Source organism: Diprion similis, chromosome 12, assembly GCF_021155765.1.
Source record: "Diprion similis isolate iyDipSimi1 chromosome 12, iyDipSimi1.1, whole genome shotgun sequence".
Taxonomy (NCBI): Eukaryota; Metazoa; Arthropoda; class Insecta; order Hymenoptera; family Diprionidae; genus Diprion; species Diprion similis.
This window is the reverse complement of record NC_060116.1, coordinates 16,477,991-16,943,493: the sequence shown is the minus strand read 5'-3', so window position 1 is coordinate 16,943,493 and position 465,503 is coordinate 16,477,991. Positions and strand designations below refer to the sequence as shown.

Here is a 465,503-nt window from a genome sequence, read left to right as displayed (position 1 = left end):
ACGTGCGGACGGTGCATCTGCGGCGTACAAACGAAACGGGGATCCGAATGGGGCGAGCTGCTTGGAAATGGGGGGAACCACCGCGCCAAAGAAAAGTCAAAAGAAACGTCGACTCTGGTTTAGGAGGGTGGTTCCGCCGGATATACCATGCACCGGAGAAAGGCATGGGGCGACGACGCCCAGAGGTTGTTGCACCCTGAGCCGTAATCTGCGTTCCCCCGTATTTTCGAACCCGGGAACCCAAAGCTGGGCTGCACGGGGGACGAGGACCCCTCAATTCCTTTCCTTGCACGAGGTGCTCCCTTTTCTGTCTATAGCTGCGTTTTATAAACAATTGTACATGCCTATACCTACAGGAAAAACAATCGAGAGGACCCCTATGGGTGCCAGAACGACTCGCTTCTCAGGTCATCACCCTTAAACATCCAGATTCTATCTATAAGATATATATATATATATATATCCGTTTCTGCGTGCTTTACGTCTTTTCAATATTTTGATTTTCATAATTTGCTGTAGTGATGAAAAAACTTTACTAATATTACATGCATTGATTAGGTGATATTTCAAATTCTTTTCCGAGTTGCCGTTTCAATAGGTATATAGAGCTAACTTCGTAAACGAGATGATCAGTCAGCTGACGTAAACAAGATTATACGAAGCATATCTGTTATCTGATCATCACACTTTGCGAATCGGTACGATTTCGCGATATGCAAGGAAAATTTCGTGACTATTTGTCAGTCATCTTCTTGCTGTGATCGTTGGTAAATTACACTTAATCCATTAAATACGCTTTATAAATTTGCCGAGTCAGTGTCTAATAACAAAGCATTGAGGTATAGAATTGAACGTTTTTTGGGTACATACGTAAACACTGATTTTTTCATATTGCATTTATTATGGCTGGGTGAGGTTCCTAAATTCCACCCTATCAGCAATTGGACCAGTACGTCATCAATAATAACCCCAAAAAATATATTCAGGATAAAGATATATTACATTAACAAGCTAGATTTGTCGTCGGTATCATTAGCCGGTAGGATTTGAAGACGCAGGGAGGCTGAATGAGTAGCAGAAGCGTCGTTGAGATGCTGAGATGCTGAGATGCTGAGAAGAAGGTGTATTCGTGTTTCTAACGACGGTGAAGCGGCTCTTCCGTCAGTCGAATAATGTCGAAAAGGGAAAATTTACGCTCGACGTATTATAGAGGCGACGCCGGGCGTCCCGACGTCCCGACGACGGTGCCGCGTTCCTCTGCAGACCGAGTTTTTGGGATCGAGTGACGAGATTTTCGGGGGCAAGCGCAGAAACGAGTACCGGCGAAGCTTGCAGTCGACGTTAGTCAGTCGGGTTCGTCGCAGTGCTCCGGTGGATGCGTAGCTTACGGCGTCGCGACGGCGAGGAGCTCCGAGTTTTGAAGATCAAGGGACGCCGTCCGTATCGCTGACACCCAAGATCACGCTTACGCTTCACACCGCGGGCTCGAGTTGTTCGCATGAGGAGAGAAGAAACTTTACGCGATTCGGAACAAAGCGAACGAATTTTCTTTCGTCGACGCGAATAACATTAAATCGAACTTCTTTTTACGTGAGAATTTTACACAATTACGGATCGGATGATCAAACGACTGTCAAATTTAAAAACCGAATCGTGACAAATCTGACAGATATATACTGTTTCACCATAAAATAAAATTAAAATTTCCTACAAATTTGATCGTATATATACTCATATTTTATACGTATATATATATGTAGTTTTATTTATTTATTCAACTTAATTCATTATAATTATTCTTATGTGTATTAACACGACGCGTTAAACTTTAAGCTCGTAATCATTCTACGTACTCTATGCATTGTTTCTTAGTCAGTGTCGGTATATACTGATTTATTTATTTATTTATTAGCCAACATCCTCTTTCTATCGTTCCTAATATTCTATGTGTTTTATTATATAGTACGTACATACTTAATACCGTACATTCGTAGAACGGCAAGAAAAGGGCACTCGCGTGCAGCTCGACGAGTCGTCATTCGGTTAACAAAATTTTAGATAATTAGTGTGAAGTGTGCAATGCGTGAAGTGTTTAATGCGAAATTGACGGTCGGGGAAATAGAGCAACAAATAAATATAATAAAGAAAGAAGGATATTAGACGAGCGCAGACAACGAACGACGGACTGACGGACGGACGTGCGAAGAACGCGGGACAAGAGAGGAAGACACACGACTGTTTCGAGGCTATTTCTAGGTGAGTGCACTAAACTCTCGTTTTATTCCTCTTGTATTTCTTCCTCATATTATACATATACCCACGTATAACATACATACTTTTACTTTTTATAACCACTCGACTCCTCTATTTTCAACTGCAGGTGTCGCGCGTGTGAATCTCTTAAATTCGTCGGGCTGACAAAACCGTCTTTTTAGTCCCCATAATTTTTATTTCTCTCATCTTTCTGGGATCAAAATAAGATCCAAAGTGCGGCATGAGTGCTGTATGAAAAAAAAAAAAAAAATTATCAAGAAAATATTTTTAACTTTTTCGGTGTAGTTTAAAAACTTTTATGCGTACCAAATAATTTTGAAGTTATCAGTCAATTCCGATCGCTATAACGCAGCGACAAATTTCCATCTCATTTTGCGGACACGTCGACCGATTGCTGATCGCTCGCTAATTTTACTTATAATATCGCGATTTACAGATTGTGGAAAGTTTGCCGTTTAACATTACACCTCACAACTATCTACCGGTCGGACTACTTCTCTCGACGGGTTCTCAGCCCCGGCTGATCATGCTGACTCTTACTACTCGAAAGTTACGCGCTACAATAAGTGCGTCCAGTGATCAATCCTCGGACGACGAGGCGTCAAAGAAGTACATAATGCTGAATGAGAATATTATCACGACTGCAGTGTCCTGATTATTTTCCGTTTGCTTTCGCTCAGCAAATTTTTCTTCTCTTTATTTTCATTCCAACTTTCCCCGTCTAAACACTCTGCACGCGATTCGAAGACAATCGTTCAGATACATTAGGTATGAAATTTGCGATAAGATTTTCTGCTATATGCAACGCACACGCACATAGTTTGTTTGTCGTTTCGGAACAACCACTGCATCACATACTCGAAATCGAAATTTGAATTATTATTATTATAAACCAGTGTGCAGGAAGGGCTTTACTTGCGACCCTGGTACTTGCCAGTACAGAGACTCTTTGCGTTTTATGTCTTCTTCTCAATTCGGACCCACCGCAGGATAACTGCGGAGGACGTAATTAGCCCGAAGAACGTTACGCGCTGGGCTAATGCAGGAAGTAAAGAGAATAGAAAACGGATATCCGGCGGGTCTCTTCTGCGGCTGTACGGAAGTTGGAAGACAGCGTAAATTTGCCTGCAAGCACCAAAACCTGCGTACCGAGCTCCGATATCCTCCCTTCATCGATCCTTAATCTCATCTCGTGTATCCGCAGAGGTGACCCCCCCCCCCCCCCCCCCCCCCCCTACCCGGTATTCGTATAATCGGGGTCCCGATGCACTTGGCCCACTAATCACCCTGCGGATATTATCGCCGCGTTGACGACTCTCCTCCGCGTACATACATACTTGTTCCTCCTGTTGGTATAATGCACCTATGTGCCATGGATACGGGTTCTAAAATTACAGACGCCGCGCGTAACGCCGTACGACGGAAGGGCGGACAGAGAGAGATACAATTCTTGAAGAAGTGTTTTAAGAACTCGTACTTCTTCGTCTCCCTCCTCCTCCTTCCCCTTTCCGACCCACCTCCATCCTTCTCGGTGAACCGCTTCCTTCTCAACTGCCACTTTTGTACTTCTTTTCACTTCCTGCATCGGCAACGTCACCGACGAAGAATTTCTCGTGGTAGTAGAAAAATTTCTATAATGATATATGAATTATCAGTATAATCATTATTATACCTGTATTCCTATATCGTATGAGTTAATCAGTCTATAGCGAGTATATTTATTATCTAAAACGAAGCGGATATTCAAAGAGATATTGGATAACGGATTTCAGACGATATTCGATAATGTTTTAGGGAATTTTTTACCGGTCGTGACTTTCGCAAGTTTTTGAATATTAATTTTCTCCACTTGGTGCCTATCGGACGGATGGTTACTCTATAGTGCCCGTCTAATAACGTGATTTTTTCCTGACTGCCACATGAGGAAGGGTCGCGACCCTCAACCCCGAGGCTAAACTAAAAGGGAAGTGGTGACAGAACGGCCATTACGGTGGAAACAAAGCGTTCCTTCAAGGGTCTTAAAACCTACCCCGAAACCCCGAACGACGCACGTCTCGCGATAGGCGAGCTAAGTTTAAACCCCTCAGAGCTATAGTCGAGTTATCGTTAGACCTAGGGGGCTGACCTTAGGGGGTGGGTTCGTAAATCGCGTTAACCCGTTGACTGAGGGAATGAGGAAAAAAATTACTGAGTGGCGGGCACGCGTCTCGTCGTCGACCAGCTATAGGGAGTAGATTTCCTTAACGCGTTGAATTATGGGGTTGAAAGAAAAATATCTGCATCGTATATGCGTGCGGCGGCACACGCTGAAGATATTATCTCCCCTCCACCCTTCTCGCGCCACGTGTGAATTTCTTTCGTTATTCCATCGTTCCTTTTTTTCCTACTCTTTTTGAGAAGGTGATTATAACCGTATCATTAGCGACAATCCAGCCCCTTCGCGACGGGGAAGATGATAATTTGGGTGCGAAAAACTGCAACTACAAGCCGAAGCTGATGTTACAAAATTTTCACAGGTCAAACCTCGCGTGTTTCTGATTAATCTACTGCATTAGTCTGTGACTGTCAGAATTATTCGAAGCACGTATAATTATATTCTGCGAAAAGTCTGTAGCTCCACTTAATTTCATGTAAAAACGCGGATGCTTTCCTCGGAGTGAAAACGACGAGCTCATCCTAGGCATCCGGGGCTTCCCTCGCGTCTATGTTTCATATCTAGATCGAAATTCAATCAAAATTGGAAATTTTTTCGGACCGCATATCGCAACGTTCGGTGTATACCTACGCGAGAGAAGCCGCGCTAAGCCTCGGAGGGGCTTTAGACCGGAAATAGAGCTTCCTCCAGCTTTCTCCAGCTTCCTATCCATCCGGACCTAGTAGCGTGGCTCTCTCTTCTACATCTCCTCGTCGCGTCTCAGCAGCAGCAGCAGCAGCAGAAGCGAGGGTATAACCCGCGGGCGTCCTTCTCGAGTCTTTATCTGTCTGCCGCGGGCATAGCGACCCGCCTATTTTTGGAACCGCTGCAGCACCCAACAGTCGCCCTCTTCGACTCCTGCATAGGGGACTCCTCGCGAGCTCCGAACCCGCACCCAGTCGTCACCCAAGCCGCATACCGCCGCTTGAGAGCGCCGCCGCCCCATCTTCGGTTTCCTTTCCCCTAGCATTCAGCAGGCAGCTCCTTTTGGCCTTCGCCCGATCTTGTGGAGTCGAGAGACAGCTACCCAAATGGAAACCCCCGCGGCTCGAGTTCGTTCAACTCTCTCCTGGGGTGGATCTTGTGTACTTTTGGTCTAGGTACCTACTCTGCTCTATGTGGGCCCCTTGACGCGCGCCACCAGCCCGCAGCTGTCAATCGTTGCTTTAAGGTCTAACTTACGCTGCCTAAGCTGCTGCTGCTGCTGCTGCTGCTGTTACTGCTATAGATGACTCGGCTTCTTCCCCAGGAAGTGGAACGCGTTACGGGGCGGCGCCGAGGAACATGGCGCACGAAACCTGCGGGGGGGCGACTCGGCTTACATGCCGAATGGTAAACACCCGGCAGTCTCACCCATTCCATTCATACACTTATATACATAATAGTGTGGACTAATGGTTGATAAATTTCGACTTTTTAAGTGGTATTCGTAAAGTACTTATAAGTATCGGTATTGTGCAAGTATTATTCATTGAAACTGGTCTGAACGCGGTGCTCGCGGGGATGGAATATTGTACATTCGAACGAATATTTGAAAAACAGTTTTTTTTTGTTGTCTCTTTTGATGAATACTTAAAAAGGATGCGTTTGTTGGATGAATACTTTATACACAGCGTGAAACATTCATCAGGCGAATGTATCCTGTTTTCATGGGGGGTCCGTTTACTGCTCTCACGTTACTTTGCGCTAACTTTAATTGTTTCAATTTCATCATTAGGTACGCGGTGACGAGTTCGAGGTGATTGTCCGACGGATCATTCACTTCCGTTCGCGATTCCGTCCCTTCGTTCGTCAAGTCATTTTTCAATTTTTTCACCGAATCCGGTATGGTTTTGTATATCTACAGCGATTTATAAATTATTATATCTTGTACTGTTATATGTGTTAGATGAGAAAAGGAACCTGTCATCATCAACGTCCCTTCGAAATCCTTTCTTCGACCCTCGATTTTCTGAGTACTTATTAGAGACTCAGAAACGAGATGTAGGCAGTTACGATGTTCCCATTGAACGTTAATATTCGGCAATAATATTACCTGTACTCTGCAGTGAGAATCGTTACTACAACTTATATCTCCCTGCAGTCGATGTTTCATCAATAGCAAAATAACCCCTTACTCACGAGACGTTAATCCCATTCTTTAAATCGTTGTAAATTCCACGTGGAATCCGTTTCTTACTAACGTTCTATAATTGGTCGCCATGGTAGGATCGCCGGGGTTATATAAAGGGGAATATAAAGGTTCTTGGGATAAAAAAAAAAGGTCGAAAAAGAAAAGTCTCAGATTTAAAGAATGCAGCCGCGTGTACACAAAAATAGCCCGCAACCTCTACACACTCGTGTATATACATATATATACATACACCTATAATACTATCGGCTCTGATTTTCTCTCGGGTAATTATCGTCGTGTACAGTATAAGTAGGCCGGGCAACCACCGATGCGGGAATCTCTCGCGTGCTTTGGACTCTCGAGAGCGTGCCCAGGTCGTCGGTATCCTGCAGACTCCTCTCGAGCCTCCGGTCGCAGCTTTGGCCGAATTGACCGCGAGCCGTGGCGCGTCGCGTCGCGTCGCGACAGGAAGCTTCGGCGCGCACCGAAATTCCTTCTGCACCCCGGAGTGAGTCCAGGGTCCGTCTCTTCGTCTAGTCCGTGTATTTTTACCCGAACTTATTCGGCCGAACGCCGACCGCCGTCGAACTGGGAACGAATATAGCCAGCCTTTCGCCTCTTTCGCGAATGATCGTCAATTAGACCGAGCGTCTAGACTGCGGCCTCAAGTTCCTCGAACTTGATGACCGGCGTCATTTCGCCAGGCCAAATTTCCTCCTCTTCGTGTTCCTTGACGCTCGTGCCAGGTGAGGATCTCCCCGCGATTTCCCTGGGGGCGGATCGTGTTCCACACGGGGCAACGCACCTTCGTTCGGTATAATCTTCACGGGATGGGAGGCGGCTCTCGTACGACGGCGCCAAACCTTTTTCGAACACGGTGACAACTGCGTCGGGGAAGTAAGAGAGAGAGAGAGAGAAAGAGAGAGAGAGAGAAGCTGGAGGGGAAAAAAGTGCGAGAGAGACGCGGATATAGTGGTATCGCTAAATTTAGCCCGGGCCACCCTCACGCTTGTACAAACTTATCAATGCATTCGGAGACACGTGGGTGCGGAGAAATAGTTGGGGCCTAGTTCAGGCTCTGCAACGCTTTCATGCATGCAGCTCGAGGATTTGATTTCACCCGATTGTGGGCACAACCAGTCTCGTTCCGCGCTCACGGATCGGACTGCAGTTAATGTCTCGTTCGTCTAGACGACGATTAAACCAGAATAGAGAATTACTCGGTCCCTTTTACACATCCCGATAACCCCGCGAGGTTCCGTCGTCGAGACTATCAAGACTCTCGAGGTTCGATTTCTTGGAAAGATTAATGTCGCCGGATCGCCTGCCTCCGTGCACCGTTCTCTTCGCTTTCTTTACACACTACTGGCACTTGAAAATAAATTCTACAGGTCGCACTTTGTGATTTATCGGTTTATTCAGACTCGTTTTTAGTGCTGCGCTGCTTTATATCTGCGTGGCTGAATATAGTGGATCGTGCCATCATCGGTGAAAGTGTGTCTCGTTTTTTTGTTTTCTTTTCTTTTCTGGTGAAAAACGTGGAACGAAATCATCGTTGAATTCAATCTGTTCTCTTTTCTAAATCTAATAAAACAACGAAAAGGGACCCCTGCGGGTTCGATGTGTGGCACAGAAGTTCTGCAGCGCCTGCGAAGTATGCAGCTCGATATTCATGGGAGTGTAGCGGGACTTTCGAGTGATGATTTGTTATACCGGGTGTCATACGAGCGAAGGTGTAAAACCGCTCCCGCTCTTACCAAACTCGTTTTATGTATTCCAATAAGTGATTTCGCGGTGGACAAACAACTTTGAAAGCCTTCCGGATTTCGGTTCGGTCTGCAGTGATGATTGCAGCTGCTGCGTTATCGCGCGCATTTGAAAGAGCTCGTAAATAACTTTTTGTATCATATCAAACTACAGAGCCACCTCTCGTAATTCCTCCGTGCTAACTGTAAACAAGACTCTGAAACTTTAGCGCTAAATTCAAGGACGAAGTGTATGATTTCCTGTCAATCGTTAAAGCTTGAACGAATACGAGCTGCAATTTTCAAACCCACACGTTAATACTCGCCATTAAGTAAACGGAGAATCCAAGGATTGCGAGTATCTTTAACGACGTATTTCGCGGTACGTAATAACTGGTCCTTCAGGAAGCCGCGGCTTTTTGGATAATGCGAGATGAAATCGGAGTCGAAGAGACTCCGCGTCTTAAGGCGGCTGCAGCGACGTTGGCCTTCGCGAAAGAGGGAGAGGTATGGAAATATAACTTTGGTATGAAACTGGGAAAGAGGAAGACGGAAAAACGGGACGCCGGCTTGCTGGATGATCGCCAAGGGTGCTATGACCGTAGACATTACCCCCCGTGAACTCTCGCGCAATACAGCTTAAAGCACAAAGCGGCGCGCCGTAACTTTCCTTCCATTTTGATTGAACAGTGTTTCCTTGTGGCGTTTACTGCTCGACCCTTTAATCAAACTCCCTTGAAACGCTTACCACGTGGGGATCGTAAGCTGCATTCGAAAATCAAATGGTCCTATGAAGGAGTACCTGCACGCACCACTTCAAAAGAGATGTACCAGGATTATTTGGATAACGGCGTGTCGATGTGTGGCTTCCAATCAATTAGAACCCAAGATATTATACCTATAATCGACGATCGATATCCATCGATCCTTTTGCCTTGAATCTGCATCTAATTTCCATTGTTCATTTCCCCGAAGCAATCCAGTTCTCCAGAGAAACTGTAACTAACGCCCTTGGCTCAAGGGCTAGACATGCCGTGTCTTGCACAGGTGCAGTGGATATTAAATCTTGCACGCGATATCAGAGAATATGTATAATATCCGCTTCGACTTGACCGCCTATTATCCGTCTAGCAATAATTTTCGAACCGATTACGCGTCGAGCGGTTTACCATGTTCACTTTTCAATCCATTGGAAATGACTGTCTGTATCATTGCCTGCATCCTGTTCCTCTGATTTCTTCAACTCTCTCGGTTTTCAAACTCGGAGCAAAGTTCTCGCCGACATGGTTACGGTGTCGCATGTCGGGGCGTCGAATATGCCAATAATAAACAAACAAGGCGGGAACGAAAAACCAGTTACATTATACCTTGGCGGTAACGGCATCGGGCCGGCGTCATTTCCTCCTCGTCCAGTAGCGGGGCCGGAAGCGTTCGTTCGTTCGTTCGTTCGTTCGTCGCGTGAATCATATGGACTTTATGGCCGTCTCTGATTTCTCGCAGCTTCCTGCAGTGCCTGACGGTTGTAGCTGCTGCAACTCTCTTATTCATTAATTCATTCCGCCGTTAAATACGCCGGCATTAACTGTCGACAACAATGCATAACTGCACGGTTATCAGGATCCGATCTAATCCACCGGACGGCCGCGATCTTGACGCTTGAGAACCCGGAGCCAGAGGCTTTAATTGAACTAACCGTCGCCGCTTACGTACGTACGTCTCTGTCGAGACCGTCACGTTCCCATGCATCTCACATCAGTAGAAACTTGAGCTAATGTTGAATGTGTTTAGACTAGACCAGGGTGCAGAGTTATGAGCGCTCCACTGTCCCACCGTGACAGTTCAGACGAATTAAGACCCAGTCTCACTCGGCAGGGGTCCATCGCCAATTGCCACTGAACATGGCGGGCCTGCCGTCCCGTCATATGGGATTGAAATCTTTCGACAAATTTTTACGACTATGTTCTTGACACCCGGAAATTCCTTTCGGACTGAGACGTGGATGAAGCAGAGAAAAGTAAAGAGATACTTTCGAATCACTGCAATACGTTCGTAAGGACTACCCAATAAGTATAAGGGTTTCCCCGGTGGTGAGTGAGGCGTTCTTCTGGAACTGCCAGACTTCCGCTTCGCGGACGGGACCGGCTATTTCTGAGCACCGTCGTCGGGGACAATGGACTCATCGCTCTCGGTGTGGCCACGTCGGTTCTTCCCACACTACAGTCGGCGCGCGCCGTGTTCCATGGACTAGAGGACCCGGCACCTTCTCCACGGATCGAGCTTTCACCACCTGGTTAACGGAACCCCAGGCTTTACCAACTCACTTTTATGACGCCTAGTCGCGGACCTTTCAGCTTCGCTCGGAGTACCACGAACGGAACTGTACCGCGGACACTCGACATGCCTCGATTCCTCGATTCTTAATACCAAGCACGTCGTCAACCGTTTGCACTATGCACTCGGGTCAGGGTCAAGATAAGAAGAATAGAACCATGCTCCGTGGTAAACCTGCGAGGAAGGGGAAGAATTATATCGAGGGACGTGACGACGCGGACTGCAAAACTTGGCGTTTCTTCGAGTTTTCGAAGCCGGTTGCAGCTGCTTATCAATCATCAAGTTGATGGGGACGAGAGATGGACTGACCCTTGGTGCATACTGCGTTCTCTTGGCACTGGACAACGGTACTTACTGTTTCCGAGACAGTGATTCCACCTGATTATTTTAAAGACCGCTGTACGGAGTTGGTCTTTTTTTCCTCTGTGAGACAGCTCGAGATCTGGAGTCTCGTGTACCACCGGTGAATGGCCCAGTTTGGCTGGTCTTCGACTGGTGCGAAGGAAGGCTGCAGGCGCGTTCGACGGGTACAGGGACGTTGTTACCGGGTCCAAAGGACCCGCTGGACCTCGAGGACACGGCGAACGATCAGGGGCGAAAGAAGGAAGGGGAGGAATACGGGCAAAAACAGCTCCTGAAAGCAATGTGATTGCTATATTTGGCTCTCTGAGTCACCCGACCGGCTAGTGGAGTAGCTAGTGGCTGGTGCGGCTAGCGGTTCAACGGTTGTTTTCACTTTATTTGTATCTTCGCTCGAGCCGAGTGATCGGACCTTCTCTTCGGGGTGACGGAACGCGAAGCTGGACATTGTTTATCGAGCAGAGTTGGCCGGGTTGTAGAAATGAAAAGTAAGAACAGTTTGCGTCCGTTACTCCGGACGTCAAAACGACGTAATTGAAATTGCTAACGACGAACTCGTTAATTATGATCATCGAACGAGAGTAACGATCGCTTTTACCAATATACGAGTGAGCTGGTTCTGCTAAAACAATTTTCTGGGTTAATGGACGTTTCACGATTTCGCAATTAGTAAGGCAAACATGTATCGGTGCACACACGCAATCTACGAGGGATATTAATTTCGGAATATCGCCGTGGGTTCGCGGTCGTAAAGTAAATTCGTACATCTCTTCGCGTACCTGGAATTTTCTACAAAAAACAAATTGGCATTGAAGTTGACCGCCGTTGTCTTTCCAGAGTCAGTTTCCAAGCAGCATTGACCAAATAGTTTTTAGCACTTGCTCGTCGAAGCGATCGATCAATCAAGAGCTCATCTGTAGATCGTTAAATCAAGATTAAGCTCACCCTAGAGGACGATCTATAAAGGCTGTAAAAATCGAGACTCGTGATTCGTTCGAATTCCGCAAGGGCGATAAATCTTTTCTTCTTACGATTCCCCGCTCTTTTCAGTGAGTACGATGCTCATCGGTTTTTACTCATTTCTGTTTCAGCGCGTACATTTATCCAGTTTTGGGGTAATTGTGACTCGTGCCGTGCTGAAAGATAATGAGGATGAGAGACTCCATCGTCTACACACCCGTCTCCATCGGTCCGGACACAGACGACGAGGACACGTTGGTCAACGCCGAGGTCTACAACAATGGTAAGTAATTCTTTCACGAGTCTCTTTATCTCCTTCTCGGAGACCTGCAGGATTGCCTCGACTCGAGTTAAGGTCTGGATGCCTCGGCCATCCTCAAGTCGAACTCGGAAGGCAGTTGATGCTGTCTGTCTAGTCTCGACGCTTTAATGTGTAGTATAATGCGAACTGCAGTAGGTACCAATCCTACTTTGCACAGAGGCGAAGCAACGGACGCGATCCGCTTCATAAGTGTTCTACTCACGGCAATGCCTTCGCCTCGTTGTCCCCTCGACATCTAGTGCAGTAAGCAGGTAATCCTAGACACGTTAGTGACGAGCGAAGACGTCGACTGCGATGTACAGGGTGTACCGTCGGTTACACCAGTCGTACTTTTCAAGGTGAGAATAAGTTTGGGAAACGGACGGTAGCCTCTTGTCTCGAGTGGCGCTAGAGCTTCGTCTTGACACACTGCCGGGGATTGAGTTTTAACTCCTTTTTCCTAGAACTTCGTAACACCCTGGAGTAATGCTTCCTTTGCACGGTCCTGGTCGATTCTCTCGAGGCCTCGGCGGATCGGGGGGAGCAGAAGAGACCACAGGATGAGTCATGCGCTGCCCGAAGGCGTTTTTGCGTTCACCGGTATACGTAGTGATCGAAAAGTACGCCTGGTACCGCGTTACAGGAGTACAGGTCTGTACGGATTGTATTAAATTTTAGTCAGGATATATACGTATAGTCGATGTTTGCCGAATGGAAAACATGGCTCAACTCAAGTCTCTGGGTATTTTGAGTGGCCGTTAGTTACACGCGTGCGAGCTCGTTCGGTCACGATCCCTTTTCCGGAAGCGATAAGCATCTTCAGAGGCTAAGTAGACGTGCACTTGAATTGTTTTTGAAACAGCGAGGCACTTGCTCTTAGAAAGCACCATTCAATGACATTTGGGTCAAGTTTGATCCGAGCCTGATAACAGGATGAACCGGAAACGAGGAAAGGAGTAATTTTCGTCTTAATGTTATACTTTGTACGGGTTCTTTTGGTCCTGCCGGCCGCGGGTTCAGAGCGGCGACAGGTACTCGTTAATTGAAGAAACTTAACGGAGTACAGGTCTGAGGTATAATAAAAAGCGTTAATGTCAGGCGTCCTCGAAAGCAATTAATAATTGTTTTCTGCGATATATGTATAGTACGGGGTTATTATACTTTTGAACGCGACCGTTTGCCGCACAACACCATTCTTTTCTACCTCATATTGTATTATGTATACATACGTATATAAACCCATACGGATTTTAACGAGCGTGGTTCGAGAGAGTTGTAAATTTGAAACGAATATCGTAACTGGCGTCGTTAACGTCCTCGTATTTCATCGAAAATTGTTGAATTTCGTGAGAGAGCATTTTATCATACGTCCTACATTATTTGGGGTTTTTAGTCAACGATTATGCCCGTATACCTACTTACTTTCCTTACGTACCTACACGTGACACCCAAAAAAACTGTTCAACTTTTTATTTGGTATAAAATTTTTTCGACAGGACACAACGGTTCGCTGCAAAAAACTAGTTTCAATCAAATAATTGCTCTCGGATTGCAAAAGATTTCACTGAATAAAATTATACAATGTACTTGAAATTTTACGCAACACATGTTTTTTGTTTCTGTGATATTTCGGGCCCAAAAATTTATTGTCTCCAAAAACCAGAGCTAGAAGCTCGTAGGATTAATAACTGATAAAATACAACAAGGTATCTGCGTTTTTCGAATGCATCTTTCGAACCATTAATCGCTCGTAGCGTATATTCCCACGTCAAAAAACGTCGATTTCCACTCGAACGCGCGTGATTGCGAAGCCGAGATTGTTTTGATTTCCGAGGAGCGTATAAGCGCAGCAAGAAAGCGAAGACGAGTCCTGGTGACCAGCCTCTTCTTGCCCTTCTTGTCCCCCACCAAGCCGACGACGCGGCGCCCGGACTACGGACCGGGGCCTGGGACCCGTTTTACCTTTCGTATCTCCGGGGCATTGCTGTAGCGGCGCGTTTCAGTTGATGTAATTAAATCCACAGAATCACGAGGTAAATACGATAGACGTACAATGGCCGTCCTCAGAGTCCTCGCACAGCGATGGAGCGCCGCTGCACCGCCATGCACTTGGTTCCATCTTATTGTTAGCTGGTGGCCGCCCCCCTCGGCGTTTTACTTTGTGCGCCAAGTCATGCTGGGAGCTTCGACACCATCGACACGGCACCGGCTTCATTTCACGCGCGATTTAAACCCTTTACTGCCATTTTACTTGGCCCTACTACCGAAGGAGTCGTTCGTTATGCGGCTGTCGAGCCCTCGAGCCCTTTTGAACTCGATTCGCGTTGATATTACCGAAGGGGGAGTCGCGGTGGCTAATTGCTATTGGCGTCGATGTCGTTCTCATTTGGGAGGAATGATGGATAATAAAAATACGCGGATTGAGTCTTATACTCGGCTATTTTACCCAGCAGATATTCTGGTTATCGTGATTCAAGGCAATCGTTATATTCCGAGAAACAGACCTCCTGCCGCGGTGATAAGTTGGAAATGTACGGGTATTAATAGTCCTCGTAATTAGAGAAGCTTGAGGCGGAATCGTGTTTGCTATAGGAGATCTCGCTCGAGTATATTTATAGCTCCGCTACTTCAAATTTTGCGGTTCGAAATTATCAGCAGCTCGCAATTCATGACCGTCAGGCAGTAATCGTTACAGGTGCAACTCGTGTACGTGTATTATACCCTGCCCGGAGGAAGATGCTGCATAATGGTTAGCGTGGAGGATATGAAAGTGCCAGTAGGCGCCATGTGTCGTTATTCATCATTCACCGCATGCGTCAGCCGAACGTGTGCAGGTGCCTAACTATTGGCAAAAAGGGAAAAGGGGAAGGAGAGAAGCTCGTGAACATGCCAATCTTCGCATCTCGGTATCATATTATCGCCAGTCGTAACCTGGCATGTCTTTCCTCCGAATGACCAATGCTCGTCGTCAGGAGTCAGGAGCCAGGGTTGGAGCCACTGAATTTCTATTCGAGCACGCGTCTCTCCTTGATAAGCGAGTCGTCGACTCGAGTATAGCATTCGTTCCTTGGCTGGGAACAACTAGGTGCAAAGCAACCTAGCAGCAGTGAAGACAAAAAAGGGGAAACGTATGGAGAGGTGTAGGTACGTACGTCGCTGAATAAGTACCTATATAAGAAAAAGGAACGGTCTTGCTGCGGCAGACGGTGGCGCTCGACGATGCTTGCTTGCAACTTGGATGGTCTCTGAGGAAGAGGAGGAAGGTGAGATGGCGGCATGGGCAAGGTGAGTGGCCCCATCAACGGCTATCCGCTCGTCCTGCCTAGAGGCCGGATGAACTACGTGCTTTCACAATTTCATACACTCCGGTTCAAGTTCTTTGGCGCATGGCCCTCTGCGTCTCGTCCTTACAATACCACCGAGGAGTTTTGCTCCAGATTATAGATGTTTCAGTTTCAGGCGGGGAGGAGATTTTTTCACGAGTAGGATATCCGCAGGTGATCCCAAACCGGGAAGAAAGTTAAACCCTGAGCGAAATGGCAGGTATACAAGAATTATTAACACCAGTAAGCCTGTCTGTGTGTGTACCGAGCGGTATGGTATACGGCATTGTGTATAGGTGCTGCATGCATTTTAACTCGAGAACGAAAATTATCTCACGGGTAATTACGCTCCATCCTGCAACGCGGGAACGCCGGTAATTGTCCAGACAGGAAGTCGGTTTATACGCGATATTTATACGTCTACATGTACGCGGTGAGAGGGAGCAATCATTTGGCGTTGTTAAGTGTTCGGTTTAGTTGACGTCGGATTAATGCTGATTTGCAACCAGAAATATCAATTTTAACACCCGTTGGGCTTTACCGTACGTATAAAGACTGCTACTCGATACTCGTTAGCCCTTCGTTATGAGGTGAACATTTCTCACTCGTGCATGCATGCAAATGCTAAGTCTCTTCGCCATCCCTAACGTCACCAGAGCGCGAGGCTCTCTCGCAGTAGGAACGTAACTTCATTGAAAGATGATGGATGTTTTTTTTCTAGAAAATTTGGAATGAGGGAAATAAGGACGTGGAAAATTTTTGTGATTTCTAGGTGGATGAAAAATTCTACTTGAGTTTGTGCGCGTGCCGGGCGTGACCGCATCCAGTGACCCTGTGAGTCAGTGATACAGATTTCATAACTATCAATCACGAATTTCGTCATAAAGTCGGGGCTAATGCGTGTCCAATATATAACGTCTAATAACATGAACCTTACTCGGACTATAATTGTGCCTGGAAGGTTGCGTGGATTGTATCATGCATACATGCAAACGCCAAACGAATTTGTGCGCCATTCAGGTACGCAGAGATCTTTTTGTTAAATTTCTTTTCCCCCATAGAATTTACGACGGAGATATAGCTATATCGTGTATAATAAAGTGGAGGAGCGTGTTAATTCAGATACCGCGGGCAGGTTTTTTGTCTATGCCATGCGCAGGATATTATAAGTGTGTACATGTGTAGGTATAAGGTATGTAGGAACGATACCTAATACTAAAATCGACACGAAAATGAGGTATGACCCGGTTATGGATTTATAATTGTATTTCGTTGTACGTGCCACGGACGGAGTTTGATAATGAGCACAAGTTTCCGTTATTGATTGATACCGATCACCCGTTACTCATCGAAGGTAAAACGGATAAATAATTCTTTTGGTATAGAAATTCATCGGATAAGTATTATATCGGTCCCGTGGCGCCGTCTGACGGTTTCGCTTCGTTTCGTTTCATTATAATCGTTATATCACTTTATCTTATACTATCATAATAGCGTGGCAGGCTACATAAATTGGTGTGGTCACACCGATACAAACCGGGTGATTTTTTTTCTCTCTCTCTCTCTATATATTCGATTTCAATCTCAGAACAAACTGGCTGCACCTCCGCCATTTGATTTATTCCACATCGTCTATTCTCCCAGAGTTTCTCTCTCCTTTTCACGCGCTACATCGTAACACGGCAATATACAAAGTTCGAATTGAAGTCTGGACCGCGGTCCGATAGTTTCGTACATTAACAGCTCAATGCAGCGCAGACTTCTTGGAGAGATAAAATTGCCGCGCTGATCGAGCCGAAGAGCAGTCGACAAGACGATACGAGAGGAGACGAGACGAGAAGAGACGAGGAACGATACGCCAGTTAAAAGATAGGCTATACCTCTTGTACTTATACCTAGTATATATAGCGTCATTATCGCCTTCGCGCTTAGATCAATCGAGAGATAATAATTGGCTTCGGATATAGGCGGCTCCGAGTCGAGAGCGAAGTACGAAACATCGTGATGTGTAATGTAGCGGTATACGCCGCGAGATGGATAGCTATATCGGCGCGGTGTGATGTGTAAAAGTAAATCTGGGATAGGAAAAAAGAAGAAGATGAAGAAGATGAAGAAGAAGGAGGAGAAGAAGAAGATGAGATAATGACAACGCCGTCCGTACAGCTGTAGTGAAATGGAAATAAAAGAAGCTAGAAATTAATTGTCGAAGAAAAACTAGTCGATCGACACTTTTCTCCTCTATATATGTATTTTTCACTCGATCGTTATGCGGCACCTACGGTGTCAGGTTCCGAAGATTCGAGAGACGCGGTTGCATCTCGTGGCAGAAATGATGCAATACTAATTATAAACGTATTTCTTTATCGCATATTTCACTCTGCGCTGACTCAATGTACCAGAATAAAGTTTTAACGGGCTGCGCGAGGTTTTTCGTGACTTTATATTCGTATAATTTACCTGAAACGATCAGCTGATTATCCCTCATGACGCCATATTGCTTCAACAGCAATTCTCATACTTTGTATCATGGTATTAAGTAGGGTATAATTGAAGTTGAAATTGTTTTCCGAAATATCGTGAACGCTATCCAGAGTTTGAAATTCAATTTCAACATACCTTGCAGGCCTGCTTCGAGTTCTTTATTTTTTACGAGAGGATCTGAGTAGATTACGATACGAGGTGTGATGATCGCCTATCAGGGTGCATCGTAGGTATAATAATTCTGGGTCGGATCAGAAACATGACGCCACTCTTAGCGGACTCGTGTTAATTTTATAAAGGAAACTGAAACGGGGGAAAACAATGTGTAAAAAGAAAAGAGAAAAAGTGTCGGAAAAAAATTGTACGACAAAAAAGGTTTATACCGGGCGTTCCGAACCGGTCTTACGGTGTTCGCGCTCGCGCTAATGATATACCCACGTCTAACATTACCCTTCTTTTCTCTTCTACATCCCCAGAGAAAAAACAGCCTGTGCGGACGGCGTCGTATACGTGTAGGCGCAGAAAAACAGCAGCTGTATCTCTGTCGGAGAATTTAAAAATAGTAGTTGATTTGAAAAAAGGGTGAACCGTTTATCGAACACCACATCGCGGCTTCCTCTTCCATGATTCTATATGCTGCAGGATGAATGATAATTTCGATCTATATTTAGGCATACTTAGGAAATTGCTGGTATGCTAAGTGTATAGACTGTCTACGTTGTTGGCCGAGGATCGGTGCTTTCGTTATTCGCAGCTTTATCGCTTTCTACAAATTCATACGAGGTGGCTGGCTGTTCGCCTGCAGGGAAACGGGACTTGGCGTGACTGAATCCCACGTATGTAACGGTGATGATTAGCTACCGATGAAAAATAAATTACGATTATTTAAGTGGTTGAAGAAGAATTCCATAGTAATGAAAAATTTTCTAAGTATAGATAACAAGGGTATATAGAATATCCGAGCTCTTTTTTTCTTCGTCTTATAGTATTTCGTTTTCTTCTTCCAACCGAATCTCAGCAGCAAGAATGTAAAAATAAAAATCACGAGTCCCTCGTCGAGTGGCTCGTTCTTCAATTAATTGGTCTACATTTCCTGTTCCAAGTTCGGCGTCTCTGACGGAAGATTTTTCCCATGAAAAGTAGGATCCCATCGCAGCATCGCGCCAAGTCAGGACAAATAAACCGGTGGCGTCGGTCGACGCGGGGGCTAACAAGCCAATTGCCGACTAAATACGAAAGGTAAAGACAAGCGGTGCGGAGGAGGCTTGCTCATCGGTATACACCCCCATCGGTTAGTGGAACTAAAGGCTGTAGTGGCTGATAGGTCACACCCTCGATCCACCTGCGTGTCCGCGTCATTTAAATGCGCATGTATAAACAGTCGGCCCACGGATAATATGTGAACATGCCCGCCGCCCGACATAGTCTTGTGCATGCCTGTATTTGTAACCTTGTGGATATTTGAATGGTCGTAGCGAAGGCAGGGGGTCTTTTGAAAGATGCGGTACAAGTACAATACCTACGAGCCTCGTTTCGAACCCGCGGAGATACAAATCTCACATCCCTCGGTATTCGAAGAGCGAGAGGGGGAGGGAGAGAGAGAGAGAGAGAGAGATGGTGGCAGGGGGCGGGGGAGGAGGGGGAGGGGGAGGGCAACCCTGAGGAACAGGTAAGTTTGATCGGCGCAGCAGCCTCCTGTGCGCCATCTTCTGCTCCTTCTTCTTCTTCTTCATTCGGTGAAGAAATTCCAATCGCTTTGAGGACAAAGCTATACACACGTACACACAAATGCATAGAAACGACGAGAGAGGAGAGGTCGGGGAACCCCCGGAAGGTATGCGAGAATGATGCTGGCCGCCGCCTTTGTAATAGAAACCACGAAACGCAACCAGCACCTTTGGACCCTTCTTCGAACCCTTATTCAGCGGATGATTGTACGCGTAAAAAGCTAATTTTATTTAACGGCAGCCCATCTTCCTTATTGTCAGTGCAGAAGGAACTCAGCACTGTACAAAACTCTCCAGCGTTTCGGGCTTCGTCGTAAAACAATCTTATTAGAGTCAACGTCAGGGAATCAATTCTTCAGGATTATCACGTAGAAGAAGCCAGAGATCCGCTGAAGCGACGCTCGATTTTATCGCACGTGGTTTTTTTTTGTTGTGTTTTTTTTTCAAATCTCTATTTTTAGAGTGATGAAATGATTTTGGACTGTTTGATTCTTCTCGGATGTCATGCAAGCAATTCATTGAAATTTGTTTCCTCCCTGTAACCCGCAATTTCGAAAATTTTTCATCTCGCCGAGAAAGTGTGAGTCCCGTTTCTTCGGTGAGCGTTAAAGTTAAAAGAGCGACGAGATATTTCGGTTTTGTGTTGTTTTTTTCTTTTCGTTTCTTACCTGGCCGTTGGGTGGTCAGTCTCTTACTATAATGACCGGTTCACTGCCGGAGTACCGCGTCAGTCAGCCGCCAAGACTGCTGAAGAAGAGCGTGGCCGATTCTCGGCTCTGGATCCATCGCCTTCGAGAGATTCAGGATCCAACCATTAAGATTTTCGTTCAACTTTTCCATACAGTTCCTAATTGCCTCGTTGCCAATCCGGACTACGGAACGAATTTCGAGGCAGAAATATGTCGGCAACTTGAAATTTGATTGTCAAAGTTCGCAACCCTTTCAGTCACGAGGTTAACTTATCAACGTTATTATTATTTTCAAATGGAAACTGATATTCCTGTTTTTTTTTTCTTATGGTACCTTAGGGGGTGCATTTAACAGCCTCGAGTTCGAGCCTCCCACACTTTCCAATTTAAAACCCCCAAACACTTTTGAAAACAGGTATTCCTCGCCTCAGGGAGGGTTGCGGACTCCCCGTTAAGAGGCTGAGAGGGTCGATAAAAGACTTGTTAGTTGTTAGTTCGATCTTCGAGCAGACAAAAGCTGAGTGCTCTTGTTGTGGGACCGGAGTTTGGGGTTACGTAACAAGCGGGTCTTTTCCTATCACTCTTTTACGATTAGGTTTACACCGGGACTCGTGTCGGCTTCGAAGGATTCTGGTAAATTAAAAAGGATAATTAGATAACGATGTATGTCCTGCGTTGTCTCGGTCGCAGCAGCCCAAAACGAGACTGCGTGAAGTGATTGATTACACAAATTTCCTGCCTCAGAATATTCAGAACTTGACTGCGTTTGGGCCCTGTTGTTGTGCGTATACCTGGTAAGTTTTAATTAAAATTTTTCGAGGAAAAGGGTCTGATAAAGTTGACGTTTTTACTACCTGACGAACACGTCGTGCCAAACTGATACTAAGTGGATCAATAACGACGGGAATAATTTTCCACGTGGAATGCTTGATGAGACGTTTCTGACAATCTTAATCCTCAAATCGTATCTTGATTACCGATCACTTTATTCTGCCGTACCTATACGCCCAGCTAAAATAGGAGATCGTTGGCGTCGAAGAAAGTTGTTTATTAGGGATAAAAGCTTTTTTCGACGTTTAGATTTGAAAAATTTTGCTGTACAATTCTGCGCCTAGACAAGTCTTTCGCGATGTTGTTCTGCTCTTCGAAAATCCAACCGATCTACCACCGTGCCGAAAATAAATCTTATCAAAGTAGGCCAAGTGATTCGACGTTACTTACACAGTGCAGACGAACGAATCATCCACGCGTGCAAGCGGAAAATATCGTTAAAAAAATCTTTCAACATTTAAAACCAAAGAGAGCTGTGAATAATCGTGGACACGTTTGAGTAAAGTGAACACACTCTGGTCCCCTATAAAATAAGATGAATGGTGAGTTGAAAAATTCCGCTCTGCTGCTCCCGCAGGTGAATTCCGGAGCAGAGCAGGTCCTCGTGCATGAAGCCAGGTAAATGTTGAAGCGCAGGACGTCTAACCCTGCTTTCGGTCGGCGGACTAAAAGGCATACCCTGGAGGCCGACGGTGAGTCGCGGGTAATTTGATAGGAAGGTAAACATTCGGCAGGGTTCGAGCCACGGCCGTGATTCACAGGCGATTCCTTTCCAGCCAAACGTTCCTCGATCAAATTATTTCACGTGTGTGTGTGGGTGTAGGTGTGTGGGTGGATGTATGCCCAGCGTAATGCGGTCGAAGTGGCTAATCGGGGTGGCGTTGGTTTTGCGCGCCCCCAGTTAATCCGTAGTAATTGGCGAAACTGGTTCCGTTCTCTCGCGGTATGTGCCGATCGATCTCGTTTAGAGAACCACCGGCAAAGTGCCATTGCTGGTTGATATACAACGACGCGTCTAATGAGTTAGTGGAAGTCGATCTCGGCTCAAGACTTTGCGCTGCCAGCTTTTTGCTGGGATATTAACGAGCTCCTGCCTCTATACGCGATCTAAATGAACCCTGTTTGCTAGGTTCGTGATTCCATTCGCACAACAAACTCCTCGTCGAGCTCCCCCGCGGAACAAAGCTCCATGTTCACAATAATTTCACGCCGTTGATCGCTTCGCTTTTATCCTCTTATTACTCTATTTCTTTCCATTTCATTCTCTCTCTCTCTCATTCTTCACATATTGTATACACCCATACCGCATAGGTCTGATCTTGACGTGACGGGGAAATTTTTCATCGTCGTTTCTTGGCCGAGTAGCCTGCACGGCGTAACGAAGGGGGAGAGAAAGTCCCCCATGGACATCGAGGCATTGTGCCTTCAGCCAGGATATTAGCCGATGGACTGATTCGGAATACCGCAGCGTCCGGACCGTCAGGCTAGCTGACTAATTATTATAATGGCGCCTCGAATGCTGTTCACCTCCGTGATGCGGTAAAAAACTTTGACGTACAGTACAAGGGAAGAATCTCTCGGCCGTGACTTTGGGTATTATATATTTCGAGATGGAGGTGCGGTCCTTGACACGTGTGCGTGCGATGATTACACGAAATAATATTGTGTTTATTTTTATTTGTTAACTGAGAAATTGATTGCGTATCTTGAAAATCATACGAGAGTGGTTTCAATTGCTTTTACGCAACAGCATTCAAGATCACTATAAAGTCACATCATGATTCCGAATGACTTCTGGAAAATTTTTATCCATCTTGTTTAGTTTTCATAAACCATCGGAATAATGGGCTGAAGTAAAACTTTTTGAAAATTCACTTCTTCCACCGACTTCAGAAAATGAACAATGTCTTAAAAGCGATATGGAATCTTGATTAACGCCTATGCGGCGACGTATATCGGCTCGCCACGGATGTTGTGGCTGGAAAAGTAGCGAGAGAACGTAGGAAAATGAAAAAAAAAAAGAGTATAAAAAAAAAAAAAAAAAAAAACAACAGTAAATAACGGTCTCGCATTGTGCACACCGAGGTTGAAACAATAAATCGCTCGACTTATGCCCTGCGAAGTTGCGGGAAAGTTTCCCTTGGTTACCAGGCACCTTCAGTTGGGACTAAGAAGTGCAGCAGACATGACGCAGTAACCTGCAAGCTCGTCCCGTTCCTCGTCAGCATTTCCCATGATGTCGGCTGCCAGCTGTGCACGGAGATCAAGTCTCGCAGATTGAGATAACGGCAGATAAAAATCGGCGGGTCCGAGGCTGTGAGCGGCGGACGTGACGCAGATCTCGACGTTCGAGGTGAGCCTCGACGCGATTGGTTCCATCGTTTAAAAATACGTAGGTTCGTATAGCACTGCGTGCGATAACCCGATGGGACGTGACTCGAATCCCCGATTTTCACCGCCTGGAACCCCGGGGGTCGGGGCCCTGGGCCCTGGGCCTACGGCCCGATTCCAACCTCGGCTCGCAATCTCCTCGCCACCGCTGCTGCTATCTCTCCTCTCTCTACACGAGCTCGACACCGACGACGAGAGGTGTCACGTTTTCTGATTACACCCGGACGACCCTACTGATAAGCCCAGGCTCTCCGTATATGCCGAGATAACGTTCCGCTTCCTCCGCAAACAAATGCTTCACTGTCCTAGTAGAAGACTTCCGTCTGCACCCTTCTTACGTTACGTGAAAATCAAATCAATTTTTTTCAAATTTCAATGTAATTTGGATCTATTCACTTAACTACTGTTAGGCGGTTTTTTTTTTTCACAACGGAAACGGTGCAGTGATTTCTTTTTTGGAAATAAGGTAATCGTTGTAACACGGTGAACAGAGCCGATATTTGCTTGTAATATAGTCGGCTATAAATCACTTACCGACCATACCATTGATGTTATTTAATACGTCGATAAGGAACGAGTTTTAAGGTCAGGTGTGATTTTCTGATCGCGAGTGTGCAGTTTATAAGCGTTATAGGTGTACAGGTGCTCGTGTATACCTACTGCATATATCTCAGTTTCTTTTTCTTCATTATTTACCTCTTTAATGCGCACAGCCTGTATAATAACTCCTTGCGTCACGGCTAAGGTCTAGATCACGAAGCGTTGTAATAATAAGCAATAATATATCATAATAATTAAGGTAAAGTTTGCGCTGAGCACGAGGCGACGCGACGTGTCGTAATGCATCGGAACTCGATATACTAATCATCATAGATCAGCGAAGAACGATCGCTCCGCGAGTATAAGCAAACCGTTTCTAACGTGCGCGTTTGAATCGCTGGTGGCTTAGATCAACGCTTCGCACCTCGTCTGGTTTTTATTGAAAAAGTAAGAAAACTAAGAAACAGAAAAACCGCTGTGAAAATCTTGACTTTTAGTCGCTCTGAGTGCCGCTGCAATTGTCGTGTAATTGCCGTAAAAATTAAACCTCATTTCTGGAGAGGAAGTGAGCAGCCAATTACGGGGTCGAAGTGCCGGCGTTCGAGATCCAGGTGTAACCTCTTTCCCGTCATCTGATTCCCCTTCCATCCACAGATGAGTTTCCGATGCCGGCTAACAACCGCATGGCAGCAACAGGGTAGAAGTAACTTACGTTTCGCTTGGTGATCACCAACCGGGACAGAATGAGGGCCCAGCCGGCCGGTGTGACGACCCTGCACCTGTTCCTTTTCAGGGTAAATTAATTCGAACGAGGCCAAGACAAGGGGAGGTGTTGCACGGTTGCCGAGTTTTTAAGGTTATTATTTCCCTTCACTTTATTATCGTGGAAATTGAAGTGGTGATTGATAAATTGAGTCGCAATAAGAGCTGCGCGTGTGAATTTACGGGCACTTATGTCGGTGAATTTTTTTAATTTTAAAAATTTTTTATTTGTCTTCACGGTGTCGCATTAGACCCTGCTAATCTCTGTATAGGTACGTGCAGGCCAGCTAAGATTGTAACTAATCGGCGTGCCACGCTGCTAATGGACTCTAAATCAAAACCCCTGTGGTTAATGAGTTGCCGCTGCTATATCTTTCGGCCACGTACTATGACATGACTGTAAGCTGGCTGCCTATATGCAGAGGGAATCGCGCGTTCCTGTAGGTATCATATATACGGACGCGGATGTTAGGATGGAAGACAAAATCCTGATGCGATCGGGCGCGATTTGCAGTTGGGAGCTTTTAGATGTAAACCATTAAATGTACGCGTTGAGTTGAAACGGTATTTGAATATATTATAAATAAAAACATTCGAATTCACATTTTTTTTCTTCCGTCTGTTACATGTTTTAATATTTCCTGATTGAAATTGAAAATAATGCACAAATTATACGTGATTTTTTTTTTCCTCCGAACTTGGTTCGAAAATTTAAATGGTTTTGACCGAAATTTTGAGGGAAAAAAAAACATATCCAATATACAAACTTTCGTTATGGCTGCTGGAGCCAAACAAGTTTCGAATAAATCCTGTACTATTTACCGTTCGGTATTCAGTTTCAAAAAAAAAAAGAAAAAAAAAAAACAAAATGCAAGAATCCGTATCGCATTTCACGGAGGCATAGTGGAGGTTTTTTTAGCACCCTCGGACCGCACTCGCGTTGAGAAATTTTTGGAATTCGAGACCGTGAAGAGTTCCCACGACAAACGAGACCGATGATCGCTTTGAAATTTATCCTCGCGTCCTCTTGAAACCGGCGAAATTTTAATCACTATAACTCTTGCCGGTTTTTGCCCATCTATTTTCCCTCATTCTGATCCTTTTTATCGTTTCGATGCTCCTTCGCGCAGTTTGTATAGAATTCAAGTGCGCGTCGACGAGACTCGACTCGACGACAGCGGATCAGACCGCAGAACAGCAGGACGTGCTGCAGGCTTGCCCTGCCGCTGCCCCTGGAAACAGACACTTGTTTTTTTCTTTCTCCTTCCTCTTCTTTTCAACTCTTTTTATTAACTTGAGAAGCAGCCATGCAGCGCAATAATGGATATCCACTTCGGTAGCTGCAGTCTGAGTGCGTAGCTTATTAGAGTTCCGGTTATAGGTGTGTGTGTGTGTGTGTGTGTGTGTGGAGCCCGTGTAGCAGTCAGGTTGGCCGACTTCCATTCCCTGCAGGCTGTAGGATGTGAATTTAACGCGTACCTCGTATGGACAGGGGCTTGTGAGTAATATATGTTTTTTGTTTTTTTTTTTTGTTATTTTTTTGGAATGTCAATTCGATTCTGGAAATATCGGAAAAACTTAGCCCTCTTCAAAAATCGCGTACAATCGCCAACAAAAGCGTGAACTTTTTGTGGTCAATTTGGGATCTTTATGGCATTTATCAGTGTCACGTTGCGTAAAGAATAAGAGGCAAAAAGTACGAGCATACAATGTGAATGTGTATGCACATGGTTTGAATATAACCTTCGGCTTCTGCTCAGGCTTTGGATTGATTCTGATATTTTTACTCTCTTTTTTTCGATCGAAAAACACACGAGAACTAGAAATTAACGATGACGAAAGCGAGGAAGAGGAGACGAAGAGGCAGAGGTTTGGAAAAAAGGAAAAGAAAATACGAGACGCCGCGACGTACAAACGGCTATGACAACTCGTAATTACCTTAATTTTAGCGCCCTTCTTTTTTAATAATATATCTTTGCGGTTATGTATGGGTATGAGTGTAACTATATAATAATCAGTAATTATAATAATCGTTATGGGATACTAAAAATATAGTAAAAAATGAGAAGTTCGTTTTTCTACCGATTGTTGGGAACTTTTTAAACTTGTTCATTAAAGAATTCTGCCTGAAAATTTGTAATGTCGCCACTCCAATGTACACATATGTTTCTCTCTTTTTCTATTACGCAAATAAATCCCTAAATCATAGTGTACGTGTATAGAATACTTAGGATCTTTAGATGAACACTGCGCGTGAACGTCGTAGGTTACCTATAATCTGACTTTTTACACTACGCAAGCTCTTACGCAAGGTATTAAAAGAGGCTTGTAGCCAGATACAGGTACGGGGAATACCGTTCCCCTGTGTACAAGGCACATATCCCGGAGCAATCGTTCGAAAGAAATAAACAAATTTAGAAGACGGAAAACGAAAATGAGAAGAAAAAAAATGATACTCGTTCTACGTAACCGCTCAGCCAGTTAGATTTGATTAATAAATTCATTCCGGGCAAAGTATATCGCGCATATTATGAATGAATGAATGAATGAATGAATGAATGAATGAGTGAATGAATGAATGAATGAACGAACAGAGAAGCCTGGTAAGAAAGCGCGAGCGTGTGTCTGGTAAAGCATAAACCGCGGCGTCTTCGCGTGTGTGGAAAGGAGCAAACGTGGCCCCTGCAATAGTCGGTTGGCATAGGTATGACGTGGGAGTTGCGTGGGTGTAAGAAACGCGGATGTAGGTGTATCTCTCTCTGTCCCTCTCCCTCTCGCTCTCCCTTAACATGCCCACCTTGCACACAGCCAGGCTTATGTGCATACGGGAATAACACACGAGGTAAAAAGCGTGGACCATGTGCATTTGCATATTTGATGCTTAAGCCAGCTCGTTCGGTATTACAGGCATTTATAGTGCCTGCTACACCGTGTGTACCTAGGCATTCGTGTAAGTACCGTGCATAAATGGCCCCCTTTCATGATGTGATCGAGTCATGCGTGGATCCATCCGCGACTCATTGACAACCAGCCTCGATCTGCATGCATGGTTAATTGTCGGCAATTTTGATGTTTTCGTAACGGTATACCTGGCTCGAAGAAGGTGATTAATACCTACACTCATTGCCGATGTGGTCGGTGAATCACAAGCGGAATCGCCACTTGGCATGCGAGACCGCTCGTCGATGAGGATTTCTTTCCATGAACGAACATAATTTGTCGTTCAAGTAAGTTGGTGGTGTACAGACGTGCTAAGAACGTGCGAGAATTCGCACGCTTCGAGTCGAAAATGGAGAAGGGGGAAGAAAGAATAGACGTGCGACTACGTGTATGTGAAAATAAAAAATTAAGCATAAAATGAAAGTACGGAAAAGACGTGGGCAAACGTGAACGGTAACGCACTCTAAGGTTGGTGGCATCCCAAAAGATTTGATTTGAGTTTATTTGGGAATTGGCTGACTAGTTTCGCTTGTCCACGTAATACCCAATTTTTATCATCACCTATCCTATTTTATAATCATTGAATGAAGAATGGAATATTAATACATTGAAGATGTGATTAATCGCAAAGACGCGACAACACAGGGAAAAAGAGTAGAATATAACATGGGCTATGGAGGGAGGGAGAGGAAAGTAAGAGACGGTCGCCTGTTGCGTAAAATAACTGCTGCTCGAGATTTATCATATACGTGTGGGACTTGAAACAGGCGAGGTGATTTTAGAACACGAATTGGATGATCGTGGAAGGCGTGTGATTCTTCAATAAAGTATGAAAGATTCTTTCACAATATTGGAAAGTATATCTTATCTGCATTACAGGTATACCTACCTATAAGGTGGCAGGTAAAAACAAAGCTGAGGTTTTAACTCTTCTTGTGCCCTGATGACGTTCTTGCGAATGACATCTAAAAATTTTTGACAAACATCATATCAATCGTTATTTACAAATTTGTATACGGGCTTCGATCTCTGCTGAAAATTATTCGTTGGCCTTTTCGTTTTCGCTCAATCGGGAAACCCTAACATAATTAATCGTTCTCAAGAAATGGACGCAACGAAACGTGCAGCCGTTGAACGAGGGTGGCTTTGCGTTTCAGTGGAGAAAAGCTGCACGGGGCAATCGGTGGGACCACCCGAGGGCAGGACTGATCCGCGCCTGGCGAGTATAACAGACGTTGCGAAACTAATTACTGGCCATTCACTTGTCAGTGTATGGCTTCACCCGTTACGCGCAAGGTAGACACTTGATTGCCCTGCCGCGGCGTTCGGCGCGAACGGTGAGCTCATTATATTAGGATATTGAGTGAACAAGACGAATTACACGACTCGTTCAGCCCCCCGAGTTGCCGCCTTCGAATTACCTGAAAAGTCAACCGCGTATCGCCGCGGTTATACTTAATCACACCTTTTTCCCGTTCGATAGGTTATCTTGAAAGAGAACTGCTGCGCAGTGCGCATGCGCCAGATCGAATAGCTCGCCGCGGCCAATGAAAGGCGTCGAATCGACGCTTTATTAGCAGGATTCTGTTTTTCGGCCGGATTAAACCTTTCGTGAATACACTTTGCCTTACATGCGATTCACTTGAAATTTTGTCTACGTGGGCGTTTGGGGTCGTTGATTACGAATCTGAACTTGAAATTCGAAAATTCAAAATTCCAATATGGTGGACAAACAAAAAAAACAAGAGATATTTTGAAAAAACTATATAAAATTTTTTGGTGTGTATTAAGTTTGTGTAAAAATTGGCATTCGAATTTTTATGCTGGATTAGCAGAAAATGCTTTTTTCGTAGAAAATTACGAATTTCGATAACTGGTAATAAATAAATAAATAAATTCTATATTTTTTTTAGACTTGGAAACATTTCATCGACCATGTGGGATCAAAAAACTTGGCAGTTGTTACCAAAAAAGTAATTTAATAACTAAAGAGCTGCAAAGAAAAAAAAGGTGGGGTCACCGTCCCAGCGTGAATTGAAGGGTTAATTTGATACGTAAGATCGTATCGTTGAGCATGGCCGATAGGACTGCCCTTGAGAGGCTTCTGCCCCGGATGCGACAATCTATGCGTGTGCTTTCATTATCGGTGTAAGTGCACAGTACCGGATCGTTTCAGTCCAACGGCTGATGGAATGTGGGCAGACACTTTTGCCCTCCATTATAATGATCCAGCTCCGGTGAGTAATTTAGCGTTCAACTGAGAGTGCGTACATATGCACGTACGTCGGCTCGTTCGCTCATTTGCTCGCTTGGGCCCACGCTGCGATTTCAGCTGGCCCGTTTCCCATTGAACAACTTTGAGCGCGTGGGCAGACCGGCACCGCGTGACAGAGTTCGTGAATGAGTTTTAGACCCGGGTTTCTGACCCGCGACCAAAACGGATTCAGGAAAAACCGGAAACTCCTCGCGAAGTATCCGACAACGTTACTCGGGTTGTAGGTACTGACCGATCGGTTGCACGCTGGATCATGAGCACAGGATAAATTCAGTCTCGTCGGTATCATATTTTGGCGAGTGAAGGAGGGAAGTATTAAAATTTATCGGAATTAACAGGGCTCGTTCACGTCCGGCAAAGAATCGGACTGCAAATAAATTAACGTAAGAACATGCGCGTGTGTACCAACCAACGGTCGCGTGGGCGCCAGTCGAACAACCTGTCTTCAAGGCTCGTCGGGCGCATCCCATATCCATGGATGTTTGTGCCGTAGTATACAGCGCTGGGAAGAGAGCAGGAAGACGTCATAATATGTCGTATAAAATGGCTTGGATGCCGGGCAGCCCCGTAGTCGATATATTCGTGCAGAGGTTAATTTATAGGCGTACACGCGTTTCCTTGTAAGTGCAGCGCTTTATATACGTTGTTGCCTATAGTGGAGGGCACTTTGCGTCCAGTATCGGTTTTCAAGTTTCGTAACCCGCAACGTAACGCAACGCAACGCGACGCACCGCGACACGACGCAACGCGACGTGCGTGTTCGGTCAGAATTAAGTTTCAACTAAGAACTCCTTCGGGACAGGCTTATAAATTATGGTAATATTGATTAACTACTGTACGGAGGCGTATCCATGTGTGTACCTACGGATGTGGACGCATATTCGAGCATCAACGGTTATGGTTTATATCTGCATACATAGATACCTCTACATATCCCCGAGGAATCGGTACTATTAATTTTCACTCCCCATACCAACGCTCAAATCGCTCGCTTCCGGGCTAAAGATTATATCTTCAAAGTTTCTTCCGAGTGAATAATTTCTGAAAGTTACGCGGGTCTTATTTATTACACCCAGAAAATATCGAGTTCCGTAAGAGTTAAAGCTTATCAGGTAACCGCTGTAAATTTTGTTAATCGAATCATGATGTATGTACAACAATCGTCATGATTTTTTACAACAATATACGCTAGATGATTCGAGAATAACACCGCAGGTCGAGGGCCTCAAGGATGAGAGCTGCGTTTACTTTTTCTGGGGAACGTAGTTGTGGCAGCAGTGGCGGCGTCGTCCGATATATAAGACGCAACTGGGACCCAGACTCGGGCCCATGGGCCCGTATAAGGCTGGGCGAGTCTTCCTTCCTTGCCTCCGTTTCTACGTACCGTACGCGTACGCACGGCGCAAGGTAGTGTATATATCTATACCATCCACAATACCCCTCGTCGCGGTATAGTCGTTGCCGCAAGGCCCAGCGTCAAAAGGGCCCTTTTTATCCGTGGGGTTCGAGGCCGCGCGCCCGGCTCGACTCCTGGATGGCTCTGTACTTCGCTCGTACCTTAAGAAAGACGCTGGAAGCAATCGGTAGCCGGTATGCTCGACGACTCGTGTCTCTCACAGGAATCAACTCGCTTGGCAGCGTTGTTATAATTTAGCGAAGTGATTAATGCGTGGGCTGCGAGCCAGAGTGACAATTCGTTTTCTGAATTAGCGACGGATGGACCAGAGGAATTCCTCGTGCTTCTCGTTATTGGATAAGTGATCCAGTGTTCCTGCGCCTCGATTGGATGATTGACCGAGACTAACACTTAATCCTTAGATTCCATTCGCATTAGCGCCATCCTCCTCTGCGCTATTTATAATATATATATATATATATACGCTTTTAAAACCGGGCACTAATGTGGATCATTCTCTTTTGGATAGTCAATTTGTCCCTAGTTTCACCCGAGTGAACAAAAAAACGAGTCTTTGATGAACGAGGTAGAAAAGAACTGGATGTATGAAATCGCGTATACCTACGCACGTGACATAATGCAAAACTGGTCACTGGGCCGATTAAGTGGAAAACTGTGATAGATTCGTCCGTTAATGGTTATGTAGGATGAGATCGAGCGATAGGAACGATCTTCCCGAGTCGACTAGGTATATGGTTTGTATCTCAGTTTTTTTCCACTCCTCTTGCCATTTTCTCGCCACTTTTTTCACCTTTTTATTCGCATCTTTGATGTTCTCTGGCGCGTGTATACACGTGTTTCCTCGCGTAGGTTAGACAGGTATGAGCTCTCCTCCGTGTTATGCGAATGACATATCTCGCGCAAGGTGCATGGATGAGCCGCGATGTGCGGCGAATGCAGCGGATCGTTTACACATCACGAGGTCACTTGTCGTATCAACTGGCTACACACACACACATACACACACATACAAACACACACAGCGAAAGAAGCAATCCTCTAGAAGATGTTTATCCGGATTCACGGAAGTCTACTGATCTCACCGACGCGCGACGCGTGTCAGTCCAATTCTTCATCCATTTACAACGCTGAAACGATACTAACCCGTTCTCGCGATCAATCAACCGTTGATCCTCCACATCGAGCCAAACTCCAGAAGAAGACAACTTTTTCAATGTCGCATGGGAAAACGGCTGCTAAGAATATTTACAGAGACAACCGGGGGGAACTCGCTCACTGTCATTCGGACTTCAGGCATGATTTTCAGTTTTTTCCACCAGTTTAACCGTGCCGACACTTCACGAAGCCCTATTTTTACCGTATTCTAGTAAAACCAGTCATTTTACCGGGCCTATCGTTAGAATTGGCCAATCTGATTCTCCATGGCAAACTTGCAAAATCGACAAGGTCGGAATAGTGATTCTAAAAGAAACTTAACTTGTGAAGTCTGTACATTTCTCCAAGTGTTTGGCTTACTTCGTATCTGGACGCGCCTAAAGAGTAAGGAAAGGTTGCGCAAGAGGCAGAGAGTGGGCTGGGCTGTTCATTCACGGACCCATTGACGACCCACGGTACTCGGTGAGTCCCACGCGAAACCGCGGCGAGTAAAAAGCTCCATACGTCGGGCAGGAGCGTGAATGCACTCCGGTCCTCGAACATGGTGGAGCTTTCGTTCGAATCCCGTTCTCACCTCACCGCTGCGGCGTTACCGATTGCATGAGAAACACGAGGCGTGCATGCGCTGTCCATGACCCTCTGCAGAGTTTACCGATCACTCTTTACTCTTCCTTGGTGTTTGCTGTTTACTGTTTACTCCGCACCACCCTCAAGGCCTCACGAGTGCCCATCTTTCACACCGTGAATAAATGTTTACCCTGCAGTTGCCATGTCCAGGGCCAATGGCCCGGTCACTTTTTATGTCGAAATTTTGTCAAGCTATCGACCAGGGCACGGGATCTATATCTTGCTTTTTTCTTTTTTCTTTTCAGCGGTGACCATTCTTAGGAAAATCAAGTCAATACTACAGAGAAAAATGCTATGGTTGATACGTCACAGTAAATCGCAGAGAAATGATCAGGCACGGGTTCCCGTGTACATTTACACTGTGATACATAAGGGCGAAGGTTTATGAACACGCGGTACCGCGGCAAACCTCTCCTACGCACAATGCGCGTTAGTACTGTACCCACGCAATGAGGGATGAAAGTGTGTGCGTGGTGGATACGAACTGCGCGTAGATCATGCATATTGCATACGCATTAACCCGGAGCCTAGCTGATGCAGCCTTCAGAGGTCGTCTAGACTCCTCGGATCGCCCGGGAGGTTCGAGACAATGGCTGAACAGCCCGCGACAAGTGGGCGAGCCTCTTTATTCCTGTTTATTGTTAGCACCGCGAGTTCTCGCCTCTCTACTCGTGCCAGCCAGCCAGCCAACCGTTGGGCAAGGCGAGGCTCTTCCTACCCGGAGGTGCAGAACACCCGACTCGCAACTTGAATACGAATATTCGATTAGGAGAGTGCAATTCACTTGCGCATTGTGCAGGCGGAGAATTTCTCTCTCCTACTCATTCCTACTAATTTGCCAGGCGAGCTGTCTCGCAAACAGAGGACACGGGGACCACACATTACGCTTCTGCCTAGATCTCTTCTTTTTCTCGGAGTCCTTGTTTAGGATGATTTCAGTGGCGTCACGATACCATCTCGGTTGCAGGTTGGGTAGGTAGTTCAACACGATTCGAAGGATCGATTCACGGGGCTTTGAATATAACGCTGCACTGCACAGATCGACGGCACCCGGACAACTTTCACTTCCTCATCGTCAGCTTCTCTCGAGTCGCGTATAATGAGTGTTCAGGTGCGGTTGTAGATCGATTATATTTTACGTGCGTGTGTATCTATGTGATACATGCACACATGTATAACTTGATTGCATCAAAATATTGTCCTTACTTCGTCTCGCACGCATTTACACCACTAGGTATAATAGACCCGAGTAATTAAGTAGCTCGAGTACCCTCGCATCGAGGAGCGATATTATACCGACTACGGTTTATAAAATTAATTAACAGAACAACGCGATGCTCGTTAAAGCCGTGCATGCTACATTTCGAGGTAATTAATTATACCCCCTGCAAAGTTTGTCTTTAATTTTTCATCAATATTCAAAAGTTGCGCATTGGCGTAGCTTTACGTAACCAGCTGAAATCGAAGCTGTTTCATCCACCGTGGAGCAACGGTGTCCTCCGATACCAAAATCACGTTCAAGTTTGCAGATTTCCAAGGGAACAATACTCGTAATTGATGTCTGCAGAACGGCTGTAAAAAACAACCGAAGAATGTGTAAATGAAGGGGAAAAAGATGCGGAGCGTTGAGATGAGTCAGGAAAAGTAGCGTCCAGGAGCGTCTCAGGATAAAAGGCGGAGTCTCGCGGCGATCTTAGCAAGTCTGGGAATCTGCTCCCTCCGGCTATATTCGCCAAGAAATTAACCACATTCGCAGCTGCGCGTTCGTCCGGAAAGTCGGTGTGCAGTAGTAGGGCAGGAGTCATGCACCGCGGGCGTCGAACGCGGCGCCGATTATTAGCACGACCGAGAGGCTGGCTGCTCGAAGCTCTCTGACTTGACTTGACTCGACTTGACTCGACTCGATCCGACGCGCGACGTTTCTCGGCGTGCATGCGCTAGACGTCGAGGCGCCAAGACGCCGAGACGCCGGTTCACGCCGATGACGAGACTCCGTGTACCGCCGACACACCGGGAATCAGGGAGTGAAGCCACACGCCACTCCACGCTGCCTGCGGTGCGCACCTACCTGTGCGGTGTGGGTTGATTTGAAAGAAGGAAATTCGTGGGCGTATGTATACTGTACGAATGCATCGTGCAGCATGCAGTACATTAATTCACAGATAATTTTCCATGTAAAACTCGCTGCGCAGCCGCCAACCGTTCCAGCTTATAATATACCCACTATTGTCATTAATTAATCGTAAGTCTACAGGTGAGATAAGCCCCGATGGTCCCACTTCGCCGCCCAGTCCGTGTCGTTCAACTTCGTTTAACGCCCAAGTCTTTTGTACCTGTAACAACCAGGCGCAACCATCAACGCTCCTCTCGTCTTCCATATCCTTCGGGACAAAATAGTTGAGGATGTAAACTGACCCGGTTTCCAAAATGGCCTCAGTGTTCTCGGACTGAGGAAAACGAAAATCAACTTCTTTCGGAAGTGGAACAACAATATTAGGATCCTGTTTCTTACACCTTTGAGAACCTCGATCAAAAACGGCGTGAAAAATGATGAAAATTTTTCCTAATTCACGTTATGCCAATCAATGAGCACGTGATTGCAAATCAATGAATAAATAAATGTAAACTCGAGGTGCTTATCCGTTTCACCAGTTCGGGCGTCGGGCCCAGGATGCGCCAGGTTGGGTGCGGAGCCTGCGTGCGTTTAATTATTAGCGTCGATGCATTTTAGCGTGGGGGTCCAGAGCGTGGCTTCCTTGGCCAACGGGCCCTGGTAGTTCTGGCCGATCCTCGTCCCTGGATCGAAGAGCCCCGCAGAGTCGAGAGCGCAGTGCGGAGTCTGGAGTCGAGTTGAGGCCGGTCCGCCCACAGCATCCGCTGTCGTCCTGCCACTGCAGCTTGGCGGCATATCCCCGCAGGTATCTCGGGGTCTGGTATCGTATCGCCGCTTTATACCTGGAGGCTCTCGTGCTGCACGGTTGCCTGCAACCTGCACCTTTACCTGTGCTTGGCATCGAGTCTCGATGACGAAGAGTTTGTCTGTACTTGTGTACGCGGGGTGTTTATCTCGCGTATTGACACCGATTCCTGGAAATTTGTCTCGTCCCCGGTCATCCTGCCTAGTTAGACGAGCCATTCATGAATTCGCGTGCGGTATTAAACGCGTTTCGGATTACGGGATTGACGTTGATCGATTCCCGGTTTCTGGAGCAAAGCATGAGAACAGAGCGAGATTGATGAAAGGAAAAGATGTATGTGCAAAGGTAAAAAGGAACTAGTATGAAGACGGAGAGAAAGAAAGAGAGAAGGAGAGATCAACGAACCGAGAGAATGAGATCCGAGAGTCCAGATCGTTCGCTGCTCTACGAGCTTTGACTTTATCCGCGGAAAATCTCACCGCGGGATTTACTCGCTTCGGTATATTTTTACCTCATGCATGCATGCTGCATGTAAGTAGGTATGCGTAAAAATCAGCCACGGCTGCAGCCTGTCCGGGTATAATAATAAGTAGCTGCAGGTACCGTGATAATGATTATATTGTAGTAACGATTTGACGGCGTTGATGGTTTCCCTTTACATAAATAATCCCAGAAAAGCTAATCTAGGATATAATAAAAACAAAATTTCCGGAGAGACGAATCCTTTGAACATTATTTTACGACTGGATCCCGAAACCCATCTCAGGAATCCTGGACTACTGTAAAACTAGGTGTAATAAACCGCAGCCCCTACTTCGCTCTTCCGAATATATGGCGTCTGTCATGGCCGACAAGAGATCCGCAAAACGTTTTATCCGTGTAAAAAGCTCGCCGTGCCGACAAAGAAGTTTGTCTCCGTCTTGTCACGCTGTTCTTGCAGCCTGAAACGAGCCTGGTTTACGTGAGCTCATAGTGTAAATCCGTGTATACGTGCGAATCTGTGTTGCGTACACTTCTATAGTTATACCAGTTTTCTGGGGAAGCAGACGAAGAAGAAGACGAGGTAGAAGGCCGATACAAGTTCAGGCGAAAAGGACGGAAGGTGATCAGGGATGCGAAGCAGAGGTATGAACCAGTCAGAATTTGTCTTACGGGGGTCCGTTTATCTCCCATCTTTCCCTTTACCTTATACCCGCCTACCTGCCTACACTACTCCGAATCGAACAGATATCGTGTCGAACAAGATCATGCGCGGTGTTTAAATACAGTGTCAAATTGGCTCCTTCATCTCGAGTTTTGGTTCTTTTAGATATGATTCTTAGACCAAGGATTATCGGTCTTCGGTCATTAATTATCGGTACCATATGTTACATTCGAGATATCAAGTTCTCCTGTTGTTAAAATTACTTGCTGTATACAGTCGATAATATATAAATATATATACTATACGTTATATCTTACCTGTTCACGGAGATATATGGAATTTTGAAAACCACTTCATTCATGACGCCCAATACCGAGAATATCATTAAGTGTTAAGCAATCGGAAATATTTATCGCTCTTCTCGTAATTTCTCTGAAATTAACTACGTACTGAGAAAAGCCTCGTCTCAGAGTCTTTCTTACTACATCCAAGCCCTTTTGAAATTACGATTCTCTCTGTCCTCCGCAGGTGGGATCACGATTCGAAGTTATTATAGTCTGGCTGCGATTCCGAACAATTTATTCCTCTATTATTTTGAAATTTCTAAAAAGAACTGATCATTTCATTTTAGATTATGGTTAAATCCCGTGGGACGGATTTAATGTGCTGACAACACAGACGTGGGTGAAAGTTTTGAAAATTTGAGGAATGACTATAAATGGTCAACAATTGCTCAACACAGTGACCATATATTTTAGTAGTATGATCGGTATTCGTGCTGGCATAATCAAAGCCGACAAAAAGAAAGAAACAACGAAATTTATCTCTCAAGTAGCGCCCCCATATTTTCACGTAGTTATTGCTGATCTTGCGTAGCCATATAAATTGCAGAAAACTGTCAGATTCTTGTGGTAACATTCGTCCCTCCCTTCAGTTCGGTTATATGCACTACGTGAGGTCATTACCAAGCAGATCGGGAGATGCCATGGTCTGGACTCAGGGATGCGCGTAGATTCCTTCAAGATTTATCAAGCAAAGCTGAATCCGTGGTAAAGCAAAACATAACATCGTGGCTGGTTATCCGCTCGTATATATTACCGGCGTCGGTTTCGCTACGTATGATCGGTTTTGTAAAAAGGGTAAATCCGCTTTTGCGACACGTGTTTTTTAACCGCTGCCTCCATTTATTCTTTTCCTCCTGCTATCGAGCCTGAGTAAGCCATTTGGCGAGCTGTATACGAGGCATCGCGCCAAACACGGATAGTCAAGCACCGGCGTTTCCAACCCACAGAATGACTTTAGCCTCCAACACAATCGAATGCCACCTCAGAGATGACATTCTGCTCGCTAGGCTCACCCCTCGAGCGAATCGTTCAATCGTTCTGTTGTGCTCGGGTCTTTGAGAATCGTGGGTGTCTCAGGAGCAGATAGACACGTCAATCTGCGACGCGCTCGTGTACCCGCTTTACAAATCAAGCCACCGATCGGAGCCCACGGGACGACCAACGCAATATCGCTCAACAACTCAGGGCCTGATCACCGGCCTCCATCACCATATTTGGTACTGGTGTGGGTCGCGAATCGCAGTCAATGGACATCGCGAAAAAAAGAAAATGACAGTGAATGAATGAATGAACGAATCGGCGCTAACTTAGATTAGGACACCGTTTAATCACGCGTGTGTCGATTGGGTCGTTGGTCCCAAATATTACCAAAATTCGTTTCACGCTGTTGCCAAGAATTATCATTTATTTTATTTATCTTCCCCCTGCTACCGAGGGAACTTCCTTTGTCAGTAGCACGTGGCTGATCGTACACTACAAGTTATAGGCATGCTGCATGTACCGCATATCTCAGGGTTGAAGGACTCAGTGGCTAGCCACGGGACGTCGATGTTGGGTTGGGACTTCTGGACTCGGTTGGCCGTCGTAAAAGTGTAAAAAGTATGTTGGTATGTAAGCTTGGGTGTTAATATAACACCGGTGAACAAAGGATGAAGTGATTGCTGCGGTGGCCTAGGCTATTTAAGCTGGCGGTGCACTATGCGAATCGGACACAGCACTTGTACTTCTGCAGGTATTTCAGGTTCTTAACAGGCTTGTTTTCTTCGAAATGAAGGTGGAATGATACGAAACAATTTGTTAACGTTGAATTATTTTTAATATCGAAAATATGTTCAAATATAAGATAAATTACAAGATTAGAAACTAAAGGAAAATTATAACAAACAGAAATTTGTTTGATTCATTTTCACTTCACACTGCCTTTCATAGAGAAAAATCGCCAAGCCGGAACTGGGTGGAGTCTGAAAGTAAAAAGACAAAAATGTTTACCGATCACTCTTGAAGCAATATCAAAATAGATGGATTAGTGTTTACGACAAAAAGCACGCCGCGTCTTATCAGTTCGTTTCCGGGAGACAGTGTCACAGACTACACAACTGAGGCAGCGCAAGCCAGAAGACCTTTACACCGACTTCAAGTTGGAGTTTACGAATAACGACGCCAATTTGTTATCATATCTGTACTGAACTGAACCGTATAATTTTTTATCTTAAATGGCTTGATCGTGCACTTTCTTCGAGTCATGTGCGCGAGTAATGCGCGATAGAAGGTATCCGGGTTCGAGGTGACGAGTGTGTTGGGAATCATCCCATGTACCATGAAAATAAAATTGATTGAAGGGTCAGCCGGGAATGGAACAGCCGTTCCACTGTCAACTGTCCTGCAGTGTCGAGTATCGAGTGTCGAGTGTCGAGTTTCGGCGATGGAATGTCAATGTCAACGCTGTTAGGCATGCTGCAACTTTCTCAGTCTACTCCGGTCGTTTCTGAAGAATCGTCAGCTCGATTCTGAGGAGGTGTGAAGAAGCGGAAAGAACTTCATTGTGTTGTCTTCATCAGTTATGCATCAAGAGTCAGGGTTGGGTTGGACGGAGAAATGAAGATGTACCTCATGTACATTCATGCACGAATACGTGCGCTGAGTATAGGTGCATTCGTTTATCCGTTCCGCAAGAGAGCGTTTCATGGTAGGTACTTTTGATAAAAATTAACGCGAATGCGAGCGAGAGAGTCTAGGTGTTATCGCCGATGAGGTTTATCTGCTTCAAGGCGCCAGAGTATCCGGATGCCGTATAAACCAGCTTCGAACTTGATATGGGAAAAAAAGAAGACAAAAGTTATCCGAGCAACAAAAGTGGAAGCTTCATTCATCAACGCCCGGCATATATTCACTTCTGTATCACTTGTATGTAGCTCTCTACATATGCTGATTAGCGCTCGTGAAGGATTGCTCGCAGCTAATAATACCAACAATAGCAGCAATGCGCTATTCGGTGTCTGTACAATAGGCGAAATTAAAACGTGCTCGAATCGTTAGATCATCTTTTAAAGTGTACCAGCTTTTAGGCTGTTGTGTTTATGGTGGAGTGTTTAATTATGAAGACACAGTAGCTAAGAGATTTCAGGAATGTCCATTAAAAGTATTGAGAGAGTTTCTCCACGACCAGCTCATGCGGATCAATCACTTTTTGCGCTCATGTTACACTCTTGGAAGTATAAATGGATAGAAACTTTGCAACATTTCAACGATCCAATGACCTCAGCCTTCGTCACGGGCCTAGAACTAATCAGAGACCGTGACAGTGAAGCTCGTTTACGTCGTTCTCGGACGAATGAATCATTTCGCAATGTTTTTCCACTGCGATCAGTGTCAATTATAGCTATGCTAAACGCAATCAGAAGCTTGTGGATTTCACTCGACACAACGAAAAGTCGATAATATACACCTCAATGCTTCCGGTAAGGACAGTAACAGGAAATAGAGCAGAAATAATTCGTGGAAGGAAAAACTATTAGTGAATGAAGTGGGTAATGAGTTTGAAGTTCCTCGCGGAGCCAGAGTCACACGTTATTCTTTCGACGATCTTCTCTGGGCTCCAATTTCCTCCGCCATTGCCGAGGAGGTAGTTTGGATCCCGCACGAGTTTAAAAGCGGCTTGACCCCGAGTCTCGACGTTTTAGGGGCTCGGGTCTGACTCTCGGCTCAAACTCAAAGAACCGCATTATTAATAGCTGGGGTCCAGAGGCCCGGGGTAGTTGGCGGTGGTGGTAGAGGGTCACGTTAACGTGTAGCCGGAGTCTGGAGGGATGAGTCTGCGGGATAGAAACCCTGCCCACCTGATATTCCAGGTATGACTCACCCACGTGACCAGGGGTCAAGATTCAGTCTTTGCTGCCGAGTGCTCGAAGGTTGATTGAATCATACGGAACGTCGTTTGTTCCGTATCGAATGGATTTTGGATATTGCTTCACGGTGAGAGCTGCGAGTAGAGCTTCGTATCACAGTCTCGGTTGGCCACCCCACGCCAGGTGAAACCTGAATATTTGATTCACGTGTGTCTGCTCCGAGAGCAAACAAGCAAGATCGTCGTAACTACCCTCCGTCGCTCCTCGAGAAATCCGACCAATTTATCGCTCCCTTGTACTTTATTGAAACGACGACTAATCGATCTTTTATGCTAATCTTCTGCTGCACACACGATCAGTCTCTCGACCTCAGTGAAGAGTCCCCTCGGGCACGTCTCAATACCCGAGCTGCCTACTAAAGCTCGAGACGTCGTCTCAGACGGAAAATATGGAAAAATCAAAGAGTCGTTTTTACCTCATCGAACGTGGAATCTTGACAGATTCAAATTTAGAGCAGGAAGGCAACGAAGTTGAAAGATTCGTGAGAAATGAATAAACGTCTTGTACAGACATTCTTAGATTCTTCAGTCAAAGAGAAAGATCTTTTGCCTTGTATTCACCGCGTCACTGTCACGATCTCTCATTGTTTTGATCTTATTGACGTGAATCGAGTTTATTTTGCTGGTAAAAGGAGTCTTCGAACGAGGTCATTTCGGTTTTTTCAAGTTTAATCTCACACGCTTTTAGATAAATTACCTATAAGATCAAATTCTGGGTTACTGGTTAAGCCAGAAAGATGTCGGTGCTGATAGAACTTAATCCTCGTATTGATTTGTAATTATAAAACTACGAAAAATTTACCAAGTTAAAAGGTTTTCTGTTTCTCCGATAACGGCGTCCTTTTATAGATCAAGAGGATCAAGTGTGACTAATCAGAATCGGCAATAACTAATTCAACTTGGAAAATATCTTACCATTAATTTATTTCGGCAATAGTTTGACTCGGAGGGTCGAAGACTGTATTCAGTGGTGCGAAAGGCGAACACCCAGAAGCCAAATTATTCTCCAACGGTCTTAATACCAAACTTTGTTGCATGTCAGTGCAGGCGGTTTAAAATATAAACTTCGTTATTTCATGCGAACAGGGCTAATCTGCAAAGCTGCAGAACCCTAAAGTTATTACGACATCCGCACTCGAGATTTAATCCCATGAGTTTTATTTTCATCGTACCCTTCTCGTGTACGAAAACCACTGCAGCGTGCTCCGAACAATCTTATTACATGCTCATGCGTGGAGAAGCAACGCAGCCACATGGAGCACCACAACCAACAGCAGCCAATTCTGATCGAGTTGAGTTTGATAAGAACTGGCGCTTCTGTTCTCCGTCCAAACATCATACCCACATCCACACACACACACACACATGTACGCAGTACAGTGTGGGTGCACAATTCACGCAGCAACCGAAACGCACATGCGTTATACATTCGTCCACACATGCATCGAGTCGAGTGATGGGCACCGTGTGCATACCCAGAGAGAAAGAGAAAGAGAGACCTGCTCGATCCCCACTTCAGCACGCACACACACACACACACACACACGCATATACTGGCATACATTCACCACCACGAGTGCCGATTGTGAACAGCCAGGCGTCTTGGGACCGGCGTCAGCCGCCGTCTCAACCGGGGCCAGAAGTCCTGTCCAGTAGAGCCCAGACCGTGGCAAGCATCGCGTCGTGCTAGAGAGTTGCAGGTTAAACAAGTGATCGTTTTAATCCGAGCAAAGTTTTGTACATAAACATCGTGAAGTGCCTGAACGAAGATGTAGAATTTTTGCGAAAAGAGAAAGGGTAATTTGCAACTGCGAATCGGTCCAAAGTCCGTCTTATCAGAGCACGGTGAACGTGGTACCATAATGTGACTCTTTCAAACTTTCGTACAACGAGGTTTCGTACAACGAATACTGGAGAATGATCGAGCCGAGTGTTTTTGAAACTGCTAAACATTGCTGTGATTACGCACAGTATTGAATCGTGCTCCGAATTTTAGGTACCTATAGTGGAAATTGTGCGTGCGGTGAAAATTCCCCGATTACTCTTGGTGAATCTTGATATCATCGCAATCCGCATCCCGAGTCAACTGTTATTATGCGAGGTGTATTGGTGATTAGACACACCGCCGTCACAACCACCACCGACACCCCTTGTGATCAATTTTGCTTGGATTAAACCGACGACCGGAATGGCGCCTCCGGATAGAAACTGCAGGACGGCTCGTCCCGGCTCTGGTTTGAGTCTTTCCGTACTCGGTACGTATGCTCTGGCATATTACGTGTGTCTATCCCACGGGCATTGCACCACCTTGCACATTTCACTGCAGTAGTTCGCTGATTAGGTACGCGCGTCTCCCTTTTATGGCCGAGCTCATGCGGCTCCGTAAGCAAAAAGGGAAAATAATAAGGCGAATTGAAGAACCGCAAATCAACCATCCGCGCCGGTTCGTGCCCAATTATATATTTCTTCGACGACCCAGCGCTGCATGATGAAATTATTTTCAGAGTAGGAGCAAAATCCGAGGAAAGACGCTTTCGATCTTTGAAGTTTAAACCGTTTTCCGACTCTCGGGAGAGAGAGGAAATGAGTCGACATGCCTCAAGGACCTCCTTTTCTTTTGGTAATTTATTCCTTGTTTAGACTCATTTTCAAACTTGTGTCTGCAGCCACCGGATGTACAGTCTTCGAACTTAGACATAGATCAGCCACCTCGATGTTAGTTCAGTGTTTTGTAACCCACACTTCACTGGATGTTTAGTTGATGAAGTGGATTTTTCCAAACAAGTAGGAAAACCAAAATTCAACTAGTCGACACGGAGTGAAAACATTCTTATATCCATCAGCTACAAACAGCCATTGAATTTCGGTCGAAAGCTAATTATTTTGAAAACAAAAATTCCAGTATATCGTCAAAATCCTGCGTAACTCTTACTGCGAAAAACCATGCAACGATCATTACTACATTCAAGTTGATAAGGAAGAAACGGTAAAAAAAACGTGTGAACAAAATTTCTCACGCCAATGAACAAGGGTTTTGACTGCGTTGCGACTAGAATTTCACTTTATTTTATCTCGTCGTCGTCACGTTTCTATTGAAGAAGAAAAAGAAGAAGAAAAAAAAAAATGGAACCAACGGGTATTTCTTTGAATCATGCGTTACACTCGCTTACCTGATAATTCTGTTTTTAAAACGAATAACAATCATCATACAGTGTCAGCTTCGCGCACGAGGATTGATATCTAATTGATTTTTGCGAAACTGTACGTGTACCTAATCTACGCGGACAAAAGATAAGATAATACGGTATCGCTGTCGCGTATAGAGAGGCCCGTCAGTCGCTCGGCGGCGGCGACGGCGCCTCGATAAAAAAAAGGGTTATTTCAAATTATTATATTGTCTGGTCGTTGATCGATATGGATTATCCTTCGCACGTTCGTGAATCACATTCTCGCGCCACAGGTTTCTATCTTGGTCACAACTCGCTGAAACTTCTTATCTACAAACATTATTATACGCACAAGTGTAATACTTTTCAAGGTTTACCCGCATTAAACTTAAACACATACTTATGCTTCTACGCGTATTGGAAATCAAACACAGGCAACTCATCAACGCTGGTTATAGAACTCATATATCCTCACTCAGTGATGTGGGATTGAAATAAGCATCAAACGTTTCGGAGAACTTCGCTACTGTAGATAAAGAACGAATTGTATTGTCAATTATATTTCTATTGAATACTTGATTCATCGTGTGATTGAAAGAGTCAAACTTTGTCAAAGAAGTTGAAAGCGAAACAAGAACGAAAACGAAAATCCACACTGCGTCGAATGGTCGCTGGGTTCTCGAGCACGTCCGTTGACCATCAGACGAAGGTTGGATGCGTCTCTCCGAGAGGATCCTCGGAAAGGATCCGACGCACTCGATAAGGCAGGACCGGTCAAGAGAAGGGGAGGTAACGCGTCCCTAAATTGGTCTACGCGGATTCGCCTTATAAGCCGAGTTACACGTGTAATCGAAGAAGTTCGTGAAACCTACACACACGCACACACACACACACACACACACACAAGTGTTGCACCTTGTTGATCGCGGATTTATAATTGCTCAGGATGGTCAGTAACCCTCGAAAGAAAGAAACTAAGCTGTATTATAAATTGCCGTTTGCCATCAATGTCTTCGTTCTGGTTTTGGCGCCTTTGCGAATGCGGAAGAGGAACGAGATAAGCAAGGATTTGCGAGGATTTGCGAGGAGTCGAGTTGGCTCGTTGTTCAGGCTCTCGGCAGCTGCTTTAATCGTACAAAGTCTGTGTCCTCCTCGTACAATATGCGACAGATTATACAATCTGACGCAATAACAACCGTGGCGAGGCTTGCAGCAGGCGCCATGTCGTCATTGTCGGGATGAGAGACGATCTTGAGGATAATCCGCATCCACGCCTTTGACAGCGCAGTCTTAAAGTAACGCTATGCGCCAGGCCCTGATCCTCGGACACTTATACTCGTTTCGGAGCTTTCGCAATCGTCGATGCGTCGAATGGCTCTGTGTAACCGAGACTCAATGCTCCAGATATGAATCTCTGTTATCCACTCGTCCTGAGTGCGTCTCCTCACATCAGTGTCGCCTCTCTTGTTCTTGGATAGAAAAAAAGTAGAGTTAACAAACTGGATTGATGCTATTCCATTTCACTTATTCTCATTCGAGGAAGAATCTTAATTCGATAAGAATATCGTGATTTCTCTTCTGACAAGAAAAAAAAAAAAAAAAATTGTACACAAAATTTTTATGTATTCGCGTGTTAGTTAAACAATACCAAGCAAGGCATGACCCGAGAATTCCAGACAACTTCGAAGACGGTGAATCGCTTATCGAACGTGCAGGAAACGCTTTCGTACTTAGATGTATTCAATTAGTGATAAAGAAGTATAGCTTGGCGTTTGTACCGCTTTTTACAATGGAAGGAATTTTGACATTCTTCGTTACCGCGTGTCGCTTCCAAACCGAATCGCTCATCATTTAGCCATTGCGTGATATCGGCTTTCATCTGCACGACGATATGGCGCAATTTCCATGCGATTGGTAGAGGAGGGAACTCGATGAAGACGAATGGTTTATTATTGTAGAGTAATTGAAAAGGAAGACGCTGCTGATCTACGAAGTTCCTTTTTGTTGGCGCGTTCCTAACGCGCCATATTGGAATGCCGAGACCTTGAGTATATCTAAGTGTGCGCAGAGAATTTTTCAAGAAACTTATTCTCGCGAGGATTACGTAGAAGCTGCATAACGCAGGGTTCACGTGTTGCGGTATAAATATTCCAAGTTCCTACGTCGCTCATAAGTGAGATACCGAGCGAGGTCTTAATTATACACTTGAGAGGCTATTCGCGGCGTTTCTAATGAGAGAAGACCAGCTGCACAGTCATATTCATTCGGTTTTATGAATGTGCCGGCCGCGGATTCAGTTTCAACAAAATGAATGAGCGCTTCGTCATCGACGAGTCTAGAAGAAGAGACCCACTCAGCTATGAAATCATAAATTCATCTCACGCGGGGCTAGAAATTAAAAGTCCAAGGGGAATTAACAACGACCATTAAATAATTGAATCGTTGTTCCAATTCCAAAATGCTGCTCCAATTCGATCGAATTCCTCGTTTGGAGAAGGGAAAGTGACTTCGTTTGTATACCTTTCGGTATGGGAAGCCTTTTTCCGTTAGCAATTTCTATACCTACCTGCCTACGCACCTTGATTACCGATGCAAAATATTCCTAGGCATATTGACACATTCGGTTAGGGTCTTTTAAAGTCACCTCGACCTCCTCGACCCAAGCCGGATTCCTCACAAAGTGCCATCCGACCAGGTTCAAACGACTGTCACAAATGGTGACCACGTGTCTCCGGAGCAAGGCTGATGGCCACCTGCTGTTCCATTCACTAAACACTCCCGCAGTTCGCACTGGATTACCATTGTCATTATCAACGGCCATCTACAGGCAGCAGGCTTGGTTCTTCAGATTTCAGAATTTCGAATAAACCCCCGCGCATTTATATTCAAGACCGGCCTCCGGGTGGATCTGGGAATTTCGTCGCCACGCCGAGCTCTTCAGGGCGCTACATACCCATATTTCTTGGCACGTCCGAGGTGAGAAGCATCGCGACGAATCGATCCACGGTACAATCGAACGCCGGCTTTGACAGCTCTGACGGAATATAAATTCGAGGAACATCGTGCATGCGGATTCGGGCTATTTTCACTGGCAATCCTTTTCGTTGTTCGCTAGTTGGTAGGCAGGTGCAATTTGGAAGCCTGATGCTCGCGGGTTCAGATAAGGGTACAGGGCGAAGGCATTCGGGTGGGTGGTAATAGAGACGCGGGGGTTCAAATTTCGGGAACCCAATACGTCCGAGGTGGAAATTACGCGACAGGTCGGGACTCGGGGTAGAGAATTCGAGACACGATGGGCTCTGCGTTTCTTCGTCACGGAGGTAAAACCCCTTGTGGAGCACTCGAGCCATCGAAAATTATGCCGGTGTACCAGGAAGAGGACCCGCAATGATCATCCACGGCACCAGCTTTGGGTCGTTATCGAAATGGAAATTGTATGGAGTGCGTTACGCGTTTCATCAACGCTACGTAGCCATGCATTTGGGTATGCACGTTCATACACCCTTCGTCTTGTGTGCTCACCAAGGCTTTCGCTCGAGGTAGTAGTTGTATTGGTTTGCTGGGTGTAGGCACCGAGTTTTAGGCACCTACCTGCCTATTAGAATTTTTTTTACTACCGACCGCTGTTGCAACAATGACCACAGAGAGCCGGGAACTCGGGCTGTGTAATAATAAGGACCACAGAAGGCAATTTAACTAAATATCTTTTGGTTTTGTTTGTTGTTTGTTGGTCAGGAAGAACCGAGGTGAACCGTGAGAGAGTCGAGTCTATTCCGAAACTAAATATGCAGCCTGCACTTCTTCTTTTTTCATTTTTTAAACGGTGAGCAAAAAAAGTGCTCGAATTTTCAGTGCTCAAAATTCATTGTACCGTTATTCTCGATGATCGTCGAAGGAACGCAATTATGGATCCATAATTTGCGTTCAAAGAGATGAAAATCTTCCACACCTCGTGTCCGAATCTCGCTAAGCGAGTAGCTACATTCGTATTCAGACAGGCGGGTACATACCGCGAGTCATGCGCGGTGAAGCTGATATACATCTTGTAGTAATTAGCATAACGGCTAATCAAACGCCACGGGTGGATTGTCGCGAATCATTATACGCATACAGCTGTAGCTCTGTTGTATTTTTATGCCTCGAAGACACGCGCCATATTGCTTCTTTATTTTCCTTTCATGTGTGTTTGTGTATGTGCGTGAGCGTGTCCAAGGGATGCATCTTTTTGTTTAAAACAGCATTGTGGATGCGCTTTTCTCTGACGAATTTCTCTCCTTTTTTGGCGTCAAATCACGCGGGGAAATGTGTACAACAATTTAGAGAACTTTGCCTAGGCGACTTGAATTTTTTGAGGGAACAAAAGTCACATAAGCCACACGACGAGGACGGTTGGACTGATACGATCTCGTGTTTGCCACCAGGCGCGACGCCGCGACTTGCTCGGAGATTTTTCGGCCCCTTTTTTGGTCTCCGTATATTTTTTCAACCCGTATATACATATACCCTTGTTTACCCGGTCTGGAGCCAACTGTCACCCCCTCGGCTGATCGCGGGGCAGGGGAAAAGAATGGGAAAGCGTATATTTTTCGTTCCAGAAATATGTGAATTTGACACTATCAACCCTTACTTTTATTTCCCCTGTGACGCTAGACACCGAAATACGAAACCTGAGTCTTCACGTCGTGTTCGATGACGCTGACGTCCTTGGATCGTTGGATTTTAGGCCTCCACTCCATCGCCCACGGTGACCCAATGGCGTCTATACGCAGAGACCAACGCATGAGTGACCCTCGTGTATATAATATTGGAAGTGCAACGCGGAAGGTTGTCGGGACTTTTCGTCATCCATGAATAATTGATCAGTTTTATTTTAAACGGTGTGCTGCGGCCAGCGCTGTCGAGGATCTTGAGCTATCATCGATCACGTGAATCTACCCACACGACGTTATGCCGGGCGTTACGCTGGTTCTTACAATCGTTCGCTTACCTATAATACTCACGTATCTACGATAAGGTACACGTCGCATGTTACATGTAAGGTGTGTGCATTGAAAAAGGTAAAGAAAAAACTAGGAACCCTCGAGGAAGTTAAATAATCCGTTATAACTATGCGTGCAGTATTGTATTCGTCGCATTCTCTCGTCTTGCTCAGGGAAGTGACGTAATATGTACATGCCTAATATAATGCCGTCATGCACTCACTGCAATGTGTAGCTATTGTACGGTCACGTAAATCTATTCTCTTCCCATAAGTTGCGCGCATGTACGCAGGTGTACCTAATATACACACGTTGCAATCGCATTCAACTGTTACTAAATTATAAACGACGTATGTACATGTGTCACATATCTGTCCTCCTATTAACGGCTCATTTGATCGTAATATGATAATATATCGTGAGTATCATCAATCCGACCGTCGAACTATGCAGATGAATTTTCTTAACCAAAGTTTCACGGTATAATGCAACATTATAAAAAACGGTATTTTTTTTCGCAAATTCCGTTCGTTCGTATATATCTGTATAATTATTCCTGTTTGTTGTTACTATAATCATAACGAAAATGAACAAGTTGTTAAATTTGATATCACCAAGTCTTACAATTAGATTCGGTTCCGGCTGATCGAAGAAAATTACTGCGAGCATCGCTGCCCGTATGATCGATTGGAATTGGTATAATTTAACGGTATTAGGTAATCGAATATGAAGGAGCGATCTACGCCAGCCTGCAGTATAATCCGTGAAGCAATAGGAGCGAAGTGTAAGGCGAGTCCTGACTGCAGTTAGCGGCGCAGGTGCAGCGGCGGACTCGGAGGATGCAGGCAGGTTGCTTTTCTCTCGCCCACGATCTCTGCACCCGCGTGCCTCGGATCCAGATGGTGTGAGTGTGTCGGATGCTGTGGGTGTCCGTCCGAGTCTGGTTGTGGCGCGTCCATACCTGCTTCGGCAACCCTTCCGACGCCATGCGAGGTAATATACCGAGTATTTCCCCCTATAAAACGGGATCTAAACCCTACAGGACGAGATATATCACGCCATGTGTTACACCGATATATGTACACAGTGTCGAGATGAATAATTGATTGCTCCCCTTTCGTGGTCGAATGTCTTGTCGAGGGTTGTATTTATCGCCTTGACCCTTGACCCTTGACACTGTGAAGTGGTTGATATACGTACAATACATGTAATATGAAAAAATGAAAGGTGCACGACAGCGTGTTATACGGCTTTTCATTTCGTTCCTATTATACTTTATTCTAAAGTATTTTTCCACGCTTCGCATAACTGTACGTCTTCATCTGTAATTCTAATATCGAAATTGGAAATCGTGACGGTTTTATTCCTCCGGATGTATCCTGCAGCGCGTTTAAAGGCACTGTCCTGGTTCTCCGGAGTGAGCAAGGCATATATACCTCCCATCCTATCCTGTAGCAACATATAACGAGGGACAAAAAACAGGGAGAGATATCATTATGTTGTACAAGGAGAGGAAATGCACCGGCTGCGACCGCTGTACGACACAAAAACAGTCGAAAAAAAAGAATCGAAGGAAAAGAGAAGACAAGAGAACAAGAAGAAGAAGACCACTACAAATCGTATATATACGACGGGCGCCACTCGGTAATTGAAAACGCCGAGGCTGACTGACTGGCCACTTCGTTCTGGTATAACAAGATTTATATTTTCAATTTATGTCTCCAACTCCGTTCAATTGAACCTCGTACCTTATACCCTGTTTTTAAATTTCTGTAATATTATAACCGCGCGTTATTCCTCCCCAGTGATAAATAATGAAAAAATCTACACGAGTTTTTGCTGCATTGATTTAGCAGGATCGATTTTGTACAGCAATCAGATCTCATGCGCTTCAATGTTATCACCAAGAACGTTGGTATTCGATATTTCCTGCTTGTCAAGCCTGAAAGCATGGTGGATTCAGACGAGGTTCTCTCTCTACCATGATTTTTAATGAAATATCAGGCACGCGGATGCATTCATCCACCGGTGCAGTGCGTGCTTGTGGCATGATACGTCGAGACACGTATGCGTACGTGTTCGAATCTCGATACAATGCTATCTCTTCGGCCGCTTTGTAAACAGGCTACCGCGGATACACGTAGTGGCTTGGCGGGGCCCGAAGGCCCGAAGGCCCGAAAAGTTCCCATTGCGCTGGCTAGAAACTCATCTAGCCGACGGGATTTCGGGCGGAGCTGCAGCGCGAGGGGCCCATCCGGTTCTTTGTCCGAGATAAAAGTTTACGCTTGTTGTATTTATACTGGCACTGGGGAGTTTGATAACGTCCAGATAACCCGCGAGCTAGGTAGACGAGGACGCGTATCAGCCTCAAAATTCGGTCTAATTTATACGCCAGGCTTGAATGCGCCCCGAAACTGCCTCAGAGTTTTAACACTTTTCCTGGAAGCACGACCGACCCGTGCAGGACTCGGTATATGACTTCTAATCCTTTGGCTGGATGAGCCGAGAGAGAGGAGAAAAGCTGGTGGAGCTTAATTTCTCGTAGTCTGATTTCTTTTATTGGTAAATCTGAACATCAAATCGCCTAAGGTGAAAAGTTAACGTCGGATTTTTACAACTCGCAGCTCGACTCGATGGTGATGAAATGTGGAGCGAGAGACTCGGTTTCCGATCATATTGACTCACGATCAGGACTAGGTTTATAGGTGATCGCCGATACACTTGTATCGTAAGATCAGTCAGCGGCAACAATAACTACACTCGTACACGTTCCGTATAAGCGGCGGCGCCTTTAACAATGGGTCAATTCTCACCAGCTCGCGAAACTTTCACTTCTCATCGTTAGTTTTTGTGTAGACTTATACTTTGTGCTTACGATACCGTAGGTTGCTGCAGGAGTGCGGCGTTTCGAGTGCTGTAACCATTGTCGATCTTTTACGAAATTACCTCGCAAAGGGGAACCTTGACTGACAACGAGTGAATCGACGATTACGAAAAGAGAAGAGAATTAAAATTTTTGCATTTATAGGTACATAGAGTTAATTATTTCGCGTGATGGTTTGTTTCGTTGAAATTTAATTCTACAACCACCCACGAGGTGACACATTCGAAAGGCGACGACGAGCTTCGGGTTAATAAATTCATCGCTATCCTCGAGTACGATCTGACTATCGTTGCATCGGTGACTGAGTTTATGCTGAGTAACAGGTGCCCGGAGGATCGAGGCAAACGGATTGCGCAAACTCGAGCTAGCTGGGTCGAGCCTTTAATCGAGCCGATTAATTACGTTAGAGCATCAATTAAGATCTTCTCGTCTTAATGGACTCGACGCCGGTGTTGTGCAGTCGTGACCCGAAGAAGCCGTGCAGAGACGCGTGCGAAAAGCGAAAAGCGAAAAGGCGAAAATGCGAAAACGGGTCACCACGCGTAACACCGCGAGGATATTAACTTCACATTCGCGTATCTCCCATAAATAACGCGGTATATGACTGAGGAATTAATTTTTAATCAATGGTTAAACGCCCGGCTTCGATCGGTAATTCGGGCGGTTCGAGATTGAGATTCGGGTCAAACGCTGTCGGCATAACGAAACTCCTACCCCCGCACCTGCTTTGTAATGCTCATCGAATAAGAGCGCAATTAAGAACCCTTTGGCGCTCTTAAACTCCGAATATTACGCCTCCGGATCCCCGGACAAGTCGATCCGGCTTTTAATCGAGTCATCGGCCTGGAAAGCGGTCTCGCCGTTCCATGAAATTACACTTTATTTGTCACGTTTTACACGAAAATAAAAATCCACCTCAGGCCATGCGAGCCTTTAATCCCATTTACACCGTTTCTTGGTGCAAAATCGTTTCAAGCTGGCGTACAATCCTTCGAAAGGAAGAGATTCCTTCTCTTTATATCAATAACTGGGTTGCCACCCAGGCGTTTTGGACGAGTCAAAACCGTTACAGCAACGAATCTACACGGACATAATTACGTAATTTCCTTATATATCTCTGCACGTTTAAACTCATTCGGCATTCAAATTGTGGTGACATCAGCTGATACGGCATAGTGAATTCGTGCCAGCGACGCAACTCGATGGAATAGAAAAATAAACGGTTGAAACAAAAATATATCATAGAACCGTATTAAAGATGTGTAAAAAGTTATAAAAGATTAGGTATATATATATTGTAACTATATTATATACGGGATAATCGGGATGCCAAAGCTCAACGTGCTTCGCTATCCTGCACGCGCTGAGATTTGTGGCCTTCTTTATGCCAATAATTTATGTTCCTTTGAAGCGTGTGTATGTGTAAATATATATACACATATATACATACAGTATGTATAACGCAACGCGTAGCGCAACACACAGGTGGTTCGATACGGCGTAGGTTGGAGCAATAACTTCCCACTGAATTTCCCTACACTTACTTACACATCGCTTTTACGATCGGGTTCGCGTATTGAAACACGCACTTAGCCGAAATTTTTTTTAAAGTATCCAGCTTACAGCTGCAATTAGGAATAAATTTAATAGCTACGGTCAGTGTTGCTGGAAAGGAAGAAATAACATAATGGAGTAGTTGTCACGATTTTATAAGCACCTGAGTAATGCATCGTAATAAGAACTTGGGGAAAACGGTTTATTTTAGAACGACCAAATAAATTCGACTTGACGATGACGTTTTGTACTATGTACTTGAAGTACCTCGTCTTGCAGTTCGAGCGAGCCGAGTGATCGGAACTCTGTAACGACGCCTGGCGTTTTACGCTGGCCATCATCTAGCCGGGCTCTACATTTTGCTCAACCTTATTACATCGAAGTTGGACACGAACGCGAGATGATCTCGATGAAAGAGATGAGGTGAGGTTAGGTGATGCTGGATGGTGGTCGCGGCTTAGTGTTGGACGGTATAAATGCTGTAGGTCCATGATCGAGGAAGAAGAAGAAGAAGAAGAAGAAGGAGAAGAAGAGGAAGAGGAGAAATCGAGTAGCGAAGCGATGCAGCGCCTACGCGCGACTTCATCCCGTTCGATCGTTATTCGGATAACAAAAGCGGGCATCGCCGCATGAGGTTATGGGCAAATTAAATTGAATTTCATCCCGGGCATCGCATCGCCATCGTTTATATGATGCATAGGTACATGCCAATTGAACCTATTGCCGATGATGTCCTGCATCGTTGAACCCCTGACAATGAGAGAGAATCGGCGTGCATACCTATTTTGCCACATATGTAGGTAGAGTACAATACCGGCATGTAATTAATAATATCATTTCGCAAGTAGCATTTTTTTTTCTCCTTCCAATCTGACAGCGAATTGGACAGGCTGGTTGGTAATCTTTCGGTACATTAAACACACTTCGTTGCGCGTTGCCTTCGCGCGTAGTCAGTTCATGGGTTCGTTCGTGTGTCCTGCCTGAGACTCATCTGCTTACATTGGTCATATAACGAAACTTGTACCTACACGCGATTTTTTTTCGCATCATCATCATCATCATCCGCAGCCACAGACACGACACATTGAACATCTTATGGAAATTTCAGGCTTAATTGAATTGAATATCGTTATTTATCTTGAGGACTGTTGTGAGTATGCCCATTCATTCTACTCATAATGGTTTGGCACGAAGAGTTACTTTTTTTATAATTTTTTCTACCTAGTGGGTACGTATATTATGTGATTATTACTATTATATTATCATCACCGTAATTGTTATTCTTCTTTATTGTTTTATTTTTCTTCACTTAATATTCTGGCTATTATTATTAGCCACACGTGGCTAAGTAAACGACTTGTCAGCTCGTTACGCGTCTACCAGCTATATTATATGTTCATAGTGAGTCGATATGAAGAAGAAATAACGAGGTGTGCGGTATGGAGAAATTGTTGATTGATTGATTGAATGAGGAAAACTTTATTCAGTTAATTGATTTTCAAATAATTAATTATACCTACAACTCTAAGGTTTCTCGCCTATTATGCGCTTCATCTAACATGTATTGTTTCGCCACGGATTTATATTAGGTATACGTACCGTCATAATTCCCACACTAACTGGTCGTCCAATTTGATTCGCAGTAACGCAAATCAACAAAACAACCATTATACTAAAGTGGTAGTCGTCGAAGAGACTGATTTTCTGTGCAAAAGGTAGCAAAGACTGGTTCTTGGTTTAACCAATTCTGTATTGCATATGTATACTTGCATGAATAACATATATGTATGTAATTTAAGAAAAGTGTTACAAGACTCTGCCAGCTGGTCTGACGTTTGTCGAAATATGTTTTTTTCCCTTACTTTTTTCTTAAATCTCTGTGAGTGAGGTGAGCGGTTTTTTCTGGTTTATCTTCTTCTTTTCCTCTTTTTTATTCAAGTGATCCTTTCTCGCGGCGACCAGTCCGACCGTCCTGTCCAGCCATCCATCCATCCATTCCGTCGTCCAGAGATCCGTTACCGCGTTTGTACCTGTGTATTTACTCACGTACGTACCACATGATTTCCTTGGCCACATTTCTTTGAACTCAGCATGTTGTTACTTGTATCGTTGATTGATTTTTTTTCGTGATCCGATAAACGCGCACCACGAAGGTGCTGCAAATCGGATTTGGAGAACGTTCGAAAAACGGTGGACGACATGCGAATTTTTACTTACAAGTACATCAGGATCTAGAACAACTGTTGGGCGCACGATACGTCGACGATAACGCATCAAGTTGGCGCCGATATACTTTATTGTTATACATGTAGTTCGATATCTGTCTGGAAGGTGATATTCCGAAAAGCGGGATCCTAACACCTTGCATCCGCTGTCGATAAGCTCGCGAGCGATTGGAAAGGGGAAAAATGAATCGAAACGAAACGATGAGGTCAAACATGGCGGGGGGATAAACCGCCGTATTTGTTTATTTGATCAAAGTGAGCCAGAGCAAATAGCTTCCTCAAGACTTAACCACTACACCCAACCGATCGAGTCGCCTTACGGTAATTCTCTCAACCAGCGACCGGGGGCCGTTAACAAACGTTTGAAAATGATCGATGATAGAAACCCAGGTCCAATATTTCCTGCACGATTATAAATCCTACGCTGGAACTGAATTGTAATAACTGTTAATACTGCCTTATCGCAGCGCTGTTCAAGCTTACGTTGGCTTCACAATGTATACTCGATTAATCTATAATATTTCGCTGCAGCGTGTTCGTTCATTCATCAAAGGCTCGGTAGACTCTCGCGCGTTGTCAATTGTGCTTTGTCCATGAGGCTGAAGTAAGTAACGTTAACGTCACGAAAATTGAGGGAAAAAATTATTGTTGCACAATTTTAGAATGGCACTTTCAAAGAGTCAGCTTTTTCATGCATCGTTATGGTAACCTTACTGATTGCATTCTCATCTTTTTGTCATGTGACGACCGTTGCCGTGAACTGTTCAGTGTAATTAAATTGTGCGATTCGTGTGATCCGAAGGAAAAGAATAAAATTGAAGTGGTAATTGAAGAGTGAGAAAACTTTGTTTTGTTGTTCACACACATACGTGGACACATCGTATAAAAAATAGTGCTTGAGCGCGCGTGCGCATGTCTGACCCAACCCTTTTTATCAATATCGAGTTACATAAGCGAGGGGGGTTATTATACCTATACCTAAGCACGATATGATAATGCCGATAAGTTTTATGTAAGTTGAGCAATGGGCGGCCGCACTTGGGGCAGAAGATAGTTTTGTAAATGCGCAGACGCGTTTCCATCGCGAGTAGAGAGGCCTGCAGTGCGCCTCTGTCTTGACGTTCGTACATCCTCAAAGCCAGTCTTTCAGTGATAACGTTTCATTCGAGCTGGTACGCAGCCGACCAAGATGGAGGGTCAGCAGCTAGGTGCGTTGACCCAACTGCAGTTGTAAACTTCTATACCGGTCGCTAGAGCACCTGTCTCTCGATCCCAGTTTGACGACACCACCGAGTCCCTCGAGGGTCGTACGTTTGACCTAATCCAGTTTTTCTCTATCTGTTCTCTTTACTTCTTTTAACATCTTTCACTCCCGATCCTTCTGCTCGGTGCTCCAAAAAGTAATCCAGAGGAATCACAATTCTTACTGAGTTGGAATCGTAGACCTCGAAAAAAAGAAGACCTGAAATGGGGGCAGTCAAGTTTCTTAAAAGCTCCAATCACACTCTTACAAGGATGTAAAATGTCCCTTTTGCATAACTCGCATATACACGTATCTTTGAGTGGGGAAAAATTGTGTCTTCTATGGTTGTATAATTAGTCAAAGATATGGGTCATGAATGTACAATCTCTCACGGCGGAATATAAGTTGCGCAGATCTTATGCAAATACTGCTGCACATGGGTAAGTGTGTATACCTACCTGTAATGATTTGCGCAACGCGGGAAGAAAATCAAGCTGCAAAAACAAAAAAATGAAAATACATAACACTTGGCTTGTTGTTATTTCTTAATAATTTCTTGATATATATATATATATATATACAGACGGACGTGAGATATAAATCGAGGTATTATAAATAATAATGCGATATTGTAATAGCATATAACAGGCGGAACGATCGCGATCAGTTTATATATGTATAAGGTTATATTTACAAGTGACAAGAGTGGCGCAGCGCAAATGTGAAATGCATGCCCATGGATTGCGCGCGTACGTTACATACATAATATATGCAATATCGGGCTATATTGCGGAAATAAAAACAGAAAATGTCGAGATATGGAAAAAAGGAAGCGGCAGAGAAGTGAAAGAAAAAGAGAAATATAAGTGGTGCGACTTGATAGTAACATGCTAAGTGCAGCGTATGCATGCCTGTGTAGGTACGCGTACCTCGAGTGGCAGGTAAAATCGTGTACTTGGTGCCCTACCTTCCGCGAGCGGGTTGCGCAACTCTATTCATGATACCCTGCAACCAACGTCGTACTTACTTTATTTACTTGCTCGAAGGTACAATGCTGTTGTGTATCAGTACCAGACCAGTGCAGCAGTCGTTACACGTCGCGTAGGTACGTAGGGTTATATACTGTGTTGTTTGCTGCAGAACTGCTGCAGATGATACAGTTGCTGGTGTGATACATACACGTGCTTGTACGACTTGCTGCTTTCAGAATTCAGCCATTTTTATTCATTTTACTGCTTATTCAGACGCACCGAACATTACAATTATTTGTACATACCTATAACTTAACCCTCGGCGTAAAATCATTTTCTTCCGAACAATATTTATACGATAAATTATACTGTAGAAACTTTCTGACACGAAGATGAGTCGCTTTGTTTTGTGTGTTCTACTTAAATTTTTTCACTATTTTACGTTACATTTGGTACGTGTACATTCTTCATGCATCTGTATGTATATACATTTTACATACATATATGTAAAGAGATATGGCGGATAATAAAAACCTACAATTTACAACGATCGTTAGCTTTTAGCCAGTGGGACGATTAAAACGAGTGTTTTTTGGTACTCGCCGATGCCTATTGGATATGCATGTTGTACGTACCTCAGCCAAACGATCGATCACTCGCAACTTTCTTAACACCATCTGTGCCCCCCTTATCTCTAATTTTTATTGTCGATTCTTTTCACCGAAGGAGTACTTCTAATCTTTTCAATTTATGTGTGGTACACATTGTATTGCGAATGATATTAATTTTCTTTTTCTTTTGCAAGATTTAGTTTACTGCACTGCGGTGCGTGATAAAGCTCGTTACTTCATATTGACGCTTCTATTTCATGCTCCGGTGTGTATGTATTTATTTTGTAATTTGTAATATCGCGGTACTGTTATAAAACGTTTCCCTAAATAAGTAAACAAACAAATAAATAAGTAAACAAAGGAACGAATAAATGAATAAATGAATACATTACTATGCAGGCTAGTGACCTAGAATACGGTTTACATTTCTTACATCCATATTATACACAGTCCACCGTGCATGCATGCATTATATTCCTACGTATAATACGCGTGTTGGAGCTACGTTTTTTTTTTTTTTTTTGTTAGGTCTGCTGCAGTTAGTCTGCTTCTTGCAGCTGCTGCTAATTCTATACAACGATGTAAAAACGTGAGAATTGGCACTGCGTAGCTGCAGCTGAAAAACGTAACTTAACACTGATTTCATTCGGTAATTAAGTTCGGTGGAAGCGCAAATAAAATAAAAATTGAAATTCGGTTTCGTCCTCTTGCTCATCAAGAGTGTGCAGATTAATTGTTCTACCGTGCGAATCGCGAGGGCTGGCTAATTCGCTGACACGTCGTGGATTTTAAAAGTCTAAACCCAATTATGCTTCGAGTCGGTTACAATATACTCGTATATATACGTAGTAGGTAACGACTAATTGTGAGATACTTCACGGAAGATTAGAAAAATGTGTCGTTGACCTTTCCCTAGCCGTGAGCAGCTGACGTCTTACACGGTAGATGCTTAATTGGTATGTGCTCTTCCATATGTGTATTCTGTATATAATATACCTCCATATATGTATAAACGAATAAATGTGTAATAAACGTATATAAACGGATTGCGTAAAGCTCCGTTCTTGTATACTTATATGCATTACGATATGGTATGTAAAAACTAATCATTATTCAAAAGCACATTTTCGAAAGCTAAATACAACTGCGAAATTTGTTTTCAATCACGCGATTTCAGCACTGATTTGCGTTGGCGTTGCACTAATAACGAATTGATAATGGCAAATGTCGATTGAACTATGAAAAATAATCAAGAATATGGTGAAACTGAGTTCATGATATTAACATTGATTGCAATAATCCCGATGCGCAGATAAAGGATCGTGGAAATGGCAAGGCAATAATGTAATGGCACATGCAGAACGGGGTTGTATGAAATGTATAACCCATTGAAATTCGTGATCTTTCAAATGCACGCTTACGTTGCTCGGGAGGAGGTCGATTTAGATCAACCAAAGTGATCCTCCTCTCCTTGCAGCCTCTAACTTTCTATTCCAACCTGCTTTACGCTGCAATCAATAGTTTATTCTACATTATCCGCGGTTAACATCAATACTCAGGGTGAATCAGCTCGCTGCTATGCTGAAGTTCACAGTCACACGATACGCGTTGCAACATATTAATTTCCAGCTAAAGGGTCGCGTCACGCGTCGTAATATATTGCAAAAATTAACAACTGTTGTTCGTCTATCTGGAGTGAAATCCACAATATTCTTCCTTTTGAAATGCAGAATAAATTGGATCTAGCAATGTTCGTGGGTTGTTTGGAATACCTCACCCTGTATTGGTAATTGCGGGAATAAAATTGCGAGCTCGTGCAAAGCTCGAGTACTGCATTATATTACAATGATCTACAAACCCCCGTTACACGTGGACACGAATATATATCACATGGACGTGCAGTACGTGTACCTGTATCGGTTCTACAGATCAAATCGTGAATTATAAGATTAAGTTCCCATCTGGGCATAGCACACTGTGTATGTACAACGATCCGGTATGTGAATGCACGATATGAATCCTAGTTACGATTCCAGTAACTGGAGTGAATCACACTTAAGCTGAATTTCCGAAAATGAAATGACGTTAACTGCCGTGAAACATTGTATGTCGAACGAAGTGAATAAAACTGAAGATGGCCGCCATTGAACGGACGCTTCCCGTTTTATTTTGGGTCTACTATCTGTTCCAGCGTTAGTAAATTATCGAGTGCTGTTTGACGTCGATGACAATAATGGCAAGGATAGTTCAGTTATGATTTCACCTTCGACGAAAGCTCGTTCAGCTGATAATTTGGCTTGGGAAATTGACACGTACCTACGCGTAGCTTGTGTGTGTATTTCACCCATGATCCATTCCTGAGACCAGAGTGAGGATGAATTAGCGGCGAATATTGTACCCTCGACAATAAACGTCTATTCTTTTCTCTAAGTCTCTTCTCTTCTCATCTGCGACCTCATGCTTTCTCGGGTCAACCTTCAAGTACGCGGCTCAATCATCTATTCATTATAAAATGAATTCAGTTGGCGGTGGACCATCCGCGTATGTCTTCCAGCTCCAGATGATAGATTCTCGCTCCCAATTCCCGGTGAAATTATATGAATCTTTGGGTGCGGCGATAATGGCTGGTTTATAATATGCTCGTTGATTATGTTTATTTGGTAAGACCAACATGTCTTACCTCAATTGCAGAGGAGGAATGCGAACTTCCAAAGGGAAGACTGATTCGAACTCAACTTTGATTCGACGAAAACAAGCTTTAGTAAGCTCTGCGTCTCGACTTGCAGGATGCCGCAAAGGTGTATTTAGCATCTCGCAGGACGATGTGAATCGAACGAATACCGTTGATACGCAGGCAGGAGCTGAAGAGAAGTAAGAATTAACTGCAGGCTCGTTGCCTTGGAATGTTTTTTTCCTTCCTTCTCTCGTTTTATCCTCACAGTTTTCTCCAATTGAAAGATAATTACTCAGATATTCTTTGATTGGATGATCAGGATACAGGCATCTGCGTCTGTATAAGAGAGGATAATTAGGTGCGGAGATATACAAACGCGTGCCTAGAGCGTCTGGATTGGCACGCCTTGTGCCGATGTGACTTCCTTGTAAAATAAAACCCCCATAAAGCGGGTGAATTTTCATTTCCTGTCGGCATAGAGTGGTAAAGTGAAACGACGTGTCAGGCGCGTGCAATTTAAATTCAATGCTCCGATCGCTGCGGCCTCCCTTCCTGACGCCGCAAAGTGCAACACAAGGTGCCTCTGAATCTCCTATGTATTTAATTATATAGTACGTTGTAGTTTGATGTTATCCCCATTATACATGCAGGTGTACCTATATTACACGCACCAGGCATGAGCCGAAGCCGTTGCTTCCGTAATCGCCTTCTATGTTAAGCCTCAAGACGAATCCTAGTGGACGTATCGCTGTAACACGATACCCACAAATATCGCGCAGTGTTACGAAATTCACTTGACGAAATTCATGTAAGCAGGCTTAGCGCTGCTGCACGGGTGCTGGATACATATCAACAATTTCTTTGGTCGCAAATAATCATACTAATTGACGTTCAATTTCGTTATTTTTTTCCTCTTCTCTAGTAGTCAGTTGAAATTTTTCGAGGTTGAAATTATTTTATACACTTGTCAAAGTCGTCTTATCGGCCTGCGCTTATCCTCTACGATTACGTCGACTTCTATATTGCGCAATGATTGACAGTTATCAACGAATATCCGTCACAGATATATCCGTGGCTTTGATTAATGGTCTTCGGTGTAGGATAATGTCTTGGAAGTCAGGGATATTTTTATTCCAGTAGTCGCATCTCGGTCTGTAACAGCGAATAAAGGGGTACAGATCGGAGTGCGCGGAGAAAGGAGTATTTCGCATGATCCGTCGTTTCGTGACTTTTTTTTCAGTCTTGCAGTGCCGTGAAACGGCATCACAATAGATCGCATGCAGGCATATAACAGCAGTGAGGCCCAGGCTGCAGCGATGAATAGCGCGAGGCCCGGAAAGAGGGTCTTCTCGGTAGTCACTGGTGCGGGCTCTGAGAATGAAAAGAGATAAGTAACAGGAAGCGGGGAGATGACGGGGAACGAGAGAAAGATTGACCAGGGTATGGGGAGCCTCGTCGACGTTACGGTCTGAAAGAAAAAGAAAAAAAAACGAAGAAGAATAAGAAGAAGAAGAAGCTATAAACTCGGGCGTCGCGACGACATATGGCAGATGCCGAGTGGCGTTCATCACTGCTTGTAACGATCTCTGTCTTTCGATTTCGCACATTTTTCGTCGATGATAAATAATAAGTCGAAAAATCATCCGAGAAGGCTAATTGAACCTGTTCGTTTACACATTGATATTAATATTATTTTTTTTTGAGGTGATAAGTCCATTGTGTATGTATAATTAGAACTACCAATTGGCAACGCTCGTTTTGCGTTTAATCGGCCTGGTTTATATCGCAGCGCAGTGTAACTTGCGAAAGTCTTGAGGCGCGCGGGGATGCGGATAATGGAGATTAATCAGGAGACGTGCGCCGGGCAATGAGAGATATAATAAAATGAGAAAGGTCTCGGGAGATTTTACGGGTCAGCACTCGTCGGCTGGCCCCGACTGTCCCGCAGGGGCTTTCGTTCTATTCCCAGCGGTCACTTGGTGAACCGGACCGAAGCGTTGTGTTGTGCTGGGCTGCGGAAGGAGAGGAGGAGAAAGAAGAATAAGAAGGCAGAGGAGGAGTTGTAAGGAAAAAAAAGAGAGTCGACTAAAGAAATAAAGAAAAATGGTGCAATAATAATAAAAAAGAGCCTCAGTCGCGCGGAGAGATGCGGCGCGTGATTTATAAAATGAAACATGGACTCGCCGACTGCTCCAGGCAACGACGTCACGAGCTGCCCCTGCAGTCTCCAACGAAGACGTTGATTGTCCTCGTCGTCGTCGTGGAGAGTACCGACAACAACACCGTGCTTTCGTGTCGTACGCTAAAACGAACACCCAGAAGAACACATGCCGCGACTACCGCTGCAGCCGATGCCTTCGTGTGCCGTAATTTCGGATGACACTCTAAGAATAACCGACGAGCATATTTAACGGCTACAACGGTATGGTTATATAAGTAATAACTCGATTTTCTTGTGCGCTCCTGCATACTTCGAACGATTATTCTTACTGCCAGGCGGCACGGTGAAGTCCGAGAATGATTTATCTTAATGCCAATTTATTCAGCAATTTGTATTGTACGCATGTACTTTCGACGGGTCGATTTTTATTCCTCAATTTGGATGGTACTGGATGGAAAAAACAAAACGAATTCGGAGGTGACTGATCGGCGAGTACCCATAAGAAATCAGGTCACCAGAGGCTCGTCGAAAATATAACGCTCTCAAAAATAAGAATAACAATATGACGACTTAAAAAGAAGAAAAAAAAACGTATAATCAAAATGAAGCACCTCATATAAATGGACTTTGCGAGTTCGTGTGAATGGGAATCATCGCAGAATTGAGGATGGGTCGGAGTCGTCGAGGTTTCAACTATCGAGACACGGTTTGGAGGTGATCGGTGAATCGGAACCATCTCGGAATACGAAGCGAAGAATATAACCATGATAGTCGCGTCAATATAGATCGACTTGCAACTGGATGAGCCAGTCAGCGGTCGCGTCACGACTGGTTCAAGCCCGATCTTATTTCTCGATACGAAAATCACCAACACTTCCAAGAGCATCCTTTGTTCACCTGTACGTATATCTTCTGTACAACAAAGCGGGATTTGTTTATTTATAAGCTCTTCGCGTCGATGCGACCAGGTGGTTTCGCTCTGATCGGCAAATAACTCACGGATAACGGAATGGGCTGCCGCTTAACAAACCGGGACAAAAGGTGGAGTTGGCCTCTGGGATGAGATGCCAAAATGAAATTGAAAGAATACAGTACCAGCGGTAGTACGTCGAGACTTCGCTTGAAACGCAACTGGACTCAACTCGATATTCAAACCTGCACTTCCATCGACATCGCTGAATGCACAGCGGCTGCTCACTTGTCAAGAGTTCCGCATCGCCATCATTATTTGAGGGCAAGTCAGGGAAGTTTCATTTCATCCTTCATCGTCACCAGACCAATGGTTCGGAAGAAAATGACACCATCAAAGATCAATAAACTTTCAAATTCTCACTCCGCAGAGCCTTGGAATCGATCGAGATCCTGACTTGAAACATATTGTTGCCAGTTTTAAGTGTGGTTACTGCAATACTCATGATCCAGATATTAGCTGATTATAATCTCACTTGAGCAAGACTAAACAAGCTGAAATTCTCGATCTTTTCATAAAAATCATTTCCTTCTCCGAATACTTTCCAGTTGTTGGGATGGTCACTCTCTTTTCTGCACGTAAATAATACATCTGATTTCCTTTCTCTAGAATAGTAAACCTGTATCCGATGCCATGGGACAAATCCATGTAGGTTTTTCTTTTTCGCTGGCCAATGTTTAATCGGAAAGCTGTCACTATGGTGGCCTTGGTAGAATAACAATACCCGAGTTGCACACCGTCCGGGTTTCCATCGAAGAAAATGGCCCAGCAGCCGTGCCAGTGCAGCAGCCGAAGTTTGCAACACGGTTGGTGCGAAGCGGGTCAGCCTTACAAAAAGCGTAATTAATTGGCAACTGGATAGAAAGCAGCTGCTCGGGTCTGATAATACGCGCGAGAAGTATTAAGCCCATTACGTGTACCCGGAGGAGCCGGCACTCTGGACCAAGGCGGTTGCCTTCAGCCGCAGGTTGGCATTTTAGAGAGACCAATGCAAAGAGAGGTCCTCGACAGGTGGCTGCGGGCGATCGGCTCGCCCCCTTGAAATACGCTCTTGCGAAAGCCTGAAACTCACTTGCCCGTTGTTCTGGCATCGAAATTCAACGGTATGCGTGCACAATGCATGGGTATTGGTACGATTTCTGGCGTGTAAGTTGAAGCGTTGTCTACGAGCTACTCTTATACGCCACTCGGTAAGGTATAAACCTATTAGGCAGATACCTACGTATACCCGAGAAACCAGCGGCACTTGAGTAATTGTACTTGATATAATTGACACAAAAGTTGTTGCAACAGTACCCACGATTTGTTGACCTTGCTTCTTAATAAACAAATATGTAATTCCATTGCACATAGTGAGCTTTGCCGCTGACTAAGGTGTGTTCTAAATGTACGCACATTGATAGAAACTGATGGAACGAAATTTTCCCAGGCGTCTGAAGAAAGATATTTTTTAAACCAGTCTTCGAACTCAGAGATCAAGCCGATCTAATTTCCTTCAGCTCAACAATTACGAGAATTAAAACGCTATACAATGTGTGTTTAGGCATCTACAGTATTTTGCAGAGTAGTGGACACAAGAAAGAGCTGACGCTGAATCAGCGCAACCTGTGTTTCACGGTTACGTAACTCGAGATAGGCGCCACGGTTTAGACGTGTGCAAGCTGTGTATATTCACTATGGCAATTGTCAAGTAAAAACGTGTATTACGAGGGTATCTATCTATGAAATTGTCTGCGGTTCACGGACGCATGCGAGGTTGGTCATGCCGGCTAGCTAGGATAATAATACACGTATATACACTTGTACACGGTATAGTAATAAGCACGCGGTTATTTTACCGTTTTCTTGTTCGCACGCACGTAAATATGACCGCACTAGATACACGCGCAATGTACGTCGTTGTATCCGTGAGTGGTTTTATTATAGGTACATACACGTAAGTGTTGTTCCCACATCGTTCTTCTTCGAATATGTGCGTTATTATACAAGTTGTCACGCGTGTAATTCGCCAGCGGGTCGTTTGAGTCATGTATAATATAATGCGGAGTTTTGTCACTAGCGGTGATTCATTTTATGCTGTTTCTTTTCTTCTTCTCTTCTTTTTATTCTTCTCGCACAAACTTCCATCACCTTCAAAAACAAGACCATTGTTTGCAGCACTTGCGCAACCGTCTCTGAGTTGAATTAATACGATTAGCTCGATTTATCATTTCGAACCCATCGCAGAACCCCCTGGCGTTTCACTTGCCCTGGAAGTTATGCGAGTTTCGAAACGAAGTAGTGCTTGCAAATTTCACCTTCGTTTGAACTATTTTATGCAGAGAATTTCACGATGAAACGTCGAGGGTATGAAACACCCGGTTTCTGTCGATAGTAGTTTCGGATGAAGAGATTTCGTCTAACCTTCCATATTTCTTCGACTTTTTCAGACTTGGCGCAAATCAGGGCCCTGGTTGAGTCCTCGGGCGCTGGGACTGGCTCGATTTGCCCATCCTGCGAGATGCCTTTTGACAAGGGCAAGAAGCGACGCTTGATCGACGACTGTGGTCACGAGAGGTGCTACTCCTGCACCTTCAGGAGCGAGGCGTGTCCCCTGTGCATGACGCAGGACCTTGAGGGTCCGACAGGCCTTCGGGGCACCCTGGACCTCGGGCAAACCACCTTCGGGAGAGGCTCCACCTCGCAGCTATACACCAAGCCGAGCAATCGGAGACAGCCCAACGCTCCGGGAGGCGGAAGAGCTCGCACACGTGAAGACGTCGAGGATTGGGTCGATGACACAACTGCGATTAACGCTCTTTGCGGTAGCCCTAGACCGAGGGTAAAAACCAACGGACATTTCACCCCCTTTATGCAGGTAAGGAGAATCGGTAACGCTATCCAAATCTGGGTCAGACCACGTAGTCGATGAAATCTGTATACACCAGTCGATAGTCCATCTCCAAGTCTTAAAATTCGAATTGCACCGTAAATCCATCCACTAATCATTTCCTGACCGCTATTATTGTTAGTGGGATGGAGTAGGACAGTTTAGAAATTACGCATTAAGATGGGCTTGGACGCACGTGCGATCTTTTACGATTGCTTCCGTTCCGGTTAAGAGTCTAGGTCGCGTTCAGAGCACGTTCATCGTGGGGAATAACAGACAAGAAGAGACAAAGTGGCCTCCGAATAATTGAAAACACTGACCAGTCACGTACACCTCCAGGCGATGGTACTCCGTCGGTATCGGTAGCTCGTCTTGAGAGGCGAAGGTTAAAAATTGAAAAGGTGTTTGTGTTGGCGTCAGTCTGGCCTGAAAGCAGACACCACGCGCCTGTCCACTTACTCAGTTATGGGTACTAGTACTTCATACATGAAAAAATTTCTCTTACGGAGGTAAACCGATGACGCATAACGTCGACACCGTGATCACCGTCGTCTGCCACCTACGTACGCGAGTTTGAACACCGTCACCAGGAGTTGTCGTATAAGTCCGTGGTTGCAGGTATAGTCCTTAAACTCCCACGTATGTTTGGCCGTTAAAGGCTGGGTCCAATCGAAATAAAGGGACAGAGGTGAATATTACCAGTGTAGAAACGTGCGCTTAAATTAAACCGAATTGCCTCCGTATAGCCACCGTTCGGAAATAAAAAAACGTTGAAAAAATCGTACTCGGGTGTAAATCATCGGGACAAAGAGGAGAGATCCTCATTCCACCAGTGGCGCTAAAAATTCCCTTTATTGTTATCACCATCTTCGGTCCGACTGCAATTTCACCTCCTTACTCACGTAGAGAGGGGATTAGAGGTGGTAGACCACGACGGAGGGCGGGGCTTCATCCATTAGTAAATGACATTTCATCCGGGGTGTATAGATGAAATTGTGATGGAATTGTACATACCTAGACAGAGAATATTATTAACGCCATTCGAGGACACGTAGACTGTTACCTACCATGTACACGTTATTGTCTCTGGGCGCACCCAGAGTTAGATCATCTGCGGATACGCTCTGTGTACCTGGCCGTGTGTGCTAGAAATCTTAACAGAGCCAATCGCTCGCTGCTTGAACATCAAATGTATGCTGAATAATTCAATTACCTTTTTTTTTTTACAAACAGTCGCGAGCCGATGTTGTTTCACCTCTTCCATCTAAGGGACCAAAGGGTTCGAAAGGAAAACCGCCCAGAACACCTACCGATACACCATCGAGATGCTGCTCGCCAGCTCCCCCGAACAAGGCGGCCGTCATGTCGCAAAGTGAGTTTCGGTGTAATCTGAATATTTTGTACACGATATGCTCGGTCCATTGTATTGATTCATGTTGTGGAAATTTCATCGCTGCAGGTTGTCCGACGCCACCTCAACAAAGAAGAAGGTTCTTTCTCAGCCCAAAAGTACTGAGGAGTCCCTTTGGTCACAGAAATTCTTCTGCTCATCAGCACCCGGCTTCTACGGAGCAGAGCAATGAAAATCCTTCCGCCTTGTCAGGTGAGGACCTCATACTTTATTTGTATTTTAGCCGGTAACTAGAGAAGCAAAGATCCTGGCCTTCGTGGCACACGGATTGACACATTCTCGACGTTTCTGTTTCTGGATGAATGTGTATTTGAGAACAGTTATATTCACGAATCATGTTGAACCTGAATCATACGGTTTATGATGGGAAGTAGCTATTTTCCAACAGCTGTTGATCACGGGTACCATAAACAGTAAACACCCAGGTGACAGTAGTAAAGCTGGTGATCATAATTGACCACTGCGCGATGGTCCGGTATACATACCTGTACGTGAAATTCCCCGACCGTTAGATCGTAAGAATATTAGTAGTCAGTGACTCGGTAGTACAGCTCGTAACTAACTGACCCACGCAGCATGGATGACGTCTTCCTGGGAAGGTAAATCCCGATGGCCAGGAGTCGTCCTCGGCAAGATCAAGTCATTGTGGAGCAGCAGTCATGGCACGACCAGCGACGGGCTGAACCAGCTGATCGGCTCGACGGATAAAGTTACAGGCACGACACGCTCCTGCGCGATTTCAATTTAGCCCTCGTTTCTTGCATTCCTTTTTTTTCAATGTGACCTTTATGTGACTCTGCACTCCTAACATCACCCAGTTTTATAGCTGCACCGATGCCTGGATTTCCGACTGCGGATTATGCCTTCCCTTTCTCTGATAAGTGTTTCGTGAATGTTGTTACTTGTGGTTTGTCATTCCGTATCAATACTAGACGCACAATCGAGCATGAAATTGTCTTATTGGTCAGCGTTTTTTATTCCAGCGTTAGAATAACACATCCTCATTGACTATCTGACCATTCAAACCCTGAGTTGATCGACTAACAATGCGTGACATGACCGTTACTTTGCATCTTGGATTATGTGCCGCTGATTGGCGGATGAGGTTTTCTTTTCTGTCATTTGAACGCATACGCTGATCTGTTCCTACCCTTGTATGATTATTCGCAGACGACGAAGGAGGAAATATCAAGCAGCTCTCTTCGAGGACAAAAAAGTCTTCGCAGTCCGACCTCTATATGAGGCTGGGACTCCTTCTTGGTGGAAACACCCGGGGTGCCGTCGTCAATGGTGGATGCCCCAGGCCCTCGGCTCGGTTGGTGGACAGCCGGAGCCATGACAGTTCAGCAGCGTCTTTCAGCAGCTTGACTAGCTTTGAAACGCAAACTCTGGCATCGACGAATACTAGCCCGGTGTCAACGCTTACTGGTACCTCGAGCGAGGCGGAAGTCGCGGTCGCCCATCGCGGCGGTAAGGACTGCGACAGCGTCGCCAGCCTCATCTCAATGTCCATGTCAGGCCTGTCCAACGGCAGCTCGAGCCCGTTGACGCCCAGAAGACATTCCGTGACGAGTTAGTATATCAATTTATACACTGATTTCTTTTCGCCCATTGCACTGCACCTGTTGCCTCCGGTGTACTATTCACTTGCAGCTAGTTGTCCCTTGGGAATGTTCAACACGCCTCATGGACTATGCTTGCGCATTCCAATCCTGCGTACAAACAACTTTGCTAACGATATTTATTATTTTCTATGCCCGCAGCTACTCAACCTGGGCAAATCGAGGAACTAAACATGTTTAAAAACCGTAGAACATGCGTTAGAAGATCTGCGAGAACTGGGGTTGTTAAGGGGCCGATTGATCCCAAAAGTGAGTCTCGTTACGGTTTTTGCATAGGCTATTACAATGGTCAATACCGGTGTATTAAACTTTTACCATTCGATGGTTTTAATCGGATTTTCATTTCGTTCTCCAGTACGTTTTGCCCAGTATCGTGCTGCCCAGTTGACCTTGAAGCCACTGTTCTTTGAGGTGCCTCTTTTGGAGGCGGACCCCCTCTTCACTGGCCGTCAATGGTTAATGGATGAACTGAAAGCTATGGTGACTGGCTCGAGCTCGGGAGCTTTGATCGCCGGATGCCCCGGAACCGGGAAGACTGCACTTATCTTACAGCTTGTAGAGCACAGCTGCTTTGGAAGACGAAGAGAGCAAATTCCACCGCCCGAAATTTACGCGGATAATAACGACGACAAAAACAAATTGGGTGACCCTCTAATCGAGGCGTCTATACAAACCACAAACGATAAGGTAGGAACTTTAGTGAATGATTGATTTTCTGGGTGTGAATGAAGTCAATGAAGGATTGAAGCTTTGTACTTATCACATTTTCTTCTTCAGATTCGTGAGTTAGCGGCCCACGTCGTTGCTTACCACTTCTGTCAGGCCGACAACAACAATACCTGCCTTGTTCCTGATCTCATCCATTCCCTGGCAGCCCAGCTCTGCCAAGCTCCTCAACTGATCGCGTACAGGGAATATCTACTGTCGGAACCCCATCTGCAGGGGTCTGTTTCTCAGAGGGAGTGCACTGTGGACCCCGATCTTGCACTGACCAGAGGAATCATCGAGCCTTTAGTCACCCTCCACAAAGCTGGAAGATTACCGGATACTAACATGGTGAGGGAAAAAGTCTGCACTTCATCATCGGTTCACCGTCGTTTATTCGACCAGCCCACTCTTAATTTCATGATAAATCGTTTACCCCCAGGTCATTTTAATCGACGCAGTTTGCGAGGCAGAGTATCACAGACCAGACCGCGGTGATACGATTGCCACATTCCTGACGAGACATGCTTCGAGTTTCCCGGCGTGGCTGAAGATCATCTGCACCGTTAGAACGCAGCTTCAGGATTGTGCAAAACAGTTTCCTTACACAAGGATATCTCTAGACAAAAGTTCTTCTGACCCCAAGAACAATATGGTCACTAAGGATTTGGCTGATTACGTGAGCTATCGGCTTAACCAGAGCTTGACCATCCAGGCAAACGTCACTGCATCGGTGAGCGGGGCGAATCAAACGAGGTTTGCATCCCATCTCCTTGCGCTTTCCAGGGGTAGCTTCCTTTTCGCCAAACTCACCTTGGATCTTATCGAGAGTGGACATCTAGTCGCTAAATCTGCAAGCTACAAGGTAACTTGAAATGGTTTTCATAATTCCAGTAACGCGTTTTCTGTTCACATGTTAGAAAGTTTGTAATTGATTGGTGGTTGATGATTTCAGGTTTTACCCGTCTCTCTCGCGCAAATATTCCTGCTGCACTTCAATTTGAGATTCCCGACTGCCACGTCGTTCGAAAGAGTTCAACCTCTCCTGGGAGTATGTTTGGCGGCCTTGTACCCGTTAACGCTACTCGAGATTTTTTATTCTGTAAATTCGCTGAACATCGACCATTTCGTTTCCTGGGAAGACTTTCTCCAGAGATTCAAAGTGAGTATCCATACTATGTATACCTTGCAACGGTTATTGATTTACACATACATCGGTTTACCTATCATCTTTGCTATCAATTTATCAAAGATTTAGTATAAATGGCATATTAAACATCATTATTTCCTGCTATACAAATACGTATTACATACAGTTGAATATACATGTATGATGCACACTAATAACACTTTTGCGATTTCCTGCACTCCGGATAATTAAACAATTACGTAAGTTGTTAACTGGACTGTAAAAAAATCATGCTTTCTTTCTCTTGATGATAGCTCTGTAGGAATTGCGTTAATCTATTGTATTTTTCCTCGTAGATGCTCTCAGGCTTCCTTGTCAAGCGTTTGGACAACACCTACATGTTCTTTCACCCGTCCTTCAGGGAGTGGTTGATGCGCCGAGATGAGGGTGAGTCGACAAAGTTCCTCTGCGATCTGAGGCTAGGTCACGCCGCCATAGCCTTCAGGTTATCCCGCCTTCAGGCGCCTCTGGAAGGAGAGAAAGTCCTCGAGCTCGGACACCACATCCTTAAGGCTCACGTTTATCGAGGAGTTGCACCCTGTTGGCCCTCGCGTGATCTGCAGGTAAGCCTTTAGCTTTGCCTTTAAAGTTTATTGGCAGCTTTTGACAATGCCAATTCATTAATGGTTCAATCGTCTTTCCATCTTCCCACAGGCTTCTTGGTTGACCTCTTCGACGGAGTGCATCTCCTCGGCTCTTTGCACCCTTCGGAACATCTATAGTCCGAACGTGAAAGTGTCCCGGCTGCTTCTTCTGGCCGGAGCATCGCCGAATCACAAAACTGAGTATCTCGGCAATGCTCCAGTCCTTTGCATGCACGCTCATGAGGGATCTGTGGAAATGGTTTCCCTCCTCCTCGAGTTCGGAGCAGATGTTGAGCTGACAAATAGCCAGGGCTGCACTGCACTTTCTCTCGCGGCTGCCCGCGGCCACTGTGATGTCGTCAGAAGGTAAAAATACTTTCATCTAATTCCATAAACCCTACCAAATCAGTGCTATCGTCAACTTTAGAACCGTAATTTCAACCAGATTCTCATGTCTTTCCCGCAGACTAGCTGCTGCCGGAGCGTCTCTGGGTCACGCGGACATGGCAGGACAATGTCCCCTGGTGCATGCAGCGAGACACGCGCGACTTTCGGTTGTAGGTTACCTGCTGGCTTGTGACTGGGTTGTGAAGGGTGCCCAAGAGACTGTTGACTCTGAGGTCGGCAGGGAAGAGGCCGCACAGCAAGCGGTCGTAGCAGCCGCCGCTCAAGGCCACGAACCCATCGTTGAGTACCTCCTCGACATGGCCGAGGTCAAGGTCGATCGACCCGATTCTCTAACTGGGGAGACCGCCCTAACCATCGCCGCAGCCCACGGCTCGACCACTGCAGTTTCTGCCCTCCTAGCTCGCGGTGCTGACCCATCGGCTGTCAGTGCAAAGGGACTCTCGCCGCTGATGCTTGCTGCACGAGAAGGCCACTGGGGGGCGGCTGAAAGGCTGCTTCAAGGTATTGAGTTTGTAATTTTTATTTACCCTACTCACGTGTTAGCTACCGGCAGTTTAGAGCCTGAAAGTGAACTTTCCTTCTTTTCAGGGTCCTTGTCCAGCAGTACTGACCATGTACTGGATCAGGCCGTGCCGCTGCTAGACCAACGCGACCCTGCTGGTCGTACAGCACTGATGTTAGCGGCTGCTGAGGGCCATTGCAACCTCGCTGAACTCTTTCTCGACAAAGGTGCAGTCCTGGAAGCTACCGACATTGAAGGACTGACCTCCCTTGGATGGGCCTGCGTTCGAGGACGCGTTTCTGCTGTCCAGTCTTTCCTGGACCATGGCGCGAACGTTAATACCACTGACAAAACGGGCAGAACACCGTTGGACCTTGCTGCCTTTCAGGCAAGTGAACATTGCACTCTTGTAGAGACGACAAATGATGAACCGGAATGTCTTCGTATCGGTTTCATTCAATAAAAAAGTCATAAAAATTCACTACTAATAATTAACATGCACCTCTACGTCCCTTCAGGGCAATCCAAAGCTGGTGCAGCTACTGTTGGATCGGGGAGCTGCCGTGGAGCACGTTGACCTTCACGGAATGCGGCCGTTGGATCGAGCGATCGGCTGTAGGAATATCCCAGTGGTTCAGTGTTTCCTTCGTCGAGGTGCTAAACTGGGTCCGGCAACGTGGGCGATGGCGGCTGGAAAGCCAGACATTCTTCTCATCCTCCTGAACAAATTACTCGAGGACGGTAACGTCCTCTACCGTAAGGGGCGGCTAAAAGAAGCTTCCCACCGCTACGGTTATGCATTGAGAAAATTCCCAACTCCTCCGAGCCAGGAGCAGGACCATGACAGGGACCAGGATCATCTCTTGCTTCATCTTCCGACCTTCACTCAGCTCCGTCTAAATTTTTTGCTCAACCTGAGCAGGTGTAAACGTAAAATGAACGTGAGTTTCGATGACCAAAGTGATCAAAGCTATCTATTATGGGCACATTTATGTTATTTCTTATTCATTTCCGTGGTTTTGCAGGAGAGCCAGGAGGCCATCGAGCTCGCCACCGAAGTACTGAAGACGAAGCCGGACTCCTATGAAGCTTTTTACGCTCGCGCAAAGGCCAGAGTGGACGCAAGGCACTTTGACGATGCTCTTTCCGACGTTAACGAGGCTCTGCATATCGCCCCGCCTCATAATCGCGAAGTGCGAAGGGTCCTGGCCACCCTTAGGGATGAGATATGTTCCAGAAGAGACGGCGCTGGTTCAAGCAGGGATCGATCCGACATCACATCAGGATTTCACGCCTCTGTAGACACACTTACAGAACTTTAATTAAATTAAAAACGGCTATCTATCGACCGGCTGAATATCGAAGCGGTCGCATTTTTATACAATGATTCGGTTTCAATTGTTACTGTACCAACACAGTCCCGGGTTCAGGCTACAGATGCGTTTAAGCTAGCTATTTGTACGACGCGTAATTTATAAATTATAATCTAACGTAATGCAATGAAATTTAAAATATTTAATACCAAAAGGCTTTTGTCATTTATATAATTATTGCAATTGATTTTTATTATTCTGAACATTCGTGAAACTTATTATTATACGCATGTATGTATGATTTGTAAGTAGGTTAATAAGTGTGTACAGGTACTTAGAACCAAGCATCAGGAGTGGTAGAAAATTGTTCGGCAGTAAATGCAGCAGAGTTTATATGATCAGGGTTGTCATGAATTTTCAATTTATAAATTTTCTGATTTCAGATTACATGTTTTTAATCAAATTCCCTGTCTCTTCCACGTTTCCCGGTTATCGAAGTCCGTCGTAACCCTGAATTAATATATCTCTTCCGCGTTTCATCGAGGCTGAATTGAATGCGATTAATGTTGAGTCACATTATGCAACTGTATATTTTTGTGGTACACTCCTTTAACGTGCGTGCATTGAAGTATATCAAGTTCACTATACAGATTTGACACTTGATTCCGCGTTACACAGCGTAGAAATAGCTTTAATCTACGATAATTCCCTCTGCAATATACATTTAATGTTGTTGAGTGGAGTTACAATTAATTTTAATGTTAAATATACTGAACATCGTGTCCTCAAATAACTTTCCTGTTACACGTACTGCATTATAAATATTGCGAGGGGGGATGAAACTTGAATTCTGATTCGGAAGCCGGATTTAAATATACATATATGTACACAGAATATAAATATTATGGATTTTATTATGATTGTTATAATATTTAAATTATTTTATTTTTAATCGAGTATTTTCGGTATTATTATTACGATCGTTATTATTATTATCCTGCAAAATGCCGACTGAACATTTGGTGGCTATACATGAATGAAAATCTACGTAATACGGAAATGTCCACTTTATTGAAGCCGAAGCAGTAGCTGAATGTCTATAGACATACGACATGTGGAAATTACTGCTCGACACTGGTAGAAGATTAGGTAAATGATTATGTGAAATATGTTATTTGCAATTAGCTGAATGATATTTGATTAATATACATCTAAGGCATTAATTATGTATCTTGCCAAGAATGGTTTTGGTTGTTAAGCCTAGGCCAGAAAGGATAACTCGACACTTATTCTTGATACTATTTATGAATTGTACGTTCTATGATGTGATGTAACATATGAACGAAATGTTTGAATAAAGCTATGAAATTATGAATCAGAATATGACAGTCTTGATGTACGAAACTGCGATGATAATTAAATATTATGTACGGTATTATTGCGTTGCGGCGTGCGTTCGTCGGGAATCATCCGACTAAAGCAGAACGAATTCACACGGAAGAACGAAAATAGGAACTGAAAAACTGTTGAAATTTGTCCGCTTGCTCCCATCTTTTCGAAGCAAGAACATTTTCTGCCCGGTTTGATTCCATCAACCCGATCTGGACTAAATCTGACTCAAGAATGGAAGAAGGAACATTGATAGCGTCGTTGGACCAACAGCTGGAAAACACAATAGAAATTTGCTAACATATATCTGTATTTCGACGGTACATTTGATACGTTCCTCGCGGCATATTCAGGCTGTACACAATCGATTGGTCTTGCAAAATTACGATTCATGCATATTGTTTCACATCGTCGGAATTGTGGCAAGAATTCCGGAAGTGTTAACTTTCCTTTGATGAAGACGGAATATTTGGTCCCCGAATTGATTTGTGTGACCCTTTAGAGACTAATTGGACCATTAGAAACTCAGATGACACATGAGGAAGAGCATGACTCGGAATTTTTCGTCTCGGAATCGATTTGTATGACCATCTCTAGAGTAATTCGACCCCCAGGAACTCAGAAAACACATCAAAAAGTGCGTAGGACCAGCAGCAGAGAAATGACGATGAAAATCATGAGTTTTTCGGCCGTAACTTTTCAGCTATCGCTCGCAGCGTATTGGGACTGCGCTCATTCGATTCCTCTCGCAAAATTACGTCGGAATAGGGCATGCAAAAGTTAATTGCAGCACTTTCCGAAATCGTCGAAATTTTCGCCAAAAATCCAAAGGGGTTAGCCTTACTTTTTTGCTCATTTTCGAAGCCGAAAATTTCTCGTCTCGAAATCGATTTGTATGACCATCTCTGGAGTAATTTGACCCCCAGGAACTCAGAAAACACATCAAAAAGTGCGTAGGACCAGCAGCAGAGAAATGACGATGAAAATCATGAGTTTTTCGGCCGTAACTTTCCAGCTATCGCTCGCAGCGTATTGGGACTGCGCTCATTCGATTCCTGTCGCAAAATTACGTCGGAATAGGGCATGCAAAAGTTAATTGCAGCACTTTCCGAAATCGTCGAAATTTTCGCCAAAAATCCAAAGGGGTTAGCCTTACTTTTTTGCTCATTTTCGGAGCCGAAAATTTCTCGTCTCGGAAACGATTTGTATGACCATCTCTAGAGTAATTTGACCCCCAGGAACTCAGAAAACACATCAAAAAGTGCGTAGGACCAGCAGCAGAGAAATGACGATGAAAATCATGAGTTTTTCGGCCGTAACTTTCCAGCTATCGCTCGCAGCGTATTGGGACTGCGCTCATTCGATTCCTCTCGCAAAATTACGTCGGAATAGGGCATGCAAAAGTTAATTGCAGCACTTTCCGAAATCGTCGGAATTTTCGCCAAAAATCCAAAGGGGTTAGCCTTACTTTTTTGCTCATTTTCGGAGCCGAAAATTTCTCGTCTTGGAATCGATTTGTATGACCATCTCTAGAGTAATTTGACCCCCAGGAACTCAGAAAACACATCAAAAAGTGCGTAGGACCAGCAGCAGAGAAATGACGATGAAAATCATGAGTTTTTCGGCCGTAACTTTCCAGCTGTCGCTCGCAGCGTATTGGGACTGCGCTCATTCGATTCCTCTCGCAAAATTACGTCGGAATAGGGCATGCAAAAGTTAATTGCAGCACTTTCCGAAATCGTCGAAATTTTCGCCAAAAATCCAAAGGGGTTAGCCTTACTTTTTTGCTCATTTTCGGAGCCGAAAATTTCTCGTCTCGGAATCGATTTGTATGACCATCTCTAGAGTAATTTGACCCCCAGGAACTCAGAAAACACATCAAAAAGTGCGTAGGACCAGCAGCAGAGAAATGACGATGAAAATCATGAGTTTTTCGGCCGTAACTTTTCAGCTATCGCTCGCAGCGTATTGGGACTGCGCTCATTCGATTCCTCTCGCAAAATTACGTCGGAATAGGGCATGCAAAAGTTAATTGCAGCACTTTCCGAAATCGTCGAAATTTTCGCCAAAAATCCAAAGGGGTTAGCCTTACTTTTTTGCTCATTTTCGGAGCCGAAAATTTCTCGTCTCGGAATCGATTTGTACGACCATCTCTAGAGTAATTTGACCCCCAGGAACTCAGAAAACACATCAAAAAGTGCGTAGGACCAGCAGCAGAGAAATGACGATGAAAATCATGAGTTCTTCGGCCGTAACTTTCCAGCTATCGCTCGCAGCGTATTGGGACTGCGCTCATTCGATTCCACTCGCAAAATTACGTCGGAATAGGTCATGCAAAAGTTAATTGCAGCACTTTCCGGAATCGTCGAAATTTTCGCCAAAAATCCAAAGGGGTTAGCCTTACTTTTTTGCTCATTTTCGGAGCCGAAAATTTCTCGTCTCGGAATCGATTTGTATGACCATCGCTAGAGTAATTCGACCCCCAGGAACTCAGAAAACACATCAAAAAGTGCGTAGGACCAGCAGCAGAGAAATGACGATGAAAATCATGAGTTTTTCGGCCGTAACTTTCCAGCTATCGCTCGCAGCGTATTGGGACTGCGCTCATTTGATTCCTCTCCCAAAATTACGTCGGAATAGGGCATGCAAAAGTTGATTGCAGCACTTTCCGAAATCGTCGGAATTTTCGCGAAAAATCCAAAGGGGTTAGCCTTACTTTTTTGCTCATTTTCGGAGCCGAAAATTTCTCGTCTCGGAATTGATTTATATGACCATCTCTAGAGTAATTTGACCCCCAGGAACTCAGAAAACACATCAAAAAGTGCGTAGGACCAGCAGCAGAGAAATGACGATGAAAATCATGAGTTTTTCGGCCGTAACTTTCCAGCTATCGCTCGCAGCGTATTGGGACTGCGCTCATTCGATTCCTCTCGCAAAATTACGTCGGAATAGGGCATGCAAAAGTTAATTGCAGCACTTTCCGAAATCGTCGAAATTTTCGCCAAAAATCCAAAGGGGTTAGCCTTACTTTTTTGCTCATTTTCGGAGCTGAAAATTTCTCGTCTCGGAATCGATTTGTATGACCATCTCTAGAGTGATTCGACCCCCAGGAACTCAGAAAACACATCAAAAAGTGCGTAGGACCAGCAGCAGAGAAAGGACGATGAAAATCATGAGTTTTTCGGCCGTAACTTTTCAGCTATCGCTCGCAGCGTATTGGGACTGCGCTCATTCGATTCCTCTCGCAAAATTACGTCGGAATAGGGCATGCAAAAGTTAATTGCAGCACTTTCCGAAATCGTCGAAATTTTCGCCAAAAATCCAAAGGGGTTAGCCTTACTTTTTTGCTCATTTTCGGAGCTGAAAATTTCTCGTCTCGGAATCGATTTGTATGACCATCTCTAGAGTAATTCGACCCCCAGGAACTCAGAAAACACATCAAAAAGTGCGTAGGACCAGCAGCAGAGAAATTACGATGAAAATCATGAGTTTTTCGGCCCTAACTTTCCAGCTATCGCTCGCAGCGTATTGGGACTGCGCTCATTCGATTCCTCTCGCAAAATTACGTCGGAATAGGGCATGCAAAAGTTAATTGCAGCACTTTCCGAAATCGTCGAAATTTTCGTCAAAAATCCAAAGGGGTTAGCCTTACTTTTTTGCTCATTTTCAGAGCCGAAAATTTCTCGTCTCGGAATCGATTTGTATGACCATCTCTAGAGTAATTTGACCCCCAGGAACTCAGAAAACACATCAAAAAGTGCGTAGGACCAGCAGCAGAGAAATGACGATAAAAATCATGAGTTTTTCGGCCGTAACTTTTCAGCTATCGCTCGCAGCGTATTGGGACTGCGCTCATTCGATTCCTCTCGCAAAATTACGTCGGTATAGGGCATGCAAAAGTTAATTGCAGCACTTTCCGAAATCGTCAAAATTTTCGCCAAAAATCCAAAGGGGTTAGCCTTACTTTTTTGCTCATTTTCGGAGCCGAAAATTTCTCGTCTCGGAAACGATTTGTATGACCATCTCCGGAGTAATTTGACCCCCAGGAACTCAGAAAACACATCAAAAAGTGCGTAGGACCAGCAGCAGAGAAATGACGATGAAAATCATGAGTTTTTCGGCCGTAACTTTCCAGCTATCGCTCGCAGCGTATTGGGACTGCGCTCATTCGATTCCTCTCGCAAAATTACGTCGGAATAGGGCATGCAAAAGTTAATTGCAGCACTTTCCGAAATCGTCGGAATTTTCGCGAAAAATCCAAAGGGGTTAGCCTTACTTTTTTGCTCATTTTCGGAGCCGAAAATTTCTCGTCTCGGAATTGATTTATATGACCATCTCTAGAGTAATTCGACCCCCAGGAACTCAGAAAACACATCAAAAAGTGCGTAGGACCAGCAGCAGAGAAATGACGATGAAAATCATGAGTTTTTCGGCCGTAACTTTCCAGCTATCGCTCGCAGCGTATTGGGACTGCGCTCATTCGATTCCTCTCCCAAAATTACGTCGGAATAGGGCATGCAAAAGTTAATTGCAGCACTTTCCGAAATCGTCGGAATTTTCGTCAAAAATCGAAAGGGGTTAGCCTTACTTTTTTGCTCATTTTCGGAGCTGAAAATTTCTCGTCTCGGAATCGATTTGTATGACCATCTCTAGAGTGATTCGACCCCCAGGAACTCAGAAAACACATCAAAAAGTGCGTAGGACCAGCAGCAGAGAAAGGACGATGAAAATCATGAGTTTTTCGGCCGTAACTTTTCAGCTATCGCTCGCAGCGTATTGGGACTGCGCTCATTCGATTCCTCTCGCAAAATTACGTCGGAATAGGGCATGCAAAAGTTAATTGCAGCACTTTCCGAAATCGTCGGAATTTTCGCCAAAAATCCAAAGGGGTTAGCCTTACTTTTTTGCTCATTTTCGGAGCTGAAAATTTCTCGTCTCGGAATCGATTTGTATGACCATCTCTAGAGTAATTCGACCCCCAGGAACTCAGAAAACACATCAAAAAGTGCGTAGGACCAGCAGCAGAGAAATGACGATGAAAATCATGAGTTTTTCGGCCCTAACTTTTCAGCTATCGCTCGCAGCGTATTGGGACTGCGCTCATTCGATTTCTCTCGCAAAATTACGTCGGAATAGGGCATGCAAAAGTTAATTGCAGCACTTTCCGAAATCGTCGGAATTTTCGTCAAAAATCCAAAGGGGTTAGCCTTACTTTTTTGCTCATTTTCGGAGCTGAAAATTTCTCGTCTCGGAATCAATTTGTATGACCATCTCTAGAGTAATTTGACCCCCAGGAACTCAGAAAACACATCAAAAAGTGCGTAGGACCAGCAGCAGAGAAATGACGATGAAAATCATGAGTTTTTCGGCCGTAACTTTCCAGCTATCGCTCGCAGCGTATTGGGACTGCGCTCATTCGATTCCTCTCGCAAAATTACGTCGGAATAGGGCATGCAAAAGTTAATTGCAGCACTTTCCGAAATCGTCGAAATTTTCGCCAAAAATCCAAAGGGGTTAGCCTTACTTTTTTGCTCATTTTCGGAGCTGAAAATTTCTCGTCTCGGAATCGATTTGTATGACCATCTCTAGAGTAATTCGACCCCCAGGAACTCAGAAAACACATCAAAAAGTGCGTAGGACCAGCAGCAGAGAAATGACGATGAAAATCATGAGTTTTTCGGCCCTAACTTTCCAGCTATCGCTCGCAGCGTATTGGGACTGCGCTCATTCGATTCCTCTCGCAAAATTACGTCGGAATAGGGCATGCAAAAGTTAATTGTAGCACTTTCCGAAATCGTCGAAATTTTCGTCAAAAATCCAAAGGGGTTAGCCTTACTTTTTTGCTCATTTTCAGAGCCGAAAATTTCTCGTCTCGGAATCGATTTGTATGACCATCTCTAGAGTAATTTGACCCCCAGGAACTCAGAAAACACATCAAAAAGTGCGTAGGACTAGCAGCAGAGAAATGACGATGAAAATCATGAGTTTTTCGGCCGTAACTTTTCAGCTATCGCTCGCAGCGTATTGGGACTGCGCTCATTCGATTCCTCTCGCAAAATTACGTCGGTATAGGGCATGCAAAAGTTAATTGCAGCACTTTCCGAAATCGTCAAAATTTTCGCCAAAAATCCAAAGGGGTTAGCCTTACTTTTTTGCTCATTTTCGGAGCCGAAAATTTCTCGTCTCGGAAACGATTTGTATGACCATCTCCGGAGTAATTTGACCCCCAGGAACTCAGAAAACACATCAAAAAGTGCGTAGGACCAGCAGCAGAGAAATGACGATGAAAATCATGAGTTTTTCGGCCGTAACTTTCCAGCTATCGCTCGCAGCGTATTGGGACTGCGCTCATTCGATTCCTCTCGCAAAATTACGTCGGAATAGGGCATGCAAAAGTTAATTGCAGCACTTTCCGAAATCGTCGGAATTTTCGCGAAAAATCCAAAGGGGTTAGCCTTACTTTTTTGCTCATTTTCGGAGCCGAAAATTTCTCGTCTCGGAATTGATTTATATGACCATCTCTAGAGTAATTCGACCCCCAGGAACTCAGAAAACACATCAAAAAGTGCGTAGGACCAGCAGCAGAGAAATGACGATGAAAATCATGAGTTTTTCGGCCGTAACTTTCCAGCTATCGCTCGCAGCGTATTGGGACTGCGCTCATTCGATTCCTCTCGCAAAATTACGTCGGAATAGGGCATGCAAAAGTTAATTGCAGCACTTTCCGAAATCGTCGAAATTTTCGCCAAAAATCCAAAGGGGTTAGCCTTACTTTTTTGCTCATTTTCGGAGCTGAAAATTTCTCGTCTCGGAATCGATTTGTATGACCATCTCTAGAGTAATTCGACCCCCAGGAACTCAGAAAACACATCAAAAAGTGCGTAGGACCAGCAGCAGAGAAATGACGATGAAAATCATGAGTTTTTCGGCCCTAACTTTCCAGCTATCGCTCGCAGCGTATTGGGACTGCGCTCATTCGATTCCTCTCGCAAAATTACGTCGGAATAGGGCATGCAAAAGTTAATTGCAGCACTTTCCGAAATCGTCGAAATTTTCGTCAAAAATCCAAAGGGGTTAGCCTTACTTTTTTGCTCATTTTCAGAGCCGAAAATTTCTCGTCTCGGAATCGATTTGTATGACCATCTCTAGAGTAATTTGACCCCCAGGAACTCAGAAAACACATCAAAAAGTGCGTAGGACCAGCAGCAGAGAAATGACGATGAAAATCATGAGTTTTTCGGCCGTAACTTTTCAGCTATCGCTCGCAGCGTATTGGGACTGCGCTCATTCGATTCCTCTCGCAAAATTACGTCGGTATAGGGCATGCAAAAGTTAATTGCAGCACTTTCCGAAATCGTCAAAATTTTCGCCAAAAATCCAAAGGGGTTAGCCTTACTTTTTTGCTCATTTTCGGAGCCGAAAATTTCTCGTCTCGGAAACGATTTGTATGACCATCTCCGGAGTAATTTGACCCCCAGGAACTCAGAAAACACATCAAAAAGTGCGTAGGACCAGCAGCAGAGAAATGACGATGAAAATCATGAGTTTTTCGGCCGTAACTTTCCAGCTATCGCTCGCAGCGTATTGGGACTGCGCTCATTCGATTCCTCTCGCAAAATTACGTCGGAATAGGGCATGCAAAAGTTAATTGCAGCACTTTCCGAAATCGTCGGAATTTTCGCGAAAAATCCAAAGGGGTTAGCCTTACTTTTTTGCTCATTTTCGGAGCCGAAAATTTCTCGTCTCGGAATTGATTTATATGACCATCTCTAGAGTAATTCGACCCCCAGGAACTCAGAAAACACATCAAAAAGTGCGTAGGACCAGCAGCAGAGAAATGACGATGAAAATCATGAGTTTTTCGGCCGTAACTTTCCAGCTATCGCTCGCAGCGTATTGGGACTGCGCTCATTCGATTCCTCTCCCAAAATTACGTCGGAATAGGGCATGCAAAAGTTAATTGCAGCACTTTCCGAAATCGTCGGAATTTTCGTCAAAAATCGAAAGGGGTTAGCCTTACTTTTTTGCTCATTTTCGGAGCTGAAAATTTCTCGTCTCGGAATCGATTTGTATGACCATCTCTAGAGTGATTCGACCCCCAGGAACTCAGAAAACACATCAAAAAGTGCGTAGGACCAGCAGCAGAGAAAGGACGATGAAAATCATGAGTTTTTCGGCCGTAACTTTTCAGCTATCGCTCGCAGCGTATTGGGACTGCGCTCATTCGATTCCTCTCGCAAAATTACGTCGGAATAGGGCATGCAAAAGTTAATTGCAGCACTTTCCGAAATCGTCGAAATTTTCGCCAAAAATCCAAAGGGGTTAGCCTTACTTTTTTGCTCATTTTCGGAGCTGAAAATTTCTCGTCTCGGAATCGATTTGTATGACCATCTCTAGAGTAATTCGACCCCCAGGAACTCAGAAAACACATCAAAAAGTGCGTAGGACCAGCAGCAGAGAAATGACGATGAAAATCATGAGTTTTTCGGCCCTAACTTTTCAGCTATCGCTCGCAGCGTATTGGGACTGCGCTCATTCGATTTCTCTCGCAAAATTACGTCGGAATAGGGCATGCAAAAGTTAATTGCAGCACTTTCCGAAATCGTCGAAATTTTCGCCAAAAATCCAAAGGGGTTAGCCTTACTTTTTTGCTCATTTTCGGAGCCGAAAATTTCTCGTCTCGGAAACGATTTGTATGACCATCTCCGGAGTAATTTGACCCCCAGGAACTCAGAAAACACATCAAAAAGTGCGTAGGACCAGCAGCAGAGGAATGACGATGAAAATCATGAGTTTTTCGGCCGTAACTTTCCAGCTATCGCTCGCAGCGTATTGGGACTGCGCTCATTCGATTCCTCTCGCAAAATTACGTCGGAATAGGGCATGCAAAAGTTAATTGCAGCACTTTCCGAAATCGTCAAAATTTTCGCCAAAAATCCAAAGGGGTTAGCCTTACTTTTTTGCTCATTTTCGGAGCCGAAAATTTCTCGTCTCGAAAACGATTTGTATGACCATCTCCGGAGTAATTTGACCCCCAGGAACTCAGAAAACACATCAAAAAGTGCGTAGGACCAGCAGCAGAGAAATGACGATGAAAATCATGAGTTTTTCGGCCGTAACTTTCCAGCTATCGCTCGCAGCGTATTGGGACTGCGCTCATTCGATTCCTCTCGCAAAATTACGTCGGAATAGGGCATGCAAAAGTTAATTGCAGCACTTTCCGAAATCGTCGGAATTTTCGCGAAAAATCCAAAGGGGTTAGCCTTACTTTTTTGCTCATTTTCGGAGCCGAAAATTTCTCGTCTCGGAATTGATTTATATGACCATCTCTAGAGTAATTCGACCCCCAGGAACTCAGAAAACACATCAAAAAGTGCGTAGGACCAGCAGCAGAGAAATGACGATGAAAATCATGAGTTTTTCGGCCGTAACTTTCCAGCTATCGCTCGCAGCGTATTGGGACTGCGCTCATTCGATTCCTCTCTCAAAATTACGTCGGAATAGGGCATGCAAAAGTTAATTGCAGCACTTTCCAAAATCGTCGGAATTTTCGTCAAAAATCGAAAGGGGTTAGCCTTACTTTTTTGCTCATTTTCGGAGCTGAAAATTTCTCGTCTCGGAATCGATTTGTATGACCATCTCTAGAGTGATTCGACCCCCAGGAACTCAGAAAACACATCAAAAAGTGCGTAGGACCAGCAGCAGAGAAAGGACGATGAAAATCATGAGTTTTTCGGCCGTAACTTTTCAGCTATCGCTCGCAGCGTATTGGGACTGCGCTCATTCGATTCCTCTCGCAAAATTACGTCGGAATAGGGCATGCAAAAGTTAATTGCAGCACTTTCCGAAATCGTCGGAATTTTCGTCAAAAATCGAAAGGGGTTAGCCTTACTTTTTTGCTCATTCTCGGAGCTGAAAATTTTTCGTCTCGGAATCGATTTGTATGACCATCTCTAGAGTAATTCGACCCCCAGGAACTCAGAAAACACATCAAAAAGTGCGTAGGACCAGCAGCAGAGAAAGGACGATGAAAATCATGAGTTTTTCGGCCGTAACTTTCCAGCTATCGCTCGCAGCGTATTGGGACTGCGCTCATTCGATTCCTCTCGCAAAATTACGTCGGAATAGGGCATGCAAAAGTTAATTGCAGCACTTTCCGAAATCGTCGGAATTTTCGCGAAAAATCCAAAGGGGTTAGCCTTACTTTTTTGCTCATTTTCGGAGCTGAAAATTTCTCGTCTCGGAATCGATTCGTATGACCATCTCTAGAGTAATTCGACCCCCAGGAACTCAGAAAACACATCAAAAAGTGCGTAGGACCAGCAGCAGAGAAATGACGATGAAAATCATGAGTTTTTCGGCCGTAACTTTTCAGCTATCGCTCGCAGCGTATTGGGACTGCGCTTATTCGATTCCACTCGCAAAATTACGTCGGAATAGGGCATGCAAAAGTTAATTGCAGCACTTTCCGAAATCGTCGGAATTTTCGCGAAAAATCCAAAGGGGTTAGCCTTACTTTTTTGCTCATTTTCGGAGCTGAAAATTTCTCGTCTCGGAATCGATTCGTATGACCATCTCTAGAGTAATTCGACCCCCAGGAACTCAGAAAACACATCAAAAAGTGCGTAGGACCAGCAGCAGAGAAATGACGATGAAAATCATGAGTTTTTCGGCCGTAACTTTTCAGCTATCGCTCGCAGCGTATTGGGACTGCGCTTATTCGATTCCACTCGCAAAATTACGTCGGAATAGGGCATGCAAAAGTTAATTGCAGCACTTTCCGAAATCGTCGAAATTTTCGCCAAAAATCCAAAGGGATAGCCTTACTTTTTTGCTCATTTTCGGAGCCGAAAATTTCTCGTCTCGGAATCGATTTGTATGACCATCTCTAGAGTAATTCGACCCCCAGGAACTCAGAAAAAACATCAAAAAGTGCGTAGGACCAGCAGCAGAGAAATGACGATGAAAATCATGAGTTTTTCGGCCGTAACTTTTCAGCTATTGCTCGCATCGTATTGGGACTGCGCTCATTCGATTCCTCTCGCAAAATTACGTCGGAATAGGGCATGCAAAAGTTAATTGCAGCACTTTCCGAAATCGTTGAAATTTTCGCCAAAAATCCAAAGGGGTTAGCCTTACTTTCTCGCTCATTTCCGGAGCTGAAAATTTTTCGTCTCGGAATCGATTTGTATGACCACCTCTAGAGTAATTCGACCCCCAGGAACTCAGAAAACACATCAAAAAGTGCGTCGGACCAGCAGCAGAGAAATGACGATGAAAATCATGAGTTTTTCGGCCGTAACTTTTCGGCTATCGCTCGCAGCGTATTGGGACTGCGCTCATTCGATTCCTCTCGCAAAATTTCTTCGGAATAGGGCATGTAAAAGTTAATTGCAGCACTTCCCGAAATCGTCGAAATTTTCGTCAAAAATCCAAAGGTGTTAGCCTTACTTTTTTGCTCATTTTCGGAGCCGAAAATTTCTCGTCTCGGAATCGATTTGTATGACCATCTCTAGAGTAATTCGACCCCCAGGAACTCAGAAAACACATCAAAAAGTGCGTAGGACCAGCAGCAGAGAAATGACGATGAAAATCATGAGTTTTTCGGCCGTAACTTTCCAGCTATCGCTCGCAGCGTATTGGGACTGCGCTCATTCGATTCCTGTCGCAAAATTACGTCGGAATAGGTCATGCAAAAGTTAATTGCAGCACTTTCCGAAATCGTCGAAATTTTCGCCAAAAATCCAAAGGGGTTAGCCTTACTTTTTTGCTCATTTTCGGAGCCGAAAATTTCTCGTCTCGGAAACGATTTGTATGACCATCTCCAGAGTAATTTGACCCCCAGGAACTCAGAAAACACATCAAAAAGTGCGTAGGACCAGCAGCAGAGAAATGACGATGAAAATCATGAGTTTTTCGGCCGTAACTTTCCAGCTATCGCTCGCAGCGTATTGGGACTGCGCTCATTCGATTCCTCTCGCAAAATTACGTCGGAATAGGGCATGCAAAAGTTAATTGCAGCACTTTCCGAAATCGTCGAAATTTTCGCCAAAAATCCAAAGGGGTTAGCCTTACTTTTTTGCTCATTTTCGGAGCCGAAAATTTCTCGTCTTGGAATCGATTTGTATGACCATCTCTAGAGTAATTTGACCCCCAGGAACTCAGAAAACACATCAAAAAGTGCGTAGGACCAGCAGCAGAGAAATGACGATGAAAATCATGAGTTTTTCGGCCGTAACTTTCCAGCTGTCGCTCGCAGCGTATTGGGACTGCGCTCATTCGATTCCTCTCGCAAAATTACGTCGGAATAGGGCATGCAAAAGTTAATTGCAGCACTTTCCGAAATCGTCGAAATTTTCGCCAAAAATCCAAAGGGGTTAGCCTTACTTTTTTGCTCATTTTCGGAGCCGAAAATTTCTCGTCTCGGAATCGATTTGTATGACCATCTCTAGAGTAATTTGACCCCCAGGAACTCAGAAAACACATCAAAAAGTGCGTAGGACCAGCAGCAGAGAAATGACGATGAAAATCATGAGTTTTTCGGCCGTAACTTTTCAGCTATCGCTCGCAGCGTATTGGGACTGCGCTCATTCGATTCCTCTCGCAAAATTACGTCGGAATAGGGCATGCAAAAGTTAATTGCAGCACTTTCCGAAATCGTCGAAATTTTCGCCAAAAATCCAAAGGGGTTAGCCTTACTTTTTTGCTCATTTTCGGAGCTGAAAATTTCTCGTCTCGGAATCGATTTGTACGACCATCTCTAGAGTAATTTGACCCCCAGGAACTCAGAAAACACATCAAAAAGTGCGTAGGACCAGCAGCAGAGAAATGACGATGAAAATCATGAGTTCTTCGGCCGTAACTTTCCAGCTATCGCTCGCAGCGTATTGGGACTGCGCTCATTCGATTCCACTCGCAAAATTACGTCGGAATAGGTCATGCAAAAGTTAATTGCAGCACTTTCCGAAATCGTCGGAATTTTCGCGAAAAATCCAAAGGGGTTAGCCTTACTTTTTTGCTCATTTTCGGAGCCGAAAATTTCTCGTCTCGGAATTGATTTATATGACCATCTCTAGAGTAATTCGACCCCCAGGAACTCAGAAAACACATCAAAAAGTGCGTAGGACCAGCAGCAGAGAAATGACGATGAAAATCATGAGTTTTTCGGCCGTAACTTTCCAGCTATCGCTCGCAGCGTATTGGGACTGCGCTCATTCGATTCCTCTCCCAAAATTACGTCGGAATAGGGCATGCAAAAGTTAATTGCAGCACTTCCCGAAATCGTCGGAATTTTCGTCAAAAATCGAAAGGGGTTAGCCTTACTTTTTTGCTCATTTTCGGAGCTGAAAATTTCTCGTCTCGGAATCGATTTGTATGACCATCTCTAGAGTGATTCGACCCCCAGGAACTCAGAAAACACATCAAAAAGTGCGTAGGACCAGCAGCAGAGAAAGGACGATGAAAATCATGAGTTTTTCGGCCGTAACTTTTCAGCTATCGCTCGCAGCGTATTGGGACTGCGCTCATTCGATTCCTCTCGCAAAATTACGTCGGAATAGGGCATGCAAAAGTTAATTGCAGCACTTTCCGAAATCGTCGAAATTTTCGCCAAAAATCCAAAGGGGTTAGCCTTACTTTTTTGCTCATTTTCGGAGCTGAAAATTTCTCGTCTCGGAATCGATTTGTATGACCATCTCTAGAGTAATTCGACCCCCAGGAACTCAGAAAACACATCAAAAAGTGCGTAGGACCAGCAGCAGAGAAATGACGATGAAAATCATGAGTTTTTCGGCCCTAACTTTTCAGCTATCGCTCGCAGCGTATTGAGACTGCGCTCATTCGATTTCTCTCGCAAAATTACGTCGGAATAGGGCATGCAAAAGTTAATTGCAGCACTTTCCGAAATCGTCGGAATTTTCGTCAAAAATCCAAAGGGGTTAGCCTTACTTTTTTGCTCATTTTCGGAGCTGAAAATTTCTCGTCTCGGAATCAATTTGTATGACCATCTCTAGAGTTATTCGACCCCCAGGAACTCAGAAAACACATGAAAAAGTGCGTAGGACCAGCAGCAGAGAAATGACGATGAAAATCATGAGTTTTTCGGCCGTAACTTTTCAGCTATCGCTCGCAGCGTATTGGGACTGCGCTCATTCGATTCCTCTCGCAAAATTACGTCGGAATAGGGCATGCAAAAGTTAATTGCAGCACCTTCCGAAATCGTCGAAATTTTCGCCAAAAATCCAAAGGGGTTAGCCTTACTTTTTTGCTCATTTTCGGAGCTGAAAATTTCTCGTCTCGGAATCGATTTGTATGACCATCTCTAGAGTTATTCGACCCCCAGGAACTCAGAAAACACATGAAAAAGTGCGTAGGACCAGCAGCAGAGAAATGACGATGAAAATCATGAGTTTTTCGGCCGTAACTTTCCAGCTGTCGCTCGCAGCGTATTGGGACTGCGCTCATTCGATTCCTCTCGCAAAATTACGTCGGAATAGGGCATGCAAAAGTTAATTGCAGCACTTTCCGAAATCGTCGGAATTTTCGTCAAAAATCGAAAGGGGTTAGCCTTACTTTTTTGCTCATTCTCGGAGCTGAAAATTTCTCGTCTCGGAATCGATTTGTATGACCATCTCTAGAGTAATTCGACCCCCAGGAACTCAGAAAACACATGAAAAAGTGCGTAGGACCAGCAGCAGAGAAATGACGATGAAAATCATGAGTTTTTCGGCCGTAACTTTTCAGCTATCGCTCGCAGCGTATTGGGACTGCGCTCATTCGATTCCTCTCGCAAAATTACGTCGGAATAGGGCATGCAAAAGTTAATTGCAGCACTTTCCGAAATCGTCGAAATTTTCGCCAAAAATCCAAAGGGGTTAGCCTTACTTTTTTGCTCATTTTCGGAGCCGAAAATTTCTCGTCTCGGAATCGATTTGTATGACCATCTCAAGAGTAATTTGACCCCTAGGAACTCAGAAAACACATCAAAAAGTGCGTAGGACCAGCAGCAGAGAAATGACGATGAAAATCATGAGTTTTTCGGCCGTAACTTTTCAGCTATCGCTCGCAGCGTATTGGGACTGCGCTCATTCGATTCCTCTCGCAAAATTACGTCGGAATAGGGCATGCAAAAGTTAATTGCAGCACTTTCCGAAATCGTCAAAATTTTCGCCAAAAATCCAAAGGGGTTAGCCTTACTTTTTTGCTCATTTTCGGAGCCGAAAATTTCTCGTCTCGGAAACGATTTGTATGACCATCTCTAGAGTAATTTGACCCCCAGGAACTCAGAAAACACATCAAAAAGTGCGTAGGACCAGCAGCAGAGAAATGACGATGAAAATCATGAGTTTTTCGGCCGTAACTTTCCAGCTATCGCTCGCAGCGTATTGGGACTGCGCTCATTCGATTCCTCTCGCAAAATTACGTCGGAATAGGGCATGCAAAAGTTAATTGCAGCACTTTCCGAAATCGTCGAAATTTTCGCCAAAAATCCAAAGGGGTTAGCCTTACTTTTTTGCTCATTTTCGGAGCCGAAAATTTCTCGTCTTGGAATCGATTTGTATGACCATCTCTAGAGTAATTTGACCCTCAGGAACTCAGAAAACACATCAAAAAGTGCGTAGGACCAGCAGCAGAGAAATGACGATGAAAATCATGAGTTTTTCAGCCGTAACTTTTCAGCTATCGCTCGCAGCGTATTGGGACTGCGCTCATTCGATTCCTCTCACAAAATTACGTCGGAATAGGGCATGCAAAAGTTAATCGCAGCACTTTCCGAAATCGTCGCAATTTTCGCGAAAAATCCAAAGGGGTTAGCCTTACTTTTTTGCTCATTTTCGGAGCCGAAAATTTCTCGTCTCGGAATTGATTTGTATGACCATCTATAAAGTAATTTGACCCCCAGGAACTCAGAAAACACATCAAAAAGTGCGTAGGACCAGCAGCAGAGAAATGACGATGAAAATCATGAGTTTTTCGGCCCTAACTTTTCAGCTATCGCTCGCAGCGTATTGGGACTGCGCTCATTCGATTTCTCTCGCAAAATTACGTCGGAATAGGGCATGCAAAAGTTAATTGCAGCACTTTCCGAAATCGTCGGAATTTTCGTCAAAAATCCAAAGGGGTTAGCCTTACTTTTTTGCTCATTTTCGGAGCTGAAAATTTCTCGTCTCGGAATCAATTTGTATGACCATCTCTAGAGTTATTCGACCCCCAGGAACTCAGAAAACACATGAAAAAGTGCGTAGGACCAGCAGCAGAGAAATGACGATGAAAATCATGAGTTTTTCGGCCGTAACTTTTCAGCTATCGCTCGCAGCGTATTGGGACTGCGCTCATTCGATTCCTCTCGCAAAATTACGTCGGAATAGGGCATGCAAAAGTTAATTGCAGCACCTTCCGAAATCGTCGAAATTTTCGCCAAAAATCCAAAGGGGTTAGCCTTACTTTTTTGCTCATTTTCGGAGCTGAAAATTTCTCGTCTCGGAATCGATTTGTATGACCATCTCTAGAGTTATTCGACCCCCAGGAACTCAGAAAACACATGAAAAAGTGCGTAGGACCAGCAGCAGAGAAATGACGATGAAAATCATGAGTTTTTCGGCCGTAACTTTCCAGCTGTCGCTCGCAGCGTATTGGGACTGCGCTCATTCGATTCCTCTCGCAAAATTACGTCGGAATAGGGCATGCAAAAGTTAATTGCAGCACTTTCCGAAATCGTCGGAATTTTCGTCAAAAATCGAAAGGGGTTAGCCTTACTTTTTTGCTCATTCTCGGAGCTGAAAATTTCTCGTCTCGGAATCGATTTGTATGACCATCTCTATAGTAATTCGACCCCCAGGAAGACAGAAAACACATTAAAAAGTGCGTAGGACCAGCAGCAGAGAAATGACGATGAAAATCATGAGTTTTTTGGCCGTAACTTTTCAGCTATCGCTCGCAGCGTATTGGGACTGCGCTCATTCGATTCCTCTCGCAAAATTACGTCGGAATAGGGCATGCAAAAGTTAATTGCAGCACTTTCCGAAATCGTCGGAATTTTCGTCAAAAATCGAAAGGGGTTAGCCTTACTTTTTTGCTCATTCTCGGAGCTGAAAATTTTTCGTCTCGGAATCGATTTGTATGACCATCTCTAGAGTAATTCGACCCCCAGGAACTCAGAAAACACATCAAAAAGTGCGTAGGACCAGCAGCAGAGAAAGGACGATGAAAATCATGAGTTTTTCGGCCGTAACTTTCCAGCTATCGCTCGCAGCGTATTGGGACTGCGCTCATTCGATTCCTCTCGCAAAATTACGTCGGAATAGGGCATGCAAAAGTTAATTGCAGCACTTTCCGAAATCGTCGGAATTTTCGCGAAAAATCCAAAGGGGTTAGCCTTACTTTTTTGCTCATTTTCGGAGCCGAAAATTTTTCGTTTCGGAATTGATTTGTATGACCATCTCTAAAGTAATTCGACCCCCAGGAACTCAGAAAACACATCAAAAAGTGCGTAGGACCAGCAGCACAGAAAGGACGATGAAAATCATGAGTTTTTCGGCCGTAACTTTTCAGCTATGGCTCGCAGCGTATTGGGACTGCGCTCATTCGATTCCTCTCGCAAAATTACGTCGGAATAGGGCATGCAAAAGTTAATTGCAGCACTTTCCGAAATCGACGGAATTTTCGTCAAAAATCCAAAGGGGTTAGCCTTACTTTTTTGCTCATTTTCGGAGCTGAAAATTTCTCGTCTCGGAATCGATTCGTATGACCATCTCTAGAGTAATTCGACCCCCAGGAACTCAGAAAACACATCAAAAAGTGCGTAGGACCAGCAGCAGAGAAATGACGATGAAAATCATGAGTTTTTCGGCCGTAACTTTTCAGCTATCGCTCGCAGCGTATTGGGACTGCGCTTATTCGATTCCACTCGCAAAATTACGTCGGAATAGGGCATGCAAAAGTTAATTGCAGCACTTTCCGAAATCGTCGAAATTTTCGCCAAAAATCCAAAGGGATAGCCTTACTTTTTTGCTCATTTTCGGAGCCGAAAATTTCTCGTCTCGGAATCGATTTGTATGACCATCTCTAGAGTAATTCGACCCCCAGGAACTCAGAAAAAACATCAAAAAGTGCGTAGGACCAGCAGCAGAGAAATGACGATGAAAATCATGAGTTTTTCGGCCGTAACTTTTCAGCTATTGCTCGCATCGTATTGGGACTGCGCTCATTCGATTCCTCTCGCAAAATTACGTCGGAATAGGGCATGCAAAAGTTAATTGCAGCACTTTCCGAAATCGTTGAAATTTTCGCCAAAAATCCAAAGGGGTTAGCCTTACTTTCTCGCTCATTTCCGGAGCTGAAAATTTTTCGTCTCGGAATCGATTTGTATGACCACCTCTAGAGTAATTCGACCCCCAGGAACTCAGAAAACACATCAAAAAGTGCGTCGGACCAGCAGCAGAGAAATGACGATGAAAATCATGAGTTTTTCGGCCGTAACTTTTCGGCTATCGCTCGCAGCGTATTGGGACTGCGCTCATTCGATTCCTCTCGCAAAATTTCTTCGGAATAGGGCATGTAAAAGTTAATTGCAGCACTTTCCGAAATCGTCGAAATTTTCGCCAAAAATCCAAAGGGATAGCCTTACTTTTTTGCTCATTTTCGGAGCCGAAAATTTCTCGTCTCGGAATCGATTTGTATGACCATCTCTAGAGTAATTCGACCCCCAGGAACTCAGAAAAAACATCAAAAAGTGCGTAGGACCAGCAGCAGAGAAATGACGATGAAAATCATGAGTTTTTCGGCCGTAACTTTTCAGCTATTGCTCGCATCGTATTGGGACTGCGCTCATTCGATTCCTCTCGCAAAATTACGTCGGAATAGGGCATGCAAAAGTTAATTGCAGCACTTTCCGAAATCGTTGAAATTTTCGCCAAAAATCCAAAGGGGTTAGCCTTACTTTCTCGCTCATTTCCGGAGCTGAAAATTTTTCGTCTCGGAATCGATTTGTATGACCACCTCTAGAGTAATTCGACCCCCAGGAACTCAGAAAACACATCAAAAAGTGCGTCGGACCAGCAGCAGAGAAATGACGATGAAAATCATGAGTTTTTCGGCCGTAACTTTTCGGCTATCGCTCGCAGCGTATTGGGACTGCGCTCATTCGATTCCTCTCGCAAAATTTCTTCGGAATAGGGCATGTAAAAGTTAATTGCAGCACTTCCCGAAATCGTCGAAATTTTCGTCAAAAATCCAAAGGTGTTAGCCTTACTTTTTTGCTCATTTTCGGAGCCGAAAATTTCTCGTCTCGGAATCGATTTGTATGACCATCTCTAGAGTAATTCGACCCCCAGGAACTCAGAAAACACATCAAAAAGTGCGTAGGACCAGCAGCAGAGAAATGACGATGAAAATCATGAGTTTTTCGGCCGTAACTTTTCAGCTATCGCTCGCAGCGTATTGGGACTGCGCTCATTCGATTCCTCTCGCAAAATTACGTCGGAATAGGGCATCCAAAAATTGATCGCAGCAGTTCCCAAAATCGTCGAAATTTTTGCCAAAATCTCAAAGGCGTTGCCTGAACTTTTTTTACCAAAAAATTTTCTTACCGCGACTCAATTCGTATAACTCTTTCGGGACTAATTCATCTTTCAGAAATACAGAAAACGCTTGGCACAGAGCGTCTGACAACAGCTGAGAAAACCCACAGAAAATATGCGGAAGTTCAATCATCCATTTATTTCTCCACAAGTTACATAAAATCATCACAACATAATACAATACATAATGAATCTATCGTGCAGAGGTTGCGCTTGTACACAAGCCACCACATTTTATTATACTTACAAAGTACAACATTCACCATCCGATACAACATTCTCCATATTTTATTGAAGATAATTATGTATCACATATGTCTATATTACATTTCTTCTTTTTATACACCTAATCATCAACTTTTTCTATGTAATGTCCCTTCGATTCAGGCATTTTTGTCAGTCTTTCACCCCCACCCTTCCGGCCAGATGTCAAATTATCACGCACTGACACTTGAACACTTATACTTCAAAGAAGCTGTGATAATTAAACTGTTTGTAGTTACGAATCAGCAATTTCTGTCCCTGCCTTCTGTAATCCTTTTCCAAAAATTTCAGCCATTTCGGGTGTATCTTTTGTCATCCGTTGTTCAAATCAAAAGCTAACTTCTTCTTAGATTTACGAAACCTGAAATTTTTCAATCATCATGGAATCGTATGCTTCTCATAACACTCATTGGTCCATCAGAAATGCAAAGAAGATATATAGAACAGTGTAGGACCAAAAGCTAAAAAAATACTCCAAAATCTATCCGTTTTCCGGCTGTCCCTCTTGATACGTTGCTGGTAGCATATTCGGGCTCCGAGCCATCGATTTCTTCGGCGAAATTACGTCGATACAGTTCATCAAATAAGCGATTTCAAACATCATTCCAATCGTCGAAATTTCGAAAATTCTTCGGAAAAATCCCAAGGAGTTAGCCGTTTTCGATTTTCATAGTAATATTGGAACGCTATCCGTAACGCGACGTTGCCCTAGACAGTGTCACCGAGAAAGATAGAAAAGTGGATGGACTCTGTCCTTCTCAGATACTCCATTTTGAACGGTAATGACAGAGATAGAGTGGGTAGTACCTACTCTCTTTTACTTATAAAAAGAATACTTCTGTCTCTGTTCAACCTTTGCGTTGCCTATCCACACTGAAGATGATAGACTACACATACAGCGACACGCCTTTTGTACATACACGGTGTGCGTTCCAGTATTACTACATTTCGATGCCATCTACATACTTTCAAGTTCCCGGCCCAGTTGAATAAGGGTTTATCTACACGCGAACGCAGCTCCACCGCGCAGCGTATCACCGAGGTTCAACTAAAGTTCAACACGCGACGTCCACTGCTAATGGTCACCGTGTTTGTTTAATGGCGGAGCGAGTGATGGAACGGAATGAGTGACACGTCGCGTAAAGTGAAAAACCCGCTGCTCTCTGCCGCGGGAGTGGGTTTCCCCTTCGAGGATTTTTCGGGGAATGCTGTGTTAATGCCTGTAACACCTGCGACCTCGTCGGTGCTTCAAGATGGTGAGTTTACTCTAGGAGGTTATTAGAAATATCGTTCGGCGTGGGAGTGGCTCTTTCTTTGCCACTCAGGGCCGTGTCATTGTGTGCTGCCGGCTGAGTTTGTCGCACAAAAAGTTATCACATCGATGATGGTACTCTTCGTGTTACGAGTCGTATTTTAACAAACTCGTTATAATGGATGCAATCCAACAATATGCTACACGTCGTTCGAGTTGATGAATTGAAGATGGCTTGCGGTCTAGCTAGTTTGCGAAATCACCGGCAGTGGTGCGAACGAATTGTGTACGTAGCAGCGCTACCTGGTATCTGCCTATATATCGCCGAATGCACTGATATTGCGCCGCCGATAAAACAGCCGTGCCAGTTTAGCGGTTTGAGGTAAGGCCGATCTCTGCCGTTACCTACCGTTGCACGTACTTGATCCGGAAATTCAAAAATTAATATAGGCTTGACATAACCCAAGTGTGTACATAATTACTTTTTTTAATTTATTTTCAACGTACAAATGAAAATTGAGTGTCAAAAGTTCTATTAAAATCATACGATACCTGTCTTTGCCGGGACATTTCTATTATTTTAGACAGAATAAATTAAGTGTACAATACCACAGACTAATTTGTCGGATTATACTACGCTAGATCGACACCCGCTAATTAAATGCACTTTTATAAGATCATTCATTTCGCATTTTATTGGCTCTTCTTTGCATTTCTCTTGTTCTAATCATTGGGCAATGATCTGTACAGCATTAAAGATGCTAGCATACATGTATTGGATGATATCTATCTAATTGTAAAAGGAGCTTCTTAAAAACTAGTCCTTTCGGCACGCGCAGGTGGTCTCGATCCGTATCGCTGAGTATATGGTAGGTCCTGACTCTTCTTGCGTCGTCGGATGCAACATATAATGACGAGCACGATGGCGACGATGATAAGCAGTAGTAAAAGCGCACCAAGTACAATGGCCGCGATCTGGCTTTCGGACAGGTTGTCCCAGGCTGGAATTGAAATCAAGTCAGATTGTCTTAGAATTCGATGGTCAGAGTTGAAAAAGCGAAGGCGGGAAAATTCTGACGGCGACACTTACCGGTTACGTCGATCGTCCGAGAATTCGAATTGCCCAAGAGGTCGTAAGCAGTGACGACCACGCTTGTCTGGCAGCAGGTTGCCGCGTATTGAAACTTGGTTGACGACTTGGTCCCACTGATGAAGGTCGTTGTCGCCCGAATGCCATTTGGTGACGACGTTACCCGTTGCAGACCTTTTACGGAGAGATTGTTGAAATCGAATGATTTTTTGTAGGTGTATATGTTATCAAGTCACAGAGATAAAAAGGAGTTTCCTGCAGGCGTTACGTATACGTAACGTGTGAGCTGTGTAGAGTTCATTGACCCTGAATTTGTAGAGTTTACAATAACTGAGAAAAAAAGTCGTAGAATCAACTAAATGAGCGATCACGGACGGGGAAATGAATATTTATTTGTGTCGATTCAAGGTCTGTTGGTGTAACGAAATGTTTAGTAATCCAACTAAGTGTAGTTCTCAGTGTAGGCATAATCGTAATTTATTCACTTGATTTCACTTGATTTCAAACTTGATCCCCAGTGCGACCGAAACTTATGGCTTGTCGTAATGGTTCAATTTCCATTATTCAATGATATTTGATGCTATGATTTAGTCAAGAGTCATGATACCACATTATGTACGGACCTGAGTCGCTATCCTGGATGGTGACGTTGACGCTCCAAAGACTGTTGGCGCAGGTACCGCTTTCTAGCTTTCCGGCGCAGTTGTTGTTGAAAGTGTGCGTTATCGTGGGTTTGTTGGTATCTGAAATCTGTCGTCAAAACACGAGACGTTATAGTAGTTGCTATGATCATACGTAGAGGAAGAATAAACGAGCTAACGAAATTAACAGCCAAATGAGAAAATTTATTTCACCGTAGAGCCGGTCTGGCGGACGTAGAGGTAAGCCGATTTCTCGACGCTATCGATCCCCTGGACAACCAAGCTTACAGTTCCAGTTGTCGAATCCGTCGCCGACGAAGGAACGAGAACGTCAGCTACGACGCTCAAAGACTGTCCAGACTGGATCCAGGAACTGTAAAACGCAAAAACGATTGAGTTCACGTCATGCGTCGTATATTGATTGATGTTTATCACGTCAGGAAAACAGCTTCATTATTTTCTCTAAAAATTGCACTGTTATTGATTTGTGGTAACAAACAGCCCGTTATCACGGCGGGTCAGAGATGATAAAAATTACACCACTATTCCGTACGATACTATCAAAGTATTGTTCAATTGATTTAGGATCTGTGATCTGGAGTTATGCAGTTGACCTGCAGTTAGTGCGTCATTTATGAAAATTTGTATGACTTAAATGAAGAGTGCTTGAATGGAAATGCGGGATTATGAATCTGAGAATCGTCACTCACTTTCTCGGCTGGAGGTAGATAACGTTCAAGGAGTTGCTCTTCGCCTGGAAGTAATGCCGGATAGTCAGCGGATAGTTGTTGGTGATCCGAAATATCAGCCTGGATACGCTGCCTGGTCGTCCCACCAGACTCGTTTCAGCCGTGATCTCGATGGTGGTCGTTTCCAGGCGAGTAGCCTGTTCGATTGCCGTCAACGAGGCCAGTCTCATGTCCTCGAGCTCCAGAGCCTCCCTTGGCTCAGCCTTGTCCTCGGCCGTCGCCATCCTTGCCGAATAAACTCGAGTCTTTGTACCATTAATTCTCGGGTCGTAGAGCAGATCCGCGCTCTCGTCATCCGCTGCCTTTTCGTCAACTATCACGGCTGATCGAAGGACCGATGTCCACGGGCTTGTGGCCGCGGATCCTACGTTACAAAATTCATATTGAGTTTAGGAAGGATAGAGATCGGATCTTCATTCGTTCAATGCGATATATTGTTTACGGATTAACATTGAAAAAATAGTTTGCAGTCGCGAGCTTTCATTCAACCTAGATGTGTACATATGAGAAAATGTTTTCTTTGTTTGTTTGATATAAGGAGGATGAACCGATGAAAAAATCGGCATGTTCGCGACGTGGATTTATGGCTTGCTGCACACGCTCTTTGACCGATGATTCAATGACGTTTGCGGTTTCCCCACACAGCGTCAGAATATTGTTTTGTGTATGATTTTGACACATGTTTGTAATTGTCGGCCGTGATAAGACTGGAAATTTTTTTTTAATGCTCTTGGTTGAATCTCACAATCAGTTATACAAAGCTAATCATTATCAGGTTAACTTGCTAATGTCATGGTATTGCTCAGGTTCATACATGGTTATTTCTACTGTAGATAAAGCGTGTTGCATTGCGTATTGTTGTATGGGGAAAGTTGCGAGAAAAACCTAAAGATAAATCGTATCAGGAAAAAGTTTTTCTCCTTGTAAGTACCTACGAATGTGTTAAAAGGGTATCTTTTTAAGGACCTATAAAAAAACGAGAAACTTATTGTTGCAATATATTCAGTATAATTAATCGACAAACAATCAACGTCTTATTGATCTGATTGTGATTCGTCACACGAGCATAAACAGCGGACAAAATACACGCAACGCATCATCTGCGAGATTATTTACTTATTATTACGACATGCATGAGAGTACAAATAACGTGTGTGTTGTTTTTTGCGATATGCACAGATGTAATAAAAGTCAATGCCAAACGCCGAAGCCGGATGCCCGCGAAGCGTCGGCCGCGGCCGCGCGTTCAAGTCAGCGATGTCCGTGGCGGGCAAAGTGCAAATTATAGTTACACAATAGTTGTTATATTCATAGGCTCACTGCCAAGAGCCAAGAGGCACGAGCCAAGAAGAGGGCGAGGGGTTGTCGGTTCAGTTCTCTTGAGCAGCAGTTATCGGTCGATCTTTCCACCGCCAAGTAGCTCCGCGTTCCCTTGTCGTCCTCGGACTTCGTTGCATTTCCGATTCGCGGATAAGAAATAGGTACAAGAAAATCAAGAATAATGTGGAGCGATCAAAAGGACAGGGAGGATAATAGTTTTTGCTCCACGTTTGCTCGTGGGTGAACGAAAACTTTGCACAGTGTTTTGTGGTGCATGGGACACGCGATTCTGAAGCCGTGCACCAAATGGTGTCACTGCATAGTTGATGTCATTGTTTCGCTGAGTAAATCGGTAAGTCATTGTTTCGCGAGTAAACACAAGTAGGCGTTATCCAGTTCCACTCCGCTCTGATACCACAACCACAGCTGAGAGGCTTTGAGATATTTTCGGCTTTCGGTCACGGTCAAAAGCTTTGTTTTACTTATACGTTAAACTTCGCAGTTGTGCCAAGAGTTTATAACCGATAACTTTGATAAATGGAATCAATATACGGTGTCGCTTCCTTCAGTTTTTAATTTTATACACCTTTTGTGGTGAGCGTGCAGTAGGATACGCGTGTTAACTCTGCACGCAGGGTGAGCGACGCGCGTGCGCCGCGAAACGAAGGACAAGGGAGAGAGGCTTTCTAGCCGCGAAGTTGAGCTTTCGGAGGTATCGATTTTTCCCTCGTCTCTTCGCAAACATGCCCGCCGCCACCTTTGCTGTCTAGCCCACGAGTCGGCGGGATCGCACGTGCTCAGCTTAAAGTCACACCCACACTAAAGAACCCAGTTTGCAAATAAAAGTAACGATAAATAATCGTGAACCGTGAAAATTTCCCGAATCTTCGCTGACTTTTTTGCAACACGCGGTAAGTGTCAGCCTGGCGTTACTTCAGCAGCATCTAGTGATCGTAGAAACACTAGGAACAGCAAATGTAGCAATTGTTTTTTTTTTGCTGGAAGGTAACCGTCGCGTTTTTACTGCACATCTATATCCATCATGCAGGGTATTCCGAAAGCCACGTGCATCAGTATTCGCAATAAATTTTCTCATATGCATGAAAAATATCAAAATACGTACCCATGGTTATCTCCGGTGGTAAAATAGCCCCGTTATTGTCGAGGTCAAGATCGTTGGACTCTGTGTAACCCTGAAGTCTATCCTGTTTAACAAATGATAAAAGTTGCAATCATGTATAGGATAACTGTACTCTTTTTTTGCACTGATTTGAATTTTTTTGCCTGACGCTGTTTGACCCTAGTTAAATTCCGATAACAGCTCACAAGGCACATATCGTTTTTCTCTTTCTTCACTTTCACGGACTAAATGAAGACAGAACTAGGCTCTGAGTACCGTAAGCTGTTATCGAACACTGTCAAGTTCACTTTACTGTTAGTCAATTGCTTACCTTAGGGTAAGCTTCGGTTCCAAGCGTGGTTACCAGTTGGTCAAGGTCGAATTTCGTGAATTGAAAGAAGTGGCCGTTTGTCCTGTGTGCAATTGCCTCGTAGACGTTGACTTCTTCGGATTTTCCTGGATTATTGGCGCACCAGATACCGTTGAACTGCGGAGGATAGAAACCCGATTCAGTGTCGTATACATGGACGGTGTAATTTCAAAATTTCAAAATTTGAAAACTGCTTTACGCACCTCGCATCGTTTGTTGATCATTTCAGTTATCGTACTCTCTAGAAACATCCCGTTCCCAAGTTTTCTTCCAGTAAAAAGGAAAATCGAGCTATCTGACTGAACCATCTTCAAGGCGAAGTTCACGCAGTCTAGCATCCTTTCCGCACTCTCCGATCCTGATGTGCTCATCGGAATCCTGGTCAAGGCTTCAGCAGCCTCCCCATCGTGGTCACCCAGTGTTCTCACTAGTCTGCAGTCTACAGGATTGAAAGAAGTTAGAATGTCAGAGGTTATTTGGGAGACGAGGCAACTTTCTCGAATCTATTATGCTCTTTATGACATTCCTAAATTTGGCGTCGCGTCCCCTTTTAGCTTAAATTCTTCTTTTGAAATCGGAATACTGGTAGCATGTTTTTTTTTCAAGTAATGATAAGTGAAAGCTTATGAAAGAACTGGATAAATGGGACCAGTATATCTCTATCAATTTCACGATTATTTTCACCCTGAAAATGGTGCGCACGCAACGGAAAATATTTATACTGCAACGCATTTACAGTGATAGTGGCTTGCTATTCAGCGGAACGAAAAGCATCGCAATCGATTACGCAAACCTTCACCGAGTATATCTACGTATTACGTTTGACTTATTTTCAACTTGTGTATCTAACATTGACTTGGATGTTTTTTTATTAATTTTTATTTATTTATTTTTTTATTTCGACAGAGAACGAGGTCAGTTAGTACCACAGCTGCACGTGGCTAAACGTGCAGCAACGTTTAAATCACAATTCCGGCGAGTAATGTAAATAAACGGCGTTTCATTGCCATCGTCGACCTACGCGGAGGATTTAAGTCAGATGTTGGGTACATCACATTTACTCGTTCGACTTGTTGCATTCTTTGACGTTTTCCCGTTTCTTCGGAACGCGTAGAGTCAAAAGTCGTCGAAATTATTGTTGCCCTGGAGCGTGACTGGATGGTTGATCCACGAGCCACGTGTTGGGGTCACATACGAGTTGGTCAACTTCCGTTTCGAGGGGTCAATCTTGCCCCACCCTTGTCAATTTACTTTCATTTTAAAACTGGTAGAAATGATGGATGTGGTGACTAGGACCCGTTCTCATATGCGGTACATCCGCATTTTTTAACGTAACGGAAGACGACGTGTGAGTGCCCGTAGGGGTACTTTCTCCTTTAACAGCAGCATCTCAGGTATGCAAAGTCAATTCGGATAATGGAAAGCTTCTCCTCGTGTTTGTTATCAGCCTACCAAAATAGCAAAACCTCCATAACCACTTGTCTGATATCATCTCACTCACCTGTATCGTTATAAGCGAAGAGCAGTAAATTTTCCTCGACTTTATTGCCGTCCATTACAAGCCTCCACAGGCGTTTCACGTTCTCGTAGAACCTGTCCGCGGTATCGATCACCACGGCGATCGGTTCATTCGGGATCTTTGGGCGCAGGTAGTACCTTAAAAATTGAGAAAAACGTTAACGATAACTGACCCTCATCATCACAAATTATCCACGGACCTTATCAAGCTGATCTTTTTCGTTGCCGGAAGGTTCGAGTCAATTTTTTCCTTGAGTAAGAGTGTAGATTCGTTTTTAAGTGATCCGTCCTGAATCCGAGGACCGTACGAGTCCCTGATGAACTCTGCCACCATCATTCGCGGTTCTTGAGTGCTCGATGCATCGCCGATGGATATGCAGATAGCAGATATCCAACACCACGCACACAACGCGGCTTGAAATTGGGTCCGCGAAGAAATACTTGGGCGACTTTTGGTATCCTTGCACATCGTGTTTCCTCTGCGGACTCTTAGACTAAACGGCTCGCGTGCTCTGCCGGTCCTTTATAGGATGGATTGAGACAAGGGGCTCGTAGTCGGTTGGTTTTTATCAAACGTTTCCAAATACCCCGCGTACACCCGCGTGCAATGCCTGTGTAAATTTGGACGTCCGAGCACATATTCTTGCGCAATACTTTTGTAGATCGAACGACAACGGGTTCGGTAAACGAAAAGAGAAAGATAGAGAGAGAGAGAGCGAGAGAGAGAGGATAGAGAACAGGACGCACGTCATAGGAACATGAAACACTCGAAGCTGTAAGGCCCGAAGGTTTTCCTTTTATCAGGGTCCGTCTATTATCTCGTATAACCCAGAATTCAGGTGTTTCCCGGCATAGTTGTGGCCTCGCTTACGCGCATCCTGTTCAATATTTATTTTCGATGATGAATCGCGTGGCCAAGAGACATATTCGTAGAGTTGGGAGTCGATTCCGAAAACCCGGGACAACATTGCTACACGGATGAACAAACGAGCGCTATCATGGCCCGCTTTATTTCCCATTTAATTTTCTTTACAGAAGGTGAAATAGCTAGCTTCGTAGGGCAGCAGCCTCAACCTCCGCCGTCATCATATCCTGCAGAATTCAACGTCGGATCAGCTGCTCGCCCCGACCACCAACAGCAGCAGCATCAGAATCTACAGAGCGCCCCTGCCACCGCGGAAATTTATCTACCACCTATTAACGAGCCCCGAGATTTAACCACCAGCGAATCCGCCATTCAACCCCAAAAGCAGGGCTATCTATCGTCGCTTCTATCCTCGCTCCCAAACCTTTCCTTGGCTTCTATCACCGGCGATAACAGAGAAGACACCGCTGCCCGGATCTCCGCTGTTCCCGATTACACTTCGTATCCGTCTAACTATCCGCCGAGTAGCTATTCCACCACCCCGTACCAGTCCAGCAACGTTGGGCCATCGCCTGGACGACAGGAAAACCCTCACGAACTTGGAGGAACCACTACAAGCTGGTTTCAACCGAATAATTCTACTCCTCTGGTACCTGCAGCTCCGCTATTTACACCTCCGGCAGCCCAGCCGCCCCCCGCTGCTCTGCCCCCGACAGGTGAGTCTTGAATTAGTGCTTCTTGACCCCCTGACACTGTACTTAGACCTCTGGATCATTAACAATTCGAACTGTTCTTTCATCCAGGAGCTCCGTCATCGTCCTATAGACTCGGCAACCAGCGACGACTCAAGTATGCGCCTCCTCCGGATCTGACTACTTCCAGTCCCCGGGTCAGCGGACTACCTCCACCTACCGCGTTGGCCCCGCAGCCAGTTTTTTCACCCACAGCTCCACCGGCGTTGTACCAACCGCAGCTTGCGCCAAGTCAAGTTCAGCCCCCAGTACCGGGTCCTGAGTTCCAAAACGCGTTTCCGAGTGAGCAGAGAACTCCTTCACAGAGCATAAAGCCGCGGGTTTCCGAGCCTGCAACGCCGCAAAATACCCCGGCGAACCCAACGCCCTCGTCGACCTTCGCGCCTCCGACTCCGGGCCGCGACTGGGGCCCAGGGGTTGATGAAGCCCGGCAGAACAGCGGGGATGATGCGCTGCGTGACGTAGACCTTTGCGAGTCGTCACCCTTGGTGTCGCTTCCGGTCCCGTCGGCGCCGGAAGTTGGTTTCACCCCCGAAAACAAGCTTCCGTCCTCGTCCTCGTCACCGTTCGCCCCGATTTCGGCGGCGCGGGTCTCCGAGAAACTTGAACACCTTTTGGCCACCAGGAAAGAGCTTTCGCCGAAGGTCGCTGAGCCGGAGCCTCTAGATTTTGGGGGCGAGAAATCCGATTCAACCCTCGCTTCGTCCACCGCGGCCTACTTCGCGCCGACCCTCGATCGGCCCGCGTCAAATTCTAATTTTTACGACCCGAACAAGTTCCAGGCGGAGATCCAGCCACTTGCTGGGACTCCGGCGCCCCCGCCCTCGACATCGACGCTGTCGCAACCCAGCTCGGCACCGAGCTTTTACAACCCCTCGCAGTTCTCCACTCCGGCGAATCCCCAGCCTCACCTACAGACGCAGTCTTTTTCGGTGCTGGAAAGTTTCGCACCTGTTTACAATCCGCAGAGCTACTCCTACCCTCTGGCCTCGAACGCACCTTTGCCTGAAAATCATTTTGGAAGCGGAAACAGTCACGAAAATCCGGTGTCCTATTTCACCCCTCCGTCACCGCCTATGGGAGTCACCGTTCCCGAGCCCACTGGATCCGCCACTCTTGATCCCATTCAGATGTCAGTTAACCTCCTTGGGAGTTCTGGACACACGAGTACCTTTGATAGTGGGCTGCCAAATCTACCTCCAAGTCTACATAGTTTGGTAAGTATCGTTGTTGGACTTCCTGTACTTGTCGCGGTTCAATTATCTATCATAAGAATGTGAGCATCTGAGGATTTTTTAGGGTCCAAAGTTAGAAACAGTCGGGTTCTATTTGTTTTTTTTTTTTTCAATTATAAATTAAGCAAAATTTACAATCCTGAACCGGAATGGAGACAATCTACCTAGTGAAAGTCGTTACCAACACGATCTGGTCTGCGTCGATAGTCGAAAACCTTCGAAAGTTAGGCTGCAGTAGAGGCATAATTTAGGAACGATGTTACTTTGTCATTTTGTACGATTCGGCCATTACATTATTTTAGAGAAAGGTTTATTTCTTCATTCATTCATTTCGTCCAGTGACCCATTCAGTTTAATTTTTTTTTTTTTTTTTTTTTGTAGACAAAATGCCTGAGCTTCATTTATTTATGTTCCGGTTTCTCATAACGATTAGTTGGACAGAATCTACTATTGCATCAGTACCATAAAGATTAATTTTGTTCTGTTTAGTCTTTGAAGATCAGAGATCAAACACTTCTTGGGAAATGGCTTCTCTGTTTCAACAGATATTTTACCCGATGCTCGATCAGTTGTTGATACGGTTCAGAACACTAGTGAGTTTTAAGGCTTTACTTACCATGTGCAATTGGAAACTAAGTGTTACACCTAATTTCGGAATGTAAAACTGGACTAATTCATGATGCATTTCGAAGGAAATTAACGGAGATATATTTCATCATCTTGTTTCGAGTTTTTATCAACTTTTGTTTCGAGTTTAGGCTCCAATTTCCAAAATCCACACAGAACTGCTCGCTCCTCAAACTTTCTGTACAAATGCAATGAAACGAAGCGATCGTGATTGGTAGACGTCAAGTATTTAGAATCCCTGTATATAACCGTTCGTATAATTTCCCGGCAGGTAGGAAAGTTCACGTCCCAGGTGGTGAATATGTGCCTATACCCATATTAACTAAATATGTACACGGTAAGGTACGGCCACGTACGTCCTACATGTGTACCTTATACGTACTTTTGCTTGCTTAGCGTTATAAACACGTAACCCCACCTGGAGCTATTCCCATAACTCGTTGAAATATAAAGTTCTCATTCATTTTTGTTGGCTCGATGAAAATATCCAACCTCTTATTGTTTTCCCGCGAGCAAACGGTTCTACCGCGCTGTATGTTTGAACATGTTAATCATTTACCCCTAATTCATTAGGTATTCTAACGAGCGTCTCGTGTTGGTACAAGATGTCCACCCGTCATTATATTATTATAAAATTTCCTCGCATAATCTGCAGAATAAAATTGGAACGATGAAGCTTGGAATTTTTATTGGAATAACCCAAATTCATTAAGATTCAATCGAATACCGATTGCAAATTGTTTTCACAATCGAATGTATTTATCCAAATGGTACTGTGGTGCTTACGTTGCGAGTCACGGTCATTGCGAAAAATTTATTACCGAATCTTGTGTCAGAGAAGAGTTTGATTTTATAAACGAGACGGTATAGTTTGAAACAGTTGCTCACCTTGGAACGATGTATGCATTTGCAATCCGCTTTCACTCCTTGATTTTGATAAAAAATCATCAACCTGAATGAAGCATGCATAATTTTGAAAACATTAACTTTGCAATTACTGGATTTGACACTCCGTGATGTTCCCGTCAACCCCCACTCACAATTATTCTAGCACTCGTTAACGCAGGGTATCAAATTCTTTTCTAGGCCGCAGGCACTTCTGCACCAAGACAGATGACGTACCGCCCGGTTTACCAGCACTGGTTCCACCGCAAGGAGGTGGAGACCAAGGTGCTCTGGTTGCCGTTCTCAATGCAGGACAGTCTGAACCTCGAGGAGGTTCACAACTCGACTGAAATCACTCCTGAGACCACCGTTGCTACCGAGGGCGGGCGGTACGACGTTGACATCCTCAGGCGACTTAGGACCCCCGTATACTGGTCCGGGGCCCCGAACGAGGTCCGGAGGTGCTCCTGGTTCTACAAAGGACCCACTGAGTCCCGGTACTTTCCCTACGAGGAGAGCGTCGCCGCCAGACTCGAGGAGGAGTACCAGCAGGCCTGCAACACGGATGCATGGGGCAGGAGGATCGAACTGAACAACGGGGAGTACATCATCTTTCACAGCCCAACCGTCCAGGTCCACTATCTACAGCCCGGGTCCCCGGAGCCGACTACATCCTGGGGGAGCAATGGCGTAAGTGTTTCGATGCGCGCGTCTATAGAGTGTGTAGAAATGTTCGTCGTCGTGAATTATTCTTTTATCGTCGAGTCTGTACAGTAGAGAAGCCCGCTTTTCCTTGTAGTCCCTGAATGTAAAAGTTTTATCAAACGCACGCATGGCTGTGATTTTTCTTTTTGCAATTTTGTATCGCATTCACGAGACGGATCCAGTTATACGTATGGTTGTAATTAACGCACGCATGGTTCTGTTCGATTTCTGACCCTTGCTATTTAAGGGTTCAGAGGACAGTGCGTATTTGCAGGGCACTACGCTGCGGCCACGGGTCGTTAAACGAGGAGTCGACGAGTTCAACATCGATGAGGGTGAGCCTGAGCAGGTAGACCACCTTCTCTTCCTTGTACACGGCATCGGAAGCGTTTGCGATCTGAAGTTTAGAAGCGTCGAAGAAGTTGGTAAGTTTATCACGACTAAATTTATAAAGTATTTCCAATCGGAAAAAAAAATAATCATCGTTTATTATTTTCCTTCGACAGTCGACGAATTTCGCAGCATATCTCTACAGTTGGTCCAATCACACTACCGTACAGCGAGTGAGCAGGGAATGGTGCACAAAATGGAGGTGTTGCCGATATCCTGGCACACGACTCTGCACTCCGAGGACACCGGGATCGACAAAAAGCTGCAGGCAATAACGCTCGATAGCATACCAAAGCTGAGGCACTTCACGAACGACACTCTGTCCGATATACTCTTTTACACCAGCCCGATATACTGCCAAACGATCATGCAAACCGTCGGTCACGAGATGAACCGGCTCTACGCGCTGTTCAAGAAGCGGAACCCGACCTTTGAAGGCGGGGTCTATCTCGGTGGTCATTCCCTGGGGAGTTTGATATTGTTCGATCTTTTGTGCCATCAGAAACCACCGAAGAACGAGGAGGAAGACGCGATCAAGGAAAAGCCCGAGGAGGAAAAGGAACCCGGCGACGAGGCGGTTGTAAGTTTGCGCGAATCACGCGCTGTGTGTACCACTAAAATTTGTGCCAACCAACGACTGTAAACTCGGATCAATTTTCAGAAGGACGACGACGTTGACAACACGGTAAAAGAGCCGAAAACGAAGCCTCGGAAAAGTATGCTTAGTCGGAAAATCAGCTACGTAATGGGTTCGGCCGGGACCGGTCAACCCTACATCAATTATCCCCAGCTTCACTTTCATCCCAGCGCCTTCTTCGCCCTTGGAAGCCCAATCGGGATGTTCGTAACTGTTCGTGGCATTGACACCCTCGGTGAGGACTTCGCTCTTCCCACCTGCCCCGCTTTCTTTAATATATTTCACCCCTTCGATCCCGTCGCCTACCGAATCGAGGCTCTGATTCATCCGGATGCGAGCAAGTTTCGCCCAAAGCTGATCCCCCATCACAAAGGAAGAAAGCGAATGCATCTTGGTGAGGATATTTATGTTGGAATAAATATTTGGCTCGCTTTATCCTCCTGCAATTGAGCAGCAATTCGCTAATGACACAATACCGTATCTTTTCCAGAATTGAAGGAAACGATGGCTCGCGTTGGGGCAGATCTGAAGCACAAGCTCCTCGACTCGGTGAGAAGCACTTGGAACTCGGTTTACCAGCTGGCGATGTTCCACAGGTCGGACAACCAGGCACTGGAACAGGAAATCGACAAGGTGGTCGAGGAACAGCTGAACAATGCGTCAAGCGAGTCCGTAACCAGCCAGCAGCAAGTCGAGGACTCCGGCGATGACATCAAGATCGGGAAATTGAACGGCGGTAGAAGGGTGGATTATGTCCTGCAAGAAGCCCCCTTCGAGTACATTAACGAATACATATTTGCACTCACGAGTCACGTCTGTTATTGGTTAGTAAATTTCAGCGCAGATGCTTGGAGCTTATTATAATTATTCAGAGAGAGCGAGTTTGATGTATTTTATTATAGTATCTCGCAATGTCGGCGATTAACAACGTAGAGTTTATGCGTATGGTAATCATTTGATGATTCGAACGAAGCGAGGGGTTCATTTGAATAATTAAACGCAGTTTTCTAGCGATTGAGAAAAATTTAAATGCAATCGTAGCGTTTCACGGGGCAGAATTAGAAAATAGAATCAACTGCTGGTGCGTAGAATATTATTGAAAATAAGAAAATGAAGTTGAAATTGATAAAAAGTGAAAGCAAACCCGACAAATTTCCACTTTCCGAATAACACGCCGCGTAACGATCTCTAAAAATTTTTAACGTCAAATGTGGTTTCGCAAAACGTTAATAACCATTTGATTTATGATTCAGGGAATCGGAGGACACGATGCTGATGATGCTGAAGGAGATATACGGCTCGATGGGAATTCAAAGCGACGCACAGCTGCCTCAGCAAACATTGACAATAGAGAGAGCACCGCTGTCGCCGGTCGTTATGCCGCGAGCAAATCAGCCCGCCTACATGAGCAATCCCGGCACGTCAGCCGTCGCTGAGTCTAGTTTCGACGGTAAAAGTACACCGGTTGTAATGGGAATGGATCCGACAGCTCCGATAAGCGAAAGGCCTGTAGGACCTCCACCCACGTCCGGATTCCTTCGAAAGTCGTGATCCGATACCTTTGCCGCCAAACACCGCGATCAAAAACTCGCTCAACTAGTTTGAAGCTCCGACTGTTTCACGAACACGTAGGACAAGAAGGCAAAGAAGAGGGGGAGTATATCAAGGAGCACAAGAAGATGACATATGACAGTAGAATTATATGCCGAATATATACAGTGTCGAAAGTTCAACGAAATGCCTTTTTCGGAATCGGAACATTATTCACAACTTTGAAAGAAGGTACCTGCGCGAGACAATTTTCCATTTTTGAGGCCAAAAATGACTCGAGGTACTTTTTCGCCTTTCCTGTCTTTTTGCCTATCCGTGTTTCCCTTATTTTTTAACGACCTATCGCTCATACCTCAGATGATCTATTTGCCACATCGTCCTCAACATGTATAAACTTTTTATTTCTTTCAAATATGTTATTAGTGTACTAATGTTTCTCTTTTTTCTCAAGTGGTTTCAAAGTGTACATACTGTATAACATAATCAAAAAACTATTTTTCTTCCTTTTTGTTGTAAAGTATAAGTATCTAGATATACGAATAAAATACTATATTAATATTTATTAAAATCCGGATACAAATTATATGTGTATTTTAATAAATTGTTATTCTTCTAAGAATCGTTTCCCCCAGATTTATTCTTCCCTTTACTTTTTTTTAGCAACAATTCCAAGTCTCTTACGCGATGAAAAACGATAATTTGAGTCTAGTTCGACTCTCCAACGCTATGACAAATTCAACGACGGCCGATATCGTGCCTTGTTTTTCCCTCATATCGAATATTTGCGATTAGCTGTTTCCTGTCGTTAATTCCCTCGTATACCTACATAGGATGGGTAAAATAAACCAGCCTACGTCGCAGATAACCATTGATTGACAGGTATCTTCGTCTATCTTCTTGTTCCCGGATTGAAGCACCGCGTGCAGCGAATTTTACCGCGCAATTGGCAATTTAGCACGCGCGCGCACTTCGCGCAAGCGCCGAGGAATTTGAGAGCTTTCGAAGCGGTTGAAACACGTCCGCCCTTTTCCTCCCTGTCCTCGTTTCTCTATCCTTCTATCCATCTTTGTACTCCTCTATTACTCTCTCTATTCTCTTCCTCTTCTCTCCTCTCGACCCGCTGCACCGGCTGTCGTTATACGTACATATGCACTTCGAAGAGTTCGTCGCCGGCGCCGGCGTCGTTGTCGCAGTTTCTTGGCCGCCTTGTCGCACACAAAGGTAAATTTAAATAAAATTACTTTATGTAACAGCTAGTTGAGACGCGAATGTGTGCGCATACAACGGAATTAAGCGTTAGACCGCGGTTAACGTAACACGGCTGAGATGCAGGCGGCCGAAACAACGCTAAAAACGCTGTGAGTATAATCGACGATGAGTTTTTTTTTTAAAGAATTTCCTGATCACTGTTCCGTCTTTCGATGCTTGGATCTATCAAGCAGCCGCATGCGAGATCTTAATGCTTCTGATTATTATCCCCAACTTTAATTCAACGCAAAAAGGTTTCTTCTTCATTTCTTATCGCTTAAGTGCGTGTTCTAATAGGAATTTCCCGAAATTTTATTTATCTTTCACTCGAGCATGTCGAGCTTTATTGACGACATTTGAACAGATAAAAGCCAGCTAGCTATCAAGCGGCGGAAGAGCCTGACAAAGGACTTATCAATATTGAAATCAAACCACCTTTCGTTAGATTTATATTCATAATATGAAATCATATTTGCTTGTGCTTGTTTCATACAAGGTAGTCGTAAAAGGTTTTTTTTGCTTTGTTTACACGACTTTTGATTAGCCGCTTAGTTAAATTCAAATGTGCAAATGATAATACTCGAGATACATATCTGTAATCGATGATATCAACGTACGCGCACTTCATCTTACTGCAATCTTGCACGCTCACAATCTGCCTTGAACTTGCACGTTTGCATTACTTGCATTTTTTAATTTTTATCTACTTTTGTGCTCGAATGGGTACAATAAATGCCCACTAAAATGAGAGAAAGAGATAGAAGAGAGAGAAGCTTTAAGAATTGTATATAAAAGGTGAAGGACACGATCGAAAAAGTTGTCAAAACAAGCAGAGAATCAAAATTCAAGGCAATTACCTGTGTCTCATCTTTTTTCTCTCGTAAATGAACGTAATCACTCACTTGCTTGTTTTTATCATTTTGACGTCTGAATAGGCAAGGCAAGAACCAAGCGCCCACTCGTGTAACAGGTTTTTATTGCGGCAGCCATCCTCCGCACGATTTGATATTCGCGTGCTGTATCTAAACGAGCTCTGTCTCTTTCCCTTTTCGCCCACAGATACGTCGGGAATCTCGACCATTCCGTTTCGGAGGATTTGCTCTGTGCCCTATTTTCACAAATTGGGAATGTCAGGGGCTGCAAGGTCATCAGAGAGGTAAGAGAGTTCGAATGATTAGAAAAATTTACTGCCCTGAATGCCTCATATCGCTGTCCATGAAACATAATTACAAGGCACGACGGATTGTAGTTCGAGATAATAAAGAACTTTGCAATTTCATCTTACAACAAAAAATTCTATGGAAACAATTTTTGGATTTTCTTAACTGAGATAAGAAAGCGGGAGAATAGTTTGAGTTATGGAGAAAAAGAAAAAAAAAACCTTGCTAAAATTCATGGACGCCATATCTTTAAAAGCAGGTCTTTTAGTACCGAGCCAGCCGCAATATGTTTGTCCAGCGATAACGATCTCGCTATTTATTTATAAGTTATACCCGCGCCAGTAATCAACGATCTTCGTTATCGAATTCATCGTTGAGCCCGAATTACTCATACCAGGCTAACAATAACGTTCACTTACGCGTAGCGATACTCACTCGACAAATTATTACCGGGTAAAGCACAACAATTATGATCGTACTGTACTGTATATATAGTATATATCGTGGGCTGAAGGAATGCATTATTCCAACTAATTGTACGATAGCGTTGAGTAATGAGGGGCATTTGAAGAGGCAAAGAATGAAAGAAAATGCTTAAAAAGTATGTACGAATGAAAGTGAACGAACGAATTACCGTTTCTACAACTCGAGAGAGCTTGAAGAATAATTATTCTTTTACCGGGCCGCTTAGCTTAAACGATATCAAACTTATTTCAGATTTACTTTCTTTTCTATTATTACATTATGTGAGAAATTGTACCTAATATTTCAGTGAAAATCATCGCGGTTTTCCATCTGGAGCGAATATTCTAATTCCATATTATATTTTAAAAAAATTTTGGATAGAAAGAAATTAAGCAGAAAAAAACGCGCGCGCAACAAATCGCTGACTATGATATTGTATAATGTTTTTCAGAAACGCACGAGATCGCAGACAATCTTAGCGCAGGCGTCGGCGCGATGCGCACGAGTAGCAAAAAGTGCGCGCGCGCATCCACGCGGATCAGGTTTGTACACTTTTCTCCTTGATTCGTGTAACTGTATAATCTCTGTGGATATACAGTGTACTTTTAATTTCGTTTTCTACGCCGCATGTCCTATTTTGTACAGTACACTGCATCATCGTATGTCCCATCTTATACTCTCGCTCGATCTCGACTCACGTTTCCTGCTTTTTCGCTTTCCTCTCTCTCGCTGCACATCCACGTTTACTTAATTAACAGACGGTAACCACATCGGGTGAAGAAGAGGCTCCTCCTCCTAGGAATGTGACGATTTCGAATTCCTCCGATTTCAGGTGTTTTCTTGCTTTTTTTTTTTTTTATTGTAACTTATTTTTCGTTACCTCGCGAAAGAGCGGTTATTACTCGACCTTCCCGAAACGAGGAAAATTTTGCCTTGGACATCAGGAAATTTTGAATTTATCAACTCTCGAAGATTTCCTCCAGCCATATCGGTCATCTAAGTGAAACCGATCGTTTCAACCGAAGAAGCAAAGGTATTTCTTTTCTCTAGCGCATCTAGTTTTTGCACTCAACACTCTTTCTCTTATTCCGACGCTTCTAGTTTCCCTCATTTTTTTCCTTCTTCTTCTTTTCATTTGTTCCTTTATTTTTTTGCCTTTCTGTGTACCAATATACACCTGAATTTCATTTGGCTCTGTTTTTCTTGACAAATCAGGAATCAAGGGTAAGAATAAGGTTCGTTTATTGTCCTCCCTCCCCCCGTTCTTTCTGCCATATGTCTCTCACATTTCGTCCCTCGTTCGCTACCCTTATTATTACGTGTATTATACGTATGTATACATATACAAACTCACATTTTACCCGCCGAGGCTGAATGAAAATCTGCGTCTGCTCCTGTGACCCCTGTGTACTTGGTACGCAAGATAAAGTCCTGCCAAATCCTCGCACAAACCCGGAACTGCTCCAAGTCGAATGTCTCGGTTCTTAAGAAGAGTATAAAGATACTGAAAGGTGAAAATCTTATGATTAAATTACATTCTATACGTCTTCTTTACATTGTAAAATATGGTATAAATAAACACATGTATCAAGGAGATTAGTGCGCAACTAACTATGATCAGTGCAGCATTCTCTGGATGGCTGTGACACTACCTGGAAGTTGTTAAGCTCATTTACTATTTTTCGAAATTAATTTCATCAAAAAAATGAAGTCTCACAGTTATGTCGAAGATTCTGCAAAGAATTTTCCGTATACCTTACAGGCATTATTTTTCACGGCCACCAAGAATGGCGTATCTGCTGTGTACTCGTTGCGTTTCTCAATTATTCACAATGCCAACTGTACCTGCGTGATTACATATTTGCCGCTTCAACAGAGCGGGAACACGACGATATTATATGTATAGGTGATGATCCTAATCTCGCGTGTAGAATTATATGGGCAGAACGTTTCACGAAGGTGGTTCCAGATCGTGACTACATCGCAGAGCTATTTGGCAAATGGAACTAAACACAAAGAAGTTAACAAATACGATGATTCTAGCGAAAGATAATTATTTCTCTGCCTGGGAACGTGTGTAACAAAACTCGCTAGACGTTACGTGAACTGTTTCACTATATAAAAAAAAGGAAGAAAAAAAAAAGGAAATTAGGTAAGTATCGGCTAATTTTATGCACGTACACACATTGTGAACCCATAGAAAGATACGGTGTTGATTTCAGGGCGTATATAAAAATGTGTAAAAAAATTTCATCGTGGAATTTGAACAATGAAATTACGTGAGACGATACCTGGAGTCGTATGTCGATAAAAATAAAATAAAATCTAAAATGACGAATGTAGTTGCAGCGTGGATTTCTCAGAGCTATGCAGATGGCAGAAACGCGAGATTGCAGAAACGTGAAAATGGCTCGCGTTACGCTATCGTATAATCTTTCGTCGTTTCGTCGTAGTTTGATATACCGTCCCCAGAAAGCACGCAGAGCGAGGTATAAACATAAACCTACACGATATACACGGCACACGTGTGTACACGTAAAATGAGAAGAATTGCTTGAAAATAAAGGAAGAAAAAGAGAAATAAAATGAAATTAACTCGTGAAAAATGTATGGTTTTCATACCGTTGGAAACCTTTTGTTGACTAATTCACCCTACCTTTTTCCATAATCCCTCGCGAAGGTATGGCATGCGTTATAGACAGGAGGAGGTGTACCTACTACATACGCGAATAAAATATTTATAGATGCTACAATAGCGTGTGAGTAGCGCACTGGTAATGGAGGTGGTTCATATTTTATGCACATTCAATAACAAGGGAAACCTGTTTGTTCAGGGTAAAAAGAAACGAGCAATAAAGAAAAAAGGTAAAGAAAGAAAAAACAAAAACAGGCAATGAAGAAAGGGTTAGACCAGCCGGTACTTTGGCTTGATAGGCTATTTCCTGGCTACCTGTTTACTCGGATACCCGACCGATGGTGGATACTCATCGAGCTTTGATATCCCTCGTGAAAACTACGTGGCTGATGATGAAATATGTCCTTCTCTTTGATTTTATTTTATTTTCAAATTTACTTTTTACTCATCCGTCGGAAGTCATGAATTCTCAAACCTGAAATCACCTTACTTTTTCTACTGACGAGCGTAGTAGTGTGGTTAAAAAAAATTTTTTATCGGTAGCCCACATTGTTTGCGTTAACTTTTTAGGTAATTGGGAAAAGACCGTTAATTCATCGTTATATTATTACGATCGCAAGACTGAGCAGGTGCAGGTAAACGTAACGGTTATATTCGTTCGAACGTACATGTATAGGTATACTCGAAACGTCGGGTTTTAATTGGACACACTCGCATTACGGAATTGGCACGAAACATACGCGCTGCGTAGGTTTATGCATCGACAATTTAAATTTTATGTGTATTTTTTTATTTTATTTTATGTTCCTTTTTAGGAAGATGTACGTATGACGTATCAAAGTAAAAATTTTCTAGCTCGCTATCTCGGCGAAAAGGTCTTTTCTTTTGCCAAGTTTTCTCCAAGAAGGTTGAAAATTTTTCTGATAAAGAAAGAAAGAGAACATAAATGCATAAATAATCCTTCGAATACTGCTTCAAACAACAGATTGAAAATTTTTGCAACACGAAATTGCGACGATGCTGAATTGAAATACGCAAGTCGGGTGACGTCAGAGAGAAATTGTCCGAGACAATCGCGCGCGCGCGGTTTTGAATAAGAGAAATTTTCACCGATGACGAATTCGTCATCCGGCACGTGTACAGCAACACTTTAAACGGCACAAGGAAGCATGACTGTACACGATGAAGTGAAAACGCGGAGATCAATCGGCGAATGAAATCGGCTGGCCTAGGATTCCGGATAGCGGCGAGTATTCTTCATATGATGGACTTTTGGACTAAGGCCAGACGCCGAAGGTGCGGACGGCCGGATCTAGACCTGCGGAGTCTTTTCCCGGGATCCCGAGCCAAGCTGGCGGAAAAGAAGTCCCAGAGGGATTCCCCGTCTTATCTGGCAGATATTCAGGCGACATGTTCGGGGGCGCCTATCTTTCTGCACACACACGCGTATGCCTCGCAAATCAAAACCGCAACAATAAAATGCAACTGCTTCCTTCCTACGTATTCGCATATGCAGAAATGATCCGAGGGCTTGCGGACGGACTTTGGTTCGCGAGCTGCGGGGATGCCGGCGAGCCAAAATTACTCACAAAATTGGAAGATTCGCGTTCCAAGTTTCTCGAATTGCTACCAGCGTTATCCAGATTCACCGCTCGAGCCGACGAGTCTGACTTTTTTCTCTTCCTCCTCCTTCACTGTGTTATATTTTCAGTCTTTTGCAAAAAAATTTCTCAACGGCATGTTGAAAAATATGATTCTCTAAACTAAATTCGTTATAAAACAACCTAGAATTTTCGACGTTTTTTTCTAACCAACACCAGGTGATGCTCTAAATAATGTTTGGTCGGATTAATTTTTTAATCAAATTAAGAGTAAAAGATTGATGAAATTAGAAAGAGTTTCGTTTTCTTATAGACATAACGTACAGAGTCGAACGGGTCAAATTTTTCACTATTTTGATATAATAATCGAGTTTGTACACAGTTTGTACACTTGAGAAAAAAGGAGTAAGCAAAAAAGGAAAAAATTAATAAAGAAACAAATGACGGAAGTAGACGAAAAGTAAATTCCTAAATAAATATAAACGAAATTGAACCAATTTGCCGGTGCTTCAGTCACAGAGTTTATACATACACTCTCGGCGTGTTGGTATGTAGGTACAAACGTAGGTCCACGCATCGCAGGCTATCCGGTGGGATACAGTTCGGTACATATTTGCCTATTATATTTACGTTCGAGTATCGAATACCTTGTAGTTTAATCGCAGTCACGCGATACGCACGGCAAAAACCGAGTCGCGTCGTCACGCACCCCAAGACAACAAGAACTATATGTTTACTTAATAGGTACTTAGAATACTGCTGAGAGTATGAGTCAGAGTTTTTGCAATCTTGAAGATGCAATCTGCCATTTTTATCTTAGAATCTCGATTACAGTTTTATACATGATATTATTATCTTTTGATCATCAGATAATTGCTATGATCCATTTGCGGACTCGAATTTTCTGCATCATTAGTGGAGATTATATGAGTATACCCCCTTCACTTTAAAGTGAAAATATTAACTCGAAATCCCTTTATTTGAGCAAAGAAATACAGTCATCGAACGATTTTGAAATCTTTTGAACATGTTTCAGTAATTGAGTATTTTTTTTCTTCAAAGTATGCGTTTCTCTCGTAACGTGAGTATAATTTTACAAAATAAATGGCGGCAATCGATTTGACAGAAAATTTTACCCCGATTTCATATACTTAACAGTAAATTATTTAATATGCGGTACATCTCGGGAGGATAGTAAAAACGGAAATCAAGATTGTACAAAAAATGTGAATGAGATATTGCGAATTGGAGGGATGAAAAAGTCTTTGCGAATTGATTCAAGACTTTTTCGGACACTAATTAATACGTCTCGTCACAACAAGCTTGCATGCCGTGAGAATATAAGCCTGAATTATTATGGCTATTGTTCAGGGAGTAAAAACGATATGAAAACTCGTCGACGGGGGTTGAAAAATTCTACACCGCAGTCCAGATGCAGATCATGCGGATGCACCGCGGGATTGAGCTTGCGGGCTTTCCAGGCGCATTTTCTCACTCAAGTTGAGCGCGGGCTGCGCCACGCCTTTTATTTATGAACTATTTGTGGTAACGAGATTTACGAGGTGAATCGAAAAGCCATAGGGGAGTGGAGGGAAAAAGTTGGTGGTGCAGCACGGGCCGATCTCGCGGCGTCGGCACACTGGCCTCGTTCCAAATGTGCTCCCGAACGACCTTTTTTCTGCAGGTACTTCACCCCCTTCGTTGTTTCGTTTTTCCCGTTTCCTCTGTTTTATTTTCAAATTTTCCGTATTTCTGTTTCAACGTTTTTCTCGCCTCTCTCCTTCCCTCTCCTTTTCTCTCTCTCTCTCTCTCTCTCGCTCTTCAATCCAGCAGGCAGCTTGATTTATGGCGTTGTTGTATTCCCCGGGCACCTCGCAGCCGCCTCCCTCCCACTCTCTAATCGACAACCTAATCGCGAGCAATTACAGAGCGAGAGAGAACGAGAGAGAATCATCGGGAGCCGGAGAGACCGGGGTGCGGAATTTCTCGTTGCTGCAGAGTTTGCGTAAGAAACGTGCCGTTTCGCGGTCAATAATTTTCCCCGTCAAACTCCGAACGATTTGCCTCCCGCAAATTCTACGCAGCAGCCTTATTGTCAGTTATTAGTTATTACGGCGAGGTACTGACTAATCTGTGTTAGACTACGCTACGCAATGAACATGTAACAACCCATAGATGCGTTCCGCAGATTGTGGCGCGTCGGGGGCGTCACGTTGCTGTGACGTATTTGCCGTATCTGAAATCTGCGGGTGTACACTGAGGCATATCTACAGGGCGATCTGAGGTGAAACCTGAGGGATTTGGGCTCCCGAAAACTTCCGAAATAACAGAGTGATGCGTTTTTTCATGTATTATAATGCTGTATAATATAATGAAATAAATATGATATAAGAAATTTTTTGCTGATTTGGAAAAGTTGGGGGAGGGGATCGAAGTTCCGAATTTGAAGAGTTCGAACAGCGCCTAATTTAGAATTATTTGGTGGCGCAAACTTGTCGGGAACCCGGTGGTTCAAAATTTCGAAATGCAAGATTCCGAAAATTCATGTTACGATAGAGCAAGATTCCGAAAAATAAAGTTTCGATGGAGTAAAATTGCGAAAATTGAAACACACTCACCCAGCGTAGTTTACTCAACGAGTGTCTGTAAAAAATCAGAATGACCAGGATTCCGAACGTGAAAATATCAAAAATCTAATACAAAGAAAGATCAAAGTCGTGAAATTTCACCAAGCCAGAAAATCAAAGAACTGAAAATCTTCGGTCATTCAGAATCTCGGCGTTTCAGATTTGTAAATTTTTTCATTTCCGATCTTTCGAAACTTCGACTCGTCGGAGTTATGCTTATTCGGAAGTTTACACTTTCGGGACCTTAAGCGTCGGGTACGGACATTCAAAACATTGATATTTTGTCAAAATTTGATTTCTTTACATCGAGTTTCGTCACCAAAAAATTAGGAATTTGAAACTTTTGGAATTTTTCAAGTCAGGAATTTCAATCTCGCCCCGGAAAAGTACGTGTATGTCGCACCTGAATCACCCTGTAGGTACAATCGGACCCCGACGGGCGGCACGTCGCATTCACGAGCTTGACAGGCTGATTGGAAGAGGGACCGGCGTGGGTTTCGTTAAATATGCAAATTGGCACGTTGTTACAGTTTTTTTTCTGCAAATTTCTTTACGAGGGTCGATTTATCGCCGCTGTGTCACGGTTATTAGTATTACTTTTGTTCTCCCCCACCCCCATGTCGCGGCCCAAACCTTCGTCCCAAGGAAAAGTGAATTTTCCAGCTCGTTCCAGCACCGCGTCGAAAGCTGTCGATATCTCGAAGGAATATTAATTAGCGACTTTGTACGCCGTTGAGTCAATTATGATTTCCCATTCCCCGCTCTCTTTCTCTTCAGGGGGAAAACGGATTTCAGTTTCTGTAACAAATAAAAGTTCCAACATAGTCTATGGATGATCGATTTTAGACTCTTGGGAGCAATCAAACTCCGGCTTAAGACTGTTTTCACAGGTGCTGTTTGAGCTGAGGGAAATACCCACGCGTCATTTTCGTCATCGACGTAATTTGTTAGATACGGAGTGCTCCGAGTGTTTTTATGGATTTGTTGATTCTTGATCCGAGATATGACTTAAAAAACACTTTATCGATACAGAGCTTATTTGTCTGAACGACATTAGACCGATATGGAAATCTCAAGTACGCATAGTTGAAAAAGCGAAATGCGAGCAACACACGACGTTGTAAAGGTCGCTTGGAATCGTATTGAACATTTTTATTGCCCAAGACTCAACCTCTGTCTCATACACTCGACAATAAACAAGATCCACTCGAGATGATATCGAAGAATTGGGGTATACCAGAGAAAAGCCTTATCCAATTTCATGCAAAACTCGAATAAGAAGCCTCCTCGAAATCTTATCTTCTAATTCCGCGAAGATAGAACGACATAAAGCATTTCCATGTTCTTAATTCCTTCACACAGCGAGTCACTCGAGTGAATTGCCAAATTATTCTGCGATTTGACAAAGGAGCTTAATTCCGATTATAAGGATCTTATCACACTCCAAGTTTCTTGAGGGAGTTCGCGAATCGCCGAATACTTGGATTCTGGGCTGAAATCGTCGACGCAAATATGCATATGACGGAATAAATCTCCCACATTATGATACGGCCGTTTCTTCTTTCGCTTGTAATCTCCGAATAATCCTCCGCCTTTCAATTGGCGAATGATGGCATTACACGAGGCACGTTAAAACGGTTGTGTTACGTTAATTAGAGAGTAAATCCAGGAGCATTAAAACCGTAACGTTAATTACCCGGGCACTGAATTATATACGTATAATCGAAAACAAGTTGACTTAATTACCGCGGGGAATGTAACAGACGCATGGCGTTGTATTGTCACCTTTACACCGGGATAAAGAATCGGGTTTTGAACAGCCGGTGTTGGAAAAATAATTGCGATATCTCTACGTACGAATTTCGAATTTTGTTTAAGCCAATTTTTTTCTTTTCTTTTTACTCCTCTGAACGCAAATTTAACACCATTCATTAACGAAAATATCCGTGCGCAAACACAAATCCAAATTGTCACCATAATTGGCCGATCCAAGTTTTCCGGCTGATCGGACGTTAAAATCAGATTCTCTCTAACCGGTATTCGGCTACTGTACATTATATCTGCGCATAATCGCCGGTCAGTGTCACAGCTCCCAATTATAGGGGTTGCAGAACGGGCGTAAGCTGGCAAATTTGCGTGTGTGCGAAACCGGAGAGGCGTGCAGGTGTAATAAAACTCTGCCCAGCTGCATATACACCCGCCAACCTCGATATCTGGGACCAAATGAGGCGCCTAAGCCAGCAATCACAGCTTATCGCGGATGAAGATAACTCTCGCCGATCGGTTTTACCTTCGTATATACACGTTACACGCGCATAACTACGCCGAGCGGGAATCCCTCTATCAACCTACCGAGATATACGTTGTCACCAGTTACAGGTTACAGCCCTGGGCACGTTAATACCTAGTCTGCAATATTATGCAGGCGGTAGGTGTGATAGTGCCCCTACACACCGGTATTTGCCGGTTATTAAGCGGCCAGGGTGTAGGCCAGAATCGTAATGACGTATGTGTGCGGGGCGGGCCGAGAGTTTCATTTGAAATTCCCGAAGGAGAAAATACTTTCTCGCTTTTGTATCGATCGTGTAATTTGCTCACAGCTGAATTCCAAAGAGAAATTTCAAAGCTGCCAAGAATCTGATGATCTCCATGTTTCACTTTAAACATTCACCGCGTAAATAATTTCAACGACCTTTGAATCGACTCGTCGTTAAGTCACAGTTCCTAGGTACCGCAGTTTTCCACAGCCACTCAAACGATCCGAAGTGCGAAATGGCTGGCCGATTTTTAGGCAGCAAAAAGCGCACAGCCGCAGCATCGACGTACCGTGATCCTCGAGTCTGATTACCTCCTTGATAAGGAGGCTCCTTTTCTCGCGCGGCGGTAACGATTTGACGACATGCTCAGCGCCAAGTTGAGAGGCGGTGAGCGAGGCCCTCGTATAAGGCAGCGCCAATTATCACGGCCATGCAAATGCCTCCATTGACACAGATTTTTGCCCCAGTCCGCGGCATTCCTTCCGCCGGCGGCGTGTAGAATACGAGTAAATACGAGTATGCGGTACAGTATCTGTCGTACATACAAGGTGTGCACCTCGAGTTTGAACCAATGTACGAAACGCACGTGTGCACGCACCTACGAAAATCGACTAAAATAAATAACTCACAATCAGGCAAAGACGCAAAGTGCTGCCTCTGTCGACTTTCTTTTTATTTCTTTCACAATCAGTCATGTGTGTATGCAGTGCTTGAGAATACCGTGCACACGTGAAATCTGGCGTGCGACAGAGACGCGTAAAGCGAGGAACGGAGTTTTGCCTAGCCTTGACCTAGCCGACTTCATCCGTGGCTTTCGCATCGGCGTTTCCTCGGCATGGCTCATATTCGCGATCTGCATACTTTCCTCGGTTATGGCTCTCCGCCGCCGACACGCCTTTTACCTGCCTATTCCTATTATGTGGGTATGCCGAGTGTATGCGTTTGTAATACCGGCGATCAGCGGAGCGGCCCGTTTCCTAGATTCTAAACCCGGAACGCGTATACCTACAAAATTGATCAACTTTAATGCCGCGTAGGTCAACTTTTCTCTCGGTCTCTGCGCTTCAAATTGACGAAATTATAACGGTGACTCGTTGCAACTTAATCCGGTAATTTCCAGTCGAAGATAAAGATGCTGCGATAATTTCGTCTCTGAGTGAAATTTCTATTACACTGAAAGTATGCTGAGGTCGAAATTCGTTTCGGATCTCGCCAAAAAATCAGTAAACAATAAGAAATAAAACAAAAATTGAGAAGAATTCTTCTACAAAACCCTCGGCGTTTACACGCGGAAAATTCAATCCATCGTGTCAGAAGCGAGGCGGAAGTTTCGGTGTTGGGGTCTCGTTGGATGGTAAAAGGATCACTCGATTAAGCCACCGGAGGGAAATTTGAAAATCGCGACCACACGACCATAGATAGGATTAATTTTGGCAAGACGGATCAGCAGCTGTCAAGTGTCGAGTGAAAGACGTCGGACCTCATAATTTAGTGATTCTCCGATGTTGATCGATCGGCCTGCGTTGAAGATCGGAAAAATTCGCCGGTTAAATTATGGAAAAACTGAGAGAGCAAAAGCGTGACGCGATTCCGCGGGTTTCTCGCTGGCGAATCGGGGGTTCTATTGGCTTACGTTTCCTCCCCGGTGGAGTTAGATGGAAGATAGGTTGACTGGCGTTAGCTGGGTGCAGGGTGGGTTGAAAGGTAGGGAGGTCGGCTTCAGGTTGGCGGAACTTGCGAGGTGAGTTAGGGGCGGGGAGACAAGGCGAGATGGTTGAACTTTTCAAGTCTGTCACTGCAGCGAGATTTCCTTTGCAATCTTCGGAGGAATCTTTGGTATCCAGACTGCACGTCTTCTCCTTCGCTCTTTGTTTTCCCCTCCTCGCTCTCGTCCCGGGATCTCCCTCAGGTCCTTCCTGCGCTCCATTTCTCCCTCTTCTTCTTCTTCCTCGGGTTGCCCTGTAGCGACAAGACCAGAGAGTCGAGAGACGTGAGACGAAAGACGAGACCCGTCTTCTGATAAAGCAATAGTCTTATTTTCCTGCCGGCAGCTGCACGGCTCCGTAGCGATCCCGCCGAAGGCTGTGCAGCTGAATCGAGTTCCGTATAAGTATAAGTAATATCCACGCTGCTCTAGCAGATTCTCCGTCTCGGGAAATATCTCGCAATTAGTTATTCCAGTAATTGCTCCGCTCCGTTCAATTAAAATATTATAATGCAAAATACACATCTCGGGAACACCGGTTGGTCTTTGGTAACCCATTGCGCTTGCACCCTGCCGGCTCCTGCCTCTCTGTAATCTCTTCACCGTCACGCGCTTCACTTTCTCCGGGCGGAACTGCGGCAGAAAACAAGACTCGCAGATGAAACGCCTCTGTTCGACCCGCGAACTTTCCAACCTGTTCGACACCGAGGCCGATTCGTCTTTGTTCGAGTGCCGCTGATCAAACTACCTTACAAATATCACCCAGGTCAATATCTCACTACATTTTAATATCGTGGATCGGTTTCACGATCATAGTTCCGAGTTTCGAGTTCCCGAATACAGGCAAGTGGCTCCCCTTGCTATCAGAAAAATATATGACGGCTGTTTAATTAGGAGGCCAGCTTCCGTTCTCATTCACACGTGAAGGTGATGCTTGAGGAGTGCTGATGCCGAGTTCAAAATCCTTGAGGATGTTGGTTCACGATCGTTTCTTTAATGAGTTTGTTTTTACGGCTGAGTAAAACGTCGTCGAGAGAAAAAAAGAGGCGAACAAACAAACACAAACATCGTATTCGACTGGAAATGACCGGAGCGTGAGCCAATGTCGAGTATGGGAGACCCGGTCCTGACGTTCGTGTCGCATCGTGCGTATGAAATTCATCGAATATTTGGGCCAGTCCGTATCTGGGCCGCCAAGGGCCCCGGGCAGTGTGTCAGAAACCGTGAACGCGGGGTCGGTCTGCCTACCTGCACACTGCGTTTCGCTAGCGTATACAAGAAAGTGGTCCACGCTGCTAGGAAGTAACATTAACGATCAAGGTTATCGAGCTTGATATAGAAACGGAGAAAAGGAAAGAGAAGAAAAAAAAGAAATTTGGATACAAAAGGAAAGAAGAAGAAAAAAATAACTAAATAAACCGATAAAAAGAAAAACGACAAATACAACTGAACTGAGCCAGGTGACGAGGTCGAAGATCCCATCGACCAGATGTGTTACAAAAAAAAGAAAAAAAAAAAAAAAAAAAATCAAAGTAATAAAAAAAGAAATAAAGACGGTGGGTAAAGCGTTTCATCCGATGAAAGAAAGTATTGCACATTCTGTCGAGTTCAAAGTCTGCCAAGAATATCTTGTTCAGCGATAACTGTCGTTTGGTGAATGATCCTTAATGAATTGATCCTTAATCAATGTTTGCATAGCTTCGGTACATACGTACATAATTACATATAATGTTTATACGTGCAATCCGTGAATATAAAAAAAGAACATTTCTCGTTTCTTCTCGGTATAATTTTGTTCCCCCTCTCCCTTGCGGAAGAGTTTCGAGCAGCTGCGTGTCGTTGGGGCCGATTACAAATTGTAATGCATACTCTCGGTCCTGAATATGCATGCGTAACGCGGGTAAACGTATTACGCGTCAGCGGGCAATGTACACGGAGTAACCTACGTGGAGCGTCGCCTGGTGCTCACCTGGAATTTATTGCGTAGACGGGAGGGTGATCTCGGGCAGATACGTCACGCGGCGATTGATCGACCGCTGTACACCGGGCGAGCAGGAATTCCTGAGCTTCCGGTTTTCCCGGGACACCGGTCGCCTCGACGCGACGGACATGCGGGAAACGCGTGTGACGAGTGAATTTCTGCAGGCAATCTGCACGACGGAAGGCGTTCGGAACGGGTTCCGATAGAAAGTGCAACTCGGCCCAGGCGACAAGGTCGCTTTCTCGAGATGATCGCGGTCGTCCCGAGTCAACTCCTCACACTTTAACACATACCGTATCTCTTGAAGAATTTACTCAGCCAAGGACCAAAAATTTATTCGGTTTGAAACAAGTTTCGAACGACAGTCGAGCCAGACTTTCACGTTAATAATTTACCCAACATTATAGCAGCAAAGTTATTTAGAAAAAGCCGGATCTCTCGTCTCATTTTTTTCAGAATTTTTACCCACCAAAAGAGTAGTCAAAAGTCAGAAAAATATTGGGTCTCGCGAAAATTTATTACATGTTTTTCTTGAGTTTGGGTATTTTTGATTACGCAGAGATTTTTTTGTACCAAGTGACTGAAAATCGGTTTCCCAGTGTAAAATTTACCAAGGAACAACATTATGGCCACAGATTTGACCGATTACAAATACCTGCAGAAATATTGGCAAAAAAAAATGACTAAATACGTCCCAATTCTCGGAGAAATAGTAAAAAAGAACTTCTTTTTTTAACTAGAAATGCAATGAGCACACGCCCAGATATTTAAGACGAACCGTTTAGAGAAATCGCGGCGTCAAAATTGAAGGTTTTTGAATTTGTTAAAAATTGACATTGACGAAAACAAATCGTTTTTTTTTCGTCCAAATTTCAGGTCTCGCTTTTCTTAAATAACTTCATTCTCGACTGGTACAATTCAAACGAAATTGGGTTGCTTTGAGACAATTTCCCGAATGAGTTCCGAGTTCCCTCTTTGCTTGGTCCCGTCATCCCGGTGGGGTCAGAGCGATATATCAAGCGCGGATGCGTTTCCGGTCGGCGCAGCCGTCGGGTGTTCGGGCACTTTGACACGCGACTTGTAAATTGACGACCCTTCGTCCGGAGAAGGGTTAAGGTGATCCCGCGGGACGCCGGAGGATCAACCACTCGATATCACCCACACGTGACGCGTTGCCCGTTTTTCCGATATGTTATTCTCCGCAATCGCTACCCGGTAAACGTCTGGTTTCATGCTGTGCAAGCACAGCTAAAGCTCGATTACTTTCCGCCGTCGGAGCTGTCGGCCAGGAAACGACTGAATCCGCGGTTTAGGGAGAGGTTGGTTAAATATCAACGAATATTTATGCTCATATTTAAAATTACGAAATGCGTACGTGTAATATGGAGTTGAACAACCAAAGTGTGAAAAAAAAGTGGAAAATAGAAACTGCATTTTCTGGCTGCAAACATAATACTTTGTGTAGAAGACTAAATAAGGAATGAAAATGATTTGAACGAGTATTGTGTTCCATAAGTTATTGCGTATCACTAACTTAGTGACGTTGGCGAATAGAAGAAGCCTTTCGAAAATATTCATGAGTTGTAATTATTATCGCTGGTAGAGTCGTGGGTACTCGAAAATCATCGCTGCAGTAGCGCGATAAAAAAAAGTATTGCAGGTGCAGAATTCGGTATCCGACAAGTAATTACATTATCGCAACATCGTTTGTAAGCAGTTAAAGATTGAACGTATAATTTATCGCTTGTTAAAAAACCTTTCATTGCAAACAAGCGATGCTGTGATAAACCGGTTACCGATCAATCAATCTATTCACGACTTGTTTCTATATTTCCACATTTTATTCAATCTGTTAATCTGATGACCGCGGAATTTATTTATGAGTCTGACTAATAAAAATCGTTTCGCGATAGAGTTAGTTTCAGAATATTGTAAGAGAGCCGCTTTTTTCCTACACTCAGTATCGTTAGATTTTTAGAATCTATCAATAGATCGGTGAAAAACACTCGATTTCTCGAAAATTATCACAAGTATAAATTAGTAATAATCGTAGAATCTCTACCGTAGACGAAGGGAGGAAGGTTGTTGGTAAAAAAAGTAAGAAGGGGGAGATGGAAGAAAAGTAAAGTAAAGAAACGAAAAGAAAAGTTACGTTACGTTACCTTAGGGTGAAATTTATGCCCCTGGCTGCAACGTCGCAACGCTGAGCTTATATTATACCCCGACACCATACGCCCCCATTGTTATTATTCAGAGTGCCCCATGCACTGCATGCTCCATGGTGAATCGCCCCGTTCTGTACGCGGCGTGACACACGAGGCTATATTATCATCGTCACTACCGTTTTCAGACGTTTATCACGGGTGCTCGTTTAGATATTAAGTTGAGTGTATACACTGATTTTATCCATACGAGATTGAAACGAGTTACGTAAGTTGAGATTAATGTTATCAGCCGTAATGCAAGATCGTTTCATCGCTCGCCAAGACTGGTCTTGAAAATTTATCGAATCGAATTGGGATTCCTGAATATTTCATCAGGATTTGAAATAAGTTTCGGAATTCATTCCGAGGTTTAAAATGTGTCCAATTTCATCAGACTTTGAAAGGAAAAATTTCACGGAATACTAATATAACAAGGCGACGAAAATCGGTATGCATAGATAATATTGTGAGTGATTTCAAGATCAGTTTATCTTTCGCCTTTACGAGCATCTAAATTTGACTCCAGCGATTTCTAATTATTCCTACTTGCGATCCAACCCAGTTTTTAAAATTTCAATAACTATTTATAAAAACCTGGGAAAGGCGAACTCACCACAAAAACGATGTTTCCGTTAAATCGCGAAGACTCGGCGTCCATCCGTCAACCCATCAACCCATCAAGCCAGCCGGAAATCGGTGCGGTGACCTGAGGCCGGAAGGGTGGCGAGTCGAAGGGGATGGCAGGGTAGGTACGGTCTGGTTTCCGTGCCGTGAGTTGCACACACGAGTACGTGGTGTGGTGGGCCACATTGCTGTCGGGGATCCGGAATATACGAGGAGGAAGACCCTCGACGTCGTCCTGGGTATCGACTCCGCGTGAACGACTCTTCGGGTTTCCGGCTAGCAGCCGCGTGATAAAATCGAAAGAAAAATCGATCGCCCCCGCGTTTATTCGGGGGATTCGCGCGATGCCGACACCCGATCCTAACCCTCGACCTCCCGCAATTTTTCTTTATCTTTCTTCTCTTATTTACATTTTTTCAGACATCACCCCTTGACGGAGAATTATTCCGTATCTCGAATATCCCGTCGGATATTGTGTTTCCATGTATGTTTGCCCGGGAGTTAGTACAGCCTGTGGAGAAATAACTTCGATTGGTAGGTTGATCCGCGTCAAACGATCCATCCCTGTCTGACCTCACACCCTTCTTATTACTCAGCTTGGAAATTTCAACATGAAATTTTTTACGAGCGGGACAAACGGAAGTACAAAAATAACGTGACAAAAAATTCGCTTTGAAAAATCACGTTTGCTTATCTATAATGAAGATAAAAAATACCTGTTTCAAAAATAAGTCAATCCTGTTACGATTGTATTAGAAAACGAGACCGATGTGCGAAAAAACTAGGAAAAATACTCGAGGGAAGACAATTAGAAAGAGAAACGAAGCACTTCTCTTCATTAAAAAAGTTCATCCCACGTTGCGCTCAGTTGTTATCCTGAGGGAATAAAACAATTTTTCATACATTAAATTCTCCCCGTATTTTCATCTAGAGATTTTAGCCGTATAAAATGTGGTTAACCAAATGGCACTGTACCACTGTGATTATGCCAGCAGTAAAACTATACATGGACATGTAAAAAGCAAAAAATCAGAAAAGAAGAAAACTGAGCGAATGAATGATTGTATCGCAAAAACTAGTCAAACGACTGAACTTTAACATTTCGTAGAAAAAGAGAAAAAAAATCGTTTCCTCACTTAACTTCAGATTCGCGTACATCAGTATTGAGAAATTCGAAAAGCGATCTACCGATTGACACCGATCCTCACCCGTCGTCTGGATCATCGAATCACCGGCAGCGTAAGAAGCATGAGAAATGTGCCAACGAAAGCCGACTGGCCAAAATAGCGGCCAGATTTTGGCCAGACGGTACAACCAGGCAGCCCGATAGCAAATTTGCCTGCTTAAAGTTAATCGCGGCTTTGCGGTACGTGGGCCAAGGTCACGAGTACGTTTGTAAGAGGGTCATGAATAAGTCGGGGCCCGTCTCCCACGCTGGACATTCTGGGACCGAGAAGGAGTCCATGCGTGATCCGACAGGAGAAAGTAGCCGAGTGGCTCGCTGGCTCCAAGAGCGCCACCCGAGAAGGAATTCATGGTAATCATCGGCTCTGCGGCGGGTCATTTCCTTCGGATAATTAGGATGCTGATGCACCGAGGCGAAACGCCTCGGTGAGAGAGTGAGAGTCCCGTGGCTGCTGTTGGGCCCTCTATTGGGGCCTCTTCAACGTAGCTTCGAGCCGGGGTCACCGAACTCTCCGGAATTCCGAGCTGCACCTGGTCGTTGTTGACCTTTGAACCGTCGAAAAGAGGCATCGAAAGTGACCCGGAAAGGTCGCCTAACTACACTTGATGATTAGCCAGCCTGAGGAGTTTTTTTTTATCGCAGAGTAAAAAGTAATTCGCTGAAGCATCAAGTTTTAGTGACGATATAGCTGCAGCAAGATTTTCGCAGCGAGAGTAAAAATTTTTACTAGTACAGCAAAGGTTTTCAAAGTACGTAGTCGAGTGGAGTCGTTCTGATGTACGAAATTTGTTAGCTAATTTATTCGCAAAATTTTATCCGTTGCAAAAAAAATTTTCCTGCTGTAACTATATTAAGGAAATTTATTGCTTCAGCGAATTATGTTTTTTATCCGAGTTGCGGAAGATCTGTAAAGTTGTGTTCCTGATGATCTGACGCAGTGATCTGACGAATTAGGAGAGTGAAAAAATAATTTAATATTACTACTTAGTGAAAAATTTGATTTGATGTGTTCGGAATGCAATAATTAGGCGCGGTAACGTGTAAAAAAAATCAATTATTTTTCTTTCTTCATAGGGTTATTGAAGAAAAGAAAAATACAAAGTAAAAAAAAAATCTTCCCCCTATGGAATCGATCAAAAGTCCATCAATCGAACTGTTTCGCCCTCATGGAAGTTCTCACGCTGGAATCGAAACCTCTTGCATCGCTAATCATCGCGTAATTCCATACGATTTTTAGCTCCAGGCGGTGAATTTTTTTCCGTCTTTTCAAACGGGCCGTTTACGTTTCGTGACGTATCTCGTCCGGATTAGATCTACGACCATGGTGGATGCCATAACCGAAGGTCGATCACTTCAAGGTTCGCTGGAAGAAAAAATGAACCGTGCCGAGGATTAGAATTTTTTTCTGCTCTTCCGCATCCGTGGTTCTGGCGCTGTTTACTTTGTGGATACAAAACGCATCCTCTACGCTCACTTATCAGACGTTATGAAATATCCTGATGGTCCACGACTTCAGGGCTCCGGGCGGTTTCAAGATTAACGATTTAAACTTCGACGCAGAGGTGATACCTGTAGGTATGACTAATTACGGAGACGCCGATGTAACTCCGAGCGACGCCTGATAGGTTCGGTCCATTAGAGTTTGGCTGTTATGCCGAGAATACTAAAAGGAGAGAGAAAAAAAAAAGTTAAATAATGCGCAGCCAGAATCGTCACGCGAACTTTCGCGCTTCCGGGATCTCAAAACTCCTCGTTATGATACCTGCCTTACACCCGTGAATTTGGCAGCTCTGGACCAACACCGTTGCGTGACCGTAACTCTTAGAACACAATTGCCGAGTGGATCATTGTCCTTGGAATGTTTCACTTTTCAAATTCACAGAATACGTGATACGTGAATCACGATGCTGAGGGCTCTCGGGCTATTAATTTTTCATGACGCGCTGTCTGATCGGCAGGCAAACAATCTGATGTGTAAACGTAGTTTCGGTGCACCTTAATTGCTGCATTCGATGAAAACAATTTACTATATTTTTTTTTTTAACCGATCGTGTGCGGTTTGTTAATACGTAAAATTTGCATAGCGGATGTGCAGAATTTCGATGTGCGCAATAATGCTGACGTACATATCAATACTTGTCTTGATGCAAGTATAATCGCACAATGAAGAAAGGATAGTCTGAGCTTGCTAATATCGCATGACGAGCGGTTTTCTTTTGTTCAAAAATGAGTGAAAAGATTCTGATTCGTTAAAAAACAAAACAGCGTGTGTCAAGTGAAACGCTATTCATATTTGATTTGACAACTTGGAGTATAATACGCAGGTGATAAATGTGCAAACATTCCTCAGCAGCAAAAAATTGCAATCCCTGTCGAAGGCTGAAATGTTCAAAAGTTTGATCATCGCGTTTCCTTGTTTACGCACAGACACGCGTGCAGTGATAAAAGCGTGCGTTAAAACTTGATGGTAAAAAAGTCCCACTGAGGATCGTCTGCAGCAGCGCATGCCAAGCCGGAGATCGAGGAGGGTTATCGATTTAATAAATTGGGTTAAGCTGTATGCTGTTGTACGTTTTCAACGATAGTATTTAAAGCCTCTTGCGTACATATATACCAACGGCATTGTACCTACAGCACGCGCTGCAAGCTGTGCGCGCAATCCGATTTAAATCGCTAATTATTACAGCCAGGGTCAATACGGCTGCTGCATTTTTAAAACTCGTACAAACTGTGATTGCGTGATGATGGTTCGAAAGATTCATCATTTGGCATCACCGTTGTTGTTATCATTATTATTATTATTATTATTCTAGGCATGCAGTGGTTATTCAAAAAAAGTTTATAGCAAGTGCACATCGGGGGAACAGTCTGAATTTTTCTCACGTACAATTTTATTGTTCGTGGTGAACTTTTGTATTTATTGTGTTCGTTATACCTTCCAGCAGACTTGTTTGTTCACCTTCCACAAAAGGAGAAATAAGTCACATTAAAAAACGTAAGACAGTTTTCAAACGGCATCGCGTGCTGCCGAGTAGTGAAAAGGGTCGTCTGGGCGATGTAATGGATTGCAAAAAATCAAGAATATACAGAGAAAATGAACGCGTGCAGCAGTCCTGTTATTCAGTCAAGTAAAACGGAATATTGATGTTTCGTAATGGGGCGTTGATTACCTTGTGCCTGGGAACGCGGCGCTCTGAAAGAGGAGGAAACGACTTTGGTCCAGGGTGGAGAGACCTGATCGAAATCCGATCGAGAGCAGAAAAACCCGCTTTGGACGGGCGACGTTACCACTCTAGCATCGCAATTTCCCTTTCTCTCTCCCTTTCTTGCCACTGGTCTCGTTATGTCGCATCCTCACGGCATCTGTTCTCCACACCAGAGATGGGGGCCTTGGATTACTCTTATTGGAACAGGTTTCAGAAGCGCATGGTGGCAGGATGCGGAATCGAGGCTCAATATGTCGAACATTCTTCTTCTTCTTCCTCGGGAAAAAAGGAGAGAGAAGGTGCAAAAAGAAACACCGCCGGCATCAATGTGGTCCACTTCTCTGGTCCTCCTTTCGGTTTCGAGACAAGCAAGCGCAACGAAGCGAGACCGAGTTCAGCGAGCGGATCCGATAAAATCCCAGCTCACATGCATTTCGCAATGACAGTTTATTAAATGCATATATATAGGTAGGTACTCGTGAGTTCACACTTCCGAGATGCGAATGCAGCCGGTGAATTTGTTACTCATCGACTCACATCCGGATCGCGCTGGAAGCAGAACCGATTTACTATGAATTATACACGCGATTGCGTCGTACGAAATTCCGAGGCTGACACGTTGCGGAATCACGGAGGTTTCACTGCTGGCTGCAAGACAAACGTTATACCTGTACGATGTGAATCATGCAGGTCCGGTGAAATCTTGAACTCGATACATCCTGATTGTCGCGTGTACCGATCGGCGCAAGTTATTCCGGGAAGCGGCACCTGCACGTCTAAAAATGACGAAAGAAAAAAGGATAATGAATAAGAATTACAAAACACCGTCAGCGTGTTATTACACATAATACTATACTATGTGTGCATAACAGTTTTCGTTGAAAATATATAGGGTATATATAAATAACTTTTCCACGATGCTTGCATACTCGCAACGTTTACTTGAGGTGATTCGTATACAGCGTTGAAAAAGGACACAACTGAGTCGGCGGGTTGCGTGGAAAGAAGACGAAATAATGAAGTAAACTAAAGCAAAAACCGCGACTCTTTCTCACCGTCAGAATTTCATTCACTCGCTCCATATCGCGATGCAATAGTAGGTAGGTACCGAGGATCAGCACGTTTCCCATGTGTTAATAACACAGCCTCTTAACACCCCGCTTATTATTCTTCATTATTCATATTCAGCTTAATTACCGTGCGTTTGATATTGCCACTTATGAGCGCATTACGAGCCAGATGTTTATAATAAAGAAATTAATAAAACTGACCATAAAATTGACCGGTTCAATTTAAAACGCGTGCTTCGCCCTCTATACATATATATATATGTGCATATTTTTATACGGTTATTATAACGAACATGTAGAGAATAATTCTTAATCTGGTGATGGTATTAAATCCGCTCGCGACCCAGTAAACTCGAGTAGAATTACCTTATTCGGCCCGCTGAATTTCACCCGAAAAAATCGCGCTGCCCGTATATTTTCGGCTGCAAATTAGCGGATTAAGACCAGCACCGATTTAGTTTCCAAGGCAAAGAGAGCGCAAGAGGAAAAAAAAAACGAATGAATAATCTCGTAGTAGACGGACTTTTTCCCATTGACGAAACGCTCGCTGCGTCGATGGTAATTCGTATAATAAGTTGACGGGAGGAGTTGTTGCGTGTCTGGATAATCCCTCGTACGAAAGGAGTTAAGGTAACTTTTCGTAACTTCGGTAAGCGGTATTCGGTAATAAACGAAGTACCTGTTGGCCAACGCGTCGAGGCGAGAGACAATAGCGTCGGTGAGAAAGACGCCCTCCTAGGATACGTCGTATTCGCGAAGGCGATTTGGTGAAAAATTCGGAAGTCGACCGGGACTTTCATTCTTTCGCTTCTGACCGAAAGACCTGAGACCGAGTTTAACGACTTGGCATCGCATCAGCTGACGGAATTGGGAACGCGGTGAGAATTGATTGTTCTTTCGCTAAGTAAGAGAGAGAGACTTTGGCTTTTCAAACGGAATGGAGTTGGTACCCACAGCGCTACATGAAGGAGAGTCGGGATGGGGAGGGGGTTTATTTCAGAATGGAATTAAGTTAAATAATTCATGGGCAAAACGGTGGAAAGTCTATCCCGTAAGTAGCGATAGCTGCCGCTGCCTCGGGAAGGCAATTGAGTGAAACTTTGTTGGTATTGTTTGATCGTATCAGAACCATCAGCTACCCCGCCGCTTTGTTACCCTCTTCTCCGCTCCTCAGCGTTCACAATTATTCATCCTCTTTTACACTTTTCATACGTATACACTTTGAAATTTTCTCGATCGATTGCTCGCTTTGTTCGTGTTATCCCCCCCCCCCCCTTTCCCCCATCCATGGATTCATTCAACCTTTATCTAAGCACTCGTAAGCGCTCTTAGATATCTGGTTCGATGTGCAAGCTGCGAGTCACGTACGTACAACGCGTAGCGTGCATTGAACGTAATTGCCTACGTTCTATCGGGTAATTCTTATTACCTGTATACAGGTTCGACGAGAGAACGAGGGACTTTAAACAGGAGATTCGCATGTATGGAAGAGAGTTGGAATTTCTCCGTATTACAGCTACAAGTCCAGTCACTTTACTTTTACCTTTTTATCCATTAGCTTGTCACTATAGCTCCACGCGATATCAGCTTTCCGACTTTATAATTCTCCTCTAGTCTGATAGTCTTGACATTTATTTGTACATGCGTATGAACTTTTAGTTAATTTCTATATTTCAACGTTCGGTCATTCCGTCAATCCCACGCAAATTTAATGAGAAATATGCATACGTTGCATCAACGTCCATTCTCGTACAGTCTTATATAATTCGAGAAATATCCTTTCCAGGATACATTCGATAATTTATACCTTACTGGTAGAAATCATCCTGAATTCGAAATCTGAAATTTTTTTCCTCCACTTAGTTCTTACGTGAAACTGGTTTGGATTCGAATGGTTCTCTTTCTAAAGCAACATATTTCACGCGAGTCGTCGAGGCACAAAATAACAGCAGAAATTAGTAAATCATATTGGAAAAAATAGAGGTGAAAGAAACGATTAAAATACTCGATGGGAATATAATTAGTGCGGTTCTTCAGCCCCATTGGCCTGTGGCGCTGTGACGTCATCAAGGTCAACCAATCGCGATCACTGTTAGCTTCAAGCTTCTCTACAGTTCTCTTCCGTTTCTTCCCCCCATATAGCGAATAAAAAAATGGGACTTGATGGAATATTTATATCAAAGTGAGCAGCGATAAAAACAACAAGAAAGAAACAGGAACCAATTGTATGCGTACGAGTAGGCGCCAAGTGGGAAGGCGGTGAGCGCTGTTCGAGAGAATCAAGTTGAACGGGCTGTTCGGTCGGTCGAGGCCGGTTTCGATGACTGGTGCGCTCATCTTCAGTATCGAGCCGCCTCGCGTACCCTACTTTCTCCGCAAACAGAATTCAAAACCCATGTACGACGAGGAGGACTCGAGGTGGTTACCGGCCTCTCTTCCTCCCCCTCTTCCTCTCCCTCTTCCTCTCCCCATTTTCCTCTCCGTGGTCGCGGCGTCTCCCCCGTCTCTCCCATTCCCGGCCCCTCCAGCCTCACCGCGAAAGAACGAGAGGTTACAGGCCTCGGAGGGGGCGACGCGGGCCCAGGGCGGCGCGGAGTCTATATAAGCGGGGCCCGCTGATGGGCCTGAGCATTTTTTGAGTAACTTTTCAAAGGCGAGCCGGTCCCATTGATCCTCAAATGGTAAAACGGGGCGTGCGGAGAGGTGAAACACTATATCGAGTTTGAGGTGAGAACCGCGACCGATCGAGAGAAAAAAGGAGCGAGAAAGAGAGAAGGAGAGATAAAAGCGTCTTCTTCGTTTGAAAAGTGCTTGATATTGTGCTCAGAGTTTTTTAAGTGCGCGACGGCCTGCCATGGCTGGATTCAAGGTAAGTGGAGTGTTCCTCTGCACCTGTACCTGCAACTCCCGTTTCCCGGACTTCCGTGCTAATTGCGTCACTGTCAGGTAGCTGCAGGCCGATATTCAGCCGATTGATTGCTCGCCTATCCAACCTCCCGGAGCGCCAAGTGCCGGACACTGATAATAAACTGGGTATTGACCATCGCGTTATGTCCACGGTATATGCAGCCTATACGGCTTACAATCGTACCGGCGCCGCGCTGTTTGAATGCAGTGCATCAACGGAAATAGACTCATACGGGCTGTGTGTATATAGCTACCTTACGCCTGCAAAGTGTACAACAGAAGGGAAAAAGGCGCATGAATTTTTATAAAAGCCAATCAACTTTTATATCGCATTACTGTCTGACACGCGACCCTCATGCGGACTCCTACGCCAGTTTTACTTCCGAGAAGGTGAATATCGATCTCTGTAGCGTGTTGTGAATGAAAAAAAAAAAAAAAAAAATGAATAAACTTAAGGAATATTAAGAGAAGTAATAATTGCAGTATTAAAGTTCGTCGCCGAAGTCAGTATGAAACAGTGGTAATTATCCTAGTACAAGAATAATCCTCGAGGCCGAATGACAAACGGTTGCATTTCTTCAATCGCCACGGGTAACTTCCGTCTCTCGATTCGACGTGGCCTCGTTGGCACTCGACGTCGAAATCGCCGCAGGATGCGACGCGACGCTTTCAGAGTCTCGAGTCCAGCACCGAATCAGGCCACCGTGGACTGTGTCGTGAAAATTGTTGACATTTTTCATCGTAATTATACCGGGTATAACTGGATAATCGCTTCGCGGAGATTCACCCTACTTGTTAACATCGCATTCCGTTTAATTAGGAACTCACGCCGCACACTGTACTAATGTACAGTTTTAAAAAGCATCTTTGGCGGCACGTCACACTTTCCAAAACGAATCTTGAGACTTGAATTGACGTAATGCTTTGCTACCGAATGTTTATACCCGCGAGCTTTTTTGTATTGAAACCTGAAAAAGTGTTTGGTTTTTGTGTTTTTCTGAGTAGAAACAGTGACCTCAGAAATTCGTTCAACCACCATGCTCACGCCTGGATTTAATTTACCGACAATTTCGCTGTCTTTAGTCATTTATTCTCGACCGAGACTTGGTTGAAGCGTTTTTGAAAAAGGTAGATGCGATAGAGAAACTGTTAAATTTCATCAGTGCATGAATTCGGCCTCGGAAAATTCTTCAAAGATCCCAACGTGGCGTTAAGAAAATTTTGATGGTCACGACTTATTGAAGTAAATGGAAATCAAAATGGGGTGAGTTTGAGCTTCGGCGCTTCTCGCAGGTACCTGAGAACTACAACTGGCTATAGGTGACCACACATAGCTGAAAGCAGGGCTTGCAAATCGAGGTGGGGCTGCCAGGATTAATTACAATAATCAAACTGATTACGGGACGAGCGATAGCTAAGGATAGATTAAGGAGCTAATTGCGGGCAGGTTTTATCGGCGGGTTCGCGTTTCTTTTAACACCGTTATTCCTGCAATTTGTAACGAACCTCTAACGGGATATAATAAATACCATACATGAGACTAGAGCCGGGTCAGCCCCAAGAGCGAGCACCCCGCAATCATGTTCCTTTATCCTTAGTCCACTGTACAGGCATGAGGTTGGCCCGATCCCGAGCTGTAGGGTGCGATCGCGTCGAGTCACGCGACTTGAACGCGAAGCATTATCGGGTAAAATTATTGGCCGTTTACCCAAGACTCTCGAGAGGCTCTCCCTGAGGTTTTTTGGGGCCCCAACGTGTGACGGGGAAAGTGAAGGGATAGGAATTGGGCCGGGTTTTAATTATCTCGCCAAGTATATTAGGCGGTCAGTGATACTGAATCGATGATAAAAAGGACGCGGTTAGCTTCTTACGGCTTACTTCACTCGGTGCGCTTATCTCGGTAGGTACCAAATAGCCACCAACGAGGTCTTCCGCCTCTACTCAACGTGCTCTCGCTGAACGTCACCCAGTGTATTCGACCAAGAGCCAATTTGCAGTAACCAGAATTACCGGATGCCAAAATCCAGGAGGCCAGAGTATTTTACGATCTTGATGAGAGCCGGTTTCCAATTTATTTCCGGCAATCTCGATGCATTTATTTACATACTCGATACGGTGAGATCGTGCTCTCTTTGACAGTAATACGGGCGAAAGAGAGAAAGAGAAAGAGAAAGAGGTAAAAAATGGAGATGCGGTGAGCGTTAGGGAGAGAGGAGGAGCACGATGGGAGAAAGTAGCTATAGTTCATCGCGTTGTAGCTAGTTAGCCTTGCATCGCGGCCGTTGTCCTACTTACCTCAGTCACGGGTCTTTTGAACCTGAACTGGTATGCGCCGCGCGAGAATGGTCGCGCTCACACTCGGGATGATGATTCTCCGGTCCTCGTCGACCTTGGAGAAAAGGGAGACTCGCTTAACAGACCCGGAAGTGGACTCGACCGGTTGAAATCCAGGATTGATGACGATGAGCCTCGATGTCGGGCACTGATCGGAGCGTTTGTCTTGTACCGTGAACCGGAAGCCGTGTCATTACTGGCTCCATTACTTCCCCCCATCCTATTCAACTTCGCAACTTTCCAAGCCTAGCTTCTGTCGACAATCGTTACTTTTTTCTCAATCAATTTCTGTTTCACAGATGGCGACTTCGGCGGTGTGTCTGCTTCTGGCTGTCTACCAGGTTCAGCAGATCAACGCGGTCGTGAATAAGGGCTCGGCCTCAGCGCAGCCATCGAAAGACGGCTCGATTGCGTCTGGAGAGAACGACAGGATAAGCAACTCATACGGACCACCTCAACTCAACGACCTTTACGGCCCACCACCTAGCCCCCCGAGGTTCCACGGACCCGCGGCAGCCTACGGACCCCCACCTGCTGCCCCAGTTTACGGGCCACCCCCGCCTCGGAAACCGAAGCCAAGCTACGGTCCCCCGAAGCCACAGTATGGGCCACCAAAATCACAGTATGGGCCTCCGAAGCAGCATTACGGACCCCCCAAGCAGCAGTATGGACCCCCGGCTCCGAGCTACGAGGGCCCGCCGCCCCCACCACCCACAATAAAGTACGGACCACCACCCAAGATACGGAATCAGTACGGGCCCCCAAAGTCGAGCCACGGCCCACCGATACCGATTTCCGTTGAGACGTACGGCCCCCCCAAGGAGGAGGTTTCGCTTTCGTTCCACTCCGGACCCCCTCAAGATAACTATGGTCCACCACCACCCCCACCACCGTCGATACAGATTCCTCTGCGACAGGCCCGCCCCCCTCAGCAACAGTACGGACCGCCACCTGGTGTCCCGGCCCCACCAACACCTCCGGACATAAAGTACGACGGGTGGCAGCCGATCGCTGGATTGGTTGGAACCCCGCCGGAAGGTGGACATGCTGGCTACAGTTCGTCGTCCTCGTACTCGTCGTCGGGTTCGAGCTCATCAGCATCCTCCTATGCCCACTCGCACTCGCACTCGCACTCCTCATCGAGCTCAGTGGACGGTGGATACCAGTCGGAGATTCTCACCGGAGCAAGGTACCCGGCCGGAAACGTACCGAGCGATTCTTACGGTCAGCCAATCCACAGTGCCGAAGCTCAGGACTTGAAATCGTCCGTACAACAGTCTTCAGCAACTTCTGATAGCCACGGATTACCACCCCCACCTCTGCCGACCTACGAGGAACACTCATCGCACGACCACGGCCACGGGTCAAGCGGCAATTCCGAATCGTTCAAGCTCGATCAGTATCATCAGCACCTCGAACAAGAGCAGCAGCTGCAACTCCAGGAGCAACGGCAACCACAGTCTCAGTACGGGGCTCCGAGCTTGGCCATCGAGCCCAGTGTTCAGTACGGCATTCCAAACTCCGAGCCGATTTCCATCGTGAAAACCGTCGCTTTCGAGCTACTTCCAACCACTGAAACGCACCAGGGTGGCTCTGTGTCGTCGTTCGGCGGCGGCAGTTCCATCGACGCATTCTCAACCGGTGGAGCTAGCATCTCTCTGCCTCCGTCCGATAGCTACGGCCTCCCAGTCGGCTCTGGAGACGGAGGTCTCGGTGTTGATTTCCACGGTCTTTCTCTCGGCAGCAGCATAGGCAGTAGCAGCATAGGAAGCAGCAGTAATTTTGGCGTTGAATCATCCCACGGACTGTCTATCGGTGGGGATTTAGTTCAACCTCCGCCTCTGACGTCATCGCTTTCGATTTCGGACACCTACGGCGCGCCCCCGTTGTCTTCATACTCGGCTAACGGACCGTACCCATCGTCCCAAGGGATAAGAAACTCCGCTGGATCATTCCAGAGCTCGTTCGGTTCCAACTTCTACAAACAGAATTCGGGCGGGCACAACCGACACAGCCACAGAAACCATGGACCCCCACCATTCCGTCATGGACCCGCGCTTCCACCACCAAGCTCATTCATCCCCCCGAGGAACCGTCCACCGATTAAATTCCGTAACCAGATACCGCCTGAGGTGGTGAACGCTATCAGGCAGTACGATGTCCCGCCTCAAGGTGGCGCGAACCAGCCCTTCAAGATTCATGGTCTTCCTCCTCTGCACGGTGGATCTCTCGGTGGCGATCAGCACTTGCTTTTAACCTCTAACAGCCAGTTCTCGTCCGGTGGTGGATACTTTGGTGGATCTAGCGGCTCCTCGTTCGGCTCAAACTCGGCCTTTGCCGCTCCAAACGTCAATTACGGCACGCCAGTGACCTTCAACTCTTTCAACACCCCAGCCCCTGTCCTCACCTACGGCGCACCAAACTTCGGACCGACTCCCTCCTTCGTTTCAACTTCGACATCGTCTGACGCGGGTAGCAGTCTGTACAGCAGCCTCGGCGGTAGTGCCCTGACCACCACCTATGGCACCCCCATTCTCCAGCAACAAGTCCCCCACGACTGCCCTAGTCTCCAGAGGGGCAACCAAAACATCGGGAATCAGATCTCGCTCGATACGAGTGGAGCGCAACACTCGTTCGGGTCATCGACTTCGGGATCCTCGTCGTCGAGCTTCACCAACTCCATAGCGAGCTCCGTGTCTGGGTCATCGTTCGGGTCACTCACCAGTAACAGCGGGGCGGCACTTCTCGGTTCCGGAAACGCTGCCACCTTTTACGACGCTCCAGCGGTGAACGAGCTCAGTCTGCAGGTTCACCAGCAGTCAAACAACGACCTCAAAGACAGCTACGGTAATCCGATCGGCGTAAGATACGGCGTAGCCGACCAGAGCACGGCAGCTCTGACCTCTAACGACATCCACGTGTCATCAGGCTTATCCTCCTCGTCGTCCTCGGCTAATCTCCTTACCAACCAAGTGCAGGTCAATTCCATACCCTACACCGGAAACTATCTCGGCGATGCTACATCGGCGGAAGCTTTGACGGCTGCGTTGACGGCGCAAGGATTCGGCCAGGCTAAGCATGCGGAGCACGCTGTTGACGCCGGTCGTTACCTTGAGACCAACGAGGGTAGCGAGGCTCTCGCCTTGGCCCAGAGCCTCACGGCAACTGGAACTGACGGATTCCAGATCCAGGGAACGAAGGGGACTTACTCGCTTCAGATCCAGCCTGCCGACGGTGGGCTTGGCACTGAGAATTCCGACGGGAGCATCCGCCATGAACAGGTCCTTTCCAATGGCCTACTTCAGGACATTCTCGCGGCGATAGAGCAGCCACAGAATGGACAAGTCGAGGTCCAGGGTCCCCCGCAGGTTCAGCATCTCGAGGAGGTCTACGGTGATCTAGCGCACGCTGCCAGTAGCAACATATACGGTGACGAGTCTCAGGCCATCGTGGAGGACCTGTTGAAGAGGACGGGGAATGGGGATAATCATGCAAAGCTCACAGAGGTCAGGGGTGACGCGGAAAATCGCGCTGATCAGAAGGCTGAGGGCTCGTCTGCAGACTCCGAGACAAGCGCAAGCGAGGACAGCAAGATCGCTTTATTCTTCAAGAACAATAACAGCGAGTCGACGAATTCCAAGTTGACGTCTACCTCGGAGGGCAATAAATCCTCCGAGTAGATGCGTCACCAGGGATTAACCTCAAGTTCGTTTCACTTTGCCATAAATTAGTCGATGATCCACGTTCACTACCGGCTGGGTAGTGACGATGGTCCCTAAGGCTATTTCGGGGTGGGAACACCTCGAATTTTCATAAAATTCTCACTAGGGGTTAAGTTGTAAGTTATTGTCTAACCTGACTAACCAGCGAACTGCAGCAGGACGCACTATAGCTGAAGCAAGCTCGGGAGTGATCCAGGCCGAAAGAGAAAAAGGACGTTATGTTGAGTAAGGCAGAAAGGATCATCTATACGAGTAATCGGGTCTTGCTGAGTTGCGTGACGCAGGGTGTGCCCCTCGCAGAATGGCTGTCTGCCGTTTTCTTGTCCGGAAAATGACGCGCATCTCTGACCACTGCCTGTGTACTTTATATTTCGCAAATCAAACCATGCCACGCCATAAATATGCGTTCATTGATCGTGAAATCGATTCATTCTCTATTACATATACATACCCGTTAATTTATTACTCCATAGTAAGCTATAGGAATTTATTTTTATACTATTACTCATATTTCTACTTATATCACTACTATTACTTCGTATCCAATAAGCGATCGACGAATTTGAACCGCGTCAATTCGGTGCTTCGTCATTTCTCGTTGGATCCAAACTTTTATGTCCACGAATATCACCCGCAAGTCTTAATTGAAGGACTCGCGTGTGATATGCTAGTTATATCTACGTCTGTTCAACGTGTCAATGTACATACATGAATATGAATATACAAATATAAATATGTTTTGTAAATAAATACCTGGCTTGATCGTGACATCCATATTACCCTCTCCTTCAAGCCGTATGCATAGCGACAATGGCTGCGTTCATCGTATTTCCATCGTCAGGTAACCGTCCGTATCCAACTTCTGAAACAAAGTACAGAATAATTAGAAAATATGAATAATAACATTCGCATAAATGTGGGCTAAGGTTTCTCCCCCGGGAATCGCTTCGTAAAGGAATGGGATAGCGGTGGAAAAATAGGGGTAAGAAAAGGGAACAAGAAGGGGGGAAAGAAGAGAAAGGAAAAGAAGATAAAATACCGAGGGAATTAGGTCCCCGCCTCTAACGAGGATTACGATTATGTAAATGCAATGCTCTCGGAATTGCTCTCGGCTATCCGGACCGAGCATCTATGCGAGGACAGACAACCCAAGGATTGCTCTCTGCTGTCTCTTCAAGACCGTTCTAAGATTGTTCTAAGACGACCATTGGGGGTCTATCCATATTCACGCATTACCTGTGCCGCAACCCCGCCGTATCTTTTTACAAATTAACGAAAATCATTAGTTTCAAGAACAGTTGGACAAAAATTACGCACGCATATTTTTTTTCCGTACAATTAAATCACATCGGCGTGTCGCGTAGTTAGAACGCGAACTGGAATATAACTGTATAATTTCCCAGACGATTCTCCCTAATCTTGCAGCGTCCATCTATTGTCCTCGTGTGAATTCGCGGAATAACTTTATACCAAGGACATTCGAGGCTTGCGTGACGGCGTCTACATCAATTTGGTGCAATTTGTGAAACGTGGGCAGGAGCCCATCTGCTACGATCCCATTGTTCATACTCGCCCAACCCAGCGCTGCCGACGGGATCGTTCGTAATTGTATACACAGGTACAAGTACTTCGGTAATTGGCTGCTCCGCGGTTGAATCCACGGCGTCAAGCGTAAGCAGGAGCAAGTGATGGGTCAGTATAAGTCAGGTAAAAGAGAAAGAATCGACGAGACGTTCCATCGTGGAGAGAATCCAAGCGGCTCAATCGAACGTCTCCTAGAGCCCCACTTGAGGTGGGTCCGATCCTGAAGGCTGATCCTGCTTTCCGTTCCATCGCCTCGCGACATCATGCAGCTCCTCGCTCGAGTCCCACTTCGATATTCATGCACTGTAATCTCGAGAAGCGGGCTGGAACCGGTGCCCAAGGCGTTCCAGATCGCCCACAAGCCCATGGGCTCTCGCTGTGGTATTCATAGGTACATAAGTACGCGCATACATATGTACCGTGCTCTTCACGAGTATGTGGGCCAAGGCACGCGGGCACGACCGTGCTTGGGGGTAAGCACCGTTTACGCTATCCACCTCCACTTCTCCGTGTCGAGAATTTATGTGATGCACGGTCTCGGCCGAGCTCCGCGGTCAAGTATCTGCCCGTGTGGAAGGTCACCCTACGCGCTCGGCTGCTGCGATTTCCGATTCCGTACATTTCCGGTATTCCTGACTGTTCTCCGTGCACGAGCAGGAACGGAATAAAGTGCAAAACATGAAAATTATTGTTCACGAAGAAGCCTTGTGTGGTGCATCAGTCCTAAGCATTCGCAGTATCGGGTGATAGTTGAAGATGAAATTGTAGCTGCGCTTGGCTAACTAATTTGGGGTGAAAATATGGTAGTTAGTAGACACATAGTTGTTCGCATGTGCCGGGATTCGATTCGAAATTCGTGTTCTGAGTTCATCCCTGCGTTATGTACTCCCATTTTGCCGCTCGGTTGGAGGTTTTAGTGCCGGGTTGGTGCTTTTCCTTGTTTCGTTAAACTCGATGGGTTCAACTCCTCCTTAATCGGTGGGTAAGAGTCGCCTAAACAGCCCTTCCAATACTACGAGAGTTCGAGCTGGTTCGAGGACTGCGACAACGGTGCGAAACTTTCAATAACGCCGGTTCTCTTCGCCTTCCTTCCTTCCCTCGGCTCCGACAACCCCTCGGGACATTCGGTGAGCACCCTGCCTTGTCTTGATCCGAAATTAATTCGACAGCTGTGCCATCGCGCTAATAGTAGTCGAATAAAAAGACACGAGGTAGACAATTCGCTTCCTACAGCACTGCGAGAGAAAATTCTTTTCTCTTTGTTAAGGCTGATTACCGCCGAGCAAGAATTGGCGGCGTTAAACAGTCAAGGAGCAGTCTCCAGGTTGATTCCCACGGGGCCACATTTTGCACCTAATTCCTCAGGCGTTGAAGCTGCTCTCGAAAGAAGCGCACTCTTGATCATGGCTGCTCTGGCGTAGTCGATTAAAAAGGAAGAACGACTGCACCTTCCCCCGGGCGTCGTCTGCAGCATAAAACTGCGGAAATTTACGTCGCTTCATTATAAAATCGGGTGAATTCAGACGGCGAGAAGATTTCTTGTACAGTGTATCCTTGACGCTGGTTTACGCAGAGTGAAAAGTTGAAGGCAAATAAAGAAACGGGAGAATGAGGAGAAAAAAAGCCCCAGGGTCGTCGCGTATCCGAATCTACTTGGCAACGACCTTGCTGGCTCGGAAACGCGCTTAGACGGGCGAGTGACTCGAGGCGGCTTCCGGCTTCCACCTCCCTTCGTCCAACCTCCGCACTCCAGCCGAGCTAAGGCTCCCGAGCCATCCCTGTCTGGAGATTTGGCAAGAATTTGTCGCACGTCGGATCAACTCCCTGGGGAGGAACGGGATCGAGTGACGTCCTGACGCGTGCACACACTCACACTCTCGTACGCTCTCACCTGCATCTTCGGGTCGGGGTGAAACCGCGTGCAGGCAAGGAGAAGCCAGAGAATGAAGCGCCGGTAATGCTCACGCCGTCCGGGCTCGAAAACTAGTCGTTGAAATATTCAGGGTAAAATATAAGGGGTAAATCTTAGCGGTCGGGCCACGCGCGGAGGTGAATCGTTCCTGGAATAAGTCAGCGTTACCTAGCCGACGTTCCGTAGTCTTGAGCGGAGGAACATAGGATGGAAGATCCCGCAGGAGGCGGGTAAAATTCACCGAGAAATGCGGGAACATTCTAAAAATGTCGATTTCTCGAGGACCAGAATTTCATTTGCCGTAGCAGCGTATAGACTGCAAGGAACTATAAACCTGTTCCCTTCGGAACCGGCGTACCGGCGTCGTACCTGAGAAAACGAACGGCTACGAGTATTCCATAGACAAATTTTTGCAGCGACATTCCTCCCGATAACCTGAATAGTTTCGACGGCGGATTCCGCGTAGCATATTAAACAAGAAAAAGGAAAACAGAAGGAGTGGACAAAAAGATGGGACGCTAGGCGTCGCGACGCCGTCGAGTCTTGGCCTGAGAACGGGAGACGGGGACCGGTGGACTTCGAAACCCAACGATCAGTCATCCCCACGGACACTTAGTGGACGTCATTTGTCTCCTGTCCGTCAGTCCGTTTGACCCTTCGCGTTTCCCGCGTCCCTGGGGTCCTGGCTATCCTCCGCGTCGTGGTGTTCCAAAATCTTGTACCTTCATCTTCCACCTATTCTTCTTTTTTTTCTCTCCGCTATTTCTCCTTCCTCGACGTGAGTCCGACGATGAGCGATACGATTCGATACGTGGAAACTATCAATCCGCGCCCCTTGGACGTCGGCTTTCTTCGACTTCTCGGACACGTGTCGACCGCGCATCCCCCACCGCAAACAAGACCGACCGCTCAGGGGGTGTTTCCACTATCACCAATATGTCCAAGGCTCTCAAGCGCCCCGGTGACTTGTCCCCTGGACGCCACGGGTCACCGAGTATCTCAGCGTGACTGGTCGAACCGTTCCGAAGGGATATTACTCCTGAGGAGTCGAGCTCGAGGCGGGGGAATTTAATAAGAGAGGAAATGAAATTTTCATTTCATCCTCCACCGTCGGTGGTGGATTATTGCTGGATAATGCGCAACGTCCCTTTTGTTTGTTCCGCTCCTTCGATAAACTGTACTGCACCGAGGTGCACTCGCGAAGAACCAGTGGGAGGGGGATCCTCTCCGGTACTCGGGAAGAGCAAAGTTTGAACAAACGTATACCTCGCTGATACGTTTATATTACAGAATAATGCGAAACTCTGTGTTATTTAGCCCAGCTCTTTTAGTCGATAGACCGCGCCACTAGTTCCTGAAGAATTTTATCATCTTGTATTCCTCTTGCTTAGCAGTATTGCAATTATTCTTTAGTAACGTCATAAGAATAATAACTGATTGCTTCTCTCCGAGAAATAGTTACAAAAACGACTGCAAAAGAATCTTTCAAAGTTGGTTTCCTTCCCGAGTGAATTTTCGAAAACCTTTCGTTTCCGTTATGCTTAATGGATCCGCGTTCTCCAAAACGCCTCTCTCAACACTTGACAGGGTTCGCGACCGAACTCTTGCACATCGGCAGTAACTTGCTATTTCACAGAGTAAAACAGAGTCCATATCGTGTGAGAATGAGTCTGTAAAAAGGGAAATTTTTCATTTTACCCCTCATATCTTAGGGTCATGGGTCAACGCAGGGTAGTTATGAGATACAGGTGGGTTGCGTGGAACGAGAGATATTACGTATATCATCGGAGGTCTTCTAGGTAGGCACATTATTGTCTGAGCAGGGGTTTGCGTGGCTTGGGTACGGGTCGGCGTAGCCGAGGGTAATTCCGCGGTGGTGCGGAGGGGCGGCGTGGCAGGGTATAGGTTTTGGCGTAAGGAGAGGAGAGCAGAGGAGGGGGGGGGGGGAGGAAAGTTCCGCCCTCGTAATTAAGCCGGTGCTGGTTTTTGATGGCCACTAAAAATGTCGCGGAGGGTTTCCCAAGTGGTTAAGGAGACTTGGCAATGCCCCGGGCCCCCGGCCCCTCGCCTCATCACCCCTCTCCTTCTTCCGGTCTCTCTGATATTAGCAATACTCCGACTCGTAAAGTCGACTCCACGGCAATTCAAGTCACTTTGCGAACCCTTTATATACACTCCATGTCGCCCCCGCCCCTACCCGCGAATTCCCCATCCCGTCTGTTCTTATGGTTCCGTAGCTCCTCGGGTATCGTCGGGAAAATGGAGAGAGCACCACCCCTGGTCTCCCTTTTATTTGCCGCTGCCGCCGCTGCCACCGTCGTCATAGCAGTGATTTTAATGTGCCTCGAGGTTCTCGGAAGATCCTCAATTTTATACCGCAGGACCGAAAACACGGGGGATAAAAGGATTTAAGACTTGGTAAGCTTTCGTCAACCGCTTTGTCTTCCGCTCGCGATCTCGGCGGGGCTTTTCCTGCCCGATATAAGCACCCGGAGCGCCGGCGAAACGCCTCCAAGATTTTGGTGACAGCGGTGGGACGAGTTACGTCGGGGGCTCTAGTTGCCCAAACAGAATGCACGTGTGCCGTATATATAGAACCTGCATGACTGGTATTAAAAGCAGTTACTTAGGTAATGGTTCGAGCGTTATTATTCTCAATTACAATAATTAACCTTTTCAGTGGGTAATTAAGCGAAGGGCAGGCGGCGGGAGTCGCTGCTGTAGGTGGCGGGAGTCGGCGGCATGCGCGACGGCGCACCTCTCTCTGATTTAATAAGTTCATTACCTAATGAACAGACGTAGAAGCCCGCTTTTGCCCCCGGTTGGTGCCCGATAATCAATACTTTTAATTACCAAATTTTTCACCAATAATTCAAGTAGCATGGACCCGCACGTATGTCGGTTCTAATTGAATAATGTTGAGCCAACTCCCTTCCCTCTCCTCCCGCAATCTCTCGCAATCTCTAACGGCAGCGTGCAGTTTCAACGAAGATTATTCGAGACATCCAGCTCTCGTTTTAAATTTAGTATTTAAACATCTTGTTTGCTTATTCCGCCGGCGGGCGATTCTGCGCTTCTGTGTTTATGTACGTCGACCACACCGCGGGGGCGTCGGACTATGCACAAAGAGAGAGGGAAAAAGTGAGAGAGAAAGAGTCGAATATGTATCTATAAGGGGGCAGCGGGCCTGGGTTTTACTCTTAAGCCTTTAATCTTTTGAGTCTTTGAGACAAAGGCGGGGAAAAATGTCGGTCGCTGCCATCGCTTCACCGACGCGGCTTTCCTGTAGCGTGAATTAGCGCCTAAGAGATAACAAAGAAAGAATTAAGACTTGGTTTAATGTATGCGCGGGTAAGACTTTTTCCTTTTTAAATCACCGGCTTAACACCACCACCTCCACTCGCTGCTCCGCCGAGGGTCGAACGCTTGCCTGCCTGCCTGCCTGACGCCTGCGTTACCTTCCGCGCTTGCTCCTTAATACCACGGCGTTACTTTCAGCTCCAGCAAACCTGTAATGCCTTTGCAATACCCTGTAAAAGAAGTTGAAAATCAACGGTGGTGTTGTAAGACCATTTTTTAGCCAATAGAATTCGGAGTATTTTTTCGGCGGGGATCAGGCAAGGGCTAGTACCTACAAGTTCTACCTTTTAACCTCCAGGCAGTAATTGGAGAACGTTCAATTCTCTCGGTTGGCCGGTGATGCCGAAATTCAAGAACAAAAAAGATCCCGTTCGTCATCTTCAACGACAGAAAGTCGTTTGAAGGCGTCTCCGTGGGCATTTCAAGGTGAGGCAATTGACTATTGGAAAAAGAAGAGTAGAGAATCGGAGAAACGAGGTCTGAGGTGATCGACCAGCGCGTGATCGCAAACGATTCGAGTAAATGTTTTCTCACGACTGTTAGAAACTTGATCAGGGAGCGGTGTTAATTACGTTTGGTAATTGGGTGCCGTAGTAGGCGGAGTACTCGGGCCTATTTTTGTCGGGTGAGTTTTGGAGCGGTACATGTTAATTAACCTGGTTCAATAAATTCCGGTTACCCCGTGATAGTCGGGTGGCTCGTCGCCGAGGGAAACCGGCGGAATTCGCAAATCCGAGTCGGCTGGCGGTGTCAACTGACGGAAAACGCGTCCCGTCGTCGACGTCGTCGTCGCAGTTCTCGCAGTCGCATCCTCCCACCACTACCGCCTCGTCCTAATTAGAGAAATTTAAATTCATAGCCAGCCGACGGCCGTGGCCACGATGCCGGTGAGCCTGGCTCCCTTTATACCGTATAGCTACCATCCCTTAACTAAAGCAATTACGAACTGGGCTACCGTCTAGTCGACTTACCCCGAAAAGATAACCCGGGTTTCGTTTCGTTTCGTTTCGTTCGTTCGTTCCGGCTTCCGGAGGCAGTCTTTTAGCGTTCAAAAATCACCACCCGAAACCCTTGGAATTGATCAGAAAGTATAATTCGTCGCTTGTCCATTGTTTTTTTTTTAAGCTTCGGAAAACCTTAGCATCTACTATAATTCTTTTTCTCCTCGTTTCCCCAACGTAGAAAAACTGGCTTTTTTAGAAAAACTTCTGAGACTCTTCGCAATCACGATTCTTTTAAAATGTTGAGAGTTTCTTTGGTCAAATTTTGGGAATGATTTTTCAAACTGGCAAAATCGCGGCAAGAACGATCAACCTCACGCCGGACGTCACATGTGGAACATATTGCATAGGGTGTTGAATTGATAGGCGAAGAAAAGTACATGCACCGGGTTGTTTTTTCTCTTTTTTCGAATCGATCTACCTCGTACTATATACAACTGAACAAATGTCCATGTAGATTTATGTTTGTATGAATATATAGGCGGCGGGTTACACGTACATTTTCAGCGTGTATAGCGAGGCGGAGAGTTTGAATTCGAGAACCGTAGGAAATCACTGCCGTCCATTCACGTTTTCTGATTTATAGGGCTTTTAGCTGGCAGACGGCGACGGAACTACGTACATATGTACAGGGAATGTCTGGAGTCGAGGGGTTTGCGCGATGTGACGTATCATTCTCATACACTCCATCTATATCGCGGGGAATTATCTGTTTGCCGTTCTATTTGTCAATGGAGTAGGGGAATCGATTTCGGCTGTCCCAGATGGAGCGAAAAAAATCACGATTCCATTAGCGGGTGTGAATGAGCAAGTCTGTCGTGCAAGGCCAAACGGCGTTTATATCATCGTAGTGGAAATAGAGAGAAACATGAAGTCATTGTTCAATAACGTGAATAAAATTGCACCATCGATAAGCTATCGTTCGTCCCATTCTCTTTCGAAACTTCCGCCATTCCTCGACTATAGCGTTTCGATGTCAGTTTTGATACCTCTGGCCCGCGGCGTTGCCCGCGTTCGAAGAAAATACACCAAAAATTGGAAAAGTTGTATGGAAATGGCTGGAAAAGTGGGTAATTCGTTCGAGGGGCAAGGTAGAGAGCGAGAGGGTGAAAGAAAGCAGGAGAGAGAGAGAGATAGAGAGAGCCTGATAGGGAGAAAACGACAAAGCGAGAAGTAGTGAAAAAAAGAGAAAAGGAATGGGTTGACATGACGGGGGGGGGGGGGGGGGTGCCGAGTTAGAAGGTGAAACAAAGAAAGAACCAAGGAGTAAGAAAAAAGAAAAGAAAGCTTGAAGAAAGGAGAGAAAGGAAAGGAGGAAAGTAAAGTTGTAACGTTTGCGTAGAGTTTGACGCGAGCTCCTAAAAGAATTATACCGCGGCTCGTTTGAAGGGGGAGAAACGCTCTGGGTATACTATTCCTTGGGCACTGTTGGAGGCGAAGGAGGGGGCGACTGGAGCCTCAAGGGTGGTTCTGGAACTTAGAAATAACAAGGTCGAATGACAAGAAAACAGAGAAGGGTGATTCCGGCGTTGCGGGAGGCGTTCGGCGCGAGAAAGAGGGTGGGGCGGGGAGGGGAGGGTGCGTGAAGATAAGGGCGCGACGTGAGGGACTCGTTAAGGGATGCAAATTAACCGGTATAAGCAGTAGGCATGTACGCGTGTACACGCCGCCTGCTGCACCCCGTTTCACCCTCAGCTTGTAAGGGAAGTTGGCCCCTTGCTTTTCCACGGACGTTTTAGATTCCTCGAGTTCCTCGCACTTCGACAGCGAAATACTCGATTATGTGCTATTGGCACTCGGCGAACGAGGGGTGCTGACACGAAAACCTCCCTTGTCGAACCTCTGCGTCGACGAGTCATAACGAATTTAATTGATTAAGGAGCTTAAAAATTTATTCACACTTGGCTGGCCACAACCATTTTCTCCACGTTTTTTCTTCCCCGCTTCGTCGATTGCTCGCAAGCCCGACGCGATTGAGGTCTAATGAATTTTCACATTAATTTCACGAGACTCTTGATCGAAGGGCGGATCTTTCTTGCTATATTCATAATTCTACGATATTTACCGTAATTACGACACGTCGAAGGGTTGATTATTACGCTTCAGATCAAATCCAAGTTTACTCAGAAATTCTTTAAACTCACTCCAAGTCATTTTGAATTATTAAAAAATTTCAATCGAAAGATGATTTCCGGCGATATATCAGCTTCACTTGATATAAAAAGTGAATAGCATTATTTTTGGATCGAGGGAGAAAAGTGCCGCAGAGCAGCTTTACGGAAGCGAGTGGCAGGCGAGCCCGGTTTTCGGTTACTCTTGGTCGGCTGATTCGGAACGCGATGCGGCATCTGTTGCCAAATTATTTTGTCCATAGGGCCGTGAAAAATTGTCTACTGTCGTGACGAAATTATTGTTCCGGTTTTGAAAACGCAAATAGATACTATAGTTACGGGAATGTGAGACCGGTCGATGATTTCTATCGGAAATTATGCCATCGATAATCGTGCAAAGGTCTATTTCACATACCTACATAAACTGTAGCTGCGTGTGCCGATCTCAACGTGATTGACCGTTATCGCGATCGTTCTTTCATTTCCCGGGACTCCAATTAGCCGGATTTCAATTCACGATCAGCGAGCACTCTTTCTTCGTTGCGCATACAAATCCATATTCGCAAAAGCGCGGGGGGATGAAGGGCGGTCGTTTGCGTGCGTGTGCTCCAATTGACGATCATGATGCACTCGAGATTTCAACCGAGCGAAAAGAGAACGGTTCAACGCGGGGAAGTGCAGATATTCGTCGAGCACCGAAACGGCTGGAAAACTGAGCATAATTTTGCAATCTCCCAAAGCGCAATGCGAATAACAAGATTTCGCAGGGGCGGCTTAAGCTCTCGGCTCTGCGCACCTCGCTCCCCGAGACAGAGTAATTAAACCGAATTATTCAACCTCGCGGATGGGATCACCGCGTTTCTCGTCCTCTGCTGCAGCCTCTTTACTCGCATAATAACTCTCCGCCACGGTGCTGCAGCAGAGCAAAGCCTGCGGACGTGAAGTGGGTGTCGCGTGGCGAGGCGAGGCGTACTTATGGTGCCAACTACCGCATCGAGGGTTTCGCTCTCAAGATACTCTTTGAAATTCAAACGGCGATCCGATTACCGATCGACGCCCCGTGAGGTGTAAAATTTTTTCAACCGATGGGAGATTTCAAATATCTATAAGAAATTCTTGAACCTCCGTGCGATTCCTTCTGATTAAATTTCACGAGTAGGCGGTCAGCTCGAAGAATATTTTTTTCGCAAAATCCTGCAGAGAAATCCACCCTTTTTCATATAAACCTCATGCGCAAAAGTAAAGAATATCTGAATTGTTCAGGCTTGGGTATATCCGAATAAAATTGTATCCTTGATCTGATAAATTGTAAGAATTACCGAATAAATCGAAGTGACGGGCGGATCAGCTCGCGAACAAATACCGCGATATGATTTTGTTTCCGATAGAGGGTAAAGCCGCTCCAGAACCGCTTCCAATTTCGTTTATAGAACACGGGGAGTGTGTCTGAAGACCGGTCGGTCAATATGTGCGATGGGGTAAGGGTCTGGACACTAAGAAAAACGTTTTGTCGCACCGGGCGGACTGTGAGAATAAAAGAGAAAGAGGGACCGAGAATGTTTCTGCGTTCCGTTGTTGGTCGATAAGGAGCAACAGTTGTTGGCTGCTTGTTTGCTTGGACGCGAAGCGAGGGTTTGAGGGAAAGACGCGGGAAGGATGAGGATGCGAAGGAACAGGACGCCGGTGGCGACTGCAATGGAATAGCTGGACGGCGTTGAAGTTGAAGGAAACTTGTCTTGGAGTATGATGACGTGATGGGAATCACCCGGAGAATGATTAGTACGTGAATCTAAATTGCATGTAGGTACTATGCGAATTTTATGTAGCAGCTAATAACATGATCCCGATGGATAACTTTATCTCTAACAACCAATAATTATTTATTATCGCATACGCCGCTAATGATTGCCGATGAGAACAAAGAAGATAATGGCTCTAAATTAGTATATAAGTCGACCAAATTCACAGATCAATCAACAGAATTCAACTCGAATATTCGGCAACATGAAGGGTAAGTCGGCTTTAAATATTTACGTACTGCTTTAAAAATTTCCATTTTGTTTCCATTTTGCCGTAGTTACTTAATTACCTCAAATTTCACTAGCTCATCGATTTTTCTTCTCTACTCGATTCCAAAAGTCTTATTGTCTTCTTCAAACGTCTTGGACAAAGCTCCAGCTAATACGAACTTTGAACTGTTTATTTCAGTATACATTTTCTCCTTCCTCATCCTGGCTCTTGTGGCGGTCGTCTTCGGTCGCGCCACTAGGTGCCCCAAGGTAGATGGGAAATTTGCAGTCAGCATCCCGAACTACCGTAACTGCAGCACATTCTACAAATGTGACAATGGTAAGCCGGTTTTGACCGAGTGCGCCGCAGGATTACACTACAATGCCAAAAAGGGAGTATGTGACTGGCCCCAGAGTGCTGGCTGTCCTAAGCAGTTCGTTTAAGAATCCATTACCGAATCATCTACGGAATCCGCAGATGCGGATGACGAGTAGAAGATCGTCGATCAGGAGTTGACGTAATACTGGCACAACGACTCGGCTTATTAATCCAACTTAATTGAATATGTGTTTCCGTTATTCGATGTATGAAGTATAAATAAATAAATGTGTTGAACCTCTTAAATCATGGCTCACTGACTCATTTTTTGTATCATTGACTCTTTGTTACTAATCTCCTGGCTTCGGGTTACTGCAGCTTTTGTTGCATCGTGTTCCTCTATTCTTAGTAGCCTAGTCCAGACTTAAAATTACGAAAAATTTGAGCTACATCACTGGTTTTCGGAAAATGGTTCCGATCTAACCGAATATCGTTATTTTTTTTTTGTATATCTTACACGGCGCTATGCTACTTCAGCTCGCTAGCCGAAGTCCCGATCATCTGAAAGGTTTTTTCAAACATCTGAAAGCCTTTTTTACAGTTAACAAGCTAAAATCCGCCGTTATCTGATGCTTGTATTATTTCCTATGCTTTTTAAATTATCGGCCAGAGCTAACAATAAGTATAGTATAGAATATGTGAATATTAGGTAATTGGAAGTACCTTATCTGTAAAATATTATAATAAAACCTGTGGGGCTTTAGTTCTAACGATTGCGGTTGAAGAAATAATGGAAATGAAGCAGAAAAGTATTTCAAGACAACTATTCTTGTCGATAATGTTATCTTTGCTTAGGGGCCATTCAACAAATACTTTCGCTTTTTTGGACGATACTAGACCACCTTTTTGGTCTATCCAGAATGCAAAATTCGACTAATAAAGAGGATTTTGTGGCTCGTGTTTGAAAAGTGATAGGCAGCCCTTTACTTACTTCTCTACGGAATTTTCGTGCCGAAACACGAATTCTGTACACAAAAGCCGAATGTCAGATTTTGTCGACCCCCCCCCCCCCCTCCAAAAGCGAACATATTGAATGGCCTTTTAATTAATTTCCCATTTCAAACTCATTATAATGGTCTGTCTTCTACTGATACTGGACCTGAAAATTCAATTCCAAAACAGTCCGAGTCGACTAATTCACGATTCGAGTGATTCAATGAAAAGTTTTTCAGTTCATCAAATCAACAACCTATGATTATACGCCAACTAACGATTTGCTGAACAACTTTGACTCAACGATTAATTTGGAAGGTTAAAAAAATTCGTTCGCAAATTTTCCGCATTATTACCACAGTCAATTAAATTAGAAAACATGTCTTGAGGGTGATATTTAAAGTGGCACAGCCGACTAAGAAAACCTTTGTTATAATTATGTATGCCGAAAAACATGAAACCGTGTCAGAATGCTACCAAATTAGTTTACGTCGTAGACGTAGAAGAAGGCGATGGCTGGACACGAGTTTGTTAAGGAGGGCGTTTGGTTAACCATGAGAACAAAGAAAAACGTTTTGAGACTTGGGAAGCTTGAGCCTAGCTGCGTTGATTGACAAGAATCAGCAGTTGTTGTGTGTTTGTTTTCTTGAAGTGAAGGTGAAAAGAATAGCGAGTGTCGAAGGAAAAGCAATGAACAAAGTCGAAGACAACTTGTTTGTCAGAGCTGACGTGAAGAGGAATAACCCGACGAATGATTGACACGCTTCTTTAAATTTCCGATAACATTAGGCAGCTCCGCTGCACAATTTAATTTAATCTTTTATATTATCGCTGAAACCTCAGTAAAAATCGGTAATTACTCACCGTCATGGACACTCCCACAATTATCGTAGATCAGATGAAACAAGATATTGGCTCATTCTTCAGTATATAAACCTCCGATGATCAAGCCACATCACAGTCAGTACATCGTATATTCGGCAACATGAAGGGTGAGTTTTGCAAAGAGTGAAGAAATTCCTTTAATATTTTATAAAACATTGTTCTGTTTGTTCACTGTTAATTTAAATTATTTTGGTGATTTCCTTCAGCATACGTTTACTCAATTCTTGCTCTGGCTTTCCTGGCGGTGGCCTACGCCGTCGAATGCCCTGCGGAAGACGGTGAATTTGATGTACTATTCCCAAATCCGACCAACTGCAGCACCTTCTATAAATGCAGCGGAGGTGTACCAGTTCTGATCAACTGCAGCGATGATTTGGAGTTCAATGCAGAACTGGAAGTCTGTGACTGGAAAGAGAACGCCGGATGCAGCGTAGAAAGTAACACCGCTGACGATGATGACAGTGATGAGGAGGAGGAGGAGGTTGAGGAAGAAGAAGATGAGGTGAAGCTTGAGCAGAGGAAGAAGGAAGATAAGAAAGAGGACAACAAGTGGATAGGCTATTTCCGCAGATGTCCCAAGGTCAATGGTAAATACGCCGTCAGCATCCCCAACCACCGTGACTGCAGCTCATTCTACGCATGCGACAACGGTAAAGCGATTCTGATGAAGTGCCCCGCAGGACTGCATTACAACGTCAAAAAAGAAGTATGTGACTGGCCTCAGAACGCCGGCTGCCGATCCTTCATCAAATCCACAGATGTGGTGGAAAATTAGTCGAAGATTGTGGAGTTAACTTCTTACTGGCGTAATTACCATCTGGCCGATGAATTCAACTCAATATAATAAATTGCTTGTACTTTGATATGATATGAATAAATGAGTCCAGCGAATCGATAAAATATCGGATCGTTAACTCGCTATAATTTACAATTTGTTCAAGTATTATTACAACTATAAGCGTTGTCATACCACGATAAAAAATAATGATGGATGAGAATATAAGGCTGACACTGTTGACGTGAATTTTCTCGTTCTCGTTGAATTCAATGTAATTTACTTTAAATCTAATATGCAATAGACACGAGTCTCAGTATCGAAGGAAGCACAGAAAAATGGTTAACCGTGAAATTTGATGAAGTCTTAATTTTGGTGCATTTTTGGGATAAATTATCTAAACAGACTGAATAAAATTACAGCAGAAATAAAATCGTGATGAATTATAAGCTGCGGACATGCTTCTAATTTAGTTCAGATCTTATTTCCAGCATCGGTCAAAAAGTATACGCGGAATCGTTATTCTTGGGACTAAGAAAAAGGTTTTATTGTCACAACTTGAGAGGATAAACGACGAAGAGAGAAAGACTGGTATCGCTTATTGACAAATGATTGACCGTCAACTTCAAGTTTCAGATATGACCATAAGGTAGCTCCACACAGCGTGATCGAATCAATTATTTTATACCTGAGCCTGATAATCACTTATCGCTGAGTGCTTACAAAGATATCGTCGATCAGGTAAACAAAACGTCGACGAAGTCTTCGGTATATAAAGCGCCTTTATTCATCTCGTTATCTGATAGTTTCATTTTGATTTCTATCCTGGGCAACATGAAAGGTAAGTCCGTTTTCACAATCCATGCAAAGCTTTCAGAATCTTTGCCAGTGGTTGAAAATTCTAATTAGATTTCTATTCTGTCATAGTCAAGAAACATTTCTTATTCCTTCGAACAATAACATACTACCATAGACCAACGGATCGTAGAGATTGACTCCGCACTTGAAACTATATCTTATATTTCTTATACTCGAATTACCTTCAATTAAATCGAATATTTCACAACTTCGCAGCGTTTGTTAACTTGTTGATCGCCCTGGCTATTCTGGCCGTGGCTTACGCCTCCGATCAGTGCCCAAAAGTCAACGGTGAATACGTAGAGCATCTCGCCAATCCAGCCGACTGCAACACCTTCTTTAAATGCGAAACTGGTGTTCGAATTCTGCAGGAATGTCCCAAAGGTCTGGAATACAATGCTCAATTGGAAGTTTGTGATTGGCCCGAAAGTGCCAACTGCGTTACAGCGGAATGGTTCACATGACGATGACTACGCGAAGATGAAATTGACGAAGCTGGTGAAAAGGAGGAGGAAGCGAAAAGGAAAACTAAAGACCAAGTGCTCACGTCACAACCGTACTTGAAAATTGCAATAATAAATAGAATCATTGATTTAGATTTGAATCTGCATACTTATTCCATTCAAACTCTAATTCGTTGTTTTCTTTTGCTACCACAATCCCAACGTTTCTTGAAAAAAAAATTTAAATAAATTGAAAGATAGGATTGAACAGTCGCTGCTCGGTTGTTTGCTCGGAAGCCAAACGCAGGCTGCAGGGGGTGAAAGATGGAGCCAGGGAAGAGGGTAGAAAGGGGGAGATCGGTGATAGCGTAGATCACAAAGGCCACGTCTCGCGTCGCTAGCCGTTTTATTGCTAAACGGTAGTGGTGGCGAGTACGTTGCTGAGATTGAAAAGATCCAGAGGTCGTGTCGTCGATTTTTGTGCACAAGGGGGTGGCGGAGCATTTACAGCTGGCCGAGGGAGAATATTTTCCTTTATAAAATAATAACTTCCACCCTCTTCCACCCCTTCTCACATGCACGCGCTTCTCAAGCGTCTCCCAGGCGAGGCTTCTCTCTCCGTTCTCGTTTTCCGTTCGTTCACCGATCCGCCCTCGTTTCCACCGATGCAAATTTCAAGAGCCGCTGCAACGCCGTCGGGCTCTGCCACTGACGTTTTTAATTATTCAATAAAAATCCCGAGTCTTCGTGCACGCGTCGAGCCACACGTTACGTATGCAGACCTACACATATAACGCGTACGCGCAGCGCAACCTGGAACAGCAACGGAACGCTAACCGCGCTGCAATTTCACCTGAATCTCGAGTGCTTACCGGGTGGTTTCAAGAGTCCCGGTTTTGCCCGATAACTCGATCGTCATCGGGCCATTCGGCCTGAGCTGCGAGGCGATAACTCGGTTGGTGCAATTTTTAATCCACGCCGCATCAGCGGGCGATAAATAAACTCGTAATTCCGCGAGCTTTTCCTCCCTCGACTGTATTTAAACGTTACAGCTTTAGGAAATTGGGGGGGGGGGGGGGGGGGGGCAGGATGAAAAATGCCGCGTCGATAAAACCCGATCGATGCATTTTCTAAAGCGAAAATATTTTCCCGCAAGCATTTCCAAGCCCTCATCAAGTCGAGCTGGCCGCCTTCTGCGACCCGATGGCCATCGGCGGTGCAGAAAGAAGGAAAAAACGGGCTCTCCGGGAATTTTTTCGTAATCATATTAGGAAATCACTTTGATGTCTCAATATGGCCGCTGCTCTAAGCCGAAGAGGCACTTGCGAAGAGAGCGGAGTTCCGAAATTACTCTTGGAAAATTTATAACTCGATTCTCCCTCTCCTCGAGGTTCTTGTCAGCTTCGAACGAGCCGCGAATATGAGGAATACAGAAGGATCGCTCGTGATTTGTCAATTTTCCCTAACGTCTGGAAAAGCGTACAACTTCCTACGCTTGTATGTTTCCAGCGTTCGTTTTCCAGCAGCCAGTGGGCCAGTTGCGGTTTCCGCACCACTCTCCCGATTCCTCGGTTTCACCTAAGCTCGGTTCCCGGGTTATCCTGACCGCAGCACACGCCGGTCTTCGTGGGCATCAGGTATTTATGAAGCGCGGTTCGCCGCCGTGCACCGAGTCTATTACCGGCGAACCTTGCTCTCCAAAACTCTGTTTCTAAGCTCTAAGACCTAAGCTGTGATACCGGAAAAATCTCCACCACCTTAAGTATATTTCGGTCACATTACGTAAATATTGAACGGAGTTCGAAGATCGATTGCATTCAGAAGCGTTTGCAACTTGCGAGACTCGGTAATGTCGTCAAAAATTTTCTCAAGAACGCTCATTATTCCATAAAAGTAAAAAACCTTGACAGATACTTTTTTCCCCAGAATCATGACTTGTATTTACTTAAGGGTTTAAACGCCCCTAAGCAGTACAAGCAGTTGTTTCGACCTGATCCAGCTCACTGGTATTATTTTATATGCTTTCGACGCACCGTGCGCCAAAGTTATTATCCTCGGCAGACGTTGCAGCTCGAGGCGAAAAGGGTAGGGTACATCGGGGGGAGGGTGAAGGAGGGGGGAAAAAATACTTAGTACGGGGTACGTTTTGAATTATCAGCGCAGCCCCTAGGGCAGAGAAGAAAGTGGCCCGCAACTCGGAGAGCTAAGGCACAGAGAGCGCTTTGAGACTCAGGTTACCGAGTTAAGACGAGAACCGGGGCTTCACAAGGGTATCAAACTCGGCAGGTACGCTGCTGGTACGCAGGCGAGTGCAGCTGCAGGAATGAAAGCTCCAGACAATCGGTCGACTGTATTCCCGCCGTTTGATGCCCGCTCGCTTTGTACTGCATGATCCATCGGTTGTGGCCCAGAGGCGGTCTCTGTGCATCGCATATCATCAAGAAATGCAAATTTATCAAATTAAACGAATACCGTAAAATAAAGTTGAAACCGCAAAGTTGTAATTTTAAGAAGCTATATACACAACATAGAGAAATAATCGTAGTACATACATTATAGAAAAAAAATTTCAAACGTACGGTTTCATTAAATTAAATTTTATGGATGATTGATGAAAACCAGAATCTAGCTGAAAATATTTACCCATAAGAAATCCATTAAATTGTCCTAAATAAAAAAAAAAAAAAAAATCACCTGCCCTATATCTTGGTCTCTAAAAAATCCCATAAATCTGGGAGAAATCGTGAAACCGGGACTACCGGGTGCTGTTCCTGGCGAAGAAGCATTAGTTTACAATTCCAGGGTAGAGGCGGCAGTGCTAAGGCCTTTGATACGGCGACACGGCCCGGCCACAATGCGAAACGGCGCAACAGTCCTGGGGTTTGCGAAGACGGGGGGTGGGGGTGGATGAAGGGGGGTCTCGGGGAAGGGCGGTAAATTCGTAAGCTCGGAGGAAAACTTTGGCGAAGAAAAATTATGAATATTTTAGCGAGCGAGCGAGCGAGCAAGCCGGGGTCGGTGGAAGGAAGGAAGGAGCCTCGCGAATAATTAGCGCTCAAATTCAAATTTTGGATATTATAAAAAAGTTTTTTAAGAGACGAGAGGAGAGAATGTTCCCTCCTTTACCCCCATCCCACCCTTCTGAACCACCCGAAACGTTCATCGAGGTTTGTATTGTTCGCTCCTTCTTACAAAAGCGAACTTTCTCTGTTATTACTTCGAAACTTGTTACAGCCTCGTTTCGGATGCCAGAGTATAATCCTTCGCGCTGCGGGGTTCCACCCGCCCGGCGATGTTCATTTCGATGTTAAATTCTTTGTCCACTGTTTTTTTTTATTTCTTTCTTTCTTTCTTTTTCACCTTACTTCCGCACTTCGTACTCCAACCGTGCAACACGGTGAACGACTCGCTTCAAGGAGATCTCAATTTCCCGATAACCTTCTTTTTCTTTTTCTTCTTCTTCTACTTCTTCTGACGCGACGTCTAGAAACAGCTTTTCGCTATTGCCGCATCGGCACGCGCCGTATGCGTTTTACGGGCCAATTCAGCACTTTTGCATATTGGAGTCCTACGGTCCCTCTGGGCGCCACCCGCTCTCGCCACTCAACCGCTCCCGATCTCTCAATTCACTCTTCGCCTGCACAATCACTCGCAGAATCAAAAAGCAAAAATAATTCGCTCTGTTGTTTGCATGGCAGAACAACGGAATCTCACGGGCAGCCATAACAGATGTGATCGATGATGCAACAGACACAAGGATGAGGATTATGAGAATCTGGAGCAAACTGTTTTCTTATATCTATCCCGATTATTGTTTTTCAATTCACTAATTGTGCTTTTTTAACATAATGTTAACCACAAAATATTTTAAAAATTTACAAGCCCATTACGGTGGCAATACAAAACAGTGTAAAAGAATTTCACCTTTCTCAAGCCATAAAAATGCATCCGAATATCCATACAATCATCACCTTTTACATTCATTAAACTACCTGTCTAAAAACGGTATCGGAGGGCAGAAAAGGGGCAGAAAAAATCCAAACTAGACGCCCCGAACAAACAGTCTTGCGAATCGGCCGTGATCTTCGAGGAGGCGTCGAAGCACATCGAAACAGAGCGACGGTGTGTAGTTCTTTATTACAACAGAACAGAAATGGGAATATCCGCTATCCGCAGGGAACAACCTGACGTATTCGTTATATGTATATATGCTACCGCTACAGAGTGCGAGAGAGAGCGAGAGGGGGGGGGGGAAGAGGAGGAAATACTCTATGGCACGTAGGTGCCTCCACGTTGTTCCGGGTATTTCTGCGTCCCGGTCGACGAGACACAATGGGCATTGTGTTCCCGCCACGCGCAGCAACCGACCTCGACGTCGTCGCCCTGGAGGTCCGCCTCCTCCGTAGGTACGCATTGTCTGCAAGTGCTGGGACCCCGTGTTCCTCGATCCCCAGGGACGCGCTGCCCATTCCCGAATCGTACTCCACCACGCAAGTTCAAAATTGACTTCTCAGTCTGACCTGCACTCTTTAGTTGACACCGATCGTCGACCCAGAAGACCTTGTGCGACCCATCGATTGCTGTGCAAGGCAAAATCGTCGAAGTCAGATCGGCATGACGGTTTTTTAGAAAAAACCAAGACGCAGTGGCACGATTGGTCGCCAACCAGATCCGCAGCGTGTCATTGACGCGTTGTTCTACTTCATCTGGCGATCGATTCTCAACTTTTTTCTATTTTCAACACGGAAATGCCTCGGCAAGTTGCGGTTCCAGTCTAATAAACTACTGATTCGGGTCTTTCCTTTGCAGCAGGAATGCACTGCTCCATGTTGCTGATTTTGTTGGCTGGATCGTACGTCTTGAGCCAATGCCCAGAGGAAAACTGAGATGAAACGGTCAGCTTCGCACGAATTTCTCAGAGTGTAGCACCTGCTTTCTACTTTTCTATTATCAGCTTATTCCAGTGGCACGTCATAAAAAGCAGATAAACAAATAAATGCAACATTGCGAGATTGTTGGAAGAAATCCAGGTGCAGTAACCTCGAGGAAGAAAAAGTAGATTTTTCGTATCGTAGATCCTGGATGAATATACGAAAAATAATTGTTCAGCGTGCGGGTAATTTTGGGATATTGAACACAATATACTCTGAGAGAAAGTGAATCCGTTCGAATTTTCATTCTCAATATTGAAACCGTTATTTTCGTTCACCGTAAATCTGTCAATTCGATTTTCATGTATCGCAGAGTGAAACGACTTGTGATTACATATATAAATAGATTAAAAAAGACAAGGTATTTTTTTGACATGCGATGTCTGCACTGTTTATATATATATATATATATATATATATATATATACATACCACTTCGATATTGCGATATCGTATCTTTATATCTAAATTACGATTGAACGCGTGCAGTAAACACGTAAAGCAAATTCTATCTTGTTGATAGTGAAAATCGTTTGAGTGCGATGCGTGAGTCGTCTTTACTTCAATACGATATCTATACAGTACACAATGAAGAAGAAATGAACAAAGCAGGTACTCAAAAAGGTAGAAGAACGTGAAATAGTCGTGAAGAGAATCCTGCTCATCAGCTCTAAACAACGAAAGAGTTTCCCGAAAGAGGTTGAATAACGAGTCTCGCAATGTCCGAGGTAAAATTAATTATTGAAACTTTTTCTTCCCTGGAACTCGGGCACTACGTTGTGGCAGCGTTAGCTCGCTTTCGCGTTCGTGCACAAGCTGCTGCTAAGATATACTAGCCACCCCCACCCCCACTTCCACCCCCACCCCGCCACATCCCCTTCGCTCCAACAACAACGCGTGTTTCATACCCTCTAATATGCTTGTACCTACCCTTGGTTCGTTCGTGTTTGGCACAGAGCTTTCTACCCCCCTCTTGCTGCTCTACGTCTATTCTACAACAAAAGTATTCTCTACTTGGCAAACGGTTTTTCACAGTTCTTCTTCTTTTCGGCAAGAATAACACAGGATTATACCTGCATTCACAGAGGCGCTTTTATTAGCGCGGCTAGCTCGAGTTGTTTTCAGGTCTACATTGAAGGTATCGGTGTATCTATGAATAACAAATGTGATTTGAGTAAATTACACGTAACAGTCACGTGATGCAATTGACAGTGCAGGGTAAACTGTATTCGGTAAAGTAGATAGACGTACCGTAGGAAGGCTAATGATCGGCTGTCAGAAAATATCGCAGAATGACGGAGGTCGAGGGGGGATTCCTGGGTAAGGAAAACATTGGCGGGTAGAAACGCGATTGAAACAATTAAAATCGCATCAACGTGAGGAGGAGGAGGGAGGGCGAGGAAGGGGGGGGGGGGGGGAGATACTCGCGAAATTTGAAATTGAAATACGCTAAAGTACGGCGCAGCGGCGATTCGAGGTTGGAGGGTAACAACACCCTACACCCTTAACAGGCTGAGTCAAGTGTGAGACGAGAAAATTAAATTGAAAGAGCTGGAATTCGACGTGGGTACTATGCAGTGGGTTGCCGAAGAGAAGGAGAAAGTGACTGCCGTCGAAGAAAAGACAGGCAGCTCGGGAAGTGGCGGAGGAGAATCGGAAGAATAAGAAGAATAAGAAGAAAGATGGTGAGGGGGGCAATGTTGCGTGATAGGCCGAGACCGACGCGACGACGGGGTGTCTTTCAAGTCGTTGAGATCTCGTTTGATCGTGCAGCATTTACCTCTCTCGTCGACTGTGAAAGCGCGGCGCTGGCGACTCTTTTTGGGAGAACGGATATTAAGAGGGAGCACTCGGTGTATCCGGGGTTCGTCGTTTCGTCGTTTCGTCGTTTCGTCGTTTCGTCCTCGAGGGTTGCTCCCTCATTCGAGTTCGTTCGCCTATTTCTTTAGGCGTACATAGAGAGCTTTACGTCGGCCGCGTCTCTCTTTTCGGATTTTTTTTCCGGGCATTTAATCCGGCTTACAAAGTGCCATCAACTCGGCCGCGACCGAGTTAGGACGTCTTTTCAACGCGCGAATAAAAGCTCGGGAGCGAGCGAGGGAGGGAGAGACGCGAGGTTTTAGCGCCCGCTGAGCAGGTGCGTGAGCGAAAAAACGAGAACGAGATACATGGGAATAAACACGTCAACCGGAATAACAAGCTCGCACCGTCCGGTAACGATCATCTCGTTATCTGCGCTCGCCGAAGGCTGCAAGCGCTGCGTTTCATCTAATCTCGAGCGCACGTCGAATCCTACCTATCATAGTCGATCTATCTCGGCGTGACGTTCGGTAAATGTAGTTGCACCGACGGTTGATTGAGTAAACAAGCATTTCCGGCTGGCGATGACTAGCTTACCGAAGTAGACAAATAAATCGAACCTGAGTGGATTTTCATTTATATTTTCTTTTTGAATTCAATTAACTCTGTGAAGCGGGAAGGTAACATGACTAAATTTTACACGGCGTTTCGTGGGCGTAGAGAAAATGTTTTCGGTCAAACGGAACATTTATAATCCGTAAAACTTGGCCAAGTTGGGCTTCAGAGTTGAACGGTCTAGGCCGTTAAAGTTTTACGGTCTTAGGCCTGAAATGCCTGCCGCGCTTCGCGACGTCGTTTCGTCCATCTCGGTTGGACGACGGCGTGCGTTACACCAGCCTTCCAGTCCTTAAGAGCACCCTTAGGGCGCTGCCCTTCCGAGTGCCTTAGCGCCACGCCTAAGCGCTCGTAAATTAATTTCGCATTTCACGCCTTTTTTTTTTGTTTTTTTTTTGCACTTTTTACCCTGCTCAACCTGAAACACGCTTTCGAGCTTTATTTCCGGACGATGCGACGCGTCGCTAAACGCCAACAGAGAAATGCTTTCTCTCAAAAGATTGCGAAAGGAACAAGCGGGAAAATCGACTGAACTTACTGCTACAACCGTTGTTTTCGGAAACAAGAATTTTTGACAAATGGATCAAAGTGAAGAAAAGATAATTCGTGGACAGATTAACCAATTTTGCTTCGACTCCAAGGATTGAATTAAGCTGGATCGGAGTTGAAATTCTATTCGAATCTGGTGTGTTGGATGAAAAGAATTCAAATATTAATAGAATAACTCGGGAACAGATCAGTTGTTTTGTTTTTCAACCTAATGAGTTCTAAGTTAGAACGAAGAGCATCGATTCAGAACAAAACGATCAAAATACTTTCATTAGTTCTCGGGATGTGATTGGACAAAAAATGAATTAGATATGTAGACGTTCATGTGAAAATGTTGAAATTTAGATTTTTTAGAGACCGAAATGTCGACGTTAAGTGTAAGCTCAACTTTCCCGCTTCTCTAAATATGCATGAACCAGAGAGGTGGTAAGTTACGAAGAGAAATTAAAGACGTGAAATACCTAAAGGTGACCAATAAATTTGAAATGCTGGCTTCATTTTGGTAAGTCACAGTTTGGTAACCATTTTGGAATTTGCCTTTTCAAAATCGTCGACTACGTTTAAAATTCAAACGCTTGAACTCCGTCGTCTAAAAGATGTACAATTCGACGCTTTTCCCGGTATTTAATTGATTTTTCTCCGCCCCAAGCGCGGCCTCTTAACTCTATTGAACTAAAATTCACCCGGTTAACGTATCCCCCTAATTAGGAGAACGCGTGCCGGTGTTGAAAAGCGTGCGAGGGGTCGATGCAGGTTCAGACCGAGTGCGAAGGTCCTCGAGGTAAACGAGGCACGACCCACATTTCCGACTTTTGGCTGCTGATTTTCCGCCCCAAGACGATTGAAACGTTGCCTGGGACTCGAAGGGTCGTAGAGGTTTCGTGAAATATTTACGGAAACCGGAAGTGGCGCCGTCGTCGCCGTAACGTACATCCGAGTCACGTCAGTTGACCTTTCAAAGAGAGAATTGAAATCGGTGTCAGAAAGCGAAATTGCTACGTAACTGTTATACGCCATTGATCGTCATGCATCGTTATTTTTACCATTCGAAATTCGACTTTTCACCACATGCCGGTAACACGGGATATGCTTACCACCAGCTGACTCGATAGCTGGGTAAACAAGCGTAATTTATGTACGCGAAGATAACGATGAGATATAAATGAGATTTTAAGTACCTTCACCTCCAGCGGGGTGGATTTTCACGTTTTAAAAATCGCCGTCCCCCAGTTCTCGGCGACTCGCGTCTGTGTTGGTATATCGTATACGCCATTCCAGCCATAAATTTTATCCATAAATTCAAAGATCCCGATGCATTCGACTATTTAATGGGCTCGACTCTCGTCGGTTCGAGCGTTCCGTTTTCACCCCCGACCGCGTCGAGGGCTGACAAGGTATCGGCACGCCGGTCTGTTTGTGCTCGACACTCGACACGATACACGCACACCCTCGATTGGAAGTTGACACGCTGGCAGACCCGACCCGTTTCACAGGCGCGGATCAATTTAGTGAAAGCATTTATAGGATTCAATACAGCCGGCTTATCTATCGCGGGTTTTATGCCGTACCACTCGGGGTATCGTCTGAATTAATTATCAACCGCTAGCGTTTGCCACCCTTCAGACGAAGGAAGGAAGTCATCCACCCCCGCATACACGTATCGTAAACACTCATTCGCTATACACACAAGTGTTCTCTATTCAATGCCACAATCATGGATGTACAAGCCAAAATTAATTGACGCTGTTTATAGGCTACAAGCAGTAACAGACTGGTTCTCAATGTTTACATGGATACAATTTTTTCATTCAATATTATACACTGTTTATAAAACAGTCCATCAAACAATTTCCAGTCTTTCATTCCCTCGTCAATTCAATCATTTGCTTATTTTCTATACACACTTGAAAATTATTGAGCCTCAAATGAAAGTGCAGATAGTAAAACGAAGCACGGAAGATAAAGGTTTTATAAATAAATTCAGTATTTGAATTGAAACGATGAAAAAAATTTCTTGTGATTAAAATCCACAACATTGTGACACGAGTTGAAGATTAGTGAACAGCGGCGTTCCGTAAGGCGATTAATCATAAGATGAGGGTGCAAGTCTGGGTCGAACCGCGGGTGTTGCGGTCACTGGTTGGAATAGGGCCGTATAAGTCCAGAGTTAGAAGTTCCGGGTAGTCGGTGCGGTGGTTCAGTCGCTAGTTTTAGTTCGAGTCGTGGCATAAGGGGTCGCGGATGGCGAGAGCAGAGGGCGAGGCCTGCAGGCAGCGACTCAAGTGCGCCGTCTGCCGTTGAATAGAGAGGTAATGAATCCTGGTGGACACCGCGGACACCGGACACCGGACACGGAAGAGGCGAGACCCTCCGGAGTTTGGTCTATTTATGCCTCGTCGCGCCGTTCGCACGCTGCGACATCCTTCCAGGACGAGGAAAAGAAGAAGCAGAATTGAAGTGCAGGGAGCAAAGCGGAAAATCAAAAACGCGAGGGAGAAAAAACGTACGGCCAAATAAATCTTCCCCGTGTATAAACCTGCGGCACCGATCGCCAACCGGTCTCGGACATAAGGGGTGCGGAACGGCGTCAGGGAGGAAGGGTGGGTAGGGACGTACGTGGGGCCGGCCGTCATAAGCCGGACAACCGGAAGAAAAACTGCTAAACGAAAACGCCGCGTCGAAAATCACCTCGAGAGATCTAATGGCGGATCGTAGGGTAAGACGGGGGGACGACGGGGATGAGGGAAAATAATGGATTTCACGCAGTAAAGATCGCACCCCGAGATCAGAGATGCGACGGATCGCCGCCTTGCTCTTCGCCTCCGTCTTCTTCTTCTTCTTCTTCTTCTTCTTCTTCTTCTTCTTCTTCTTCCTCGAGATTGCTACCCAATATCCATCCGCTAGCCTAACGGACGGTATAATTTTGGTCTGTCCCATCATTCAGTAATCAGATACAAAAATTGCCTGGAAAGTAATCACGTTCGTAACTAAATTATAGAATTACGTTTAAGTTAATCGGTGAGTATGGACCACCAAGTTCCCGGGATTATTGGGGCTGTGAAAATCCGTAAAAAAATCTGTATTCCAGTTCTTCCGAAAATCGATTTCCAGAATCTTCTCCCTGTCCAGCTGATAGCGAATCCTTCCCTGCCTCTTAAACCCTTCCGCCGAACATTGTTTTAGTTTGAAATTCAGGAGGATAGGGTTACGGGGTTTGCGTTGTATCGACGAAGAGGAGAGAGGGTGGTGCGGTCCGATTCCGCACTCGCAACCGCATCGAACCGTCCGTATTCCAGGTCCGGATACTGCGGAGGGAACACCGGCGGACGTTGTAATTAGGGAGGACACATCACGCCCCAGGGACACAGCAGTTGGCTGCCCCGGGGATGGCCGTACTTCATTTCGGCTGATTATGCCCGGTTCCCGTTGCTGCAACGGGGTCCAGGAGATACCTGGGAGGTGCAGCGATCCTGGGTCCCGGGTGCACGTGTCTGCCGGACAAACGGGGGCGACGGTCGATGCTCAATTGAGCGTTGGTCCGCGGGTATAGCGTCGCCGGTGGGAGAGCGGGGGTGAAATCACCCCTTAATGGACCCTCTAATGGACCGGTCCGCTAATCTTTGCGTCCCGTCACCCCCCGATCGATCCTTTTTCGGCCGACGCGATGCGGCGCGACGTCTGACTCGGAATTTTCACGACGGCCGGACCGCGACGCTAGAATCGATCAATTAAGGATCCGCGATGGAGTTCGCGTTGAAGAAAGGGGTGAAGAAAGTTGACGCTCTTGAAATTGTTTTCCTATTCCACCCCGCGAGTCAAACTGGGCCGGATGCAGCGCGGTCAAAGTTCAACGGAACCGAAGACTTGGAAGAAGAAGAAGAAGAAGAACAAGTGTGGTCAAAGTCTCGGGACTCTGAGACGGTCGAAGATTTCTATTACAAAACGATTATCCGAATCCTAATAAACGCAGTTTTTTGATCCATCAAGAATTTTCCGTAATATTGTTCAATTCGTAGAAATACGCATATGTATTATGGGACTAACAAGTTATTGAAATTCGAAATATCGGAGGAAAAGTGGCGACATATGTAAAAAAAATTTTATCCGATATTGGAAAATATATAATCCCCAATGTATTTGAGGTTTAAACTCTTCTTTTTGCACATGACAATAATAAATTGTCCGGACAAAATATTACGCTACAAATTTTTTTCGTTTCAGATTATTGAATCACTGCAAAAATAAACGTAAATCAAATAGAGTTGGTCACCCGCACGTGTATGAAAAATGAATTTTAAACGCACGTATCGGAAGCGAGTAAATTTTTTAATCCATTTTACAGAACTACCGTTGTAAATACAAAATTTCAATTTTCAGCTCCAGTTGCAACGTTTCAGATCTCAATCGAATGTCCAGCGACCTGATCCACCGCGAAGGGTTAGATTCCGCACGTAACATAATTGTATGTATACAGAGAAATGGGAAAGCATGCGGTCGCACGCAGTTCTGGAACGATAACTGGGAATAGCGGAGGGCAGAAGCGAGCCAATTACTACCGGGTACAATTAACGCTTTCTCTAATTGCTAATTAAAGTTACAATAAGTAATTAGTGTCCTTCGTCGGTATAGACCTATGCGTATTGTCATAGGTTTGACTATTTTCTTTTTTCTATCATTCGAAACTCTTTTTCTACCAAATGTAAACAAGTATGAGTAGCAAAGAGATACGCAGTCCGTTTTGCACCGCGTGTCTATGCGGTTTGGCTCCATTTGACACTGGTTAATCGGATTATCCACCCAATTCCAGTATCCAAAATCTGATAGGCCCTCGAACAAATAGCACGAAGCAATGTGTGCCGAAGTGGTTCAGATGCCACGGCTTACCGGAAAGCAGTAGGAATGGTCGTTCAGGTAGAAGAGATATTCATTCGCCTCTCGCAGGTCTTGAATATCAATTGAACGCCTTTCCTGGTTGCTTTCCAAATACCCATATACGCGGCATCGCCCAACGATAGTTGATCAGTTCGCTAGCTATTTCAATATCTGCTCGAGGTGCATTCGAGCTGCATGCATGTTCGAAGCTTCGACACCCGAAGTGGAGGCGAACGATTTCTGAGGGCGAAAAACGAAGGTAGATACTTTACTTGTTGGCTGGAGGGATGCGTTACGGTTATTGTGTCACGGAGGATATTTCGCTCCTCGAATCACGACGGGTATTGCCGTTGCAAGGAGGAAATATTCTCACGGTTATGTTACCGCTGCACTCAGCCACTGTCCCACCAAAGCCGTGCATTACCGTGCTTCCGCATGCGGCAGGTATGGTAACATCAGTGGAATATGATCGGTTGTTCACGGCATGTGCCATGGTAACGGGTTCCTCGACTCTCTCGATTTTCCTGGGTCTTATCCTTCGCCCGAGGATGCGAATGCTCGCTCGTCTGACTCCCATCCTCTCTGTTTCAGCCCGGCAACGACCCCTACGCCTTTGTCGAGTTCGCTGACCACCTCGGAGCCGCCGCAGCTCTCGCCGCTCTGAACCAGCGACTCTTCTTGGACAAGGTGAGTGCGCTCAGTTTCTTCGTTGAAGTGGTTCATCCGCCCTTGAATAAGGAAGGTTTCATCATACCGAGTAGCGTCGAGGAAACCAGGAGGAAATACAATCCGGAAGACAAGGGCTGATCCTGAATTGAAAAATTGACGTTGGATGTCCGGGCGGTTTGGAGAAAGATCGATGATCGAATTGGCAGAAGCGGCGAGCCGCGTTTGGAGACGGGAATTTGCGTTGGTGGGATATCGAGTTTCGCCCACCGAGAGTAGAAGTTTATTCAGCAACAGTGGTCAAAGTTTAGGACCAGCAGCCGGTTGCCAGGCGACAGGTGAGGAGTAACGTTCTCGCTCAAACGGGCAATACCGCAGGAATATGTCATTCCCGGTTTGGCGGGATGCAGTTGGAATCCCGAGCCAAGAGGAGGAACACGAGCGTCTGCGCCAGGGAGTCCGCCTCGAGCCCTGCAATCCCCACCTGAGGCGAGTAGTTTCAGCCCGGATAATGCAGATTCATACGGCGAAAAGTTTTGACGGTTCAAAATGGGAGTGTCAAGGATTCTCTGGGTAATAATTGATGCCGTAACAAGCTGGTGCTCGGTGCATTCGAGTTTTTCACGTATCGTTACACCGTAGCGAGGATCCCCAGGTGAATGTGATTCGCTTACCGGAGTATCGTTGAGGTTAATGAATTTGATTAGCTCGTGACACTCGTCGATCGATCGAAGCATCAATGGGGTTGAACGATAACGGGGTTCGGGGGGCGACAAGCGTGCACCGACCTAATACGACGATCAATGCTCGGCTGGCTGGCTGGCTGGTGGGTGTAAGGCTGCTCTGTTCCCAGGACGCTCTCTGGCTCTCCTGCGGGGTATTTCCGGGAGAATATGCGAGGATGCGAATACGATTGGAAGCGAAAAGCTTAGCCAATGGAACGCGGTGCAATTTCAAGTAACGACCGGGAATATAGCCCCGACCAAAGGGATTGGGTCCGGGTGGTAGGAGCGGTAAGTAGACTCGCCTCGGCCTTCGCGCCTGTGTGACGTTCCAGACGTGAACCTACACGTTCTTCCACCTACCACCTACCACCCATACGCAATGCGCGCTGTTGTATCGCGTTAAACTTGGAGGTTAATTCCCCTCGTTACAGAGGTTCCCGTAGCCACTTTCGAACGGGGACTCCCGTGTTAGTCGACCGCGAGACTGCATTGCGGAACTTAGAAGTCTAGGCCAGGCTCAAGAGACTCCTTAGCCACGCCAGGCGGCCACTGCAGCCGCAAATTACCGCCTACGTGTACCTACCTTGATTCTTCCCTCCGGACGGATCGAGAAGCTATATAGACAAGTCATATCACACCAATCGCAATCGATGCTTCTGCTCGACGTTGGACGAAACGGTGGGCTGCGCAAGAATAAAGCCGATTTCGCGGTGCCGGGGGTGGAAGGAAAAGGGGCCGCAGGGCTTTCCGCAAATCGCAGATGTAGGTAATTTCACGGTGTTGCCTCGCATTAATGTGAGATCAAGTCTGCTCCGACGACACCGTCGTGTGTGCGAATGGGTGTGCGGGGCACACCCTCCACGTGCCGCTGCATCGAGACGACGAAGAATACCCCCGGCGTCGTACAAGGGCGCAGTGGGAGAGGGGGAGGGGGGGGGGGAGACGTCTACACGGTGCAATTACTGTATCCGTTTGTAATTCACCTGCACCGGGGGCCGAGGCATAATACCGTACTAATCGTAATCCGTGATTAGAAGTGGGCGGGGGGTCTTCCGCCCTGCTTCTCGTTTATAGAGATTGAATTCCCTCTTCAGCCTCTCCCTTATCCTCGCCTCCCCGACATTTTGACCCTCGCTCATTTCTGCAACACGGTGTAAGGTAACCGTTGGATTTCTCTCCGCACCTTCTCAGATTGTTTTCCTCTCTTTCCCTCCTCGTCTCATCTATACCGACACACAGCTGCGCCGCGTTCCGAGCCTTCCTTTTCGCCTTCATTCCGCCTCGAATCGGTCCGGTCCTTCTTTCTCCTCCCGTCTGTGCAGCGGCTTTGCTTTCCTTTTTCTCTGTTTCCTCAACGGGTCGGATCTGGTTCCCCGATTTGCCGAGAGGAAATCATTAACAACCTCCTTTCAATTCGCGCCCTCCCTTCAAAGAACCTCACGGTGAAACGTTCCGTTTCGTTTCGTTCAGTTCAGTTCAGTTTCCCAGTAACGGGCTGCCGTCTACCTTTCACCCTGCCACATCGCCAGGTATTACCAACCGCGGCTGCATCAAGGTGTAGGTACACCGAACCACCCTCCGCGTCTACATGCACACCTAAAACTGCCTCTCGGTGTAGCTTTTACTCGCTAAGACACCCACCTCCCGCGTCTTTCGGAAATTCAATCGTCGATCTGGGGATTCGGATATCTGGCTATACACGACGATTAAGGGTGGTTCCGTTCATCGTCACTATCACGGATCGTCGGATGGCAGAGGTGAGAATTTACCCTACAAATTTTAAGTCACGTATATTTTGAGTCTTGCTGATATTTCCAACCGAACATTAACCCAGAAATAAAATGTCTGCAGCCGGTAAAACGCTAGGATTTCAAAATAGTGAAGCGATTTCAGGGCACGAAGGAATAGGTGTGTAGGCGTGAAATGAAGAGACGCGAGGGAGGGCTTTTCGAGATTAAAATTTCCATCGACGTCTGTGCAGGTGGAAAGACCCGCTAGCCGAGGTGAGGCGAGACGGCATGCTCGTGATTAATACCAGGGAAGCGACGAGTGACGGTTGGAGGGGTGAGAGGGTGGGATGGAGGGATGATTGTGGGCGGAAGAACGGCTGCTCAAGGGTTGAGTCCCGGGGGAAATCTGGAGGCAGTAGGCCACGCGGGATAAACCGCGGGGCTGGCCAAAGTAGCTTGTCAATAACTTAAATCTCAATTCTAAGTTCCGTCCCAAATGGTTTTGACGACTCCTCGTCTCCGTTATCCATTTCCATTCTCTCACCCCGGCCGTCAACGACCCTCGACGCCCTCCATCTTGGGGGCGAATCGTTCACTCGGTGCACCGGGTCTCGTTGTGTTGGTCGGCAAGACTCGGCCCGAGTCCCATGAGACGCCCCGGGCCTACTGAGGGTTTCCCTCATAGGGTTGGCTCGGGCCCCACCTGATAAGACAAAAGTTGTTGCTCGGCTCCGGCAGTTATGGCTGACCAGCACGCAACCGAGTCCCTCGATAAATACTGGATTATACCTTTCGAACTGGCGTAGGCCATCAGCCATTCGGTCAACTCGCCGCGAGAGTGATTGCCAATCGCTTTCGCACCAGCTTAGCTGAGCCCAACGCATGACTTCGGCTCGTAACGAACCCGGCAATCCGCGCAAATCAGCCTCGAGTAAGTGACATCCTGCCCTGCAGGGTGCAGTAATCGCGGCGAAGACCGCTTTCCGGAATTGCGTTCGAGTGCCGCCGGAATCGTCGCAATTGCCCGTGTCTCTGACAGTGATGAGAAATGGTAGAAATGACTTTGCGTCAAAGAAATTGCCTCGAGTTTACCGAAAAGTGTCGTCTGTTCAACTTTATCTTCCATCATCAGCGTCAGAATAAGCGAGTCACGCGGTTTTCATTTCTCTCATCCACCTTGGCGCGTGTCCTTTCTGATTTAGCGTTGTCATTTATGCCAGTTATCGTTTCCCGAGCGAAAGATTGCATCAACTCAAAGGTGCGTGACAGCTGAATACATTAAGCAACTCAACCGCGTTTAAAATGTGATTTTGGATTGATCGGAGTTTTTTTCCGCATGATTTCATATCCAGGCGATATCGGCCGTGATTGACACACACGAACTCGCTGCGGGATAATCACGAGCATCCGATAGAACTCAAGATGAAAACAAACGTTCCGGTACACGGGAGATAAAAGTAATCCGAAAAACGGCCCAGCATGTATAATCGTCACAGCTCGGTGCAGATACGTCGCGATGAGAATCGCGATTCGCACCGTCACAACGGGTGTTTTAATTCGACGATCTCTCTTCGCGTTTCACATTCGGTATCCGAAATCGCAAGCTCATCTTTTTCAGGAAAACGGTTGTCCGTGGCGATATTAAGCGAGGGATCCGACGTAAAATGACGGTTAGGTACACGGTCGTTTAGTTTTTTATTTCGTTATTTCACTCCTCACTTTATATTTCAACGTCGGGTTCGCGCAGCGTTATCGACGGGCTGCCCAAGCTTTTCACCGATCGTGTATTTATTTTTCCTACCTAAAATTTCTTCCTCCCATTTTAAACTCGTCGTCAGGGTTACTTTTCTTTCCTTTTTTCTCCCTCAGGCTACTCCCGGAGTCGGTAATTCTTCCAACGACGCGGATATGTCTGAGGCAGTACAGTACAAGCAATCAGGAGAAGGGGAAAGAAGGTGACATGGGGTTGCCGTGGCGATTGGTTCAAGGTTAATAGTATTTACCCAGGCTGTTTGATCGACCTGAGCGACCCTCCGACTCTGCGTTTTCACCGCTCTTCACCTGCGCGGCGTCGCTGTAATGGATTCTTCTCGTAGCTACCGCGGTTCCGAAGATTAATAACAAACGGATTAATACAAACGTGCATTGTCCAAAGCCATCCAGCTCTGTCTTTACACCCACCATAAACGAGAGACCGTTGCGTGCGACCCTGCAGCAAATCCTCACCCTCGTATAGCCCGGGATTAAATATCGGCTGCGATTCTGATTTATAGTAATTGCCGAAACGAATAGCTCGACCTCGTCCACCTAACCGGGACATTTTCTATTTGGTGAAAAGCGATAGCTGCATGGTGCATATTATTTACGAAGAGAAGAGAAACAAAGCAGAAAAGATGAAAGTTCGATTACTCGAATTCAAGTTTTTTCTTCTTCGCATCCAAGGATAGACACTTGCGACAAAATTTGACCCACGATACTCAAGTTTCGCCATTTAAATTCCTAACTTTTTAACTCTTTGACTGATCCCTGTTCGGCGGTCAGGCTGACATCGGTGAAATTTTTATGAGAAAATATTTAGCACATCAAACCGTATATCGTTGAAGAAATTTTTCAAGAATACGTGTTACGAACAACTTTGCAGACCATCGTTGTATTTGCACCGGTACCTGTCACGCGTCAAGGAATGAAGTGGAAGAATAAGACAAAGAGAAATAAATTGCGGAAAAGACTCGTCGCGACGAAGATGATCGTGCGATATTTCAGTTTCCCCGAGTCTCGTCAGGACGGCCTGCAGCCTCAACCGACAAAGCGTTCCAATTTCGAGCGAAAATTAATAGAGCAATTACCCCTGAGAAATTGGGGGACCGGCACATGAAGAGCACCAGCGTACAAAGGGATTCTCCGCTACACAACACACGTTCGCTCTTCATGCGCCGTTTATAAGCCGGGGTCACCACCAGGCTCGTACAGGGTGGCTAAAATTTTCCTTTTAAAATAATTACACGTTGCACGACAGACCCAGAGGCCGTTGTCACAGAGGTTGGTTTACACCGCGTAATCAATTAAATTGTTAATTGCCGCTAATTAGGGATAAATAACGAGAGAAATCGCGGAGGTCAGGGCTGATTTAGCAGCGGCGAGGCAACAGCCGGTCCGCGATTATTATTTTTAGTTTTAGCCCAGCTGATGGGGAGGGAAAAAACCGGGAAAAAGAAGGAGGAGGGGGGTGAAAGAGAAGAGGATGAACAAAAAAGTGAGCAGAAAAATGTCGATCGGAGAATGATGAAGGCGGAAACAACGGGGGAAAATAAAACAACCAACAACGGGAAGTAAGGGTGGACGTTACGACGTAGGCGCCGCAAGGCCAATCGTCCCCAATCACGGGCAATCAGGAGCCAATCAGAACCAATCTGTCGATCTTTGACTGGGACGATAGCCGCGTGATCCGAGATCCCTTTGGCTTTTCTACTATCCTACGCTTTCCCGAGAAGGAGGAAAGAAGAATTTGCCAGAGGGTGAGGGGGAGGCGCGTGAGAGGGAAAGTTAATGAAACGCGTCGCTGACGAATAGAACAACTAATTGTATCCGAAAGAAATTAATAAAAACGTCTTACGCCATGATGCTTGATCAGTGGGGTCCCTCTCCCTCTTCCCTTTCCTTTCCTTCCCTTCCCTTCCGTTCTCTTGGGTTAAAGGTGCGGAGCATATCTCGTTTGGCAGCACCTGCGTGCCACCCTCGTTTACGCCGTTACCGTAATCACCCGTCAAACTCGTTCCCGCACTATTAACACTCGGGTATCTTGAAGAAGCTGCAGTGACTGCCTTTGGTCTGATGAAGCGATGCTTACACGTGCAGTGAAGGGTAAAGTTTACCGCGTTTATGGGAAATTCCGTTACAGGCCTTGCGGGTAGATTGCTTTTCATATACATTGGTTGCGCAATGTGACCGCAGAGTGCAAAAGCTGCGGAACTGTTGTTCAACGTAAATGCAAAGTTCTCGGAAAATTTAGCGAACCATAGAAGTTCGGTATTTCGTGTTGATGTGAACAACGTGCCAATATTAAGCTAATGCAAACTATAACTATAGTTTGGCAAAACTTTTTGCGTTGTCAAGAAAATCAATTCGAAGGCGCTCTGAGTAGAAATTTTTTTCGAGGGGACGCGATCTACAACACTTCGTTGAAAGTACTAAAATTAATCTAATAATTGATCGGAGACTGTAAAAAAAAATACATTCCAATAAAATATATCTACTTGTATTGCGCAGGGAATCTCGATGCTGATTTGGTAAATATAATGAAATAACACTTTTTTATAATTTAACGAAGTTGTCCATCTTAGATTTGAATACTTTGATTCGTGCAGTTCATTATTTGTCAATATATTCAGTCATTAAGGTGCAGCCAAATAAGCCAAAGTATTTGACTCGCCAATTGGTTACTACGATGAAATAATACGTTGAATTTTGAATGTACAAAAAATTTCTCTGAGGTAAAGATCTACGTGAGAAAAAATAATTGTATATAGACAGCATTTATTAGATTGTATATCGATCACAAAATTGACTCAATACGGTATAAAAATGTTTAGTTTTCAAAATTAGACATTTTTCAAGTACACAACGCTGTCTAACATACATTTTTTAAAAAATAATGTCTTGGTTGACGAAAAATTCAATTACGTGTGTCAAATGCAGATCAAACTGATCCGGACTCAGTGCAGAGCACGGATGACAAAGTCAGAGAAAGAGAACTCGGTCAGAAGGAGCGAAGGGCTGATTTCAGGACCTGCAGCCGGTTGGCATCGTCGCGTTATTTTGCGGTGTTTGCGCGAATCTCGAAAATAAAATACTGCAACCGATCACAGCGTGGTTATACAGAGTGAAAAATGCGCGGTCTGAACGGTTTGATAAAACAAGCCGGTCCATGAGGGGCGGAGCTCAATTGCCGCGGGGGTTCAATTGTGAGCCCCCATCAGCCGGATCCCGCGGAGTCGGAGAAGCGCGAGTCTAGCCTTCGGGGAAGTTTCCACCCACCTATATAGACGTACACACACCGGGTATCCGACTTCTCGTTCCCCCCGGTTTCGCGGTAATCGATCAATTGAAAATCGCTCAAACGACAATCGATTTAAAATCAATTGGAGCAGCGGCGGTGGCGGCGGTGTAAAACTAACTGGATACGTATTTCTCCCCAACTCGGCGGCGGGAGGGGGTGAAAGGCGGGTTGAACTCGTCGCGGTTCTCGCTCTGCACCCCGCAGCATGAACAGTCCTTTGTCTTCGGGCGGCACTGCGGGGGGTTGAATTTTGGTTACAGTTCATCGGCGACTTTCTCTCCCGCTCCACTTTCTCTTCTCTATTTAATTCCAGACTCTCTACTGCCGAAAGTCGAGGTCCGTTCTTCTCTGTTCGTTTCTTCTTCCATATTTCATCCCCTTTGAGGCTGACCAGCGACCATCCGGGATTGTAACACCTCGTAAAGCTCGCCGCCGGTCATTCCGTAATTGAATATCCAGTTCGCACACTTTCTCCTCAGCCATGGCACGAGCGTTTCCGCCTCGGATGAAACCCCTTCCTGTGACCGAGGTTGTCACATGCCATGCACAGTTCAGAGGATCGGCATCAGCGGTTACCCGCACGTCAACGCGGCATCGCTTGCGGCCACGTTTGTCCGTCTGGTTTCACTCTCCGGCAGCATTTCTGACTGCTCCTTTATTTATTACATCCCCTATTCCTGCCTCTGTTTTATTCTCACCATCATCCACCATCTCGTTGTCTCGGTCTCCCTGCTGCCGGTATAACGAAATGAAGAGTAACCTGCAACGAAGATCCACTAGCTATCTCGCGTGACAATGTTTACTTTTTCTTTTGCCTTCTGTTATAGAAGGTGGCAATCCCTCCCCCAGATTTTACCGGACTAAAGTACCTCTGGATTGGAATCGCAGGCGAGTTGAATATCAATTTGTTTTTCTTTCGGGAACGAAACCGAAGAGCAAAAAGAAAAAAAAATAACAGAACTAAACGAGAGTAAAAAATAAGAAGACCAAGAGAGAAGGAAAGAATCCGTGAATTGAAAAATGGGGGTTAATGTAATACGGCGTGGAAAGCTGGACCTCGAGCCAATGACGCGGAACAATTAATTCGTCCACATCCCTTAATAGCCCATAGGTAAGGATCCTTGGACGATCAAGGTTCACTCCCTGCGTCCTTTATCAGTCCGGTGAGCAAAGTGTCGAGGCTGAGGGTGGAAGCGGAGCGAAAGCATCGACAAAGGAGAAAGAGACAAAGAGAGCCGTCCAGCAGCGCGAATTTGTAAAGTCGGCACTGCGGAGTAGGAGAGACAGAAACGCGATCCTAATCCTGGATAAACAGCCTCTCGTCATTCCTCCATCCCCGCGGGATGCGGCTCGCCCCGAATTGCGCCGCGTCGCGACGCGCGGCGTCCTTTTCGAGCGCGGGCCAAAAAGCCTTCACCGATTTTCCTCTTTCGGGGGTGAAAATCGTTCTCTAGGGTGTTTGTTTTTCACTGCGGAGAAAGTCTCGGAGCTTCGGTGGGTACGTCTTGCGTTATACTTATCTAGCCTCGGAGGGATGCCAGCCTCGGGGCTTCAGGGCCTCTGCCTTTGCCGCGGCTGCAGCAGCGAACGGGTTAGGCGACGGCACGTTTACTCGGAAACTTAGAGCGTCTAAATATCCGAGGGCGATACGATGGCGGAGGACGCGCGGCATCTGCGCCCCCGAGTCGCCTCTCTTCTTCTCTTTTCATCCTCTTTCTCTCTCTCTCTCTCGCTCACTCTTCCGGCACGGGCGTCGCGATGCCCCGGCGCCTCGTCCCCGGCTGGTTAACGCCGCAACTGATCCGGACACTAAATAACGAAGGAGCTTGCGAAAGATTTAGTCGGCAGGGTCTCGATCGAGTGAATTGATAGTTAATTACTGCGACTTGGTGCTTGGGGATCCCGGAAACTGGGAAAAAGGGAACGCGGAGGGAGGCTGCCGGCCCCGGACCATATAATGGATGGGACGCTGCCGCGAATAATTCAGGGCGTTTGCCGCACCCGTTCGCCGCACGGATTTTCATGTCCCCAAAACGGGACGGAAAACCAAAGGGGACCCAACCGACGAGCTGCGACACCCAACATCGCCGGGGATCCTTCTTCCCGCTACGAACGATGACTTCTTTCTCTCTTCAAAATCCCCGTCGAATTTCACCCCGAAATCTAGACTCGGTCCTGCGATCGTACATGCATCTCAGATTAGGTCAGAGCTTCCGGTTCGGAGTGCAGCGCGTTGAAGAAGAAGGAAATACATCGAATTATTCGTTGTTTTTGTAGACGAACAATTGACTAGAATTGAAAATGAGTTTATCTATATTTCGTCGAGGAATTGGTTGATAAAATACTTTGACAGAGTCAAAAATTGAAATTCAAATCCAAGTCGAAGTTAAAGTATTAGGTAGCGAGGTCAAAATCAGAACCACAAACGAATACCGACCGCCATGACAAGTCTGTACAAACTTTGGCAATCTTCACGTCATTTATGACCCGAGCATAACGATTGCGTGAAATAATCCCGGCAGAGAAAGACAGAAACGTGATATGCGCGACAGGTTTCAAACACTAGCTGCATAAAGTATGAGAGATGCAACAAAGTCTGAGTACACGTCCCGCGATAGTGGCAAGCGAGATGAATAGAAGTATGGAAAGAGAATGGGAGCTTTTCCATCGTTCATCACACGGGGGTCATTCGAGTTGCACAACTACAATTAATTTTCTTTTAATACTCATGATTAATGGCTCGTTCGTTGGTCGAGGTTCAGGCGTCGGGTAGACACAAGGCTTTTGCCCCGAGCTGGTTGTACTATTGTTTAAAAATTTGTTGAGCTTATATATATGAATGTAGCGGGTTCTTCGTCGAGCATCTTCGAGGCGATCAATCGTTGGCTGGTTTCAGAGTCAAGTAGATTCTTTTTCTTATTTTTATTTCCCTCAAAAATATCCTCTCCTTCGCCATATCGTGGAATGATATTTCTCCCTCACCCCCCTCCTGCGATCACATCAATTTACACCATTTGTTCCACTCACCGTTTCTCCGTCTTTGTTGTTTATTCTTCCATCTCTCCCGTATCCAAAACACCGGCAGCAGCAGCAGCAGCAGCAGCAGCAGCAGTAGCAACAGCATTAAGCGTTCGCGTTACAACCAGGATGGGTATATAGATCTGCCCGTCGAGCTTCACGTACGCGTTAAGCAGCGCCGCTTGAATATTCTCTCAGAGTATCTCCGAGGAGCCGTTCGCCGCTCCTCTTCGTTCCTTATTCAGAGTACACCTACATATTTCATTCATTCATGTATATATATTCCGTCGCCCCCTCGCGCAAGACCGACGTTACCGTCCTTCTCGGCGCCCTGGGGCCGTTCTTTCACCCTCCCGCCTCTGGCCTCCCCCTCCACCCCCTCGTCCTCCTCCTCATCCTCCTCCTCCGCTTCTTCTTCTTCTTCTTCTTCTTCCACAGGGCACACTGGAAAAATCTCGATGATTTGTGCGTCTTATCTGCATTTTAATTACTTTGAATAATTTTCTGAATAATCATTGTTCTAGCCAAGCGCGCGCGAAGGACTCGGTCCGAAAAATCCTGCACCTCTGTGGTACCCGGACTTTTCCAGCATCCGTGAATTGTCGGTGAAATTATTGGCTCGATGATAGGTGTTGAACGCGATCGTTTTCGGTAAAATACACTCATAGCCATGCGTGTAATAACGGAAAGTTAAGGCAACGGGGAAAGAATGACTGAGCGTAATTCGCGAAGTCAAAGGGGTGCGGTAGTCGATCTCTGACCGGCAAAGGGGTAGGTAGGTACGTACAAATGATTCTTCGTTATAGTAAACCCTGGCATTTATCAAAGTCTCGAACGAGTCAAAACTAAATCGCTCAAGCTGACGCTGAGGCGAACGACGGGCCAACGGAGAGAAAGAGAGACGCGGTGCGTGCAGGACCAACACGGTGAGTTATTTTTCTTTCAGGACGAGAGGCGAAGGGTTGCTCGCCGCCTACTGCTGCAGGGTTCGTTCTGCTCCGTTCCGCCGTTCAAACGGAAGAAAGGGTGCAGCCGCTTATTAAAAACCCTTTGGTTTCACGGCTTTCCAGCTCTTCGCTCCCCTCTCCGACCTCCAGCTAAGCCCGCGATCTACAATAGAGGTCATTAAGATTTTTCACGTTATAAATGGCGCGAAACGGATATTATATTCGCACCACCGCCGACGCCGGGGAAAAATCACCACCACTACCACCACTGTCCCCCGCCCCTGCGCTGCCTCCCGCTACCGACATCTGTCGGCTACTTCGCTAACTACCCTCAACCCGCAGGTCAATAATTACCTGCTTCTAAGTGAGACTGTTTCAATGCTCTGCCCTGCTTTTTTTACAGCAGAAGGATAACCATGAATTCAGGGAATGGGCGAAACGCGATTTAGTGTGGATTGGTTGAACAGATGGCACCGGATTGAGCGCACTTTGGAAACTGTGCGATGTGGTCTTTTATCCAAAATTTCAGCAGACTCTTCCGCTTATCTCGAAAATGAGGTTCAAGTTTAGTGAAAAATTCTCGCCAAGGTAGAAACGTTTCAGCTGAGGAAATATCTCAACAAATTTCAAACCGCTTTGCCAACTCTCTAGAGAAAAATGTTGGGTTAAAAGATTTCGTTCACGTCTGTATATATACTTTCTGCAACGGCATACGTATGTTGGATTTGGGTGAATATATAAATTGCACCGCAGCTAGCTGCTCAAGGCGCTAATCTTCACTTTGCACGCGATGTTCGTACGTGTAGGTACAAGTATAAAACGATTTCCCCGTTGCTAGGAATCCACTACGGGATTCTCGAGACTCTTCGAGGTATAAATTTGGCGGTACTCATGATCCTCGAAACGATATGAGCGATTTTGAAAAGTAATTGGAGAATTTTTCATTTTTCGATAAGCTTCTCCGCGAGATGCATTTGCAGTATCGTGCCTATAGAATAAAAGATGAATAAAAAAAGAAGAAAGGGAAAAATCACATCGACGCTTATAACGCGTCTACCTCAGGGGATTACTTACTAATTCACCACCAGCGATAACGAGCAGATTGTTCGAAGTGGATGAATTCCGGTTTAGAGCGATAAGTATTAAACAAATCTGGCTTACGGAAGGCTTACGAGGAACGTAATGCTCGAAAGAGAGAGAAAAAGTAACCGGGTCTCAAGGATCCTTGGGCAAGTTAATCCACTTTTGTTTGAAACGGAACCCTTTGTGTGTAAGTCCTGACGATAACTGCCTGCTGGTTTAAGCCCTCATTGTTTGTCGGATGACAAGCATCGATTGTGTAACAGCGGTACCTATAACGTCAACGACGGCGGAAAGCACGCAGTTCCTAATGATGGTGAAACTCGACGAATAACCAGACACGCCGATTCCATAATCCGATACCATAAGTACCAATTCGCTCTACCCTTTGATCTCACCCCTAAAGTCTCCGAGTCAGCCTCCTTCTCTCTGCTCAAGACATCCCGGAGAAATTTGAACCGTTCATAAATGGTTGGATGAAAGAGGAGGAGGAGGAGGAGAAGGAGGGCTGCAGGTAACATTCCTCCTTGATTCCCTTCGCATCCTTTAATTAAAACAAGTTTTCTTTTTCGGTTCTCCTGAACCATTGTCCTGCGGAGTGATCGAAATTCGAGCGTAAGATATAGAGATTCGATTAAAAGACGTGCGGAGCAGAGTAAGACTCGGGCTGGTTTGGTATGCCGGACATGAGTCGAGTCGGACATAGTTGGACAGAGTTGTACCTACCACCGAGTAGCTCGGCGAAGTTCACCGCTGCCGTTTGGGGGAGGGCGATTCGGGGGTTGGACCGCAGCCTAATTTCAGACGTTGGAACGAAAGAAATGTTTGCCGAAATCAAGCAATCAAGCCCGAAACCGGGGTCGTATTATTCCTGGCAGGCGTGTTTCCCCTCAACCCTCAACCCTCAACCCTCAACCCTCAATCCTCAACCCTAACCCCTCATCCCTCGTCCGGTGTGCAGAGTTTAAGGATGTAACAGCCGGGCACCGAGTTCCTCGTTAGGGATGCAACGCCGCCGCGTTCTTCGGCCGAAGACGCGGCGCTGAATTTCTTTTCCATTTTATTTCGCCCGCTGCAGGGTAATTAATATTTATGCCGCGACCCGCGGCATGCAAACGGCGCCGAATGGGACCGGGAAAGGTACGTGCCGAGTGTGTTTTGCACTCCGCGAGTAGGCGACACGTGTGCTTTCTGCCTCCTTCCTTACCCTCCTTACTCGCCTCTTTGCTCTTCTACGGGGCAGCTGTTTCCGCATCCGCGATCTACCAGTCGCGCGATTTGCCTGGCCAGCGGGCTTCGTAAAAGGCTTCAGAAAGGAAACCCGCACGTACCTTTCGCCAGGTTCTTCTCTCCGATGCACGAGAGTGCAGAACGTTTACGCGACTTCCGTACTTTCCTCGTGAAAACCTCGTTCGGATGGGACCGAGGGATCCGTAAACCGGATGGGGCCGTAAATAGTTGAGCTGTGACACGGGCAGTATTAAGACTCCTTTCGTATCCTTGAGATACCACGATGCCCCCTCGCATCCTGCATTAGGATCAAATTTATGCTATGCTTATCTTCTTAATCCCCGATGCGGGGTTTGGGGAAAATCATCTCGCCACGGGGACGTAGATTTTTACGCCATTTTCAATGATAGATCATTCGCAAAACGTTGGCGAGAAATTCATCTTCTTGTTTGACGTCAAATAATAATGATAATGATAATAATAATATTAATACGGATGCGCCGTTGCTCAGGATTACGGAACAAATGGTACCGAAATGATTGGCAATATGTATGTACGTGATTCGTGAAAATACGAGCAGCTCGAGCGCCGATGAGAAGTTTTAACGAAAACAGGAGCCTGTAAGTAATTTGTAAGTCTGACCGCGAGGGCTGCAGGTGAGTCGGCAGGTCAGGTTTAAGGGTTGAGCGTTAGGGTTAAGGTTGAAGAGCGAAATGGGGGTTTGGGTTCCGGCTCGTTGTCTTCGGGCGTTAAAAGTAAAGAGAAAGTGTATAAGAAGTCTGCGTCGCAGTTAACTTGATTAATTGCATATTTATGTATCAGCCCACTTAGCCAAGTCTTCTTAAGCCCGCCTCCTCCCTCGCGTTGCGCTCTGCTCGCCTCCACTTTAACGGTGAAATAATGCAGGAGAAATAAGGTCGGTTAAAATGTTTAGAGAATTAAGCCGGCACAAGCCTTAAATCACGCTACGGCTCCTCGCCCTGCCCTCGCCTCGGCGCCGCGACGCGTTCCAACCTAACCCGACCCGACCCGACCCGACCCGACCAAGGAGACGAAGAGAAACACGATGAAAGCTGCGAACTTTAAAAAGCCCCGCAAATCTTAAATAAGCCGGGCCGAGGAAATTAGCGCGGTACCGCCGCAAAATTAAAAGCCCACCCACTGCACCGAGTATAACGTAGCTGTAGGTACGTAGATGTATTATATATACGTATATACATACATATATCTACGTGCAGGCGCCATTCTACACGTATATAATTATATTTGCACGTTTACTACCTATACCTACAAGTTTCAGCTCAACAGTACGTTACTTTGGTATACGCTGAACAATGCAGCAACTAGAACTTAAGCAAACTGGTATGCGAGTACGTAATACAGGTGTGAATGCAAACGAACGTTCACGGAGTTATACGGGTGATACAGCGACCTGTACGCTTTATACAGGGTGCTCAAAATTTAAAACTTGTCGTATACGTGGTTTGAAAACTCCTGGCTTATCGAAAATTATTACAGCTGATGCATTGTTCTTGGAGATATTTACTCTGTGAAAACATTGTACAGGTGGTTTTTTTTTTTTGTAACATTTGTACACTGAATTACTTGCAATAGAGAAGGGATGAAATCCCAAAAAGTAAATAAACAATTATACGTATAATGTATTTGCAGTTAATATGATCAGCACAGACAGTTGCGAGGAATTTTAATTTACTTATTTTTTTGGTTTTTTGAAACGCAAATTTTATATCCTAATTTCTATACTTTGATTTCGAATTTGTAAAGTGAGATCTACGCGTACAGAAAATGTACAATTTTATTTCGTGTACCGTCGTTTTGATGTTCGAAGTATTCAGTTTAATTTGTTAAAAACGGGCAACCCAGTAGGAATTCTAGGGGTGATTATACGTCGAGCGTATACACGTGGTACGGTATGGGATGTTAATAACAGGCGGCAGCGAGGCTTAACCGGCATTAACTGGGTGGGCCAACCCCCGTTTCGTCCGGCTCCCGTATTCCTTGGAGGAAAACAAAACTCTGGAACGGACGTAAGGGGTGCAAAGGGCGCGAATCGCAGGGTTCGAGGCGCGAGTTTTCTCAATGAACAGTCGACTCCCTGCAACCCCCGGGTAAATAACAGCACCGTGTGGCGCCGCGGCGCTGGCTGTGTGGGCTTGCATAAATACAAAGCGAGGGGATCAGCGGTACTGAGAACAGGATTACGGGTATAACTCACCGAGATGAACGAGTGCCTCTCCCTTCTTCTCTCTCTCTCTCTCTCTCTCTCTCTCTCACTCCTCGCCGTCTGCTCCTCCGGCCAGAATCCAGAGATCGGGATCTCGGATATCCTCCGTCTTTCCGCAGCTCCCCTGGCTGATCCTGATCTCCATTTTTGCACAAAAACACTCTTCACCACCCCCATCCCCCGCTGCAGCCCTCATGGATCTCCCAGATTTGCATTGTTCTCTGATCGCGAACAACCACCTTCACCTCGTACGCTAATTTGTTTATTCATGCCACACACTCATCCTACTCGAAACGGCGTCTTAGCCGCTGAACGCGTTAATCGTCATCCTCGTTCAGTCCCGCCCATTAGCTACTCGAGCTTTCACCGATTCTCTCGAAAACCCCAATCCACAAGCTTCTGAAACGAGACGAATCCTCGAGGGGAATGAGACTCGGTTTACGTCCGTCTTCGTCGGTGGCTCGATCGGTACTGCGTTGCGTAAACACGTGCTTGACCTCCACACCTTACTCGATACCAACAGAATACAAGAGCCCTGACAAACGATCACTAATGTTATTCAACATCTCGTTCACAGGCTCTTCGCTCACCCAATAAACACAACAAAGCGTCATGATGCTGCTTTTGTGATCGGACAACTTCTCTACGGGCTGAAAACTCGACGTGCCAATTCGCCGCGGTGATTCTGATTGATTGATGAAACTTTGCGTCATAAATTGGAAAGGTAGGACTGGAATTTTTCGAAGAGAATCATTTGCACGGGTGGCGTAACGAGACGAGGCGAAACGCGAAACGCGAAACGCGCGAAACGCGCTGTTTCAGTCTGCAGCGATGCGTTATACACACATATATCAGTGGGGCTAATTTTCTCCGATATAACAATGGCGCCGACGTGATTCCGGAAGACCTGTTAACTTCGGGACAGCTGGTGACACCAGGTAATTGGCAACAGTCCTTCTTGACTGAACGGAGAAGCCGCGTCTCCCCGGAATTTTGCGGATCTCGTATGAAGTCGGTGATGTGCTTGCGTTTGTAACATTAGACGTGATATTATCCCCCCCTCCCCCCCCCCCCCCACCCCCCGAAATGTGAAGGGTGTACGGAAAGCCTTATGGCTCGCAGTTTGGCTGGATGGGGAGAACTGCCGGCGACGCGTGTCACATTTTTATTCGCGACGCGCGGCTGAGTGCATCTCAAACATACGTGCAAATAAATTCGACGCTAGATGTGCCCCGTCAAATACAGTCATCCTGGGCTTCCTTTCGTCGCTCCTCCTCCTCACCCTCCTTCAATCTTCAAGCCACGTGTGCCCAGCATGCGCTGCCAATGCGAGTGTCTCCCGATGATTTTAACGATCTAAGAAATTCCCGATTCTTTGAGGGAACACATTTTGACACGGTGTCGATTGAAACGGATCCACCTAGTTTGCTTGACAGGGGTTGAAAAAGTGGATTTCTATCCTGCGAGTCTTTTTTTCACGTGTACCTCTGCGAGGTTTGCAAAGAAGCCCTTCGATGATCGGTTACCGCGGTTTTCTTACATCTAGAATTTCGAGTTTCTCTTTGGGAATTGATGGAGAAGGGTGAAAGGCGGAGTCGTGATAATTAAGTAACGTCAATTGAGAGAAGGTTCGTAATAAATGCGAGTTAGAACGGGAGAGAAAGAGAGAGAGAGAGAGAGCATATTAGACGGTAGATTGGGAATGGCTTGATTCCGGCAGAGCTCGAAAGGGTTGCGGAGTGAATTCGCGTCGCGGGTCTCCATCAAAGGGCGATTCGCGGGTGTTGGGCGGGGGGTGGCAACGATTTCTAATTAAAAATAAATCCGCTCGGATGTAACAGTTAGCCACTTAGGCGGCGATCACATTAAAATAAATTATTTAAGTTGTAGCAATTTCGCGGGGTCCCCGATGGCTAATATCTGGATAATGGGACGAGGTGGTTTCGCCGGGGGATACGGAAGGCGGGAAAAACCGTTCCAAGACACTGCGCCGCCGGGAAACCGAGGGCTTCTCCACCCTCGCCTCCCCCCTTCCCGTAATTGATAAAGAGGAATGAAATAACTTCTTGACAAATCGCAGTTCGCTACGTGGGCGGAAAATTCGATGACGAAATGCTTCCGCTATACACCCAACATCCTGCATCGATCGCAAATATTGAATCACAGGTTTGCTGCTTCTGTCAACGTTGCCTGGCTATAAGATTTCATCGATACTGTGAGATATTCTTCATCGCTACGACAGGCGGAGACTCGTCATTTTAACTTTGACTTTAACGCGTATCCTCCTATTTCAAAAATCAGTCAATAAAAATAGTGCGCTTTAGCGGCAGAGTTCTAATAAGTGGAGAAAGTGCGCAGTGAAAATGAGGGCGAGGCAAACGAACATTTTCCGCGCCCTCGTCAGAGGCTCCATCTCAAAATCCCGGGAAGCCGAAAGCACATACTTGAGGTCTCACGCGGAATTCCTGGAAAGATTAAGACGCGGAGGTTTCTCGAGAGGATTTGAAGGCGCTCCCTCCCCCCTCCCCCTTCTGCCGCCGCCACCAAGGACTAGAGGGGTGGGGGAATAATTTGGCAGAGGCCTAGAAAAACAGGAGACGGTCACCCCCGCCCTCGTGGCTCGTTTCTCCGGGGGGCTAAGAACGAGGAGCCTGCGGAGCGGGAGGCTCAATTTCAATTTCGAGTCCCGGGGGTGTCGTTGCGAAACGAATATAATTATACGGAATAATTGTGAGGGGTGGGGGTGGACTCGGTGCAGGACGGCGCTTTGACGGCGGTGGCGTCGGTAGGTACACGGAGCTTCCAGTTTCTTCGGCGCCCCCGCCCACAGTCGAAAGATAGCGAGCTGGTGTTTAATGGCTCGAAATTCCTCCCGGCGCGGAATGCCTTGAATGAAAATTAAGTCAAACGTGGACTGAGAGTGGGTACAGTAGACGAGGAGATGCCGAGAGGCGCGAGTTTGCACCCGGACTGGCGATAATCCTTCGCGAGTTTAGCCGGGGGCCGAAACTCGCCGTTGAAACTAGGAAAAAATTTTCCTTTCGACTAATCTTCGCTCTGTTTCTGCGAGCCTCGGGGCGTGGTGTGAATTTCGAAAAGACCGACGCACATCCGCGTCCACGTCTTCGCCTCGTTCAACCCTGCCATACCTCCGAATATCAACCCCCGCCCCCCGCCGCTCGCCAATCCGCCTCCGGATCCGGATGAGAATACAATTTTACGTTGATCATCGGGAATTAGCATAGGAAATTTATGCTCGCTATAAATAACGCGTTTATCGGTGAAATTTATGCGATCTGCCACCGCACCTATCGCTATCTCGTATCTGTGAGCATTATACGCGTACGTACCGATACGTGTATGTATAACACACGCGTTGCACATGTACGCTGGTCTTGTGCACACGCGAAACATGAGAGAGATACCATCTTTCCATATTCCCTGATTATTATCGACTGCATAATTGCACAAAGCTCTTTGATCGCTCGAGTTGTAACGTCGACCACACTTCTGCGGTGATCGAGTCAATTCATTTTTACTTCCACAGCGGCAGAGAAGACGATGAGGAAAAGTTATTTCTGTTCAAACCCCTCGTGCCACTTGTTCCTGAATCAGTGCCGGTAATAACTTTCCTCGCTATTATAAATACCGTCGCGGAAGTATCGTATTTATGTTATACGTATATACCGAATACCTACTCGGGAACTTCATCAAATGATTTTTCACCCCGATAGCACTCGAGATAAATCTCGCGGGTGCGCTGTATCAAATCCTTGAAAATTAACAGCCCTCAGCGGGTATAAATTATGCCGACTGCCTAGACCACAGACGATTTTAGCCAATCGTAAACCAACCCTGGGAGAAATACGTTTAACGATTTGCATTTATATCTATACTGTATATACCCGCCCGCCGTTTTACTGGCATGAAACGTTTTCGGTGTGGCGAACGAAATTAATCACATTTTCTTCCTTCTTTCGGCCACGGCAAGGTGATTGGTGTGGAACACATATTGCGGAAGATCTCAGGATTGAAGATTGAAGCATTCGGTCGCCTCGTAGAATCTCAAAAAATTCATTACACGGGTGTGAAAAATTCCTTACAAGCGTGGATAAATTTTATTCGGAAATATTCGTCGACAGTTTGATTTTAATTTTTGCGGAATGGCTGGTCCCTCGTTCGTATCGACGAAGGCACGAAGGGAACATAGAGCGGGATGGAAAGGAATTTGACAAATTCGTCAAAGCAGAGTAGTTGAATCGAGCGATATCGGGTGGTCCCCTAGGCGTTCGGTTCGTTTGAGCACAGCAAAGCCCCTGCAGAACTCTGTATAAATACTAGGTGGGAACAATGCGCAGCGCAGCGCAGCGCAGCCTGCAGCTGGTGTAGCGTCGTTTGCCCCTCGGAACAACGCGGAGCGAGCGCGTGCATGCGTGTAATCGTTGCATTTTGGCTGCCCGATGCACCCGGGACGCACACACTCGCCTCGTTTGTACGTGTCGCGTACGATATGCAGCCATTTGCATACATATAGGTTCATTATGAATACACCCACTCGACCGTCATCCACCCCATCGAAATAGGCTTGTCGAGGGCCGAACGTCCGTCCGTCCGTCCGTCGCTGGAGGCGGCCGCCGCCCCTCGCCTTCCGCCCCTCGATACAGAGCTCTTATTTCACCCGCGGATTACCCTGCGACCCGGATCAGCTTAAAGTCCGATAGGTAAGTCGCGCCGTGACGTATCGCGCGATTGGACCCCTGTTTCGATCCTTTTGCAATTTGTTGCCCTTCGAGAAGTTTGCCAAGGTCCAACGTGCGAATATCGCTGAGGATTGGATTTTCTCTGATATTTCCTTTTCCCTCTTCTTTGTCTCGCCGACGGATTGTTCAGGTCTGGTATTATTTTCCCGAAAATACGTCAGACTTGATCTCTTTCACAGTCGTACATGAACACGCGATACAAAATGAGAAAGGCAAGTCTTTCCAAGTAACTTACCTGAAAACGCGAATTTCTCAATTCGTATTACACTCAGGAGTTGGAAACGAATAACCGGGAAGATGACGACGAGTGACGTGTGCCGAAAAATGAAAAAATTTTAAACGGCATTGTCCATCGTTTCACTGTTTCCAACTCGACCGGTGTTAGGCACGATGTAAAACGGGGGGGTGCTGGATTTATTCATTGAAGGCAGGTTGTCTGACAAGAGGGACTGTAACCTAACCCAATCCGACCCAACCTGCAAGGCAACGGTGACACGGCTTTTTCATGTATAAATTGTTCATTATAATTGATGAACTTTACACGAACGTGATGTGCTGAGGTAGACAGCGCTAATTCCGATCAGAGGGTGACTCGGATCACTGCGTGCGTGCTGATAAATTGAGGTAACTGTTTCGATTAGCGATGCACGAAAGTGATCGTTGAATCGAGGTTCTTTCAATTACCGTAAAATGTTTCATCTTTCAGTCTGAAGTGGCATTCTAGTAAGAATCCCAAAACAGACTATCGTCCAAAATTTTTGCCCAATCGTGTTGGCAAAGAAGGATGTGAATGTTGAATTTTTTACTTGCAGCAATTTGAAATATCGTTCAATAATACGAGTGCATATGAATTAATTCCCATTGATCTAAGACTCCCGACAGTGAGTTGTCTTCTATTTGAGAAGCAGTTTGGTAGATTGATAGTCGGGCGCAGAAATTAGGAACGTCGATCGTTTACGGTCTAAATGAGCCTTCGTGGCATCGGGCCGCAGCAGCATAACGGGTAGCGAATGGTAATGAGGCATGGAGCAGATGTAACGCGCGGAATACATTAGCGTTTCAATGTTCGACTCGCGGTCTACATCAACCGGAGGTGAATTAGCTGAGCAAAGGTCTCGTATCCAGCTTGAAAAACGGTGGTTAATTTTTTCATCAACTTCCGGCGAATCATCCCCTCACGTGTCCGTGCCGGTATTATAATCGCCCCGCAGGTCGCAGCCGCACGCCTACGTCGACGTCGACGGTGACACGCACACACGCAGTCCTCCCCCTGAACGACGGGGCTGAAGAGGAGGACGGGGAGGCGCAAGCTGGGGTGAGTTGGCGAATCAATGAACGTCGTACTCGGCGATACAACGAGTCACGTGTGGATTAGACGTCCCGCGTAGATATCGCGCCGCGACTCTCTGGTGGACAGGGTAAGGAATTCGGGGGGTGCGGGGCTGCCGACGACGACACCCGGCCGTGAAGAGGTAATTAAAGAATATTCTCTCTCCCGCGAATTTTCCCGAGGTTTTCCCCCACTCCGCGATACCGAGCGCAGCCCGATACAACCCCTAGCCGTCGTCGTGCCGGCGGAGCCCTTCTCACGAACAAAACCGACGCCGTCGCCGTCGACGTCGACGTCGCTGCCACCGCTCGGCGCGCCCTCCAGCAACCGACTCTCGGCTCGTCGCTCGTTCCGACTCCGTGATACATTTCGATACACGTAGAGCTCCGCAGCTGGATATCTCAGTCGTGGTTCTCGGCCGCGCGCGGAAAGAAATCGCGGTTCTGACAGTTTCGTTCCTCCACTCCCACACTCGATGTGTCGCGAAACGTAGGGGGTCCGAGTGTAGAGGACGAGAGTGAAGTGATATCGTGAGTTTTCTCATCTTCGGTTACCCTGCGATCCTCCCCTCGACGGCGGTTGTTGTGACGCGGGCAATACCGGAAACGATCGTATCGGCTAATCGCGATTGTTCGGAGAGTTGCGGATTCTGGTGAAGTTTAGCGGAGCGGTCGACACGCAGGGTGCTCTTCGAGGGTCGAACTGTGCGTGGCGAGTGCGTAGGGCCACGTGAAAGGATCGAGTTCGCGAGGATAGCGTCCTGGGTTTCCCGCTCGCCGAGCGTTGAAGCGCGCACAAACCCCTCGACCCGCGCAGCCCCACGCCGCCCCTGCAACCCCTACACACAACAACCCACGAAGCAACCCCCACTCCGAATCGCACAACAGCCAGAGCGGAAGTACCAGTCAGTCGGCGAGCGACCATCCGACATCACGGTTAGCCTCTCTCTTTGTTCTTGCTCTCGAGGAGAGAAAAGACACGAGTGAGTCGCCGTCGCCGTTTCCGTTTCCAAAACCAGTCGTGGTCGTGTAATCTTGGGCGGTGAACAACCCCCGCTGATCGTTCGTGGAATCGCTCGCTCGCTAGTTTCGGTTAGTTTTCTACTTATCCGTGGTGTCAAGAACCGTCGCTGCACGTGGCCACCGGCCCTCGAGATCCCGCGAAGAGGACACGCGACCTGCTTTTCGTACTTTTATACACCGGTAATGACTCTTCCGATCGCGTCCTCAACGACTTCAAGCCACCCTCTGAGATCTCATCGCGAGTCCCGAATCGCCGGTTAGTTTGACGCGAGTTGAGAGAAAAGTTAACAGTTTTAAAGTAAGTTCACAGTTGTACCAGTATCATCAAGTTTGTTACACGCTACGATTCGACAGCGCAATCGATGACTCGAATCAGGATTTCTCTGAGTCACGACGACTGATCGTTGAACATTCGGAAAACCCACGTCTGAACCTTCCGCTTCGAACCGGCTCATCCGCCGCATCAGCGGGAGCAAGAATCTGTGGATAAATTCTTTAGGGATTCGAATTGATAGTCAGGCAGCTATCGGAAGTCAAAAGTTATACCGAAAGATACGCAAAAGAAGATTTCGAGTGTCACAAGCCTTCGACGTACTCGTTGAAACCGGTCCCGAACTCTGCATAGAACCTTGAACGGCGACAGCCTTGGAAATCAGTCGGCAGAAGACCTTCTCCATTTGTCTCTAAGCACGTGTTACCGGCTTCCGAGGCATCCTCGACCTCGCGCGCGGTCCTCAGCAAGGTTGCAAGGAGAGCTTGCGGTAACGTGTGAAAAGGAAAGACGACCGTGACGCGGGCGGAAGGTCCGAGGGTTCCGCGGGGCCAGAAGAGAGAAGAAAGCCGGAAGCCAGAGGAAGGGGGCGGAGGTGGTGGTCCCGCGGCAAGGGGAACTCGATTTGGGGTGGCCTCGTCACTGCAGGCGACCACCGCCTTGGCTCCGAGTGCACCGGGCCCCGGGCCTGCAGTGGTGGGCTGCCTGGTTGGGGTGTACCCCTGCTCGTCCACGGGGCCCAGGGGCCCCACATCGTCGCAGCTCAGAGCGATCCAGGCGATCCAGGCCGGGCAGCAACCCGGCTGCCGAGCCTGCTGCTGCGGGCACAACAACCCCCCACCACCGCCCCCGCCCCCGCCGCCCCCGGTCCAGCTCACGAGTCAACGGGGCGGCCTGTCGCTGCGGGTAGCGAGGGTGGCATCCACCACCTCCGTCCGAGCCGCCCCCTACGCCCACCCCCAGCACCAGGGACTGGGGCAGGAGTGCAGGTAGGTTCCGGTCCCGGAGGCGCCAGGTTTCACCGCGTGCCCAGGCCCAACGTTGCTTTTCAATTTTTCGTCTGTTTCCGGCTGCCAGGTGTAGGGAGGATACGGGCGCAGTGGGTGGAGGTGGTGCGCACATCCTCGGCAGCCCGATGCTGTTCGTTCCGTTCACGGTGCCCACCTTCCCCGCCGCCTCGCACCAGACCTCGCACCAGAATTCCCACCAGACGAGCCACCAGGTACAGCAACACCAGCAGCAGCTCGGGTCTAACCAGGCCGGGCAGCAGCAGAGCCAGCTGAACCACCTCAACCTTAACCACCTGAACCACATCAACCAGGTCATACCCCAGGGATCCGTTCAGCAGCCGATTCACAGCACGAGCTGTTCCCCACAGCAGCAGGCCGCGACACCAAACAAGGTAAACTTAACACGCGCCAAGTTCGACCTTGTCGTTTCGGAAATGCGGGGGTCGTTCTCATCCTGCCGATGGTCAGCGGCAAAGCGGTATTCTAGGCATTCCGGATCCGGATGCCGATTTCCCCCCTTTCTTCTGCCAGGTATAATAAAACTCCTGGCGCTGGTTCAAGTCAATTTCCTTCACCTAGCAATAACTTTACGCCCGATGTTTCGACCATAGAGGCGAGAGAGTCGGGCATCCGTGCTGACGTTGCCAGAGGACGTGTAGCTCAATTTTCAAACTTTGGCAGTCGTGCAGAGAGAAAGAGAGAGAGTGCGTGACGCGTTGTTTGCTTGGTGTCTCGATCCTCTGGTACCGACCCACGCCGTGCTTGCTCTTAAACCATATTCGCCGGGTACGCGCACTGTTTTCAGGACGAGGGTCCTGGCTCAGAATCACACACACGTACCGCCCTCCTGCACGCCTACGTGCGGCTTGTTGCGTATCAGCTCAAGCCCGGGCGAGTGAGACGGTTACGGTAAACGACACAATAATACGAAGTATACACAAGGAGCTTTTCCCGTCTCGCGAATCACTCCGGCAACCCTCGTCGTTCTATAAATTTATACACACACACGCGTTTTGAGAACTTCCTACAGCAACGTTGTTCCCTAGAATTACACAACGAGGTCTGGTTTAAGCAGCGCCTCTTCAGCTTATGATGAATGAAAAAGCAACCAACAAATCATTCGTTCGTTGCGACGTCACGTTTCGCAATGGAAGGGAAAATCAACCTCCGGCTGTTTTACCATTTGACGCAACATTAAGCGAGGATCAACGCGACGCGGAGCTTCGTCTCTTGGAGAAAATTTGAATATTGATCAAGCCAAGTGTATTCGATGCTGTCATACCTTACACACCCTTTTTCGCTCTTTCTTTTTCTGAAACCCGAACAGTTGCGTGATATAAAAAATATCCTCACCATGAATACATCTCGAGCTTATTCCGACAATAGGCGGCAGCTTGAGCTAATATTCTTCCCTCCGAGGGTGTGGAGGTGGGTTGCTGGGTTGGTTGGTTGGTTGGTTGGTTGGTTGGGAAGGCGAAAGGTATTGTGCGGAGATATGTGAGCGAGAAAAGATCCCACTGGCTGGTTGTACCGGCGGCGGACTCTTTGCGCTCGTGTGGGTCCAAGTGAAACGTGGGTGTGCCAGGGGCGCGTTGGTGTGCTGGTGATGTCGGGGGTAGTGCCGGCGGTGTAGCGGGTGCACTCTTTTGATATTTCAACGGAGCAGACGAGTGGTGTGTCGTAATGAAATCATCTCCAGCGCTTTGATCCTCCCTCCGTGGACCCCAACTCGCCCCTCCAACCCCCTCACCGTCCGGGATGCTTTCCCTTGATACCTTCACAGCCTCCAACTTCCACCGACCCCTTCCTCTCCCTCCCTACACTCGTCCTACACCTGCTCGCGGTCGTCGTCCGAGAACCGGGTTCTTTACTCGATGTATTTTTACCCTGCTGATATACGTTTTCGTTAGCGAGGTCGCCGCAAACGCGAGTACAAGCAGAGTGTATGAAGGTAGTTTTTAATTACCTTGAGCCTGGAACCATCAGAATTTCACTCTTAACCGTTTCCGATTATACATGGATGTACGGCATGTGTGACCGGCTGTATCTAAGCTGTTGAAAATGTTACGCGAAACGAAGCTTTTGCACAACGCGTTACCTTCCTCGCGCTTCTTCCTTCTCTTTATTTTCTTTCATTGCTTTTTATCACCGTTTTATGTTGCTAATTTTTCTTCCCTTTGAAATAGAGACAGAAGGGGAGTTGATGGGTATGAATTTTTCACCGGTAGAGTGTACACGTGGACTTGACTCGACGTACCCAACGCTACGAACTGCGTTATACCTGCAGCTGCACAGCACCAAGATAGCATCAGCCTTTGCGTTTCGCTTCAGCGATAGTTCCGCGACAGAAGGCGAGACAAGGATGGCGACAGAGAGAAAGAGAGAGAGAGAGAAAGAAGCCGAGGCGACGTTGTATCGAGCAACAGCGACTAACAGCCTTTAATTAATAAAGTTACGCGAGTCTCAAAGTATCCCAACCCCCCGCACCCCGTTTCTATATCACCTATCTCACCGTCAGCGCCATCTTTCCACCCGAGAACGGGGGCGGAAATATTCCGCTTAAGCTCCTGGCTCCCAGCGGGGACTTTAAGCAGCGGTTTTGCGAGGCGCAGGGTGAACCTGAGGGGGTTTTCAAAACTCTCCGAGGATTAGCGTAAATAAGAAGGAAGGTGCGCAACGGGGGTCGAGCATGTCTCTCTGCCGGTGGTCAGGGGTAAAAGTGGGAGTCCACCCCCGTTCCACCGGTGCTAAATGTAAATGTCGGACATTTGTTACCCCGGGCGTATGACCCGGCGTTGTTCGTACGCCGGCGGTTGGTATTTCGGTATTTTTATTTCACACTCCTACCGTGCACGTCGGCAAGGGAGGGTGGGAGCGAGGAGGGGGTTCGGGGCCCGTTTGTGTGGCTGAAAACGCTCATTTGTAAAATTTAACGACACCCCTCGTGCGTACATGCATGCCGACGAGATCCTGGGAATAAAACGAACGCACAGTGATTCCACGGTGCGGCCGGATAACGCGCGTCACGTATTCGCTTTTAATTACCGTTCGCCCGCCGCCGCCGTCCCGCCGCACGGCAACGACGCGAATCGGGAATCACGCGTGCATCCGCGTCGCGACAACCGCCTCCGTCCACCCCCGTATTTACCTACGCACATCTCGTCCCGGCTCCGAGAGCTCGAGCTACACTCCGCATGACGAACGACTAGACGACTGTCGCTTTGGGGGCGGGGGTGGTGGTGGAGAACGAGCGTTTTGGGGGTGGGAAAGAGCTCTGGGGACGTGGAGAGGAAAAAGAAGAGCGAAGGAGTCACCCCAATGTATAAGCGCTCGGCGAACACGCCGACTGACATTCTGCATAATATAATTACAAAGTATCGATCGGGGCTCAAGCTAGGGGCTGGTATACCAGAAGCGGGACCAACGCGACGGGGTCGCGGTAGCCAGATGTTTTCGCTCGTGTTATCGCCCGAGTCGCGTTCCCCGCACCCCCGATCCCTAACCCAAATTTTTTCAGTTTTGCATCCGATCACCCCACGGGCTGCACTTTTTTCTCCACGAGCCGAGACGGGGCTTCGGGGACGCGGCGAGAAGTTTCCCGTTATTTAGCGACAAGTTCCCCCTTTTATCCCTAGACCATGGGTGTAGCCCACACACCACACCGGGTATACTATACGGTGTGGTCGCGGCTAGGCGACTGGTGTTGGCTGTCGACTACCGTCCGCGGCTCGAAGACTCGGGGAATTGAAATGCAAATCGCGGATCCCTGATGCAAATCCGGGAGGGCACATCGCAAACTGCGCCACGTGGTGGTATGGGATGAAGGCTGGGCTGGGCTTGCGGGGTGGGAACAGCGCCTGCAGGAGGAACGGGGACGCGGATGGATGCGGTCGACGCGTTCGGGGAAAAAATTAATTGCGATGCCCGGGTCCGCGTGTCCTGGTTGCTCTCGTCCGCAGCTCGCTCTGGAAGAAAACTCGCTCCCGGTATTTACGAGGCACGCCCTGCGCCCGTCCCGACGGTTTGACCGATATTAATTAACCTATCGATCTCCCCAGCACGCGTCTAAACCCCACACGCATTACACGCATACACGCAGGCACACGCACGCGTTTCAATCCCGTAGACAGGTGCCGGTTTACACCCTTGCACCACCTCCGTCGTCACAGCCTGAACGTTTACGCTTCCGTCTCGCGTCCAGCATCCGGAATAACTTTACCCTCGGTTTTACCCCTCGCCGCCCTCGTCTCGCGGAGTGGTTGCAAATGAGAACCGTTGCACTGGCAGTATTTCAGCTTGCCGAGGTTTTTAATCCCGCAGGTAACGCGATACCTCTTGGCGAACAAGCGTCGGCGTTTCCAAGACCCCCAGAGCCACCCTCGATTCACCCTTCCCCCCGCGCGTTAGATGCACTCGTTGCAAAAGGTGGGTGCGTACTGTGTTTTGCTTAAAGCGGAAGTCACCCGCGATGCAGGAATTATTGTGGTCAAAGGTTGCGAAGTGAGCTTGTCCGGTCTGTGAATTTCACCGTAAGTGAGCATTTCCTCCGTTCTCCGTTCTCCAGAATCATGATGGAATCTCCGATGGGGGTGGTGGTCGTGATTTGGCAGGTGGATTGAAAAGCATAAGCGTTGACGGTTTTTATCAACGCAATTTTGTGAACCGTTTTCACCGGGGTCAAAGGGGCGGGATGCGGGGGGGAATGGGGATGATCGAAAGGTAGCGATAATTGAATGCCGGTTGATAATTATCGTCTCTGGTAAATGAAAAATTTGCCGAGGCGGAACGAAGGCCGGCTATTCAAACTCGATATTTTCAGGAAACTGCGGGTGCCGCTTTGATCACGGCTCGGTCCGTCGCACCGAACTCCGGCAACAAAGACCCGGGCGCGTCACCTCCTTCCCTGCTCTTCAGCCCTCTTCGTACTTTTGCCCTACCCAGCCCTGCCCACCACCCTTACTCGCAGGCGCGGTCTCTCGAGCCTTTTTAATCGTGACACCCCTTAGAGCGGACGTCCAAGAACTGCGGTCGTGTTCCTATTACACATGGACGATTTTTAAGTTCAAACAAGAAAGTTCGTTCTCGACTCGACACTCAGAATCAGCTGCCGCTTCGATGTACAAATAAACACAGCAACCACTTCGTTCCTCAAATTTCCTTACCGCATGACTTACCTTCGAATAAAAAAAAAGAAACTACCGGTGGTATTGTTATTATAGGCGCGAGGAACTTCGCAATGAGAAGAAAAGCGGTTTTTAAAAATCTTTCAGACACCCCTTGACGCTATGCGAGCGGTGAAACGTGAATTCATATAAGCATGCATATATATATGTAATATCCGTGTATATTTATATGCAGAAATAAATATGTCGAGCTTATTTCCGTTTTTCCGGTCACCGCCAGAATCAGCACGAAACCCGTGTATGTTGGCAGTGGAAAACACCCCCGGAGGAGGGGGTGGTTGGGGGGGGGGGGGAATTACGAGGGGTGCGGCTTTGGCGCCTGCTGCTGCTGCCTGGGGTGGCGGTTCGACCAATGTTAACTTGTTTTTCGTGATTTTGGGAGTGAATCGGATTTGCGGTGTGACATCGCGGTACAATGAAACTGGGAGGCTGGATCCCCACGAGCGAGACGCGTGTCGACGAAAAAACGACAAGGATGGAAAACAAAAAGTATCGAAATTAAAATCTAGATGAAAAAAAAAAGAACGTCGAAATCGTTGGAATAACAATAAAATCGCGGATGATGAAAGGCGCGATAAACGAATCAACGATTGGACACCACATCCGGCGACCGCCCGTCGAGCCGCTGTGACGTGGCCCTCCTGTATTAACGGAAAATTGAAAATGGACGCGGCTTAATTGTCGGTGCCGCGGCTTTGACGGACACGGGCACAATGGGGATCGCAGCTTATTGCGCTTTTCAACCACACGCGAGACGCGCATAGCAGAGTTTTCCGATCGGTTTCCCCGGGTGTATGGAATTAGAATTTTGAACCAAACAGAGAACGAAAAAGGAACGCAGAGTGACAGAAGCGGTGTTCAGCTTATCGATGACGCCGGTGAGATAGCAAACCGGAAATCAAACCGCGTAGAAAAGCGGTGGCAGGACGCGGGAAGGGTTTCGCTAAGGGAGAGAGGAGAGAGGAGAGACACCGAAACGCGGCCAGCTGCAGCTTAGCGAGCTCGTAAGCGGCGCTAAATATGGAAATCTTGTTGTTCCACCCCGACCCAAGCCCTGATCTGGAGTCGGACCCCGACACCAAGAGTGTGAAGCCCCTCGGTAGTTCATCCCCCAGTGGCGCACCCCATGCCTGGTTCATGGACAAATATTAACCATGTAGCCACATTAATTAGCCGGTGGAATCAACAGCTGTATCAATGAAATTCAAGGATTTGTCCTGCTTTGGCAAAATCCCACCGCTGCCACCGTGTCCGGCTCACCTCGTTATCCTTTCGCCAGGCACACCCAGAACCGTTAATTGCTCTTTACTCGCTCTTTTCTCCCTCGGGAGCCGGCTGTTTGTTTCGCGAGGTCGTCTGACGGCAATCGTCGTCACAGGCCAATATCCGGCGAGTGTTGGCGAGAAACGGGCGTCTTTGCTGTCACCTAATAAAATTGAGCCGCCTTACGCCTTGTTAAGCCACCCTTTGGTGCTTCCCTGGTAAATTAATGAGCTCACTGCAACGCTACACCCCCGCACGAGCCCTTACACCAGGTTTCCCGCCGGCTCAACTCGGTCCATATTCTCCCTTGGAACCAGCATTATATCATACATCAGCGAGAGTTGCGGTGCCTCCGAACGAGCGAAGCGGAGACGGCAATGGGGATGGGAACGGCGACGGCGACGGCGACGGGGACGGGGACGGGGACACCGTATCCTAGTAACCGTTAGTCGACGAGGAGCTCCGACTTTGACGGTGGTGAACTACGTCTAATTAATAGACGTCCCCAAAACGGCGAGTGAAGCGCGAATATTATACGCGACTGTAACCGTGCCACTTCCTCCCTCTGCACTTCCTCTCCTTGTCATGTACTCGATGCCACCCGGAGTTTGATGAAGTGTCGAACTTGTCCCGGCACGCTTCGCAAGTCGTTTTCACTCGTTGGTGTAGAGAATTATTCAAGACGCTTTAAAGCGATTTTCACTCTGCAAGTTCCGCTCCCCCGACGACGACGACGACGACGACGACGACGATACGTTACTGCGAGTAACGACTTATTGTTCAAATCAACCCCAAACAACGAGACGGCAAAGTCGTTCCCTAGTATTTCGAACATACTCACGGAAAATTGATACCATTTGTAGAATCGAGCTGAAAACCACTCGCGGAGCAATTTGTACCACTAATTAAATCCAACGCCCCAGCATTGTTAAACAGAGTTTGGCGGCGAGGTGTACATCAGCGAATTTTCGAGCTTCAAACAGGCTTTACCCGCAGCAACGATCTACAGAAAATTCACCATCTGTCTCGCAGTCATCTCTGTGTGAAAATTTCTCAAACCTCCGATGTAGCCAGCCGGATTTCGGAGCAGTAATTATCAGCAGGACTAAAGACGTGTGCTATTAGCGGTAGCCACATTAGTTCCTCGCGGCTGCTCGCCCTCCTCCCTCCAGCCCAAATGGAGGCTGGACTCCAGGCTCTTGGCAGGGGGATGTGGCCGGTGTACAGAAATACCGGAGCGTCAGCTGCAGGTTGTTCCTCGGGATGAGAGTGTGGGTGCGAAACGGAGTGCAGTTGCATCTGGAGTCGGTGCCGGTGCACCCGGCGGTGTCACGTCCTTCCCGTACTTCGCCACCCGTAATCCCTTTAAAGCGGACGCGAATTAGGTTCAACACATACCAAATTCGCACCACATTCCATGGCTCTTATGAATTTAAGCGGGGTTGGGGGTACTGGCAGGGCTCCGAGAGAGAGGTTCCGGAGGTGCGCGCGAGGCGATGAAGCCGTAACGGCGAGGCGCGGTGTCGAGGATTGTCAACCCCCGAAAGGCGACGCGGATTTTCGTTTCTCCCCGCCCCCGCAGAGGCGGTAAGTTTGTTAACGCGTCCCCCCAACGGCGGGCGTCGATCTCATTTCGAAATGTTCCAGTCGGCGAAGTATTCGATTATTTGAGCCGTTCCCCGTCGCAAGACAAAGCCTCGTCGGAACGTCACGTCCGGCGAACTTCTTGCCGTCGAATTGGGACCGGCAGACATACGTGTCTGCGGATAACCCGCGCTCAACTCTGACGTCGAGGGTGACGCAGCGCGGCGAGTGTAACGAAATTACGAATTAAAAACACAAAGAGTCTTCGTCCGCGGTGGGCCGACCGGTTTTCGGGAGCGGGTGAGCCGCGCGAGCGACGGCGGGCCGCAGAGCTTGAGACAAAGGGCGCGGCGAGAACAATGGGTTGTAATCTGGAGCCCTTAGAATAGCCGGCCCACCCTCTCCGGAGGGATGTTCTCGGCCCCCATGGGTTGTCAGAACCGTGGCCTCGACAATGAGCGGGTTAAACGAATCAATTTTTGCGCGATTCTCCTCGGAAACTCCAACCCCCTGCAGGCCGTGAAACACGTTCAGCTCTGCGCCGAAGGAGAGACGCGCGGCGCGGAAATAATCGCGTGAAAAGGTGCGCGACAATCCGATAAAAGAACTGCTAGGGGTTGAAACGGAAAAGAGAAGTGGAGGAAGGAGAGTAAAAAAATTGGAAAGTAAAGTTATGAGGAACGAAGACGAAGGGTGAAAAGAAACAAACGCATATACAACGTCGAGTCGAGGAGGGTGGCGGTGAATTACTTTCGCAAAAGACGCGAGTTGTCGCTGAGGTGAGTGAGTGAGTGAGTGAGTGAGTGAGTGAGTGAGTTCCTCCTGGTTCAGCGGGAGAAGGGTCGAGGGGGTGAGGAGGGGAACGACGCCGGCCCCAAAGGCCTCCTCGTAGGGCCGACCGGGGGATTAAAAAATAATTTACATTGCCGAGCTTCCGTCCCCGAGCCCGACTCTTTCCTCTTTATCTTTCTCCCGCGCACTGGATACCCTCCGCGGATTTTCATTCCAGTCCTGGATCGCACGGAGGTCCTTGTTAATATTTATCAGGCGCTCCGCGGCGGCGTGGCGGTGGGGACGTGGATCTCCTCGCGGACAGACGAATAAAGGGCAGAGTAAAGCGGAGCAGAGGGTCGACGACTCGCGGTACTCGCCATCAATTATTTCCGAGGCTTTCCCCGTCTTCCAGATATCCTGCAGCTTCTTCTTTGCCTCGAGTCGTTCCGAATCTCCGGAAACGGCAATTCGCCCGGATCCAACCGCCGCGGTTGGTATGCACGCCAAATCTCGCATTCATCCGGTTGATCGGGGTTGAGTAACCGTGACGCGATACGCTTGCGTCGAATTCAATTAATCCAGAGATGATTGCGTCTGGTATAATTTCCCCGACGTGCGCTACGCTGCCACAATACGACAATAGCTGTCTATCTCGGTTGACAATCTATTAATTAATTAACGAAAATTACACGATTCATGAATTAATGGTCTGGCTCCCACCCCCCTCCACCCCTCACCACCCCCCACCCTGCTACACACGTACCGCCGTGACACGTTGATCCTGATGCTCAACGCCTGGTGTAGATATCTTAATGACTTATTATAATTAATATGGATGTAGATTGGAGGGACAGTCAACCGGATACTGCTAACGAGGAGGTATTATGTTACGAACGGGATTGCCGTCGATCTCATACCCCGTCGCGTGTCACACGGTGCTCCAAAATTTCTGCCAAAATGGTCCAGAGGCATATCGCTGTTACAGAATTGCTCTGTGATTAGGCGAAATTAATCCCTAGTAAACATCTCTCCGGTACTGAATGAAGCTAATCACTGTCGTTAATTTTTTTGGAAGTAAATTAGCCGATTTGAAAATTCTTTTTGTCTCAAACCAGTCTAAAAGGTGTAATAAATGATTTCTCTAACACGCTTGAAGGTAACTCCGATATTTTCAGTCACTCTTTTAGACATTCGGTGCGATTTTCTCCCCTGATGTGCAGTCCCCCGTGGAGTTTAGATCGTCAAATCTCTCGCCCAGTGTATTCGCGGGTAAATGTGAATACAAAATTGGAAATCCCATTGTACAGAGTAGTGGAGGGAAATGGAGTGGAATCGAACGATGGAAAATAGAACGTACGGGGGTCGTTTAACGCCTCTTCCAAAGGAGTGTTACGCGGGGGTTCAAGGCGGCGGAAAGCTGGGAGTGGTAGGGCACAAGCGGGGCGGGATCCCCGCCCGATTAAAACTGACTCTGAAATTCCACCCCCTGGTAAAACCATTCCGTTTTATTGCCCGGAACGCCATATGCATAGCAATAACTATCGCCCATCCTCGAGAGGCGCGTGCTGACTCTATCAAAGCGGGGATCGCGATCGAAGACCCGGTGGCAGAGTACAAGTTTCCACTTTTGGGCGCCGCTCGCTGTGGCTACGCGTCTGCGGGTCTGGATTGAGTCAAAGCCAAGAAGGTTAGCCGGCCTTTGCTAACCGCCCGTCACCCCAGAGACGCGAGCCGAGTACCGCAGGGTCCGAATTCGGGGGGCGAAGGTCGCGGCGGTCGATACCCCCTGTCGAAACACGACCCTACGTCTCCCGGGTGAAAGGAATCGTGTTTTCCCGCGTGCCTACAAATGTCTATAAAGCGAAACTAGCCCTTCCTCCCTTTCCCCTATTCCTTCGTCTACCCCGCGATACTCGCGAGTCCTGCAGGTCCTTTCAAACCGGCGACGGATGCCGCTCGTATTTATTGGCCAGTGGTGGGATGCGAGAGCCGCAATGGCGCGTAAAACGAAACGGGGATGTATCGCCGGGGCTTTCGACCAGGGATGAAAAATTCATAAACACCGGCCATAGCGGTGAAACGAGAATAACATGCAGCGAACCCTGTTCGAGACACCCGCCGTTATTTCGGCCGCGTTATGCTTAAACGAGTCAAGGAGCTATTTCTCGAGAGAAGGATATAAAAAGTGAGGGCGGGGGAGGAGAGGAGGAAAAGGTAAAGGAGGAAACAAAACAGGGGTGGAAAAAAATAAATAGTCGAGGGAAAAATGAAGAACCGCGACTGCCGCCAGAACACTGGGCGAATGGTCGGGGGATCAGGCAGCAGCCGTGACGGTCAACGTACCATAACATTACATCCATCCCATATCCTGGGCGCCCAGTATTTCTTCCAGACATGCGAACCATCCCCGGGAACCGCAGCCCAGCCACCGTCTCGGACAGCGCCATATTTTCGCTCGTTCCCTTCATCTTCTTCTTCTTCTTCTTCTTCGTCCTATTTCTTATATATCTTTTTTCCTCATCCCGGTTCCCTTCTCTTTATGGGAAACGCTATTTGGACGAAACATTGATTCGTTTCTTGCAGCGAATTACTACCCCACGGGTGGTTGTACAGTCTGCGATAACATCATCCCGCTCGCTCTCTTCTTCTTAGTCTTTTCTTTTTCTCTTTCTCTTGGTATTTTCTCGAGCCGGTATCATCACCCGGCGCTCGTGACACGAAGATGGAAATTTTGAGACGCCGCAGGAACTGCGGTGGCGGCTTCGCGGTTCAAGAAAATCCCCCGGTGCAGGGTCGAGTCGCGTGGGGAGGACCGAGGAAGTACAGGAAGTATAAAGCTCACGTTTCCTTCGCGTTCTCGAGGCGTTCTGCTTCCGAAAGTTGATGAAATTTACGACGAGCGACAATCGTCGGTACCTACTAGGCAGCAGGAGACAGCGGGAAGGCAAATTTTCCTAGCTCTGCTTCTCGCATGCGAAGCTTTCCCCGTTTACAGTTTAAAGCGCTAGACTTAATCCCGATTCGAAGAACTTTCGCAGTTGTCACTTTCGAGATTTTCCTATCAGTATAGGTAACAGCAGCTCAGCTGATGGTAGTCAGGCGTATAACGAGATATTTTTTAACCAAAACTTGTACGCGGGTTTTAGATAAAGCGAGAGAAATGAGCCACTGGAATTACGGAACTGGAGAGCCAGCGTCAGTAGGAAAAGAGAGGAAGAGAGAGAGAAAGAGCGAGAGCTTATCAAGAAAGCTTCAAGTTTTGCTCGGCAAGGGAGAGGAGCGCTGCAAAAGGGAGCTTAATCCTGTATTGTAAACTAGGAAGCATACAACGGAGGCAACCAAGTTTTCTACCTCGCGGAACTCCCGTGGGAGGAGAGAGGCAGAGAGAAAGAGAGAGTGAGAGAGAATAGCGGGCTAATCTGTCCCTCAGGAATAACTTGAAACGTGAAACGTGAAACAAAAGCACCGCTCCTCTTCCACCCGTCGCCCCTTTTCTTTCACCGCCCTCCGCTCCTTCTCTCCTTTCATCAGTCCTTCTTTCTCCATTCTACACTCCTGGTTCCATTTCCAACCCTTATTCTCGATCCCCAAGGCACAACGGACGCCCGAAGCAGCCGCTGCGGTCACTCGTGCGTCACAACATCGCGTCCGCGATCTCTGGCTACACTTTTCGGTTGCTGCACGGCATGCAAGCGGCGTCCAGAACGCGGAGCCAAATCCAAGCCAGACCCGAGCCAAGTGAAACTCGAGCCGGGCGTGAGTGCAGTGGAGGAAATTTACTCCTAGCTTGGTGATTTATCAAATTTAGGCGTCGTCGACGCCGCTGCTCTGGCCGCATGCTATTTCACTCGGAAGTCAGGACCTCTCTCAACTCCGCAAGCTGCTTTGTAGTCACTACACAGATGCACTGCCGAGAAATTAATAAACGCTTCTCTCTACCCTCATATTTTGGCACACCGGAGGAGCTTTGCCAGAAGTTTCTTCCCCTCCGCGAACCCTATTTCCGGCAAATGACCTCATGACCGCAAACCTCTCGTGTCACAGATCATTCTCTTTGAAATACGTTACTCCTCGCACCTATTAATATGCTTCACCAATCCATCCATCGATTCATTTCTAATCGAGATCAAAAAGTTTGGTGATCGGTAGAGTCTTGAGGTCAAGAGGATGAAAACTGCATGGTCACGTGTCGTTTGCGCTGTACACTAGCTTGAAACTGTCGTGGATAAAAGATTACAGTGACCTGTGGTTAACGAGCTTTCTCTGTGTAAGAACATCGAGTGTGGATCGAGATGAGCTACGAAATACCGGAAAAACATTGACGTCGATCCTTGAACCGTCTACTAAATCTTCGGGTAAAGCACATCGCCTGCAAGTACCTTCTATGACGAGGAGCGTGAGCTACCGGCGTATAAAAAAAGGTGGCAGATGAAGTTATTGACCGTTGGACGGTGCTCTGCTGCGCTTTGCTGCGCTTTGCTGCAGCGATGAACGGAAATGAAAGAGTTATACGTAAGTTACGCCCGTCTTTCGCCCCACTCGTTCCTTTCAGCGGCGTTTTCGTCCTGTTTCAAAGCCAACGTCCATTCGCGGCCGCCGTTTCTCTAACCCCTGTGGTAACGAACGGCACCCGGTCGAGGCGTACGCAGTGCACTAGGTTGCACCGGGAATGCAGCATCCACGGTGAAAAGCTTCCGTTTCATCCGCCTTTGCGAGCGCGAGCTCGCTGCTCCCTTTGCCGCCTCGTGGCTGGCATGGCGGGCAGCTAGCGAGTGGATGAAATTTCAGAAAAATATTTATCGGCTCCACGGTGGGGCTCCGAACAAGAGCTTGCAAGCACATGCGACCACGGACCGTCCATTACTTCAGCGAAAAATGATATCGGGCGCGTATCTCCTCGAGACTCGAGATCTGCTCCTTTCCGAAAGACCCTCTATATTTGTGTTTGACTTTATTTCATTTTATTTACCGTCCTAACGCTCTCGCTTCCACTTATTCCGCGTCACGGCTCGGAAAATAGATATTATTATATCGGATGTGTCCTCCCCCCTCCTCCCATTCCCGTCCCGTCACTGCGTTCGTTCTACCCGTTTTCAGGATACGTCCAATAAATATCCGTTCGACGGGAAAAAGGCGGAGAGCCGCCCTTTTCAGCCGGGTGTATTTTTCACCCCCGCGTTGCGTACCTACGTTGTGCAAATAATCGATCACAGGTGGGCTCGCGTGTCCCACGGTGCACCCAGGTGGCTCACCTTCACCCGAACGGTCAACGAGAGACGCCGCGACCCTCGAGTGGATGTCTGGCATCCGTTACACCCGCCACCCTCGACTCGAGGGAGGCGAGGGTCCTCGAAACTCGAGTTTCGCAACTTTCAACCGAGTCACCAGGGGCGAATTGAACCGCGCTTTTATCGCCGAGATGATATTATTGGCTCGCCCCGTGACCCCGAGAGATCAGGGGGTGGGGGAAATTATGCAGGTATCCGAATACCGCACCAATGGGAACAGGAATAACATTACTTCACGGTCTTGGCGTCTTTGTCTTCAGTCAGTCTTTTTTTTCCCCCCACCCCTCGCTCGGTGATCTCAATTTCAAATCAGTGCGCACCGTGGCGGAAATTCGAGGTACGAATTTTTTTACCTTGCTGTGAAAACATCTCCCTGAAAGTTCGAATCCGACATTCGCAAGCATCGCTGCATCGAACGCTTCGCTGCAGTAACGTGTAATTTTTTTTACGACTCGCGCGGTGATTACGGTCGATTTAAAAAACATGCATTATACATCGGGCAACAAGTGCTTCGAGCGCTTATCTTCACTGCGCGCTGATTATTTTTATGGAAAGCTGTGGCTCTCGCGGGGCCCTCCCAGATCCGCCGGCTACCCGGTTCGCGTATCACCGTTATCTCGAGATTATACGGTGGCTAAACTTCGTCTAACGTATCCGGGGAAGCGCTAAATCTAAAGAAAATATAAATGGAAATAAAAAACGCTCACCGCCTCTTCGTGTCTATCGTAGCGCTCGCCTGCGTGTTCGACCGCCTGCGGCAGTAGTATGAGTCAATATCGGACGCGTCCAGTGGTAATCCCTGGCGTGGTCAGCCGCCGTCGACGCGTCTAAGGCTCGGCTGAAACGGAAGATCGATTTGCCGTTTATTGAAAAAAGAGAACGTGCCGAGAATCGTGTCGAAAGAGATTCTCTTTCTTTTTCAATCCGTGGAGAGAAATAATATTCAGCCGAACTTTGACTACATTCGATTGGTGAGCATGAAGAAAAGAAATAAAGAGTAACGTAGAGAGAATAAATGATGCCTGAATCGAACGAATGTCAATATCGATCTAGATCCCGATATCGTAGATATTTTTTATACCCTGCGGTCTTACGGATCGTCGAACAATCATTGGCGGGCGATACGGCGCAAACTTTTCCCTGTACAAACGTTAAAGCGTCCAAGTTATCATCCGTAATCGCAAAGCCAGCAGCAGACGTTTGTCTAATTTGAACTAACCCCGAGGGCACCGAAAGAAATCTTCTCTCACCAAAACCAATTTCTGCTTCGCCGGTAATATTCACCGCCCCATCAGACCGGCTCCCCATCATCGAAACTCAGCAGGACTTTCGCTCACTCTTCACCAGAGTTTGCAGAGGTTGGAGGGCGAGAAAAACTCGGCACCCATCCTCGTCTCGCTGCACCGGTTATACACTATGCATAACATATACCTTCGGCCTTGTCTCCGAGATATTTGTTCAAGGTACATAGGTTCGATAGCTTTCCGATCATTCTCAAGTTGTTTTATTTTCCCTGAGGGTACATTAGTATACATATATATAATATGCTTGAAACTCGGTGACTTCCGACAACTTTCTTGCGACGAAACGTCTCATTCTTCTCCGCCATTCAACACGGATAATCGTTTCTGAGAGGAAATAGAAAAAAGAAAAAGGACTGATTGCGACACCCTTAAGATTCATGTTCCCGTGTTCGCCAGAGATTGCGAGGCTATTGAGACGGAGTAAAACAGGCCTCGATGAATTTGGCACACGAGCAAAGAAAGAAGCATTTTGAAAATTTATGCACTGACAGAAGCTTGGATTCAACAACGATTCTCAGGTTGACTCTGATGCGGAGGTCCGCAGGTCAGCCGAGGCGATTACCGCCTTAGCCTACGTACCAGGAAGTCTGCTCGGGTAATGACGTCGTGTTCCTGCAGATGTGGCGGAGGTTCTCGGTTGAAGTATCGCCGTGGTGGGGACCGTTTCACGGATGAAGCCCACGAACCCAACGCAATTAACGTTGCTCCAAAGGACGTCGTCGTCATCCTCCGCGATTCTCCGTGTGCGAATTAAGCAGATAGAAATGCGGTCGCCGACGCATTCATGCGTCGAACTGAAAGTTTTCTCGGCAAAATAATTCCAACGACGGGTCGGTACCCATAGATGAGGGAACTGCATGGGGGCGCAGGCATACACGGGGGACAATTAGCGGCGGGTTTCATCCCTCGGCACGTCAACCCCAACGCGTAAAATAAATGGAGTAAATAACTGCTCGGGAGTAAAGCGCGGCTACACCCCTCCACCCCTTCTCTTACCCCCACTCTCATCTATCTTGGAAAAAGGGGTTAACGATCCTTTCCACTCACGCGAAACGTGCAGTACACTCGACCCTCGCAGTTTCCCCAAGACGGTTTCTCCGTTTCAAAAATTCATACCACTTCTGGGAAAGCTGCGGCCGTTGAACGGTTGTTCAGTCCCCAAGCGTATCGTTGGAGATTTAGTGAACGCCAAAGTAAATTATTCATCGATCGCTTTGTTTTTACTTTGCGTAAAAATATGTTTATCCAGAGATGGTCAAATTCATGAAGTTAAAAAAAAATGGATTTAGCTTGATTTCTCACGTGAAAGAAAACGGTTTCACGTATTTTTCTTTCGTTCAAATTCAACTGTGAAAAACCGTGACTAGCAGGAATCTTCGAGGTTATGGGACCGCGGTTACGGGCATCGAATGTAATAAGCAATAACAACAATAATAATAATGAGAGCAATAATGGAATCCCAACAAAGTCAGTAGATATAGCTCAATAATAACGTCAGAAATAGGACGAGATGAAAATGTAGCCGAAGCGGTGGCGAAATGAAAGCGTGTGGGTTACTGAAAGGGGGATAAAACGAGCCAGCAGGGAGAAAGGAAGCGGATGAGAAGTAAAGCGGAAAGAGGGCAGCGGAGGGTGGAGGACGGGCATGAATGGGAGAGGATAAATGCAATCGGTCAAGTAATAATTCCACAGTGGGACCCGGGAGAGTGCGACGCGGGATGACGAGGAGAGCGAGGAGAGCTGCTGTCAGTGCAGGAGGGAAAAAAGAAACCAGAGGCGGAAGGACCTCTGGGCAAGCTTCTCAACGATAAACGTCCAACACGTTACATCCCAAATCGCACATCAAAACTTTGTTCGACCCTGAAAAACGGTACTTCATTCGGTCCTACATTCGATTCACACCGGGTACTCCCAAAATTCTGACTCGTGATTTTTGCATCTGAAAAATTGACCTGATAACAGAATCTAAATGAAAATGAAAACATATGTGGTTTGATAAGGTCTTTCTCATTTAAGAAATTTCTCATTCACCATCGGTTTCCTCGACAAATTCTCGAGATGGGTGAACCATGCAAAACGAATACCTGCAACAAATAAAAATATCATCCTCAAAGCGGCAACTCGCTTTTGAAGATGGCCTTTGGACTCGACGTAACAGAATATTCTGTGAAACTTTCTATACGTGGTTATTTAGTAGGCTCTTGAATACGATTAGCGAGAACCTTGCAATGTTCTTATGTCTTGAACGACCTCGCACTTCGAGGCAAAAACAGAAGGTAAGTAGACAGTTCTCGGGTAGTAATATTCGAAAGTGGCCCGGGTTGGCTAACGCCATGAGGCAAAAAAGGCCAGGCCTGGTCATAGCGGCTGGTTGACGGTGTGGACGAGACGGGTGACGTCGTACTCAGCTGAAGTGGAAACTGAGCATGGCGGAGGGTGTTTGGGCAGGGTGCAGTAACGGAGTTTAATTTGTAGTAATGGTGCATCGCCGCGCGTTCTCGCCGGAGTGAAAGATTAAACTCAGCTCCCTGTCGGCGCGGGGAAACGACGTTCACCGTTCGCCGTCCCTCGACACTCTTCCCGAGGCTCCTCAACCGTGACATTGTCGCTTCGTCCTGAGAGAACTAGACCAGACAGCCTGTTTAGCGTTTCACCATTTTATCGTTTCATCCCCGGGCTGGCGCCGTCCCACAACCCCCTTGCTTCGCCTCGCTTTACCGCCTGATTAAACGAGCAAATTTCCCCGAGTTCTTTCCACCACCCCTTGCCTCCCCTTACCTCACCCCTCGTTATCTTCCCGTATCCTCGAGTCGATCTAACGCTTCGGGTTACTCTGGCTACGAATTAGCAACACGATTCCTGCCTCGGCGACAAGTTCGCTGCCCCTGTGGACGACGAATTTTCGAGAAAACTTCCCGCCCCTCGTCTACGTGGGGTGGCTTCGCGATGGTAATCATACGGAAGTCGATCCTAACTCGTCGCCAAATTCGTGATGCTTATGAAAACCCTTCCACAATTTCATTCGAGGATAGACGACTGCAGCCGGCTTTCCATTTCTTCTCATCAACATTTTACAAAATTAGGTTAACCCCCTGACGCCTTGGCGATGCCTGTAATACACAGGATGAAGTTCAGGTGTTGCGAGAAAGTCGTGGTAAATAGACCCTGAGTAACTTCCTCTTGCAAAGGGGGTATTGTTCGCTCGTACAAGCCAGAGAGGCTAAATGGAAGGATAAGCCCAAGTCGGAGAGAAGTTCTTGAAGCTAGAGGCTGAGCGTAGGGGTTCTCATTGATGTTTGAAATGGCACGGAGGGTCGCGGGTGCTGAAATTCTCGCAAGCGCGTCTGGCCGGCAAGACCTCCACCGCCGAGGGTTGTTCCCGACGGTTTCCGGCGTTAGAAGCGTTGAGAATACGTGAAAACGGGGTGGATCCCGAGGGTTGACTAAGAGCGAGAGCCGCTGAGGAGCGCCGCTAGGCAGCCGAAGAGTTTATTGGCTTTTAAGACGGGCGTAATTAAAATGTAAAGGGTTGTCAGCCCTCGCCCCTTACTCGCCAAGGATGTATCACGCCTTCGGCTTCACCCCGTAATTCAAGTTCGTCTTCGGTTTGCCGCGCTGTGATCCACGGGGGATGAATGCGTGTTGGAGGAACGAAAGGGGTGCGACGCAGAGGGGAGAAAAGCGGCGCACGACTTTCCGAAGGTCCACGTTGCTCGCGCGCGCGCAATCGCGATAGAGGAATTGTAATTTAATATCAAACGTAACGTAATTATCCAGTAGAATTTACGGTCCAGCGAAGCGAATAATTCGTGGTATCGGGAGTGAGGGACGGCCGAGTGGGGTGAGGGGTGGACGAAGGGAGAAAGAACCGCTCCACGTGTTATCAAAACTTTGATGAGCCAATCGATTACCGATGCAATAATTGGCTGTGTCGGCCGGCCGAAAGAGCCAGGGGTTAGGAAACGCGCCGACGCTCTCCAGCTATTGCGAATTAACGATGAACGAAGTGCACGGCTGCAACGGCAGCGCGAAAACCTCGTCAAAGCATCCTCGTGTTTGTAATAATCGTCGAGTAATCCGTTTACCGACAATGCCGAATTCCATGTTGCCTCACCAGTAAGCCTCTGCAAACAAAGGATTTTCAATCATTGCCGTATATTTCACGCACCCTGCAATTACCTGACAAATACATCATACATGTACGTATATTACACGTATGTGTACATATATGGCTATAATCTATCCTAACGTTAGCGAGATCCAAACGCAACGGCAACGTCGCACAGCCTGAGCCAATCCGCAAATTCTACGGTGCGTGAAACGATTACCAGCTGATTTGATTGCCTTCTATGTCTATGTTCCGAATTGCTATCGACAGACCGAGTGACCGTCCAAAACCGATTTGATAACATTCGTCGGTCACAACTTTTTTCCGACGAATAAATAAATTGCTGGGCTGCAGTAGTCGTAGGGGATTTAATAAATTTTATCAGGTTTTTGTTACCGAGTAACTATTTGCCATATTGAAGTTGATGCTGTTATTTAAATTGATTCAAAACAAGACGATTGATTTTGATTGACTAGAAACGAGGGATGGTGGAATACATTCGCTATTCGTCGGAAAATTAAAAAAAATTATCTACAATTTGATTATCTAGGAATATTTGCAGCGAGTCAAAAATCACGGTCAACGATGGGGTCAAGACATAAGCTTTTAATGACCCTCGATATAACGTGTTACTCACTTTCTCGCGGTCGCGTGAAACAAACAGTTTGAGTAAACACGCACCACGTCGATATTGACTAAGGTCAAGCTCAGAGCCGAAATAGAACCTGGACAACACATCAGGCGCAAAAGCTCATTGAGTTATTCCAGACGGACAAATAGTACCGAACAAAGAGGTCTTTTATAAAAAACTAAATTCGCCGAAAGCTGGGCAGTGGGGTTAAACTCTACGTCTTCTAGTGTTGAATGAGTATCGTTTGGCAGAAGTGCAGAGCATGAATCTGTAGAAACCGGTTGCCAAATCGGGTTGGAATAATCGATGAAAGATACTTAGAGGGTACACCTCGGGGTGAAAGAGTCGGTGAGTTCGAGGGGTGAATCGGGGTGTAAAGCTGCGTGCAAGATAACCGGACGTCAAAACAATGAAATATCGGTATCGCATCAGCGGCGAAGCTGGCTCGAGACGGAGTTTCGGGGGGTTGAGCAGCCGAGAGTGTATGGATACAAACGAGCCGCGGTTGATTGGTTCTAGTCATAAATCAAGATGTTTTCCCCGCAGCGCGGAGGCGGTGATTTTCGTCCGACGAGCCCCGGCATCGACGTCTCGACGCGATCCGCGCGGCATTCCGCGGCCGCGGAATCGCAACGGGTATTCCAAGGGCTTTGACGGCGCTCCACCACCGTGACGGGATCCTTACAAGCCGACCGAGCTTCTTCTCATTAGGCGGCGAAGGGACGACCAAGGGTCGTTTCCCCGGTCCGGGGGTGTCGGATCAAACGAGCTATTACGGGAACGCGTCCACCTGCCTTCCTCGATCCGATCCAAGCCGCCGCGGAGACTCGCTCCTTCAGACTTTCAATTCGAATTGCCTCGATTTCCAGCTCGACGAGAACGGGGGTGGAGAGTCGGTCCTAAGGGGTGAGCGGGGGTGGCTGTCACGTCGTGTAAACCTGCGGGACCGACGGCCTCGGCTGTGTGAGCGCGGTCTGCGGTTCGCCGCAGAAGAGCCTCGCTCGGGGCTACGGAATAATCATTTGCAGCCTGAATACATTACCCGTGCAATTTATTTTCGTTTGTTTCGGTTTTGTTTCCATGATTTAGTGGGGCGATAGAGTGCGGCTTCCACCCGCCCCCAACCACCTGCCACCATCGCCGCCGCCCCTGGTCGCGTCTATTGATTCCTGACAAGAGAGTAATGTTTCGCCATTAATGATCATGTCCTGAATAAATCATTTGATAAAATGGACTAGCGACGCTGCCGCACCCCCCCGAGCCGCGTCGAGTGCGCCGCCGAACCGCCGCGGGGTGCATCGACGGATTTGCATCGCTCCCCACGTTCGCTGCACTCCACCCTGCTCGCAACGATATCCCAAAGCATTTGTTCCCAAGTGTTGCATCGAGCTGCGAATCGCTGCCTGCGCTGCGGCACAGGGTGCAAACCTATTTTGCTTCTTGCGTGCCGGAAGTGACGGCGGCACCAAATGCTCCACGTTTTTAAAACGGAATAACAATTTTTCTATCCTGTAGGGAGCATTTTTCACTGCGGAGAACTCGTGCCGGTGCATACGAGAAACACGCGAAGCCTGTGGATTAAAAGCAAGAGGTTCGCTGAGCGATGAAATCAGGTTTTTTGGAATCTTATTTCTTCTAAAATTGAAACTTCAGATCCAAAGATTTCTCTTCTTCTAACAGAATATACATGTATTATACGTTTCCACAATATGGATGAAACGGGAAATACGGTGTCAAAGAATGAAAAGCGAAATCGGATTACCAATTTCTTTCCCCTTTTCCACGGAGACACCCCCGAAACGAATAAGGTAGTTGTTGAACGTAGAGCCGGGGGAGAATTGGCGAGCGGCCGGAAGTAACGCGCGGTGTAATTTCGTTACGATTTCCTCGAATTTCCCAAGATATAATTCACTCGTTGAGCGGTCGAAAAATCCGTTGGCGCTAGGGCGTGCAGAGGAGAAGGGGGAGGAGAAGAAGAAGTATGAGGGGGAGGAGAAAAAAGAGGAGAAAGCGGAGAAAAATAAGGAGAGGTGTTTCGCCGCGTCGTCGTCATCCCCCGGCTCCTCTTATCCGAGGCAATTTATTTCTCTCGGACGGACAAATGTTGAAACGGGTAGCGCCTAATAATGTAAGCTCCGGATAAATGAATGGGTGAATGAGGGGCGGGCAAGTTCTCTCCCCCCGCCACTTCGACGGAGACTTTTAAGAGCAGCTTGAGGAGGACGGCCAGAGCCGGAGAAGCAGCAGAGACGACCTGCGAGGAGGGTGCCATTGGAAATGAGCGGGGGTGCGGGCTGCGCGCCGGAATAAGAGGAAGGTCCTTAAAAGTTCGAGAAGAGCCCCGCGCTTCTCCCCATCGAGCAGCCAGCAGCCGAGTTGTTATCTAATTTTACTCTCAACGCTTCTTCGATTTATTCGCGAACTTCTCGACGCGTTACAATATGCCGCTCTCGACGAGGGGCCCGGGGTTGAGAACGGGAAACAGCCCACCCTCGCATCCCTCGTCCCCTCGTCCGCCCGCCTTCGCACCCCTTTATCCCCGCGGCGTTCATGCGTCTTACACGCGTCTCACCCCGGATCAGCCCCTCGTCCAGATCGGGAAAAAAGGGGTGGAGTACAAAGAAAACTGCATTTGCCTCGATCGTCCGGCTCTCCTTTCCGCATCTTCCCAGCAGTATTTGTCGCGAGCATCCAGCCGTAAAACAATGTTCTAGCTACGGACACTAGTTGCGTCGTAACGCGGCTCCGCTTTGCCTCCGTAGCGCCAACCTGCTTTATTGAAATGTCGACTGTTGTGAAAGCTGCGTTATAGTCGAGAACTCTTTTATTAAAAATTGGCCGACGAAGGATGATTAATCACGATCGATATGCCAGCAGGTGACGGTGAGAAAATTTTCACTCTATTCCTAGAGCTCGTCTTACCCTCTTCTTTTCCGCACATCTTCTTCACCAGCGCAGAAAAAGCCGCATCATGGTTGTAAACGGAGAAGAAAAATAGTTTGAAAGTTTCTTTCCACGCAACGGTGGCGGTGCGAGAGTTTCGGGCAGAGGAAAAGCCCGAGGCGTCTGCACGCACGACTCTGACTATATTTGCCGTTTCCGGTCGGTAGGTGGGAATCGGGAGCGGGTCGAGAGCCGCCACTAAGCAGAGGATATCCGGGGATTGATCCGCTAATCGAAGCCTGCTTCCACTCGATACCAATATCACCGACGCGATGCTGCGCGCTTTGTCTCTCGGCTCTCGCTCTCGGCTTCGCCTTCTCGCTTCGAGGAAACGGCGACTCCTCGAGCTTTCCGATAGAGTAGCGGGTGTGGGTGCTGGCGGTGTGGATGCGATCAACAAAAGCCCGCGTCAAAGACATATTTCGATTGTCGAAGTTCCAGGGGGTGAAACGAGGCAAGGGAGGAACTAAAGCCGGGCTCGTTTGATCAGTAAAGAAAGAAATTCAAGAGCTTCGCGCGCCGGCTGACTGCAGAGATATTATCAACCCCTGCCGCAATACATCACAATGTATAGGTATTATATTTGCCCACCTCGCCAAGTCTCGGTGACTCGTTATCGCACACGTCACGCGCAAGTGACGGCATGCGCAGGTAGAGGCTATTAGCAAAAAAGAAAACGTGAAAAATCGCGGAGAAAAGCGTCGAGGAAACCCGAGTTGCTACCTGCGACAAGCGTCGTGCTGCCTAACAAGCACGGTATGCGAATCGCCCTGCAAGCTCACTCGTCCACCACCCCGCGGCAACCTTAGCTGAACGGTCAGTCGTGCTCGAAATATTTGCGGCGAAGCGATAAATTTCCTTTTTATCCCCCCTCAGCCCTTTCTTTTATTTTTATCCGGAAAAATTTTTCCTATGGAATTCCTCGACCCGTGCGCATGAAAATACCTTCCGTGATTCGATTAATCGCTGTAAATGAATTGCGAATGCGTGTGGATGGGGATTCACTGGTCGACTGTTGTTGAACAGATATTGATGATGAATGAAAAATGGTGAAATTCCTCAGAATTTCATGCAAATATGCTGCAAATTTTCAGCATACCTCCAGCACTGTGTAATCCAAAATTATATTTGTACAATGTGGAACATCGAATGAGAGGGTTTTCGCAAGGGGTAGTTTTTTTTTTACGACTATGCGGATTGATTGCTGGAGCTTGCGGCCAGCTGCTCAATGCTGCGTTTTCAGGCTGCAAGGACCCTTGGGACTTGCGGATAACGTGAATTGCAGCGAGCAGGGTGAGCTGGGGGTCCTTGCGTCTCGTTCCGCGAGTTCCACGTCCCGTCGTATCGATTCAAAACTTTAACTATCCTTATAATTACATATTGTAAAGTTGCGACGTCGTGACTCACCCGACAGCCGAGGGGCTCGAGGAAGTTTTCGAAGTTAAAAATTGTTTAAATTGTCGGTTTACCGCGAGCCGCGGGGGCTAATGAATCGTGGGGGCGGAGCGTCGCCCCGCGTAGTTTTTTCGACCCCTTTTAAATTTACTCCAAGAATCAACCCGCCAGGTAACCGCGCGATAAATTTTCCGCCTGGACACTCGGGCTTACAGCTGAGTAAAAACGGGCGATAAATAAAGAACGCGATCGCGAGTGGTCTGCGGAACTGTTCTGATAATCGTCAAGGAAAAGAGAGACGAAAGCCACGTGGGCCGCCCTCCTTTCCGTCTCTCTTTCTGCTCGCGGGGGTGGAACAAGGGGATGATACCTAGCCACGATCAAAGGGGAAGATTACGCCTCGTCGTAATAACCTTTGCTCAACGTCCAACAAATTTTTTCTTTTCAATATCTGTCATTATACACGTGGACAGACGCCTCGGTGACGAGACTTCGCTGCTTTTTTTTTCCTGATTAAATTTAACGACTGCGATCGTCTCCTCTCGATCCTGAGAGGCGTTCCTGGTACAGAGCTGGTGAGAAACGGAAGTATTTTTTGACTCGCGGTTAGCGACATGCGAGAAATACTCGCGCTTATTTTCCTCGCTGCTTATTCTGCACCGATGGTCTTGTTTCGCTGGTGAAAAGCTGACAACGGCACGCGCCGAGATCCGAGCGGTGCGAGCAGAGGAAGCTGCCTGGGTTCGTACTCGAGGAGGAAATTATAAATTAGTTCATTCGAGCGAAAGGACTCTCGGTAATCTCTTCTTCGCCCTTTTCAAACCCCGGTATATGCACACGGCGCCACGCCTTGTCAAAAAGCCAGGAAATTCGTGACGGTTAAAAAACCCAAAAAGAATATTTCGAGTTCCGAATCGCGCACAAAAATTTCTTTCAAACGTTCCGTTTTCGCTCTCGACAATTAATCGCCCTGCGTGCGAGATCCGAAATTTAATATGTGGCTCACGTCCTCGACGAGGGCGCGAAAACCTCTGGTTGTAAATCATTTAACCCTTCTTGACTTTTTAACCCCCTCGGATGGTCAGAGAAAGGGAAGGAGTGAGAGAGGGTTGCACCAGCCGCGTGAAATATGCCCCGAAAATTAACCGATTCCTTAATTACTCGTCCCGTTTTTCGGCCCGACTCTATTGCTGCCTTCCTCCACGTTTCGCCTTCCTCGACGTTTCTCCCGCTTCGCAGGAGTACGTTTGCCGTTTTTCTCCTTCCGCAAATCTCCCTTTTTCCCGTCGATCCGTCTCGTTTTCACTCCCTCTTTCTGTCAAGCTTTTCTTACGAGGAGGCAGTTTTCATAGCCGGCTATAACGTTATGGAGCCTACGCGATGGCGTTTTTCCTCTCAACCTAAAAAGCGAAATCGTCATGCGAGCTTCTCATCTCGTTCACTCACAGCAGTCTCACGGGCTCTCATCCCCTTCAACCTGATAGCAGGGAGCCAGAAGAGTTTCCTAGCACAAATACTAAACAGCCGAAACCCACTCGCTTCGTATAGACGCTTTTCTTCCCGGCGGATCCCACTTCAGAGCCCGAAGCCTGAATCAAATAGAAAAAAGAGAAGACGAGATAAAAACGATAAAACCGTTCTTCCGCCATCAGGATTTTTCCATTTATCAACATTTTCAGCCTCGCATTCACGACTCAACTATTCCGGCGTTTATAGTTCACTGGATTATCGTGTTGTTCCCCACGAGTTTTGCTCCTGAAAATTCAACTGGCCTACATTATCGTGATCCAATTAACTCAGGAACAATGACCATGAATCGGGAACATTTTTCATGAAAAATTCTGACCTGAACCCAGACGAAGATAACTTGATCAGACCATTGAAAATGGCAAATGATTCTACGCAACTAACAATTCCCTTGTCGTCAGCTCGTCAGAAGCACCGAAACTCCCAAATTCGACAAGAATGACTGGACTTGACGGTAGTAGAGACTCAAAGGTCACGTCACGGAAAATAATCACTCGAGTTTCTTACGCTTCGAAGCACAATCGACAGAATTGAAGTCGAAAGTGACGTGAAACCCGTAGAGCATTGGTCACAGTCCATGGCCTGCACATATCCATCGCACATGGGGTGGTTGGCCTACGAAGTCGAGTGTTTGTCCTGGCATCCCTCGTGTTGTGACAAGCAGCAACCGTTGGCGTTACGGGGCGTGGATGGTCAGGGTGTATTGCGATCGGCACCGAGATCACGTGGTGCCTACGCACCATGGGGATTAGGACGATCAATGCAGTGAGTCTTGTTTGTTTTGGACTGGACGCTGGGGAGCAAAGGCAGGCGCTCCTTGTCTTTGGGCTACCTGACCATCCATTGCCAGGGGTCTGAGGGCAAGAAAAACAGAGAGGATTGGCGTTTGCTGGCACTCGGCACTTTGCCGGTTTCCGGCATACATCAGGGAAAGAAATTCTCTTTCCAACGAGTACTTTTCTGCAGCGTGATAAGCCTTTGCTTCAAGAAAGGGATACTTTTAAAGGAATTTTCCATTGCCAGACCGATTCGTAGGCGGTCGTCGTCGACTGGAATCCGTAGGATTTTTTCTCTTAGCAAATGCTCAGATCCTTCATCAGAAGACCGAAAAATCTACTTCACTTTTCGAGGAAGGAAGGGTCGGAGGCGGATGTTCATTCAATTTCTCTCTTCTCTCTCGATTTGAACTGCTCCAATTTCCTGCAGTGAACTGAAACCGTAGAAAGTTAGAAATGAAACGTTGTCCTCATTTCACCCAACGACGGATAAACTCTCAAGTAAAAAAGACTCACGACAGCTTTCAATATACCTTTGATACGTGTTTCACCTCTCACACTGAAGCCAGAAGAATTTTTAAAGTCGTAACTATGTCTCATAGAAAAATGGTATTGCAATAAGCTCGATCAGCACTAATTGTCCAAGTTGTATAATAGCTGTAAATATGATTTCGTAATCGCATCGGGACGTTTCGGAATGTGGTAGCAAACTTTTTTGTTCAAGGGTTTAAAACATTTTTCCTTAGTATGATAAAAACGTTGCTTTCTGAACAAATCAAGCGTAAAATCGACTCACGGTTACTAATTTTTTGTAACTAAAAGTGAAAAATTTTTCTCGCGTCTGCATGCAAAATAAAATAAAGCACAGAGAAGAGGCGACAAGGCACAGCCTCGAAATTTACATAAAAGAAGAAGTCGGAGTAAAGAAAGACGAGATTAATCGTGCAGTCGTCGCGATGATGGTGCCGGAGTCTGCAGCCTCGTTCCGGCGTAACGAATTTTCATAGCTACCTCGAAAAGTATCCCTCTTCGAATCAAGGATTTGTTCACGGGAAATTAGACTTTGGAAAGAAGCCGAGATGGCGGCCTCGGTCAGGCGTAACGGGGCGATCCCCTCGTACAGGGTTACGGCTCTCGTTGATGTGAAGCGGGCGCCCACGCCCCCCTCCACCCCTTCGGCCCTGCACGTGGATATCCAGAAAAACGAGGCGTCTCGAGGATTCAGATGCGCGGAATGCGAAACGGGGTGGGTTAAATCACGGGGCAGCCAATGGATCGGAACGCGAGTAGCAAAGCGCAGGAAGGCAGGATGGCTGCTTCGGCCGAGCCCTCGGGCTCTCCAGCCTATTACACTTACTCCGCGAAGGCGTCTTTCACCCTCGACGGACGTCTGCCCGAGGGTTCGCGTATAACGGCGCGGTGTGTACCTAGTCGACGAGTGTATTCACGCCCGGGGCGCGTCGCGTCCTCCACGTCACGAGGGGCTGAAGTCGGCATTACGGGCGAAGAATGTCAGGTCGGACCCCGAGAAAAGCTCGGCGCACGGAGCTTGCGGTAGATCACCGTCAGTCGCAGGCCGTGGGGGAGGGACGCCGATGCCCTCGATTCCCCCTCGGAACCCCGCGAATATTAACCGAGCGCCATCCGCACATCGGGCATATCGAGCAGAGTTGAAAATTTCCAGAGCCTGGTAGTGAAGTATTTATGAACGCGGCCAACCCCTTCGCTCGCTCTTTCCACCCCCTCACAGCCGCGCCGCGGCAGAATTTCCTCTTGCACTGCACGCGCGCTCCTCCGGCAAAACCGTTTCTTCCGTGAATATTTCCGCCGGTACTAGTTCTCTTAATCTTTATCCGATATCCGCGAACGTCACGACGAATCGTGTGGGCATCGCGTTGAGCAAGAAAGCGGGGCACGGTACCCCGGGGGTTGGAAAAAGCAGCCAGATCGCGGAGTTGCGGTAATGCGCGTCGGCACGCCACGGCACGCCAGTCACCCAGGCGGCGCACGAACTAAATCACAAACAAGTAAACTTTGTAATCGGAAAATAAATTGCCGCTTATACGTAAACACATGTGTGTGTTCCGTACATCGCGTCGCGGGCGAATCGCCGATCCGCGTTCGGCATGCAACTCGAGCGCTGCAATCAACGTAATTAAATTATAATTTTAGCCCGGCTAATTAGTGCATCCCGATAATTATTCCCGCCCCGAAGACGGTGGTGGCGTTCACAGAAGATGACTGGCTGCTCGCAGCTCCGCTGACGTCTGGACTATATTATGTATGGCTGCCTTTGTTGCAGTTGATGGGGAGAGAGAGAGAGAGAGAGAGAGAGAGAGAGAGAGAGAGCGGAATACAAGTACAGACTGCGTGTATTTTCCACGGTAGAGGAAAGCTCGACAGCTCGCCTGCAGCTTGCCATATATATGGATGTGTTGCATATCTATTTATCTGTTTCCTTCGTCTTTGTTATTGCACGTCGTGTATATTTTTCTCCCGATATCCCGCTCACGTTATACGTCCGTCCCGCTTCTGAACGCATCAATGGTCCCGCACACGACGGGAGCCAGCCGAAGGGTAGTTTTTACCCTGCACGCCACACGCCCACGCAGCCGAAGCTGCACGGCGGAGCGCCGTATGAATAAAGTGGCCAACCTTTCATCGTATAAATCATGATCGGTTTAATGCTTTCGTCGTATATTAAACTAGCCCCGCACCCCGCCTTCCCCGCTTCCTCGCACTCGAAACCGTGAGTCTTGTGACGGGAATGATTCATTCCTTCAATCGCTGCACCGGCGTTAGCCTGTATTGTTATTACGCTTCGGTGAAAGAAAAAGCAAATCAAAAAAAAAGTTCGAGGGATGCAACGGAAGAATTTTTGAGAGCGGAGAGAGGACGTGAAAATAATGAGTCAACTAAAAAATTCCGGAACCAATAAATTTTTCTACTCGACAATTGTTTTTCTAGGTACAATTCTGGTCCAAGATTGAGTGAACCATTGTCCTGATTCCCAGGCGATTACCTACTTTTTGGCAATACAGGGCTGTTTCCAAACCTCAAAGAATGCCGAGATAAACTCGGTATAAAATTAAACTGACAAGGGCAGGTTATTTCCCCGAGGAAACGGCCGCGAGACGACCTGCGAGAAAATTTTATTATACCTACCAGTATTCCGTTACACTCGTATGATTGTTTTGGAAATATTTATAGCTAAGGGCGAATTAAGGCCAGTCGATCTGTACACGTCGAGAAAAAAAAAGGAAGAGCATCTATGAGGACATCTCTCGGGAAACAAGCGGAGGAATACGATAGAGGAGAGGAGATGGATGGGCAGACGGATGGACGGATGAATGAATGCGGGATGGATGAACACGGGAGGATACACTTTGTCCTCCGTTTTAACGCTATGTTTTCATAGCCTCCCGGGGAAGAACCGTCGGTGTAAAACGGATCGCGTTATTATCCTTCTACTCCATTACCCGGAGTAGCGAGCGAGAACGACAAAAACCAAAAACCAAAAACCCAGGCAGCTACTGCAACACAGGATAGTAAGCAAGGGTCATTGGCTCCGACACTACAGAGGTTGTCGTGGCTGCACTTCTTCCTTGCATCGTGACCAGGCGTGATTTATCCCTCGAACCTCCCGACGCCTCTTTTTCCACCCCCGAGACGCGTTTTTGAGCCGGTAGGATTTTATTCGCGTGACCTAGTCAGGAAAAGGAAATCCGAAGTGTGAAGCTCGACTTGTCTTGGAGGTGAAAAAGAGGTTCGAAGAAGCACCGTACCTACAAACGTTACTAAGTTACACCTACGGAAAAGAGAGAATCGATTTGGAGAATACGGTAGGTTTGTTCTGCGACCGGATCCGAGTGAGGACGGTTAGCAAAAGGAAGAGAGGAAGGAAAACGTACAACAAACAACCCCGTTATTCTGTGCGTGGGATCGCATCGCGTGTCGTGAGTATCTATTCAACGGAATAAGCATGTTACCGGAACGGCAAGCCAGCTTGGATAGGCAAGGAGTCAAACGTGATGAAAAAAGATGCAAGTGTTTTCCATGCCTTCTCTGTAAAAGAATGAAAGACTTATAACGCGATCGGAATGGTCTTTGATAATTTTAAAGAAGCGAAAAACTGGCACGACGATGCATTTGGGGGGGAGGGGGTGAGAGAGAATGAAGGAGAGAAAGCGGCTCGCGGCGAGGGGTAGTAGCTCTGTAGGTGGTGGAAAACCAACGGATGGAAGTGTTAAGCTGTGGCCATGAAGGAGCGAGGAGGACGGAGGACGCCGAGGGAGCGAGAGACGCGCTAAAAGATAATCAATACAGCCTCCGGTACAGCAGCAGTCTGTCCGCCCGCCCGTCCTCCTCTCGTCCGACGAGAGATACACGCAGCTTACGTCCGTACGCGTGGAGACGACTCACTACTCTCTCCATCTCTGTCTCTCCTTCTTTCTCTTTCTTTCTCTCTTTCTCTCTCCTTCGACGCACATATGCGACACATGGACACGCGTGCAAGACCTCAAGGTATACAAAAGCACCGTCGACGCAGCCGACGAGACTCGACGTCTTTGTATCGTCGGATCGTTGCCCGTTTCCACTCTCTCTCTCTCTCTCTCCCTCCTTCCCTCTTCTTTTTATCACCGACTCTTCTGTTCTTCTTTTTCTTTCATTTGTTCTTCTTTTGCACGCTTGTCGCAGTATTCTAACGATGTTTAAACTCCGCCATTCTTAATTTCGCTTCCGCTTAGCTTGTTCGTTTCATCGATTCTCTTTCAGCTCAGGTGTGCTGCAGCTTTGTACGTTTTCTAGAGCTACTGAAATCTCTCACCGGTTATACTACATCTTAAATGCGCCGAAGGTTATTTACTTTATGTCTTCTATTCGCAGCGTAACGAGTCCTCGTTTCATTTAACTCCTTCACTCTGGGTCGCTTTCTTACTGTTTCCTACCATCGGAACTTCTGAAAGAATCGCTCTGGAATCTGCGATATAAAATGGATACAAAGACTCCATACGCGCAAGCTGTCGCAACGTGGAACACTTCAAATCTCTTAAAAACGTTTCACATCACTCCCTCCTCATCGACTACATAAAAATAATTAGCACCGCTTTTTGAACGAGAATAGAAAATCTGGAAAATATTACCTCCTTTGAAAAAAAAATTTCACCCCTAGAACCACCGGGTGGTTTCATCCCTCGACACTCTTTTCTTCAGCAGCGCCATCGTCAGTTCGAAATTGAGGGTAAAAAAACCGCCAACTATTCCATGTCCGGTTGTTACCGGGGTTCTGGTATTGCCGAGGACAAAGAACGGTGTATGCACAGGCATATATTATATAGATAGGTAGCCGAGGGTGAGCAGAGGGACACGTAGCCGCAGACGTCGGAGGCAGAGGGTATATAGGGGGTGGTGCCGCGGTGTACGTACGGTGGTAGCCTATCGCGGACGACGTTGCGAGGCATCTCCATCCCTCGGGATATCAGGAGAGTGCCCCCCCCGCACTTTAGCCCCCGCAACCCCGTCTAGACCAGACTGGAATATCTTAAATACGGAAGGGACGTTTTTTTCCAGAAAAATAAAATACAAAGGAGGAGAATAAGGGGAAATAAGGGGAAATAAGGGGAAAGAAGGAAGAAGAAAAAACCTCTCGCACGAAGACCAGTCGCATGATCCCCGAGCGATAAATTCTTCTTCTTTTGTTTCTAATTGGAAAAAACATCGATTGAAAAACGAGGAGAACGCGACAAAAAAGGAGAGAAACCTAACGTACGACCCACTCTGCGGATTGATTTCACCACTCCGATGCTCACTCGGCCGCACCCCATTATTCAAAACACAGGGGTGAAGGGGGAGGGATGTTTTGGGGTGTATACGCAGACACGCATTTTCTTAATTTTGGTTCTCTCGACGCGGAGACTTGGAATCTCGGCGTTCAACGACGAAGAACGCGTTTGCTTTTGTGTTTGAAGCTGATCCTAGTCGCGAAAATCATCCCTATTACCTAGGTGGCAATTTCCGTCAACGCGGAGCAAAAACTGCAGCCGTCGCAACGGAGATCGGATCGTTTTTACCACCGTTTCTCGACTCCAGCTCGTCGCGCAGACCGGGAAGCTATATGTGCGGCGACGAGGGGTTGCAACGGCTTCGACAAGGGTAGGAAAACGTCGGGACGGTATCTCGGGGCCTGGTGTTTGCACAGCTTGATTCTCTCCCCGATCCGGCCGCTCTCCCCGTCCACAGCCTGGAGGCGACCCGCACGTGCGACGTTTGCTCCCGTGAGTCCCGCGGGATAGCCAAGAACAATATTCATACAGAGGAATCCTCCACGCAGCGGGCGCAGGCTTCCAGGTAGTTGGAAAAGGGCTCCCGGTCGTCGTCGCGAGAATCTGGAACCGGACCGCAAATACAATGTCGGCAAAAGAACGCGGGGATTTCCGGTTCTGTGAGGCGGTGTCGAAAAACTTGAACAATATTCTTAATTGTCGAGGGGAGGTGGTGAGGATTTACCCTCGAGTTTGTATTATATTCTTCGACGGCGATGCGGGCTCGAGATCTGCAAGCCGACGGCTGAGGGGATGCGGGGCTGGCTAATTCGAGATAATTAAGAAGTGCCAATTATAAGTTGACAATCTGCTAGGAGAGGCAAGACGCTGCGCCTGCTGCAGGATTTACACGATGACGAACTGCAAGCGGGATTGAAAAGTTTCGCTTTCCGGAACGCCTCAGCAGCTTCACCCTGTTTACACTATCTAATTCGGATCTTTACTCGTCAAACAATGATTGCATCGAGTTTCAAACACTCAGGAATAAGGTCGATCGAGACCTTGTTAGCCTCTCCATTGCACCCCAAGTGATCGATGTCGTCAACTAAAGAGATTTGAGCTCAAAAAAGCTCATCACCGATGTGAATGGATAACTAAAAAAGAAGAATAAACCGCATGTGTTTGGAGGTCGAGGAACTTGTTTCACGCGTCAATTAACGAGCGATTCTTCTTTTTCAAATACCTGCTGTTCTAATCCCCCGCCCAGAAAATACAGAACAATTGAAACTTATGAAGAAGAAAAAACTGACAGGATTTACAGGGTGTGGTGCACAAGAAGCAATGAAGAGTGTCGTCGACATCGTGGACAAAACATACGACTTCTTACCTCCAAGTTGATCTGGACCCAAGATGTCGCCCGCGTTAAGCAAGGTTGAAAGCGAAAAAGCACTACACTGGCTCTGGCCTCACCCCACAACGCAGATTGCACTCAGTGACCGAAAGAGGATTTGTCCTCACTTCGATGTTTTTTACCGTTCGATCTTAGTGGTCCCATTTGTCACGAGACATCTTTTCCGAAAGCTGATGCCCGTCCATTATCATTTAGTGTAGAAAAAGCGACCTCGGACTGTTTCCATCCTAGTCGAGCTGGGATTATTTTCTCCGAAAACTGATGCAGCCATAAAGGTGGTCCATTGGGTTTGGACCGTTCCTGGTCCAAGCCAATCCCGAGCATCTGAAGCTTTCTTAAAGCTTTCGTCCCCCCTTAACATGGGAGTTGAGGACTGCGAAGCTGGGTGAAAATTCTGCACTAGGTACACCTTGATCCGCAAGACCTCATGGGAGAGAAAGATATTGTCCGCTAGGGGTCTCGCGTCTCGGGCAATATTGTTCGAGGCACAAAGAAGATCGTGCCGCAACGGCGGGGTGACTTGGTTTCAGAGCCACCGGTTTGACGTTGACAAATGGCGTCTCGTCTTATATAGTGCGATACAAAAATTGACTTATTACATAAGACCCACTTCCCCCGGCCCTCGAGGTGGCGGCGCTCGTGTAAGCGAGTGCTTTTTTACTTCCGCTCCCCCACGTGGTTCTTCCTTCTTTCCACCCTTGAGCCGTTAAAGCCCCGAAGGACAGTCTAGCCGCGTTCGTTGACCGCTCCGAAATCCAACTAAACCCTGTTATTAAGGGTGTATGTATGTCGCTCGCAACGCCAGCCCTGCAGCCTTTCTTTTATCCCGACGCTGTTTACCCCTGCAAATTGTGAATTAATGCCTTTCCTCAGGCCAATCGTACCATCTCCCCCCCCCCCTCCGCGTTTTTCCCTCTCTTTTACTTTTCTCCCGCCTCCGCAATCACTTTTTATCATGGAAATTACTTACCTAGAGCTTCTACCCGCACGCGCGAGCTTTTTCTTTTAGTGTTCACCCTCTCTTCCTAGAGCTTTCAAATTCACTAAGTTAATTGAAAAAATTTTACTTCTGTGTTTCAGGTAAGCTGAGAATTATAAGGAAGGTTGAGATAAAAACGTGCAACTACGCAGCAGCGTAGCTAGAGTTATGGATCGAATCCTGTTTCAAAAAGGATGCCTGCAGGTACGTCTCGAGGCGTTTGCACGCTGCTATGTATCTGTTTATTTTCAATATCTGGTATAACCCGCGGCCCGTTATACTGCAAAAGAAATTATACTCTTGTAAATGATAAACTTTAACAAGAAGTGAATTCCAGTTACTGTATGAATCGTGTGCACCAGTCAGTGAGAACTGCAGGAAGTTATTCTTTCGCTCTGTCGAAATTCCGGGAACTACTTCATCGCCGTTGTTTTAAGTTTTTTTTTTTTTTTTTTTTTTTTTTTTTTTTATACCATTTCTGTTGTTATTCTTTTTCACTTCCTTCCTTTTCTTCAAACCACTTCTTTTCCTACCTTCTTATTCTTCTTCTTCTCCTCATTCTGCCTTACACTCCACTGCACTTTGTGCGACTGGTTATTTTTCTTGTCTGACCTACTCTTCACCTCATACCCCCCCTTTGCTGAACATCTTTCACACCCGTTAACCCGCAGAAGTATATATGTACAGGGTTTTGCTAAAAATACATTCTCTGTATATGTGCTCTGAGCTACTGAGAAATTATTATACTGTGCTTCGCTGCGTTTTCGGGAGGAGGAGAAATTTCAATCCGAATCTACTTTGAATTATGTTTAAAATGAAATTTTTTTCTATGTCGTCTAAAGAATCGTACAGTCATTTTTACACTGTTTAATATAGATCTGTAATATTCCGCAGGAACAGCGAGCACAAATTCGCAATTTAGAAAAATTTGTGGAAAAAAGAAGATTAAAACAGAATTGAATATTCAGGGACAGGATGTGCCAATGAAAATCTATAATTCAATACCGCGGCAAATGCTACGGATATGAATATTTTGTTTCGCGGCATTATTGCATACAGATTCACGTACAAACATGTTGCGAATTTCCCTTTGACGAAAAAGAGAGAGAAAATATGAAAGAAAAAAAAAAAATTACAAAAAAAAAAAAAAATGAATAAATAAACAGATAAATAATTGAAAAAGAAAAACGTGCGGCGTATCGCAGCCGGTTATAAAATTTTCCACGATACAGCTGCCAAACATCGGTTCTACATAGATTGTATATATCTACATGCGGTTTTACGTTTATAAAGAGTTTAGAGAAACTGAGGCTATTCGAAACTGTGATGTTTTCCTGTAAATAAATAGAGATAGGTACACCATCTCATCGATGTCAAAGTACATATATATATATATATATATATATATATATATGTAGAATGATCTGCCTACCGGGTATTTTGCTATGTTTGGATAGGCACGTGACGATTTATGTACGTGTGTGCGAATGCCGCAGTGTTACAGGGTGGTAGTGGCCATGCTGCTGTTGCTGCTGCTGCTGCTGCGAAATCTCGTCGTAGATTATATTTACTGCGGCGTTTGCTGTTTTGACAAGTAGCCGCAGCGTGATATCGCCGGGACCGCAGATAAAGGCTGGTGATGAAAAAGCGAATAAATAGGAATACGGAAAAAAGAGAAATGGAAGAAAGGGAGGGGAAAAAACTATCAGCTTCTTTATCCGGCCATTAGATCATTTTTCTATATACGGGTGTGAAAGAATTTTTATCACAGAGCAAGCCATACGAAAACACTTGTAATCCGGTGAAAAATTATACGCAGATTATACCGGATACGGTAAAATAAAAAATAAAATTGAGAGAAGTTCTCCGGGAAAGTGAGGCGAAAATACGATCCGCAAAGTAATTGTCACGCACGGCAGCAGTCCGCGCGTATAATACATAGTCCAAAATTGGCGGGAGAAAACGTATTTGAATAAAATATAATCCGATTTTCCCAAAAATCCGGCTGCCGAATTGTCATCCGGATTTTATTTATCTGGTACAGGTGTGTACCGTAGACCTCACGATCCCTGCGCCTGCAGCTGCGATTTTATTTTCCACCATTTTTCAGCTTTTTCATCTCACCCTTCACCCCCGTGTTTTTTTTTTTGCAAATTATATAAACTGCACACCCGCGTTGCTCGCCTCATTTTTGTTTTCATCCCATTTCATCATTCAACCGGTTTTCCCGCAAGGCATGAATTTGAAATTCATTATCAGAAAAAAGTATATTTCACCAAAAGTACGTAATACTACGCAGGTTTCACCAGCACTGAAACGCCGGAAAAACTAAGTTGCTTCTTCTATCGCAGCTTCTGTGTTGCGGAGCTTAGCTTCCCGGTAACGTCAGACAGCTTTTAGGGCTCCTTATGATGTTGCGCAAGGATTCCCCCCTCGCTCCCCTTATCGTCCTCAGGCCTCGAGTGCCCTAAGGACGTTATCTCGTGGTCTGGCACGAAATCCCGTCGTACAGGCTGGACGTGTCTGTGCAGATACACACCCACGTACCAGGCACCATGCAGCCAAGGGTCGTTCCCTCGCCAAGCCATTCGTCACGATCGCGTTACCAAGCGGGAAAAATGAAACGGCTGGAAGGGAGAAGACTGCGTGAAAAAGGTGAAAGGTGAATAGATGAAAAAGTGAAAAAGGCCGACCCCTCCCGCCCTTTTCACTATTTCTCCGCGCTTTAACGACTCCCTCTTTAGAGCGGTACATATGAACCTGCAGCAAAAAAAACTGAAATCAAACTTGCTCGCTTTTTTCTTCACCGCGTGTAATGCAGGGCTACAAACTTTTCGAGTTCTCCCGATGCTTACGCAGTGAAATAAATTTTTTAGATTTCCTGCAGGTACTGATGATTTGTAAATGAATTCTGAATCGAATTTCGAGAAATTGTCATACTGCAATTAAATCGACGCCATCCGGATGAGGTGGATAATATTTTTTCAATCAATCAAGCACGATGAAACAAAATTTCAGATAAATAAAATTATACATATCTCTCTCTCTCTCTCTTTCTCTCTCTACAAAAACTCTGTTCCAATTTGCATCGGCGAATGAACCGTCCTCGATGCCCGCATGGTTTATACACACACACGATCATCCGATGATTGGGGTAATTCGAATACGATGAACCGAGTTATGACGGCATGCGCCGGCGTCAATTTGCAACGGTGAACATAAATTCGAGCCGTGTTTTACCCCGATTGAACCGCGGCGGGCGCAGCAGCTGCACCATACAGATTCGTTCGACCTCTCATCCCTGATTTAGGATATCGGTTAGAAACTATCGAGCGATTCTGAGTCAAAGCCGTAGGCGTTAATGAAATTAACCTGAGAACTGATTGCGCTGTATAACTCGGAACGATGTGCGTCAGTAAGTTGCCAGTTTCAGACAATTTCGGTTCGACGTCGATTCAGACGCTCACATTCGCGATAAATTCCGCGTCCCCTTCGCCGCGTTGACCCGCGGTAATGTTATCCTGAAAAATACGATTTAACGGCATCATGCATGGCAAGTATGACCGCGGAGGCCAAGCTTCAGGGCGCTCAGAACTTGACAGTAAAGGTTTTATGGGGGATGAAAATTTAACGGGAGCGGGACATTCCCCATTCCGCAGCGGGTGCAGCGCGGCGGCGTTTTCCCGCGATAATCTAGACCGGAATTAAAAACATTATAGGGCCTCGTAAAGACGGAGATGTTCCACCGCCCGGGTGCAACTCGTCACAGACGCCATATTACCACGCGCAGACACTGTGACCGGGACATAATCAGCGGGCGGTTGTCTCAATTTACGTTTATTGTTCACCCTGAACGCACACACCGAGGTGTCGGTGCCGCTTCCCGTTTCCGCTCACTAAGAGCTCGGTCCCGGCCCCCAAAACTCTCGCAAAACTGGTCTTCTCGTCGGTGGTCAGACCATTGTGATCGCAGAACCGTTCTCCAGGCTTCTCTTGTGGTCCTTGGCGTTGTTCGGAACTTGGTGCCAGCGCACGAAATGTGACGGTGTGAGGTGCGAATTGCCCAGCTGACCCTCGGCCATTCTCTCATTTTCACCAGCTTCTTATTTCTCCGACACCTCTCTGCATTTTCCTCTCCCCCTTTTACTCTCGCGGGGATAAATTATTTGGCAAGTATTCTTCACCCCCTCCCATCGGGGTGTAATCAATCTGCAGGACGTTTTGGCCACGTTCTTTGGATGGGTGGCTTTTCAACGTCCGGATACTATACCGCCTCCATTACACTATGATTATGTACAACAAGCAGAACTGACGTGGTATGGGTGCCCACGGAGTACTTCCGCCGTTTTAATCCATGCTACGATGAGAAATGATGATTAATGCACTCGCCTCGGTCGCGAATTACACCCAACAACTCGATCTGCTTCTTCGACTTGCGTCAGACGGAGACTTTAAGAACGTTGACTTGGTAATGTTCGGTAAAAAAGTTAGTACACCGAACGACGATGTTGTTAAGGATGAAGCAATTAATCCAAGAATGATTGTAATGAATTCACGATATTACCTCGTCGTAGGGAAACGTTAATTATTAGGCAAGCGTAAAAACGAGTCATGGGAGATCATTTGGCGAAGAGTTTTAAGGAATCATATCATCGTTGATCCGTTTTTTAAAAAGTTCACACTTTTGATATCTGAATCGAAGCTTATTTCATTTGTGAATACATTTTTCACGGCGACGTCTTTGTGATAAAGTTTTTGAGAACTAAAAATTTCTTTACTCGATCAATTAACGAAAAAAATCGACAAGTTAAGATCAGTTAAATTTCGAAAAGTTTAATCAAGTCTATCAAGAATCTAACGAAAACGAGATTAAATGCATGTTTCGGATCATCTGTAAATTCTGATTTCGAATCATCTTGATCCCATGAAAGACAAATATTTCATGTCGCGTTATAACTTCAACCAGAGCTCTCGACGAATGTAAAGTTTGTCACGTCACGGTACGTGATTTTCACTCTGTCTTGCGTACAGCTGTGTCCATTCCAGAACAATAAATATTCTGGTTAGACCTCGAGTTGGCTCGAAGGATTTGGGGAGTCGCATTTTTCGCGGGAGTTTCGCGCGATGGAAAGTGGGGGAAGAGAATATAATCTCAGAGTTGTAGGGCTTGAAAAATTATTATTTTTTTTTTTTTTTCTCATACTTGTGCTCGATAAGGAAGGGGCACTTTCGCGTGTATAAATAAATCAGGAAACTTGACTGATCAATACGAATTAACCCCGGGGGCGAGTGACGAAATATAATTTAGCCCCGACGGTGGAAACGAGATGGAGGATGAGGCTGGAGGGCGTCGCGGCGCGGCGGTTGGAGTAGGTGTATGAATTGAAAATATTCGGGATCGCGATCTCCACGGGAGCGTATTAATCCGCTCAACCTGTCACGGGGGGAAGATTCAGCGTCTGAAAAAAAGAAATCAAGGGCTTCGCCGAGCCACCCGCTGCATACCTAGGTACCTACTCGGCGAGCCCCGCGGCGTCAAGTCGATGGAAAATTATAATTTCATCGAGGAATCAGACGGCGTTTCGCCCCCTTCATCTCGCCGCGGCTTCTTTTTACCCCTCGTTATCAGCCCCGCGTATAAGCTGCTTCCCGCGGTTACACAGGAGCCACAATGCGTACAAGTCAGACTAGACGACTACCTGCCATCCCTCAATCTCCGTAATTAAACCGCCGGTTGAGACTCGTCAATACCTCAGGGGTTGAAGAGCGTGACTTGGCCTCTGTTTGTTATTTCATTTTCATTATTTCTCACCAGCAGCCTTAATTATACCGCAAGTGTTCTCCTCGAAGTGACTTCCCCGCGAGTTTCGTGGCCAGTTCCCTTTGTCGCTGTCCTGCTGCTACTGCGCGCGAAAATTTCGCGACTACCAACGTAAACGGACGCGTCGAGTCGAGTCTCTCCGCGTTTCCGCTCCTCTCGAGGCGACGGAAGTTGGCTTGGATCAACCTTCGGGAATTTCGGGGGACGCTATCGACCTGCACCGCGGACTTGAACGACCGACGACGCGGCGTTTTGGCGATGGCTGAGAGACCGCGGGCATAATCTGGACACTCCGACCATAGACAACGGGCGTCGAACCACCGGAGATATTTCCATGGTCTAGGGTAAGTGAAGGCGCCGGGCTTTGAGAGGGTGGCTACAGGATCCGAGCTGGGGGCACCAATGTCTTGGCTCGCAAGCTCCGGGTCCTCCCGTCACCCAATCGCGTCCTGGCGAGGTTCGCCATATTTCGCGGGGCGGAGCTCTCCCTGAGACCGACTCACCCGGAGTTCCACTATTATTTTAAACCCTTCGTCCTCCACCCCGCACTCTAGCCTCTCTCCCTCTCGCTCTTCTCCTCACCCTCCTTTGGCTTGGGGTAAAAATCACCAGCCACCGAGATCGGGACTATTTCGCTGGACGTTAAAGAAGACTCCTTAATTCGATTCCTCCTTATTTCCTCCAGCTCACTTGGTGAACAGGCTCGATACGACGGTGTTTGTCGACTGGATGATCGAGCGATAAACACCGACGCCAGGCGCCCTTCTGCTATCGGATCTTGTTATGTTCGAATCTGTGGTGTGGACTACAGTCCCAATCGGTCGAGGTTTTGGTAGGTGAAGGTGCCTCTGAATAAAACAAGATAACACGCGTTTTTGTTGACGAAGTTTGGGTTCAGGGTTGATACGATCGGTTATCGGCCAATTTGATTGGTTAGACAAATGAATTGTTGGTAACGGAAAAGAAGTAACCATGAAAATTGAAGATGAAATATGAATATGGAATCGCATGCTGGGACTTCAATTAGGAGTAACGGAATACCGTCTAAGAGAAAACGAGGGAGCCGGAGAAAGGTTCAAGCTCCGAGTCACTTCAACAACACAAGAGAGGGAGAAAGGAAAATAAGAGAAAGGAATGAATAATGAAAAACGTTTATCATGCCGTCGGACAAGGTCCACTTGTCAGAGCGCCCACAAAGGGAGATGGAAGAAAAAAGTGTCGCAGCTCTTGACAGAGGAGTGTCAAAAACAGGGAGCCGAGATGAAACGGTATGGGTTGGCGGTGTGACTGTCCCACTGGGCGAGAGAGAGAGAGATAGAGAAATAGACAGAGAGAGCGAGAGAGAGATTGAGGGAGAAGAAGACCAGCCATAACGCACTTGCCCACATTCGTTCAGAATCTGTATAAAACCATCTTCTTTTCCCGACGAACTGCTGGCTGAGCTTGGATTTCGAGGATGAAAAGCTGTGGGCACGTACACGTATACATGCTGCACACCAGCCGACGACTACTTTTGCTTGATAAAAGTGGCAAGTCAGTTTGAAGGTTGGTGAAAAGTACATACGGTATACGTACATACATATGTATAACATAGTTGCATCAACTGTTGGTAGGTCGGGTAACGGACCACGTCGAGCGTACGGGCGACGGTTAGACTCGACGACATTCCACTGAAGACCTTTTCCGTTTGAACTTGTTTATCACACGGAATGTTATAGCTGCACGTGTACGATGGTTACCAGCTACTCCTTTCCACCGTCGCTCTGTCCTCTTCTTCCCCTCTTTCTATCCTCGTCAACCTCCGTCCGCATTTCTCTGGCTCACTTGTGCGCTTGTTGCGACCCACTGCTCCACACCGACACCCCCGGCAGAGGTACTCGCGCTTCCACCCTTGAGAGCTGGGAGAACTTGAACCCTTGTTTCGTTAGGACTTCCACTGACGCGGAGAGTGTAGGGTGGAGATACTGAGTACCGGTACTTATGCGTAACCCAAGTATCGGTACTCGGGAAAAGGCGTTAACTTCGATGTTGACGATGAGGAGATATTCATACCGGAGAAGAATAACGATCTGGCTGATGCGTCGTGGCCTTGGGATTCGCGATGGCCAAATATCGAACACCTTCGTGGTCCAAAGTTGACGTCAAAATAAGCATTCCGCGTTCACCTGGTCCCAGAACTACAACCACATGGGATTAATTGCAAGGCTGAGATCGTCGGGTCAAGGAAGTCGACAGCTGAGGTGGGTACAGGCTCGTTTTAAATTTTGGCCATTTCGAAAGAGGTTGAATGAGGTTCGCCTGCCGTCTCGTCGGACGACACGTACGGTCGAGCACGTGTAGGCACGTTCGACCAAGGTTCAGCGAGGCGAGGATTAAACACATTAGTTGGACATCCTCGGCGAGCCCTGGGGCACACGGAGAACGGCTTCCTGCAGCGGGCCGAGGTTTTTGACGCACGTGCCCCACGTACGAAGCACCGTACCGGATCCGGACGACAATTGTGTGCGATGTTTTCCTCCCGACCTTCGCCTCGCGGGGCCACCGCGTTCATTTTCGTCTAGACCGACTTCCGGCCTGACTCTAATTGAGAAAGATCCGAGGGCATAAATCGTTGCTCTTGAATGCGGTGAAATGGGAACGATTACGCGATTCTGACTTTGTGAGCGAGATTGAAAGCAGTTGCAGGAAGCTCATCCTTCGAAGGTAAGAAGACCGAGCTTTCGCGACCTGCATGGAATACCCTTGTGTTTGTACATTATCCCGGTGTTTACCCACCAATTCTCGCCAGTTCCCACGGCATTGTTTGTGTTCGGGGTAGAAGAAAAAATTAATCAAGCTAAAAAAAAATTTCAAAATAGAAAACAAATGGTGGGGAACAAAGGTTGCGCAGACCGAATTTGAGGAGTTAATTTAATTGATTGGAGTGCACGGAGCGCAGAGCCGAGGTCCCGAGTCCCATCTGCCTGCGGAAATTCGTAGAGTTTTTAATTATTGTTATTTTTGTATCCGCTCTACCCAGGAGGAGTCAGAACTCCGAGATTTAATTATGCAAACCAGGTGGCACTAGACAAAACCAATATTTGCACTTGCTCTCAGGTGGAGGGCAAGGACTTCTCGAGTAATAATCAAGGGGATTCATTTGCCTGGGTAAATAAAAATGTAATCTCATGAAATCGCCTCCTTGTTCTCTCCGTTTTCTCTCTCTCTCTCTCTCTCTCTCCTCGCTCTCTCGCTCGTTTCTCAATCACCCCGATCACAGCCCGCCACTCTGGCGACCCGTTTGCCCTCCAGAGCTCAAAACCAACTCGGTTCCTCCCTTCACCTCATCTTTTTACCCTTTTTTGCGGAAATAGATTTCCTCTGTTAAATTACTCCACCGTTCGTGACGAACGCATATCCATTACCGCTTTAAAAATTCAAGATATGACGGAAAGCCGCATTCGGACGACTCTTTGAACCCTAAAAGATAAAAATCTATCAACCACCACTATCCACGCTTCAATTACGTACAGTCAACTCGTCGTCTTCATCCTCAGGCAATTTTCTTACGCTGCAACTGACTCGTTGATTGCAATCCCTCCCGGCGTTGTCGACGGCAACGATGTCGTTGCTGAAAAGCTCCAGTCACGTTGACAGGTTCGAATTGCGATGTGGATTGATCACCCGAAGATCTGGAAAGAAAATTCTCTATGCTGTCAATTCTCGTAACTATCGTCGCTTTTTATTTTCTTTAAAAATTTCCTCAACGCAGTGTTTACACGTGAACCCTGCACCAATGACTCGAGCTTCCGAAACCTTCGTGGAAATTTTCCCAGCTCGAATACCGTCAGGTATTCACGGCGACTCGTACAATAGTGGGCGATGTGGGACAGGGTTTAGGGTATACGGAAGTTGTGTGTATTCGACGGAGGGTAAATTGCTGAGAAAATCGAGGGTATTCAGGACGACGACAAGCGGCGGGGAGCGGCGGTATAATTAACCCGCGATCAACGGAGCTGCAACGTTGTCCGCGGCTGCACGGAAGACACCGTAGTCACGATTTGCGTGACATCGGTTCACGGATCCCTGATAAACTCAAGCAAGTGTGGGCTCGGCTCGTGCACGCTCAGCTTTACAATAGGAGGACAATTGTTAATTTCTTGTGCGGACGTCAATTAGAGGATCGTAAACACGGGAAGCAAGCGAGGCGGGTCGACGGGTCTGGAATTCCCGGCTTAGTTCCGGTGTATCTCGGGCTATCCCATTCGCGGTGCGGAAATGATTGAGCTGGGTGGTGGACGGGGATGTGTTTCTATTTCCATTGAGGCGAGGGACGATCTTTATGAGCACGAGCCGGAAAGCAGGACAGGGAAGGAATTTTCGTCCTCGTAATAACCGGTGCTACCTCACACTCGTCGTCGTGTCCCTTCTTCGTACGGGTTCCGGGTGAAACGACTCACACCGAGTTCGCGATCCGGGCCGCCGCCGGCTTGTCCGTAAACTTGAAACGACGTTATTTTATTTCCAATCAACAGTAAACTCAGGATTGAGTTACCCGACCAGCTAGAAGGACGCCGTCAATTACGTCGATCCTCTACGTACCTTTACACATCCTGGTCCTGTGTGTGCGACGTCCTGCAGGGAGCCTTCTGGCGATTCTTCCATCTTCACGGCTTACCTAATTGTAACGATAAGGTTTCGCAAGCTGTTTACAAGACCCGGATATACCTGATCGAGGGTGCAATAATTTCGGTGGATTCAGTTACTCCAGAGTTGCGTCTCTGCGTTAGGGTTCGAGAAGGTATTTGTTTGAAGCTTTACATTCTGGAATCGATTTCGTCTCAGAAGCTACATCTGAGGAAGAATTTCTGAAAAATACTTCAGACCACCGTCCCGTAAGTTATATAATCACAGATTCCCATCAACGGCGGAAACATCGTAATGAGATGTTCAGGGAGAAGCGTTTGAAAGAGGATTTGAGCCATTGCTCTGGGACGTTTTTACTTTTTCAATGTGAAAACATCTCTCTTGCAAAATAAAGGCCGGATAAATGTTTCAGCTGAGTCAAAACAGCCGATTTCATTTCACGTAAGCTGATTACCTTTGAAAACCTAAATGCGACAGTTTCAATGTTCGATACGTCGTGAGCAGTTTTCTGTCCATCAGATAGCTTTGAATGGTTCCGCAACTATTTACAAATCACAGTAGTCTGCGAATTCTTGTTTACAAAAGAAGAGAAAAACAAAAACAAAAATCGCTATCCGCAGTCCCGCAGTAGCGATCGCGGAATCTCAGATAGTAAAACGAGTATCGTGAATCGAAGTATTTTTCCCCAACTAATCGAAGCGTGATAATAAATTTCTTCTCGTTCAATACCATCGTTTTTTTTTTTTACCGATCTCGATATAACGACACTGCAGATTTTTAATATAAGAATATCAGCTTTATCACGTTGTTCGTGAACGTATGGAATCCTGTTGATTTGCGAAAAGAAGTCGAATCGTACGAAATTGAGTTTCGTTTCCAGCATTCACCGTGAATAAGCTGCCATCACAGACGAATTTTTTTTCCTCGAACGGTAATCGTGGGTATTAAAAATTCGAGGGTGGAAGCTCGCTAAGTAGCCGCTTCCTTGATGAAAAATTTAAGAAACGACTTTTCCAGAGCGTTATCGAGCGTTGAAAGAAGACGCGTCCGTCGCGTCTCGACCGTCTTGACGCGTGTTGGTATAAAGCACAGAGACAGGGGGATGCAAAGAAGGGCGACTTGTAAGAGGAGCGGAATCTTGACCCAGAAACAACTATAACATCCATGCAGCGTCGCGTATACGTGCCGAAGTTTCCCTAACGGGCGGGGGCGAGAGCTGTTGGTAAAATTTTTTACCAGCGTGTCACTTAAAGGGTGACCCTAAATTTCTCAAGCGAGACTTTTTGCGGCCCGTTAAGAGCGCCGCGGCGCACCTGCGTTCCGAGTTCCTTGTTCCCTGTTCCCGTTTGCATTCGCGTTCGCTTTCCACCGAAGCGACGGAGCTGAGTGAGTGGAACGTGAAATTTCATCGCCCTTCTCGCAGGGGTTCTCGTCTCGAGAAAACTACCCGGCAGGACGGAATATGTTTACGTTGTATACCTACGTCGGGTGCCCTCCTCACCCTCCGCACTACCCTTAAAACCGCACAACCCTCGACCTTGGCTTGGAAATTTCGCGTGTCTCTTCACCCCCGTTTCTTGCAGGGAGCGGAATCGCGCCGCCTGACTCCTCCGGCGATATTTTACCGACACCCTCGTACCCCGAAACCACCTCCGGACATCCTCCTCTCTCCCTTACGTCATCCCCCGGTAAGGGTAGACATTCACCGCTCTTTCGGTCCCTCCGCATCTTCTACGTGAAAACGCGCGAGCCTGTCTCCTAGGTATGTGCGACGTGGTAACGCGTACAACCTGGAATTTCTCTAGCCTTCCGAGAAGATTATTTGCTCAACGCGACAACGCGTGTCTGCCGGCAGCCACCCTCCCCCTCAGGGTCCTGTCACCCGTACGGGGTACCCACGCGTATATAGTTTTCAGAGTTCCAGTCTCATTCACCCCGAGCAAAAGTCGCTATAAAGTATAAAAATCCATCAGACGGTTCATTCTCCTCTCCAATGAAGCTTTAAACTTGCAGTATTCAACTTTAAATTCCCATTCGAGAAAATTCCATCCCACTTGTCGCGACTGGAAGCAAACTTGATTCGGCGGGTTTCAAGACTTGGAAAATATGTCGATACAGCGAGCATGGAGCGGGGGGAAGACGCAAGGAAAGGGGAACGAACCGTCGACGTAGGTGCAGTACGTCGAGGCAGGCATCCCGGGAGCCCCGCACTTATATGTTTAGTTTTCCGCGTCTCTACGGACGACGTCGTCGACATGCCCGCAAGGCTGCTGCAGGAGCGGCAGAAGCCGCGACGTCACGTCGATTGGGATCTCTTGAAATTGAAAAGTTCCCGGAGAGGTTATCCGGGGAAAGTAGTACGCTTCTCCGCAAGCTCTCCGCACTGTATAGCCCGCAGTGACCCCCCAGGAATATCAACTCCCGTCAACGCATCTCGCCGCGAGTGAGCTGAGAAAGTTTCTTCCTGCAGGGACAGAAGGAGGAAGATCACAAGTCACCTTTTTCCCGACCCTCGCACCCCTAATCCACAAGCCATATACTCAGCCCTGCAAAACTTTTCGTGTTTTCAGCAGTAACGTACGCTGTACTCGTACAACATGCACGACGTCTTCAGGCATCCGGATCACCGCCACCTGGAGACTTTTAGGAATCCGATGAATATTTCAGCGGTTCTAAACGCCCTCGTCAATCCCAGTTTTCATCGTCATAACTCGCTTCTTTCGATTGTCATTTAACCGTCAATTTCCCTACCCTGCAATGCGCCGCGGTGAGATGGTGGTTATTCGATTTATCCGTAAGCGGTGCAGTTTTCCGCATTGACGATTTCTCGCGGCACGTATACCTTTTTGCACAAGTATAAATACCATACGTATAAGCGATGTATAGGTATGTATGTATGTATCGTAACGCGATATCCGATAAAGCGTATTGGCCCGAAATGGATTCGCTACGAGTCAGTTTTTAATGTGATAGACGAGGGAGGGGCGAGGGGGGTGGGGGGTGGTATGTGGGCCAGCAGAAACGGTGCAAAAATCAGACGGCGTGGCACCGCGGTGCAGGACATCCGTTAATATCGGTAGACCGAGCGTGCAACCAGAGTTGACCATTAACCGAGGATTTCTCTACCCATGCCCGCGTAACTCGGCGAGGTGGTGGGAGGCTATGATGGACGAGTAAAATATCGACAGGCACTGTCCATTAAAAATAATCTAGTATATTTGTTCTTATACGCGGTGCGAAGGAGTAATTACCCTCCGTGATGGTACAGCGAATCGAAAAACTGCATTCACCCTCATACGTATATCTATACGTGGCGTACCTGCGGGGAAAGAGTGCCGTAATTCACTCGTCGGACGTTGGAAGAGGAGAAAAAACTGGTGCAAAAGCAGGGAGAGAGAGAGAGGAGAGGGAGAGAAATAAATAAAAAAGTGGAAACTAGTGAATAAAAATAAAAAAGACGAAATATGAGAAGCGATATTATTTCGCGTCGGAAAATTGAAACGCCACCGTAGACGCGGAGTAATAATTATCCGCGGCTTGTCGTCTGGTTTTCGGATAATACACTTCGCGTTAGCTGCTCGCTGCGATTCTTCCGGCGAATCTCTTTCTTATTCACGTTTTCTTCTCGATTCTCTTCTCATTCGCGATCTCTATTCTAGATACAGCGAGAATCGCACCCAACGGCTTTTATCCGGTTCCCGCAGGAATATAAGCCGCGAACCGGCGATGAAAACTAGACAGAGACGCGTAAATCTTTAAGGAAGGCCTGAATTTTTTAAAATAACTCTCCCCTTCACCCTCATTCCCTACCAAAGTCGCTCTTTACTCCTAGCAACATTCGTTCCTTTTTACGAACTACGTACACATAATATTGTAATAAAGGGCAATTTACGATTGCTTCTAAGGGACGCAAGAAATCTCTCAGCAAAGAATAATGCGTGCAAAAATGGATATAAGTATTTTGAATCGAAGAGCTCCAGCTGTCAAGGTTTTGAGATTAATTTTTCGATACAATAATACTTTTTGGCTGAGTACCCATACGTTTGTAGACAAATAATGAAACATTTAATGACTGAATATTAAATCGGCATCAGCCGTGCCAGGGTAACCAGGGTGCGCAAGGGGTGTGAACGCAACTTCTACGCAATATATACCGGTCGGTTCTGTTAGCGCAGTCAATGGCTGGCTCTTTAGTTCTTTTTCTCTCTTTCTCTCTCGCTTCCTTTCCCCTCTTCTCTCCGCGCCGAGAAGCCTTCTTTCTCTGCGGCATTAAGCTCATAACCACCCGCGTTGCAGGAGCTCCGTATCAAAAAGAGAGCTAATTTCCAAATGATGGAATATTAAAGCTAGCAGAACCCAGTAGACTCTTCTTGTTCATGAATAGCAAATGCGCGAGCTGGTTCTTCAGGTTCCTTAAAGCACAACCTGCCAGTGGCTGCCCTCTCTCGTTATCTCGATGAAACTTTTCACCCTCTCCGCCGCATTGAAACTTTTAACTGAATATTAGGTCTTGGTGGGGGGGGGGGGGGGGGGGGGGTGTTCGCACCCCGTGCATTCATACGCGCACAGCGTGACGAAGAACATCCACAACCAATAGCCTTGCGAAACAGGCGTGGGCGCAAATAGCTTTTGAAACTTTTTTCTGTTTTTCTATGTTTTTGTTTTGTTTTTTGACTCTCCGTCTCTCTTTTCGACAGGTAAACTCGCGCCATGTCAGCTCGCGTCACCCGCGTTATCGCACTCGCAACGGCTTACACGCCGTGGTTCAATAATTCTTTACGTGCTCCGTTCACGAGCGACGTATACCCCCCACTCACCCCCCACGTCATATACAAACTTCGACAATTGGGTTTGCCGCGCCACCCTCCGCAACCCCCGCACCACCACGGCACAGAGTAAATTCATACACGGAAACGCTGAATTTGACATGCATATTTCGAGCACCTGTACAACAAACCAGCGTGGCAAACTTGTTTTATTATATAGGTATATACGTATAGTGTGCGGTACATACCCAGGCATACATATATATACACAAACTATCAACTTCTCGAAACATAAATTGCGCTCGTCGTAACACGTGTTATAAGCTTTATTCCCAACTGATTCAAATTTTTCATCAATTTGCCAATAGCTAATATACATCGCGAATTAGGTACTTCGGTTGAAATCATCATATTTTTTATTTCTCAACGATTGTTTAAAGCTGAGAACACTTGGATCGACAGTAATGGTGATTGAATTTTTTTTTTTTTTGTCTGAAAATTCGTGACACTCGCGAGCATCTTTACATGATAAACAATTTCGAGCATGCAATGTTTGCAAACTCTTGGTGTCCAATATAATTGAAAAATAAATCATCCGCTTTTTACAATACAGGGAGATTCTAAATGCACGAGAAATTACGCGTGGGAGTATTTTGGAGTGGAAAATAGATGCAAGCTGGCGAGATGAGCACGGTGATTTTGCCGTATTAGAGGGGGTTCATTAGTCGACCGTTTTACTCGCGAGTGATAGATATTATGAGCGATGCTCGGTCCGCGGGTTAATAATTGTTACATCGCGTGTCTGATCATCAAATGGCGACGTGGTGGGAACCGGCGGGGGTGGAGGGCCTCCGCCGTAACACGGGGGTAGAAGAGAGAATTGCTCTGAATTGATTTATAGCCGCACACGCAGCGGGCACCAAGGTATATAGCAGAGTAGAAATGCGCGAAATGGTGCGAAACTGATCACGCGATGTGAGCGAACGGCGACAGGAGAAATTGCGGTTGACGTGGCTGCTTTACCGAAGTGACGACCTTGCGAGAAGGAGATGAAGAAGAAGTGAAACAAAACAATAAGCAACTCAGGGTACTCGGTCAAGGTGTGGAAAGGCTAATTTTTCCCTAATTAACGCGCAGTGCTTGCTGCGCACGTGTCGCTTCGTGCCTGGAGAAAAGGGCGAAGGACTTCGAAGTGCGCATCTTCGCGATGGAATAATGGTCGTCCATCATACGGAGTCTGGTTGGAAAATGGCCAGGAATATATTCGACTTAAGATATTATGTAATTCGGGGGTTTCTCTTTGGAAAATCGATGATACACCATCCGTGACTTGGCAGTGAATGAGGCGACTTTTATCAGCGTTGTTACAAAGAGTCACGATGGTGGTATTACAAAGGACAAGAGGATCCGGTGCTCCGGTTCATCGAGATCTCGCGAAGCTTCTATCTCGACAAGTCTGTCACTAAAGCGTAAGTGATTGGTGCGGGTGAAACGAGACGAGGCCAATTTGCAGAAGCGACGTCTTAGCGTCCTTTACACAAGCGCATATATTTTGCCATTCGAAGTCAACATGCGACGACGGATCGACGCTGATGTCGTCGAATTTCTTTGCTCGGCGTTAGGAGTGGAATAAAAGCGTCACGGAGTGTCGGAAGAGTGTCAAAATCGCCGCCAAAGAACAGCAGACGGGACGACGGGGCGGCGAGAGTCGTGGTTAATTAGCACCAACCGGAGTATATCTCATTCGCGAAGCAGTAGTTAGTGATAATTGGGAACATCCCTTGCGTATCGATTCAACCCCTTGATTGAGGAAATAGGCGTGGAGTTGGTGCGATGTTAAGGGCTCCAGTTATTAGGGTTGAAATACCGTTTTGCCCTCCTGTCATTTCCTCCGTTTATAACCTCGTTATTCATTCAATACCGCGCCCTCTTCCACCCCCCCTCTCCCAATTTCCCCTCCTTTTCCCGCGACCCAGGAGCGATGGGATCGTCGCTGGTTCGTCGGGACCAATGTGTCGGTACCAGAGCCGCGAATTGTTATCCTGACGAACGGTGGAAATTGGCTGGCAAATCGATCGCCGGTTCACCCGCGGCTGCCCGAACAAACTTTGGGTATTTGATTGGACCGGGCGATTTGGGTCGGCCCAAGACAAGGGTTGAACGGAACTTAATACTCGGCGTGTGCAGGCGGTCCAAGTATCGCCTGATCCCGCTACTAATTTTCCCTAATTTCGGGGCAACGCTGAGCGGCACGAGCTGACGAAACGCGGCTCAATCCGCGCCGCGTCCGCCGTACACAAGGATACAAATCCCCGGCTTATCACCACCCGAAGTCCTGGGGATGGGGAAGCAGATAACAACTTTTCTTCGCTTGAGCTGCCACAAAGCCTGCAACGTACCTCCGAAAACCACCCCCTCCCCCACCACCACCCCTAAACCACGACCTAACCAACAAAAGCGGCGATTAAACTTCCGAACGAACTCTTTGCTGCACGAATGCCCATTGAACGCGCGGTTATTTCCCGCCCTCCGGTGGTTGATCACTGCTCGACGAAGTGCCTTTGCCAATTTAACAATTAACACGCGAGGAGCTTTCTGCCTTTCTCTAATCCCCCTTCCACCCCCCCCCCCCCCCCCCCCCCCCTTCAGACAACTATTCTTCTCTCTTTCGCTCCTACATCCACTTAAATTATAACCGACATACAACTGAGGTTGGTTGTAGGTACTCGGCTGCGCTCAACTATACCAGTAGCTTCTGTATTTCCGCATTTGGTATTCATAAACTAAGGCATAGTCAGGCTGTTTAAGAAAGTGGTTTGTGAGCTGAGAAATTGAAGCGTACACACGCTTTGATCAGGATATATTATTATATTCTCTCCATTTGGATTCATGTATTATATCGATTTACCTAATCATGGCTTCATTTCGTTAGAAATGGAATGTTGTCCAGAAATGCGTATCTCTCGTTTTTATATGATCAGAATTTCTCATCTGCCCTTTAAGGCTAGTTCGTTGATATCAGTTCGTCTTTGTGCATGAAAAATGCATCATTCTGTTAAATAACTTATAAATATACATTTATTTCAGTAGTTCTTCGATTGCATGTCATTCTAAAGAATATAGAAAGAAACGAAATTCATAATTGTGACATCTCGTCAGAACGCAAGACAAAACAGGTACAAAAGGTAGACATTTATTCGTAACACACTCATTCAACTAGCATGTTTAAATTCGGTGATTAAATTTGTCGCTGCAACAAAATTTGAGATCTGATACTGTAAGTGAATCGAAATTATAAAAAACTTGGTGAAACTAAGTTGAACACGATTTCGATAAAAAAATAATTACAAAATCGATAGGTCAAGCAATTTCTAAATTAATCCACTTAACGCGATTTACGAAGAGAATTAACGGATCGTGCCACGGTACACCAACCACCGTTAATATTTGACGAAGTTCGTTGAACAGCTGACCGCGTGGCATGCAGATGGTACGTCGATGTTAAGTTGGTGTTGGAGATGTTCCCACAGGAACTCGTATTCAACGAACTTAAGCAATTGCGTTGAATTTTAAGCCAGTTACCGAGTAAGGCAATGACTGATAAATAATGAAAAACTATTCCACGATTCTTCAAAGTATTTACAAAATCGGAAATTTCCGTTATTCGGCAACTCGACTTTCGCTGGATCGCAGAAATCCACGTGTTTATTCGGATTCTTCAGTCTCTTGATATTACAACTTCCATTATATTGGATTATTGGTTATTCTACCACGTCACTGCAGTATGAACGATGTCAACTGACTCACGATCACGCAAGGGCGTCTAAAATACGACCATTCAATGAATGTCGCAATTCCTCTTCACCCATTTACCGCCCACGACGCACGCGGATCAGGAGTGATAGAGTTTTCGGGTCACCGCAGCGTCAGAGTGCTCGTCCCCTCGAAAGGGAGACCATGGGAGTCCTTGTCCAAGTCAAACGGACCCCCGGCATCGCGGTCGAGTCTCGAACGGCCGGAAATTTGGAAACTTGGTAAAGTTGGTAAAGTTAGGAAACTTGGCGCTCGCTCGCACCGGTCTTGTTTGGCCGAACGCCCGCCCGGACGGACCTTGGACGTCTCGAGTCGCGACGTGATACGGGGGCGACGTTTGCTTTTGGGGGTAGGCATCCTCAGCGGCGTCAACCACCCCCTCAGACAACGGCACGTCGGGGGCGCACAATGCCGCCCCAACCACCCCGCCGGCTCGGCGAAACTTTACATAAATATACTGTATAACTATTGTTCCAGGAGCCCTTCCGCAGAGGCGAGCGGATATTTATCGCGTTGTCGGTTAATGAATCCCCAGCAGCGGCAGCAGCAGCCGCCCGCCATCCGCTCGACTAGCTCCGTTCGGCTCGACTCCTCTCGCACCTCGCTTGACTCTTCGCCAGAGATTTATTAGCTAATCCGTTTGCGCTCCATTAACGTTTCCTTGATATTTAACGCTCGCGGATCCACCACGCTGTCTGAAACTTGGACCAGAACCCGCTCACCAAGGCGTCTCGAAGTATTGATCAATCGCTTTATCGACACTTTTTCCCGCTGATCATGCATCATCGATATTGCAACGATTCTCGGCACTGGAGCTATCTCCATGGCACTATATATCTACACACTACAGGCAATTGCAATGGATCGTGGGATCCAAACCTGGACCAATTTAATCAGCAGTCTAGATTCCCCTGGAAATTCTGTACCTTTGAAACGGTTCAGTTGATCATGTATAATTTCTAACAGAGTCAAACGCATTCGTTAAAAATAGGCAACCTGGGTACCGAATTCGTGTCACACCTGCGACAGTCACTGACCCACCAAAACTGCGTTCGTTTCATCTTCGTCACCTCCGATGTATATAATTTCGTTTCCGTCCTCGCGGAAAGTGAACGGTCGTCGGTATCGCGTTGAAGCGTTGCTGCTTCGTCTTGTCGGACGTCACGTCGCCTCATCCGGAAGGCAGTAGCTGGGAAGCGGGGTCGCGAGCAGTTCTTAATTTGTTGTATTCTCTTTCTGTGATTTGTAGCCAAGGGGTAATTCGTTTCCGTTGGCTGTTGGGCAAGCTGTCTCTCGACCGCGCGCCACTCGGATGTTGGAGTGTGTATATGTGCACGTACTCAGGTCGACGTGTAGGTTACATCGTCGAGCTTGCGTTGGTAGTCGGAACAAGTATTGTCCAGCTTTGCTCGGGTTTCTCCGAAAGGAAGGGCTTCGCGATTTTTCTCCACGGATTTTCCGGCTTTTAAAGCCGTACAGAAGGAGATTACACCGGATCTTGTTCGATCCTAATTACCAGGGATAGAGGATCGACCCTCGCGAAGGACGCCTGGATCGCCAAATCTCTTGGATCCGCTTCCGCGCGCCGCACGGCCTTGTCAGCGACCCTATTAGCCGCGATATTGATTACCGCGGGCTGCAAGTTTATCCAACTATTCGAGTCCAGCATCATTCTCATTGTCCTCGGCATCCTTCCGTTTCGACTATCTCGGGATTTAAACTCGCGCGCTTCACGAATCAGTCCCATAAGCGTACATTTTCGACAAACAAGCGACCTCTCACGTGTTTCGGAAGGATTGATGGGGCGGAGTTCGACGTTTCAGAGTCTGGACTTCAATTTCCTCGGTCCAGCGGTCTTGCGGGCAGGTCACGAAATCAATCCTGTACACAGCAGATCCTGGCTGTCCTATCCTGCACCGACCTGCGCTCGATACAACGCGGCGTGTCTCTCCTCTCCTCTCCGCTCCGCTATTCCCTCCCCCACTTTCCACGCCTGTAATTAAGGGAGCAGTCATGAATGCGGTTCAACTGTTTTTGCCGGAACGACGGCCGCAGCGCTGCCCCGCACGTAATGAATATATTTGCATATCAGGCCAGTTACCATCCCCGGTAAAAGCCGGGGGCCCGAAACCACCCCCAACTGCCAAATGCAGCTCGGCAGGTATGGAGTAAAAGGGGGGTCGGGCGAAAAATCAAAACGAAGATGGCGGCTCAGGTGAAAGAGTAGAAACTAATGAAAAAAATACGCGCAAATACATACGCAAGAAAAACAATCCCCTACAAGGGTGCGAGGGGAATTGACGCATCTGGAAGCGCGTTATCCCAGGCGACAGACGTTAGTGGCCTTTCGGCTGCTGTCCTGAGCGTCAGGAGTAGATAATTGCTGGGGGCATGTCTGGCGCGGAATTGAGGGAACCGTGAAAGAGGATCCTTTGTGGTCGCCCAGAGCCCGTCGCTGAGAGAAGTCAGCATATTCCGCCTCCGCCTTTCTTCCCGCTCGTCCCTTTTTCCGGCGTTTTTTTTTCTGTTATTTTTATTTTTCATTTTTTTATTTTTATTTTTTCATCACTCTTCTTCCTTTTTGCACCCTCTCTTTTTATTTCATTTCCCGAACCAACAGACGAATGTGTGCACCCATCCCCCCCTTGCGCAGCTTTTGCGTATCCTATTGCAACGGGAATTTGGTCGCGATATGAGCGAGCTGTCCGAAATATCTAGTGGAATTAAAACTCTAATCTGCTCGGACAATATCCAATTACGAAACAAGCGGGAATATTAAATCCCAGATTTTGTTTTTCCCCCGCTTTTCCCCCGGGTGTTCGGTCGGCGCTGCAGCGGTTTCACCCCACAGTATCCCCGGTGACGGGCAAGAATTAAGAGACACACCGCGTGTGTAATCCCTTTATTGTTTCATCCCGATTACAATCAAGAGCGTATCTGCCCTCCGTGTCACCCTACGTCGATCGATCATGAAACAATTTTTATGATTCCGAGACGAATGCATAGTGCATGAGACAATATAATTTGATCCTCGCGCAGGGTGGCCGTCCGGCTCTCTCTCTACTCAAAGGCATTGAATAATTCACCCAGCTTCCGGTTGGGCACACGCCTCGGCCGCGGCGGACATTTGGGTCAGTTCCGATTTAATTGGTAACCGCGGCGAAGTGTTCCGGGCTATTGCGGAAGCCCTACGTCAAGGTGTGCACGTATACATATGCATACGACATATATATGTTCACGTGTGTGTATACACTTTATATATGAATATATATGTGTGCATCCATCAAACGCGATCATTTTATTTTACGACTACGAATCACGATACACACTTTTTATTATATCTTGCGGGGAACGCACTCCGGCGGGGCCCTCCTCGTTGACGCACTGAATCCATTTCCACGGTGGGTTTTTACTGCCGTCGTATGGAAAGTTTCCGTTCCGGCCTCTCCTTCGCGTGGCTCGTCGATCCATCCGTGACTCGCCCCTCGGAAAATATAAGCGCATTATATTCCCACCCTGGCCATATACCGACTGCGAGGTATTTACACGCCCGGTATGCACGGTTTACGACAACCTTTCTCCCCGTGCGTCCATCGCGCAGTTTTGCAAGCCGACAATAATGAATAATAAAATGGTATGAAAGTTGCACGCAGCCGAGCTTTATTCTTCTCTCCGACCTCCGTTCGCCCCAACCCCCGCCCCCCCCCCCCCCCCCCGATCCTGGCAATTAGAGGTAAGCTTCACGTGAATATGATGGACCTGATAAATCACACTTTGTTCTCGCTAGCTCTGACGTAGTGTTGTTGTTGTTGTTATTTATTAGAACATACGTTCACTGGGGTCTAAAATTCACCACACTCAGCAGGTTATCTGGTATATAAGAAGGCGGAAACTTTTTTTTTCCAGAAAGAGGTATATCGACAAAAACATTCACGCAAAGTGATTAATTTCTTTGAATTTTTTTTATCTTATTATGGGCAAAGACTAATTGAATCAAATTATAAATACTGTTTTAATTTTTGTAAATTGGATTTCGATTGAATCAGAGTACATTTCTCTTTACAGTTCTCGGTACATCGATCGAGCCGACTTCGTTACCCCGAATACCGATTCCTCGGCTTCTAGACTGCGCTTCATCTCTTCCAATTTTTCGCGAGCATCGTTTAGTTTCTTTTTTGTGAAAATTGCAGTTCACCGTCGGTCGAGCGTAGTGCCGGAGTTGAAATTTGGACTCAACAAACGAGGCTTTATTGCTTCTTATTCGTGTGCATCCAACTATGAAACGCGTTGTATTGAATCAACGTGGAATCACCTAAATTCCGCGGGAATTTAATCAGAGCTCTCTCTCCGGGGTTCGGCTTCAGTTTCATCCCCCTCGCACCCTTCCAACCTCCTCCTCGTCCGACCGTCTACGCCTCGTTGTAGTGTAGTGCTTGCCTGCCCGCCTCCCTCCTCCCTCTCTTTGTGTAGTCTATTGCCACGAGTAAGAGGTCAATAGTTTTCCGAGATATCTGCTTCGCTCGCCGGTCACGTGCGCGAATACCGCTCCATCCGCCCCTGCAGAGCTCTTCCTGTTCCCGGAGAAGAGGGTCCGGGTCGACTAAGTTTCGCTCTTTTCGTCTCTTGGGCAGCGCGTGCTTTCCTCCGAATCCAGTTCCCTGTTCTTCCCGGTTCCGCACACGCGAGTCGAGCGCAATGCAACATCCCAACCCCGCTTACTATTGTACAATTTCACCCCCGCCCCGTATCTGCGAGCTAACTGGCAACTGTTGTGCCCTGCACCTGCCCGCCACACTCGCTACTTGACAGTCACTCGTTGTCTCCGGTTCTCCTACACCCGAAGACTCGCTCCTTCAAGCCGTCTTCCCGCAGGATCAATTGATAGAGACAGGGGGTGGGATAGGATGTTCTGGAAGTTCTCGCTTCGTAACAGACACCCCGCAGCTAGGAAAACCTGTGATTAATTAACCCCGGGTGAAACGAAGAAAGGGGAGTTTTTGCTACTCCGCAAACTAATATCATCATTTTGGGAAGTGGTGTGTGTGTCTGTGTATGTATATATATATATATATATATATATATATATATCTATATATATGACTCTTGGCCCGCAGGATGACCGGAAGGGGCTCCACGGAGGCCTGCGAAAGATCAAAGGCGATAACGTCGAAGGATCAAGTAACCCGTTTCACTTCTAATTACCGTATCGTTCCCGGTTCTGACCACGAGCCTCGAGTCGCAGCCGGTGCGTTGTCTTTCACCCTTCACCCTCGCCCCCGCGTCCTCGTCGAAACATGTTACAGCAAGGAAGTAAGGAAGGACAGAAAAGGAATGTCGAACGAGTTTAGCCCCTTGTCTCATTTTTCGAGGACACTTTATGCGGCCCAAGCTATCGCGGGGGTGTCTCGCTGAATATTTATCACAGGAAGGGTGGGTGGGAGAGAGGGAGGGGCGAGTGCTGAGCCGCGTTCCTGTCGCCTCGAATTGAACTCTAATAACCGAGAGCGAGGACGGTCCATTCGCGCAACGTGTGTCCTTTTCGATTTCGGCTTTCGACAAACGGCCGGCCTGCGGAATAAGTGACGTTTGCGGAGCGTTCGGATCCTGCAGGACTGCACGCCGCGTTGGGTGTGCGATCAATTTTGTAAAATAGAGACGTTTCGAACGGGCTGCTGGAGCGGCTTCGAAGAGACGGGTTTGTTTCGGAATAAACAGATAGCGCCGATCCTCGACTGAATACAAAACACCCTCGGGCTCTGTGCTGTACCTGGATCAAAAACCTCGTCTCCCTTCCGCTTTCGCGGGGGTGTCGGTGCCTTATTTCCACTCCCGCACGTTCTCGACCAGGATTGAGTCGGGGAATTCTTATTGCAATCCGTTTCGCTGCAGCCTGGAACCACCCTGCAGGATATAACCGTGCGGCAGTAAAAGTTAAACCAACCGGCCGGGAATATAGATATCAGCGACCGCGCAGTAGCGTACATCGTAAGTTAGATCAGAGCTCGGGGAAAATTGCGTTTCAACTTTCATCGGAAGCTACACTTTGCCGGCTACCGCAAACGCGATGGAACCCGAGTTAGAGGAAGGGAGATGGGGACCTCGAGGGGGGTGGTCCCCGACCAACCCGGGTCAACTTTGCTTATAATAATCGCTGACAACTTCGTGCGAGGCCACGTCAGACTCTGGTCAAAGCTCCGGGAACGATTTGTTCTCATCAAAGCCCTCGATTTCAATTTACTCGCCTCGCCAAAGCTCCGCAGGGTAAATTAAAATCTCCGGTAGGTGAAACGAGGGAAATTTTCACCCTCCGGGGAAAAACTTGTACCTGGTATATATATATGTATAGATAAAAATTACTTTCAAACGATTTACAAACTATATACCATATTCGGGGAAAATTATATTGAAATCATTATTTCATGATACTTTAACGGGATGAATATATATTTTAATATAACGGTGACTTTATTCTCTCACCGACGACTCTCTAACGAAGAGCAAACCTCAGAGGAGGAGAAGAGTATTTGGTGGGTAAGGTTTTTTACATGGGAGACATGAAGAATCCCCGTTATACCCGGAGTCGTGAATTAATTAGTAAACAGCGGGACGGCTTAGCGGAGGTTAGCGGCTTATTGAATGTGTACTCAAATTACGCATGACCGAGGACGAGCGAAGAGCACCGGGCATTAGCATGGAACGATTCGGAAGCGACTCGGTGCTCTCCTTACGAACCTGTCGCTGTGATTCTCGGGCAAACAAGGTTCCTCCTAATTTGCAATAATTTTGAATTATCCTATTATGTTCGGGGACAGGGACGACGCGGTGCCCCGGGTTGCCCGGGGAGGGTGGTAGAGGGTGTGCAAGAGAGAAACTCCGAGAGACAACGAGCCTTTTTATTACCCTATTAATCCCAACTAGCGCCTTATTTTTAAATTAACATTTTTATCTCTCTCGAGAAAACAAGCCCTCCCCGTCCCCTTTCCTCCGCATCACCCCGATTTCCCGCTGCCAACGCAACTCCCTTCAGTCCTCGTAAAACGTAAGATTATAGAGCGGAATTCTATTATCTTAGACAGCTAGCGATCCGGAGTGAAACGAGGATGGGGCTGCTGCTCTGGAGGATGAAATGGGCCGGGACTTTAGGCAGGGGACGTTTTTGGCCGCCATTAAGGTGCCATTAGCTGGTGCCCACCCCGTCTCTTCTTTCCCTGTCCTTTCTCCACCCCCTTGTTCACTTATGTGGTTGACACGCTGAAAGAAGTATCTTGATTTTTATTCTTTGTATCCGAACGAATGGCCTGCAGATTTAACATTCAAATATAAACCGTTTCGCCCGATTCAAAATACCATAATTTTCAGACGAATATTTTTTTATCCTGTTATATCAGTCACGAGTTTTGCTTTCGCGATGACATTAAAGTGTCGACCTGATCTCAAGAGGAGGAAAAAGATCAATAGAGTGGGAATTAATTAAACGGATGGAGTGTTATAAGTCAGTCAAGGGGCGGTGGGAAACTTTTTTACCTTCGTCCGTCGGAAGTGATAAGAATTCCGTCCAGCTATCGCTGCACCATGATGAAAGCGGATGTAAGGTGGTATGCCTACGCCTGTGAAATAGTTAGAAATGGAAAAAAGCGTTCGTAAAAAACGTTTTATTTTAATAGAACGATATAAAGGCGAAGTATTTTCACGGCCACCCCTAAGCCCCGCATTCCCCCTCCGCTGTACCTTGGAGATAAATGCCGGTGCTTTCCCAGACCAACCGCTCCCGTCTCCCCCTGCCCCTCGTGGATTTTTAATCCATGTCAGCCCAACAGGACTCTATTTTTCTCTCCTTCCCTCATCGCAAGTTCGACGTGCCGCCAAAATAGCTAGACCATCTCCCGGATCGGTGTGGTATGAAGGACGATTCAGTTGAAGATTCGTCCAAGTTCCCGGGGCTGATTCGGGTCGGGAGCTAATTGGACGGGCTTAACGAAGACGGCCGGTCTGGCATGAAACCAGTGTTGAGAGTTAGCGGTGGAGCCGAACGCGATGCGGGGATCGTGGCAAAGCCAGTGCCAGAGAAGTTGTATCGAGTTATAGTGGAAAAAGTCGTGACATTCGTCGAAAGGAAAGTTCCGATGCTCGCCAGCAAAGTGACAAAGGTTGATCCGGGGACCGGCGATCGAGTTACGTCGCGTCGTCCTCCCAGGAACGCCTCGAGTGTCCCGAAGCCCGTCAGGATGCCCACCAGGATCCCGCCGCAATCAATTAACGAAAGTGATCGATGCTCCCTCGGCCCCCCATCTTCATTGGTTGATTGCGCTGCAGCAAACGTCTGCAATAACCTCGTGTCTGAACGTCTGTCAAAAATATCTTCTCGCAATCGTATCTCCTCGGATAATTCGACAGCCAGAGGCAAGCGTTAATAGTTTCCAGTGGGAAAAACCCGAGGGATCAAACGATCGAGAAAGACGATTCGGTGAACGAAGTCAAACTAATTTACCTGAGGAATTAAATTCAACAGTCTTAACGTCGAGGATTGGTTCTTTCAATTTTTTCTTACACGAACAATTGGAAAAAGTCAATTTCGTTTCCTGCAGAATGACTGCCGACGCGACGGAACGATTCGTTTCTATGTATTTGCTGAGACTGAATGATTCAATGAAAAAGAATTGCTTATTTTGCTTATTTCCTTGGCGGTTTACCGTGTCCTTCATCAGCTATTCAACGAGGCGCCGCGCCGTTCAATCCGACAAGACAAAATCCGAGAAGCAATCCTGTCGGGTGTACTTACGTATCAAACTTTTCACGGTCCATCGAGAAAGACTGTAATACCGTAGGATTCGTACGCAATGTTTATACGTCGAACAAGATGGGTACGGTTGGCATGCTCGAAACGTAGTTCTGCCCAATGAATAAATATTATTCCAGAGTGAGTGGATCCGTGTGAGCGCGTATGTGTTACCGGGCAGAGCAGTGGTTCTGACCGGAATCAGTTTTCTGATCGGATCAACCGAACAGCCAGAGAGATTTTCAATTTCCGGATCCACCGGGTCGATTTCCTTAACAGCTGCCTATCAGAATTTCATCCCCAAGTCATGCGCGGTGGTTGGGGGGGAGAAAGAAGGATTCTTGTCGGCTTTGGTACTCCGGCAGCGGGCCGTTGGCGCCTGGCTAATATATGATAGTGGTCGAAACGGGTGGCAGTAATGCTATCAGTTATTGACACAGTCGACGAGCGAGTCGAGCGAGGCATTCGTGCCGTGAAAAGGGGTCATAAGAGGGATGGGGTGCCATGGTACACACACCCACCCACCCTTACACAGGCACACATACAACACGTAACCGGATTGATTCGAGATAAGTCGCGAACAAATCCCCTCATGATGCGTTTGCCGATGTTATTCGGCTGACCGTTGGTACGGTGGTTGGTGGCTCGGCTCTCACCCTCTCAGAATCCTCGCTGTTCGCTTAACGGCTGCAATTCACTTCGCACTCTACTCACGTGGTGCCGACTCAACTTTCTCCAGGTGCCTGTATGATCCTCCACACAAGCAACTCCACGGTCGGTAGGCAATCGGTCGTGGTGTGACCCCGAGCTGCGACAATGTTGGAAGCAACGGGGTTGAGGAAGGGCTGTTGCGAAGTGTTGATACTTCGGTCCACCGGTCGAAGCCTCTCGTCTCCTCTTCTCTCCTCTCCGGTCCCCACCAACGCTAACATTGTCAACCCGAGTATCACCGGCATGGTGGGACGGCAGGGTCAAGAGGCTCAGGGGTTTTCAACCATCTTTTCCAAAGACGTTCAGTGCAGGCTGCACGTTAATTGTGGCCTCTGCTCGCACCCCGTGACCTTAAATACCTGCGGAATCACCGTGCGGGGAAGAAACTCGAGTTTGGATATGAACGAACCTTTCGTGACGTAAAACCTGTCGTCGAAGTCGTCGTCAGGATGGGGTCGAGTGCTCGAAGGGCCGCATGACGGCAGTTTGGGTGCTTCCTCTATATCGCAGTCATCCGAGAAGCAGAAAATTGGAAATCCGAGCTGGTTTTACAGAGTGTGAATATCAAAGGATACCCAATCGTGTTTGATCGTTCGAAATTGCATTCGGTAATTCGATAGGGTTTGAGAATACTCATTTCAATATACATGCACATTCCGCGTCTGCATACAGCACGAAAGAATTCCTCCTCTCCTCACGCTGCAGCTTTGCACCGGTTTCTGCAGCTGATTTACCGTGGACCATTTCACCGAGAGGTTCGAGCTGGTCTTCGGGGGTTGAAGGGTGGCTCGAGCTCTTCGCGCGGCGCCAATCTGCGTTCCAATTTACTTTGAGAATCAGTTACTCCGCGGAACTCCCGAGAGGCAAGCCCCTCGGGGGTGGAAATAAGGGAGAGGAAGAGGGAGAGTCGGGGTGAAAAAATGACCCCACTAAATTTCCATGGCAGCGATCATCATTTACCTAAAGTCCACGGCATGGGAACTGCGACTAACTCCAAGAGGATCCCTGCTTCGTTGTCACTGTACTTCAATCCGCCCACCACCAGCGAATATCCAGCCTCGCGAGATGGCCGACCGAACTACGAGACTCGCGGTAATTGTTTGCAATTGTTGGCCTGCTTGCGACTAACTTTGGGACAAACGGTCTCAACGTAATCGGTAAATTGTTCCCACCCTTCACCATCACTAACATTTTTGCGATTCGTAATACTTTCATTTGCTGCATACATACGTTCTACATACCCATTCACTGCTACACAAAACTAAGAGAAATGACATTTTTTGTACCGTCTGTAAATGTGATTGCTTGGTTACATGAAAAGTTTCATTTTTATTTTTTTTTTATTTTTCCTTTTTGAACTGAACAAACCTTATAATATATAAGGAAATATATCAATCCATGAACTTGAAGAGTTCATTTTCACTATTCATTGAAAGTGAAATACAATTCTTCAAGTTAAATAGAATTGAATTATATCACAGAATAAAAAAATCATGGCAAACGATTCGTTTTCTCTCATTGTTGGTGTATACACTCTACATCGCAATACAAGGTACGACACCATGATCATTGTTATTGTCGTAACAAACTGGCAGCAAGTACAGGATGATTGTTGAGAAGTATCAGATCCAGGAATTTGAATAATATTCCCCGAAAAATAATTCCCTTTCTTTCACAGTCAAGCTCCACAGCGGCGGGATATAGAAAAACGAGCGAAACACGCGTCTAGCCGTAAAATGATCCGAGCGAAGTAACGAGGCCGGATGGTGGAGGGTGGAGGGGGGCTGCATTCCGCATTTGGCGTGTATATTTTTGCATCGGCGCGTCGGGCGAGGGGTCTGTAAAATTTACCCCGTTTCCGCGTTAAACAATAAAACGAAGACTGCGGAGTGGTCGTAGGCGTCGAGGACCCTCGGCCTCGTGGCTCCTGTGTATTATACTCCTCACACATGGCTGCGCACCGAGCGGCGTCTATAGAGTGCGATACGGGGGCACGTCTGGCGGGCTTCAGGCGAGACCGAGGCCAGAACTACGCCGCTGTACTACAATGGTAACAAGCCTCTCCATATTCATGGCTATCGCGTCACCCCACCACCCCCAACCCCCGCCTCGGTCGAACTTGACGCGAGCTTTTCCTCCCTCGCCTCGTCGTTGTCGTCGTCGTCGTCGTCATTCTGTGTGCTGCTGCACAGGTGTATGTATGTTTAACGGGGCGCCGAAATTTCTGCTCTTAAATTGGTCTCGGTGAAAAATGAGCTTTCATGGGACCCGAATATTCCGCTTGTGCACGGAGAGTAATAGAGAGCCTGTTTATACCGAGGGGAGTATTTTAGTCGAGCTTGCGATTCTAATTAAGAGAAATTTTTAACGTTGGACAAAAATTGTTCAAGTACGTGAAACAGTCTTTCAATCGAACGCACCATGTGACCGGAATTAAGGAGCTTAAGCAGCGGGGCGGAACGGAATTTTGTTTCAAAAGTCTTCACCTGTCTCGCTCTGAGCTATCGGTTTAAGCCCATGGCGGCTGGGGAACGTATCGAATAAAATCGTAAGGCTGCCGATGCACCTGAGACCCTGGAGGCCCTGCAGTGAAGTGGATTGAGCAAATAATAGCGGTAAATCGATCACGGCTAACAGCATGGCGTGACGAGAAAGAAGCAATTTTGGTAACAGGGAATGAATCCGGCGATCCGGGGGAAGTTGGTTAAGCGTAGCGCTTGGCCAAACGACGATTGTACAATTGTCGAAGCCCGTGAAGAGAGAAAAAGAGAGCGAGAGAGAGAGCGAGGCAAATAATCACGTCGTTAGTGCTGCAGGTTATAACAAAATCGACAAACGTTCGCAGGCCGTTTGAAACGCGAGCACGAGAGTAACGGACTGAAGAAGAGAGGCGGCGGGGATAGAAAGAAAAGAAAGAGAGTAAAAAATAAATAAAAGCCAAATGGGGAAAGGAAATGAAACGGCTTGGAAATGGCGGAGTAAAAATTTATTATTTTATGGCTCCGTGACGCGCGAGGAATGCCGACCGGGCGCAGGCAGGACTGCAAGGACGAGGACGAGGACGAGGACGACCGCGACACGTGTAGTTTATTTTTCAATTTGTACCCAGGGGCAGGAATTTTTTGCGGAATCAATCACGGGTTATTTGGTCGTCACCCTCCCGACGCCGGTCCACCGGGTGACTCTCTCGCCCTGGTCCTCGATCGGGAATCTCTCTTCGGCATATCAGCGACGGACACTCGCGAGACGGCGGGCCGTGCTTTTAACCGAGTCAGGCAAAGCTCAGAATTTATCGAACGGTCCGTGGGAGGCGACCCTCGGTTGACTTCGTCACTTTGTAAGGGAGAGCCGGCTCCCTCCCTTCAGCCAGCTATTTTCCTACGGATCCCGTCAGCCCGGCAAACTTTCTCGAGACTGAGCGTAGAGACGAGATGAGAGAAATGAGAAGAGCACCCCGAGGGAGGCTGGGGTGCTAATTAATTAACACGCAGCTCCGTGGAACCGCCCGGAAGGCGGTGCGATTCTCGAGGATGCCTCGGCTATGTGTGCCTCCGCATTTATTGTCCTACTAGACTCCGAACTCTAAAGTACAGTTTTTGACAATATAACACGGGGCTGAAGAAATTGTAATATGAAAATCGAGGGTGAAAAAATTTTGTTGAATCTATTTTTTTTTTTTTTTTTTCGATAAAAGAAAATTGCAGCTTAAATTTCGAACTCTGAGTTCGAAATGTTGAAAACGAGTCGCCTGGAGTACCGCGGGTGAGCAGAGAGAGAAGCGGTGGTGAAACGCGATTTGTTAAAACTTGTCGGTTTGTCGGGTTATATGACGGTGCTGACGAGAAGTGTCTCTAACTAGGTACTAGATGACACGAAGGCGGGGCATTGATTAATTAGAATTAATTATACCTTAGCGGGTAGTTAACACGAGTGGCTTAGAGGGAAAATTGAGCAATTTGAGGGGATGATACGCGTCTTTCTTGCCAATTAATAAATGATTAATTATCACGATGACACTTGACATTTTCCACGGACTCGCTTTCTTCCTACTCCACCTTACCCCTTATATACACCCACAGCGTAACCCAGCCCCTCCACTCGTGGCTGCACTTCTTTCACTCGAAAATTTTAATTAAAAGATTTTCATTAAACTCTATCATTCGTATCAAGCCGCGCGAAAGGTCGTTATCTTTCCCTAATTATTTCCGTACGTCGTCGTTTGATGTATGCAACCCCCTGCAGCCGCGCGAGGTTAGTGGAACTTTGAATTTTTCTTTTACAATTTTCATTCACACTGAAGGAGGGAAAAACTTCTGGCAAAAGTAACGATAAACACAAATACTCTCTGTGTCTATTTATTCACCTGCCATTTACAGAGAACACACAAAAACCATTCGTTCAAAGTATATCGAACTGAAATATGATTGCGTAAATGCAGTACATCTGTCACCGCGGTAAAATACGCTAAAATTCAACCAACAACGGTAGGAACAAAAATGTTTAAAAATATTCATTTTTTTTCACCCAACTCTGACCGCCGCTGGGTTTAAAGCATACGGGAGCTTGTATGCAGCGGAATGCGGGCTGCGCTGCGCAAGCAGTTTGTACGCATAGCATTTGGACAAATATGGGTAATTTCGACCACCCGGAACACACGTGTAGTTTAAAGCGCAGCTTTGCGTGCACACGTATCATGTACACAGCTGCGCAAAGTATGTATACGAGTACGCCTGTAATGCCGAATGCACCCCGCGATACCCCGGTGGGTTGCAGGTATTTTATTTGCGCAACTCGGGTGCGGCGGATGATTTCACAGCGATTCAACACAGTGATTGTAGGTACAGTGATTACCGCGTCAGTCACGAATCCAGGGTAGGTACATACCAGCCAGCAGTTCACCACCCCGAGTTCGTTCGTTGGGCTGTCTGCCTGGCAAATTAACGCAATTTTCAAAACGAACAGCCCCCACGTGACTACCGGCGCAAACGCTTTAATCACAAGCTAGCGTATGTGTATACGCGTGGGACACGCCGCGTTATTGCCTACATGCATAATTCCTCTTTCGAACGAAACAGGAGCTTCGAATTACCGCGAACAGACGCCGAGCTGTTCTCTAGGTGTTAACGTCTTCCTCGCGAATATTGGGAACGATTTCGACGAGTGGCTAATTCCTTATTTTTATTATTTTTTCATCAAGCACTTGCCTTTTGACTCGTCCTCGAATCCGTGAACTAGTTGGTGTCGCTAGGGTTGAATGTGACCGAAGATCGATGAATCTCAAGTCTGATGATCGATGCGTACAGTCACTTATAACGTACACTGTTCACTCAAAATCTCACCGACGAAACAAGAAAACAAATGGTACGTACGTACATACACAGCGGATTCCGTAGCGATACTGACTGCTGAATGTAGTTCATACCCTCTGAGAGTTGAAATGTAAACATTGGATCTAGGTGTTTACGAAACAAGAGGAGACTCTTGGGTTTAGTTTACACGCGCGGAGCGAAGAGAATCGCGAATATTCGGTTGGGTTTCGACTTCAAATCGTATTATTAACAAAGTGTTGAGTGGAATTTTAATTCGTAAGTTCGTTTGGATTTTTCTTTGTTCATTTAGACTAGCACAGTGATTATATGATGTTTGATAAATACCGAAACGTCGATGAAACAAATATTCGTGACTCAAATTTTACCGATGACGGAATCAATTCTCCCTGGCGTCGACTGCTATTCACACCTTTCGTTTTACCGCATCCCTCTACCCTACTTCTTTATTCTTATTCTTTATTCACGAACCTCGAAGTATCGCGCATCGCGCCGTACACGAGGCTGATGTATATTGCATCAGAAAATACCGAGAGAACGACGACGAAAATTGATTGCCTTGAGGGACAATAACTTTCGGTTACCTACTTCGCGTTGTCAATGTCAATTCGCTGTTCCATCGTCTGTGAAAGTGTAAAGCAAGAGTAACGATTAATCAAACGTTACAAAACTCACGTCCGAATGCAGGAAAGTGTGGAGAACTGGATTCATCGATTTTTGCTGCAGGCAGAATAGCTGGGTAAGTTATACTTATTATTTTGAAGATCCTCGATTAATGGATTTCCTGAAAAGTACTAAATTCGAATTTGACAATTTTGATAATTGTCGGTTTATAGAGATAACGTATAACGTCAACAAAGATTGTTTTGCACTAACTAGAAGATATAAATCTCAAAACTCAAAGTGCGGAATTTATCACTCGCTTCAAATTTTCATCTAGCTCCAATGTGCCGCATGAATTTTGAACAAAATTTACGCGTTTCGAAAAATCCGAAAATATCGAATTACAAAAGTTATGAACGTTCAAGTTTTTCAATTAAAAAGCGTTGCACGAATGTCCGTAAAGAGATATCAGTGTCTGGTTGTATAACAAAACCTGCAGAGCTTTTTCGTCTCCACCTTCACTAAAAACTCCTATTTCCTGACCACCCAGTACGTGGCATCACTGGCCCCGTATATCCGGCACGTTCGGGTTGATCGCGAGGTAAATCGTCGTGCGACAAATGCACGGTATACCCGGATAGAAAGGGGCGCGGGGTGCGAGAACGTTTATATTATCCGGACCCACCCCCGCGGCAGAGACACACACACACACACACACACGCGAACATACTTCTTGCACACTCTCAGCGTGTGTTATACGTCTGAATAAGAAGTCTGCCCCGGTTTGGTTTTCCCGAGTACCTGCACACAACAACCCTTCCTGTCGACCGCATGGGCAAGTGCACCTCGGAACGTCTGAAAAGCGGAAATGCGGGGTTGAGATGGGGTGGCGTCCTGAGGGAGAGTGAGAGTGAGAGAAGGACGGGGATAATGCATGCGGCGCGAATAGTCGAGCGGCCGTGATGCATAAATTTCAGATCAGTTGTTATAGCATCGTTCGTCTGATTACAGAGCGGAGGGGTGGATGGGGCGGGACGTCGGGCTACAATTTTGGTAATGAATAATTTAAGATAATTTAAGGTTCGCCTAAAGGGTGCTCTCGGGTTCGGAGCTTGAAATTGTGCGCGACTTGCCTTGGCTCGTCTCGATCTCGCCGCTGCCGCCGCCGCCCAAGGCTTTTCCACCCCATATTTCAATCAGTGCTCTTGACAGAGTCTCAGATCCTGTAGGAATCCCGGTGCAAGAACCGCTCATCCACCCGTAAATTAATCGCCCCGTGGTGCTCGCAAAGAATTAATTCTCGATCCGGCTGTGGATGAAGGTCTTCATCCGGACCGGAAGCGGTGGCTGGCCCGTCAGGAGACATCCGAAATCTTGAAAATCCTTCGACAATGACGCCGCTTAGGGCGTTTCGAGGGTCGCCCTCGCTTACTTTGAATATAATTTTTGTAAATTGGTCCCATATGTATGAGGCTCCCCGCTGAATCCACAACTAGGCCGAGAGAGCTCGCGTCCCTCCTTCCCATCGGCTTCGCGGTGCTTCTGAACCATCTAGAATTTTAAACCCACCCCGTGGAAATAAAACTGGTTTATTGCTCCTCCGTACTTTCCGTATTGTACCTACCGCGTGGAGCTGCTCTCCTTGGTTCGAAAATGCAGAAGCCATCTCCTCGCGGGAAAAGGAGGGACGTCGACGTCGACGTCGTCTTTCCACCTGCGACTGGCTTCTGTGGGGCGCCTTTTCCAAAGGGGCAGAGAATCGTCGTTGCGCGGATACCGAGCGAAAAGAACTCGCCCCTGTTAACTTCAATGGCGACACTGCCGCCGCCTCAAGCCGCTACGAACACCGTGGCACCGCAGAATTTATAGAAATTCATGGGTTTAAGGCGCACCCGCGTCTAAGTTATGCACCCCACGCTCTCCGTCGTATCACACAATACGTTATACCTCAAACACACCGAGCCGGGGAGAAATGCGATACCATATGCGACCGCCGGCTTCCCATCCCTCTATTTTTTTTTTTTTTTTTTTTTTTTTTTTTTCTTTTTGATTATAACTTCACCGAATGATTTTTCCAATGGCTTTCAGAGGGTTGGAAATAGGAGATGAACTTTAACGTATCGAAGATACTGTCTTCCTAAATATGTCAATCGGTGAAATATTACTCACATCAGTCAAGTCTCACTGATTCTCAGCGATATAAGTTGCATACTTGTAGTGACTATCTACCGCGAGTATCAGTTAATAAAGTTTTTCGCCTTTGATTCTTTAAGGTGGTTTGAATCTGTTTCACTCAGTATTAAATGCCCTGAGTCGAAACACCGGAATTACCTTGAATTTGCTTAGTTTCAACTTCCGTTTGCCTGAGGAGAATGATTATGCATTTTTGTCCACGTTTCAGAGTATTTGGTTAATTTTTTTACCATCGGCAATGGGACCTAAGGAATAATTGAAGCTGCCAATCCCGATTGTACCGATTGAGACTAACCTGTCCTTCCTTGCGTTAAACAAGGTAACAAAAACCTGCCCACATTTGGCAGTAAGTAAAGTCTGCGAAATGATTTTGTTGAACTTCAGGAATGAATTTTTCAAATTTGAGGCAATTTCGTTGTTCTACGTATGTCAAGCGTTTTCTGCGCATCGTCTCACGTCTTCCATTATTGCCATGTTGGTGTTCCACATTTCTCACGGGCCAAAATGCCCCGCTATTTACGTATCGTATAGGACTGCGGCCCTTTTCCTTGTTCATGAGAAAATTAAGGCACTGAACTGAGTCCCTCAGAATTGTGCTATTTTACATTATATAAAGTGTACATCCCTCGTAATTGTGGGGCATAGGTCCCTCTCTTTGGGTAGCTCATGAAACCGCGGCGGAGTATCAAGTGGCACTCGGCTCTCTGCTGAAGGATAACTTGAGAAGGAGTCGGCGAGGAGTGCAGCCTGAATTGCAGCGGCCCGACCGGGTGATTCTCCTCGTTTCCACCATCTCTTGATAATTTTCACCCTGCAGTCTGTCCGCCGTTGTACCTATAATATAGCTTACACAGCGCCGAGCGCCGGATCGACGGCCGTTTTGTGGGGTGAATTTTAAACAAAATACGAAACCCCGTAAACTAAGGGTCGTTAAACACGCCCGTACGAGGGTCTGTCGGCTACGAACGGGCAATGGCCTAACCCCGAGAGCCGGGCGACGTGGTCGCGTTTTGCTACGGTATTAAGGGTGAAGGGATCGGGCGCGACGCGAGGGTGGAAGGGAGGGAGAGGGAGAGGGACACTCCATCAAAAGGGTAGCTTTTATATTTTTTATATTTATGAGAGATGTTTTTCCCCGCCGTTCTCCTTATCTCGGAGTTACATTCCTGCACCCCCCCCCCCAACCACCCCCTTCACCCCGCCTGCGTCACTCCTTCAATTTTTCCCACTTCAACTACCCACCCTTCCTTCCTGACGGATCAAATGGCCCAAAACCAAACGAATTCAGGGAGAATCAGACGATTTGTAGAACGGTTAAGCGAGAAATGCGAAACAGAATTGGGGAGTTTGATTCTTTTTCAATCTTCACTCCCTTTCTTTTTTGGGATAACTCTTCGTACGAGTCTAGACACACCTGTTCAAATTAATATGTTATTTTCGGGAATCTCGTCTCTGTTCTTTGGGCATATTTTCTGTTTATTTCTTCTTTTTTTTTACTATCCTCACGCACCATCAAAGTGGAAGATTCAAGTTCGCAGATGACTAGGGTCCAAGAAGCTCTGCGGGTACTATGTTATAACGTATTGCATACCTTTGACGGCAACAGGAGGAATGAGCGTGAGAAAAGAAGAAGGAGCGAGACGAGGCAAAAAGAAGTACTTTAAAAGCATTTTCACAGCTTGAATTCAGGCTGTATACTCAACGCGGTGTATACATCACCCCTTTCTCTCTCTCTCGATTTCTCTCTTCCCCAGACCAAATATTTTCACATTTTCCCCTTTTCACCGGCCGCGATGCACATCCAGTATATAAGTTGAATCAACACTCGCCGAGCGTATTTCTCAATATCCTGCGGCGTCCTCGGAATCGAGGATCCGCGACGGATGGATAAATAAAGTTAAAAAAAATCACGCCACCTCACTTATTCTCGCCTGTGAATTGAAGCCGGTCATTTCACCGTCACGTGAATGCAGTCGAGACGAAGTTTGTCTGAGAGTGAAAGGTGAAATCGTGGGGGGTTGCGGCCGTCGAAAGGGTCCGCGTCTGAATCGGGGAGGCAGGATGAGATCAGGGGTGATAAGTTGTTCGGAGAAACGCTTATAAAAGTTAAGAAACTACCCCTATAAATTCAACGCAACGCGCACCCGTCTTATACCAGCCTTCTGATGCCTAATACACCCACCGCATTCTCCCCCCTTAAAATTCAAACTCTCTTGGCAAACTTGGCGCCCACCCCCGCATCCCAAAACATATCACATCTCCCAGTCTATCCTTGCTTTTTTTTTTTTTTTTTGTGTTTTTGTTTCTTTTTTCTTTTTTTTTTTACTGAAAATTTTTCGGAAAGAGTAAGAAAAAAAAATACACCGAGTTCGAGTATCGAGTAGCTACCCCTATGAAAACATCGGCTCGTTGAATTCGCCATCTTTTTACTTGCGCGTTGTTCGTCGCATTGTATATCTACACACAGGGAGATTCGATATGTGTACACACGTATATACTATACATGCTTATGTATACCATCAATGCGGGGGTGCGTGTTTCGAATTTGTAGAAATATACGACAGGGCTCGCAGCTTCCACAGCTCACGTAACAACAACACACAGTGGGTCGCGCTATTTTGCGCTCCCTCTATATCTGCGCATTAAACTAACGCAGCCCAAGCCGAGAGCTTACCACGAATACACACATCACGAGCGTATGTTGTGCACACGATGTATAGAATCGGTTTTACACACCCCGCCAAAGTTTCAGAACTCACGCTACCACTCGGCGTTTACTTTTGTTGTTGGGGTCTTCTTATTATGTATAATGTTACGACCATCGAGTGTGCGAGGTGAAACAGAGATAGGGGGGAAGGAGGGGGGATAATGATAATAACAACGATAATAATGATGGAAAAAAGCGTCGGCCTGTTCTATACGACACGCAACCAGCATCCCTGCAGCTGCAGGGTACAACGTTTATTTATTTATCATTTTTATACACCTTATCCCGAGACCCCGATTTTTCTCGCATGGCCAACTTCTTCACGCTCATTGGCTGTGTCATCACTTATTATTATGCACCCCAGGACATATTTTTAGAACGCTCGGCTCCCGCAATTTTCTTATGATAAAATTTATACTCTCTACTTGGAGGCAGTCCACAGTGAAGGGGATTGGAAGACAATTTAAAGAAAAAAAAAATCTTCGTGTTTGCACTATTGGAATTTTTAGCACAGCCTTAGGTAGCGTTCAACAAACAATTATAAACGCTTCACGCATAAATTATTATCCCATTGCTTCGTAGCTACTCCGACAGTTTTTTTAAGGCGAAAAAAAAATGTGGGGAAGAACTTTTTCCTTTTTCCACCTCCAACTAGCGGGGTTGAATGCCCTTCACCCCTTTGAACAAGGGGCGCGTTGACGACCTGCAAGAATGAGATTGCAGAGAGAGGAGTATACAGTCTTATGGATGTGACGGTATGAAATTCCTCGGCGAGACACAAGGGTCCTCGGTATAGTTTTTGGAGGGGGTTGGCTTGTCAAATTCAAGCCCCGCCGAGCTCTGATAAAAAGATAATTAATCGCGTCAGTTTAAGCCCTCGCAGGTTGATCTTAACGAAGCATTTATCACGCCAGTCGGTGTTTTAGAATCGAGTTTTCATTTTTCTCCTGTTCGTTGTTTGTCCTGCCGCACCTCCAACACTCGCAGAATAACTGCGTGTGTACACCGCGTATGTAGGTATATATTTTTCTTTTCCTCGGCAGACTGGGTCACCTTTTTGCACCTTTTAACCCGACCGCGTCTCGGCGCAGTCTGGCCAACGTTCGTGGAAAACCGAGCTCAGAATTTCCCTCGGCAAATAAATAAGGAGCACCAAGGAGCGGGGCTTTCTGGCCGGCTACTCGCGCTCCTTCCTCCGCGCTGTTTGCCCTCGCCGTGGAAAAGGCGGACCATAAATAAGAGCGGTGAAAAAATTGAAAGCTTAAAAGCTCGATAAATAACGGGGAAGCCTAATGTTGCAAGAGTACGATAAGCCTTCGCGAGATCCGGTTACGCTCAAAGGGTTCTTCGATACCAGGTGCAGGGCGACCGCTTTTCGATCCTTGCATGACTATCACGGCCAAGTTTGTAAATAAACGACGATGGATACACGGAAAGCGGCTATTCTTACGCGGCCGCCTTTCATCGAACATCCGGAAGTGCCGGTTGACTCGGGAAAGGCTGGAGGTAAGTTCGCCTCCTCGTCTGCGCAAATTCAAATTTATTCAAACCTGACTCTTCGATGCAAGAATAAGACGGGGAAGCGAATGAAACGCAAACGCGGCGTATGTAGGAACGAATCGGGAACACAAGGTTCCCGTGAAAACGAATATCGATGGGTATAAGGTGCATAGCCCACCGTTCCGTACTCGAATTTCTAATATATTTCCTAGAATCCGGATTCACAGACATGGAAAATGGGCTGAGCGGTGAAGGCGGAAACGCACTCGTCGCTATGCCAATAATTTGCAATAGGTGTTCCGTAGACGAAGGGAAGCGAGCTAAGGTTGGAATATTTTTCATATCTAGTTAGGTACGGGGCGAAAAATCAGAAAATTTACGTGTGAAGGTGAGAAATTGATTTCTTGTGCAAAGATCCCTTGCGCATATTTAAATAATAAGCCTTCGAAATATCGACGATATCTACAATGTGACAGCCAGCTCATGAATCCCACAATAAGTTAAAAGTTTCAAGTACTGTTGCTATAATTCACCGAAAAGCTTGAAATCGCGAAACCTTAAAGTTCGCTTCTTAAATTCTTGTTCGTTATTACCAAAGACTGGTTAAACGACCAGAACCAGATATCAACTTATCGTCCAAAGTTCCCTCAAGTTTTGAAAATCCCTCTCCACGATTTCTCTATAAAATTTTCCAGTCCCAGTTGCGTTTCGCTTTACGGACGAATGATAAAAAAAAAAAAAAAAAAAGAAAAAGAGAAACGTCCGATACGCGGGAGCACGAGCTCCGTGGATTCAGCACGTTCGTTGGCTCCTCGCGTCTGTTCACTTTCAAAGTAAAACCCACATCAACTTTAACTCGACTTTGGTCCGTGGTCGTGGGTATATTATACCACGCGGGAGTGGATTTGCATAAAAATGAAACTTTGGCGTAGACGGGTGAAGTTAATGAATTTAAACGAGGGATGAGCCCTGATTCCGGAGGGCGTCGTACGGGGCTGCCGTCTCCTCTCCACCCTGTTGACTTTCTCGCGATGATTTGACAGTGCAGGTCTGAACATCCTCGTCGTTGGATCGACGCGCGCGTGAATCGCAGAGTGAGAGTCGAGGGTGGCGGCGAAGTGGCCGAGATATTCGCCCCCCTCGCACCCCGCATCGCGGTCCATAAATATTTCGGATTATCCTAAGCCACAGCCAGATCCCGTGGCCTCCTCACTTTCTCACTTTCGCACTTTCTCACCAGCAACGGTGGCCCCGAGAGTTTATAAGTCGGCAATTTGGGGCGCAGGGCACGTACACGAGGCGGGCCCGTCGCGCCGATCGTTGTGCCGGTGAAATAAATCAGGCCAACTACACCTACTGCAGGCTATTCTCGCCCCGTTCCTCTCCCGGCATTTGTTCGGGAAACGGGACCGCGCTATTCTCGTTCAGGCGAACGGGAGACGTGCAAATTAACGACGCTGCCGGAACATTTGCCGATGCTGGTTCTCGCCGAAATCGGTGGGTGGGTTCGTCCCGATAGGAACACGACCGATTCCGCAGCTTTCGTCTGCTCCTGCCGCTCGCCATCCTCCGAAATGGACCGCCAAGCACTGCGCGCGCACCGGTTGCCTCCCTGGAGGTGTGGTCACCCGGCTACGCTGCAACCCTTCACCCCGCTTGGTGAAAATTAAGGATGTTCATTTCGCGTGGAATCCGGTGAACCCCTTTGTCGTTCTCCGAAAATCAGCTGAATCGTTTGATGACGATTTGAAACAGTCACGGCGCTGGATACAAACATGTCGACTAAAGGTTGACCCCTTAAAGCATTGCTTGGGTGGATTTCAAGGGAGGATTGTATTTCGAAATAGACCTGAACGTCTGAACGGGTGAATTATCCGGGGAAGTTTTATCGGCGGGGTTGAAACTTTGGATGGATGTAAGCTATGACCGGACGAGAAACGTCGTGTTTGATGGATAAGTTAAACGCGTTGGACGGAGAATCCGTCAAGTCGTAATTTTAAAGATTCAAATATATGACCCAGGAGTGTTTCACTTTACGAAGAGCATGATCGACGCATGGCCTTAAGATTTTTGACACGGACTGTATGAGAAGAGAATTTTGAGTGTACACAGTGGAAACAAATACAACTCGTACAAAAAATATTTGAAAATCACCCTAAGAGTCGAATAATTAATCAATTCGTTTAAATCAACAGAATTTTCGTAAAGTCCAGAAGCAATCGTCTACAATGCAAACGAAATAACTTTGCCATGTACCACTTTTTTCCCATGCTCGATAAATCCATCACCCTACTGTACTGTCAAGCAATCTTTCACGGTGAATTGGAAGGATCGGAAAAAAAAAAAAAAATACCTGTTATTCGCGACCAAAATCAGTCACAATTAGGGATCCTCAAGGTGTGACAAACCTCCCCTATTCAGTCGTGAAGAGTATGTGACGGATGCGTAAAATTCATATTCTCATTTGCAGAACAGAGTAGGTACGCAAGTTCCTCAGATTTATCCGACGATAAAATCAAAAAAAAAATTGATCACGTCCATTACATGAACGGTAACAAAAATAATCAGGAAACAACCGATATCCAGACTCGCACTTCGCCTATCGATTCTCAGCCCTGCAGGACCGATTGTACGTACCTCAAGGGGCATCGATCATCGGCTGTGCCGTGTAAACGTAGCGCCATGTCGCATCGCGGGAGTTTATAAGTGATAGCGCGGGTTGCGGCAGGACGCATTCAATCGAACTGGTTGAATATATCGGGATTGGTGTGCAGGGTGCGTGTAGGTGGACAGCGATGCATCGAGTGCATCCCCTTGCCCCTTGCCCCTTGCCCCGTGCGGCCATTGTGCAATGCTTTGTTCGAGTGGTGAGGGTGTCGCGTTAATCCGTCTCTCGCGACCCCCGTGAATGCATGTTGGTGTGTCTGTGCGGCGTGATTTGCGCGACGTCCGGCGTCGCGTCAAAAGGCTCGCCGTCGCCGTTTCCACCCTCGTGTAATTCGCCCCTCATTTCTCGGTCTCGGCAGGTATATCAATCGCGTTTGCATCCTCGCAAGTTCGACGGTTGTGTTTAATGCTTTGGATTCTTTTTTTCTTCTTCTTTTTCTTTTCTTCACGGTCTCTCGAATTGGCGCAGTTTACCGAGATCGACGCACGAACTGACCGAGGCCTCGATGCGCCGGGTTATCGCAGGTCGACTCCAAGCTTCGCGAAACGCGATGCGCGCGCGTTTCGCCCGACTTTCGATACATCGTTTCGTGTATCGTGCCGTGTATCGTCGCTGTATCGATTCAACCCCTCTAGCGCCGCCCCTCGATCCCCTCCAGCTCCTCGATCCCCACCCGGCTCCTCTGGGACCCCCACTCTGCCCAGTCGTCCCATGGTCGTCGCAACAGCCGGTTTCAATCTGGAAGAACAATTTTCAACACGATAATTTTGCGACTTGAAATTTGTCCCGGTGACCGGAAGAAGCACCGATCCTTCACGCCGATGCTTCTGACCGCTCTTCTCCAGTTGCTGATTTTTTCCACACCTTTTTCCCTTCTTTTCTCTCGATGCAAAATTTAAGGGATGAAACCGACACGGGCTCGCCATTGTTACGGTGTGAAACCGACTCCGTACGCCACCCCCACTCCGCCACTTGCCCCGCCAACCATGCGCCCCACTACTTCTCAGATTCTCCCCCCCGCCCCTGAAATCCTACACCCCACTCCGTGGCCGCTCCTCTTCCGCTCTTCGAGTTCAGCCACCCTACGAGAGATGGCGCCACTTCTTGCTTCGGACAGCCGGTGCCGTGTGAGATGAATCTGTCGGTAAAGAGGCGAGGCGAAGACTCTCGACGGAGGGAGAGTTTTGTCTTTACTGACGGCGACCCGAGGGAGACGTACCTATACATGATTATTTCAGCTACTCTATTACTTACTGCATTTCCGTTTCCGGTCTGGACACACGTTTCTATTATTCCTGGTAACCACCGTGTACGTACAGTCTTGTGGAAAAATCTCGCGTGCGGTGTATCGAACGGCACGACCAAACCTCGCGTTAATTTGTATTTGAATAATTTGAGCGCGAATCGCGTCCCGTGGTTTATCGGGATCGACGACTACTATGCGGTACCTACGTGGCTGCGGTAGGAGCAGCGGGAAAGCGTGACCAGGGCGATAGGATCGAGATCTGACCGAAGATAACCGCGGCTGTGGCACGAGTTGATGTATTTTTATTTCTCAATTTCTTTTTTTCCGCTTTTTCGTTTTTTGTTACTTTAGTTTAAAATTGTTCGAATTTTTTTTCTTTCCTCTAATGTAAAATCTGAAACGACACGGACATTTCACTGTTCACATCGAGGTGTAAGTGTAGTTGATAAGTATACCGCATCGATAATTGTCAAGTATATGTATATAGCCTGGACACCTCGGTTCGGTCAGTCCAAGAAAGAGCTGAAATAAAATCATTCTTCATCCGCTACACCGCGCGCTTATTCCGGGTAGGCGCCAGGTACGACTTCCGGTACCGCCGAAGGATTTACAACAGGTTGAAGCTGTAATCGGGAAAAGAGGTGAAGCAAAGCAAAAGGATTGAAATAAAAAAAGGGGAAAATAAAGTTGAAACGTATAAAAGTGAACACAGTTTATACCCCGGGCGTGCGAGCCTGCGGCTAAAATAATTGTAATAAATTTTTTTACACCCCTTTTGACTCTGTTCCTGTATAAATTTTTTTTTTCTTACTACTGAAAACGTTTCGACATCGACCGGCGCGGTTTTCCGCCGCGGCGATAAACGCGCTCGGCGGTAATTATCATCCCACCGCATCGACAATCGCCCCCCCCCCCCCCCCACCCCCCCTTCTACCAGGGATGTGTCGTGAGTCAGGGTTTCGTGCCGAGATAAACGATACGGCGAACGAACGAACGCAACCGCATCGAGTCTGGTATCCCCGGGTTGTTGTTCAGTTTTTGGAATCCAGGGGTGGAAGTTTTTCAACGGTTTATAACGGGGCTGCAGAGTTTTTGCACGTGGGCTAAGACTCTCGACCCGAGCCGAAATATTTCTCGCGGTGCTGCATGTAACGCATGCGAAACGTGCCTGGCCTGATCCCCCTTCGTCCCAATTTCACCTCCCTCCCCCCAATTTTGCGTTTACAAGGGACGCCCGCGTCGCAATTTCGCGAACACGGGCCAGGAACCTTCGCGTTCCACGCGCTCCTTGGTTTCGGGTTGTCAAAGGAGAGTCAAGATCAACTATACTCGGGTTTCGAGGAAATTAAACCCGCCCCCAACCCTCACTCCCGTCTCTCGGGGTCCGCCGCGTGCGACGGCCTCGTGATAACCGCTGATAACGTGACCGGGTAACGCTGGGCACCTATTCGGTATAAGACACACAGCCCTGGTACATAAATACTGACGTATAATATACCCTGGAACGCGGTGGTGGTCTAGCTAGGCATCCCACCCCCTGCCCCACACACATACAGCCTCGTACCGCGCATCCATGGGGTTGTTTGGAATTCAAACAGACGCTGCGAAGACCGCCAGCGGGATTAGCGAGGGGCTCGCGGGTCAAGCGGGGACTTGGGGTGGCGAGCTGGGCGGGGTTGCCCCCGGGGAGTTCACCTGCTGAGGGTGGTTAGGGGGAAGAAGCAGAAGAATGGAATGAATCACGTCATTACGAGTAATAACGTACATTCGCGTACGTGGGGTGGCTGCGTGTAGGTACGAGGTACACGGGGTGTGAGGGAGTGTAGATTCGCGAACGTCACGCCCCCGCCCCCGCTGCTCCTGGTCGCAGCACTGTTTTCTCTGTCCGGTTATTAATAGTAATGACTCGGCGACGCTTTTTCTTTCTCTATTTTCTTCCTTCTGTTTGTTTTATTTTTTTCGCCGCACTGTTCCACGGGACGTCGAAGGGGCGGAACGGTCATGTCGCGTGAAACACGCACCCCTAGATCGTGCGGGTCCTGCGGGGATCTGGGATCTGGGATCTGGGATCTCACATACGGTCGCGCGGAACGTGGAGGCGAGGCTGACATTCCGTCGTCTTCCTGGTGTTGGTGGGAGTATCGCAGAGTGCGAGCTTTCGTCGACGACGCGATGCGGAGTATTACGAGCTCCTGACAAAAAGCGAAAAAAACTAGCGCGAAACGTGTCGGGTTTGGCCACGCGTCGTCGCGTTACACCCGCTTTGTAACGGCTTTAAGGAGCTTGCGTGCCTCGAGCCAACCCTGCCGTGGCCTCCCCAAAAATGAATGAAAAAAAAGAAAAAGAAATTACACCAAAGAAAATACCGAGGGTCGAGTGAAATCCGGAAAAAAAGAAAACGGCGGTCAGCTTGGCGGCCCCCGCAGGAGAGACGGTGCATCCTTGGCTGGACACCCTGGCACGCCTTCGAGATTTATTTCACTCATAACTGGCCGGATCTTCTACTCTCGACACTCGTTCCAAGCCACACGTGCTACGTCCTACGGACAATCTCCCGAATTTTCTCATACGGTTGTTACCGGACTGCTTGCCGGCCGTTTCGACGAGACGTGTCGTCTGCCGTTAAGTGTGCGAGCGTGCTCGGGGATGCCGTGGGATCGGAAGAAACATCCCTTATTCGGGCACCTTGTTTCTTCCCCCGTTTTCAAAGTTCCAACACTTCTGGTATGGAATCTCTTAAGGGAAATGAACTTATGTAACTTGTAACTTGAAATGAATAGATCGTGTTATAGGAAATTTAATCTTTTTTTTCTTTATTCCTAATTCCTCGAGGATGGATTATGTGCACTTGTATGTAGCTAGGCTAGGCGGAGAAACTCGGTCGATATAATTGTTGGAGTGTAGGATATTATAATAAAGCCCCGCGTCTTGAGCCCTCATACTCGCCGGCCCGCCCTCGTCACGCGAAGTGATGTATCAAGTTCTTTTATCATTCTCCAGGTAGTATAGTGAAATTGCGTCATTGTATGACGATTTCAAGTGGGCAGTTGTGTTTAGTTTTGTTTGAGTTTTATTATAGAGTGTTTATGGTACGGAACCCAACCGTCACGCAACACCTTGAAACTTGGTTAAATAAATTCCATATACTTACCGCGCCGCAGGTTGCTTGGAAACGATTGCCGGGTCATTCGATATCAGGGCAGGATATTAATCCTTCCACTTACCCCATTCAAGATTAATGTGCTTTACGACTTATATACAAAATAACAGGAACGTCGTTGAAGACGGTATAACACCCCTCTCCCCCATTTCCAATGCAATTTCGCGGTGGAAGATGACTTCGGATGCTTGAATATTTGATCAAACTGTTTCACCGACTTCACCCAATGTCTCGATCCGTACATCGGAAGAACAATGTCGTCCAACCACAACGGAAATACGAAGTAAAACTTGAAGTATGTGGAAGGTAACCCCGATTACTCCGTGTGGTCCGAGGTAAAGAAAACGTCGCCGTTGGGTGCAGAAGTCGGAACAAGCGAAAGGCAATCTTGGTGAATGCATGGCTGGAAACGCGTTTTCACCGCATCGCGTATGCATGCGATATGCCGTGTGGCGCATATGGGCCGAGGTATGAATGCGTCCTGGTGGTCTGGGTACAGGTTCCCGTTTGCGGGACGTACGTAACAACGCGCATACATATACGTACGTACGTTTACGGGACGAAACACCTACGGGAATGGATCCGGGGCTGAAAAGGGCGACTGCGAAGTACGTTTCCCGTTTCCAATCAGCCACACACAGGGATACCTACACACTCGACTATCGATGAGCGTCCTTTGCCATGCAAATCGTTCAAACAACCGATTGTTACCGGAAGAGTAATTGTTATACAGGGTGAAACAATTTTCTCTCGATTACTACGGGAATATCCGTGGTTGGGTGAGCGCATGTCGCGCGGTTGCGACAAACGCGCTGTTGCGCATCGCTTTTCTCTGATCTTCTGCTTCGCGTTGACGAGCTTCCGATGGAAGCTCGTAATCGGAGCGTTACACAGGCTGCTGGGTCCTCATCCGTGTTTTCGTAAACACGTTCACCCACCTCGCATGCAAACTCACCTACCCTCCATGTATTTGGAAAATTATGTAACTACTGGAGGAAGTGCTCGTGCGTATTTGCGGCATGTGCGTCGTACAGGATGAATGAATGTGTGGAAACGCCGAGGGTCGAGATGCGGAGGGAGGGGTGGAGGGTGCCCGTGGAGATATTTGCCGAAGGCAAAGCAAGCCAGGGGTTAAAGGGGGAGCTTAACTCGCCTCCTTATTTCCCAACAGGCCATCCCGTCCACCCGCCTTCCCTCCCCCCTGGCCTACCCACGCATCCTCGTCGCGGCGACGTGGTTCTCTATGATTTACAACCAGCGGAACTCATTCCGGAAACAGTGGCATCGCAGCGAGTCGCTTCGCCTCAAAGAGGTACGAGGCTCGTGTCTTTTCTCGATGCGACTCATTCCGATGGCCATTTTCGGACTCAGTAACAGCGCTGCTTCGGGGATGATTTCAAAAATTGTTATTCCGTCGTCTCACTCACGTGCTCAGCTCGAGTTCGACTCGGTTGAGATCGTCTAAGCCCAAACCGAAACGCGTCCCGCCGGTGGAACTGCCGAGTGCAAATAGTCGTTCCTTTTGGGAAGCTCTGCAGGCACGGGACTTTCATTTCACGCTAGGCCGAGGCTGGGGTTGAATCGGGCCCTGCAGCGGGGCGGTTGTCTCTGAAACTCCCCAGTTACACCCCGTCGTTTGTACACCGGAGAAAATATTCGGTCTGAATGACTGTAATTAAACAAAAAACTATAGGGGTGAAATCCAGCGGCGTATAAGTCACGGTTGGTACGTTGCGGTATCGAGTTACGGCCATGACTGTACCTGTATTATTAAATGGTTGAATTCTTATACAGTAAAGAATTAAGTTACTCAAATTCTCACGAAGACGGTAATTATTATTTATTATTATTTTTTTCTTTCTATTCCAACACCATTCCGTTCTCCGGGTAACCCGGAAAGGCGCCAAACAGGGGAAAGATCACATCTTGGAAATGTTTCACACACACACACACACACACAGACAGAAACACGCGTGCGACGAAGTAAAGGCAGGCGAAATGAGCTCGGGAGAGAATTCTGTATAACATGTTGCCAAGACTTATGGATAGGAGGAAATGAGGATCAGCGAACGGGAGAGCGAGGAGGAAGGAGCTAAAGTACAACAACTGATCTCCAAAATGGATACTCGGTTGAATTCCTTTAGGTGGTGGGAAGGAAGGGGAGAGTCGGGCACTCGGGATCGCTAATGTTGTGTACAGCGTTCTTTCGTCGTTCGCTTCCCTCGTTGCCCCCGGTAATTACCCGGTGAAATGCCTCGGAAGCGCCATTTTGAATTATTCTTATGATTCTTTTATAATATTATATTTTCATTCGTTTAACGTTCACGCTGTTATCGGCTCTGCCTTATATTGTCATCATCATGCCGTTATTTCTCTCTCTTTTTTTCAACGTGAATACGTATTGTTTCGCCGCAAGATCGCCTCATATTATAGTCTTTTACACGTACCCTCCACACTTGTCACTCAGCCACGAACTTCTCCCGGTCGATATCACACCTGCACGCAATTGCTTCGGACCTTACAATTAGGCTCTTTCACGCACCCACAGCCCATATCCGCAGGGAAACAGTTCTCGGACAAAGGACTATTTTCTACTATACTGTGTCGCGTTAATTATTGTCCAGTAGTAAAAAATTTTTGTTACGATATTCGGGAAGATGAACAGAATCTTGCAAAATATATCTACGATGAAATGAAAAAGAATAAAAACATTTATCATTCGATCAATTCGATTCTTGACCGTTGAATCCTGAGCTTTCTCCTGAGCATGCACTGCCACTACTTTTCCTGAGGAACTTATCTACCAGTGATAATAACGCCGCAGCTTATTCTGTGAAAATTTTTCTTCCAACGGATTTGTGGCGAGGTGCCCTCGAGCCCCGAGGCGTTGGTATCAAAGGGAGCTGGACTTCCACGAGGGAAAGAGAGACTTCGTCCGTTTGACGCGTCCACGTTCTGATAGCGATAGCGGCTTATAACGGCTTATAACGGCTCATGAGGGCTGAGAAGGGCTTACGAGGGTCCGTGCCCTTGTCCTGCGCGGACTTTGATCGCGTTGGCGGCGCGACTGCGAGCACGCGATCCTGGCGTTACGAACGCACGCGGCGTTCGTGCGGCTCCGTGGCCGATCTCTAAGCCCAAAGGGTTTCCCGGACGCCGTCCAAACGGCGCGAAACGGACTGAAGATCACCGAAATTCGCCACGTCCACAGGCAAAACTGGGTGAAAAGCACGCCGTCTGCAAGCTCGCCTCGAAACGCGGGATTTCACCACCCTGGCGTATGCTGGCCAATACTTGTCCAACCTCGCGCTACCGGCACATAAATGAACAATAAGGTAGGGGATGAGGGGGCTAATGGCTCGGCTTAAAACCCCTTTGCCCGGTTCCCTATCCAAAGCGAAGCTTTCACTCGGCATTTGAACTGACAACGAGAGCTGGTGTGTATTATACGCACATCCTGGCAGATTTTTCATGTTTCTGTGTGTGTGTGTTTTTTTTTCTCTTTCTTTCTTTTGTCCTCTCGAGCATTACTTTGTAACCTGATTCCGTGTGAAAAAGGATATTATAAAGGATCAAAGTAGCCAGCGTAAAATTTGGTTTCACACTTGTTTCAGCATTTTTAAATTATCGTACTTGTGTACAAATAACGTTTTTCGTTGATGAAAGAAAAATCACACTTTACCTTCTGCTAAAGTCTGAGGATATTTTCCATGTCGAATATTCACGATGCCAATCATCTAATTCACACATTCTGTAATCTGAAATAATGAGTGAAATGCAATTATTTGAAATTGTGAATCAGGAGTGTGCAAATGTGAAATTCTACAGAATAATGTTCTTTCTCAATTTTTATGGAGTAATAGTCGATCTTATCAAATTGGTAAACTAGCGCTTGCATTGAATTCAAATTTGATGTCTCCGATAAAGAAAGACTTTTTATTTCACCCCGGCAAACACATATTAAAAGAGGTTTAATTCCATTTAACGAAAATGCCAAGGTGGAACCAGTTTTCCCATGTATCCCACTTGGCTGCCACCATTAATCGTTACCACCACCTCGGCACCGGGTCAGTAGACGCGAACGCACCCCGTGCTTGATTGGAAAGTATCTAAAAAGTCAAGCTTTGCCAGAATAAAAAGATTACGGTGTCCTCTTCACCCTCCATCGAAATCCGCGACTGAGACAAAGGACAAATGGTGCGTATTCGCGTCGAGTAACAAAGCTTTTGGCACTTTTCGGAGAGACGAAATTGTTTCGTCAAGCTTTTTGGAACTTGGGTAACAGACGATCCGCGTTCTTCGTAGGTAACATCAGGGTCTTCATCCCTCTCTTGTGATTATTCCTTCTTCAAGTCGTTTCCTCCGTTTGATTTAAAAAAATAAATAAATAAATAAATAATTAAATAAATAAATGGCGAAATTCCAGATCGTCTGACGGCCACGTTCACCTAACGCGGGTGCTCCATGGACCGATGTTTCGGTGCCTGGCGGTAGCTCGTCGGCCGACGCACGTCGCGGGATCATAAATTAGTCTCACCGCTCCCGATGTGTTAATTAATTAAATATCACCAATAATCGTACCGAATTGGCCGCGGTCATGCTCGTCGAATGCCTTCTCTCTCGCTTTTGTTTGCGCTAGATACGAAATAATCACACCCTACTGGCGTTGTTAACGGCTCATTAACGTTAACGAGTTTATATTATCGATATGCCTGTTTAAATTCTCCCGGAAAGCTCAATCGAATCAATACTGTCCGTACACAAATGAAAAAGCCTCATTTTGCCCGGGCATTTCACCACGCGTTTCAATCTCGAAAGAAATTGTTTTCACCATTTCTAAACAAACCGTAAGAATTAAATAATATTCCATGATGAGAGGGTCGTAATTTTTCCTAAAAATCGCGTAGCGTCTTAGTATGTATAATAAGATGTGCTTATTCAGAACGCGGAGAAAAATTTACTCGTTACAAGTGAAGAGATGAGAAAAAACGGAACGAGTACAAAGTAAGAAGAAGAAGAAAAAAAAACAAACTGAATAAGGAATAAAAAATCCAACAAAGTGCTTCCACTCCACCCCCTCTCCCATCCACCCACCCTTTTCATCTTCTGCCCCAGCGACAGAGTCTCGCTGCCCGGACAAAGTTCTTAAGTAAGCGATATAATTATTAGACTTTGGCAGAAACGGTGTCTAGCCCGAGGGTGAGAGCTCCTCGTGCCCCGAGTCCCGTTTTATTATAATTAATGATTGCGCGACGCGGCGTGACGTCCGGGTGACAGGTAGACGCCGCGCCTTTTCTCGTGACCTGCATCTGTTCGCCAACTCACGATGTGCGAATGAACACAACACGCATTCGTGTCATCGTAACGCGCCCCTAATTCATTCGTCTCTCTTCGGCCTGAAGGAAAATAACAATTCAGTTATCCTGGTGAAGGATGTACCACGTCCTTTTGTCACTATTCACTTACTTCAATCGCTCTTTATTGAGCTGCAGCTTAAGGGTACTGGACTTGGTGTAGCATAAAAATAGGTAGAAAGGATTCACATCGTATTCGGTTTGTTGTCTCAAACTTTCATTGTTCAAAGCTAATCCAAACGCTTCTTTAATCCTTTCATGTATAGCAAGCTGATAGGCTAAGGAAAAATATATATACATATATATATATATATATATATATAGATATATAAAGAAGAAAATAATAAAACAATACTAAGGAAAGGGGATGCAAGGTAGCAGATATATACAACCTGTACACCGTCTACGTTGACCGATAGAGAGATCAGAGGGAATCGATGGGGAAACGATGCGTCGGAGACAGGAGGGAGAAAAATAGTCTGCTGTCTCGGTTAGTATTACTTGATTCCCCTGCATCGGTGGCCCTTTGCACCCTCTAATCTGTCTCCGTATTTCCGGTGCCTTTTTCCACTCGAAAAGAGCCCGCGAGAAGTCGGGAAAACTCGAGGGTAGATGTTTGGGGGTGAAATCTGACGAACGGCAAGGCGAATTTCCTTATGCAGTCTTTATTCTTATATGAAACATCAGGTTTATCAGCTACTCGTTTCGCATTCTTGGAGGTATAAGTTTTATACCGCGGGTGGCCGATGACTAGGGGTGTAACGCCGTTGATACAACGGCAGGCGATAAGGATAACAGTGGTACAAGCGACGGCGGAAGAGGGAGAAATAAATAAATTACGAGGCGGAGAAAAAGGGGCGCACGCCACGCCACGCCACGCCGCGACACGGCCGCAAAACGCACGTCGCCGACTCGTGACCCGACAAGGATCCATCCACCTGCTTCCCTTCGCGAAGTGGGAACCGGGAACTGCAGCTACGGGAAACTTGGTGCAGGGTTGGACTGAATTATTCAGTTAGCCATGGCTTGTATCGCCCGCGAGTTAATTACAGATCTTTCTCCTGTTCTTGCATTAGCATATTTCTTAATAAATTGCTGCACTCGCCGCCCGTTACGTACACCTCTTGCTGTGTTACTTCTGACTTATAACTCGTGCCCTGATGGAAATATCACATTATGTCTTATACCGCTGCACTGCGTGTTCCGTTGCTGCAACTCGCGCCGCGAAATCTTAGTCAGCAAACGCCCTGAATAGAATTAGGAGAACAACGTGGAAGATAAAAACTTCACCTTTCACCCGACCTGCGAATAATTCTCGACCCTTAAACTGCGTGCGTGGTTTGTAGTTCATGCATAGATTTCGAAAGGAAATGGTATTTTTATTATACTGTGTTACAAGTGCGGAAAGTCGGTGCATTCCACACGAGTACTAAGTTTGCAGGGTGAGCCGTGAAGGCGAACGCTGCAAATACACGAGTCAGATATCGCTCATCCACACCTGCGACAAAAGCTTTTTTACCACACTTGTACAGAAAGTACAACTTTCGGCCCTCGCATAAACGGGAAGTTTATAATTTTATTATATTATTATTACAAGACGTCACACGGGAGTGAAAAAGGCTATCCCAAACTGCGTTCTTGCCACTCTTATCTTTGTCTCGGGTATCAATTTTGCACGCAGTTTGGAATAGCCTACTTTCCCTTCCTAGGTGCGTAATATACTATTTGTTCCAACATCTGTGAAGCAAAGTTTGATTCGAGTAGCGAACGAATCTTGGATAATAATTTATAAGACGTAGATCAAGGACAATCGAGAGGTTCAAAAGCACAGCTTCAGTTTAAAATGAGTTCAATGACGTCACCAGCGGTGCGTAAGGTCTGTGCGCAAAATTTTGCTATCGGAAAGTGCACATGCTCCTGCAAGAAAGTACACTAGGTGTAAAATTTAGAATTTCAGCTAAGCGCACGCGTCAGGGATGTCTTACCGCGCTGTTTAGAAATGGGACACTTTACGCACGCTCCACAGGCCTTGACAGTGTAATCTTGCAAGCATGTGGTGGAAAAAAACAGTTCCGTCTTCAACGTCAATTTTTTAAGTGAAAAGTTATTCCGATTTTGAAAGAGAACCAGGACTTACTAAGTTCTGATCATTGTCCTAGAAAAGCTATATCTGATGTTCGTAATTTGATGCAATATTCAAAATCCACGTTCAACTTTTATACCCTCCGTGTTATCCCCTCGATTGAAAACACAACGCCACTTATTGACGGAAGGCTATCTACAAAAAAAGAAAAAAAAAAAATGAATCGCAAACAAAAAGGAAAAATGTAGTTCCAGAAGAATTCCAATTCTGGTCGTTGAAGCTCCGTAGACCGAGAACCGACGTCGTCGTCGAACAATCAGATGACTCGAAGGGTTGGAACTTCAGAGGTCGAAGGGCGGGGCGGAATTAGGTGAAAGAAGAGAGGCAAAATGTAAAACCCGAGGCGTGGAGCCAAGGTTGCCCGGATGACCAGCCGGCAGGAAACTTGAAACAAACTTTCAGACTCGGTGAGCGTGTGTAATTTTAAAAGCGCGGACGGTGATGGCCTCCCGGCGCGCTTTGCATTTTAGCCGGGCCATGTTCGCGGCTTAATTTCGTAATTCGGCGTAATGCCGGGGGCAACCCGAGGCTGGGTAAAAAGGAGAGCCCTCGGGGTGGCCAACAACAGACGGATTTTTATTTTCTATTTTTTTTTTATTTTTTTTTTTTTATTTTTTTTCGTTACAGTGTTTTTCTTCTTCGTTTCGTCCTTTTTTTCTTTCTCTCTCCCGTTTTACTTGTTCGTTTTTTCTCCACTCTCCCCGCTTACTTCGCCAAGTAAACTCGCCGACCCCCGTTTGCGTGACAATTATCAAGCGAGGAATGAGGCAGCGTAGGCGTAGCGGACTGAATTTCTCCGAATGAAGGCTTACAATTAGACCCTTTGATCAAGGCGATGCCCAAATTTCGTAGCGATTCTTGAACAACAATTCTCTTGTTTGCCTCCAACCATGAGAAGTTACTGCTGAACTCAGGGTATCAATTTCTTCAACCTTGTTTTCGAGTAGATCGAATTCTAGGATTTTTTTGCGATCCAAGTAAACACAGATTAATTATAAATAATTCATGAGGGATGATAAAAAAAACTTGATAGAAAAAAAAAAACAGATTCAGAGCTTTTCCTGCTGCAATTTAATTCATTCGCGCTGCAGCCGTTCGTGCATAAGTCGGAATTACCGGATCCGTATTTTCCAACAGACGCCGTCGAACATTTCACGAAATCATCCCTCGAAGCTTAGCGAGTTTATTTACGAAAGGAGGGTGTGGGGGAGGAGGGAGGAGAGGCTGGGCAGGTTCGGAGGGCTAGAGCCGACCACACGCTGCCTTGTAACCGCGGATAAAGTCAATTTGCCACGATTTCAAGTAAGTCACGCGCGCGGAGCTCATCTGTTCGCATCCGGTCAAGACTTCCGTGCGGCTGCAGACGTGGAACGAGGCCAGAGTACCTTCGGCCATATACAGTTTGTTATGTTTTACGGGGGGTTGGGAAAGTTGTTGGCAGTCTGTCGGTTCTCCTCTCAATCGACGTGTACTACGTACAGCCACTCTATACGGGCAGGAAATAGAAGCTGAAATCAAACCATCGATACGTAGGTACGTATGAACTGTGCTGTAATAATGCATCGACTGACAATAGTTTTATGAAAAAATAAATCGTTTTTTGGAATTTTATAAGCTTATTAAGAGTCTCCGATAATTAACCGTGTTTTCCGTTTACCATATTACATACGTATTATATGCAGCAAGGTAGTTCTTCGTACGTGCAGTTACTGAAGCCGCCTAATGGGGAAAAAATTGCTTTTATACAGTTTATGATTCAATTTTAGTATTCCTATTTCATACATGGATATTACTTACACACGTATAAAATTAGAGAATAATTTTCTTCCATTATAAGCACGAAGTATGCTGCAGGGTATATTCAACAATAAATTTTTTACAGGTTATTTTAATACCGTCTGTTATTTCTACACTGATGAGAGATTGCTCCGAATTCTTTATTAAATATAACGTAGGCTTTGTATTCATTTGTTATTTATAATCTCATTCGAGTTTTTTTTTTTTTCTCTCATGGGTAACTTTGAAGTCTTAACAGCCAAGTATGATAATGAATTTTCGTTAATGAACCAGAGTAATTTCGTCATTACAAACAGAGGTTTGCAAGGTGGATAATATACGAGATATATGTACCAAGTTTCTACTTACGTTTTGCCAATTATTTATATTTTCTAACAAGTTCTGTCCAACAAAACGAAAAGTACGATAATTCAGTATTAAAAAAATCTGTGAAGAATGAATTTTTCAATACGTTTTAGACCCAATTTCATAAATTCGAATCGATCTTCGACAGACTTTTCGTTTTCAGACACGGTTGCGCCATTTCACGAGGAGAAAATACGTTGTTTCGGGCTTTCGGTATCGGTTTTGACCCTCGCTCGTAATTAGCCGCACCGTAATTGAGCGCGCGTGTGCAGCGAGGATGTCGACAATTAAATTCGATCACTAATTACGATCCGTGCCGCGGAATAGCCAAAGCTTGTTAACCCCGTGTCCATCAGGGCGGTTTCTGCAGGGATCAGCAGGTGACATTCGCGAGCTTTTTCCTGCCGAACGACTCCCCGCGGCTCAAAGATGACGCCGGTTCCTGGGCGACCGCCAAGCGCAGCTTCTTAATAATACATGTACATAACTTGGTTGAACCGTCGCCAACGTCGTCGGTGGCTGCACAGGCGAAGTAGGAAACGGGGAAAGAAAATGGCCGGAAGCGAGGGAGAAAAATGAACAAAACGTAACGAACGGTCGGGAAAGGGGCAGGGGAGGGATGGAGGGGGGTGGGGAGGGGTGAAGGAGGTTGGAAAAAAAATTAAGACGGTAACAAGAAGAAGAAAAAGCGATGAAAAAATACGGATAGACACGATAGAAGAGATGGGGGGTGGGTGGCGGATAATTTTTCGAGAGCCTGGGGAGTGCTCGGGTAATACGTATTCAAAATTATGTACAAGGAAGTACATTGCATGTAAGAGAAGACTCGAGCAAAAGGAACACTGAATAATATTTTGCATTATACAACGAACCTGGACTACCTATATAGAGTGCAACTCTCGAACAACTTCTTTGTCCTGCTGCAGCTAAGAAGACGCAAGAAGTAACTCATGAAACACTCATTAAAAGGTGCAGTACGTGCAAATGGCTTAAAACGTCGGACCAAGAAATCGCTTATCATGTACTTTTTTTTTTAATACTTGCGGACCCTCGAATTCCGTGGGTCCTGAGTTTTCTTTTATTATCAAAGAAACTGCATCGTTTTTTTTTCATACGATGTTTTAGACCTTATTTTGATATCAAGAAAATTTCAAGGTCTTCTAGGCTTACATGAGACCTTCTTAGGGAAATCCTGAGTAACAAGAACGTTATTTATACCTCAAAACTGCTTATAAATGTCGATTCCGATGTTTGAGGTTTCAATGAGAACTAACATTGGGACTCATTCGAACCTCGGAAGCCTCGATTATCAATATTTTAGGCTTAGACTTAGATTAATTTCAGATGTTATTTTCTTCTCTTAATTACCGGAGATTCGATATTCTATTGAGTTCAGCTGAGATGTGAAGATCTCGAAGTTCGATTTAGATCAAGAATTTTTTAGAACTTTGAGTCTCTGTTGAGTCAAACTGAACTATGGAGATCTGGAGGGTATAAATGAGATCTTAATTAGTGTCATAGCTGAAGTACAAAAAATCGAGGGCTCAGAGGTTAAAACGAGTTTAATATTTCGCCTTGAGATGCCTGTTGCACGTTTGTTTCCCTACGTTTTCCTCACTCGAAAGAGTCTGAAAATAATTTAGGTCGTAAGGGTACAAATGTCAACTTTGAATGTTCACCGTTTGACTTCCGGTACCTAACCAATAAAGCTTTTTTGGTTGAAACTGTTTGATCCTTGGTTCTAAAATCATCAAAAATTAAGTCTTCAGTGTCTGACCCTCTAACAATTAGTCTCAGTCATCGAGAAATTAACAATTTGTTCCGTAAATTTTATAATTTTGAAAAATAAAAGGGTTAATATTTGGTGCACTTACCTTAAGAGCCAGGTTTCTATCGGGTGTACAAGACCGTTTCACCAGCCATCCGGTATATCTGAGGTGCAGGGTTGCGATTCCGTGCACGCCTGCAGCGGTTTTCATTTCGACGCGACGCGGTCCTTTCGCGAGGCGGAGATTCTGCGGCGCCATGCACGCGTCCCTCTTATATCATTGTTTAAAATAATATTGCGTCCCGCACGGGGGCGGCAGGTTCTCGCTCATATCCACTGCGACAAATCACCGCGACCGCGGGTTACCTCCGCGCTATTTATCACTCGGCGCTTATTACTTCGAAAAATAGTCACGCAGCCAAGGTGGGTACCTACACCGTCCTGCGGGCGCCGCTACACACGTTCGTTCCTTCCTTCGTTCCTCTCAACTTTAAAAACGGCCACTGAATATTGTCGACCGACACGCGACGGAGTTGCGGAGCCGCGATTCTCCGGCTCTATAACAAATACCCGCGCCCTTACACCCGAGGAACGGGGTTGGCGGGTAATTACCGCCGCTAATAATACCGGCGAATAAAGTCAACCGAGGGCTGCAGAACTTGCGGTTATTATCAGTTTAATATTCGTGCAGACCACTTCGGGCTTTGAATTCCACCTCGTTTTTATCCTGCATTTCGACCGATCCGCAGACGCTCGAATCCCGGCAGATTCTCACTCTTAATCTTAGAACATTGACTTTATTTTTTTTTTTACTTACTCCGGTAACAAGGGGGTGAAAATATGTTCCAATCTTGTAAATTCCATCTTTCGCATACGTCATATCCTTAAGGGTCCTGTAAGGTCTTATTTCTTTTTTGATAAAGAATCGCGTGGGTCAAAAAACTTCTTGCGTAAGTTCCAAAATAGTGAAATTATGGTTGGTGTCTCGAGTCAAAAACTAAGCTGTTTTTTTTCGGCGTGAAATTCAAATTCGCGTGGCGTGATTTTTCAGCTTTCATCTCTGCTGAGGCCTAACAAAAATGTTTAATCACCTTTCGAATTTAGTCTAGAAATTCATCGAAGAATTTTTGACGTAAGTTATGACTGATTCAGTGAGGCGAGTTTGCTTGATTTTTGTTCGTTTAAAATTAAGAAATCGTCGAATGTACCGCTGCGGACAAAATCGAAAAGCAAATGTCCGAAAGGTACTGATGAAGACTTAACCTGATCGCGTTCAATTCAAAGGATTAATTCCAACTTTCCTATGAAAAAATGTTCGGAACTATTGCATGAATTCAAACCAAAAACCAAACAATAAAATGTAAATTAAATTAATTGGATTTTTCTGAAATGGAATTCAACGGTTGTCCATTTTTTTTTTGAGAGAAGGTTTCGTAACATATACTGTGTTAATTAAATGCAACTCGGTTGGCTCGGCTATCACGTTTCAAACTTTTCTTTCCACTAGACTGTACGTTCCATGCATTCCTAATCATCCTTCTTCCGTTCTCCTTGTCTTTTCGAATTCTTCCTCATCTTCATCCTCGCGGTTATCCGAATTAATGCACAAAATTAATATTACTAATTACATAATCATTAATAAATATTTCCCTACTAACAGAACTGTAATTAAGTCCAATAAGTGATAGTGACCCAGAAAAAAAGAAATAATAATCGGAATAAATATTCCCGCGTATCCTGATCGTCGATCCCTGCATCTGCACAATGCGTGCATACATATTTAGGCGACGTCGAACTCCGGAAATTTAAGTTGGCTCTCCTAGAGGCCCGGAGCCTCGGGGTCGGGGACAACTTCTCGACATCCCGGAGTCCCTGGAGTCTGCGATGCCCGTGCCAAGGTGGGCTGACCCGACCTCGATCGTTACCCCGTACTTACAAGCCCCACGCGCCTTACTGCCGGACCGGAATGGATAAATAATTACGGATTTTTAGTCCGGAGCTACGTCGTGATTTCGGGCTCAGCTTGGGGGCAGATTCCGTGACCCCGATTCGCGATTGATTCATGGGATTAACCCGAAACGTGAGCTAAATGCGTCCCCGATCCTTCGGCGGATCATCGTCGAGAAGCTGTGCTTTTTTGTGTACCTTCGGATGTAAAATTTGGTTCCAATGATGGAGAAACTTTGAAACATTCGTCGTTTTTTTTTTTTTTTATCGTAAGCCGTATTCTGGGAAAAGATTGATCACCATACCAAGTTAATTTCAGGGAAACTCGATTCGTGGATTAAACGTTACAACATCAGATAGCGGAGGGAGGCTTTCATATAATTGATAGAGTCCTCGCGTTGGAAAATTTCGGTTGTTCAATAAGAGCGATTAATTGTGTGACGCGTAACAGTCGGACGACTGGCTGAGGCAACTTTGATGTCGGCTAAATTTAGCGGATCAAGCCCTACGGCGGGACATCAGATATACCGGACGCTTAGAATTCGAAGATCTCGTGTTGATAAGGTTCGTTCGGTGGAGGCATACCTCAGCATTAAATTCGAAAGCTACCTCAACCTCGACGCGACAATTGATCGCTCAGCAACTAATTACCTCCCTAGGGGAGGTACAGGCCAATCGAAAAGTTTCTCTGGCTCAGAGTCACGATTGACGGCAAGACATTGGGAATCATGCGTTTTTAAAATGGTTTTCGAAATTCACGTTCTGCTGAATAATTCCTCAGGAAGAACCGTGCGGACACACTCCGTGCATGTGATTCTGGTATCCCAGGTCTCAGCCACCTGTCATCATTAAATCGACGAGATTGCGATTCGAACCTCTCACCTCGGACCTCGGACCCCGGCAGGTACCTATCCTGGATCCTGAAGCTTCCGGAGTTCATCCCCATTTCTCAGGTGTCTGCCCGGGCCGGCCTCTAAGAGGAAAGAAACAACGCCGAGGAGATGAATAATATCTACTTTGGTCCGACCTAATCCACCCCGCCCGATGGGAGCGATATTTTCGCGATCTACTCAGCGAGCGAGCGAGGCGTCGAACCGAGTTGGCCGATATTTACGATCACGTGGATATACGGCACCTTGGGCCAGCGGTAAGTGAGTGGTCGGTGCGTCGGGCCCCAAAGACAGGGTAACAATCCTCCGGGAAACGAGGGTGTGAACTCTTCTTCGGGATCTTTTTGGGACTTCCTTCTGGGGTTGAAATTTTAGAGCTTTTTTTAGGCTTGTATGTAAGACCGTCTTAGATGAAGAATTACTGAACAAGAAAAGACTTAGCTTGAAACTCAAAACTGCGCATGAGTCCCGATTCCGGTGTTTGAGCGTCTAAAGTGAGAATCAAAATTGGGACTTATCTGATGCTCGGAATAGCTTCGCGGTTCAGACTTCAATTCGAACTTCAGTTTTTTTTTCTGATTTCCAGAGATTTGAGGTCTTTTGAGCGCAACTTAGATGTGATGATTTCGAGGTTCGATTTCGGTCTAAAATTTTTGGAAACTCCTAGGCTCTGTTGGACCAAACCGAGCTGTGGGGATCTGAAGGGTATAGATGAGACCCAAATGCGAGTCGGTGAATCTGAATTATAAAGGAAAAGAGGATTGAGTGGTTCGATCGAGTTCCAAAATTTCGACTCGGTTAGTCCCTCGGTTGAGCCGTGGTTAAAAAAATATTAAAAAGCCGTGAGACTCGGAGGAAACAAAATTCCACCCCCACGTTTTTAATCACATGTCCTGCGGCGCGTGTTCAAAATCCTCCGTATCGTGAGATGAAAATTTTGAGAGACATTGTTCATCGTTAAGCGAGTGAATTTTGTGGAAAGAAAAGCATGCAGCGTGTCACCGTCTTCCATTCTTCCTTCCTCCTTTCCCCTTCCCTCGTTCCTTAATCCTTGATCCTTTCACCCGAGAAAGAATAAAGGAGAGTCTCGCGGGGTGTTCAAGCTCCGGGATGTCCTGTCGCAAGATTCAATTACGTGGTTTAATATTAGACGGACAAAGACGTTTCCGCAGCGTTCGAACATCGCCGTGCAAATATCGCTGGTGACCATCCAACCATGAACAATCCAAACTATCCTTAACTTTCCAGTCGCGATTATTGACGGCTTGTACGACTGCTGGTGTGCATTACGGGACATTCAGCCTTCGTCGTCCTGACGCAATTAGACCCGGACAACGTCGAGTAACCCCGATACTGTTGCTCGGATCCGTTGTTGCGGGATGAACCTGAAGACGTCGATAACGAGGGACACGTCGGATCAGCCAGAGAACATGCATCCGCGGAACACGGGCTGACTTTTACCGCCGGTTTCGAAAGCTCCCGGAGGCCATTGCCTGATCAGCGATACGCCTCATCGTGTACGCATTACTGACATTAGCTGGCACAATTCGCCGTCGAAAGGCGGTACAATAACGAGGTCTCGTGTTTTCGGCGCACCACGACCTGCCCGTAGGGCTTCCTCTCTTATCTCTTCTTTCCGTCCTTTGATCTGTTACTGCTTCCTCTTCGTCGAAGAAGGTAAAGGTAACCAGTCACGATGGCGGATCCATCGTTTCTGCCACAGTTATGACCCCGAGCAACAACACCTTCGTGTTCGAGGTGATCCATTCTGCCCGTATTACATACCCATGGACAGGTATTCTCAACCTCAACAGAATTTAGGGGTGGAATAACGTTATCTATTATGCAATGTCAGTTTATAACAAAGCATCTCATTTTCGGTTCCTCGCCATGCTAGTCGCTGATTTTCGAAACTCTTCGGTGATTCCCGCTCACTCTTTCTATCCATTTAGCGTAGCCGTTGCGAAACGCACCGGCGATGTAGGGTACGTGATGCTGGAATCGTCGGATCATCGGGCCGACGAGGAGTTCACTCGACTGGGTGCTGCTGCCGGGGGTGGTTGGTTCTCTAATGTCCGCTACGAGCTCTCCGCTCCTCACTGACGACGTACAACTTAATGGCGTATACGCACCGGCCGCCCTTATCTTTGCCCATTAGGCTAACCAGACCTAATGAAGTCTTTATGACCACGCCACCGTTTTCAGCCCGTTCTGGGCTTTGCCGGACGCGTGTTAACTCGCCTTGTGCGTTACGCTGCCCGCCGAACGCCCCGAGGGGTCGAAGCCTTTCATTTATTATTTCGTCTGAACCCCTCGAAAGACGCCTGAGGTGCTTGTTACAGGGGGTGCGAAAATTTTGAGTAATTTATGAAGCCGCGTTTTCACGTTATCACTTCGATACGAGAGTTATTAGTTTCCGAGTCGGGGATGCAGCCAATCTTGGGTGAGGCGGAATCGGAGCACCGTCAGCCAGGGGTGCGACGGGGAGATGAAGGGGATCGGGAAACCACGAAAATCCCGGTATTTCACTCCTCTCGTGTCGTTATTTTTGTGGTGGGTGTATGAAAAAAATTCCTTTTAATATTTATTCGCACCCTCGGCATTGGCGGTGATAGGAGCAGGTGCAGTTCTCGAGGTTTCGTTTTTTCTGGAAAGAAATCGTGTTCGCACCCCAGGAGCGTGATAACTTTGCGAATGAGTGACGTGATTGAAAAATAAATCCCACAACGAATTCCGATCTCAGACATTGGAGTCACGCGGTGAATTTCGCGGCTTCTCGGTGTCGAATAACAAATTCCCGTGTCTGAAGAAGAAGAAGAAGGGGAAAAGGAGAATATGAAATAAAATGATACATAAAAAAAAAAAAGAAAATTTTATTTCTTAACGCGAGCGAACTGAACCAGCGGCGGAACTTCCGGCGTGCCTTTTATCGTTGCCGCTCGTTTCCCGTTCCATCCCCGAGCCGATTTCACCCACCCCTGTGTATCGCATCGATATTAAAGTACTCCAGGGCCACAGAGAGCGGGTCGCTTATTGAACGGATATATCAACTAATACGAGCCCCATTTCCGCCCGGCGCTATCCCGACCAACCCCTTCGCGTACGTCAGCCCCAGAAACCATTTCATATTTAATCATTTCCCGCGGTTACGGAGACCTGCGCGTAGGTACATCTAAGCAACGTCAAAACGTCCCAGACACGCTTCATCCCTTCACGTTGTTCGTCGTTTTGTCGAAAGAACGAATGGATAGAACGAAGCGAGAGAGAGGAGTTTCAGGTGGGGTGAAAGTCAAAAAAATGCGTAGGTACCAGGTGAGAGATTATATGCGACGGATAAAAACGAAAGGAAACATCGGGTTCCTACGGACTTTGGATTCGCGTTGCTTTTGGGGGTGGCGAGTTTTGCCGGAGGGCGAAAGGGTCCCGCTTGATGGTGTCTCGCGGTGCCCCGCCACGCCGCCCTCTTTTTCTCACCTTATCCGTTTCTCAGTCTAAAAGCAAGCCCGTTATTTCCTTCGTTTGTTCTTTCCCTGCCCTCCGTCAGAAGCCCGGCGTGTTTTCCACCCTCTGTAAACGATACAAGAAGTCGAGACGAGCTGGTTCATGTTTCCTGCCTCGAGAATAACCGACTCCGGATCTACTGCGACAGCCCGAGTAAAAGGGATGAAAAGATGAGAGGTGGAAGTGACGATTTCGAGTTACGACCCCGCGCATGCACGATGGAAGAACATTTTCGCTCAAAGTTTAAACTCGATCATCCCGATCTGGAGATTGGGACAGGGTACTCTGGGGCACTAAATGCGGGATGGAAAACACATTTGAGGCCTGGCGGCGTAATTTACGGTCTGAAAAAGAGTGACAAGAGTGAAGCTGGGACTTAGGAGAGAGAAAGAAAGGGTGCGGGGAGTGGTGGGGCCTCTCGCCCATTGGGAGAATCCGACGGGATTGATTCGCTCAGCCGTGGCAGGCTTTAATCTTGGCCCAAATTCAGGGGAGGAAGGAGGAGGGAGGAGGGAGGGAGGAAATTCCATTATCCTGAAGGCGCCCGGCGTCGTTCCTGCTGGATGTGGAGTTCGCGGAGCGTCTCGGTCCATCGAATTCAAATATCCGCCCACCGTGGAAGCATATAAAAATGGTAAAATTGATTCGAAAATGTTTTACAGGGCGAAAACGAGCCGAGGGACAACACGCGTGGTGCGCGCCGGGGGGTGAAAAGGTTAATGTATGAATTGGTTTTTCGGTGACCTCGTTCTCCACCCCCCACTTTCCGAGGTTCGCGGCACGCGGAGTTTCACGGGCTTGGACCTGGAATACGAAAATGGAAAACGGAGGAAAAAAGAATTACAGCCAATTTAGAAATGCGTTTTGTAATTAAAGGAAAACGTGGCTGCGCGCTTCGCTCAAAGGTGGAAATTGGACCGAAGCACCACCACCTCCAATTCCAAGGCTATGTTTTGTACCGCGTTCGATCGCCATTAACGGCAAGATTAAGGATTCCATTTGAGCGGCTGCATTTTCCATTTTCTCGTAGGAATCTTAGGTGCACTTCGGGTAAAGCTTCGCAGGTGAGAATTGTTTGTTTAAAAAGCCACGGGGGTTTGTAAAGGGAATTTTCTAATAACACGATCTTATTACCCATTCATGAAATGAAGTTATATAGACTTGTATCGGTGTGTATGGTGGATGGCTTTTTGAAGTGTGAATTATATCCACGCGAGTTCGGATCGTGAAAATACATGTACAAGTCGGGGTAAATTATTCCCCTTTTTTACAGTCCGCTAAGCGACTCGATCGATTTCTTCGTTCTAGCAGCGGGAGCTGGAACGAATTAAGAACTGTCCAAGTTTTAAATTGCGAAGCCATCAAACCCGTAGCGGAGAACGATACAACTTCTCATGACGCGCGGAATCGGTAAAGGTTATTATTAAACGTCAAGCGGCAGCCGACGTCGAGGAGCTGAATTCCCTTCTTTTTTTCTCCGACTGGCACGCGCCTATACAGGATTATGCAGGTGAAAACGGAGCAGAAAAAGTGCGACAAAGAGAGAAAGGAAGGAAGGAAGGAAGGAAGGAAGCGGAAGTTGTAGAGGCAGAGAACTCTCCTCGGTTGACAAAGGGCACCCTTAAGACATGATTTCCGAGAATGAAAGCTGCGCAGGGTGACGCGTGCGTCTGAAATTCCGCGACTAACACGCCAAGCACGGAAATCCGATCCCTCGGGATCTGCATGACACGATTTGGATCGTTGAGGGTGAGTAAGAGGGTAAAAACGGTTGAAAACAAATTCTGAAATAGAGAAAACGAGGAGAAAACGATCGAGCAATCTGGTACCGGAAATTTAAAAAGTTGGGCAAATGTGAAGCGAGTTTTACCGGGCCCCGGTGCTCCTAGCTTATACTCTATGGTTCCGAAACCACGTGTTCAGGGGTCCTCTGGAACTGAGGAAGATCGATCGAGAGCGAGACTCGACGGTTTATATCCCTGTGGCTTATAAAATTAGCAACAGCGTTCTTCCCGGTAGTGTTTGGAAGAAGGAATTAATTTACGGTGAGCTTGAGACGTGCCGAAGGCGCTCGGAGAGCCAATAAGAGAGAAAGAGAGAGAGAAAGAGAGAGAGACGAGGCGGCGCGTGCCGTCGCGACGCGAGTCACGTCGTCAGGCCCCGAGCTCCCTAAATGACGGGACATTAGAGCTTCGACCACAGCACACCAACCCCCTTTCAATTCGGCTCGTGGCTCATTCTTCGGACCGTTGGGCGGAAATGGCGCAAGAACGGAGCGTCTAAGCCTCCCAAATTTCGGCGCACCATCGAGGCTCCGATCTCTCCGTCATCCACACGTGTGACTGGTGAAAAAACACTCTCCTGGCCACGTGGAATCGGCTCCTGAAGGCCTGCGCAACCCTCACGGTTATTATAATTTCATTCTGGTGAGTGTGGTCTTTTTGAAATTAATTAAATTAACCCGACTCCGCTTATCCACTCGGCTCGCTTATAGGTTGGTTTGTTCGTTCGTTCGTTCGTTCGTTCGAGGGCGGGGGCGGGGGTTCAAGAGCCTGCGACGTGCTAATTGGGTTAAGTGCCCCTTCGCGCGGCGGACAACGCGAGATATAACAACAACTCTGATACAGAAATAGAGAAACTCGGGAGGATAATAAACAGGTAGGCTACCTCGTCTGGCAGGGGGTGAAAATCACCCCAAGATTCGTTACCGAGGACTGGATCTCTTCGCAGCTGCCGAAGCGAGTCGGCAAAATGTGTTTCATCTCGTGTGAAATTTACGGAGACAGGGAATTTGCCAATTTTCAATCGCTGCAACAAACTATGGTGATAAATGATAAATTTAGAACAGCTTTTGGTGGATGGAAGTCAATTTTTCAAACGACAAGTTTCTAATTACCGTGAAAAATTGCTTGGCGACGTTGCGCCGCTTCGCCTGAAATTTTAAGCTCATTCAACAAGGTCTTTTAAAATTCCATAGCTATGGTACTTTACGGACACCTTGTGCATACCTTAAGGGTCGGGTACCTTGTATACCCCCGGAGAAAACCGCCCCAGTTTTCTTTCAACCTGTTGAAGCTACGCGGTAATATCTATAAGAAAAGTTTGATGATTTCGTCGTGCAGTCTCAACCCGGGAGGAGACGATGGAGGGTGAAAATGCGTGGCAGGTAGATTAATTGCCTTAGAGCTCATATTTTTCCAAGGTATATGCGTTTTTATTGTCTTGTTTTCCGTTCTTCGGATCTATCGTATTTTTTACGCGTGATATCATCTGGTTATTCAGCCTTAAATTCGTAAGATATATTATTTTTATTAAAAAATAAACAAAAAGCAAAGAAAAAAACAAAAACAAAGAAAAGAAGGAAAACGAAATCACTTTTGTCCATCACTTGGCAAGCCTGTCAGTATTTCGGGATGTAATATTTATCTCGTCGCCCGAGCGAATAGACACGCGTGGAGGATTTCGAAGCTGGCGAGGATCAGGGGTGGAGAATATCTGGTGGTTTTCGCGGTATTTCGGGAATCAAACCGCAGGATGGATTGGCAGAATTTAGTAAAGTGGATAAATTGGGCGAGGAGGGGTGGGGGGCGGGGGGGGGGGGGGGGGGGGGCAAGTGGCGGCCACGAGTTACAGGTCTGACGGGAGTTCACAGTTGAAAGAAAACCAAAATAGAACAAAGAGCATCCGTCCCTCGGCCCGAGCCAACCCTAAAAAACTTACCCCGCTTCCGCCCTCGCTTTGATCCCGTAACGCTTCCGGCGTGCTGCTCTGATCCGTGCAACTCAGGGAGAAACAACGCTGGGATGGCTTTCCATTATTTAGCTTGGACACCGTTTCTGATCTTTCAAATTCTTCAACAGCTGCCGAATTCGATTCGCCATGTCACGTATGATAACCCTGTACATGCTTGTCTTCCTATTTTTATTCATTCGGCTTGTCTCTCTTGGGACTCGGTGAGCCGGGTTATTTTTTCAATTTACTGTTTTCAATGTTTTTCAAACAGATCACCTTTCTTTGGAAATAAATAAGCTTCGGACTGGAAGCGACGACGGCTTTATGCAGGGAATATTTTAAGACGATGTATAACTGATTTCGACAATTTTTTTACACATAAATTCTTATACATAGTCGATTCGCTGCAGTTTTAACTACGGGTAGAAAATTACCGTAGATGAATAGGTGAAAGTTAAATTGTAATACTTTGTCAAGGTGGTTAAACCGTTTAAACAATCTTGAAAATTGCTATTATTTTCCAATTATTTTCCTCCGCAATCTCCTCTGTTCTCTCATAAAAGTGGAAACAGTTTTGATTAATCATTGTTATAACTTTGAAATTAAAAGCAGTAAAGAACCATCGTTTACTTAAGACATTAGTTATTTAAGAGACATAATTATGCCAATGTAAACGGAAATTTTTCGCTTCACAAGTGTAGAAATAAATTCATAAGCCTGACTGATTTTCTTCCGCAACATAAAAAAACATCGCCATTCCAATCGTAAGTTCAATGCAACGTAAACCATGAAAACATCTCGAATTTTTCCACCGTATAAAAGTATCGATCCTATCGAATTTCCCTCAAGGCAAAAACATGTCTCGATTGCATTTGCTCGAGGATAAGGTCAGTCTCTGCCCAGGGTTGGTTCTCCAGGCTACCCGAAGGGGTTGGGCATTAGATTTTTAATCCGTTTTTCTTCGGCCCATTACGAGATTGAAGGCCTTAATGCAGCTAAACGATCTTTCGCTCGCGTTTAGATGCATCAGTAGTTCCAGGGAGGCGAGAGCAAATGGGGTGATAAAAACAAAGCTGAAAGGAATTTCCTAGTTTGGAAAAATCCTGACCGAACGTGAAAGCTCGAAGAAAATTGGCTGACGGTGATTCTTATGTTATAAATATGCTGTGCATAATATTACACCTCTAATTAATGTTGGGTTATTATTACAACTTCCCCCCTACGATACCAGCGTGGTAGTTGTTGGTAACAACAATGATAATAATAATAATAATAATAATGATGATGATGATAGTAATGATAAGCATACACACACATACGATGCAACGACAAAAAACACTTACATTAGCTGTTAATGGTCTTGATGAATAATTCATCCCGCCCACAGTGCACGAGAGTACATTTCGCATGCTGCAGCTACTACATGTATACATTAGGGTGTTTCAGAAAGAAATAATTTGCCATTTTTCACCGTGGTAACCCCTAAAAATTTTGTTTATGTTAAAAGAAAGATCCTGTAGGAAAGACGTTCGTTCTAAGTTATGTGGAAGATCGCGTCCATTTGAGTTTTCACTTTTCTTTCATATCTTTTACTTTTATTTCTTATCTTATATTCTCCTAAATTGAAAGTTAATATTAAATTACAACTATTTTACGAGATTGAATTAATAATAACGAAAGAGTCCTCAGATCTACTTCTGAAACATTAACTGGAGACTTGATACTACAAGTGTGAGTCTCCTTAGCCACGTAAATTGATGTTATGATTGATGTAAGCGATGAGAAAAAAATTTCATTTACGATTCTTTATAAATTTGAAGAAAAATGTATAAAAGTGAAAAATCAACTGAACGTGATATTCCACATAACGTGTGTAACGCTCATCTTTTTAGAGAATCTTTCTTTTGACGTACAGAAACTTTTTAGGGGACGCTATGGTGGAAAGTCATAAATTATCTTTTTCTGGAACACCCTAATATGTACAACGTATATATATATATAACAGGCGATACCTGCTGCAGTCTGTCTTTTGTGCAATATTTTGCGGTCGGTCCGCAGCGGAATATCCGGAGTTCCCTTTGCCGCGGTAAAAATGATTCTAAATTCGCGAACTCCGCTTTTCGATAGGCACGCAAGTACGCTCGTGACGCAAAAACGTCCCTGATATTAGGCACGCACTACGGTGTATAATAAACGGAGATACGCTTCGCGCTACCCGTCTGCCAAAATACATAATACAGGCCGTATTAGGGTCGTTCTGTACCTACGCCGAGGCGTACTACACCCTGGGGCATTGCGGTAACAACGCCTATGTATCCCGGTTCCCAGAGAACATCGTGGGAAGAGCGGAGGGTGCAGGGGTGAAGTTGGGGGTGGGGGGGGGGGACAGAACGGCGGGAATTAAATCGCTTGCCATTGCGATAAACATATATTTATTGGAAGGATAAAATCATACCGATCTTTTGAAAAATCATCCCACGCGTCTCCTTTCTTCTTCACTTCATTTGCTTTTCTTTTTTTCATCAGCCTTTCGAATGATTAAGAGCTTGATTTGAAAGTATAATTGCAAAAAACAAAGGTAGTTCAAATCGTTTTTTTTTAGTTTTGGTATTGAACTGCTGATACTTGGATTAGCATTGAATTAAGTAACTTTATCTTGTATAATCTCTTCATATGGTAGATTCTTCGTTTATTCGAGCTGCTTTTGACGCTAATTTACAGCTCAAGTCTCGGAATGCCTTGGGAAAAATCAGTCCCCAATTATTTCGGATGCCGAAATTGACTCGGCACGCTTCTTTATTATCGTTGACGAAATACCAGCCGTTACGAAGACGGGGCTCGCGTCTTGGGCTGGGTTTTTTTTTCGTCGATCCCTCGGCGACTCTGAGAGCATTACGAAGTGTTTTCTTGGTAATATCGTACACCCCCACGGAAATAGGGTGGAAGAGAACCGCGGCGTGTCAACCGCATCGAACCAGGGGATTAGCCCGGTGCTTTTCTCCCTTGTGGCTCGTCTCGCGATCTCTTTGCCGGTTCGTTCCAGCCACCAGCGTAGCCGCGTGTAAAACGAGAGACGAATGAAGCGCGGGCGCGGCAAAAGGAGGGATTTTTCTTCGACGAGAGGCTGCAGCAGTATGTGGAGGTGGATCAAGCTCGTTCTCGATAAATTTACAACGAATCGCTGCGAGCTACGCACTCGCTACACCACCGTAGCGAGCTCTTCTTTCTCATCCTCTACTCCCAGCTCGCCTCCTTACGGAATAATGCCAGGAACAGACGGCGCAGACTTATCGCTGCTGATCCTGAAGGATATCACGGACGCAAACGGAACACAATCGGGTCAAACCAACGTAACTCGCTTCCAGGCAGGAATTGTATATGAGGAAAAGACGGTAGAGCTCATCTCTTCATTTCATTCATCATCCCTTCACTTTCAGGCGTCGCCTCGAGGAATCTTCGAAATGTTACCTGCAGTTATTCGATACTTTGGAATACTTCGTCTTCTCAAAGAACACGCGCATCAAATTTGGGTGATAATTATCACACTTCACTTGACTTTCATCTAGATTTTTACCGATCGGCATGATAATACTGTTACAAAGGGTGAAATCGCGGTTAAAAACATCTTGAAGCTTTCGTATCGTGTCACAAAGTGAATTAGATTCCTGAGTCAACCAGTGTTATCGTAAAAATTAAGAAAAATGCCTTTTTCACTGGTTAATTCATTTGTGGCTGTTGGATGATGGTTTCTTTACGCTCGATGAACGCGTTGTTTTATTCCGTACAAACGCAGGATCGATACAAAAAATTACATCTCTGAAGTATATTCTTCCGGTAAATTAATTAAGACGTCTACCAGCACGATATCAGAGTGAATCGGAGGTAAATTTTTATCCGCAAACGATTATTGAAAAAAATAGAGCAACCCAGAAGTATTTCGTCCGCACTATTACATTGCGTGGCATACGAGAGTGAATTTTCGACTCATTGTCAGACAACAAGCCGTCAGACAGCGAGGTCTACTCGGGGGTTGAGTGAGGGGGTAGCGTAACGTGTAGAATACACCGCAGCGTTCGCGAGCGAACAAGATTAATTAACGAAGCACCGTGGCTCTTGTGCGTCTTTACGTCCACGTTGTAAGCTGGGATTTTACACACCACGTGTGAAAAGCGGCGGGGATGAGGGGGGCGGTGAAGAAAGATTTTTAATAAATATATTAGCAGCTGGAAGGCTAGGCTTCTGCACGCGGCTAACTGACAAACGTGCCACGCGCTTCCCTGGAGTCAAATTTTATCATCCAACACCCGCAAAGTATTCCTAAATTAATCAGAATCGTGAATAATTTAGCGTCACCTCGCCTCGCCGCGCCGGGCCGCCCGAACTCAACGACGACAAAGTTTCGAGCTTCGTCGCCGCAACTCTAAGCCAGTTCCGCAACAACTCGCAGCGTCCCCGAGGAACCGCGAAACCTGCAGGCATCGAGTTATTGGACGATTGAAAATCGACACGAGACGACACGCGGTGGTTTTTTGAAAACCAGCGTCTTTCCACCCCGCAATTTATTCATTCATGAATTCACCCCTCTGTTTATTCGTCATCGTCGCATCACCGATTGTTGTTTTTATACATATAGGTGGGATACAACGTCGCTGCGACCCGAATATGATATCGGCATCGAGCGAGCGAGCTTCACCCCCGGGGGTGGCGGGTGGAAACGGGGAAAACACGGACCGGCGAAAAGGGGGGCGGCTGGGGGAGGCCGCGAAAGAGCTTTCGCAAGAGCTTTGACTGGCTCCGCCCCCCGCCAATCGCGAACCACCGAGCTTTCGGTGTCTTCTACAAGCCTGGCCAATATCGCGCGGCCACCCGCCCGCGCAGCCTCCAAGGTGGACCAATCGTAATTCCGTTAAAAGGACTGGCGAAAAAATTTAATGAATTATGAATATTGTCGAGAGAAAATATTTACAACCAATGAAATTTTCTTCCTCGATCTCTTTCACGAACTATCGAAGAGTCAGCTCCTTATTCTCAGCTCGACTTGTCAATTGTCTTCGCAGCTGCGCCGCGTAATCTTGATCTACGTGTACAAACTTCCTAAACGGGCTGAATGTCGTCCTGAATCTTTGGTCGAGTTTGGAATATGCTCCAGGAAATACGAATAATCCTTGTCAGGTGAAACTGTAAAATTGACAGAAAATACTTTACCGTTCTATTCGAGTTTCCAACGATCAAATATTCGACATTTGATATTCCATCCTGGCTAAATTCTGTCTATCAGCCTGCAGCGTTGTCTAGTACTAAGTTAAAAATTGGCAGACGTTAATTGACAGAAAACAACGGTTTTTCAGGTGGAAAGCCACGAGAGGTGATTGATGAAGAATGAGCAATAAAACTATCCTCCGGGTGTTGTTTTCCATGATTTATTACCGAGCAATGTCGAACTCAATATCAAAAACGGCTTGCAAGGGTAGAAATCGAACCACGTTGCATCGGATGCGTGAAAATTTTTGGATTCGCTCTGAATTTGGGCGAAATGAAGGTCCGCAAAGTGGTTTTCGGTGCAGCATAGACAGCGGCAGGTGAGCATTGCGGATTTTCCTGCATGCGGGAAAAACGGCGCGGCAACGGCAGTTGGATGGTACGATTCCAAGATCAGAATTCCTCGTGTAAAACTCTCACGTACGTGGCTCGAAGTAATAATGCAAGCGATGCTCGTAATTCCGTCCCTTCGTCCCCGCGTCCTTTCGCGTCCTTCCGTTATTCCGTCGCTCCGCCGACCTCTGCCTCGAATTTATGTACCAGAATCTTCCATAAAGTAGCATAAAATTATCAGAACGTGTTTTCCTTCCCCGCTCCTTGCCTTTCGTCCTTCTACCCTGTATATTCTATTAATGCATGCAACATAGTCGATACATGCACGAATTTCCTTTCGCTGAATTTCGCATTTACTTCTACTTGTAACGCTTTACTCATTGAGCTGCAGGAATGTCTGAAATCAGCTCAGAGGGAGCTAAGTTTTAAGGATTCAACGTATAATATTCTTTTAGCTCCAAGTATTATTTAAGGTGTCGCCTCGATTACGGTCGAAAGTGAATTTCCAATCAATGAATAATCTGCTGTAGATAATTGTGCAACGAATCAGCAACCAGAAGTCCGTCAGAAATCTTGTTTGCGGAAAAACCTGTCGAGTGGTCGTCCGGTCCCTCTAAATAATGCATCCGCGCCTCGAGAGGTGGAATGGGAAGCATATAATCCGTTTTGGGGGTGGTAGCGGGGTGAGCGAGGGTGAATAAATATGCGTTATACGCGTGTGACGTAAATACCGGCGACTTTCTCCCCCTGCCGACGAAGGATTCCGCTTCACCTGGGTCCCCGCGTGGCTGACCATCCGAATGACGGCGAAGGGAGACCGGATATCATCCCTCCAGCGCATATTTCTCGTTTACGATCGGAATACGAGATTTTTCCCGGGCGGCATTCTTATTAGTTTTACGAGTGGACGCGGCAGCCGCCGCATCTGCCCACCGGGCGCCAGACGCGCAGTAAAATCGCGTGGCGATCTGGTCCTGATCCCGCAGGAGTTCGCGATCCTCCTCTTCTTCAGGGCGGCGCGTTTGTTAAAGCACGTCAGTCACAGCGTCGCGATCCGTCGAAATCTTCGCGTGGGTTTCGCACGTAAGGCGGACAGCTGACAAGTCGAATGTAGTGGAGAAACCGCGTGGTATTCTCGGCTCGGATAGTTGGTGGAAACTCTCACGTTATCCCAGGACTCCCGGTTCCCGGAGACAGTTGACAGGGATACGTGCACGCGCCGGGAAACCGTGAGGCGAGGGTTGCGGAGAGAAGGGGGTGCAGATATGTCGCGGACGAAGACGCTTGAGCAGAAGAAGATCGACGTAAAATTCACTGCGATACCGATCGGCGATCAATCGGACTTCGAAAGGCTAAATTTCGACCTGAGGAGACTCGATGCAGTTTTGAAGCTTTGCCAAAGTTCCAGGGGCTGTCGGACCGGGGTTGGATTTTTTGGCGAGATTTTCACTGGGATATGGAATCCGCTTGTATGGAAAGTCTGATGAAAAATGGTGAAAAATCCCGGGACTCGCCTTTTCTCTCTGTAGAAACATGCATGTGTAGGTACGTGTATAATATACATCGGGTGTTACACACGAGGCTGCACAACGTGAAAACGAGATTGACGGGAATATTCGTTGCTGCTCAATAAAACAGCTCCAACAAAAAGCCCCTTTGTAAAACATCGGTTTAAAGTTTCATGCAAGTCTGTCCAGGTGTTCCTTTGCTTTTTTCCAACGGCGTCGGCTTTACCATGTAAATTTCCCATATGGGGTACACCTCGCGGAGCTCGCACACGCCTCTCACCCCTGCGGTCCTCGCCCTCCCCTTCCACCCCCTTCTCACGGTGCCACGTGGCTGCGGGGTGGTGTTAAGGCAAAAGAATAAATGCATGCATACGTATAAATAACAGAGAGAGAGAGAGAGAAAGAGAGAAATAAAAGAAAATGGAAGCAAAACGAAACGAGCGGAGAAGCTAAAAGCAGGCTTAGCCCCGCAGATTCGGTTCTCAAGAAGAGCGTACAACCTGTTCGACTATAAATTAGGTTTGAATATAATCATGTGGGGGGAAATATACGCGAGCTGAGGCCGAGATCAGTCGGCGTTGATCTCGATCGTCGACGGAGCGAAAGGAGACTCACAATTCTTTTTTTTCGTTTTTTTTTTTTTTTTTTTTTTTTTTTCTTTTTTCGCGATATTACCTTATGCCTGTGAGAATTGAAAGACTTGCCTCTCGCGCCGCTTGAGAGTCCTTTGTTCCCGGCACAAAAGAGAAGCCGGGGTATCTAACCCCAGGAGGCGTTTCTTAACTAGGGGTAGCAGAGGTAAACGGGGCTGGAAGATAGCCGACTTCGTTGGGCTTCGCGGTGCTGACCTCGAACAAAAAGCGCATTTGCGTTTCCTTTCCCGCGGCTTCCAAATTGAATGATAAAAATGTGCTCTGTCCGTCGTCCCGCGTGGCCAGCAGCTGCAGCATCGCCTTATTATTATAATAACCGTCGACTTTTCGCTAGAGCAGTAAAATCCCCGCCGTCTCTTAACCCCGTTAACCCTCCCCCTCCCCCCACCCCCTCGGCTGGCAAAACAGCGCTCTTTAGGCGACAGCTTTGCAAGCTACAAGCCGCTTTTGTCGCGAGATAACGGCCGCGCGACTGGAAATGAAATGAAAAAGCGTAAAGACGTTAGACATCGGAGGACCGGATCCGGGCGAAAATCAAAGTCCGAAAAGGGAGCTTTGAAACCGGATATCCTCGAGCTTTTTTCACCCTCGAGTATGTCGCCCTTGCAATTAGCACCGAGGCTCGTGAATACGTCAGGCTTAACGGGCAGCGCGAAATCCTCCAAACGAGGATGGATCGTCCTTTGCCACCGGACCGTGTGTGGACCGGAAGTGCAATGCGCCATTCGTGCAGCAGTCAGTCGTGTGAGGCGTGTCATAATTCCACTGTTCGTACCTACACGTGTTACTCCGGCTTCTGCAATGTCGAACAAACAGGAACACGGATCTTGTTTTACGCAGTTTGCGCCGTTTCCTCATGCATGCTCCAGCCCTCCGTACACACGGACGTAAAGCTCCACAGGCTGGATTAATATCAACGGAATTATTGAATCCACCGTGAAATATCGGCTCGTGTACGCTTCTCTTGTCGTCTCTCCATCCCTTTTTCCGTTACTCACCCCCTTTGTAGCTCTTCTTTTTTCCGTAGCCGTTTTACTCCTTTTCTCAGCCTCATCACGCGGCCTGCACCTCTCTTGTTCGACCTGGACTCTGGACGATATTAATCAATAAATAGGATCAAACGCGGATCCCTCTCTGTGTGCATTTCGACGCCTCCGTTATGTTGGACGCGTCTGTAATTGATGGTTCTCCGGCTCCCTCGTACACACAACAGTTTCCTTTATCGATCGCGTAACGCAATCTCCGCGCTCAAAGTCAACCACTGGAAATACAGACATTATCATACAGTCACGGACGCCGAGCGAGCAAAAATATTCCCAGGAATTATCGCTACCTCTATGTATATATATATGTATATATACATGTACGGTGTAGATGTAATAGGTATCCACGTATAACTGCACACGGACGGTTAACGCGCAGGAATATATATGCAGTATTCACATCTTGGATATCAGAGGGACTCCCGAGGGACGCATGAACCCCGGTACAGCGGCACTCTTTCGCCTTGTACGGCCCCGTTTAATACCGCAACTACCTTTTCTCCTATTACTCTATTTCCCCCATTTTCTATTTTTCACCATTTCTCGCTGCCTAGCGAGAGTAAACTTTCAAAGATATTTCGTGCAGCTGCGAGCCGGGTTCTTCACTCCGAACCGCAACTATGGTGCCGCGTAAAACACTTGGAAGGTCCGGGACCTCAAGCCGAACGTAACAACCTGCCAAAGTTTAGATTAGTTCGAACTATAATACATAGTATATGCATACAACACGTACATACATTGTGCACACACGCGTGTCTCTCTCAAGTCCGTGCGGTTTTGCGTATGTGCTTAACTGATACAGTGTCGGTGTATATCTCGATGTATCCCTCCCGTCGGTCCTCCATCTTTCCAAATGTTTATCTTAGTGATGGGAATCCGAGAAGGGCATGTCATAGTTTCCGGAACCCTGTTTCCCCTCATATATATATATGTGTATATATGCGCTATAGGTATGTATATCGGCTCATCGTCCAGAGTCTCGATCACGATCATAAGATGAACAGTGCTGGTAAAAAATTTTCATCTTTTCACTATCCATTCCGTTTTCTGATATTTATATACTCGGAGGGTGGCGTGGTTTGAGAAATCCACATACCAGATCCTGATCCTCGGAAAGAAGAAGAAAGAAAAAGGAAACACCGAGACATAAACGAAAAAACAGAGACGCAATTGGAGAGTGGACCATGAAGCGAATTCCTACAGCTAAGGAACTTGCCGAAATCGCATTACACACGAGGACTTGAGCTGCGAGCTTTCGAGAAGGCCGCGTTTTCGCGTATAGACTTTACAGCGGAAGGAGGGAGGGACGGATCTACGTTTGGGGGTTGGATTCCTCGGCCGTCGTCTGCGGTGCCGGGGTGAGTCTTCGACGATGTAAGGGTAAGAATGCGCCGCCGCCCAGTCCTGACGTCTCAACTATGGTCAAACTGTTTCAAGCCTCCGTGGAATTAGTGACCCGGGTTCCTCGCAGCAATTTCCGTCCCTCCGGAGCCTCGGTCTATCAATGAAACAGCCGGCAGGTCTTTCCGAGGCAGGAGAAGAGCTGCGGAGTCTGCGGCTCCTCCTCGGCGTCTCTGCTTCTCTCCGACGGAATTTCCGAAATTTTACGAAGAGAGAAACGGAGCCGGAATTAAGAGGCGGGCGCGGCGTTTTTGCGTCCTGGGAAAAACGCAATATCTTCGAAGGGCGTCATCCGGCGGGTCGAATTAATCGGCCGGGGTGCTCTTCGAACGGTCTTCTGCCTAATTTGATGAATTTTCGCTCGTAAACGCGGCGGACGTGAACCGTGTCTCGGATGGCTGGGACTCCGGTATCTTCCGCTCGCCCGAGGAAGGAAGTGACGTCCTCCGATCGTCGCCCCCCTCACGCAGTTAGTTATTCCTTGAACGAAGCCCTGTCGGAGGGCCGTTACACTTTATTATTACTGCCGAGTTTAATTAATCCACTTGTTATGCCGAGGCCTTCTGCCTAAAATACACCCGCGAGATAAGGACACCAGTTTTAACACTACACTGGCTACAATTTCAATCCTTCTCACCTCCTTAGCTGCCTTTCTGTACAATAACCGGCTCCTTCTCGTTTTCTCCCGGAAATACGTCGCCATATTTACATTCAAGGAAATCGTCAGGTTGGATTAATTAACGCTACAGGCAGTCTGTGTTAATTTCCCCAAATCGTGAGAATTGATCAATGGAAAATTCTGGAACATCTCTTTCAGTTCAAATTCGATCCTGCTGATTCGACCATGAAAAATACAAAACTTACAAAAGTTTTGTAACAAATTGAAAAATTTTTATCCCGGCAAATCTAAAACGCTGATAGTATCATACGTGCAGGTTTCGCGTGACATCTAAAGGCGAAGCATTTCAAATATATGTATACCTATACGCAGGCACGTTTCGAAGATGGTTTCACGAGATAGAGGGTTGAAGCCTAGCGCACATGATTCTCTCCATTTCAAAGTGAGGGATGAGGTAAAAAAGTGTCTCAACTTCAAGGAATGATAGGAGAAAGTGGGGCGAGTTGACGTTTCCGAAACGTGAGGAACGAGAGACAACGTATCGTATTATAGAAACGCGAAGACCACCTTTGCCCCACCGTCATATATGGGCGGGGGGGGGGGGGGGGGGGGGGGGAGTCTCTTTGTGACGTAAGACGCCGAGGCGTCGTAGCACTGACACCCTTAGCGTCGAGGAAACGTCGCGTTGCAGGATGCAGAGAGTCGAGTGTGACGGTGGCTGATCCTTGCAACGGAGGCTCGAGACGCCTCGCTGGAGAATTCGACGACGAATTCTTCACGTCGATATTTAAATTCCAAGACGGCGTCGGCGTCGCCGGGTGCCTCTTGACTTTGATCCTCGGTAATTACATTCTTTCACCTCGTCCCGACACGCCGCGCAATGCCGTCCTGAATACACACGCACACACACACACACACCAGAAACCGGATGGGTCTAACCTTTTTAATACCGCGGCGACGTCGACTCGACGTTACCCACCGTGTTTCAACGGCCCGCGGATGCCCCTCTCGAATTTGATCTCGCCTTCAAGAACCGGATCCTCGCAGCAGGTATCGTCGACCCTTTCAACGTCCCCGTGAAACGGAGACGTTCGCCATAACGCGGAATGCAAAACGCTGCGGCCACGCTCGTCTAACACACCAGTATCCCACGCTTCTGGTCTCCGATAAATGGTTTCTCAAAAACGTTTTTTCGGTTTCAGCATACCCAGTTGTATAACCAGGGAGGCCACAAGTTTTCCGGCAAAAAAATAAAAATTCATGACATATTTTCCCTGATGTTTTGCCAGTTCTAGTAACTTACTGAAACTTAAATCGATCAGCTCATCGACTCTATATTAGATTTAAATTCAATTCAAATTAAAGAAAAATATTTAGTAAAAAAAAATCAGTTTAAACCAATTTGTTTTCTAGACGAAAAAAGGTCAACTTGTTACCTTGAAAAATGATTTCTAATTCCCACGATATAAAACTAATATTTTCATTTCTTTCCATGACGAAATTAAAAATTCCGTTTTCCAAGTGTGTGGCCACCCTATACAACGTGTGGGGAAAATCGGTCTCAGTAAGGGTGAAAAAGACCCAAAAAAGTTATATCAATTTGTAATTTTCTCCCTTCTCTCGACGTACCAACGCGAAGACTGAGTTACCGCAGGATAAATACCCGCAGTAAATCGTTTAGAAACTGCAAGCTTCCGGACTTTTGACCTCGCGGCTCATTCGCTGCAGCGGAAAGTCGCCGGGCCGCAAGGTGATATCGTTGCTATTTATTGTCCTATTATCTCGATTGATGTGACCAGTGAGCACCTTAACGCGGTCCAATATCTGACATTTCGGCGAATAACGCCGCTTAATGGTCCAGCTGGAGGTTCGAAGGAACTGAGTAACCGAGGATGCTGTTTTTTAACGGTCATTTTTTCCTCTGGACTGCGGAACCAGGCGATGCGGAAATGTCGCGAGTTTTGATACTCACTTATGATTTCCTGAGGTGAATTAGGTGTAATGATATTATAGCTGTAGGTACACGCGGTGCAGGACTTACGCGGCGTTTACGACGGGAAAGAGAGCCGGGCTGGCTGGCTCCGCGTGTATGCTTCACTTAGTTAGGCAAAGTATACGTATAAACTTGAAAATAGCTAGAAGGTAAGGTAAGACGCGCGCAGCGCGCAGCGGGGCAAAACTTTCCGGGGTTAATATATAAATACTGCCGCATCGCGTGCATTAGCCGTTAAAAACAGAAAACCCAAAACTGTACGTGTACCTACGACCCTACCTCACTGCAGGGTGGAGCGGCGAATTATATCCTGCAGGCTATGTCGTCGAGAGAGAAAGAAAAGAGTAAAAGAGAAAAGTAAAACACGTATACCAACGACGAAACCAGATACTATGCAAATGTTAAAACTTGCTGATTACACTCGCTTCAACTACATTTTCACCTTTTTTCTGCAACACCTCCGAGGCGAGGGGAAGCGCGGATTGCCGCTATCCTATTCCTCTTACTTATTGCATTTCTTAATGCCAGGATTACTCTAAATACGTTTTTCATAAGATAGAATGGTAATAACTTTCTTTTACGTCTTTACTTCAAATCTGCGACAATTCATTGTGCTTTTTTTAAACTCAAATCTTATTCCTGCTGCAAAAAATTTGACATCGACAAATTCACTGGAATTCAATTACGAATTTACCAAAGAAAAAAAAAAAAAAAAAACATACCAGAGTTGCAAAAAGTATGAAAAGTTCCAAATTTTGAATAATTATCTTCATCTCGTATAACAACTTTTAAGGAGATCAAGCGATAAAAAATCTCTCGAGTTTGTCGTGAGGTTTACCGGCCTTGTAACGAGCGGTTTTGTAACACGACACGACTGCGTACGTAAGATGTGTTCTACGCACTAACTACCCGTGAATCCAGGGTAGGCGAACGTGTTGATTACCCAGGAAGATGGAAGCTGCGGCGGCGGTGAGCGCGTTATTTGTCGTCTAATTACGTAGATGGCACTTTGACTTCGCTTCCCGGTGTTTGCGTAGGATCAATGCCGTCTATCTATGATTCCATCTCACTCTCTCACTCCATCGCTGTCTCCCCCCACCTCCTCTCGCTTCATATCTCCATGTATTTTCAGGTAGCGGGCGTGAAACGTGTTCGGTAGCTTCGCTTTCGAAGCAGCAGCAGCAGCAGCAGCGGTAGCCATGAGCTTGCAAGCTGCAAGATGGAGGCAGCGAGCGAGCAAGTTGCATTAATATGGATAGATATTGTACCTATTCACCCTCCCCCCTCCCCCGCCCCCGGCATCTATTATTTATGTACGCGCGTCCTCCGCCACCCCCTATAGACACTCCATAAATATATAAGCCTCTCACCCCCCGTCTTTGTCTCTCTGTATCTCCGTCACTCTTGTTCCCTGCGACGAAGACGAGTTCCGAGCCAAGACCCCCTCCCCCCCCCCAAAAAAGGGGTCGAAGCCAGCCAGGGTTGTAACTTTTACCAAACATTGAGTGCACTATTGATCATCTTATTTCTATTATTCTCCGGGACTAAGTTCCTCTCCGAACCCAAAATTTCACGGCTCGTAGCATAAAATCAGTGTCACGTCTGATCTTTACTGCAAAAGGGATGGGTTTTGCGATATTTGAATATTTTATGGAACGATTTGACGTTCCCGCAAAATGTTGTGCATGGAAAATATGTGGGTTATACTCCTTATCGGAATATCGATCCGAAAATTTATTCTCTCGAATTGCGATCGCGAAAATCGTAACGAAGCGTTATCGTTTTTGCAACCTGAAGGTTTAGGGGGAAGGGGTTCAAGGTAGGCATAATAACGCATTGATTCATATATGTATATACATATACAAAATACCAGACGTAGGTTATACACGGAATTATTATAGCCGGCCGGTGTTTTCAAACGCGAGAGAATCGCGATTATACCAATAGTCATAACAATAGTAATAATAATTGATATCCGTAGTACGGTATAAGTTGATCTGGAATAATGGCATTTGAGCTGGCATCGCACCGTTCGAATGCAGCAGAGACCCGAGGCGGTATCGCGTCGTGTTTGAAAATACCTTTTATACTTTTGCAGACAAAGCCGCGATATAATAACGAATGAATCAAGAGAAGCATCGGAAGCGAAGATTCGAAGAACGTAGTCATGATCGTATAACTGCGCGGCTACATCGTTTCTCCATCACTTTACATCACAAGGCTTCCGTTCGTAATAAACACTCACCAAAGTCTGTGTTCTTGACCTTTAATTCACGAATGAAAACGCAAAATCCTATGCGCATATTTTGCTTCGAAACATCTGCAAATGTACTTTATCGCATGCGAAACTCAATTCACTGTAGCATTTGCTGTGGCGACAAACACCATCTATGTACCAGGTATCCACGTACTATCTCCTTGAGTTTGGGAATCACGACAGTAAACAGATTCTTGAAGGACAGGGATAATGTTTGTGTAGACGTTACACCTCGGAGCTTAGAGTTCAGTGTTAATCTCGGCCTGGTGCCGAGCGTGCGTGTCGCGAGCTTCTTGACTTAAATATGCCTGAATATCCGCCCTCGAATCGTACGTTCCTGTATGAGGCTTGTTACTATTTCCGTAATGCTCACGTTTCCGTTCTGATACCTTGTTTCTAACAGAAGACACGATAGACATCCACTGCTGCATCGCAAAAGCTTCGCTGGGCTTTGAGAGGTAATGTACAACCAAACATCTGGTTCTCAAATGTTTTTATACCAACATTCCATGGATCCTTCAGGTTTTTATCCATCTTTCGGTTTTTATCGAATCTTATTCCAACATAAATACTTAAAATTTTTTAATTAGTATTGCAAAGAGGTCACGTGATATCAGAAGCTAATTCATTGTAAGGGTAAACATGAACATCCGAATCTATTCGTATTCTTGATGTATTCATGGAAGTGACACGCGTCTTCAGGTAGTTCTCATCGAACGTAAATACCTTGAATCCTTCAATTAGTATTGCGAAGAGGTCACGTGATATCACAAGCTAATTCATTGTAAGGGTAAACATGAACATCCGAATCTATTCGTATTCTTGATGTATTCATGGAAGTGACACGCGTCTTCAGGTAGTTCTCATCGAACATAAATACCTTGAATTCTTTAATTAGTATTGCAAAGAGGTCACGTGATATCAGAAGCTAATTCATTGTAAGGGTAAACATGAACATCCGAATCTATTCGTATTCTTGATGTATTCATGGAAGTGACACGCGTCTCCAGGTAGTTCTGTTCCACTTCTCGAGTTTGTTTGTGTTCTCGAAGTGGAGTGCATTGTGCAGCCACTACGTTACTTGCATCTCGGAGACAATCTACAACGGTGGAAGAACGGAGAAATCCGATCACCGTATTAAATTCACTTTACAAAGTAATTAATTTACGCGGATAAACAGTCCTCGGTGTGTATCAACTTCGGCGCGTATCGGGGAGCTGATTTATTGCAAGCTCGTATACGGATCACTTTCGCACTGTGACATCGTGCCTCATTTTGCAATTCTGAATACTGTTCGGGGTGACGAGCCAGTCTCGGACAAGTAATTGTAGCAGGAATTGAAAACTCTTATTCCGATTAGTCAAGACACAATTATTCGTCAATTTCTTCCTGTTTCTTCAATCGATTCACGGCTGGTTGGAAGAATTTCTTATCACGCGATTACACCGTCAAACTTTTGCAAGACTGCGGATCGTTCTTGGTGGAAAAGAATCTTCACAGAGAAAATGAAAGAGCGTGATATCTCGAATCAACGCCAAACACGCGTAAAACGATAATACATAGCTTGGCTTCCATTCGCCTGATCGTCGTTGTACTTTGAACGGGCGAATGAAAAGCGCAGTTGACCGGTCGATTGCGAGAAAGAAATCGCGGAGAAGTCGAGAGCCGAGTTCTCTCGTATTTGATTTCAGGATAAAAGGAGACAAAGACCGGATGCAAAGAGGCCGAGACACCGGAGCATCCTGACTCAGATCTGGAAAGAGCTCTTTGTTCGGTTTTCTATCGGCGACGAACTCTTCGCGCGAGTGTAAATGGCCGTCCAAATTGTTTCGCTTCGCTCGCACTCAGGCAACAGCATCCCGCAATGCATTTTAGTCGACCTTCATTTTTCCCAACCATGGCCATTCACCCGCGGGCTTCCGAAACTACCCTCGCCACTATCGGTCCATCTATCGGAAAAATGTCTCCCAGCCACGCCGTGTACGAAGCAAACATTCGCGACGCTTGCACCTCGCCTCGGCAAACACGAGATAATAATATGCTATAGGCTAACCTCAAGGGAGCCTTGGTTGCAGACTAAGCACCACCAGACTCGGTGCGCACTCTTGATCAGCGTCGGGATGAGGGGATTACTTTTGACTTTTGATGAAGTGACGGGGAGTTCCTCTTCCGCTCGTTTCCTCATTTTCTATGCCTTGATTTTATCCGCGATATTATTATTGTCATTAGTATTATTGCTATGCGAACCGGACTAACGATGGACATCTTTTAACCTTTGTTTCAGGAGATGAAAGTCAACTGGGCGACGTCTCCTGGCAATCAGCCGAAGCAGGACACAAGTAGTAAGTCAGAAATTTGTTTGCTTGATACTTGCATGTGAAGGCGAGCGTGCCGTTTGATCATGTGAAAGTTTGATCGAGTACATCGCGCACCTACATCGGGTGAATCGGTAATTTCGAGGCTACTCCTCGAGTCTCTAATTACCACTCATATACGTCAATCGTATTCGGAATGAAAGTTTGTCGGAATCAAGGGAGCGTGAGGGACGTATACCGAAGGTTGTGTAAACGATTTGACAAACATATCAAGCAGCTAACCGTTTTTGGCCGCAACTCTCCATGCGGGGTGACAGCTCTTTGATGTTTGCAGATCGATTTACTCGATTGGGTTTATGAGGGTGTTCGGCGCGGAAATTAATTAGCCCTGATTTGGTGGAGGGAAAAAACAGGTCACTCGGAAATTTGCATGTTTCATGGTGGTAAAAGTGGCCGCGGAGAAACGGTGTTTGAATCTCTTCTGAGAATGAACTCTAAACGAATACTCGTCTAGGGTTTATAATTTATACATTATTATAAAATGATATATGTATAGCAGTATGGAACGGAACTCGGTGAAAACTCGATTCCTCGGATGTTTTCTTCTATCGAGAAAACGTCCGTCGCACTGAAGAGCGAACGCTCTCATCGTTTTACCGGCGGGAAAAGTCTTCCTCTTTCTCGAATCAAGATTCTCTTGGTTAAACACGTTTAGTTTACCTAGCCCGGGGCGCAGTTGCGAATTATCGTGCCAGCTGGCTAGCTACGGAATCATAAAGCGACTGGGCGGATCGCTCGAGCGAGGGTCCGGGTACATCAACGAGCCATAACCAACATTCCAGAAATAATTCTTGAACAAATGTGTGCTGCTCAACAGCCGTGAAACCGTTTCGGACTATAATGTGATAAAACCACCTTCATGATCATTTCCCGGCATAATCACTCCGCGCACGAAATGCGTTCACTTACCCCGCATTGACGAGTTTGATTGAACAAAAGCTTTGCTGTTAGTTTCCGCTTTTCTCAAAGATGAAACTTCCTCTCTCGCCCGAACACGTTCTTCGCGAAGTGCATCTTTTCACTCCTGAAGTCTGTACGTGACGCGGTACTGACGAAAGAGGGTAGTTTTAGTTCAAGTTTTAGTTTCAACGCCACGTCTTGGAAATTTTTCAAAACTTGAGGTTCCTCGATAGATACCAATTTCGAAATTCAGACTACGGGAACTGCATTGAAAGAAGCTCATATTGCCGCGATGTTGGACTCTTCGGATGGTTGACGAGTACAGAGGTGTAATTGAGGGATGCCATTAGCGTCGTACAACGCTTGGATTATGCTCAATCGCAATTCGGAGTGTTGAAATTCAGTCGGGGGACTACAGGGGAGTTTTTGGCGTAAACAGGCGAACGGCAAACCGCCGGGGCTTCGGCAGATCGACCCTCGTCCGGTTAATAGAGTCGGACGGGCAAACTCCGGATAGCGAAGCTGAGCTTAATCCAGGGTCATTTCCCTGCATTATGAATCGTACGGGCTGATTGTGGCCCACTTGCGCATTCTGTTTATGCAACAGGGCGGCAGGCTCTAACACAATAAAGCAAACCCACCCGCGCCTCCTGCCTCTATAGACACCTGAATCCACCTGAATCCACCTGGGTAGCTAGCAGCCGACGAGCGTTTCTGTGCACACCGCGTAGCCCATTCCAGTGTGTACTAACCGGGCTGGAAGCAGCTCAGGAAGGAACGGCGACGTCGAAGCGTCTGTTCTCCGTTGGCAAACATTAACTTCGACGCGAAAATCCTTGCGGCGTGGTTCGCACTGTTCTGCGCAGCTACAAAGAATCTTTTCAAGAACGGAGAGGAACTCTCGACGCGAATCAAATTCACGGCCAATATAACTAGGCGGCAAATTTTACAGGTTTTTTTTTCACACCGCACTCCGGACTTTTTCGTCATTTCACACGCGACGTCAACGGAGCGTGATTCCCGTCTCCAAAAACGGATGCGGCAGCGGCCGTCCGGATCTGATACATCACTCGTCGCATACCGCTTTCGCAATTTGGTCCGCACGTTATATCCTTTGCGGGTGTGCGCGCGAATTTGCACACCTTCGCAAAACGAGCTTCGTGTAATTGGAGGGCGAACAACCCCGCGGAATGATAAGGTTGAAAGAATTTTTATGCTTTGTCACGAGATTGGAGCGCCGTTGAAACGGTTCGCATCATCCTGGCCAGAATGCGCGACAACTAGCGTCAAAAAAGTGAGCCAAAAAATTTCTTCGTTTCCAGTTTTGTTTCGCACTCATCAATTCCGAGGATCTGGACCCGCGGAAGTCACTCATGGGGTAAAGCCGACGAGGGGTTGTTTGATATCGGACAAATAACAGAACGCTTTATATGGCTCTGCGTTTTCTCATACTTATCGGCAGCTAGACTAAGAACAGAAACGTCGAGCATAGGAAGAGAATTCCGAGTAACCACGACCCTGTCACGTATGTGTATCGCGATCCTGTGCGTATAACTTGCCACGTAGCGTAGCGAACTCGTAACCTATAGCTACAGAAATCCACAGGCACATACGCTGTGGCGGAAATAGCGACGTGCCGTCGTTCGAAATACGCTATCGATTTTGAAAACGGAAGAGATTGTTGCGTGGAACCCGAAACAAACATTTGTTACACCCTATAATCAGAATCTGGATAAGGTGGTTGGAGGGTGCGAATTCAGATTTGCTGTCAGATTATGCCGCTGTTTGCAGATGTGCTAATTGACATCTTTACGCGCCTTTTCTTTCGGAGCCTGAAAGTGTCTTAATCACACCCTGATCAACGTCACTGCAGCATTTTTTGTATCGAGTAATATAGGTTTACGAGTGTGTATAGATTTCGAACTCTCGATCCGTGGAAATGGACAACAGGACTAAAAACTCGTTTCGAAGATTCGTGAAAGGAAAATGAAGTCTTATTGTTGGACTGAAATATCGAGATACATTTTAGATAGCCAAGGAACCTTCGAACGAAACAAATTCTCATCGAATATTTCATGTACATATGTAGGTATAAATGCCAGGTCGGAAAGTACGGTGAAATAAAAATCTAAATTAACGCTAAAGTATAGAAATTTGATATAAGACTTTAGTAGAAACGAGTCCAATGTTCCTTCGACTAATTAGTAGTAGATACTGATAATCACGAGTAACTTGACTCGATTTGGAGTGCTTCCTATCCTCGCATATCAACGTAATTGAGAAAAGCTCCACCAACCGGAAGTGGAAAGTCTGTGAATAAGGGTTGCGCTATTGACAAAGCGGTATAAATAATCGTTCCATTCATGAATCGTTTACGGGTTTCGGCGGTGTCCTTGCTAAGGAGTAGAAGAGAACGGGGTCGACGATGAAAATACCTTTAGCGGGCAGTGAAATGATGCGGAATTCTGGGAAAGGCCGGGAGTCGAGTCGGTGCGAGAGGGTCCCTGGAGCGTGATTAACTTTTGCTCGTCGAGGAACCGGATCCCGGTCACTGAAATACAAGAGGCAAAGAGTCGGGGGCGGTGGGGGTGGAGGCGCCGCGCTTTAATCAAGTTAATGTAAGCTCGAGTCATTCGCTCGCTTCGCACGCGCCCTTTCACGCGTGTACCAACGACGCCGGTTTCCTTCCTCCTCGGCTGCGGTGCCACCGCGTGCCGACCGGAAGCGGCGCCGTTGACACTCGCTTCCGGAATATTAGTCCGATTAAAAAAGGCCAGAAATCGAGTGCACGTGTCGCCGAATCGGCCCGATTTTTCGCCGATCCTGCAACCCTCGAAACCACCCTTGGGGATTCGCCTAATCTACCCCGAAACGCAGCCGCTGAATAGGACGCGTAATTCCTACCCGCAAGGCCGCTATCATCGTTTGCCTCGCATTTACTCGTGACGCGGCAGTATTTTTCACCGAGTAACACGTCCTCGTCGGTGACACACCCTGCGACTCGCCTGGTCACCGGGCATTAACCAACCCTGAGGTCCCCACAGACGTACCTATCATGTCTGCCAAAGTGGGCGAAGGGTTCACGGCTGTTTCGGTTTCGTCCAGGATCTGCGCGCCGAGCTGTTGCAGGGTTAAAAAAAAGAGACAGAACCAACTATCTGGTCTTTGAGATAAAAAAAAAATCAAAGTAACGTAGATCGAATCACGAGTTGGTTGAATTCTTCACATTTTTTCATGCCTGCTTTTTCCTCTCCCGGTTCTCAAGAAATATCACAGAACGGGACTTTACGAGTCTTTCCTCGAACATCGATAAACGTAGATCTGTTATATAAAATATGATCGGTGTACCTTTGGGGAATAAAAATGGATAATAGGCTTCTGTGACGTTCTCTGATTTAAAATTGAAGAGATCTGAATATACATTCCGTAGTTCCGAAGAATACCTCCAGGGCGCGGGGGATGTCTGTTCCTTATACCTCATCCTCGATACTTTTCAACCCATCGGAAATACGTATATATATCATAGTGCAAACAAGGAACGACAAGTATACCGAATATTCAATAGGGTCTGCGTATGTACACCATACATATATATATATATATAGTGGCTAATAATCAGAGAGGATGGAGAAATTCGGGGAAAAGTTTCCTCCCCTCTCTCCGTACGCGCGTGGCACTCACAATCAGTTTATTCCCCTTTAATACCCGGCAAAGCCCGGACACGTCTCGCGGACAGACCCTAATTTAGGGCAGGGCAATTGCGCCTCGATTTCCTTTTGCCCGGCCGCCGATCCGTATCTGCCGTTTGTCGTCATATCATCGAACCACCACCTCCGTTTCTCCGATTCCGCGGTTACACGGCCGCATTCTGCCACGTGTAATACCTGCCGCCTTACACAGAGACGCGTGATTAGACGTGTCTGCACTTTTGCTCACGCGCACACACACACACTGACACGCATTCCCATTTCCATATTTCGCCAATCGTTTTCCCCAGTTCTTTATCATCCCTTCCGTCCGAGCCCGGCGATGTGATTTTTTATTTAGCGCTGCGTTTGCGGCCTGGATTTTTGAAAAACGTCGAGCCTCCTGCGCTGGATCACGTGCCCGTAGGGCACACGCTGCAGGATTATTATAATCTCTCCCTCAGGATTTTGAGATTTCCTTTACCCGCTTTGGAACCCAAACGCCCCGCAATGCTCGCACTGCTCTCACGATAGTCTGAATTATTTATGATGCATGTAACGCGGCTGAGAACCCCTGACTTCGCCTTCGACGTGGCGGGTATTACCTATCGCGAATACGTGATAAGACCTTCCTTAACCCTGCCTGCAGGTGGTTACGCTGCCGAAACGGCACCGAGATAAAAAGGAAACGAAGAGAAACCCAAAAAAAAAAAATATCATCATTTTTGCCTTTATCGAATCGATCATTCTCTTCTAAGGATAAATTATTTTCCATAAAACCGCAGGCAAACGTTGTTAAAAAATTGACACACGAGTCTTACGGAAGCTGAGAAATTCATGCAAGCTCGAGAAAAACTTTTTGTTAGCCATCCTCGGCACACTCCGACTGTTCTCGTTTAATTGAAACACATAGCGCCTTTTCTCTCCTCGAATGACAACGAAGTGTAATTTTTCACGGTTTAGAATATATTGTAACAAATAACTCTGAACGTCATAAGTTCCCGCCTCGCCATTACATTTACATGCTGTATGTATAATGCCGGCGTGCACACGTTGCGCTGTAATTTCATGTACCGTGTAAATTTTTGAGACTCGTACATCATCAGCTCGACCCAGGCACAACGGTATCCTGAATTACGGTTCTAGTATTAACAGAAGCGCCGAGTCCGGTTTTCACGTAAGCGTATCCGCTCGTGAATCACGCGTGTAAACTGTGAGCTGCTGCACACGCCTGGGCTCGATACCTACTTTGAGCTTTTATTTTATCGCGTATCGCGTGGCGACGTGCAGCTGCATCCTGAAAAATAAACATGTAAATAAATAAATACGCGTTCAGAATGATCTATCTGACTATAGATAATACTGGCCGTCGGTTTTCGAGAAATCTACACTATCCGTCAGACTTTTCGTTGACGTGCTTTCAATTATATTGCGGGTAACTTTCTCACTCGTACTTCTTAATTAACCCTCCTCGGTACGGTTATTACGGCTCCGGTTTTTTGCCAGTGAAATTTGCTGCACTTTGAGAACGAGAGTGCCATCCCTCGGGCCTCGTTGTCGCCATGTGTATGGATCTCACCCCGTCGGCCAAGGGAGCTGACGACGTTGCGAGTTCGACCTCGACACGTGTCGCCGAATCCGGGGTGTAATTGAGGGGAAATGCGAGCGTGCGCCACTCCCAATTACATGTAGGTCACCCATGTTGCATTTATACGAAAAATCTGTGTCGAGAGGTTTTTAAGCTTTCTGAAATACTTCTAATGACGTTCTCGCTCATCCGTGAACAAAAATCACGGAGGGGGTGTGTCGGGGTGAAATTTTTCAGGCTGACAAAATTTGCTGATCAGAGGTTAAAGTGGTTTTTGGTACCAAGTACCAGGACGTGGCACAAACTCGATCCGTATAAAGATGCATGCATATGCAAGGCACCAAGAATATAGAGCGAAAAATTCTTTCACGTCATTATAGCCTTCGCGACGTTCCGTTGCATCTCATCAGTGCAACAAACGAGGTTTGATAGACTGTCAAAATGAGTAAAGCTCAAATTTCCGGTCTTGTACTTGGGGGTAAAAATGTACGTGCAACTTTTAATACTTGCACCCTTTGTTGTATATCGCTGGACTAAGAAGAGGTATTTGATACCGTTCCCCCAGGTGCGAGACGTCGCGACGTTATAAGGTGCAGGTGGTCTTCAACCACGACGCCGCGTCATCCCTCCTCGAGAATATTTTCATTCAGTCTTAAGGTGATCGCGTACATTATATGCCACGAAGGCTGCTGCTGGCGCTGCTTATGCACGGAGGATCTCGAGCCGCGGGCAACAATGCGCAGCTCGCGATCCTCCTTTTTCGCAATTTTATTTTCCCCCTTTCCTTCTTCTTTTCTCTCTCTTTATTCTCCCAAGCCCGAAGTGCACGGAGCGGGGGATGGAAAGGCAACTTTGGTCGCAACTCGCAGATAACGTGCAGCGTGTGCACACAAACACAAAGACAGAGAGGCACCCACACACGTCGAGTAATAGCTTCACCCGACTTGGCTTCCAACCAGCCTCTCGCGACGAGATATTCGCACCCGGGGGTCGGAATTATATTTATATATTTAACGCGTCCAATTAGAGACCCGGACGCGGGCTACAACGCGCGTACACACTACCCTGATTTCATGCGACTTGATAAATGAATTTAATAAACGGAGGCACAAAGTCAACCGAGAAGCAACGAGCTGCGTCCAACGGCACGGCGGCATATGGAGACGACGCGACGCGTCCCCAGACACCCTGCTCCTCGTCCTGCTTTCGGGAGGATCTCACCCTCGGACTCACCTACCCCATACGTCCAGGGACCTCTTCACTCAACGCAACCAAATCGACGTGGTTTCCGGTCATCAATGAAGCTGACGCAATTGAAAAGTAATGGCGTTCGAATATTTTCAATTCTTAACGTTTTTTAAACGGGAATAACACCTTGCGTAGTTTGAAGAAATGTGAGACTGAATGGAACGAAGCTTGTAACATTATCGCACTCTTTAAACTCCTTTTCTACTTCATCGACATTCACAATACCTGCAGCTATTACTCCTTCGAAATAGTCTCATTTACTTTTCCACTCTTCCTCGTATTTTCATACTTTTCTCAACGACCTTTTTACCGAGAGACTTAGTTTGACGGATTGCACTACGTCGTCACGTTATAGCTACCATTATTTTACTCGGTTGGGTTATTACTTTTTCCTCGATATTTTTGCCCTGGTGCCTACCCCTAATCATACTACTGCAGATACATTCACCTCTGATTTCTCACTTTGGTAATAATTTAATTTGCGAACTATTTAACAGACCACCATTTTAGCTTATCTCCGTTTTCTTGCTTCCCTCTGTTCCCACCCAACCCCGATGTATCGAACGATTGAAGAAGAAAAAGCACCGGAATTCCGAAAAAAAGAATCGAGAGCAGATCGAGAAGTCGAGTGTCGGGATCGTGTGGCATTAAAATCTCCACCCCGTTCGGCTGGTGCTTCGAGATTTGCAGGGGCGCAGCATCCCTCCACACTTCTGAAAGTCGATATCGGTGGTAGCTCGGCCCGCATCGTATCTTCGAAGAAGATCTTATTAAGAGCCACGGTCTAAGCGCTGATGGAGAACGTTTCGTTTTACGATCAGCCCTCGCGTTGGAATCTAGTAGAAGTAGTACCAGCAGAGCCAATGTAATCGAGGACACTGACCGTTCCCGCGCGTCATTACGCCGTCGTCACATCCACTCTTGAAACTTAATCATGGGTTGAAACCCATGAACCGAGTTATCCGGTGAAAGAGCTGCTTCAAAATGCGCACGCAGCTTCTGATCGACGAATCCTGTGCATGCAAAAAAAGAAAAGAAAGAAAAACGGAATAAGTTAGTGCAGAAGAAAAACAACACCCTTAAGTCAATCTTCCCCTTTGTCTTTTATCTTCACTTCGCCTTCACCCGGTTAAGTATTTTCGTATTAAACGAAATGGCGTCTGTTTCATCCGCGTTCCTATAGCTGCGTCTGTGAGGCTTGGCACACAGCAGCACTGATTGTGTACTTACTCGTAAGTGACGAGCAGCCACCAGCCAACCCCCGTATGTCAGAGGACATGGGGTGAGAGTCGATGTGTGCATGCACCTGTACATGGTGTACCTACATGGTTACGGAAAGTAGGAGGGTGCGTTTTTCCAGTGCTGACAGAACGCGCGGCTTTTGTTTTTAAGTGAAATTGTTTGAACGGGTATTTGGAGGGTAAATCTAGGTGTAAATATTATTTACACGTTAATTTACACTTCCAGGGGCGCGCGGATACGGTCAGCAAGAGAATTCAGGGCCCCGGTATGTGAGACTAATTAAAACGCTCTTGACTTGACGTTGGAATGTTCAAATTTCGGGCCCGTCTGATTCGTTTCACCTGCAACTCGTGTCGTGTATATACATGTTCTTCGAAAATGGTGGAATTGATTACGCAAATATTATTCTGGATTGATATTGTTAGCTGTTACAGTGATTCGATCTTGTTGTCATACTTTTTTCTCGTCCAAATTGTCGGAGGATAAATAAAATGATTATGATTCCCATGAAATTGCAATAACTGATTAGCTGATGAAAAACAGTATACATCAGTCACTTTTTCATCAATTTTAACAGATCGTTATATTTATCCAGTGATCTCGTCAATTTGTGCAAATGAGTTTGTTCGTTTTAAAAGGTAAACATCGAGATAAATCAATTTTACTCTTTTAAAATTAGATTCGTCGTACGGTGATGAAAAAAAAAGAATTTTTATTCGTTTCAATTTACAATCATTCAATTACTACGTTAAAGTGCAGATTCAAAGCAAAACAGTGAATATGAATATCCGAAAAACTAAATTACCAACCGCAGGATTTGGAAATCTCTTTTTTTTTTAACTGCACAAATTTCTTTTTCCATAATCATTAAAAATAAATTTCAGAAGATCAGGGAAATTAGAAGTTTAAAGAAATATAGACAAGCCTTGAGCCTTTCGAGTCAGAAGAAGTGAAAGAGCGGGAAAAATGTAGATCCGGAAGTCGGAGGGGAAAAAGAACGACGAACTGCACTTTTCCTTCTTCACTTCACGTCTCGGCGGACATTTCTCAGGCCCAACCGAGTAATCACGGCTAACGAATATCGGTGGCAGCAATCTTAGGGTCCGAGTGTAGACTGTAATCGTGATATAGTGGCCGTGGTAGCTTCTCCAAACCGTTTCTACTTATACCGTTATAATTCTTCGCGAGTAGAAACGGCCGCGCCTTGCAGGAAAATTAGGGAAAAAGTAGAGATAGATAGAGAAAGCCGAAAGAAAAAATAAACAATAACGCAGAGATGCGAACACACGAGCATATCCGGCTTTCCGGTTTGCCACTAGCTCTGCGGTTTCTTCAGACGCACCCTGCAACTGGGTTGAAATGTTAAACACATACTGGGGGTGGAAACTGGGGGAGGAACAAGCACCGTATTAATCTCTCACCGTGACCTCCTACCCCTTTCCTTCTCCTTATCCTTCTCCTTCTTCTTCTTCGTCTCCTTTCCCTCCTCATCATCCCCTCCACGCTGCTCATGCAGGTGGCGAGTGGCTGCAGCTTCACGGGGGTTGAAACGAAACTTAACGTAGCGTACGTACGTCTCAACATCTTTACGTCGTGTGTGCGGAAGGATTATCCCATGATGAATGTACAAACACACGAGGAGAAGCCTCGTTGCTGCCCGGGGAAATCTGCATGTGCCCTGCAGCAGCGCCGCGTTAATTGCTTCCTGCAGGAGCTGCCGCAAAGAGCCGCGATTTCTCAGTGCGTTGCTCCTTTCAGGATCCTGCGGGATCCTGCCGGTGAGCGATGGGCCCGGGACCCAATCGCGTCAGGATTTTACGCCTGGTCTGGTCTTCTCGCCGCGGCTGAAAATTGAGCGAAATCCCCGCGTCAAAGATAATTGTCACGTCGAGAACATCGAGGGACGAGAGCTCCGAGCGTGTTCGCCCATTTTTTGTTCACCACGTGTCAAATTCGTCCTGAACGACGTGACGCGAATTCCGGCTGCCCGTTTCCTCGATCGCCGTCGACGAAAATTTGGAAACCAAAAAAAAAAAAAAAAACGCTCGGCGGTGGACAACGTCCGCCACTCGACCCGCGGTTTTTCTTTCTTCTTTTTTTCTCTTTTCTTCCAACGAATGGATACATAACGTTGCTGCAGGTACCTGAAATCAAGCCAGAGTTCGTATCTCACGCAATTGCACTTTCGGTTCGCATCTATTACGCAACGATATTACGGATCGTGCACACGTGTTTTTCAATGATCATTTTTTCAGCCTCTTTACCGTATTCACAACCCTTCGGGGCATCCGAAACTCGTTCATGAATATGTAAAATTAAATTGAACAATTTTTCATCGGCGACGATTTTAATGAAATTATCATATTTTGTTCGGTTATTTATTCATTAGTTTGTCAGGCTAAATTGGCTTTCATATATTATTTTCCCGGATATATTCGTTAAAACGGCGTTTTTAATCATAATATTTTCCATTCCGATCCTGCACCCTGACGGCTAAGACACCGAGATCAGTAGATTCTTGCAAAAAAAAAAAAAAAAAAAGTAAAGCAAGAAATAATTAAGATAAATAAATAAACCTTCTCGATCTCGGATATTATATCACAACTTCACGATTTGCAATTCGGAAATTCACAAAACACTGTAGCTTGCATGTAAGGTCGCTACCATATATTAGAAAAGCACGTCCTTTGAGTCCTTGGAAGCAGAGTCAAAGTTTGCGGACTCCTGAGCTGCTGCGGAGCCTTTTCGTTCCCTTCGAAAATTCCGTCGGCATGCCAAGAGCGTGCCGTAGGCATACCGTGAACATCCCGCAGGCATACCGTGCCAAATTATCTACCCACCGTCATTCTCGCTGCACTGTTTACAAAATAAGAGGATCCACGGTCAGCTCCACGAGCTCGCCAAACGAAACCAGCGAATTATATCCGGCCGGGCTTCGCCGTTGCGAACGCTTAATTCCGCGAGAGGGTAATCGGTGCACTGAAAGAATAAAATTAGTAACATGGTGAAATACGTGTGAGCAGAAATGTTTGCCGTAAACGCATTCGTAATTTTTATTTCCATTTCTAGTGGCAGTGATAATTCGTTTTTTATTTCATTTATATGATTTTATTTTTTCAATTCTTTCGTTTTCACCCCGTTTATGGTATTCCTCGCTCTTCTAGCCAGCCCAGCCTAATTACTATGGACCACGCACGCCAGGAATTAATAATGAAAATAAAATATCGCTGTAAAAAGGGGCGGGGGTGGAAGCGGAGGAAGGGGTAGCTAGCCGTAGCTACGGGGTGAGGGGTGGTTTTGGCCCAACCCCCTGGAACCAGCCAGTAATATACATAATTAAACATACGTGACTTATCTGCTGAAAAATGTTGCGTTTAACACCCCTAGCCGTGGCTGAACCCCACCCCCGTCAACGCTGCGTTGCGGGCTTGTGCTGCTACCCTCGAGATACCGCGACCATGCCGCGTGCATACACGATATTATTATACAGAATTTTTGCTAACGATTATTTTTATTATTTCACGTTGTTTGTTTTTTTTTTTTTTTGTTTTTTTTCAATCTACTTTTTATCTTTCTCCGTGAGATTGTCTCTTTTCAATGTTTATTTTCAGGTTTTAGCTCCCGTGTTTGTTTCTTCTTCGTTTCGATTTGTTTTCTTTTTCCCCCGTGTGTTTGTTTCTTTTTGTTTCTTCTATTCTTATTATTTTCCATGTTCATTCGTTCGACATTTTTTTTCTTTCCCCTTCCGCAGATTTTGATTCGCTTAACCGAGTCCCCTGCGGGTCGGTGACGAATCCCGAACGGATTTCGAATTTCACCGAGAACCCGCTGGCGTTCGGTGCTACGTACGGCTTATAATACGCATGGGTGAAAAATTATACAAAATTTTCTGCTTTCATTCACAATGTTAATAGTTATTATAGATTTATTATTTGTTCGAAATTTTCATTAACGATAACCGATTTGTCTACAGAGTCGGTAGAATATAATAATACTCTTTTGTTGACGTATCTGTAACAACGAGATAATTTATACGTAGAACGAAAATTCCAAAGTAGGTACATAACGATCACAGAAATCTGCAAATTTTTGCTGAATCAAAGATAAAAAATTAACGTTCGATCTTACGCGATCGGACTTTGACCAAATTATACATTCGGCCCTTGTTTTCTCCGTCGTGATTCATGCTCTTTAAGGTGAAGCATCGGAGGAGTGAAGAAGGAAGCGCTAATTAAATTTATCGCTAATGTTACACTCGAGGCAGGTGGACATTACCGTGCAGACATCAACGGAAGGGAGAAAATACGAGAACAAGTTTTGCAAGCCGAGTTTGGCTCGAGTGTCTTAAGGAACTAGGATCCGCGGAAAGTGCAACTTGGTTCTTCTCTAGTTGTCTATATTCTGCAGCAGCAGCAGCGAGGTGGCGAATAAGAGCGGAGAAGACGAGCGTCGAGATGAGGCGAATGGCGAGAGGCTGCCCGAGACGATGATGAAAATCTGCGAGAACCGCGGCAGCTTTACGTATGCGTGTGAAGACATTATACAAATACACACATACATACATGTATACATACATACATACATACATGCATGGAGGATCGTCCGGGAACCGGGTGATTAAGTGCTCTAATTGCGCAAACGTCTAATTAGCCCGGGTTCTGTAAGATTGTGTTAATAACGCGGGCGTGCAAAGTCAGCGTAGCTAAAACACAACGGAGAGACAACATTGCGATGTTGCGCATTATGAGGAAAACAAAAGGCGCATGTACGGGGGGTGGCTTTCAGAATAAAATGAATTATATGTATTAGGGGTACGTAAAATGTATATATATATATATATATATATGTATATATATGTGGGTATACAGTACAGGACGTATCGCCGAATTCTCTGGAAGGATATAATATAATTTTACAGAAATTTTATAAGCTGATGGAGAGTTTCCTTATTAATTTATAAGGACCAGGTCGTGAGTGTAGCGACTAGTTTATAATACACTCTTGACTTTGAATCGTCTAATTCAAAGGATTGTTCCTCGAAACTTGTAAGAATATTTTCCGTTCAATTTTACCCGACAAACTAACTAAGCAAAGCAAAAATAGATAATATGATGTGCTGGACAAAAAAGTGAAAAAATCGACGCACCATTCACCCCGTTGAAATTATTCATATATTTTTGTTCGACACGTATCTCAAAATCTCATGTACATGCGACATGGGGTGAACGCGATCCCTGAATCGGGGTGAGTTTTGGGCTCGATTGCCGGACCATCCATGGGTAGTAAAAAATGAATCCGTAGTCTCCTGGGTTTCAGTGAGCCTATATAGTACCAACACGATCGCTTTACCGACCGGGTAATATTGAATAATTAATATAATTATCCACGGGTCGTTGGTCAGGCGGGGGGCGTGCGGGGGTTGAAGCTTCCGTTATCGCCGGGGTCCGCTCGTGAAAGATCCGGGGGTTGAGGGCGGATCGCTTCGCTCGCTTCGAGACACCGGGACAAAAGTTTCCTCGCTATCTCCGCTATGCTAAGCCGAGCTTTACACGTTGCCGGGGGGTGCAGCGCCGCCCCCAAGGAGAGGAGAGGAGAGAAGAAGAGACGAGACGAGACGCGAAAGCTCCGCGCTCGCTGCTTTTCTGCCAGCCACCGACGCGCCGTGCCGCTAATATCGCCCGGCTTCTGCGCGATATCCTCGCCGAGGAAATAAACTACTTTGTCGGGGGTTCGGTCGCCCCGGGAGGCGGCCCGAAGGCCCTCGCCCTAAAATATTCCACCGCGCATAATCACGGCGTAACTCTCTTTGCCTTCCAGATTCATCTCGCGGTAATAGCTCCGAGCTACGACAGCGTCGCGTTGCTTGCCCCGAAACACGAACTGTGTGCACCCTCAGCTTGTATCCGCAACCTTCTGCAGAACCCCTACGCGTGCTCGAAAACTTCAACACCCCCGGCACGCGGCATTTCTATTTCTCTAAACTCGACGGAGTATCATTTTCGATCGATTTACGCGCTGGTTTATTTCTAGAATGGTACACTTATCTTTTCACCATTCGACTGGACACTAGAGTAAAAACGCATCCCGCGAATTCGATCATTGTTTGATAATTTCTTTTTTTTTTTTTGAGAGAGAGAGAGAGAGAGAGAGAGAAAAGTGTGTCAAAAGTTGACCTGAAGGGGAGAAAAAGAAATTGGAAATTTCGCATCGGCGGAATGAAATCTGAAATCATTGTGGGGTATAAACGTACTCCAGTATACCATTCTAGGGTTAAGAAGCCCTTCGAAACCTTTCAGATTCTCCATTCGTGATCATCGCGATCTTTGCTTTTCGCTGATTATACAATCGATCGTCGTTGTATCATACAAATTAGAATTAAGTAATTGATTTCATTCGATTTCATTCATACAACTTTGAGGATGTAAAAAATTTCTACGTCTACATATTAAAAGCGATAAGATGTACGGCTTTTTGACACATCAGTTCTTTTATTTCTTATATCAGTACACTTGCAACCATATATTCGTTACCCTCAAACAAGCTACCCTCTGCGTTTGACCTAAAGATTCAAAGCAGACTGCAGTTCTCTGTCCTAAGAAGTTAATGCAATACCATGTACCCTGATGTTGACGGTGAACTGACAATATCCTCGACGACTAAGCCCTAAGGAATTAGGGTGGCAAAAAGCGATCCAAATTTCCAGAATATCCACAGTGTCCTTCCGTATTCCGCAACATGAACTGGCCTCGACTCGTCAGTAGGATATAATAAGAAACATTCAGAACTTGTGAGAAGACCAGTGGACCCAGTCACATGGTGAGAACGGGCCGGAAACCGACCAGCAACGACCGACTCGAAGCTTAAAGTCTGCGGGGAATCAGGGGTGGGTGAGGGAGAGGCTCACGGACGCGACGGTGGACCCGGAGGAAAACCGCCTCACCGCGGAACAAGAGCCCTCTTAATTACGAAGCGGGCGTTACGCGTTATTTAGCTACCCTTTGCAGGCGGTAGGTATTAGGTACAGGCATGCAGGCAGGCAGGCGGATGGTAGACAAGGGTGAAAAGGGGGGTGAAGGGACGAGGGAGGTTCGCCACCCCGACATACTGTAACGGTGGATACAGCGTACTCAAGCCGATACGTAGGGAGGGAAGGGGGAGCGTTTCGCAAAGCCAAATAAGGGGGGCGGGGAGGGGGAGGGAGGACTTGCAGTATTAACGCTGTTTAAGAATTAAAGCCAATCTTACTAGGCAGGCTAAGGAGCAATTTTGGCCTTCTAGGGTGCCCGTGTCTACCGTTAACACCGCTCTTCCAGGGACGCGGGGTGCAACCCCCGACTCCTAATGGATTGAATCTTTGATGGGGTGAAGGCCGGCTCGTCGATCTCCTCCGGCCGAAGCCAACTGGCCGAAGGAAATCCGGGACAATGAGGGGCGGGGGATGGGAATGAGAAGAAACTGCCAAGCGGCCAGCCCCCCTTAATTTACGGGGGTCGAACTCACGCTGGAAATTTCACCCCATCCTGCGGCGACGATGACTCTGCCCAGGAACTCGTACATACTTCGCGCATGTATTTTTCACGAGCGAGAAGTGTATCTTACCCTGGCTTGGTATACCTGCTTTACCGGAAACCACCCCGATCTTACCCTTTCCCACCCCTCTGGCTCGAAGTGCCGAGGCAATCCGGCCGAGTGCCAACTGCCTTGGTAGGGGTGGAGATAAGGGTGAAAAGGAAAAAGAGGAAACTAACAATTAAGTTGGAACCGAGGGAGCTGCGATGTAGGCTCGGTTACGGGAGAGATATTTCTCAACTTAACCCCGACTGTTGCGCTCACTCGCTCTTCGCCCCTGTTGCTTTTTTATTTTATGCTTCTTTTTCCCTTGTTCCCATTCTCACCTTAACTTCGTATGCAGGTTGTGTTATTAATATTACTATTATTTCCTCCGAGTTTTTAGTCAAATTTTATTTTCCGTTAGGGAGATTTTTCATTCTGTTTTACGAAGTTTTTATACCTTGATCTCATAACAAACTTGTCATTCTTTTCATGTTATTTTTAATTTAATTACTTCACAATGTTACTTGTTTGAATTTGAAAGTTGTAAAAAGTAAAACTTCTCGGTATTTAATCTCAAGAAATAATGTTGACATCGAGCCAAAGATCTTGACAATTTATAATTAATATAGATTGAAAAAAAAAAACGAAATTCGTGACGGTAATTAAAGAGGAGAATTAAAAAAGACTGTATGAAGTAGCATTTCTGTTGAGTAGCCATTTTTAATTCTCCTCCTCACTTCCTTATCCAACGCTCTGTTATTTCTGACACATAATTCGACGACGGCTCGAGGCTCGAATACAATACAAGCGAGTAAACCGGTAACGATTTCAAGTGGAGCGAAGCCTGCAAAGTAGGTATAAGCAAGCCTGCATGAGTACCGTGCAGACCGGAGTGAAGGCTGCAGGCGAGTTACTTACGGTTGGATATTATAATTTAAACGCGATAGGGGGCGCGGAGTAGTCGAGGAATAATTAAAAATTAAAATGAAAACGTTGATAAGCCGGTAATCAATCACACGCGGCACTACGCGGCACTACGCGGCGCTACGCGGCCAAGTCGTATGTGCCTCATACGCCTCGCGGCTTCCAGCTTTACACACGCACACGAGGCGAGCTACATGTTCTCAGTTCTCGGCTTTCTACACAGAGCTTGCAAGCTCCACCGACCCCAGCATCGGCGGCACACGATGGAAGATATTGCGCCTCCAGATCTCGCCAAGCCGTGCGAGAGTGTTTGTGCGAGTGTTTCTGAGAGTGTACGTCCGCACATGACCCTCGTTAATCATGTACCTTTATCTAATTCACGATTTGCATACCTCGCAACACGCGTTGAACGACGATCGATCGCTTTGCGAACTCCATGGAAAAGCGTTTAAATGTGAATCGGTTGAAAAAACTATTGACTCGTTATCTCGAAAATTATTTTTCAACATTAATTATGGATAATTTTATACATTTTATACGTGGAATGAAAATTGACACAATTTATCGTCACAAGGAAAAAAAAAACAATGGAAAATCAAATTTCGTGTACCTACCTTGAAATTAGAATTATTATACATAGCTTATTATTTTTTGATTTAAAATAATTTATTCACAGGGAATGCACATAAATTTTCGTAACACAAATACCAGGGAATTCCTCCGGGTTATAAATGTATGAGTATTTTATTGAAAACAAATATAACAGTCGGTCCTGTTTGTCTTTCATTCGATTTTTTTTTTTCATCCCTAAAGGGCTCGCTCTGCCGATCTTGTTGACTGAGCATTTGTGGATACATAATACACGTATGTTTATTGTATATACCTAGTTCATTACTTTTTTTATTAATTGTTCATTCTGCTCACTTATTTCTTTTTCTTCTTCTATTGCGGGTAATAATTCAATTTCATCAGAGATTTCATGGAATTGAGATAGGCGAGAAGAAAAATTTGCTCGTTCTATTTTTGACCAATCGTCTGTCGTCCAGATTTATTGCGAACGGTCGTTCTGTGTTTCAGAACCACACTTTCCTCCACTTATGTTCAAGACCGCGAATTAAACTCTGATTGTGAGTTATGACCACTTGACGACTCGAGTCTTTCGACAGAAGGGCTCTGATCGTTGCCCGAAGGTAGATCATAGGTAAAACGGGATCCAACGAGTATTTAGCAGGCTATAGTTTGCAAAATTTGTTTCCATCTTATTCTCCTCTTGTTGATTTTCGCGAGCTGCACTCTCTTTAGTCCTCCTTTTTATTTCTTGGCATCCCTTTTTTGCCTTTTCTTCATTTTATCTCCTCTCTATCTCTACCCTGACAGAGTGGCGGAAATACGTTGTGAAATATTAACTCAGGTCTCTCTTTCTCTTTACTCTTTACTCTCACTTTTTATTCCTCTCTCTATCTCTCTCTCTCTCCCTTCCTTTCTCGCTCTTCGCCCTTTCTAAACCCCGGAATGTATCTCACGATGCCTGCGTTACGAACATCCGGCGTGAGCGACTGCATTATTAAACGTGCTGTGCGGACTCGATATCCCCGATTTTATGGAAGATTCGTGAATCAAATAATTCTCAAAAGACGAGGAATACGGCGAGCAAAAACGACGGACCCTCGCTTCCGTCCGGATATCCTTTTTAATCCTTAGGCTCACTCCTTGACTCCACTGCCACCCCTATCCTCAGGACCAGCGCCATGAAAACTCGACAAAGCAAGATGAGGTTGCATCGCATTTTTTTTTTTTTTTTTTTTGTCACAGAATTGGAATATGAATTCAACCGAATGCAATAGATTCTCAACACTGTAGAGTGTTCTTTTCGAAAAAATGATACCAATAATTATGCCAAAGAATTGCCAAAAAAAAAAAAAAAAAAAACACAGAATTCGAAATTAGTTGCTGAATTTATCTTTGAATACAAAAAACCGAAGAATACACAAAGAATATTTTATCTCACTCCGATCTCTTCTGTCAATCAAGTTCGTCGCATAATATTGTTTCCAAAATTTTTCTTTTACAATTCACTCGAAAACCATGCCGCGCGAATAATCATCCGCATCGTTGGTCCGCACCCAGACCCGAAAATCTCGTTAGGGATTAGTTGACCGGGAACTAGTTCCGGGAATTTTCGGTTGGTGTGGGCTTCGGGTCACGGGGTAGTTATTACGCGGTGAATCTTTCATGGTGAAATCAGGACGTGCAAACCGGCATTATTTCACATGGTTGGGCAGGAGGCAGCTATAACGCCGTGCCTGTGCGCCATCACGGGTTGGCCTAACCAAACACAACATCGTATAACGACCGGGGCAAACTCGACCCCCATACCATTACGCATGGGTCCAGCCCCCTCGCCACCCTCGATTCGCATACATACATGATTCTTTTTTTACGCCTGATTTTTCCGCGAATTAGCTGCGATGCAGGGGTCCGAAGCTCGCGGAACCATATGGGGGTGATTCGAGGTTTCGTATACATTTATATGTGTTTCGTGTTGTTTCGTTCTCCCCCTCGCCTCTTTTTTTTTTTTGCCACTCCTGCTGATGCCAACCAACGAAATGCCCGGCGACTGAAACGAATATTTGATGTAATAAAACGGATGAATATTTCAACGTATTATAACTGGTTTCATTGCGCAAACTCGAATGACTGACTGACTGACTGACTGACTGACTGACTGACTGAGTAAATCTCTCCGTCGCAGTTCTCATCCCTCTCCTGACACGAAGTGCATTTGAATAAAACATGTCCGTGGATGGAGGACGATAATTTACACGTGACCCGTTTCACACGTTCATAGTTTGATACAGAAATTTTTTAAAATTATCTCCCTTTTCGAGACAGCCAATAAAAATATCACCTGAACCGACATCGTCGCTCAACAACCATCGACTCTGAAGCTCCCTCGTGCATCCCTTTCGCGTATCACCGGAGCCCGTGGATCATGGATGTATCCATCGAATATCAAGTCGAACTAATCCCCCGGGAACGAGTTTGGCGCTTCGACGTAGCTTCTCGATGAAGTTTCTTTCGAGTATTTTGCTGCTACGAGTTTCCAAAAATACTGGAAATATCACGTTGACTCATCCAAAGAGAACTTGCGCTACACAAACATCGATTTCTACTATTCTCACTGCAGCTGGCGTCTAACACACGGGCTGGAACAATTCCAGCGTAACAATATCACACGCGTGCGTCGGTATATTTATCTATCTCTACCCACCTGTCCTTCCACCCCTCGAGCAAACCTCTGTTCACGGTGATACAGGGATACCGTTGGATGGCTCACAAATTTCACAGAGAATCATGGAAAATTCCGGTCACACCGTCATCCCGGAATTTACGAGGTAGCTGCATTTGGGACGGGTCAACCGATTGACAGCTGTAATGAGAATTTATGCCCGTTCACGCTAGCGGGATTTATATATTGCTAACCTGTCCCACCTATGAACCAACCTAAAAATCCAACTTGACTCACGGCTTATCAAAACCTACAGGATACAGAATTCGATGGACCCAAAAATACGTCGTGTTGTTTTTTTTTTTTTTTTCGAGTAAAATATGAGACAACGTGGGTTCATTTTTGGGATTTGAATATCTAGTTGCAGTCTACGAGGGATAAACACGAGTTCAAAACTGTGGTAGAAATGACATTTTTTCCCCGGGGGGTGAATTTGATTTTTTTTTCCCTCTGAGTGTGCGGACGCGGTCGAGCGAAGGGCGCGACACCTCGTGCGGCGGGTTCGTCCATTCCATGTTTGATCTTCTCCGTAGTTATACTGTGCATACATGTGTGGGTGACCCTGCCGGGCCGGGCCCAGGGCGCAAATGTCTAACAATTACGAACGAGCGAGGGGGAGGGTTCGAAGGGGGGAGCGAGCAAACAAACAAGCAAACGGAGGCCCAAGTAAAAAGGAGTTAATTAATCAACCTCTCGGCTTTGTCGGCAAACAGACGGCCCAACGCTAACTCACGAGATGTCCAATTCACGGGGCCTCGGGCAACCAGCAACCAACCTCGGCTCTCTTCCAGGCCTCCGCTTGGCTGGCCTCGCATACATTAACCTTGTGTAAGCAAAATACCCCCGAGATTCGCCTGGTTTTCCACTGCTTCCGACGTCCCGTCGCCACCCCCATTCATTCCTCCACTTGTCTTGGCGTTCAAGAGGTTCGCTTCTTCCTCGAGATCGACGATTCTCAGCTTCTTACCTCGAAGCTTTATATATGAACGAGAATCGATGCAAATTCACGGTATGATTTAGAGCCTGCAATTTTTGTCAAAAAATTTTACCGGTCAAATTCCGAGCACCGAATTTACAGTCTAGGCTCTTACGTTCGGCCATACCTACGTGTCTTTGTACGAACGAGGAAGCGGCCTGCGGTGGTTGGCCAGAGCTGGAGAATCCCGGGTGGTGAACTCTCTTGAGCGTGTAATTATGCGCTCCGTTTCGCAAATAAGGCCTCCGGGGTCAGCGAGAACGCAACGCAACTCGACTATACAAGCTCTGCCACAACTACCGCCGACTCCAACCACCCTCGCTTATTTTACACTGTGAAACTTTGACTTCACACTCGGCTGGAGGCTGTTGCAGCACAGATGCACCCGGAGTGCAGTTTTGTCCACTGCGTTGCCGAGTGGAGCACGCTTATATAGCCTCCGGCAATCCTTGCCAACCGCTCTTCGAACGCTCTCTCTTCATCGCCTTTTATCAATTATCACGAACTCTTCTTCGGCGGTTTGTTTTGCAATTATGCGTTGAAGAAATCCCGGACTTCAAAGCCGAGCTTCTATGGTTGGAACCATTTCTTCATCGTTGTTTATTGGACAGAGACGATCGATGTCTTTGTTGAAAAATAACAAGGATCGCAAGAATTCGCCTCCGCATCGAACCCCTGACTTTATTTCTTTTATACTCACTCACGGATCGCCTAAAATGGGTGAAAATACCTAGTCCTGAACAAACAGGTGAAATTATTTTATCGTCAAAAGAGATTCCTTGCGTTAGTTCTCGGCTGCCTCAACCAATATGGACCAAGTGAAAACCGCGAAGACAAGCCGGGGTGGGGTGTGTAATTTGTTACGTGCTCCACGTCTTGATAGGTGCTTGCTTTTCTCATCCATTTTATTTTCTCTCATCGTTTCCTTGTTGTTTTTATTCAACGCTCGGTGTACACTGTACAACCTTCTTGCAAGGTGCACGCTTTTACTCGGCCGCACATTGCTCAGCTCAGAATAGAAGTTTCCCCCCCTTGTAGCCGGGTGGGTAAGGATTCGTCTTGATGAATTAAAAAGCTTCTAATTTCCCAGGCGGAGCATCCCCCTGGACCGTCTGCGAGTCGTTGCTCTCCTACCACCGACACTTGATAGAATATAAGGGATGTCTCTCGTTATAAGACCAGTCGTGGGGCTGCAGGGGAAAACGATGCTGACAATGTCTCCATCGATATTCTGGAAACACGAGAAGCCATCATGTATCGAAAAACCTCGCAACGCGAAAGGGCAGCCACGTGCTCGTCGTTTATCGTCACAGTAGCTTTCGTCTCGAAAGGCGAGTGATGAGAGTGAATTAAAGAGAATTATGGATCAGGAGAGCGCGTGGCGGGATGCAGGCGAAAAAAGGGAAAGCAGGAGACGGTAAAAACGTGAAAACTGTATCTGAATTGCTAATTACTAGTGCTCCGCTTGGAAAGATCTGTACGGCAGGTTCCATCCCCCGGATCCCTCGGCTCCGCATCCCTCTTTCGCTTCCACTGACAGAGAGAATTTTAACGCGACGATCCGCGACCGGGAGAAGCGAAGGACTCGGAAGACGATTTGGATATTTATCAGCACTCCACCGTCACTCGAAACCTCTCACCCTCTCGTTCTAGCCTCCTCTCTCCCTCGTACCAATTGAATCTTCAACCAGCTTCGACTGCTCGCCATCGTGTCATACACGGCCTCGTGTGACGTGTGTGCATGTGTAGGTACAAGTAAAACGAACCCTTCGCGCCAGGCGGTCCAACATCTTTTTCCAGTCCGCTCATCCATTTCGTTGGATATCGTTTTTCATGAGGCGTGACTTTCAGCTTTTGTCCTCTTCAACGACCAACGAAACACTTCGGTCTCCCTGATAAACAAAGAACTACATTAATGATATTTAAGTCTAACAAAACGGTCGTCATACCTTCCTGATCACTGTTGATCGCTGATCCCATGACACTCGCTAATCGTCGGAGAGAAGGACCTCCACAAAGCGGATCGGAGGTGAACGGTACCGTTCTCGCATCCTCATTACATAATGATAACCCAGGTTACCCCCTCACGTATCCTGCTTACACCCAAAAAGCATATTTGCCGATTAGACAAGCCTCAGCGACGCTTGTAGCGGCACATAGCGTTGGTGGTGGTGGTGGTGGTATGTAAGCCGGGGTTAGAGAGCGCCGAGGCTTTTGGTGGGGCGATATTATACACGTGTAGCGACAACGTGGATATCGCAGTTACTGTTTCGGACGCATTATTCAAAGAGGGGGCTTCTATTACGTTCCGGTGGTTAGCGCCGGGCCACACATTCATCATGAGGGCACGGTTTATTGTGTTCCGTGCTAAACATTTGGTGTACTCGGCCCCGCTTTAGCGCCCAGAGACACCTGTGCTGGCTTCGCCAAAACGAACGCAAGCTGCCGAAGAAGCGCCGCCCGAGTTCTCAGCCTCGCGTGATTCGCCGACCCACGTCCCCGGGGACGGGGTTGAAACCGGGGGCCGAGGGTGTGCAGGGGCGCGTGTTTGGGCAGCTCACCAAAAATGCGGAAATAATTCAGCGGTATAATTCTAAACGCAGTGCCGGCACGCGTGTAATGAAACCTGCACCTTAAAAAACAGCCAACCCCCTCATCTCCCACCCTCACCCCTCTCGCTCTCTCTCGACTGCTCCCGTTTTTGTCGACGCTTACAGCTCCCCGTGCCAAAGGCAGTCGCTACACCTCCACCCCTCGCTTATACGCTCCTCCGTCCCAGCTGCTGGGGGTGGAAACGGTGCCTCGCAGCATTCTTGTGGTCTACTGCCGTAAACACGCGACGGAACGGCCGGGCGCATAAAATTCAACCGAGCCGGACGTTGGGACGAATGAAAAAGTTCATTTTTTATTATTCTTCCTTCGTTTCCTTCGCCTTGTTTTATTTTTCATTTCTCTGCTTTTTTCTCTTTTACCCTAGCTCTTCTCTGTCTCACTTTTCTCTCTCCGTGTTTAAGGTCCAAGGGGAGTTATGCTTTCAGGGCTCTGTCTCGCCTCTGAATGCATCTCATTCAGTAACAGTAACAGTTGCAAAAAAAAACTTCTACTCTTGCAGTTTTTGCGCGAATTTTTTTCACGTTCTTAACCATTTTCAAGAAACTAGATAAACTCAAACTACACTTAGCGTAAGTTCTAATAATGTTTCTCGGAGAGAAAACGAACTTGTAAGGTTTTTTACAGTCCGACGCAAAAAATTTGCTGCACCACGACCGACCGAGCATAACATGATATATTGGATGAAATTCAAGGGTGGAAAAGATATTGCTGGTGAAAGCTAGCAGAGGAGATAAACAAAAAACAAGGAACAGCTCACGGAGTGGAATAGAAAACGGATTATGGGAAATAGATGAGGTCCGACCAGGAGTCGTCAATGCTGGACGTGCCTTCAGTGGCTGCGCCGTGAATCGACCAGTGTTCGGAACCGCAAGGGGTGCAGTATCGCTGAAATACGATACCGTGGCAGGCGCAAGACGCCAGCCGAAGGGGTTGTAATAATAGAAAGAAGATTCACCTGAGTTCGGGATGTAGTCCGTGTTCGTTGGGGTATTTGGTTCACCTTTGTGCAAAACACAACGGTATGCGGTAGAATATATATGTATAGCACACACGTACTTACGGCATCCGCAAGCTTCCAGCCTCATAACTTGAGCTTTATAAGCAAACGAGGAACTCGGCTGCTGCAGCATCGGTGAGATCGATTCGAGGCACGTTTACAGAATTCGTAGAATTCACTGAGACGAGGATTCTTTAATAGGTAATACCAAAGCTGTGTGAGCTCGGGAAGATCGAGATACGCGAACCGACTATCTCCATCCCTTGGAAAAAAAGTCACCGAGTTCAGAGCTGTAGTTTGATTGCGAGGGGGGAGGGCAAGAGGGGACTCGAAACTCCCTGCAGATAGAACTTTATCACGTGGAATCGTATAAGCTGTGAAGTGTGTGTCGTTGCGATAATAATCAAAACTCCTTCTGGCTCTGATCTTGCACGGAGGGGTTCCGTACTTAAGCCTCCCCTATCAAACAGAATCAGCCCTTACCGACTTGGCCCACTTTTCACCGACTGACGTCTTAATCGGCTTATGCATGTCAAAATCCCACGATAGGCTGACAGGTTTGGAGAAAGATTTTTACACCACGCACGAAAAAGGGCTTCACATGTATAACAATTATAAACTGTATAATACACTTTATTTTTTTAGCTACGATACGTACGTATTTATACAGGTAATTGAGGGAAACATTGCAAGATTTTTACGAAGAAGCGCGTAATACTTTTTTTTAGCTTTCGTGCGGATGGTTTATTGTTGTATTTCGTAATCAAGGTTTCTTTTCATTCACTGGTTTTAGCTACATTTACTGAAAAATACCTTTAAAGTCATATTTCTGGTTCAATGTAAAGAGCAAAGAGCAAAAGTTGATCAGTGAACAATTTTAGAATCTAGTTTTACTATTCTCGACAATCCGTCTACTTAACGCACTGCGTGACAAACCTGATATTCAACCTATTAGCGGAGAACTGTATTAATGAGAGAAAACAGTCTGTACATGTATTCGTATCCAATATCTGGCTTTGGCGCTCCAGTAACGGTATCGAAAAGAGTGATTAAAAACCGCTTTTGCATTTCACCTTTTATTTCGAACCGAGCTGTGTACACAATTTCCGGTTGTACGATTTATCCGGTCTACTATATTCCGTTATAAAACACGTGGTCGGGTGGGTAGTTTGAAAATTTGTAAAATAATTCGTCGTTAAAAGAGACAAACTTTTCAAAAAATAACCCCCTAATTTGTCAAAAACAATCTGAAACCTACGCGCAAACCGCATGAACCCCAATCGCGTTCAATGTTTCGAAATTTATCGCTCACAGAGGGGGAAGGCAAGTGCTTTGATAAGGCTACGAGCCTAGAGGTTGGCACTGGTCCTTCGCATAGGCATACCTTGTGCCTACCTACCTCGCTTCGTATACGGCATTGGCATGTGATGCGTGTACACGAGCTGGCCGGCCTGAGGGTATTGTGGGAAATAATAATACAGTTGGCGAATGTTTGAATCTGTTCGAGTTTGAGCCGCGGCCAAAAGCGGCGGCATGTATGGCAGGGGCTGCAGGGGTATGCCTGCGAGGGGGGTGGCCCGAGGCTACCGGGTGAGAACAGCTGCCAACGAGCGTATTGTTGATTGTTTGTAATTAATATATGAAAACAACAGGTAGTATGGCCGACCGAATTTCTGTCCCGCTGTGCCTTCCACCCTGTGTGTGTGGGGGTGGGTTTGTGTTTGTGCGGCACACACGTGACGCCGGGGAGAATTCACCGCTCGTGCAGTGCAGGTATATCACAGGTCGGTGGGGTGCGGGAATGGCGTGCCGGGTAAGTGGCATCAAAATAACAATTTGTCCTCTATTTATTCGCAATTTATACCGCTCGCGTGTCGAGCTTCGATAAGCAGTTCGTCTCGCGGTAATGATTATACCTGCAAACGAAATACCCACACGGTTGGGGAAGGAGAGGCTGGACGCATGCACTTAAGTAGGTATATACCTGTAACGCCACCATCTGGACTTTGTTTGCGTCTAATGGATTATATGTCACCCGGTCATGAGTCCCTTGGGTCCTACGTCGAATACAGAATGTCGAATAAAGAGTGATGCAACAGACAAATAAAAGCCGTGATAGAGAGAGAAAAAGAGAGACAAGTGTGTTGTTGTTCATACAATATAGTATACTTGTGTACGAGACAATGATCTATAAGTAGTACTGATCAGTGGTTGATGGCGATCAAACGGATCCACCGCTTTTACCATAATCAAAATTGAAAGTGGATGCAATTTCATGCCATTCTCATCGCTTCTATTATTCAGGCATATGAAGGCCACTCTATCGTAGTTTGTATCGTCCAAATCACCGACGAACTATAATTCAGTTTGTTCGAATTTCATTCAACGACGTCAACTGAATCGATACCCTGAAATTAGGTTATTCTGTAAGATGGAAACAGTGACGTCGTAGGAAAACCCAGAACGTAACACAGCGGCAGAGAAAGCCGTCTTGAGATTGATTGATCGAGGTGGAAAGGGGGGGGGGGGGGGGCGTGACGTCGAGACGCGGCTGCATAAGTATCATATGGCGAATAATTTTGAGGTGGAAGTGTCGCGGGTAACTGCAGGTGCGATGCACGCCGGGATCGGAAGTTAAGCTCCGGCCGCACTGCAGCGGCGAGCGCATTGCGCAAAACCCCCGTCACACCCCCGTCGGTATGACGCTCATCGGGGAGTGCGGAACTGTTCCGCCCATTCAAAGGCTCTCTTCTAGTTTTTTTCCCCAACACTTTTCACACCTAATTGGGCATTTCGTGCCCCCTATCCGGAGGTATTATCATAGTAATGGCCGCACGGGCCGCAGACCTGAACCTACGCGGAACTACTGCGCGGCCGCAACTGCGGCAGAATCCTTGCGAGTTCGATGCAAGGTGCATTTCCACCCTTCCTTCATCACGTGAGCTAGTGGATCAGCCTATGGAAACGGCACGCGGACATCCCCTGAAACTGCCGACCGTGCAGGGTAGCCTCTTCTTCTTCTTCATCTTCTTCTTATATTTACGAGACAGATGGCCTGGGGCAGAAGCTCCGGTGCGGCAAGCGGCAAGCGGCGCTACAAGCGGTTGCTCATAGTTTGCAGAATTTATCACCTTCGCGGGAAGCTCCGCCGCGCGATCGACCAACAACCGGAGTCGAGCCCCCACACACCCTGGCAGGTTCCACGGATGAACTGCATTCTTTTCAGCTAATGCCAGAAACTAAATCTTCCTTTGCTATAGACCGCCCCGCGGCTACTTATTATACCCACCCCATCATTTTTCCAACCTCATACACCGCCGCGGCAACGCACGCCCGACGAGCTTTCCACTTATCGTTACCTACCACCCAACGTAACCCGACGTTGCGTCCGAAAGAGCTTAAACCGAGTTCGTACATTTCGGACCACTTAGCCGGGTGCATTTAACTCCGTAGGGAGCATTTTTGAACCAGTGCAGAACCCTGTTAGGGGAAGGTTCTTCTTCTATTATATTCTTACGCATCGGCAGGGTGGATTTTATCCACGCACTTTAATCATCTCAAAGTACATCGTTATAGTATCGTTGAGCAATACGAGCAATGCAGCCGAAAGAAGAAAACTATTGTTCCGTTCAACGTTTCCGAGAAAAAATAACACGCTGAACCAGCAATCTACCACTTTGAAAACGGTTCCCAAAGAACGACCCGTATTACCCGAGGCTTTTCCCATCCCCTAACCTCGTTCATCCCTTGCTTCCTCGTCCCTACAAACACACGTCTTATTCATAACGACCATCCCTATTCTCCGTGTTCCCTAAAGAAGCGTCTTCGGAATGAGGAGGGAGGAGGGAGGAGGGCGAGCCTCCGGTCGTCCAATCTTCAGCTAATTTCCACTATCGGTCTTCGATCTGCAATCAGCCCGGCACCGTAAACCATCTAGACGGAAGGCGTGCAGGGGGTGGTGTAGGTTTGTTGTTACAAAGGAGCTGGCTAGGCGGCAGCGAAGGATCTCCAAGCCCAACCTCCGGGTTATGGACCCGTGTCAGAGCGCTATCAGGTAGGGGTGTAAAGCGGCGTGCGGGGGGTGGATGCCATTAACCAAGTAGCTATATTTGAACTAGGAAAGCGGGACCTACGTCAGGGCTGCTCGCCCTCTGGATCCTCGTCACCCTTCGCCGATGGCGGGGAACTCGATCCCCGAGGCCACGAGGCGTTGAGCACCGCTGCAACCTCTCTGGAATACATAAACTGGCATTATCCGAGCACATACCATAAAGGTACAACCGCCTAACGCGTTTCCAGCGCGAGTCGCACGGCAGCTGCTTCCAAGTTTGACGGCTGGGTTTGTATTAATTTGTTTGTCGTCGGTTAGCGGCGCCCTCGATGCCCTCTGACTGGGGGTGGGGGTGGGGGTGGGGGTGAGATGGTGAGGCAAGCCGGTTGAAACGAGGCCTCCTTAAGTCTTCTGGTTTGCATTCTAATTCCCTCGTTGCATCCCTCTGGCCATACATTCACCCTTATCTCGTTTCGCGATCGATGCCCAGCGATGTTCTTGCTCCGCACCGCAAGGCTAGTCCGGTTTCTCTTCTCCTACGAACCGCAAACATTATCTACCACCGCGAAATTCGCCCGAGTTTATGGAACACCGAGCCAAGCAATGTACGTACCTACAGCCTAACTTAACAAAACCTTGAGCTTCGCTGCACAACCTCCTTCAGGTGGATGCAGTCTCTGACAGAAACGAGACGGCCGATGGTTCACCGGTTTCTATGTTCCGGGAACAACGTCTGACGTGCAAAACGGCGCAAAACAACCCTCCAGCGTCACAAATTTTCCGGGGTAGACACGTGGAGAGAGGAAGAGGAGGGTGGTGGGGGTGGTTTGTCAACCGGGTTCGCCCGAGTCGGGAGAACCTAATTAAAGTCCCACGCTCTTCTTTCCTCCGTTCCTCACCGTCTGATCCCTCTTATTCTTGGACTATCGCAAAGACCGAGCCCGGCGTATAAGGGCAACAACGTAAGGACGTCTTTCTTTCACGCTTCGCGAGGATGAAACCACCTAGTTAAGGCCGTAATTTCCGCGTTCGTGTACGTACTTATGTGTGTGCTTCGTATCGGTGTGCTTTGATGTATGTACTTGGAGGAGGAGAGTTTGGGGGTGCGTACTGACTTTGGATTTGAGGACGACATTAGAGACGCTCGAATTTTTCTCTTCGTTTGCTGCTCTCAACATGAATCGTTTGTCTGCATAAATTGACTCCGATTCCGGAGTATTATTAATCCTCAAGTCGTGGACGAAAGTCAGAAATATTACGTCGAATGATTTGATCGTATTATAGTATGAGTGAATATTTATTTGAAACTAGTTTTTATTCACCGTGTTTTATCATACAACAAGATCGAAATGGATTACAGCGGAGTGAAATAAATGAGAGAAAGTACTTTATACAATGGGTCCTTTTTCTTCCGCTATATAGAACGATAGCTTAGACAGATCAGCCTCTTTCTTAGCCATTTGTGTATATTGTATGAGGTTACAAAGTAGATGGAGAAGAAAAGAAAAGATTGCGGCAAGGTGTTACGGGGAGGGTGGCAGCTGCTTCGATTATTAAGCGACGTTCCCATAGTTCGTTACTCCGCTACAGTTGAACAAGAATGGGAAGCAATGCAGAAACGAATCGATTATGTATATCTGTACATGGGCGTTATACGTATAATATTGTACTTATATATACATGTATATGTATATCGAATCGGTGTGCGTATGTATAGATAGTATACATTATATATATATATACATTCGGTTTTGCGGAGCCAATTTCGTAAGACAAACAGCCCTAATAATACATTTATTCTGTTCGTGGGGGGGAAAACGACTTGAGCAAGAGAAACGAACAAGGAGAAGACGAAGCAAAAGAAGAGAAAGAAAGAAAAAAAAAGGGAGAGCATGAGCGGGAGAAGCCAATTGAGAAAGGGGGGAGAGAAAAAGAAGAAAGAAAAATCAGTCACCCTCTGAATAAAGGTAACGGGGATTAATTTTCTTTTAATTTGCCGACAAGTCTTTCATCATAAATGTTATTAATCGCCGGAGGGTGTCTCTCTCCTCACTATTCAACTGCGGCAAAGTTTTTCCTTATTATTATTCATTCTCCTTTTTTTTTTTTCTTCTTCTTTCTCAATGTTACATCCAATTTTATTCTTCCACTTTCCCTTTCGTCGTTTAACTGTCCGTCGCTTGGGCGAGAAAAAAATATATCTCATTCTTGCGTTTATCTTGGAAAAATCTTTGAACCAGAAACATTGTACAACGAAACGAAAGAAATTTTGGAAAGATAACGACGAGACAGAAATATAAAGAAATTGGAATAACAATGAAATAAAATAACACGTTTTCCAGCCTCGAGGGGACGGAGAATTTTCTTATGAAAACCCATGATTGAAGACATTATGCTTTGAACAACAGATGCTCCTACGTTACGTTGGTAATTCTATTTCGACGCACAAGAAAATACTCCACCCTCTCGCGTGGCATGGAAATCCATCGGTCAAGGGGCAGGTCAACTGAAGCGCGCTCGAATCCCAAAGGGCATCGGCGAAAATCAATTTCACTTCACTAGGAATTTCTCTCACCGTTCGACGCGGCAATTCGAACATTTTCGCGCTGCTAGGCGCGAGGACATCCTTCTGCATTCTCGGTCTCTAATTCCCGGATCGCTCCCAGAAGCACGTGAAACTTTCGCGCGAATCGCCGAGCTCTGATTAGGGAAACAAAAAGAGAAAAAAAAAAACGGATCAAGAAAAAAAGTGAAGGGAACGAAAATTCAGGTGGATTATCGGCAAAGGATCCTTCTCATTCGGTCTGATAGACGACAAATGAAAAAAATATATGTATATTAGACGGTACCAAATGAAGCGACTATTTTTATTGATTTTTATCTGTGGTAAAATATTGTTCATAATAATTATTTTAAGATTCTAATGCTATCTATGAAAAATTTCTTATTTTTGCTATAAAAATATACAATGTTTATAATGATAAAATATGGAGAATATAGGATGATCTGGCTTTGCAGAAAATTAGGTTTAATTGACTCCGGAAAAAAAGTGGCTGAGTTTTTTTAATTCGATCAAAGGTTACTTTTGTAGAGATTTTAATTCCCTAGAAAATTACACCTCGATATTTTTTGATCGATCATCGTCAATGAGTTATAGAACATAAAGTTGGGCCAAAATTTTTTTATTTTGCGAAAAATTCTTATTCACGCCAGCGATAACTGAAAAATGGATAAATCGAGTTGACACTTGACCAGAATTTGTTTTCTGCGAGAGACAATCTAATTTTCGTATGGGACCGAAAACAAAAATAGTCGCTTCATTTGGCACAGTCTAATTCATGTACATATATATAAGAGTAGAAGAAAGGAAACGGCCGGAAAGGGAAGGCGATTCTTGATACTGTTTCGGGGTTGGGGGTAGTCCTCGTGTTACATCCCGCGAATTCCAGCAGACGTGCTAACACCTAACGACTTGCGGCCCTACGCCCATTATTTTTTCATTCCTTTATTTATTCGTTTACACTTCGTTCCTCTTCCTACTTTCGCGCGAAATTCACCGATCCGTCAGTCGGCGAGCCGAGGGTGTCTTCCACTTCCACCCCCACTTCAGCAACAGCAGAAGCAGAAGCAGAAGCAGAAGCAGAAGCGTGTTCCAGCTTCCAGCGTGGAATGGAAAAGTCTCCGGGCGTCGCGGGAGAATATTTCACCTTCAGTTAATTAGCGCGCAAGACAAACAGTCGCCCGCCACCTCCACCCTCTGGAAAACCCTCTCTCACCCACCCCAAAGCTCTGGCTCTTTCTCTGGCCTCCTGCAGCACCACGTGTATATATATTTATATATATACATATATATATATATATATATAACGAAGTAAATAATCGCAGCCGGACGCGTTTTAATTTTACGCGCTAAACGCGCTCGGCCTCACTGCCCTTCCCTGGGAAAAAGATCGGTAGCAAAAAGGGGGATGAACGACATTATGGGGGAGGGGAATTCTCCGACGAGACGAGTGACGTGCGGCACAATAACCAGGATGAATGTGTGAATTATTGACTGATGTTTGCGCGCTCCAACACAGGATCAGGCGAGTTTACCTCGCGTGGAAATACGGGAACGCTTTCCCTTCATCCCTTAGCGTTTGACGCACGGTCCATATGTAAGTATACACGTGTTTTCCACGCGTGTACACACGCGGCACGATTCAGCCCTCGCCATTCGCGGGTATTGATACGGCGGGTGGTTGCCACCTGCTTACGCAAAGGAATTTATAATACGTTCTTGCGTTAACACCCGGGGCTTGTTGTTTAATCTGAAAGCTCGATGATACGCCTGCGTGTACCTACTCGTCAGAGTTAAAACCACCCTCTATGCGGGAATATAACTCAAACAAACAGCGGAATCTCATTCGGATTTGCCATTTCATACGCATAAGTATACACAGGGTGGTCCTTATAAATTTAGGGTGGTGAAGAATTTTTTTTTTCGGACCACCCCCGAAATCAACTTGAAATAATTGAAATGAAGATTTCTAAATTTTGTCATATTTTGGCATTATTTAAAATTCATTTGGGCGGTGGTCTGGAAAAAATCGTCATCACCCTAGACTGTGGGGTGAAGATATTTTACAGAAGTAACGCCCCCACCCCAAAGGCTGGGATTATACTGTATTAAATGATACAGGCGTGTGTAACTACCTATAGGTGCGTGGTTTTACGTACAAGGTACGTTAATTAATTTGTAGACCCTGGGGTTCAATGTATGTAAAGGGAACATTATTACATAATTATTAATCTTATACGTGATTACATGAATTTATGAGTGCACGTTGGTATTTTCGACCATTTCCACATTACCAGGCTTTCGTGCAGGTGTTCTACACATGCGCGTAACACCTTGCCATACGTGTATTGCCTTATACACAGAAGCAGTATCGATGTAGGAATACGTGGACGTGTGTACGTATATAGTTATACGTTCGTTCTCGTAATTAGCCATCCTCCTCCCTTTTTTCCTTCCCTTTCGTGCTCCCTTTTTTTACACTCGTCGCGTATAATCACGAAAAATACAAGTTATGTATGTACGTTGTACGTGTACGCGTAACATCCGGACCGTGCCTAAAAGAGAAAGGAATTATAAAACAAAAAAAGCTAATCTCTGGCTCGCAGGTTACACATGGCTGCCCGGCACTACCCATGAAATACGTACTCTGATCTAGCATATAACAATTAGCGCGCGGACGCTAAAAGTTATTCAGGCTAATATCACGGGGCTAATACGCGAGGGTATCTTATAGCTATACAGTTGAATGGGTGGAACGCATTTCAGGGCTTTTGCGGATCGAAGGTCATGCACAGATATCTAGACTTTAAAATATTACAACATTTTGGTGAAGATTTTTTACAGATTCTTCAAATATTCTCATTCGTCGTCGTATTGCATGCCTGTAAAATAATTGTAACTTCGTTGATTTTAAGCTTTTTAGAAAAAATTTTCAACAACATCTGCGAGAGGTAGAATTAGTACAGAACATCTGCGTATAAACGATTCCATGATTTGTTTAACCCTAGTCTACTAACTGTACTTAAAAATCTAAAAAAAATGTCTCGGAATTGTTTAAGGATGGCAGAAAAAGATCCATCAGTTTTCCTAGCTAAAATCGATTGTTCAAATGTTATAAAACATCGGTAAAGTTAAAGAAAGTGGCTACAGTCTCAAAAAAGGCCTTTATTTTGCAAAAAGAATGACGGTATGGGGAGTTTGAAAAATGTTACGTCAATCTCGTTTGCAGATTGTGAATTGAAGTTGGATACAAGCTGCATCCGCGAGCGTTGCGACTCTCCCGCATCGTCGCTGCTACAAAAGGTTCCCAAGAATTATCTTAGGTTAACGAGATTTGTGAGTATAAACGAAGCGCGGTGCCGGAGGCAACAAACAACGAGTCACCGTCATCTTGGGTGCGTGGCCGACGGCGATGCTGAGGTTACGGAGAAGCCGCACGCGTCAGCAATCCGTTTGGGAATTGCGGGTGCAGAGGCCGCCTGCCTGGGCGATGAGATTGTTTCCTCAGGGTTGGGTAAACACGTACATACAGCGAAACGAGGTAGCGAGTGCGGAGCTTGAGGTGATTTCTTCTCCTCTTTTCGCCGTTTTTCTTGAGTAGAATTTAACAAGAAATTGGCTTTTTCCTGGCGGATGCGATTACGGCTCCTGACAGGCGTTGCTCTGCGCCCGGCAACCCGGAAGGAGCCATTCCTAACAAAGCGGGACGCGAGGGGGTAAGAATCGTTGATGGCGGGTCGGGCTGGGGGGGGGGGGGGGGAGAAGACCCCGGGCGATTTGCCCGACATGGCAATGTTGCGGTAATTGCAGCTAATTAAGAGGTTCATCTGCCCCCGCTCCCTCACATCCCTCACCTCGTTCCCGCCTTCAAAGCAATTCGCCCGCGAGGCTGTTCCGGGTCCTCGGGACCCTGCGAAGTGCTTACCACCAGGACTCGCTTCTCTAATCCGCAAGGCTGCAGCCGCCAAACCACCCCTTTTCACCTCCGCGTACGTCTCCGATCGCGAAGCGTGACCGACGGGGTAGGTATCCCGACCCCGTCACGCCCGGGGAACTCTCATCCTCTTCGACGCAAAAGTGCCGTCGCAAGGCGGCGGTTGGATACCCCAAAACTATTCGGCTCGGTTTTACCGCGAAGCCGAATTTCATCCCCGTTCCACCCCCTGGTTCACCCGTGTTTCTCCCGGCCCGTCACCGCACGATCGTCTCTCTGCAACCCCCGAAGAAGTTGATAACCTCCGCCATTCCCCTCCCTCCCGCGGCTGCCACTCACTCGACTTAGGTTACAAACGGAATTATTTATGGGGCCAAGACTGCTGCATCGCGGCTCCTTTCAACCCCGCAACTGCATCTCCGGCATCCCTTGTGGTCGTCTGAAGACCGACGGACCACCTTCCGCGCTAGTTAGTATCTCCTACTGCAAATTTCTCCGTCAGACATTAAGCCTCCGGATTAAGCTTAAAGTTTACCTCGGTCAAAAATAAAAATTGCCATTTCGGTCAAGTGATACTGAATTTTTTTCATGAGGTGCGAAAAAATGCTTCTTCTTTTCTACTTCTCTTTTTTTTTTTCGAAACCGCTGATATACAACGAGTTCAAGTCTTTGTCACGATTCTATACTCATTAACTGATTTTTCATTACATCTGATAATTACGTAACGTGTTTTCGTTATTCCAGGTATTGCCTTTCCTTTTTCTTTTTCTGTGGTTTTTTTTTTTTTTCCATTTTATTTTTTATCTGAAGAGCCCCTCTGCTCTCTGTAATTATAGAATGCCATCAGTTTTTGTTGTTAACTCCTTTTCACGGAGGTGAAAATCCTCGGTATCGTGCCGGGGAAGCCGGGAGTTTGTACACGCGCTATATGGCGCGGAGTTAATTATGTGTATGAGCTCTGGTAACGGATCGGTCGCTCTCTTAGGGGGCGGCTTTCTCTCGGTACACGCAAAAGCATTCCTCCTCCGCCTCCACCCCCCGCGGCCTCAGCCCCGCTGCTTCTACGCCTCTCCACCCTTCATCCTCTTTTCCATCCCTCGGGGCTGCTTTTTACTCATTATAAACCTGTTTCATTATGTTGGTTGCGCTGTTACGAGCTTTCATCTCGCTGGCAAGGCACAACAAAATTGCTCTTCTTTTCTTTTACGGCCAATCGGCACCGCGGACCGAGCAAATTCCAACGTTATAAAACACCAGTCCCACCTTTAGCTACCGTCTAACGCCCCGACCGCCAACAAATTCGGCTTATTAGGGGTAACTTTTCCTCGGTCGACGCAAACCAATCACCCTGTGGTATAAAAAAGAGAGAGAGAGAGAACGCATTGGTAAGGAAAAAGTAAAACGATACTCGACCTTGGGTGAAAAAAATTTACAACGAACTAGATTTATTGTCTGCGCGAAACGAGAAGGCAGTAAATGGAAAGCTATTTCAAATGTGTTGCATATTTTTTTCAAATTTAATAGAAAGTACATTTTATCATGCATGCGGAGGAAAAACAATGAATATAAATTGCATGCATTTGCATCCAGAGATGAAATAAGAAACATGGTTGGACGTATAAGAGCCGTCTTCTTTCCAAGCATCAATGTCACCGGAGCCTTCGTCGAACTTGGGATGGAAAGAACAACCCTTCAGCATCGCAATCACTATAGTTGAATGGGGTGCCGATGGGCGCCGCCACTACCCGGGAAGAGCGGATGCGAATTGCCTGCAGCATCCCTTCCCGAGCTCTTCCGACCCCGGAGCCGAAACTCGTGGCTGCGATTCGCGAGTCTCAGTAGGTACAAAAGCTCGCTATGCTGACCAGCGCGAGTCGCAGCTCCGTGAGATTAATCCTGCAACCCCTAAGAATTATCGGAGCATTCTGACGTCCGCTGAGTAGAAACTTGTTAAAGTAAAATCAGTAATATTACAGGGAAAAAAAACATTTTTCTTAAAAGCGAAAAGCTTTTGCCCTGAAACTGGAGCTCTCATACAGACACAGACAACAACCCCTCAGCTGAGGTGCTGGCGAGTGACTGTCGCCTCGTTTCATACTCGTGCGATTCCGCGACAGATCGGGGACGCCGGCGCCTCTGCGGCGTCGCGACGCCGGGCGTCGAGGGCAGGCAAGCGGACAGGACGGCAGGCAAAGGCGTCCCTTCGCGCTTTCCCCGCCAGACGAGTCGCGACTCTCCACTCGGCCGGACGTGACGTAACGCCGTACGTAGCTCAGCCAGCAGCGAGAGCGAGGGAGCGAGGGAACGTGGGAATAAGGAGGCGAACGGAAGCTGATTCGGGCTCGTGACCGGACTCGTCCTTGCATATCACCGAGGGTTTCTCCCTTGGTTTGGGTTTTTTTTTTTACATCGCCGTTTTTACGTTTTCCAGTGGTTGTCGTGACTAGTCGAGGAAGAGCGCGGCCTGCAGTCGACGAGACGAGTGCGCAAGTTGTTCTCCAATTCGATTATAGAAGGGTTGAAGAAACACGCGAGCATAAAGTATAAACAAACAGATATTCGAGCGATAGTGGACACAGGGCAGCATCGCCCCCCCTCCCTTCCTCTCTCCACCCCCATCCCACTAACGCAAAGCTTATAAAACCCGTCTGGCTTGCAACCCCTTGATTATACGCGAAACCGTATAAAAACGGGGTTATAAAACGCTGTGAAACCGTATAATATCCGGTATAAAAGGTGCGCCGTTGTATTTAACTGCGCTTTTCAAAACAGAATAATTCGCGGGGAGAAAATCGAAACGATATAAATTTTGTGAACCTTGTGTACCCGTCGAAGATATTCCAGCCATCGTAGTCATGGTGGTTGAGTAACGGAACAACCGAACTTCGAGAAAAGGAACCGGAAGTTTGAACAATAATAAGAAGCATGTGCAATTCCGGGACTGCGAAGAACTCAGAGCACGCTATAAGCGGAAGCTAACTCGGAGAGGAGGGAAAGCAAAGAAAGTGCGTCGGGTGTAATCCAGTCGTCAACTTGTAGCCGAAGAGTTCGGGAATCAAAGGATCGGTGGGAACCGCAGGCGGGAACCGATGAGGCACTCCGGGACGCGGATTCAATTGTGAAGTTAACGTCGAAGCCGCGGCGCGAAACGTCGTCAAGATGCTGACCATGTCGACTCTGATGATGCCCACCACCATGACCACCATGACCAACCCTGGACCCATTCCGGCCCACACAGTGCCCCAAAAAATGGAACCTCCGAAGCTGACCAGCGTGGTCACCGCCACTCTGACCCACGCCGCAACCGCCGCCAACAAATCAGGTTCTTACACAACTTTTACGATCGATTTACTGTAGGTTCTAAGGCCCGAAATAATCACGTCACCAGGAAAGATGTCGGGGATGTATAACAATTGCGTTTCATGTATTACTATACGTATATTATAAATAACTCAACGTAGTCGGGGGGATGTTTGAGGTATCAAGTTTCGAGGCCCTCTTCGTCGGGGGTTTTTATCACCCTCAATAGAGGGCATTGAATGATATCCACCCCCACGTCGTTGATCTATCTATCTCCCTCCTTGAAGAAGTTGCCTCCACTTAATTCCGCAACTTTCCACGCACTCGGAGCACCAGGAAGGGGGGTGGGTGCGGGGGTGGGGAGACCTCGCGATAATTACCGATGCCTAACCACGGTGCTCGCGATGGAACCGGGGATAATCGGGCACCGAAATCCGAAGAATCCGGCAGCGATTGAGGCGATAAAAATTACAATTTCCTGCCCCGTTCCCCGGGCGAGATTGGCCGAGGACCAAACCTTCGTGACTTTGTCACCGTGGAATGCTCAGGCAGGCAGGCAGGGGCGCAGTTTCTCCCGCACGCAACCCCTTCGGCGGTAACCTAGCCCAACGCAATCTAACTAGATCACTCACGCTAGCTAGCGGTTGGAGAACACGTTCTTCTGGTGCACGATCGGCGGCCTTTCGAGCCCGGCATTTGATCGTTGATCGCAACGAGTAACCCGATACTCAGCGCGTTGACGGGCGAAGGGCCAAGCCAAGGGCAAACGCCAATATCGAAACTCCGATGCTCACGTTCCGCGAAACCCGAGACCCGATAACGGCCCTCGACCCTCGTCGAATCGCCCGTCTGGCACCACGTGCAAATCTCCTCTCGACGTTGGACGTGCGTAGGTGCGCTAATTGTTATTGGGAGTATCTTTGGACTGTTTCAGAAAAGTCTTTTACCTCCTTCGAGTCTAATTTCAGCCACGAATTTTTTTCTCACCCCGACAGGCACTTGCGGCAGGGAAATCGTTCGCACGCGTTTGCACCAGGTAAGCCGGAACATCCCGCTTACCTAGGAATAAATATACGTGTATATTATACCTTTTTTTTAAGGGTGTACGCGACAACATCGTCGCTTAGGGTGAAACGTGGCCCGTGCACGCGACGCGAGGGATGGATTTTTTTATTTTTTTTTTTCTTCCATTTTTCTTCATGCGGTTTTCTATCGTGTCTATTATATATTCTCTTAATATCATTTTAAATGATAAATACGCGCGAGTTTTTTTCGAGAAGGCGAAGCGAAGCGAGTCGACCTCGGATCTTTTCCACCCCCTTTGTAGTTTGGTATGCGTGTCGCTGCCGCTGTTGGGACTCGGAGATACTCTCACTGGGTCAGGGGGTGACCGAATTCATTAAAACCGGCACCCACTGCTCCATTTTCTTCTCAGATTTTAGGGGAGATCTTATAACTGTTTACCTTCGTAATTCGTAACGAGCCGACGAATACCACAACGCGTATTTTATATTGCGTAGTCTTTCACAATTGCTGGAGAATTAGAAAAGCTTTGTGAACCGTGACAGTGTGCTTGAAATAACGTTGGAGAGTTGCGGTATATACACATGAAGGTTCGACTCGATTTGCTTAGCGTAATCGACGCGGAAGTCTTCGACGTCGAGAAAACGAGCAGGAAGTCTGACGGAGTAGGGGAAAAACAATTTATTTTTCGTCTTATACTATCGCCCAAAACTTTTACGGATTACTCTCTCACACGCTTGCGGCGCGCGGTATCGAAGCAACTAAGCCGAGTCGAGAGACTCGGTGAGAAGGAGGGGGGGGGGGGGGGGGGAGGCAAAAATACTCAACGATTGACGTCGTTCAGACGTGCGACGAGCAAAGTGGACGTTGAAAACTTATAAAACGCGTCGAGGGGGTTTGTTTACGTCAGAAGTTGGTACGTCGCTCGGTTGGTATACGGATACGTTATAAGTTGCAATCGTTCGAAAACAAGAAGAAGAAGAAAAAGAAGAAGAAGAAAAAGTAAAAGGAGCAGTCACCTCCCTCGCAACTCTCGGGAGTCAAAGATCGCGAAGGGTGGATGGGAGACGGGTCGCAAAGAATTCGAACCGTTCCTGTGTGGGGGAAGGGGGGGGGGGGGAGGATTTTATCTGCAAGGTGGTTGTTATAACCGAAAGCAAGGAGAACGTAGCGTTGGCCGGGACGGTCGGGAGTAAACCGTAAAAAGGGGAAAAAGAGGAAGAAGTATAGGGTAGAAGAAGAAGAAGAAGAAGAAAGAGGCGGCGAGAGATGAGAGACGGAAGAAGAGCCGAGAATAAAGTGCAAAGCGCGCGAGGCGTGAGGCATAGGACATAAAACACTGGCTGGGTAGAAATAAGCCCCGGAGAGTAAGAAATATTAAGGGGTGCAGGTATTGCCTTTTGCTCGCTTTTAAGCGGTTTCTCCCATACCTACACCGAAAGTTCGCGGCAGGTGCCGGTCTCGTCTTACATGTATATTCGTATAGCGGTAGATATACGAAATACCCATAACCCCGGCGTCGCCGAGACGTCATATCGCGCTTCACTTTACGAGGCCGATCGAAAGTCCCCAAAATTGCGAGCCCCTAGCGGGGAGGGCGCGCAATATCGATTACGCTGCCGGCCCTGCCGTTGATTCTCTTCCTACTCTCGGGAGAAAACGATATCTTGAGAGAAATTGCGAGTAAGGGCACGTGTACCTAGAGCAACGCTCCTCGATCCTCGATCGCTGCTTCGCCTTGAACAAACATCTGCCTCGATCTCATTAAATCTCAACTTACCAAACACCCTAACCTTTTCCGTCTGCCTTCCTGGTCTTGTTTCTAGGTACGTTAAATTATGCTATTACAATTAATTCCCCCCCCCCCCCCCCTACTTCCTACGAGTTATGTTTCGAAATCTATAACCCGGTGGAAGCCAGCGATGGCCGCCTCAGCCCATCTGGGCCCGACCCGACCCAGGTCAGCCTCGATATGGCCACCGAAAATCGATTCGGCGAGCTTTTCGATACGTCTGCGACCGGAGCAGGACCTATTTCTATTCCCGAAGCGGGGGGAGGGAAGGAGCTCGTAAAACGAGAGTCGAAAATTTTGCTGCGCGAGGTCGGAGTTGATCGGAGAAGTGTTCTGCAAGAACGACGAAAGGGGTTGAGAGGGGGATGGCGGGGAGGGTGGATCGCAATGCCGGGGAAACCGGTGGCGGTGGAAGTACGGAGGGGTGAAATGATATTGTTTTAGCAGAAAACGAGTCCTTGGTGGACGCTTAGAGGCTCCGTTCTCTCGCGGACCGCTCGCTCTGCCGTAAAAACTGAATGTGTGAAAATATCAGGCAGTCGCGGAGAGCGGCCGGGTGGAAAGCGAGAAATGCGGAAAGCGAGAGAAATAGTGGAGAGGAGAGTAACGAAAGGAAAATAAAAATAGAACGAAACAAAAGACGAAAAGAAATAAAAGAAAGAAAAGAAATAAACACTACACGGAGGGGATGCATATCGCTCCCCGGTGTCTCTCAGGAATATGCCGTTCGCTTTGCCCTGCAGGCTAGCTGCTCCCACGCAATATCAGTGTGTCTCGTCGTATGCTTGTGCGTGTCTACGCACCCCATGCGTGCCATTCGCGTGCGAGAAGCGCCGGATACACGCGAGCTTTCAAGAGAAACGGGGGAGGGTTTTATTCCGGGGAAACGCGAGGTGGAGGGAAAGCTACTCCTATCAAACGCATCTTTAAGGGTTGTCCTATTTCGGGGAGTGCCTGCGCCTCTCTCTCCGAAATTTGCGACAAAATTTTATACCCCCTCTCGGCCTCGGGAGGCTCGTCGAACTTTAACCACCGCGATTATGTTCAACCCCCCGATGATTCTGGATCGCTGACCAAAAAACGGAGAAAAAGGATCGGGATTCTTCTCGACTCTCGCCTGCCTGGCTTTTGATCTGCATATTTCCAGATCAAGACGTCTACCGGGCGTAATGTAGACGCTTGGGATAAAACAACCCTAAAGAGCCACGGGATAAGGACGCGACGCCGGCGACGATGACTCGTCGAAATACACCCCCTGCTCTCTTTCTCTTTCTTTCTAACTTCCTTTTTCTCCCCTACTCCTTACCTTCTTTCAACCACTTTCTCTCCGGCGTTTTTCTCCCTTTTCAACCTCACTCTCACCCTCATCCCCTCACCTCGTCGTTAATAGTTAACGCGCGTCGTTCACGGTGCGTTGCACACCGGCAAAGCTCGCAAGCCCGATACCACACCGCAAGCTAGCCGTTTCCTCGGTCTCATCCTTCTCACAACACTCATCCTCACGGTCAAGATACTCTCTTATACACTCTCTCCCTCTCCCTCTCTCTCTCTCTGTGCGGTCGACTCCGACTCCAGACTCTAGACTTACTGGAGCTTTCAGACCCCCGAGAGCCAACAAGCAGTTCCCTGCAGTGGCTAACAACGTGGCTTCCTCGAATACTGTGTATATACAGTATATATAATTTAGCCTATAAATACATACCTGGCACACATTCACTTCGCTCCGTGTATACACTGGGTAAAACAATTTGTTCGAAATACTGGGATTCGACGAACAATTACAACTTCAGTTGTTAAAGTACGTCGCAAATATTCTCGTATAGATAAGAAAATCGAAACCGTTTAATAACGAACGAACCTTCACTGAATTCTAACAAAATTACAATAATTGGTCAAAAACATCACGCTATCCACTCACATTCCCCAACAATTGTGATTTTCAGACTCTTATATGCTTACAGTTACATTAATCGGATGACTTTATGATTTAAAGAAAATATCGACAGTTCAAGAGAGAAAAAAAAAAAAAAAAAAATTACAAACGTTACTAAAAGTTTTTTATGGTTTTCTTCGTGATCAACTTTGGATAAACCAATATCCATTACTTTTTTCAAAGAGTTTTTCAAATAAGAGTGCTAGTTTAGTGGATGAAAATCTGCGAGTTTTCTCAACCACCCCGAACTGTTCGGGAAAATCGATAGTCTCGACCAGTCTTGCCGTTGCACTAACGTTTTCAAAGCGGTGCCTGCTGCGCTCCTTGTGCTGCACGTGAGTTTCCAGCCCAATTTTCTCCACTCGGTAAACCGTGCGCAACGATTGCATTGAGGGAAAATCAGTCGCTAAGAAAAATCTCGGCCCCAACTTTCCTGGGTATCCCTGCACTGTCCTACTCTTAAGTCCATGTGGGTATACATATATATAACGGCACGTAATGTAGCATGCGAATACTCACATGTATTACAGCGGAATCGAGCAACGGGTTGGAAGATTTTTAACATTTGCAATTTGGCTTATTGGTAAATTTAATCCCTGATTTTGTAGAACGAAAATAAAATTTACAACTTCGTCGTTGCGATGAAAGTTGATATTGCAAATTGAGATGAAGTAAACGAGGTGACCGAGCGAAAAAATTTTCTCCTAGATTTTAGTGGTTTAAAAATCTTCTTTACGATTTTCAATAAGTTTTATTTCCATAACCGTGTAGGGTTGAATAAATCATTTCGCCACCACGCAAGGCGTATAATTTAGCAAAAATCTTTCCATCGAGAATAAATACACCCGGAAACGAGTGAATATTTTACCCGATGATGAAGAAAAAAAAACCTGAGACCACCCCTTGGGTGGTTCCTTTTTTTTTAATCGGAAGGGTGCTAAGAGGCGTCATTACAAACCAGTCTTTAAAACTCGTGCTATTACGGCGATGCGATAGCCGCACACTTTCCTCCGTATAGTGCAACATCCAACCCAACCCCCACCCCTACCCCTTCAAAATGGCGATCCGCTTTTGCTCTTAAGTATACGAAGGCTGAGTCTGAGGGCTGAGGCGGGTGTAAGGTTACCTCGTTAACATATATCGGGTCCGTAAAGGGGGGGGGGGGGGGGGGTGGGGGGGGGGGGGGGGATCGCGTCACGTATATCGGCAGCGTTGGAACACGAAACGATACGCCGCAAAGACGGGGAGGCCTGAGAGAAACAAGGCCTCGACTACATCTCGGGGGCAGCCACCCTGGGAAAGCTTGGGGCGAATACGCCGTCGGCAGTGCCATCCGCTCGAGCATCTCGGGGCTCCCCGCGTGTTTGTTCATAAAATGTAACTCGATTTCCACCCCTCTGAAGAGGGAGGGGGCTGGGGGAGGAGGTGGGTGTGGGAACCGCCCCCAAACAGCGGAAGCATCAAAATATTAGCATATTGATCAGGCTCCGGCAACCTCACCGGGCTCAACCTCTTAAATTTAGGAACATAAAACCCACTTAGCGTCAACAACCACTCCGGCGTCCTTTTTATACCGAACCTGATACCTCCGCAGCCCCCTTCGACAGAGCCCCTCGTTTTAAGGATAAGAACGCGACGACGCCACGGTGGTAAGATCCGCGCGTGCCTTCCGTAAATTGGCGAGCCCCGGCCCTGCACTGCGCGTCGTATGCCTATAGCTATATGATATTCGCGAAATGGGCGATCGAGATACGTTGATGGTTATGTTTGCGATCCACGACCTCGCCTCGTCTTGGAAAGATTCTTAGAGCTGCGTTGCTCCGCTTCCCGGGTCGCTGAATAATTGCAACCATGCAGAGTCGCGTAGCGTTCCGGGTCTCGAGAGGATCGTGCAACCCCCATAACATATGTAGGTATCAGGGATTAGTCCTTGGATGTCGGATCTTCGACTCTATTGCGCGCTTCTACGAAATATTACGTGTCTCACGCGCGAGGGTGGAATAGTGCAGGGTAACAGTAGTCAGAATGGTATAGCCGTGCCTTGACTAATCCCAACTAATAGGGATCTACTTGTCGGAAAGGTCGGATGTACCGGAAGATGCCACCCCGTCGCATTAACTTCCTCCGCTTCTCTTCACCCCCGCAACCGGTTCACCCTATCCACCAGATCCTCCACAGTCTCGGTTTCCGGCACAGCAGGCTTTGCGATATACTACAAGGGATGCGGCTCCCACTGTGAAATGCACTCACCACCCCCGGCTTCTTCCCCCTCCCCCTACACTATATATATATATGCATATATAGGTATATATCTCTCCTTCGATCGCATTCTCGGTAAATCTGAGGCTACACTCGCGCTGCTTCCCGGAGAGACGGAAAAACCGACGATATTCAACGCGGGATACCCACCCCTTGTTACGGGGGTGCTAAGTGCTTTTTATTACACATATTCTTCGTTGTTGTTTTTTTTTTTGTTTTTTTCTTACGTTTTTTTCTACTTTACTTTATGCAAAGTTTCCCAATTTTACTAAACGATGTAGTGTAATGTGCGTACGAGTACATAACAATACTGTTCGAACTATTTTTGTATTGGAAGAATCATTCGACAATGTCAAAAATCATTGTTAACTAGAATTCAATTTTATACGAATTTTTTGATCATACAGTTTTATTACGGATTTTCAATATATTCAAGTCAGAATTTGCAAAATGTCGCTGCTTACAGTCAGATTCGATAAAATTATGTAAACTGCAGCAGTTGTGAGGAATCGGATCAACTACTACTCGGCTTTCATATCTTCTGTTTCTTCTGGGCTTTGGTTGTTACAGGAGAAAAACTCTCTGCACGTCATTCAATCGAAACATTTTTCCTAAGTTGCATACAAATTACTGTAATGTCATAACCGAATTATTCACTGAGTAATAATAATAAATTCCACGATTTTAAACTGTTTACATGTTTACAAGAGTATTAAATTTCTCCTGAGTTGTTCGCAAATATCAGTTTTTTCGTTGAAAATTTTTACTCATATAATGATCTCGATATCGACTCTCTTTATATTACAGCCGTTACTGGTTTCTCATTCTTATCGATTCATGTAACGCAAATGTTTCATGAACACAATTATCGAAGTATTTTCATTACTTCTTAGAGCTATGTTATTACAAAATTCTTCGGTACCCACTTCCAATGGCGGTTCCTGGAAATCAGGCAGTGGCTAAAAGCGGTCAGGGGGAGATTATCACGTTAATTGCGTCTCGTTTTATGACTCCCTAAGAATTTCGGGTTTTCTTAGAGTGTCGGAGTCACGGTTTCGGGGGTGGAGGTCGTCGAGGTAAGGGTTGGGGTTGCGTGGTCGTTGGAACCCGATTACGGTGGACCGATTAAATTCTTACTTTCATCGACTGGTCCCACTCGGGGTGGGTGAAGGTCGCCCCTTTGATCCCGGAATCAGTGCCAAGCGCCAAGACCAAGCCCAAGACCAAGACCCAGACCAAGACTCCAGACAGCCAAACCACCGAGCTTCTCTCGGTCCGTCGGTCACGGCTTTTCCACAATGTAACGGATCAAAGAAACAATATTTACCCTTTGCCACAGAACTTTCCCCGGCACGTGCCTTCCGTCCCATTTCCACCCCTTTCACCCTCCGTCTTTACGGGCTCGAAATTTCAAACCTTCGTTAAGTACCAAAGCGATTCAGGTGAGGAGTCCTCGTCAGGGCGAAGGGTTAATCGGTCAATATACGTCCCCTTCGTTTCCCCGTCTCTATAAGATTCCTTTCTTTATCCCGAAGGTGGCCACAGGATCCTCGGCGATGTCTTGGCCATCGGGATCCCGCCTTGCGATAGCGTGTTATATCCTTCATATATATCACAGGGTACTAGGTGGAATATCGAAAATAAAATCAGAGATAAAAATATTCCAGCTTACGTGTGTGTGTGTATGTGTGTGTGTGTCTCGATATATTATATCCAACGGCTATGAAGCTGAGAGCGTTGGTGGTGGTCTGGAAATTCGTTGATTCAGCTCGTGTGATCAAATCACAATTCAATCCTCCCGGCACTTTACTGATAAAGTATAGTCGCAATTACATCGAGCAACCGTCTAGAATGGCAGCAGAGAACTTCCGGACCGTCGGAACGAAATCTTTTCTGGTTTTTTATTTTTTATTTTTTTTTTTGTTTTTTTTTTCTCTCTCTTTCCTTCCTTTTTCTTCTTTCATTCTTTTTTGCTTCTTATTCTTCTTCGTTACGCTTTCTACCGTATTTTACCTCCGTTAAAATATTATTCTTCAGGGGACCGCGGGTATGAATTAACTTTGATAAATGGGCAAATTATCTTATATATAACGGATTCGGAGTAACGTTGTAATTATTTTCTCAAGTTGCGTCGACATTTTCAGCCTGATTATATACATTGTAGAGAATAGAAAGAAATCACCGTAACGAGAGTCAACTCAATATTCTGACCAGCGGAATGAAGTCGTTTTGATACAAGGAAAAAATCAAAAAAATAACAATAATAACAATAATGAAATTTCATTACAAAATAAAAAGTTTGTATAAAATCGAGTGTTGTAGAGAATTTTAAATTTCTCCGTCACTCGACGTAGATTTTTTTTTGGAAATCATTTCCAGGCAGAAATTGAATTATCCATGAAAATTCTCCACCTCGATTCAACTGCAGTAACTCCTCGATCCCTATAAAAATTTCACGTCTTCGACGAGTCTTTAATATCTCCCTGAAACCTATCCTTCACCAGGTAATGAACTGCAACGTATGCAGGCAGGGAGCCAACGGTCTTCGCTTGATCTCGGTTCGGGTATCTTTTAAGGGAAGGAAGGGCTGAAGCCTGGGGCTCTATCCGAAATTAGGAGAAGGTACAGGGCTCACTCCGAGGGGACGAAAGGGTCGGATAGCCCCGGGGTTGCGGGGCGGGATCGGTTTCGAAATTTTCATCAATAGCGCAGCGGGGTGGCCGGGGGAGGATGAAGGGGGGAGGAAAGGGGAGGATGAAGGGGAGCCACTCTCGACCGGTAAAAAGCGTTAGTTACAAATCGCACCGAGCCGGCGAGCGAGTTCGTATTAGGGGTAATGGGCATTATCTCCATCGATCCCGGCTCAACTCCACCCCCGTTACCGTTCCATTCCCCCTCCCCCTGTTCCACCCTCACCACCAGCCAACCCGCGGCAAAAACGCGGGAGAACTCGTCCGTTATGGGTTCGGAGCAGCGGGCTTCGGGGTTATCACGTACATTCCCTGACGCCAGGGATTCTTCCTCACCCGCGATCTCGTCGCGGATGAATCTTCGGGTCATCGGCCGTCGTCGCGACGCCGACGCCGGTCCTCCAAGCTTAGACTTCAGGCTAGCCTGCAAATCTCTGCTCGGGGCGGATTCTTACACTTCGCTTCTTACACGTGTTACCGATTCAGGATCTGCGAGGCGTACAGTCAGCGCGGAAACCTGACGAAACAAAAATTTTAACGGTTCAATTGATGCTTGTCGATTGGTGAAATACAATAAACGGAGGAACATTTTCACGGTATTGAATTTCAACTAGGAGCATCTCGACGGTTGGTTAAAAAAGATCAATATTTTACGGTCTTTGTAGGATTAACGATTGATGAAAATATCGTTTAGCAAGATATAAATTATCGTTATTCATTATAATTCTACGCAGGTTTGTGGAGAATTTATTAACGCAGATTAGAAAGAGCTGTTGTTTTTCAAAATGGTTTGAGTAATGTGAATTTATTTGCGGAAAAAATATCAGAATAAGCCGATTTTCAGCTGACATAGTTAGAAATAACGTATATATGTATATATAATTCAAATTCCGTGATTAAACATTTTTTACTATACATTTTTTTATACATCACTCTGATTTTTTCTTAGTTTCTGTTTCAAAACATTTTTGACCCAGCTGAGGTCTCTTATTTCGAACTGTGCTGGCCAAGATTGATTTATTGATTGATTGTTCTCTGTCGTTAATAAAAAGGAGCTGAAAGAGGAAAGGAAATAGATAAATAAGCCCTAAAAATAGAACCAGCTCACTAATTCCTGTTCGAATTATCCGCTTACCGCTCAGATCCGTAGATAATAGGCTTATCTCTGTGTCTCGGTATCGTGTTTATCTCCGTTTCCTGCCTCTTTTCCTCTTTCTCACTCTCTCTCTCTCTCTCTCTTTCTCTGTTTCTACCCCGTGTCTCGTTTTTTTCTTTTTTTCTCCACCCCAACGCCTCGGGTCTCAGCGGGGGTGTCGCTCGTTTACTTATTCCTTAATTCTCCGGCATCGCGGTTGTATCAACCGCCCCCGAATTATCATGAAGTCGGATCGAATTCCTCGGGGATCGAGATCACCTCTTTCGTCGGCCGAGGATATGCCTACGCAGCCAACACGCGAGAAAGATATCCGATACCGTCGGCGATGAGACCTGTTGAGTATCCCGCGTCGACACCTTTATACGATAGAAATTATTGGTCGGATATAAACCGGGTGAAATTCTCCCACCAAACCACGCTCGTATCTTAAATTCCCTGCGTGTCCAGTTGGAATTTTCTTTCCTGCTGACGACGGCGATATGAACTTAAATTCCCTTGAAATTAGTCACACAATTGCGTTGTACGTGCTGACGGTTGAATCGTGGAATTACGTGGAAAACAATTTTCATATCATTATTTAATTATTGGAATTAATTACGTAGTTACATGTTAATTTGGAAACAGATAGTTTTTTTTTTTTTTTTGTTTTAACCTGGTAAAAATTATTCAATAAATTGACGAAATCCAGTCACGAAAATGAGGTGAATAAAGAAAAAAAAAAAAGATAGTAAAAGAAAACACCAAGTTTTCCATTGTCAAAGATCAACGCGGTGAAAAAGAATTTTCTTTTTCACGTACAGCTGACTTTCTAGCCTTGCCCAATGCTATCATAGTCAAAGGTTTGCTGTTTTTATACACCGACGCGTATCGTCAGCGGAAAAAAATACGTCGACGCATCAATATTCCGTGGGTCATACTGCAGGTACTAGGTAGGAAAAAGTTGTCACCTGGATAACAAGTTGCTCGACGTTTGAAACGGAATCAGCGCGGTGAGGCGCGTCGGGCGTGTAAACATTATTATGTATCAACACACCACGTGACCATGTGTGCTGGGTGAAAGAGCGAAACTAGAATATAGAAGCAGCGAAAGGAATGCGCGGCGCGTCCTTATCTCCGTTTCTCCGTTTCTCCGTTTCACTCCAACTTCTCGCCGAGGTAACGACGTGACGGAGGCTGGCGCCCTCCTTGTTGCGTCTTGCGATTCTATTTCTCCGTTTTCACGCCGAATAACAACGATTGTCCAGCGTCCTCGACTATCGCGAGTTAGACCCGCGTCGCAATCGCAACCGGGCAAACAACGGGCACCCGTTGACTCGTGACGCTTCCGTCCTCCGCTTCCGGTCCGCCAACCGCACCGTTTCCTGCCGTGCCCTGACGCAGCGCTCGCTCGACAAGCCGCTGCGCATTCGCGCTATCGTCTCCATGCGATACGCCAGCCTTTCTTACAGGCTTACACCACGCGCTCCGTTTTCGCAGCGCGGCGAAACGGTGCAGTTTAGTGCAGTGAGTGCAGAAGCGGACGGATTTACTCATCATCATCATCCTCCTCCTCCTCCTCCTCCTTCCTCCCGCCTTCACCCCTCCCAACGCACGAGGATCAGATGGCGGTTTCTCCTGGGAAAAACAAGCTCAAAATGGGGGGTGCTGGCCGATACTACGGAGCCTATCTTCTCTACGACGTCGCCAACTCTCGACTGACTTCACTTCGCGCCAAAGTCCAGCCGCAGACAGCCTCCGGTTTTGGTCCAGCAGTGCTGCCGCTACAGGCGTCTGCAAGCTCACCTGTTCATGTCCAGAATCCCCGTGAGTTCGTGACGCGCGTTTCTTTTTTTCTTTCATCCTTTTTTACTGTTATTTTTCAACATTTCACTCGACATTAGACAAAGACTCTTGAACCTCGAACACGGGCTGCGCTATCGCCTCTTGTTTCCGTGTGCGATATGCGCTATCAACTTTCTTAGTATTGTAACGAGTCCTAAGCGTGGAAGTCAAAACCTCGATGACCGTTTAGCGCTTATGTACTCGAATCGCTTTTGCATGATTTTAAATTGCCATGAATATTGAAGAAATTGTAAAAACACGGGATAAGTGAGTCTAAAATTTTGTTGTTTGTTTGTTGATATTATTGTTTCTTGGTCGTTGATCATTGCGTCGATCTGAGGATAAAAATTTTTCAATTCTAATCCAACGACTAAATTATTATTACTGTCAGATATTAAACTTTACTCGGAATTTGAATTTAGAATTACATTCAGCAGGTGGTAGGAAAAACACGAACGACATATTCGAATAACTTCGTGTCGTGAATGAGAAGATAATTTTTCTCTGTCATATATACAATACTAATCTCGGCTAAGATTCGCTAAATGAAAACAAGAAAATGAAAAGGTAAACAAGACTCTTGTAGAGAGTTTTTGATGAAAATAAGGCGTCTGATTTTACGACCGTTGCTTTTGTCCAATTAATTATGTTATTTCGAGAGATGCGCCGTCGCAACTCCCGCGAGGATATGCACGCGGTTTTTACAGCGAAAGCGAGACCGCGAGCTCGGATTAAATGCTAAAATATCACTCGGTCCGAGGACTCCGGTGCTTGCAAGCTCCGGCATTTGAGAGACGGAGAGAAAGAGAACGAGAGAGCGAGAGAGAACGATGGGACGAACGTGACCGAAATATTATTACGTATATATCTATACCTAGCTTATACCGGGCGCCGTACCAGAAGTCGTCGAGTCTAGATCCGAGAGAGCGGCTTATACGCGACTATCCGAAAAATGCGAGCCAAATAAAACCCCATCCTGGTCCTTGGAAAGGCTTAAGACTTCCTGGAGGTTCCCACTCTTACGTCGCTGCCTGGGAGTCGTGGTTCTCCGCAGTCCTTGCTGTCCGAGGTTTTTGTGTTTTTCCTGTTTTGTTCCGGCGCCTTTTCCACTCGTGCAACCCTCCCTCCCTCCCTCCCTCTCCCGCCTGCCATTGCTTTCTGTGAAATCTCATTTCCGCGTGGCCATGTTCAGCGCATTTCCATCCTTAATGAGCCTCGTAAAGAATAACATAATACGCGAAATTAACAATTAAGAGCCGGGCGTTCTGCACCCGAGTTGCCGAGGCTGCGGGGGGTGGTTCGTTGGTTTTACTCCGCGTATAACCGGCCCCCGTGTAAGCGAGGGTAATTAACTTCCAACCCGTGTACTGACGGTTCACCTCTTCTCAAAGCCCCGACCGAAAAGAAAGCTTCGTTTCACCTCGTACCTACACCCCACTTGACCCCAAGAAAAAACTCACCAACGTCTCTGACGTTTCGGCCAATCTCTTATTGCGGGAACTCAAATCGCTGTCTCGGTTCTTCTCGTCACAACTTCCTGAAAAATTCAGCCTTTTTTCTGGTAATCTGATCAAAGGATTCTTCTGGAGTGAGAAAATAATTTATGCGTTTTTTAACTTTTGAATTGACGTTGAATTTATAGGGGAAAATAAAATATGCAGACTTAGGTATTCGTGCAAACTTGAGGCATAAAATGCAAGTAATTTATCATATAATCGATTCTGATATGTACGAATAAATTATTATACAATATTTGTATAAGGAAAGATGAGACAAAGTGGGCCCCTTGAGAAAATAATGCCTAAAATCAGAATAAAATGCTTAGAGTAATTATGATTTCCGAATAGATACTATTTTGCATCAGATAGCTTCTTCCTGTATTTTATACGCATAATCACAATTAGGAATATCAAGACGATATAAAAATACGATAAAGCTTGAGAAAAAGTGTTTCTTATGAAGAATAATGGACGTGATAATAGGCATAAGTCTTTGGACGCGTGTCGCTCGGATCGAGAATTGGAAAGCGCGCGAGTCGCAGAGCCGCAGATATGCAGCAGACGGATTTTAACGAGCTATTGTTTCCGCACCGAGAGCCAAGAACTTTTACGACTGGTTACGCTCGCGGACGGATCGAGCTCAACGGGTTTTAATTAAGATAAGGTGAACAATTCGATCCGAAGTCGAGTAACCGGGTCGGAAAAATGGCCTCAGTTATTTCCACTCGTTCCTCTCGTTCCGTGGTCCGAAAACCCGAAACCTAGATCATGTCCCTTGGCAGACGTATAAGGACGCGCAGGGGTTGGGCCGGGTGAAGTGAGCATACGTTGGGGCTTCGTGGCAAATTCTTATAAATCAAAAGCCGGCCTCGGCTGCCGCCGGTGATGGGGGGTGGTAAAAAAGAATGGGGAAAAAGCGATGATTTACTCGGTGAGCGTCGTTCGCACCACCTCGAACAGCGAACTTGTTCATCTCGCAGATTAATAAGCTCCGTGCAACGTTTCACCGGCGGTATGAATTATCATCCGTAAACATCCCTTCTTCGTGGTATTGCGAAAGATTTCTGGACCGTTCCGAGGGCGCGGAATTCAGAATTCCAAGTGCGGGGGAATTTTCTCTGCTCGATAATTTTCTCGGTGTCGTCGTGGGGCGCGTGGTTATTTATGTTAAAGCTGCTTAAAACAACCCCTGGTTACTCGCTGCTGCATCCAGGCCACCTTCGCGTGTGCTTCCCCTTTTGTTTGAACCGAGTTAATAAATCACGATTAGTTTATAAATAGTTGCCAACAAAGTACACAACCGACTCTTCGACCGTCTTGTTATACCCGCGACTTGTACGTGAATATACCTTATATATATATATATATATACCTCGGAAGAGGCCATGGAAGTAATTATTTTTTCCAACCTTTAAAGGTTGCATCGAGAATCGACGCCCGAGGGATCGGCTCCTCTGATACGGAGGTATATCCGTGTCCTTAAATTAGAAAAAAATTTGGAGACAACAAACGTCGCGCAAATGTGAGAGTCCCATTAATCCGGAAACCCCATGTATGACGGGATGGGCTGCTTCGATGGGGATATCGATAAATACATAAATACACAGCCGGGGGTGTCCCGCGGAATTTTATATTCCCCGAATGCCCCGCGATCCGGCGGCTGTATCGAGGAATATTCAAACAGCTATTACTCACATTTTGCATGAAAAATTTCTATCGTATTGGCGCGAGTCACGCGGTCTCCCGGATATTATTCGGGCGTTTTTTTTTCTTCTCTCTTTTATTTTTCCTCTTTTTTTTTTTTCTTTCTTCCAACGGGATCCGATCATATTTTCTCCGCCGCACCGCGGTAACGCGAATATCTTATTATTATACCGTTTTTGGCGTTGCTTTCTTTCCACCTAGATTCCGATGCGGAATTTTACAAACGTGAGGAACAAAACGCGATTAGTCGCTTCTCCTCACCGCCGCACGGAGATATCGCTGAAGAAAATTTAATCTAAAACTTGGTCAGCTTGTGTGCGACACCTGGAAACATTTATTTGGCCTAACGACGCAACTCCGTCGCCGCAACGCTGCGGCTGAGAATCCACGGAACCAGTAAACCCCGCAGATATTGCTCGTTTTAGTCTGCAAGAGATTTTCTAAAAAAGTGTGAAAATTTGAAAAAATAAACATTTTCCATCAGCGATGAAAGCTTACTTCAAGACTAAACTTTTCGAATTTTGTAAAATCGTTGTACGGTAACTTTGCGAATAGTTTTTGACAATCCTACCAGAAATTTTAAAAGAAGCAATCGTTCGTCGTTGATCCAATGGGATTGAAAAATGTTTGCTCTTTCGTTTTCCGACACCAAAAATAAATATCTAACAAAGTTTTCTTTCGAGCTGACTAAATTACCCGAACAAACACGTGCTCGCGAAGGGGCTGAGGCTTACATGTATATCCTTGGGGTGAATAAACAAGGGTGGTTAGCCGTCCGCTACGCAGATCGGGAAATTGGGGCTGCTGATGCCACGGCGACCGTTCGTGAGTCAGACCCGCCCCTTCCCACGAGCCGAAAGGGGGTTTGACCTACCCCAACAGGGTCGATCTCAATTCCCAGTAATCGTCGCCGAGTTCTACGATTCGGTTCGATTCTAGGATCGACGGGATGCGCGATTCCCGAACCCTGAATCCCAGAGTCTCGGAGTCTCGGAGTCTGTGCTGCGACGTAGGGCCAGTTTGGGGGCGGATGGGGGTCAAATCGGCCTCGAGGCTTTTATAACAAACGCGTCCGAATTACAAGCTTCATCAAAACTTATACGGCGAAAGTAATTAAAGGTATTCGTGTCCTCCGGTAATTAGCTCGCGGCTTTATATATATATATATATATATATATATGTATATTATACATGTATATATGTAATATTATAAATACATATATTTACCTATATAATACGTGCACCCACGTTTCATCGCACGCCATGCTTTTAAAACTAATCGGTACACCGGGTACACATAAATATAAACCACCCCCTCCCCATTAACCACAACGACGGTAGCAAACTTTGCGGACATAAGTGTCACATTGTTATTAGATGTAGGTATGGTCTATACATGTATATATATTATGTGTGTGTGCATATTTATACCGACTTTTGGTAAATACAAGTCGGTATGTTTGCGTTTGTACGCCGGGAGGGCGAAGAGAAAAGGGGTGAAGGGTGGTGCGCATAACCCCCGATTCACCCCCGCCTCCACATCTCTCGCCCGTTCCCCTATATCCTTGTTACTTCACGACTCGACGTTCATAAAACTTTTTCCTCCGGCTAATATCCGCCCTCCCCCCTCCCCACCCCCGCTCACTGCCTTCCACCGACGGCACAAAGCTCGCCGCTGTTATAATATACATATATATGTATGTATATGCATGTGTGTATGTTACATCGCGATATTGGCACCTGGCACTGATTCTTCCACATGAAACTAAATTCAAATTGCATCTTTTATATGATTGCACCCCTGCAGATTATCGTATTTCACGTTATATGATTATGAGGGTGATGATGATCGGAATTACGGGCTAGAGTCGCATGTATATGTGTATCGAAGTTCTTTAAAAGACGGTGTGTGAATTCAGTTTTGACTTTTTCTGAATAAAAAAAAACCTGATCGAGACGAAAAAAGATACTTGAAACAGGAGAGAGAGATAATTTATAGAAAAACTATAACAAAGAATGAGAGATAAAGCTAGGATGAAAAACACGTGGAATTCCGTGGGATACTTGTGCGAAAGAAAAAAGGAGAGGAAATTATTCATACGAAAGTCTGACTCTCCGCATCCGCAAAGGTCAATTTATGGGCTTTAGCCACGGTAGGCCGGAGTTCGAGTTTCCGTATTTGAGCTTAGACCTCGCCGCTTCGCGTTTCATCCCTCGCTAGCCTGCGCAGTTCTCTGGAAAACTTTTCAAGCGGGTACATAATATCAGCTTTTAAAGCTGGAATTTCCATTCGTAAATACCGAGTTTAGCAAGGTGTACCTAAAGATCGCTTTAGACTTATATATATAATACGCTGATTCTAAAGGGGATGTTATTTGTTATTCCTTCTCTCTCTCTCATTATTCTTTATCCTTTTTCCAGTGTTCTTCGAACACTGCTTAAAGCCGGCGATACTGTGTAACATGGGAATCGACGACAAGCTGAATATGCAATTGATATCCCTGAAAAATTCTCACTCATCAACGAATATCGATCGCTTCGATTATTCGGACCGCAAGGAACCCGCCACCCTTGTCCCCGGAGTATAAAAATTCACGCCATTTCGGAACAGCAGGCCGTTGACGAGTGTCGTTTTGGTAAAAAGCCATTTCCGATTTCAAAGGCACGCCACCGTGTGCACACAAATCAAATTTCCCCAACGAGGGGTGCGGATGAATTTTTTGAATATTTCATAATCGCCGTTAGCGTATACTTCGACCGACCGAATTCACATCAACGTAATTGTTTGTCGAAAACAAGTCAACAAGGGGGTCCCGCGGTGATTATTCGAAAAATCAATCAAACCTCGTTAGCTGGTGTGATCGCAATTCTACTCGTGAAATAAAAATTACAGCGAAACATTCGCGCCGGCTTCTTCTTCTCCCCGAATCGCTTCTCAAATCCCGACTTCCAGGATTCCTCGAGGAAATTCCGGGCTGCAGAATCCATTGCATTTCTCCAGGCTCCGGAGCCCAGGAAACGTCAGTCCGACCGTACCGGGGCTCAAAGAATAGTTAGGGTTGGGGGTGGGGGTGGAAAGGAGAGGCGGAAGCCGGCGGACTAACTGCCTAGGCGGTAGTTAGCGGCTAGACGACGACGCCGAGGGTGGCAGGGATGGCAGGGCGAGTGCGGCGGGGAGATAGGTAATTCGAACGGGGCTAACCTGGGCTAACCCGGCTAAGCCGACGGGGGCCGATCCGCGACTCGGTAAAACGCGAGCAAAACGGTTAGATTGAAGAAAGTCGGACGGTGAGAAGGGGGTGGAGGGGTAATAGATAGGGTGGCCCGCGAATACGAGATGAGCCCTGGAGATGAGCGCTGCGCTGGCGATGCGGCCGTGACTAATTCGTCAATTAGGCTAAGCCCACGGCGGCCAGCCCGAAACTGAAAATCCCACTTTGGGGACAATAATTTATCAGAGCAAGTCGGCCCCTCGGACAATTTTTCCTAATACCTCCGCCTCCGCCGCCGCCACGCGGGCCTCGTGATACCTCTCCACGGATATTAGTCAACCAGGCACGCGTAAATTATAATCCTCCCTCGTGGCCTCCTTTTATTTATCCCCCGGATCTTTCGTCCCTCCGTTGCAGCGTGACTCGACGTTGCGACGACGGCGCTACTCGACGTGCAGCTTTTGGCGACGTTCCTAAATTTTACGAGCGGATCTGTAGGTATCACCGTGGGATCGAATCCGCCCGTCGCGTCGTCGTAAAAAAGCCAAGGCTACCAACGTAACCGAGGACAGCTGTCGAGTTCTAACCCTCGCGATTTTTTCCTCCCTCGATTTTCGGTCGCCGATTGCATTCGTAGAATTATTCTTTGGTTTACAATTATTACATCGTGCAGTAACTACAGAATTAAAGTCAATTTCTTACTTAGTTACGTAAATTAGATTGTCATGGCGCTAACTACTTGTGGAATTTCTTTAATTTTTTTTTTCTTTTTTCAACCCTCTCTGAATAAGAAAGGTGACGCAACGCCGGGCTCACCAGACTGAGGACAGTTTCATAAATTCTCGTTTGGATAATTTGACTTACAGGCATTTTATATCCGCCTTCACTCCCCGGTTCCACCCGTCCTCTCACCCTTTATTGCAATGGCTGAGAAAAGCCGGCGCACATATTTGCCGCAGATTCTTCCTATTTACTTTTTTTCTCCGAGCTTTTCCGCAAGTTCCTTTCGTCCTTTTTCTCCCTCCTCCTCGGCCAGGGACGACTCGTCCCACCTCGTACCTTCTGCTTTATTCTAAACGCTCGACACTCGCACCCTCGTTCCACCCCACGCAGACAATCCTTAACGCGTATTTCCGCCCCAACCACACCACCCAAGATTAGGCCAAATTCCCGCAAGCGTTTCAGCCTAACCACGCTTCATGGAAGGCGCGCTGTCCCGTCTCAGTAACGACGCTGCGTTGGGTAAGCGAAACCAAAACTGGATCTATTTTCATATCACCGAAAATTTTAACAAAATTCACGGGATATTTTTCGAACAATGTTCACGGGGGTGAAACTCCGGCCAACCAGACTCGCCCTCTCCTCCCCGCGGTACTCGAGGAGGGGGAGGGTAATTCACCCGGAGCGTCGGCATGACCTCGCACACTCCGACGTCCCGCCGCAATACATTTGGGACCTGTGCACGGCGCATAGTAAATGGATTGACCAATATTTGCGGGCTTTTGGCAAACAATCAAACAAACAGGAACTGTTTCCCATGTTCGAACGCTAAATGTTAGTTAGCGCAGCTCAGGTGTGTGTCATTCCCATTAGTAGTTGCGGTGATTGTCCTACACCAACTACCCTCCATATACCTACCTTAATATTGTACAACGTTATTTACATATATATATATAGCTAAAAATGTATAATATATAACTACACATAGATTATTGTATGTGTTATGATATAATTTCATCTGTACATTATTCTGAAAGTCTATTGTTACTTCTCAATCACCGTGACGTTTGATATTAACTGTTGAAAACGTTCATTATAACGTTTCGATGAAAATTGTCTGGTGAAAAATTTCTTTGACAAAGTTTAAGAACAAGAACATAAAAAAACGAAAATCTAAAATTTGATACTTTTTTTTCTTCACATTCTTATTCTGATGCAAATGTTTTATAATTACTAATAATTCTTCTCTGAGGTGTTTTGATTCTCACGTATGAAATATGTTGGAATTGTGTCCGGAATTGCTGATACACCTGTTATTACAGTACACCTTGAATGTGAATATTGTTGATATTTTATATCTACCTACATGCAAAGGAATACGTACGAAAAGTGGTTGCAGAAATCAATCGTGTATAGTATGAGAAACTACCGTGCTTAACTTTATAACAACAAACTTGCCGTTGGCATGGCGTCAGCTTATTTCTGATGTAGGTAATTGCAGCAATTACAATATCCAACAGTCGGCGTCGACTATTTTGCGGGAACTCGTTTCTGCAGTTAATGTATATACAATTGCAACAACTGCCCTTTCTCCGAGAATGAATCAATATACCTTCTCAACTCGCGTAGACGGTTGAAAAAAAAGAACACTCGTCGTGTGTCACGATCTTCGAGAATTTCCATTTCTCACCATCAGTTTAGGTCACCCACATCATACTCTAATTCAGAAATAAACTTTCCTTTTCAATCACGATCCGGCAGAGTAGAGGGGGAAAAATCTCAGTTAAAAAAAGAAACAAAAATAAATTAAAAAAAAAAACAATTAAAACGAAATGCAGTCGCAGGCATGCAAGTGAAAATAACGATATCGGACAGGGTCCGAGCCAAAATACAGGGTCGAAAGGTAAACCGTGTGTTTAACGTGTTAATAATAGCCGCGTACATACGAGAGTCAAATATAATTCAACCGCTGTGACCCAAATTTAGCTAATATTCAGATAATTAATGTTACAAAGGGATGGATGGGGGGGGGGAGAGGAGGGGGGCTTTGTTGCACTTTGCCCATGCGGCAGTTTTGATTCGACTGCGTTTTGCTTGCGAACCACAACGAGCCTCAGAATTCGGGACGCAGGGAATCGTGGTATTTATATTCTCCGGAAGGGGATGACGAGGGTGAGATCGGGGGTGGAACGCGGAATGCGGCGGGAAATCGGTCAGCTGTCGCTTGTTATAAGCGGGCCTGAAATTCGGGTATAAAAAAAGCTACGATCATCTCGTGGGCGACATTCATATTCATCCGACGCAACCCTGCCGAATAATTATACATATACAAGAGAATGGCCGGGGGCGGAAATCGCGAGAGAATGGATGCAGCAGTCAACAATATTACCCGGTATACGTCGCACAGTTTGGATTTTAAATTATTTGCTTCGCGCCACGCCGCCGGGGTTGCTTTTGTTTCAATGTTGACCCACCCCCACCCCCATCCACCACTCGCTTAATTATTATTCGGCCCAGGATAAATCTTCCACCACCCCACCCGGCGGAATTGTTTAGGGTGAAGATATCTGCTGATCTGATCTTGTACCTACTCGTTGGTCTTGAGTGGACTTCCAAGGAGACTCCAAAAGCAAAATGAAACCAAAATTCACTTCGTTTTGTCAAGTTCAGTTTAGTCAGTTGTCTGAGATCAGACTAGCTTTGATCGAGACATTAATTGATACGTTTCATTATTTTTATTTAATCAAGTTCCTGCACTTTGAACACAATTAGATCAGTAAGTAAGATCTGAGCTGTAGTTACGGAAGAAAACAGAAATTTCACATTTCAAATACTGGACTCGACACATAATTTATCCACTTTGATTCGATTCGAAATTGAGTTATTGAAATACATATGTACGTAGGTATAATACAGCTATCAAACGGCAACTTTGTCGCGGTAAATTGAATTTTCACAAGCGGGTAAAAATTTTCCACTCAAGTTATAATGAACCCATTCGTTATGTAACCGCGCGAGGTTAATTGCGTAATTATACCGGTAAATTTTTCACGGTTTGAATGCTCGATAAAAATAATAACGCAAGGGCTGTTTTCGCTCCTCGATAAAAAGAAGAAGAGAGAGAGAGAACAACAACAATTTGAGAGAGTTGAAAAATCAGCATTGTTCTACGATTCGATCCTCGCTTGGAACTTTTCGTTCCGTTTTCCACTATTTTTCGGAACTCTGATTTGCCAATATCACTCACTGTTACCACACCGCACCCTCGGTTGCCATGAAAACGAACGAATCCGAGCAAAGTTGAGACCCACTGAATGGCTGAATGTGTACCCGGGCAGCCAAACTCGTCTCCAGAGGCGGAGGAAACGGCAGCCATTTCCTGGTGACGCCGAGACGCCCGGGTACCGACTGGATGGCTGCATATCCCTGAAATATTTCGGACATCCGAGGGCGAAGGGGCAGCGAAATTCTGGCCATCTTCTTTCCTTATCTCTCCTCCACCCCAAGTTTAACAAACACTCGGTCCGAGTCTCTCGGCGAGTGAAGGTACAAGGATTTCTGGAATCCTGTATAAGGATTTCTGGATAAGGCCAAGAACCTTATTCCATCTATTCCTGGCATTCCCGCAATAACGAAATAGCAAAAATTGCAAATTATTCGTATAACAATTAGGGGCAGTAAATTCATCGCCCCGGTTATCTCAACTCAGTGCGAATCCACGGTGTGTAAAACCCATCGAGGTCCGAGACTTGGCAATCTTTCAGCGCAGAATGCTGCTGGCTTTTTGGGTCGAGGTGAAAATTACAGACGAATCAAAATCTTGGCCAGGCGGGACGAAAGCTGGGTGAAAATTTGTGAACTTCGTCTTGGTGCCTGGAGGTATCAGCCGACGATGATCTCGACGGTTCTGGGAGACGACGGAATCTCTCCGCTCGTTCGACCATTCAGGGAGGCAACTGCAGGCAACTCCGTTCGTCGCTCCGCAACGGAACGAGGAAAGCTGCATCCCTCAGCGAGCTGTAAGGGAAGAGGGTTGGAAGGGGTTATAAGCGAGGGGGGAGAGTCTTCGGCGCGAGCTCAGCGATTCTCGACTCGTCGGTTTTTTCGCAAGAATTTTTTGCATCCCACCCCGCCAATATTTGCTCAGGGGATCGTTCGGCTTATCTTGGCGGGCGACGTCGGCGACGCGCGGGGTGAAAGCCAAGTTGGTTCTGATTTGTGCAAACTCGAGTACCGCATCGTGCCCACTTTTCTCTCTCTCTCTCGTCCCGCCCCAGGCTTACATATTCATCGACCCGTGGTTAATTACGATATTGGTCCCAAGACGTCGGCCGCCTTCGTTTCGCACGCCTCGAAGTTGCGGCCAACTCGCGGGACGTACGAGCCTCGATCCCGATCGATACTATTCCGAGATGCTTCATCTCTCTCTCCTGCGTGTGTCTGTCTATCTATCTATCTGTCTATCTATGTGTTATTTAGTACGGATGTCGATGCCTGCCGCGTCTATCACCGACTCGATCGAAACACGAGGACGAATATGCAAACGGATATCCGCCACCCTTCCAACGGCCAGCGGTCTTATCCTGTATGGAGAGCTTCTCTGCGCCTCGTTGAAATGCGATGAGATGGGGTGGGATGGGGTGTGATGGGAGGACGGCTCTGCGTCGCCTCTGTACCAAAGGTGAAAGCTTCGCGAGTTATGGTGCAGCTCCTCTCCCTTGGCGATGCCGCGCTCCCTCGCGATTCTTGAAATGTCTCAACCCCTCCGTCTCATCTCTCGCTCTTGTCCCATCACGGGTTTCATTCGTTCCACGATATATAGGCCCGGGACTCGAATCATTTTCGCGAACTTAGACATCGCGGAAAATTGACGGCACGGCTAACGGAAACTCGTTTGTCACTGATCCAATTTTCAGCGTGCTGGTTAAACGGAATCGTGCGGTCTGCTTCGTGTCTGTAAACGACGAGTGATGAGTTGATTTAAGAATGGAGCTGCGAATTGTTTTTTTTCTGACTTCGATCTCGTTTTTTTTTTTTTTTGCTTTCTTTGATACATGCGAAAATCCCAGTTTTAGCCTTAATTCCATGACATTCTATTCAGCCAATAATGTGTATGTACAAGTAACAGTCGTTTCTCCGCAGTATGACGTAATTGGAATTTTAGGTTATAACGAGTCTGTTTTTAATTCTTATATGATTTCCAACTTTTCCGAAACAATCGACTGTACTAATTTCTTTTCTTTTTTTTTTGTCACTCATTGTTTTCTTCAATTTTCTCGAGTTTCGAAAATCTCGAGTCAGTTATTCGAGACCAATAACAATTATCTCAATCTGTGTTTCTCACACTAAACATAGTCGAAACATGAATACTCGTCTCCTGGCATTTAAAAAATCGATTTTAAAAGAAAACCAAACATTTCATCCATCATCGATCATAGATTACATCCTATAATAATCCTTTTACAAAACCGTATACATATACCAGTACGCGAAAAGTGTGCCGTTGGAACGACTATTCATTCCCCGGGGGATGTGAAAAAAAGGAAATACCGACCATAAAAAAGGAAAACAAACAAAGAAAGAAGAAAAAAAGAAAATAAAAATAAAAAATACGGAAAGAAGACAAACGTACGCGAGATAAAAAAAAAAAAAAAAAAAAAAAAAACGAGAGTGAGAGAGAGGAAAAAAAAACATCATCAGCAGAACGGGGAAGTGCAGATGAGCAAAAATTTTTCACCGACAAATATCCTTCAATCTAGCTGACGTGTATGTACATGCATATGGGTATGGGTTCTACCTACGTATACATGAACGCAACCCGAGCTCGTCCGCAGGCAGACACAAAGCGTATAGCTCAACGGTAGATTATTACGCGCAGGGGTAGGTATGTTATTCGGGGTGAAGCGCGGAGCGGTGCGTACGTGGAGGTGATGGGCAGGCAGGTGGATGGTCGTCTCGCAGGGAGCGGTGGGAGGGAGGGAGAGATATGGAAGAGGAGGAGGGGAAGAGAGAGCACGTGACCAGCATCCCCATCGGCATCCCCTCTGTACTCGTCGATTCTCTTTCCGCCGTTTTCGCTCCCCGTCTTCCAACCCTCCCGGATTCCCGGAGCATTCAACCCCGTTTTTTGGACCGCGTGGCACGAAGCGCCGGCCGTTTGTTCTGTTACGGATTTTTCAAAGTCCAACGAGAACTGGTGCCTGAAAAAATCGCAACTCGATGTTACTGCGTTACATCGAGCCCGAAGCTTTCATTTTCCACCCCAACGCACCCCGCCTGATTATTTTCCTCGATTAATCTATAATTCGATGAGTACCACCGACCATGCTGGGTGGTCGCTGCTGCGGGCTCGATGCTGCAGCCCATTTATTATTTCTGCGCCAAGTGACCCCAGGGTTCGACCAACAAATTGATTACTTTCATCCTCCGCGGCTGTCGACCCACCCTTCTCATTACCCTTTCACTATATTCATGCCGCTGTAACAGCAATTCCGGTCTGTGTGGCGAAGAAGTTGCGTCAAATGTATTCGCTACCTCGAGCAACTAAATTGCGCGAATTTTTGTTACCATTGGAAACTTATCTACCGCATGAATGGATGATAAATATTGAGAAGATACGTAAATTTTTACATTTTACTTCGCGATCAAGGTTTTATATATAGAAGGAGAAAATAAACGACAGGCGGTGAAAATATTAGGTAGAAATAAAGAAAAAAAAAAAATTGAAACGAAAGAAAATATGCCAACACGGGGAGACACGGAGTAAGACTACTTTGTCAGTTTTGATGATTCTCATAAAAGCGACAGCGTATAAAGGTGGCTCATATATGGTTTTCGGAGCAGCGGCTTTACCTCTCTTCCCTTTCTTATTTCCTTCTGTTTCATTGTGCTTAGAGCTGAGCCAGCCACGTGTCTTAGGGCATCAATAAAAGGTTCTTCTCTCTCTCTTTCTCTCTTCCCCTCTTCCTTGATCCTTGGACCGAGGAATTGCGAGAGAGGCTGAACAGATCTTGCCGGCTGCCGTGCACACAAGTAGATCACGAACGAACGCACGAACGGCGTTACGAAGGGCGGGTCGTGCACATGTGTAAGTACATCTACCTACCGCTCGTAAATAACGGATGCCCTCAAACATTGCCAGACCCGAAGCAACCATCGCACGCGTAACTCGTGACTGAGGGGCGAATGCAGAGGATCGAGTCGCTGGCGAAAGTCGGTGGCGGGGGATGAAACTTGGGGTAAATAATGCAGCCCCTCAATGTCGACACCTGGCTCTTTCACTTCCCCGTCCCGGTGACTCTGTGCCAAAAGATACATACGTGGGATTTAGATAGGCACATAGGCATCATCCCCTGTCTCCATCCGCTGGGATATTCCATCAAGGAATTACTAATATCTTGAGACAACGAAGTAAGAATTTTCACCTTTTACCAAACTGTAGGGCGATCAAATCTGACGGGGGAGGTTTTTTCTTCTTTTTTTATAGAAAAAAAAAAAATTTGTGTGTATGTCATCGTAGTATTTGATGAAAACAGAAAAAAAAAGAAACAGAAAATTTTGTCGTGTTTGGCAGGCTTGTTTCGTTTTCGAACAATTTCTCATGCTGCGATGATTAAATCTTCTTCTCCTTTATAAATAAAATTTTACAGCGAGTTTGTCTTTCATTATTCTAAATCCTGTGTGTAAAGAATAAACGTTTGGATTTGAAAAAAGGAAAAATAGTGCCTCTCTTTTTTATCGATCGTTGAAGCAACACGCTCGATACTGTTAGTGTATTTTGAATTCCTTGTTTTTCTCTCATTATTGTGATATTTATAGCGTTACCGCGGTTATCTTTGTGTTATTATACATACGGTCCTTATCTTTTGTTGCGGGTTCTTTTCCCGTTATTTCATTTCCTTTCTTAGACGCTTTTCTCTTTTATTCCGCTTACACTTAGTCTGGCTTAAGTGTATATTTCCCGGCGGCGCAGGCTATCAACGATGATCATTTTAAGATACTCGAAGCAAAATGCGTCTTTTTCCGTAGTCCAATAGTTGCGTCAGCTACGCGAATGAAATTCGATCGCATTTCTCAACTATCGCAAGTATTTCACGTCGACTAAAGTGCGAGAGAAAGAAATCAAAGTAAGCACATACAGATGAATAAACAATATCAAAATTGGTCTGATTCGAGAAATTCACTTCATTTCATTACAGCATAATACGAACCGCGAGCGACCGCGCAACAGTCGGACAATTTCGAGGCTTAATTTTGGCCGGAATTCGTATTATAATCTTCTTTGAATTTGCATCAACCCCTCGAAAACGGTCATCGACATTGTTCGGTTCTCTGCCGCTTGTATAACCGCTATGCATGGGGCACTTGTGTATATAATTCCCTGCGGGAATCCTATTTGGTCGGTTGAAAACGCGGGACGATGGACGAGCAGCAGACTCGAGTAGTGGGGAGTGGAAAGGGAAGAGTAGGTGGGGGGTGGGGGGTTAAATGTGCGCACAGTTTCGAGGCTCGATTCTCTGCCTTTCGCAGCACTTACCGTAATCAATGGGTCCCCGTTGATAACGGGGTTGTGGCCAATTGCAGCATGCATTTCGCCTCGAGGGAGAAAGAGAGAGCAAAAGAGAGAGAGAGAGAGAGAGAAACGGTAGCTTGATCCCACCAGCCGGAGGCAACGCGGTAAAAATTTGGCGGGGGGTGGTTTCATCGAGGAGAAAAGAAGAACGACGGGCTTTCGGGTAGCGCCCGGTCACACACTCACCCCTACACGCACACACATTGTAGACGCAAACAGCATCCACACTGACACTATAGCCGGGGGCAGAAAGGCGGCTTGCTGGCTCGTGGTTGGCGCAACTAGGTATAAAACATTCAAAGGGTTGTTTTTATTTCGGTTCCCGATTCAATGCATTCTATAGTACGAGCCCCGCCGCACTTCCTCCCGCCTGCATTTCAAATTGATGGATTTTACCCGGAAAAACGTAGCTACCTTATATGTATACACGTATACACAGACACACACACACGCACACACGCATACCCCCAATAGCGGATCGCGCGTCACCCTCGATTTAAATAGTTTTGTAGAATTTCAAAGTTCGTCCCAGACTCTCGAGTCGACCGCAACGGCCGCCAACCCTGTCACCCTCGGCCACGTGCGGCTTTTACTGCCTGCACCCTGCGTGCGTTGGGGGCGGACACGTGCGCTCCCTCCAACCATCCCCCGGCCGACGACCTAGCGAGGGAAGTTTTCCCGCCTAATAGTTTTCAGCCGTCTTTGCCGCCGGTCCTTGCTTGGATCCGTCTCTTCAATCTTGTCTTATCCAGCGCTACGGAAGGATAAAGCACCGGCATCGATCGGTTTCCCCTCCGACTTTCTTATTCTGTTCCTCTTATATTCCGGTTCCCCGTTCCCGGTTCCCTTACTGCACGGACCGATCTTCCCCCAGCTCCTGAATTAAATACAACCCCCGGACCTTTTGTGCTCCGTAATGCACGACGCTCGGGTTTATCGCCGTTATAGGTACCTGTTAGACGCTGCCGCCGCCGTCGTCGAAGCGAAACTCGCTCTCACCCTCGACCCTTCGGATACTCGCTTCTTGTGTCACGATTTTAATCACTCGATCGTTAGCGAGTTTCCGCCTATTACCGGACAATGGAAATTATCCGGACCCGCGGCCTCGACGTGTCACTTTCTTAGGACGGTCGCCGGATCGAGTCGACCTACGGGGTTAAGGGATCGTGAAACCTCGGAGGCTGAGGTTTTGGGAGAATATTTGACGCGTTACTTGCGATGACGCCTGCATCTCTGCGCTGCAGGGTTTGGATTTTTTTTACATTTGGATTCTTGTAGAACACGCGTATGTATAAGCCTTCGTCCTTCGATCCGCCGTTGGGGGTGGTGAGCGCCTCGTGCATGGCTCCTTGGACTCGCTGGTTCCTAAATCATCACATAATTACTTTGGTAATTAATTACAACTCCGTTGGTCCGTGGACCCGCTTCCGAGTAAACGAGCTCTGCGCACTCCTCTTCCTTACCCCCATCACCCCTTAGAGCGGGGAAAACCGCCTTGCTCGACAAGCCAATCGAGGGGTGGGAATCGAGAGAGGAGCCCCGGATATTTTTCCTATTATAAATCACTTACCGATTTTTTGCCCCCCGCTCAACCCACCATGCGCTCCCGCGTTCTGCCGAACGGGATGCCGCAGGACGTCTTTAGGTCGAACCACCGCTGCCCTTCCCCTCCACCCTCGGGCCGAGTTCCGGAACTCGAAACTTGTTTAAACTCCCCGTGATCCGAGCCAACTCCAGCCGCCTCCTGGCCCTCGGGAACTTCTTCGGTTCACTTCTCTGATCTGGAAACGATCGGGAGGACGGTTTGCCGCCGCTTCGTCATCCGCGACGCGAAAGACGGGAGGCAGGTGCAGCAGGCTTCGGGGTGACAGCCACCCCCCTACGTGTCACGCATGCAAAGTTTCACGTCCATTAGTTAATTGTAACCTCGGCTAGATAGCTCGCTTATAGCTAACCCAACCCGTGGGCTTCGGTAACGCAACCGGCGACGGGGGTGGGGGTGGGGGTGGGGGTGGGGGGTGGGAAATCAACTCCCGTGCAGGATCACCCGTCCAAGTTTTACCACCGAGAGGTATAGCTTCCTCCGTTAACGTCGTTCCCCGGCACTCGTCCCTGATCAATGCAAGCAATCAGTCTTGCCGACGACGACGCCACCTCGCCCCAACCACCCTCCCTCCCCCGTTCGCCGACTCTCACCCCCTGTAGAATGTACGCAATAACCTAGTTCAAACTGCAGCCTCACTGCCTTGGACGAAGCAAATTTTCAAGCAATTTTTGATACGATATTGATGCAAAGCACACAATTTTCAAAAGAAAATTTTTCACTCACTCGTAACCGAAATTAGGATTTTTCTTCAAAAAGTCACCAAGTCTCGGAGTGTCGGGAGTGGTGAAAAGCAGGGGTGGAAAAAATTGGTGAATCGAAGTGTGGGTCGAATCGAAAAATTAATTAGAGTCATTGAAATGGGATTCTTGGAAGAGGAAATAATAATAACCGAAGCTACCCTTTGCGTTTCATTAGCCCGCCTCTTGGTCCTGGCTAAATATTATTTCACACCGTTTTGGCGGGGTTTTAATGTAATCACTCGAAGACACTACGTCGGAACCCCATCGTAGCATCGCGCGTATATTACGAAGAATGTCCCTGCGGAGCAGAGTCGCTGGCTTATTGCCCGTTGCAAAAAAACAAGAATTTAATTCAACGACTTTGAAGTTTCAACATCCCCCTGGCTATAAATTAATCGTCTGCAGTTCTGCCGTCTATATAATATATAACTCGAGCGAAAAATTTCCGGAAGAATAAAACAAACTGCGAGAGACTAGTTTTCGAAACCGAAGATCTTCCGCATCCTGGACGTTAATTCCTCGACCAATCGGTCAGGTTCACCGGGAGTCAGCTGCAGCCTCGGTGTCGTCGGCACGGCAGCCGCGGGGTGGCGATAATGTTGCGAATTTATATTCCGAAGGCGATCGAGCGGAGGTGCTGAATGTGCACTCTTGGCCACGGCCGCCATCCGCCTCCTCCTCACCCCGAGTTCCACCCTCCACCCCCACTTCGCCGCACTCGGAAAGTGACGGCCGATTTTTCCGATCCTATTTCGCCTCTTCTTTCATCGTCTCTCCTCTTAGTTTCCGAAACTTGATTTGTACGTGAATATCACACATACTATGTGGGTATACAGCAAGGCGGGGACACCGGGGAGTAATTGATCACATCGAATGAATTTCCTTGGTAAAAAGGGGAGGGGTTGGCAAGAAGCGACTTCGGCATCGTCCCGTCGAGTCCTCGGATAGTTTTTGCCATCGTAGCTGCCGCGGTGTGCCCAGGCATTAACATAACGAGAGATTAATCACGCGAACGTGTCCTCCGTGGCTATAATTACCGGCTAACGTGAAACGGAACAACCCTTAGCCGAGGCATATTCGCCGGACTCCGCAGCTGCGGTACGCGAGGATCCGAGTGGACGACAGCTTGCATTCGGAATCGGAAAATTACACCCCCGTAAGTGGGGGTGCGGCGATTTTTGCAACGCGGAGGTGGAAGTGCTGACGAATTCTTCACCCGTCAATCAACCGTTCGAATTACCGCCGTCAAAACTGCGCGGCAGCTCTGTACAGCGGAGATAAGAAGCATCCATCGTCATCTCGGCCATAATTTACACTCTGGCTGGTCTCCTTTCTCCTCCCTCCCTCCCTTCCTTCTATTCCCGCCTCTTCGCGCACTTCGATTTATCGAAGAAACCCCCTCGGTTACCCCCGCATCATTTACGACCTGCGTATATAGATTTCAAGCCGAGAGTGTAACGCGGGAATCGAGTCTTGAGAGATGAAAATTGGAGAATTTATTGGGGGAAAAGCGGAACGTATGAACAAACAAGAGAGAACGACGAGTCTCCGGAGCTGGGGAGGATTTTTCTCGTCTTTCTTCGGCGTAGATCGATCGTCTGCGTATCATGGACGGGGGTGGGGGCGAAGGGCGAGGGGCGAAGACTCGGACGCCACTTTGTGCTGCATCGACACGAATTTGTATCCCCCCCGATTGCCCCTCTCCTTTCACCCTGAACAACGAATCCGACCTACGGCTGGGAACGGCCGGCAAGGTTGTTCAAGGTTGATCGAACCGAGAACCAGCCACCGCCGGGGGTGGGAGTGTCACAATCGCACCAACGGCCCCAGGCTTCACTTGTAAAATAGCCAATTTGTCATCAAGTGTTTTCATTGTGCGTACGATAATATACTTCGAATCGCCCCATTGTCGTCGAGGGAATTATTATCATTGTTATCGCCGTTATATTCCGTCTTTATTGTCCGAAGACGCTGCTGCAGAGGCTCTTCTTCGTTCACCGATTATTCGGTGCTGCCGTGCAGTCTGGCTTCTTGCCGCTCCGAAAATCATCAGCGCTGAGATTCCTGCGGGATCATCCGCGAACTGCACATTTCGCGTTTGTCAGTGTGAAAAGAATGGACGAATAAGGAGAGAAAAAATGACGTGTTATATTGGCACTTAAGACTTTCCCGCTTCTTTTCTTTCTGCATCACGCAGCGCGGAAAATGTCCCTATAAAATTCTGGAGACTATGGCAAAATTTTTTTTCGACAACCCACTTCGCGAGACTTATCGTTTTTATCGTTAAAATGACGCGTTAAACCTCTCGCCCTTCTCGTGTCCTTACATTTTTAACGCTGCTGCAAAAAATCGCAAGGATCGGATCATCTTGCCGAGCGGGAGATAATATCGAAATACTCGAGGGTTGCGGTTTTAAAATGCTTAAAACAGCATGCAAATTGTAAAAAATCTCTGTACAAAAAAACTCGCGCAAAATTATTACACTCACGATTTAATTTCTTTTTATAATTTACTCGCTGAAATATTAGATCGATTTTTACCTGTTGAACTGAAGACAAACGTCGAAAAATATTTTCAAAGGACTTCTTTGCGAAGCCGTTTCAAAGACGATCAATTCCTCGGTTTTTCTTCAGAGAAACAGATATGTTTTCAGTAATTTTTTGGAAATCCAAAGTACGTCGTGTTTGTTACGAACAAGTACGTTCCGGATATTTAACGCGAATTTTCACCATCTCTGATAAATATGAAATCGATGAAACTGATTATCTAACTTCCCGTGTAGGTACAGGTATTTCCGAGAAAGGAACAATGTCTATATCGATTAAATTTTGTCGTCAAACAATCCTTGAAGTTGCGTGAAAGTTACAAGTTGAGTGAGTACAACAATTATAATGTCAAGTGAAATTCAAGCCACAGAAGTTAAACTGCGACGACAATTATTACCTGAAAACGCTCCCCGCGATTATTGCGAATTAATTTCTGCGAAATATTTTCGCTCGGCGGACTGGTCGCAGGATTCCCGGTGGGACTGAGCGAAGGGAGGCTGGAATCGGGAAGGGCGGCGATGCAGGACGAGTCGTTCGGACCATGAATTAGCCAATATGTCTGCCGTTCGCTAAATCACTATGATTTACCGGCGAATCTCGGGTAGCATCTACGGGGTGTACCTCCACCGCGTAACTCGGGCTCGTTGAGGGGGTGGTGGCCATCCGTCACCCCGTGCGAAACAAAAGCTGGGTGCAGGCGGGCTGCCTACATTATTAGAGCTCCGCTCTCGCTATCTGCCTGCAACCCGTTCGCTATAATTCCTCTCCCCTCTTCCACCCCGAGGATCGTGTCACTTCCTGGCCGCAGCTGCCCGTGTCTACGATCACGTTCTCACGTGCCCCCGATTACACCCCTGTACAAGTACGCAACACCCACGAGCGAAGTGGATTTCTTATTGTTACGTGAAAGGGTGGAATTCCTGACTGCACTGCTCGATAAAAGTGTATTTGGTTAGGAATTTATGACAGAATAAATGGGGATGCGGGATTTTGGGGTAGTTTTATTAATATTTTTGGTTTGTGAAAGACGACTCGAGTTCCACGGGATAAAATAGTGAAGTTGAACTTGTTCTTCTACTCCGTGTCGCGGACAACCCCTTGAAACAATATCTGTACTTATACCTACACAGGATCGAAGATATTTATTTTCAATATAACTTCTCAACGCCTTTCAGAACTTTCTGCTCTACCCACTACGATCGGATGAAAATCCTCTCCTCCAGCTGCAGTTTCATGCACCGCGAGGAATAATCCTGGGTCTCGTTCTTCTTGGAAATTCGCAACTGTATAAGCATCGAAAATCCTGGCAAACAGGATCAAACCGAATCCTGATTTGTACGATCGTGGGAAGCCGAGCTAATTGCTGACGTAGCGAAGCTCCGGATTCGGTGTTCTCAACGTTACGTTACGTATACTATTAACCCGCGACTTGAGTTTGGGTCCGAATCGAGGGGTACAAGAAAGAAAGAACGAAAGAAAGAGAGAAAAAAAAAGAAAAGAAAAGAATAAACGAAAGAAACGGCGGCGGGTTACGTTAACACGGAAATTGAGGGCTCGGTTGTATTAGCGATAGAAAGACGTTCGAATCTCGACGGGTCGGAATACGGACAAGGGAGAAAGAAGATGAAGACGAAGAAGCCGCGTGGCCGCCCTTCGAGGGGATGAAGGGAATAGCGGAAGGCTTAGGGTCGGCTAACGAGGACTAACTCGGGTTGTTACGCGGTGGCTCCGCGGCACCACCGGAGTTCAAGAATCGGGCCACTGCTCGACTGCCCTGCGGGAGAGGGTGAAGGGTGGAAGGGCGGCGCGGCGGCGAGGAGAGGGGTGCGGGATTCCTCGGTTTAAATCCTAACTAACCAATCGCACCGAGTTGATCGAGTTGAAGCCAATCAGCGCCTAATCCATACATTCGTATTCGCGAAATGCCTTTCGCCCACCCCCCACCGCCCCCGCCGCCCTCGGGCCCCGATTCCACACAACCACGTTTCTTTCTGTCTACCCGACCGCCACCGAGTGTAATAAACTGTTCTGTTTTCTCTCAGCATTTTAACCAAATTGACTCGACGCCGTTCCGCCTCCGCCCCCAGCTTCCACCCCTTCGTCCTCTTCCCTCTTCCCTCTTCCCTCTTCGCTCGCCCTCTTCTCCGCTTCTATCTCGGATGATCCTAGACGCCGAGGCACTCGGCTCGTAGCCTCGATCACCGAAGAATCAATCCGGGTTAGGGAAGAGGAACACGTCCGCAATGAAATATCTCGTCCGCTTTCCGCTATAACCGAGTACGTGTGTTTCCGGCCGCCGAGCTTTCGGGCCCGGTTTTGCAGGTCCGACTGCAATCCGCACCGCCACGCCGTCGCCGGAGAGCTTTCGAAAAGCCTCTCGCGCAAAAGGACGACCAGGAATTGAAATCATCGCCGGACTCGATGGGTCGAAATAAAGGCCTCCCGCGAGTATTATAACCGGAACGAATATTTCTAACCAATCAAACTCGACTTTGGACGCGTCGAGGTTGGATTAACGCAGCGAAATTAATAGGCAGGCTATTTGCGGTGTAAATCAACTCGCGCCCGGCTCTGTCCCTCGAAATTAAAGGAATCCGGTTGATCTATAGAAGCGCGAGGGTTAGGACGAGCGAGCTTTCCATCCCCCTCCTCCTATAACCCATTCCCAAAGCTCACTTGGCACGGACTTTTGTTCGCTCGCTCTCCCGCAGCATTGTCCAACGATCAATGGATTTTTCTTTCGCCCTCGCCATTTTTTACTCCACTTTTTATTTCGCTCTGTTATTTGTTTTCATTTTAATTTTCTTTTAAGTCCCTTTTTTGTTTCTCTCGTTTTTTTTTTTTTTTTTACTCTTATTTTCCGAAACTCTGCCACCCTTGCGAGTTGGTACTTGTTAACAGTATAAATTTACGGTCCTATATACCTACATACACGTGCGTAGGTACATACAGATCATGTATGTATTACCTCCCCACCTTTTATCCTTACTTTCCTATAGTCAGTAGGTATGCTATAGCTATGCTTACCCAAACATGTTATACGTTTGTTCGGTTTTTCATCTCTGCTTGTATTGTTTTCCACCAGTGACGCTTGTATAAATATTACCGAAGCTTTATACTTTTTTATAATACATGACTGAATGACCAATCTATATATGGTATATAGGTATAAGTATTACGTGTCTACATACATGCGTCAAGATCGTAATGCACCTATAAATAATTATCTGAGACTTAGTTCTTCGGTCAACCAGAGTCGCTGCAAAATTTTCTACGTGTTTTTTTTTTTTTTCTTTTTTTTTTTTCAGCACCAAATCCCTGGCGTGAGAGTTTGACTTGCCGCAAGTCGGGTCAGCGGTGAACTTGATTAAACTAGAGCTGAGAGTGAGTTTGTTTTTTCCTCGTCCATCCATCTATTTTCTTCTCCCACGTCTTCTTCCAGCAGTCAATATCTTTCTTACTTGGAGAGAAGAGGCGAATAGAGGGGAAGAAAAAGTTGGAGGAGAAACTAAAGTTCGAACCTCGGTGTTGGACTTCGAGCAGCGGTGCGGTGCGGTGTGCAGACGCATAACGAAATAATCCGTGGCAATTCCTCTTCACCTGGGTGAACCTGCGGATGTAGTCCCGGTGAAATCGGCCCTGGGTAAACTGTAGCGTAAATAACTAAGGAAACGCCTCTGGCTACGGGTGCGGGACCGTTCCGGATTCCCTTTCACGCGCACGGGTTCGGAAACGGGGATCAACGGCGTGGACGGAACTCGCAGGAGCGGAAGGACGAACCCATCAACACTCTCTTGCCGCCGATTTCCATTCAGCCAATGACGCTCCCAATCGTAGAATAAATCCGATCCCGGCATCTCCCCCGATTCCAAACTTTTCCCCCAACTCTCGACAGTGCAGCGCAGGGATTCTCAATTTTTATCCATCCCCTTTGAGAGACGACGCGGCGACGAAGCTAAGTATAATAAATCCCCGGAAGACAACGCGTCCATTTTCGGTTCTTCCGCCGGAGGATCGTCAGCTTCTAAGGAACTAATCAGAGGGCCGTGAAATTGTTTGGAAAGTAAAGAAGGCCGGGGTTAAGCCGGGACGTGCGGTTCTCCTCTTTCTCCGGATTTTGCCTAGTACATACCTACCCTGAAAAATTTCAAACCCCGCCCAGGGCGGGTGGAGGTGACAAAGAACCGTGTCGCTAGCACGGGGGAAGATTAATATTCGACCTCGAGGAACTATTGTGCGCCGATCCGACGACCGAGGGGTCGTCTCTCAGCCCCCCGCCGCCCTTCGATCGGTCTACCAACCCCCGAGTAAACCGAAAGGGGGCGCCGATCAACCCTTGCGTTTCGCTCGCGGACGTAAATGGGAAATGTTTTTGGTAGCGTGATTTTGTTCACCTTGCGTTATGCATAAATTAATTGTACTTCCACGATCAACGATTCCGTTATAATTACACCCTCTAAAATTTTATTCTCTTTTATTCTCTGTTTCAGAACACTACCACATATTCGTCGGTGACCTAAGCCCGGAAATCGAGACCCAGACACTGAGGGAGGCCTTCGCCCCTTTCGGGGAGATCTCGTAAGTCCACTTCAGCTATCCTTATTAAGGATGAGTTAGCCGAGACCCTGGCTGTACAATATATAGCAGTACTTACGCCGGGGCTAGATAAGGCCGAGCATATTGCCCCCCCCCCCCTCACCCCCTCCAACACCCTTTGCTTCCCACCCCCCTCGACAATATCCTCAACCGCGCACGAGGCGTGCGCCATTATTACACTTTGACCAAGAGTTGTGCCCGAATATCACACCCCGACTAACCAACCCCCCGGACGACTCGGCCTCGCGGAATATCGACCCTCTCTGCGTCATGCCACCGCAGATTTAACACTGTTGGTGACTGTGTCCTGCCCCGCAATCATTCCCGATTAAGGAGCCGCTGACGGACCACTCCGCAAAGAGGGGTAATTTCCCGTTGAAAGGGTCAAACAGGGTGGGGGTGGGGGTGGTAAAACAAAAATTAGAGAAAGAAAAAGGTGAAGAGATAAATTTACATTTTCGGTCAAGTGTGGAGAGCTTTGAATGCGTTGTGAAAAAACCCTTGTTCCTGTCTTTTCTAATCTTTTTCTGACCCTCTTTCCTCCCTCGTATATAAAAATATACTATTTATGTACGTCTATCCTGCTGCTGGAATTCGAGGTTCAAGTTGACACCTGCGGATGGGAAAACGCTGGAATCACTCCCGAATTCAGGGGTAGAATAGAGCCTCTGGCTTTCCACCTGCTCGCTAAGCGGGGGGCCGAAAGTTTACCCCAAGATTCTCACCCCGGCATTCTGGCCTCGGGGACGACACTGTCTACTCTCGGCTTGCTCCCTCGACTGCTTTAATCGAACTCTCTGCCTGCTACACGCAAGCTTCGTTAAACAATCTGGAACCTGTTCCGCCAAGCTGCTGTATATCTTGACGTAGACGCGTCTCGCTTTGCGATTTGCCGAAAAATCGAAGCAATTAAGGGTTGCAGGGATGACTTGAGACTCGGATATTCAGGGTACGATTAATAATTGATCCAGTTGATCATCCATTAGTAGTAACTGGAAACCTTGATCGAGATAGGGGAAAAAAAATTGACAAATTTCGCTGGAGAACGAAGCGAGAAAGGAATATATTGGCGATAGAATTGTGGCGAATCACCTCCTATTATCTGTCCAACGCGAGGACGTGTCTAGTCGTAAATTTTTACCTAGCTGATGTACATCGTGGTACATGCAACGGGGATATAATGATATATCGAGTACAGAATTCGCTCTTCTCGTCTTCCTCTTTCGCACGGATTTTATTCGTCTGTTTTTTCATTTTGTGCAAAATGCGTGCCGATATATTCGCGTTTGAACGCGTGAGCGCACATCATAAATGTGAAAAAGACTGCAGAGCGAATTCCACTCCGGTATGCGAACCGGTTTCAATTTGGCTTTTTATCGCGCCGATACATCTAAATCCCCGTGTTACGCGGGGGGAATTTATAAAATGAGGGGGGTTGCCTTCCCCTTTACTCCCGATCTCGCAACCCTAAATGAAGAAATTTCAGCCACTCGAAGGGCGGGGATCGCGTGAAATCAACCCCAACATCAGTTCTTCGAGGTGTCGAACCCGACTGCAGCGGCACGTTTGTATCTCACAAGGGTAGCTTTGATAACAACACCGAGTCACTAGTCTCACCCTTCTTTTTCAGGCTGAAGTAAAAATGCCGATCCTCTCAGAGAGCCGCGCGCCAAGTTTCATCCTTTTTTCAAACGCCCCGCGCTGCGGTGGTTCAACTTTTTCCCCTTTCGAACTCCTTCCTGCACCAGCCATTCTTCCTTACTCTCCAGGACATCGAGATCTCGCGGGTTATATTCTCGTTATCGATTCTCCGGGATCGAAAAGTTCCCCATATCCCGTAGGTACACGGTATTAAGTGGCAGTGATTTCGCGGCGAGTTTCCTCGGGCCAGCGACGTCCGCTTGGCTGCGATTTCTTCGACTTTCCTCGACTCGGCGAGGCTACGTTTTTCTTTTCTCCTTTTTCTTTTTCTTTTTCTTCTTCTTCTTCTTGTCGACCCATTCTGTACATGAAGCCTGCACACGCGCGTCTCCGGGGCTTCCGAGAGATTATTGCCAGCGACGGACGCGCCGCAGGTGCTTCACCCCAAGCATCCTGCAGGAACGTGCGATCGTAAAGGAAGAATTGACGAGGCAGAAGGATCGGCGGAGGAAAAGCTGCCGCCGCTGCAGTTCCCTCGGGCCGAGGAACGACGGACGTCGGTGGAATTGAGCTTCGGAACCCCGGCTGGCTCGAACTAACGGGGACGAATTCGCCCTCCTGCGTCCGTCACTCGGTCAGCACTGTCATTCCGTGTCCTTCGAGTCCTTGCGGGAGTTGGCCGAGCGATTAATCTCGGACGGTGAGAGTGTTTATTGCCACAGTTATAATAGAAAAAGCCGCTGGTTGGTGAATCCCTTGGAACACGCGAACTTCGTTCAAATTAAACTGCCCAAAAAGAGAACGAATAATTACTAAGTAGATATACACTGGGATTAAGGGGTGAGAGAAGAAAAAAAATGGCCAGTGCAAGGAAAAATGAAAAGATAAAAGATCTCTAAATCCTTTGACAGGATTTTTTTATCCAGGAATTTTCATTTCTGGATTTCGATGCCTATCGATTATTGCCACCCCCGATGCCCGCACCCTTTAGCCGCCGTTTTAAAGACCCACTTTCGCCATGCGTACCTCGGGGGATGAGTCGCAGCTTGCGGGGGTGACCCCAACCCTCCGTTTCACCTGACGCTTTCACCCCATCGAAACGCTCCAACCTTTTTATTTTCAATTCACTTTTCGAACCCAAAAGGCCGGGTGGCTGCTTCGATTCATCATCCGTCACCGCTTTTATTAGTTACAATTACAGCCGCGTGTGCATTCGTCTTTCACGGTCACCCTGAGTTCTTTTTCGAGTTTAAGGCGAAACGAAAAAGAAGAAAAAAAAAAAATCGCAAACATACAATAACAAAAATATGGCCAATGTATATGTATGTGTAGTTTTAATTTTCGTTCGTTCGCCAAATAAATTGCTGGTCATTGACTGAAGAGTGCAACTCTTGTCAAAGTTACTCTCGACGCGCCACCCCGTGTTTTGATCTCGCTGTGCGCCGTTCAACTTCAGCTTATATTCATGTGCAGTTCAAGTTGTTGTTGAACAACTCTTCAGCCTGTAGTAGCTGGTGTAACCTACTATTTCTCTCTATGTTGTATGTATAGGTATACCTATATGCATTCAAAATAAATCCGATAAGGAAAATAAACTAGAAATGTTGAGGGAGAGTTAAGGTGGAACTTTCCCTGCTTTCCGACCGGGCATCGTTGCAGTGCAGGATGCACTTGCTCTTCGCACTTGAAAACTTGCTGGGACCTCATGTATTTACACAAGAATTGACCGATTATAGTTCGCTTGGTTGTATTATTTCTTCTATATGAAATCAGACTTTATAGCTTACGTTTTAGAAATTCTACAATTTTTCCTAAGGATTTTAGTTTATACGAAAAAATTTAATACTTTATTACCGACATTTATTTTTTTGAAATCAAAAACTAAGCTATTAAATAAGACGCTCGATTATGCTGAATATTCTCACGATACTTTGATGGAAAATTTCTCGTTTTTAAAAACAAGAATGCTAATTTTTTATTTCAGTGAAAGTGGTTTATTCTTTTTATTTCATTGTGAACTACGAAGGTTTAGAATCCCAGCCCGAATATAAACGTACGTATACGAGGTCGAGGATTTTACGTGCAGGCATGTTTAGAACACATTTTGGTATCTAAATTTGGAGTTAGAAAGAAAAAAAGAGATCAAATCAGCAGCCTGACACCGCAAGCCGGTAGAAGCGGTGCAACTGGAATCGGAAACCCGCGAAACCAATCAACGGATTCGGATTTGACGCTCAGGAATACCGTGGAGCTGTACACCACGTATATTAAATATAGATATATGCAAGGACAGCCTGCAGGCCATCGTCGAATGCATTTCGTTGCCTCGGTGCAGAACTGCATCGTTTACCGTGTAAGAAATATCGCTGAACGAAATATTGACGTTTCGTTGCCCAATAGTCGATATTTTTTGTCATCATGAGGATCACCGGAATCACGAGATGTATTTAATTATTATAGATTTGAATTACGAAGATCGGTCTCATTGAAAATACTAAAATGAAAAATACAGAAAGTGTAAACGTAAATTTAAATTATAACGATAGTTGTTTTTAAAACGTTTTAAAATGGACAAAAATCTTAACAGATTCATTCGATTTCACTCTAAGATGGTTTATTCTGTTCAGAAAATTATTTTGTGCACATACAATGGAACAATTTTAAAAATTTTTTTTGGCATGTGTTCAATTTTACGAGAGTTGATTACTGAAGAAGGAAAAGCGAATAAAAATTTGATTGATTTTGTGGAAAACATTCTTTTGACCCACTGTAAAGTAAAATTTAAAGAATCTGTTCTTCTTTTTAAAAATATCAAAGCGATTTGATGAATGAAACTTTTTTTTATACAATGATTTCAGGATTTTCGACTATCGTATTTGAAAAGGGCTGTATAATTCATAGGCGAAAAAAATGATGATCCGATAAATACTCAACGTACGGCGATATCGTAATGAAATTATGTAAAAGTATCGATTTTCATCCAGCCAATTTGTACTCAAATGGCGGCGCAAGTGGAATCGCAACCCTCCCCCACCCCCCACGAAAGTGGCGATGGTCCCAGCTTACGACACACGGAGGCCTCGTTACTCCGGGAAGTTCTTACGTCGCTGGCGAGAGAAGAGGAGAGTCGAGGATAAGAGGAGAGAGTCATCATCCGGAGGCAAGAGAGGCCAGGACTCCCGGGAGTTTCGGGATGGCCACGCACTCGAGATCATGCTTCGAGATCGTTATTAACGTTCGACTATACAACGAGAGATTAAAAGTTCAGCGAGTAAATTTCAATGCACGTTTCTCTGTTTTTCGAACATCGTCACTTACTCTTTACCCGTTTCATCCCTCGCATAATTTGCTCATCTCCCGAATCACGGCATCTTAGAATCTCGGAAAAGAGGGGTTTATTCATCCCTTCTAAGCGATCTGCGATAACGAATCGTCGCGAAGAGCAATTAATAAAGAGGCTCCAGGAAACCAACCACTGGCTCGGTTCTCAGCCCTGGAATTAGGTGTATACACAGATATATAGGTATATATGTATATAATATGTATAATACCTACTCACCTGCGGAACTTTTCAAGGTGCGATATATTTGTTAAATGAGATAAATGCTTTCAATTAGCGGAATCTCGGTGCAGACTCGTTTGGTAAAATTTATCTGCCGATGTGTCAAGGAACGAATTTAGAATCGGCTGCGGATCGTAAACTCCTGCTGCAGGGGCTGAAGCTTCGTGCTCTGCAAAAGCTAATCAGGTGAATTTTGAAACTCGCGTTATCTACCTGGGCTACCTGCAGCTCCGGAATCATCCAAGTTGCTACCAGGATTTCAACTTCTTCTCTGGGTCTTCAGATCTCTCGCAGCTTCGGTAAAAGAAAATTTGAAGTAAAAATCCAGGGAAGAAAATTTGAGCGTCGATTCTAACGCCTCATCCAGTTTCTTCCAAGCCGTGTTATTCTTTTTTTTTTCTCTTCACCTTCAAACGCCAATCTCCCACGGACAGCGCCGATTGAAAGGACGAGATCGGCGAATTTCCATCCCCTAGAAAGAAGAAGGCCGACTTTAGGCGCAGGTTTTGGCGAGTCACGTCATTCCCTATTCCCTTTGTACGCCCGCCTTGAGAAAGTTCTCTCTTTGCCTCCCCCGAAGGCTATCGGCTGTTGGTGTCAGGATGCTGTAGGTTCGCAAAGTGGCGAGATCCCGGGATGAAATTGGACCATCCAAAAACACTTCACGTACAGCCCTTTGAAGTTTGATGTACACGCGCCTCGTTCCGGGCGAATCAAACTTCGGGAAATCAGGCGTCTACCGGGGCCCGCTGCAATCCTCCGTCCCCGATCGTTCCTACGGGTCTTCGGGATCGCGTGATGCCCGCTTCCGGCCGACCTCGGACCCCTTCGAGATCCGGTTCAACCCCCGACTCCACGTACGTGGCGCCCCGGGATTCCGAATGTGCGGTCACCTGATTTATCGCCTCTCAAGATTATCATGCCTCCAACCCCGGATTCACCCTCGCGCCACGTTGCTCTCCCTGAATTCTAGATTCCGCATTACGCCAACGGCCCGCAGTCATCCAGAATCCGAAATTGCCGCTCAGCGGCGCTGATTTATAAACCGTTTCGTCAAACTTGAAGTAAAATGGATCGAGCTGAAAAGGAGAGCTTGAAATATCTATTCGCACATGCATGCAACCCCCTTAAGAAAAACTCGTTTTTCAAAATCAAACAAGTTTTATTCAACATTTTAATACGAATTAATCCAAGCCTCACACGATTGCGTAGATTTGAATTCACGAGATTGAGTTGCAAATTTCACTGCGCATTATCGGGGATTTAATTTTCAGAGGAATTAACCCGGAATTTTTTTTATGTATTCGAGTTTTGAGTCGGGTCCGAGAAATGCGCATCCTTGACACTTGTTTTGTAATTTTCTCGTGGTGTTCCCCAAGCGAACGTTACAGGGAGTCTGACCGACTTGGGATGTTGTTAAAGCTTAAATCTTGCCGGAGCTCGACGTCCGAATTCCCCTCTTCCTCGTCCCGCACGCGTCTAGATTTCTTCCAAAGAAGATAAACAGACCCCATAAACCTTCTTTGTTGCCTGGACCACCGGCAGCCGCACCCACAAGGAACGAGGAAAAGATCCTGGAGTCGTAGTTTGAATGCTCCTGAATTTGCGACACGTTTGCATTTCCGGTAAATACTGGAAACGCAGGAGCTGAATTAAACTCGTTCACGAACTCCGTTAAGGAAATAAGCGACAATTAAGGAAGAGGAAGAGGAGGAGAAAAAGAGAACCGAGATGCTGGACAGCGAGCTTTGTTGTTACGTCATCTACATCCGGAAGAAGAAACGATCGGACAAGACTGTGGAAAAGTTGATCATCATATTTCGGGGCACGAAGAGTTGGGGAAAAGGGAGAGTGTCTGAAAATTCTTCCCAGGATAAAGATCTCCGGGGAGAGAAAGTTAGGCGGGGCCGTTTGCAAAACTAATTGAGAGCTACCGCCGCCTTTTATACGGTGTCAAAAGTTTTTGTCAACGTGAGCTTGCAGGAGATAGTTTACCCGACGGAATTCAGCCGAAGTGAAAGCAGCTCTGCGAATACTTAAGATTAGATTAAACCAACAACTGTAAAACTACCGAACCTCAGCGGCTCGTCCTAAAATGTTGGTTATAACGCGCTGCTACTGCCAGCAATAAACTCTGGCTTACAATTAGTACAATGCCAGGCGCAAACGATTAATATTGGCCGTCCGCCAATGACGGGTAGGATGAAAATTAATGTCAATGGTCATATTTCTGGGGACACGTACACCTAACTTTTCTCTGCAGGTTAGAAGAAGAAAAAAAAAAAGAAGAAATTCAGCAAGTACAATCAGCCGTCGGCTGACAAGCGAAATTTTTATCCTGAAAATCATCGTTGCTTTTGTTAGAGAATTCAGGAAAAAATTTATGTACAAATTGTACACACAACCCACACCAAAACGAAGGAGATTTAATTCATGCATGGATATTCGTTGCCTGAGCTGCGGACGACATAAAAGGGTGGGAAAAGAATGCCGAGTTGTAACAAGCGAATCGAGTTTAAACGAAAAAACGAAAACAAGTAAAATGAAAACACTCAGGGACGTCTGTTTCCCTTTAATCGTCGCGTCATTTGTTTTCTCTTCAAATTTGCACGTGATTAAGAATTCTGAAGTTTGTGAAAACAAAATGGTAAAACGATGAGGAAGAGAAAAAAAATTTTTTTTTAAATTTTAAAACGGGGGAGCGAGGGGGGAAACAACTTTCGACGCGTTCAAACGTAGCGAAAAATTCTCATAACGGTATGAGAAACGTCAGCACGAGCATAAAATGCAAATGCTGTTTTTTGTGATGAAGAAAAAAAAAGGTGGTGAAAAACGTAAACAAAAAAAGAAAGAAAAAAAAGAAGAAATTAAAGGAAAAACAACCCTAGAAGCGCTATGCTAGGGCAGCGAAACGTTACGTTAATAATTGTCACCCTCACGCACGAATTGCACAATTTCGAGTTGATTACAAGCTCCCATCTCTTCGTTGCGTCAGCTACGAACCCTTTTATTCGGCGGTGAATGCCGCGGCATCAGTTACCTGGCAAGAAAAGAGAGGGTGAGAGAAAGAAGGGATAGAAGATCTGAGACACTAAGGAGAAAAATCGCGTCTCACCCCCCGGATGACAAACCGGGCCGGATAATTCCGTCGCCACCGTGTCACCTGCGGGTAATTCTGGGTTCCGAAACTCCGGGTGGCCCCTTCTTTCTTCGGTTAAGTATCGGGAGGGGGGGTGGAAGGGTGGGAAAAAATGAGCCGACCAACTCGCTCTACGGTGTAGCTGTATTGTCCTGCTCGAGCCTCGAGCCGCGGTTGGAATTGTTTATCACCGCAATACCACCGCGGGTTCCGCGGGGAGCAACAAACAAAAGGCAGAGTATACCCATCCGGCTAATTACTGGGCGTTCCGCCGCCATTGACGACGCTTCTTCCCCCCCCCCCCGAGTTTCAAGGCCGTACCGCGGCGTTATCTGCCGGCTGATACATATGTACGCCTTATATCTCTACATAAGTAAATAAATAAACGGGTAATTAAACCGGGAATTGGGGCCAGGCCATCTTGCTCGTTAGATGCAATAAGAACGGCACGCAGTCTTCGAAGTTATATCCGGTTGGCAAAAAGCGGCTACGCTTAGCCGTCCGGCCGAGAAGCAGAGAAGCAGAGAAGCAAAGAAGCAGAGAAGCTACCCTCCTCGGCCGGCTTCCGCGCCCTGGGAAAACGCGAGACACCCTCCCTTACAACCTAAGGACGTAGCGGCGAACGAGGGGCAGCAACGCGCTACAGCTTCCGGGTCGCGAGGCCCTCTGTTGCCCGTCTAAAATATTCAGGCTACTCGTCGGCACAATGATATGTATACTACTCTGGCAACGACGGAGGAGTCCTAGGTATACTCGCGTTCTCATTCCTATCCTCGTTCTCGTCCTCTTCCATGGCACTTCAGCTGGTTCCAGTCGATGGTGGCCGAGGGTTTGACCTACAGCTGGAACCGTTGAAAAAACGACTTCGTGGAATCTCGATGATCGGTCCTTGGATCAGAAAGATAATTGACTTCTCGTTATTTCTCTTCGACAACGGAATTTCTTCGACGATACTCGAGGAATTCAATACTTGTTGAAAAACAGCCGGGTAATTTTGAATTTCAGAATTAGGAGGAACCCAGGATGTACGAAATTGCGGGCTTTTGAATCGTCGAGGTGTTGTTTGCTCTGGACCGATCACGGTTTATGGCGCTATTTCGGTACGCGTCGGAAAGAAAACTCCGTTTTGTCGTATCGCCGGAGCTTAGAAATTTTATGGACAACAACAGACGAGTTGTATAATCGCTTGAGGGAAGTTTCGCCAGACGGGAATACACCGTCTTCAATGCCGGGCTATGAAAGTGGCCGGAACTGCTGTTTCACAGAAATTGCGACACCGTCAGTGTGTCTCTGCAAGAGCCCGAGGCTAGTGGGCTTTTGACATGGGAGTGAAAATATTTTCGTACTTCAATATAATTTTTGTATTTTGTATTTTTTTTTTTTTTTTTTTTTTGTTTGTTTGTTTTGAAATTGAAATTTTTTCAATAGTAATATCCCTGTTTTAATAACCACAAAAATGAATTTTCACGATCAAAGAGAAAAAGAGGATGAATGAATATAAACGTATATGAATAAAGAGCAGCAATCTCTCGCACGACTGTTGACAGACCGAGACTGTATTATATTTTTCATCTAGGTATACGTGCCTTTTTCTCGTGACAAGTATCCGTGACGTGACCTGAAATTTGATAATCCTCACTCGCCGCGGATAAGCAGATAAAAAAAGAATATAAAGAAAAAAACAAGGAAAACAAAAAGAAAAAAAAGATAAGTAAATAACAAGAAGCTCGATTCGTTGAAAAGTGAAACGGAATGAAAATAGATTTGAAAAAGAAGAAAAGAAATTCAGGGAGACTTCCGTAACTCCGCAACGAGGAATTGAGCCGTCAGAATCGGTCCAACTCGAGAGGTAGTACACAACAGCATAAGGTATAAGGTGGGAGGCAAACAGATAGCTCTTTTATTTTTATGTGATACGCGTGCGTGTATTCCCGCGAGCCTCGCAGAGCACGGTGGTGAAAATTCGTGAGCGTAGATCACGGAGCTTGAACGTGCGCAGGGAACCAGAGTGAAAATTTCAGAATAAGACAAGTTTGAAAAATTTTTGAGGGAGGAAAAAATATCCATTCGACGGTCGCCGCGTCGCATCTCAGAGAATTACTGAAGGTACGTGAAGAGGGTATCGGGCACGTGGAAATACAGATTCATATAAACACGCCGCCGTTACTCTCGAAACTACTCGATTTCGCAGCACGGATTCACCCGAAGCGATGGTGAATATTCACCCGGGTATCAGGTGTCACGAAAATTCTTGAATCTCGAATCTCTTCCTAGATATCACGGCCAAAGTCACAGCAATTCTAGAGCCCCGCGTGAATCTGATCAGCGAACTTTTACCAAGCTTTTGACCCATTTCCAAGCTATGGAGACTTTTCCGAAAAGTTTCAGTTTAATCCTGAAGTGGCGTCACTTTATCCCGAAAAATTTTGCCAACATTCGGCTTCACTGACCAGTCTGCAGAAGTTAGGGGTTCGGAGGTGACACGCGAAGGATGCGGTTGCGAGGCTATTTCCAGCCGGTCAATGCTTCGTCCACTCCTCGATCAACCCCCGGTCCAACTTCGGAAGCGTTCAGGATCCGTCGTTTTTTGCCTTTTCCAAGGCCGCGAAGTTTTGCCTTTTCAAACACGCTCCTGGATTTAAATATTCCTGCTATCTCGCGTCCCTTTGACGCGCACTCACCCCCATTTACCCTGATTCGCGGATAGCTGTGCGCCTAGAATTGCGCCAACGCTCGTTCAAACGACCATCGCATCGGTTTTGTCCGGGCAAGTAGATTCCACCACCAAAGGGACTCCCCGCATCGTTGCGAAATCTGTCCGCGGATATCCCTCGTGCATTTTGCCCGTCATTCCAGCAGTATTTAACTGTCGGCAGAACGCCATCTCCTATGGATGCCCGCTTCTTTCTCCCCTGTCGCGATCCTTCGATCATTGATCATACGGTTCTCCGGCTACGGAGAGTGCAGGAAATGCGGCAGAGAACTCGGATTCACATTAATATAGCTACAAGTACGCTGATCGAACTTTTCACTCCTCCTCGTCGTCGAAAGTCCGATCCAAAGTGACTCTGATCGAGAAATTTTACTGCAGGTACGATTGGGATCGGAAAATCTTTTCTGCACTTGGTGAAAAGTCGGTACTTTGGATATTCCAGTTTCAAGAAAAACTTCGTTTCTTTTCAAGAAAAACCCCGAGGTAACCGAAACTAGCCAATAATTATTTACCTCTCCAAAAAACTTGCTATCAAAATTCGCTTTTAGTCTATGAAAGACAATTCCCGAGTTTTCGATGATCAAGGTTAACCCATGAAATCAGCTTCCGGCAGCTCCTTCGATCTCTGGTTCGCAATTTCTTCCCCATTCATTTTCTCCGTTGATAATTTTCACCCCTTAATGATTAAACGGAAATTCTCGGCTAATGTAAGACTCGGCAGATAACTGATCGTGAGACAGAATCCGCAGCGGGGCTTCCGATCACCCGTAGGATGCGGTTTTCTTTCCGCGGGGGGAGTCGGCCAGTAGTGGTTTGGCAAGCTGGGTTACTTCGAGTCTGGTATAGGCTGCAGGGTTCCGGCCGTTGTCGGGGGTTGAGAAGAGAAGCGGCCGTTTGGACAATCGTCGTGAGAGTGGAAGCGGATAAATTCGGGAAAATTCCAATTGCCAGGGCGACGCCGAGCCGCTGTCCTCGTCGGCTGTACGATCGAAATACTACCTCCAGCCCCCAACTCCCAACCCCCAGCCCCTTGTTTCTGGGGCGCCAGATCGGCGCCGCCGCCTCCTTGGCCTTCTCCTAGACCGCAGAATCCTTCCTTTCCTCCCCCCAAAAATGCAGGAAGAATTCACGCTCAGAGTCGCAGTTAGACACCCGCTTTTTTTGCTCCATCTTCGGGTGCTCGGTTATGCACCCGTGACTTCCGGTTACTCGGTGGCTCCTCATATTCCGGGGTTCCGGGTGAATTTTATAATCTTGTCTTTTGCAATTGGATATTCATCAACACGCTGTGGCCAATTACGAATGATGAAATTCGATTTCGTATTCATTTCCACGTTTCTAGCTTCGTACGCGGTGCCAGAGAGTTCCGCAATATTTTCCCACCGCGGTTTCGTTCCCCCTATTCTCTTGTCATATCCTGCTATCTCTGGGGAAAAGTGATGAAAAGACGTTGAGATTACGTTAGTTACGTCGTAATTGGTGAAGTGGTATGGCGCAAAGGAGGGCGAGGTCATTTCAGTGAGAGGTGAAGCGGTGAATCCTCGGGGCGAATGAAGGGGGAGAGAATAAGGATAAAAAGAAGAAGAGGAATAAGGCGCAAACGCGGATGCAGTTGAGCTGAGGGAAAAAATTTTAGAAGAAAAATCTCGATGTTGGAAGAATTCCATTGAGTTAGTTTGCCACGGTTAATTCCGCTGCAATTTTAGCAAACCCGCGAACAAAGAAAGAAAGAAGGAATCGCGGTATTATCTGCGGATTTACCCAGCGTCGACTGGAGCGGAAACGTCGATGACTCTACGTCTCGAATGTACTCACGGCTGGGCACGTGCTTGAGATGACCGACTCTGATGTGAGTTGGAAAGCGCGAAAGCAATGAGCTGGATTGCCCCGCCTGTAAGGGTGGCATAAAACCTGAATGGACATGGCAATTTCCGATTCTGCATAAAAGAATCCATCCATCTTCGCCTAAATTTGTTACCCTGGGTTAAAGGTATACCTACATGTACTGCTGAGCGAATGTTGGTCGAGATAAGAACAGAACTTCGCGTATATGTTGGGCCAGAGCGATTCCACGACTCGCGATTATCGTTTTCCACTTCTCGAAATACTGCGAAAAAAATGGCGGAGAAATTCCGCCGAAGAAACACGTACGCCTTGATTATATTGGTTAACACGAATTTTTCAAGCTGGGTTCTAGATGTCAAATTTTCATTTCTTCTACGTAACTATAACGAAGGAAAAATTAGGATTTTGGGAAAAATTAAACTAACTTCAGTTTTGCATTTAAATCACTTTTATTAAAAAATAATTATTAATGATAAACTACAAATGTAAAAGAATTGATAAACAAAATTTCAAAACGAATATTTATCGTACTTCTTCTATTTTCATATGGACTTTCGCGAATCAAATTCCAAACGTAATCTTTCATCGAACTCGATAACGTTAATAACGGTAAAGTCCAGCACATCTTGGCAAAAACATTTTCCTTTTTTCTCTTAAACATGCGCCCATATTAGCTGTAAACCAAAAACTTGAAGACATATTTATCAACGTAAAAAAGATAAAAACAAACTTTGAAAGCAATAAATAGAGGTTTTTGTTATTATTCTATATGTATATAGAACCGAAATTTATTTATCTCAATAGAAACCGAAGAACAAAAATTGCTTTTTGTTGACCCGTGTTATCCCTTCTGCATTAATTCTTCGAGTAAACTTCGGAATCCAAAAATCTTAATATGCATGAGATAAATGGGTTATTTTTCCATTTTCCAATTTCACATTATCAGGTAGCTGTTGCCCGAGAGAATTTCGACACTGTAGAAAGCTCAAGATATGCCGTCTCAGACGGAAACTCAGGCTCGAGTTTCACCGGCACTGATGAATACGTGAAATTTGATGAAAACGTCGGAGACCGAGGCGCCGTGGTAAAGAAAGGAGGAAACCAGCCGGCGAGGGAGAATGTTCACACCCGAAGGAACCGCCGGTGGAGGAAGGATATTAGTTTTCCCGCGTTTTGAAAAATCTCCAAGCCTGCAGGCTTTTGTCTGCCGCCTCGACGCCGTCGCTTCTTATTATTTCATTATTTGCATACCTCGTCGCGTCCCCTTGCGTCAAATTCTCAACTCTGGTTCCACGCGCTTACAGAGAAAGATATGCGATTCCGCGTGCGAGTCGATATCAAAGACAGCGACGGTCCAATGATCGCGACGAGTTTTCAAAGAATTTACGAAAATTCCAATCATTATTCCGTACTCCAGCCATTAGTAATCGCGACCCTTCGAACCGATGCAATTCAAGATCGGACAAGGTGTACCAATTTTGGTCAAAAGAATCCACGTTGCGTTGAATTCCAGGAGGAGTCTCGAGCCTGCAAGAAACTCTTGTCGTTAGAATCTCGTTTGTTTCTTCCGTGTGACATGACGGGGGCAGTTTGGGACCCGCGACCCGGAAGGAAGGAAGGAAGGAAGGAAGGAAGGAAAGAAAGAAGTAGGTAGAGAGGAAAGGAGGTGCTACTCACCACTTTTCTCGACGCCTGCCGTCCGCCGTTTTATATTCCCGGTCCAAAAATAACAGCATAGAGCCTCTCCGGAGGCCGAATCGAACCCCGCAACCGCCTCACGACCAATTAACGAGAGGGAAGAGAAAGGGAGGCTGCTTGGGGGCTGTGAGGTGCAGTGCACGTGATAAGATGAGTGGCGGCGAGTGAGGCTCTCATTAAAATTAATTTCGTGTAAATAAAAGTTTCGCCGGAAGGATGAGGAGGGGGACGGGGGAGGGGAGGCGAACCGCAGGCGCGCCGCGCTTTTCAAAAAAATAACATCAAATTTAATGTACAATTAGGGTAGCCCCCCCCCCCCCCCTGCCAGCCGACGCCGTCGACGAACCGTTATAAGCCTCGCTAATGGGTATACGTCCGTCACACGCTCTCTCCTCTCCTCTCCTCTCCTCTCTTCGCTTCTCCTCTTCACTATTCTTTGGGCACCAAGTTACCCCAGTGAATTCTGCCTGATGAACAAAAATCTACATTCCGTAGAACCAAGTTTTACCTCGATGACGAGAAAAGAGACTCAGATTGCTGGGTGAATTCTGTTATATCCGTGACAAGGTTGGATGATATTGTTGATCAATCAGAGCCCCAGGAAAAATAGAAGAATAAAAGTTAGCGGGGGATATGGAAAAAGTATAAGCTTGAAAGAGAGGGAGAGAGAGAGAGAATCTCGTTGCACGGCACGGCAGCGATGAGAGCGATGCACTCTCGGCCTCGAACGATAATATTTCACGCGAATTATTGGCGGGCGAAAACGCTGACTGGACGATCTAATCGCAGCCTGTATTTATTGCCGGCTGTTCACCACCTCGGGCGAGCGACGATATTCTCTCATCTCTCGTTCCGCCTCGATCGGTGCAGCCTTGTCGTTATGTGTTTTCGTTACCCTGCACGCCATCGTATATTTCAATTTTTGAGCCGATTTCGCCTCGTGCCGGTTCGCACAGCCTCTGTAACACCGAGTAAATCAATCCCTCTGGGCATGTGCAGCCTTGCTGGCTTGGATTTTAGGCGGATTTTTCATCCGAGCTTCGTTGCTGCTGCTCTTTGTGCAATTTCAATTTTTTTTTCACCCCCTTCGTAAACGGAAATGTTATTTATGCGCATTCACTGGTTGTCTAAACATCGTACGTGAATATTGTGTCGCGATGTTTTTTTTTTTTTATCTCTTTTTAAACTAATTAATTCACAAATTTGTATGACAATTCGATGTCGTTGGGATTATTTTTTCTCTTTTTTTCCGAGAGAAAGAAACTTCAATCATCGCTGGTGAATTGGGAATTGAAAAAACTACCCCCTGAGGTTTTTATAACGATATAAATATGACCGAGTACATAATTAACATCGCTGAAAATAGGTTTAAACAAAACAGGTCTACCCGTGAAAGTGTACAGGTATCGTGTCCTTTAATCTTTTGTTAAATTTCATCCCAGTAGAAAAAAATAAAAAATAGACAAACAGTAGTCGTCTAACGATTCTTCTGCTTAAGTTTTACGCTAGGCGATTTTCCGTGGAATCGAATAGCCACTTCCTCCGGTTCGTTGGCATTAGACGGAAAAGCCGGATTGCGGTGGAGGAGTGAAAACGCGAGGGTAAAGTCGAGGCGTTCGCCAATTAGAAAACTCAGCGTCCCGTGATCGACCGTTCATGGCGCGAGGTGGAAAGCCGGGTTTCTCGGCTCCCGGTATCCCCCCCCCCCTCCCCCTCCCCATCCACCCTCGTGGTCTGTGCGACTAGGTGATGGAAGCTGCGGGAAAGTTTCTCTCCCATTTGCCCCCCGAGGGAACCGCGGGTTCGCATTTGTATAATGTTTGTCTAATTGTAAGTACGGAGCACGGGGCGTCGTCGTCGCGTTGGCATGCAGACGCCGTGTCCTCGGCTTTCGTCGCCATGCCAGAGAGTTGGAACAAAATATGGTGTGAGAGAAGAACAGAACAGGCGGGGGAGGGGGGGGGAGGATGGGGGGGAAAAAATTGAGCCGTGCTCCGGTTCAGAGGAGTCCTCAAGCCTGCCGGCCACACCCTCCCCTCACTCCCACCCTTGGTTCAAGTGCTTTTCTTCAGGGGTTGGAATAATATTTTGACAATTAAGACAGCGACTGTGATAAGAAGTCAGACTCCCGAGGCTAGCTTGAGTAACTAGAAAAGTCCTCGTAACCCGGCCCGCAAATAACCACCAGAGGAAACAGTCGGACGCTAGGCGGCTGCTCATCGGTGCGCAGGGGTAGCTCTAATGGAACCACCCTCGAGTTATGTCTTTCCTTTTCATCTTCCGTCCGCCCGCCTTTCCGCATGCTAACTTTGCTGCGCACGTCGCGTCGGGCGAATATTGTGCCGAAAAAGAGGGAGGGAGAAAAAAATACTCATTTGTCTTTTCGTTTATTTTCCTTTCCAGAAGGGGAGGGATAGGGGGAGGGTAAAGGAAAAGTGGGAAAGAACAAGGAATTCTTTCCCACATCTGTCGTTGATTTTTTACAATATTCTTCGCATATTCAAAAAAAATAACTTCTCATTCCAATTTCTAAACAATCGGTCAAATCATCTCGACGTTTGTACACATAATCCATTAATTTCTTAAAAGTTGAAAACATTTATCCAAACGTGGAGATAAAGTGACCGAAATTCGTACATCCAACCGCGGTCTAGACGATCTTTCAATAAATTCATACTTCAGGTTATTTGCATTATATTTTCCTGGTGGGATTCCTGCTGCAGGCGATTGGAAAAGCGCCTCTTCCGATTCCATCTAATCCACACGTCTCGCGACAGTGATGAAAGTAAAAAGATACCCGAGCTTACGTCAAATATTATTCGTATCGTCGATCGGCGGTCGCGGCAGTTTCACCCTTCGGAGGGGTGGCTGACGGGGAGTCGCGCTCCGGGCGTCAGGTTTCGTATCGGAGTGGATTCGCGACTCGAACTATCACAAGGTTATAGAAATCGACGTGTCACCCTGGATACGGAACCCGGACAATTACGGCTCCAGGGGTTGACCGCGGCGCAGAGAGAGTAGGTATCGGGCGTCAACCGTCAGCGGACATTAACAAGAGACCGGATACTCGAGTGCCTTCGATGCGGCCCAACTTGAACCCAGCGAGTACTCGACACCTACACCGAAACACTCGAACTTACGATACTTTCGACCCAAGCGAACATCCCTCGCTTCGGCAACCCTCTACTATCTCGCACCCCCGGCTTCAACCCTTCCAGGAATTCACCCTTCGCCGGGATGCTCATTCTTTTAAAAGCTCCGCGACGACCGCGAGTTTCTCGTTTCTTTTTCCGCTAGTCTGTGTCTTTCACGGATCGTCACCGTTGCGTAGCGCTGACGATAATTGAAACTCGCATAAATCCGCAATGAATATACGATTTTTAACGGAGTGAACGAATATTACTCTCGAGAGATTGTTTATATATATTACTGATTCAAACGCATCGTGCATGGAAACGAGTTCTTTGCTTCCACCTGCAGTTAATCCTGCCCCGCAATTTCTGTTTTATCTCGAGTTTGACAATCCACCATCCGGAGTGAGGAGCTACAGCCCTGCATCAGTGCGGTGATACGTGAGAAGCTTGCGAAAATTCGCAGGGAATAGCTGGCGCCAACGTTCGATTTATAGCCCTCATACCAAGCGGGACCGGGAGCAAAAGCCGCGTCCACTTTAATAATAGATTTTCAATCTCGCCGGCCGAAAAATGACTCTCTTTCTTTACCGGGTAATTCGAACCGAGTCAGAACCTTCACACGCCATCGCCGCTCCGAAAGTTGAATTTTTACGCTGTATGTGCGCGCAGTAAAATTCATGCCAAGTGCATTACAGCGTAGTAAACGCAGAGCCGTGAACTTCCTGGAGACCCTGGAGCGCCTAATTGACTATATAAACGAAATTCTGTGGCTGGATTGTTTGGGAATTACCTTCCACTCGGTGTCTCTTAATTCCCGTTTGCTTCAATTCTGCGATCAATCCACCCTCCCTAAACTACCGGCGCACTCTATATACGTCTGAAGCTAATTCATTTCTCTTCCTTTTCTTTTTCTTCTTTTTCTTTTTTACGCGTGTAGTAAGGATACGGCTGGTATACATATATATCGACATCGTCTGGTGGGAAATTATTTTTCGAAGACACATAAGCCCATCGATCAGTCACTCAATCAATCGACCAATCAATCAATCAGTCTACCACTTTTCCCTCCCCCCCCCCGCCCTTCTCTCTCCCTCTTGCTTTTCCCCTCTCTTATTCTTCAGCCTCGCACAGACCCTTCTGGGAACGGATCGCGCAAGCACGTCGAATCCCAGGGGACGAAACGTTCGCTCGGTCAGGCTAGTCAGGTACGCGAAAAATTTCGGTATCACCGAAAGAGGGTAAAACTCGCGGTTACTACCGTGTTCTGCAGTCGCGAAATAGTCGCGGTAGACAATTTCGCGAGAAACAGTACAGGACCGTAAGAAGAGAAGAGAAGAGAAGAGAAGGGGTGGATTGGGAAATAACCGAAATGAAAGGGAAATCCCCTTTCACCCCTAAATCAAAATTCCCCCCCGCGAAACTCGCAATCGGTGGAAAATTATGAAAAATCCTCGTCACGTATACATAGCTATATACATATGTATATAGATATACCGGGTAGATCCGTTTTAGGTACTGCGCAGAAATCTCTGGGTAAAATCTCGCGGAGTTCGGAGTATATCTCTCAGTCGATTTGTTGCCGGGGCTGTTCGGGGACCGGCGATATCTGCGGGTCGAGTGGAATGAGGGGTAGGGGGAGTGAGTTATTAAAAATCAATGCTGATTGCCACGCTTAAGCCGTCCCCGTCACTCGCCCGGGTCTCAGATGGCGGTGGCTAACCGTCCCGGATAATGCGAGTGGATATACCCGACGTCACTCAATTCCGAGGAACGAATCGTCGAGGCCTGCAGATCCGGTGACAGGACTTGAAGCGGCGCAAATTCTAGGATGAGAAGAAGAAGATGATGAAAAAGAAATCGATTCATTCAAAGAAGCTTTTCTTCGATTGCGAAAGAAAAAAAATTTCAGCTCGAACATGGGGGATGAACTTTTCCGTTTCGTAACACGCGTGGAGGAAAACGTTGGTGGTATTTGTTGAAAAATCTATACCCAAACGATATGGCTCTCCCCTCCTCCCCCCCCCCCCCCCCCCCCCCGTATTCCGGTGGTAATTTTTAACTTGAACGCATTAGTCACTCGCACGGCATTCATGCGGAATCTCGCGTTCAATGAGTCGTTCAGGTTGTCATAACGAAGTCCTCGGTTTTCGACAACGAAAATTTTGCCGTTTGCACAGCTCTCGATCCTTCAGGGAAGATGGGTTAAGGAATTCGAAAAAGCTTAATAAACAAGACTTATTCAGCACACGTTTCTCAGATATCATTTTGCCTTGTGTTCGAAGTCAATTTTCCGACGTCCCCTCGAGTCTATCCATCTCGATCTCCGGCTATCGGGCCGACGGATGTATACCTAATATTTCTCGAGTAAAGGGGCGTGGATCATCTTTGGCGCTGGATCAGTGTCACTCCTAAACGGTCACGATCCCTCTTATCGGGGCTGTTCGGACGCGAAATAATGGGGGAAGTTCTCACCCGTTTCTCTCCGGTAGCCGGCTCGGATTCGGATCGGGGGCCCCGCGGGGTCCGTCCGTTTGTATCTCCAAAGCGCTTAATCCTCCGCGTCCCAAACACCACTGCCATCGAGATCTGGCTGCCGGCAACCCCCGCCCCCGCCTCCACCTCCACTGCCGCCTCCGCCGTGCTTAGCAGTGCATTTGACCGTCTATTACTCAAACAGCGGAACGGCGGACCCGGGACATTCCCTTGGCAACCCTAACTGCCCCACACCTGACGCGTAGCTCACCTACGTGCCGGGGTCAGGGCTTCGCGGGAGTCCGAATGTCCACCACCTCCTACGGTTATCCCGGGTGGACCGATGTGTCCTCGAAAATGGCGGCAAGCTTAATTTCCATACGTCTATGGTCAGAGGCTAATTCCAGTCAAGTTTTCACGAGGAGAGACATTAAACGTTTCGATGCACTCGACGCTGGATGCTGATCGCAGAGTGAAAAGTACTACATACCTACCTTGAAATTGTTCGTTGAATTGATCTGCGAAGAGCGAATATCAGGCAAAGGGAATCTCAAGGTGAACGATCGGTTCTTTCGGATACGTGATAGAACATTGGAAAGAAGTTTGCCAAGAATGGAAAAACCATTCAAAACTCACGCTGTACCTACTGCGGCAAAAATTGTCCAGTCGAAAAAGGTACATCAGTTCTGGAAGCATCGTCAGCCGAATCTCAGCATCTCGATCTCGACTACGAGGTGCATGGCTTGCTATCAGTGGCGTTGGTGGCGTTGGTGGTGGTGGTGCAGCAGAGCGATCCTCTTGTCCCTGGGCAATCGGCAATCACTAATGACTAATCGTGAGGTGGTATCGGACGGTGCCTGGGGAAAGCGGCGCTGGTATGATTCAGGGGGTCGTATGTAGGATGCAGATAAGACGGGATGGTAGATCGCTCGTGGAGCACGTGTGTATCGGAGTCGGGAAGCCGGGGGTTGGGTTGGGGGTCTCGGCACGGGCCAGCGGCATGATGCCGGCTAGGTTGAACACATATTTGGTATAGGATCAGAGGGAATAATCCCGGGTATTAGCCCCGCCGCCACCCGCCGTTCCATCGACACACACACACAAACACACACACACATTGAGACCAGATTTAAATACATCCCGCGGGATGACGACCGTCCGGTTAACCCGACCTGAATTCGCGACAGGATTCGGAGGATGTTCGACGGGGGGTGAACGCGGGGCTCGGAGTAAGACGTCAGGGACAGCTCAGCGGGAACGGAGACGTTTAGGACCGGGAGAGGCGGAGCGGACACGGCGAGGACCCTGACCCAGGCTAATCTGGATTCTACCCCGGCGAAGCTTATATCGCGGGGATCGATCTGCAGACGTGTTGTTAATTTGTAAAGAGGGTTGAGGTAGCGCTGCGCTCCTTCGCATCGACGGGTTAGGCTGGGTTAACGCCGGAAGACGGGGAAGGACGGAAGAACCTCGAAGCGCCGCGCCTCGGTGCTGGAAGAGGAGTCGATACCTGTTGATACTTGGCTCAAATAAAAGTTAACTTGTACGCCAAGTGTTTTAAAAGGCAGCTCCTCACCCCTGCGCCAGACACACGAGCACACCCTTGGAAGGCACCCCGTACATGCCCTTCCGGGTGCGGGGGAGGGGGCGGGGGGGGGGGGGGAAGTTCGAACAAGTTTAACGGACCCCCGACAGAGAAGTTGGCGAGGCATTCGACCCACGTCTTAAATTTCTCGCGGATTCGCAGAGCTCCGAAGTTCGTATTCATCTCGAAAAATATTGAGGGGTTTGAGACGAGGGGTGCTCTCTTTTTCAGATTCATGCCGGCCGAGAATAAGGGGCGAGTGAATCAGTATTTATAAATTCCGTCTATAGCTGCGCCGGATTTTCCGAGTACACAGTGAATCATCCGACGTATTAAGCCGCCTCCCATCGGCGTTTTTCATCACTTGCCTATTCAGGCCACGATCGTCGTCGTGGTTAAGATTTAAAATATGGGGGATCGCGGGCTTCCTACGCCTGCAGTATGAACCGTGCGAGCCGAGCTTCGTTGCCTTTCGAAACCCCGAAAGCTCTCGGGCTTCGTTTAGCCAAAACTGGAAGCGCGTTTCGCTCGGGATGCGGGGCTTGGAATTAATCGCCGGTGGAAAATGTCCGTCGAATTTTATACCCCATCCACGCGGTTGGGAATAAAATTACGGAAGCAAGGATACGCGTCGAGGGATGAAAAGTTTTCCAGAAACCAGTAGATACACGACAGCAATGGCTATCGTCTGGTTGGTTGGTTCGTTCGATCGAGTCATTCGATTCTTCGATGGATTAAATGTTTTTGCGTATCCGCCCATCGAAAACGGTTAGATACGCAGGAAACCCGGTAAAAACGGTAACGATCCCTTCAGGTCTGGGAAAAGGATATTGTATACCAGAGAGAAAAAAAATGACGTCTATCTTTAGATTCACCTACGGATGCCGCTGATTTCCGTTCCTAAAAAAAAAAAAAAAAAACCCGGCAGAAATATTGGCCTGCAGTATCGCTACGCGTTCAAGTACACGCTTCGGTGCAAATTCTCCGCTATCGGAGTCTCGTCCTTAGCCTTTATCGCTTCTCCCTGTTTTGGAACAGCTAGTTTAGCTGGGGCGGGTAACTCCTGGCACTTTTCTGGCCAGGCGGTATCTTCCAGAAAGTTTTTAACGAAGGGGATACGGCGACACTTTGAGCTGAGCTCCTGATTCGATCGTTTCGTCACTGCGGTATCTCCGCAAGGATCGCACTCCTTGCAAGGTCGCGTGGCGTAGGTACTCTCGTTATCGCTCTGCACCTTCCGTTCGACTTCCTCATCTCCTTACAGTTTAGCTCGGCAAAAACGTGACTCATCCCCCGATCTGCGCCCTTTTTTCTTTCGCTCTATCTTCTCTCGCTTTTTCATTCAGACCACCCCCCCCCCCCCCCCACCCCCCCGCCACCCATCTAGGCCCGGTGTATTTTCCTCCTTGGTCCTGCGGCCGGTCCCATTTCCGGTCAAGGATTTAACGCGAGGGGGCTAAATTCGACTCGATGTCACTCAAGCGTGGGATTGTCGCTCGATCCTGTCGACCTCTATCTCTAGGAGGACATGAAAGTCCGCGTTTCAGTGCCGACGCGCGATTCCATCATTGGCCGAATGATGCGACAGGGTCATTCCGGCTCATCCACTACGGCGTAATTTCCACCCCCGAAACTTGGGGCTTCAACTTCGTGCCCCGCATTCTCCATGCACCACGTGCACCGCACTTTACTCCTCGATGTTCTCGGTTGGTAATCCCGCATCTCCTTCGCTAGATAGAGATGCTGCATGGTTCCATCGGAAAAGTCCTCGATCCATCGACCCAACCACCCAACCAACCGGCGGCCCAACTTTTCTCTTTATCCTCGCGCATAAGCTGATCTATTCACGACACACACACACATCGAGACTCGGTAAGTCACGTCGGGGGTAAATGACGCCAAGTCGTCCAAGACGGCTTTTGCCGTTGACTCAAACTTGGCCGTAAAATTTTAATCGTGGACTAATTTGCCTGCGGCAGAATTTGAGAGTATCGTAAAAGGTCGAAAACTTGTCACCGGTTCTGCGGCAAGGATTGTGCATGGCAAGACGACGACGGAGGCACGCAGGGGTGGTTGGGGTCAGAGGGTCGCTATCTCGGCGAGGGTCCACGTTAGCTTCTTGTTCCTTCTCTCGTATCGCGAAAGGGGATGAATAAAGAATAGTACCGAGAGAGAAGATGGCGAGGAACGATAGGAGCCGCCGAGGCTAGGATTTGGCTCGAGCCGAGCTGCGCAACGACATTCGTCAACATCGACCCCCCTTCAAGGTGAATGATATAGGTAACACGGGCAGGAAATCCTCAAGCCATGCCCCTCGCGTCCCTCGGGAACACTCCCATTTTTTTTCTCTCCACTAACAAAAGCAAGACGGTTCGCATAGGCGTAGGTCACATGTCACCTCAACCCTCCTTCCTTCGCCCCGTTCGCAGCCCCACGCCATCGCCCCGTGATATCCTCCGGAACTTGACGAAGCGGGGATATTAGCTGCCCTTAGACGACACGGTCTGTACACGTCTCTCATGGTCACGTCACGCAAAATGATGCAGGGTATCGCGTGATAGACGAGGAACATCATGAGGGGGCGGGGGGAATAATATGTATTTCCCTTCTTTTCTTTGGCCTATCTTTGGTTTCCGTTCTTTTAGGTATTTTCCTTCCTGTCCAAAATTCAACACTCCTGTACTTGTACTTACCTTTGGTATCAAGTTTTTGTCGAGAGGTTCTGACATTAGATTTCAAATTTCACTATACCTTCTTTCATTTCTTGGTGAAGCAAAGGAGTAGCTAAAAAATTGACGTCAGTAAACGTGTTGTTTGAATCGAAAAACGAGTATGAGATCATTGTTGGAAGTGCCTTTGATTCGTTCTTTTCTTTTCCTTCCTTTTCACGTTTTCTTTTCTAGATTTTTTCATATTATCACAGTTATTCCAATCCGCTGTATCCGGAGCCTGCAGCGAGGATCTGCTAAATAAATGCATCTTATATCCAACCTGCGTCATCGGATTCTGCGGGGTTGAAAACTGTAAATCGGTGCCCGTCGCACCAGCGACAATTGAGGGTGCAAGCATATATTCCATTACATTGATTGCTGGACTTATTCGGTACATTCGCTTTTCTCGATGAAAATAATTTACCCCCGGGAGTTGGCAGAGGTCCCAAAATCCAGGTCTCGCGGCTTCGGCGTCGCCCGAGCGTGGAACGCTACGGAGTAGGTATATAAATACGCGCTCATTCGGTGAAATAATACTTACCCGGTGTACTTGGTCAGGTTAGTGTAGCGAGGAGCGGAAATCCTGCGTGCATCGCATCTCGGCATGGCGGTGTATTTGCGTTTGGTGTAATAACGCGAGGGACGGACGAGCCGCGAGCGTATCGAGCGTGTAATCAGAGCCCGCGACTCGGCTCGACGCTCGACGACGCGACCGATGGCGAGGGCGGCGGGGTGACGTCGACGTCGACGTCGACGAGGGTGAGGGCGAAGTGCAATCAGCGTTTACAACCCGCGCAAAACTTTTGCTCTTCGGTGAGCGAAACGCGCGAGAACCGTATAGAAATACCGGAGAGCTTTATTATCGCGCATTCCCGCTCTGCGCAGCAGCTTGCCCCCGACTGAGACCTCAGCAAATATACTTGAACTCCGTGCCCCCGCCCCTACCTCGTGCCCGAAATTGGCAGGGGAGAGCCAAATAACCGCTGTTTTAATTGGCTGCATATTTTCTCTTTCTCTCTCGCATTAATAACCACAGTGACTGTCGTTGTACACGGACGTTTATGGGGAAGCCAGGAGAGAAGTTCGAGCGATCTGGTAGAAATTCTCGTCAGATTTGTTTCCTCGTAGGCATTTTAAAAATTACATCTCGGATGATGATGGTCGTCAAGATCGTTTGAAAACAAGTTCGCTTCTCCCCGACTCTCGCGTCTGTCATGAAATTCTTATCAGAGTTGATTAATGTCGTTGTTACTTTATTTTTTTTTTTTTTTTTTTTTCTTCTTCTTCCTTCTTTCTTCTCTTCACTTTTACTAAAAATGTCAAAAGTTTGCTAACGAGAAAACTATCTTGAACATGTTTTTCAATCATGCGAAATCAGGGTCTCCTCGCTAATGTATGCGGAAAGCAAAAAGAGAGAGAGAAAGAGATAAAAAGAAAGAAAACCTAATCGATCTTCGATGTAGCAATTTTCCATAACCTGTAGAAAGTTTTCTAAGGGTTTGCTCTCGAGAATATTTTTAGAATATTTTCACCGTATCAATATAAGAAGAACGGGAACTTCTTGCCTCGAAGATCTTCCGAGGTGTTCAATCGCTACGATTCGCTACCTCTGCTATTGTTTTATTCTGAATCTAATTGGCCGTTCTCTATCGGGGGTGCGGGGGTATGTGGAAGAGCAAAGAGAGACGCCGTAATATACTTGTACAAGTCTTTGTCACGGCTTATACTTATTACGACGTAAGGGTGTGAGAGAAGTTCGAGAATTTGTCAGCAGGATCACGAAGACCGAGTGAATTTCCGTTCTCCGAGCGTATTTCGAATTTTCCGTAATTTAAGCCGGTTATTAATGTCTCGCGCGTATAAGCCGCGTGACGGAGCCTCTGCTCCCGCGGCAACGACATCGAGGCCAGAGTTAGGGGTTGAGGGTGGGAATCACGGAGCGATATAGGCTCTGTATACGTAAAGGGTTAACTACCCACGTTGTAACCGAGATTGTTACCGAGATATCGGAAAATTAACTGCAAAATACCCCATTTTAACGGGGGTGGGCGGTGGGGGTGGAGGGAACGGGGCACGGGTTATGGTAATTTTAATAACGTATTTATTGGTCCCTGACTGGGCTTTCGCACAAAAGCAAAACCCGATAACACGCTCGGTTAGCTCACCTCCAGCCACCGGCGGAAAGCCTCCGCTCGCTTGGATGCAGGGGTAGCTCGTTTTCGGTACCCACCCACCCCCAACCCCACGCGTCTACCTACTCGCCGAGCTAAGAAGTGTATTTATAGGCGCATAGTCAAGCCCGCGCAAAGCTCTCTGCGGAGGGTGAGCCGGCTTTTAACCGAATTCGTTCCTGATACTTCATCCTCTCACACCCTTGCGTTATACCCACCCTCTACACACCCGCGCTCTTCGGTAATATGTACGTATATCTGTGTGAATGACAATCTCGACGTTCCTCGAATTTTAAAATGTCTCGAGAAAATTCACGGATTTTCCAATTCAGAAGTAAGACTTAATGGGATAAAAATTTTGAGGGGTGCTGAAAAAGAAAATCACATATCTACGTGCTAACGTGTTTACCCAACCGCTTCATCATCACTTTTGAAATACGTTAAGCACAATGATTTCTCTTTTTTATAAGGTACAAATAAAAATTTTTTTTTTCTTATTCCATATTGGTTACTTCTCTACACTCGTTGTTAGTCGATTATTGTTGGAATGCTGATAATTTTTTATCACATTCTTTCGCCGAACGAAGTCTTACTGGAATCGAGGTTCTAACTGCGTCAGACGTAAAGAAGATTAGGGCAAAATTAGACACTCGAAAAAAGCAGATAAAATGCTGCTTTTCCTGTTCACTGATAAATGTCAATTACATTTCACCATCTAAGAAAATCTGTCTTTGGCTGGAAAGCCATGAAAAATTTTCCATCCAATTTTCAACCCGCTCCACATCGCCCTGGTCTTCCCTGCTGCACTTATACGGTCACATCAGTCTCTACGAGGGGTAGTTTCAATGGGGTGAAGGCATGCCAGTATTCCCGATGATCCGACATCAAGCTAAGGCCGGACCCTCGTAGTTTGAGTCGGCATTGATGATCCGCAAGTGCGTGAGCCAGGATCGAGGAGCCACGGTGGGCACAAGTCGGATTCTAGATCTCGAAAGGGGGCTGCGTCGAATCGCTGCCATTCCGAGCAATTATCCATCGCTCGTTGCGGCGCACTCAGGGATATCCGATGAGGACCGACCGTCGTGCCTCGATCACCAACCACCCTTGTGCAAACGCGAGCATCGAGCGACGTAGAAGCGGTAGCAGAGCGTCTCTGCGAAATGAGCGAACGAGCTGCAAGCTGACAGTTTGCCAAGTTTATTAGGGAGGAGATTGATGAACCCACGTTCGGCGGAGGGGCCCAACTGAACATTTTTCACCTTCCGGCTACAGGGTGAGGCGCTTATCTGATACCCCCGCAAGATTTTCAACACAAAGATTTTTCTGCTGACGGTTTTCCCTCCGTTCGTTGGTTCGTTCGTTCGTTCATCGGTCGTTTTTTTTTCTCCAAGTTTTCTTTTCATTTTACTTTTTCTTTTTCACTTCTCTGCTTTTTTTCTTCGTGTTTTCTTGTGTTTCTTTTTCACCTCGGATTTCTCCTCTTCCCTTCCCTCTCTCCTTTCCTCGTTATTAATGAGCTGCGGCGTCTCTCGAAAGGCGGCGACGTCGCCCACCCAGACCGAACGATGTCTATACAACACCAACGGGGACATGACGACACGCGATTTTGCCAATTCGGGCCGCACTTGAGGTGTGCGACTCTCGCCCTACCTGCAGGCGCTTACAAAATCCTTGCAGTAAAATATTTTGCACGGGATCTCGAACTGCAGGCGCTGTGGAAACGCTTGTGCAGATTCCTCGCGGAATATCTCTCTCTCTCTGTGTTCTTCGCCTTGTTTCCCCTTCGCTGCATTCGAGACTCGCGATCACTACTGCAGCTCGGAACTCTCTAGCTCCATTAAACGGGAGGAAATTCAAGTCCGCTTTCTCTACGACGCGGTTGACCGCTGATGAGGGAAAGCATTAACGCGACATAACGAGAGTGCATGTGGCGAATAATGAGAGGGTATATAGATCAGGAGCGAAAAGTGATATGTACTCGTATTAAAATGACGCAGCGATGAAAAACAACGCCTACTCTGTGATGCTAATTTTTCTGCCAGCCCGCGGAACGCGAAACGCAGTTACACGCAGGCAAGCGGACACGTGCGTGACGCGAGGACAGGCCACATTCGTGCGGTCTAATGGCAATTAAATGCACTGCGCCTGCAGCTCACCTAGCAGCACAATAGCTCTGCAATGCCTATCTCTGCCTGCCTATCTAGAATTCTCGTGCACCCGAGGCGCGGCTTGATGCCGTGATCATTCCGCCCCGCGTGTCGTACCCGCGATCCGAAAGGGCGGTTTCATTCAATTAGAAACCGTTCCTACCCTCGCGTATTAAGTACACGACGAATGTCGGAGTCTAGCGTTATTTTGTCATGCCTTCTTGGAGGAAATGACGGGTAAAAAGCGGTTCTGGATCGTTACGAACAAGTGAAATGTGGCGATTTAGAAAACCGTTCGAACTATTATTTGAAAATTTTGTAATCTCCATTAGCAAAGGGATATATTAGGAAAAGCAGGACGAAATTTTGTGTGTAAAAAAAGCTCCCGCAGTGGGTTGAAACTGTGACTCGACAGAGCACGGTTTTCATATTTTACCAAAATCCAAGAGCAAGCGATAAACGAGCTGATGACCGCAAGAAAGGAACAAAGTTGCCCGGGCATTTCGCGGGTGCCATGCTTAAAGGACGGGGGTGGCCAGGTGCTGAGCATACACGTGGCCAAGCAGCGTCTGCGGTGCAATTTCTCCTGGGGGAGGGCAAAGCGCGTTAATACCATCGTCTCGGTAGAAGCGCTGTTTCGCCGGCGTACAGCGGTGGACAAATTAGCGCTATTAATCAAAGGGGTTGGTGCAACGCGGATGCAAGTCGGCCGCGAGTTCGCAGTGAGTAATGGTCAATAGAAGTTTGCCGATTCGCCGTGTGGGAGAAGAGGAAAAGGAAGAGGAAGAGGAAGAGGACGCCATCGGCACGTGTCACCGTTGGCGGCGGCGAACCGATTGTCCTGCAACTCCCGGAATAGTAAATTAATACGAAACGCGGACGGGTTATTGACGCGATAAATTTCCCGATTTAATAATTCACTGCATCGATCGATCTCGATGATCCCTCGTATCCCACAAACGGCTGAATCGCGCGAGCTCGCTCTTCGCCAGAGACGTTCTTTGGTACCACCCGTGTTCCTCTTTCCAGTTTTTACCACCGTCGACGGCGAGGCGATTGCCCGAGCAACGTCTCTCTGGTAGCAACTCTGCATCCAGCTAGGCTTCTCCGCTATCGATTACGCGCCCTACACTCGAGCAGCGTGGCCGGAGCGGAGCTCGAAGCCTCGCCTGAATCGCTTCGGCACTAGCTCGCGGGTCCAAAGTGGACGGATGCTTATCGCCCCGCGCTGCGAAACGACCGAGCTGGGAAAAGGGGCTGGGGGGACCCCATGAATTTGCGCTAGGAAATCACCCGGCGACGTCCCAGCGCTTCTACGGCGGTAAAGACCATTCCACTCGAGATGGAACTCCGAGAGCTGGGGACACGGGTCACCAACTTCCGCAATTCAAGGCCGAGTTGTTCCCGAGTTGGTTTTGCAAATTACGTTGCTATTCGCCAATTTCACACGCGAAATTCTACAGGCCAAGAATTTTAACCGAAGACGTCAGGTTGTTACACCCTGACGAATATATCTTCACGAGCGTCACCCACGCCGTTTCAATTCCAGGTCTACATTCTTCCGGCAACGATGACTACAACCCTCTAAAAATTCGACAATCAAATTTTGCACGATCGATGAAAATCACGTAGAAAATAGTCTTTCACTAATGAAGGAAGTTGAATTGTTTGCGCAAGAGTTCGAAGAGCGATCGAGGCCGTATCGCGAATAATTCCACTTCCGGTAAGCGCGTTTATAGCTCCGAGATTAGTTTGTACCGGAAACGCTGTACACGCTTAACACTGCGTTGCTTCTATTGTTCTGAAATATACCCGCGCTAAAGCATATTATGGAGGATTGGGGGTAACAGATGTTGACGGAATAAGTTGGCAGGATATTTTCAACGAGATGTAGAGGAAGCGGAGCAGCTACGGTGAGCCGAAATATTATTGCCACCAAATTCACTGGCGTAGGTGTACATACGAGTACATGAGAAGAAGTTCCCGTGAAACTTTCGGCTACGCAGCTCGCAGCAACCGCTGCGAGTAATCAATGTTACCGTGCCGGAGAACACGGGTTTCCATAACCCACACGGAAGCTTGGTCGAACTTTTGACGAACAGTGAATAACGGGTGGAAAGCACGCCGGTTAATTGCATTTACACCGCTCGCATAATATTGGGAAACCAGAAAGCAGGGGTGAAATTGATGAGCGAAATCAGGATCGGTAGCGTTGCTAGCCGTGGATCTTCTTCGAGAAGAGAATCCCCGTCCTCGCGAATTTCCAGCGTTCAATCTTTTGAGAAAAGCACTCGGTGAGTCTCGATGGAATTGTTCCACTCGCTCATAAAACAGTGCAATAGACGGCGAGGCATCAGTTGGCATTTCGAAAGAGGTAGGTAGGAAGGTGCTGTTTTGTCGAGAGGATCGGCGACGCCGCTCCCACCGTCCCGAGCGCTGAAACCCGGAAGATCGGGTTAGAGACGGGTCGACAATTAACGGAGCTTTACGTCCCATCAAGATCTCGGAGAGGCTCCTTCAATCGCGCCAAATGTATTGGTTTTTTTACGATACCCATGCCCGTACGCTGGTCCCTGCATCGCATCGCCACGCGCTGGCAACAGTCTAGCTTAGGTGAGGGAGAAATTGCTGGGGGTTACTGCTTGTTCCCGATCGGATCGGATCGGATCGGATCGGATCGATTTAACGATGGTGATCGAGAGACCGTGTGGCTTTCTTCCCGATCGCATGCCGGGACCAAGCCTGCAAAACGTCGGTCGATCTACGTACAGAGTCGTCCATTACCCACTCAAGTACGCCTGCAGGCGGGGAGGATATCCGGGCCATGTACAAGGGTGTAAAAGTAAATTTCAAGGGGTTGTAAAATTCGCGTCGTTCGGTAATTCGAGCATGAAGAAGAGAGAGTCGTCGTCGCGTCGGTGAGCGAACGACAAGGAGACTCTGTTCGTTTTCCAACTACGTTTATCACACGGAATGTAAGGATAATAGAGAGAAGTAAGAAGAGAGAACATTATCGATCGAGTGATTAATAATCGTTGAACTTTTATTTGTGTTACAGAGACTGCAGAGTGGTGAGGGACCCCCAGACGCTAAAGTCGAAAGGATATGGATTCGTCTCGTTCGTTAAAAAAGCGGTGAGTAAAGTAAATAATTGAGTAAGCGGTGCGGTGGGATTGAGAAATCAAACGTCGGGGAGTCGATTTGACGTCGATCCGGGGGTGGAACCCCGAATCGATTCCCCCCTCCCTTCACCCACTTCCACTTCCTCTTCCTCTTCCTCACTTTCTCTCTCTAATTCCTATCTCTCCTTCTCTCCTCCGCTCGCTATCTTCATCCCCTTCTCACTTCGGCGTCTCCCTTCGCATCTGCGTAATTGTTACACAGCGGTTGGATCCCGGCTTGTTCGGAGCTGTGCGTCCCACTTTGACTCGCGTCTTAAATTGGCCGCGAGCTGACGCGCGGTTATCCGAGACAAGAATCGGCGAACCGAATACCGCTCCGTATTTCCCTCAAACACCGAAGCTTTTCCTGTGTACAAATGGAGGCCCGTTAATTTCTCGTTATTGGCTCTGTTACCGGGTTAAGATCTCATGAATTTTCATAGTACACTTCACCCCTGAAAGCTCCGGGTACCTATTCACATCCTAGACTCAACGAGGACTAGTGTTGGCTGTTCAACTAGACTTGTTTGAACATTTTCAACTCCCGTATCCACGCTCGAGAGGACTGTTCATCAGCTTTCAGATCCGCCCCATTCTATACATCCTCACGGCATCATATTATCGCGATCCGTGTTCAATTTCGAAAGAAACTATAAATATTCCAAACAATTTCCAGAAGCCAATGTAGTTTTTGTAAACAAAGCATCCCTAAAATTCCTCACCGATTAGAAGTTGCTCACATTTGTTGAATATACTGCCAAAGTTTCGTAAATCGTTACCAAAGCAGCCTCTGTTTGTATTAATCAGCCGCATGCTCCAAAAGTACACCGATCGGATTCTTCGGTACCGAGTGCCAACTCTCCATCGATCATAACTAAGCCGATTCCCGGCTGAATTCATCGACTGGTCCAGACCGAAGTTTCCGGGAAAGCTGGGCTTAACGTACGAGAAGGGCACTCATCACGGCTAGCCGCGGCCATAACAAGCTGATCTTCCGTTGCGGCTACCAACGGTGCAGACCGCGTCTGGCACGATCATACAACTATTATCACAGTGTCGTTAACATGGCCGTTTTATCATCGCGATCTTCGACTAGGGACAGGGTGCATTTTGTGGGTAATATCAGGAGGCGAGCGAGTCTCGGCCCCGCACAGTGTCGCGCGTTAAGCTCCCTTCCTCCCTGCTCCATTAAGTATTACCACGGAGCTGCTCGTCCTCCGTCCCGATCGCCGGGCTTCCAATCGAAACTTGGCTTTATATTTTACAACGCCATTCTCCGAGATGGCATTATCTCTTAGGTTTTATTAGCCCGGTCCCCTTGCTTCTGGAGCTTCTTCTCGCTCTCCCATTTCGCGGCCAAAAATCCGTGACGTAAATCACCGCAGATCTACAGCTGCCACCCGGAGCGAGTGGGCGGCGTCTCTCACCCGTTTTCCACCCCTTCCCCCGCTTCGTCCCCCGAGGTTTGCACCCTGGGTCGGCTCGCCGCGGGGCTACCGCCAGTCTGCGGTCTCTGCGGATACTATTACCGCTCCGTGGAAGACGTCTCGTCTCGTCTCGTCTCGTCCCGTCTCGTCTCGTCCGTTTTAATGCCCTATCGATCTGGCCCACTGGCATCTGCACCAGCCCCGGGATTACCAACAACGGCAGGACTGCCGGCGTCGCAGCAAACGTTCCTTGGACGCTTCTTCGTCCCAAGCGACGAAAACGCCGGCGAGCCTTCTTCGACGATGCTCTTTCAGCTTCAGTACATCGCGAAACTGCGGACGTGCTTCACGTGCAGTTCAGAGTCGGATCCTTCCTCTTTCTCTCCCTCTCTCTCTCTCTTTCCGCGATCATGTTATACCTGCGGCTCCTTTAACCGCTTCGCCGATACCCGCTCATTGTTAACCAGCTCATCTCAAACGCTCCTCCGTCCGCACGATCCCGGGGGAGACGGCTGATCCTGCTGTTCCCATTAATGTGCAAGCGTTTCTTTTTTCCCCTTTACCTTTTTTCTTCTACTTCTTATACTTCTTCTGGCGGCACGAGGTAATCCCTCGTGAACGGTGAAAGAAGATATTGAAGCGAACGTGCTTTCATTCGGACAATTATTATACTTATCGTGGTTTCTAGGTCAGAGGAGCTATTCAAACTTACAAGTTTAAAAGAATTCTTTAAAGCGCGTCAGCGGTCCCCCGTGATTTTAGAAATTATAATGCATAGGTATAGGCATAGGTGCGCGTAGGTACCAGGAGACACTTCGAGAATGATCAATTTCAAAAGGCTTCTTCGGTTCTTTCGATCACCGATATTTCAGGTACCTACCTACAGGTACATTTTAAGAGGAAAATGTCGGCTCGGAATTCGGCTCGCCGTAACTTCCAGTTCGAGGTTCAACCCCTGAGCCTGGACCCACCCAGTAATTCCTTACGACCCTCGCGCGAGGATCCGCCGCTCGCAGTCCTTCGTGGCGAGGTTTTACAGTTTCCAGGCATGCGGAGCCTGGGCTGCAGGAGGGTTCGGTTTAAATGAAACTTGATTCGTCGGCAGGGACAGGAGGTCGGCAGTCGCCCCGGGATCGATCGCACCATAACGGATCGGCCTTGCCGCGCGCTACATCCGCGAACGATCTTAAAGGGGATCCCGAGCGACGGAACCCGGTTTAGCGGAATCACCCGTCCTCTATAATTTTTTAAATCGAATCCCAGACCGGAGAAATTTCCTAAAAAGTTTTATACCCCGTCCCGCGCGTCTAGCTTCGGCAAAAAGCTCACCCCCTCTCCCCCCTCCCTCCTTCGCTGGTTTAAATCCGCCCGAGCTTTTCCACCCTGATCTATATACGTATACGTACATGTATACTACCTATACATATACAGACCTATATACTACCCGGAATATAAGTATGCCTAATTGGCTCAGTCACTTCCTCGGTCCCAGTTCTGTAGATATACCAAGTGAATTACGAGAAATTACTCGTTCAGGAGAACGGGATTCCCTGCATTCGTAGGATTACGTCATTTTCTTTTTTTTTTTTTTTGCTGGAAATGGATAGGGAAAGAGAGAAAGAAAGAGATAGATAGATAGATAGATAGATGCGTTTTTATTTGATTGCGGAGCAATGTCCCCTAGCAACCATAGACATATATTCGACAGCAAAAAAATCATATGAAAACATTATACAAGCAAAGGTGAGCCGTAAACAATAACGCATGATTATATAAAATAAAATAAAATAATCAAAATAATCACGCCTTCGAAAGTTCGCACAAATACAATTACATCATACGTCAAGAAGCATACATCGACTCACAAGGGGCAGCCACATACCGCACACACTGTCTGTCATACATCTTACACCATACAGAACATTAGTCGATTTCATCATCATAGTCGATTAGAGAGAGAGAGAGAGATGAACTTCAGAACTCAGGTTACGTTATGTTCAATCGCGAACTACAGCAGTCGACGTGGAGTGAGCTCGCAGACCCGCCAATCGGCGACGAATGTTGACAGGAAATTTCGGTACATAGGGGGAGGGGGGTTTCTACCCTTATCTTTCGCATCGAAATGCGGTAATTAGCGGCCGAGATGAAGGCGAGCTTCATTCGAGGAGAACGGGATGGAGGGTGGAAGTACAGCTGCGCTTTCGTTCGATGTAGACAGGTGTATGCATGGCACGTCCACACATGGGGGGGGGGGGGATACACGTTGCCCCCAGGCGGCACAGCGTGGCGAGGGCTCGTCGAGGTGGAAGTGGAAATGGAAGTGGAACTGGAAGTAGGAAGTAGAAGTAGAAGTGGTAAGCAGACGTAGAAGTGCAAGTAGAAGTAGAAGCGGAATATCGATTCGACTCAAGAGGCTCGGTGCCGCGGCCCCCGCATCCCCTTTCCCGCTCCCCACCCCCGACTTCTCAGCTTTCGGCCATCCTATCTAGGCTAACCGCAGAAATATAGAGTCATAAGTCGGGATGGAAATTTGAATTGGAAAAATTTTATCCCGCGGGACGAAGAGTCCCGTATCCACCATACATGCAGGTGGTATACCTGTGTCTAAGGGGAGGGGGGGGGGGGGGGGGGATGAGGGGCCCGAGGAAGCAGCCGTTTTTTCAAATAGCGTAAACATTTTCGATGAGAAAAAGAAGAGAAAGGAATAATCGTCCAGGGGTGGGAAAAAATTCACCGAATATTTCTCCACGTCCCGAAAACTGTATGGGCTTCGTTCCGCGGTATTGGATTGCCCGCTGTTACACAAACACCCCTAAGTTGATGCCCCGTGTTATGAGCCCTCTGGATCGTCCCCGCCAACGGCCATATTGTCCCAGCTCCTTCGCGAAATGAGAATATTTTTCGTATACATACGTACGCCTGCCTCTTACGGACCTCGGCGCGACCGACCGAGAAAAGGGTGGTCCTCCCTTTCCGTGGGGAACGACCACGTGGGCGCATCAGCAACCCTTGAGGGGTCACATGCCAGTTGACACGTGGAAAAATTAGCTCACTAGCTATACCCGGGAGCTGTCCAGCCCTAAGGACGGATCAAGTGATCACGTGGTCCTTGAAGTCCCAATTCTGTCAAGGTACCTACTTATTTCGACCGGGAAATAAGACGAAGACTGAGTACTTGTCGGGTGATGTATATTTTTGGAAGTAGGGACTCGAGTTCTACGGTTGATTCTGTCTGTTATTTTGTATCACCAAGTCTGTTTGCATCGCCAATTTGAAACGAGATTAAAACTCGTTTTCTTAGATCAAACAAGAGTGTAAATTAATTGAAACTGTCATTAAGGGTCGCGTCAAGGTTTGAAAACAGAAGTGAAAATGCGCTGTTCGTGTAACTCAAGTTCCAATTGCAGATTAGAACGTCTTAATGCTAATCTTGTGGATGTTTAGCGGTGCGGAATTTTCATCATGCTTGTATTTTCACAACCGCTTTAACGCGATCGAAAATAAGCAAGGCTGTGAAACTTGGTGGCTGTTGCCAACATACTAACGAAACAATTAGCTTGTATCTGAATTCCCTTGAGTGGGGTTTGAAACATTGGAAATTGGCTTTTGGAATCCAGTCTTTCTCCTCCTCCTCCTTTTTCCTTGTTGACTGTACGATTATCATGGAGTGCGGCCAAAACGGAAAGGAAATATTGTCACCTCGGCGCGTATTGCCCCTTTAAATCGAGCCCGCCTCGCTACCGCGGCGAGCAATTCCTTCCGCTCGAACTTGCCGGGATGATCTGATAATCTGGCGTTTGTCTGCGATTCCGCAAATCGGCCGCGAGCCTCGCTGGAACACAGTACACGACGATTAGTGCGATGGGTGGTGGTCGTTTGGTGATTCGGGCACCGTTACGTCGCCTCGAAGACGCCGGAAGAACGGTTCGAGGACTGCTTCCTGGGGATTAAATATATATATCTCGGTGGTGGAAGCCAGCGGTTTCTTGCTGCGAAGACGCCGTGATCCGATCTCATTTCAGATATATACACACATAGTCATACCAACTCGCGACTCTCTCAAGAGCTCAGGGTCTTGGAAAGGAGAGAATGGAAACGTGCTACTTACTTTTGTTATTGGTTTAAGCATTCGCTTGGTTACCATGCTCTAAAGTTGTTTCATTTCTACCATTTTCAGGAGGCGGAGAGCGCCATTGGTGCCATGAACGGTCAGTGGCTTGGGAGTCGCAGCATCCGCACCAACTGGGCGACCCGCAAACCACCGGCGCCAAAGTCTGAAGGTAGGATTATCGAACGTATTCAATTGTCTAAATCAACCACCCAGATTCCCATGCTCCTTGAGTATTATTATATGTGCAACACCTCAAGTCTTGGCTGTTTGCCCGTTAGTATAATATAATTCACCGTATGATTTTCTTCCTTGTTCCTGTTTAGTTTTGAAAATTTGGTTTTTATCTTGTTGTCCATTTTTTTTTTTTCTTTTTACATTATTCAAACAATACTTGTTACTGGCGTTAGTCTTATACGATCAATATTCTAAGCTTCGTTGCGATTCAGTACTGACTGGACGTTATATATTGTGGAACACGAAACTGGCTCACTCCAACGTTTCTAAGTTCGTAAGAAAAAGATATTTATATCATAATAAGCCCGTTTAAGCGAAGTTTTGCTATTAAAAGTAGAAGCGGAATATTTCCTTTCATTTAGAAGATTTATACTCGAGGGACACGTCATTGTTCGGAACGTCTAGTTTGGATTAGAAATTCCCCTTTCCTGGCCGCCAACTGCACCGTTCTTACACAGGTAGTTCAATGAATGTAAAAGATGATGTTTGTATGGATATTCGGATGTATTTTTATGACGTTATAAAGGTAAAGTTCTGTTACACTGTTTCGTATTGCCGACGTGACGGACTTGTAAGTTTCTATATTTATTGCCGTCGTAACGGACTTGCATTTTTGATATTCTGCGCAGGCTATGTCACATTGACGACCTTTTCGATACTGTTTCTATCTCTGAAGCTATCGCATTTTCTTGCAAAGGACTCGTACGGGGGTGGTAAGGCCTGCAATTGGTGAAAATTTGTTAACCCCTCCTTGCAGGGGGTGACTAAAAATTATTTTCTCATGACAACGACGTCCCCACGAGTCCTGCATCGCCAGGCGAACTCTTGAAGGACCTCGAGAGTCGATCTAGTCAATGTCTAGAATGACAAATAGCAAACCTAAGTAGCCAATCGTGTCGTAAAACCTCCAGGCTTATCGATAACTTAGTCTACGTCTGTATAATGTTGAAAATAATTTACGGTTGATGCTTTATTAGAAAAGCACAATTAGTTACATAACAAAAACAAATAAAAATTAGGGGTAAAATATAAAGAAAGGTCGCTTAGCGTAGAACATGTTAGAATTGATGTTTGGAAACGTTTTTTTTTTTTTTGTTACAATGAAAATTTATGGACGTCGTGGATAATTTTTATCTCTTAACAAAAATTGCGATGCTAGGAGATTGAATCGAAGAAAATAATTTATTAATTATTTTCAAGTGATTGTTACATTCAGAACGTAGCCAATTCATCGGTGCACAAACCGCTTAAATATACTTTTGATAAGAATTGCGGTGACGATAGATTTCTTGTTGCGCCAAGAAAAACACCACCCTGCAGTTACAGTGACGTGTCCCTCTTAAAGGTGATAAGTCGATACGAAGTTTCATCGGTTGAAGCCAAGCGTCAGCGTGATGTATCCCTGAAAAAAACCATCTACAGCCACCCGTTCATTCGCTGAGTCAACGTTGGGCTGATTACGATATTTCGTTGAAATCCATCAGACATCAGGCGTCAAAACTTTACTCAATTTGGGAATACAGACGGGTAGACGGACCAATTCGTACATTCCAATATATCAGAGTGGCTTTATGTTGACAACTTATACTAGGAAACCACGCAATTCACACATCACGTCATGTAGTGTCACAGCAATATGAAGACATGTCAAGGAGTTAGGACTTGTACCCAATGAGTTCGACTTTTCCTGGCTCGTTACGCCGCCACCCCTCAACCCTGTCTGACACCTCGCGTCTAATACCTTCTGCGAAATCTCCAGCCTCCACTTTCAGGGTCGCAGGAAAACATTAATGATAATACAGACGAGAGAAAAAAAAAAATTTAGTAATCTTTGAAGAGGAATAAAATCGCATCAAGGCAGTAGACAGAGTGAGAATGTTAGATGTGCGTTGGAAATACTTAAAGCACCTACACTTTCGTGATGGTCGCAGTCTATCGCGGTTTAAGGAGAATATACGTGGCAATACTCATCTAAAGAGGTGTCACTTCGAAACTAGTTCCTCTTGACGCAGTCTTCTCCGGGTCTTCGGAAGGGTATATAATGAAGGGTGGTTCCACGGGGTGAGTTGAGGAAGACGAAGGCGAGGAGAGCATGGGTGGGACGCGGGGAAGGGGGTTAAGCACGAATCCAATTCAAGTTACAAACTAAACGCATAATGAGCTTAGAGGTAGCGCCCAGAGCTAAGTAAGTATTATTATATTATCATAAGCGGCTCTCCCCCTCCTCTTCCCCTTCGCTTTGCCCCCGTCACCCGCAACTAACTAATTTCATTCCACCAGTCTTTAATTAGTATTCGACGCGACGCTCCCGAGGATAACTTTTTACCAAAGCCACCCCCGTCTCGTCGAGCTCGACTCGCCGCGGAAGATTGATTCGCGGCCTGCACCCACCTGCAGCGCGACGCCACGCGGGGCCGCCAAGGTCGTCGCCTCTCTCTTTCTCTCCTTTTTCTCTCTCTTTTTCAACCCCGTTACCGGTGCACAGTACGTCATTTTTCACCGCGTTACCCGAGCATTATTCCCCCGTTACTCGAGCGTTTCCTTTTCAGATTTGAATTTCAGAATAGTTTACCTTGCCGCGGTCGCCGTCTAGGTATACCACGTACACGTATGTGTACCTCTGTGTATAGTATAGCAACTCTGGCGAAAAACTAGAGGCATATTCACCCCGAGGTTCTTAAGGCTCGCGGGTTAATATTTTACACCACTTCAAAATACGGCCGGGCTTCGCCCCGCGATTTTTCAACCGAATCACCCGGCCCCCCCGCATCGACCCTCTTCATACGCTACCCGGGGGTTCCCGGCCCCCTCGGATCCCAGGATCGATCAACCACGATGACAATGAACCGAGGAAAGCCGCGGGGATCTTCAACCCCGAGACCCCCCGAACCCGAGTCCTATTCACCCCTTTAACCGACAGTAATGTGTCGGTTATCGCCGAAGAGATAGGCGCCGAGACGATCGACGGAAATGATTTATTTCTCATTGTTTAGGGGGTGAAAGCAGAGCGCAGACCTCGTCGTTTAAGCTTCGGCTACGTGAAATATAAATAATCACGATAAAGGGAGGCTAGAGTGACGCAAGGAATAATGAAAACCGAGGGTACACATCATGCATATATATTCATGTATTGAAAAAGCTCGACAATCACTTAGCGAATGGCGGAAATAACCCCTCAATTATCCCCCGTAATATTTCACAGTTTGTGGGGACAGTTTCAACCCTGGTTATACACACGTATTTCCAACTTCAACCCGCTTCGGCTAGGTTTCCATTCTAATTGGCCGGCAGGTGGCTGGCTGGTCGATCGTTCGCAGGGTTCCACACCTACGTTTACACGCGTGGCCTCCGTTCATTGTGTCGGTGGTTTCGCACCCCTGAAATAATTCGCACCCCGCATCCGAACACCTTCGCCTTCACAAAGGTAGAAAGCGCGTAGCATTTGCAGGGGCGACGATGACGATGAAGAGAAATTGGAGCGGGAAGGTGAAACAAAGTTCGAGTGTGAAATGTACGTAGCACTTGTTGCTAAAATTCAGCAACAATTCCTTGGGTACACGGTCACACAGTACCATTCTCTGTTTCAGAATTCACGCGCTTCGGTGCATGGTACAGCAGAAATTTTGTGTGTCTAGAACAAGGGGATAGTCCGGATTTTCCCGTTCCGCTACCCCTTTTCAACCCCCACTCTTTATTCTATGCAATCTCCAACACCCGAAGACAAAGGACTGCAGGATATATCCTATTGCAGTCGCATTTTTCATTCAATCCAAGGACAATTATCCGATCGAATCGTTGGAAAATATTTTTACACCGGAATGTTTGCGCAGCTGATCAACCCTCGCGCGTTTGGGTCGGATGCGTCTATATCGCGTGTATAGTAACTACGGAGCAAGTGTGCAATCGTGACGAGGCCAGCGAGACGGTCGATGCGCAACTCAAGCGGAACGCACAAAGCGGCGGCGAGAGCTACTCGACTTATCTTGAATGATGTATACATAGCCGATTACCAGGCTTTGTTACGCTCGTGTTTACCGGGGTAAGTGTCGAGCCGTGTCAGAATCCCCTGTGTAAATGCGTATCACGTCACGCGTGGCGCACATGCAGATTATGCAGTCGTCGGTACCGATCTCTCTCTTCGACGTCGGGGGTCGCGACGTCGCACCTCACGGACTATCGACTACCTCCAGGTACACGTCACCTCCAGCCGTCGGCAACCCTTCGTCCTTCGCCTCTCGACGCGTACGTGCGTCAACATCGCCGGGCTGCCGTCTTTCAGTCTGCATCACTTTGTCAGATTCGCCTTATCGCTGACTGGCCATCTCATCGTGTCCTTTGCGCTGTTAACCACCCCGTAAACCCCAGCAGGGTAGAGCCAGGTTTGGTATATATAGGTAACGATGGCTTTGCTAGGATGCCTTGGGGAGTGGCTGATTTGAGCGAATTTCCTCGCACTTTTCAACGCAAATTGTTTCGAGTTTGAGTTGTCATTCAGATCCGAAACTAGAGTCGAGACTCGTGGAAACCCCGAGTCTGTTCTGGTCATGGCATATCGATTGTCGGCCACCGAATCAAACGGCTCGCTGACACCCGTGTAATTACGGCTGATTGATTGAGACGGTTTAATCTTGAATCTAGAACTCGCGAACCTCCCTTACTCGGCCGTATTAATCCTTCGGCACAGAGATTTCTTGCCTTGCCTCAAAGAAATCCCGCCGATCCTGCGACATTGGATCAAATTACTCGGCATACTTTCAATTCTACGCCATATTCGATTACCGTGGTCCATGGATGCTTGGAACAATCGCATATGTTCCCGTGTCGATGGTCCTCGATTTCGCGATTCGCGAAAAGTCGATCTTCGTTCTGCCGGAAGCAATCTTTGAAGAAAAGAGGCGATCGCTGGCTTACCTGATCCTGAAATTCTTTTGTATAATACCCACGAGTGTATCGATGTGGAATCGCAGCTTTCCTGCAAGATTAAAGATCAACAATCGGCTTTCAGTATCTTTACTACCTTCGCGAAAATAACCCCAGGAACCAGCGTCAGCCCCAAAACGCGTGTGACTTCAAGGGGGTTGAAACATCGGTAAACAGTTACTCGGAATGATAAAATAACGCCGGAAACACACCGTGTCTCGTCGTAATTTCGAGGACCGAGACACCTATTACGTAAAAAACCTTATTGGGCTGTTCGGGAAACGGATAGACGAAATTCTGGCTGTGCATGTGTGTGTGCGTTTGATTTGGAAACTTTGTTTTCCCTTTATTTTCCGCCAAATTTCAGATTATTATCGATAAGTTGGAAAATTTGGGATTTTGCTTTTCTCCTCCTCTCCTCCTGCGCGATTCTTGCTTCTATTGCAGTAGAGCGTGGAATGAAACTGAAAACGAACGAAGCAGGCGATGAAATAAAACCGGGTCCCTGTAGGCGTGGATTTATATCGTGGTTTCTTCAAGAATATAACATAATTCCTAACCCGGGCGGCAGCGCCGCGCCGGTTGCCCCGAGGCCTTCATCCGCCTTATCCGGGGCTAAATTTGAACATTCGCGAAACTTTTTATCGGGCGATAAGCGCGCTTACGACCCCGCAGGTAGGTGCGGGTAGGTATTACTGTCAGTCACGACGGCAAGAGCTTCGAAGCCCGTAAGCTATACCTTTGTAAAAAGCTCCGGCTCTGTTATACCTACGTCCCAAGGTATGTGTGCTCGTACATACGTACACATATGCACGCGTGAATTATGTAATTCCCTCATTTCCCGCGGACAAGTTCTACGCCTGTAATTATTCCCGCTTCCTTCTTCCCCTTCCACGTCGCTACGGAACCGCCGGTACTTCGCGATATATATACCATAGATATCCTTCACACGCGAGAATAGATCCAAGATCGTTGCACAGTGTCCATGGAAAAGTCACGCCACTGGATCGCAGTGATCCGTTATTATCAGGGGATGATAAAAAATTTGTCGAGACATTTCGGAAGAATTCAGTTTTACGTATGTCTGATTCCAAGTTGTACTCATCTAAGGTACGGAGAAGTTTTATGGGTTTAAATCTAATGGGTTGTGAAATTCTTGAAACAACTTTGCCACGATTTTGATCCCGTTCATCCTGAAACCTCGATAAACTTTTCCCCTCATTCAGGCTTTCCACTTCCATCCCCGAGTTGCATTCCACTTGTGCATATAGAAAACATAATATAGGTAGGTATTACGTACAAAGTTTCTCTCCATTACTTCCTACATCGAAATTGTTACTTCTTATTCATACTATTCGATATCTCAGCTGTCTCGCTGGTTTTCTGCCAAATTGACGAAGCGAGGGTGGATTGGAGGGGGTGGTTCGACGCCGGTGCGTCGTTCCGGGATAATTAACTCCGTCGCCGCAGCGACGGTGCCTCTGGAATAGCAACGTAAATCGGCGGGTACATTCGGGTTATGGATACTCCGTAAGCCAGACTCTGCATCTTGCAGATACACGCGGGTGCTCTTCGTTTCCTCTCATCGTCAGCGCGGTGCCGAGTGATAGTGAGAGTGAGAGCGAGAGTAAGAGCGAGAGTGAGAAAGACTCGGCACCCGCTTCGTGATAATTACGGCTATACCGCGATCATTGTTCGCGTCGTCGCCTGGCCAGGGTACCGCCTCCCGGTGAAAAGTTGTCCAAAGCTTAGGGTGGAAGTGCGTAACGCGCAATCATTACGGAGGAACCGGCTTTGGGCCTAACGCGGTCCCCGTCCCGCAATGAAATTAGGCAAATTATATTAAATTCAGGGTCTTACGCAACGGAAAGCGACGACCCGACCTCCTACTCGGTGCCAAGTCTTCTTCCCTTCCTCCCTTCTTCCCACCCTCTCTCTAGCTACCACCCTTTATTCCGCTCTCGCTTCTAGTTCCTCTCGATGCTCGCAGCTAGCGAGGAACTCTAACTTAGGAACTCGTTCGGTCGCGAGCTTGTCGTCATCATCAGAGGAGAGTGTGCGAGAAGTGTATTGTTTATTCGCGTTCAATTTTCCATCGGTGTGCGCATGTTGAGCGCACACACGTGGAGCGGGAGACGTAATCGGTAAAGTTTTCGACACCGGGGGTTGGAGCGGGGGTGAAGTCGGAGGCGGGGGTGGACAGACGTGCACCCCCAGCTCGCTGACGTCGGAGGCTAACTCGATCGGACCGAATTCCGGAAATCTAATTCCGGCCTAATTCGTTAGCTCTCATCACAACCCCCGGCACGACTTTTTTTGAGACTTGCAGTTTGGCGGCTCTCGGTTTAACGCGAAGCGGCGATAATCGTCCGGCTATTTCTGTAATACGAGCAACGGGAGGCCGGAGGAAAAATAAAGCAGAAAAACAACAGTCGTAGTTAAAACAGCGACGACAACAGCGGTGGAAAATGGGAGGGTGGCTCGACTCCGCGAACTCTCAACATCCCTGCACGCACAGGCTTCGAGCGACATTCGTAAACATTGAACGTTTCCCTCGGGATGAAGAGTAACTCGGTCAAGAGGACGAGCTGGCGAAAAGGACTTCGTTGCGACGCTCTTTACCGAGGTCAAAGGGGATGGGGATGAGAATGAGGAAGAGACGGAGTCGGAACCGGCAATACTTTTACGAGTTTCGTGTTTTTGCGTAGTTGGTACCAGGCGGCTCGTTTGTTCCAAGTACGTTACGAAGGGCCGACTAGCTTCCGTCGTTAATATCCCTCCATCGTCGGCGTTATTGCAGGCATGACACCACTCCGTGAGACTCGGAATAATTAGCCCGGCACACGGCACGTGGTTCCCAGGGGCGTCCAACCCTTCGCCGCCGCGCCGTTCCGTTCCTCCCTCGGAATTGATCCTTGCCTGCCTTCTCTCACCTCTCTCTTTCCATCGAATATCTTTACCATGCAGTCGCTAGTCGGTTAAAAGGCGCCCGAGCCACTCAGCCGCGTAGCCAGGGGGTGCCTTCGCTGGACACGGGGTGCAGCCACCCGCGACGAGGAGCATTCGGAAGCTGGGGAGAAAAGCCCGGCCGAGAATCGACGGTATAAATCCATAGAGCCGACGCCTCCTGACCCCTCCACCCCCGCCGCCCCTCGACTTCGACGGTAGGCTTACGGCGGGGCGCCCCATTCACCATCGAGTGCCGAACGTTGTTCTCCGTCGCGAGGGCTTTTTAGACATCGTCTCCAACCCCCAGCCGCGGCGATCAGTCCGTTCGCAAAGGGGCGGGTGTGGAAAGGAAAGGAGAATGGCGACACGCGTGACCACCCTCTGTTTATTTTCCCCGTCGCGTCGGGAGAAAAAGGATGGTGATAAAAATTGCACGCGCTTTTTATAGTTTTATTCTTTTCCCGCATACTCGATCGTCCTATGGACGGTTATACTGATGTTTATATAATATAAGGTTAAGAATATAACGCTTCGGATATTATTCACCAAGAAGGTGAATGTTTCGGTAATAATTTATTCAAAAATTTCACCCTGGCAGGCGGGTATAACCTCAGCAATATTAGAGGAAATATTTTGGAACGGAAACGTTTGTGTAGACTATAGAATATCAACGTCTTCCAAATATGAATAACCCTGTCACGGTCTCTTTGACGGTTATGAAGACGGCTTATGTGTCTTGATATATATATATATATATATATATATATATATATATATATATATATATGAAATCAGGCGCGTGTAGACTGCACGTGGAAATGCGAACACAACACAGAATCGCAGAGAGGAAACGGTATCCGGCAGCAATCGACGGCAATCCCTTTATTGAGGGCGCCAATCTATTAGGAAACTGGAAGGGTGAATATGCGCCCCAATTTATGTCAAGACCACAAATCTTTGCTGCAGGGAGTGCAGAGGGTTGAAGAGAGAAAGAGAGAGAGAGGGATCCTCTGCCCTAACAATACCTACATGGTGTGTACCATATAGAGAATCGCGCTTAGGGTTTCATCGAGTGAAATTTTTCCTCGGTATTTTGCCTCTCTTTCCAGTCTTCATAGCCCCGGGAACCTGGAACCGGGAACTCGAACCACGCGTGAAAGAATTTCGGACTGGGAATGAAGCAGCCCTTATCCAGGGTCGCGTGAGGGGCGGAAAAGATTTATGCGACACAGGCACAGCCCGACACCCCGAGAGATATTTTAGAATCCATCTTTTTACGTGCCACCTAAGTCACGCCCGGGATGTTTGATGAAAGGCACCTATTTTGTCAAATCATTCTCCAACTGACAATATGTCAGCCGGTCTCTTCCTTTCTTTATCCCTTCTTATCTTACGCCTCTTCGTCGTATGAACATTTTCGATATTACCACCAACGTTTTAACCAAATTGCTCGCGAATTGGTTGTCGCGCGTTTCACCTGCCGCGCGTGTCGATACTCCATCTCTCTCTCTCTCTCTCTCTCTCTTACCGTCCTACCTATTCTCATTTTTCATCAAATTACGCCCACGTTTGAAGATTCTTCCTGATTTTCGTCCGACGATCGATCTTTGTCACGGCTGAATATCTTTACGCGCGAGAGAAAGGCGGGTGAAACTGAAGGAAGTTAACAAATAATTCTGAACGTGGTAATGACCATTGATGGATTTATCTTTCCATCGGGCAACGCTAACTATTGCTGGCAAGATAAGTCTTCGAGGCGTGACGCCTGCTTTAGCCAACATGGCAATTTGTCAAATGATTCAAGACGTTATCCGGACCCATCAACGAATTCACACGATTCGTTGATCACGGAAGTATTAACCTGAACCAAGAAAACTCAGACATTTTATGAGAAAATTAAGTACTAGTACAGTTTTTCATAAACTTGTTTATCAAACTCCAGTCTTTCATGATGATTTGAGAGCCACGTGAAAAATTCCGACAATTTGCCTGCCGTAAATGGAGAGGAAACAGTGTGAACGAGAAGTAAAAACAACCGTCATTATCGAATGTTCAGCAGCTGTGAACTCTGAGAGCATTTATTGAATAAAGAACTGATTCGGAACAATTTCGAAATTCACGAATCAGAGGGTCAGAGACCAGCTGTCAATGAGCTATGTGTGATTGCGGTGTGACCCGGACTGTGAAATGTCAACGAGAATGAAAGCCCCGACTTGAAATGTACTTAATCGTTTATTTGAGTCGCTACCCTTTCAAGCGAAGGTTTGTTCACGGTAAATAAAACTTTTCCACTGGCACTTTCCACTCGAGAATAGCTTTATGTTTAACGCTCATAATATACGTATACCGGCAAATAAATTCATCGCCAGTTTTAAAAGGCACGAAGTTATTCCACTCAACTCCGCTTTCAACTCGCTTATATAACAATTCTCAGATCTAATCAGCTGTGTGATTGCGATACTTGCTTCACTCGCATTTATACGAGTATAAAAAACGTGAAAAGGCCTTTAGACCAAAACTGAGTTCCGCTTTCGAAATTCAATGAAACATCTCTCTTCAAGTTCGGTTCCAAAAATTCCATCGAGCTTGTAGAAATTGGGCCCAAGGCTTCATCGCGCTAGACGGGGGCTGAATCGAGTGAAGTTGGCGGTGTGACGGGGCGGCTTTAAAACATTGTTTATTTCCATTGTCTCCATTATTGCCCTAGGGGATGGAAACTCACGGAAGTTTGGTAAGTAAGGGTTATGAGACGGGGGTTAAACCGCGCCGGAACGGCCGCACGTCGCGTTGCGTTCGCAGTGAAACTTACCCTACGTATTCTAGAAAACAGAGCGAGCTTGCGCTACGAAATAAACACACGCGTTCCGCAGCGGAGACATTATCAACCCTAATAAAGACGTGCCCCCATCCCTATCCCCCCGCGCCTTACCCCTTCGGAGTTTCTTGCGAGGAGAGAGAGCTAAGTAACCCCAGCCGTTAAACTTTCCGTGTAATTTTAGCGCAGGTTTCGTTCCGCAACGATTTCGCGCCCCGCAGAAGGGCTGCGAATGGGCTCACCCCCTGGTCTCGGTCCCCATTTTGGACCCCGTTAAGCGCTATTATTTACTGCCCCGTTTGTTCGTTTGCTCCTCTGTTTGGTTGTTTGTTCATCCGTTCGTTTGTTTGTTTGCTTGCTTGTTTGTTTGTCTGTGTGTTTACTTGTTTACTCGGCTGTTTGTTTCTCCGTCTTTTCTCCTCCGCGGTAGCAGCTACCTACTACCTAGCCTATCGCGTTTGTCCGTCAGCCGTCACCGCGCGCCGTCCATCCCTTAAAACCCACCGGCCGACCATCCCTTGCTTCGTTTACTCACTCGTTACTCAAATCCTCCCTGTCTGTCATTCCCTTTCCCTCCCTCCCTCTCTCACCGTCATTTACGCCTGTACGGTTTTTTTATTCCTTTCTTTTTATGTGTCAATTTTCAATTTTCTCCCCTTTGTTACAACTTTGCTTTTTCAATTAGTATAGTTCTCAGTACAATCGTTTAGAATTTGTCGCCAATGCTTAGCGGCGACAATTTCATCTCGCGTTTTACTAGCCTCTGTTGCGGAATCTGGAAGTCTGCTGGAGTATAAGTGCGTAAATTAAGATTCTTCTTTACCTTTTGTCTTGTTTCAATTATCCGCCGGTATTCTATGAAGTTTTGCACGAATGTGTGTCACATAGTTTTAAACGATTCACTTCACATCTTACAGTACCTCTTAAAGACTCACACATATATAAATGATGCTACTTCGATTCTGAGTGCCAAGAAATAATTCTTCAGTCGTACTCAAATTCATCGGAACAATAACTTTTGGCTGGACCTCGCGTTATTACCGTGACAGCTTTTCTCTTTACGAGTTTCGAGTAAAGGTGTTATCGAACAAATGTTGAGAATACGTACGAATCAGAAGGAAAATGACTGAATTAACTCAAACGAATCGTTTCTCTTTTCTTAATGTTTCTTCACCTCTCCACTGTTTGTTTCTCTCAAAATTTTGACAGACTTTCAGATCCCGACGTTATACGAAATCGAACAGAAATACTTTGGGCTAGTTTACAGTAAGGAGACTAAAACTCGTCATACTCCTGTAACACGTATGATAAAAAAAAAAAAATTCTTTCATAATTTCCGGATGAATCCATTGCGAGTAGATCTGAATAAGGAAAAAATCGCGTTAACGATTCTAGGTCATTTGATTCTAACTATAAACCGAAATCTTGATCAGAGATTGAAATGGAAAGTGAAAAGGAAGAGGAAGAAATAAAAATATTTATCGAAGAAGAGCAAAAAAGTTTCAGCGGCATAAATTTCGGCGAAATTTCTTGCGATAGGAATTCACCCCGTGTTCGTATAGCCAGTGAGTGGTAAGGAATTTAAGGCTTTCTGGAATAGATCTTATCGTTAGTATATCGGGACGATAAAATTGCTCCGTTGACATTGTATTATACCTGTATACGATACCTACGGCAGCTGACACAACAGGGTCGTCGTTTCGTTGAATTGTTCGAATCGCTTCTTTCCGGAGACATATAAAGCAACACAGCTGCGTCCGTGTAACGTACACGTAGACGTGCATACGTGTATCGATCCTACGTGGGCCACGTTATCGGTGATATTTTTCTTCATTGAAGATTCACCGCGAGTTTGAAGATAAAAAGGAACGACCGCGATACAGTTACATTACCGGCGATGTTGGACGTGCGGAAAGAGCCGCGGTAATGAGGAGATATTGAATTTACGAAATACCCGCAACCCTCTCGGTATGGAGCCGAAATTAATGTCTCAGCGTGCGCAAAACGTGGATTTGCGATCTAACTCGCTGGCCTCAGAATCCGAAATAAGTTGATCACTTTCGCGATGCGAGGTTGCAATGGTTTCCTTAATCGATGAAATTTTTTTAATCAAAAAAGTATGCGAGGTATCGAGTGCGAGAGAGTATAAAAGAGAAAATTTCCAGTATAAAGTAGACAGAAAAACAGGAAGAGAAGGTGAAAATTAATCGATTAAAGTGTAAAAGACGGAGAAATCCAATGATATTAAAATAAATGAAACTTTATCGACACGTCGTTTTAATAAGGATATTTTGCAGGAGGGTCTTTGCAGGAGGTAAGGAGATAACTATGAAAGAGAGGGTGGGATTTAGCGAGTGTGTAAGTGTACCAAAAACAAAAGCAAACAAAATTAATCAAAAATCCAAAACGCTATCTTGAAACTTTCATTCGACCTTATTATTATTCTTATTATTATTATTATCATTATCGTTATTATTATCATTATTATTGTTGTTATTATTTTTTTATTATCATTGCTATTATATTAGATAAAGATCTACTTACACTCACTAACTCACTTATTTACTCAATTATTATATACTTACCTAATTATTTGTATACTCACTTACTTGTTTAACTTGAATATCCTTCTATATACTCTTATATTATACTATATTGTCTCTAAATTTTATTATTATTATTATCATTACCATTAATATTATTATATCGTTTTTACATACTATATGTATTACTTATTTGAATCTCGATATTTTTATTATTATTACCATTGTTATTAGTTATACTACCTATCTATCAGTTGTTTACCACACAAAGTTGAATCAATTTCCGTCTACTTCAATAGATACGCATATTTATTTATTAGATACCTTATCGATCAATTTCTACGCGTTTTCTTACGTTTGTTTTTGTCGCTCCTGTAATCTTACCTTAGTCTTCTGCTATCTTTATTTTCAATTCCCTTTTCCACTCAATCTTAACTTACGATCAATGCAAACAGTGATACACTCTGTTCAAATACGCAATGTTTAACTGTTCGAATCTTATTCTGTAACTTATGAAGGGTGCTGAATTAGATACTATATCATATACGTTTACGCACACATTGTACATTTCTCAGACTTATGATTTTCCGATATATTATTATCATCATCATCATCATCGTTATACTCACGTCTCCATTTTAAACAACCAGTTGCATTGAGCCAGATTCGGTTGATTGGTCACATTTTATACAGGAAATTGATAGTCCTCTGAGTGGTAATTTATTCTTTTCAAAATACGTATTTCATTAATTGGCTTCGTATAACTGCATGCTTCATAATTAATAATATTCTACCTTCTACGTATAATATTTATATTATACTTTTTTCTTTATTTTATTCGTTTACTTTTTATCAATGTAAAATCCGGTCCAACGGCATCGGTTATATACAATACCATGTCACATGTTCCTGATACGAGAATTAAATGGGTGAAATCAAAGGGTTGCAGAATGACAAAGGTAACCCATAAGGAATATTATCATCACGAATTTCTTCTACGGTCTTCATAAAAAATACTCACAAGAAGGCCCCCCATTTACTATGTAACATGTCAACATAATATTCAGGAAAGAAATATAGAAAAACAGAGAAAATAATTGACTAATATAACTCCTTGTGAAAGGACTTTCGGGGCACGAATTAATATTAAAATTAAGATCAGAGTTAACGTTTAAAAATCATTTTTTAGTATTACGAGTCAATTTAAGGGTTAGGAGAAAAGAAAAAAAAATTATACCAATATTAAGGGCCACCATAATAACTACTCTGAATTTTCTACAAATTCTCTCGTTCAAAAATCTGAACGATAAGCAGATTCAGCATCGCGAAGCAGGGGGAAAAGGAACCGCGACGTGTCGCAATAGGGCCGTTTTAGAATTACTCGATCGACTAGCGAACCGAGGCTGCGGTGGACCGGAAGCCGAGTGTGATCAAAGTGTTGAACAAATGGGCGAACGACGTGTGAGTCGGGGTGCAGCGAGCGGGTGATTTCCAATTAATATCAATCAGAAGGTGCGGCGCCGCGAAAATCGTTCCGCTTGAACAGCCTCAACGTGCCGGAATCGAGGGATGCATTGCGTTGCATGTCCCACATACGAACCTGTGGCTGGACCACACCTGTCCCGGAAACCGCCAGAGCTCCATTTTATTTCACTTTTCTTTTCATTACTTGGCTTATCTTGTCGAAGGTTCCTCTTTTTTCTTTGAGTTTAATCATGATAATATTCGATTGTTTATCTGTCCACATAATTTTTTGACAAAAATATAACCAAAATTTAAAATCACATTTGATGGTATAATTTAATTTCTCTCAAAGTACTTAGCGAAGGTATTTTATTTACGCGTGGTATTGGATACCTTTTTACGAACACGTGTAATGGCACATCTCCTTCCAATTTTTAGTTTCTTATTTCCGCCTTAAAATCTCCACACACTCTTGCATTTATGCAGGTACGAATACCACAAATTTTCAGCCGTGTTCTCCATATTGCTCGCAGCGGTACTTAGGCGGCAATTTTATATCATCCGTGTAATAATATCGTGAAATATTGTGAGAGGAAATGTATATTTTACGCGCATTGCATATGGAATGTCGGTTCAAATAGACTTTTTGCTCGTTACGCTTTATTTCGGTTATTCATTTTACCTCGAATAAAAATCAACCCCATATTATTTCTTTTACTCTTGTATTTGATCGTGTTCTATTTACCACGTAAAAAGCTCAATGAAAATCGATACTTTGATGGCGAAAGTTGCATCGGCTCTTCTATTCTTGTACATTAGTTCTTCTTCCTTATCGAGAAATTGCTCTGTCAACCCGTCCAATGGCGCTCGCGTGATATTATTACGTCGAAATTGAGATGCTGAAATCGTAAAACGAATTTTCACGTGGTGCAAAAAAATCTCTCCTTCTCCTTTTCACGAGGCACCCAAGTATAGAACAACAGATCCCCCTTCCCACCCGTCACTTGCCTAAATCACCGGGTCGTTATTGAGAAATCCCCTTTCTGAAGCCCCGCCGCGAAAGAAAACGTGACAAAATATTTGAATGGCCCCTAATCTCGCGTCATAGTGGCTCCTCCGCCTGTACATTTCTGTACGGAAATTCGTATTTCAGTAGAATCGATATTGGAGCACAAGAAGCGTGTATAATACCAGCCTAGATATCAGAATTTGTGATCCGTTACTTTATTGCTCGGTGTGGCTGCTGCAGGGTGCTCAGGTTTCGACGCGTGCACGCGTTTCCGGTTCGGGTTTCACGCCCATACGAATCCCCATAAAAGTAAGCGCGCGTGCCTCCGCATCATCGCCCCCGTCATTTCACCCCCGCCCCCACTCGCTATCTCTCCGCTCTCTTTCCGCTCATATCCGTGCATTTGCGGTAGCCCGCGACAACTTCCCGATAAGTTACGAGCGCCGCCCCTGCCGCCCCTAACACACGACCCTCACCCTCCCAAAATCAAATAATTCACCTTGCCCGACGGATGAACTTCGTCATCGATTACACGCCCTGCCTTTCATCCCCCACGCGGGTTCAAAAAATCGAAACTCAGGGCGAAAAAGAAGAGACCAACATCCCCTGAAAGTTGTAGAGACTCTCGGCGGCTAACTGCTCCGGTGGGGGTGGGGGTGGGGGTGGGTAATCTACGCCGGTGCATCGCCGCGTGTCGCGTCACCCCGCGCGGACGGGATGTCCGTGTAATCAGCTGCCTAATGGGGTGGATGTGGATATAGGCCGGCCACACGCGCCCTCGCCCAGGAAACTCTTGTCGGCGGGCTCGAGCGGAGAGCTTCATCTTCCCGTGACATGGAGCGACGACCGACATACCTGGAACCGAGATAACAAACGACCCGCTCGGCTCTACGGACATCCAGCTCGGTGCAGCGTTAAACGAGCACCCGTGTATCGAGCTTGATCCCCTGGGGGTGGTGGGGCGGAATTTTCGGGGCTTTGACACGCTTGTTTCCGCAAATTTTCACTCGATGATTATCCTTCCTGATAGTAAAAACAACGCCTTCTTGTTTTAAGACAAGGAACTCGACGTAGCGCAGGTGAAGATAGTTGATAAAATATTCGACCAATCCTATCCGATCTTCGTTGAATTATGACCAGAAAAATTTTCGGACTCTGTCGACAAGATGCCAGTCGCTGGAGTTCAAAAATTGATTGAAAAGTCGTTGCGAACGTTGGTCGAATAACGATTAAAATATTGAGTTGTAAAAATTTTAAACTATAAAATCGACCCCTTAACTCGAAAACGGCGAGTCGGTGTAAAGTAGGCAAGATTGAAAAAGTGTCCATATAATTGAAAGGATGAAAAAAAAAATTTCAGGACAAAAAACCGACCGGGATTCTAATGGCATAAAAACCGGTTGAACACGATGAGAAAATGAATTTATAAAAGGACGGAGGCATCAGTAGGCATAATAATCGTCAAGGTTTTTCACTCAGAATCGTGTATCATCTTTCCTCGACGCAGATACGAGTAGAGCTTAAATATGCAGCAGGTTGAGTCTACGCCTGGAACACGGAGAGAGGCGCGTGTACTTCCGCCCTTACGTCAGAGAACCTTATAGCCGGCGTTGCTGCACGGTTGAATATAGAAGCAGCAGGGATATGCATAGATTCTCGTGTGCAGATTCACTACGTTATACTTGATGGCATACGCGGTTCCAGGCGTATATAACACCGCGTTATAGTGTGTTGTAAGCGCTCCAGTGGATGTAGCGAGGGTTACATGGAAGACCTTTGAAACCGACGAGGGTGGTTTTACCCTCATCATGAATTCTCTCTGCGCCGAGTTTTGTTCAGCCTTCTTTTTTCCCCTATTTCTCTGCCTCCTTCCCTCCCTTCGCTTACATTTCGTTCCCCTATTTTTTTTTCTCTACTTTTTTTATTTCTTGTCTTTTTTTTACACACTTTTTCCCTTTTCTGTTTTTCTTTTTCCTCCCTTCTCCCCTCCCCCCCCGCCCCCCGCATCCCGGCACTCTCTTCGACGCACAGGTGATACCTATACATTATACTATACGTGTCCCGTCTCTTCCGCTCACACAGAGTGATGTGGATTTAGTAGAGTCTCTGTATCCACCACTCAGCGTTCTTTAGCCACGTGCGTGGATGGAAATAGATGAATTAGTAGCTACCCGGCTATAGACACCCGGTATAATAAATATTGACTGGCGATTCGCTCGTTAAGTATACGTATATAAGTACAGCTATTTGGATAATGTAATATACGTATAAGGATGATGCCGAGAATTTATAGTGAGTATAATTTAGCCTCTTAGTTTACGACAACGATTATTTCTTTTTATTTTCGTATCGTTTCTTTTGTTTTACCCTTTTTTTTTTTCTTTCATAAATATTTACTTTCTCCTCTCTTTTCGAACACATTCCTCGATCATTTTATTACTTAAATATACATCATTATTATATCCACGCACTAACATATGTATTGTATTCTGTATGTATTGTCACATATTGTGTATAGTATATGTACATGTAATTACGCATTGAGCACATACTGTTTGTATAACTGTATGGAAATTTGTGTATACTGTGAAACTTTTTATCCAAATCTCTTATACTATAGTGTCGTATTTTATACGTCTTTGATCGACTTTTCATTATTATCGTTTTCTTCTATCTCTCTCTCTATTTCTCTCTTTCTACCTCTCTGTGTATGTACATAGATATACATAATACATATTGTACATCGATCTTTATTACGTAGTATTTTGATTTCGTTTTCAATTCAAATTTTCTGTCTCCTTTTTTTCCACCTCTATGTGATATGCTCTTGAAAATAATAATTGGTACAAAGTTTTTTTTTTTTTTTTTATTTTCTTTTTATTTTAAATTATTAAATTTAAATAACACTTTTTCGTCCAATATTCTATATAATAATCTTAAATAATAATCATCATAGTTGCATCTTATAATATTTAATACGCTTCTGCGCACTGTATAATCAGATATCATATACATATACCGTATATACATTATATTGGGCGAGCGATGAATTCAGGGGTGTAGACGTGACCTACAGTCAGTCCTTCCTTGGTACGATATACATCTCTACGATGCATATAAAGAATTGGAATAACGTAATACGGATGATAAGAAATTTTGACACAAATACGTATAACATATAAAAATATATATATATATATATATATATATATATATATATATGTATATATATATATTTGTATATACATATATTATTAATACGCACGAAGATCGCTGGTAGGTGACTCGGCTAATCTTTATGTGCGCATCGCACGCACGGTATCATCCACCCGCGCAATTCGTGGCTGAATAATAACTCGAGAATTTCCAAGATACAGTAATAATATCGAGTACATGTATAGATGTATTTAGGGACGTAATGCAGGGACGACGGTGGTCGGGGTCGTCTTCGCTCTTGAATTTATCGCATTTTGTGTGTGTGTGTGTACGTGGGTATGTACAGCCGGCGTGCGTGTGCCGGGAATCCCCGGCACTTTATCTTATATACAAGTTATGTACAGACGGTGTACATACCCATAATACACGCTTTACCTATAACCCAACCAAACGAAACTAGCCTCCCTCGCAAGCGTCACGCAACGCCGATGCCCGACGCGACGCTGCTTTACTCGAGGAGAAAACAAAGGGAGGGAAAGGGATTCACCGGCGATGCCTTCGTTTAAGGAAAGTTTTATGCTGCGGATGCGCGAATTGAAAGAAAAGAAAAGGAAAGGAAAGGAAAGGAAAGGAAAGGAAAGATCGAGGGGGTGAGAGGGTGGGAAACGGGAAAAGGGGGAAACATCGACGAGTGATGAAAAGAGGGGGGCGAAGCCGTCTGGCTTTGGCGTTGGCGTTGGCGTTTGGCGAGCCGGCGAGTCATCCGAGAGTAAAGCAACCGACCTACTCGGAATATCAGCTAAGAGGTAGTTGTTCCCCTGCTTACAGCAAACTCAAAGCCGCTCACTTTCGACGAAGTTTATAATCAAAGCAGCCCCACAAACTGCACCGTCTACTGCGGAGGCCTCACAAACGGTCTCACCGAAGAACTGATGCAGAAAACCTTTTCGCCCTTCGGCTCCATACAGGAGATACGCGTCTTCAAGGATAAGGGATACGCGTTTGTCAGGTGAGTGGAATAACCTTATTATACACTCTATATATAATAATATCTCTCAAAACGTAACTATACATATAAGTAATTTATACCTCCGACCTTTGGGCATACATCCGACATCCCTCGTCAGTAGAGTCATTTTGTGAACAAAATTTATCGCCCCAAAACGCCGTCATTGATTGGCGAAGGAATGAGGAAGGGAAGGGGGGGGGGCGCGTAAGTGAATAGCATAAATCTATGGGGTTGTAGATCGTAACAGATTCTGCGTACGTGTGCCCTTAATCTTTCGAGATGAATCGGCCCTCGCGGTGCATTTATTGGTCGATTCCGTACTTAGTTTCGGTGTAGCTTGATGCGCGATATCGTATAGCCCCCGGGATACCTTCCGGCTCGGTTCCTCGAGGATTCACGTGCCGGCTCACGATCTGCACGGACTATCAATTTGCACCGCGATCCCCACGACCACCAACGCAAGCCGGACACACGCGACCACCGCCGCAAAACGGAGGCACACGAGCCTAGAAGCGATCCCCACGATTTACGGTCCGTGTGTAACCCTGCATGCTGCCCCCACCCCCACCCCCAACCCCATATCGCTTACCGACGAGCTAACCAAAGTCCCGAAGTCTCGAGAGTCTTGGCTCCGATTCTTTCTCTTTAGCTATGCGGGTGTCGATTCCTTTGCTAGTTTTATACCACGAATGGCACAATTTTTCAGGGGCTGGGAATTCTGGGAACGGAATATGTGAACAATGGGATGGTCGTTATTTGGGGTGTTGACGAAGTTTTGCCAACTCACCCCACGAATCAACTTCAAATAATTCTAAAACAATTGCCTAATTTTTTCAGATTTCTACCTCAACTCTGGATTAGTCCGCTTTGTGATCGAAGTTTCTTATGGAAATGAACATGAGAAAAACTTGTTTCCTTGGTAAATATTTTGTTGCAAGAGTAATAATGTTCAGTAGCACTAATGCAGACTAAAACCTCACAGTTAAACATTTTTTTTAACATCAGAAACTTCAACCACAAATCGGACTGTCTTAAAGTTGAGGTAAAATTCTGAAAAAATTGAGTAATTGTTTATTAATTATTTATTCATTTTTCATTCCAACTGCGTGGCAAAAATTATAGGTACATGATCAAGTGTCTTCAAAATTTAAGACAAAAAATTGATTTCTCTCCAGGGTTTCTTTTTTCGACATTAAAAGCCTGGAAGGCATTCTCTGAGTATATCTAACACGGGATTTCTCGCCATTAGGAAATTACACAGCGACCTGTTCGGAAACGTGCGGTATAATAGGAGTGTGCATGGTCTAATCGCAAAGTAGACTGTTGATGAAATTCGAGTTTTATCGATCGGCGGAAAATTGTTGATTGTATGGATAAATTGCTGCTGGCGTTTTTGTCTTCTTCTTGTCATTTTCAACGCGGTCGGGTAGACTGAAAGCCCTGATAACGTGGTAAAGTTGATAATTCAATTACGAGTAAGGGGGTTCGCCTTTATTTAATTCTACGTAACATCCCCCGCTCGTGAATCGATCGACGCGTTTATGCACGCCGGGTTTTTCCCCGCGTGAAAGTCGCGTTTCTGCTTTAACGGAGACGAGAGCTTATCATGATTTATTGAAATTCGTATAACACGCGGTATTTCATTGCGTCGATTTCAACCTCCTCAATTCTCGCGTTTCTAAAACCGCAGCTACTCCATATTGTTCAATTCGCAATTGAGCCTAAGCCTCGTTTATTTCTGATCGAAAATAATATCCTCCTCCAATCTCTAATCATTCCGCCAAATATCAAACGAGCAAAATTCCATCGCTGATTGCCACTCGGTCATTCGTGTATATAACCGGCTGAAATTACGCCGCATTGACTATCGAGCCTGTTTAATCAGTAATCGAGTGAAATTGAATGTCTATATAATTACACGTTAAATTTTCTAGCCACGCAAAATCCGCGCAAAGTTCGTTTTCTGCTTTCGATCAAATCTACAAATAATCGATTATCGTCAGACAGCAAACGTTCGCTTTCTCCTCGCGATGATCGTTCCGTCGATTGAACGTTGACGTTTGAAACAGATTCGAACACCCGGATCAATTTCCTCGGGAGTGATAGTCGCCTTGCTACAAGAGGAAGAAAGTGAAGAGGGTAGAGAAGAAAAAGGATGAAGAAGAAGAGAACTCGAGAGAGCGGCTCGCCGAAGTCACTCCGGGCTTTCTCTTCTATATAAATGTCAATTTCCCTCCACTCTCGGCCCATTTCCGCGTACAAAGAAATCGCTCGCGCTCGGCCGCCCGGAATAATTACCGCTCGTCGTACAACCGTCGCCATGCACTGCAGATCGACGTACAAGTTCCCCTCCGGATACCCGGAGTTTCAGTTGCGTTTCGTCGGCTTTTAATTCGCCGTTTCAAACCCGACGTGGAGAAGTTGAATAAAACCGTCAGGACCCGCCCCCGCGTTAAAAGAAGAAACAAACAGCCTCCTACAAACGTTGGAAGGACCTTCGCAGCCCGGATACAAAATTCCGCGTATCCGTCGGACCTGCGGCCACTTTGAAGCGGCCACGATTCTTTTTCACGCCCCCGGCAAGAACTCGCCCGCCTTTTCCGACTCTTTCGAACTTTTTCTCGCGCATCGCCGTCCACGTAGGTCCACCTACACCGTGACTTTGAAACGAATCGAGAGATTTTTTTGCGCCCCCGTCTTCTCCGCCGAGCGGATCGCGCATCATACACGTATTTTCCACCGAGCGAAACTCAGTCTTCCAGGTTCATTTGAATTTTTAATCAACGAATTAGCCAGTCACCCTCGACTCTCCGAATGCCAGCATCCGCGAGCACCGCACCACCGCTCAATTTGCGGACCGCGAAATTTCCCGACCCGCAACCCCGCGACTCGCCCTTTACTCTCAAACTTTACCCGCTATTTTTCGCGGACCGTCGTCGGGCAACCGGCATAGTTTTAATTAGCGAACGCTAATATTCAACCTCACAGCCTCGACGCAACACTCGACTCTCCAGGATCGATAGTCATTCCACGTCTCGATATCGCCAGTTTCGCGAACTCGCATTACACACGTGGACATACATATATGAGGTACTTGATTTTCGAAGAGGAAGAAAATATGTGTTTCTTTACATTCGATGCAAGAATATAATATAAGAAATCACGCGTTTTGAACGAGAGAAAAGGCGACTCACGTGGGGTTACCTCGCCTCTATATTCGCACGGTAGATACTACATAGACATTGGAATATATGAAAACGGCATCGCAAAATCTCATAAGACACGATTCGAAGTTTGACGATGGAAATTGGCGGACGCGATCTTCTCCCTCCGTTTTGTGTCGGCGTACGGCTACCTTGACGCGTCTTCGGCTATGGCCCGAGCCGGAAAAGCAGGCGGAGTGAAAAACGCCACCCCTGATCCCTCCGGATATACATATTTCGATATACGACGCCGGGCAGATAGCAATTCATAATGCTGCACGGTAGCCAGGCGACGCGTCTGTTCGTATCCCGTTTTCCCCTGAGACGGGGGTGAGTTTTCCCCTCCAGCCATTACATCCTTACCCCGTTTTTCCCCATTTGCCATTTTACGTCCCGCGCAGCGGGGGGAGAAAGAAAGAAAGAAGAACTCGAGCTTCTGCGCAACCAACGAACCCTCACTCAACCGTCTACAGGGTTGAACCTTCCTAGCCCCCGCGATAATAGAAACATTTTATTAACTCTTAACTCTCGGAGAGCAAGCGTGTGCAGTCCAGATTACTTTTATAATGCCCCGTTAAAAACGGGGCCCGCCTATCAACCGACTTCGTTTTTACGCGCTCCTTCCACCCCCGAATCCACCGACACGTTACGGTTTTTGGCACAACCGTCTAGCCGCTGAGTCACGTACGCGTTATAGAAATCTCGGATAAGAATCGTGGGGATGATAAAAAGCCCGCGGTTTCTCCTTGGATATACTATACTATACCATAATAACCCATGATATGATATATACATATAAGTTACACACATATACGAGTGAATAATTACCTGAAAGGTACTTCACCCTGAGGTGTACATCGGTAGTTATAATTGAGATCGATTCTCCGTTCGTTTTCGCAAATGCAGAAAATATATTACCTATTTTGGCACATGCACCATGAGACGAGGGATATTGTGATGGATACGGGTCTACTAGGCTTACGAATCGATAGATACAATTCATTCTCGACCTCCCGCAGGTTCTCCACGAAAGAATCGGCGACGCACGCCATAGTCGCGGTTCACAACACCGACATAAATGGACAGACGGTGAAGTGCAGCTGGGGAAAGGAGAGCGGAGATCCGAACAACGCCCAGCAAACCGGACAGGTGAGAATGGACCGGTAATTTTATTTTCCTGGGATGTCGGGAGCGGGTGGGGGTGGAGGGTGGAGGGTGGTCGTTTCGCCACCAGCCTCCTTCCTCCTCATCCTCCTCCTCGTCCTCCACGCGCAATTATCCAGGAGTTACTGTGATTGCGAACGTTTCAACGTTTCAACGTTTCAACGTTTCAACGTCCTCTCACCTCTCTTCTCTTCTCTTCTCTTTACCCCATAGACGCTCACCTCAGCGACCTACCCTTACTACGCGGCGGCGGCGGCAGCCGCTGCAGCCGCAGCTGGAGTCGCGGGGGTAGCGGGGGTCGGAAGTGGAATCGGCGGTGCCGGACAGCTCGGCTACTGGTACCCACCCCAGTCGTATCCAACAACCGCGACCCAGATGCAGGCCGCAGGTGGATTCCTCCAGGGGATGCAGGGGTACACCTACGGACAGTTCGCGGGGTATCAGCAGGCCCAATACATGGGGTAAGCGAACCACGTGATACTAACCACTCGCTACCACCTCATCAATTTCCGAGAATGAGTAAATGGACAATTGTGATGTTAAAATCACCATAAGTGGAGGTACTTTAGGGTGGTCGTTAGACGGAAGATCATGTGGGATGATCATAAATCGGCTCGAAATGTAAAAAAAAAAAAACTTGTGTAACGTCAATTTTTCCAGATTTTCATTCTCAGCAATTAGTATTGCACCCTGTAGATCGTGCATTACACACGATATCGTGACAGTTTTAATTCAGTGTAATATTTTTCAATCATTTCTCAAGCTTTTATGTTTTTTTTAATCTTCATTGAATTTCGAATCCTTGTTATTTTCGATTGTGTAGTAGGAAAATATGCAGGAAATTCAATTCTAGTGCTCAGGAAAATTGAAGGCCAGCTGGGAGACTCAGGGGTTGAAATAAAAATCTGAAAAAACTCAAGATCTATATTTTTTTTATATTCAAAGCCGATCTACGACCATCCAACATTGAAATTCCAACAAAAAAAAACCACTCAACGACCACCCTAGTATACATACACCCCTATAATAGGTAAAACACCTACTTCAACTTTTATAATTTGTTTATTCGCTGGTATAAATTACACTCACTGATCTTTTTCATACCCTGATACTGCGATTGTTGTGCTTTCGTATCCTTGGTTTTTACCCTTTTTCTCCCTCCCGCAGAATGGGGATGGGTGTTCATGCGGCGGGAACGGCCGCGGGTTGGGGCCAGGGTCTTCCTGGAGGCCCCCAACTCCCCCCGCACCATGCAACCACCGTGTCGGCGCCCCCCGGCGTCCAGGCGGCGGCACCACCCCCGCCACCGCCCGCCCAGATGATGGCCTACCCCATGCAACAGTTCCAGGTCGGTTTCTACCCCTTATAAGTAGTTCGCTGAACCCGACGGCTCTGAGACCCAGACTGTATATTTTTCAGTCGAATAATTTCGTACTTGGTGGTCTCATTTTTTTTTTTTTTTTTTTTTTTTTTTTTTTTTTTTTTTTTTTTTTTATCCTCCGCTCTGGGGTGCTTTCATAAAAAATCAGTCTGGGTCTCGGAGTATCGGCTCGTCGAGTTCGGAACATGTTTTGTTTTTCATAAACGTTTGATGACTGTGTCGTAATCCGCACGCTTTGTCTATACATTTTTTATTCTCTACTTAATTATTGATGAAATCATATCGTACATTTGGAAATCCGTATATCACTAAAGGAAACAAATCTCTGTTAATTTTGTATTTGGAAAAAAATTTACCTCCGTGCACCGTGGAATTTTTAGCATGATTCGTGTGTAGTGGAATTTTGTTCACGATTTAATATAATATCTGAGTTTTTGTTTTCTTTTGTATGGTTTGATTATTATTGTTATATTTTCTTTTTATATGTAACGAGTGTCCAGCTTGAAAATATTTTGCATAGCTTCCTGATCTTTTTTTATAACTGTACCTCGGAATTTTTAAGAACAGTGACAAAGGAATAAAGAAAAGTCCCCGTAGTAGGGAATTTCAAAAATTTATATTCGACGTAAAAGACAATTACATACGAAGCCTTCAAGGTTTGCGATAAAGTGAAGCTGGACACTCGAGACGTATCCGCATGTGTGTCTATAGATACTTTGCAAATATACATTATCTTCACACGCATGCTTGTTTATTTATACTATTGAGTAATTATGGTGTTATGGTTTCGTTGCTGGTTTAACGGCGAAGATCGTTTGATTCGTGTTCGCGATTTCAAAAAAAAACTTGTGTTCGAGATTTATGCAAATTCTAAACTACACGGAAAGGGCAGTTGGGGGTTTCAGACAAATAAATCACGGCTGAAGCTGCAGTAACCATGGTCGAATGTTTCGCGCGTGATAATGTTCAGGTAAATCCGTGCTCAGGTAAATAAAACACCCCTGCATCAGACAAGGAGCGTGACGTTTATAGAGTGTTCTCGTGACGAGTGAGCCAATTTCGATTAAGTGCCTATTGGAATCTGCAGGGTCGGTTCGGCTGGAGGGGTTCGCGTATTCGATACACTAACTAACCACCCGGAAAGAGTAACGCGCAGCTTGATAGAAAAAAAATTGACCCCCACCCCTCCGTGTCAAATTCGATCTCGACAATTCGAATAGCCGATAAACTTTATCGAGCAAGCATCGGGCTTTGCGACGTTCCATTTGACTTTGGTGCTTGGCGTGTATTTGAAAGATTGCACGAAATACGCAGAATTTTTTATACCTCACTTATAATACGTTTTGGATCTTGTTTCTTGTTTTGTGTGCCGATTAACCTTTATATCGTACCTTTTGTTCTTCACTGGAAGAAAGAATCCCCTAGAAGTTCTTGAACCCCTGTTTTGTTCCTTTGACGATATGGTGAATGGATTGAAAAATTTTTGCACGAGCCTTGACCGATCCGGGAATGAGGAATGGCGCGAATTGGGTGTTTACAAAAATGGTAGTAGTGAGCTTTGGCAAATTGTAGTTAGACATATGTGGGCACGCGTGTAACCGTGTAAAGTATGTGAATATTAGATGATTTAAATTCGAGATCGGACACCATACTTAATCAGCGTTTGTGTGTTCAAATGGTAAAGTGTGTTCTTGGTTGCGGTCCAGCTAGCGGATGAGGACTGGCTGGCGCCTAGTCTTCTAGTGTGATGGTAAACACGCACTCGCCAGCGACACCACCGCTACGTCACTTCCGGTTTGAGCCCCTCCCCCTCCCCAGCAATAGGTACGCCCAACAACGACGACGCCGAAGAAGACGCCGAAGAAGGAGAAGAAGAAGAAGGAGACGGAGAAGGAAAAGAAAAAGAAGGAGACGAAGGAGAAGGAGAAGAAAAAGAAGAAGGAGACCGACGCCTGATGCACCTCGGGGGACGCCGGTCATGCCGAGGAACCATCCCTCCGCCAAGGCCCGTCTCTTCGCGACTTCCGTCGACGCTGAACCGAGAACGGCTTCCGGATGCGGGTCGAACGGAGCCGCGTTTCATTGCTGCCAGGCTGGCTGGCTGGCTACTGACACACCAAACTATGCCAACGGACATACCTATGACTCTTTTAAAACGGAGCTGAGACGCAGCGTTGCTTGTGATGATGTTATTACACTCTACTGTCATTGTTATTATTACTATTATTATCGTCATTATTGTTATTATTGTCATTGGACTGTCACCGTTCATCGCGCCGTATCGTATTGTACCATTATTATCATTATCGTTAGTATTATTATCGTCATTATTATTATTATTATTACTACTATTGTTATTACCATTGTCGTATTACGTGCGCTAGTTTATTGGTAACTGCAGACAGTGAGTGCATGATTTCACGTGGCGTAGGGGTGCCGTACTTCCGTTTTATTCCAACGCGATACGCATCTTGCCACTTTCATACATTCGTAGAACCTGAACTAATGGTAATAGCCACTTGTAACGCAATTTCATGAGACCTAGTCTAGAGGAGAGAAGAGAAATTTTAACCAAAAGAAAATTTATTATTCTTGGTAAAAGAAACGCGCTGAATTCCATGATTCGTCATATTTTTTTTTCGCTCTTCGAGTTAAATCTGACGTGTTGATAAGTGGTTTCTTCTTTATGCAGCCACGTAGTGCCAATTTATTTCGCTAAATTGAAGAACGAATTCATCAGGTCAAATATAGAAAATGAAATATGTAAAATTATTGCAAATAAAACAAGAACAGCTTGGAACGAGACGGAGAATCACGACGTAATCCAATAAGAACTGCAGCTAATCTCTCTCCCGTGGAAAGTTTTCAAAGAAAAATGCTAATCTTCTTTCAATTCACGACTCTTCTGCAAAATCGGCGTGCTCTGATTTTATTATTGTTATAATTAATCGACCGTTACGTTGTACTTGATACCGAGTTTGAATCTGAACACAAATCGTAACTACGATCACTGATCAACACCCTAAATTGCGTTTATCATCTCAATTAATAAGCCCTACTTGTCTATGAAATTTCATTATTATTAAGTGGTAATATTCGGCGGGAAACGCGGATGTGAAAAATGGAACGTCGCGCAGGCATCGCACCTTCAAATCGCCCGTGTGCAATAGTTAAAATACACGCGTAAAATATGTATAAATTATATGATAGAATGACGTACGTGTATTGAAAGCCGATATAGTTAGGTGGTTATAGTTAGTTGGTTGACTGGTTATTCAGTTGGTTGGCCGGTTGGTTAGTTGGTTTGTTAGATAGTTAGTTAGGTACTTACTTAGCTATAGCCGGGTAGTTAGTTAGTTATGTATCATATAAATATACAACTATCAATGCGCAGAGAAATTCAAAGGCGAGGAAAGTGCAATTAAAAATGGAAATATATTTCCTACATAGCGCAGTACCTATACTGACAATGAGAAGTTGAATTATATCTACATCTCTCCGAGTCGTCGCCAGAAACGATTGTAGAATCAAGTTCTAGGGTCGTTGATTATTTTTTCACTTGCATTTTGTCTTCAACATTTGTATTTTTACCAAAAATCGA

The 465,503-nt window shown here is 46.3% G+C and overlaps 6 protein-coding genes across 13 annotated transcripts; 5 read left to right on the top strand and 1 right to left on the bottom strand.

Moving 5' to 3' along the window:
- Positions 1–12,139: 12,139 nt before the first annotated feature.
- Positions 12,140–77,169, top strand: LOC124412991 (protein TANC2). 2 transcript variants are annotated; one of them, XM_046893259.1, is made up of 16 exons: positions 12,140–12,260; positions 67,615–68,042; positions 69,288–69,426; positions 69,514–69,657; positions 70,636–71,037; positions 71,229–71,336; positions 71,443–71,774; positions 71,865–72,143; positions 72,235–72,657; positions 72,748–72,954; positions 73,278–73,544; positions 73,636–73,931; positions 74,032–74,474; positions 74,562–74,863; positions 74,994–75,416; positions 75,501–77,169. In XM_046893259.1, the coding sequence occupies exons 1-16, from the start codon at positions 12,164–12,166 to the stop codon at positions 75,795–75,797; spliced, it is 4,587 nt and encodes a 1,528-aa protein (XP_046749215.1). In that variant the 5' UTR covers positions 12,140–12,163; the 3' UTR covers positions 75,798–77,169. The 2 variants fall into 2 exon arrangements, with proteins under 2 accessions (XP_046749215.1, XP_046749216.1); XM_046893260.1 differs by lacking the exon at positions 12,140–12,260 and adding an exon at positions 43,371–44,001.
- A 20,908-nt stretch (positions 77,170–98,077) lies between these two features.
- On the top strand, positions 98,078–112,845 carry LOC124413406 (SEC23-interacting protein-like). Of its 2 annotated transcripts, none has more exons than XM_046893954.1 (9): positions 98,078–98,274; positions 106,114–106,659; positions 106,747–107,912; positions 109,644–110,132; positions 110,422–110,572; positions 110,654–111,117; positions 111,199–111,568; positions 111,665–111,998; positions 112,428–112,845. In XM_046893954.1, exons 1-9 carry the CDS (start codon positions 98,142–98,144, stop codon positions 112,723–112,725), a joined length of 3,951 nt encoding a protein of 1,316 aa, XP_046749910.1. In that variant the 5' UTR covers positions 98,078–98,141; the 3' UTR covers positions 112,726–112,845. The 2 variants fall into 2 exon arrangements, with proteins under 2 accessions (XP_046749910.1, XP_046749909.1); XM_046893953.1 differs by having other exon boundaries at positions 110,395–110,572.
- On the bottom strand, positions 98,737–105,562 carry LOC124413408. The gene is made up of 10 exons (XM_046893956.1): positions 105,279–105,562; positions 105,062–105,216; positions 103,764–103,999; positions 103,522–103,677; positions 103,194–103,275; positions 100,712–101,114; positions 100,215–100,374; positions 99,984–100,110; positions 99,361–99,534; positions 98,737–99,271 (listed from the first exon to the last, which is right to left on the bottom strand). Exons 1-10 carry the CDS (start codon positions 105,545–105,547, stop codon positions 99,081–99,083), a joined length of 1,953 nt encoding a protein of 650 aa, XP_046749912.1. The 5' UTR covers positions 105,548–105,562; the 3' UTR covers positions 98,737–99,080.
- Positions 112,846–113,390: 545 nt separating the features above from the next.
- Positions 113,391–117,712, top strand: LOC124413410 (nucleolysin TIAR-like). 2 transcript variants are annotated; one of them, XM_046893962.1, is made up of 4 exons: positions 113,391–113,946; positions 115,033–115,129; positions 116,050–116,140; positions 117,530–117,712. In XM_046893962.1, exons 1-4 carry the CDS (start codon positions 113,873–113,875, stop codon positions 117,649–117,651), a joined length of 384 nt encoding a protein of 127 aa, XP_046749918.1. In that variant the 5' UTR covers positions 113,391–113,872; the 3' UTR covers positions 117,652–117,712. The 2 variants fall into 2 exon arrangements, with proteins under 2 accessions (XP_046749918.1, XP_046749919.1); XM_046893963.1 differs by having other exon boundaries at positions 113,893–114,083.
- Positions 117,713–139,594: 21,882 nt separating this feature from the next.
- LOC124413407 (AF4/FMR2 family member lilli-like) lies at positions 139,595–146,687 on the top strand. The gene is made up of 2 exons (XM_046893955.1): positions 139,595–139,843; positions 142,515–146,687. The coding sequence occupies exons 1-2, from the start codon at positions 139,829–139,831 to the stop codon at positions 145,893–145,895; spliced, it is 3,396 nt and encodes a 1,131-aa protein (XP_046749911.1). The 5' UTR covers positions 139,595–139,828; the 3' UTR covers positions 145,896–146,687.
- Positions 146,688–199,371: 52,684 nt separating this feature from the next.
- On the top strand, positions 199,372–463,845 carry LOC124413409 (nucleolysin TIAR). 5 transcript variants are annotated; one of them, XM_046893957.1, is made up of 11 exons: positions 199,372–200,023; positions 200,112–200,436; positions 321,717–321,774; positions 398,433–398,520; positions 430,415–430,490; positions 436,122–436,224; positions 455,974–456,154; positions 460,377–460,506; positions 460,735–460,982; positions 461,689–461,869; positions 463,609–463,845. In XM_046893957.1, the coding sequence occupies exons 2-11, from the start codon at positions 200,170–200,172 to the stop codon at positions 463,648–463,650; spliced, it is 1,374 nt and encodes a 457-aa protein (XP_046749913.1). In that variant the 5' UTR covers positions 199,372–200,023; positions 200,112–200,169; the 3' UTR covers positions 463,651–463,845. The 5 variants fall into 5 exon arrangements, with proteins under 5 accessions (XP_046749913.1, XP_046749914.1, XP_046749917.1 ...); XM_046893958.1 differs by having other exon boundaries at positions 463,587–463,845; XM_046893961.1 differs by lacking the exons at positions 199,372–200,023; positions 200,112–200,436 and adding an exon at positions 319,870–319,890.
- The last annotated feature ends 1,658 nt before the right edge of the window (positions 463,846–465,503 follow it).

Bases quoted from the DNA above. Each gene is read 5' to 3' on its own strand.
- LOC124412991 (XM_046893259.1), top strand. From the start codon at position 12,164: ATGAGGATGAGAGACTCCATCGTCTACACACCCGTCTCCATCGGTCCG. The intron at 12,261-67,614 runs GTAAGTAATTCT...CGACTTTTTCAG, and splicing joins CGCCGAGGTCTACAACAATG to ACTTGGCGCAAATCAGGGCC. The intron at 74,475-74,561 runs GTATTGAGTTTG...CCTTCTTTTCAG, and splicing joins GGCTGAAAGGCTGCTTCAAG to GGTCCTTGTCCAGCAGTACT.
- LOC124413406 (XM_046893953.1), top strand. From the start codon at position 98,142: ATGAGTGACACGTCGCGTAAAGTGAAAAACCCGCTGCTCTCTGCCGCG. The intron at 111,118-111,198 runs GTAAGTTTGCGC...ATCAATTTTCAG, and splicing joins AACCCGGCGACGAGGCGGTT to AAGGACGACGACGTTGACAA. The intron at 111,569-111,664 runs GTGAGGATATTT...TATCTTTTCCAG, and splicing joins AAGAAAGCGAATGCATCTTG to AATTGAAGGAAACGATGGCT.
- LOC124413408 (XM_046893956.1), bottom strand. From the start codon at position 105,547: ATGTGCAAGGATACCAAAAGTCGCCCAAGTATTTCTTCGCGGACCCAA. The intron at 104,000-105,061 runs GTGAGTGAGATG...TCAATCCTGTAG, and splicing joins CTTCGCTTATAACGATACAG to ACTGCAGACTAGTGAGAACA. The intron at 99,535-99,983 runs GTCCGTACATAA...TCTCCGTAAAAG, and splicing joins CATCCAGGATAGCGACTCAG to GTCTGCAACGGGTAACGTCG.
- LOC124413410 (XM_046893962.1), top strand. From the start codon at position 113,873: ATGCACTTCGAAGAGTTCGTCGCCGGCGCCGGCGTCGTTGTCGCAGTT. The intron at 115,130-116,049 runs GTAAGAGAGTTC...AATGTTTTTCAG, and splicing joins GCTGCAAGGTCATCAGAGAG to AAACGCACGAGATCGCAGAC. The intron at 116,141-117,529 runs GTTTGTACACTT...TCTCGCGTGTAG, and splicing joins CGCGCATCCACGCGGATCAG to AATTATATGGGCAGAACGTT.
- LOC124413409 (XM_046893957.1), top strand. From the start codon at position 200,170: ATGCTGTTCGTTCCGTTCACGGTGCCCACCTTCCCCGCCGCCTCGCAC. The intron at 430,491-436,121 runs GTGAGTAAAGTA...TACCATTTTCAG, and splicing joins TCTCGTTCGTTAAAAAAGCG to GAGGCGGAGAGCGCCATTGG. The intron at 436,225-455,973 runs GTAGGATTATCG...CCCTGCTTACAG, and splicing joins ACCGGCGCCAAAGTCTGAAG to CAAACTCAAAGCCGCTCACT.